At 40.3% G+C, this 497281-nt stretch overlaps 6 protein-coding genes and 2 long non-coding RNA genes across 28 annotated transcripts; 7 read left to right on the top strand and 1 right to left on the bottom strand.

Annotated features, from left to right (window-relative positions):
• The first annotated feature begins 3003 nt into the window (after positions 1–3003).
• Positions 3004–22329, top strand: LOC141752717 (vascular endothelial zinc finger 1-like). Of its 2 annotated transcripts, none has more exons than XM_074610851.1 (5): positions 3004–3133; positions 11636–12390; positions 18518–18587; positions 18694–18856; positions 19864–22329. In XM_074610851.1, exons 1-5 carry the CDS (start codon positions 3101–3103, stop codon positions 20175–20177), a joined length of 1335 nt encoding a protein of 444 aa, XP_074466952.1. In that variant the 5' UTR covers positions 3004–3100; the 3' UTR covers positions 20178–22329. The 2 variants fall into 2 exon arrangements, with proteins under 2 accessions (XP_074466952.1, XP_074466951.1); XM_074610850.1 differs by having other exon boundaries at positions 19834–22329.
• Positions 22330–31886: 9557 nt separating this feature from the next.
• ksr1a (kinase suppressor of ras 1a) lies at positions 31887–72575 on the top strand. Of its 4 annotated transcripts, none has more exons than XM_074612119.1 (21): positions 31887–32464; positions 45618–45758; positions 54364–54511; positions 54601–55090; positions 56557–56738; positions 59185–59254; positions 59370–59453; positions 59648–59709; positions 59793–59902; positions 60187–60355; positions 62394–62435; positions 62796–62844; positions 62950–63019; positions 64020–64301; positions 64384–64580; positions 64684–64780; positions 66845–66978; positions 67404–67535; positions 67654–67789; positions 68688–68821; positions 70865–72575. In XM_074612119.1, exons 1-21 carry the CDS (start codon positions 32249–32251, stop codon positions 70869–70871), a joined length of 2952 nt encoding a protein of 983 aa, XP_074468220.1. In that variant the 5' UTR covers positions 31887–32248; the 3' UTR covers positions 70872–72575. The 4 variants fall into 4 exon arrangements, with proteins under 4 accessions (XP_074468220.1, XP_074468221.1, XP_074468222.1 ...); XM_074612121.1 differs by lacking the exon at positions 31887–32464 and adding an exon at positions 35906–36181; XM_074612120.1 differs by lacking the exon at positions 62394–62435.
• An 8700-nt stretch (positions 72576–81275) lies between these two features.
• On the top strand, positions 81276–84491 carry LOC141752909 (uncharacterized). The gene is made up of 2 exons (XM_074611169.1): positions 81276–81434; positions 83508–84491. Exon 2 carries the CDS (start codon positions 83516–83518, stop codon positions 84293–84295), a length of 780 nt encoding a protein of 259 aa, XP_074467270.1. The 5' UTR covers positions 81276–81434; positions 83508–83515; the 3' UTR covers positions 84296–84491.
• A 970-nt stretch (positions 84492–85461) lies between these two features.
• On the top strand, positions 85462–89286 carry LOC141753095 (oligodendrocyte-myelin glycoprotein-like). Of its 2 annotated transcripts, none has more exons than XM_074611443.1 (2): positions 85462–87003; positions 87727–89286. In XM_074611443.1, exons 1-2 carry the CDS (start codon positions 86996–86998, stop codon positions 89105–89107), a joined length of 1389 nt encoding a protein of 462 aa, XP_074467544.1. In that variant the 5' UTR covers positions 85462–86995; the 3' UTR covers positions 89108–89286. The 2 variants fall into 2 exon arrangements, with proteins under 2 accessions (XP_074467544.1, XP_074467543.1); XM_074611442.1 differs by having other exon boundaries at positions 85463–87003; positions 87724–89286.
• A 14127-nt stretch (positions 89287–103413) lies between these two features.
• LOC141753162 (RNA-binding protein Musashi homolog 2) lies at positions 103414–436895 on the top strand. Of its 14 annotated transcripts, none has more exons than XM_074611554.1 (15): positions 103414–103633; positions 103969–104009; positions 104339–104420; positions 104974–105058; positions 122121–122162; positions 206251–206343; positions 287570–287618; positions 342353–342435; positions 358725–358839; positions 369351–369425; positions 401848–401910; positions 420675–420854; positions 425875–426029; positions 431100–431170; positions 432735–436895. In XM_074611554.1, exons 1-14 carry the CDS (start codon positions 103572–103574, stop codon positions 431139–431141), a joined length of 1167 nt encoding a protein of 388 aa, XP_074467655.1. In that variant the 5' UTR covers positions 103414–103571; the 3' UTR covers positions 431142–431170; positions 432735–436895. The 14 variants fall into 14 exon arrangements, with proteins under 14 accessions (XP_074467655.1, XP_074467656.1, XP_074467651.1 ...); XM_074611555.1 differs by having other exon boundaries at positions 432732–436895; XM_074611550.1 differs by having other exon boundaries at positions 401848–401967.
• A 17613-nt stretch (positions 436896–454508) lies between these two features.
• Positions 454509–463970, top strand: LOC141752529 (uncharacterized). The gene is made up of 3 exons (XR_012590265.1): positions 454509–454854; positions 456943–457031; positions 463891–463970. It is a non-coding gene; the product is annotated as an uncharacterized LOC141752529 (long non-coding RNA).
• A 372-nt stretch (positions 463971–464342) lies between these two features.
• Positions 464343–464754, top strand: LOC141752530 (uncharacterized). Its single transcript, XR_012590266.1, has 2 exons — positions 464343–464485; positions 464583–464754. It is a non-coding gene; the product is annotated as an uncharacterized LOC141752530 (long non-coding RNA).
• Positions 464755–478373: 13619 nt separating this feature from the next.
• Positions 478374–489490, bottom strand: nufip2 (nuclear FMR1 interacting protein 2). 3 transcript variants are annotated; one of them, XM_074612123.1, is made up of 4 exons: positions 489116–489490; positions 485634–487325; positions 484729–484761; positions 478374–483378 (listed from the first exon to the last, which is right to left on the bottom strand). In XM_074612123.1, exons 1-4 carry the CDS (start codon positions 489279–489281, stop codon positions 483326–483328), a joined length of 1944 nt encoding a protein of 647 aa, XP_074468224.1. In that variant the 5' UTR covers positions 489282–489490; the 3' UTR covers positions 478374–483325. The 3 variants fall into 3 exon arrangements, with proteins under 3 accessions (XP_074468224.1, XP_074468225.1, XP_074468228.1); XM_074612124.1 differs by having other exon boundaries at positions 489134–489483; XM_074612127.1 differs by lacking the exon at positions 489116–489490 and adding an exon at positions 487943–489097.
• Positions 489491–497281: the final 7791 nt, after the last annotated feature.

Below are 497281 nucleotides of genomic sequence, written 5' to 3'. Positions count from 1 at the left end.
TTAATATTGTAACTCTTTTAATATTTTTGGTACTTCAAGGTTTCACCTTTTTTTATTGTTTTAGTATGTGGGAATGTACAGTATGTGTATATTGTCTTATTGTGATGAGATGTTGTTGTTGTTGTTGTTGTTGTTGTTGTTGTTGTTGTTGTTGTTGTATGGGGTGCTAGGGGTGTCGCGATATACCGGTATTATAATAATAATAATAATAATAATAATAATAATTTAAAATTAAATATTGATATCATGTTAATAATACACATAATAATCTGCCTCTTAAAACATTTTATATATACAGATATGGTTACAGACTCTCTCTCCACCTCCCTACACTCGTATTTTGAGTGAAATTAATTTGCCAAAAAAGAGACAAAATGCTGAATAAACAAAGTTAAAGATGAATTTGACAGATAGCATTATTAGCCTATTATTTAAAATTTCTGATTAATAGCCTATTATTTCAAACAAACAGATATTGTCACAGCGATGGCGTCACAACTGCAAGATGCAGTCACGAAACATTACAGGTTTGTAGTTGAGATCAAAATGAAGACTGAGTTCGATGATAGGTGTGGTAGGAGCAAGGGGGCCAGAAGTAGGGTTGTAGGAAGTGAGGAAAGGGCCATTGGCCTCCCCCACTTTACGTCCCTGGTCCCATTTGGCATCGCAGTGTGGTCCCATCACAAGTTGGTCTCTAGTTAGTCATTTGTTTTTTCTTTGGCTGCATTCAGTTTATAAGAAGAACTTAAGGCAACACTTCATTTTACAGGTCCGCAAATTTCACGGCAATTAGGTGATAATTAGTAACCTATTTGAAATTTCTTTGGAATTACTGCCAAATTACCCCAATATTTACCTCAAAATGTATCAAAAATTACTTAATTATAAACATTATTTAATAATGACATTCCGCTATTTCCCAATAGCTGGTAATTTATTTAACACGTTTCCAGGAAAAGAATACAAAGTTAATTGATGGGCTTTATTTCCATGTCTACTGGTAAATAGATAATAATTAGCAAATAACTTCTTTGAAATTTCTCTAAAAAACTCCCTGAATCATTACATTAGCTACCAGGTTACATTTGTGTAGACAATAAGTCACACAATGGTGAGATTTGTGCCTGATCAGAAGTGTCTTCCATTAGTTTTGGTTTTCCACCTCCGATGAAGAGCCGCTCAAGCCTAAGGGCCCTATTCTAACAGTTATATGCCATTTTAGCATCTACTTATAAAATAATGTTTATAATTAAGTAATTTTCAATAATTTTTAGATAAATATTGGGGTAATTTGGCAGTAGTTCCAAACAAATTTCAAATAGGATACTTGCTAATTATCACCTAATTACCATGAAATTTGCATACCTGTATAATGAAGTGTTACCGAATTCAACTCTTATTGAGTTATGTCTTACATAATTTGAGACATAACTGTTATAACTGTGCTGTATTAGCCCATATGATATGATACGGTGGTCCTCCTGTCGTGATGCAAATTTAACATTGTTTGGCATACCTGCCAAACCCCAACCCTGAGCCCTGTTGCTTTGGTGACACCCAGGTAGCTTTAAACAGCACTCTTTTGCTGCCTTGAACCTAATTATTGTATCCACTATAGGCTAACTATTAGCTGAATATGAAGGATATTTTTTTGTTTATTAAGTTACAGCAAATATGTAATAAGAAAAGAGGACAATGGGAGTTAGATCTCACATAGGCCTTTCATATGAATCGTGAACACAATCGTATGTGTCTTAGTCATCTGAGCCTGTAGGACAGCACATTGGTGCTTATAAAGGTCGTCTGGCATTAACCTACTGTTCTTGTAACCCCAGATGCTCTGTACTGTTTTCTTGGCTGTCTTCAAGGTTGAAGGTGCCATTTGACCACAGACAGGCATGCTGTATTCCTAATATTATCTGCCCGCATCTATAGTTTCTCCACAGTTATTGTTATTTCACAGTAACATGTTCCCTTCTATCAAATGACTAAATCAAAGTCCAATGTGTGAAACATCTTTGAGACGGGTGTAAAAACATCAGGAGGAGACAATGCAGCTATGATTCATATCCAGCTTGGTCACGTCAGTCTCCTTTCTTTGTGAGGGTTGAGTAATCATACTGTTTGATGATGAATGATATAACACAGTGAAGGACAAATCTGCATTTGGTTCAAAGAAGACTGATGATTAAATGCATGTGTCATTTCTAGAAAGAATGCTGAGATATGGTTTGATTTTTTCCCCCACACAATCAACTTTTAAAAGTTACCTTACCATGAAGGCCCGATCCAAAAAACGTTGTGACAATAACCTTAATAAACAACATTAGAAATGAATTGTGATTTAATTGTGACAATTGCACAAATATCAAATTCTTCAGACAATAATCCTAGTTTATTTAATATAAGTGGTGTATTCACAGTCAATTAGTAGACTGTGTGTGTGTGTGTGTGTGTGTGTGTGTGTGTGTGTGTGTGTGTGTGTGTGTTATTTTGGTCCACTGGAGGCAATTCGTCCAATTTATATGAGTTCTGTGGTTTTCATTCATCCCCATGATCCCATTAATGAAAAGAAACTGCTGCGCACGCGGACTATTTTTTGCTCCGTTTAAACAGAAACCATCCTCATTATGGAAAAGGAGTAAAGCCAAATGTTTGCAAAGCAGAACAAACCGCTTTCCAAATCATTTTCTTATAAAAACGAATTACTGAAACACATTCATATCCCGACAACCACATGCGACAGTAGTAGTCGACTAGAACAAATGCCCCCTCGCAGAAATAGCGGAAAACACATCCAGAGGGGTGTTTGGAAATCCAACTACATCAAATTAGTTTTGTGATAAAATAGGAACAATTTAAATTATATGTTACATATATATTTCATAATGTATTTTAAATTGACAATATATAAGTTTTATGAACCGCATAAACGCTAACACGAACTATTTTTAACATACTAAATTTATCCCCCCTCCCCCCTAAATAGTATGTGAAATGGTTGAGCCCTCGAGGTTACCGGAAGTTGTTTCAGCTGCCATGTTTGGTTGCTTTGTTGTAGGCTTCTACGAGCTTTCCTCCAGAATTAGTAAGTGTGGAAATGGAGCCGAGCTGGAGTACGTTTCTTTTCCAAGTAAGTTGACTCTTTGCGAGGGAAACCGGGATCGCTCGTAAAACAACCTTAAGAAACACAAGCGGCGGGAAATCTTAGCGGTAAAAGCAAGTTTTTAAACGAGTAACGCGTAGATGAAGTAACCAAGCAAAACAATGGTATATGAAAGCAGGCGTCCAGCTGTGAGGCTTTGGGAATGACGCTAGAACAAAAAATCAATGCTCCTCAACGAGCGATTGAAAATCATGGCTTGCTTTTCTATTGTACGAAGACTTGGACTGTTAATGTTGAATAACTCGACAGCGTTTGGGGCTTTTTTTCAAGTTAGTTTGCCAAGTCGAAGCCAGAGAAACATGCGGGATCATTTGAAGTGGAGAGGAGACAACGCTCACTGCACCGTTACAATCCAGACAGAGCTGTTTTTCTCCTGTGATTGAGGGCTGAGGATCGGTCGCCATAGGATCATGATGTTCATTGTAACGCCGTTAAACCCACAGATAATTTTAATTTGAAGTGGTGAACGCTAGTAAACGGCGAATAAGTGTCTACTTCTCGGCTGCTGAGATTTACTAACGACGATGATTCTTGGTGAAGTCCTTGGTGAACTTTCCGCTCCTCGCCTCCAACCGGGTCCGCCAGTAACTAGCCAAGTTAGCTAACGATGTTTAGGCTGCCTTCATCTAACTTGCTAGCTAATTTAGCTTAATTTGGGCGAGGCTGTTGCAATGAGCTTACTAAACTAATGTTACGTGGCTTTGATAAGCAGCACTGGTGCAGCTCTCTTGTTTATTAACTAGCTATTTATTCGGGAAGAAAGGAATTCAAAGTATGCACACAACATCATCAGCTAACACTAGCAACCTTTTCAAATTAGCAACCACATTACGCAATTTATAAATGCCTTTTTCTCCAGCCAGAAAGTGAGTGGTGCTGTTGAGGCTGATGTCTGGTCCACGGTTAATGGGTTTCACCGTGTCTACTAAAGATGGAAGGCTTTTGTTCAATAAAATGAATGAAATGTTTTCTTCACATGGCCTTACTGAGCCTAAAAGAATTAAGCCTATAGTGAAGTAAGAGCCCGAGTGTTTCTGGAGAGGGTCTAATTCAAATGATGAAATGTTTTCCCGCGCTGTGCTGTCATTTTGTCCGTTATTAATCAATATATGGACCCATGTAATACGTATATAGTTATTGTAATCTATGAAGTTATGCCCCCAGTGTGTTTTAGTGGGTGTGACTAACTCCTCATGGGAGGAAGAACCTCCTCAATGAACTTTATCAGTATCATTCACAAAAATACTCTTTTTCGCTCTATTGTCTTTCTGCAGTTTCATATGAGTGACTGTATGTAATTGAGAGCAGGGTTAGATAGGTCAGTGGTTCGCAAAGTGGGGTCCGGGGACCACCAGGGGTCCCCAGCAAAAAGAGGAATCATTTATTTTCATTATAATGTAATGCATAAGTAACACAATGACAGACTGTACAGCTATTTTGGTCATGGGGTTCATACACTTTCGATAATATATAACATCAAAAAGCAAAAATTAGTTGAAATCAGATGGGGGACCTGGGACAAAATGTTATCAAATGGTGGTCTAATTTGTGTCCATTTAGGGGTCCTTGACGTGAAAAGGTTTGGAAACCACTGATATAGATCACAAGGTCTTGTTGGTAGTACTGTTATGTTTGGAATCCCTTGGCAATAGAGTCCTAAAACCCAGAAATGAGTTGGCATTGTAGCACTTACGGTTCCCTCATCTGGAGGTCAATGGGTTTTGGTTAGATGTGGTTTTGGTTATGTTTTATGAGTGGCATAATTGCTTACACAAATAATTTTTAACAAACTGAATTTATCACCCCCCCCACAAATAGTGTGTAATATGGTTCAGCTCTCGAGGTTACCGGTAGTTGTTTCAGCTGCCATGTTCATTAAGTTAATTCAGCCGCCATGTTTAATTAATAATAATTCCATCCATAAGTAACACAATGACAGACCATATGGCTATTTAGCTCATGGGTTTCATACACTTTCGGTAATATATAACATCAAAAAGCAAAAATCCTATCAGATGGGGGACCCTGGGACAAAATCTTATCAAATGGGGGTCTAATTTGTGTCAGTGTAGAGGGGTCCTTGACGTGAAAAAGTTTGGGAGCCACTGATATAGATCAAATGGTCTTGTTGGCAGTAATTGCAATGTTGGAGTCCCTTGGCAATAGAGTGCTAAAGGAATGAGTCCTAAAATCCGGAAATGAGTTAGCATTTTAGCACTTATGGTTCCCTCGTCTGGGAGTCAATGGGTTTTTGTTTAGGTGCCTGAAATAAGGTCTGTGGTTGCACAAGCTGAACAGATTTTAACGTTTTGTTCTCGCAGACTCGTCCTCCTTTACAGCCTCGTTGTGTATACTCATGCGACTGGTGTAGTTCATTTAAAGCCTAACTTTAGTTAGCTTTTTACTTCTGGTGATTGCATTCACACTTCAAAAATCATAAAAGTAGTGTTCATTTGTGAAGATTATCTAGCTGAACAAAACTTATAAGCATCATAAACTTGTGTTTGCCACAGAGCTTATTTTCTACAATAATCCAAAACCCAAAGGAAAAATCCCATTGGCTTTTTGTCGAGGAAACCCAGGGCGATGCTAACTTCCTGGTTGGCCCACAGAAGTACGTAATCCCTGCAGCACTCTATGCCAGCCAATACTATTTATTTGATATATTTTGTGACGAAAGTGTTCAAACTTCAGAGAAACGTTTTTACTTTTCATAAAAAAATTTGTAAAACTGGTGCTGAGAGGGAGCACTGATGGAATACGACAGATGAAAGTCAAACTTGGAAGAGCTTGTGTGTGCCATCATTACCAGACTACTGGAGTCACGGGAGAAGTGGTCAAGAGGAGGTAGAGTTGGTAGAAGTATCACAGGGAAGCTTGAACTATCTATCGATATGTTCGAGGACTTTTAAGTGTAAGGGTCTTGCTACACAAGCCAAAGTTCACATTACTTATCTAGTTGCTATCTTAAAGCCTAATATTAATATTAGGCGAAGAAAGAGCATGAATAGTGCCCTATATCATTTTTGTGGTATTAGTAGTAGTAACGTTCTGCTCTGGCTGTCGGAGACTGATCACTTACTTCTTCCCGATGAAAAGGGCAGATGGACGGTGTGGCTTGTTGTGGAGTATCTGGCGTCCAGCCAGAAGCCCTGCATGTATTATGTACCGCTCACTGTTACTCTGTCAATCTCATGTAAATCTGTGTGCAGTTATCATTGACGTACGGAGGGACATTTTTCATTCAGCCACCGTCCGTTGACACATGCTTTGCAGTGTTTTTTTAAAGCATTCCACCGTGTTACCTTTTTATAGAAATATATTTTATTAAGATGCATAAATTAAAGCGATGATGATTAGCATATTCTTGTTCAAATACTTTGTCAGGTGTTTTAAATAATCCATATTGTTGTGTAAATGAGCTTGAATAATTCCATAAGTACAGCTGCCTCTCCCTCTTTTTTTGATTAATGTGCAGTGCAATATATGGAAAATCCAGTATTTGTCAGGCTACAGTTAGGTAAATAATTTTGTTCAGACCAGTTTGGCGCTAGTTGCGCAATGACAACAGTAATGCTGCGACGTAACAGAAAAATGGTAAAGAATGCCCCAAAAGTGATAAAAGTCCTACTGCAAATGCTTCTGGGCCCAAAACTCCACTCTGGCTTCCTCTGGAGACTGTGATAGCCACTAAGAACCACAACAAAAACACTGTATAAACTGTGTTATAATATCAGAAATAAACTTTTTTTTTTTTTTAAATGTGCTACACATCCATTCATTCTGCCTGACAAGTTCCCAAATGTCTAAAAGAAAATGACTTTCAACAGGTGGGACACAAACTAATAGTCTTAAACTAATAATATTTCCCTTAAAGGACACTGCAAGACGTGAACATAGTTTAAAAAATAGCTGTTGGTGATCATGCGCCTTGCATTTGGAAGCCATTTTGTTGATTTGTTGGCGGCCAATGTATTTGTATGTAAAATTATATTTTAGATATTCACATTCCATGCAGTGACCGTTTTAATTTGATATGAGAAAAGGGTTCCAATTACATTTAAAATAATTTTTCCATTAGGGCCAGAAACACATTAAGTCATTAAGTTGCTACAGCTAACATGATGGCAGACCATTGCCTATACTCAAAAATCCAGTGGACATGAAGCATGAACAGTATCATTCATTTGTGGTAATGTCTGTGGCCACCTGACGTATGCAAGTCCAATATTTTAGCTCTGGTTTGTTCTCCACTAACCCCTGAAAAAATATCTGTCTTTATCTGGGCTTGCTAGATATTCACCAGTCAGTAACTTTCTGTTTGCCATTTGGTGCTACGTAGGTGTTGTGAATTATTATTCATTGTTTTTATTTTGAAGCCAAATTAAACGTAGGTAGCTCACAGTGTTTTTTTTATCAGAGCTTGTTTGCTTGAAACGGGTCCATTATGACAAACAGCCCCTTTTGAAGTTACACAAAGTACTTTTATTACTCACCGTTTCTAAAATATAGTAATGAATGGAGCTTTAGCGTCGGCCGTAAACTTTAGGTTCAAGTCCTAGTGCCAGAGTAAAGCCATGTGCTTTTGTATCTGCAGTGGTTACGCTGGCATCAGTCAACTCTGTGCCATACATATGCTACATATAGGGCTGCAACTAACAATTATTTTCATTGTGGAATAATCTGTTGGTTATTTTCTCAATTAATCAATTAGTTGTTAGTTTATAAAATGGTGAAAAATGTCGATCAGTGCTTCCCAAAGCCCAGGATGACGTCCTCAAATGTCTTGTTTTGTCCACAACTCAAAGATATTCAGTTTACTGTCATAGAGGAGTAAAGAAACCAGAAAATATTCACATTTAAGAATCTGGAATCAGGGATTTTTGGTTCTTAAAGAATGACTCAAAATGATAAATCAATCATCAAAATAGTTGGCGATTAATTTAATAGTTGAAAACTAATCGATTAATTGTTGCAGCTCTAGCTACATCAAAGATGTACTAAATAGTGAGTTACTATTTTTTTTACTATCAGTTACCCTCCACCTTAGTCTTGTCAGATACAGTAGAATACCTCTTTATAAAATCCCACTTGTGGCCACATTTAAGAAATGTTTGACTTTTCTTGAATCACAAGAGGTCTTTGTGCTCCCTTCTGGGTAAAATGTATTTAATTTAAGCCACGTTACATGTTCCAGCTGTTTTTTTGTCCTCGACAGGACTGTTTGCTATCTGATGTTGTTTTAAATGCCACCACTTTTTTGGAGGTTTTGGCTCATTGATTTCAGTGTTTTTTTGGGAGATGGATGACATGGTGAGTTGCTTAGAACTGGCCCATATCATCCTCTTACATTTCCCAGCTGAAAGAATGAATATATCAAAACCTCCTCTAAAACTTGCAACCTCAACAACAACAGCAAAGTAAGGCCCTGAATCCCTGAAGTATTCGTATGTAAAGCTTTACGGGCTATGAGAAAAAATCCAGGAGGATTACAAACATTACAAAAGTGATGTTTTGTAAGAACTTGTGTCAACTCGGCAAACTGGGCAGCAGCCAAAGATTTCAGAACTTGTAAACAAGTGAAGAACAACCTAGAACAAACTCATAAACTCGAAGAGAAGGCTCTACATTGTACCATAAAGCAAAACAAATATTTTATATCCTGCAGTCCTCTCCTTCCTTCCATTTTTTTTTTATCAATTATAGTTTTTGTTTGTTTTGTTAAAAAAGAAAGAAAAAAATTGCTTTTTTTCGGCAAGCAGCTGTAGAGTGCGACACAAAAGATTGAAGAAAGACAAGTGCATAATCTGACTCAGACCGTGAGCTCAATTCAAGTCTACAGTGGCCCGTGGAGCCATCAGGACACTCCCTCCATTTTGATGTTATTTATGAGGGAGCAGCCCCAGTTGTCAGAGCGCATTTGTGTCAAAATGGTCAGAGCTGCATGAAGGCACAGCAGCTTACAGCGCCCTGCACCTCTGTATAGAGGCGGGCTGTCTGCAGCGGCTACGTCTGCTGTTCACAAGCTTCACAAAGAGGGTTCCCGGCTGGTATCCCCCCAAACCCCCCCACCCAAACATAAAGCTCCCCCCCGCCCCCCCCTCCAGGCACACCCCTGGTGTGCCAGCGGACGGGTTAGCATTGGCATGATGATGACTAATCCTGGAAGGTGGCAAGTGTGAGCAGGTGCTTAGACAAACGGATGGGTGGGCTTGGTGGCATTCTCCACCAGTTCCCAGGTTCCCATTGCATATGAGGGGGAATGACGGCCACTAGTTCAGCTGAGTAGTGTGCTGTGGATAAACAATGTCCCCTGTCTCATGAATAGATGAGCCAAATCAATGAAGATGAGCATACAAAGATCCCCCGCTGAGGCATCACTGCTCAGATTTGTGTCTCTCACAATAGGCTGGATGACATAAGGAGGACACTGTGCGGTTCATTTTTCTTCTCTGTCCCCCTTCCTCCTCTTTTTTGCGTCTCCTGTCTCGGCTGGCCTTCTGCGATGGATGATTGAACCTCAAAGGGAAAGGTCAAGCATTTCACCTTGCCCTTTTCTGGCTGGCGTTTCACAACACGGTTGTCTTGACTGTGTCCATTTACCAAAAAACAACATATTTATGATTGATATGAAAAGAAAAAAAATACTGTCTTAACAAGTTTAGCAAGAACCACGAAGGGATATGAATTACCATAAACATCTGTCCCGGCTGAGCTGATGGTGTATTTGCAACTCTGTGCCTGCTTCTCTATTAATTATGATGGATGTCGGTGGGGCAGTCCCTATAGGTCAACCGAAATCTAAGGCATTTCTCAAAAGGGGTAACTAACGCGATAAAAAACTAATCTGAGCTGTGCATATGACCCCTCCTAAGTCCCGCCCCCCTTAGTTACTGTTGCTAAGTCGGACAAAAGGTCTTGACAAAAAGAAACATGGCGAATTAGCAAGCGTTTTACTAACATTAGCCAACTTAAGATGTGACTATAATTAATGTAATGTGTTTTTGGAATGGAATAAACAGGTCCACATGGTCAAGTGTTGCCTTTACATGTCCCCTGGCCCTTTTCACATCTTTTAACCATTTTAAGATTTGGTTTTCTCCTCAACATGGACGAGGCTAGCACATAGCATTAAGTATACATAGGGGAAACACAGGAAAGTTGACCGAGGTTCTGCTGGGTCCCAAGCTTGCTCAACTGTTATTGGAGCACATAGGAACTTAGGAAGGCTCAATTGTCAAAATGTAAATTTAGACTTCACCTTGGTTAGAGCATAACTAACTTAAGTAAAGCAGTTGTGCCTCTGTGATCCGTGTTGTTTTGTCCACTTTAGTGACCTTTGGTTTTCAGTAGTGTGTGTGTGTGCTCTTTTCACTCCTTTACCTCACCATGCCCTGCTCTAACTGAGCTCCTTAGCTAAGCTAAAAGGCCTGCTCTACAGAGCACCGGACTCTGCTTTGCCTCTAATTTGGTATGCCTGCTTTGCAGTCACATGGTGAATCAGCAGCGTCATGACGGGATCATTTTTCATCCAGTATATTTGGATTCTTTCGCACTAGAGGCATGCTGCACCGTCAACCTCATAAATGACAGATCCAGTGCCCATTTTGTGTTCTGTAACATCTTACTGGCCCTTGTTGTTTTCATGGACTTGTCAAAGCTGACTCTTGGCAGAACTCCAGTGGTGGTGCAGCTGTCAGTAACACTTTTGTTTTGTTATGGTCATTCTTGTGCAGACTTTGGAAAGTAATGATACAGGGGGGTATTTCAACTGTTTTGAAACTACAATCCACAATATTTATGTGTATTATATAGAGCATGTTAGGGGTGGGAATCACCAGAGGCCCCACGATACGATATTATCACGATACAATCTAATTGCGAATTTAAACATTTTGCGATATGCTGAGTATTGTGATAAGATATAGTGCGATTTATTACCTTTTCTTCAACTGCAGATTATGCCGTTTAACATCTGTTATATCTAATGAGATGCAGCTTTCACTCTGTTCATCTTAGAGTTTTCATTCACATATCTTGAGGTCAGAGGTCAAAGGACCCCTTTGGAAATGCCCATGCTAGTTTTTCCTCGCCAAAATTTAGCGTTCTTCCTGACAAACTAACATGACATGGTTGGTACCAGATTCCGATTGTCTAGTTTCATATGATACCAGTATCTTCACTCTAGCTTTAAGACTGAGCCCGCTGCAACCTCTGAAAAACAGAATAGTGGCCACGGTTAGTTTATAATGTATTATGAAAGATCCATATTTGACGTCTGTGTATCGATAAAATGTTGCCAAGCAAAATATCGTGATACTATGCTGTATCGACCATAATATCAGTTTTGTGTTGCAATAAATGTCCACCCTTCAGTATCATTAGCCTTAAACTTTGCCAACAACTATCTGGATTTAATTTAGGCGCACCCAAATATTCATCTCTGTATGTGTGTGTTTGTTTCCTCAGCAGGCCAATGAAGCCCTCCACCACCAGCACCATGTGGCCCAGAACAGCCTGCTGCCACTCCTTAATGCAGGAGCTGATCAAATTGACCAGAAGCCCATCTTGCCCATCCACCTAGACCAGAAGCCCATCACCAGCGCCGCCGAACTCCTCAAAGACAATGTGGCCAGCGGAGGAGGCGTGCGGCAACCAGTGCCTGTGATAAAGAAGGAGCACAAAGGCAAAACGCCGTTCGTCTGCGGCTACTGCAACAAGGCCTTCCGCGACAGCTACCACCTGCGGCGTCACGAGTCCAGCCACACCGGTATCAAGATGGTGTCACGGCCAAAGAAGACCGCCCAGACGGCCCCCACCATGGTGCCCATGATCTGCACCATGCCGCGGGAGAACAACGGCAACCCTTCCTACATCTCCACGGTGGCGGGCATCCTCTCCACGGCGACCACCTCGGTTTCCTCGGGCGCAAGCATCATGACGTCACACGCGATGGGCAACGTGCAGCAGCAGCACAACGTCCCCAAGAAACCCGCCAAACCTGTCAAGAAAAACCACGGGTGCGAGATGTGCGGCAAGGCCTTTCGCGACGTCTACCACCTGAATCGCCACAAGCTGTCCCATTCAGACGAGAAGCCTTTCGAGTGCCCCATCTGCCAGCAACGCTTTAAAAGGAAGGACCGGATGACCTACCACGTTCGCTCTCATGACGGGGGAGTCCACAAGCCCTACGTATGTTCTGTGTGTGGGAAAGGCTTTTCCAGGTAAGGACTAAATTTTTGGCCTTTTGATAGGTTGTTCACAATGTTGCCTTTATTGAGTGAGACATCCTGTAATATCGTTACTGATACTCAAGTGAAATGGGTAGCGTTTCTTAAATCGGAACAATGGCCACTTACATTTCTGTAGGTAATGCTAATGACCATAGACTGTATATAAAGATGGATGACGCGTCTCCTGTACAGAAGTAAAGCCAAAATATCCCGGATACGGGAGTTGCCATATTGTGATGTTGACGTCATTTGGAGCCAGAGTCTGCGCAGTAGTGATCGGGTGGTGGAGCCGCGGTATAGAGGTCACCGACCTGAACCAATCAAGAGCTGAGTGCGGCCGCAGCTTGTCGGCGAGAAAGAGCTGTCAATCTTGACGTCTCACCCCGTTTTAATAGCATTAAATAACTCATTAAAACCAAATTTATCAGAAAAATTAACACTCGAACATACATCAGCGTGATAAGAACTACCTAAAATGACAGAAACCATCTTTGGGAAACATTTATTTGACTTGTACTTTTTAGTTTGGTCCGTGTCCCATCCGCTAACATGGAGGAGGCGGGCTTTATGACCTATACTGCAGCCAGCCACCAGGGGGCGATGGAGATGGAGATGTTTTGGCTTCACTTTTGGAGAGCTGTCATGTCGTCAATCTTTATATATAGTCTATGCCAATGACAGGCACACACTTGTATTGGAATTAGCCTATAAAACATTTTTGTTCAAAATGTTTTATAATAATGATAGAAAAAGTATTTTTCCACCATAATGTATTAATATCTTTCCACAATTTAGTTATTCAACAGCTCTCTAATGCTATTCCTTCCCAAAAGGTTCAAGTTTCAAGGTTCAGGCTTCAACAATATTTGAACTAACGGTACAAAATGTGGAGAAAAAGGGTGAAATGAATGTCTAATGAGAAGACATTTCTTTTTCTTCATGCTGCCAGACAGACTTGTCATAGGGAGTCAGGCTGGCAAAACCCTGAGCAATGGATGGCCGTTAAGTGCTGGCAACAGATTTCATGGGGAGATAACATTACCCGTTTCAAATGTCTTTGTACATTCCTCATATAGCTCTGGAGGTGGCGGAATAGCTTGTTGTGTTCCCTCTTAGACCAGAGGCATAATGGTAAATATAACAATGACGGCTCATAAACAGGCATTTGAAGTGGACTTAACTTCTACTAATATGTCAGTAAATAGCTATGAACATATTTTTGGTTTTATTTGCTCTCAGGGCCTGTCTTGCAAAGCAGGATTACTCACTTAATAAACAACTTTACTCAGTAAAATGCGAAGCCCCCCTCAAATTAGGTTGCAAAAAAATATCTAAAATATTGAATATCGCAATATTATGTAGATGAAATAAAGTCAATACTTTATTTCATTTGCAAAGAAATGCACCCTCTCAGTGTATGTGCCCTCTCAAAGTAGTGCTATGATGTTGAATATTACAGCAACTGTCATAAATGCAAATGAAATGCGAAATTTACTCAGATTTGATGCATATGGTGGCATGTTCTTTATAATAAGACAGTTTTCCGAAAAGTCAGTTTAAAAAAATTGCAATATATCGCCTTGCTTACAGTTTCGCAATATATTGAAACGTTACCTCTGTATCATGACACGTATCGTATCGCCAGATTCTTGCCAATACACAACCCTAGCCTCAAAGGTGGAGCATGAACTGAAGCATTCATTTCAGTTCTTTAACTTACTCAGTAAACCTGTTTCTTGAGATAGGCCCAGTGCAGCCTGGTACTCCCACAAACATAACTGGAAGTGGTCTCCAGTGGGAGCCCAGCTGGGTACCATGCTCCATGTCTCGGCATTAGCCACCAGTTTGTTTGGGATGTGTCTAAAGTGCGAGTGTCTATGCCTGTGAAACTCTTCTCTTATGTGTATCTGAGGAAGAGTTTGGGATCAGCAGCATCAGGGACAATGCACAGTATGAATAGCACGTTCTAAATTGATGAGAAAATGAGGCCAAATGCAAAAAAAAAAGATTGTTTTTACAACTGCTCCAGTTTATTCATATGCTTTCAATCAACAAGTAACAAGGCTATTGTAAACAGGAAGCGTGCTTCTGAGATGTAATTTATTCTTATGTTAGTGGAGACGGGGAGTAATTTCACCCTCTGATGGTTGCATTCCGGGGTCAAAGAGGAAAAGTCTTGACTTGTCTGTTAGAATTTGTTAATCATGCTATTTTTTATATTCCAAGCAAACACATCTTTTTTGACTATTTTAATTGTCAGTCAAAAAAAAAAAAGCTTTTGCTGTGTTTTCAAGTGAGAGAAACTTGCTAGACTTAAGTGTAACCTTATATACTCTATAATTACAGTCTTTCATGTTAGAAGTTGTTCATTAGAATGCTTTTTGGCAGTGAATACAAAGGATTTATTTTAAGCAAGAATGCAATTGCCAGGTGCTACTTTTTTTTTTTTGTTGTTGCCTCATCAAAAGTTCACTGAACAGCAACCCTTTTGCTTGTAGCAGCCCATGACTTGTTTTTGAGTGATTCATCCAGTTTCTGTTTGGATTATTCAGTCTCACCATCATGATTTCTTATTGAAGCATGATTGTATGGCCATGTACTATCCATGTTTCCTAGTAACTTGTGTTTTCATATTTATAAAATGCGTTAAGCAGTTTAGATTTGCGCTCGTAACGACCCCCACCACGCCATTTCAACCACATGTTTAAACAGTCGCACATGGGAGAGCACCAGTGGCAGATTATCAGGGGAGAGGTGGAGGGGGGGTGGAGGCGTCACTTGTCACTTTGCGGTTCCCGCCAGCATGTCACAGACTCTCTTTCCCCTGGGAATTCAGTGAACCATGCGGTGATGTTCAGGTCAACACATTTACTATGTAGTGGATAAATATTTAGTATAAGAAGGTCTCACGGTGGCCTCATATTTAGATTTATCAACACAAAAACACCAGAAGAGTTCTGGTGCCGCAACACAACTTCAACAAAAAAAAACATCAGCAAGTGCGGCCCTAGCCAAGCTGTAACATTAGCGCTGTGCTGTGTAGGGCAGTTTCAGGCATGCCTCCAACACGGTGACGTGGGGCTAGGGATTCATCAGCATACTGGAAAGTGAGAATGGGGACTGAATAACAGGCCACTGAGTCACTGCCACTCAGCCAGATATGTAGGCAGGCACTGTCTGTCTGTCTGGAGTCTGCTTTACTTGTCAGTGGGACAAAAAAAATAAAGAAAAAGGGAAAAAGAAAAAACCTGATTCCGGTTCACGGCACCACTGAGAAGATTCCTCTTGACTCGTCTCATTTGTATTTAAAAAAAAAAATCCAGCAGCACGAAACTTTCCGGTTTTGGGAGCAGCTGCCAATGCTGTGGCCCTTACTCACTCCACATTATGGCAGTGCTAACATGATTCAGCTTCACTAGAACTAACAAGCTGACAGAGGAGGATCAGTGCCAAGGAGAATTTGTGAATGCCGGAGTTTCACCATAAAGGTCAAGAGGCAAAGAGCTGTTCTGTTGCAACTGCTGATACGCAGTGAACAGTAAATGATACTGTGGAACACTGAGTTTTGTTGTGTTTTTGTTTGTTGCTTTTAACCTTCAGCATTTTTTTGTATAAAACTTTATTTTAGGATACCACAAGTATTTTTTCATATACAGAAATCAAAAAATTAGGGCTGTCAAAGTTATCGTGATAACGCGTTAACGCAAATTTGTTTTAACACCACTTATTTCTTTAACGCATTAACGCAACTTGTGATATTTAGCTTGGAGCAGGCTTAGTTTTAAAACTAGAGTGAAGATACTGGCACCATATGAAACTAGAAATAAGGAATCCATTGGTACCAACCATGTCATATTAGCATGTGAAGGAGGCTGAATAACGCTTCAAACTTGCGCTAAGGCGTCCCTTGACCTCTGATGATAATCACATGCAGTTTTGGGGCAAGTCATAGTCAAGTCAGCACACTGACACACTGACAGCTGTTGTTGCCTGTTGGGCTTCAGTTTGCCATGTTACGATTTGAGCATATTTTTATGCTAAATGCAGTACCTGTGAGGGTTTCTGGACAATATTTGTCATTGTTTTGTGTTTTTAATTGATTTCCAATAATAAATATATACATACATTTGTATAAAGCAAGCATATTTGCCCACTCCCATGTTGATAAGAGTATTAAATACTTGACAAATCTCCCTTTAAGGTAAATTTTGATCAGATAAAAAATTTGATTAATTTGTAATTTATTGCGAATACCTATGGGCAATCATGCGATTAATCGCGATTAAATTTTTTAATCGATCAACAGCCCTAATAGAGATATATCTCAATTAATGTCTCGCTTTAAGTAAACATCGCCTATTGTCAGGGTTGTTTTTTGGTGAAAGAAGTAAACAACTGTTAAAGTTATCAAACTTGTCTAATAATGCAAATTTCAGTGTAAAAGCAAATAAAATGCAACATTTTTTATATATATATATATATATATATATATATATATATATATATATATATATATATATAATGACAATCTAAAAGTTTGTTCATGCTGATTCCTCTTATTTTTTCCATAACTGTGAACATGCATTTAATACTTTTTCACAGTTGACACTTGTTGGAAATGCAATAATTCAATCTTCCCCATTGCATTAATTAAGTTGAATTATTAACTTTGTGGCCTACATAGTCTCTTCCGAGTCCTCAGAGAGAGATATTTTGCAATTCTAGGAAAACTAAGAAACTACCCACCAAATTCCTGGAAATTCTCATTAATATTCTCTTCATATTTTTGTAAGTAATGCCAAGACTGCAAGAAAACAAACACAAGTAGAGCCGTGTAATGATACTATCAACTGTCAATTTATTCCGAAAACAAGTGGAAAGTTTACAAATTTACCCTCTCCGTGTGGTGTTGTTTTTGAAACTAGGTCAAACTAATTCACGCACGATTGATCATGGAGAATTAACCAACGTTGACTGAAGTTTTAGGGATTTTTCTTGTGCCCATCCCCTCATTATCAAAGCAAACAGAGCACATCCATATGCTTCTGCACTTGCAATGCATAGAACAAGTTGTACTTTAGGCTTTGTCACTTTGTGCTTGTCCACTTAAAGTTACTGTAATTACCCCTAAAAATATGCATTGTTATCACACCAATTATGCATCTGTAGCAGACAACATAATATTTTCTTAAAATGTTTAAAAAAAAACTACAAAAAACGATGTTGTGGTTTATAGTTTATAGTAAAATTCAAATTTCCACAATCCTCAATTATTCTAAGAATCTGATTTAGCAAAAAGGCTCTTGCTCTTCAGGAAGTTTTTCTAGAAGCGACAACACTGTCAACTAGATCAGTGATTCTCAAAGTGGGGTGCGGGGCACTCTGTCACAGGGGCTGCGAAATAATTTGCTATAAATCATAAAATTGGGATTTATCATTAAAAAGTGCATATCTACAGATATGAACCGTTTGCAGCAATAAAAAAAAAGCATATTGAGTCCATTACTCCCACCCATGTTAGCTCTGGGCCAATAGAAACTCTGATATGATTGTGAAACACAGCAATTATTAGTAAGTTAAAGCACTAGATAAATAAGTTTAAATATCTGGATTTATCAGGACTATGCTAGTGTTGCTACTGTTCATTTTCTGAAAGTTTTTAAGATCAATTACTTGAAATGTTGGCTATAAATACTGTCCAGTTGAGTCTTAATGCAATTAAAATGAATGAATAAAATGCTGGTAAAGTGGTATTAACATACAATAGCATTGCAAATTTCCCCGCTGTGGGACTAATAAAGGATTATCTCATCTTATCTTAACACGACTCAAGGTCTGAAGTATTTAGGTTGAAAAGTTTTAGAATACAAATAGTTCCAAAGGCATTTAAGAGTGGAAGTATAGCATATGCTTGATCGGTGTTACGATTAAGAGGGGGTCCTTGGGAATTTTTCTCCCCTGTAAGGGGGTCCCTGGGCCCAAAAAGTTCGAGAAGCCCTGAACTAAACATTCTGTGCTTCAAAGAGAGTATGGAATCAAAACAACATGCTGTTTTCTGAACTCACTGCATCACTGTTCAAAGATGAAATGTGTTGTTTGTGTGTGTTTTTTAATCCAGGCCAGACCACTTGAGCTGCCATGTGAAGCATGTGCATTCCTCAGAAAGACCGTTTAAATGTCAAGTAACGGTAAGAGTCATCACTGTCCGCTTCCAGAGTAATATTATTATTATACAGAATGTTGCTGTTTCTGTAACCCACTGACCTTTGACCCCCATCTGCTTCGCGGCTGCAGGCCTGTACCTCTGCTTTCGCCACCAAAGACCGACTCCGTTCCCACATGATCAGGCATGAAGGCAAGGTCACCTGTAGCATCTGTGGGAAGATGCTCAGCGCAGCGTACATCACCAGCCATTTGAAGACTCACGGGCAGACCAACTTCAACTCCTGTAACAAAGGTATGTACCACACTTGTCAGAAACACATACCCCCCCTAACATCACAACAGTGAGGTGTTCAGCAGTTAAGAGAGAATTCCTGAACCATCTGCGTTCTGTTCCGTTTTTGTTTTTTTTCTGCTCTAATCCTGGTTGTTACATTACAACGTATAATGTTTTGGTAGTGTTACAATCTTCTGCTACACTACATTGCAGAACGAGAAATGAGGGTGTTACAAATTTAGCTAAGCTTTTATTTCCTACCAGTGAACCACTATTTTGAGTAAGGATGCACCGATCCAACTTTTTAAGTCCCAATACCGTTAGCGATACCTGGGCTTTGGGTATCGGCCGATACTGAGAACCGATCCGATACCAGTTTTTAATTAATAAGATGTATGCCTCACTGTTTGGAAGTGACTGGGATCATTCTTTGATGTGTAGGGAAACATCAGGCTTGACTTAAACATCTCTTCCTAACTTTGTAAGACAAAATGTAACACTGAAATACAATTTATTTTATTTTACTTTATTTATACAAATTGAATTTTTATTTATTATAAAAGTGATAAATCGTACACCAGCAGCTTGGTAATTTTTTTTTCAAAATTAACAGAATTTTTATTTATTATTAAAATAATAAATCCTACACCAGCAACTTTGTGAAAAATCTTCAAATTAACAAAATTTTTATTTATCATTAAAATAATAAATTCTTCAAATTTAACAGACGTTTTTTTTAATTATTAAGATAATAAATCGTACACCAGCAACTTAGTAAAAAATTAACAGAATTTTTATTTATACTTAAAATTATAAATCGTACACATAGTGTATAAACATGGAATAGATTTGAATAGATCGGATCCATTGTCACCAATACCCGATCCAGCTATTTGAGTCAGTATCGGCCCGATATCCGATCCGGTATCGGCGCATCCCTAATTTTGAGTAGCAGCAGAATAGAAGTTGAATACTGTGTCTTGTGTTCTTCCCAGATGGTAACGGAGTCTGCAATTCTTCCTCAGCTACACCTGTGACCATTTCCGCCCCCATCACCTCAGCGATGAACCGGGGCCACTCCAACCACCCCATCACCATCGCCGCTCAAATGAACATTAGCACCAACACGGTCAACATCACGTCCCCGATCAGCCTCCAGCACCCGGTCACCATCAGCTCCGTCAACATCCCCACCACGGCGCACATGAATCTCGCCCACCCGGTCGCCATAACGACCACCATGCCCATGAACATGGCCGGTCCGCTCAACATCGCCATGCGGTCAATGGATAGCATGCCTTTTCTGTCCCAAGTCTTGCCTTCTTCCCCACCCTGGTAAAGGAGCGGAGGAGGAGGAGAGAGAGAGAGAGAGCGCTGAACTGGCCAAAAAGAAAGGGAAAATGAAGTGAAACAAGAGACTCCTGTTCTCATTATTTGCACCTCAAGCCCAGCTCTTTCTCCCCCCACCGAACCATGTTTACTTACCCCCGAAGTGAATATTTACACGAGCCTCGCGGCCGGTAGGAGCTCCCCAAGTCACAGCTGCGTCCCGACTCATGTTAAGCAACATGACAGGAGACGCAGGACACTTGAGTAGAAATCGAGTAGGGTTTATCTTGAAATCAGGACGACCGTAAAGACTTAGCGTAGTCAGTTAGAATGATGAAACTGTGATTTGTATAACGACAAACGAGAGGAGAGGATTCCTCGAGCACCCCTCGAGGACTCCGTAGGAAAAACACACCTGTGCTTTTTTGTAAAAGGGAGATGAGAAATGGACTGAAGCAATAACAATAAATTGCTGTTTTTGATGTTTTTACAAGTTCTCTCCCAAAGCCTCTGGGTGTTATGTGTATGTTGTATTTTTTTTTTTTTTTTTAATTATAGCCTGCTAATCACTATTTAATGTTATAGGAAATGAGTCTAGTAAAAGGGACAGCCGCTTCCATTTGCATGGAAGAATATTTTTTCACAGTGCTATTAGCTTTTCTTTTTCCTTCTCAGATAGTAGGTATGCTCTTGAGGTACAGTGACTAACTTGTACAGTTGACATAGTAATGTATTTTCATGTCAGCATTTAAATTTTTTTGTCATTCAAGTGGATATTGCGACGCTTGTCCTCTTGATAATGAAATACTTTGTTTTCTATCAGTATGGAAACACAAAGGTTTTGTTTTTATTTGCCTTTTTGTAGTGTTGTTTTTGTTTTTTTCATGAAGTCAGAGTGGAATGAGTCTTGCACTGAAAGCATATCCTACATTACAGGTGAACAGCAGTATTATCAAAGATCAAATTGGAGTCTTAAGTGTTTGTGGTTAGCCAGCCTGCACTTGAGGGCCATCTGGTGGCTGAACACGGAAAATGGCCTGGCCTTGTAGTGGAGCTTTTTCAGGCTGTTACTGTCACCATAATGGTGACTCATTAGTTTTGTCTGACTCTTCTGTACACTGTTTTTTATTTTTATCATTTATTTGTGATCGCCCCCAAGATGATACGAAGGACCCTTCACTCAGGAAACACACATAAAAGCCCATCTCACATGAACTTTTGAAATTGATCGACCATGTATCTTGATCTCTCCATGTTCCTTTTTCGATTTCCTATATAATTTGGCATTGTTAAAAGACTTCCATCAGGGGCAAGAAGTCCAACAGTTATTGGTTTTAAACATAGCCGTCCATTTAAATAATCATTTACTGTGCAACAATGGTATACATGCTGTACCCTTTTTACCTTAATTTCAGTCTCAGTTATGTGGCTGATATCTGAACGAGTTTGATAAAAATGCAAGTTTGTGTCCATAAGAATAATGGGACAAGATTGATGTTGCATGACACCCCCCCTCCCTCTTCCCCCCCCCCCCCCCCTCCCTCTTCCCCCCCCCCTCCAAACACTAGCTGTTGATAATGAATGCCATGTTATCTCAACAGTGTCGCAGCTCCGAGTTAATTCAGTTTTATACTGAAAAGAATGCAATATGCATGTTTGTCATTTTCCCGAAGTTTTGTTTTTTAAACAAAACACTAGCGTAGCTTTTTTTTCTTTGTTCTTATGCATTTTACGTAGATACACTATGATAGCCTGTTTGCCAAATTTGATACAACAATAATAATAATGTGATAAACTGGTGGAATTGAACATCTCTTTATTTTTTAGGGGGAAAAAAGAAGAAATAATTGGAAATTCCAGGACCCTTGTGAAAGCAGTTGAATGTATATCTTTGTACAAAACTATTTTAGTTCCAAGGATATGGTAGTTACGATAGATGTGAAAGATAAGATAACCTTTTTTTTTTTATATAAATCTTTTGTATTAGAACATTAACAATGGTAATTTTGTATATATGAGAGGCTAGGCTTTCTGATTAGCAGAAAGGTCAAACATTCCTACATTTTTTTAAATGTATGTTTGTCAAATTATTACATAAAACATGCGCAATGTTATGTGCCTTTTATTTGGGTTGTCTAAATAAAAGAAAACCATCAAATGTGTTTATATGTATTAATAATGTTGGGTATTAAGAAAGAACCACAAATACGTAGGAGTTTATTACTATTTATCTCTATGGCAGAGAATTTCCAGTGTTTTGAACTAGGAACTTTTTCTCATTTTTATGAGGTTTACCATTGAACACAACCCTTGGCAGGCAGATGTGCACACTCACCAAACCAAACCAGAGCTGGGAACACTACAATGTTTAGTGTTTGAGTTTTACATTTTATAAAACCTGACCAGAAACTGTACTGTACTAAGAGAACGCCAACTTGAGTGTTGTACCACTTGATTCTGGCTGCATATTGGTATCCATCAAAAGGGGGTTTTGCCTGTTATTTGCACATTGTTCTAACTTTACCAACCATTATCCAAAACACATTGCTAGTTTTAGTTTGAGTTACTCCGTGCAGGGTGGGGATCGTCACCTAGCTTGAGGTGGTTCTAGGATGCCTAAGGTTTCACGCAGCATTTGGTTTCTATTTATTTCACTGCAATATGAAAATCCAAGCTTAGTGAACCTGTTTTAAATAACATGGTGCATTCAGGACACTGACAACTGAGAATTTATTGTTGGGGTTAATTTTGGCATGTCCAAAATGCTGCTTGCAGCGTTCTCGAGAACCGCTCATCGCTCGTTGACTCCAGGGAAAGGGAAGTGAAGAAGTGTTTGGTTGTAACGTTAGTATATCCAGCAGCAAAAGTGAACTGCAGTCAATGAGCCACGACTTGTAAAGTCCGCTGTGGACGACATGCTCGAACTCCCTTAAGCCAACCTCGCTGCTACACAGACCTCTGTTTGCTTGTTTATTGAAAGTTAATTCATATTGAACGCAGTGCGTGTCCAAATTGTACAAACTTGGACACCGCACGCACACCTTTGGGTCCCCATCAATACACCCGCCAAGTGTGACGTAGATCGGATGAGCGGTTCTCGAGATATGTGAAGGACATACTTACATACACAACACGCAGACAGACAGATTCCTTGCTTTATGGTTAGAGCTGAGCCTCAACGGGGAGAAAGTTAGCAACTAAAGTTAGCCTTCAAACATCTAAGAAAGCAAGCTCAAGATCCAGATAGACCTAAACAGAGCTAAAAGGAGTGTGAATATTGGACTTACATTCACCAGATGGCTAGAAACACGACTCCAGTGGGATGTAATGTTGCTCCATGTCTGCTGGAAGTGTAAGTACGTGATGTTACCATTACAACTACCGTACATTTCAGAGGGAAATATTGTACTTTTTAATCCATATATTTATCAGACAGCTATAGTTACTTGTTACTTTTCACATTAAGATTTAACATAAAATAATAATAATCTTATGAAAAAATGAAGAAACCTCAGGAAGAGCAACAGAGGAAGGATCCCCCTTCCAGGATGGACTACTTTGCAATAGATGTGTGTACAGAGTAACAACATAATGAAAATACAACATCGACAATCCATATGAAAAAAAATGATACATATAATGTGAACATATGTGAGAAGGTTGATCCAAGAGGATGTGAAGCAGCTTCCCGGCGTCGCCAGACAGATAGAGCCAGAGCAACACAACCTCCTCTCCATGCCAAAACGGATAGAGCCAGAGCAACACAACCTCTCCTCTACGCCAAATAGATAGAGCCAAAGCAACACGACCTCCTCTCCACCATGGAACTTGGACTGAATTAAATTGATCCAACCCAAGAGACATGTCATCTCTTAAGTTCTCAGATGGTTAAATTTAAATAATTGTTAAAAAGCAAAATCGGTAGAATTATTCCACACAAAAAAAAACTGATTAGAGATTATTATTTTTTTTTTTTTTTAATGAACATTTGTGTGGAAGAACTTTATTTTCTTCTTTTCTATTCCATTAATCATCCGATGAGCCCACAGATGTTGTGACCCTCACGAGGGGGCCCGACCCTTAAGTTTGGAACCACCGGACTAAACATAACAGTATATAAAGTAGTTAAAACTAGCTCCACCTCGTGCAGCTACAACAGCAAAATGCAACTTACTCGTTAATGCATGATCAATATTAATAATCAAATAACTTTTACTTGCGTAAAGGATCTGAATACTTCTTTTACCACTTTGTAGTTGTGAGTGACCAATAGGACTGCAACATAGAACTTCCTGGTGCCTCGTAAAGGGGTGTAGGGTACCAGAGAATCTCTAGGCAAGGCTTATTAATATATTATCCGTTTAAAATACATTTAGATAGACATAAAGTTCAGTTCTTAATGAAACAGTTAAGCTCAATGCAGGGCCAGACTGGGATAGTAAAACTGCATCCCAGGCCACACATTGAAACCAGGCCAGCTGTTGCGCTGTGCTCATGCTTGGATAAGTACGCTCATTCTTTGACACTCATTGACAACTTGTTTCCCCCCACAGAAGTCAATTGTCAATCCTAAACATCCGAAAATCCCTGGAGGGCAGCTGCTTCTGAGATGGTGGGGCCGCCACATCTGACACAAACAATCACATTCAGAGTCACTTAGGTCGGTCATGCAGCTCGCCTATACTGTTTGGTTGCAACTCAGTGAACATGCAGGCAGCTCAAGAGCTAGAATTTGACCGAACAGTAACAGCACTGTAATATTTATATAACCAACCATAAAAGCCATCAGCCCAACATGTGTTCTGTTGGAGTTTTTAATGTCCACTGAAGGTTAATGTGACACAAAGATGTTCCATTTTATTGAATATGTTTTAATAATAGATTGGGTTTCCAATTCAAATCAACTTGTTTAGAATTTCGAATGGATTCGAAAGTCATTTTCTGGATTCTAATCTGTCTAGAATTTGAAAAAAACAACAACAAATGGAAACAGTGCACTAAAGAAGGTCTTGAAAGCTGAATAGTAATGTTCTCGCAGTACCGAGTTGTCCAGCAGATGGTGTCGTCTATGCATATTTCACTGTTAGGTGCCATTTGAGTCCTATCTATTTTTATCTACCTTGTGTTCCCCCTGTAGAGGAATAATCCAACTGGTCCCCAGTGTGGGCTTATTGATTTATATCCTCCTGTATGATAGCAGCCACTTTACTGACTTTGAAGTTTGAATTTTATTCTGCCTGGACTTGATATTCTATTTCACGGGGAATGGTGGTGGAAGCAACCGGAACATACAAAGTGGGGTTTGGGACCCCCAAGGGGTCCTTGAGGGGGCTGCAGGGGGTCCCCAGCAAAAAGGAGAATCACTCATTTTCATTATAATTCCATCCATAGGTAACACAATGACAGAATTTATGATTATTTCTGTCATGGGTTTCATAAACTTTCTTTAATAGAACATCTAAAAGCAAAAATCCCATCAAACAGGGGACCCTGTGACAAAATCGTATCAAATGGGGGTCTAATTTGTGTCTTGTTTAGAGATCCTTTACGTGAAAAAGTTTGGGAACCACTGTTCTAGAGAACAGTATCTGGTGGTGGACATTTTATGTAGTTGATCATGTCTGGGGTGGATGTTAAATGTGCAAAGGCAATCATGTGCTTTTGATTTGAAGATCTTCAGCAATGTCTACTTCTGGTTTTTGCTTTAAAATAGGCTATGATCTAGTGGAGTCAAATAGTATAAGGCTGCAGTATGGCTTGTGCTGGTAAAGGACTGAAGCCCACCAGTGCTTTTTTATTTTCTGTGCTGCCTCCATCTCTACTGTCAAGCTGTATGTATGCAGTAAAAATAGCAAAGGTTAAAAGAGTGCCCTGTCCCTTAAAGGAAAAATAAAACTCACTTAGCTACTCTGTAGGCTGGATAGTTCAGCTGAAGTTCATAGGAAGCCTGCTCTGTCCTACTTCCTGTTTTCAGATTAATGTAATAATATCAAATGGGCAATAGATATACTTCTGTAATCTGGGTTTTCAAAAGGGTTTAAAAAGGGAATAAAATGAAATAAAGACCTTTCGAAATGAGAGCTCCACAGCATCTTGGATTTAAAAAACGTGTATGTAATGAGTTTCTGTATGTGTTCACACAGCAAACCCAATAGGAAAATAATTAATTCAATGAAAATGTAAGATGAATAATGAATAGTTACTGTCTAATTAAAAAAACTCATATTGGTCAAAAGGACAAAGATTTATGGTTTAAGATGTGCAGTTAAAGGTGCAGTGTGTAGGATTTAGTGTGGTTGCAGATTGCAACCAATTGAGTACCCCTCCGCTCACCCCTCCCTTTCCAAGACTGCGGTAACGTGAGCTGCCGACTGCAAAACCGTGGTAACGCTGTTTTCCTCGCTCAGAGGCCATCTTTACCATAATAACACTACTTTAAGAGGAGCGGAAGTCAGGCGGCGGCTGGCGGTACCATGGTTTTGCAGTCTGCACCTCACGTTACTGCAGATTCACAAGCGTGTCAGAGAACTACGGTGGCCTTCAGGTTACGTAAAAATGGGAAATTCTCTCTCTAGAGACAGTGTTTGGTTTTTCCGTTCTGGGCTACATGGCGGACCTGCTCCCTATGTAGATATGGAGGGCTCATTCTAAGCTAACAAAAACACAATAATTACTTAGTTTCAGCCAATTATACATTCATGAAAACATAGTTATGAAAATTATATTCCATTTCTGCTAATAGATCCAACGAAATGTTACACACTGTTCCTTTAAGATGTGCAGAAAAGTAACAAAACAAAGTGATTATACATGATGATACCAGCATACTGTGATACCAGTATGATGGTGCTCTCTTGAATGCTATGATTAAACAACAACACAAATTTCATTCCACACCAAAACACCAGTTGACATTTAAAGCTTAATTTCTGCTCTAGTCATGATAACCCAGCAGAAAGCAAACATGTCTTGTCAGAACAAACTTGTATTCACTGCAGACGGCTAAAGGCTTCCCCCTGAATTGCTATATAGCTCTATAGAGTGGCTGCATGACATATTAAATTGGGACCTTGCTCAACCAGTGACTGCTGCCCTTATGACATGTGAGAAGTGGGAACATTGACACAGACAAACTACATTTAGTCGGTGGGTGAGGGTATAAAAAGGGCACCAGAAATGGTCTTAGCAATGCTCCTAAAATGTATCTTGTGAGTCAAAAAAATTATAGTAAAAAGTACAAAGTTAGTGTCAACATTAAGAATCTAAATATATACAGTACATATACAGTATATGTATATATGTATGTATGTATACATACATATATACAGTATATGTATGTATACATTATATAGCTTCTTAATGTTGAAAGTAACTTTGTACTCTTCATGCACACCGTGTCATAGTTAAGACTTCTCATCATTCATTGTATCCACTTGCATGTTTCAATACATTGAAACGTACAGATATTTCCCTTTCAGTTATGATAACAATATCAATATATGCTATTTAGAGCATTAATAAAACAGTGTGTAACTATGTTTTCATTAGTGTATAATCAAAAATAAATTTTGCACTGCACATTATTTAATAAATGTGCACCCTGGAAATGTCACATTGCATTCACATATAGACCAAGGTACACACATTTCTAATTTCCATGTTTATTTGAATAATGCAATGATTATACATGCATCAAAATTCTGTATCAAATGTTGCAACAAGAGCCAACATGTTTTTTTTGCAGACTGTATAGGGCAAAGGCTCCAGACCTGAAGGGCTGGCTCGTGGAAATCCTGGCCAGCAAAGAAGATGGAATCAGACAGTCCACAGTCTAATTTAATCTGAAGCCGTGAGCTCCGTGCTACGCGTGGTGTCTCGGCTGTCCAATAGTACGACAGTTTAAACGGCTTAAGGGACCGTCAGGCTGGGAAAGGATCATGTTATCCTCCTCAGCTGGGTGAGTCGTGGCAGCAAGCTGTCAAGTGCCTATCTGAACGTTGCTCATGCAAATTTTTTATATGTATATTGCAGGTACTTTTTGTTTCCTGCACATAATTTATTACTGAACAAAGGTCAGTAAGTATCAAGATGAAAATTAACTCTTGGAGCTAAAAGAGGGAACACAAAGTGGACGGTGAGGCACTGAACTGTTTTTCATCAGAGATGCTTCTGTGATCTGTCAAGTGAATGATTAAGTAGTCACAAAGATAATCACTTGTTCACTGCAGTTATTATTGCAATTATGCAATAGGCCAGTGGTTCCCAACCTGAGGTCCATCCCCCCTTTAGGGGCACGCCAAAAATCACAGGGGGTGCGCCAGGTTTTGTCTGCTCTGAGGTTGTCAAAATTAGATTTGCACATGTATAACTAAAATCATAATAACACAATTACTGGATAATTAATACAAAATCCGTATAGAAAACTATTTAAAAAGACGTATTTTTTTGCTACTTAGTAGACCACATTCTGTTTAAACCCAGTATTTGTGCACAGTTGCAGATAAAAGATCAGGCTACACTAATATTATTAGTATTGTACTATTTGGAGAATTAGATTCCAGTTGTAGCTACGTAGAACGGTTTCCTGTGACTCGACTCCTGTGATCGAAACATTTCCAATAAAGTCCAAAAGTCAACATGTATTGAAAAAAGATAGATGAAGTAATTTCCAAAAATTCACATGTTTTTATCTCACAAAATATTCTGCTTCAATCCATAGTTGTTGGCGGTTAGCCTTTCAAAAACAAAATTTTCACTGCAGTCAAAAAACTGCTCACTCACTGACGAGTTATGGTCAATAAAGAGAGTTGATTGATTAAAAAAAGACATTTAATACACTGATTATTTGTTGTTTGAGGATTTTTAATTTTTTTTAGGGTGATGACGTCAGAAAATATATGGGGGGGGGCTTTTCTTACAAATAGGCTGGGAACCACTGCAATAGACGATAAGCCAGAAATATGGTATGAGGTTTAAATGAATGTTTCCTTTAAATTGCAAGGATTTACTTGATAACAGACATAGCTCTATGCCTATATGTAGTATTGTGAACATACTGTATACAACCAATATCAAATATCTTTAAAGCCTTCCTTTACCCTGATCCCACTTTTGCCACTTACTGTAGAGCTGATATTGGCAGCGTTGTTCTGGCATGTCTCTACCAAATCTGTGCTGTTATTACAGCACGACTGAATTTACAAAGTAGTACTGGACCCACAACAACAAATAGTTTAGAAGTTTCTGTGTCTGTTTCATTCCATCGTTGCAATGGTGTCAGACAGATTTAGTTTCATGTCGAATCAGTGTCACATTTCAATGGTATTTACATTGTGTGAGGTTGACTCTGTGGTATACCAAGGTTACTACTTCCTGTCTTTGGTTTCCGCCCTGATCTCTATATGTTACCTTGCAAGGCTGCTGCTGCTACTATATGGACTGGTGCATGTCTGGCCAGTGTAAGATACAGTCCAATTTCCAATGCAATCAGAAGACGAGAGGAGACAGATAGACAGATGGAGAGGAGGAACACGTACAGGGCTCCATGAGAAGTGACTCACATTCCATTGTATAATCAGGGTATATTAAAGGAAGGAACATCGCACCCTCGTTGCAGCAATGAGCCATGTGTGCTGTTGCTTCATGGTTGTGGAAACCTGCACCCTCCTCCCACCCACATACATACATAATGATATGCACTGTCTTCATATGTGGACAAACGATGCAACTCGCCCTTGAAGTTGCAGTAAGTTCCATCACTATCAAGATTACTGTTATTTCTTCATTTTTGGCTCCATGTTCTTGCTCTGGCTGCATTGCATTTGGTGAGGAAATAATAAGAGCACGAGTGGGAGGATTAAGTGATCGGTTTTAATTTGACCACCTCATTTTGTAGTACCTCTTCAGACTTCTGAGGGGTGAGATTATATGCACCAAACAACCAACTAAAACATGTGGTATTAAAGGCCCAGAGCTCTATAGGTGGATAGTACCCATTCCACACCAAACATCACATCACTGTGGAAAGTGCACAGTCTGCATTTGAATGCACACCATGCACACTCAACCACATGCAAGTGGAATGTCAACTATGTGGGCTTGGACTGGCGTAATGGGAAGGGGGCTGTACAGTACACTGATCACAGATTGTACCTTTGATAAAATGCACGACAAACCTGCGGCATGTTAATCATATTGCTAAAAACTCTCTATTATTGCTGTAGGCCTTGTGGTGCATCTCTTTAGCTCGACACAGAGAATACAGTGGCAGTGCATGGCGCTGTGAGTGAGGTGAAAGGTGGTCATTATTCTTGGAGGCCCAAAGCTACTCTGGCATTGCCAGTCCTGCCTCTCCACACTATACTGTGCAATTGTGCTGTACCAGTGTAAGAGAAAGAGGAGTATTCTGGATCCCAGAGTTCCTCCCAGCACCGCTGTAATGCAGATCCTAGCATATTACTTCATTTTACCTTTTTATCTGCTTTGTTGTCACGAAATTGGCCTTTTCCATTTTGACTTGTTACAGCTGGAAAAGCACAGGTGAAATTAATATATCAATGGTGGCTATTACATTTAAAGGACCAGTGTGTAACTGTGTGTTGGAATGAGCCCTTCATATCTATAGGGAGCGGGTCCTCTCCCTGTTGCACAGGACGGACAACCCAAACACTGGCTCTAGAGAGCCTTCAACGTTTTTACATTACCTGAAGCCCACCGTAGTTCTCCGACACGCTTGTGAAACTGCGATGACGTGAGCCGCAGAGTGCAAAAACGTGGTACCGCCAGCCACCTCCACCTGCTCCTAAAGTGTGATTATGGTAAGGATGGCCTCCGAGCGAGGCGAATGGCGTTACCACAGTTTTGCACTCGGTGGCTCATGTTACATTACGTTCAGTCTTGGAAAGGGAGGAGTGAGCGGAGGGGTACCCAGTTGGTTGCAAACTGCAACCACACCGCTAAATGCCGCTGTACCTTTAAGCATCCTAATAAGCCATCCGTGTGCAGCATGCATAATAGGCCTTTTTCAAAGCAGATATTTTTACTTGTCACTGTAGGAAAACCACAGGTGTTACTGATAACAATAACAATGGCTCTGTTCTATTCAAGTGTCCCCGTGTCCTATAAGCCATGATAGTGTGACAGTGAGCCAGCATGAACAATACCAGTATGGAGGACGGAACCTGCCAAAAACAAAAAAATGAATACAAAAATTAATGACTCGATAAATGTATAAGTAAATAAATGTCATTTAATGTACCAAAAGTAATATTAAAAATACATGTAGGCATTAATGAATTGATAAAATGTGACATAAATTGACATTTCTGTTTTATTTGCTTTTTTAATTTATCTTTGAATTAATTGTAATAATTGTATTTATTTATTTATTAATTTATTATTTTTTTATTTTGGCAGGTTCCGTCCTCCATACACCAGCACCTATGGCTGCAGAATGCATCCATAATGAATGATATTAATTACACCTGTGTGTGCTTTTCCCGCTGCTTTGTACATATACTGGTACTAAACACTTTCCTGTAATAATTCAAATGAACATTTCCTTGAAAAAATAATTGTACACAACAATCACTGTTCTTTTTGCTTCATTTGTATGCGTGTGAGCACGCGCACGAGAGCGTGTATAGGGGCTATAGCGTTGAGTGCAGTTTCTGTAAAGCCTAGTGTGTGACTTCACTTCCCAGACTGCACTGCGCCCAGTGATGTTCCCAACAGCTGACAGACGGTGAGAGCCTCTGTCTGCCGGAGCTGTCGGTGGCGGTGGAAGAGAAGAGAGAGTAGCCTGTCGTCGGTAACCTACACGGACCCAAAACACTACTCGAGCGCTGCTGGACTTCGGACCCGCTTCACCAGTCGGGTTACCGTCGAGCATATCGTTTTGAAACAAAAAAAACATTTCTTTTAGCATCCCTAGTTGTCCTGTTTGGGAGCTGCTGGGGGGACATTCACTGTCAGCTAACTTCCACAATAGGGTCGCTGCTGGACTGCTGCTGCTGCATGTGTCTTTATTTGAGCTGAACAGTTTGACTCCAGCCCCTTCACAGCCGTGCCCGATGCTGAGGAATGGATAGTGTGTCTGCTAAAGGTGGGAAGATGGTCGAGAGTGATGAGCAGCCGGAGAGGGATAGCGGTGGTGGCGGTGGCGCAGCGATGGCCGCACTCCATCAATGCGAACTCATCCAGAACATGATTGAAATCTCCATCTCCAGTTTACAGGGGCTAAGGACCAAATGCGCCGCGTCCAACGACCTCACGCAGCAAGAAATCCGCACTCTGGAGGTAACGAGCTTTTCTAAATATATATATATATGTCCCAGCCCCCCTGCTATATACACAGCAGTCTAGTCAAACTGCGGAGTCATGAAGCCTTGTCCGCTATCTATGTCCGCCTCATATAGGCTCAATATCGGCTGCAAAGCGAGGCGCCCTGTCGCTGAGTGTCAGAGAGCTGAGCACATCATGTCGCGATGCATTCAGGTGCAGATGACTCCAACGTAATATTCATGCTTTGCCTTCATTATTTTTGTAGAAGATTCCCCAAAAATGCTCCCTTTTATTAGTGTGACCTCTTTCTCTATAGGTGGACATATTTAGTTCACACAGCACTGTGCTGTGCAGCTGAATCCAGCCTGGCCTAATAGCACACATTCAATAATCTTCATATAGCCTAATTTCTGTTATCGTGTATCTGAAATGTACGACGTGTTCCATGTGTTTATCTGTCCCCCCCCCCCCCCCAGCCAAAAGTATGCAGGGATGATGATGCATGATGTACGCGCTGTTTTTTCCTGCATCTGGATGCAGATTCAGGTTCAGTCGTGTTGGGGATGACTTGACATTGCTTTTGCGCAAAGAAGAGCCATGGCTTTTGTAGGGCCTCAGCATATCCTACTATATAGTAGGCTAGAGGCAGCAGTGTGATAGAGAAGTCATGCCTGGTTGCATGCAAGCAGCATCAGCAAGAAAGGATGCACTCTAATTTCTGTCTCAACAAGCACCTTGCATATTTAATAAAAAAAAAAAGCTCATAAAATTTAGATGCAGATTTGAAAATGCTCATTTTTTAAGCAGCTACACCATAATAAGTAGTGCCTTTTATAGGGCTGCACAATTATGGCCTAAATGATAATCACGATTATTATGATCAACATTAATATCACGATTATTTATCAGGATTATTCATGACAACATATTTTTATTGCACATTCACATTAAAATAAATGGAGCACTATTTTCACTTCCATGCTGTGCTACATTCCTGCTAAGGTACAAATTAGGCCTGCACGATGTTGGAAAAAACTGACATTGCATATTTTTTTCTGCTATATTTATTGCAATATGAAAAAATTCAGGAATGTTCACCCTACCCCTTTTTTAGCTACATTTTAAAGTTGCATGCTTCATTCTGGTGCACTTTGAGAACAGAATTAGCAACAATAAGAGCTAGATAAACAATGTTATGCTCTCAATTTAATCATAAACACATTGATTGTATAGATAATATCTATACCCAAAAGTGAAGCCAAAACGTCTCCATCACTGGCTGGTGGGTAGCTGTTAGTTTAGAAAGCGCTTGATTTGATATGCTGCAGCGTTTTCTATGAGCAGAACGTGCATTTTAAATGTCAATATCTCAGGTGATCATGTTCATTTAATTGTGGGAAGCCAAAATTGTGATCGCGATCAATATTCAATTCATTGTGCAGCCCTAGTACCTTTTTTAAAAATTGTAATTCCTATCATTCCCACTATGTGACTTATAGTCCTTTTCGTAGCAGTCAGTTTTAGCTAAGGCCTGCACGTTTCCACCCATGGGATGTTTACAGTCACATACTGTTTTTGTAATATTTCTCAGCTGCAAGATGACTGAAGGAATCATGTCATGGAAAGTCCAGCTTCATGTTGTTAGTAACAATGCCATGAGGGGGGACAACAGGCCCTGCTTCTGCTGAGGAGGGTGATGGGAAAGACGGGGTCTGATACAGTACATTTTGAAGAGGCGTGGAGTTGGGAAAAGCAGGTTAATGCCTACAAATGTCAACTTGTAGACTAATGTATCTTTGGTATAGGCTCCTCCCGACATCGTAGAGACACGATGGATGGTAAATGGCTTTTTAGGGGCCTCAGCATATCCTACTATATAGTAGGCAGGCAGCAGTGTGATGGAGAAGTCATGACTGGTCGCATGCAGGCATCAGCAAAAGGATGCACTCTACTGTCTGTCTCTAGCCTTTCAACCATCACCTTGCATATTTAATAAAATGAAAGATGCAGATTTGAAAATGCTCTTTTTGAGCAGCTACACTATAATCAGTAGTGCCTTTTTTATGTAAAGTGTTATTTATCTTTTTAAAATATAATTCCTATCATATGTGACCTATAGTCCTTTTCGTAAGGGTAATTTTTAGCTGAGGCCTGCACGTTTCCACCAATGGGATGTTTACAGTCACATACTGTTTTTGTAATATTCTCAGCTGCGAGATGACCAAAGGAATCATGTCATGGATAGTCCAGCTTCATGTTGTTAGTATCAATGCCATGAAGGGGGACAACAGGCCCTGCTTCTGCTGAGGAGCAGAGGGGTTTGGTGTGGTGGTATATATAAGGCTGATACACAGGGCCAGACATATAGGCGGTCGCCTATAGGCACAACCTTCTGGGGGGCACTGGTCGCCCTCTAATAAAAAATAGGATTAATAATAAATGCCAGTGGAAAGAAATACACTTTTCACCCCTTTCTCAAACTAACTTAACTGCCCAGCCACACTTATTTGCACCAAAAGGGCTAGAGCCAGCCCTGCTGATACAGTACATTTTGATGAGACGTGGAGGTTAATGCCTACAAATGTCAACTTGTAGAAGCTAGACTAATGTATCTGTGGCATAGGCTCCTCCAGACATACTAGAGACATGATAGATGGTAAATGGGTTTCCTGGCTCATGGTTTATTTAAGCGTTATACCTTTGGATAAAAGGAATATTCACTCCCTGATTGGCTGCAGGCTATCAATTATCCATGTCTTGTTTTATTTCTTTATAACTGAACACCCCGCGAACAATCGCACCGTCGCCCCTAAAAACAAATGTTCCAGAAAGCTCCCGAGCGTTTAGTTTCAGCCTCGCAGACGGAGACGCAATAGCCCGGCTGAACTGGTTTTCAAGTGACCTTCAGAATGGTCAAGAAGCAACATAATTTCCAATGTTACTTTGGCATTGTTCGCCTCAACAGGCCAGGTAGCAACAGCAGCACAAAAGATCTATTTGTATTTGTGAAGGTACAATAAAGTCTGCAGGAACAAGATATACCTTCGAACAAGGGAGATATAACAAAGCATCCTATGTTTTATCCATTTTCATAATGCCTACAAAATAATTTGGTTGGTCCTTAGCTGGCTGCCAGGCACGAGGTGCAAGTTGGCAATCTACCGTGTGGGAACACATTTTCACAGGCTCAAGTAAAGAAGCCCGGCATTAAATGAAAAACTCAAAGTATTAACTGATATAGAAACCAGACCAGATCAGTTTGTCCGTTTTAGCCCCCTGCTGCTTTAGTGCAATGAGTGTGAAGAACATAATCTTCTGCTCAAAGTTTGTAAGAAAGTTCAACTCTTCTTCATCCGTTGCCATGCGTACTTCGTCATCGCGTGGAACAGGACGTGATGTGGCAGAGTACTTCCTGAGGTATACGCTGTCTTTTTTAGGTGCATTTTGCACCGGCATTGTTCTCCGTGACAATGGGCAGGCCGCACCGGTCGGTCGCATGTTTCTTAAAACTGCTCTGAGGTCTCTTTCCTGTAGTTAGAGGCCGTTGTGAAGGGGGTATCCCTGAAAGTCAGAATGTGTAAATAGTGGGTTTTCAAGTTAGCTTTGCTGGTTTGTGGTTTAGCGTCCTTAGTAGGATCAGAACTAGGAAGGAACCTTTGATTTGAAATCACCACTTCCTGCAGTGGACGTGATGAGAGCCTTACTGTTTTTTAGATGCTGAACTGGAAACAGGTATAGTAGATGCTTACTGGTTTACAGCACAGCTAAATATAGGGGTCAGTGGTGCATTTATGCACATTGTATTTAATCTTACTTTTACTGATTATAACTGTGCTTTTGTTTCAGTGGTCAAACTGTTTCTGCTATTCAGCCTTGCCTTACATTACAGAGTACTTAAAGTTGTTTTGATTGTTCTAAAGTAAAGATAAAATGTGATTATAATTTGACTTCTGAGAACATATGAGACGCAATGTCTTAGGTCACAGCTTATTACAAAACTTTTCGAAACTTCCCCTGAACTGATCATTTGCTTTTGGTCTCATTATGCATCAGCAGAATCTCTGATTCATTTTAGAAGTTGAACATGATTTTTAGAAACGTTTGTCGGGCAGACCTTTATAAGTTTCAGTTGCGTTTTTGTCGTGATTTGTAAATAATATCATGGTTTGGTATTCTTGTTTTTTAATTAATTTTGAATTCTAACATGTTTTACCGTCACACTATTCTTTCTCACTTTCTTATTTTCTTCTTGTTGTGTGCCATAGATAGGGGGTGAGTGGATGAATGCTGTTCATTGATACTTAAATACTTAATTATCACACGAGACTTAGATTCTTGGAAACTACTTTACTGTCATGTAAAGAAAGAGAGAAGCCACAACTATTTAAACAGAGAATTGGATTTCAAAGAAAGCGACGGAGAGGACAGTCATGAAAATACCTTCAAATTTCTTCAACTTCCAAGTGACAATACAGTGGCTGCCTTTTGTCATGTCCCATTTTAAAACCCATATGACATTTTAAACAGTAAATGTTAGAAATGTGGTCAAGTCTACCATCTTCATAGTTGCTGTTCTTTAGCTGTCTTTGACCTTTGAGCACCGTGTGAGGGGACACGAGACGAGGGGATTTCTCAGTAAACATTTATTAATAAGGCACTGTACCAGTTTATTTGTCACAAGCGCATAACCATACATAAAAGCTCTTGTTAGATTTTCTTCCAGTTAGTACAAAATAGGGCTGCACGATTATGGCCAAAATGATAATCACAATTATTTTTGATCAATATTGAGATCACGATTATTCCTAGATTTTAGGGACACTATATAGTTATTGCAGTTTCACATTTAAATCAACAGAGCGCTGCTTTTACTTCCATGTTGTGCTACATTCAATCGTCAACAATTCTAAATGTTATCCTTTTACTTTATTTTTGTCATCTATAGTTATTTGCAAAAAAACACCCAATTTAAATGATTAGGAAATAAATGATTGTATTTTTATTTAAATATTTGCTTTGATTAAAAAAAATCATGACATTAGTAGTTCTAATTATAATTTATAAGCAGCTTAGAGCTAGTGTTAGGAAGTTAAACAGGTCATAATTCTCTCTCTAATATCTATTTTATGTTGCTGTGAAAACATTTCCTTCAAACAACTGGATTTATTCAAGATTCTCGCCAAAAACTACATTTTACAAATTTACATTTGAACGCATCATGATAGGGTTAAAATTTACCATCGCCCAATATACATTTTTACCGAGTTGAGCTTGATTGCACCATAATGTGTGCTGTGCTGTCGGCAGACGAGCCGGTCACTGTGATTACTCTGAGTAGCATCATGGGAATGAATTATAATATAATAAGTTTCTGATTAAGTCAGTCGTTCAAAATATTTTAAGGTTGTTCCTCCACGGCCTATTTTGGACTTGCAGTTGTGACAAATTGCAGCTTTATGTCTTCTTCCCTCACGCTGAAGATCTTCCACACCAACAACATGTTTTGTGTCTATGTGACGTTAGTGACTGTGCCACTGTGTGCCACTGTAAAACCATCACGTGGCGGCTGCACATGTGTGTCTGACCGGCAAAAAGTTGGATATATGAATATGAGACTGATGAAAACCAGCAGGCTTCGATCGGCTGCTGATTGACAGTACATCTCTAGCTGTTAGTTCGATTAGCGTTTGATTCATGCAGCAGAGTTTTCTATGAGCGGAGCATTTTAAATGTCAATATTGCAGTCGATCATATTCATTTACTTGTGAGAAGCTGAAATCGTGATCGCGATTAAAACTCGATAAATTGTGCAGCCCTAGTAAAAAGGAGTTTGAATTGCCTGAAAAAATCTGGTGATTGCAGATCTGGCTCTCCATAACATTCAGATCAAATGTTCATCATCACTGCTAAGATGCCAGGTCTAGATGCCTTTTCAACAAGCTTTTTTTTAAAGTGGAGCTTGCAGGGCATTGAGCGCTGTCTTCATCAGCAGTCTTACTTCCTATGTCTTTACTGGCATACCATTTGGAAACCACCATCTTGCCACAATTATGCACTTTCACTTCTTGCTTTCAGCCCTCCTTGAGATTTCATTTGGCTCAATAGTCAGCAGATTCTAATCATAGATTCAGGCGGACTTGATAGACCAATATGATTCCAAACTCCAGCCAGTATATCAGGCGCTGTGTTTCAGACATGCACAAGACAAACTCATCTCTGTTGTGTCTGACCCATTGATGTGAGAGGTGTACAACATCCCCCGCCATGATCTTGAAATTCTACCAAGCATGCTAGCTGGCTCGCAACTCCCACACCAGTGTCACAGGTGATCACATGTAAACCGTTCTGGAGCAGCCGGCTAGACATGATGGATGTCATTACTACTGAAGCTTTAAAGCACCGTGAGGTCAAAGTAGTTGTCACGCTCGAGGTGCAAACGGGCATATTGCACCGGAGGGCCGCCAAGAGAGGCTTGAACTCACTTTATACTCTCATTGAGAGAGCTTTATTATTCCACTTGAACCGTGTGTGTTTTTTCTGCCTCTGCCAGTGAGAGGATAATGATACTGGCCTCTCAAATGGAGTGCTAACTGGTACTTCACTTTTCACATGTTAATCCCACTCACCTGCCTCTCTGGTAATTTTTACTGTAGCTTTTTATGTATCCCTGACTTTTGCTTTAGCAGCTTGTTTGCTTTCATACAAGTCTACATGATGGAGACACTTAAAAAACATCCTGTAAATAGAACACAAGTGCTAATGTGCTGTGTTTTTACATAATCTTAAAACAAGTGCGCAAGATATTTATTCATTGCTGTAAATCTTATCTTTTTTTAATCACTGCTCTCTGCAGTAATGATCAGCAAACAGCTAAAGCGTCACTCTTGTTTTGTCTCCTCACGGTGTTGGAGAGCGTTTGCAGTGCGCTCGTGGTTGCGAGCTGTTGTGGCTGCATCTATATTTAGACATCTTTCTTCCTACGCATTTTCAGGGTTGGTTGTTAAATAAGAAAATCAAATGACGCGCAAAGAGCTCTGTGAGAGAGGGGAGAGCAGGGAGGAAAAGGGGAGGGGAGAATCAAAGCCAATCCGCTGGGCTGCTTCTTTTGACATGACAACCGCTGTGTGTGAGTGTGTGTCTGTCGGAGGCCTAGGAGAAGACAATGGAGAATGTCGTTCACATGAGAGTGTAGAGGAAACACAACTCTAGCGGCTGTAGCAACGCCAACCCTGTCTCTGTTTCCTTTTTTGTGTGTGTGTGTGTGAGTGGTGTAGTCAATAAGAATGGACTGCATGGTGTGGAAATCAGGAGGGTTGAGCAGTGTAGGCAGGCCTTAATCTATTCTTGAACTGACTCAGGATGAGTTGCATTACATCCTGTAATTTTGAGGTCTGCTGCTACTTCTTTTGTGGAAATGGCTTGCTCCAAATCACAAGGAAGTTAGCACGGTGTGTGGTTGTAAATGGTTAAATTTGCAGTTGCATGTTGTAGCTATATATACTGTATATTATCTACGTACTACATGCGTGCTATGGTTCCACATACTTTTGTGTAAATAAACAGTCGTATATATCTTTTTGGACACGCTGAGCAGTAATTTACGTCGTCACTTCCTGAGAGCCTCGTTGCCGGTTGGAGACGTGTAACCATGGTAACCCGTGCCAATGTGACCGAAACGACGATTTGTGGGAATCAAAGTCTGAATTAATTGTGGGAATGCTGATTCAGATTTCTGTATTTCCAGCAATGCTTTGCAATTAATTTCAGCTGTCAGCATTCACACTTTTCACGTTTTCAGCAGGAAATGCATTTTGTAGTTTAAAAACGATATATTCAGCATGTTGAATCGGCGGTGGAGCCCGTCAGTGAGAGGAATCACTCTGATTGGCTGTTCAACTTAAACGAATCAGTGCACGAGAAGAGAAACGGAAGTGAGGAAAGCAAGCAATTCAGTAAAGTAAAATTTTCACTATGACATGGCCATCTGGAATTAAGCTAAGTGGTGAGTGAAAGTGGTGTGACAACAGCTTGTATATCCACCATACTTGGTCTTCCGGTTACCCTTTTTGAATGATGAATACAGACTACCTCCGCCCGCTGGTGTGGAGAGGTATTTCCTCTCATGCAGGCGCAGAATGTCCGTGCTGACTGGCCGTCGGCTGTGGTCTTTGCGGTGTGTTCAAAGGCTACTTGTCGGCCAAGACAAAGGTCATGTGAGACGACACAACAGTCGGCCTTCATCGCCGCTAGTTCTTTGATGTCGGGTTGGTGTGGGTGGGCCTGTTTGTGTGTAGGTTGTAGCCAGGGACATACACTAACCTTGCACAACCTTACTACAGAGAGTTGGAGGCCACTCTATCACCTCCTCACCCCCCCAGCCCCTAGCCCAACGAAGGGGTCAACCTGCACTGGTGGTAACAATGATGGAGGAGGGGCGGCAGGCCATTGTCTGTCAACCATGTACATTCACCCCCCCCCCCCCCCCAGAAGTCCATGTGACCTGGCCTCTATATAACTAGGCCTGCCTGGCTCCATTGTGCTTTTGACATTTATGTGAGGATAGAATTGTGCATCAGCCATTAAACGTCAGTCTGCTCAACACAGTGTTCTTGCATGATCCTGTATAAAACATGCCCTTGAAACCAGTATTAAAAGTAGCCTTAGATTTGCATTATCTTTCAGCTCCAGTGCTACTGTTGCTGCTGTCAAACTCCATGTTGACTAGGACACTGACTGGAGCTGCCACCAGTAACAACAGGAGCCTACAGGCGGCTACAACCAAAGGATCCCTGCTCTTGTTGTGTCCCTTTGTTGCTAATAGTGATACTATTGTGTAGAGATATGATTATTCTGCTAAGCATAGGCGCAGTTTGAACTTTAAGGTTGGGGGTTCACAAAAACAAAAAATCTAGAGGAAATGTGATGTGTACGTAGAGAGGTCTAATGTATTGGGATGCGTGTAGCCTACATATTACAATCAGTTTGATGTTTGTTTCTATTTATTCCTGTCGCTCGCTTTGAAAGCGCCGCAACTGACGAGGAACGGCTGATTTGTGAAGTTGAAATGAGGAGTTATCTGATACGATGCCTCCTCATTTCACTACAAGAGATCGCCTGAAAATTTACATAGGGTACTGTTGGCTGTATTGTATATCATTTTCTGAAAATATCACAATATAAAACCTGTTTTCTCTTTAAAAAACACAAACGTCAGAAGATAAGTTCTTCTCCTCTAGTCTGATCTTGACCTGCAGTGAGCCCCCTGAACCAACGCAAACTGTGCCTGTGCTGCTAAGCAAATGTCTGTCAAAGGCATATAAGAATGCCTGGATTTTGTTTGGGCCTTTAATGATCAATAGCTAATATGACACAAGGCGTAGGAATGCTTCACCGAGCCCGTTCCGACGGCAAGAAACGTGAGCGTTTTCAGTCTGTGAGAAACAAATTGACCTTCCTGTGCAAATATCATTTTCTGGGATAGAGCGTCGTCTCTCAGTTCTCTGATACTATCCTTCGGCAGGTGCGCCAAAAAGTGTCCGTGTCAGCAAGAGAGCCTTGATAAAAAAATAATTGGAGCAGTGGGATCTGCTCCCCGAGTCTGCTGTGTCAGGCAGGCAGGCAGGCCGCTGCTGGGACTCCTCTCTCTCTCCCCTCCTCTCTGGCGGCTGACACCACTGGCTGTCACTCATCTCCCGGGCCGTTGCCATGGTGTTGTTTAGCTGCGCTGACAGGTGGGCTCTGACGCCATTTCTCCTCCTCCCACCTCCAGGCCACACGTCAAACGCTGCTTTCTCCACTCTGCACCAAAAATAATATGCAGGGGGGGGGCTGTCATTATCTGTCGGTTTGTTGATGTTCTTGACTTTGCTATCGGCACACATTACTGATATCAGTGAGGGACTTGTGTATCTCTACCCACCTTATTTATTTAGGATGGTAATGGGTAAAGTGAATGCTCTGCATGTGACCGGAGATAAAAACATGTTATGTTGCTACTACAGTTATTGTCCAACATGATGACATTTTGTATGTTAAGACGTATTGTGTCTGAGCTTTGTGTACGGGAAAATCCCACTGAAATGTTGCTGACGACTCAGAAGAGGGGTTGCTAGGTAACCTGACGTCACAGGACTGCACTAGTGTATAGGGGGTAAAACAGGAAGCTAGCTCGTTATTAGCCACATCGAGTAGAGGCCTCTCACTGCTGGGCAATGCTAGTCCAGAAACAATTCAGACACTAGATGAGAGCTCTTTATAATCTGTGAGGCTCAGAGTGGTGGTTTGTAATGGATTGCATAGAAAATGTGTCACAGCTTCACATTGTTCAGTGTCCCGTCTACTTGCATGATTGGCTACTAGTACATTTGCATGTGTGCTCATGGATATATCGCTCTATCTATCTCTCTCTCTCGGGGGGGGGGGATTAGGGCGTTACAGTTGCTCTTGTATAAACAAAGAAATGCAAATAGAAATAAAGGAGTTTGTAAAATGTAAATGATGTGCGTAATGCTACAATATGTACATAATGCTACGATATAAACACAATATATGTTAAGAAATATAAGTAAGTACTAAAATTAAAAATAAGAAAATGATAATTTGCTTTAAGACGCATTAAATAACCACAGTGCAAATAAGTAAATACGAAAATGCTGAGAAGTGGGATCTATTAAGTGTGTTATAAATATAATATATGCCAGAATGGTATAAATAAGAAATTAATACGAATATTTCTTCAAATGTACAGTATAAATGCAGTATTAATGACAGTATTGCACAGTTGAATTATTGCACAAATTATTGTACAGTTGTACAAATGTGTATAAATGACAAGCCGAGCGAGCTGCCTATTTCTTATTGAGCTCGAAAGGGAAGGTCAAATGCATGCAACTAAAAGGAGGTTCAAACAGCAGGGCACCACATTACACCACTTCAATGTTTGTCTTTTTATATATGTTTTTATGCTTTTTGAGAAAAGATTGTGTAGGCAATGACATGCATTTATTTTCCTCTGGACCAATCAGCTTTTATGACATGGTCTGGCCTGTAAGATTTTGAAAAATCACATTTTTATCAATTTACATTCAATAATGCATGCTGTTTTATTATTTTATAATACTCTTGAGTGCGACTGATAATAGCTGAGTAATTGCAGCACTGAAAAGCTGCAGTCAGACTCGACACGGAGAGCATTTACTCCCTTTCCATCCTCTTTCATCTCCGTGGCCCTCAGTGGAGAGGCTTTTGTTAGCTGCCTTTTTTACATCCCAAGGCCACACTTTTACTGAGAGCAGCGTGGCTGTATGAGTTTCTGTCTGGGTTGAAGAGTAGTGGATGTGTCACGGAAGAACGTTGAATGAGCTGGGAAAAGACGCTCGCTCCTCATTGTCGCTCCGGCACTGGAGAGGTGCGCAGCGGGGTCGAGAGCTTGCCGGTGCCGCACACAGCTCATCTGAAGGTGCTGCTGCCTGCTGTAATGGACTCTCACAGATAGACGGCGAGATAAGGAGACACATTATACGGCAGTGCCGGGCTGCACAACGCGGGCCGCTGCAAGCCAACACCACGGTGTTCATTGTGATACTTACTCACAGGACCACTGCACTTGACATTGGCTTTGAAAGTCTCACAGCTTTTATATGTCGTTGAATATGAGTGTGATTTGAGATGGTGACAGGTGTGGCTTTCGAGCACAGCTGGGTTCTGGGATGTTCTGGTAATGTTAACTGATGCGTCATGAGACACTACAGCAAAGGTCTTTTAGTCATTAATGTGCTGATTAGCAGATGCAAGCCTCAAGGGGAAGATGGTAGGGGGGGTTAATGTGCGTCAGTGAGCTACTACCCTAAGCGTTGTTCTTCTTCTTCCCCTCTTCATTCACTCCCCCTGCTTCATCAGCATCGCCACCAGATACAAGTGGAAGGAAAGCTCACAAAGGAATATTTTTATTATGGCTGTCAATTGATTAAAATATTTAATGACGATTAATTGCATGATTGTCCGTAGTTAATGGTGATAAATCACAAATTAATCGCACATTATTTATCTGTTCAAAATGTACCTTAAAGGGATTTGTCAAGTATTTAATACTCTTATCAACATGTGAGTGGGCAAATATGCTTGTTGTATGCAAATGTATGTACTGTATATACTGTATTTATTATTGGTAATCAATTAACACAAAACAATGACAAATATTGTCCAGAGGCCCTCACAGGTACTGCATTTAGCATAAAAAAAATGTAGCATAAATTTGGAGCGTTACTAACCTCTTTCCCGACAAGCTAGTATGACATGCTTGGTACCAATGGATTCCTTGAGTTTTCTATTTTCATATGATGTAGCTTCAAAACTGAGCCCGCTACAACCTATAAATTGCGTTAATGCTTTTAAGAAATTAGTGGCGTTAAAATGTACTTGCGTTAACGTGTTATTATGGCGGTAACTTTGACAGCCCAACTTTTTATGGCATTTTTATGGCATAGATGCATATTTTGTGACTAAAGTTGCATTTCCACTCCATGTTTTTTTTTCAGAGCTGGTGATGAAAAGAGAGCCCAGTGCCTCTGAAACTAGCTGGACAAACTGACTGGTCATATGGCACTTTTCTTCCGTCATTATGTCACCGACCGAGCTGCTTCCTCTTTCCAAATGCACTTGTTTTGCTGTGCCAGCAGCACCGCAGATGCTCTCATTAGATGACCAGCTCATTGTTCCTCTGCATGATAATAGCTGTTCACATCTAATTAACTTGTGTCTTGTGCACTAGTGGGGGCACTGGGAAATCGGGTTAAACAAACACTGGAATCGTTAATGCAGGTACATCGAGTTCAGTATGGAGTAATGCATGCATCAACCTTTATTCTATTGAAGAGGCATCTGCTGATGGAACATATATAGTAGTTTGTGTCAGCTGGGATGATGAATGTAAGATGTAATGTCACTTTTGTAGAAGCAACAGTAGTCTGTAGTGTTACTGCTCCAAAGAGCTACTTAGTCTGTGTGGTATTGCAGTAAAACCCACATACTGCATAATTTCTGTGTCATCTCACTGCCAACAATAACAGAGGTGTGACAGTGAAGGCCTGTAGCTCCTAGCACGCTGTGAGTCTCCCCCCTCTAACCTGCCCCTCCCATCTGAGCAGTGTTTCTCTATTGCTCCCTGCAGGTGAAGCTGATGAAATACATCTGTAAACAGCTGCAGTGCAAGCAGAAAGTACCAGAGACGGAGAGGCCCGAGGCCCTGGACAGCTACCCGCACTTACGAGACTGGCTACGCACCATCAACCTGCGACCAGAGCTCATCGAGGTAGGTGTTGTTGTTTTGTGTGAATATCTCTCTCTCTCTCTCTCTCTCTCTCTCTCTCTTTGTCTCTCCGGCTTGGGTGACTGTGTTTGTGTCACATTTATGAGGATTCAGTATGTGTACACAGTCCTCCGCTCACATGTGCATGAGGAATACTCGACCAGTGACCATCAAAATGTCTTTCTAAAAGAGGACCTCCGTCATTCTTATCATCATGATATTTTAAGCTGCAAACAGTAGCAACAAATCTGAGCATGAACTGATTAATATTGGGGGGGAAAATAAAGCTTTCTTCCACAGTTTTTTCATGTTTCATGAGACTGCTCACTTTATCACTCAGGCAAGATTGGCTAAAAATCTAGTTCTCAGCCTGACATTTATATCTCTGTGTCATGTTCTGAGGAAGGAGATTGCCTTTTATTCAAGTGTGTGAGGAATTTCTACATGAGGAAAGTCTCAAATATCTTTAAGAGAGGTTTTTACCAGATTAATTCTGTCTTTATTGGAGTGGAATATTTGTCGAAATTTGTATGTGAATTGAAAATATCTAAGTGCGTTTAATTCTTAAACCCTTGCTGCAGATTCCAAATGTACTGTATTGCTCAGTCTATTAAAATTCTTTTAATTTGTATGCCCGTTGTAATGGCCCTCTTATATTTTCTTCATAAGGATGATAATCTCTTTCTGCAGATGAGAGAAGCACAGCTGACTGTAATTTTAAGCTGATCAGCAAATAATAAATGCGACATTGTGTGTTGTCAGTCGTTGTTAAATTGGAAAGCTCAGTTTAGAGTCAATCTATGAAAATGATGTGATGAATGACACCAAAAAGCAGCACTAAAGGAATGGTTCAGGTGTTTTGGAAGTGGGGTTGTATGAGGTACTTCTCCATAGTCAGTGTAGAACCTACCTTATAGGTTAGTTTGTTTGTGTTATTGTGGGATTTTTGGTGAATCCAAACTAACCAAAGTCCCACAATAACACACAAACTAACCAATTGAGGAAGCAGTTGACCAGCAACTCCTCTGTTCTGCGAGGTCAAATTACAGTTTTTTTTCAATGGAGTCTTGTGGCTTTGGCAAGAGCATAGATAATGCTTTAGTTCCCGTTGGAAACATAGACTGTATAGCTGTCTCACAGCAAGGTAAACTAACGAAAATATTCTAAATATTGTGTATATTTAAACTCATGGTGGCAGTGTTGGCCTTGTGGGAGGTGACTCTTAGATTAAGAGCCTGAGTTTAGTAATATGTTTAACATGTGTTGGTCCCCGAGTAGAACACAGACTCTCCCTCCAACTGACCTCTTTGTTGAAATGCGAGGGCCCTAACAGAGATATTTCCTACAGAAAACACCTTCATCAATACATTTGATATGGGGCTGTCAAAGTTAACGCGCTAATGCAAATTTGTTTTGACGCCACTAATTTCTTTAACGCATTAACACAACTTTCAATTTTCAGGTTGGAGCGGGCTCAGTTTTAAAGATAGAGTGAAGATGCTGGCATCATATGAAACTAGAACATTTAAGGAATCCATTGATACTTACTAGCTCGTCGTGTAGGAGGCTAAATAACGCTCCAAACTTATGGTAAATTGCGAGGAAAAATTGGCATGGCCATTTTCATAGGGGTCCCTTGACCTCTCACAGCGAGATGTGAATAAAAATGGGTTATATGGGTACCCACAAGTCTCCCCTTTACAGACATGCCCACTTTATGATAATCACATGCAGTCAGTACACTGACAGCTGTTCCTGCCTGTTGGGCTTGAGTTTGCCATGTTTTGAGCATATTTTTTTATGCTTAATGCAGTACCTGTGAGGGCCTCTGGACAATATTTGTCATTATTTTGTGTTGTTAATTGATTTCCACTAATAAATATATACATACATTTGCATAAAGAAAGCATATCTGCCCACTCCCATGTTGAGAGTATTAAATACTTGACAAATCTCCCTTTAAGGTACATTTTGAACAGAAAAAATATGCTAATTAATTTGCAATTAATCACGATTAACTATATCATGCGATTAATTGTGATTAAATATTTTAATCGCTTGACATTCCTATTCTAAACATACTAAAAATCAAACATTTCTCTCTGTCTGCTGCTAAAAAAGAGGTTATTTTTGATCACGTGGAAACTACTTTATCTTGTTCTGACTTCTGAGATAACAGCTGGTTTGAGATCCACTATTAAAGATAGTATTGCGTTGCACTAAATATGCTCATGCCTTTGCATAAGGAAACAGTGTTAGCAGTTGAAGTGCTCTTTACTAAGAGTGACTTCCACTTCTACTTAAACCAGCACCCAAAAACTTTGCACACCTGATTAAAAAAACCATCAAATGCACGCATTTCCTTATTCTGCAAGTGTAGTGCGATTCTCATTCCACCATGATTTGTTTGATTTAGTTGTAATTTCCTCTCCTTCCACCGGTTCCCCTTCCTGCGAAGCTGTAAACTCTCTTAATCCCTCTCTCATCTACTGTATGTTTGCATTGTTCTTGTCTGTTTGTCTTTTGTTGTGTGACCTAACTGTAACCTGCTTATTTTAAATGTTTCTGCTCTTGTTATTCTTTAATATGTCCCAAGCTAGTGCACGCTTTTTGTTTTGCTTTACTGCACTTGTTCCATATCTGATTATTTGTCTTCTGTTTTGTCATATCTGTCATGCTCGGTGCTCTTGTTTGCTTTCCAGTCCAAACCTCACCACCTTCCCTTCAAAGAGTTTTCTGATAGCATAGTAAAAGCGCTCATTTGTATGTGTTGTATACCGACTGGGATTTCCCAAAAGATGTAGAGCCGTCATGCCGTGTCGATGACCCATTTAGATCAAACATTATTAGATTGAGATTTCTACTGTGTGCGTCTCCTCACTCTATATACTATGAGGGCTGGATTATGTAATGGCTGGTCCAAAAACATTACAATGATTATATGTAGTTGTTGTTTTTTAAACCTGGAATCCAGCCTCTCTGCTGCTCCCGTGCTGCAACTGGCAGTGAGGTGTTGCATAATGCTATACAAGCATGTGGATGCCATGTTGGCAAGCTTCTTAAATGGTCACGTGTTTCTCTCTGTGAACTAATTAATGTTGTCTGCGGCTTTGCTAAGCAGCCTTGCTGTATCTCGATCAACTCGCTACACGAAACAGGTTGTAAATGCATGTTGAGCATTGCCAATGTGAGATAGAAACGTCCCTAAATTATAAAAAAAATGACCAAAAATAGGATTTAAATGTACATAGGGCTGGGCGATAATTCAATATGATAATTTATCGTCTTTCAATGGAATCGTATCGTGATGAAATCGAATGCAGCTGCCCCCTCACCCACACCAAATCATGGCATCATATCACCCCAGTCCTGAAAGACCTTCACTGGCTCCCCGTCTCCCACCGGATCTCCTACAAAATCCTGACCCTCACCTACAAAGCCCTCCACCAACTTGCACCCCCCTATCTCTCTGAACTCCTCTCCCCCTACCAACCTCAACGGTCCCTCAGATCCACCTCAGCTGGTTTACTCTCCACCCCCACGTCCAAACTCCGCAGCTTTGGGGACAGAGCATTCTCCAGGGCAGCTCCCAAGCTCTGGAACTCACTCCCCAATCTCATCAGAGACTCTGATTCCCTCACCACATTCCAGTCCCGCCTCAAAACACATCTTTTCTCATCTGCTTACCCGTAGCCCCCTCCTTCCCCCTACCCATCAGTCCATGTGTATGTATGTGATTGTTCCTGTGTATGTCGCTTTTTGTCGTTCGTCTCCTGTCTGTCTGTCTCACACCGTTTTCCCCCCGACTATGTTAAAGCGTCTTTGAGATTAATATAAAGCGCTATATAAATCCAATATATTATTATATTATTATTATTATATATTGGGATGTCTTTATACACAATTACGTCGTCTAAATTGATAATAAAAAGCGCATACTGACTCAAATTTCTCAGAAAATCTGATCAAATTCAGTTAAATCAAACTATTGTCTTAGTCTGATTACTCTGTATTTGTGAGCGTGCATGTAAACATAGTTGGTGTATAGCTGGAAATATTCATTCATTGTTTTCAATGTAATTTCACTCGAAACTGTTTTGTTCATTTTACACTAAACTTCTTAATTAAATTAGAAAGTATTCCATACTTTTCATTTGTCAAGTATTTAATTCACACAGGAGTATACAAAAATAGGCTTTACCATGTGCTTGTTTCGTATTGACTATTTATTTATTTAACTATTAGAACACGTGCTATATCGTGATATATATCGTTATAAAGATATGAAATTACTAAGGCTGTCAATCGATTAAAATATTGAATCACGATTAATCGCATTAATCGTCCATAGTTAATCACGAATAAAAAAAATTGTATCTGTTCAAAATGTACCTTAATGGGAGATTTGTCAAGTATTTAATACTATCAACATGGGAGTGGGCAAATATGCTTGCTTTATGCAAATGTATGTATATACTGATTACTGGAAATCAATTAACAACACAAAACAATGACAAATATTGTACAGAAACCCTCACAGGTACTGCATTTAGCATAAGATATATAATATACAGTATATATATAGTATATATATATATATATATATATATATATATATATAAAGAAATTAGTGGCATTAAAATGATTTTGCCTATATCGTGATAAAATATTTTAGCCATATCGCCCAGCACTAAATGTACATTTAGCCTGAGTGCATTTCTCTGTTTGTATGATAACCTTGAGAGATGCATTCAGCTATCTAACTACAGTATGCACATTATATTCTGAGACTTCTAAAATACCATTAACTAAAACCCACTTGACTTAAAGTGTAGACTCAATAACCATGTGATGTTAATTGCTGTGTATGTGTACGTACATAGCAATCCTGACCAATAACACTGTATCAAGGAGGCCGCAGTACAGCGATCATGTATGCAAGCTATGCTGTTCATGGTGCTAAAATTGTAACGTTATTATGAGTGAGTAGGTGGGAGGGGAGCGCAGAGGGCCCACAGCCACTTTTGAATATCACATCACTCACCCTTGTGCGTCTGCGTATGTGTGTGTGTGCTTCCTTTTGCTTACAGTGTACACACAAGTGTGGGAGGTTGCCCTAGTTTTCTGATCAGTGTTTGCCCCTCTCAGAGCAAAGGGTTTAACCTGACTGATAAGAGACTGCGTACTTCCCATGACAGAAAAACATCCTAAACTCACTTGACTATCTCCTGTTTCCTTCTGTGATCCACAATCTGTTTTGTGTGCTGTCATTTTGCCAACTGTCCGAGTAACTGAACATTAAATAAACAGTTCATACCTCAGGCTTGTAGGTCTGTATCCATACAGCTTCAGTTTCTGTCTTTTAACCCCTGGTCCTCAGCTATTCTCTTCTATTCAACTTCTCTGATTGTGGTGTAACCAATGGAAATGAGAGGAAACAGAGATGGGAGTATCTTAAGAATTGTTCTTACGTGTACGGCATATTAGCGATGGATCTTCCTTTATAGGAGACATATCGTGAATAACTCACATTTCCAGTGCTTGTGCACATACATTTGAGTGCCTACAAACCCACAAACTGAAATAAGACAAGCCAGTTTTTTGTGTGCTGCCTAGATCAGAAAACATGTGATTCAACAAGCCATTTAGATTTGGCTCCCCTTCCTATGTCACATGCAGGCTCACTAGAATATACCGCCCACAGCTTGAGAACTACCTTTGCAAAGGTGCACCATATTCTTCTCGTAAGCCAATCAGAGCGGACTGGGCTTTTTCAGGAGGGGGGGCTTAAAAAGACAGGTGCTAAAATGGAGTGTTTCAGACAGAAAGTGAATACAGGTATATTCAGACAGACAGGTGTGATAACAATAATGTGTTTTTTGAACATTAAAGCATGTGAACTAGGGATGTGACGGTGAGGAAAACTTCCCACCGGTTAATAAACATATAACAACGCCGGTGGTACCGATTACACCGGACATTATATAATAAAAGATGATGCTCAATATGTGTAGAGCGCTTACTTTGATCTTTAACATTGGATGGCTGTGTGTCTGGCCTCTCCGGTCGAGCTTTCACTGCGCCGCGCGCACCGTCTGTGACCGCTCCGTCCTCCGCGCAGCAATTGCCTCATTAACAGTATGGTTCCCTTATACTATAACCCAATGCTATAAGGCTTATAGCATTGGGTTTAAATCAGAAAAATTGCCAAATAGGAGCTTTTGCTTTTCTCTTTGCTACCAAATCCTCCGCCATCGTCTTGTCTGTCTCTACTCTGTGCTGGGACTCCGTACGGAGCAGACACTTTCAGTTTGTAGCTTCTGTCGTCCAACTATGTATTGATAACATGGGGCTGATATGCGAAAATAAACTAAATGGGTTGTTTTTCTATAAAAAAAAGCAAAACAACATTGGCCAAATAATGTAATCAGTGTATGCCTGAACACTGTGTAACACCGACTACCGCGGCAATGTAAGGGCAAAAATACAATTTACATTTAAAGTGTAACTTCACTCCCAGTCTGAGCCTAACTCCACCTACTGCATCATTTTGAAAAATGCAACCAAAAAAAAGTGTCCAAGGGGCTGAGAGGAGGGAAAGGTGCGGGGTGGGTGGGCTGATGTGCGAGGCAGGAATTTCTCAGTGACCTCCGATAAGAGGATGTTAACATTCTTTTTTATGTAAATGTCATGACATAGATTAGACAAGAGAGTCCCTACTAGTCGACTATGTCAGCATTGGTCTTGAAAGGCTGGCTGATTTAATACAGTAGATGACATTGAGCCATTTTCAAAAATTCATTCATTCATTCATTTCTATAAATTTGGAAAGAAATGTCAATATTAACACCAGCATTGATGTGTTTCATCACAGTGTGGTCATCTCATTTAGTTTAGAGCTCAAACTATAAGTGTGTAGTATCTCTTTAAGTTAGTTTTAGTACTGTAGCATGCAAACATAATGTCATAATCTGCTACTGAAAATCAACAAGTACGGATCTCAAAATAACACTGTTTAGTGTTTTTTTAAGTTGTTATAAATGTAATTTCCCACTCTGAATTTGTTGCTGAAGTATCTGTAGCTAACAAGGGCCGAGGCTTGCTTTATTAGTCTAATGTCACTGTTGATCTTGAGCACTGGTTCAAAAACCGTATCCAGTACCCTTTTGCTATCTCCCAATAGTGCTGCATTTTGTTGTCTCTTCATTGTGTGATAAAATAGTTGGTTCACATTATAATGTCTAATATGACAAATTGTCAATTACTTTGTCAATTATTAAGTAGCTTCTTGCTTGTCACATAATGAGGACCTATATCTTCTCAGTTTGGGGAAAAAATGTGATTGACAATTCAACCAGTGTGTTCAGTCCTAGCAGCCTGCCATGTATCTGTGTCTTGCCTGAGTGTTATTTTCTGAATTTGTGGTGCTACCCAGTCTGCCTCCCACTCGGATCTCGCCTTACTAATATAATCCTCTACTTGCACAGTGTTGCGTTGTGTGATGTCTGTTGTCTTCCTGTTAGCTGCTGTCAAACTTTCCTTCACCTCTGTACAATGATCACTCTCTCTGCGACTGCGTTTTACGTCACCCATCGCATGGATGTGTTGTTTAGGAAACTCTCTCAAACAGTAGAATAAAAAGTATTGAACGGACACTGATCAATCGTAATTCAAGCTGGATCTTAAAAAGTGTCTGCCTCCAATGCAAGTTCAAAACCAAGCACAAACAAGGTGGTCTTGACCCCAAATTCCTGTCTAAAGTTGTACTAATATCGACTGATAAAGGCATAAAACTACGTCTGTAGTGTTGAATAATCTGCCCAGCCAGATAAGTGGAAGACGTGGTATGATAAATGTCCCAAACATACAGGGATTACCACCGATTTCCAGGAACAGAGCAAGTCAGAGGTTGTATGACCTATTTAATACTGTAACATGCTGCCCTTTTTAATGCTGACTTCCAGCCTACTACCGGTCATGGTGTTGAGGCCACTGCTGCGTTAGAAGACTTAAAACAGAAGTTTTTTTATTGATGCTATTTCTATCAGTTTTATTATGGTGTTAAGTTTTAGATACAGGAGAAGGCTGATATAAATCTTGGGTAACACTTCATTTTACAGGTCCGCAATATGATTTTATATCTATTATAAACATTATTTAATAATTATATTCCGCTATTTCCCAATAAGCAGTAATAAATAGCTGGTAATTTATTTAATACATTTCCAGGAAAAGAATACAAAGTTAATTGATAGGCTTTATTTCCATGTCTGCTGGTAAATAGATAATAATTAGCAAATAATTTCTTTGAAATTTCTTTAAACAACTCTCTGAATCATTACATTAGATACCAGGTTACATCTGTGTAGACACTAAATCACACAGCAGCGCACACCCGCTTCTCAAGCCTAAGGGCCCTAGTATTTTAACCATTATATGCTATTTTAGCATATAATTATTAAATCATGTTCATAATAAAGTAATTTTCGATAAAGTTTAAAGTAAATATTGGGGTAATTTGACAGTAATCCCATTCATGTATATTGCTTTTTTTTTTTTTTATCATATTTATTGTGGCTCACCCTCTCTTTGTCTTGCTCCTCTGCAGGCAGTGGAAGCCAAGTTGTCCCTGGATGCCTTACTGCAGATGTCAGGTGCTCAGGTGAGGGACACAATGCGAAGACTCGGGTCCAGTTCAGAGGAGTGTGCCAGGCTCAGCGCTGCCCTCTCCTGTCTGAAGAGTGCCGCTGAATCAGGTATGTGTTTACTCCATGGGAGCCTCCATGATCAACATGCATCACATTGTGTTCTTTTTACTGATGGTGTTATTCTGTCTGCTGTCCAGGAGGCGAGCTGAGGGAAGACTGTGTTCCCTGGATGTCTGAGCCCACGAGGAGGGACAGCGGCTCTCTACTGACTGCAGACCAGCTAGCCGGCCTGGGGACTCCGCTCCGCCCTCACAGTCCCTCGCCTCTCGCCCGCCCATCCGCCATCCACTCCACCCCATCCACCCCCTGCGCCACATTCCCTCACCCCCGCTCGGGCTCGGTGTCGGCGGTGCCCACGCCCGAAGCGCTGGCTTCATACTGCCACGGCGAAAGTCCTCTCACGGATCCATTCCCCATGTCCTTAGCTCGCGCAGCTCGACTCCACGGACACACTTCCACCCCGCCCATAACACCGCCCTCGAAGAGGCGTCACCGACTGAAGCCCCCCTGCACGCCTCCGCCTCCGTCCCGCAAAGTGCTGCACCTGCTTCCCAACATCACTCTGACGCGCAGCAAGAGCCACGAGTCCCAGCTGGGCAACCGCATCGAGGACCCGCCCACCAACAAGTAGGTGCTCAGAGAGCTGTCTGGTCCAACATGCTGTTACAGAATTCACCTTGACTTAACTATATCATGCAGGCCATTTCTTTAATGCATTGACGCAACTTGCAATTTTTTAGGTTGTAGCGGGCTCGAGTGAAGATACTGGCATCATATGAAATGATAAACTTGCGCTAAATTTCGGTGAGGAAAAACTGGCGCTGCAAGAGAAAGAGCCCTTGACCTCTGACCTCAAGATATGTGAATGAAAATTGGTTCTATGGGTACCCACGAGTCTCCCCTTTACAGACATACCCACGTTATGATAATCCCACACAGTTCGGGGCAAGTCATAGTCAAGTCAGCACACTGACACACTATCGCATAGAGGCGATAATTCATATATACAAGACCAAACTGTCCTTGAGCACTGTACAATGAGACAATTAACTGGTAGAAATGCCACATACAGTGGAGAAATGAAGGGAACAGATAGCAGGCGCTATAGCCTGCTTAAACAAGCATGATCCTGGTGGTATTACAGTAATTGGGTTACAGTTGCAGCCTCATGTTTCTTATTATCACCCACTGATGAGAGTAGTAGCTGGTGCAGTTTTCCTGAAAGCATCTGTCCTGTGTCTCGGTCTCACCTCAGTCTTCCAATCGCTATGTCAGGACAGTAGCAGTCACGTTCTTCTCTCTCTCTCTCTCTCTCTCTCTCTCTCTCTCTCTCTCTCTCTCTCTCTCTCTCTCTCTCTCTCTCTCTCTCATATATATCCTTTCACATCCTTTCACATCCTGCCTGTTGCTCCTTTGCTCCGCCTGTATGAGCGGAGCTAATCCCCGCACAGATTCCCAGTGATTATGACTCATGTCAAAACAGGAAGTATTTCCTAGGACTAATGCTCGGAGGTGGCGAGACACACACACACAATCTCTCTCTCTCTCTCTCTCCCTGATTTTTTTCTCTCTCTATTGTGATTGGATGCACATACACAAACAAGCCACATGTTTATCCATAATATCCTGTCTGTTTATGGAAAGCTTTAGTGAAAGAAAAACTTGCAAAGGCAGAAATAAATACGGCTGAAATAGATCCAATGCATCCAATGCACACTCAGGCAATCCTGCTAGTTTATCCTGGCTTTGTTCACTGTATGGTATATTACGATGGCAATCTGAGAACGTGTCACAGGTCTGATAGCTGATTTAACAAGATAAAATTATTTTTCCGATTAAGATTACTCACGTGTGCGCGTATAAACCACAGAGCTGGCACTCTTTGCTGCTTCAGCCCTTGTGACTTCAGTCTGGGTGTTAGGGATGTCACCCTGTCTATCCCGTGCCAATGCTATTTAGGTGCTCCAACGTGCCTCTTGCATAATCTGCCCTCTACGGTCTGGTGTACAAGCGATGCTGCGGACCTGCTGTAGCATCGAGTCTAGTTTTTGCCAGTATAACGGACCTACTTTTTGTGCTTTCCCTCTCTCCAGGTGTGCTAAAAAGAACAAGTTGTTACTGAATATGCAAGTAAACGGGAACGGATGCGAGGACTCGCCTTCTCGTTACCCCGTCATGTCTGCGCGCACCCCCGGAGTCACCTCGGCTGCCACCACAGCGTCTTACACCCTGCCTGGCACGCCCACCCTCATGGAGGAGCACAGCAGCCATAAGAGTGAGTCATGCACGTGTATGCATTTCTTTTATTTTGCGGATTTTTGACGTGTCAAAAATAGTCTATGTTTATTATGGCTGTGTATTGGCAAGAATCTGGTGATTACGATACGTATCATGATACAGGGGTTACAATTCAATATATTGCAATATATTGTGATACTGTACGCAAGGCAATATAATGCAATTTTTTCATTTTCATAGTATAAAGAACACACCACCATATGCATAAAATCTGAGTAAAAAAAGTTTACTGTTTTATGCAATCAGAACAGTGGGATCTGCATTTGCATTCATCACAGTCCCTGTAACATCCAACATCAAAGCACTATTTTTTGTGCAATCTGAGCCACTGTCTGCCACAAATCTCTGCATTTAAACTATTAATTAAAAATCGATGGAGTGTTTTTCAGAATCGATACAGTATCACAAAACATAATATCGCGATACTCAAGTGTATCAATATTTTCTTACACACCCAATGTTTATCTAATATGACCAAAAACAAAAGGGATTTCTGGACTGAATAAGTCTAGTTTGTTTAATTGGTTCTGAAAAATTATTATTCCTCATCTTTATTATTACCAGAGGTGGGTAGAGTAACCAAAAACTGTAGTCAAGTAAAAGTACTGTTACTCTGCAAAAAGAAAACAATACTCACATAGAAATAAAGTACTCATCCAAATAATTACTTGACTAAGAGTACAAAAGTATTTACTAAAAACTACTTACCAACCTATATAGTAGCGAGTAACTTAAATATGATAAATAAAAAGAAAACACAGACACACTACTGTCTTTCAGGCAACACAAAGCATGACGAGTTACACACTGCTCACATCCAGTTAGCTTGAATATTTACATTACAACACACATAGGAGTAGTAGTTTTCAAGCATGATATACTGTGTGTATATATGTTATAAAAGCTGCTAGCGCTATCTGAAAGCCATAACGTTAACGTTCCTCCCGCTGTAGTTTCAGTCGTGCTGCTTTGAACAGAGCCATGTGGAGGTGTGGCTGCAGTAGGATAACAGAGCGCCAGCAGACCTGGGACCAGCTGACCACCTGCCTCTAAACGCATCATGAATGCATACAATAATATATATATATATATTATATATACATATTATGGAACAATGGATGGATATAATATATAATATTGATTTTTCTCAAAAAATCTACTCAAGAGAAAAAGTATGCTGCATTAATACTACTCTGACAAGTACAATTTACTCAAAAAGTTACTTCAGTACATGTAACAGAGTAAATGTAACCCACCACTGATTATTAACTCCGCCAAGTGTGTTTTTGGTTTGTCTGTTTACCAGTAGAATTACGGAAAAACTACTCTCCGCTTTTCATGTAACTTGGTGGAAGGGTGTAGCACGGGCCAAATAAGAACACATTAACTTTTGGAGCGGATTGGCCTTGCCGGAGGTCTGCACTCTCCCCAAGTGCCCTTCTTGCCTCAAATGTGCAAGAGTGTGCGTTTGTGAACATCTCCTCAATTATTTCTAAGTGAGGGAATCACAACCCAAGTGTGGTTTGTACGGTGGGTTTAAGGGCCATTGTAGATTAAAAGAAGAAAAAAAAAAACACAGAGCCAGGGGAGGGAGGTCATATTCTGAGAAAAAATCTAAATTTCTGAGATTAAAGTCCTAAATTTTGCACGTTTTCCAATTTTTTTTTCTCATAAATGTATGACTTCATAACTTTAATCTCTGAAATTCTGAGTGTTTTCTGTCATTTTGAAGGAGACAGACACAGATGCTGCAGACACAGATTTCCTCATGTGCTCTATCTATTTTCATTTTACACAAAAAGGAAATTAACTAACTTTCCTAAAATAATAATAATCTTTTATTTTTTTCTTCAGATGGCATTACTTACATAACTCATAGTGTATTGAGAAGAAATAAGTTAACATTTTGCTACGATTGTTGTTTCTTTCAGTGGTTTATTCTTGGGGTCCCCCAGTCGATAGTCCTTGTATGTTAAATAGGTTGGTAGGATGAGGGTTAAAACAGCACTGAATCATTGTGAAAAAAATCTGAATTTCTGGGATCAAAGTCCTAAAGTTTTTTCCCATAAATTTATGACTTCATAATCTTGCAAATTTGTAAGTTTTTTCTTCTAAACTTGCCACTTTAATCTCAGAGAATAATTTTTTTTCTTGTAAATTTACAACTTTTTTCTCGGAATATAACCCCCCTCTCTTGGCTCCGTAATTATTGTGTTTTTAGCTACAATGGCCCTAATACACCGCCGTAGGTTTGACCCTATTCTAATGACTAAATCTAAATTGTTAAATGCTCAGTTTTTTTATGTGATTAACCACTGGAGGGTCATATCATTAGATACCAGTCTTTCTTGTCATAACCTAATCCTCCCCTCCACCTTTCTCCCCTTCTCTCCGTCCTTCCATCTCTCCCTCTCCCTGGCTAGATAACGTAGCAGGGCATCGCGGCTCCCCACAAGCAGTGAGGAGGGACATCGGCCTAGCAGTCACACACCGGTAGATTTCTCTCTTACACACAATATGTTCTATCCTAAGCTTTTGTCAGAATAAAGCTAACAAACTAGATTTGTTATTAATGAAATGGTTAACAGCGTTTCTTATGTTTATGTAGGTTTTCAACCAAGTCCTGGCTGTCCCAGACGTGTCAGGTGTGCCAGAAGAACATGATGTTTGGGGTTAAGTGCAAACACTGTCGGTGAGTTAAGCGCTTTCTATTTAAAGGGTACGTCACTCAACTTTAAGTGTTTTTGTTATTGACTGAGACAGTAGAAAAGTTAGAGTGCACTATAAGGAAACACAGGACAGGATTCAACCCTTGGCTGTGAGAGTGTATGGAGCTGGACTTGAAGAGTGTTTCATATACTGATATTCTGCCTACTATGTGTGCAGGTTAAAGTGCCACAACAAATGCACAAAGGAAGCCCCGTCCTGCAGAATCTCCTTTCTACCAAGTAAGCTTTGTTTTTATCCTCAATCTGCGGTTGATGGATGCATTGTAATTTGCATAATACATTGTGATATTTTTCTCTTCTAGTCGCCAAAATTCGGAGGACCGAGTCTGTTCCGTCTGATATAAACAACCCTGTGGACCGGCCGCCAGAAGCACCGCAGTTTGGCACACTACCAAAGGCCATTACAAAAAAGGTAAAACATGGCTTAGGAGTTCTGCATTACAGCACACAGTATCACTTTATGTAGATCTCTAAAACTGCACTGAATCGTTGTGAAATTACAAACGATGACACCTTGATATATACATAGTGTAGAATGTCACTAAAGTTCCAGACTAGAGTTTGGTCTCTGGCATTTGTATATATGAAAATTAAGGGTGCAGCCCTGAATGAAAGTAAAACAAAAACTGTAGAAGCTGTAGAAGTTATCTTAAATATCAACCCTGATCATTTGCATCCATCCCTGCCCTCCACCAGGATCATCCTCCAGTGCTGAACCAGCTGGACTCCAGCAGCAATCCGTCCTCCACCACCTCGTCCACACCTTCCTCCCCGGCACCCTTCCAGCAGAGCAACCCCCCCAGCGCCACTCCGCCACCAAACCCCTCGCCCAAAGGCCATCGGGACAGCCGCTTCAACTTCCCCGGTAAGAAACACAGGTGGAAATACACAAGTACAGACCTGGTATTAAGATGCATCCTCAGTGATCGGATCACAAGTGGACAGCTTTAAGTACGTCTGTTCACACCTGGCATTAGGATGCGTCTCCACATGCGTCTTCAGTGGCCACTTGTGATCCCATCTCACTTCCCCGCTCTATATGCAAATAAACACGTAGTAAACACATGGCTAATACAGCAGACGTTGTGACATAATACTACAGGAATGTCAGTAGTAATATCCTACATATTCGTGAATTTGGGTATATTTTATTAACATTTTTATAACATCAAAATATAAGGTTGCTGGACCTCCGCGCCACCGTCACCGCTACCTTTGCCAGGCAACAGCGGGGTACAGAGCTTCAGAGAGCCGAGGAGGAGAGCGAGCGGGCGGTCGGATGTCGGCTCCGTGCAAAACAGCGGAACAAAAACACAGACACATCTACTACAGTATGATAATAAGTAATAAACAGTTGAGTAGGCGGTCCTTAATGTGGCCCAGGACACATTCACTACAAACTGCTAAAAGAATGTGGCCATGTGTGGCCCAGACCACCTCTGAATGTGGTCTGAGTGATCAGATCTCAGTGCGTCTTGAGTGCGTTCACACCTGTACTTAGAGCCAGGGTCTGAAATTAACAGTCATAGCCCGCCAAATGCGGGTTAATTGTTGGCAGTTGCGGGTGAAATCATCAGGACATCCGCCACTTTGGCAGGCAGGGAAAACGCTGGGGATGGGAATAGAGAACCGTAGCTGTCCGCTTTCTTGGCATCTCATGCCTCCATTACTATCGATTCCTCTGAATTGATGCTCCCCCACAGTTACGCGTGCACAATGATGCATACGCACACCGTATCATGTTTCAGTTTGTTTGACCGGAGACATGGCGGAAAGAAAAAAAAGCACTCAACAGTGTGGCGCTACTAAACCTGACGGGACGCACCCTATTTCTCCCTGATAATGCTGCATTCTGAACAACACATCTGTGTTTAAATCAACAGGAGGAGAGTTGGTAAAATTAGCTGTTAGCAGCCGGTGGGAAGCACAGTCCTGATTGGATAAATAGCGGAGCTACTAACGTTAATGAAGGTGCCATAGAGTTTTTATTACGAGACGTTCATGGTCTGCTCAGCAAAATGACTATTGGGCGCAGGTAAATTACATGATGTGTTTAAATGTAGTCTCGTAAAATTAAGTTTTTGGTGAGAAACTTGAATAAATTAATTTGTTTGAAGGACATGTTTTCACATCAATATAAAATAGATATTAGAGAGATAATTATGACTTGTTTAACTTCCTAACAACTTACCAAGATTTTTTTAATCAAAGCAAATATTTAAATAATCACAATCATTTGAATTGTGTGTTTTTATGCAAATAACCACTATAGATGACGATAGCAAAGTACAGCACAGTACTGTGTACAGTACCCTCCCACCCCCCAAAAATAGGGCTCACCCGGAAGCTACGGTGTAATTCCAACACTGAAACCATGCATATAATGTTTTATATGTAAAATATATTGAACATTGAATGATGTCAGATCTACAATGTTATTCCTTTATTTAGCGCAGAGATTTAAAAAGTGGCAGATAAAATTTATGAGAGGCAGGCAAAAAAAAAATTGTTTGCCACAGTGGCAGGCAGTGAAAAAAGTTAATTTCAGACCCTGCTTAGAGCTGTCCTCTTGTGATCCGATCACTGAGGACGCAGGTTAATACCAGGTCTGAACAGGGCCATGGATAGCCTGACAAACACAAACAAATCCAGACAAAGTGAAATGTGCATGCTAACATTGTGTTCTTGATTTCTCCTTATTACACAGATTTCTTAAATAACTTTCCCAGTTTAACAGTATTTAATAGTATGAGACACTCTTCTCTTCCCTTCTCTTTCCATATACGACATTAACAACTGTGCTTTTTACAAGATCTGTTCCTTCAGAGCTTCTCTAACCAACAGTCTCTCTCCCTGCCATGCTTGTCGGTCTTTCCCTCTCTCTCTTTTTTTTGTTGCAAAAGCTGCCTGTTACTTTCAGCATAGACAGCAGTTTATCTTCCCCGGTGAGTTGACAAGTTGTCCCAAAGTGTCACGCTGCATTGTTATTCTCCCGTCATTCCTTAGATTCCCACGTAGCTCTCTCTCTGTCTCATGCATGTTTGCTTTTAGGGTTGTGTAGCAGTTAACTGTAGCTATCTTTCACTGTGTGCCAGCCAGCACTAGGATTGCATGTTGACACTTCACAGCCTTTTGACACCATCTGCTGGTGGTAGTGGGGAATTGCATGAGCAGTCACGTTGTGTATGTGGTGGAGGTGGGCAGCCATGAGGCTTTCCTAAAGGGAAAAAGGAGAGGGGGAACATAAGAGAGATATGTTTTTGCTCCTGTTATTTCTTCCAAAAACATCTTATATTTCTCTACAGATGTCTCCAGTCCTGTTCATTTGCACCCCAATGTCCTCCAAGACAATGTGTAAGACATTCATATTTAAAAAAAACAAAACATATTCACTCAATAGCTTTATTGTTTAAATTTTCTTGGATTTTACCACTCTGATGTCAATTCTCTGTGTCACAGCAGTGAGATAGAGCCATCAGCAGATGACATACACGCTGAGCTGGTAGAAGATGAAGATGAAGACGAAGAGGTAATGTTGCAACATGTTGTGTGTGTGCAGTCTGGAAAATAATACAGGTTTCCTGTCGGTATAATGAGGTTGTTCAGAGTGTCTTTGCATCACGTTCTGTTAAATTTTTGGTGACCGATGTTGTCATCCATCAAAGGTAGCAGAAAGAAATGAGATGAGTTGATAGACAGAAAGACTCAGATAGTATATGTTGAACTTAGACAAAGCTGAAAAATGGTGACAGAGGAACATCTGAATAAATGTTTATGACACCAAAGTGAGTTTGAAAATCGGCTATCGAAGCAGAGAGACATCTCACTTCTCTCAAACTGTGTTCTCTCATAACTGTCATTTTTTAGTGATATGTCATTAAAATGCCCAGATTGCAAGTTTCCTGTAAAGAATTGAATGACCTGGCATTAACCAAAAACAATAGCTCCTCTGACATTTGCCTATTGGAACCCGGTTTGACCCGTTTGGCTGTGACGATGCTGGAGCTTTTGGTGTTATTGATTTAACCAGGAGAGGCTTGCTGTTATGTAAATATCACTATTTTACATTTGCGAGAGCAACACAGAGCTGGAGACAATGGAAAAACAACACTTATAAGTCAATGCTGGCTCACATTTACCGAATATTTTAACCAGGCAACAACCTCCAGTTCTGAAAAGTGAATCCAATGAGGAAGTGCCTTAATCTTACATTCTTTCTAATAGCCAGAAGGGGAAGAAGAAGTCTGATTGAATAGAAGTCTATGAGAAAATGAGCCTACTTCTCACTTGATTGATTACCTCAGTAAACATTGTGTAAACATGAGTTTATGGTCTCAATCGCTAGTTTCAAGTCTTCTTCAATACAGCATGATGTTCATTTAGTAAATCATGGTCCCATTTAGAGTCAAATAGACCATAAAGCAGGGGATGCTTTAGGGCGTGGCTACCTTGTGATTGACAGGTCGCTACCACTGTGTTGGAGTATGTAAGCACAGTAGATTAACAAAGCCATCCCTACACTCTTGCAGGAAGGGGAGGAGGAGATTGAGGTTGAAGATGAAGACCCTGAAGCGGTGGACGATAATGAGGAAGAAGAGGATGAGAATGAAGGGGAAGATGAGGACGACGACGAGGACATGAGGATGAACGTGGGCTCGGACGGCGAGTGCGACGAGCTGGACGATCTGCCCAGCTCTCGGGGGAACCAGTGGAAGGGCCCCATCTCCCGCAAGGCGAGTCAGACCAGCGTCTACCTGCAGGAGTGGGACATACCCTTTGAGCAGCTGGACCTCGGAGAGCTCATAGGAAAGGTGAAGAATCTTACCCAGATGTTAATAGTATATGATATCTCCAAAATGCACATCTGCTAAAGCTGTTTGCCTGTTCACGCAGGGCCGCTGGGGCAAAGTGCACAAGGGTCGGTGGCACGGCGAAGTAGCAATCCGACTCCTCGAGATCGACGGGAACAATCAGGACCATCTGAAGCTCTTTAAAAAGGAGGTGATGAACTACAGACAGACCAGGCATGAGAACGTGGTCCTCTTCATGGGGGCATGCATGGCTCCGCCCCACCTAGCCATCATCACCAGGTGAGAGCAGAAATATCAAACACTGGACACCTCTGGAATGATTTGAACCCCTCTAGGACATGTTTTCATCTTCAATTGAATCGTTTCTTCTCTCTCCCCACAGTTTCTGTAAAGGGAGGACTCTGTATTCAGTTGTTAGGGACACTAAAAACACTTTGGATATTAATAAGACAAGACAAATTGCTCAGGAGATTGTAAAGGTAATTTTTCTGTTATATCTATTCAAACCTCTCATTGATACATTCGTAATGATTTTAGCACTTAGGCTACGTTCACATTACAAGCACATGTGGCTCATAAACCAATTTTTTTGGCTCTCATGTGACACAGAAATCTGATTGGTTTTTTTTTTCCAATCAGATCTGGGCTAAATCGAATACATATCCAATCACTGGTCATGCAACCGCTGTGAGAATGGTCATATTGGTGTTTTTCCATGTTATACTTCACTGCGCAGTTGCAGATACTGATAATGTTTGTTACCTGACAAAAAAAGACCCTTTTTTTATTACCGAGTTCTTCTGCATGTTTCAGTAGAACTCAGGATTAATAAAAGAGCAGTTACAAAAGTGTGTAAACGGCGTCGTTAAGGCAAACAAGCATTATCTGGGAAACATCACGTTTATTCACTTTATGAGGAACTTAAATTAATACCGAATTATGGTAAATCATGTCTGCCGAATGAGCTAGTGTCTGTTTATGAGTCATAAGAAATCATAAACTGTCTTTTAGAAGGAGTAGATGTTTACCGGTATGCTCGGCTCAGTTAAATTTAACAATATTGTCAACAGAGGTTTTGCTCCAACACTTTATTTCCCTCATCAGTCATTTAAAATGAACTTATCAAACAGACTTTTCACAGTTTACTCAGTTAAATTCGTCATGTTTCACAAAGCAGAACTCTGATTTGATGAAATCACATGTTATAAAAATTGCGTGGGTGGCGTGCTGACGGCAGTGTTTCACGATCGTAGGTCATCATCAACGTCACACATCGTACTTTAATTTATTTCATTTGCTTCAGAGGAAAGCTGTTAAAGTTAAATATCAGCCGAAATGAAAAGTCTGTCTTTAGGAGTCATACTAATTCATTACGTTATGATTTAGGAGTAACATCTGTGTAACGGGAAACCATATCTTTTAAATTGAGCAATATGTTAATGGAGTCTGGCAGTCACTGGATTCCAACAACTCCAGTGTGTATTTTCGGAACAATGCACCATTGTACGGCAGTCCCCAATTTTCAAACATCAATGTGAATAGTCTAGACAGAAAGGCAAAAAATTGGAATTGAGCATTAAGCCCTGTAATGTGAACGTAGCCTTAGAAGGTGTTGAAGCAATGTTTCATGTCCACAAACTGACTTACATGCAAAGAAATATTTTCATCATAAGAAACAGGAAATATGTATGATAACAAAGCCAAATATATTACATTTGATATTGTTGATTAAATATTTGGTAACACTTCATTTTACAGGTCCACAAATGTCACGGTAATAAGGTGATAATTAGCAGGTAACCCATTTGAAATGTCTTTGGAATTACTGCCAAATTACCCCAATATGTACCTCAAAATTGAAAGAAAATGACTTTATTATAAACATTATTTAATAATTATATGCTAAAATAGCATATAATATTTAAAATATGGCCCTTAGGCTTGAGAAGCGATGTGCGCTGCTCTTCATCAGAGGTGGAAAACCAAAACTAATAGAAGACACTTCTGATCAGGCACAAATCTCACCATTGTGTGACTTATTGTCTACACAAATATAACCTGGTAGCAAATAATTTGTTTGAAATTTCAAACAAATGATTTGCTAATTATTATCTATTTATCAGCAGACATGGAAATAAAGCGTATTAATTCATTTTGTAATCTTTTCCTTGTAATGTATTAAATAAATGACCAGCTATTGGGAAAAAGCGGAATATAATTATTAAATAATGTTTATAATAAAGTAATTTTTTTATAAATTTTGAGGTAAATATTGGGGTAACTTGGCAGTAATTCCAAAGAAATTTCAAATAGGTTATTTACTAATCATCACCTAATTACCCTGAAATTTGTGGACTTGTAAAATGAAGTGTCACCAAATATTTCTATATTTTGGAATATGTTCCAGTTTGCCTTTTTGTATATAAATAATGTCCCAACTGCATGTTACCAGGTCAGTTCAATTCGTTATGTGCCTGAAAAGCCAATGCCACAATAAAGAATCAAGTAGTATATAATAACTGTCACTTTGTCTCCTGACGCAGGGAATGGGCTATCTACACGCTAAAGGCATCGTCCACAAAGACTTGAAGTCAAAGAACGTTTTTCACGACACCAATAAAGTCATAATCACAGACTTCGGGCTGTTTGGGATCTCTGGAGTTGTTCAGGAGGGGAGGTAAGAAACGCCACTCGAGAGGCCTTAAAAACACAACCTCGGCCTAAGTGCTCTTCACACCACACTGCTATTACCTGGGGAGGTCCGGTGATTTGTAATAACTGCTGCGGTCCTCCAGTCCTGCGGCCATTTCCCTTGTCAGCCAGCATTTCTTTTCTTTTTTTCAGACTGAAGTCTCCTGATTGTAAAATCCAAATACTGTCGAGCACACACTTGTTTTTTTGAAGTACATTTTGAACACACGGCGTGCTAATTTCGTTCTCCCTTTGTGTATGGCTTCATGAATAGCTTTTGCACACAGGAGTTGGAGATGGACTGCATTTAGTTAATGCATTTTCCACTCTAGTTAATGCATCTTTCCTCTCAGATCTTCCACTCCATTTGATTTTTTACAAACAAATGTGTACCTTTTTTTTTTTTTCCAGGCGTGAGAACAAACTAAAACTTCCGCACGGCTGGATTTGTTATCTCGCGCCAGAGATTGTGCGCAGGATGAGCCCAGGTAACAACGAGGACCGCCTTCCTTTTTCCACCTCAGCAGATGTGTACGCCTTTGGGTAAGTTCTGCATCTTAGTTGACTTAGGAGACCTAATACAGCTTTGTCACACCTATTTATGATTGAAAAGAGCTTACTTTACTAAGAGTAATCATACTTATTCTTTCCCCCCTTTAAGCACTATTTGGTATGAGCTTCAAGCTAGGGACTGGCCAATCACCAACCAGCATGTGGAAGCTACCATCTGGCAGGTGGGGAGCGGAGAGGGCATAAAGAAGGTGTTGGCGGAGATCAGCCTCGGCAAGGAGGTCACTGTGAGTTGAAACACAAGCACAAGTGTGTCAGTCATTCAGAAAAGTGCATGTTTGTCCTGCTTGTATAAGAGTGGCAAATAATCAACCACGCTCTAGTGAGGCAGTACGACGGACTATTAGGGCCACATTGACGGAAAAATAAATCAGAGATTTCCAGAATAAAGTCATAATATTACAAGAAAAAAGTCGTAATTTAATGAGAATAAAGTCATACTATTTCAAGAAAAAAAAGTTGTAATATTACAAGAATAAAGTCATAACTTTACGAGAAAAAAAGTCATTTCCTCCTCCACAAATGAGGTCCTAGGTTCGTGCGTTTTTTCCTTCGGAATAAACTCAGTTTCTTGCACAATCTTTTCAAGGTCCTGATACTGATGATAATGTGGTGCTGATGTGCCGAAAGATCAAGTATTTTATTATTTGTGAAACCTATACGTAAGGGATAATATACAGCGAGCCAGTCATGCAGAGTCTGACATCAGAGCTGCGCCCATAGCAACGGTCTGCTACACATAGCAACAGTCTGTTATACAGAAATTACTGACCGCAGAACACCGTGATTGACCAATCAGAATCAAGTATTCAACACAGCCGTGTAATAATAAAGTATAACTTCACAAGATGCTCCATGTTCCTCATTTTCACACATGCTGCTCTATTTCCCCTGTGAAATTACTACTTTATAATATTATGACTTAATTCTCATAATACTACGACTTTTTTCTCTTAAACTTATAACTTTATTCTCATAATATTACAATTTTTTTTCCTCGTAAACCTATAACTTCATCTCGAAATCTCTTCATCCTCAATGTGGCCCTAATACTCTTAAGGCAGAGGAAGATGCTGTGAAACTTTTTAGATCCATCATCATTCATAGTCGTCCTTGTCGTCTCAGGAGATCCTCTCGGCCTGCTGGGCGTACGACCTGAGAGAGAGGCCCACCTTCACCCAGCTGGCCGACATGCTGGAGAAGCTGCCTAAACTGAACCGCAGGCTCTCCCACCCGGGACACTTCTGGAAGTCCGCAGAGTAGGTATCCAGAAATGAAGGACGATGTGAAGACACTGGACATGTGAAAACAAAAAATTATCCTTTAGGCCTTATTGTGTATCTTCTGGTTCCTTGTGGTACAGTGGCTTATCAGTGATGATCCTTTAAGTCATTGACTCCAAACTCTACAAACAATATGAGCCTGCAGCCTTCAGGAGTTAGCAATGGGGGTTACATAGTCTTATTTATAAATGAGATGGATATTTGTGAGATATATTTTGAAAGAAGTGAAATAGGTTTGAAGTATTTCATAATTTCTGTTCATCATCGCACACGACCCAAATACAGTCCGTCACTGAACCACGACATAGCTCTTCTACGCTCTGTTGTTGCTTGCTCTCTAATGAAATGTGAACTTTGTGGTTTATATATATGTAAATGTGAATTGTAATTGTCACTGTCTCTGTCTCATACATGTCATACATTTGTCACGAGAAGCATCGCAGACTGTCGCAGAGCGTGGTTGGATCATTTGTTGTCATGGCAATTTCCAGTTTCTTTAAAGAGGCTGTAAAGACGTATAAGACAAATCCACACAGATATAAAGTTAGACATTTTATTTCTATTAATTTCTGTCCTCATGCGTGTGTGAAACAACTGTAGTTTTGCGAGAAACAGCATTTTCAGTTAAATCATTTCTTTGTCCTCACTGTCACTTAGCTTAGCTACTTAATTTAGGTCAGGTCTAGAAGGTAACCCCAAGTTGCAAAAATGTGCAAAAACTCTCGCGAAACTTGCTGGTCGACGACCTATCCTGACCTTAACCATTCAAGATCGATGCCTAACCTTAACCGTCTCACGACAGTTTCGCAACTTGGGGGTAATTCATATGCTAATTATGATCATTTAAAGGTCCCATATTGTAAAAAGTGAGATTTTCATGGCTTGTGTATTATAAAGCAGGTTTAGGTGCTATATGAATACTGTGAAAGTATCGAAACGCTCAATCCACAGAGAAAAACAAACATTCAGAAACTGTGCTTTTTGTAACAAGCCGTCAGGATTTCTGTCCATTTGTGATGTCACAAATCTATAATTTATATATACCATTTTTTACGTTTTAAACGTAAACATTCTAAATGCATCCCAGTTTATTTCCGGTTTCAGTGTATGGGAATTATATCAGCTGACAGGAAGTAAACATGAACCCAAATTGTTGCCACTCAATTCTGTTAAAGTTCCGTTGAAATGTGCTAAAACGGAGCGTTTACGCTGAATACAGGTATATTCAGACAGACAGTATGAGAAAAAGAATGTGTTTTTTGACATTAAAGCATGTAAACATGTTCTAGTAGAAACAAAAAGTACAAGAATGAACCTGAAAATGAGCATGATATGGGACCTTTAACACAAATGTCTAATAGGATGAAATGATGACATTTTGAACCGACATGGATGTAAACTGCAACTTGACTGGGTTGCGGAGGCATACAACCGTGAGGGGGGAAATTCTAGTTGGACCTAAAAAAGTCATGACCAGAAAATCTGGGGGGGGTGAATCATTGTCATCTCCATATATAGCGTATGTGATTTCATCCTCTTTTCCCCCTGACCAGCTTCACTTCCTGCTGCCACACGCCATCTACGCATTCATTTCCATGACTTCATCGCTACTTCGCTTTCACGCCATGTTGCCTACTTGTTTTCCGCTTCTTATTCATGATTTTCACAATCCTCTATCGTGTTTGCTCCAAGTCTACAAACAACCATTTTATTTTTCATGTAAAACCAGCAGTTGAAGGGCTTCATTTTTTATTCCCATATAGATAAATGCCACTTTTGTTTAGCTGGTTGACGCGAGAGATGCAAGCTTGAAATTACTTAAAGAGCTCCGCTTGGTCATAAAGTGATGAAATGAATCTTAAAAACAATGTGCTGATTGAACTCACACTGTTTTTACATCCTTTAACTAATCTACGTGGATGTGATATCTTGCAGCTTTTCTTCACTGTTCCACTTTCACTAACCGTCTAACGTTTGTGTTTTTGCTCTTTCCTCTCTTTTCTCTCTCTTCTAATCTAGGTTGTAGCAGTCGCTCTGAAACATAAGCAATGCAAAACAAAAGCCTTGGGTCTGCCTTGCATGCTCCTGTATCCTTAACTCTTACAGGATTGATCAAAAGCATTGCCTCTGCCTGAAACAGACACTGCTTCCACTAACCCACAGTCTGCTCTTCCATGTCTAAGCGTTTGTGTTTTTGTTGTCGGGAAGAGAGGGTCGGTGGGGCGATGTGTTAGCGAAGAGAGGACACAGCTGTCGTCCTTTCCACTCCTTTCGTTTGCCTTCCTTTTTTTCGGTTTTGTCCTGTGATGTAGTGGGACTCTGAGGCTTGTGAATAACTGGCTTGTGGTGTCTGTGCTGAGACTGACTGGTGGTGTGCTGTGGTCTGTGCCTGCTGATGGCTGCCCCGTCCTCACCTTTTCTCTGTGCTGCTGTGATGTGGTTGTTCTCGCCGGGCGGCCCCCCTGGCCACACGGCTCTTTTTTCTCTCTGAAACACAAAGCTGGACATGAAATGGACCCTACTACCAAAATGGACCACTTCTTCATTTCTATGTGTTTTTTTCCCTGAGGGGGTTTACACACGTTTTTGCAGGCTGTTCTCAAACCAACTGCCTCTCTGCTCCTCTCTCTCTCTCTCTCTCTCTCTCTCTCTCTCTCTCTCTCTCTGTTTTTAATGTGATGGCATGTGCTGAGACGGTCACCAGCCCATGTCTATAGACACAATATGCACTTTGTCGAAAAAAAAAATAATCATGAACTCTTTTTTTTGTTGTTGTTGTTTAGTTTTGAATAGTCATATTTGCAGTGTTTTTTTTTTTTAATTTATTTTCTTCAGGAGGGTCTCAGAGGCTTGGACAGTGTGATATGCTCACTTGTATGTTGTCTTTCTGGAGTATAACCTGGTAAATTCACTGTTTTTTATTGGATGCATTTGAACACAGGGCACTGATGGATATGCTAAACGACAGCTGAAATGAAACTGAACACAGGCTGTAATATTCCCTTCATCGTTCACAATCCACACGGGAATAGAATAATGCTGGCTATTTATGATATAAAAAAAATACTTTTTTTAATAATAATAACGTCCATCCATTGAAGTGTAAAGTGCACCTTATAAGAGTATGAGTTATTTAGAAAGAAGTTTTCATTCTCTGCGCAAAAAAAAAGAATATAAATCAGGAACCTGGCGCAAAAAGTGTCCTATATCTTCCTAAAACATTACCTCTTGTGCGTGCTTGTGTATACCGTTTGTGATTGCTGGCTTCAGTTGGCGTGCGTGTATTTATGTGTTGTGTGTGTGTGTGTGTGTGTGTGTGTGTGTGGGTGACTGAAGTGAGCGTACCGTGTTGGAATAGGTTGGTTTTCGTGAAAGACGTGTCGTGTTGCAAAAATCCAATGGTATGTAATGTACATACATTATTTAATGTACAGCAAATGAACATGATTCTTCTAGTATTTGTACAAACATTTTCTATGTAAAATACATCACAACATTTTTTGAATAGGTACTGCTATGGCTATTACAGATGTGTATATATATTTATATTTTTTTCATGTATAAAATCCTGTATAAAGGCTGTACAATTTTTTTAGAATGGGCCAATATGTGTTTTTTTATGTTATTGTAAAAATTCATATTTTTGTATTGCATGTGACTACCATTCTGTACACGCAGTTTCTGTTTTCATCCATGAAAAGACAATAAAATTATGCTTGTCATGTAACAATAGAGTGCGGACATGGTTATTTTACTGTTGCAATGCAGTTATTGCCTTCCTGGCAGTGTGAGGCTACACTATAACTGATGTATCCTTGGAATAAGTTGGTTTTCTAGTCTCACTTCCAAATAAGAGATTCATTCCAGTTCCAGTCTTTGGATTTACAGCCAGGGTTTGCAATTTTCTTCAAAAACATATTTTGTTATATTTGTTGAAATTCTCACTACATCCCGACAGCAATCAACAAATCAAATGCTCTGATAAAAAAAAAAAAATCCAGTATCTGTGGCTGTTGCAAACATTTCATTCAGCCCATGCACTCACTGTCTTCCACAAGCTGCTAGCTTGACAACTGAATACTGACCAGTGGGCTACCTCCGGGTCTGAAAAGTGAAGCCAATGCATTCTTTCTAATAGCCAGCAGGGGGCGACTCCTCTGGTTGCAAAAAGAAGTCTGATTGTATAGAAGTCTATGAGAAATGACCCTACTTCTCACTTGATTTATTACCTCAGTAAACATTGTAAACATTAGTTTATGGTTTCAAGTCTTCTTCAATACAGCATGATGTTCATTTAGTAAATTATGGTCCCATTTAGAGTCAAATAGACCATAAAGCAGGGTATGCTTTAGGGCGTGACTACTTTGATTGACGGGTTGCTACCACGGTGTTGTCCGGTCTGGATGTTGTCCGTGTTTTAGTCATAGAACTTTAACCCTTTCACGGTATGTTGTCAGTTCATGAAAATTATTTATAACCTTTTTGGTTGCATAAAAATGTGTTATTCAGCGTTAGGTTGTACGTAGCTCCACCCTCTCGTGTCACTTCTGGTTGCAAAAAAAACAAGATGGCGACGGTCAAAATGCCGAATTCAAGGCTTCAAAACAGCAGTCCACAAAACAGTGGGCAACTACATCCACTTATACAGTATATGATACTGACAATAGTCATGTTCATTGTTTACGTTCATTATGATTATGTTAATTTTTATAATTTTGTGGCGTTGGAACGAGGCCTGAAAGGACGGACTGTCAGTGTTACTGACTTGGCGACTCTCTAGCTCGATTTAGGGACTTTTGGAGCTAGTGCTGCTAGCTACTTTTATTGGAAAAGAGTTGGCAACACTGGGCTGGGTTTTTGGGTTGGATCTTTTTTTTTTTTAAATCTAGCGTACTCTTGCTAGTTTTTCTTTAACTATAACTATGTGCACTGTGGTAGCCAAGTGATTACAGTGCATTCCACATAACCGCAAAGTCACAGGTTAAATTTCAGCCTTGGGACCTGTGTTGCATCATGCCCCCCTCTTCCTCCCCCGTTTCTGCACTCATCATCTGTCAAATAAAGGTGAAAAAATGCCAGAAAATTATCTTTAAAAAAAACACTGTATTGTAAACAAATAAAACAAATGAGAAGCTTGTATACTGAGATTTCAGTTTTAGAAAAAGAGAAAATTTCATAGAATGCCATAAAATGTGCAAATTTAATCTGTGAATTAGTTGAGCTGATTTGGCTTCATCCATGAAAAAAAAAAAAAGAATATTGATTCTAAGTCGGTCAGAGTTGTTAGACTGGGACAAAGATGGGAGGCACATGAATTTGCGGATTAAAATCATACATTTATTTACAACAATAATTCTACAAACCAATCAATGGGGCAAGTTAGAAAGATCATTAGTGTTGTGGGTAGATGAGTGAAATCAGGCAGGTTCTTATCTTCCACTCTGGAATGTGTAGGAAGAAGAGCACATGCCAGGTTTAGAGGAGCACACTGGGTCAGTGTCAGGTCCCTAATGGTCCTGCGTGAGAAGTTTAGCCCCTGCAGACGGTAAAAAGTGTTGTCAAACCTCTCTTTCCAAGGTCAGTAATGACCCTTGAGGCTCATTTGAGTAGAAGGTTATGAATAAGCTTGCAGCAGTTTCCCAGTTTGCCTCTAGGTGGCATAAAGACCCAACAGAAAGTAATAGTCATCTTCATTCTTTGAACTTGGCTGTTTTTTTTGTTTTTTTTTATTACAGCTGTGCACTTTTACATCAAGTTTGGTCTTTTTTGTGGCCTTGTATTCTTTGTGTATTATGCAATGTTCAGGTGTGAAAGAGTAATCATTCTTTAACCAAGAACAGCCAAATCAGCTTACGTGAAAATTAGCTACTGTCCCCTAAATCTGGAAACCACTTGGACTTGTGAGTTCGTCAGCTAAAATGTCTGAAGCTGCTCCAGAATTAATGGAGAAAAAAAGTGATTCAGAGTGCATTTAGGTTGGACATCTCTGCAAAACTGGTTCAAAACTGATATACCAGCAGTACTACGGTTAAGTAACTTGCATCTACATTTCCCAAATCTGGCTTGGATATTTTATTGATCCACATAGCTGTAATCTATAGCAGAACAGTATGGACTGTTGGCATAGGCAATGCTTTTACAAGCTTCATAAATAAAACGTGGGCCTTGTTTTTTCACATTTGTGCTTATGCAGCTTTTATGTGACGACTATCAAAAGTTTATAAGATGAGGCCTTGGGAGCTGTCAGTAAAATGATAAATACCGCTTGCATTCGGTCCTTGAAACCTGTTATCGGTGAGGATGCATCTAAAGTGTGGCTTCGACTAGGAAGAATGATGGATTGATTTTGGAACGCTGGTGTCAATCCAACAGAAAAGAAAGGACCTTGTATCCTGTCTGACGACGCACGGCAACCAAAAGCTCTTTGACTCCAACTGGTACTGGGTCACGTGACCAGCGTTTGGTGAGAGGAAACTGTTTCCTTCAATGGGAGGCCGCACACAGAATGTCCTTTCTTCCCTGCATGGCAATCAAGGCAAATGACAGTTTGTTTGTTTTGTTATGTGCTGTTGCAGAACCAATGCACCACTTCTTCTCTCAAACTACAACACATTTAAAAGTGCTCTAAATGATACCCAGAGCATTGATATAGCATCAAACAACTATTTTTAAGATATAGAGGAGTAATGTCTACCTGAGCAGAGAATGAAGTCACTCTGCCTGTGTGTGTGTTGTAATCAGAGCTTCTCCTTGCTTTGTTGACATAGCCGGCTGGCCGCGTGTGCATGTTAGCATGTGAGCGTGCCCCAATGGCTCGTTCACGGTTGCTGCTCTGCACCGCTCTCATATGGCGGTTACAGCTGATAATGCCGCCCTGATCGACAGCGCCGTTGCAGAAGCGTAGCACCCACCCTACGGTTCCCCCCTAGGTAAACACTGTTAGCTCTGTCAGCACTGTTGTTGTTTTCACTGTAAGCGCAGTTTGCTGCTGGCCGCCAGCTCAGCCGTCGCCATGTTGAGAGCCGTGTGGAGGCAATAGAAATGCTCCCAATCTTACATTCAGCACCTTTAACACTGTTAGCTCTGGCAGCACTGTTGCTGTTGTTTACACAGTTAGCGCTATTAGCTGCAATCTGCCAGCTCAGTCTTCGCCATGTTGAGAGCCGTGCAGAGGCAATAGAAATGCTCCCAATCTCGCATTCAGCATCTTTAGCATTGCTGGCTCTGTCAGCAATGTTGCCGTTGTTTTCATACTAAGCGCCATCTGCTACTAGCTGTCAGCTCAGCCGTCGCCATGTTGAGAGCTGTGCAGAAACAATAGAAATGTTCACAATCTCGCATTCGGCATTTTAAACATTGTTAGCTCTGTCAGCAATGTTGTTGTTGTTTTCACTGTTAGCGCAGTTTGCTGTTAGCCGCCAGCTCAGCCGTCGCCATGTTGAGAGCTGTGCGGAGGCAATAGAAATGCTCCCAATCTTACATTCAGCACCTTTAACACTGTTAGCTCTGTCAGCATTGTTGCTGTTGTTTTCACATTTAGCACCGTAAGCTGCTAGCCGCCAGCTCAGCCGTCGCAATATTGAGAGCCATGCGGAGGCAATAGAAATGATCCCAATCTCGCATTTAGCACGTTTTAAGAAGGTTTCCTATAACAAATAAATCCTTGGGAAGATAATTTATGACAACTCTGGGTTTGAGATTATCTGCAGGACAAACTGGCCTCTGCAGAACCACAATGCGAGCCAAACAGTAACTTAGCAGCTAACAGAATTGTGCCCTGGACTGCACTGTGCCTCTCTGCTCATCAGAATCGATGAAGTGTACAGACCGTCATAAATTGTTGCAGAAGATTGCAGCACTCGAGAGACGAGGATATTCAAGCTGGAGAAGCCTTTTGAACCCAACGACACTCAGCCAACATCATCTTCTGCAGTCATCAGAAATCAACTCGGCGAGATACAAAATCAGTGAAGTCATGTGCTGTGAATGGGATTTCTATGTGGTGCTAAACCTACGGATAAGACTGTACTCCCACAGAGGGCAAGATTTATGGATTCAGTTCAGCAGACTTCAGCAAAAAAAAAAAATGTGTCCACTGGTGAATAAACACTTCAACTTATTCTACATGTTTGGTTCCAGTGATGTCTGCCGAGAGCAATCAGAAGTGCTAAAGCAGGATTTGGTTGAGCTGTTTAATTGTCTGAACCAACTGGAGGCTGGACCGTTGCCAGCCGGTCAACGGAGGGATCAACAGTTCAGCAGCCTCTCAGGACTCGACACATGGCTCAGCACAACCTGCGCTCTGAAAGGGATCAATTATATTGATAACTTCAATCTGTTCCGGGGACGCAGGCATCTTTTCAGGGCAGATGGCCTCTACCCATCGATGCCGGGCCTGAGATGATGCACCCTGACACACAGCAGCCTCGATGTGATGGAGACAAAACATCACGGCCTCGATGTCAGCGTGTTGACGACCAGCTCGTGGATCATTCTTCTAATTCCTCCTTCCTTCACTCTCCCCTGCCTCACCCCTTTTAGGATTCACTGATACAAAAGGAAGTGTTGGTTAATGCTATAGCATTAAAGGAACAGTGTGTAACATTTCCAGGAATCTATTAGCATCTGTTTTCGTTAGTGTATAATCACCTGAAACTAAGAATTGTTTTATTGTTAGCTTATAATGAGCCCTTCATATCTACATAGGGAGCGGGTCCTCTTCACAGAGTCCACCATGTTTCTACAGTAGCCTAGAACGGACAAACCAAACACTGGCTCTAGAGAGAGCCTTTTCGCTTTAATATGTTACCTGAAGGCCACCGTAGTTCTCCGAAACATTCGTGAAACTGCGATAACGTGAGCCGCAGATTGCAAAACCGTGGTACCACGGTTTTGCACTCGGCGGCTCATGTTACCGCAGTCTTGGAAAGGGAAGAGTGAGCGGAGGGGTACTCAGTTGGTTGCAATCTGCAACCACACCACTAGATGGCGCCAACTCCAACACAATGTACCTTTAAATCTACCCCCCACATTCACTGCCTTATTCTATTTCAGCTTATTTCTATCTTACTTTGTTATTTTTTTAAATCCTATTTATGCGTATTATTTTATTGCCTTGCATTTCTTTTTTATCTTTTCTTAATGCCTTTCTGTCTCACATAAAGCACTTTGAATTGCCTTGTTGTTGAAAAGAAAGGTGCTATACTAATAATGGGACTTTCCATCATTCGGTGGAAAATTAGTGTGTGGGGCTTTTGAGATAAAGTCATCTGCGGTCCTTCTATTCTCACTTCCTCACAAACATATTTAGCCTGATTTCATAGTAGATGAAGTCATAGTTTCATGACTTCCTCAAATGAAATCATCAAAGGCAGAGGCTGAATTAAAACTCAATGTTATATTTAGGCGGGTCCATTTTGAATTCCTGTAAGTGCATTGGGAAATTTTAGAAAATGTTTTCCTCTTCAACTTGTTTATAAAACACAACCATTTAAAGGTAGGGTTGGTAGAGATTTTAAAAACATATTTTTTTATATTAGTTGAAATTCTCAACCGAGACATCCCGACAGCAATCAATAAATCAAATGCTCTGAAAAAAAAAGGAAAAAATACGGTATCTGTCACCGGAGTCTACCACAAGTTTCTAGATTGACAGCTGTGAGCACTAACAATAGTCATGTTCGTTGTTTACGTTCATAATAATAATTTTGAGGGAGTGGCTTTGGAGGGAGACTTTAAGGGACGGACTGAGTTGCCGACTTTCTCTCTAGTTTAAGGGACTTTTGGAGCTGTTACTGCTAGCTACTTTCATTGGGCTGAGTTTTTCGTTTGGATCATTTTTAAAGATCTAGTGTACACTTGCTCATTTCTCAAGATTGCCCATCCTGCCTTTAATTAAATTTTTTTCTTAAAAAAACAAACAAAAAATGAAACCATATATACTCTATGTTCACCTCATTTAATTATCATCTACCTGTGACTTTATGTGGTGTAGTACAACAGTATATCAACTTTTAGAGGTTTTGCATTTTAGAGGTCAGTAATTCGTAACACAGATGACAGGCTTGTAACCTCCACCCTTCTGTCTGAATAACAAGATGCTATCCAATATTATTATTTTATTATGCAGTTTTATTATCAGTTTTACTATCAGTTCATTTTGATGAGATTGTCCAAACTGACATTTTTGTGTCATTGCCTTGATGACAAAAGCACAGCAGGTTGACCAACAGGGTCTTTAGCTCAATACCTGCAAAACAGATGCTGTTGGAGCATGGGGTGTGTTGATGGATGAGTTCGGTAGCTCCTGTCTTGCATGTTGCTGGTGTCATCTGCAGGGATGAGGCAACTTGCCAAGTCAAGCACTTCACTCTAAATGTGAAAGTTACAGGTTGCAGGTGCAAACACACAGTAGACATGACCACAAATCAAACGGGAAACGCAAAGTTACAGAGGAAACAGAAAGGGGAACTTTATAAAATCGTTACGATAGCAATCAATGCAAATTAATTCTACATTTTTATTTTGCTCAGCAAGCAGATGTTGAACATATCCGCATCTGACCTTCATGTGCGTGAGTCATGCTGCAACTTTTTCCACTACATGTGGTATTAACTGACTGAAGTGTCAAAAGGCCTTGTATTATTCATACATAACATTAAACCAGTGGCAATTTTAGACTATTTTTAGGGATGCTCAAGCACACCTAAGTTTCTAAGGAAGGAGGCTAAATAACATTCCGATACTAACTTGAATTTTGGCGAGAGAAAACTGGCGTGGACATTTTCCCTTGACCTCTGACCTCAAGATATGTGAATGGCAATGGGTCCCATGCATACCCATGAGTCTCCCCTTTACAGACATGCTCACAATCAGTTTGGGGCAAAAACATGCAGTTTTTTGCAACCCCAAATTTGCTGCAACTTGCGACATAACAATGAGACATAATAGAGCATGGGAATGGTCATCATATATTTCCATCGCAATGTTCTAAGCCTTATATACTTTCACAATTGAATTCATTCATTCATTCATTTGTGTTTATTTATGACTAGATTTTTGTGTTTTTAGAATTTGTGTTAATTTATGACTAGAACAACTTGACACACAGTACTGAGCTGCATTTCAAATTATCTTCATGTTCCCAGCTTTCAGATGATGTACAACGGGTTTATGTGGGTCTCAGAGGGTTAATTATAGGGCCTATTATTATTATTTTCTGAAATCATTTTTTAGATTTTGCAAACTTGTGTTAGAGACAGGGGACAAAAAAAGTATAGGTTCAAAGGGCTTTATTTAAACAGGTTTAATATCCAGTTTTCTCGAATAAAGTCATAATGTTACACACTCCGGTACAGTAGGTGGCGGCATGAACCTTTAACGTCGGTAGTCTGCCAGTAAAACCAAAGGAGATGAAGAAGTAGGTAGTGAATTTCACAATGACGCAGATTAAAATCACAAGTGATTTGAAACGTTAGCAAACAGAATCGCTGAATGTTCTGACAAAGAACGTTGGGCCCAATTGGCCGTTATTACTATAGATATAGGTTATAACAGGATAACATTAAATGAGAAAAGTTTATCTACAGGAGAATGATTGAAAGCCTTTATGCATTATATTTCTTAGCTTTGAAATTGCCACCTCATGGCGCCTGAATTTTGGGTTTTCCTTTACATAAATAAAGACATTTCCACCATAAGCTGATGCATAAAAATTCACTGGAATGCAGGAAATTAAGTGTTTCATGCTCAAAATTTCAGACCCCCAGATCCCCAGATCCCCCCATCTTAACATGTGTCCCCCCCTTATTGAAACAAAAACGATGTGCTTACATGTCACGTTGTCATTAGGGGCTGAGCCCCCCTAAAGGTCTGATCCTAGGTTTGCCACTGCATTAAACGATGTACTAACATGGACTATAATTAAAGTCATCTGTGAGCAATTGTGGCTTGGACACAAATAAGTACATGACACTGACGAAGACAGATGTATGCATGTTTATTTATGGATGTCCTGTCACGTAAAATCTTCTCCGAGAAATGGCTCATCAGTATGTCAGCTTCCTGAAAGAGAGACTTCACAAACCATCACAGGTCTTAAAAACAAAACCATTTCCATAAATAACGAATTGCAGCTTCACCGCTTCTGTTAAAAGTAATGCAGTGTCTAATTCTGGTGTCATGCAGATTGTGGGTTGTATTGAGGGCAGTGTTTTGAATTTTACTGAAACCCATAAAGGCTGATAACCTTAAATAAAATAGTTCATGGGCTATTTTGCTGTAAGTGAGCTACTCAGCAACCATTTAGCATTTAGCCTACTACTTTTTATAGTCTGACATCCGACAGATGTTTGCGTGACCAGCTACCAGCAATGAACACAACACCAAAACCACTTCCTTTTCTTATTATAGTCCAAATGGAGAAGTAAGAACTAGACAGCCATATGAGTGGGCCATTGATTTAGATTTCTCTCATTCCACATTGCCAGTCGTTCCTTTACACATCTCTCTTTACTTGCAGCACATTGCGTACATATTTATTTATACAAAGCCTTATTCTTCTTGGAACTATATCAAGATCACCAACAATGTAAGTGACAGATTGCATTAATATATACTTTTATTTTGAAACCTGTAAACTCTTAATTTTTAGAACACAACAAAGAACTCTAAAGGAATACGTACTAACATTTGTATTTATATAGTATTATTCTGTTATTGTATGGTTCCGTCATAAATCCTGATGATAAAAGGTGATATTTTTTCTTTTTTTTGGGCTACTTTAAAGACAGCCTTGCACATTATGAAATGCACAGTAAACTGTTTTAGGGTTTAACATCACTTTAGCATGAGTTTACATCAGTTTCGGGAACTTGCTGTAAATTTATAATCATGTATTCACAAATATGTCCTCGAACAAAACTGAAAACTTCTGTGAATGTGTAAGGGATGAATTGATTGGACCTGATATTCCAAAAACCATAGTTTGTGATGCAAGGTAGTTAAATAGCAAGCCGAACTTCAGTATATAGGTCTTTCAGGCCAGCATACTTTTCAAATGAATCCACACTTTGAAGTAACATAATGCCAGCTAAAAGCTCACTGTGATGGGTTCAAATTTTACATCTTTGCAAGGTTATTTGCATAATGTACATGGCTGTATAGAAGGGAAAAATTCATTCAAAAATTATGATATAATGGTTACAAGTAATCTAAAGTACAATATATGTGATTTGCAGTGGTGGGAGAAGGCAGTAATACACATTGTAGACATACTCAAAATGTCACTTCAGTAAAAGTACATGAGTGATGCATTAACAAATTACTTAAATGTTACCATTGGTAAAGGCGGGGTTAATTGTAATGTATATACTACTGGGTAGCTTAACCTACAATATTGTACCAATTTATTGGTTGATTACATTTTGTATGAATAATTTGAATCTGCTAAGTAACTAAAGCTGCCAGATAAATTTATTGGAGTGAAAAGGTATAATATTTGCCTCCAAAATATAATGAAGTAGAAATATAAAGTAGCATGAAATGGAAAAAAAATCTTAATTGTACCTCGAAATTTCCCATAAATACAATACTTGAGTAAATATAGTTACTTTCCACCATTGGTGACTTGTAAGAAATAGGTTGAAACACAAACAGAACAAAAACATCATTTTGGTTTGATTTTAGCTGCCCCATAGATTATATAGTAAGGTGCTATTATGGGCTTCTTTCTAATTCTCCTTACTGTATTAAAGGTGCTCTATACGATATCCAGAGCATTAAGATACCAACAAACAGCTATTTGCTATTATAGATATAGAGGAGTAATGTCTACCTGAGCAGAGAATGAAGTCACTCTCCCTCTATTTGGGTTGTAATCCGAGCTTCTTTGTGTTTTGTTGACATAACCAGGCCAGCCACGCATGCTTTTAATGCATGTGAGCGTGCCCCACTGACTATCTCACAGCCGCCGCTCTGCATTGCTCTCATACGGCGGTTACCGCTGATAACGCCGGCGACGGCGCCATTGCGGAAGTATAGTGCCCACCCTCCGGTTCCCCTTAAGGAAAAAACTGTTAGCTCGGTGAGCAGTGTTGCCATTGTTTTCACGTTTGTTGGCACCATTAGCTATGAGCCGCCGGCTCAGCCGTCGCTATGTTGACAGCCGTGTGGAGGCAATAGAAATGCTACCAATCTAGCATTTAGCACATTTAAAGGTACTATATGTAACAATTTACATGTTTTAATCGCTTTATATTGCCAATGTGTGTATGGATTGTAACGTAACTTAAAAACGGAGACCTTCCCCGACTTTCTCAGTTTCCTATAACAGTAGCTATGCAGCACGGATCTGCTTGGTTGCTTCATAACATTAGCTGATAAAGTAATTTGCTAGCTGCAAGCTAGTTAGTATCATGGAACCAGTGGTTCAAATAAAATATAGGAACATTACAGAACATTATGTAGGGGATAATGCCCGACGAGCTGTCCATTATCAGGAATTAATGGACGACGTGGAGAGATGACAGGATGCTGACTGCAGTTAACTTAACGGCCACAGGTGTCATTAATAACAAGGATCTTCTGAAAGTTACATATAGTACCTTTAAGTCTGTATTCCAATTCTCATTTTAAACTTAATTGCTATCCCATGTCTTCTCAGATACCAACATGAATGGCTTCGTCTTCCTGTTGTACTACATAGTAATCCTGGGTGCACTATTGTGTGGAGCTCAAACTACCCCAGGAACAACTAATGATAATGTTCCGAGTATTACTTCCAACTACTCCACTACTGCTCCAGCTTCTGAGGCATCACCCCTAGCTGATCCCACCAGTGTTGCCAGCAGTGTTGCCAGCACCGTGTCTGAGGCTACCACTCAGTCACCTACAACAGTCTCACCTTCACCTGGCCCACAGCCTGCCACCACCACCACCACCACTTCCTCCACCACACCTATCGCTGTGTTTTACAAGAAAGAATGTCTTCCGGTATACATGGTGGCCGGCGGACTGATCATAGCCTGCGCTATTCTGCTGCTTTCCACTCTGTTTCTGATGTGTAAGGTGTGCCAGTTGAGCAAACGCGTCAAGATGCTGAGCGACAACGCCGACCTGATCAGCACCTCTGAATACTGGATGGGAACCGCCAAGAGGAACAAAAGCGCGTCAGAGACGGAAGTCAAAGAGACCACCGTGTTGATGGCTGACATCGCTCAAACACAGGAAGAGATGGGCAACGGTACCACCAAGGAGGAAGGAGGGAACAAGGATGGCCCAACGGGAGAGGAGAAGGAGGTGGGAGACGCTGCAAAGAGTGAGGAAGCTTCAACTGTAACCGTTGCTGAAAATGCATCAAAGCCACAAGAGGAGGCCGCTGATTCCCAGTCCACCAAAGCTGTAGCAGCCTCCACCGCGAACGGCAAAGAGGAACCGAAGGATGTGGTGTAGAGTTGTGTGCGTGTGATGCCTAAGAGCTTCCTGAGCACCTGCCTTTACTTTCCTATAGCTTTACAACCCCTTTATAGTAAATAAAGGACACTGTTTTCAGCAGCTTTTGCTTTACAGTAACTTAGTGTGCTGCTAAAACTGTATTTCTCTGTTATTTGTGTGTTTTTTTATATTAAAATATATTAATATTGTAATACACAGTTGTTGAAGTCAATTTGTGTTTCGCACTCTTTACTTTTTGAGATGGACACACATTAATGACATACAGTATATGACACATGCAGCACCAAGAGTACCTGTAACCTCACTCTTGCCACCATTTCCCTTTTAGTTGTGGCTGTCTACCGTATGTGTGTGTGTGTGTGTGTGTGTGTGTGTGTGTGTGTGTGTGTGTGTGTGTGTGAGAGAGAGAGAGAGAGAGAGAGAGAGAGAGAGAGAGAGAGAGAGAGAGAGAGAGGTCTGCTTGATTAGCAAGCAGAGAATGTGCCTCCTCCGGGCAGTGCCACTCAACTCAGAAAGAAACGCTCTCTTTCACCTCAGCCAGAGCTGACAAAGCCGAACAAAAAAGCTTTTCAAAAACCCCAATATGCGGTTGTTTCCGCCGCCTTGTGCAGATATTTGTTCGTCCGCGTACTTGTGACGTCGTGATGGATGTGAGCTCCCTTCATTAAAAGTCTGAATAGTTTGTCCCTTCTCAACGCAGCCCCTGCTTCAACTCTAATAGCAAAGGGGGGGGACACTCTGGGTTGCGGTAGATAGCTGCAAGTTTTGAAAATGGGATGCAGTAAAAGTCAGCCTCAGTGAAAGTTAAAGCAGCAGTAGGAGCAAAGATGATTCAAAAAATAATTTTTATAAAACGGTCACTATATCCGGACAGTAGTGCATGAGACAGGTAATCTGAAAAAATAAATCATGTGCCTCTGTGTCCTCTGGTGTCCTCCGGTGCTCCTAACTGCATCTGCAAGATTTCACAGACCGGAGGAAAGCAACAAATCAGAGCCGAGTTGGAGCCTTGCCGTCTCTGAGCAGCTGTCAATCACTCGCAAACTCGGATCAAATGGTCAAGCTAGGCAGCGCTGATCAAATATAAAACAATATTCTGTTACTGTAATGCCTATTTCTCGCATAACATTTTCAGAAACATTTTTTGTGTAATTTAGCTCTAAAATGATTTGTTACCTGGCAGCCACGTTGCGATCAGTTGAGGAAATACCAAGCACCGCCCACCAGCCGGAGCAAACTTTCTCATTTTACAGATAAACAGTAAACTACAAGATGTTTCTGAAAAAAATGTGAGGAGAGAAATAGGCATTACAGTAACAGAATATTGATTCATATTTTATCAGCGCTGCTTAGTTTGATCGGAGTTCACTAGTGATTGACAGCTGCCTCCGTTGATTGAACAGCCAATAGGAACGCTCTCTCTCTGAAATGACCTGTGATTGGCCAAAGTCTCCTGTCACGGGCTAAATGTTCTAAAGCCTGAAAACAGAGCCATGAGGATGTGTAGAAGTCTAGTTTTCTCTCAGAACACTTTAATTACAATATGCTGAATAATTATTATGGAGTTTTTGCCCAATGACACCAAAAACATTGGGCCTACAGCTGCTTTAATGTCAAGCATTCCCCGATTGTACGTCAAGCATTCAAAGTGAATGAGGTAAAACTTGCTATGTGCTAACACAGCTCAAATTGGCAGCATAGCATGTTGTATGCTGTGACAGTGCTGTGAGGCTTGTTGTAAGGGGCAATGACAGCATACTCAATCACGGTGCTGGTGGAAGTATAGGCAGGCAAGAGGGGAAAGTACAGAGTGAGGAAGTAACAAATGCATTGCAAAAGAGGTACTTTGTTCAGTTTACATGACAACTGAACAAAGACAAGTAGCAAACGAACACAAAAGAACAATGCCTCTCAGCTGCTCTGGTTACATAAATCAGGAATGCATCGTTATTTTGTTGAATTTGTCACATTTGAAATCACTTCCTGTATCACTGTTGAACTGTCCCCTAATAACCCAAAGCACTGATGTGTGGTAGCAGTGCAGCAATGCAGTGCAGCATTGCTGATGACAGGTAGGAAGCTGCAGTGGACTGGAGCAATAAATCTTGAAGGCTTTTTTGTGGCAGTGTCTAAATGTTTACAGGGGAAATAACAACCAATTACAGCACTTTTAGAGAAGGATGCTATTGATTTAGGTGATAACAGTCTCATTTATTTTGAGTACAAACAGAGCTGAAATCAGCCAATTAATCTGACCACAACAATAGCTGCCACTTTAAATGCTGAAGTAAATCCTGAAAGCTGCCAGATAAGGGGTTGAGGAGTTTTCCTTTGCAGCAGCCTCGTATGCAGGGACCCCTCCGGTATGCGCTCCTTTTTCTCCTTAGTTACCCCCCTCCTAATACTTCCCCCACCCCTCCCTGCTCACTTCTACTGCACAGAGTCAACCCAGAGCCTGCAGTGGCTGACCGCGCTAACTCCCAGATCCATACAGGCAATATCAAAGCTCTTCGGAGAGGACAAGAGGACCGGCAGTGAGGGCAAAAACCTGCACCGGACAAGTGATCAAGGGTCAAGTTCTATGAGGGGAATTCAGGCATAGAGGGAAAAAAAAAATCACCTTCAGCAGAGTAGCAGCTGGTCCCGAGCTTGAGGACGGCACAAAAAGGAGCAGAGAAAAGTGACTGGAATGATAAGATGAGAAGGTGAGACTCTTTTTTACACACATATTTTGCCACACCCTCACTCACATACAGTTACATACTGCTGCAGTTTCAGCAGTGTAGAGCTCCCTGGCTGCATGGTGCCTTGCTTGCCTTTGCACCAGCTGATGCATGAGTTCTCTGTGGAGTCATTAATACAACCCATCTACTGAGCTAGTTCCCCTCCTCTGGGAGCTTGGAACTGACTGCTCTGACAACCGCCGACAACTGAACATGCCAACTGATGCCAGGGAAAATGACTACGGGGATTTCTCATCCTTTTGTGATGAACGGTGTTCTCGAATGGACTAGAAATATCCTCGTGCAGATCAGTTGTAGAAAACGACGCATTTCAAACCTGCTACTGATGATGCATGTGTGCAGTATGAGCATCCTGCATGGGCTAGGGGAGTCGTTTAATGTGAATGTGGGAATCTGCAAGCAATGCAGTGATGTGCAGCAAACACTGAGCATGTGAGTGTGTGTGTGAGAGAGAGAGAGGGAGAGAGAGATTCTGGCAGAGGGTGGAGCTTTTAAGAAGTTTTATTCGGCCCTCTGCAGTCACCGTGCTTCTCCTACAGATAGCAAATGTGCAGTACATCTCCTGTAATCACTATCCAAACACTCTGCAGGCATCATTTGACAGTGTGCCTCCTGGCGGTAAAGAGGATGCAGTGTGAGACAACCCTTAACTCCTGTCCCGTCTCCCCATCTTTCTTTCAGCAGGCATGCGCTGCTGAAGCTCCCCCCTAATGAGGCCCTCCTGGAACTCCTCCTCGTGTTGTTGCTGGGGTCGCACGTCCTCGCCGTGTGCCCCTCCATGTGCTCATGCGGCCGCAGCCACAGGGAGGTGGACTGCTCCTGGAGGGGTCTGAGGCAGCTGCCCGAAGGCCTGCAGCACAACATGCGCTCCCTCAACTTGTCCCACAACCGACTGCACGACCTGGAAGGCCGGCTCACCGCGTACACCCACCTCCGAGTCCTCGATTTGTCTCACAACCGGCTGAGCTGCCTGCCCGCCGGCTTGCCCCGGTCCCTCTGGCAGCTCTACGCCGCCTCCAACCGCATCCGGCTGCTGGACAAGAACGACACGGTCCACCAGTGGAATCTGCGGCTGCTCGACCTCTCCGACAACAAGTTGGAGCGAGCCATCTTCATCAACAACACGCTGATCAATCTATCCACGCTCAACCTGAGCCACAATCACTTCTGGACCTTGCCCACCAATATGCCCACGCACCTGGAGAACATCGACATGTCCCACAACTTGCTTGTGAAGGTGGTGCCAGGCTCCCTGGACCGGCTCCTCAGGCTGACTATCTTCTATCTGCATGCTAACCGTTTTTCCACTCTGCCAGTTGGAGTTTTCGACAAGATGACATCTATTAGAGTCATCACTCTGGGCGACAACCCTTGGGCCTGTCACCTTTACGCCGAAATCTCCTATTTAGTTTCTTGGACTCAGCATACCCCCGCTCGTGTCCTGGGATGCCCCTGCCACACCCAGCCCGTCTGTGGAGGGGTGCGCCCTGGCAGGAATGGAGGGTGGCACTTTGCCTCCTACAACCTGCCCCCCCTGGCAGCAAGCGCCCAGGACCTGAGCTCCACACCCCCTGAGGCCGGCGTCACCGGGTGGTGGTACTTGTCTGTTTCTGCTCCACAAAGCACCCTTGAAGAGACCTCAAACACACAGCACCACCTCTTCACAGCCACGCCCGTCGGCATCTCCACCCTGCGACCCAGAAGCACACACCTAACTATTAATCAACTCTCTGCATCTGCTAGTCCAGCTGCCGCAGAGCACATGCTCCACACTGACTCCAATCTCATCTCTGACTCACTCCACACCATCAGCGACACGTCCTCTGTTTCTGACACAAACTTCATTACTGAAATGACACTGGCCACGGACCGATTCTTTACAACAGAGAGCCCCTCCGTCCAAACAAAGAAGACAACCACTCTTCGCACCAGGAGTGTGAGGAGGAAGAATCAATCCCTTCCTAATGGCATCAGCAACAGCGGCCCGACTCCTGCAACCTGCTCCTCGCTCCCTTTCCTGCAGAACCTGGGGCTCCTGTCTCTCATTCTGCAACAAGTTCTGTGAAAGACAAAAAAACATGGACATCTATGAATTTACAGCACAAACAAATATAGCACACACAAGACTGTCGACTGTTGTAGTACTGTCATGTTACCAGCTTTCCCAGCAAAAGGCCATTTTACAAAACAAAGTTTAAAGGTACAGTGTGTAGGATTTGGTGGCATCTAGTGGTGCGGTTGCAGATCGCCTAGATGTTCTCTGCAAAGTGGACTGCACAGGGTATTCAGCCATGTTAAGTAAGATTCCAAACTGTAGGGTGTAAAAATGCTCAGTTCAGTGTCCCAGCAGGAGTGTAACATTTTCAAAGTAGCAGCAACAGATGTCCAAGGTGTTTACATTACCAACACTTGGAGGAAGTGGTGTTCCTTTAACTGACATTCCCTGAACACAAGCAGGAAGTAGGGACTACTGTTTATGTACACTGTAGATCGGAACACGGCTAACGGTTCTTTCAGGTGCTTATACACTAATGAAAACATAGTTATGAATGTTATATTTCATTTCTGCTAACAGATCCCCAAAATATTACACACTGTTCCTTTAACAATCCTTGCTATTCTGAATATTGTGTTACTTTTATAATTGGCCAAAAAAAAACAATGAAGTACCTTTTCTAATCACACTTTTTACAAGCCTCCAATCCAATGAAAAAATAACATTGTAATGAGTATAACTAAGCACATGATGGCACTATACATTCAGGTACTAGTTTATTATGTAACTGAATGGACCCTGGTGCTCATCTGCAACAACTGTCTACCCCTTTCAATGATGTCCAGTACACATTATGACCTAAAATGATTGTGTATCTTTTATTTTTCCCATTTTTCTTTGCTTACAAAAAGATATGACACTCAAAATGTACTTATTTTGATCAAATATTAATAGATATCTATGATGCCTGCTCACTTGTTTCATGTAACAAACCATATCACTCACCAGAGGAGCTTTCTTTTCTAGGGACAGCGTGTATGTAAGGAACTGGTGATGCCACATGCAGAACAGGGAATAACAGAGAAAACAAACAGACAATGTTGCATCATCACTATGTTTAACAAACTCTGGGTGCCAAGCGCCGCTTCTGTATTTTGATCACATCTCAAACTTAAGTGTCCTTCATGATTCAGTGACGCTCGTGAAAATGATCTGCATGGTGATTGAACGTTCCAGGAATGCTAACCTATTACTGCTATATTGCCGCAGAGCATTAAAGCACAGACATTCTCGGCTTATTTATACGAAATGTTAAGATATTCCAATCTCGATTGCATTAAGCGTAGATAACGGTGATGTGATGTGCAAGCCTACGGGTTTTTACATCTTAGAGATACCTTTGCATACGGTACCGAAAGGTGCCAGAATAGTAGGACATGCATCACACAGCAAGCTGCATTTGATAAACTTAAGAAGAATACAGCGGGATTCACGTCTCCAGGGTGATTTCTGTAAAGTTAAATAAAACTGATGAGATATTTACACCTTTTGATGATTGTTTTACGCCACATTTTTCTTCATTCTACACTGCAAAAGTGATGTTTTTAATTTCAAGCTGTTTTCACAGATAGCGTCTCAGGGGGTAAGGCAGACAAATTGCATGTTTTTTTCTCTAGTATTCAACAACTACATCTCCCATGGGTCTTTGACATAGGTGTCAACCCTCATGGAAGCTGAAGTTGTTCAATGCTAAAAAATAAACTTATAAAACAGTGACTTATTCAGATTTAAAGAGGAACTATTAAGCAGATTTTCAGGTGCATACTTGTATTTTGGGTTTCTACTAGAAAATGTTTATATACTTTTATGTTAAAAAAATGCTTTAGTTTTCTCATACCGGCTGTGTTTCAGCACCTTTTGTCACTTTCTGTTTGAAACCAAAAAGTCCAGTCTGCTCTGATTGGTCAGCTGGCCCACTCTGTTGTGATTGGTCTACTAGAGTTGGGCTGGCTTAAACATTTTCCAACCAGTTCGATATTAAGCCACAACACCGGACTAGACCGGTGTGTACCGAATTTTACCACTAGGTGTCACACTTGACTCAGTAGCCGCATGTCACAAAATGAGAATAGCTGGTCCACCTTAACAGCCCACCTTAAGTGAGCCTGTGCCAGTCGCTAACTTTGGGGCTAACCACCTTCACTTTAATCAGCAGGCAGTCTGTTTATAAACAAACATAATAATATGTTAATCACATTGCTTATTACTACTGCAATGCAAGCTGGATTTAGCGCCGTGACGCCGTCCGCACCTGTTGCTGATGTCCGCTACTTTTTCATTTGCCAGAACGTGTCATAATGACAAATGCCGGTTCAGCCAGTTGGCAAAAAAATCCAACAGGTGTAAGCTCGTACAAAACCGGAAATCAACCCAACTCAATTGAACCAACCACTCTTCGGACTCCGCTCCTGCTCCGCTCTAACTAGCTTTCTTTGAGGGCATGCCAAACTAGCCGCTAGGCAGGTATTATGCAAATGTCTTACTTGGTGACATCACCACGTTACAGAAGAAAAGGCGTTTCAGGCAGTTCAGGAGCGGTGTTTCTGTGAGGGAGAGTAACTCCCTTTGGCATGGACATTGGGCTTTGTAACTTTGCAGAACTTTTACATGGACAAAAAAACTATATAACATACTAAAGGAAAGGGGAAAAGCATAATAGGTCCTCTTTAATTAGTAGGCATCGATTTTTTTTTAAGTGTATTTATTGAGGGAAGGTTCACTGTAAGCACAAAAGCAGTTATTCCAGATAGACCTTGCTCCACAGCTGGAAACCATCCAGAACAAACACAATCTTATCTGTAGGTCATTGAGCAATCACTCAGCAATATCATGTCTACGTTTTTTTTTATTATCATTTTAAAGATCAGTGAATAAAGAATCATCTACTTTTTCTGAAACTAGCCCAGGAATGCATGCTCACTATGTGTTCTTCAATAATGTCTTGAAAAGACATGAGAACATCTCACATGCAGCAGCCTCCTGACACTGTGTGGCACAGGGTGGCGTGAGCCTGGTGATACAGGTGACCCTGTGGTTCAGCCTAGAAGGGCAACATGGAGTCATTGTCACCACCCACACTGTGAATGATAAAAATCTGATGTAATCCCGGTCAGGCCATGAATCATACCTGAACAGCTGGCAGAAGAAAGAGATGAATGCAAATAGAAATAAAATATATTCCCTTCCTACTGACACAGAAAAATACTATACGACTGGATAAATAGTTATTACTGTAATTCTTAAGATTTACTGAATAACACACTATAATAGAAGTCAGACAGAGTGAACAAAATAACTGACCGTTTCATCTGAACCTCAGCCTTTATTCTGAAAACTCAAACACCTGCTGCATACATTCAGTGTATTTATAGCATAGAAACAGAAAGCAATTTGTGGTTGGATTGCTGTTTATTTTATAAGTATTATTCACGGCTTTCATTTCCCCTTTAACTTGCATCTTCATTTATCACTTATGTAATTATTAAACGATTATTTTTATTGAGTTTATTCCAACAAATCCTCCAAATTAATACTCCCAGTGTAAAGCACTATTAACCAGCCAGCTAGCTAGTTTTCCATGATAGACCTAGTTTATGGGAAATGAGAAGAGAAAGTGAGAAGACTGAGCTACAACTGTTCATTTTGCACCATTTGTGTTTTATTGAGATAGTTTTATGTTTCATATTTGCCCACAAACAGATGTTTGCTGGGAAGAAAGAGTTGAAAATCACTGGGAAGTCATGTTGCTTTATATCGTTTTTAATTGTCAAGCTGAGAACAAACAACACTGAATCATCATGTGCCAGCCATTGGTTTAGTTGCCATATTGCAGCTTTCATACTTTCTAATCCTACATGATATATATTTCTTAACTTTCAGCCTCCCTTTAGCTGCAGAACTTTAAAACATCTCTTCAAAGTGCTGTATAGGTGCCAGTGAAGCTGGCCCCGCTAGCCAATTATTTTCTCTGTAGACAACACAAAGTAGTGTCAGATTTCTCTTCGGGCTCCTCCTAATAACTGACAAGGTGTAGAAGGCTAGCATCATTTACCGCTGCCATGCCTCCTCCTCTTCATCTCTCCACCCAGGCTTGTTTTGAGTGAGCTGCCTTCTTTCTTTCTTTCAGCCACACTCAATAAGACTCACCCCCGCAGTGTGCTTCTTTGTACCCGGCAACCCCGCTGCCCCCTTGTGTTCTCATGCATTTAAGTCCCCATCAGCTTTATGTAGCACTGTGTTCAGATATAGTAAGGCTTAAAGAAGATATAGTGTATTGCAATCTTAATGCACGCAATCTATATGAGTGTGTAAAATTAGATTTTTTTTTTACTTTATACATCTTTTTGTGTGTGCTGAAAAAGTCCCCTTTCTTCTGTTGTTGAAGAGCACTGCTTACAAAGCTGGCTATTGGGGGTAGTTTGGAATTTAACCTTTTTTTCTGTACACAGAAATAAGCGAAAGTCCAGCATTCTAGCTGTTCTCCCTTATACAGCAACCTTTCCCTTCAGTGTGAGAGAGACCATAATAAGGCCACTGTAGTTGGTGTGGCTTTAAACTCACCACTCCTAAAAGGAACACAAGAGACGTGTCACTTCGAACCACCTCCATAGACGCACTACTAGACACACTAATGACATCAGATCCTATTATGATTCCATGTGTGCTAAGTGCCCTCTTGTGGTGGTGGTACAGAAATGAATGTTTATACCAAAACATTACAGACAAGTCTTAAGAGAGATTGTGTTCTTCACCAGGACACAACTGACAGAGACAATTGTCAAGGACCTTTTGAAAAGAATCCCACTAATGTTTAGAATGCACAAAAAATGTGCAATAAAATAAAATAAGATAATCCTTTATTAGTCCCACAGCGGGGGAATTTGCAGTGATACAGCAGCAACGGCATCAGTAAAAATATTTTAAAAAAACAAGAACAAGATATAATAAATTATGGAAGCCCTGAAAGGCCAGCGAGAAAAAAAGTCTGATCTAAATTATTTCACTTCACTTTCACACTTCATTTTACAGGTCCACAAATTTAATGGTAATTAGGTGATAATTAGCAAGTAATCTATTTGAAATTTCTTTGGAATTACTGGCAAATTACCCCAATATGTACCTCAACATTTATTGAAAATTACTTTATTATAAACATTATTTAATAATTATAAGCTAAACTAGCATATAATTGTTAAAATAGGGCCCTTAGGCTTGTGAAGCAGCTGTGCGCTGCTCTTCATCGGAGGTGGAAAACGAAAACTAGTAGAAGACACTTCTGATCAGACACAAATCTCACTGTGTGACTACACAAATGTAACCTGGTAGCTAATGTAATGATTCAGGGAGTTTTTTAAGAAATTTATTTGCTAATTATTATGTATTTACTAGCAGACATGGAAATACAGCATATCATTAACTTTGTATTCTTTTCCTGGAAGTGTATTAAATAAATTACCATTCATTCATTCTTTATCCGTAACCGCTTATCCTGTTTAGGGTTGCGGGGAGGTTGGAGCCAATCCCAGCTTGGGCGAAGGTGGCCAGACTATCACAGGGCTGACACATAGAGACAGAAAACAATTCACGCTCACATTCACACCTACGGGCAATTTAAAGTCACACCCGGGTTCAACAATTAACCTAACCTGCATGTCTTTGGACTGTGGGAGGAGGCTGGAGAACCCGGAGAAAACCCACGCTAACACGGGGAGAACATGCAAACTCCACACAGATGGGTCCTAAGTCGGTTTTGAACCTGCAACCTGCTTGCCGTGAGGCGATAGTGCTAACCACCACACCACCACCATAAATTACCAGCTATTGGGAAATAACGTATTATAATTATTAAATAATGTTTATAATGAAGTAATTTTCAATATATTTTGAGGTAAATATTGGGGTAATTTGGCGGTAATTCCAAAGAAAATTTCAAATAGGTTACTTACTTATTATCACCTAATTACCATGAATGAACAGCTGAAAAAAAATGTTTTGCTAGGATAATCCTTCTGATTTCCTTTTTTTTCTGTGAAATAGGTGAAAAAAATTCAGGCTGATTTTTCTAATTTATGTCTCCTAAATTAAGTTTTCTAAGTTCTACATTAGTTTCTTTTGGCTAGAACTGTATTTTAATCATCGCTAATCTTCCATTAGCGTCAGCTATACTGACGTTAGTCCTATTTAGAACCTGGGGTAGTGGTGCACTCTGGTGATCTAAATAAGTATTACAACAACAAAATCAGCCCTAAATAACAAATCTAACACCTGTTTTCGCACAGAGGCAAAAAAATAACTCTGAATAATCAGCCTAAAATTTTCATTTGTTTTCACACAGAAAAAAAGAAACTCAGAAAGATTATCCTGGCAAAACATTTCTTTTCAACTGTTCTTAAGTTATAAACACAGGAGAGAAAATAATTTAGATCCGATTTAGAAAATGGATCACCAGATAAAAAGGTTTTCTCACATGCCTATCAGGGCTTCCGTAATAAATAGTAAGTAAACAATAAAGATATAATTATAAGTAAACAGTAAAAAAAAAGGCCACTCCAGCCTGCTTATGGCTGAAACAATGGCTGCCAAATTCGACCTCCTCAGAGCCACAATATCAATTGTGCACCAGAATTAGGCTGGTAGCCAACCAAAGAGACGCTCAAATGTTCCAGATAAAGTTTATCTGATAGGGCCTAATCTGTATTGACAGCTAGGGGTCTATATGCCGCCATCTCTTTGAGCCAAGAGCGATGTTTTCCAGTCTGGGGGCACTGATCAGCTGAAAAACGAAAAAACGTGTAGGAATCTGGAAGAAATAACAAGGCGTATACTTCAGCTGCCGGAAGACTGATGAGACAGGCAAAAAATTCAAACCCTGCAGCATAGCGGGGGGGGGGGGGGGGGGGGGGGGGGGGGGGAGAGCTGAGGATATGGTATCTCTCGCTCTCGTCTCAATGGCACAGACAAGGCAAGGTCAGTGTTAAGGTCGGCGGTTGCAGAATAGGAAGTGGTTGGCAACTGAGAGAATATATGGTGGCAGCCAGTTAGGGAAGAGAAATAAAGTAGAAAGGAAAGGAGCGAGAGAAAAAGGCTGGTAGAAAACAAAGAATGAGCCAGAAGACAGAAAGCACCACTTAGCCGGCGTGTCCGGAGAGGCCTGCTTTACTGTGCCACGCTTAGCCTCTGGAAGATTTAAAAGAAATGTCTGAGGCATATGCACTCATATAAACAAACTCAGAGAGTAAAACTGGGTATAAGAGTTCTTCAGGCTGGAAATCTCTAGGCTTATGGTGTGTCAGTTTGTCCGTATAGCAACAACAAAAGCAGCTGTGTGCATGCATGAGTGTCTTAACACCCATATAAAGAGGAAATCTTGAGCGTGTGCTGTAAATTTGCATGATAAACCAGAGAGCATGGTGCACAGCTGTCCAGAGGAGGATTTCAACAAAAATGGGCTTTAATGTACTTTGACAGAGAATGGGGAAAAAGTAGATTTGGACGAATAGACTGTTGTCAGGCTATTACATAGGTGTTATCAGTCGATATAAGCCTCATAGATGTGGGTCAATAGAGGCCTACTACACCCAATAGTAGGTTTAATCATCTATTCACATGGTCGATCACCGAAAGAAGGAATAATAATGACAGGAGCAGAAGTGGAAGTCAAGCGCTGTATTATAGACAGCAAGAAACTCCATGGGCGATGGATGGGGTTTGCATCCAGTGTGAAACTAACAATATGTAACTGTCTTTGTGTTTACTAGCGTTAAGTTTCACTTTCACTTTAGAAACATTAAGCCAAAACATGATCTTTTCCCCGAAACTTAACTAACTGTATTTGTTGCCTAGACCTAAAGAAGTTGTGGTTTTGTTGCCTACACCTAAAGAAGTCGTAGTTTTGTTGCCTAAACCTAAAGAAGTTGTAGTGTTGTTGCTTAAACCTAACTGTTTTTGTTGCCTAACCCTAAAGAAGTTGTGGTTTTGTTGCCTAAACTTACATCTTTTGTTGCCAAAACCTAAAGAAATTGTTGTTTTGTTGCCTAAACCTAAAAAAAAATTAGGTTTTGTTGCCTAAACCTAAAGATGTTGTAGTTTTGTTGCCTAAACCTCAAGAAGTTGTGGTTTTGTTGCCTAAACTTAACTGTTTTTGTTGCCTAAACCTAAAGAAATTGTGGTTTTGTTTGTGTTCAAAACGTTTCATTCAGTTTTACTTGTTAAAACGTGTTGCTTTCAAGTTTCGCTCCGCATATATAGTGCTTATAGCGACCGATAACACCTATTTAATGGCCTGATAACGGTTGAATTGGGTGATTTGGGGAGCTCAAAATCAAGCTCACTTTGGAAACAACGTTCAAAAGACAGCAGGGTCTCTGTGTGGGTGGGAAGGGGTATAATACCACTTCCTCTGTCTTGACAAAGCTCTCCAAAAGGCCAACGTGCACATCTTTCCTCGCACTGCTGGCTGTACAGGTGATAGGATGGCTCCTCGCGGCGCTTTAATGCCACTCGTCATCATCTGTAACACACAGCTCTCTCTCTCTCTGGAGTCGTGCGAAACAGCAGCCAGAACATTGCAGGGGAGCAGCAGGGGCATGAGCTTATCTCCCAGCCCAGTGGAGCAGGTAAATGATGTCGTCATCATCCACTCGGTGTTGGAGCCCGATTGGTCTAAAGAGCCCCACATGCAAATCTTTTAACACTAAGGTCAAAAATGCACATCAACTTGCTCCGTCTATATTGTTAAAACAGAGATGTATGTAGTTAGAGTGATTCTCTGGAGTACTACGAGCTATTTAGTGGTACCTCGAGGTGCTTTGGGGCACATGGTACAAGGGAATACTGCGTTTCTCAGAAATTTGCAAGGATAATTTGCAGGCTTTGAGGAGCCTCATGCATTTTAGATATTTCAAAAGTCAATATTACGGTTTCATTTTCTTTAATAACGTGGATGTCTGAATATCACAGGGGCCCATCTACCTGGAACGCTAGTGCGTAGCCGCTGGCACAGCTTAATTAACTCATCTGCGTAGTTACAGAGGGCATAATGGGGGGAGAGAAATCACTCATCACCACCAGAACACCCTTCCCTACTGATCTGACTTCAAACAGTTCCTCTATGATGTGGTAACAATTGTACACGGTGCCAGTGATCCTCACATATCACACATATCAGGATCAGTCGACAACAGAAGCACACATGATGAGAACAGAAAATATATTTATTAAATTCATCAGTTTACAATTAAACGAGGAAATAGAGTTTTATCAGATGCTAAATTATTCCAGTGCAAGATGAAAGAGCAGGTAGGTAGGCTGCAGTTTGGTGGGTGGCTAATTCCTGAAATAGGACTGTCAATTATGCATGTTTGGGTCCGGCTCTCTCCCTGCAGTCTGAGAGGTACTTTGGCTTTAGCAAAGGAAGAAGAAGAAGCAGAAAAGAGAGAGGGACACTAGAGGGAGACAATTTGTTCACAGCTGCAGCCTTCTCCACAGCTTTTCCTCCGGATTGTGAATTCCACCGTAATAGGCCCTCCTGAGGAAAGCACAGACCACCCAATCCACAGTGATCAACACGAAATCATTCGCAAAATCCGAAGGATCAAATTAACGGCGTCTCGAGAGTGTTTGAATAATATATCCCTCACAAATTCATGTATTTAGTCTGAGTTATCTTTTAGTACTGGATTAAAATATATTGGATTCTTTCACGTGTCAGTGCATGCTTTAAAACACACACGACAAGCCGCTGTGAGATTTATGCAAATATAAAAATGGAAAACCCCCGCAGACATCAAGTTTCACTTTAGTTTCATCAACCGTATTTATGTCTTCAGACATTTAAAGGTTAAAACATATAGTTTTTGTGAATCACGCACAGAGAAAGAGGAGAAAAGAGGGGTTATGCGTGATCCAAGAACAATTTCTCCAAGGTCAAGTGAGGATTCTGAGGGTGTAAAGTGATTACTGCAACAGGAAACAGGATGCCTCTTCTCAAAAACAGCATCTCATAACACTGTCAGCGAGTCTATTGCTCCTCTCACTTTCTTTTCCCCTCTCAGCTCCTTTCACACACTATCAATTTTACTTCTCTCTCTCTCGATCCCCCAGAATCCTCCAGTCTTCATTGCAAAAAGGCTCGGTTAGTTACAAGCTTCTTTTTTTGCATGCTTTGCTTGAGTTTCCTCTCTATTGAGAAGCGGTTCAGCACTGAATGCGAGCTACAATTGCACTGATACAACTGTGTGATTTCAGAGATCTTTGCATTGTCCTTGATTCTAAAGTGAATTATGATTCGACACACAGATGAGTTCAAAGCACGCAGGGTATAAAAAGGTGTCTATTTCTTGAAATTCCCTCATTAATCAGAACATCTTCAACAGCTGCCACCTTTATGAATGCTTCCAAGCCGTGGTGATGATGCTGGGTGATCATCAGCATCAGTTTCAAGGAAAATTTGTTCGTACATAGTGAGCAGAAAAAATATATACCCTTTTCTCTTCCCTCCTCACTCGATACTAAACGCTCAGCTGCTCTGAAAGCATAGCTGTCAGAGCGCCTAAACTTGCTTAAAGAAGGATAAACATTTTAGGCATTTTCATCAGGCGGTGGTGGCTGCTCAGATTAAAGGAGAACACAGTTCTATTTAAAAATCTATACATTTTTCTCCTTCAATCAGTGTCAAAAAGATCTAGGGACCCCAAACTTGAACTATAGTGTTTGTCCATAAGATAAGAAAGATTTTTGATGAAATATGATACAGCACTTAGATATTAAATAGAATAGGCCAACCTTTTTCCTTAAGGGACCCCTTTTCTATCCTTGAGTAAACTGATGAACCTGACTAAGTGGATATTTCATATTATATTCAATGCATAACAGTACAGAACTTATAAACTACAATTAATGCAATAGGAAGTTTGTGTAAAATGAGCAATTTGGATGAATTTTCAGCAGATTATTTCCTGTGAATATTGCATCAGAGATGAGTTATTTTGAGGAACTTTTGATACAATTCTCGGTATTGTGTATTTTGTTGTATTTTTAACAATCATACCTACTTAGAAGGATTCTTTTTTGACAAATGTTTTCCTCGTCATTGTTCTATTAGCTCTTTGGGTGTTTTAACTGAGAGGGAAGTTTGTTAATTTAGTTTGTGTTCAAGTCTTCATCGTACCCTTATAATCCAAACTTTAAAAAGAACAATTTAATTTAGTTTTCTTCACAGAAATGAATGAAATGCTGAGATATAGGCCAAATGTATGTTGTTTTAAAAACACCCTGGGGCGCCTGCTCAGGTGAGTTACCAGGGCGCCCCAGGCGCAAGGACCAAGGCTGAGTCCTTACCGCAGCGGCCCGGGTTCGAATCGGGACCCCCAGGTTGGGAACCACTGGAATAGGGTGTGTTTTCTTTGGCATCAAGCTGCTTTGGGTTCAAACCCGGTTCGCAACCCTTGATCAGATATTGTAAAATGTCACAGCTAACGTACCCTTTCTGTCACATTTGACTTTGCTCTCTTCACGGTGTGACACGGTGAACAGAAAGGCCATGATAGCTTTGTTCAAAAGGCAGAATAATTCACTGTGAAACCTGTGTTTTTATTTGAGCATAAAACAAGTCGCTCTTCATGTGTTAAATCCACTGTGATTTTTGCACACCTTGTGATCGCTTTAAAGCCTGTTGTTCCTCAGAGCTCATATTCCACATTGATTTATAACCCCTCTCTCTCTGCAGCTGCTTGAGTGGATGCAATTTTTCTCACATTCACATTTTAGGCATTATGCTGTAGGACACTGTCACGCGTTTGACAACTTATAGAACATGCAACAGTAAAATAATCTTTAATGCATCACCAAGTGGCATGGGAATAGTGCATAGAAGGTAGAATAAGTAATAGTGTTTCACACGAGGTGTCATATTTCCATTTTCTTTGACACCGCTGCGCTACAAGGAATTGCCACCACTTGCCTATATACTTTTGTCTCAGAGTTACAGACAGCTGCGATGTGGAGTGTCCCCTAACTAATGACGAGTTTTAGCTGTTAAACTGTCAAAAGTCGTGCTATTTGGGTTTTATCTAAGTCATTGTTTCAAAAACATGCTGCCTGGCTAGATAAGAAATCCCCTCTGGTGGTGCCCTGAACAGTCAGCACAGGCGGGCCTATTCAAAAAACTGAATGCGAATAATGAAATAGGATCACTAGTCACGTTTCATGCAGAGCTTGGGATGTTTTGTTGTAATTATTCTCATGCCAAGATGAATGAAAACTGCATTTGTATAGAATTTATTGTCTGTGAGCAGTAATGTGGCACGGATACAAATGTATAATACATAATTTAAAGCATAATTTGTACATGAGATTTCCTTTTCTTGTATTCTGTTGGTAGCATACTGTGCAAATAATGTGAATCAAAAACAAATTTTTTCACAGCGCATTTGTCATGCGTGTGCATTTATTCATTAATTTCTTCTTCTTCAGGGTCACGAGGGGGCAGAGGTAGTTTATCTCCAGATACATTCTGCAGGCAGGGGGCATGGTCGGCAGCTCGTTACAGGTCATCTACATGAAAAGATTCATAATTACTCCACTGCATGTATGGATATCGTACTTTATTGATCCCCGTAGGATAATTCTTTGTTGGCTTTCATAATGAATATAGCAGTTAAAGGTCAGAGCTCAGGGTCAGCTACAGAGATTCAGTATCGTGCTCAGGGGACCTTTTCCACAAGATCTGAACCTGCTGGAACGCAGATTTTATGACTAATAATCAGCCCGCCTCACCTCACCGCCTAAAGTTGGGCACGTTTTAATACACTTATAAATTTGATCTTCTGCGTATTCTGAGCTGTATCTGAAAAATATTCATTGTAACAAGTTTTAATTTAATATATTACAGACATGCATTGTTGGTATTATGGAATTATAACATGAATGTATTGGTCACGTAAGGCCCATTAAATGTGCACCTACAGTGGTAAGAATTTAAATAACCAAAAATTACCTCTTATTGGAAAAACTGTATGGCATTTATTATTCTTATTATTATTCTTATGAATAATAATAATAATAATAATAATAATTATAACAATAATAATCATACATGTCATTCAGTTTTCCAATAAGAGGTGCTTCTATCTATCTATCTATCTATCTATCTATCTATCTATCTCTCTCTCTCTCTCTCTCTCTCTCTATATATATATATATGTATATAAATTATATATAAATTGGGGCGTTACAGTTGCTCTTGTAACATAAGAAATGTAAGAAAGTAAAAATAAAGTGGTATGTAAGTATGTAACTTGTAAATTATGTACATAATGCAACAAAATAAACAAAATATATGTTAGATATATATATGAATTAATAAAAAAATTGTTTACATTAAAAAGAAATGAGAATATAAAACATTGCAATATATAGCATATAACCACAGTGCAAAAAAGTAAAAAAATAATATATATATATATATATATATATATATATAGCATAGTACTATATATATAAATATATAGTATTTCTCTATATATAAATATAGTTTTTTTAATTGTGGTATATATATCTATATCTATATCTATATCTATCTATCTATATAGATATCTATATATCTATATAGATAGATATAGATATATATAGCATAGTACTATATATATAAATATATAGTATTTCTCTATATGTAAATATATTTTTTTAATGGTGGTATATATATATATATATCTATATCTATATCTATATCTATATAGATATATATATACATAGTATTTCTAGGGATAAAGCTTTAAATAAAATATGCCAGTTGACTGGTGCTGCTAAAAAATCTCTTTTACATTTTGCTTCACATTGTTTAATAAAACACTTGTGAGCCATAACAATCAGGATAAGTTAAATACTAACACGCAACCAGGAATCGCCCCCACTTTTTTTTACCTCTTTCTGAAGGACTATATTGCACGGCGGAGGAATAACAAGTTCTTGTAATCACTATAAAGTAATCACGCTGCTGCTGCTTGCTTTGCAAAAGCTTTAAACTTGTCAGTCGCATAATAATAATAATAAAGTAAACACGGCTAATTAAGTATAACATTTCTTAGACAACGATTTTTTTTTTCTCTTTTGCAAATTGTATGTGTCCGCTGATTTAGAAGAGCAATAAGCCACTTTCACCTCTAGTGGCTTAGTGCTTAATTAAATGACAAATCGGAGGATTGCTTTGCAGATTGCCTGAATTGACGTCAATTGGATTGGTTAGGTGACAGAGGCAGGCTCCGCCCCCTGTGGGCCAAGGTAGAGCGTGCTGCGAGAGGAGGAGGAGGCGAGAGGAGGGAGGGAGCAGGGGGCTGAGCTGATCCCACGTGTGACGCTTTCATTCCCGGCTCAGTCATATTCTCATAGCGGGGCTTTGCATATCTCCTGCCCTATCTATCTGTGTGTGTGTCTGTCACTGGTACTGTAGTCCCAGCCTAGAGAGTTTCAACTAGATATGGAAGGAGACGGGAGTCAAGCCACATCCGGAAGCCTAAATGATTCACAACATGACCCGGGGTAAGCAATATTTCTACATTTATTCCGTAGCTACGGTGTGTTTTTTCATGTTCCAACATCTTAGAGAGGACTTGGACTCTGCCGTGCTGTGTATTCGTCCCCACAGTACGCACTTGAAACGGTGCTCCGTGTCCCCACATTCAGTGGAAAGACAGCTTTTTGTAGCTCACTAGTGGCCTCCCCCTTTTTAATGTACATAGAGTAGAATTACAAAGGCGCGAATGTGTGTTTCATAGTCTCCTCTTTACCCTCAAAGGTCGCTTTTACAAGTAGTTAGTCGTCAAAATGGCCGAACTGACATCTGGACTCACTTCTGTTGTGTTTTCCCCTCACAGTAAAATGTTTATCGGTGGCCTCAGCTGGCAAACCTCACCAGGTGAGAGACCGCTTTTTCTCTTTAACACCGTCTCCAGCATTTTCTTGTTGTTTTTGTCGCTGTGTGACTGACTGAGTGCTCGTTGTCGCTGCTGCTGCTGCTGCTGGCGGTGGATGTGCACTGTGCAGTAGTGTGTACTGTATATGGGATATATCTCACTAGTGTGTGTGTGCGCACCATGTTATTCCTGATCTCCGTCCATCTGAAGTCCTCTATTCGACCCCTGTATGCACATCGCGGGGTCTTCTGTTTTCTTTCACATACAGTGACAACAGCATGCCTGTGATGTTTCTGTCCAATGACCCGACATCTTTTCTCTCTATCCACAGACAGCCTTAGAGACTATTTTAGTAAATTCGGAGAAATCAGAGAATGTATGGTGATGAGAGACCCCACGACAAAGCGCTCAAGGTAAATACCACAGGGCTTTTTTTTACCCCCCCCTTTACTTCTCCTTTCCAGTGCATGTGACGATCTCGCTCACTTTGTCCGTGTTAATCCAGCGTGTGTGTGTGTGTCTCTCTGTGTGTGTTTCTCTGTGTCCGCGCGCGCACGTGTGTCCCCGCGTGCGCGCGCCTGCGTGTGGTTTCACAGCGAGCCAGATAAGCTTAAATGCTCACTGCTGTAAAGCTGCAGCCCGAATGCAATTTGACATTGACTTTGTGACTGCACCACAATGTTGGTGTGTGGTGTGTCGTCTCACATTGGGACATACCAAAAATCATGATCAGCGGCGTGCCCCCCTCTTTCTGTTTCACATCTGCTACAGGACGTCCATAATGTGGATTTGTTAAATGCATTTACACAGAGAGACACAATAATAATAAGGTCATAGGAATATTATGCCTCCTATTTATGCAGTTTATCACTCTAAGTCACACTTTTTTTTTGTATGTGCATGAAACAACATAATTTTGTGTGCATGCATTTTTAACATTTTTGTCCTTTTTTTTTGTCTTTGCAGAGGATTTGGGTTTGTTACGTTTACAGATGCTGCCAGTGTAGATAAAGTCTTAGCTCAACAACACCACGAATTAGACTCAAAGACGGTGAGTGAATTTTCTCTACACTTTTATGTTATTTTTATGTTTAATGTGTGTACTGTTCTGCCAGTGGAGATCCCCCCCCCCTTCTGTCATATCTGGATGACTTTTTTACCGCCTAAAGGCCTTGTGGGTAAACACCTCTTAGGTTAACAGGCTGTGTAGATCAAGGTCACGTTATAAAGGCTGAATGCATGATGGTCCCCTTTGCTTAGCAATAAAACACAACTCCAGGGTGAATATTATATGTGTTCACTTTCACTTCTCTGGATGAATGGGGCCGACACGCCCCCCCCCCCCCTTTCTTCGCTGCAGCCACATGTGCGATGTGAACATATCTCATGTTCCACTGAAGGGCGTGCTGTCTCAGGCCTGCTGCTGCCTCGCTACTGTTTGACCCAGCATTGTATCACCCCTGATGCACTGATACTGTTCCCCTAACAAGTAGTGATGTCAAAAACAGAGTTCTGTATTTGTGAGTAAACTAAAGCAGAATGAATCAACTTTTTAAACAACAAAGATACTTTTCAAACTACTTGGTAATGTAAAATAATTTGATTAAATAAATGCAGCAACGCAACAGCAATCCATGACCGTTATAAATGTATGTTTAGTTTAGGAAAGAGTGAATTTACTTGCACAAATAAGGCAATTGATCCGCAGACATACACCCACACTTATTTATGGAAAACTTTTGTGGATTCCACTTGACCTTTTTAAATTTGTCAGTAGATGAATAATTAAAGGCGCTAGTCATTTTTGAGAGGTGTCTGTAGTGATGGATTAGACAGGGTTCGGCTGAAATTGCATTTGTCTGGGATTTCTGATCGGCATGTTGTAAGATTCCAGATATGCCAGTAGAGTTTTGGAAATGGAATAGCGCATGTTGAGGAAACATACTGTGTGTGCTGCTACCTCCTTTAAAGGCAAGTCTTGACGGAGGAAGATTTTGAAAGATTTTGAAAGACAAATGGATACTAAAGGATACTTAAAAATACTCTGAAAATAGTATAGGAAATGACTTATTCATTTTAAGATTTATTGTCCCTTGTAATGTAAATATTCTTGAGCTTGAAACATGCTTTTTGTTGGACAGTGGACCTTAGTTTATTTTCCTTCCAGTTCTGTCAACTGCAAAGTTTTTAGTAATGTGGCTGCTCTTTTTTATTATTATTATTAGGGGGCTCAGAGTTTTTTGGCAGTTTTCAGAACAACTCAGTGATGGAGGTTTTACTTCTCCAAATGGGTTTAGTATTTCTCCTGGCCTAAATTATAAAAAAATTTTATATAAAAAAATACACATACTGTAGCTTTTTATGGGTGGGGAAAAAAATGTATTCACCTATGTATCGCGTTTTTTTTTTTTTTTTTTTTTACAACTTTGAAATCGATTTTTTTAATGCCAGAATCGATATATTTGCTTAATTTGAGTCAATGCGGAGGTAGAAGGAAGTTGCCGCTTTTATTGTTGTAGTCTGAGTAACATGACGTCATATCCGTTCCGTATCCGTCAACCAAAACAAACCGCAGCGAGCGAGAGATGGTGAATCGTCCCAGCCCTAATACCTCTCAAAGCTCAACAATAAGGCTTGTCTGCTTGCCCGGGGCAGGTAAAATGCTACATTGGGCTAGGAACTCACTTGCCCGGATAAAAAATAATTAGACACATGCTTTTGATGATGGAAGTAGCTAAGGAGTGAGCCATCTCGCTTCCTTTGAGAGCAAAGTGGACAAAACGTGACAATTAACTGTAGTCTTAATAAAACCATTCGTATAGGGGCAAGTAAAAATTTACTTCTGGCAAGTAGATTTCTGACCCACTTGCCTGACCGGACAAGTAAAATAAAACATTAATGTTGAACCCTGCCTTTACAAAATGATTGATAACACTAAGTCAGATGGGGCAAAAGGAATGGTGGGCATGCAGTTGATAATTAGTTCTCTCTTCAGAGCCTTCCTGTTATGTTATTTCAAGTCTCAGGGCTGTCGTGGTGAAGGAATTTCCCCTGCGGTAACAATGATTGGCTCAACAGTGCAATATGCAATATAAGTGCCTTTTTTACTTCATTTATTCTGATTTTAGTGTTATATAAATAAGCTTTATTGTTAGGATATTATTAGGTATATTGTTGCATTTTAAATGACAAAGATTACCGTATTAAAACAAATTAAATACTTGTTTATTATTGTTTATTAAATGCAGAACACAAAAGGGCAAAGGTTGCGTCTGGTTGCTATGATACGGAATATCTGCAGAGGTAAAAATGTCGGCACAAGGTAGAGTACTTCCTCTGGATGAAGGGAAAGCTGAAACATGTAGGGAGAGAGGACGGACCCACCGGTCTGTGTATTAATTTCTCCACCATTGTTGTTGTTCAGCACTTGTAGCCTACATGTAGGATGTGACGGTTGGTCTTTGTGTTATTTTTCCTGCCCCTCTTCCATTGTGATTGGACGGCTGGGTAAAAAATGACAGTGACGAGCGCAGCATTTTACCCATTTTGTAACTCTCTGCGACCAGAAAAAAAACACCAAACATGCAGCACTCAGCGCTGAATAGACGCTCAGTGCCTCGTGACGCTGCTGGCGTTTGTAGCATGATGTAAATAAGCGGCGCTCCCATTGCAAAGAATTTAAAAAAGAAATAAATAAATTGTGAACATAGCGGTTGTGTCAGTGTCTCACTCCAACTTTGTGCTGTAGTTGTGCTTTAGTGTTCCTATGTGTTATGGGAATAAGGGTGATGAGGACATACCTTGGTCCCTCTGTTGTAAATATAGTGAGAAGACAAGGTTGTTGGCAGTGAAAGGACAAATGGGTACGACCGATGGCATTGCAAACATCTATAGAGGGGAGTACGTGGAAGCAGGTTAAGGGGCTGCTTGAAGGGGTAATGATAGAAACCTACTTTGATGCAGGATCCAGAGCAGTTTGATAACTTCCAGCTTGACATTTTGAATGAACAACTTTGTGACAGCTTGACAGCATATACGTATATACAGCAAAGGTCGGGGGAGGGATACGTGTGAGGGAGGGCTGCACATAAAAATATACGAGTTGTCCCGTACAGCCCCAGTCTTTTACTGACGCTTGATAAATGGAGCAGTTGTTGGGCGAGTGCCTTGCCCGAAGGCACTTTGAGAGTAGTGGCAGCAGGAAACGGTTAAATTCCTTATGCATTTAAAGTTATTCTATTAAGATATTCATTGGATTTAACATGACGACCTCATGCTTGCTCATATAGCGCAGTCTCAATCCACTGCTACTTCTATGTTGCAACTGACTTATTGATTGCAAAATAGTTTTTACACCCATAAGAAAAAGGTCTTTTTTCTTATATTAAAGTTGCCAAACTTTCGCCTACAGCTTCCAACATATTTTTTATGAAAATGTAGAATATTCTTGGTCTATTTTCATATGTATTATGCTGGAGTTAAAACACAGGTTTTTCTTGCTTCTCTGAAGCATATTAAGTGGTATGCAAAATCTGTAATGTAAAACCACCATGTTGAGATTGTGGGCCACCTGTGTTTTGTATCCATAGAAAGATACAGACAGCTTTGCAGCTACAGATATGTATATAAACTAGGGGTGGGGGAAAGAATCAATATAGCATAGTATCGTGATATTTTGCGTGGCAATATTGTATCGATATACGATCGTCAAGTATTGATCTTTTATTATATAAACTATTAATATTGCAACTACAGTGTAGACTCTTGTACAAACAGTTCAGTTTGTCAGGTGCTTGATTCAACATTTATGTTTTTATGACAGTGTTGGTCAGTCTGTCTGCTTGACAATCCCATTTTGCTAAAAATGATTGAGATGAAGTGGACGACATATTTTTTTTGTAAAAGTTGCACTGATCAAAATACCTGTAATGGTACAGCAGTCCACTCAAGTTCAGTGCATTCAGTTAAGTTGGCTAATACAAACAGTTCAGTTTGTCAGGTGCTTGGTGCAACATTTATGTTTTTATGACTGTGGTGGTCAGTCTGCTTGACTGACAATCCCGTAGAGTGCTCCAGGGATGACATATTTTTGTAGGCCAACCAGTGGGATTTTTCCATCGGGTTTTGAGTGAGTCTTATGATACTTACACATTTTGTTCAGCAAGATAATCTCCACAAATGAACACCACTTTTATGATTTTTGAAGTGTGAATGCAATCACCAGATTACAGAGTATACACAACGAGGCTGTAAAGGCGGACTAGTCGGCGTTATGACGTTTTGTAGTCTCATTTAGCCACTTGTTAGCAACCGTCTTTTTAAAGATATATATAAAGGCTTCAAATTATACGAGTGGGGTATTTATTGATTTATTTTTTGTCGTAGAACAAAACGTTAAAATCTCTTCAGCTTGTGTTAACCACAGACTTATTTCAGGCATCTAACTAAAAACCCATTCAAAACATCCATTGACTTCCAGACGAGGAAACCGGAAGTGCTAAAATGCTAACTCATTTCCGAGTTTTAGGACTCATGCCTGTAGCTCTCTATTTTGCTGCAATAAAAATTAGTGAAGTGAGATGAACAGAGTGAAAACTGTATCTTATTAGATAAAACAGATGTTGACAAACTACATAATTAGCAGTTGAAAAAAGTAATGAATTGCAATATTCAGCATATCGCAAAATGTTTCAAATCGAAATAAGATATTATCGCGATAATATTGTATCGTGGGGCCTCTGGTGATTCCCACCCCTAACATAAACACTTATATTATATCACACTTATTGTAGGCTGTAGGTCATATTTGGCAGACTTGTGTCATACTCTTCAGATCTAACAGTGCCTCACCCTGAGAACAGAACCGTGACATTTTAAGGTCTGACATCCAATCATCATTGTCTCTGAATTGTGGCCTTAATGTCACAGGCACAGCAAAGTTCTCTAAACGTGTTGCACATCTGTCCTTACACCTAATTGGCAAGTCGCTGGGGGCTTGTTGTGAAACCTTTCCTTTTTTATTATATTTATCATTACCTCTGTCAGGTAGGATCTTCCCTAAAAAAAATCTATATGTTGTGGAAGTGGATTTTCATTCCAAATTTGTTATGGTATTTTTTTGTGCCTCTTATTGCATAGCATACAGTAGAGAGCTGACAGGAAATGAAGGGAGAGAGAGGCCTGGCCAGACTCGACCAGGGGACGTTGTCTTAAGCCCTTAGGTCACCAGACTGCCTCGAATAAATAGATTTAATGACTATTGATAATGACTATTAATGATTTTATTAACTAGGGCTGTCAAAGTTAACGCAAATTTGTTTTAACGACACTAATTTCTTTAACGCTTTAACGTAACTTGCGATTTTTAGGTTGTAGCGGGCTCTGTTTAAAATACAGAGTGAAGATACTGGCATCATAGGAAACTAGACAACCTAAGGAATCCATCGGTGGATCCATGTCATTAGCTTTTTGTGAAAGAGGCGAAATAACGCTGAAAAGTTACGCTAAATTTTGCCGAGAAAAAGCTTAAAACATTTTCAAAGGGCTTCCTTGACCTCTGACCTCAAGATATGAGAATGAAAATTGGTTCTATGGGTACCCACGAGTCTCCCCTTTACAGACATGCCCACTTTATGATAATTATGATAATCACATGCAGTTTGAGGCAAGTCATAGTCAAGTCAGCACACTGACACATTGACAGCTGTTGTTGCCTGTTGGGCTGCAGTTTGCCATGTTATTATTTGAGCATATTTTTTATGCTAAATGCATTACCTCTGAGGATTTCTGGACAATATATGTCATTGTTTTGTGTTGTTAATTGATTTCCAATAATAACTATATACATACATTTGCATAAAGCAAGCATATTTGCCCACTCCCATGTTGATAAACGTATTGAATACTTGAAAATCTCCATTTAAGGTACATTTTAAACAGATACAAAATGTGCGATTAATCACGATTAACTATGGACAATCATACGATTAATCACGATTAAATATTTGAATTGATTGACAGCCCTACTATCAACATAATCATCTTGGACGTTGACTTTTACGCAGTCTATTTAAAAAAAAGATGCAGAGCCAAATAAGATTTGCATTCCTGTCAGATGAATTTGTTTTGGGAATGATTTATTTGCCTTGTTTCCATGGCCATGTAATTTGTCTCCATACCCTCAAACCTGAAATATATTGATGACACTAATAGTCCTGTAATAATAGGGATAACTAATGGCTGCGTCATAATAAACAACAAAGTGAAGCTTTGACATTTTTGTAATCGGATGAGTGTTTGACGGTATAATTGACACAACCAAAGATCCTGACTCAAATACTTGCAGAAATTGATATTTCCTAGCTGCTAATGTGCTTCTGTTTATCCGTTGGCGTGCAATAGAAGATTACAGACCGAAGGCAGCTGTCTGTGTTGTTTTCCTCACTATTAGTCACTGGGCTGTATCTGCTGTGCAGTTGTATATCTTAACGCTCACACTATCAAGATCGCATTGCATTAAGATCCATCATATCTCTTTATAAAGTTGCTCGGCACGAATGAAGAGAACGAGCCGGTCCAGCAAACGTGGACGGTTCTTGTTGTGTTTGCAGATGTTGGTTCGATACAAGCCTCCATACTTTTGCAGCGCTTGAATGAGTCCTTACCAGTGTTTTTGTCCTTCGTAACCTTGAAAGGGAGCGAGTTGCTGGAGGTGCTGTGACTGTGAACAAGTTGAGTCATATTATTCGTACAGGGAAAGTGGAAATCATACCTAATTTACATTTTTGGCTCGGCATTTTGTTTCCTTCTTTGTTTATCTCATTTTATTTTACAGATAGAGTTGGATGTGTGAATTAAATTAATGTGGCTTTGGTATTCTGACAAACACACACACACAGTATAGTAATTATTATTAAGTAATATTAGTAAAAAAGCAAACACAAAAGAGGCATTCTTCATTTGATTACACTGATACCTCACAAAGGATTTCAGTATAATTTTAGCAAAACCTTTCCCTGTGGTTGAGGATTAAAAGAGCTATAGAATCAATGTAGCATCCACAAAAATGCCAGGATGCGATAGAGGCACATCATCACAGACTTTCTCTTCTTTTTTTTTTTTTTTTTCCTACCGTGCATAACCGTCCGGTTATGAAAACACTCAGACTAGGATGAATGTGAATGAGACATATGGAGAAGCACAGCCTGGGGCTTCAAAACACACATGCTGGTAATTCAGAACATATTTACCATTTTTCATGATGCTTTGTTCAGTTTAGAAATATGCGACTCGCAGCATCTGTTCCTGAAGATGTTTCAAGGCAGGCCGGTATGAACAGGGGAGATCATAGTATATGATTTTGCATTTGAGAAGTAACAGTTGAGAGCTTAACAAGGCAGTGGATTCATTCCAGTTTGGCATCTTTTATTGTTTTATGTATTTGATAAAATATTCATCAGGGACCTACTGTATATGTGAATGCAAAATATGAATTTATCATGACTGTGTGATACCATTCATCTTAGTTTAAACTAGGGATGTCACGAGAACCGATACTTCAGTACCAAGTCAATGCCGAAATTCTGAACTCTACTTGTTTTTCTAAAATCTGAAAGGACGCAGTAAACTGACTATCAACACACCTATTTTTTGATACTACATTGTTAACAACAAGTCCGTGTTGAAATTGGCAAGAGGAGAGCTAGCCAACGTTAGCCGTTAGCAGCCGGTGGGCAGCATAGTCCTGAGGAACTAACCGCTAACATTAGCAGAGGTTGCATTGGGTTTCATTATGATGCGTTCAGGCTCTATTCAGTAAAATGAGTATTGGGCGAAGGTAAATTCCAAGGTTATCATGATGTGTTCAAATGTAATCTTTTAAAATGTAGTTTTTGGCAAGAAATAAAATAGAAAGAATAGAAAAAGAGCATAAATCCAGTTGTTTAAAGATGTTTTCACAGCAATATAAAATAGATAATAAAGAGGGGATTTTGACCTGTTCAACTTCCTAACACTAGCTCTAAGTGTTTATTGTTTTGTTTTTTTACCGTGATATTGAATTGGGTATTGAGAATCATGCAATTTCACTGGTAGAGTGCTGCAGGGATGACATATTTTTGTAGGCCAACCAGGAAGTTAGCATCGCCCTGGGTTCCCTCGACAAAAAGTCAATGGGATTCTTCCATTGGGTTTTGGATTATTGCAGAAAATAAGCTCTGCGGCAAACAAATATTTGTGATACTTAGACGTTTTGTCCCGTAAGATACTCTTCACAAATTAACACCACTTTTATGTTTTTTGAAGTGTAAATGCCATCACCAGAAGTAAAAAGCTAACATTAGGCTATAGACGAACTACACCACGGTCGCATGAGTGCGAGTATAAACAAGGAGGCTGTAAAGGCAGACGAGTCAGCGTGATGACGTTTAGTAGTCACATTTTATCACTTGTTAGCAACCGCCATTTTAAAGACACATAAAAGCTTCAAAATTCACGAGTGGGATATTTACTGACATATTTTATATCATAGATCAAAACATGAAAATCTCTTAAGCTTGTGTTAACCTCAGACCTTATTTCAAGCATTTAACTAAAACCCATTGACTTCCAGACGAGGGAACCGGAAGTACTAAAATGCTAACTCATTTTCGAGTTTTAGGACTCATTCCTGCAGCACTCAATTGGTATTGACTATTACATTTTTGGTATCGTCACATCCCTAGTTTCAACGGCATAGATATGGTTTCTTAATTTCTTGCAAACTGTAAAACCCACAAACATTTATATTTTCTTGTAAGATAAACATATTCTATGTGTGCCTTTTATTGAATGACCCCAGGCCAACCTATACTCGCAGTTTTGGTGTTTTTAAGTGAGGCAGGAAACAACCCAAGGGGAAAGGAGGAGAAAAAGTATGGAAGAGCAGCTGTTCTGGGCAGATCTTAATCGTATTCATCAGATAGGATTTGGAAGTAAAGTTAAATCAGTGAGCTAAACTCTGACTTGCTCTTGTTCAAGTATAGCAGGTGCTCTCTGTCTTCTGCAGTTAATTATGGCTGAAGGCGTTATTAGTTCATGCTGTATCTGTCTCTTGTCGGTACATACAGAACATCAGATGTTTGTCAAGGCTGTAATGTAATATCTTGTGTAATACCGCTGAATCTGGATCACGCTCATAATGGTGTTGCATATTTTTTTAGAAGAAAATTTTTCCTTCTTGAGCGTGAGATTTGGTGAAATCCTCATTATCGATTTGACGAGCATAACAACATGCCTTTTCGATGTGTTATTCCACCGCAAAAAAAAAATCAGTAAAGATTGACAGGACAGATATGAAACATTTATGTTTTAATTTCTTGTCTATTCAGTTGGTATCGCACAGGCACACCTGTGGACCCGCTCACACACTTAAGTTGGGAAAAGCTGCAAGCTTTGATAAGCCTTTTCCTTTTAGCTTAAACACCACGCCATCGCGCCAGTGTAGATATGTCTTAAGAGAGAGGAAGAGAGTTTACCCAGGAGCCGCATTAATATATGAAATCCTTTTTATAAGATGTGAACTTAAGATATAGGCTGTTTCTCTGCCCTGATCTCCCACAGTCGCATGCGGGAGCGGCCCACAGAGACCCCGTAGTAAAAAGGCTGTGGAAGATAAAAGATGGTGGTGGATTCCTCTTGGTCTGTTCTCATAATTATTATGTTGACATATCAGCTTGTATGATGTCTTGAGGAAATCCACGTTTGTTCTGTGTGAGATCGTGTTTCATCATGTAAGAAAGGTGCACCGAAACCATTAATTTGAAAAAGACGTGTTAGGGTGATGTAAAGATCTTATAAGGTGAGGAAATACTTACAATACACTGGAGAGGCCATTTTTTTGCTTTAGAATGAGGAATAAGCTCTTGACACAGACTACAGCTACTTCACCAGTAGTGCATCTTTAGCATGTCACTAGCATTTGACATACTGCGTATTGGTATATACTAAATCTTCTTCTGGCTGCATCCCAATACCCATACTACCATACTATTTAGTATGCCAGAAAAAAATTCAGTATGTCCCAATTCATAGTATGTCAAATTCAGAATGCCAAAAATACCAAGGAAGGTGAAAAGAGCCGATGTCACGCGTCATATCTTTGGGGTACAACACTTGCACAGTTAAATCTGGTCTGTACTAGCCAAAATTGGGCCAATCGCAACGCACGACCGCAGCTCCATTTACAGTGTGCATGTGTTATACCCCATGACCTGTGTCTCAGCCTCTTTCAATAGGCCTTGAAAAATACCAGGATGTCCTACTACATCCGGTTGCATTTTGCAGTATGCAAGCCAGCATGCTTTTCTGGCAATTCTGACCCACAATCCTCTGCGCAGTGGCTATATGAGCAAGAGGGTCAAAGTTCAAGGCACAATGTTATGACTAAGTAGTATGTCCCAATTGTATGCACACTGCATACAACAGTATGTACTTTGTAAGGGTAGCTGCAGTACGTACTAAAAGTAAAAAGAAATTGATTTTGTTCCAAATTAATCAGTGATTTGGAACATGGCACAGTGTATATAAAGATGGACGACATGACAGCTCCCCAAAAGTGAAGCCAAAACATCTCGATCGCCTCCTGGTGGCTGGCTGCAGTATGGGTCATAAATCCCGCCCCCTCCATGTTAGCGGATGGGCCAAACTAAAAAGTCAAAGTAGACATCAAATAAATATATCCCAAAGATGGTTTCTGTCATTGGAGACTTCTATATAAACAGTCTAGGGTCACTAGTCATGCTCTTGTGCTCCGCATGAACTGATCTGTGTAAACTTGCTGAGATGCTATCTGAGATAGCCACATTGCAAAAGGCACACATACCGTAATTGCAGAGCCCCTTGAAAAATGAAATCACATTAGAGGCTGCCAGTCAATTATACACAACAGGTACTGCTACCATTAGATGGTTACAGTAATTTAATCAAAGGAAAAAAAAGGACCCCATACATCCTACAGTACAGACAGTTGTAGAGAACAGCTGCCTGTAATAATCATACTCTTATTACCCGTAAGAGTAAGAATAATTCTTTTCTCACACACTGAGACACTGAGTGCATTTACATTCACACTAGTGTCCATGTTTCTCAAGTTCCATGTAAACATCATATCCCAAATAAGATCAAAACCAGGATAAGACTCAAAACTGGGTTATCAACATCCCCTGTATTCATGATTCTAACAATATCCAGGTTTTTTGATCACCTGTATGCAGTTGTGCCTTGATTTATGTTCTGTACCAACAAAGAATGTTCAGAAACCTGGGAAAGGGGTTTACATGCTACAGTATCCTGGTTTCTGTCAGAGTTCTCCAGGTAGCACAACCCTATCCAGGTTTTTGAAACCAGGAAAAGATGTGATAAACATTAGCAGGATACTCCAAAATCCTGATCGGAACCAGGATACGAGTTTGCATGTAAACGCACTCAATGACATAGAATTCACATGTGTGAATTGGGTCTGACTAGGGTTGGGAGGAACAAATTGATACAAGCATAGTATCGCAATATTTTGCTGCTATTCTGTCTTTCAGAGGTTGTAGCGGACTCAGTCCTAAAGCTGGAGTAAAGATACTGGTATCATATGAAACTAGAAAACCTGAGGAATCCATTGGTACCATGTCTTGTTAGCTTGCTAAATAACGCACCAAATTTATGCAAAATTTTGGCAAGGAAAAACGGGCATGGCCATTTTCAAAGGGTCCCCTTGACCTCTGACCTCAAGATAATGTGAATGAAAACTCTGAGATGAACAGAATGAGAACTCTATCTTATTAGATAAAACAGATGTTGACAAACTGCATAATTTGCAGTTGGAAAAAGGTAATAAATCTCAATAAGATTGTATAGTGACTTAAGGATTGTGACAATATCGTAACGTGGGACCTCTGGTTATTCCCACCCCTAGGTCTGGGACAAGTTAAAAATTATTATTTTGTTGTGGCTTGTACATAAAAAAAGTAGTTAATAGTGGCTGTTTTTCAATGATGCATTTCGATTGCATTTGCACTTGAACACAATTTTACTAGGGCTGAAAATAACAAATATTTTCATAATTGATAAATCTGATAAATCTTTCAATTAATCGTTTAATAGTTTGGCCTATATAACATGAAAAAAACAGCAAATAAACGACCATTACAATTATCTAGAGCCCAAGGTGATGTCCTCAAATGTCTTGTTTTGTCTGACCAACAGTTCAAAATCCAAAATATTCAATTATTAACTATAATGTTAAAACAAGGAAACACAGCACATTTTCACTTTGGAGAAGCCTAACAAGAGAATGTTTGGATTTGTTACATAAAATTTACCTAAACGATTAATCAGTTGTCAAAATAGTTGCTGATTAATTTACTGTCGATTGACTAATCAACTAATCTTTTAAGCAATTCCAGTCATTCTGTCAATCACAATATGATATATGCCATATCTTCTTGGACCATTCAGGGGTGTACCTATCCTAAGTTCTATTGCTTCTAATTTGCATCATGTAAATACCCCTGCTTATAACAAAGACAACAATGGGCCTCATCACTTAGTAGATTTTATCTTTGTTGTTATATATCAGTCCAGTCAATCCAAATAAAGTTTATTACTGTGCTCCTAAATTATTTTTACAATCCCAACGACCTTCATACTTCCCCAGTATGACAACAATACACAGAAGGTAAATTCCAGGTCTTTACCTGCTTAATAGCGCTGGTTTCCCTCGTTTGAGCAGCTAATCTGGCAACCAATAAAACGTAATGTTCAAAGGTGGAGCATTACATTCATATTCCGAGCAGATTGTTCATTCAGCTCCTAGTCAGGTTTCTAAATATCTATGTGCCGTTTAGTTTGCATGCACTGCTTGTGATGCTTCCATGATAAAGACATATCCTAGAGGGGGATTAATAAAGTACTTTAACTGCTACTAGATGATAACCGCACAGCCTCAGCTGGATGGGAGGTCTAGCTTTCTACACTGGAGTTATGCCTCTTCAATTTATGTCTTTTTAATGTGCCTTTTGGTACACACATGTTCCCTAGAAATTGCCTTCTCCACTTCTGCATCAGCTTGTGATTTGTTCCCAGAATCCATTTCAACAAACCACAGAGAGTATGCTTAAACTTGTTGCATTCAGCTGATGTAGGTGGAGAATGCGAAAATTGCAGTGAAAGCAATAGCACAGTAAGAACAAGAGTGTTTTTTCAACCCCAACCCATTAAGGAAAGTACTTTCTTGAAAACTAAATGGACAAAAACACGCAAGGTAAATCACTTATAGGTATTTTTTTTGTAATTAGTGTTAAAAAATGTTAAGGTATTGTGCATGAAAACAGACTTGGGTGAAATAACAAGTACTCTATGTGGAATTACTGAAACAAGTGCACTACCCAGGTCCGGTTGACTGATCCCAAACCCTGATGGTATGTGTGTTACATAACAAAAATGTCTCAGGAAGGAAGTATCAGGTGAAACCGAGACAACATAGTCTCCGGTTCAAAGGTATGGTTATCCAGTGGAAAGGGTAGTGCATATTTCAGCTCTTGGCCTGAAGTATGAAGCTTCTTTCTACATAAAAAAAATCCCATGCACATGAATATGTAAACCAAAGGGAAACAATTGCTACATCTCCCCTCCTCATGTTGAAATTTCTCAAAGGAGTCATTCATCATAAGTTGTGACCTAAAAAGGTGCTGCTACAGGATTTCTCAGAAGGATTGGTTAGTAAGTCCTATTTGCCTAATTTGGTTGCATTGCTCCGAGTGCGATTTAAACAATCTGCAGCCGTAGCCTCATTTTGAACACAATTCTGTGCATATAATTGCCTCTTTTTGATAATTGTAATATTTTCAACTGACAGAAAACTATACGACCTCCATCGCCGCTGTGTTTAAGTGCTCCCTTGTGCATGGTGAAACGGGAAGCTTCACAGTGAATAGAAATACTCAGCAGGACAGAAAAACAATTAGTTAACGCAGTATGTTGAAAATGAGGTTTGATACGTTTTGCATAGGCTTAAAAAGTAAGATACATTACCAAGTATATAGGACTTTGGTATTCAAAGCGTAATGTGTTGTCTTTGCTCAAATAGGGTGCACAAAATAATTGAGTTTGAATTGGTTGTGCCTGGGGCTGAGTGCTAAAACAAATCTTTAAATGAAATTCATTACGAGCAGGGTTGCCATACCCAGGTGTTATTGAATTCATTTCTCATTTTGACTTGATTTAGAAAGATAACCGTAATAAGTGAGACTGACAGAAAAAGATGACAATGACATTGCACATCATGGTTTCCCTTCAAACACATTTAAACGTAGCCGGTCTCATTGGCTTAATTGATCTGTGCAGATGGCGTCTTTTTGTTCTTGCGTTCCTTAATTTACTTTCTTTCCATTGTTTTCCTCAGCAGGAAGAGATGTCTTTTTCTTAAATATACCCATCTGTGCTGAAGGGGTAACTTTTATGAAAGCATATAATTGGTAGGCTTATTGTAGCTATTTCAGTATAGCACGTGGCAATATATGGAACAACATGAAAAGGATTTTCTGTTATACACAAACCAGTAATATTATGCCAAAAAAGAGCTAATCTTTTCTTTTTTCACAATTCCGTTGGTATCCAGACAAGGACAATTTAGGATGTCATGGCTGTTTGAGACAGTTCCTCCTCATTGTAAGTGCGAGGTTGATGAGAACCCCCGACCACATACCTTCATACCAGTGAAATTAACGAGGAAGATGTAGCTAATGAGATAACAAGCACAAGATGGAGAAACAGGCTGATCTGACGCATCCTCCTGGTTATTTGGCAATATCTTGAGGCGTCAGCGGCCTCAGACTCTCATTTTCTCCCTGTCATATCCAATCAGCGATTCCTGCCTAAAATAAAAGCGAGTCTCTGCTGCGACCATGACCAGCAGAACGATGGCGTGGCTGGCCTCCACATTAACTTTTTTCTCTGTTTTTGAAGCAGTTGTGATTAATGTTTTGATATGTATATATATATATATATATAGTTGGCACGTAGATGATTTGGTAGCACCAATATTTTTTTCAGTAAATTGTGCTAATTAAAGAGGACCTTTTATGCTTATTTTCAGGTGCATACTTGTATTTTGGGTTTCTACTAGAACATCTTTACATGCTTTAATATATATAAAAAAAAAAATGCTTTACTTTTCTCATACCGGCTGTGCTAATATGCAAATATGTTACTTGGTGACATCACCACGTAACGGAATAAAAGGCCAGACATTTCAGGCAGGTCAGGAGCAGTGTTTCTGTGGGGGAGAGTAACTCCCTTTGGTGTGGACTTTGGGCTTTGTAACTTTGCAGACCTTTTACATGCACAAAAAACTGTATAACACACTTAAAGGAAAGAGAAAAAGCACAAAAAGCACAATAGGTCCTCTTTGATATGTGCTTTCCTTAAGTACACCATGAATATTGTGCCTAGTCATTGAGCTCCATCAGTTATAGAAAGGCAAGGCAAGATTATTTATATAGCACATTTCAGCAATAAGACAAATCAAGTGCTTTACACAAAACACCAAAAGCATCAAGACAAAGTGCAAAAGAAACACGTCATAAAATGACATTGAAATAAATTAAAAAAACAGTCATTAAAGAGAGAATAGAATATGAAAACAAGCTAAAATTATGTTAAGTATGGATGTCACGAGAACCGATCTTTATGTACCAAGTCAATGCCAAAATTCCTGAAACGTGTCTGTGCTGCTTACCGGCTGCTAACTGCTAGCATTGGGCGAAGATAAACGTTTTCATGATGTGTTCAAATGTAATCTTGTCAAATGTAGTTTTTGGCGAGAAACTTGAATTAATACAGTTGTTTGAAGGAGGTGTTTGTTTTCACAATAATATAAAATAATAGAAAGGGAATTATGACCTATTAAACTTGCTAACAAAAAACAGTATGCAAACGGTAATAAAGGAGTGGATGTTGACATACATGGGATTTATTTATTTATTCATTCATTTTTTTTACCGTGGTATCAAATTGGGTATTGAGAATCGTGCTGCTAGTGGTATCGACTGCTGAATGTCTGGTATCGTGACATCCCTAAAGACGGGTAATAAATACAACAGTAGAAGTTACAGAAATTTGATACAGTAAGTAATGAGGTCAGTGATATTGGCCAGCTCTCTTCAAATCCTCATAATAATAAAATTGTACTGCCGTTAGTCAGTACTCAAGATATTAATTCTTGAAGTGAAGTGTACTTTGTTTTGAACCTAAAGGTCTGCTGCCCAGTTACAATCCTGACAGATTTACCTAACTTGAAATCAGAGCAGTTATTGGGCCAAATCTATGCACTAATGTAATTATTGTCTGTTGTAGAGTAAGGATTAATATACTGACTAATATGGTTCAGTTACTACATGGTGCATTAAATGAGAGGTTTACAAATTAACTGGTCAATGGGAACAAATTGATTGAATAATATTCAGCTACAACAGTTGGTATTGTTGCCATTTGTTCAGTTTGAATTGTTTACGTTGACTTCAACATGACTTCATGGTTACTAGAATGTTAACCATGCCGCAGCCTTTCCTTTGTGAAACCTTAACCTTAACCACATTATATGACAAAAGTCAGGTGTGATGTAGCAGAGCCATTGAGTTACAAAAACCCCTCCTTCCTATGTTCTTATCACCACTTTGCTGGGCCATTCATGTGCACTTAATTTATAATTGCAATAATTTTGACAGCTCTCGAATGCAGCTTTCGTGTCAAAAAATGCTTCTCAAATTCAAAAGCAGACCGTCTGTTTCGCCACAGGCTGATTATGCAGCTTTTGTAAATCCTAATGGCTCCGATAAATTGTTATCATTGTGAGTTGAAAATATCACATTTTAATACATTAAGTTCTGAATATGTATTTAGGATCCTAGTATTTATTCCTGACCACCACAGAGGATTTAAAAATGTGACCATGTGAATGCTTGCACCCTGGGGTTCCCTTTGTGGGCTTACAGTGTTAGAAATATTTTCAACACCTCTTCATTGCTTTTACAATATCACAGCTTTTTCTTTTAACAACAATTTTGCTATTCTTTTCTCATTCTCAGATTGATCCTAAGGTTGCCTTTCCACGTCGCGCCCAGCCTAAGGTAAGAATAAATTGGTCACTAACCCCGCTCAAAGAAAATGATTATGTCTCATGTCACTGGCTTACCTAATTTTGTGCTGCTCGCACAGCAGATACAAAGAGGCAGCGGTTTGTCTGTTTGTTATTGGAGAGAAATGCCTAGTCTGGCTCCATTGTTCTCACCTTGTCTATGCTGTTTCACCAAAGCAATTAAAGTTGGACATATTAGACTCTAAAGAAACGTTCAGCATGATTGAGGTTATGTTTTTTTTTTGTATTACCTCGCTGTTTCATATCTATATATTTTTTTCTGTGCCTTTATGCTTATATTTGCATTTCATCCCTCATTATATTCTGATTGTTATTATGCCAATTTTAGTCTGCAAAAGTATTAACCAAGCTTTATTGTGTGTTAATGCAACAGAATATATGTGTGAAAACATCTTGCGTTGGTAACTCGTCTGTTGGCTTGACGAGGGTTGTGACTGACGGGAGGCGGGTTCTAATAAATCTCCAGAGAATGTTGGATATTGAAAGTAGGGCTGTCAAAGTTCACGCAATAATAAAGCGTTAATGCAAATTTGTTTTAACGCCACTAATTTCTTTATCGCAAATTGCGATTTTTAGGTTGTAGCGGGATCAGTTTTAAAGCTGGAGAGAAGATACTGGCATCATATGAAACTAGAAAACCTACGGAATCCATTGGTACCAACCATGTTATAGTGCCCATGCCTAGCTTGTTGCGAAAGAGGCTAAATAACGCTCCAAACTTAATTTGGAGCGCTACATTTTGGCAAGAAAAAACTGGTATGGCCATTTTCAAAGGGGTCCCTTGACCTCTGACCTTAAGATATGTGGATGAAAATGGGTTCTATAGGTACCCACGAGTCTCCCCTTTACAGACATGCCCACTTTATGATAATCACATGCAGTTTGGGGCAAGTCATAGTCAAGTCAGCACACTGACAGCTATTATTGCCAGTTGGGCTTGAGATTAACATGTAATGATTTGAGCATATATTTTATGCTAAATGCAGTACCTGTGAGTGTTTCTGGACAATAGTTGTCATTGTTATGTGTTGTAATAGATTTCCAATAATCAATGTATACATACATTTGCATAAAGCAGTTATATTTGCCCACTCCCATGTTGATAAGAGTATTAAACACTTGACAAATCCCCCTTTTAAGGTATATTTTGAACAGATAAAAAATTTACGATTCATTTGCGATTATTCACGATTAAATATTTTAATCGATTGACAGCCCTAGTTGAAAGTTTTATTCAGGTGTGGAGAAGAGGACATGTAAGAAAGTGGAATCAAGATCCTCCTGTCTTGTGTTGGCTGTTTTTGAAGGTGCAGGTTAATTAAAAATGGAGATAGTTTTATTTTTAAATGAAAGAAATGACTTCTTATTGACAGCGATGATTTACATTTACTGGCTGAATTATGTGTCTATTGAGTTGTATTCTCAGTGGGGGTTGAATGGGATTGAATGACATAAGTGATTCTTCAATTGTGGTGCACACATGTAGAAATGGTCACAATTAGCATTGAAACAATGGGTGATTTAAAAGATAAGCCAAACTCCAATCACGCAGGAACTGTCGCATGAGCTCTCTCATGATGCATATTATCTTTTCCCTTTTCTTGATTACTGGTCTCGAGCAGTTCTATTGACGATTAAATATTCAGCGCGTGCAGATGGTGCTGTGGCGTATAGTCAAGGGCTTTGTTGACATGCCCTCTCACACCATCCCCCAGCTTTAGTGCGAGGGCACAGTACAGTGTGGCGCTATTCAACATCGCTATCAGGGCCGTTTCCACCCTAAACCAGGTGGAAATCGATAATAGATTTTCTCCTTCCCCACCGGATCAGAGAGAGGCATTGTTAAAGAGTTGGTCAGGTTTCAAATGAGGAATTGGCAGCGCAGGCTCTCAAAAGCCAGAGCACATGGTGACTTAAGGATATCGGCATATGGTTGAGAAACTACCAGTGTTTCTCCAGAATTTTTTCTCACGCGCCAAGTGTATCACTTTAGCTTCTTCTTTGCTCATGAAAGTCCAAGGTGCGATAAAACAGCTCAGATGGTTGATGATGCTTCCAAGTTTTAAGTGAGCAAGAAATTCCTCTTGCTGTCATTATTATTATTGTTAATCTTTCTTTTGAACAGCGTTCTACTCTTTTTAGCAATGACTCAGAGAGGGAAAATACAATATGTTGAGCTGTCCCACAGGTCTTAAACATATTTGTCATTCCACCTCGCGTGGTTCATAACTCAGTGAAATAATGACACCATAACAGAATTGGTGGCACTGTAAAAGCCTTGTACCAATGATTTATAAAATGACTATAGGGCAAGCTTGTTAGAGAGGAAAAATGGTTGTATTGAACGTGGATTATAAAGGATCTTAAAGCAATGGGATTAAGCCAGATAGATTAACATTGCATGGGTTTGTACTTTATGTTCAATTGATTTAAGACCTTTTTAAAAGAAGTCCCATTCTATGGTTCCCATTTAGAAAGTCCTTTCTGTTTTGCATTTGCTTTCTTTTGTCCCTCGCTCCCCTCCACTGTCTGCCCGCCTGGCTGCTTATGCAGCTGTTGAATAGGCTCCGTTCTCGTTTTAAAGAAGCTCGCCTTGGCAGGTGCCTCCGTGGCACGGGCTTCGGGGGAGCAAATCGTGACGAGACCAATCAGCGTTAATTTTTCTCACGGCTAACAATGACCTCGCGAGTAACCCCTGCCAATGACCTCCCGCCGCTGAATGCTGCAGTATGGTAAAACTATACAGTATGTACAGCACGTAGAGTAATGCTGGAAACAGACAGGAAGTGAAGGTGAACACAGAGGACATTTCACTGTAAACAACTGAAGGTGTTTGCACCGGGATGACAGGATCACAGGAAAAACAACTTGTATCAGCAGGCATAACTGACACTGCCTCAAAACATGGACATTTCCATTAGAAAGAGACGGTCAGAAAGAGACGGGAAGGCAACAAATAATCATTAGGCTATATCGAAGCAGACATATTTTAATTTAAATCTGATTTGACACGTACGACAAGGTCGACTCGCTCAGAGGATTTGTATAGGTACGAACGATTCTGGAGAATTTTAAAGTGAAACATTGATGTTTTTCAGACCTGAATTGTAGGTTATTATCATGATAAGACATAAATATGTTTTTGTATGACAAATCAGTCACACGGTGCGGATTACCTCTGCTCTGCCCGTTGGGTTTGGGAATCTTGTATATGTTTGAATTAGTAATCTATGTTTTTTCTGACCATCTGCACTAGGATATTGGTAAAGGGCACCAACGGGAGATAACCACAAGTCCTGTCTATCAAATAAAACATGCTAAATAAATGCAATCTGGCACACACACATTCCTAAATTAATAGTGTCACACAACTAAAGCTTATCTTAAGACTGAACATTTTGTATTAGAAATAGAGGCTGTGCTTACAAGTCGTGTCAGAGGTATCAATGCAGACTAGTCCACAGATATTCAGGGATTAGGTTTTCTTCTGTTGATGATTGACAGGTGAGAAAGAAAGGATTAAACAATGACGATGTGATGCAAGGTGCTTTATGCACATTTTGTCTCCTACTAGCCTTTTCAGCCTGGCTGGGGTTAGCCGTGGCTTTATTAGCTGTATCGGCAGCTAAAAGTAGCTTTAGAATTCCAGGATTTCAACATAAATATTTCAGCATATCAACATTTAGTTTCACAACATCCACTTTAGTAGTAGCAAAAGTAAATTAATTTTACGCCATTCTTGTAATAGGTAAATGTTAGACTGATTGATATTGGAACTTATTTCTGAAAAATATGTATTTTTGCCATGATATCATGACATGTCCAGTGTTTCCCCAAGGCAGAGGACGTACACTCCTAGTGGGTCACAATAATGATGATTGAGAGGAATTATTTTTGTATAAGACTATACAGTGTTTTTTTTTTTCGGAAAATCCTACTCACTGCCTTTTAACAAACCTAATATTACATTTCGTAATTAAAAATCTAATAATTTCTCGTTTTTTATAGGCGAGGAGGGGTGTCTTCACTTGTATTTTCAAGTCCATCTCAATATAATACTTGTCATTTGTACTGTATGTTGAATAAGGATTTAATAAAAATATTAATACACATTAGTATCGCGACATTATATGATACTGTATTGATTCTCAAAAACACCAACAACACTATCAGCATTATATTTTCGTTTTCCGTCCGTCCGTACCATTCTCGTGAACGCAATATCTCCGGAAAGCCTGGAGGGAATTTCTTCAAATTTGTTACACACTTCCACTTGGGCTCAAGGATGAAGTGATTCGATTTTGGTGATCAAAGGTCAAGGTCACTGTGACCTCGCGTCCAACCCATTCTCGTGAAAGCGGTATCTCAGAAACGCCTGGAGGGATTTGTATTATATCTGGCACAAACATCCACCTGGCCTCTCGGCTGAACTGATTTAGAATATGATGGTCAAAGGTCAAGGTCACTGTGACCTCTCACAAGATGTTTTTGGCCATAACTCAAGAACTCATACGCTAATTATGACATGCAAATGTCTAATAAGATAAAATGATGAAGTGATGAAATTTTGGACAGACATGGATGTAAACTGCAACTTGACTGCGGAGGCATACAACAGTGAGGTGGTAATTATAGTTTATAGTTTACATGTAAAGATTTGTGGCAGACAGAAGCTCAGATTACACAAAAAGTAGTGTTACGATGTTAAATGCAAATCCCACTGTTCTGATTGCATAAAAAAAGTATTTTTTTTAACTCAGATTTTATGCATACGGCGTGTGTTCTTTATACTATGACAGTTTTCCTAAAATGAAATAAAAAAAAAATGTAGTAAAAAAATGTAACCTATCCTTTAACTCCAACCAGACTTTCACATAAAAATATTTTAGTTTTTGCACTCCCATTTTTTCCCATCTGAATTTAGAGCCTGTTGCGATACTGCCGAGTCTTTAAAAAAACCCACATGCCTTTTTAGTATTGCGGCTGTGTATAGAAAGTGGTAAAGGAGACAGAGATGAGATGATGCTGTTTCCTTGTTTGATATTCTCCAGCAAGGTTGGTACTGAAAGATGTAAACGAGGCCTGCTCTCAGTTTCCTGGAGAAATCAAAGCGACGGTTTCCGCCGACATCGCTCGAGATTTACCACTCGACTGTTGGCGTCATTATACCGCTGCTGCTGCCGCCGCTGCTTTTGTTTCCCACAGTGAAGTCACACACAACCATGGCATGTCCCAGCATGATTTTAATTGCCAGTGGGACTGTGGCCACTTCAGTGGGAGATGAGTTCTGATGGCTTGTTATGGAAATGAAAGGAAAGGAGCAGCAACCATTTACAGAGCAATGGGCGTGACCCTTTCCTTGCGCCTCATAAAGGGATTTGCCGTGTAAGCCATCCGCGAGCAGGTTGTCACTGGCAGTCTCGAGGATGCGTAAAGAAGACTCTATCTGTGCACAAATAGATGTGTACTGCACAGACACACAGCTGTGACAACACTTCCAAAAAAGTCTGTTTATCTTGTTTGCAATGGCAGTTTTCTTTCCTGAAACTTCTTGTATTAATGCGTTAATGTCAGTGAGGAGGAAGGCGAGCTGTGCGAGTACATCGGTTGAGGTAATTCTGGGATATCAGTCAAAAATACCATCTAAGTACTGCCCCAATTTTTCCTCCAGCCTGTGACAGCTGTGACTGTGGCTTCCCTGTTCGTGGCCTACTGTTAGCGTCGGTCTATCTCTGGCAGCTGGAGCCTTCTCTTTCTCTTTGTCTCACTCTCTGTCTCTGCATGTCGCCTTCTCTTTCTCCGTTTGCCTCTTTCTTTTCTTCTTTCTCTCTTTACACTTGTTTTCTGTGAAAGGCAAATTGACCAGTCCTCTCTCAGGGACAGTGTGTGCTTTATGTTCTTACCTGCAGAAAAGACTCTCGGGTGCTTTGTGGTTCCGCAGATTTCAAGTCTTAAGTTTTAATGAAGTCTAATAATAATTGCTGCATGAAGTAAATACACAGTCTCATCCCCTGTGCCTTTTTGTGATGTGTGACGTAAACATGCACCCACACAGTCTCTGTGGAGGTAGAAGGATGTGTTATTGTTGTTGTCTGAGTAACGTGATGTCATATCCGTTTCGAAAACCAAAACAAAGCCGAAGTGAGAAAGCAGAAAACGACAGAGGGTAGGCGTGGATAAACCTGCACCCTCACATGTTAAATCCAAAGTGGTAAACACTACACATACAGTAAAGTATGGAAACACTTTGGGGTTCACATATTGCCAGGAAAAGTAGAGCTAGACATGATGGCTAAAGCTGCATGCTAACTCTGTCATGGACAGGAAATGTTTTTATCGTATTGAGGTAATGTGCGGTCAAGTCAGCCGTCACTCTCATCTCCGTGGTCAAATCGGCCGACGCTACAACTGTAGAGCACCCATATACTGATATTTATGTTAAATGCATCCAAACGGCCCCGATGGAGCTGACCATGGATGTATAAAGAGAACGGAGCTGTTGGGAGAGCTAGCGACGGACTTGGCGAAGTTAGCGGAAGTATACACGTGTGACCGTGTCCGGTTTTCAAAATAAGGTGTCAACAAAGGGAACTATATGTAAAAATGTAATAAATAATTCCTGACAATGATTGATATTTTTTTTTTTTATTTAGATATTTTCCAAAGTCAAAGTCCCTAGAAGTGTATGATCAACTTTTTCCCTAGTCTAGTGTTAAAAAATCGCAATAAATTGTAATATCAAATCGCAATACTTGTAAAATTGCAATACTTAATAATTGCAATACATATCTAGATGGGAGATGGGTGCACCGTACCAGCCGTAGTGGCTACGTCTAGTTTTCAAAATAAAGTTTTAACAAAGGGTATATACAAAATACATATGGAAATAAGATTAATTTTTAATTACATATTACATGTCCCTTATAAATTAAAAGGAAAATACCACACATTTTTGAGAGACATGTCTTTATTCTTTGATTTTTAGGTTGCTGAAAAGTATTAAATAAATAATTCCTGACAATGACAGATATAATTGAATTCAGGACATCTCTCACTACATACAGACACACAATCAAACACTTTTATAGTATCAATTCAAAGATTTTTTTAGAGAAGTAAAAGTCTAGTGTCTAATAGTCTAGTGTTAAAAAAGTAATAAATTTCAATAATTCGTAATATCAAATCGCAATACAAGTTGAATTGCAATACTTAAAAATCTCAATACATATTGAATCGGCATCCAAGTATCGGGATAGTATAGAATCACGAAATTTGCATATCGTCCCAGCCCCAACATGTATGCATACTGTATTAAAGAGGCACAGGTGTGTCGTTTTTTTTTATCACAAATTCAAAACCAACTTGTAGCTGTTCTCCTCTTTCATCACTCTCTTTTATTTCATCTCTCACTCTCTTCCCCTCTCTCTGTGCTCTTTTCTTTTTTAGCCTTTCAGGATTACAAAGCCTCGCAAATCCAGTCTTACACCTTGCTCAGTTATTTGATCTAGATTTAGCATTATGATATTTCCCCTTCTCAAAAATGATCCTTATTTTAAATGACACAGCTCACCGCTGGGAAAATGAAACCTCTGTAGCTGCCAGCCCCTTTGAATGTCCCCGCGAGTTTATTAAAAGCACCAGCTTCCCCCGTTCCAACTCAGATCTGCACAGCTGCACCAGCGTGAAAGAATATTCAAGGACAAAAAGTCTTTTAATGTAGAACAGAATGCCATATCAATATCTTTGTTCAGCTTGACAGTTTATGACAATGAGCCCTCCCAAATATTTATTATGAGAAAGATTATTTCTCATTTCAAGGCATTTTCTACTGTGCAGATAGCACACAGGGTGGAAGAAAGAGAAAGAATGTTATGTTGTGCAGGCTATTATCTGAACCTGACGTCGCATTTCAAGGCATACGGAGCAGGTCTTATCCTGGCGAGCGACCGCGATGTCCAAGCGAAAAAGATATTTGCTGTATTTCTCAAAATAAATGCACTTTTGAAATGGGTTTTACAACTGACACTAAACGCACCGGCGTTTCACTGAAACCAAGAGACAGACGGAAAAGTGACAAGCGAGTTGATGGGAATTCTTCGCTGTCACTCTCTTCTCACCCCTGGAAAAAAAACAAAAAAAACAGATGTGCAGCCAACATAAATAAACCCTCCTTTAGATGGAGGATGACACAAGGAGTTGTTTTTCCCCCTCTGTGGTAATGGCTACTGTGCCGAAGCTGGAGATGGGTTTAAATCCCTGACCCGTCAGCTCCTTTTGCTTTCAGTGGCCTCAGTGGAACTGCTCCAGATGAAAATGGGGCCAGAGCACAGACATATGAATGACTGTTTGTTTGGTGGTCAGACACAATCACCAACTGAGTGACCCAGTTAACGGGTAGTCAAAGCGATGCTCAGTTTGCATATTTTTTTTTTTTGTGTGTGTTTCACACTTTCTAAATGTATCTTTTGTGCCCTTTTTCAGGCGTTCCTCCAATATTTAAGGTTCAATGGAAAGATAAATGATGCGTAAATGTGAATGCTAGTTATTATTTTTTTTACTGCAGATATAATATGAACACACATTTCCTTTTGTTTGAATAATTGCCGGAGCGCTTATAAATGGAGTGCACATGTGTGTGATTCTTCTTTCGTCGGCCTCCCTCTTTTTTTCCCTGCTCCGGTCTCCTTGGTTGCGGGTGGAGAGTAATTAGGTTTTCTTGAGGATTGAGGGGTTCTTACAATGCTTACCAATGGCAGCAGTCAGGCAGGCTAGTGCTGGCAGGGCAGGGAGGACAGAGGGCTGTGCAGGAGCCTGGCACTGCTAAACCTGATGCTGATTGACAGTAATGAGGACAGCCTGCTAGCCTGGATAGAGAGGAGAGGAGAGCAGAGGAGAGGAGGGCATGGTCCTCCACTATACCTCTCAAGACCTCTTATCAAAGCTTCTGTGCGTATGCACACACATGTGCACGCAGAGATACAAACAACACAAGCACACACTCACACACAAAAACATAAATGTGTACTGGGTAAACCAGAGCAAATGCATCACTGGGCTGTGTTATATCAGTCGTATTTGGCTTTACTCATAAGCTTCATAGAAAGAATTAGGGCTGCAACTAGCTAGGGATATATCGATATCGGTGACAATGGGGCCAATCCAATAAATTCAATTCTATGTTTATATACTATATATATATTATATACTGGAATTTGAATTCCTGGTCAAGTTTTTACCAAGTTGTTGGTGTATGATTTATTATTTAAAAAACAAATAACAATTGAATAATCATCTATATATTTATTTGTTCCATTTTTTTTACAGCTTATTAATTAAACACTGGTATCAGATAGGTACTCGCCATTGGCCAATACCCAAAGCCCAGGTATCGCTATCGGCATCGAGACTGAAAAAGTCAGATTGGTGCATCCCTACAACTAACGATTATTTTCATTGATTAGTTGTTTGGTCTATAAAATGCCAGAAAACGGTGAAAAATGTCTATCAGTGTTTCCCAAAGCCCGAGAAGACGTCCTCAAATGTCTTGTTTGGTCCACAAGTCAAAGATATTCAGTTTACTGTCATAGAGAAGTAAAGAAACCAGAAAATATTCACATTTAAGATGCTGGAATTAGAGAATTTTTACTTTTTTTCTTAAAACTGAATGTAACAGGGTGAAGTATGTAATAATGAGAAGTACTAAAAATTAGGGGTGGGATATAAAATCATCAATCAATGGAAATAAGATTAATGGATTATATTCAGCAGTAGTTTAAAACATTACATGTCCCTTATAAATTGGTTGATGTGAAATTGGGAAAATGTATTAATAAATAATGCCTGACAATGACTGATGTATTTGACTTCAGGACATCTTTGACTACATACATGTTGAAAATCAAACATTAGATATTTTCCAAAGTAAAAGTCCTTAGAAGTGTATGATTAAACTTTTTCCCTAGTCTAGTGATAAAAAAGTTATCAAAAGTCACAATAAATCGTATATCGAATCGCAATACAGCCCTACTAAAAATATATATACAGATGTGTAGACAGGAATGTAGTATGTATAGAGAAGGAGTTAATATGTGTATATACACAGAGGTGTAACAGTTTGTAAAACAGTATATAAAGGTAAAGTAACAATGATAAAGTGACAAGTGAGGAGCTAAGGAGCTCCAGAGTTCAGCAGTCTTATGGCCTGCTGGATGAAGCTGTCCCTGAGCCTGGTTGTGCGGGGACCAGTCGATTATCAAAATAGTTGTCGATTAGAAAATGAATCGTTGCCGATGTAGAAAGAATCAAAAATCAAATTCATTGTTTTCCATCAAAAAAAATTTGGTATGTGGTTGTTACTTTCTGTTCTGGAAAACAGTAGGCCTTTAGGTATTCAGAAAGGACTAGGGCTGCAACTAACTATTATTTTCATTATCACTTTAACCAAGAAATGAATCAACAGAATAATCCATTGGTCTAAAAAATATCAGAAAATAGTAAAAAAAAATGTCCATTCCAATTTCTCGATGTCCAAAGTGATGTCTTTAAATGTCTTGATTTGTCAGTCCAAAACCCAAAGATATTTGTGTAGTAAATTACAACCAATGTTTTAATATCTATTGTGTATGTTACTGTAAGGAAAAAAGATTGAGTGCAGGTAAATTATTAGTGGTTTTATAGCGGTCTCTCATCAGAAGAATGTAAATGACAGTCTTTGGTCAGCACAAACCAACAGTGACTCTGACCTTGGGCCCTCTGCAGCTGCAGCACTGTTCTGTATTAGTGCACTGCGATTATGTGACAGGTGGATTAGCCCTCTCATGATATGAACATCTTTTCCCAATCTTCTTTAGTCTCCACCCACCAAATGTGCAAAATTTAAGAAGTCATCAGTTCAGGGAGTGGCTTTGGCCGATGAGGAATGCATTTCTAATTCTTTTTTTTTTAGTGACCTTTTTGAGATTGCAGTTTGAATGAAATACTGCAAATGATTAAAAAAAACAACCTCCAGTTTAATCAGGATGATGAGTTCCGTCGTGTTGTCGGACACATCACCTTGCTGTCTAGTTTTGGATTCTCCCCACTTCAACCCCGTGTTTCAGCTTTCAAACACGCAGTCTGGGATTTGTACAACAGTGAGTGAAACATGCCATCCGTAGCAGGAGAGACTCAGGTGCGTCAAGGTGTCTGCAATTATAGACATACAGCTATACAGTACTAGCACCTCATATACCAAAAAAATACAACATATGTTTCAAAGTACAATTTGTATCTTTTGTGAATAATAATAATAATACAATGTTTATATATTTTGTCTAATATGATAATGGGCAGATTACATACAACATTATATCTGCACTTTTATGTTTTGTACTATAAAGAGTTCACATATGACAAAACAGATGTGGTATTAAACCCAGATATAGTACAAGTGTAGTATTGCATGAAAGTGACCATAATTGTGCTAAATAAAATGCACAAAGAACTATATGTTCACTTAGTAACAAATAGTTACTGTTAGGAGTTTGACCGTGATAGAGAAGTTGGCCTGTGTTTGGGACAGATGCTCATTTGGTTAAATATGTTGCATTTTGTAAATCCGTCTGTAGGTTTCTTGTACTAATTCAACTCCAAGAGTGAGGTTTTAAACATACAGTATCTATAACAAATTTGTAATTGTTAAGGGTTCTAAATTTCAAATTCAGTGAGGGATTGCCTCCACACGGCTACATAAATTGGTGTTTCCCAAACATTTTTTCATGTTTTTTTAAAAATGACAAACCATCGCAACCAAATTCACAACAGGCCTTATCTATAAATCGTGAGAAGAGCGACTTTGTGGGTAAATGAACGTTCCTGACCATTTTTACAGCCATTTCCGCATCACCTTATATTATCTTGATAAAGCAATCATTTCGAAGAGATATACGTTTGATAGATCACAACTTCATTTTATGCACACGTTATTGAAAACATATACATAAATACTTTATAAATGAAACCAAATAAATACATTTATGCAGAGTTAACAGTTCCTCGTTTTGTACGCTAGCCTTTCAAATTAGATCGACTGTTATAAGTAGGCTACAATTATCAGAAGAATACGAACATTCAGGCTTCCTCATGTGGCTCAAAGGTTCACTGCAGATATAAATGTTAAATAAAAGACAAAGAAGGAAGAAATTCTGCAAATTTATTTGGCGACCCTAATACAATCTTGCGATCCAGTCTTTTAGAATGACTGACGTAAACAAAGCACAAAGAAGCTCGGATTACAACACGCACACAGAGGGAGAGCGACTTCATTCTCCGCTCAGGTAGACATTACTCTTCCATATCACATAGCTAACAGTTGTTTGCTGCTACATTAATCCTTTGAATTTCGAGTTTAGCACCTTTAAAGTAAAGCTGAAGTCTGATCATTTTGTGTTAGACGTGTCTGTCTGATTGGAGGATTGCCCGACTGGCTCACTGAAGTGTTCTGCCATGATTGGATCCAGTTGTCATTGTAGAGTAAGATATTGGAATCTCGCAGGCCAGATTGCTCTTTCTCACTCTGACGTCGGGTGACAGTTCATGCTCTGTAGTTTTTATGTGCTGCTGTCCTGTTTTTTCTTTTTCTTTTTGGGGCACCAGCCGCTCAGATTAAGACTGATATTCCGTCTGAAAGACGAGCCTGTCAGGTTATTAGTTGTGCCATTGTTGGGAGTGTGATTTATAGTGATGGCCAATAGCTTTTGTTGCCTGTTTTCTGCTTCAACTGCTTGTCTGCAACATGGTACCGCATCCATAGTGGGTGCAACGTCACAACCTTTTAATCTCTTGCAATCATGTGGCTCGTATTCCTATGACTACTTATTGTGGTGGTATCACTTTTAATGATCTAGTTTTGTGGTTTACCATCAGCAAAACCAGTCTATTGTTTGGTTTAGTCACTGCTCTCACACAGTCAATAGAGCAACACTCTCTACACTAATAATAACCAAACATGACTGGATAGACAAGAAATAACAAGCAGCAAACGGAAACATATTCCACGCTGTAATTACATATTTCAGAACTCGCGCTATTATTTTACTTGTCACTCTCAGCGGCCGTGTGATGTGTTTCTCTTTGTGTTCCACCCCGAAATATCTTCCACTAGAAGGTGACTGTGGTGTATCTGTTGTCACTTTGATGTACAAATATTATGTAATTAGCAGAAAAGCATTTAGACCACTGATTCTTTGTTGTTTAATTAAAATGTGCCAAAATTATCGGCTATTTGTTTCACTTGAACAGATGAGTTTCGATAAAAGATAAAAAGGTCGACAGGATATCGGTTGTTTTCAAGAGTATTAACATAAAACAATGTAACAGATGCTAAAGTTCTAAAGTTGTTTCTGATGCAGGCGGTTAAATAGCTTATGATAAGAATCACAGGCTGCATATTTCTGTCCTCATACTGTATTTCTGTGATTTCCACCTGATGTGGGAGCCACTGAAAGGCCACTGTTATGCACGTACTTTGCCCAGGCACTGCTTAATAGCTCCCAAACGGCCCCAGTGGCAGAAAATCTGCGTGGTATTGTTGGTAATAGGAGGAATGTGAGGGTTGAGCTATAACAAAGCATGCCAAGAAGAATATGCAGCAGTACAGACAGGTAGGAAATGCTGCTTTATGATGGAGAACCTCACCTGCTTTTTCCCTGCTGTCACATGCTGAGTTGTCTGTCATTCACTTCCACTAATGATATGCAATTTTTCAACCTAAATGGAGACAGAATGAAACGTTTGTTTTATGCGATGACATGCCGCATCTGTCGCCATGTATGATTTAAAAAAAAAAACACGCGGTATGAATGTGTAAGACTCCAAAGTCTGCAATACTGAATTACTGCATCTAAGTCAAGGCGCTAAAGAGCTTAGCTGTTCCTCTACATAATGCCTCGGTCCTCAGCTGTGACCTTTCTCTTCCGCCCATCATTCACGATTATACTGCCGACATGTTGGCTCATGCCAATAATTTTTCATTGGAGGCAGTGTCAGCCACATCATATTTTATCATCTGGATAAAATTTGTGTTGTGTTTGCATGTAGGCTCTCCATAATTTGTATTTGTCCGTTTGTGTGCGCGTCCCAGAGATTAGATTTAGCATTTAATTCAACCTAGAAAAAGAAATTCAGATGTAAACACAGTCTGGCAGCAGCAGTGGGGAAAAATACTTTGCTAAATGAAGGGATATGTAACGTGAGTAAACAAGGTGTTTGTATGTAGTAAAATGTGTGAGTATGTATGCATGCGAGCGAGTGCGTATAAATAGACTCATTAAACAGTGAGTTTGCACCAAAATGATACACCAAATGCCTGCACAGACTGAGAGCATGATGATCACACAACAAAATGAAGGAGAGGACGGACACATTCTGAAAAACGATAATTTTATGTATGATTATCTGAACCATTTCGACTCGTAGCGAAATTATAGGTGTCATTGTATATGGATGAACAATTTTCAAATACTGATTTTTTTTTTTTAGCAGCCAGATATAACCGTCAAAATGAATGCTTTTCATGCTCGATGAAAGTCTCCAGAGTGCTGTTGTTCCCAAGTGCACCTTATATAGTATACTCCTGTGGCTCCAAGCTTAGAAGTCACGAACACGACTTGTTATATTTGAGTGCTTTGGCTGCAAATAACACAATGGACCTTGTAACAAAAGCAGTAATTTTTTGTGGCAAAAAAAAAAAATTAAACAGCATAGAGCTACACTTTGTGCTGCAGTGGCAAGCAAGAGTAAGTGCACAACAACAGGCATGTAATTGATGTTTAATTAACGCAATAACAGTGGTTATTATAGACAGACAACGTGTCTTTATACATTTTTCCTAACAATAGAAGTGAAGCCTCGGCTAGATACTGTTTGCACTAACAGTGCTAATTATCTCCACAGAATACCAAACAGTAGCGTAATAATCCATAACCTCCACACTTACATCTATTGTTGACACAGTTCTGAGTCTTTTTGAGACTGTGACCTTGTCATACAACTCTTCAGTCTGACTGCACATCCCACTCCACTGATCATAAACACTAGCTGGTCTTTTTTAACAAAAGGAAATGGTTACTACAATTCAGTAGGGGTGGGGGAAAAAAAACAATACAGTATAGTATCGCAATATTTTGTGTGGTAATATTGTATCGATACACAGATCTTTTATTATATAAATTATTAACCTCTTACCAATCCGGCCGGTATTCTGTTTTTCAGAGGTTGTTGTGGGCTGAGTCTTAAAGCTAGAGTGAAGATACTGGTGTCAATGAAAATAGAAAACCTAAGGAATCGATAGGCTCCAAAGTTATGCCAAATTTTGGTGAGAAAAAACTGGCATGGCCATATTCAAAGGGGTCCCTTAACCACTTACCTCAAGATATGTGAATGAAAGCTCTGAGATCAACAGAGTGAAAACTGTATCTTATCAGATAAAACAGATGTTGACAAACTGCATAATTTGCAGTTGAAAATAGGTAATAAATTGCAATATATCGGCATCTTATCGCAATACTTAGCATATGGCAAATTGCTTAAAATCGCAATAAGATCATATCGTGATAATATCGTTTTGTGATAATATCGTTTTGTGATATCGTATCGTGATAATATCGTATCGTGATATCGTTTCGTGATAGTATCGTATCATGGGACCTCTGGTTATGTATGAAAATAAAAACAATTTGGAGAGCATCTGGACGAGCCAACGCAAGGCACGGGAGAGGGGGGGTAAGAACGGTTGTGCTGTAATTTATCGATACAATGTTCACGTCCTTTTTGTAAAAACACGTTTTACACAAATGTCTAACAGGATAAAATGATGAAGTGATGACATTTTGGACAGATATGGATGTAAACCGCAACTTGACTGATTGGCGGAGGCATACAACCGCGAGAAGGTAATTCTAGTTTCAATTTGTGAACAAATATAATTAATAAAACATTATTTAAACGTTTTCTGAATCTGCTCTTTTATTTTTGGATATGATTTTACAGGACAAACATTTCTGGAAAATTCAAGTTCGGAGGAAGGCTGTGATATGTGTTAATAAAAAGATACTATAGCAAGTTTTGTCTTTTAAGCCTTTTGGGATTATCTAGGCTAAAAATAATGGTCCAAAATGATGGGAAAATACATAGTTTTAAGTCAAAAACCTTCAAATTCGGACCCATAAACACAATATCTCCTAGTATATTTATTCACTGTACAAAATTCAGAATGTAATAATGATGGCTCATGATACCGGCCAATACACATGCCAACATGTGAATAAGGGGAGTACCGGCACTTTTCCACTTAGTAATTAGTAATTATTGGACATTATCCATTCTCAGAAATGATTAATGTCATCTTGGCTGTTCACAGATATGATTTATTGTGCCAATTGTGAGATTTCAATAATTCCAGTACAATTAATTCAACTTTAAATTGGATATCATATGTCTCGGCAGCACATTTCCAATGTCTTGCCAGTTAAACTCTGCACCTCTCCTCCATAGACATCAACAGTTTTCCTCTGTTTAGAAGGTTTGGACTTTCATTTGTGGTGAAACTGTCTTTGCCACATGGTGGGGGAGCTCGTTGCTTTCAAAGGGAATGAGGGGACCTAATTTAATTGACTGTGATTGACACCGGCCCTTACCACATCTACTGGTAATTTATTCCTTCTAATTCAACCTCTGTTGCGACTGCACCGCAGGTGTGCCGCCGCCGCGCCACTAACTTTGGTCGCAAAATTACAAAAAAATGGGTTCTCGCACCTACTTGCTCTCCGTGTGTTAGTGCCATGAATTTACACCATCACTTATGCCTTCACCTCGATTCATTAAAAGAAGACCCCTTGCGACACTGACACAGAAAACGCAAAAACAACCCCATGCAAAAGCCTCCTTTTTTCTATGTTGCTACTGCCAAGTGGTGGAGAATGTGAAATAATCAAACAGAGGTAATGCATAAGCAGGTCAAGTCCGGCTTGTAACAATTATTTTGTGACTTAATTTTCTCCCGTGTTATCATACAATAATGAAAAGTGTTGACAGATTCATTTCCTTGCTGCTACCGCCTAAGACCATTTTGTGATTTCTAATTGATAGCTACATGCAGCAATTTTATAGCACTAGACAATTTTTATAGCACTTTTAATTAGTCCAACTTTGACCTTCTGTTCGCTTTGCATTTATATTGCTCCAAATTATTTTCACCTTCTTTCCTCATTAACTTTTGTCAAATGAATAGAGGCGTTTACAACATATTAATCCATACATTGCACTGTAGGAAATATGGCGATACTCCAAATGAATTGATAATAGTCTGTTACATTAATTGTTTGATTGATTACACTCAATTAGATAATCTGTGAAATGAATATCCCTGGCGTGTTTTGACCCCACAAAGAATTTCTAGGAAAGGACTCACGCAACATAGAAAAATATAAAAAAATAAGTGTATTGAAATACCTCAGTGGAATGAGACTGTAACAACCAGTTAGTTGACTAATTGACTAAGAGGGCAAGCCCTTACATACGTCATTAGGAAATACAGGTGCATGAAGACTCTCCACTCAGATAAATCCTTCATATGGAACTGGTTAATCTCTCATGTAATATTGAGCAGATGTGCGCATTGGTAAATGAATAAACACCAACCTCAAATGAATCTCAATAGACGAGGTGTGTAGCGTTTGGACTTCATCCAAAGGATGAATATTGAATTTGAATGCCAACATGAACCACGTGCAGTCGTCTTAAGCCAAGCAATTCTTCAACTTTTAAAATATTAAAGCATCAGTGAGTGAAATTGAAACAAATATCATTTTGAAAAAGTTATTTTTATAAAACGGTCACTATATCCTGACAGTATAGCATGAGACAAGTAATCTGAAAACAATAATGTGCCTCTGTGTCCTCTGGTGCCCTTAATGGCATCTGCAAGATTTCACAGACTGGGAAAAAACCAAACAGATCCGAGCTGGAGCCTGCCGTCTCTGAGCAGCTGTCAATCACTTATCAGCGCTGATCAAATATGAAAATGAGAAAAGTTTGTGACCTGGCCGCCATGTTGAGACGAGTTCAGGAAATACCAAGCACCGCCCACCAGCCGGAGCAAACTTTCTCATTTTACAGCTAGACAGTACACTACAAGATGTTTCTGAAAACATTTTACGTGAGAAATGGGCATTACAGTAACAGAATATTGATTAATATTTGATCAGCGCTCCCTAGTTTGACCGTTTGATCAGGGTTCGCGAGTGATTGACAGCTCCGTCCGTTGAATGAACAGCCAATAGGAACTCTCTCTCTGAAATGACCTGTGATTGGCCAAAGTCAAAGTAGATTTTTTAAAGCCTGAAAACAGAGCCATGAGGAGGTGCAGAGGTCTAGTTATCTCTCAGCAAACTTGAATTACAATATGCTGAAAGGTTATTATGGAATTTTTGCTCAATGATACCAAAAAGATTCTTCCTACTGCCGCTTTAAGCTGGAACTATTGTTGTGACATGGCGTGATTTATGCTGGCACGATGTGGTAGAGCTTTTACTGGGTGAACACCACAGAAAGAACATATTAGATGTGCTACTGTGGATCGCTTTGAGAATTTGCATCCCATGGAAATCTTTGCATCAAGGACAAGTTCAGCGCGGTCATTCGACACCAGAGGAGAGGAGAGGAGAGGGAAGCAGAGAAGGAGAGGAGAGAGGCTGAAATTACTCCCACCAGTAAAATAGAGTGATGAATGACAAGATTCCATTCATTGCAAATGGACAACGGCAATGAAAGCAGGTAGACTAGCCAGACCAGTAAAACACTTTATATTTGATGCAGTTCTCGGCTACTAAAAGTTGACCCGTAGTTAGCATTTTGAATGGCAGCAGGTAGTCTGTAAACCGAATTGTGTTGGCCCCGATTTTTCAAATTGGACAAACACGGTGTTGCCCTGCCCAGAAACGTTCTCTCTTTTGACCTTAACGGCGTACTGTATGTCTGAAAATAATTCAACCGAGAAAGAAGTAATCATTTTTTTAAACTTAGCCGGCTAGCCTTAAAGTTTGCTCATAGGAGTGCAGAGATTTGAAGTGGCAAGTCACGTTGTCTGAAGCACTTAATTTGCATAAAGTAGACAGGACCTCTACTGCTGATTAAAAACAGCAAACACAAGCATCTATGAATGCATTAAAAGTAAATAGTGGCAAAGAGTTCATTAACATTATTGGTAGTTATAATGAGCCCCACAGAGTGGACAGTTAGTGCACAGAAGGAGTGGAAATTTCGAAAACGAAGTGGAGTTTTTAATCATGACCTCTTTTGACCTTGTCTTTTGGGTGTAGCATATTTTTGTGTGTGTGAATGAGTTCGTCTTTCTGTCCATCTGTCTCATCTAGCCTCCCTCTTTCCCGTATTGGAGTCTTTATCTGCTTGGTTGACTTTATAACTGTAACACTAGTTTAATTTCCTTACCTGCTTAATTGAAATTCACATCTCTTTTCTCCTGATGTGTCTTGCCTGTGTGTGTGTGTGCGCGGCGGATATTAGTGGAGATGTATTTTCATTCTAAAAGTGGCAAGTGATGGACAGGATCTCACAGACAATGCCCCCCTCCCTCCCACCTCCACTACCCTCAATCTTTTTGTCTGCTGCACCTGTCTTTTAGATACCTTTCAACCTTGTCTCTTTCTTTTGCTCTCTCTATTCCCAATTCCCTCTTTTCCCTGGATTGCCTCGGCTTGATAAATCTGCTGCTAAATTTAGAGACATATTTCTCAAAGACACCCGGAGTAGAAAGAGAGGAAGAAGACCGCAGACAAAATGGCCTCTCTAACCCATGTTTATCATCTTTTATTTATCTCTTGAAAAAAAACGTGAGGTTGTCGCAGAAATCCCCTTCTCTCTTTCGTCTCCCTGTCGCCGCTGTAACTTTTTTCCTGTCCTCCAATTAAATGTCAGTGACCACATTATTGTCCCCCCAGAAGACCACATTTAAACTGACAGGATATTCAAATTACATCATTCAGCTCAGTGGGGTTGTGCTTCATAAAATTAGGGGCTTGTTGAGATTCTAATAGAATATCTTTGCCATTTAAATTACAGCTGCAAAATGTGCTGTCATTGAGTGCAGCCATCATTACGCTCGCGTTATTTCCCAAATTCTCACATTGTTTGATTACAATATGGCACCCAAATTATGTGTGTCCAGCCTGGAGTGGTTTCAGCTGCACCTTACAAGCTTGGCTCATCTCACTTTTGTGAAGAGACGTGTTAGCCACAGGCTACAAAAGCAATAAAGCAACTGAAACGTAGACATGGACGCACAAAAAAAACAAAAAACTCAGTAATCTATGAAGCACCATTACACTGACATATATTTATTTGTTTATTCGCAAAGTAAAAGAACATTTTGAGCTTTCCAGATTGTTCTGTAACTGTACATGATGGACTCAAGTGATTAAAATATACCACTTAAGGATAGAGCATGCTATACAACCAAACTTACGTCAGACTTATATAAATAATATATGTCAGTATGTTTAAAAATCTATGAAATTATATATTTTTGTTAGGAGAGGTGTGCGAGGGGAAGTTCTTAGCAACTACACAAGATTTGGCCAACTGCACATATTTGTTTGACTTTGTTAATGTTGAAACAAACACAGGGTTAGTGAGTGAAAGTGGTTCAGCACATCCATACAGCAAGCTGGTGAGTTTTATACTGTAGATGTTTGTCTTGTTATCAGAAGTGCATGTGAATGAAAATCCAGAGACTGTAAGCTTTCTGATCTTTACTCAGCTCTTATATTGCATATTTGGTAGGGATGAAAGTATTAAACAGTGGAGCTGAACTACTTATGGCAAGCTAAATTAAACAGAAAACGCAGCCCCGCTGTTGTGTGACACATCTCTTAAATTTCTTTCAAAAACCCCCTAAATTATTTTTACTCTCATTTATGGAAGCATATTGCTGCCATGCCATGCCAGAAAAAGAAAACAGATCACTATCACATAACGTGAAGAATTTATTGTTATAACAGTTTTTTTTACTTTATTAGGACAAACAAACTTATGTTATAACATAAAACGTGTCATGTTATAACATGATAACTTATTGTTATAACATAAAACATTTCATGTTATAACATGATCACTTATATTATGTCAAACGTTTCATGTTATAACATGATAACCTATTTTTATAACTTAAAATGTTTCGAGTTACAACGTGATCACTTATATTGTTATGTGAAACGTTTCATGATATTAGTGATAAGTTATTGTTATAACTTAAAATGTTCCATGTTATAAAATTATCACTTATATTGTTATAATGTGAAACAATTAATGTTATAATGTGATAACTTATTGTTATTACATAAAACGTTTCATGTTATAACACGATCACTTATATTATTATAATGTGAAACGTTTCATATTATAACATGATAACCTATTGTTATAACTTTAAATGTTTCACGTTATCACGTGATCACTTATATTGTTATAACGTGAAACCTTTCATGTTATAAAGTGATAACTTATTGTTATAACTTAAAATGTTTGACGTTATAACATCATCACTTTTATTGTTATAACCTGAAATGTTTCATGCATTCATTTTAAAATCCTTCTTAGCTTACGCATACTTATCACAATTTCATCCACTGTGCTCAATAACAGCAGAATCTCGCCATGTCTCAACTCAAGCAGGAATTACAACATAATCAAATCATGTAAATGAGCCACATTCCTCAATTTATCCGTTCTCCGCACAACATTTCCTCAATCGAACCTGAGTTTCACATTGTAGCAATATAGGCTAAGTTATCACGTTATAATATGAAACATTTTATAACAATATGTTATCACATTTTTACATGAAATGTTATAATGCTATGTTATAATGTTATGTTATAATGTTATGTTAGAACAAGATAAATAACATTGTTACAACAAAAAAGTTTCTTGTTATAAACGTGATAAGTTTGTATGTTGTAATAAAATATCTTGTTATAACAATGAACTTTCCGATGAACAATGAACCGATCTGTTTTTTATTTTTCTGACGTGGCAGCAGTAAGCTTCCGTACTCATTGGTATTACTTTATGTGGTGAATGCTGGGATGAGCACAGCGCTTACAAAGTGGCAAAAATATGCCATTAGTGTATTTTGTAAAACTCCTGTTTGCACCAAAATAGTTTGTAATTAGAGTGCAGCTTCTCCGCCTTGTTTAATACAGCATACAGATGGATCGATTCACTGAACAATACACACATTCCTTACTGTAGTGTCTCAAGGAGCAAGGTAATGGCTCGAACAGGAGTCTAGCTCCTCTGCCTCTCTCATTCTCATCTTCCTCTGTCTTTTCTCGCTCTTTCTCGCTGCTTTTATAGCTTCTTATCGGCCTGTTGCCAGTAATACTTCTCCTTTATCCTCTCCTCTACAGCCTCTTGTTTATGTTGAATATGAAGGGTGGAATATATCCTCCGTGTGCAGTAAAGTGACATCCTGCAGTGGCCCTCGACTACATTACTGTACTTTTTTTTTTTTAGAAGGGGAGAGAGTAATTAGTTTGCCATTTGGACTCGCACTGCAATTATTTGCTAGATTCGGGAACATTTCAGGTGCCTTTAGATAAACAGTGTCAGTCCCTGAGAAAGTAAGGCCAGGCAGATATTTCACAGAAAAGCACATTAGCCAGATGACTGTAAAAAGGGATCTTTGCTGATTACAGTCTACAACATCTATGGCTGAATCATATTTCTTAAACTCACATTCAAGTTTTTTTTCATAGATTCTAATCTCTATCATTAGGATATAGGAAAATCTTGTCAGAAATGGGTGCTTTTGCAGGAGCCTTTTAATTTTTTATTTGTAATAATGTTAATGTTTAATCTGCCTTTGTTTGGTGGAGTTTGTTGGGAGTAATCCACAGTAGGTCTGCAACTAACAATTATTTTCATTATCGCCGAATCTGCCGATTTATAACGGATTTTGTCAGGAAAATGTCATAGAATAGTAACACATTTTCAATAAAGCAATTTCCCAAAGTCAAAGGTGACATATTCAAATTACTTGTTTTGACGGACCAATTGTCCAAAACCCAAAGATTATAGGTTAACTATCACACAAGATAAAGAAATCTTGACATATGAGGAGCTGGAACCATCAAATATTTTAAATTTTTTCTTGAGAATGGCTGAAACGATTTATCGCAGATCAAAATAGTTGCTGCTACTTTTTGTTGTTGATTGACTAAATGATAAATCAATGAATTGTTGCATCTGCAATCCACAGCGAAGGAGTAAACTCTGCTTCAGATGACAGTATTGGGGGGGATTTAATTCTCAAGAATGTATTTGCAAGGTAGAGTTTTGAGGTTATTGATTGATTGATTAATTGATTGATTGATCATTGCAAAAACATTTTCTGTGGAAATATAACATGAACTGGGCAATATTCCAAACTCTTGCTAGCTTACAGATTCCTAGTAATGCCTAGTTCCATTCTTGGCCTAGGTTACCAAGAGTTTGCCAGTCAAATACCTTCATGTCCATGAGCTAATATGCATTTAAAGGAACAGAGTGAAGCATTTAGGGGTATCTATTAGCAGAAATGGAATATAATATTCTTAACTATGTTTTTATTAGTGTTTAATCACCTGAAACTAAGAATGATAGCTTAGAATAGAGAGATCCTTTTGCGTCTTTACGTCACCTGAAGGCCACCGTAGTTCTCCGACACGCTTGTGAAACTGCGGTAACGTGAGCCACTGAGTCCAAAACCATGGTACCGCCAACCGCCGTCTGACTTCCGTTGTACCTAAAGTAGCGAGGTGAACAGTGTTACCATTGTTTTTGCACTTGACAGCCCTATGTAGATATGAAGGGTGAAAACACAATAATTACTTAGTTTAAGGTGATTATACACTAATGAAAACATAGTTACGAATGTTATTTTCCATTTCTGCTAATAGATGCCTCGAAATCCATCACACTGGACCTTTAAGTCACATAATAGGTGACACGTCTGTAACCGGTAGTCTCATAGACTGGCTTGATGGCTGGGTTTGCTCTAGCGGTTTCTTAACTGTACAAGTGACAAAGAGCATTCTTATTCATAGTAATTGCCTGTGAGTCGTAGCTTTAGCAGACGTGAAGCTTGCATAAAAACTCTGCCTCGTACTTGGCGTCTGACATTTCCCAGTCTTTGATCGATGAGCTTGCCACTGGCTCCTTCACTCTGGGCAAGTCCTTCTCCCTCTGTCACTGAGAACTCCACAAGATGGTGGGGTTAGCACCTCCCTGAGCAAGATTATAAGCACAACACGTCTCCTTCTCTGAAGATTCTGTGTTACATCGTGCAGCGCCGGAATCCCCAGTAGGCCTGATGCAAAGCAGGAAAAAGTATATCAACATGAGAAGAAGTGTACATCTGGTTACTGTATATCACAATACTGCATCACTGCAACAGGTGTGTTAACACTAAGGCTTTGATGCGTCATCGCCATCATTGATTACATTGAATATGTAAATTCAGAATGATTTTAGCGCAGCAAGCCCCAAGTTTCTCTTTAACGGCATCAAGATGTTGTTGTCTTTGATTTGCATTCTCTCCATCCTGTGTTGCACTAATTAAACACAGAGATAATCATATATCGCATTCTTGTATTTCCATACTTAATAATCATGCAGTTCATTGATATTGACGTGTTGTAATTTAGTCCTCTCAAACTCACACAATGCAAAAGATGCAGGCAGCTTAGCAGATCTGTGTAAAACAGTTGGTACTGACATTTTTTTTTTAAGTCTTTTGGTTTCTTAAAGTGAATCATCGTGATTATCTTTCATTTTGAGGTAATTTGGTTTCAAATCACTGGGTTAAATTGGAATTTGTCATGTGGGAAGGGAGGGGAGCTGATTTAGCCGAGTATTTGCAAGGGTTTGCACCATTATGTAGCAGCAGTAGTTTTTTAGTGAAATGCATATTCATATAGCATTATAATAAGGACCTAATGAGCTTTACAAAATCATTATAATTCACACACATTTATTTCATTATACAGAAAATGTTTTTACGAAACCCTCGTCCATAGTCTCAGTCAATCTGATTTCAGAAAGCTTGATGAATTGAACTCTGTAAAGCTGGACTTCATTGTCTACATGCAACTGGTCAACAGGTCTTCTATTAAGTATTGCATTTTCATATACAATGTTTATTTGGGGTTTTAAGGCCTTTACACACCTGCGGTGTGACGAATAAACGACACAAAAAAATGTGAAACACTCGCCTGTGCATATTATATGTCTAGGGCTTTTATTGTGAAAGGTAAGAAGAGAAGGAGTCGTTCTAGTCTTCGCTGCCTTTGTCAAGGTTAAAAGGAGTAATAAAGTTTGCCCTCTTGGTTCGGACTACGGAGCTTCAATGTAGTTGTTTCATAAATATAGGCGCAACTCAACAAGCTCGCACAACGTGATTGGTTGATGCCTTGATTCGCGGTTTGAAGGCTCAGAAAAATCAACTTTGTTCCGAAAAAAAAATTACGTGTAATATTCGCGTTCTGTGTGAAAGTATTCATGACAAAAACAACAGTTTTAAAAAATAATAATAATAATTGAAACTATTACTATCCTTTTTTAATTATAGTCCAGTTTTAAAAACTAACCAAAACTCACAAAATGTGTAATATCGAGTTGCAGTATCACAGAATCTCAGTAGGTAAAGCCTTGTAATACGAAATAGCAATTTTTCGTTTCTTTATTGTTGCTATCGGACAACCTTTTAAAGGCAGAGATTGGCCAATTCATTCCTAGTTTTGCTTAGCTCTGCGTGATTGACATCACCTTTTTGATTGGCTCCGCTCAATCATGTGTGTCGTGTGTTGAAAACAGCACAGCGTGGTGGCTGCCAGTCATATTAAGCGAGAGGAAAATGTGTAGTTAAGAAAAGTAACTGTTCATTTCAGGGGCTAACATGCAAAGCAATATTTTTCCTACAATAGAAAAAGTGAATACATTCTATGTTGGCAGTAGATACACTGAGGATACGCTCCACTTGTTTACTTTGAATACAATTTTTGGGGATTTATTCATCTTATGTAGTTTGCCACTGTATTTTACAAAATAATGGCTAAATTAACACATTTATTGTAGAATTTAAATAGAAATTGCAGTAAAGGTAAGATATTAAGATTAAAAACAAGACTTTGGACTTTGAGAAATACTGTTCTGAGAATGTGTGGGTATACAGGAAAGTATGTTCAGGTGCAAAAGCACGATGCACCAATTTTGTTTTAGCATTACTTCCAACATCTTTAGTCAGAATGTGACCCATTTAAAACCTCGGAGGAAATCTTGCCCGCATACTGCGAAGCAACAGGCAGCTGGTCAAAGCCTGGCTCTGACACAATGCATTCTGCTGTGACTGTTTGTGAAAATAAGGCCTTACATATACACAGAGAATCAATCCCCCATGACCTACATCTAAACAACATGCCTTTTAAAAACCTACATCAAAAAGGATCCCTCAATGGCCACATCTTATTTTCTAACCGTACATTTGCCTGTGTAGAGCCAAGTTAATACAGAGGAAAAACTGTAGGGTTTTACTTTTGTCTCCATCAAAAGGAGTCCATTTGTGTTGAAGCAGGAACCACGCAGCGGAGTGCAATAAACAGCACCTTTGGCCTGCACAACGGACAAAAGGACAGGAAGTTCTCTGTCTCTCTTTTGTGGAATATTGTTTTCCTAACTCGGGGTAGAGGGAGGCAGCTGAGAAAGCAAGGACAGTGGATTTCTTGTAGGCTCCTGGGTGGGGCTAGGGGCCTCGAGGATGAAACAGGGGGGGCGGATGGAGGGGGAAGTAAATGCCAGCACCCTGCCGTGCAACAGACATGAAGGCCTTTTGACTCGGTTGCCATGTTACTGGCCTTTGGTCGCAGGTATCCTCCTCTCCCTCGGGCTCGCAGATGGAGGGGGACTCTCGTGATGTGAGGAGGAGAGGAAGCAAGAGGTAGACGAAAAGGGGCAAAGGTCACCACAGCTTTGAGGGGAAGGTGGAGGGGAGGACGGCAGGTGGTGGTCAGAGTTGAGGCCGTCTACCTGTCTTCCCATTTTGTGCCTGAAGTGATAACAAGATTGGAGCTATTGAAACCACGTGCAGCACTCTCCCCAGAGTGCCTTTTCCTGCTTGAAGGCACGTAGTGTTTGGTTTGAATTGAATCTATCAGCGTCATATTTATACTGACTTGATTTAGTAATGTAGATAATATTATGCCATTCAAGCAGACCTCTTTCTCAGGAAAAAAAACGCTGTCGACTGTTGTTTCTTTTTTCTCAACTTAAAGTAAGCTTTAATAATGGAGCCTGATGTCGGTAAGGGCTGACTCACATCTGGAAGTCATGGGAGAGATACATGGAGAGGAGAGAGTAGTTCTTTACTGATTTATGGAGGCACATGTGGAAATGGTCGAGTGCAAGTTTATGTGTGTTGGGAGGTATAGTCTGCTTTCAATGCAAAGAGTTTCCTTTACTAGCAGTAGTAATTACATTTTAATACCCAGCTTAATAAAAATGGATTTCACCATTTTCGTGTGGTCTTAAACTTTAGTTACTCCTGCCTTTTTTCAGCACGGACATAAATCTTATAATGTGCTGTTTTAATGTATCGACCGGCCTCGTCACTGAATGTCAGGCGGCATGGGAACAGTCGCATGTTCAAAATGTTTAAACAGCAAATGGTTTATTTACAGGTGTGTTGGCTACCAGTATAAGTGCAAATGTTGTAGCTGAATGTTAATGTGAGCAGAGCAAATATGTTGTTTGCAACCACTGCACCCTTAAGAAATGGACATACACACTGAAAACAAATCTGGATTTAGGCTTTAGTTGTGAAGTGTAGACTGGTATTTACTGCTTCAAAGTATACGGTCACCCCTGCACTAAATCAGCACAGGAGTGCCCCTTGGTTTTCACTGTGAATTTGTCCGTCAGTGGAGGCAAATGACAAAATATTTGGAGGAAATTTCACCCGAGCAAAGAAGAAAGAGAGGCCCCCAAGGGGTACACATCTGACTTCAATTCCACTCTTGTCAGGTAGACGCAACGCTGAGGGGCACAGGCAGCAACAGGGGGAGAGACAGAAAAAAGAAACAAAGAAAGAAAATAGGAATTAAAGGGGACCTATTACGCTTTTTTGCTCTTTCCCTTTCCGTATATAGTTTTTTGTGCATGTGAAAAGTCTGCAAAGTTACCTGCCTGAAACGCCTTCCTTGAAGTCCCGCCTTTTCTTCCGTAACGTGGTGATGTCACCAAGTAACACTTTTGCATTATAACTGCCTATGCAAATTAGTTTTAACGACACTAATTTCTTCAACGCATTAACGCAACTTGCAATCTTTAGGTTGTAGCTGATTCATTTTTAAAGCCAGTGAAGATACATATGAAACTAGAAAAACCTAAGGAATCCATTGGTACCAACCTTGCCATACTAGCTTGTTGCGAAGGAGTCTAAATAACGCTCCAAACTTATGCTAAATTTTGGCGAGGAAAAACTGGCATGGCCATTTTCAAAGGGGTCCTTTGACCTCTGACCTCAAGATATGTGAATGAAAATGGGTTCTATGGGTACCCACGAGTCTCCTCTTTACAGACATGCCCACTTTATGATAATCCCATGCAGTTTGGGGTAAGTCATAGTCAAGTCAGTACACTGACACACTGACAGCTGTTGTTGGCTGTTGGGCTTGAGTTTGCCATGTTATGATTTGAGCATATTTTTTTATGCTAAATGCAGTACCTGTGAGGGTTTCTGGACAATATTTGTCATTGTTTGTGTTGTTAATTGATTTCCCATCATAACTATATACATACATTTGCATAAAGCAAGCATATTTGCCAACTCCCATGTTGATAAGAGTATTAAATACTTGACAAATCTCCATTTAAGGTACGTTTTGAACAGATAAAAAATGTGCAATTAATAGCGATTACATATTTTAATCGATTGACAGCCCTAATGTAAACATGTTCCAGTAGAAACCCAAAATACAAGTATGAAAATGGAAATTAGCATAATAGGTCCTCTTTAAAAGAAACAAAAAAGAAAGAAATAATTTGGTAGTTTTCATCAAATGATTATTTTCCATTTCTCCAAACCTAAGTTTGCCCAGCCCTCAGATGACCAATATCCCTTGTACAAACTTTATACTGGACTTTAGGAGATAGCTGCTTGCCACTGCTTTTACTTTAAGGTCTGTCAATAAAGAGATGGCTTGTTCAGGCCATTTTAGGAGCCAAGAGCAAGCAAGAATATTAGCCCTGACGGTGTATTTAAGTCCTTCACCTTTGACCTCCCCTTTAGCCCACACAGTTGTCCCACAGCGCAAATAAAAAGAACAGTCTTTGCCCTTTGTGGTTCATATTCTGCTGCTTTGATGATGTGTGTGAGTGAGTCTAAATCTTGCTTATGTATGTTGCATCCGAAAAGAAAAAAATGACATGCACAGCAGAGGTTACGGACGGAATGATTCCTCTCAGGTCTGTTTGAGTGAATAATGTCGACTGCTGATAGTGGGGCTTTGATCCGTAACCTATTGTGAGTGTAAAATCAGAAGTGCTAGGCATTTTCCCTCGATAATGCTGTGGTAAATAAATAAATTCCACGTCGCGGTTGCTTATCATATTGTAGGTATGGATCTAAAGGTGCTGGCTAAGACTGGAGTGCAGGTGATTCTAAATGGGACTTGGTAAATAATTTTCACAGTGGATTATTGCTGAATTTGGTGGCTTTTACCCTATACTTTATTTATAGAAGTGATAGAAGTGATTTTTTTTCTGTATTGCTGATGATATGCTGCTGGTATTATTGGGGTGATAAGTCGGAAGTTAAACAAGCCAGAGTGCACTTAGTGTTAGTGTTTTTACCCTCGTATTATCCATGGGACTAAGCTGAGGTGCTCTGGGAGTATTTAGCCCTCTGCTGTGCTTGTAGGAATTATTACCGAGGCTCAATGTTCTGCATTTCCCCCCGTCAGACAGCGAGAGAGAGAGAAAAACGACAAGAGAGCGACGAGTGCGAATGGAGAAAAAGGGCGAGAGGTAGAGGGAGTCCTGTGTTGTTGGCAACCACAGGCTATATCTGGGCGGTCTACAGAGACGGGACACGCTTTGTCTCCAGCGTCATTTGCAGCTTAAACAAACAGGTGTGATGCAAGAGCCTCTCGAACAAACACACGGCCGCTCTTCAAAGCGGAGACAGGAAGAGACACCGGGGCGAGGGAGAGTGGAGAAATAATGGGGGAGGCATGGGCAGTCAAGGGGAGATGAAGCGAATACGTGGCCGGGAGTTGAGCAGGAATAAAAAAGTGTTCTTTTTAACCTGAATATAAGTTAAACCTGTGAGTTTTCTTCAACTTTCCCTCATATTTGTAGGTGTTAGCTGTGTATTTTCTTCATTTTAGCTTTCACAGTTTTGGAAAAATAAAGTGGTCCTTGTTTTATTTTTTTTTCTCACCTCTACTAAAAATGTCTGTTTTTCTTTCTCTTTCACTCTAGTGCTGACAACCTCTTACCTTCTCTACTGCTTCATCTCCGTCTCTCTCTGTGTCTTTCTGTGGCATTGTCACTTGAATCAGAAGTTGAGTGCTGGCTAAGTGAAGGGGTACACAGCGAGTCTGCTCTAGACAGGCCTGAGTGGTGCTGCACTGCTTTGCAGCCTTTCTCAGGAGAACCTTGATTCAGCCCCTGCTGATGGGGGGGACCCAGGCATTACTCAGCCCCCCCTGCGTGCCTGATGATGAGCAGCATCTCTAATCCCTACAGATGTTAACCCTTACATCTTCTATTCTTTGCTGACAGCAGATTAAGCATTCTCTAATTTTTGTCCATTTTAATAATGTCATGTTGTCCTTAATTTCCTGTTCCTCGGTCAAAACAAACTTCTCTCTCCTTTACATGCGGGCCTTGTTGTTGCTCTTCCTCTGCTATTTACGTCTGGCACATTATAAGGAAGCAAAGGAAAATGTCACAAATCTCTGAAAATACCTGTCAAACACTATGTTTAATTATAATGCACAAATATATTCAGCGTGTTATCTGTAAACTGTCTTCAAAAAAAGAAAAAAAAAGAGCATACAAACTCTTGCGATTACTTTTTCAGTTGTCAACAACATGTCATGAATTGTACCTTAATGCTAACATCTTCAACACAAATGTTGACAGGCAGCGTATACCCATAACAACAGTCCTTAAAGGAACCGTGTGGAACATTTCAGGGGATCCATTAGCAGAAATGGAATATAATAACTATGTTTTCATCAGTGTATAATCACCTGAAACTAAGAATTGCTGTGTTTTCATTAGCTTAACATGAGCCCTCATATATACATAGGGAGCGGGTCTTTTCACGGAGTCCGCCATGTTGCTCCGCCATGTTTCTCCAGTAGCCCAGAACGGACAAACCAAACATTGGCTCTAGAGAGGTTTTACGGCTAGTGTTGCACAATTAATCAAGATTGTATCAAAATCACAATATGGCCTACTGCAATTTTCAAATCGCAGTATTTGTTAAAATGACAATATTTGTTAAAGGCAAAATGTGTGTTAAAATACCGTTTTATATTAAATATTTTGGTGCTGCAGAGATGTCCTGGGTAGGTATTCACCAATCTGCTTTTTCAGTCCCGATACTGATAGCGGTACCTGGACTTTGGGTATTGGCTGATCACGAGCTGTATGCCTCAATGTGTGGAAGTGACTGAGATCATTCTTTTATATGTAAGGAAACATCAGGCTTGACTTAAACATTGCTTTCCTAACTTTGTAAAAAGAAATATAATAACTAAATACATTGATACAAATTTACTGATTTGTTATTTATTGCTAAAATAACACCAGTAACTTGTTAAAAAAAATCTTCAAAATGAAGAGGAATTACGATTCAAGTGTAAACCTTTTTAATGCAGCAACAAATAAGTCAGAACTTAATAAGGAATTAAGATCGGCCCCATTGTTACCAATACCCGATCCAGCTATTTGAGTCAGTAATCGGCCCGATATCCGATGCGGCATTGGTGCATCCCTAGTCCTGGCCTAAACATCATATTTTACAGACATAAGAAAACATCTTTGTTCGGTACAGATCCCCACAAAAATCACACCATAATCATTTTAACATTTTTCAATGAAAATTAGAATAATGATCAGTCCCTTTTAATATCGCAAATCATATAGCAATTGCAATATCCGTGAAAATAATCGCAATTAGATATTTTTTCAAAATCGTGCAGCCCTACTCTGAGGTAAGCGAACGGCGTATCCAAGGTTTTGCACTCGGCAGCTCACGTTACCGCAGACTCGGAAAGGGAGGAGTTAGCGGAGTGGTATTCAGTCTGTTGCAATCTGCAACCACACCACTAGATGCCGCCAAATCCTACACACTGCACCTTTAATGCTAACATTTTTAACACAAATGTTGGCAGGCAGTGCATACACATAGCAGTCCTTACATAAATTTATGAACTGGAGAAGTGTAATATAAAGGGAATATATAGTGTAAAGTGCTTTTGTGATTATCTGCTGCCAAGAAATTCATTAATACTAGATTCAGCAAAGGCGTGGGCCACTTTTCCTAGTCTTGCCCCCTATGTGTGTGTGTACAGGGCTGCAGATGAGATCTACTCGTCGCAGCCAAGTTGGGATCAGAGAGGATGGTGTCCAGCTTTAAATATATATACGCTGTAAGGAGAGAGGACATAAGTGGGCTGTTTGGAATTCAAATTTAGGGATGAGCGCCACATAAGTTAAGCAGCAAAGACAATCTGGAGCTTGATGCAGGACCCAGTGTCAGCTCAGCCCCTCAATAATCCTCATTATTACAGCATGTCCTCATTTTGTAGACACTCACCTGCAGTGATATATCACAGACACAAGATTAGACTTGCTATGAAGAGATGGTGTGTTATACAACCCCAAACATTACTCATCCCAACCACAAGACAGAGACAAAATAGTAGGCAGTAAAACAACAAGCGCGGCTCACAGGCCTAATTGATGCTCTAATGCAAAGCATCATCCACGCAGACAGACGGCGAGAGGGCACAGCTTCTCTTCTTTTCACACATCCTAGGCTCTTAGGCTCAGTAGAGGTTATTTTAGTGGAGGTATATGAGATATAATGATACGTCAGTGAGATCTGCTGGGACAAGAGGAGCAGGTAGTGCAGTAGAGCAGAGGGCTGATTTATGGGCAGGATAAATGATGCGGTGGGTGTCTGCCTGTGTAATAGCACTGTGCTCTGCACACCGCACTTTCGCTCAGCTGTAGTTTATAGTGTGATGTGTGATGGGGATAAATGTCAGCTCGGCTTATCTAAGAAGATCTGATATGACTTTAAACTGGCTCCTCTCAAACACTTTGACATGCGTTGAAAGGTAAACTGTTAATGGCACATTGACAAAACGGGAACCAGGATTTTGAAAATTGCGCCGTATTGTTCACAAGTGCATAACTGCACAACAAGGATTCATCATTGGCTATGTTTAACTTGCCATCGGGGTTTCTCTCATCTCTCAACTCAGGCTTAGCTCCTATTATTGGTTTATTTTTGTGATATTAAGCAGATTCTCTGAGCAATATTTATTCCTTTGATATTCATAAGCTTAAACAGTTAGATGGAAAATAAAGCCAGCCACCACCAGATGCTGCCACTACTGTGTTAATAGTCAAAGCAATTATTGTTTGAAAATTGCTGTTATTCTCTTTTCACTCAGTCTGGCTATTTAAAAATCGACCCACCGCGGTGGAAGCTGCGCCATAAGAAGCGTATTTGCTTCTGGGGCAATATTGAAACAGTGAGGGGTGAAAAGTGGAATCCTGTTGCTTTGCTCTGAGCGGGACTTTAGAGAAGTGCACATTATTCCCATACTCTTTGTGCAGTCAGTGCTTAGCAGTTAACCTCGGGCAGGTCTGTATATACAACAATGCTATGCTGGGACGCTTGGCAGGATATTGGCCACAGTATAAAGTGAAAACAGACGTGGTAGGTTTCCTTAGATTGGTTGTTTAGATGGCAGGTACGAGTGGACATACAAGCTGGGTAGACTGTTATCAGGTGATAAAATGGGACGTTATCAGTAGTGATAACCCTCATAGATGTGCGTCAGTGGGGCCCTGCTACACTCACTAGTAGGTTTTGTCATCTATTTACATGGTTGATCACAGAAAGAAGGAATAAAAGAAGTGAAACCATCCCGTGTGAAACCAACAACGTGTAGTTGTCTTTGTGTTCGCAAGTGTTAAGTTTCACTTTCACTGTTGAAACATTTTAAGCCACGACGTTTTCCCCTAAACTTAACTAAGTGGTTTTGTTGCTTAAACCTAAAGAATCTGTTTTGTTTGTGTTCAAAACGTAAAGTTTCCTCAGGTTTTACAACGTATTAGAGCGTGTTGCTTTTAAGTTACGCTTTCACTTTTACAATGTAGTAGTAGGGGTGTAAGAAAATATTGATACACATGAGTATTGCGATTTGTGATAGGATATTGATTCTCTAAAACACGTATTGATTTTTAATTAACCTCTTACGACGCCCGACGGCGGGCCCCGGCCACTATTCTGGCTTTCGGAGAAAACTTTAAGAATTCACTGGTACCAACCATGCTAGCATACTAGTATGCTAGTCATACTAGCTTGTCGTTAAGGAGACTAAATAACGCTCAAAAGTTACGCAAAATATAGGTGAGGAAAAACTGGTACGGCCATTTTAAAAGGGGTCCCTTGACCTCTGACTTCAAGATATGTGAATGAAAATGAGTTCTATGGGTACCCATGAGTCTCCCCTTTTGTGATAATCACATGCAGTATACAACCTGGCAGTTTTTTTGCATGCAGTATAAATGTGTTATTTTTGCCTATTCTAAAATGGTGTATTTCTGGTGTGTTGTTTATACTATGATAGTTTTCCTAAAATTAGTTTAAAAAAAAAAAATCGCAACATATCGCTTTGCTTACAGTATCGCAATATATCGCAAAATATTGAATCGTTGCCCCTGTATCATGATACGTATCGTATTGCCAGATTCTTGCCAATACACAACCTATACGTAGAAGGTGTAGTAGGCCCCTACTGACCCACATCTATGATGCTTATAGCACGGGATAACGTGCATTTAATTTCTTAATAACAGTGGAATCGGGTGCACATACAGTTATGTTATTAATGTCATGTTACTGCAATTAAAACTAGACAACTGGAGAGAAGAAACTAGTTTTGCACGTGTGTGTTTGTGTGTGTGCGGAGTGTGCACATCCACACAGACGGAACAGATAACGAAACTTTGGTTTTGAATAGTGTACTGACAATATCTAGGGAAATGTTTGTGGGTTTGCCCTGGGGGGGCATGTGAGGATAAGCAGGTGTGACCTTGGGGATTGTCGTGTCTCTTTCCCGAGGCCTTGCCTCTGTATGTACCGTGTGTATAGCCCTGCCTCTAACAATTGGAAAACGATAAGAGTATGGATTGATTCTTTTACCACGCTTTACCTAGAATAGAGTAAAGAAAGCTAAGCTGGTAACACATATACCGCTATCTGTGGCTAGTGGGGAGGGGTGAAGTGCGCGTTTATCGCATGATCCACTCCTCTCTTGTTGTTTGTACGGTAATATTGAAATTAAAATCAGTGGGTGCCAAACACTGCAGACAGACAACCGGGTTGGTTTGCTTTCCTTGCAGTTTTGCTCGCTAATTTCTATGCCTTGGCCTCCCTCACGCATCCTGGTAATGAGAAAATGTGCTGTTGTCTTTGTTTACTGAGCCAGTCTGTCTGGTTGCAGCCCTTCACATTGTTTGAATATAAACAGGAGCTAAATTATTAGCTCACTTGGAGTGTTCCTGCTATGTTACATGAGCTTATACAGCGTCTAGTGTAACCTAGAGCTCTGTGCACAGTATACATATTGTTAGTCCATACATCATACAGTGTTTGGTTGTTGGAAAATATACACTAATGTTAATTGCCGTAATCAAACAGGCCAAGTGCAAAAGTCTAGAATGATTCCGACAGTATAGTGTCTGACGTCAGAGATAATGGGGCTAATGTTTGCTAATGTTTGCTTCTGTTTTTACTGTGTTGATAGTCAATACTAATAAAACCTACCTTTAATGCACATCAAACATTCTTGGTACCCGCGATTAAGAAAGAGAAATGTATTTGAGGTTGAGACCAAAATGTGTTTGATGACAGTTTCAGGACAAACTTGTACGAATGGTTTTCTCTCTTTATTGATCTCTTACACACACATGAACCACAGATTGTAGACATCTCACACTGGATAGACTGCACTGTCAAGATGATGCCAGGCATTTCAAGGCAACGGACGACTCAGGATTCAGAATCTTTAATAATTTTGCAACTTATTTTTGTATGGAGATGCCTCATTTTGAATGTGGTTGACTTATTGGAGAGGAAATTTGCCTGTCAAGATGATATCAGTTTTCTTTTAATATACATCCACAGCTGTTTCTCCAGGAAATTGCTATTTTATTTATTTATTATTTATTTATTGGTTTATTAGATTTAATAGAGTTTGAAAATGAAAAAGCCTTTTCATACCGTATGACAGCCTTTAGCAGATTTCCTTCTTCTCTATTGTACACACACTAGAGATGAGCTATAGATAATGGGCAAAAATTAGATTCCCAGACTTGGAGGCCTCGGTCTGGTCGGCAACTTAATTGTGAGGGAAAGGAGGGAAAGGACTACAAGATAAGAAATGCCAACTTTTGGCACTAACCCTCGCATCTGCTGAGCCAGCAAATCCTAAGTCTGATCTCAAAATTTAATCAGTATGGCACAACAAGGCCTAAAATCCTGGCTTAAAGTTTAGTTGTAAGAGCAGGTTTAAGACTGTTAGAATTGCAGTGTTTTCATAGTTTTCATGTCTGTGCATACCTACAGTAGGGCTGGGCGATATTCAATATGATAACTTATCGTCTTTCAGTGGAATTGTATCGTGATGAAATCATATATCAAGATAAAGTGATGCACAATTATGTCGTCTAAATTGATAACAAGCACATAATAACTAAAATTTCTCAGAAAATCTCAGTTAAATCTATTGTCTTAATCTGATTACTCTGTATTTGTGTGCATGCATGTAGTCACTGTAAAGCTGGAAACATCTATTCATTTTTAAGGCTGTCAAAGTTGACACATGTAAATTGACACGAAATGTGTCAACTTTGACACCCAAGAGTATACAAAAATAGAGTTTACCATGTGGTTATTTCATATACATTTATTCATTGAATAACCAGAAAACATGCTATATTGTGATATAATGTATATCATTATCGAGATATGAATTTTCCTTTATCGGGATTGAAGATTTTGGCCATATTGCCCAGCCCTGACTTACAGTCGAAGAAAATTTGCCCGAGGCTTTGGAGCACCATCAAAGGCAAATTTTGTTCAATACTGAGACTCAGAGATGTAGAAATACAAATTTTAGGTTATGAGTTTTGCATTAATTCGATATAATGTTTTGCTTTTGCATGATTTTGTTTTTTAATGCCCACTATCTGGCATTTCCACAGTTTTTTTTTCTTAGCTGCAAGCTTCATTGCACCCTCCCATCATCAATCTGATAAGCACCACAAGGAGGAGTCATGAGGTAGTGATGCTAGAAGCCCAAATAAGTAGCAGGCTCAATGGGAGAAAATCCAATTACAGCGCTCTTAGTTTGAAAAAAATATTGACACGTGGCGCAAATGCATCGGTAACATTAGGGCAGGAGGAAATATTGTAATATAACACCGTATTGATTTTTCGTCCCAACACTCTTTAACGCCCTAATTTGGAAGTAGAATGAGGAAGTAAATGAATGGTCCCAACACTACTTAAAGGGCCATTTTACTGATTTTCCAATCTGAGTCCCATCATTTAAATCTGACATAAAAATTCCCACTGTAGAGTATCTCTGCCTTGACTTAGCATATCACCTGTATTTTGTCATAGGTTGTGAACAATTCAAGTTATATAGTTAGTTATACTGTAGATAATAGCCTGTTCTGTGGTTTTCTGGAGTTATAGGTTACAGATATTATTGTGTTATAACTGTTTCAAGTTTCTTCAAGTTCCTTTTGTGTGTTGACATCTAATATTACCAAGCTTTATGTGATATATTAAATGTAGACTTTTTGAACTGTTTTTTTTTTTATCATATATTGAACTCTAATGTTATCAAACACAAAAGAGTGCACATCCATCTGCATGCGTGTCAAAATATGGACCCAAGGCATGCCGTAATGAGTGTTTGGGTGACATTTGAGTACGAGTGAGGGTGAATGTAAATTGCTTTTTTATTATATTATCTGCAGTGTCCTGGTTTTATCACACATGGTGGGCAGAATTACCCTGAAGGGATAATAAAATTGCCTCGCACTTGCTTAGAAGTTGTAGTTCCCTCTCTTCTTATTAGCCGCTATAAAATGTTAACAGTTTGTCCAAATTTCTTTTTTGGGTGACGGTTTCAAAATAACCAGTAATTTTTTAGTACCACGATGTGCCACGAGCAAAATTATCAATATTTATCAAGTTTGATTCGTTGACCAAAGATTCAACCGTGTTTTTCCAGTTCACAGAGGTAAAATCTCAGCTTCCAAGCGCTGTCAGATGATGGTGATACCCAGTAATGATGTAACAACAATGAGAACAGACTTTATGGCTCAGTTTCTTGCTTGACTGCTCTAGACTTATCTTTTATTGACACAGACAACAGCAGCTAAGCAGTAATCATTTTGTGACCTAACGCTTTAAAATTATACATCTTTATGGACATCTTTATGGTGATATTTCAACCGAGGGTCCTATATTTAAGCTCATTTCTTTTACAAAACAGGTCTCAATCTGGTCTTTTTCCGAACTGGTCTCTCTCCATTTCATTAGTTGATTCATTTACATGACAGATGCCCTCGTGCAAGCTGTAGAGAGCCGAGGGGTGCACTGCAGCTGAGCACCACCTGCGGTGTGAGTTTGTTATTTGAACCCACGGTCTAGAGTTCCCTTTCTGCCCTTCTCATGAACACTCACTGCTGACCCCGACTCACACCAGGGCCAGCTAAATTCTCACACTTGGTTCCTTTTATTTCTTCAAAGTGTGTGTTCATATGTGATTGTATGTGTGTACCTGTCTTTGGCCATACTTAAAACAAGCTTTTTCAAGGGTTGCTGCACATAAAAAAAAAACAACAAAAAAAAAATCTAAAATCTCTGTATCATTTTCAGACGTTAAACATAATCCACACGTGCCAGCTAAGATCTAACACTCCACTGCTGATTGGGGTTAAAAAAAAGCCAGCAATCATTTTCAATCGTGTATAGACATGTTTTTTTTCCTTGATGGTAGGTGGGTTATAAATAAGATTGATGGCGACGTCTTGTACTGCAAACATATAATCTGCCTGCATGGTAATTTTGAAAAGGTTTTTCGACTGCATCGAACTTCCTATTGCGCAGCAAAAACCAGGACTTGAAGGGCTCTAATGAGTGGTTGATAGGTTGTGTTACAGCAGAAAACGGGATCTCTCACACTCCCACATGTCTCGACTCTGTAAAAGAAGTTTAGGTACTTCTGATTTCTTGAGTGGTTCGTATAGTAATAATTATAGGCGGAGAATAGTCATTTATATGCAATGCAGTGACAAAATAACCAATCCAGCAGAACTATAAAAAGCATCAAAGGGACTGAGGGACGGTATGTATGGTATGACGGGTTTATAATGTAACCCTAGTTCTATGATCACTGGCAGACTTTGCTACCAAGGCTCTATAGGCTCAGGCTTATTTGCTCATTTTTGTGTATTGTGAAATTTGCAATAAGCACATTGAACTAGGGTTACAATGTGCTTAAAGGGATAGTTTGGGTGTTTTGAAGTGGGGTTGTCTGAGGTACTCATCCATAGTCAGTGTTGATTACAGTTGGCATGCCCCCAGTTTGGAGAAACAGGCAGGAGTACCGACACGGAATCAAAGAAATGTACTGCTGTGGACGGGGCCGCAGCAAAACGTATTTTAGCCGGTTACTAGGTTCCGATTCACCAAAGTCACACAATAGCACAAACAAACTAACCGATCAAGGCAGCGGTAGACGAGCAACCCCCTTGTTCTTTGAGGTAAAATCACAGGTTTTTTCAATGGAGTCTGGCGGCTTTGGCGAGTGCATAGATGGATACAACGGCTTCACTTTCATATTGGAAAGGGCTGTCTGACGGCAAGGTAAAGTGTTGAAAATATTCTAAATAATTTATAACGTGCACTTAAACTGATATTGATTTTTCAGTTTCTTTTAGGTAGCTAAAATATGTTTTGCTGCCGGCCCTGTCCACAACAGTACATTGCTTTGCTTCTGTGCGGTAGCTCCTGTCTGCTTCTCCAACCTGGGGGCGAGCCAACCGTCATCTACTGTAGATAATACACTGACTATGGATGAGTACCTCATACAACCCCACTTCAAAACACCCGATCTATCCCTTTTAAATGTACTTCCAACATGGTGTAATAATCCAACTTTGCTCTTTGCAGCCAGGCACATAGGGTTAAAGCTCAATAGCAATAGTACATAAAGCATTGTGAAACAGGTTGATGATGGTAAACAAGGAAGGAAGGACAGACCTTGTGTCCCCCTGTTTCCAGACAGCCATCATTGGCCAAGCTTTGTCACTGTCGCTAAGGAAAAATAGATTTACTGCTTCCCATTTAAAGGGGCAACCACTGAAGAGATGATTGGACTGATTGATTAAGCATGCACATGCAATTTTACAATGATACCTTAAAGGTGAGTGGCTATGTCCATAGATAGTCTGTATTGGGGTGTACAGTATGTGCATATATGGATTAGGGATGTCCTGATTAGACAGGGGACCAGATCAGGACTGATGGCAGGCATTTTTTGATCGTATTGGTATGGACTATTATTTTGTTGTGCATGCAAGCAGACTAGAATTTTTCATTTAAAATAGACATTTAATCACTTCGGTCACAGGGGGCTTTAAGCAGTCGTGTAGCTGTTAAGATTCCCCGAGGTCCTTCCCTTCTACAAACATCTCATTCATAGTGGTCCGCAAACTGGGCGCTTGATGCACTGAGATACATCTATTACAAACCCTCAGCTGATAATGCAGTGATCTCAATTGTTTTCAGAGTTCTTTTTAGGGCTGGGACGCTACACCTATCTCCTGATTCGATACTATCACGACACTTTGGTGCCGATTCAATAGGTATTGCGATTTTTAAGTGATTCTACAAGTATTGCGATACAATATTACAATTTATTGCGATTTTTGTTAACTTTTTAAACACTAGACCATGGGAAAAAGATGAATAATACACTTACTTTTGGATACAGGTACTTTGTGCTTTGGAAAATATCTAAATTAATACAATAACATGTTTGATTTTCAGCATGTATGTAGTCAGAGATGTCCTTAAGTCAATTCTGTCATTGTCGTTATTTAATAGAATTTTTTCCAGCTACCAAAAAATAAAAAAATAAAGACAGTTCTTTCACAAATTAGTGGTATTTTCTTTTTAATTTATAAGGGACATGTAATGTTTTATACTTATGGTGAATATAACCCAATCAATCTTATTTTCATATATGTATTTTGTATATACAGTTGCCTTTGTTAACACGTAACACATGTAGTCACACATGTATACTTCTGCTAACTTTGCCAAGTATGTTGCTAGCTCTGCCGTTAGCTCCGTTCTCTTTATACATCCATGGTCTGCTCCATCTGGGCTGTTTGAATGCATTTAACATAAATGTCAGTATCTGGGTACTCTACAGTTGTAGCGTCGGACGATTTGAGCACAGAGATGCGAGTGGCGGCCGGCTTGACCGCACGTTATCGCAGTACGTTAACGTTTCCTGTCCATGACAGAGTCAGCATGCAGCTTTAGCCGTGATGTCTAGCTCTGCTTTTCCTGGCAATGTATGAAACCCAAAGTGTTTCCATACTTCACTGTGTGTGTAGTGTTTACCACTTTGGATTTAAAATGTGAGGGTCATCATATTCATGCGGACCCTCCACCGTTTTCTACTTTCTCATTTTGGCTCGCTGCGGCCGACTGAGGTTTGGTTTGGTTTGGTTTACGGATACAAAAGGGTTTCTCAGATTACAAGAATAAAAGTGGTAACTTCCTTCTACCTCCGCATAGCATCCGCATATGAAGCAAATATATCGATTCTGGCATTAAAAAATTTCAAAATCATAAAAAAAAAGTTGCGATACATAGGTGAATCCAATCCCACCCCTAGTTCTTTTGAGCATCCCATATAAGTGAACTATGCTTACTTGCATCCTACACTTTTTAAAATGTTACAGCCGTTACAGTTATTTTATTTGATGCCATAATCCAAGGAGGAACACATCCAGTCATTTCATGATGATAAATGGCCAATGAACGGAGGGTATTGGCTTGGGACAAGGATGAACTTGCGCCGCCACAAAGGCACTGGCCTGTCCCTCTGCCCGCTAGGTGAGCTGTGTTAATGTAATGGCTGCATCCCTCCAGGGGGTTGATGAAGCCGTGCCCCACATGTATTTCCAGAAGAGTGAGTACCAGGGCCGGCCTGCACAGTATGTGCTACATCGCTGCCGTTAACACCCAGCCTCCCCTAGTTTGCTCCATCAGCTACCTCTCTGTAATCTCAGAGCTTCAAAGCTCCTTATTGTCCTTCCCCACATAAACTCAAAGTCACTTATTTTCATGAGTCATCCCACCCGGCCTCTTGATAGAATTCCTGCTTGCACGTTATCTTTTTTCCTCTTCCTCCGCTTTTTCACTGTTTATTTACACACAACTGGGGCTGCTGTTTTCTGAAGTGTTCCCAATGATAATGACTGCTGCGAGATAAGAGTTATTTTTAGGACATTGTGTTTGCATTTTACAGAGTACCAGGGGGGGGAAAAGCATTTTTGTAGTAGATTCATTGTACGCAGAACTGATTGCCATTCAATTCCGACTCAGTGTTTTAACGATATGTAGGACAGCCAGCGTCAGCACAGGACTGTTAGATGATTTTTTGATGACCATAAATATTGACTCGAAGCTTTTAAATTGCCAAGCATCAAGGGCAGTGGAAGCAAAAGCAGACTGTTCTTTCTTCCTCTGTTTCAAATACATATTTGCACAAGAGCTGCTCTCTTATCTCCCAGTCTTTCTGTTCTGTTCAACTTCATTTGTAAAACAGATGTATTTAGACTGTCTTGTCCCAGAACAAAAAGAAAAAGCAGGCAGTAATTGCATCTCGTTTAGACCTCTGAAAGACACACATTTGATAGGTGATCCCTGAAGCTGTTTTTCTTTAAAGCTACAGACAAACACAGGGGCTGCTATGGGGAATAACACAAGGACCTACCATGATGCAGTCAGCGCCAACACAGCTTAATCGTGCCAATTCAACTGGGCTATTCTAGGACACAATAGAGGGGAAAGTGCAAAAGTGGGTTGTGTTAATTGAGTGTGTGGGCTGGGTGATTTTTTTTTAAATGGCCCTGTTAATTGTCCTTTAAGGAACGGGTCCCCGATTGGTGCACTCGGCTGTGGCTTGTTGTGCTACCCAGGGCACGGCTGGATGGCGGCTATTAAGAGGGGCTGTGAGAGCAGCTCTCATGTTAGTGTCATCAGCAAGGTTCTGTATTTATTGATGCTTTTAGATTAATCAGTCATCCCCACCAAAGAGGATGCACACACTGTTAAATGTATTCTATTTTATTGAAACATTTGCTTCCATCAACAACATGCAAATACAGAGTGGCTAAGTCTCCTGAACTGTTAGGTACAAAACGTTCTGTTTGTGTACGGTAGTTGTTCTGTTTCAGTTAATAATCAGTAATAATAATCACTGCAGCACAACACAGAAGAAAATAAGTTTTGTTACTGTTTCCCAGGCGCGAGTCTAGAGTTGTTCCGATACTGATACCAGTATTAGAAATGCCTCTGATACAGCCGAAAATGCTGGATCGGGTATCAGCGAGTATACAAGTCACCGATCCGATATCTAGTTATCACCAACACGTGTCACTCGCTACCCGATCTGTACATCCTGCCCGATCGGTTTTGCGCGTGAGCAACTCAACAGAGATGAGAAAGAAGCTAGATGGCTCACTCGTATACTTCCATCATCAGCTCCTGTCCTCTCTGTTGACAGTTGCACATGCACAATACCCCCCTAATTTTATTTTACTAAATTGCGGCTGCACTTTAAAAAATTATTAAAGGAATTATTTATTCCAAGATTTATTTATTATTTTTTATTTTCATTTATGAACATAGACTGTATACAAAGATGGACGACATGACAGCTCCCCAAAAGTGAAGCCAAAACATCTCGATCGCCCCCTGGTGGCTGGCTGCAGTATAGGTCATAAAACCCGCTCCCTCCATGTTAGTGGATGGAACGTGGCCAAACTAAAAAGTGAAAGTTCACGTCAAATAAATTTTTCTCAAAGATGGTTTCTGTCATTTTAGGTAGTTATCACGCTGATGCATTTTCTAGTGTTCATTGTTCAGTTTGGTTTTAATTAGTTTTTTGATGCTATAAAAGGGGGTAAGACTTCATGATTGGCAGCTGTGAGTCTCTCTTGCCCACAATCTGCGGCCGTGCTCGGCTCGCGATTGGTTCAGGCAGGTGATGCCGATACCGCGGCTCCACCGCCCGATCACTGCTGCGTAGACTCTGGTTCCAAATGACGTAAAAATCTCAAGATGGCAGCTCTCGTATCTGGGATATTTTGATTTAATTTCTGTACAGTGCGAGGAAGTCATCCATCTATATACTGTATACAGTCTATGGTTATGACTGATTGTCAAACAAGATAAAGTTCTATGGCATTCTTTCTCTGTATGTATTTTCAGGTTTTACAAAGGGTTTAACCTGAGCCAGGCCAAACAACAATGACAGCAAACATCCACAGCAGGGTTCCTGCTGCGCATTGTGTGTTTGTTTTAAATTGGAGTCAGTGATTGATGCTGTGACACGCAGTCCGCAATGTATTTCAGTTGCACACGTCATATATTATATGCACAGCACTTATACTGTACATGCTGTCTTTAGTCTGGTCTTTAGCAAGTCATTGTTTCGTTTCAGATCCAGTGTGCTGGAGTATAGAGGCCAAACAAAAAAGATTGGACTGTTGTAGTACTACTTACAGACGGCTACATTTATCAGAGGGCTAGAAAAAAAAGGCTTCCAATGGGACGCTCATTTTGCTGTGTTATTGCAGGATGTTTAAGTGGGTAATTGTTTGCTTTTCAGCCTTATGAACTCGAGTGTCTGTAATAAATCAGGGCTGTGTTGCTGTAATTTTCTCTTTTCGCCTCCTGGTGGTCAAATATCACTTTATGCACCTTTTTAATGAGTAAGAAGATCATTTATTTGCTTTCTGGCTGATTTTCTTTCCCATCAGATTTTTATTTTGTACGTGGACCTACATGATGTTGTGGATTAGCAAACGTGCCCTATAACAAATTTCCACTGACTCTGGTCATGTGGCCCTCTAAAGTACATAAAGTGTTGATAACAATATTATTTTTTATGAAAGAGGGTGTTGACTGTAATGTTTCCTTAGGTCCAGCTAACAATGTTAGAGTAGAAATCTCCTCTGGCGAGTGTCCTTGTGAACCCTGCTCCACAAATGGCCCAGCTATGGAAAAAGAGTTATATATAGAAAGTGTGGGTGATGCTGGTAGCTCCGGTGCCAGCAAGAGTTAAATCTGTGTCTTAAAGCCACCCCGCTACCAATGAATGATTAACTCCCACAGACCCAGTGCAGCACCTAAGGAAAATACAGAGACACGCTCGTAAACAACGCTATCGCGGCTTCATTGCTCCATTTGTTTCAAAGCTAACCGCTGCTAGCACATCGGGGACAATTCTTTTTTTTGCCATAAAGGGCTTAAAACACAACTCTAGTGGGGCTCTCTGTGTCAGGAGGCCTAATTACGCCTACCAAGACTCATCATCTTGGATTAATGAATCTTTTCTGGCCACTGCAGCCGGGCCCCGTGCTCTGTATGTTGCCAGGGAGTTCACCGTTTCCTCTGACCCTTTCTCTGTAGTTACAGGCTAATGGAGCTATAAGCTATCATTGCTAAAGTACGCCGGGCACCACATCATTCATCACAGACCAACGGACAGATTCCTTAACAGCCTCTAACTCTATAGTAGACCCTGTGGGATCCATCGTACTTTAGAGACCCCGTTGTCAAACACTTAATATAGTCTCATTGTCTATTTTGCAACATTTAAGCGGCCTTGTGAAACAAAGAGGGCAGTCTGCGTGATTGTAGTCAAAGTTGCACTGCCACTTTGGGTTTAAATGACCAGTTATCATCCTCCTCCTTCCTACTTTGGACAACGGTTATCTGTTGTGGAACCTCTCTGTCTCTATAAATAACTTGGGTATAGTCAAGAGGGCTTAACCAGTGTCTTTCTCGGTGAAAGAAATAGCTCTATATAAGGGTAGAGGAGGAAAGGGGAAAGCCTGGAGGGAGGGGAGCCGAGCGCTCGTGCAGGTGAAGCCGAGGTTGCCTCCGCCATTTCAGCCACATGTCATTATTTAAACTCTTTGTGTAGTCCTTTCTGATGTCATTCGATCTCATCCACCCTAAGAGCTGATTGATTTTTGTTTTTTCTCCGAAGGCTGTTGCCATGACATCTCAAGGCAACCTTTTCCTAGAAGGGCACCATAACCTTATTAATAACCTTATTTCCACTAAAAGACACAGCAAGCTCCTTTGGCTATTAGGCAGGAATAAGGTTTTTTTCATTGTTGTTGTTGTTGTGTAGAATCCTACCCCCATCCCTGGCAGGGTTATGTGTGTGTGTGTGTGTTTTGTTGCAAAAAAAAAAGACAGAGAAAAAGAGAGGGTGTTAGAGGTGGTCAGATAAAAGAGATAGGCTCTCTAGGCTCTGTGCGAGATGGTCAGATAAAACATGACACTGCTCTTTGAGGTGGAGTGTGAAAAATGAAAGTAAAAAAAAAAAAAAAGCAGGAAACATGAATGCCAGGCCAGAGCTTTGTTAAAACAATGATAACACTTGAAATGTGTTGCTGCGCCTGGCGAGTGTTTCATCATCAAAAAGACAAGAGAGGGGCGAAATGTAAGGAAGACAAAATATTGAACGGGGTCGAACAACCTTGCACTCATTTTTAGTGCTTTTAGAGGATGATTCTGCTTACTTTTAACAATTATTAGTAATTATGTTCAAATGTTATTACTTAATTACTTCATTGTAGAGCTTCTTTTTTTTTTTAGAGCGCATACTTCCAGTTTGTTTGGAACGCTACACACCAAAAGGGCCAAAACAAGCTACAACACCTGAGGCCTTTTGTTACACTAACACTTCGAAACACGCTCACAATTACCACATTTATTGAAGCAGAGGAATAGGGATAGCTCACATTATTTGACATAAGGTGTATGAGAGGTACTAGTAGTGATACTGGAGCAACAAAAGCTCAGGTTGTGGATCATTTGCCCAGAGGTTTAATGACTGGCTTATCAGACAGATATAAACGGCTGCAGATGTGATATGGTTAAGATAGTTAATGTAAAGTGTCACAGCTGTTTTTTAAAGTTTTTTAATTATTTATTTTAATTTATTATATACATATATATTTTTTATTTCTATTTTTCTTTTTCTTTTATTATTATTTTTTAAATTGTTATTACAATTTTTCTCCAGTTTTCTCCAGTTACTATCTGTTATTGTATGTACATATTACTTTATTTGTTACGGTTCAGCAGGGGTGGAATATAAGTACATTTACTTAAGTACTGTACTTAAGTACAATTTTCAGGTACTTGTACTTTATTGAGTATTTCCATTTTATGCCACTTTATACTTCTTCTCCACTACATACAGGCAAACATTTATCTGACAGCAGATTTATCTGCAGATTCAGGTTATCAATACAAAATATGAATCATGATCAACATGGTGTAATATTATGGATTAATGTACCTACTAGTATATAAAGTTTACCAGTTTCAACATTAAAGTGATGTACACATTTAATGCATCATTAATTATAATCCAGTAATAAAATATATATGATTCTGAAATGTATCGGTATAAGTCATACTTTTACTTTTGGTACTTTCAGTAAATTTTGATGTGAATACTATTGTACTTTTACTTAAGTAAGACTTTGAATGAAGGACTTTTATTTGAGTATTTCTACACTGTAGTATTGCTACTTTTACTCAAGTAAAAGATCTGAGTACTACTTCTGAGTACTACTGAGTAATATTTGGACAAAGTCAAAGTACATGTGAGCACTTAATCATCAGATTAACCATTACTTCTTGCGCAATAATGATGAGAAGTAATGCATGTATAAACAAGTGTGTTCATGCAATTGGAATAAAAACCTTAAATAAGTAACAAACAATATAATTATGTAAAATAAATTTGAAGTAAAAGAAAAAAACTGTGTTTATGTTCCCAATACAAAACAGCCTGAAATCTGCATTCATTTGAATTTAGACATGTTGATTGAGTCATTATATAGGATTTGCATTGTTTCCTCTGGCAGCCATTCAATGATTGACTGTGCCCTGTAGATGAGGGTGTTGCCATCCTAAAATAGACCACTCTAATCAGGTCGGTAATACCTCGCTGCAGGGCAACTATGGTCAGTCAGAATGGGTTTGAAATTCACCACCGCTGCTTGCCATTCCCTCCAAAGGGGATGAGTGTACCCAAACCATCCCAGGAAAATTGCATCTTGCATCCTTGAAGAGTCACCAGAACCACCGTTCTCAAAAATATTTTGTATCCCTTTATGCTAAGCGAGGCAAAAATGCAAAACAAGTAAGGATAAAAGTGCAGAGTGAAGAAAAAAAAATAGGTTGGAGCTGCAGGGGGAGGCCACGCCGCTGAAAGCTCTCTGACACGATGATGCTATTTATTAAGAGTTATTTATGCAAGACCGAAGAGGTGATGGATAACAACAGCATTGCCAAGGCTCTGCTTTGTTTTCAGGGCGAGCGAGCGTTCCATTGAAGCTGTATCGGCCGGTCAGCCACATGTGTAGAAAGAGGGGGGGAAATGCTCGTAAATGCACACACATGCTCATGCAAACAGTGACCATACCTGTGAGTCTCGTACTGTGTGTGCATGTATTCTCCTTTGAGTATACAATATTTGCACTAAGGCGGGCTGAAGACTGATGGGGTCTCGAGGGGAGGCCTGACATCTTTGACCTGAATACATACTATTACATATTAGCGATGAGTGAGGGAGCCCCAGTGAAACGTGACAAGGCCTGTTTTCCCGCTTGTTTCAGGTAATAAATACTCTCTCCACCATGAAACCAGGCCAGGAGATGGTATAATGTGTGGTCTCGGAGGAAATGGAGGAATATACAATGATGTTTGGCATAATTAACCGTACGGTCGCTGTTGGCACTGTGTACGTGTACTGCAGTAGAACCTAGTAGTACCTTTATTTCACAAACTTTTTTTTTCTAGATATGTGAGTGTCATGAAATGTCACACTCACAGTTAGGTATATTATTATGGAAAATGTTCCCACACATACTAAGGAGGAAAAACGCTCAGTTTGACTTTTATTTTTGTTTGGATTCTTGAAAAAGAGTTTTCAGTTGGCATTTATGGTGATAGCTTTGCCAATTTAAAAAAAAGTGTTTTTCTTTTATCCAAGCACTGTGATGTGCTTACCCAGGTAAGCAGTTTTCTAAAATCAAAAGAAAAACAAAACGGCAAACCCAAAAATAGGAATTTAGAATCCAAAACACACCATATTTCCATTATAAAATAATGGCCAGTGTATTACATCACCACAAGAGAGATCATAACTGCCCAATTACATGGCCTGCGCCTTTAGCGCCTTTAGCACCTCTGAGAACCTCTGAGTAAGAACATAGACTGTATATAAGAAGTAGACGTCACTGTGAGGTCACCCATTGGTTTGTGGACTGCTGTTTTGAAGCCACAAATTCTGCATTTTGGCCGTCGCAATCTTGGTTTTTGGCCATCACTATCTCGGTTTTTGTAAGTCGCCATCTTGTTTTTTTGCAACCAGAAGTGACACGAGAGGGTAGGGCTAAGTACGACATTTTCAGGCGACCAAAAAGATTATAATCAACTTTCATCAACTGAAAACACACTGTGAAAGTGTTAAAGTTCTAAGACGAAAATACGGACAACTCCCAGACCGGACAACGGCGTGGTAGCGACCTGTCAATCACAAGGTAGCCACGCCTTAAAGTATACCCTGCTTTATGGTCTATTTGACTCTAAATTGGGACCATAATTCACTAAATGAACATCATGCTGTATTGGACTGTCCTGTGAGGTGTCCTGTAATGTTAAAAATAGTTTTATGTTTTTTTAAGTACCTGCCTTAGGACTGCGGAGAAATTTAGCTATTGTGCTAATTCCGGCATATTTACATTGATGAGTATTGCTGATATGTTGATTAATGTACACTGTCCTAATTCAATAAATTAGAGAAAAAAAATGAACATCAGGCTTTATTGAAGATGACTTGAATCTAGGGATTGAGACCATAAACTCATGTTTACAATGTTTACTCAGGTAATAAATCAAGTGAGAAGTAGGCTCATTTTCTCACAGACTTCTATACAATCAGACTTCTTTTTGCAACCAGAGGAGTCGCCCCCTACTGGTCCCACTGAGTAAGAAAGAAAAAATATAGATAAAAGTAGAAAATCAAGACAAACTGGGATGCAGAAGACCAGCCTATACTAATAATGAAATTTGGAAAGTCAAAAATGGTAAAATAAATAAATAAATAAATACATTTAAAAAAATGAAATGAAGAAAAAAAGAAAAATCCTTATCCTTTCAAATCTTTGTTAAATAGAAATATCTGCAAAAGAAAAAACGAATAAAGTTCAGCCACTCGTATGTTTTACTGTGTCATAGCAGCTTAGATAATGTTTTGGGATCCGTGCCATGTGAAGCTTTATCTGAGATTCAGAAGGGACAATGTGTTCTAAAAACGCCTGCCCGAGCCTATGTTTCCCTCACGCCGTCCAGGGGTATTGTCTTGTTTTTTTTCCTCTCGCTGTTAGAGCTGCAGGTGTGTTCGGTTGTGATCGGCAGGAATTGGATATGAAGGGGACTGCCAACTCCAAGTATGACCTCATTAATTACATCTGTCAGTGATTCCCTGCAGATCTGTCTCCTGCTCTTCACATGCTGCCACTCAGCCAGCCGACCAGTCAACCAGTCGACCAGTCAGTCAGGAAATTTTCTGCTGTGGGTTAGACAACCTGCGGGGCTTCTGCTCGTAACGCTGGCAGGTGGGATTGAGGAGAGGGAGCGATAGAGGAAGAAGAGGAAACATTAAGGATGGGGGGGGACAGTGAGTGAAACAGATGAACACATTCATGCACACTCACTTCCGTTTGATTGCATAAAAAATGCAGACACACACGCACACATACACAGGCAGACACCACTTCGCACTGCAGCCGGAAAGAATTTGATCTTTATTTAAATCCTTAAATTATAGCTGATTAAAAATTCATGGAGAGCCGTTTATATGAAAGCCGGGTGCTGCGCAGGCTGCCCTGTGATGTCTAATTGGTCTGAAGGTTGCCAGCCCTTTGAACAAGTCAGGACGCAGAGTTGTGGCTGCCTGTCTGCTTAGAATGAGGATGTGAGTGTTTACCACCCACCTACCCTTCATCTCTCCCTCTGTTTCTCTGGCCTGCTTTTTGTGCACTGTTAAAGACTGTTAGCAGTGCAGAGAGCCTTATATGAAACCGATGAATACTGAATCTTGTGTAGATATTTTAGAAAGCACTCAATTTAGAATGAGACCTACTTTTGTTTTGTTTTTAGATGCTCAGTAGTCACAGTAGATTTTAGGGCTGGAACGGTACACCTATCTCCCGATCTGATACTACAGTATCACAATACTTGGGTGCCGATTCGACATGTATCGAGATTTTTAAGTATTTTATTTCGATACTACAAGTATTGCTATTCGATATTACGACTTATTGCGATTTTTGTTAACTTTTTCAACACAAAGTTGAATCATACACTTCTAGGGACTTTTATTTTGGAAAATATCTAAATTAAAGGGACTATTTGTAAGAATCAGAAATGTTTGTTAACAGCGACACCTGTGGCCGTTAAGTCAACGAAAGTCAGCGTCGGGCTTGCGCATGTGCTCGCTCTTCATAGACATGAACGAGCATCGCTCAAATCATTGAGGCGACACACGTCAGCTTCCATGTAGTCTTGTCTGAACAGCGTAGCCACACGCAAGCGCGCATGTGACACCGACCCGGATTGATTTATATGTGTGAGAAGTTACAAATAGTCCCTTTTATTACAGTAAAAATGTTTGATTTTCCACATGTATGTTGGCAGAGATGTCCTGAAGTCAAATATATGCATCATTGTCAGGCATTATTAAGTAATTTTTTTTTCCAGCAACCCAAAAATCAAAGAATAAAGACAGTTCCCTCACAAATTATTGGTATTTTCTATTTAATTTATAAGGTATATGTAATGTTTTATACCTCTGGTGAATACAACCCAATCAGTCTTATTTCCATGTATGTATTTTGTATATACAGTTCCCTTTGTTAACACCTTATATTGAAAACCGGACGTAGTCACACGTGTATACTTCCGCTAACTTCACCAAGTTCGTCGCTAGCTCTCCCGTCAGCTCTGATCTCTCTATACATCCGTGGTCAGCTCCATCGGGGCCGTTTGAATGCATTTAACATAAATGTCAGTATGTGGGTGCTCTACAGTTGTAGCGGCGGCCAAACAGAGATGGCTTGACCGCATGTTACCGCAATACGATAATGTTTCCTGTTCATAACAGAGTTAGCATGCAGCTTTAGCCGTGATGTCCAGCTCTGCTTTTCCTGGCAATGTGTGAAACTCAAGGTGTTTCCATACTTTACTGTATGTGTAGTGTTCCCCACTTTGGATTTAATATGTGAGGGTTCAAGTGGTATCCACGTGAACCCTCCGCTGTTTTGTACTTCCTCGCTGCGGCCGACTGCGGTTTGTTTTGGTTGACGGATACGGAACAGATATGATGTCACGTTACTCTGACTACAATAATGAAAGCGGTGACTTCCTTCTAAATCTGCATAGACTCAAATGAAGCAAATATATAGATTCTGGCATTAAATAATCAATTTCAAAATCGTGAAAAGAAAAATCATGACACATGGGTGAATTGATTTTTTCCCCACCCCTAGTATCTTGTATTGATATTTTAGAAAGCACTCAATTTAGAATGAGACCTACTTCTGTTTTGGTTTTGGATGCTCAGTAGTGGCAGTAGATTTCCATTCGGGGCGGCTCTCATCCCTTAAAAGCTGCCTTTTTTTAGGATGTCGAATCTGGCGGTCTTATGGCAGAGTCTCTCTGGAGTTTTTAGGAAGGCTTTCGGAGGGCTCCACTGCTGGAGGTCCACTCCAGCCTAGCTCATACCGAGTACGCGAGAATCCCCCATCTTTATTCCCTCTTCTCTCCTCATTTCCGTAGCACATGCAAACACACACATGCACAGTGACGCGCACACGCAGGCATACCGCTCAACGGCAGGGCCCTCCCGCTGCCCCAAAGCATGGAATACCACATTTGTTTGTTTACACCTCGTTTTCTTTCCCTGAACTCTATTAACATTTATATTGCAGCTGAAGGTGTTGGAAGTCCCTCCTGCAGCGGGGGGAAAGAAACTCAGCTTAGATGAGAATGAGCTTCAGTCGAGCCTTCCTAGGCACAGACTTGTGTGTTTATACCTACATTATCCAGCTATTCCCCAACTGCCTCTTTCCCGTCTTGGTATGCTTTTTTTTTTTTCCTCCTTTTTTTTTCTCCACTTCATATCACCATTTGCTCCAGCTCGCCTCTTATGTGACTCTTTAAGCTTTTATCTCTCTCCAAGGTAAATTGATTGCTTGAAAAAAAAAAAAAAAAAAGTGGTCGGAAATGCTTCCGGATTGGACAGCGTGATTGAGCATTAGCATATGAATAGAAGAGAGACAGCTCGCCATGTCAGAGGAGGAGGAAGTGTTAGGGGAAACATCCGCTACAGACATCTGTGTTTCAGATGTTTCTCGACAAATTTTTAACACGTTTCATCGCTGATCCGCGGGGGGATCCCGAGCAGGCATTTCAAATTCACACTGCTGGGGCTTCGCTGTTCCAAGCAGGATTTGGGTACCACAATCTCTACTGTCATTTTGACAAGCTCCGCCTTCCTCAGGCTCCACAAACGGAGAAAAGCTCCATGACAATCTCATACACTGTTAACCCTCGGAGACCCACATAGACACGTTTTTGTCTTTTTTTAGAATATGTCTCACATTAATTTGAGATGCAGTTCAGCACTGTGTCACGTTGTTCAAGTCATAAATCAGAAATAAACATGAATTGATTCATTTAATTGATTGCCAGAGTATATAAGGGCTTAGAACATTATGATAGAAGTATATGATGGAAATTCCCATGCTTTATTATGTCTCATAAGTAGTTGCAGCAATTTTTTGGTTGATACAATTTGTTACACAGATTTGGTGCTAAATTTAACTGTTTTTTACCAATCCAGAATTGATAAAAATTATTTAAAAAATCCCTCCAAAATACCACATTAAGACACCAAGACCTTGAGGAATACTATAGTAAAAGCCATGCTGTGATTTGGTGTTAAAAACTTTTGACATTTGGAGATTTCTAAATCTAACTATATCATTTATATAATAATGAATGATATAATAGGCAAAAATAACACTTGCATGCTGCATGCAAATAACTGCATGGTTTTTGCCCTGCAAAACTGCATGTGATTATCATATCAGTGGGCATGTCTGTAAAGGGGAGACTCGTGGGTACCCATAGAACCCATTTTCATTCACATATCTTGAGGTCAGAGGTCAAGGGGACCCCCGTGAAAATGGCCAAGCCAGTTTGTCCTCGTCAAAATTTTGCCTAACTTTGGAGCATTATTTAGCCTCCTTCCCAACAAGCCAACATGACATGGTTAGTACCAGGATTCCTTGGGTTCTAGTTTCATAGCATACCAGATACCTTCTCTCTAGCTCTAAAACTGAGCCTGCTACAGTCTCTGAAATACAGTAAAGTTTGTCGGGATCGCCGGTGATCCTGCAGGTCTCGGGGTGAAACAGAGAAATGACAAAAGCAGTATAAAACGAGCTGGCGCTGGCGCATGCGTGTCGACATCACTTTCCGTGTAACTCCTCCTAGCCAGAAGACAAACCGATAAAGCTTGTCACACGTGGCTGATGCCTGTCATGTCGATTTTTCCCCCTGCATGCTAGACCTGCATCAATTAGGCCCTGATACTGCAGGTTATAGATCTGTATCTTTCTATATCTGTCCCCGGGACCCGGAGGCCAGGCCTGCAGCAGGGACACGTTGCTCTGTTTGATAGTTTAGCACAGGAGGGGACAGAGGCATCAAACCTATTATTGTGCAATGTTTTTTTGTATGTCCTCTGGCTACTGCGTAAAGGATGTTTACCTCATGTGCACAAGCCAGATGTGCTCACAACTGGCAGGAATTGTGTGGCTGTACAAGGTGACGGATTGAAAATCATCTCGCACTGAGCAAGTACATTTTCTCACAAAAATAGTGTACCTTTTTCAGCCAATATAGGAGAAAACCTAAGTATGCTCATGTGCAAAATCGTATTGTCTAAAAGGAATAGCCTTTCCATACAAATGCTATTAAGTGGTTTAAATAGCAAAAAAAAAAAAAATACACCGATTATGATGGATTGCGACATTAAGGAAGAAAGCTCTTTCTCTTTCTCTACAACAGGGAACCGTTGACAGTCATTTCTTCTCACTATATATATTTTTAGCATTCTTTATGTGCTAAGATGGAAGCTGAATATCAAGTTAATGTCACTGGTCTTGTGCGCTTCATAATACCATTAACAAAAGAGAGCCCTGGGGGGGATGTGGGACCGGGGTTGCATCTATTAATGCAAAGTATAACACACATACTGTATATTGCTGCCTGGCCTGTGTGCACTTAGAGCATGCACGCTCGGATACTTACTGAAATGTGCCTGCAGCCTAACTGTACTGTGTGCTGTAAAATGTGTTATTTGTATAAAAGAAATATGTACATATCTTCTAGGGCTGTCAAAGTTACCGTGATAATAACGCGTTAACGCAAATTTGTTTTAACGCCACTAATTTCTTTAACGCATTAACGCAACTTGCGATTTTTAAGGTTGTAGCGGGCTCGGTTTTAAAGTTAAAGTGAAGATATAGATGGTGTCATATGAAACTAGAAAACCTAAGGAATCCATTGGTACCAACCATGTCATACTAGCTTGCCACGAAGGAGGCTTATTTTTAAACGTGCGACAGCTTCGGATGGAAAAAAACAGACTTGTTGCGCAAAGGCCTTTACACCCTTACCTGACATTATTTGACAGTAATTTGTTGATGTTCTTCAGCGGTTCTTTTTAAGCATCTTGTCTCTCACATACATCTGTGGTGAATAGAAGCCTTTAGTCCTCAGCCTGTTACACATTGCACAGTGCACATAGATCCATCCATCCTTATATAAATGAATAAATACAGGCAAAGTGTGTTCTGTGTCATATATTCGTGATATCTGACACAAGCTCTTCCCAAAATCATGAGTAACGCATTGCAGTCACAACATCCTTTTTTTCTGCTTTCCATTTTCGTCCCTTTTTTCCCCTTCTCTCTCTCTCCCTCTCTCTCTCTCTCTCCTCCACCAGCTGTCCCCGCATCCTCAAAGTTCACATTGGGTAGGGTCTTGTGCTGTCAGGCAACTTCTGGTTTGTTCTGCTCTTTAGTTCCCTGGGCTGAAACACAAACACACATGCGGGCCTTGCACGCACACACACACACACACGCACACGCACACGCACACGCACACGCACGCACGCACACACACACACACACACACACACACACACACACACACACACACACACACACACACACACACACACACACACACAGACAGACACACAGACACAGAAAAAAGCATAGTGAGAGAAGGCCTTTTGTGCTTTTCTTGACTGCACTGTGCACTGCTGCCGCAACATATTCCTGATGACTCCCTACAGCCAACAGCAAAGTGTCACTTTCCTTTGATTTGCTAATTTGCATTGGTTCCCTCTCCCAGCGTGATTCCGGGTATCAGTGCCCACAAGCTGAATGTCAGCACCTCTTCTCGGCATACAAATATTCCCCTGATATAGTATGTCATGTATACTCCTGGACATCTCTAGCATTTGATAATACCCTTGATATTTCACTATCAAAATTTCAAATTGCGTTTTCTTTAATCAAATATCACCGTGTGTATGCCAAATATGTCCTCCTGCATCACAAATAGCACCATCCGTGCACCTGAAAGACGTAGCGACTTTGTGAAAAGCTATAACTATGGGTTTTTTCTTTTACATTAAGAATGGTATTTAGGCTATTGCGTCTTGAATAAAAAAGCTGATTAAATTGTTAAATGCATATAAATGTGGTGTCCCAAAAACTTTCTATTCTTGTGGCAGCGGCACTAGACCGAGCGGTATAGGTGATCTGCCATGGCCTCATCTAATCTGATTTGCATGCCAGAGAGAATTATGTAATTGGCATTTATGCAGAACAAAGAAGGATCAGCTCATGGAAAAAGAAGGGGTTTTCATGTAGAACTGTGTGTCTAAGCCTGTTTTCTGCAGCTCTGTGCTGCCTACGGTCGGCTACTGTGCAGACAGACAAGAAATGACTGTTGTTGTGTGTGTGTGTGTGTGTTTGTGCCATTGTACACGTGCATGATGTGTTGTATTAGTGCATGATGAGCTGGCACATGCCCCGCGACAAGGGTGATGTATTGGAAGCTTACAAGCTCTTTCTCATATGCTACCTCCAAATTTATGAAGCTTTTAACTCTCCTGCAATTATTATGTAACAATGTCATATGTAAGAGAGGTTAGAACAGTATGTTATGGCTCCGAGGCATGCTGTTGACATGATTAAAGCTGAAGTAGGCAGGTTGGAGCAAATGTGATTTAAAAAAAAAAAAGTTATCTTTATAAAACGGTTACTATATCCTGACAGTAGTGCATGAGACAGGTAATCTGAAAAAAAATCATGTCTCTGAAATGACCTGTGATTGGCCAAAGTCTCCCGTCACGGGCTAGATTTTTTTAAAGTCTGAAAACAGAGCCATGAGGAGATGCAGAAGTCTAGTTTTCTCTCAGAACACTTTAATATACACTACAATATGCTGAAAGATTATTATGGATTTTTTTACCAATGATGCCAAAAATATTCTGCCTACTGCCGCTTTAAAGCCCAGGCCTTAAAATAAACACTGTTATTTTGACCTCTTCTCATATAGAAAAAATTAATCCCTAAGGCTAACCTTAGCTTAAAACAAAGTGATTGACAATTATTGATGGATCAAGATGTCTAATTTAATTAAAGAACAACAAATGTTGTGTCCTGAAGGGTTTCTAGTAAGACTTCATTTGGGCTCAGTTTTATATTAGAGTGATGCTGCCCTGCCTGTGTCTCAGGATCAGAGAAGTCTGATTACCCTATAAGTCACAATGCAAATGCTCCAGAGATCCCTGCCTTCAAAAACAAGAGTGCATTAAAGGGGCCCTGTGGAGTTTTCTTGTAAACAAACAAAACAGTTATTTTTAGGTTTATGCGTCCCTGTGCATTCCCGTGTGTGTGCACGACATAAAAAAAACGGGGACCCACTCAGAGAGAAACGGCTCCTTACATTAAAAAGTCACAGTTTTAATGTTGAATAATGTCAAAAAAGGACAGAAACATTTTATGAGAAATAGTCATAGTATAGTATGTCAAAAAAAAATAAAATAGTATAGCATGTCAAAAGATTTCATACAACGTCATATTATAGTACGTAGAGAAATATCGTAAAAAAGTCATAGTACAATATGTTGACAAATGTCAATAAAAAGAGTCATAGTATACAGTATTATGTCGAAATTATTCTTTAAAAATTACTTATTTACTTAGTATACAGTGTAGCTCTGCTAGAGGCCTAAAACTCCATAGGGAATCTTTAAGAAAGGTTTTGTTTAATTTCAGGACACAGCAAGCTAATAGATGCTTAAATAATTCTTAGAAATCGCTAGAATTGGCAACAACTTAAGTTTTCTTAAAATTAGTACTTGTTTTTGTACGAGTATGCGTTAATTTTTTATGGTAATAGCTTAATAGTTAAATTGTTTTGAACATAGTTGAGCAGTCCAGTTGACATAACAGTTCCTCTACGGACAAGTGTATTATTATTGTGATAAAATGTATTTCCTTTTGGCTATGTATTGGCATTGTCATTGTGGAGGGTTTGGAAGGACACTGCTGCTCAAAAGTCACATCTGTGCCCCTGAAAAAAAAATAGGGGTGAATAAAATTACATATATATACGGGATATATATATATATATATATGCTATATACCACTATCATTGTAAAGTACAAAAATGTCAGTTTCATAATGAATGGGTTATAGCATACATCTCCTGCCACGGTTACCTGACAGTAATGTAATAATCTGTAATGAATTTCCCATTTATTATCACATTTCTTATGCACAAGGAAATGAAATTCATTAAATAGACTCAGTTGGAAATGAAATGCTGTAAATGAGCCAGTTTGAAGTTGTAAAAGAGACAAGAGCTTATTTTTTTTTTAAAGATGGTAACCAAGTCTTTCTTTCTAACTTTGTTCTTTTTTTCTGCAACAATGCACAGAACCTGAGGTTGCTGTTTTTGATGCAAGCAATAGATAATGATGCAAAACATCCAATTTATTAAGAGTCTAAAAACACTGACTGACATTCCTCTGAACTGCATTGGGAATGGTCTTGTCAATTCTCACTACCGGCCAGTTTCCATTTTTAGCTCGTTGTGGTGCTGCTTGTGCTGGGTATTCATTAACTGGGATTGTACTTAGGGCTGGGTTTAAAAAAAATTGATTTTCCGATTCAAATCACCACCGTCACTCTCTCTCTTTATTGCTCTACCACACACTTGCTACGCATACATGATACCAACGACGTAACATGTAAGCATGTGGATTGCACTTATACCCGGCATTGGCTCAGAGGTTAGAGCAGGTCGTCCACCAATCGGAAGGTCGGTGGTTCGATTCCTGGCTCCTCCGGGTCATATGTCGATGTGTCCTTGAGCAAGACACTTGACCCCAAATTGCTCCCGAAGGCATAGCCATCGGTGTGTGAATGAGTATTTAGATTAGATCCTGATGGGCAAAATTGGCACCTTGTATGGCAGCCTCTGCCATCAGTGTATCAATGTGTGTGTGAATGGGTGAATGCTGACATGTAGTGTAAAGAGCTTTGAGTGGTCGGAAGACTAGAAAAGCGCTATATAAATGCAAGTCCATTTACCATTTATCATTGCCAGGAAATGGTGAAACATGTTGATCGGTGTTTCCCAAAGCCCAAGGTGACGTCCTCAAATGTTTTATTTTGTCAACAACTCAAAGATATTCAGTTTACTGTCACTGAAGAGTAAATAAACCAGAAAATATTCACATTTAAGAAGCTTTTTCTCATAGAAAGATTCTCAAACCCATTAATCGATGATCAAAGTAGTTGCCGATTAATTTAATAGTTGACAACTAATTGATTAATCGGTTGCAGCTCATAGCGTAAAGTGGGGAGGCCAGTGGCCCCTTAGACCCCCTTACTTCTGGCAAGCCTAAAGGCAGATGGCTGGTTTGCATTTTAAAAACTATGAAGACAGAGAAGAGCTGGACAAAAGCAAAGCCATAAATAAGATGGTGAAATATTTATATAAACATCTTAATGAAACATTAATATTTTTAATAATGCACCAGGCTAGAGGTTTCCTTCTACAATTTATAGCATTAGTTCTCTGAGAATCTCTTTCATATCCAATACATATTGGTATGGTAACTGAAATATCCCTATTCGAATCAATATTGAATTGAATAGAATTTGGATTTCAAATCGATTCGGGACCTTGTGAATTGGAATGGAAACGCTTTGGGAAATCAGTGATGCCCAGCCCTAATTGTATTTGAATTTGTTTTGCTCGCTTTGAGAGAAGCGAGAGCAAAGGCCTGACTCATGAAGCAGGATTGATAAACTGGCTAACTGTGCTGAGTAACACCTGGAACTCCCCCAAATCTGGAACATGGCCCTAGGCCAAGTCTCCTGCAGTGAGCGTGAGACTCATGCAATGGACTCTAATCTGACACACTCTCACCGCACCTCCTATTTCTCACGCTCCGAATTGTTGACGGCGGTGTTGCTGTTTTGTGGGCACAAGCCTAGTCGGAGACACTTCAGACTACAGCCGGAGTTTCACCTGACGGAGAGCGAGCTGTCAGATGCAGAATGGCCTCTTATTAGTCTGCCGGGTCCCCTGGTTGCTGTGTTGTGTTCAATCACGTGCGTTTATGTAAATGACATCGCACTGCACAGCTGAGAGAGCACTGACAGGGAGAGAAGGAGGTGACAAAGGAACAGTGTTTTCCGAAATAAGAACAGTTGAATCTTTGGAAGTATTGCCGTTGCTCTGGCTCCATTTTATAAAGGTCAAAATATTTGCAGGACAAAAAGACTAATTTTTCTCACTGAATCGGAGAAGCAAAGGTAGCGAAAGAGCGAAAGATCAGAGGAACGCTGCGCTAACGCTCTAATAAGCTTTTATGACCCTGTAAAATTGGGGATTTATTCTCATTTGTTTAAATATTACTGGATCTCAGCTCTGTAGAAAAAAAAATGCACCTTAGCTGTTAACAGTTTAATGACTTAAGCACTCGGACGAGAGAATCTGTCTTGTTCTTGCAAAAAACTAAACAGTTTGTTCCTATTTTTTGTAATTTTTCTTATAGTTTTTAGAATGAAAAACTATCAGTTCATTTGATTTTCACCCCAACAAGTGTATTTGTTTTGCATATCACTCTGAATTATGTTGATTATGATAGCCTGTTGTTCATAATAACCTTTGCGTCTTAATTTTTTCAAATGTCAGTGTAAACTTGTATTTTTAAAGAGGACCTATCATGCTTATTCTCAGGTGCATATTTGTATTCTGGGTTTCTACTAGAACATGTTTACATATTTAAATGTTCAAAAAACACTTTATTTTTCTCATACCGGCTGTGTGGCTCCTCTTTTCCCCTTCTGTCTGAAATGCTCCGTTTGAGCTCATGCCCCCCCCGAAAATCACAGTCTGCTCTGATTGGTCAGCTGGCCCACTGTTGTGATTGCTAACATGAACCTTACTCTTCGGACTCCGCTCCACTTTAATCTAACTAGCTTTGTTTGAGGGCGTGCCAAAGTAGCCGCTAGACAAGTATTATGCAAATGTGTTACTTAGTGACATCACCACATTATGGAAAAATGGCGGGACTTCAAGCAAGGCCTTTCAGGCAGTTCAGGAGCAGTGTTTCTGTGGGGGAGAGTAACTCTCTTTGCATGGACTTTGGGCTTTGTTACTAGACCTTTTACATGCATAAAAAACTATACAACACACTAAAGGAAAGGGAAAAGGCACTAAAGCATAATAGGTTCTCTTTAAATTCACGCACAGAAAAGCAGTATTTTTTCATATGAATGAAACACCTCTTGCCATGTTTTAGTAGTTGGATTATGCACTTATCCTGAATATTTTATCACAAAGTCACTACACCTATTCAAAGCGCTATTTTGCAAATTATTTTGAAATTAGATTCCCGGTTATGTGAAAGGGTTGTTAATGCTGCCGGGCTCCTGTAAAAACCATGGGCAGCCCTCCCAGTTTATAGAACATGTCTGGTGTGAAAAGAGTCTAAAGAAAGAGAGTGACTGGTGAATAAAGGAGAGCCACACTATGACCTAAACGCTAGTAAATATTGGCCTTAAATTCAGCAGATGGACAGAAAAAGGAGACCAAAGGGATGACATTGTCCCTCTGTGTCTGTTGGAGACGAGAGACTATTGTAAGCTAATATTCTAGCCAGAACAAATAGATAGGCTCAAGGATCATTAGATTGGTGTCTTGAGCAAAAATTGCTTGTGTACTTGCTGGAAAATGTTTTAATTAGATAATGGTAAGATTTGGAATGGAAACATTATGCATCATTTCAGCCGATTAGACTGTCATTAAATGGGCGTTATCAGTGGTTATAAGTCTCATAGATGTGGGTCAGTAGGTCCCTACTACACCCATCAGTAGGTTTTATCATCGATTCACATGGGATCACCAAAAGAAGGAATAAAAGGCAGGACATGGCCGGAGCAAAAGTGGAAGTCCAACGTTGTTGTATAGACGACTTGAAACTCCATATTGGGTGTAGGTTGGGGGCGTTGAATGGGACACAAAATACAGGACTTTCACCCAGGAGACTGGGGTTTGCATCCCGTGTGAAACCAACGAGTAGTTGTTTTTGTGCTCACAAAGTTTCACTTTTCAGAGTTATTTTTAAGCCAAAACATGATCTTTTCCCCAAACGTGTGTTAGAATGTGTTGCTTTTAAGTTTCGCTCCCACTTTTACAACGTAGTAGTTATAGCAGGCCCCTACTGACCCACATCTATGAGGCTTAAAACGACTGATAATGCACATTTAATGGGTAGTGTGCATGGCCACGAGTTCCAGTTTAATTATGTAGTTTTTCCAGTCACCATATTTGCATTGTTATTGAATACTCTCTGTGTCTTTTATTCATCACATCCAAAATATTTGTCAGTTAATCAGCATTTGGACTGGTTTAATATCTTTCACGTATCAAAATGACCCCCCCCCCTCTCCCCCTCAGCCTTTCAGTGCAGGTATTTGCTGCAGTGCATTTCCTCAGGCCAGAGGCAAGGCGGCCTGGCTGTGCGGCCTGGCTATCCACCGGTGTTGATCCGTTACCGCTCTTTAAAATGCTGAGCTGTCAGCAGGAGCCAGGTGAGGCAGTTTGTTCTGCTCACCACTCAATGGACATGTTTCATTGGCACCTTGCTGGAGGTCAGCAGTAAGTGACGGCCAGAGCTGTGGGGGTCAGGCCCACTACCCGGCTTTAGCTGGAGAGTGAATTACACTGTAGGTGGGGCAGGTGGGCTGAGCCCAGGGCTGGGGGCTCAGATTGCGGCCCAGCAGCATGTTAAGGGTGTGTGTGCAGAAATCCATTTGACCACAGTGTCACACAGCTTCATTTATACGCCTGATGTGTAAGAGCTGCTTGGAAAAGCCAGCAATTCCTTTTTTTTCCCCGCCACAGATTCTCCAACCAATAACTATTCTGTAGGGTACCTCACTTGAGTGATGGAGTTGGAAGAAGATGTATCATTGAAGGATTAGGACTAGAGCTCATCAAAGAAAATAGCCTGGTCAGTGTGACACGCCACTTTGAAAGTGGCTGAATATTTTAAGAGAGCCCTCTTCCTCAGAGGAAATGAAATACAGACAAAGTGTGGAGAGCAGGAGGTTTTTGTTTGTTTCTGCCACCGCTAAGGGGCAGAGATGGAAGATTTGGAGATGTGGAGTAGATTGTTATAGGGAGTGAGGCAGTTGGGCGCCTATTTTCGCCGCAGCTGAGGCCTCCTCTAGCCACAAGCAGTTTATGTAATTCCAGAGATGAGAGAACAGAATATCTTCTACAGCACAAAGTAAGATTTTACTCCCTTCTCCTCCTCTAAGCTCTGCAATATCTCCTCCTCTTCTGCTTTACTCCAATCACCTCCAGACAGCGCTACCTACAGTAGGAGCATCAAGGACAGCCTCGCCACACACAGACAGCCACAGTGCGACAGAGTGTAAACATTCCCCTTTTACATGACATCTAGTCACCATCATTGTGCTTGCTCTACCATGCATCGCCTGCCGCTAAATGATTGTGTATTGTGGGCCGAGTGGATTGTGTGTCCAGCAGGTAACTGGACGCTGGCTGGTCAGGATTGCCTGGGAGCCATCCACGCCATGGAGAATGACTTAGTCGAGCCCCGCTGCTGAGCTCTTCTGAGCATGCTTAAGAGCTGAGAATTATTCCACTCATTTCTAGGTTGCTGTGAAGCATGACAAAAAACTCGAGTGCTTCACGCTCGCCCAATTCCCCTCCTGAGAGGAGCGGAGAGGCTCGGGGTTTAGAAGTCGTTCAGCAAACACTCAACATGATGAACATTAATTACAACAATTAAGTGGACCACAACCATTTGTCTGGGGTGACTAAAAACACTGTCAAAATGCGTTGACGGAGCACAACAATGAAATACAGTCCTGGAAGTGCTGCTGTAAATTTAAGCTAGCTGCCAGACTACCAGACTCTAAATGGAAAGGAAATGTATTTTTTTACTGTAAAAATGAATGATCTCCTATTTAATGTTCATTTGTGTAAAGGTTCAGTCTAAGTGATACAGTGGTTATTAGTTTGTGATGACAATAATGTTGACATTATCTCCACCAGGAGATTATGTATTTGGTCATATGTGTGCATCTCTGTGTCTGTCCAATAGCCTAATATTTGTTGTGCTCATTTATGACCGTAAGCTCAAGGACCTTTTGTGGTTACAGTGATTCACACTTTTTGAAAACCTATTTTACTGCCAACATATTTTATTGACTGTGTTATACCGTCATTGACTGCTGACTCCTCTACTCATAACCGACTGGCAGGAGCCTATCGCTTAGCAAATGACAATCTGAACCGAGCGCTGACTACAACGGCATGCGTCTTCTCATGTCGATAGGAGGAGAGCTAGTTAGCAGTTAGCAGTCGGTGGGCAGCAGTGTCCTTGCGGTGTGTGGCTAAAAGAGCTAACAGCTAACGGGGCTAAAACGGCTAACAGAGCTAACGGCTAACATAGCTAACAGCTAACGGAACTAAACACACAGCAGCCCTGACAGTTTCTGTTCAGAGAAAGCGTTAAACAGTTAACTGCAGTTTAGCGGCACAGAGCCGGTGCAGACAGCTGCATAGACTACAATGAGAGCGTATCTGTTGTGTGAGACTTGCGAGTGAAAAAGGCGTCTGACAGGGGGCAATTGTGATTTGTATTCATTCAATCAAATGTTACATTAGTGGTCGTTGCAGACACACTTGGCGAAGATCTGCACTTTTCGAGTTTACCATGTACTCGTCCTATTTCTTGGGTTTTTCCTCACATAGTTTCTCTGGTTATTCTTTATTGTTGTTGTAGGCATAATTGTCAGTGAAGTGCGTATATATTAAGGGCACATTCAAACAGAGGTCCAGAGGTGTTATTAGTGGTGGGTGGTGCACAGCATTGCTTTGTGTGTGTACATATTGGTTTAGTAAACTAGCCAAAGATTTAATAAAGCAGTATGCACAAAATGTTACTATAGATGGTGTCCAAGTACTTGAGCAGATTATGTATATCATGTCAATTTATTTGCTTTGCTAGAGGCTGTGTGTATGTGGTTATGTCCTTAGACTGCAGTTCATGGTTCTCAGTGTCAAAGATAATTCAAACATGAACTATGTAAATATTTGGAATCATACAGGAAGTGAAATTTTCCCGATTTCTAAATATGTATAATAAATATAGAATGCTATTCATGCAATTCAGTTTACGTGTGAATATAAACAGATAGCCCAAATGGCCAATAGATAAAGAACTGAAATAATAAACAGAAACGACCAACTGTGATTGCCTATTAAAATGTGACAGATGAAAGTCACCTCAGCCACAGCAGCTCGCTGCATTGCATATGACAACACAAAGTGCAGACCATACACCATGGGATGAGAGTCCCGACCGGCTTCCTCCTTCAGGAAAACTGCCATTCCTGTCCTGTAGGTGAACAGTAAAATGCATAACACCCAAGACGCCGCTAATGGCAAGTTCAATTCATGTTTGTGAAGATACTGAATGCCTGATGACCTTGGTAGCCGTGCATAATGATGCACACTTAGAGTTTATTTTTGGAACACAATGAAGCGCATAATTAACTTTGTAGTAGAATGAATTGTGTTTCCATCATCTTGGCAGTTGCCTGGAGTTTGTTTTACTTATAAATGATTAACAAGGTTGCTTTCAGTTAGTCATATGTGGCTGCATTTATATTTAGACAACAATGCTGCTACTGCCAGTGTGAGTAAAAGTCTGCTTATAAACCATTTACATGGTTACATAATTAATTAAGGCTGCGACTAACGATTATTTTCATCATCTGCCAGCTATTTTCCCAACTAATCGATTCATCAATCAATCAATTAATCTTTTTGTCTCTAAATTGATGGGAAAAAAGTGACACACAATTTCCCACAGCCCAAGGTGACATTCAAATTGCTTGTTTTGTCAGACACTTTATAAGAAATATATTCAGCTTATAAGGATGTAAAACAAAGAGGCGCATTTAAAGAGGACCTATAATACTTTTGTGTGTTACCCTTTTCCTTTAGTGTGTCATATAGTTTGTTGTGCATGTAAAAGGTCTGCAAAGTTACAGCGCCAAAAGGACCACACCAAAGGGAGTTACTCTCCCCCGCAGAAACACTACTCCTGAACGGCCTGAAACGCCTTTTCTTCCGTAACGTGGTGATGTCACCAAGTAATACATTTGCATAATACCTGCCTAACGGCTAGTTTAGCATGCTCTCAATCAAAACTAGTTAGAGCGGAGATGGAGCAGAATCCGAAGAGTTTGGTTTGGTTGACCAATCGCAACAGTGGGGCCATCTGACCAATCAGAGCAGACTGGGAGGAGCGGGGGAGCTCAAACAGAGCGTTTCAAGCAGAGAGTGAAAAGAGGTGTTGCAGCACAGCCGGTATGAGAAAAATACAGCGTTTTTTTTTCTTTTTCTTTTTACATCTAAGCATGTAAACATGTTCAAGTAGAAACCCAGAATACAAGTATGCGCCTGAAAATGAGCATAATAGGTCCTCTTTAATAATTGCTGGTACCAGCACATGTTGCATTTTAGCTTGAAAAGTGACTTGATTATCAAAATAGTTACTGATTAATTTCCTGTCCATCGTCTACAACAATGGTCCTTTCAGCTCCAGCATTAATTACCTTTCCCTCAAATACTCCTGTATTCAAGACAATTTATTTGGATTATTTAGAGAGCATTGTGTTTAGGGTTAGGATGTTGCTCCCATGGCAACCTGGTGGGAAGCTGGTAAAAACAGGCAATTCTCAAGGAATACAGTGATAGTCCAGGGAAAAGTTTACAATGTCAAAGATGTCGTTGAGCTGTTTTCTTTTTCACGAACATGTCCTCTGGATGTCATTGTTCATGCTGTCATCTCTCCATGTAACCAGCCACGCTCTATTGCATGGCCTTCTGTACATTAGAAGAAAGGCCAGAACGTGGTTTGAATGCAATTTGAATGGAATGCATGTACAGTAGCTGTCGTACTGTACTAACGTTAGATGGATGCAGGATTTAATCAACTGAAAGGGAGGGACTTCATTCATCCTACAAGTAGTAGTTGTTAACAAATGCGCGTTGAATATTCATCACTTTTATTACAGTGGCGACAACGATTAAATATGCAATGTACACCTATTGGAACAAAATTAGGATGTAAGTACAGTATGTAGGAGCAGCCAGGGAAATCTACATAATCTTTAGAAAACTGTAGTGATGAACAAATGTTTTTCTAAAAGTGGATCACTTTGACTCACCTCAAACTAATTATTACTTCTTCATATTTTTTAGTAAACAATAATGTGAGTAAGATTTGAAGAAATACTACTAGTGGGATCTATTGGCAGAAAGGGAATATAATATTAATTAGTAGTTTTCTCTAGTGTACAATCACTTCAGAATAAGAATCGTGTTTTCGTTATCTTAGAATGAGCATTTATTTCTACATATGGAGCGAGTCCCCTTCACGGAGCCGGCAGCCATGTTTCTATAGTAGCCCAGAACAGACAAATCAAACACTGGCTCTAGATGGGGACATTCGTGTTTTCACGTTTTCGCGTCGACCACCGTAGCTCTCCTACACGCTTGGCACACGGGAGAAGTTACAGTTGGTTACAATCTGCAACCTCACCACTAGATGCCGCCAGATACTCACTGCATCTTTAAGAAATAAATTTGTAACAAAAGTAAAAAAAAAAGTTTATTCTTAAAGGGTTCTCTATGGAAGAATCAGAAATTGCTTGTTAACAATGACACCTGTGGCCGTTAAGTCAACTACAGTCAGCGTCCTGTTGCTCGAAGTCTTGAGTTGTGGTGGGGGATGGTCGTTGGCGTTAGTGGACTCCATTTCAAACCGAACGTTAGCTACGTTTGCAAACTGGTATTCATGTAAGCAGAGCTGAAAATAAAGGCACTCGCGAGTGCGCTTGACGTCACATCCTTTGGATTTTACTGGAAAAAATGGCCTGCTTTTTCAAATTAAAAGCAGGCTGATAGAGGAAACCCAGATAGTTGCGGAAGGTCAAATTTTTTAGGTCACACATTGGCAATAAAAAAAACTATTAAAACACGTGTATATGTGTAAAAACTAGCATACAGTCCCTTTAAATCCAACTAAATCTTGATTTAAAAAAATCCCCCCAAAAAACAACTATGCTCACAATTTTTTTTGCAAAATAATTGTTTGTTGTTGCTCGATTCGTTCAGAACTACTGAACATATTCTGTACATTATAGTTAGAGGATTAAAGAGGTAAATTGAGTTGGACAATGGAAAGGGTTCATGTCAGGGTTACCATGACAAACTGAGATATTCCTGCTATTATGTGGCCTTACCTTCTCCTGTTCATCTCCTCCTTTTGTTATCATGTCAGTCACATGACCACATTTCCAGAGATGGAGGTTCCAGTATGATTAGCTGTGTTATTTTCGTACAACGTGTGTGTGTGTGTGTGTGTGTGTGTGTGTGTGTGTGTGTGTGTGTGTGTGTGTGTGTGTGTGTGTGTGTGTGTGTGTGTGTGTGTGTGTGTGTGTGTGTGTGTGTGTGTGTGTGTGTGTGTGTGTGTGTGTGTGTGTGTGTGTGTGTGTGTGTGTGTGTGTGTGTGTGTGTGTGTGGAAGAGATAGAGAGAGAGACTGAGGGGGAAGGACGTGCAGGGTTGGGGGGTAAGGTGCGTAGTTGGAGGGCCCTGTCACAAAAAGCCATTATTGTAATTGGAAGTTAAAATCCCATTTGTTTTCCCCTCTAGTACTGTCAGACTGGGGTCTTGTTACAAAAATTAACATTTGGTATCAGTGTCAAGGGTCATGCCAGAGAACATCAACTTATTGAAAAGGCTGCCACTCAAACGGCCGAGGCAGAGAGATTATTTACTACAGAGAAAATGTTCCTGTAGCACAACAACCGCGGTCACTTGCTGTTTGGTTTGTAATGTTTTTCTAGTACTCTCTGTTGTTCAGTGTCAAATGCTGCTTTGTGATAATAATAATCCAATTTGTAGATTTCCACATTTGGTACATCTGAATGAAAACATTCGATGGTGCTGATGATTTTTTTAAAACACTCTGCCAATGTCTGTTTTTTGATGATTTGCTCAAAGGGTTTCCTTGTACAATGCACTGAAACCGTATGTGTAATACACTCTTTAAATCTACCTTCTGCTTGGAGAGCTTGGGCCAGGTCTGGTCCGTAAAGACCAATGACACATTGTGTTTGAAACCGGGATGTGTAAATTTAATGAACTTGACTTGATTTGATATGATATAAGTATACACAACAAAACTGGAGGACCCTAAACCTGGTGCAAGTTCAGAGACAGAGAGAGGGCAGCAGAGACCCAAAGTAGACTAAAGACCGGAGCCCAATCCCAAATATAGCTGTTAAAAGCGACTGCAGGGTCCTGACTGTGTGTCCTCTACGTGCCATGCTGGACTAAAGGGAGGATCAAACTATGTCAGTGAGTCAATCATTGCTTGAGAACAGCTTTGCCCTCTGCAGAGGGTTTAAAAGGTCAGCAGCAGGATTAGTTCATTGAGGTCCACGTCTTTTCCCCATGTTCAGTCTGTATAATAACATATTTGATAAAAAAGCTTTATGATTTAAAAAATAAAAATGGAACTGAAAATTAAAAAGTAAAATATGGAGTATTGTGGAGGTTTGCATTACGGACATAAAAGTTATTTTGAGCTATTGAGCTACTGCCCTGTTGAGCAAACACAAGTTATGTTTACACTCAGTTTTCTCACCCAGATGCATTGCGTGTATACTTGAGGTCTAAGAAACGTGTTGAGTACATTTCCTGTCTGTGACTGGCTAGCAATCTTCTTCTTTTCTGCCTTTGCGGGCACCTTTCTTCGTTATTTTGCACCTTATTGCCACCAACTGTCAATCAGCGAAATAGCGTGAAATCGGTATTGCTCCATAGCAATCATAGACCGTATACAAGAAGTGGACGTAGTCACTGTGGCGTCACCCTTTGGTTTGTGGACTGCCGTTTTGAAGCCTCGAGTTTGGCATTTTGGCCAAACTCGTGTAACCAGAAGTTACACGAGAGGGAGGAGTTAAATACAACTGAACGCTGAATCTAAACATTTTTAGGCCACGGGTCTCGTGGTTGAAAGTCTTGTGTTTGTTTGACTCATATCAAATAACGCTGCGGGTGAGTTTACATTGGATAGTTGACAGCCTGATTCATCACATACTGTCAATAAATATAAATATAAAGGGTGCCTCTGTGCGTCGGTTTCAGATGCCGCTGCCCAATCGGAGGTATTTGACGAATTGGGAGTGAGACTGGGTTGGCCGTTTTGAAGCCTTGAGTTTGGTATTTTGGCCGTCGCCAAAATCATGCTGTATTGAAAAAGACTTGAAACTAGCAATTGAGACCATAAACTCATGTTTACAATGTTTACTGAGGTAATAAATCAAGTGAGAAGTAGGGTCATTTTCTCATAGACTTCTATACAATCAGACTTCTTTTTGTAACCAGAGGAGTCGCCCCCTGCTGGCTATTAGAAAGAATGCAAGTTTAAGGCACTTCAACATTGGCTTCACTTTTCAGAACTGAAGGTTACCCACTGACAGCAATACTAGTGGTGAAAAACTTCACAGGAAAAAAAACAACATTTTGTTTATGAAACTGATGAACTATAATGTTCATTCTAGAATGGAAAGAAACTTTGAAAAGTTGTCAAAATGACAGCGATTTTCGATCACATTTAACTACAACACAGTGACTTGGGAGGTCTTTCAGCTTTCAGTCCTACTTTAGTGGTACATGAGCAGATATTTGTTTTTATTAAAGAGTTTTATGGATTTTCCACTATTTTGTTTTTGTATTTCAAAGCACGACTGGCTCGTGTCGAGACGAGATTAACTTCTGGGTTCTGCATGCTAAATAGAACCTCCACGGCTATGTGAAGGCGTGCTGTGTCTGGTAACCCTGGAGTGAGTTTTAGATATCCCGTCATGTTCACAATATATTGTCTTGGAAATTTGTTAAATGTTCATAACGTGCTTTGCTCAAATGTCCCAGATTTGGCCACAAGCAAGCATCTAATTAACATAATATTTCCCAAAAAGCTCTAAAGAGCTCTTCTGGCATTGTCCATTTCTCTTATTTGCCTCTTATAGCTGTAGAGTTTGCTTAATGCCCGGCCTGTGCCTGGCGATGGCATGCTGTGCTCATTGCGGATGCAGTGTGAATGCGCTGTTTGGGTATGGGCCCATGCATCTCCAGGGCCCTATAATCAGCTCTAAGCTGCTTCTATCAATCTTCATAACTGTAGTGGGTTGAGGAGGGAAGTGCAGCTAATCAGCCCTAACCGGCCCCGTGTTCAGCCTGACTGTCACTGTTATAGCAGGGCCATATGCAAACAGTGTCCCTTACATGCGTGTCCCCTACTCTCATCTTGGTCGTTCCACAGATGGCCAGCTCCGGCACACAAGTCAGTTTTTGAAAGGGGCCTGTGACTTTGCAGTGAATAGCTGTTAGTGTAGGTTAATATGGGAGTGGCGGTCCTGCAGCGGTGGCAATCACAGCTCTGATCAGAGCCGGGCTTCAAAGACGTCTGTGCAAGTTGAAGCCAGAGTTGTCATTAGCTTCTGCCCCGTGCTTGACAGCCCTTCCCCACCCCCCAACTCCCTCTTCCTGTCTCTCTTTCTCCCTCTTTGTCTCCCTCTCTCTTCATCGCACTCAATTTTCTGCCCGTGTGCAAATGGCAGGCTACTGTAATCCCGGTTCTGGGCGCCCGGGCCTGTCACTCCACATTTGCACTAAGCATCTTTCCTTCTCTCATCTCCTTTGCCCTAATTGTATTGTAATAAGCAATTACAGATCTATTTATGCACACTAGAGCTGAGATTGGACCACTTTTTAAAAGGGCACGCGGTCAGGAGTGAAACCGGTCCAGGCGGTGCCCCCCTCGTCCTCAACTTGTAGCTTTGCAGGACGAAGACACCGCCGCCGCCGCTGCTGTAATCGCTCAGCTTCCCCTCTTTCTCTCACTGATGATCTAATCCCGCTTTTACTATCTCGTGCTTTGCTCCTGTTTTTCTATCGTGTGCAGAACGCCCTCCAAAGCAAAAGTGATTGTGCTGTTGTTTGTTGTTTATTGGCTGTGTTTTCTCTTTGTGAGTCAGCTCTAGTGATGCAAATGAGCAGAGGCAGTGTTTACCTGGACTGGCCATGTTTTCCCCGTGTGTGTGTGTGTGTGAGCATCGTGCCTGCGCAACGTCTAGGCCTTTGATCATACTACATTGCATTGACAGATGCTTTCTGGTGCTTTCTGGTTGCTTATGAACGAGGCCACAGACGGGGATCTGAATGCCAGTAATTATATCCCTTCGCTAGAACGATAACAATTGTGGCTTACACAACAAAGTGTGATGGCTTTTTTTTTTTCTACCCGTCCCATTATTTTTAGGTATGAGAAATGACATCGAAATCCCCCGTCTGCTTCCTCCCTGTCTGGGGCTCTGTGTTTACAGCTGTTTGCGAGCCCGTATGTGTGAGAGGTGGGGGCCCATGATAAAGGCTTACACCTTGTAATCATAGCTGGATGTGTGATCTTCGGCGACCTGCCTGAGAACTGGCTAGGAGGAATGGCGTGCATGTGGTTTGTGTGTGTGTGTTGGAGATGGGGGGCGGGGTGGTGGTGAATGAAAGATCCACTAACAACAAATTTGCAGTGAGGAACAGCGAATTTTGATTTGTGATTTTTTTATTTACAATTTACAGTTTTAAAGATGTTCAATTCCAGTTGCTCAGCAATTATTGAAATTTTAGTGCTGATAGTTGAGAAATAGTCCAAAATTTGGCATTATATTTGAAAAAAAAGACCAATTTTACAAAATATCTGCCATTAATCTATTATCTAGTTGTTGACATTTAAGAAACCGAAGCCTGACCAGCAACTCACCCACTACCCACATGTCCATTATTTAGTTTGGTTGTAGCAACTCGTTTATCTGAACTTTTTAGACAATCTTATTGTTTATTTAGCAGGGCCAATGCACAATACCAGATATATCTAAAAGCTCATTTTCATCTGTAGTCCCCATGAACACATTGGGTCAAAGGTCACTAGATCCAAGCTTCTTGTTGCAACTTTGTATTTCGCGTTTGCTGATCTCCTAAAATTACTATTTAACGTTAATAATTCATAATATATATGTATAGCCACTTATCCTAACTATAAAGATGCCTCGGTAATGATTTCATTTTTCATTTATTTCATTTCAAAATTTATTTCGAACATGTAAAATAAAAAACAATAAAATAAAAAAGAGAATAATCATACAAAAAAGTGTAGAACCAGAAAAAAGTAATATTTACATACAATGAAAAGCATAAGCAAAAGAAATTGTCAAACACTTGATGCCTCGGTTTACATATTCGAAAAGGAGTGAGAAGAAGTGCAAACTTATTTAATCCCACCCCTTTTCCATAAGTCATTCATTGATAATTAACCAGCTTCCTTATTGAGCTAAACATATAGAGTACTCTAATTCATTTTCCTAAACTTGTTTAAATATAATTATTATTATCTCTGTCATACAAACATATAAGTTAATTACTGATATAATTATCCTTGTCAAAATATGAATTCATTATCAATCAAGAATACCAATTACAAATTCACAGACTGACCATACGCGGTCCAGCCACACACTCGGCTTTGACCGAGTCTTGTTTCTTAGAATACCAAGGATTTGCTGCCTTTTTATAAGAGCTGACTAAAGGATTGTATTTAACATTTTGTTCGGTTTGATGCATTTCATGGGCATTTTTAACGCATTTCTGGTCACAGATGCAGTTTATGGGAGGACGAAATGGAAATTCATACAAATAGCCGCTGTGCCTGATTCATCACCGCAGACTGACTGACCACTGCGGCAAAATTAATCGCGTATGAAATTTTTATGTCTGGGGAAAAGCAGGTGTAAAAAAAAAATAAAATTTTTGAAGATGCATTATAAAGTTCCTTTATCCATGCATTCATCACCACAATGCAAGAAGAGCGAGAGAGACAGTTTTACTTTGTGGCCTCCTGCTTGAATAATGCTCACAGCAGCACCAGTCCAGTGCAATATGATTGAAACAGCCAGCAACTGCTACATATAAACTAGACTGTTATTATTTTAATATTATTTTTTTCAAGTTTACAAGAGTTTAAAAGTTTTACCATATAGCTCACACATTGATTTCATCCATAACTCCATCACTGATCTTATTGTTGAGGTGATGACACTGTTTAACTGAAAATAAGTTAAATAGCCTCCTTCTTGTGGGATGAATACACACTTCTTGCCGTTCCATAAGTGTCTTTTTCTTCAATCAATATTCTGAGTTCAGCAGCAGAAACCTTTAGTTGTGTGCTTCACTGCTTTCCAGACATGCGCAGCACACGTCAAAACAGGCACTTTATGCAAATCCGGTGAGCTGAGGCTCATTTACATCTGCAGTCTGAATAAATAACCCCGCTAAATTTAAAAATTGAGGAGGTGCAAAATTTCTGCTCTCCTGATGGTAATTTGCGAGCAAATATCCCCCTAAACGTTAGAACATTTGCAAGCAGCAATTCATCCATTTGATGAACGTTTCTAAATTTAGTAATGATGATTTTAATGTGTGAAAACAGCCTTCATACCGTAGTAAGGTATTGTTAAAATAAACCTTTACTGAAGAGCTGAAGGACATGCACGTGAAGACATTGATCTGTAATCTAATAATGAGCATTTTTTCCGTCCTCCCCTCCTCTCCTCTCAGCATCAACGGTGTCAGCTTACAACTTTTCCAGTAAAACCTATAAACGTCTTTGTCACCATCTGTCTGTCATTGCCGTGCCTTTCTGAATGGAACTGAAGACACAACATGCTCGGAGCATCAGAGCTGGAGTGTAAAATTCCGGCATTTGCATAAATATGTTACACATCTTTTTCTTTCACTCCGCCTGCTTCTCTCCTATTTTTTTTTTTTAATATTGTTTCACACTATATTCATCTCCTCTCATATCCCACTTGGGGAGTTAATAACATTCACGCTTTGTCTTGGCGGTCTCTCTGTGCTGCACGCATGTTCAAAAACACTAATAGCTTTTTGTAGGTGCTACGCAGAGGCTCTTTGAATTCTGTTTGCTGCCACAGGTAGAAGTCCTAAAATTTTCCACAAATAATAAGATTGTATGCTGCAATATTAGCTACAGGCTTATCTTTTTCAACTTCCTCGGCACTCGCAGCAGCCCCCGCTTTTATAGCACACTTAAACCAGGAGCACAATATTATAAAGGATGAGGTGCATTGTTTATACTTAGTGAGGAAAAGAGGGAAGACATTATACACACACACACACACACACACACACACACACACACACACACACACACATGCAAATCAGATAATAGATCAGAGTCATCAAGTGAAACAGCCTGGTCTTGAGTGACTGATAATTACCTGCCTGGCATGGCCTTAAAAGATACGTCCCATGTTGTTTTGGGATTTGTTTTGAATGTCCCTTGTGTCCTGGTCATTGACATTATTGACATTTTGCCCCTATTTGGCCATTACCAGCACTTATCACCAGTCTGGCTCACTCAGTGGTGTCTGGAGCTCCACTTAAAAACACTGTGACCAAACCCTGCAGACCAAACCAAGATGATTAGGCAGATTGCTGCAGCCCAAAATTCATCAAGAAAAAAAAAATCGGAATATTCAACATAAACATTAGACTTAGGCATTAAACTGCACATACCTCAACTTTAACATCTTATTGAGGCTGCAACATGTTGGTTACAGTGGGCAACCTCCGGGTCTGAGAAGTGAAGCCAATGCAGAAGTGCCTTAAACTGGCATTCTTTCTAATAGCCAGCAGGGGGCGACTCCTCTGGTTGCAAAAAGAAGTCTGATTGTATAGAAGTCTATGAGAAAATGACCCTACTTCTCAATTGATTTATTACCTCAGTAAACATTGTAAACATGAGTTTATGGTCTTTATCGCTAGTTTCAAGTCTTCTTCAATACAGCATGATGTTCATTTAGTAAATTATGGTCCCATTTAGAGTAAAATGGCAAAACGGCAGTCCACAAAGCAATGGGTGAAGTCACGGTGACTACGTCCCCTTCTTCCATACATATGGTCGGTATTGCCTGCACCGTGGCATCCCATTCCAGCCCTCAGCCTTTCACCATTCTCAGGTCCTTTTGCTGCACCATAAAGCCTTGCGGGGTGTAGGAACAGAACAGTAAATATATCTTTTATGAAAAGAATAAAGTATGCAATATATGCTTGTATGATGTTTTGTGATGGATATGAATGATTTAAAGCGCTCAGGGGATTTACCAGGTCTCCACATCCTTCCTGGCTACTCCTCCCTGTGATGTCAGCAACTGCTAAGAGTGTCTCACAGCGTGTGTGTGCTGCAGGCTAGGAGTAGGATATTGTTGTTGAGGTTTATGGACACAGCAGTCAGTTTTAAGCACTCTCTGTCTGGACACTATTTATGTGACCTGAATCGTTTTTTGTTTTTTTTCATGTGGACTGATATAGCTTACGTTCTTTACACTAATGTTTTTGGCATCATTGGGCAAAAATTCCATAATAACCTTTTAGCATATTGTAATTCAAGTGCTCTGAGAGAAAACTAGAATCCTCCACCTCCTCATGGCTCTGTTTTCAGGCTTTAAAAAATCTAACTTTGGCCAATCAGAGGTCATTTCAGAGAGAGAGAGAGCGTTCCTATTGGCTGTGCTGGTGGGCGGTGCTTGGTATTTCCTCAACTAATCTCAACATGGCTTCTGGGTCACAAGCTTTCTCATTTTACAGCTAAACGGTACACTACAAGACGTTTATTGAAAACATCTTATGCGAGAAATAGGCATTACAGTAACCAAATATTGATTCATATTTGATCAGCGCTGCCTAGTTTGACCATTTGATCGGAGTTTGTGAGTAATTGACAGTTCGGGGCTTCAGCTCGGCTGTGATTGGTTGTTTTCCTCCGGTATGTGATATCTCGCAGATGCCATTAGGAGCACCGGAGGACACAGAGGCACATTGTTTTTTTTACCTGTCTCATGCATTACTGTCAGGATATAGTGACCATTTTATAAAAAATAACTTTTTTTAATCATATTTGCTCCAATTCTACCAACCGCAGCTTTAAGTTACACTATAAATGCAGAGTTTAAGTTCTGAAAAAGATTTATATTGTCTGTTTGAGTTATGCTTTTATTACAATCAAGATGGTATGGGTGCTTTAAGAGTCACAAGTCTCTTCCTACCTTCTGGAAATATCAAAATGGTTTCGAGCGAGCCCTCATGAGAGATAGCATCTGTAGCTTTTTTTTCTTGATGACCTCATTGAAAAGGTCATGCTATTTCTAGACGTATGTAGTTTGTCATTTTGCTCCGTCTGTCATTGTTAGAAACTGCTGCTAACAGGTGTGGATAAGAGTGCCCCAGAAGCTTTTTACATTTCTGTCAGCCTCTCTGTGTGTATCTGCGGCGTGGCTTCTATTACCATGGTAATGCACTAGGGCAGTAATTGTTGCAGCCCCTTTCGCGCGCACTCCCGCACGCACTCGAGAAATTAGAAACACACTCACATATAAAAAGCACACGCACTCAAATCGTGCACGCCCATAACTCTCCTTACTGTCTCTCAGGGATGTGCAAAAATAACTGAAGGTTTGAAATTGGGTTAAAGGGAAAAAACTGGGTTGAAGAGCGGTCCATTTTTAAATCTGTCAGCTTGAATTGAAATGTTGTCGAAAAAAAAAGACTTTAAAAATACTACAGCCAGCCCAGCCCGGACCCAAATGATCAGAACTAATGTTGTTGTGAACGCAGTGAAGGGAATTTTCTGTTCCCTAGTGGTTATTGTAGCGTAGTGTGTGATGTGGTTAAAAAGGAAACGCATTTGTTAAGATGCAAAATGATCTGTGTCAAATTAAATGCAATTTCAAAGTGATTCCATCCAATCAGCTTGGTTATTTAGGCATTGCGCTTTTACATGGGGAAAAAAATAACAGCAGTTCTTTAAGTAGTCAGGGGATAGCTGATGTATTTTCTTAGTCAGTTAAAATGCATTAAACATCCATAAAGATGAGACAAACATTAATAACCTTTTTTGGTAAGCATATAGAGGCACACAATATAAAGCTACGATGTGTCTGTTGTCACCACGGAGAGAAAAATAGAGAAAGTAATTGCGTTGTAGCAAGCAATCCCATCAGCTACTGGGCAGACATGTCAAAGCATAAAGACAAGGCTGAAAACTTGACTGGTTGTAGCCTGATGGAACAAGGCCGGAAAATGGCCGGGGACCGGGTGGCCCAGAAGGGAAGCGGGACAAACAGCTGATGTGGAGAGGCAAGCGGAGATGAACATTGACTTGTTTATTTATTTATTTATTTTACCTAGATTGGCAATGATAAAAGTGAGTGATGTTGATAAATACTCGCACCGCCAGTTTATCAGCAGCTGTCTGGCCTGGGGTTGCCGGCGGGCAGCATCCGAGGCTGATAACCTCTGAGGCCTGAGGCATGATGTAGGGAGGAGGAGGAGGAGGAGGAAGAAGGGGGGTTGGGGGTAGAGGATGATGCAGCTGCTGGGTCTTGGCCAGCGTATAACCCTAAACCGGTCAGTTGATATTTTGCGTGTCCACCAGTATCAAACATTGTGAAGTAGGAAAACAAACAAACCTAATCTTCCATAAGCTTCACTGAGAGCCTGTAATACTCATTACACAGCAGGAAATGCAATTGTTGGATGATTGAAAAACGGACAGAACTTAGTTATTCTTAAATACATACCACCAGAGGCTAAAAGAAGTATATCACAACAAAAAAACAAGGTTTAATTGTCTATACACTGACCATTTTAGGGGCATCTCAGACCGAAGCTTTACATTGTCAGACTTGGCACAGCTTTCTTCAGTCTATAAGCCGCTCTCTGTCCGCCTCAGGTGGGCTTTGTCAGCCGTGCTTTCGAGACGATCATTACCATGGTAACATAGCAGAGTTAACTGGATGCTAAAGTGCACGTTAGCATGGATCATTTTGGCATGTAACCTGGCGTCACCTTGTTAGCAGTTGAACATGCTATCATTAGTATTGGCACAGTTACCATGGTAACTAGGGGTGTAAGAAAAAATCGAGTATCGTGATATTACTTTTTGTGTCAATTCTCAAAAACACAGCATCGATTTTTTTTGGTTATTAATAGTTTACATGCAAAGATGAACTCGGTCAATACTAAATTTGCAAATATATGCGCCCTCTCAGTGTATGTGCCCTCTCAAAGTAGTGCTATGATGTTGGATGCTACAGGGGCTGTGATAAATGCAAATTTGATGCAAATGCAGATTTTATGCATGTGGTGGTGTGTTCTGTATGCTATGACAGTTTTCCTACAATAAGATTTAAAAAATTGCAATGTATAGCCTTGCTTACAGTATCACAATATATCGCAATATTTTGAATCGCAACCCCTGTATCATGATACGCATCGTATCGCTAGATTCTTGCCAATACACAGCCCTAATGGTAACATGCTTATGCATGTCAGGACCTGTAGCTCGCGGTCTGAACATTTCATTTGTCTTTTTCTCTCTGCCATTGTTCAGCCTACTGTGTTCTGGGGGCAAAGGTGACATTTATATTTTATAATGCCATTATCTTTTGTGAATTGGACACTGAGACGGGGCAGATGGCGGTTGCATGTGATGCGCAATCCATTTTGCTATCAGCAAGTCACAATCCATTCTTTGTGCCCGATACTGTGTTTGTAAATCTAAGCCTTTGGCCAATTGCACATTTCAGTGCTTAGTGAAATGCATTGCATTTGTCAGTTTTTTAAAATAAATAGTGTATACGGCCTCTAATACAAACTCTTGTGGTTACTTTATAAATGTTAGACCCCGGAATTTTTTTTACAATTTTTCATTCACAATCTTGGCTTAATTGAATTGTGTTGTAAAACGATACAATATAATAAGAAAAAACATGAAAAATCAAAGAAAAGACGAAGAAGAAGAAAAACTTGTGCAATAAGAGAGGGCCCATGTGTGGGAGGCCGTGTGCATATGTGCAGGCTATGTGCCTGTGAGACTGTGTGCACCTGGAAAGCACTTGACAGATGGTTACTTCAGCTCGAGCTGAATGTTGTGCTCCTTTTTTTTCTCCGCGTTAAGCCTCTTTCATAGATTGAAAGTGTTTCGGTCAGCATTTTGATCAAGGTGGACTCTTTCAACCTTCTTCATAGTTTGCCGTGCATCTCTGGAGTATGTTTATCCTGCCCCGGCCATTTATTTTTTGTTTGATTCCGGCGAGCCGAGGGAGATCAGAGCTGTGAATTTCTCTGCTGCCTCCTCTGCTCCTTTTTTATTTTTTTGTTTGCCAGGAAGATTACAGAGCAGTGCATCAAAAATCATTATGTGCCACATTATATCAGTAAATCTGTGGCATAGATTTGGTGCTTAATCGGAGGCAGTAAGGATTATATATGGGAAAATGTGTCCCTGGAGCACAATAACCATTTCTCCATTGGCTCAAACCAGACCATTAGTTTAGACTATCACAGTACTAGTTAAGAGCTGAAACAGGCTGAGGTGAAAGTTCATCTCCCCAACGTGTTGGAGCAGCCTCTCAAAGACTCAGACTACAAAGTCAGATAAGGCCAAAGCTATCGCCATAATAACACTATAAGTGCCACAAAAACACAAATGGCTTGGGCCTCCGTATTATATTGCTTTACATTTTTTCCTTCACCTTAAAAAAAGAGATCCTGAATTTCCGTTTGGGGATTAACCCTTTGAACCCTGCAGTAGATATAGTCTGCCAGTGACTACATTAGTATTTTTGCTTATTGTGATGTAGGGCTGGGCAATGTATTGATATTATATCGTTATCATGATATGAGACTAGATATCGTCTTGGATAGTGTAATATCGCATACGTGTCTTTTCCTGGTTTTAAAGGCTGCATTATAGTAAAGTGATCTAATTTCGGAAATTACCAGACTGTTCTATTATTTGCTTTTACCCACTTAGTCATTATATCCACATTACTGATGATGATTTATCAAAAAATCAAAATATTTTTGTAAAAGCACTAATAATCAACCCTACAAGATCGTCGCAATATCGATATTGAGGTATTTGGTCAAAACTATTGTGATATTTGATTTTCATCATATCGCCCGGCCCTATTGGGATGTCATTTCTTGAAGTTTCTTCAAATGCTTCATATTCCTAATATCTGTACAACCTAAGCTAAAATGTTATGTCAATCAATAAACCGTAATAATAGATACAAATATATTGAAATTGTGTGATAAATTAAGAGTTAAAAAATGATTTTTTTCATAAAATGTAACTAAATAAACTCACAAAACATATTGATCCAAAAGGTTTCAAATTATAAAAACATGAACAAAATATTTCTTAACACTTCATAAGTTATTTGAACTATACCATTTTCAGATGCGGGTTTTTATGAGCAGATCGAGTGCAAATGCATTTCGATAATTTTGTTAGGTTCTGCATGTAATGTAGCGTAATGATTTCATCATGAGCGTACAACGTGATGACACGAAAGACGGAAGACTTAACTTTCTGAAGCAAAAAGAATGAATGATCTAGCTACGATGGTTTTTATTTTACATCGATTTAAACAGGATCATGCCAACAACGGGCTCCCGCAGCCGCCTGCAGGAGGTCCGTTTTTTAAAGGGTTAATGAGGTTCATCTTATCTTATAAATAAAACAGACTTTTCAATCATGTTTTACCAGTCTCAAATCAAATGACATGGTAGTACAAAGTTTTATTTCCAAGTTAAATGTCGAGCAAGGAAAATCAACACGTATGCTGCTGAGCAGATGTTTCAGAGATCTGAGTTTAGGATAAGACTGGTTCTGTTGTTAAATGTTGGGGCGTAAACACCATTTCATAAGTTCACTGCTTGATTTTTTCGTGTGCAAAAAAAGAAATAGTCCCTCACAGATTTTACACTGAGGCTGGCGTTGAAGTGTTACTGTATTTCCCTGAGAAATTGTCCTCCTAAATTTAGCATGTACTCTCCGCAGCAGATGTTCGTGCCCTTTTTTGATGCCGTGGGTAATAATCCTTAATATTCTTGCTGTTTGAAACTAAATGAGGCTTTAATGCACTCTGATTCCATCTTCCAGCACTCATTAATTGTTTTTTTTTTCTTCTTTTTTTTGAAAGTCCATAAATTATTTCTGTTGTTTTTTAGTTTTGCAAAGATGAACAGAAACTTTTATGGATGAAATTCTTTAATTCTGTGGGGGTCTGTTTTGATTAGAGCTTAAATTTGAAATGTCACACAACTGCTTTCTTTGCTTAGCCAAGAGTATTTTTGTCCCGGCAATACCTTCAGCATTTGTGACCCTGCTATAATACTAAAATGTTTTTTGAAACTTGATTATGTGAATGTGTTTAAACCTGTTTAACAACAATGCGTCCTCGCTCCTTTGTATCGTCCCCATCGCAGGTGCTGCTCACTCGGTGCGTTTGAAGCCTCATTAAAGGTGTTGTGCAACGCATTTGAAGCCTCATCGCTAATCCTCTCCTCTCGCCCCTTTTCTTTTCCAGATGGTCACAAGAACAAAGAAAATATTTGTGGGTGGCTTGTCAGCCAATACAGTAGTGGAGGATGTGAAGCAGTATTTTGAACAGTTTGGGAAGGTAAGACTGCTTTTTTTTATTATTATTATTGTTATTATTATCACCCTGCATAGTGTTGTCACAATAACCAAATCTTCGATTCCACTGCGTGCTGTTGTTGGATGTTAGATTCTTTCAACAAAATTAAATTCATATCACCATTTGATAATGACACAATCAGTGTACAGTGTAAAAATGTAACAAATAAATACATAGATATAAATTAACTGAATTTTTATTCATCCTTAAAATAATAAATCCTGCACCGATTAAAAAGTCTTAAAAAATGAACAGGAAGTACAGTTCAAGTGTAAACCGTTTTAATGCACTAACAAATTGGTCAAAACTTAAACAGGAATTCAAATTTCAGTAGATAATGTATCTAGTATATAAACATAGAACTGAATTGAATAGATCGGCCCCATTGTCACCGATATCTGATCAAGCTATTTGAATCAGTATCGGCCCGATATCCCATTCAGTATCGGTGCATCTCTAAGTCTGAGTTGTGGTGAGTGCTGGTCATTTGTTGGCATTAGCGCACTCCGTTTCTAACCGAACGTTAGCTACGGCTCAGGCACTCGCGAGCACACATGACGTCATATCCTTTGGATTTTCAAATTAAAAGCAGTCTACAGGCCAATAAAGGAAACCCAAAAAGTCGCGGAAGGTCTCATTTTTTTAGGTTAGGTTACAACCTGTTCACACATGGCAATAAACAACAATTTATGCATGTAAAAAGTTACATACAGTCCCTTTTAAGATTGAAAGATGTTAATCTGATAATGACACAATCGGTGTACAGCGCCCCCTGTCTCTTTAGCAGTGTCCCTCTGGTTTAGACCACTACAATCTTTACAGCAATCAGCAGGAATTTGAGCCTTTAAAGAAGCCAGCGGCACTAGTTTCCTGACAGTAAGACAAATAAATCTCTATTGTGACAAGCAAAACAACTGAAGACATGGCAATAGCTTGAAACCACCCACCACTGCCCGGTCAACAACATGCATTTTGCTCACAGAGCAAACAAGCAATGACAACCAGCTGCCATGACAAAACCCCGCTTTTGCAAAAAAACAAAATCTTATCTATGGTAGAATGACATTGGAGACAAATATAGAGGAATCGAAGTTATGGTTTATGATATTGTGGCAACACTATTCCAGTGTGGCCTGAATGGAAAAACAGCCCAGTTCATTCAGCAGAGGCTCATATTCAGCTGTTTGTTTCCTGTCTGCTGCAGCAGTTTCTGCATGCTGTTCCTCATGACCAATACCCCCAGCAGAGTGAGGCGCATATGCACACACCCTTTCACACAAGGACATGCATACGCTCACTCTCGAGCGTGTGCACGCTCCGCACACAAAACACGGTTTGATACAGTGGCAGCATTTCACAGATAATGTCCCCACGCCGAGCGGAGATCCATTTCCCTCACGTCATATTCCACCATCAGTCAAGGTCACCTTCAGCTGATACAGTCCCCCCCTCCGTAACATCAGCACTTGACCTTGAGTTTAAACAATTTCACCGAGGATGGATTTTTCACGGGCACATAATGCGCTGTGTCCTGAAGGAGACAAAAGAGCTGTTGTAAATTAATAGAAACTGCTATTTTTTTTTTTTTTTTTTAAGCTCAGAGACAATATGCAACCAGCTCTCCCCAATAACTGTGTTATGACTGAAAGCGTGCAAGGTGAAGGACTTTGTTTTGCTCTTTTTATCTGCGAAAGTGGCATTAAAGACCTCGCCATTGGCCCGGTCGGCCGTTCCAAATAAAGATGCCTTATTTGCACAATAGAACGCGGCGAGCGAATGTTCAGCACGACTTCGCAATCAATGGATCTGAGAAAGGGCTCGAAATGATTTTCGACTTGATTGAATGACATAATTGACTTGATTATACAAAGTTTTTTCCCCCTCCTTGAGGAACCCTCAAACGCTTAGGAGGAAACAAACAAATCAGACTGATTGAGCGAGATCTTGCGCATGTTTCTGTGCGTGCTTTTATAGCCTTACTGTGCATGCTCGGATGTGTCTGCAGTGCCGCCACGCGCGAGTGTGTCGGCGATTAAGTGTATTTATGTGGGTGCGTGATTAGGGGTGTGTGTGTGTGTGTGTGTGTGTGTGTGAGAGCAGGTTTGAGTGTCTTCAGCAAAAAAAAAAAAAAAAAGGAAATCAGAGGAGATATTGCGGGCTATGGCAGACGAGATGCAGAGGAAAAAGACGTATCTCTGTTTTGTGTGTGTCTTTCCTTTCTGCCTTACACATCCCGGGATTTATTAAATAACCTGCCTGTCACTGCAACCTACCATTATCGCCACATACACACACACACACACTCCGAGGACTATCCACAGAAGGGAAAACCAATTAATTCAGTTTCCCCTCCATAGAATCTTGGTGGCAGTATGTGTGTCAGTCAGTCATCAGTCTGTCTGTCTGCCCTGTGTGCATGTCAAGGGGGGCATTAGCCGGCATGGTCGCAGGGCAGCCTGTCATTTATATTTCTGGGAAGTATGTTTTGAAGCACTTATCAATCATCGCGCAACTACAGCTTAAGGCACCGGCAAATGTTCTTCCTCACTGGGAACAAGCTATTTCACTGATATGATTTTTTGCAAGCGCTGTGTTTACGTGTGTGTGTGTGCGCTAGGCAGCGTAGGCCAATTAGCAGGATGTGGTCCGCAGAGATGGCGGCGGTTGGGAGCAGTGAGGGGGAAACAGCTGGTGTGGCCACAATTGGGTCACAGGTTCTGTCTGTAACCTCCACACCTCCCCTCCCCGCCTGCCTCAGTCCCTCCCTTCTGTCTCCATTCTGTCAGGGGGAGAGGGTGGCATTTGTTATGGGGAGAGGCTGGACAGCTCTCATGCACATCAGTCTCACTGCCACTCTCCAGCCGTCACCATTAGGAAAGAGCACACGCCCGAGACCTGGCGCAACTTCAGAGGAGCTCCTCTCTCACACGCACACAGTTGTTGTTTTTTTTATTTCTGTCGCCTACAGTACACGCCGAAAGGTGCGCGCGTTCGAAGCGATTGTGACAGTCATTTGAACGGAACTGAAGTGTGGTTCTGTTTGACTGATTCTAATGCCATCTCAGATGGATCCCATTACCTGCCTAATAGTAGCCACATCCTGCCTTGCATTTTTTTCTCTCTTTCTCTCTCTCTCTCTCTCTCACTGCACCTTAGCCCTGCGAGCCAAATGAGACAATCTTATCAGCACTGCCCTGGCTCCCTTTATATTCAAGGACTCTTACTGGAGGCTGCTGCTATTTCTGTCTCGCAATAAAGTCAAATGAATCAGTGGGGCCGTTTGTGCTATTATGTGCTATTTGTGCAAACTTATAAATTGTGAGGAAAGACAGTGTTGGCCCTTAGAGATCCCATTTTTGGTTTGTCCTCATTCGTAGGTCTCTCAAGTTGCCATTTTGTTGCTATTTTTATCTGATAATTTTGTTATGTTGCGGTATCATTTCTAAGTATTTTGTTTTTAATACATTTACCTCCAGGCCTTTGTCTTTGTCTGTGGTTTGTATAACAAGCAGAACCCCCAAAATATCTGCTTACAGAGGTGACGGCAATGAACATTTTTCGTGGTGTTATTATGCATTTAGAGTTTTTATACACTTTGAATCCTTTAGAGACTATGCTAGCTCGAAGGTCAAAGGTCAGGAGCAGGTAAATAACAGCAGATGTGCTTGTAGGGATTCAGTATCAATGCAAAATATTACTTGTACGGTACAGACAGACTGTTTCGGACGCAGTAATCTCACTAACGACGCGTCCAGGTTATTTTTTCCCCTAAATTGAGAACAACAAATCCGGGTTGAAATTGGCTGGAGGAGAGGTAGTTATCGGGAGGTGCCATTGATTTACGTTATGATGCGTTCGGGTTCTATTCAGCAAAAAGTATTGGGTGAGTATTGGGCAAAGGTATATTCTAATGTTATCATGATGTGTTCAAATGTAATCTTGTAAAATGTAGTTTTTGGTGAGAAACTTGAATAAATCCAGTTGTTTGAAGGAGATGTTTTCACAGCAATATAAAATAAATAATAGAGGTAATTATGACCAGTTTAACTTCCTAACAAAAAACAGTATGCAAACGGTAATATACGAGTGTATGTTGAAGTACATTGGATTTTTTGTTTTACTTTTGCTGTTTTATATCAAATTGGTATCGAGAATCGTGGAATTTCCCAACTACTACATTTCTGGTAACATGACATGTCTAGTGTAGGCCTATGGGAACCTACAAAACGCTTAAAATGTATTTTTGCAGCACCAAAAGGCGCGGTGAAAATATTTTGGTGCACCTAAATTATGTGCTAGTGCACCTAAAAAGTTAGGCACACCATTGCAACCATTGCAAAATCCCAGCCCAGTGTTGCCAACTGTTTTCCAATGAAAGTAACTAGCAGCAATAGCTCCAGAAGTCGCTAAATATAGCGAGAAAGTTGCTAAGTCAGCAACACTGACAGTCCATCCCTTTAAGTCTCCCTCCAAAACCAGTCCTCCGAAATTATCATTATGAACCGGATTTTTTTTTTTTAGTTTATATATTTATTGATTGCTGTTGGGATGTAAAGAGAATTTCAACAAATATAACAAAAAAAAGGTTTCTAAAATACATTACCTACCCTAGCTTTAAATAATACAGTTGTCAGATAAGGTTTAATAAGGTAAAATGACTTATTTCCAGCGGGCCACACCGGTGCTTTGTGGAAATATTAATTGCATTGCGTGTTATGTTGATCCCTTAAGTATTCTTCTTCTTTTGTATGATGATGAATGCCCTCTTATTTTCCAATAAATCAAACACATGTTTACAAAACACCTACCACTCCAAAATGTTCCACTGAGGCAAGCGCTTGATTAAAGATGGGAGTTGGTGTGATGACACCTTTGGATCTGACGTAGCAGCAGAGCCCTGCCCAGGCATGAAAAGGCCGTTAAAGGCGTAATTAGCTGCGGTGGCTAATGCTTCCTCATTGGTTTATTGTAATCAGCTTTTGAGTGCATCTCATAGTGGTCGTATTGGGCTAAGCTGAAACAACTCCTGCTCACTGACTCCGTCTCTGCACTCCTGTCCGTTGGCTGGGCTTCGCAGTGCCAGCCTGAAGCTGACTTTTAGTTTAATCAGAGCTACTTGCTTCCATGTCACTGGGCCGCCACAATCGTCCCTTTATGTCCAGGCTGTCCTGGTTCTCATGCTCCACTGGTCCAGAGCCAGATCCTGGAGGTGGAGCTGAATGGGAGGAGGATGAGGAGGAGCTTAACCAGTTCACTGCCGCTGGGCTCAGGAGGGATAAAGGTAGACGCACAAAGGTCACTACTTAGACAAGCAAAGCAGGGTCCTAAGATGAGACAATTGCCTCAAAGTAGGGTGAAAAAGAGGGATGACACCTGTTGGAGGACATTGGAAGGATAGGGATAGGAGTGAGCCGATGGACGGAGAACATTTGTCACAGAGACCAGCCTACAGCAGCAGCGTGCTGTCCCTGTCGTGTTTCACCTCTGGCCAGGCCAGCATCTGCATACTTCTCTCATACTGTCACTGAGAGGAAGCAGATGAGAGGAAATTATAAAAGCATCCGAAAAAGATTCCTTGGTTCTGGGGCTTTGGTAATATCACGGCTGACATTTTGCGTGCCCTTAGATTTTATAAATGGCATAAAAAATAACTGTGTGACCATCTGTAAAGACGGTATGAATTAATTTCGCATACCTTCCCTTCCTAGTGCTTTTAGGCCCTTAACAACATTGGAGATTTTCCGGTATTCCATGTAAAAGACACCCTTAATGACCCTTAATTAACAACATATTGTTGTAAAATCTGTTTATTTTATTCTATTTCCTGAGGATAAGGGCCTTTTCACACATTTTGATCCGGTTAGTTTTGGTGTCACACTGCAACTATGCAAGCACGCTAAAGAACCATACGTGACATATATCTACGTCCTGTTGTCATCACCTAGAGCTGCGTCTCCTCCGATAATTGTAATCGATTGGTTTGTACACGGCCTTCCTCGACCTCTCGTGTCCTCTTTCTGATGTCGGAACTTTACTCGGGTCTTGAGGAGCTGCAGCATTTATTCAGAGACTAACTGAAACCTACACTGTACATGTACTACCACTTAACACTTAACTACTAATTTCTCCCCTTTCCCGATCACCGACAGCTGTCTGCTCTGAGCGCAGCCACCGTCACGCTTTCTCTCGACCACACACAACGTACCCACTAAGCACTGAGTTATAGGAGCTTCCCTACTCTTATAACATAACGACAGCCTGCCAGAACTAGGAATGTCACAATACCAGAAATTTAGTAGTCAATACCAATACCATTGAAATTCCACAATTCTCAATATCAATTCCATGCCATGGTAAAAAACAAAAGCAAAACAATGTATCCCATGTACTTCAACATACACTTCTTTATTACCATTTGAAGTCCCGGATATGTGGGAAAACCAAACGCCATCGCGTCTGGGTTCATAACATCATCCGGAGGCACTCACACGGTGAATTTCACCGAGCTGTATTCACTGTATCTAGCAAGCCACGCGTCGACTGAAATAATCCGGTTTACTACAGCGGTATCAACCCAAAATAAACAGATTTGGCTGTGATTTATTTGCAATAAATGGGTCAAAAGGATGCTGAAATAACTACATAATGATTCCCATTTGTAAAAAGTCTGAATTCATGCTTTGTCAGGTCTGTCCGCCAGACTACAAGCGAACAAGTTTTAAAATGCTTGTTTTCTGAATGGAGTTTGGATAGATCAGTGCTAGGCTATGCTGTCATTGTAGCTGCTCCATCAACGCTCAACATAACTTCATCTAGGCATAAATACGGCTGTGACATTATTATTTATACCATAGACAGTCTATGGTTTGTACACATAGATAGATATCAGTGAAATTATGCAGTGTGCTTCTCAGAATTGTACCCTTTCGCAGTATTCTAACGTTGTAAAGTTGCTTTTGTCTCATTAGAAACTTGGACCTGAGCTATTTTTAGTATCAGCCCTTACAAAATGCATCTAAATCACCGCGCAGAGATTACAAATCACCAATAATCATTGGTGTGACATTGATAACGTGCTTCTTGCGTTATCTATTTGATTGCAGAATTAAATTTTTACCTCGGATGACAATGCAATTAAGCTCTTACAGTGGCAACCTATTCACAGGGCTTATACTGGAAACTGTGAAGGTGCACTTTGGACTCGTATTGAAGTGATGCAAATACATGTTCATTGTCTGAAATGGTAAAGATGGATGACTAATGCAGGAAAAAAAAAAAAATACACTTTATATGCGCAAAAAGAACCTAATCAAAAGGCCACAGTCCTTCATCCCACTTCCTCAGCTAGTGCAGGTGCACATTTGCATGCCATTTACATGGCAGCTCGCAGTGACCACTACTACCCCGACGTTTCAGTGTCCATCATCCGCTGACATTCTGTGATTGTTTCCTCTCTGCCGCGACTCACCCAATCAGCTGAGGATATAGTCTGGTTCCAGTGATTATAAGGAGTGATCAGCGCGGCAATGATGGAGCATGTGCCTTGCAGTGGAGATTTAGCCAGAGGCTTCAATCTCATTGCAGTCACTTGTAGTTAGTGACTGAGACTATGGCAGTGAGAAGGGCAGAGCAATATAAATGAATTGGCTATGAATGTGGATACGGCTGCGGAGCTGCGGGGACATGCGGGAGGGGGGGAAAGGGCCAGTTAGACAAACTATTTCATATCCCCCTTGACCTTTATTTGCCCAGTGGCCCAGCAACATTTCCAATAGAGTAGCTTTTAAATGGCCACTGAAGAATTGAGCTGTACTATTCACATCTTTTTTTTTATATATGTGTTTGTCTTTGTATGAGAGAGGGTGTGCGTTAATGCAAGTGTCTTTTACTTAAAGTATAAGACCTTTAACAAAACATTAAATAGATTATTTTTTTTACTATTGCCGAACCTTTTTAGAAAAATACCTGTCAGACGGCCTCCTCCAACAACTAGATGCTGCGAAGCAAAGGCGGCTCACAAAAGAGAGCTGTGGATCAGGGGGAGATTGACACCTTTCTGTAGGTGTGTAGTCTCATCTCCCAGCTGTCCCTCCTGAAATGGCTCCCTCGGGATAAGCCGGGATTGGCTTGATTGTGTTATCGGCGACTGATCGGGTCATTGAATGATGGAATTTTGAGCCCCTGTTCTGCTTAAAGAATGAAATGTTTAAAGAAGATTGACTGTGATTGGATCGGATCCAGCACCTGCTCAAAGGGTCAATCAGGTGAAGGCAGGAGGCGGCAATCTCGGCCGTGCTATTGTGACACGAATAGAGGGGGGGGAAATTAATGCGTGTGTTGGGGAAGGGGGTTGGTGGTCGATGGATATAGTAGTGGAGGGGGGGGGGGGCATTCAACAGGGAAGAGGTTGAAAAATGTCATCAGAGGAAGTGTCATGAGTAATTTGCAGCAGTCTCACCATCAAACCGGTGTGGAGGTGGACGCCTCCACCTTCACGCCTCACACCTCAGCCTTGCAAACTGCAATCTAGTCTTTAGGGAACGCCATGTGGGAGAACACTTCAGTAGGAATCGAGATTCAAAGAAGGGTTTATTTCCCAGATGGGTGGGAAATATGTATTGATATATGCTTCTGTATGTAAGATTGGCATGGAATAAAGGGGTTTGTACGGTGGGAGCCTGGCCGAACATTACGGCAAGGGAATGTCCAGGGGAATGCTTTGACTAAACTGCGTTTTTAGCATGTTTCGTTGGCACGAAATTGGCTCGAGATAATTCTGAAATCATGTGAGAGCATGAAATGAAGCAGGCCCATGTGGTGTTTTACTGTAAACAGACACAAAAGTTATGTTTACATTTAGCGTTGCTCGCCAGAAAGGCATCCTTGAGGTCCAACAAACCTGTCGAGAGCATTTCCTTCCTCATAATGAAACAGGTCTCTCTTGAGAATAACCCAGAGTCTCAATGATGTTACCTGCATAAATAAAGGTTAAATCAAATATATACAGTATATATATACACACTTATATAGAATCAAGCCAATTTTTAGTATTTACATTTTTTTTTACATTCATGTTCATTAGCTTGCAGTCTTCCTCTTCCCTGCCTTTGCTGGCACATATATTCATATGTGGGGGTGTTACAGCCACCTGTATGTCAGTGGAACAGTGTGACACTAAATGGTAGGACTGTGTCACCGTGCTTGTGCGTACTCGTGCAACACAGGGACTCACTATAGAAAAACAGCTCCATAGCTCTACCAGAGGTCTAAAACTCCACAGAGACCCTTTTAAAAAGCTAATTTGAGTGTTCAGCGTGGTGACTCATACAACTGTACCTCGCTTTTTGCTACCATAATGTTACTTAGACCTAACATTTATAATACATAGTGGTTATTGAGGAATGATTTTCTTGTTCTTTTTTAAGTTTGATTCATGTAATCGCCTCTCAAAACTGCTTCAAATACGAATGTATTGTACATATTATTTTTCAGTTTAACCAGAAGTGTTTGAAAATGAAGAAATAATTATGACAATTCCACACAAATGTCTAATATTATAAAATGACGAAGTGATGACATTTTGGATGTAGACTGCAACTTGACTGGTTGGCGGAGGCATACCACCGCGAGGTGGTAATTCTAGTTCTGGAGGTGTCAAATGTGATAGCTCCTTATAGAAACTACTGTACTGATCTGTGGAATCAAATAAGGATTTTGGTGTAACCAACAGCAACTGTGGTGTTACAACAGGGTCACTACCAATAAATAACAGAAACTGTGAAAGTGCTACAACAAACATTTACTTGATATTTTCTTCTGTAACGTAACTAACTTTTACTCAGGTTTACTCCAGTCAAAGCATGTCACTATTTGCTCTGACTTCATGGTGGTCAAGAGTCAACACTTCGGTTGTGATTAGTTTACTAAAGCATCATAAGCAACAAATAACACGGGCAACTATTTAGTCTCTTCCCTCATTAAAGAGGGATTGAAATGGGACACAACCAAACCAAGGCTGTTGGTTTGACCACAAGAAAGACCAACTGGTTTGTGTGCAAGCCTCATTCAGTCAGTGGGCTGGGAACGATAGAGTTAAGTAGCTTCTTAATGGTTTTAAAACATTAACATGACATGAATAGTCCTCTAAATTCCTATTTCTCAGAAGATGGATGGATAGATGGAATGTGTTTCCTTGCTGTGGCTCAAGCGCGTGTTTTAAGTGTAGCGGAGACGGGGCATATTTGAGTTGCGGACCACAGAAGCCGACGCCGGCCTCTGAGTGACAGACCCTGTGTCTCTGCATGTCACAGCCAAATGAGAAACAAAATGATGGTGTCAAATTTCAGCTCTCATCTGATAGGCTTTTAAAGAGGACGCAAAGCTGCTTTTCAACCCAAATAACCCTTTTTCATCCTCATCAGACATTTTTCTTAACAGAGGGTTGTCAGTGCCCAACGTGCCCCCCCCACCCCACACACACACACACACACACACCCTCTTCCCCCTGGAAACCAGTGAGCATGAACCATGACTCAGCACCACCTGGAGAACACGCAGTTGACACAGTACAGCCGAAATGATGACGATGCAGAATGGTCGCCGTACATCTGAGCTGACACACGCAGCTTGTTAAAGGTGTTTGTGTGATCCTCTGGATGGATTTATTTAAACAGCAAGGTGATGGCAAAAGAATGCTTGAGTTTAAACTGCTACTCCGACACTTTATTCACATTTGTATTCCATTTAGAGGTAAATTGTAAAAAGTAAATTCAATTTAGCCTTTTTTTTCAAATGTTGACAACTTTGCCATCTCCAGTAGTGGATCCTGCAAAATGTATCCATAAACTTAGCTAAAGAAAAGTTGTAAAAAATACAAAGCAAGAGCTTTTCTACTGATTGTCAATTTTAGGGGTGTGATAAAATATCGATACACATGAGTATCGTGATATTATGTTTTGCGATACTATATCGATTCTCCAAAACGCTGTTTTGATTTTTTATTAACCTCTTCAAAATCCAACGGACCCGGCCGCTATTCTACCTTTCAGAGGTTGTAGTGGGCTCAGTTTTAAAGCTAGAGTGAAGATACTGGTATCATATGGAACTAGAAGACCCGAGGAATTGGTATTAACCATGTCATACTTGCATGTCGGGAAGGAGGATAAGTAACGCTCGAAACTTGCGCTATATTTTGTCCCTAAACAGTCTTGGAATTACATAAATTGGGTATGACTGGAAAGCTCAGACTCTTGTGGATCCAATGAGTCCAATTGTATTCATGTTTAATGATGTTAGTCCCCATAGTTTACTCAGATTTTATACATATGGTGGTGTGTCTTTGTACTATGAGTTTTCCTAATATTAGATTTGAAAAATGGTAATTAATAGCAATATATTGAATCGTTACCCGTGTATCATGATACGTATCGTATTGCCAGATTTTTGCCAATACGCAACCCTAGTCATTTGCAGTCTTGATAAACATGTAAAAAGTGAAAGATATACTGGCGAATGTTGGTTTTAGACTAAGTTCCTTCCATGGCCTCCCATACAGCAGCTATCAGATTTATTAATATCCTTTTCATAATGTGAAATGGAACTTTGAAAATGACCAGTTACATTGAAATAAAGCAGGAATAGCATACGTCGCCATCAGTGTGTGCGTTGATTGACTGGCATCCCACGACACTGACAGTATGTCTTTTTATACAGCACAATGGGAATTCAGTATAACTGTTGAAAAATCACTTTGAGTTGCCACACTGCCTTTGCTTCTTCAGCCACTTACTGCAGTGTGACCAGGACCACAGGCAGCTCCAGCTCATGCTATGAGTGCCTCCCACGCATCATCGCATAGCCTTCTTGAAATCACCGGGTAAATGTTCTTACATGGAAATGTACACAATGTGCAGGGGTTTGATGTGAGGGGCTAATGAAGTCTCAAAGGTTTCACTTATCTGAAACGCTTACTGCTCACTCCTGTGTGTCTATGTGTGTCTGGATATCCTCAGGTCTGTTAGAGTGTTGGCTTATCTAGATGCAAGACCTAAAGTCATCCACTATCTTAAATGATATAGTTGTTAGAAATTGCTTGTTAGGTTTCATTTCGACACAACTGCAAAATCCGACATTGGTAGTGACAGTCTCATTACATCCTGTAATATTTAGCTGGGGCAGAGTAAGTAGGCCAAACAAAATGGGGTAATTGCAATGAAAAATGTAGTTTCAGCAAAAGATGTGAATGCACTGGTTCCATTTTTGTTTCCAACCTGTACTAGTGTCTTATCTCTTAGACAGCTCTTTTTAAAGAAGCTTTGTTGGCTTGTTCTTTTCTCTTTTCTCTCTATTTCATTTTTAGAACTGTGCTCCTTTTTGACAGATTTTTTTTGTATTGTTGAGACGACAGCCATGCTAGCAGCTCTGTGAGGCATTGCTAATGCTAATGTCTGCATGCTAAGTTCATGCTGTTGTGGACAAATTGTGTCCTACAGTTGTGGTGCTGGATACAAAGTCAGGGGATCACAAAAGTCATTAGGATTTATTATCTGGGGAATATCTGTTCCAAATTTTGTAGCAATCCGTTCGTCGGGTGCCAAGATTTTTAACCCAAAACCCAAAATGTCAATCTCAAGGAGTCATTGAAGTGATCTCAATGTATCTTCTGGTGACTTTAATGCCTCATTTCCACATAGTTCTGTGTTCATATGCAAGTCAACCGGAAGTTAATTCTTTCCTATGGGAACCTCCGTGATGTATTAGCAAAACTCCCCCTTCCATTTTTTCCGTAATTTGCCTCGAGTACGTGCCACAGGAAGTTAGCATTTTATGCTAAGAGGAAGTTAGCATTTAATGCTATTTAATGCATTTTATTATAACTGATTGATGAATATAATACTGCTCCATTTCCAAGTTCGACGGTATATTTAGCAGTTTTGTGACCTACTTTCTTAAAAGACGTATAAACCACTATGCATTCACTCTATGTTACACAGCTAGCATGCTACCAATGTTAGCCAAATATGCCATCGAACTTTTCTCTTAGAAAAAAAATTATAAATGTGACTCGTCTAGACTGGACGGCAAAAAAACGGACTCATATCTGCAGTAGGGTTTTTATCTATCCATAAAGGGATGCATTTCCTTGCGTTGAACAGTAGGAGGGCGTAATCCGCATACTGTACAGATTTACGGACACAAAGCAAAACTGTGGAAATTACAACAGTGTAATTGCATACTATCCCATAGTTATCCAGAGATATTTCCGTCTGGACCAAATTGGCGGTGGTTAAAAATTGGAAAATGGCTTATACAGCTTTCTTGGGACAGACGCCAATGCATAATGGTTTGCACTCTGTGGGTGTTAATTCATTTGTCAATTTATAATGGCAAAATGCATACAGTAAAATGTCTCAGTCCTCATCTACTGTACATCGCAGAAAGAAACTACTGGCACACTATTTGCACAGCATTACAAAGAACATTTACTCGGATGTAAATTGACCACTGATTATGTGCCTGACATTATTGGTTAGAGTTTAAAATGAGTCCACTTATCCACCTATTTGTGTGTGTGTTTAGTTAATAGAGCTAATCAAAGTCCTCATTTGATCCGCAGGCACTGGAAACGACCAAAGATTCAGAAGGTGGCTGAAACATTATGCAGTGCAATTTGGAAATGTAATTCAAACTCGTACTCTTGGTCTGTAGCATTTTCTTATCAGGCAATATGATGGGCAGAATTTTTGGTCTATTCTGATCATGAACTGTTTAAACAATTACCAGCGAGTTTTGAAAAGTTAAATAATAGCTCTCTTGCTGTTTCTTTCTAAAGCCTTTTTGTGATGATTGAAGGGAACATACTGTATGTCACCCTCAACAAAAGCTCATTTTTACTTGAGGCTGTACTGTATGGCAGTCAGCAACTTACAGGGGATCTACCTGGGGTAGAACAAAATGAACAAAGATGTTTGACAGTGTAATGCCAAGATTTAGGTTACTGGTCGACTACATTTGAGGTAGGAAATAACCTGTGCTCATGTTCTTACCCAACAGCACGGGGGCTATTTTTTTAAGGTATTCGTTTTTTAAGATATCTGCATCTGTCCCAACAAGCATAGACTGTATATAAGAGTCACAGTGACGTCACGTGTTGGTTTGTAGACTGACGTTTTGAAGCCTCAAGTTTGGCATTTTGGCCGTTGTCATCTTGGTTTTTGGCAATCGCATCTTGTTTTTTTGCAACCAGAAGTAGCTAAGTACAACCGAACACTGGCATTTTTAGGCAACCAAAACTTGTGTGTTTTCAATTACTTGAAATTAATTCAAGTAATTGAAAACACAATGTGAAAGGGTTAAAGTTGTAAGACGAAAACACGGACAACTCCCAGACTGGACAATGCGGTAGTGCCCTAAAGCATACCCCGCTTTATGGTCTATTTGACTCTAAATGGGACCATAATGTACTAAATGAACATCATGGTGTATTGAAGAAGACTTGAAAGTAGCGATTGAGACCATAAACTCATGTTTACAATGTTTACTGAGGTAATAAATTAAGTGAGAAGTAGGCTCTTTTTCTCATAGACTTCTATACAATCAGACTTCTTTTTGCAACCAGAGGAGTCGCCCCCTGCTGGCTATTAGAAAGAATGCAAGTTTAAGGCACTTCCGCATTGGCCTCGCTTCTCGGACCCAGAAGTTGCCCAATGGTCTCAAGCATCTCACTTGCAGTAAAATAAGTCAACTTCACTGGTGGAAACTAGGTAAAATAATGGTATAATAATAATGAAATCACCATTCATTCATTCATTCATTCATTACTGTGGGAGGAAACCGGAGATCCCAGAGAAAACCCACGCTAACATGGGGAGAACATGCAAACTCCACACAGAAGGGCCCCAAGCCAGTTTCGAACCTGCGACCCTCTCGCTGTGAGGCGACAGCGCTAACCGCTGTGCAGCCCTGAAATCCCCATTATTTCATTAAATTATCTATTTTTTAGACGGTACTAAAGCATGTTAAACCTTAAATACCCGACAAGAGCTATGTAGATGAAAAAGGGAAATCCACAGAGAAGTGGATTTTGTTGTTTCTGTCACACCTTGTATCAGCAAATCAGTTTTAATCAACGGGAGGTGGTGGAGTTGTGAAGCCATTTTTGTGTAAATAACCCTGTTTGTGTTTCTACACCGGGGAGAACAGAAAGATACTGATGGAGATGAAGATAAGGTAGATGATAATGTAAAAGTTAAATGTATCCTCCTTATTTTGCATCGTAAAAAAAAAACTAGCTGTACACTGTATAGTATTTATCACAAAGAAAATGTAAACCGGTGGAATATAAAATCATGATTCAAAGATAAGATACACTTAATGTAATGTCAACAGCACTCTACGGTGATTCCCAGAAAGAGGTGATCAGTAATTATTGAGACATTTCTCTGCTTGTTAAAACAGAAAGCACTTTGGGTTGTGGGCCGAGGTTAAGGTTGGCATTAGAGTGGCGCCTCTTGTAGTTGTGTTTTTATGTTTTCTACACGTGTGTCTACATACAGTCATTATGTTTTCCTTTGTTCCGCTGACCTCTGTGTTTGATTTACTCTAATTTATAAGCATCATCGTGCCCGTGTGCTTTCTAAATAGTGCGCTTTACTCCTAAGAAAGGAATAATGTAGCGAGTGAGCGGACGTGCATGCGATGCTGGAGAGTGACAACACATCCCCTATCTTTGCCGCCATGCCATGAATAATCTTTAGCTTATTTTCTGAAGTGGTATCTCAGGGTTCTGGTCGAATTGTCTAAAAGCTAAATAAATCTGCTTGATTGAACTAATGGCAGAGAGCCAAGATCTGGCACCAAGTCTCGTCTCTCGGCCTAATCTTTTTGTCACGGACACATTGACCAGGCTCACACACACAGACACACACACACACACACATGCACCAAAGCTCCCTCCCAAGCCACTTCCTGATCGGGAAACTTTGAACCCAACATGTGGCCCATAAGTCCTATCCACAGGTAATTAGGTTTGATGGTTAGTTGAGCAGAAGCATGGATTTTTATCCTTCTTTTCCGCCTTGCCTGGAGCGTTGCCTCGACTTGTTTTTTGATAAGCCCACTACCAGCCCAGCATCAGTCTCTTCCAGCTGAACACACATTGTAAAAGCCACCAAGGAGCACTCATCCCTTTTAAAGACGAATTACCCACTGAAATAAAATTATGTCGACTGAAAGGCGTGTGTCAGCCAGTACAAGACTGAATACACATTTCAATTCTGATTGAAAAATTAACCTCCCCATATACATTGAATACCTGACTCCCTTGTGTGCATATTTCTCCCTCTAGTGGTTTAGGGGAAGTCAGCTGTGTTGGATGTGTTTATGACGAACAGGAATATGTTAATGTTCCCTCTCACTGACACTCAGACCAACTGGAGGGAGTATTGCCCAAGCAGACATTGCATTTCATTGACCAAATTAGTGTCACTTAACATTTTGTCTGTGGTTTACCTTTTTATCCCCAGTTCCCTTTTTCATCTCATGCCCCCTAAAATGCAGATCATTTGTTCAACTAAGAGGCACATCTTTCAACCTTCGACTATGTCATAGTGTAAGTGGTTTGCTGCTGGTACCATGCTGGGGGGTGTGGGGGAAAGCCAGAATTACATTGGGAACAGCTTTGAGTTTCATTTGAATGTGATACGGGGTGAACACAAAATGGACAGGCGGTCTCACGCTCAAGTGACGGGTTGATTGCATCGAAGCATCTGCCAGCAAGTCTTCCAGCTGCCAACCTCGCTGTGTGAATGAGATGTGTGTATAAAAAGTTACCGTCAATAGGAAAAAAAACAACAAGACTAACAGGAAATAGGAGCTGTCATTACGGCGGTGTTTCTCATTAACCTGCTCTCAATATTGTTGCTCGGTGACCATATATGCTAAAATCTGAATATAACATATTTGTAATGCTATAAGGATGCACACTGCATGCATCAGTTTGATTGATTTGTTTTTGACATGCTTGAAATTGGCACAGGCGTTTTCTGCACAAATATGTTGTGTGTGCATGCATTTTGAATTGAGTCAGTGTGCTGTTTTGTCGACAAAACAGACTCGGGGAAGTAAATGTCATTTTTGACCATCTGCCTTGTGCAGTGCCTGCTTTGGCTCAAACCTTGTTTAATGTGGAAATGGTATGTGAAAAGAAGTGACATGCTGACACCATGATGATACATCTTAATAGGCACATGGAACACACACACACACACACACACACACACACACACACACTCAACTTCGCTGAAAAAGAAAAATTCTGAAAGACATACACTGTTTCCATCCATTTATTCCAGAAAAGAAAAATGTTAGCCACCTGCTACAGCCATGATCACAAAGTGAATGCAGTATTTTAGGATATGGGATATATGATGTCCATCTTCAGATGAAATTAAATTAAAGGAGCAGTGTGTAACAATTTGGGGGATCTATTGGCAGAAATGGAATGTAATAATAACAGGGCTGTCAAAGTTAACGTGATAATAACACGTTAACACAAAATCGTTTTAATGACACTAATTTCTTTAATGCATTAACGCAACTAGAAACTAGAAAAACTAACCTGAAGAACCTAAGGAATCCATTGGTGCCAACCATGTCATACTAGGTAGTGAAGGAGGCTAAATAACGCTACGAATTTAAGCAAAATTTTGGCCATTTTCAAAGGGATCCCTTGACCTCTGACCTCGACATATGTGAATGAAAATGGGTTCTATGGGTACCCACGAGTCTCCCCTTTTACAGACATGCCCACTTTATTGATATTCACATGCAGTTTTGGGCCAGTCATGGTCAAGTCAGCACACTGACACACTGACAGCTGTTGTTGCCTGTTGGGCTTGAGTTTGCCATGTTATGATTTGAGCATATTTTTTATGCTAAATGCAGTACCTGTGAGGGTTTCTGAACAATATTTGTTATTGTTTTGTGTTGTTAATTAATTTCCAATAATAAATATATACATACTTTTGCATAAAGCAAGCATATTTGCCCACTTCCATGTTGATAAGAGTATTAAAAAAATGACAAATCTCCCTTTAATGTATACATTTAGAACAGATACAAAATGTGCAATTAATCATGGATTATCGTGCGATATCGATTGACTATCCTAATTAATAAGTATGTTTTCTTTAGTGTGTAATCACCTACCATCCGCAACCTCACTGCTAGATGTCGCCAAATCCTACACACTGCACCTTTAAGTAAAAAAACTGAAAATGGAGGAAGCAAGATTTTCATTATTGGAGCTGAATTCATTCTCAAAACGTATTGTTATCAAAATTTGACAGAGGATATGCAGTGCTTTTACCCAATTACCTTACTGCCATAGTTTGCCTATTTAAATCATGTAAGTGTGTGTGTTTTCTTTTCCAGTCTCAGGAGCACTGGTTGGTACAGCACACCAGTCATTTAAGCTGGTCCCAATACATAGTCCAGACATGGCAGTGTTCCCTGATTGTCTTTGTCCAGCCAACCCAGCTACAGCTGTGTGCTGGTGGAGGTTGTGGCGATGCCAGCGAGTGTGTGCACACACCTGAAATGCACATGTTAGAGCAGACGAACACACTGGAGATGATGGCATTACCTGCACCCACACAGCATATTATGTTACTTATTATGATCACTGTTATTTAAAATTTGAACAATCTCTAGATGCACTTTAATACAATATGCCTGAATGAAGGCATGAATAATACTCTACACCGTAGAGCCCTGCGATACTGGATTTTGAGGCAGATACCGATGTTGATATTTTCAAAAATCTGACAATATATTAGCCCAGGGTTAGGCAACCTTAGGCATGTGTGCCACCATTGGCACACGGTAGCTTAACCAATGGCACACTAGCAATACGTGTGCAAGAGTGTTTTGGAAATGTTAAAGTGCCCTTTCATCTGCATGCCAAATTACCTCTTCCACAGTCATTGGCAGTACTGTGGCCTGTTATTCACGGTAGTTTGATCGATTTTTCCCCCCCTCATCCTCATCCAAGAACCGCTCTGTTCTGCCTCTGTTTGGCTAGTTCTCGTTGCCGCCTTCACAGAATTTGTTAAGTTTATTGCTGATGAAAAAGATTGGTGGAAGGTTGGTAGAGTTTATGATTTCAACTCATATGTGGGTGTTATCATAAGGATGGCAGCCTTCTTAAATAGTGCTCTCATATATAATTACAATGTGCTGATTATGGGAGAAAATTGTTGCTATGCATGGAATAAATTAACAGATCTGTTGGATATTTGAATTTTGATGCGGTGTCATAATTAAACTTAATGTTAACCTTAATGTTGATATGGCACACTGATTATTGAACATTTAAAAATAGCACTTCGTATCAAAAAGGTTGCCGACCTGTGTCTTAGCTTATATTATTTTTTGAATACATACAAAACATAAATTTTTTTATAAGGGTCCCTTGAATTTGTCTTTAAGCTTTAAGGATTTATTATATTTACTACACAGAAACACTCAAGTGGTATTTGGGCATCTAAGTGTTGAATGTTAAAAGTGGGGGTTTGGACTTTTTCAATATCAATAACCGTATCTGTTCCTTGAAATTGTGTTGACAGTTAATTTGAGTTTATGTCTCTTTATATAGCACTTTATCTGGGGCTTATCTTGGTCTTTCTTCTTTTAGGTAATAAGTACTCTAACAGAAGAATGTAGATGAACACATGATGGCAGCTCATGTGTTTTAGAGAGCGACTGGTATTTACACAGCTTGAGTTCCATCCCACGGAGCAACAGATTTGAATTCGCAAAAAATGGCACATATATCAGAATAATGTTCGTATATTGGTTTAATGTTTTGCTTTCGCAAATTGTAAAAAAAACAAAAACAAAAAAAGATTTGGTTTAGTGCACATTTTCCACCAATGGTGTTCCTCTTTTAATTAGGAATCATTTAACTAAATTGCCACATTGCCATCTGGTTTGAGGATGCAACACATGCAAAGGGGTGCAATTTTCCATTTCCATAAAGGGAGGGAAACTTGTCAGCGTGAATGGAGTTTTAGAAGTGCAACGCATGTCACTGACACGAAGCAAAATCTCAGCAATTTGAGGCTGATTTGGTTCCACAAGTCAAACAAAAGCTTGCGTACAAAGTTTTGATGTAGATCTGATCTTTAATAATCTGTTTCTTCACACACTTGTACCATTTATTAGTGCTATTGATTTGATTGTGTCAAAATTAGGGCTGTCAATCGATTCATTTAATCATGATTAATCACAAATTTTTTTATCTGTTAAAAATTAACCCATTTTAATTCACATAGCTTGAAGTCAGAGGTCAAGGGATCATGGTATGACATGGTTGGTACCAATGGATTCCTTAGATTTTTATGATGCCAGTATCTTCACTCTAGCTTTAAGATGGAGCCCGCTACAACCTAAAAATCGTAAGTTGCATTAATGCATTAAAGAAATTAGTGGCGTTAACACAAATTTGTGGTAACGCTTTTTCGTTTACTTTGACAGCCCGAGTCAGTATATAAAAAAAACACTATTTTCGTCCTCAGACTTGTGAGATAAGGCCGGCATTCATTACTACCTGCAGCCCCACAGACGCTCTCCTCTCCTCTCCCACTCTGTCTGGCTCGATGCCTAGTCATTGGCAGCTTGCACATGTGGCCAAACTGTAAATCAGATTCAGACTTTCCATTCAAGTGCCCCACTCGGGGGACTGGGCCGGCCTTTATTCTGACCTTGTGGACCTTTTTATAGGCTTAGAAAAGAGCGTCAGAAAGGAGATAGCTCCATAGTTCACACAGAAATGAAGAGCTGAGTGTCTCTTACCTTTGATTAAAATCTGACCTCGTGGCATTTTCGAAAATTTGTGCATTTGAGGTGCACCTAACATTTCAATGCGCGCTGTAAATCATCCACAGTTTAAATATCCTCATGGAAATAACAGAGCGCTGTGATTTTTAGATTCTCTCCTGTGTGATTAAGGTTTGTTGTAAGCGATGCTCTCCTTCCAGAACAGAGCTGGCCGCATGTTTTGGTCTTTGTCCCCGCGCAGCTGATGCTCTGAAGAGAGTTTGGCAGGGCTCAAGCTGTTCAGTCCCCCCCACCCCCTCTCCCTCTTTCTCTATCCCCCGCTCTATCTCTTCCCTCCATCACACCTGATTGCATTTGACAAATGCCCCTATTGGCTCCATATCATCAGGTGCAGTGGAGGCAGCCTAAGACTATATTACTCTGCCCGTATACCACATCTGTTCTCTATTTTGCATGGCTGACACACTTGCTTCTGCGTGGTTCGAACGGGGCCAAGGCCCTGTCAGTGGAACAGCTTCATGAGTCGCAGGTTGCGTCGGCTAAGGGGAGTCCTGGTGAGTGCGTTGGACATGGCTTCCGGCGTCACTGCTAATCTTTTAGAAGGTGTGGGCCGGGCACAAGGGGCCACGGTTATTCACCACGGTAAAAATCATGTTCACATAAATTCTATTGACGGACACAGTAGGAGGGTTTGAATTGGTTCTGAATTGGAGCTGGTTCCAGCCAGCTGGGGGTTGAAAATGTCCTTTTCCTTTCAGCTTATTGATCACTAAAAAGCGAGGTTTGGACCTACACCACTGCACTTCCGTCTACATTACCCGTTAAGCATGCATCAGTATACATTATGTACAATATGACGTACCGGATCTATGCTGAAAATTGTGCCTATAAGCATCACAAAACACATTAGAGATACAGCGAAACACCATTTGGAAATGATTTCATACATGACAAAGCATTTACTGCCTTTTAGAATGAACTAAGAAAGCAGCATGTCTCCTGGTGTAGTCATAATGTCCCACAATGACCAACTTAAAGTTACTGTGAGGGATTTTTAACTGGTTATGATACAGTCTCACTTTAATACTGATGCCTCTATATGACCTACATAAGTAAATCATGAGCGAGGAGATTGGCTATTTCTGTATAGTTATTCTTAATGCTTGTCATCGGTGCTGCTGGGTCGGATTCCGCTCAAAAATCAGACAAAATCACGCAGGTTTATCAGAAACTCCTTCAGCTCAGACCATCAGACGCTTCAGCCTGTCGCGGACAGACCCAGATCCAGTTTCGCTGGCGCCTTCAACCTGCAGTCGGAGCTGCGGCGGGAGGTGTCCGGCAGCAGTGGCTTTTCCTTCGCCGGTTCCCAACACTGACACCACACTGTTAGTGGCACCGGGCCGTATTGCTGGGTCCGTTGGAAGGAAGGGAGGCACGGGAGAACCAGGACTGCGCGGGACAGATTGTCAGACCCTGCTGCAGTAAAATTAGAGGTTTTGTAAAGGGAGTCTGGTGCTCGGAACCACTACCGCTTTTGTCCACAGGTAGCGCCAAAATCAACAGAAAAAGTTCCTCTTAGTAGCTTTAAGTAAAACCGTGCATAAAACAGAAAACCCTCAACATGTAAACATAAAGAAAATATTCTATATTGTATATTCTCACTTTTAACCCCAAAAAACATTTACAACATAAGTATTTTTTTAGTGGCTGCTGTGGATAACTAACATTATCAGCCAGACTGACATCACTCTGTCCTAGCCTGTACTCCAGCTACATAATATAGTTGCGTCTTGAGGCAACAGTGAGCTAATGTGCCACTGATGGCTCTATCACTACATTAGCCAGCTTGACCTGTGACACATCTCCTTACTAGCTGATTATTAAATACAAACTTTGAAGGTGACTTTGGGGATATTTAAGTGGAGAAAACAAAAGAGCACCGGAGTGCCTCCTAACAGAGAGAGACGCTGATGGACTGTCATGAACGGCGTTTCATCAGCGGGAACGCTAGTAAGGGTCGGCACCGTAGTCACCATGTGGTGGCAAGGTTAGGTCACATCAGCCGCCCATACCGACTCCCATACAAAGAAGATGCTGAGTTTGAAAGGCAAACGCCGTAAAACCCACCTCTCCTTTACCTCGATTTCACTCGGTCGATATCTTCGGAATTACTTTCAATTTAGAAGAAACAAATTGAGGAAGGAAGATAAAAAGAGGTGATGGGAAAATATTGGATTAAAAGTCACAAAGGCGGGGAGGGGATGGGGGCAGAGCCGCAAGACTGCCAGGAAGACTGATATAGAGTGCCTCGAATCTATGAGGCTCCTCATGTGCGTCATGTGTTCTCATGAGTCAACCAGACACTGCACCTGCTGGGTGGTAATTGGAGGGCTTCCTGGGAGAGGTGGCCGCAGCTCTGTTTTGCCTCTGGGCCACCCGCAACAGTCTGAGCCGGCTCTAATTGGCACAGCACATCGCCTTGCTCGTAGTGTGCACTTAGACTACAGAGTAGCTTTATTAATGATTCATCGATGATCAGTTAATCACCCCCTGCGGATTTTTGATCAATCAGGAATTTATCATCAATATATGCTCGATGCTCATAGTAATTTACTGGTATTTATTAGGGCTGTCAAAGTTAACGCGATAATAACGCATTACTGCAAATTCGTTTTAACGCCACAAATTTCTTTAATGCATTTTCCGCAACTTGCAATTTTTTTGGTTGTAGCAGGCTTTATTTTAAAGCTAGCATATGAAAGTAGAAAACCTAAGGAATCCATTGGTACCAACCATGCCATACTAGGTTGTTGCGAACGAGGCTAAATAACGCTCTTAAGTTCGGCTAAATTTTGGCGAGGAAAAACTGGCATGGCCATTTTCTATGGGATCCCTTGACCTCTGACTTCAAGATATGTGAATGAAAATGGGTTCTATGGGTACCCACGAGTCTCCCCTTTACAGACATGCCCACTTTATGATAATCCCATGCAGTTTGGGGCAAGACATAGTCAAGACAGCTGTTGTTGCCTGTTGGGCTTGAGTTTGCCATGTTTTAGCACATTGCTTATGCTAAATGCAGTACCTGTGAGGGTTTATGGACAATATTTGTCATTGTTTTGTGTTGTTAATTGATTTCCTATAATAAATATATACATACATTTGCATAAAGCAAGCATATGTGCCCACTCCCATGCGGATAAGAGTATAAAATACTTGAGAAATCTCTCTTTAAGTTACATTTTGAACAGATCAAAAATGTGTGATTAATTTGCGATGAATTAAGTATAGATAATTATGCAATTAATCACAATTAAATATTTTAATCGATTGACAGCCCCTGTATTTATTAAATGAATGTACAGTATTTACAAGGTTATGCTATGGAAACAGATGGATTTTGTAGCTTTCATAATCAATTATAAATCGCTAATATGGCCAATGATTGATTAAAAAAAAACAGTTTAACATTTTGCATCCCTACTACAGACGCCTTGGCTTTGCGAGCGTGGTTAGTTAGCTGTGCCGTTTCTCCCAGCCCACCCATTAGTTTAAGTGGGGGGGCACTGGCGCCATATGGTAGGTCCTTGACTGTGACAGACTGACACATTAGTCATTGATGGCTCACAGCCTCTCTCAGATGATAGGCAGTGCTTAAAAGGCTGACCTACAAACACACACACACAAACTCACACACACACACACACTTAATTGATCCTGAAACACTCTGCCACAGTAAATATAGAGGCATTTTTACAGAGGTCGTGTCAGCTCAGTCAATTTGGCAGTAATGCGTGTGTGTGTAAAAATAGTGAAATGAGAGACACAATAGAATAATCGCGGCCCCACCAGTTATGACCCCGTGATAACGGGACTATGGATCGCTCTCTGTCCATTTGCTCAGTTAATTTCACGCAACATGGCGACATTGTGCATCTCGCCGCAGCCTTTTTTAAAGAATTCGATGATTGGCCTGATGGCGCGCTATAATTGGCACTCAAAACAAAAGACATATTTGTTCCTGATTGGCTCAGGAGGGGGTTCTGCCTCTTTTTTTAGAGACAGCACTTTATTTTTAAGACATTTTTGCAACTCAACCTTAAATAAATGCAGTAAATTCCCCCCACTAGTAATGTCTAACGTGTTTAGTATTGGACAGCAAATAACCGATATTTAGTTCCTCCAATATTCTAATGGAATGTAACAGTTGATTACAGTTTAGAAGGCCTTGAACAGTTTGCTATGTTTATATTTTTTATTTTTTCAGCAATATTTTTTGGGGGGTTTTCCAATTATAACATTACATAATAATACAATGGTCAGTCTTGGCAGCAAATACAGTATACCATCAAATGATTATGCAAGTAAATTAAAAAAACATATTAATTAAAACAGAAATGAATATACAGATGTTACAGTAATTACAATGTACAGAAATCTTAAAGGTCACATGGGCTACTACACTTTATAATTTTATTCCACCTACCCCACCTTGCTTGCTTGAAGTCCCGCCTTTTCTTCCGTGACGTGGTGATGTCACCAAGTAACACATCTGCATAATAGCTGCCTACAAGCTAGTTTGGCACGCCCTCAAACAAAGCTGGTTAGAGTGGAGCTGGAGGGAGCGGAGTCTGAAGAGATGGTTCGGTTGGTCCAATCACAACAGTGGGCCAGCTGACCAATCAGAGCAGAGTGGGCTTGTCTGAAACAGAGTCAGTCATAATAGGTCCTCTTTAAGTGGTAATGCAGCAATTGCAATCAACAACATAATGATCATTTGGTCATATTGCCCTTGAAAGAAACACCTGTGACTGTTTATACCTGTGGATAGAGATTGTTTGATTTGATAGCAAAGCAAACACTTTATAATCTTATTCCAGTTAAATCACCCCGGTCTTTGGCTTTATTGATTATTACCAACGTTTTGTTTCAAAAGCTCCATGAAACTCCCCCTGTTATTTTCAGAAACTGACAGCTTCTCTTAAGTAATGTATGTTAGTTTTTCACACTTTTCTATGTTACAGTAGAGAAGGCCCGTGTGCAGCAGTATGGATGAGATTAGCATCAGCCTAAGGGAGCTGTAAGCCGTTCTCCCCCTCCTCTGCTTTTAACTCTCCTCAACAGCACCAAGGTGCTTGCACATCCTGTTTGAAATGTGTCATCAGCTGTCCTGGCAGGTAACGTTGCCGCACAAACCTCTGAAGTGACGGCGCTTTTTACGTGGAAAGGTCATCGCAGGAGTGGGTTAAATGTCCCCCGGAGGAGAGAGAGCGGCAAGTCAGACGGACTGTGATTCGTGCAAGTTTTTTTTTTTTTTTTTTACGCTGCCGGAGCTGCTTCGCCTTCTCTGAATGACCTTGACCAATTCTCCCCTCAGTTTTCACTTACAAGTCACTCTCTAGAAAACTGCCTGGCCGCCGTGTGTCAAGATGTGCCAGCAGTCATTAGTCTTAGTCTGATTGAGGAGCTGAAGAAATTAAAAAACAGGACTGCCATCAGAGGTCAAGCCGTCACAACAACCGCACACAAAACATATCCTCTGTTTTGGTTTAATCCAATTAGACATCCACTGAAGCTTCAGTTGTTTAGAGGCAAGCCTGATTAACTTTGTTGTGAATGGCTCTGCTTGTTCCTGTGATTTTTCCCCTTTCTTCTGTTTGCTCAAGAAATTATCCTCCTTTCCCATCTATGCTTTAACTTACTTCATGCAGAATTTTAGCTCAAACTATGACTGCACGATTATAGCTAAAATGTTTGTCAAACCACAATTGTTTGCATAATTAGGATTATCACTAGGATTTACACTGTGTTGCCTCCAAATTTACACTCTACTCTATATACCTAGAAAATTAAACTTCCTATAATTACAATATACAAGTCGTACGGGCTACATAGATATAACTAAAAATTGGTCTGAATTAAAGGGTCTATGCACCCGTATTGCAAAAAAACATTGTTTCTCATTTATCTCCGGTGGTATCTAGTCATGCAGATAGTTTTGGGTATATGCCCTTATTTTGAGATATCTATCTTTAAGTCTTTCTGCCCTCGCCTCAGTACATTGGCGGTAAATGGAACTTTGTTTGTGGTGCTCACAGCACTGAAAAATTACATTTAAAAAAAATCAACCGCAACATCTCTTACCTGAAACAGTGTCCCTGGCTGCTCTGGGTAGTCAACAGACCTCTCTGGTCTAGATTCTAGCAAATGAAAACAATGTCTTTTTTAAAGAGGACCTATTATGTTTTTGTGCTTTTTTCCCTTTCCTTTAATGTGTTATGTAGTTTTTTGTGCATGTAAAAAGTCTGAAAAGTTACAAAGTCCACGCCAAAGGGAGTTACTCTCCCCCTCAGAAACACTGCTTTTGAACTCCCTGAAACGCCTTTCCTGAAGTCCCGCCTTTTCTTCCGTAACGTGGTGATGTCACCAAGTAACACATTTGCATAATACCTGCCTAGCGGCTAGTTTGGCACGCCCTGAAACAAAGCTAGTTATGGTACATGTCCGCAGGGGCGTTTTATATCGTGAGTGATCGCCTCGCTTCCCAGCATTGAACGCTTGATGGGCTGCCACTAGGCACTCGGCACTCGGCACTCGGCACTCGGCACTCGGCACTCGGCACCTGATTGGACAAACGCTTTCCCTCATAGGCTGCTGCTCCCAGCTTTCAAACCTGAAACCAACATGGCGGCTCATTTGGAAACTTTTTCCCCTTTATATCACGAAAATAGTTCACCGAAATGTGTTTCTGAAAACATTTTATGCAAGAAATAAGCCATGCAGTTGCTGAATCTGTCTTTATTTTGGATCGACAACGCTTAGTTTAAAAGTTTCTTGGGAGTTTCCAGAGGCGGAGAGTCACGTCGAACGCGAGGCTAACACTTTAAACACAGATCTTCGGTTTTTAAAGTTTGATAAACTGTGGAAGATTAAATTCGGATTAAAATATTATAGTATTAAATGACAAATTTTGTGCTGCTGGGTTAAAATGATCTACCCTATTCATTGTCACTTTTGTCTTTATATAATTTTGCTTGCCGCTGTGGCCAACACAATAGAGCAGATTGTAATTTACACTTCTCAGTCATTCTCACACAGCTAAAACACAAGTGCTGTCATCGATACCGCTGCTCGTCGCCGGCTGGAAGGCTGCTATTTAACCGCAAACGGCCAAAAGCAGCACGTTTCCCGGATCAAATGAGGTCAGGTGCTGTTTTGCCACATGAGTATGAATTAGTTATAGGTATTTTTGTTTGTGATAATGATAGTCGTTAGGCTCATTTAGGAAGAGAGTTAAGAAATTGAGCGATTCTCCTCGTGTGCCACAGTCCTCCGAGAGATATGATTTAGATGACAGTGAAAGCCAGAGCCATAATTATTGAGAACACTTTCTTATGCTGCCGTTCGCGAGCTAGATCTTTGTAAAATATCTTCTGGGTCCTCTTGTGTAACAAGCCTCTGTGGTGTGGTCTCCTCTTGTTTTTTAAAGACGCCATTTGGAATTCATTACCAGGACTCCGTATGCAGATTCGGAAGGGCTTTGATTAAAGCTCTAACAAGCACTTGATGGTTGGGGATATCACATTTCCTTTTGTTTTAATGCACTCTGTTAGGCTCACTCACAGTTAATAAGTCACAATCAATCTACCTGCTGTACGCACTGAGGCTTTGTAAGAGCTTAACAGGACCCCTGAGAGATGGAATAATTTCACTTCTGAAACAGACTGACAGAGTGAGTGCGTTCATTGATGTTCGCGTCTGTGTGGGATCGTAACAGCTCCCATTGTATATTTATATGCTTGTGTACGAGGGTGTAAGAGAAAAAGGAGACTGCTAAAGGAAGGCTGTCAGATATTGCCAGACTGGTAGACAGGCGCTGTGTGTTGTCTCCTCTCCATCTTCACTTGAAAGAGTGGGTGCAGTTGCCTTAAGCTAGCATATCATATTTGATGACCTCAGAAGCGGCTCTCCCAGAATACCTGACTTGTGCTTTCTAGTGTCCAAGTCATCTCAGCCTATGGATGAAAATATCAGATTTCATCCACGGTTGTTAGAGCAACTCTAGTAAAAGTGCACGAATACACAAAATGCGACGGAGATGCATCGGAGGTCGTACTGCACATTGGCGTCTTTAGTGTGTCAGAGCTATAATGCAGAAGGCTGCCTATGGACCCTGTGACGGCTTTAAGTTAAAGGTCCCGTTTATGGTTCCTGTGCGTTAAATGTCTTTGCTGAGGCATGAAGCACGGGGAAGCAGTCTACTTGCTGAGTTGAGGCTCAGAATGCATCATTGCTGTTTTTCTCCCCAGTGACATATTAAGCTGGCATTTTAGCAGTTTTAAGGTTGATTGAATATTTCATTAAATTCAGATTTGTTCCTTTTGATTTATTACAATTAAAAAAAAAATCCTTAGGTGTTCGTACTGAAAACAGAACAGATGATTATATATATATTTGCTGTATCAGAATGTATGTTGGAGGAGGTTGGTGCCGTTTTGCGTAAGCCTCAGTGTTGAATGTTTTCTTTCTTTTTTGGGCTTAGATGCACCCAAATGGATACTTCTGAAAGTTTACATGCATGTTATAAGCCAGATTTAACAGGTTTGCAATCAATTATAAGCAGAGTTTCTACTTGGAGTTAAGGACTTACTCCTTCTATCCACAACTGCTTGTAGGACAGGGATGCTGAAAGTCGGTCAGATTTGGGGGTGCTGAGAGAAAGTCGACCTTTATTATGACATCCTACTAAATGCTGCACAACATTCGTGTTTTTTGCTTTAATTTGAATTACATTGAATTGGGGGTTTTGGGGTTCTCCCCCCAAGAAAATATGACTTTTGAATTTGACTTAAAACTATGCAATTTTACATAATTTTTGGACCATATTTATTTCTTTATATCAGAATCAGGTTTATTTCGCCAAGTAAATACATGCATGGAATTTGACTCTGGTTTTATGCAGCTCTTTCAATGTACTTACACAGAATAGAAATAGAAATATAAATAGAAAACAGTGAGGAACAATAATGACCACCAATAAAAAAAAGAATACATTAATAAAAATAAAATACCTATATACAGGTCAAGTGTTCCGGAAGGTGTAAACAATACAAATAGTGCAAAGATAATGCCCAAAAATACAAAACAAAACAAAACCAAACTTAGTTAGTTAATAGTTGAATATTTATTTTATTATTTACACATAACAGCCTTTCAGATTCAGAAAACTGAACATAGTTTTCTCAGTGCGTAACACTGCGCATTACTAAACAACCAGTTCCCCCCCATGATTCTAACAGAATGACTGGTAGATGATTTGCTCTCTTCAGCGATATTATGTCCAGCACATAAACATTTTATTGATAATTTACCTTATCTTCACCCCCCTCGCTCCAACCGTCCTGTGCGTCGGCTCGTCGATGCTCTCCACGTTGTTTTTACGTAGCACAAAAACGCACTGCAATGGCAGGGAAAACCCTGATTTTAGAAAAGCAGGCTTGACCATCAACCTACTATATATCAAAGCAGCTACACAGTAAACAACACAGAGCTAATGCATGAGACCTGAGAGGAGAGGAAGTGGGAGTGAGGCGCTGTATGGATGACCCATAACCAGGTTACTATAGTTTAGAATGCAGGACAGTGAGGATACAGCCATTTCATGCAGGAGACGAGTGAGGATCTAGCGATGTGCATTCACCCCACGGAGGTTCATATGAGACAGTATAAAAAATATTTTAATAATAGATTTTTAATTTCCACTGCTGTTAATCATTAACAGCTCCCTCAGCACCCCCACTTTCTGCACCGATGTTGTAGGATGCTGTTTCCACCCAAAATGAGTAAATCCTTATAGCCATCTGAAGGTAGCTAGATAGGTGCTAGATATGTGCAACCTGCAGTCACGCTTTCAAACTACGCTTTCAGTGTTGGCACCATCTTGAGCAGGAAGCACCATGTCACTGACAACATTACACACTGGTTACTGCGTGCATTTTTGCTCTCCACAGCTCGGTAATAACTTTAAACAATCTAATCAGGGGTACCCGAGCATGGACATTGACATTCTGGACGCACTGATGCACCGAACACACCGCGCTCACGCAGCTCCATGAAAAATCTTCAGGACATTTCAAAGTTCCACACCCGCTACACTCCTCCCTTCATATCCTCATCCAAAACACAGAGATGCCGGAGGTGCAGTAGCTTCCTGCTTCTTGTTCTTTTCCAATGGTAGCACCTAAAGCAGTTAATTTTTTACAAACCATTTTTTATGAAGGCACTGCATTTTTAATTGAAATAGAGAAAGGCCTGTGGCTGCAGCTAACACTATACAGTATAATGTGGTAGGGCAGAGTCAAGGCGGTAATTGTTTTTGATTAAATTTGATAGAGGCAGGAGAGGGAAAAGTTACTTAGCAAAGACAAAAAAAATAAATCTATAATCCTTTCTAGGTATTTGAATAAATACCTCCGTCATGTAAACAATGATTGTTATGCTGAATTGCTGGTTTGTACAATTACTTATATAAAACACCAATGACTGGCTTATTGTGACCATGTAAACACAGAGAAATCTGCTTTTAAAATGCTTAAAATAATGTAGATAATTGTCTTAAAATACATCACCCATCTGCACCTGTGTGACATGGACAGTCGACTCTACTCACTAAACCAATTAGATAAACAGGTTTTGTTGGCCATGATTGATGCCAGACTCTAACTTGACACCACTGACAGATTATTCCTCTTAATCCCATCCAGTTTCCAATTGCATCACAGGTGCACTCTGCTTGTCTGGTCACCAAAATACCCAACAAAGCCTTTCTACAGTTTGTACGTCACACACCTCGCACAATTGACTGCACTTTGCGCCGCAGAGTCACAAGAACGGGGTCTCACACATTTGCTTCACACCTGTTAATAACTTTCCACCTTCAGACCCAGCATCCTGTGTATTATCACCGGGCGCACTCCCCCTTGTATTGGAAAAAAAAAAAAAGTTTGGAAAAGAAGTGGTTTTGAAATCTGACCCCAGAAATACTCCAAATTAAGAGCATGTAACCTTTCCGACACAAATCTGTTTGCAGATAAAGTTTAAGCTTGTTGATGTTTTTTTTTGTTTTTGTTTTTTCTTGTTAAAAAAAACGCTCTTCACTTCAGAAGGCAGCATATTTCTACTGTCAGAAGTTCTAGTCTGATCCTTCACTCAAAACACAAAGCAGCCGAATGCAACATTGAGCAGGCTTTTTTCAGCCCTATCTGAAAGAGATTAGAGGAACATGCATTTCCTTCTTTGAGCTCACATTTCAAACTCTGCCTTCACGTCATTACTTAACCACTGGAGGAGCACTCGTTAGAGGAAAAACGAGACTGCGAGCTACATACTGTACAGTAAGTAGGCCCGGTCGGCTTGGACATCTCGGCCCTGGTTTATGTTGGGACCTCAAATTAGATTGTCACAACTAAATAGCTCAGTAATGGGATCACTGGGATCATTTTTTCTCGTCGTCCTTTCTCTTTCAGCATGCTACCTCTCTACTTTCCCCCCATAGCATTAGCAGAGCCTAACGTCTGTTAGAGAGGGGATGTGCGGGAGGCTGAATGTAGTTCAGTTTGTTCAGTGATACGTCTTTGGAGAGCCCCCAAATAGCAAGACAGTTTTTTTTTCTTTCAAGATGAAATGTGCATGTGTGTCTGTGTTATTCAGAGAGACAAAGAGACAGAGAGTTGATGTCACAGCAAGCGGGTGGAAGGTTTCTTTGATTTTCAAGGAAGGTTCGATGACAATTTGACAAGGGCTGAGAGGACATGGGAGAAAATCCTTTGATGCCGTTTGTCAACAAAAGGCTTCTACAACATACAAATAGCTATTTATCCTCTTCTGATTTTTTTTTTATCTCCTCTCTCCTCGCTTAACGTTTGGGCAGTGCCCATCAGACTTTTGCACTGATGTGTACTCAATGGGCAATCCCCTGGTCTGAAAAGTGAAGCCAATAAGAAAGTGCCTTAAACTTGCATTCTTTCTAATAGCCAGCAGGGGGCGACTCCTCTGGTTGCAAAAAGAAGTCTGATTGTATAGAAGTCTATGAGAAAATGACCCTGTTTCTCACTTGATTTAGTACCTCAGTAAACATTGTAAACATGAGTTTATGGTCTCAACCGCTAGTTTCAAGTCTTCTTCAATACAGCATGATGTTCATTTCGTAAATTATGGTCCCATTTAGAGTAATATAGACGATAAAACAGGTCGCTACCACGACGTTGTCCAGTCTGGGAGTTGTCCTTGTTTTTGTCTTACGACTTTAACCCTTTCACAGTGTGTTTTCAGTTCATGAAAGTTAATTGTAACATTTTGGTCGCCTAAAAATGTCGTATTCAGCGTTCGGTTGTACTTAGCTCCATCCTCTCGTGTCACTTCTGGTTGCAAAAAAACAAAATGGCGACGGACAAAATGCCAAACTCAAGGCTCAAAACGGCAGTCCACAAACCAATGGGTGATGTCATGGTGACTACATCCACTTCTTATACACAGTCTATGTGCGTACTGTTAGGCGACTGGACACCTCTGTCTTAAAGGGTAACTTCGGTATTTTTCAACCATATTTCCCGTTTTTGGGTCTAAGTGACGAATGGGGACAACACTTTTTGAAATTGTTCCAGTATTGAGGGATAACGATGTAACCGGCAGCTACGAAACGAGCTACGAGGGCAAGTGAGCAATGTCACTTTGTTATTGTGTCTACCAAAGTCCCGCTCAAAGAGAAGTCTTGTTGTGAAATCTGAATATCCGTGTACTCTGGCTCAAATAAATATGTGCGGCCATCGAATTCAAAGACCTCATCCACATTGTCGAAATCATCAAAATATTCAGCCATGACATTGAAAATCTTTTAGATAACACACTAAGCTACGCTTTCTGTACTCCAACACAACAAACTCTGCCCGGCTGGCACTCGCGTTGCTACCATGGATGTATTCCACTATTCCACCGTTGTCTTCTGGCAACACGTCACCTCGCCTGATTTCACGAGACTTCTCCTTCAGCAAAACTCTTTCCATTATGTCAGACACTAATAACAATCAGAGTCTGTCTTTGGCAAAAACAAGCAGTTTTAGTGGACGTAAATGATGGGGCCAGCTTGCCTCAATAGGATTACATTGCAGTCTGTGAGTTGCTGCTGTCTAGAGTTGCAAAAATGAATCGATTAATCAATTAGTTGGCAACTATTAAATTAATCAGCAACATTTTGATAATCAATTAATTGGTTTGAGACATTTTTTAAGAAAAAAAGTAAAAATTCTCTGATTCCAGCTGCTTAAATGTGAATATTTTCTGGTTTCTTTACTACTCTATGACAGTAAACTTTGAGTTGTGGACAAAACAAGACATTTGAAGACGTCATCTTGGGTTTTGGGAAATACTGATGGACACTTTTCCCCATTTTCTGACATTTTCTAGACCAAACAACTAATCGATTAATCGAGAAAATGATCGATTGATTAATCAACAATGAAAATAATTGTTAGTTGCAGTCCCACTGCCGTCTACAGCGCTCTCCCTCAATACTGGACCAATTTAAAAAATTGTTGTCCCTATTAGTCACTTAGACACAAAAACAAGGGGAAATGGTGTCCAATACTGAAGTTACCCTTTAACTGTCTTTCTTACTCTGTCCAAGCAACAATAAAAAGCAGGCTAAACTAACACCACCACAGGAATGCCACAATGATTGATGAAACAATGGTTTGTTGGTGTTTGTAAACCAGACTTGATGGGCAAAGTGTAAAAAAAGGGGCGAGTCCAAAACCAACAGCAACCAGTAGCGCTATCTCCTCGCAGCACAAAGCAGCTTTTGCAGGCTGTGTTCTCAATTGCGACAGGTTGAATATGGCCTAATAAAAGAGAGACAGAGCGGAAATTTCACCCAATTCCTGCAGATAAGAGGGTATTGTCTCAGCAACTCATGAGCTTTTTGTTCGAAAAATGTGAGAATTTAGATTGGCTAAAAGAAACAAGAAATCTTTTTTCTTCCCCCCTCTGTGTTTTTCTTTGTATTTGAGGCCCATTCTCGGTGCCCGTTTTATAAAGACAAGCCAGGGCGACAAAACGATTCCTGAAGATTAATTAAAAATAGTTGATGGGGGTTTGGACAGCATGTATATGTACATGGGGAGTTGAGAGGCATGATACCCTGATGGTGCGGTTTGGCAGAGCGCCAATGAAAAGTTTTTTTTTCTTTTTGTTATTAATAGTACAAAGACAACAAATATAAGTAATTGCTTATTCTTTGAGTGGCTAATTAAAAATCTGAAATGGCCCTCACATCTTTGTGTTCAGCAGTGTTGCTTCAAGTCATGCCAATAGCCTGTATCTGCAACTTGAATTTATCTTTATGCATTTATCTTTATGCACCATTATTTATGTACATCTCTTTAGGGACACATGGAAAAGATATTTCCACGTTACATGTGTGGTCATGGAAATGTCACAGTAGAGGCAGCAGCTATCAGGCTGTGCTGCCTAATCCTCTACTCCCCATCAGAGCATTGCCTGTGTTCATATGATTAGGGTTATAATGCCCAGTAGTCGCACTGGATAAATGATCGTCTCTTTTAAATTGAGCCTTGTTTTGTTGTCTGGTCCGTCGAGGCTGTTACTCTTGCGCAATTGAATTTATTTCTCCACAGGTGTGCGCATTTGTAAAAACAACATTAATGTGATAACACCATGGTTCCGTGGTAACTTGGAAACACTCATCAGGTTCGCTAACACTGGCTGGGTGGAATTACAAACAGGAGACACTCAATAAACGAAGTTCATGAAAGAAGAGTTAAAGGTGCTAAATTTCAAATTCAGAGTGTATCTATATATGATCGAGGGATTGCCTCCACACGGCTCTCAACATGGCGACGGCTGAGATGGCAGCTAGCAGCTAACAGTGCTAACAGTGCAACAGCTGACAGAGCTAATAGTGTTAACCTGAGCGTCGTCCAAATGACGTAAATATTGCCGTAATGCAGTTCAGCCGCTGGTTTTTCGACATGACGATAGAAACAATATTGAAAAATATATAGATAGATAGACATTTCTATATTGTTTTGACGATACATATCAACATATCTCCCAGCCCTAATAACAAATAGTTGTTTGCTGCTATATAAATGCTCTGAATTTCCAATTTAGCACCTTTAAGTTTATGAGAAGAGTTGTTATTTAACATGAGAGTTAAGTATATATGTATATGTTAACATGTTACAAATAGTTTTCTCTATCAGTGCGATTGAGTTTTTGTAATGTTTGATATCACCTTTGTTCCCGGTCATATTTGCAATGGTTCGCTATAACCTATAACCTAACTGAATTGCTTTGATTCCTCAAAGAAACAAGTACATTATAGCTACAACAGTAATGTGATTTTCTTCTGGATAAGACAATTATAATGCAAGTTCACAACATTAAATACGCATTAAGAAACCAAAATAATATAGCAAAACCCATGTTGATAAGAATATTAAATACTTGACAAATCTCCTTTTAAGGTACATTTTGAGCAGATAAAAAGTGTGTGATTAATTTGCAATTAATTGTGATTAACTACGGAGAATCATGCGTTTAATCGCAATTAAATATTTGAATCGATTGACAACCCTAATAGCAATACAATATATAAATATATAATGTCTACCGCTTTCTTTCTTTGTCACTTTGGTGTAATATCCCCCATGCTGTCACGTCGTCATCTAGACTGTATGATCGTGATAGGGGGACAGAATCGGTAACACCACCAGATTATATCACTTACTTTCAGTGAGCTGAACAATTAGGGGCAGTGATGGAATTTGTGTGAGTATCAAGCCATACTTGAAGATATTCTGTCTCTTTAAGAATTCTCTCAACTCCCCAAATGCCCTGTCGGATTGCAGCGTGATCACATTGGGCCGTGCAGAAGTGGCTGAATTGGAATCTTATCTTCTTCCATCTTTCCCATTACGGGCAGATTGAAAGCCCTGCAGCGGTGCTCTGGCCCGGTCCCCAGTCAAGACCGCTTTTTAGACTGCAATTTGACAGCTTCTAAAAATGTCACATTTTGTTGTTAAGATGCACTGCCAAGCACTTGAGCCATACATGCTGTGGCATCAGCACCAGTTCGGTTGTGAAGCCTCGCTGACCTTCCCTTCACTCCTGGGCATCACCCCTGGCACTACCTGTCTCCTGGTGTCACTATGACATTATGAACTTGAAGAGCCTGATGTGTAGCAGTAGGCACAAAGCCACTTTCCCCCGGCTTTCATCCCATACTCAATAGGCAGCACTGCTAGCCGCGCTAAGTACTTATGAAAAACAAGTGAAATGACAAAAACTGTATGTACTGCTTTCACTCCAAATTTACTAATGCATGTAAACAGCGGATTTTATTTTGAGCCATGGTGGTTCATTGTTTGGGCTTTCAGTGGAGTCCCAATCTCATAGTGCTAGTCTTTGTTTTGACTAACTGAATAAAACAGAATTTCATAATAAATAATTTTATTTAACACAGTGCCCAAGACTGCACACAAGCATGTTGCACGTCTTGTATACATGCACGTTTGAATACTGAATATGCAACTTATCCGGGCCAAAAGAGAAGAACTCAAGTGCTCAAGTACTCAGTTTCTCTCCTTAAGATGTCCTAATAATTTAATGTAAATAACAGTCCACTGCCATATGCAGACTTAATAATCCATGATGCTCCTTTGCCAAACAGCCAGGTGTTGGAGGCCGAGGTTAAGCAGTGGTGGCAACAGCATTGGCATATCTGGAAGGAGGAGGGGGTGGCTTGTAAAGAAGGATGTGGCAAAACCATAGACTGTATATATAGATGGACGAAGCGTCTCTACATCCTCCCGCTGTACAGAAGTGAAGCCAAAATATCCCAGATACGGGATTTTGACGTAATTTGGAGCTAGAGTCTGCACAGTAGTGATCGGGGGAGCTGGAGCCGCGGTATCAAGGTCCCGCCCACACACCTGCCCGAGCCAATCACGAGCCGAGTACGGCCGCGGCTTGCTAGCGTGCCCCACCTAGCTGCTACGTTAGCACCACAGTAGCTGTTTGGCTAGAAAGACACAACTATAATATCTCTATATCTACATTTAAAGTGACGCATGTTCTATTACACAGACTCGGTTATGGAAAGTTAAAGTTACATCTCCTGTCTCATATAATTCCCGAGCCTACGGCTGCATGACTACTTCACTCAGAGCAGCTGTCAATCAAGATGTCTCACCCCCTTTTTATAGCACCAAATAACTAATTAAAACCAAACTTATCAGAAAAATGAACACTTGAACATACATCAGCGTGATAAGAACTACCTAAAATGTCAGGAACCATCTTTGGGAAAAATTTATTTACTTTGACTTTTTAGTTTGGCCCATGTCCCATCTGCTAACACAGAGGGGGCGGGATTTATGACCTGTACTGCAGCCAGCCACCAGGGGGCAATCAAGATGTTTTGGCTTCACTTTTGGGGAGCTGTCATGTTGTCCATCTTTATATAAAGTCTATGGACAAAACAGAGAAACGTGGTGGTGTCAGGACGAGCCAGATGTTGGTGTGTCTATGATGCCTTCATACCAGTATCACCATGCCAGCTTTAGACCAGTCAAATGTGTTTGGATGGATGTATATCCTCAAGATTTATGCTGAAGTAACTTCCTGTGAATCTTTCAAATCAGTTGTTGTTGCTGTTGTGGAGGCTCTTAAGATGTTTGTTCTGAGATAAAATGACAAAAAGACAAGGCTACAATAAAAAAGGCTGCAAGAAGGTCAGATGTTTTTATATGTCTGTCTACCTCTGTTGTCTCATCTCTCTGCTCTAGTCATTTCTTTTCAGTTGCGCATATGGGCCAAAGCTGCATCTCCGACACACTCGGGGGGGCAGCACTTCCCTGACATAGGAAGTGTGGGGGGGGGCCCCTGCTGTCCACCATCTGGGCAAATGGCAGGTCTTTATGCCAGCATGGTAGCCACTGAAGAAAGAGGGCACGGGGGGGCATAGCAGGAGGCTCCGAAGACAGACAGAGGGGGCATTCGCAGACACAGGTCATTCTTTCTCTGTAAAAGAGCCACTCAGTAACACCTGTGCTCCCACTCCCCTCTGCCCCACTTCAGACGTACTGTCAGAAAGCCCGTGCTCAGCAGAACTACGGGCTCCAAACAAAAGACTTTGCCGGCTCGGCAGAGCGCGTGCAGGTGAATAACAATAACCACTCGTTCAGTTATTCATATATTCATATGTGTGTTCATATTTAGCCTTCACTGTGAGGGTGATGAACAGCGGTTTGCTGAGGCCGCCGTGCCACGCTGACGGCACGGAAGCGCTGGCTCAGTTTCTCTCCTCCGGTGTGGAAGTAGTTAGCGGGCAAGAAAGTGACAGGGCGACTGGTCAGGGTGTCCTTTGTGGGTCTGGTGTTGGACTTGCTGGGTAGGCATATTAAAAGAACAGCACTCCTAATGAGGAGAAATCTGACATGTCTCAGCTGGGGCAATGGAGAGAGAGAGAGAGAGAGAGAGAGAGAGAGAAAGCGAGCTGTGTGGCAGGCCCCTTATGTTCGACTGATAGATTAGCCATTGAGGGCTCGTACAGCCTCTCAGATGGCAGGCGGCAGTTACCCAAAAGCTAATAGATACTCGCACATTATTTGCTTCCTTGCTCCTCCCCGGAGAGGTTCCATACCCATCCCCTGTAAAGTATTACGCGAACATGTTCAACCCCCGTGCTAAAATCTCTCCCCGATGGCTATGGTCTCGGTGCACCCAATCCTTTCATCCTCGTATCTCTCAATCCAGGTAAGGCTTGGCTGGAGACCAGTGCTCTGTAGAAAAAGGAGAGGCCCCTTTGGCTGTGCAATCGATTTCTGCAAAGCAGAATATACAGTACGAGTGACCGTGTCAAGTGAGAATGTAAATGGGCCGTGCGCTGAAACGATCAGGCAGCCTTCAGTGTGCATGGATCAGGGAGTATGTAAGCACGAGATAGCATTTACCCCTGGTTTTAACTAAAGCACTCAGACATTCTCCTCTCTGCAGCCCTGTAATTCCCCCTCCGAGTGCACGGCGTGAAAGTGAAGCACTGTTATCAGCCTCCACCAAATGCATTAGACCTCCTCTGACCGCTGAAACAGACCACCTTGTTGTAGATCATTCCCTGCGCACAGAATGGTAGGTGATGAAGAAGTTGTAAATTAGGATTGTATAGTTTCATGCCCCTTAATGATTACTGCACCCCTGGGCTGCGCAATCACTCCCCCTCTGCAGCTTTGAATTAAATACGACATATGCCTGTCAGTGAATGAAGAATAAATTGGCGGTATTACCCGATGTCACCCGTGGTAATAATGTATGGTGATGACACAGCAGACTTCAGACCACTTTGCACTTTTTCTGCATGGCATGTGGGCAAATGAGCAAGGTTCTTCTCCGAGTGCAGAGTGCTGGAGGAACTGGAGATGGTTAGTTTGATGGGACTGGTTCTAAGTGCTGTCTAGCTGTTTGGGGCAAATATTTTCTTATTGAGGTTTTTTTGGTGTGAAGATTTGCTCTTGTTTTTTGTGTAAGCAATGTGTGTTGATGGCAGATGCACCAAGTAATTCCTGAACGCTCTGATGTCTGGTGTTTTGTGTTTAAAAAGATAAGGCAATCAGTTATTTTTACTGGTTTAAACACCTGACCTGGCATTTAGTCCAATAGGTTTTTTAAATGATGCAGATTAATGACAATGATTGATTTAAGGGATCAGTACCGTAGATACAGTATATATATATATGTTGAAGTGATTGTCATGCATAATTTTAAGATTTCAATTTACAATATAAATTAAAGAACGAGTTGTCTTGACTCTAGAGGCCTTTTTGTGCACATCAACATTTATATTTCGAACTGTTGTTTTTCATCATGAATATTTTCACACAGAACGTGACTGTCACACTGCGAAAAAAGCGTCATACTTTTTTCGGAAATATGTCAATTTTTTTTAGCTTTTGCTCCGCGAATAAAGGCATCAACCACTCATGTTGCGCCTATATTTATGAAACCACAACACAGAGGCTCCGTTCTCCGAACCAGGATGGCAACCTTTATTACTCCTTTCAACCTTAACAAAGGCGGCGCAGATCAGATCCACTCCTTCCGTTCTTACTTTTCACTCAGACACATAATATTCGCAGGCAAGTATTTGCATTTTTCATGTCATTTATTCGTCACGCCCCGGTGTAAAGATCTTAAGGCTGAGTGGTATGGTTTAAACGAATATTACATAAAGGTTGTTTTCCAATATACAGTAGATGTATTTAATCGCGATTAATCGCATGATTTTCCATAGTTGCTCGTAATTTATCACACATTTTTATCTGTTCAAAATGTACCTTAAAGGGAGATTTCTCAAATATTTAATACTCTTATTGACATGGGAGTGGGCAAATATGCTGCTTTATGCAAATGTATATATATATTTATTATTGGAAATCAATTAACAACACAAAACAATGACACATATTGTCCAGAAACCCTCACAGGTACTGCATTTAGCATAACAAAATTTGCTCAAATCATAACATGGCAAACTCAAACCCAACAGGCAACGACAGCTGTCAGTGTGCTGAATTGACTATGACTGTAAAGGGGAGACTCGTGGGTACCCATAGAACCCATTTTCATTCACATATCTTGAGGTCAGAAGTCAAGGAACCCCTTTGAAAATGGTCAGTGCCAGTTTTTCCTCGCCAAATTGAACTAAGTTTGGAGCGTTATTTAACCTCCTTCGCAAAAGCTAGTATGACATTGGTACCAATGGATTCCATAGGATTCTAGTTTCATGTCATTCTAGCTTTAAAACTGAGGCCACTACAACCTCCGAAACCCATCGGCTTTTTAAGACACTGCTTAAAAATCGCAAGTTGCGTTAATGCACTAAAGAAATTAGTGGTGTTAAAACTAATTTGTGTTAACGCGTTATTATCGAGTTAACTGTGATCCTTTGTTTTGCTTTGCATTAGACGATCCTGTCTCAACAACTACTTTGTCAGTATTGCAACACAATTTGTTTGGAATTGGTATCATGGTGTATGATCATATGCACATACCTGTAATACAATTCCAATGGAAGTTGATAAATGGTACCATTAATGCTAATTCTTGCCCAGCAGTAATTTGGTGCAAGCATCTCTTCAACACTACTGTGTTAACATAATCTGTCTGTCTCACTTCCTCTTTGCTTTGTCTTTCCCTTTCTTTGTCTTTCTTTTGGTTACATTCACACTTAAACTCTGCTGAGCTTTGAGTCAAGGCAAGTTTGCTTTGTTAGCTTTGACAACATACACTTGATAACCTTTATTAACATTGGCCTAGCTCCTCCTGTAGCGTTCCTCAGTGTTAAATATCAAATTGTTGTTTGTTGTTTTTTTTGTATATGTGGGGGAAACTTTTTTTTCTCAATATTTGTCCAAACATTGTGGATCCAAAAGTGATTATGTAATGTGTTTTGGATAAGGTCTATTTGAAGGTTACATTTTTCCATTGTATTATACAATTTCAGGGAGGTTGTGGCCCCGCAGAGAGATAAGATGACAATGGTTCGGTTTCTCCCCTCCCTATTTAAAACATGCCTTTTAAAAGCAAATAAACTGCCTCGGCAGCTGTTTGGATTGGTTGAACTGTATTGACAATCTGTTAAAGTGCAGAAAAAAAGGGGGCTTATTTTCCCTTTTGTAGAATTTGACAGTGATAAAACTGGATTGCAGCAATAATGGCTGTCATGGATCAACACCTAGAAACATTTTACTCTGCTGATGTGGACATGAATGGGATCCAAAGTCATGTCTCCCTCTGGCTGACTGCCAGGACCTTCACAGGAGCTTTAATAAATGGTTTGTACCAGCAGACGGTCCTTGGCCTGTGCGTGTGTGTGTGTATGTGCACTGTGTGTGTGTTTATAACAATGCCATAGGGATTTTAATAAGGACTAAGTGCGCGAGAAACCTCCGGAGAGCGAGAAAGACCAATAACCTACAGTAGTGCACGGTGCTACTAAAAGGGTTGAAGGAACACTGAAGGGGAGGAAGCAAAGGTGTACTCGCTATTTATTCGCAGCACTGGGGTGCACATGAATTATTCAATGTGACATTCATTCATAATTAAATTTTTTAATGGATAAATAAATAGACAAAAGTGTTGTGGGGGGAATAGATTTTTACATGACACATAGATGTGGCTTGGAGTCATATTTTATGACAATACCTAAGCATGCATTTAATGAGGGGAGAACCGCAGCGAAGCTAATGCATATACAAGTCCGGACCGAGTGCAATCGGAGGGGAAGGGTTGGTGATGCTGCTCAGCGGGGAGAAGATGGAGAAATGAGTTCAGTGGGTGGGCCGCCTCGGGCAGAGAGGTCGGTCGTCGGGCAACTTACGCAAGCGTAGGCACCTAGCCTTGGGGGTAGCAGCTCTGAGACCTTGAATGGAAGGATAGAGTGGACTTTTGTTAGGATCTACTGGTGTTAAAGAGAGGACATGAACCACAGTAGGTGTCGGATTGGGGAGCGTATAGTCAGTACTCTGATTTTGGTTTAGAATACTGAGCCCTAATATGACATATATGAAGTTTTCAGTGAATCCTTCACAAAAATATAGACATGCAGTGCATCTCTTAGATATCTTTTTATCATCTCATGCCTGACAGCGTATGTTATTCTTCATTTTCACCACTGTCATCTCGAATCACGGAGCAGAACTCTGAAGGTGTCACTGGTCTCCAGTCCTTCCCATTGTTTTCCATTATATCCAGGACAAAACAATCCTCACATATCACTTATTCATCTCGGAGTTTATCCACTATATAAGATAAGACAAGCTAACTTTGGTGTCACCCAAAATGAGTCGCCTCTTTTCAGTCCATTTCCAAAGCGAAACAACCTGTCACAGCACGCTATGAATTGATTCTCTGTTAAAAGGGTTTGAATATAATTAAAGCTACTGTTGTGCTACTCAGCAATCCGAGTAGATCTCGCCATCACACTGTGAGTTGCATCTCAAATTTGTCTCCCTCAACACTATTAACACTATTTAACTTGGGGGCATTCATTTAATTTGCTATAATTGCTTTAGAGCCCCTCTTTCTATGCCGGTTGTCTGTAGGTTTAAAGGGAGGGCCTGTCTGCATGCATATCGTTACGCAGTTTCTCTTGGCTATTGTGTCCGAACCTGAAGCATCAAGTTCATTCACTATTCTGTTAACCCTCTGAACTCTGCAGTAGAAATGGTCCACCGGTGCTTACATTGGTATTTTTTGCTTATCATGAGGTCATTTCTTGGAGTGTCTTCAAATGCTTCATATCCCTAAAGTCTATACAACCTAAGCTACAAAGTTATGTCAGTCAACAAACCATAATAACTGATAAAAGCATTGACATTTTTTAGTCTCTGAGGTATGCTAATTTTATTAGCAGATCGAGTGCGTAGGAGCTTTGATGGTTTCGTTACGTTTCGCACGTCATCATGAGCGTACAACGTGATGATGCAAAAGAAAGAAGCCGTAGCTTTCTGCTGCAAAAAGAATGAAAGCTCTAGCTATTATGTTTTTTTTTATAATTTTAGATAGATTTAAATAGGATCTTGCAAACAACGATCTCCTACAGCCATACGGGCAATACTGTAGCGCCACTTCGCATTTCACCATAATTTGTACCGCAGGTAATGTAACGTACTGTAATGACATCATCATGAGCGTACAACGTGTTGACGCGAAAGACGGAAACCTTAGCTTTCTGCTGCATAAAGAATGAATGCTCTAGCTATTTTGTTTTAGATTGATTTAAACAGGATCATGCAAACAAAGATATCCCACAGCCGCCCACAGGAAGTCCATTTCTTAAGGGTTAAAGCAGCAGTAGGTAGAACTAAGTAGGTAGCAAATATTATTAAGGAAAGTTATTTTAAAAAAACATTCACTATATCTACAGACCGGAGGAAAACAACCAATCAGAGCCGAGCTGGAGCCTTGCCGTCTCTGAGCAGCTGTCAATCACTCGCAAGCTCCGATCAAACTGTCAAACTAGACAGCGCTGATCAAATATGAAGTCTAGTTTTCTCTCAGAACACTTGAATTACAATATGCTGAAAGATTATTATGGAATTTTTGCCCAATGATGCCAAAAAATTCTGCCTTCAAATAATAATAAACCTCCTGCACTGACATTGAACATAAATTATATTCAAATAATTCCTTGTTATATGGCAGTGGAAGTTATGTCTTCAAAGCAGGAGAATTTAACATTTAACAAACGATGCCATTGCTTTAATGTAAATATCCGATAAATAATACCATCACAGAGAGATAGCAGCACAGCAGTTATGTTCCTATCAGGGGAAACAGTTAACATGTTGGGGATGTGACGTCGGCGGGGGGTGCTGGGCAGGTGTTGGGACTCCTTAGGGAGCTGGAGGTCACATTACCATACAAAAGCCACTCTGCTGGGTAACCTTTCCAGGCGCTGCTCCCTAGCCAGGGGGGCCCTGCGGTCACACACTGGCACTGCCACAAGTGCCTCACCACATACCAACTCACACACACGCAGGCACACGCACGCACAAATCTCTCATATTCAGCCCGTGAATACCCCCCTACGTTCGCCATGACAGAAACATTGCTTGTATAGTGACATGAAAAATTTGCACTCGGGGAACATAAATCACAGGGGACAGCTCTAAAGCAAAACAAATACTATGATATGGTCCATTGCCGTCATAATGCACACTAAAGGGAAAGGCATTCATGTGGAATTTAGATCCAAAGCCTAACATTTTATCTTCGCCAGCAGTCTTTCGCACAAATCAGCTGCTTTTTTTTTCTTCCCCCTCCCTAAATCCCCAGAAAAGCAAGGCTGTTGTCATTTAAGCTCCACTCTATTTACAACTCTGATATGCCTTTAGATGTGTGCGAGACACAACAGTGAGGAATGGGAGCAGTGTACTGGATACGGGTAGCACGAGGGAGACAAGAGATAGACATTGACTTTGCCTGGAAGCATGCGGAGGTTCTCCTGGTAGGAGTAACTGGGGCGAGGAAGAAAGATTGAGAATGGAGGGAGGTGCTTGGCGGGCAGCTGCAGAGTTAATGTCGATCAAAGGGTGGGGGGTTGGGCTGGGAGAACGGGTGGTCGTATTGATGGACAGCAGCATCAACAGGGATTTAGGTGGCTGTTAGAAACGATGCAGGTTTAATGTTGGAGTCTGTTTTTCAGAGAGGGGAATTTTCCGCGGAGGGGTGGAGACCGAGCCGGGCGTCTTTTCCAATCGAGGCTGATTTTGAGTGACAGGTCATAGGGATGGAAAAAAAAATCCGTGTTGTGTCGTGTGTGCGAGCGCATGTGTGTGTACGCGTTACCCCACAGGTAACACATGCGCACCATGTAATTATACTCATTACGCGGCGGGCTGTGGATCCGCATGAGATGCCGGCACACACTAGAAAAATATCTGGATTGTTGACAGCGTAGTGGCACCGGAGCTGTGACAGTCAACTACATTGTTTATGCTGCAATTACCAAGACTGAATTCAATCAGTCAGGCCAATACACTTTTTTATTGCAATTATGCAAAAGACCCCACAGCTCACTGTGTGGCGAGACGTGATGTGCAGTAGCTTATATTGATTACTTTATTTGTAAAATTAAGTCTTTAAGAAGTCCCTGTCACTCAGCCCTCCACTGCATCCTGTATCACATGCAAGCCCTGCACACCCCTCATGAAAATAATAACTCTTAATATAATTGATGTAATATGCCACACGCGACAATAAGGTATAACATCTAATCACGTTAAGTAGTCATTGCCAAGCTGTAATTAAACTGTTTGAGACAAGTGATTACCAACCCTGATAGAGAATGTGAATATATAATAGGGGTGTTATGAAAATACTAATACCCCATAGCTCTAATTGCAAGGCTTTTTTTCACTAATATGTATATTGTATCTGTGTTATCATCACATTGACCATAACGTGCTGGGAGAGCGCACAAAAATATGGCAAGATGAAGCCCTCCTTCACTTTGCTATGCTCCGCTACACATTGTAATGTTAACAGCGGGGCCCTGCAGTCTGACTGGGCTAATGGTGTGCCATCCCATCAGGCCATGCGCCCAACCAGAACATGCAGAGAGATTGTTCACATCAAGCCCGTTGGCAAATTAGCCAACACGCATTAAGCTGTGGCATTATGCTAAAGCTGTCTAAATACTACTATATGCTTAGTGACCAGTGAATGATTGCTGAAGCCCGCCCCCTCCCTTCCCCCCCCACATCCCCGAGCCCATCGGGATGAGTGTCGGCCCACTCAAACTGGAGTGATAGAATTAGCTGTCACAGGAATTGGGAGTTAAAATGAAGCAGGCTCAAGAGAGACACGGAAAAGTGTAAGAGTGTGACTACAACTTGAAACATGGTGTTTCCTATGGAATTGGGTTTCCCGTACCAATTTCAGCACCTAGCAGTATATTTAAATCAAGGGTTCTCAAACTTTTTGAGGCCAGGGAGAACATTTTTGGAAGGACCCCCTCGTAATGTATTGTGCTACGGGAATGAGTTAGCATTTTAGCACTTTCGGTTACCTCGCCTGGAGGCCAATGGTTTTTTTTAATGTATTTTTAGTTAGATGACTGAAATAAGGTCTGTGGTTAACACTGCCTTAAGAGATTTTAACGTTTTGTTCTACGACATAAAACACATCAATAAATAACCCACTCGTGAATTTTGAAAAAAAGGCAGTTGCTAACAAGTGGCTAAATCAGACTACTAAACGTCATCATTCCGCCTTTACAGCCACGTTGTGTATACTTGCACTCATGCGTATTTTGTTTATATAACGTTAGCTTTTTACTTTACAGCGATTGCATTTACACTTCATAAAGTGGTGGTGTTCATTTGTGGAGATTATCGTGTTGAACAAAACTAAGTATCATAAATGTTTGTTTGCCACAGAACTTATTTTCTGCAATAATCAAAAACCCAATAGAAGAATCCCATTGGCTTTTTGTCGAGGGAACCCAGGGCGATGCTAACTTCCTGGTTGGGCTACAAAAATACGTCATCCCTGGAGCACTCTATCGTAACACCAATTAAGCATATGCTTACTACCATCTTTACTCTTAGATGCCATTGGAACTGTTTGTATTCTAAAACTTTTCAACCTAAATAGACCTGTTTCACAGTGATAAACAGAAACACGTTTCAATTTGAATCATGTTAACATCACTTTGTTTTGCCCTGATATTGTTGGTGCTTTGTAATTGTTTTGTTTTCTTATTTCTTGCTTTCTTAGCTCATGTTTTCTCAATTTAGCTAGTTTGGGCTTAGCGTCGCTTGGCAATATGGACTGGCATAAATATTTCTCAATGTGAAGAGTGAAGTGACTGATTTATGACAGATTGACGTGATGTGTCAACATCATATCAGAGTTTTTATTGGCCCAAAGCTAACATGGGCGGTAGCAATGGACACAATATGCTTGTTTTAATGGCGCAAATGGTCCCCATGTGTAGATATATACTTTTTTAATGATAGACCACAATTTTAAAATTTATAGCAAATTATTTTGTGGATCCCCTCACAGAGTGCTATGGACCCCACTTTGAGAGTCACTGATTTAAACCATATATTTAGATTTATAAGCTACTGTATTGAGTATAAAGTTGGTAAATGTATGTGCTCTAATCGAGGCGTGACGAGCTATTCGGTCTACTTAGAAAAACGTCTTTCCCACTTTGAAATCACACGATTTCACCAAAAGTCCAGATGTCCCAGTTTTCCACCTGTACTTAAACGCAGCACGGGCGAACCGTGAGCAGACAGGAAGTCTTTCGTAAGCGAAAAAAATGATCAGATCTGTGAAGTTGGAAGTTAAAAAATCTGTATGTAAAATATTAATATGTAATCAGGTTATGATGTGTGCATTTGTAAAACTGTGTGTTCGAATTGATTGATATTTGTGTGTAGATTGGAACACGCATTTGTGAGAACCCCAAATTACGCACAAATTGTATTTTTCATTTGTATATCACACAGTACACATTTGTGAGCATTTTGAGACTAATTTCACTTCATAGTTTCCTTTCTTACTGTAAATGCATTAGCTTCCTGTGCTTAATGATGTCCGTCCATTAAGCTGTTATTTAGGTGATAAAAATGAGAAACGCACTATTTACCTGTCTGATTTTAAATATAAATGTTAATATTTTATGGGGTGGCAGCTGGAGCATTCAATGGCATTCAATGGATCACAGCAGGGGCAGGTATTTTTCACAGCGTGACGTGTGATCTGACAGACGTTTTTTCTTTCACTCTCTTAATTAATTTTCGTCAGACACCTACAGAGGCGTGCCGCGCTGTCGGCCTGCTCGCTGACCACAGCTCCTGTTCTTTTGTCCAAACTGCCCCAGCTCTTTCCAGGAGACACGCCGCCGTACACCTGTAGGTTTTCATTTCCTCCCACCCTAATGAAGGTGTTGGTGCAGCTGATGGACATGCGACCTCCACTTCTCACCTCTGCTGCATGCCCCTCTCCATAGGGTCTTGACGAGGGTGGGTGTAGACAAATTGTTCAGTCCCTGAAATACTTCTCTTTGCCCTCTTTGTCTTGGAAGATCTGGCAGAGTGGTTAGGTTAGGTTAGGTTAGGTTATGTTAGATGCATTGGTAGCAGAAATTCTGCTGCTCATGCGACTGTGAAAGCACACTGTGTTTTCAGATAGGGAAATGCAGTGGAGTGCTAAGTGAGTAAACGTTCAAACTTTAAAGTATATGACTGGGATTTTTTATAAGACAATCCAAAATGCAGAGTATGATGTCATTTTCATTATTAGCAATAATGTAGGGCAGTTTTCCTGAAGCAGAGTGTTTTTTATTTAGGTCAGTGGGCTACCTCCGGGTCTGAAAAGTGAAGCCAATGCAGAAGTGCCTTAAACTTGCATTATTTCTAATAGCCAGCAGGGGGCGACTCCTCTGGTTGCAAAAAGAAGTCTGATTGTATAGAAGTCTATGAGAAAATGGCTTCAAAACGGCAGTCCGCAAACCAATGGGTGATGTCATGGTGACTACGTCCACTTCTTATATACAGTCTATGCTTTAGGTACTGTAGATTAAAGCTGCCCTTGTTGCATTTACATTTATTGGGGCTCCACAGTGGCCAAGTTGTCTTCAACACACAACTGCAATGTTCCCGGTTTAAGGTAGTGTCTAGAAGGTAACATGCAAATTGCAGGCAAAAACTTGCAAAAAGTCTTGCGCGACTGGCTCCCTGATGACTTATCTTAACCTTAACTATTCGAGGTAAATGCCTAACAACCACCTCATAAGAGTTTCCCAACTCGTCGGTTACCTATAGACACGACCCTAGTTTGATTCCGAGCCTTCATTGCATGTCATCCTCCTCTTCCTAAATAAATGTATCAAAGAAAGATTAAAAAAAATGGAAAATAAATGTACCAAAGAAAGGTAAAAAAAAAAAAAAAAAAAAAAATATATATATATATATATATACCAAATAAAGATAAAACCTAAAGAACACAATTTTATATCAGTGAAGAAAATGGGGCAATTGAAACACATTCTCTCAATGTTTCAAGTTGTGAGCACCTTACAGGTGCATAGGCATCACTGGGCCCCATGTGGAGAACAAGTGCCAAGCAATCCCAGTTGGGTGCTGATTCCTCAACTAAAAAAAAACTATTGATCTGACTCAGGATCTGACTCGGTATGGTGTATTTTTCTGGTGCTTCTTCGACTCTGTTTTGGACCTTGAAAAGACTAGTTCTACTCTGGGATCCAGTTAATTTCATACCTGTGTAGTTTGTTGGATTAAACAGCCTACAGGTATGTATCAGATTCAGTCAGAATTATAATTAAATTACACAATAAACACAAAGTTTGCCCTATTGATTGTTTCCTCCTGTTGTTCTGACACTGTATTTGCATAATGGCTTATTTAATAGAATTTAGGAATCAGTGGACTTTTTTTTACAATATTTGTGGTGTTTTTCTTTGAATAACAAGTGATGTGTTTTTTTTTTCAACATATCTAGTGAATGCAAATGCCATTTTAAAACATAAAAAATCCAAAACACGACAATGGAATAATATATTTCCACAGAGAGAGAGTGGTTGTAAATGTTGATTTTTACAGTCCATTATCTTAGTTCTATGCGCTACATTCACAGTTAAATAGGCTTTTAAATGTACCGTGTGTACGTTACGCCATATGTTCAGGAGGAGGAGGTTCCAGTTGTGGTCTGTGTTCTTGCCAATGGGGCACATCTAAGTGTGGGCAGCTAGATTGATTGCCGAGACGGCCAGCAGAGCGGAGGAGGATCAGACATAGAGAGAGAGGTTCTACTAGATTACACAAGGCTTGTGTCTGAGCTCAGGATTTCCTCGCCTTTTGTTGTAGAACCTGGCTTGCGGAATAGCAGATCAAAGCTTCACTCGCAGCATCTCACGTAGCATCATTTACACATCTGTGAAATCCACAATCATAGAAGAAGACTATGAAACCTCTCCTGCATTCATTAATGTAGAACTTTGACCAGAGACAAAGGTTAGGTGGAGGACAGAAATGGTCCCGCTTTTTTCACAGCCGAGTGTTTGAGTATTCACAACCGCTCATTAATTCTATTTCTACTTTGAGTATTGGTTATTTGCTTTCTTCTTTTCACTCGGGCAAGCTCTCAATTCATTAGCCGACCCACTATGAATGTATTATTCAATGCTAGATTGGCATTGGTGAGAGCAGCGTGTTTACCGTAGCTCATGAAATATGTATCCGTTGAATGGGGGTCCGTGTAAGCAGCTGCCTGATATGGTCATGATGAGGGAGAGGTTTCTGTGGCAGTCGCAACCAGTCACTCAAGGACAATCCCTTATAGCTGTTTTGGTTGTGTTGATTGTAGTGTTGATTGTCTCACATTAAAGCTGTGGTGTGCAGTGTAGATAACAGATTTACCTCAAGGTGTGTTTCTGTATCGGGGATAACTTTTTTTCCTTCCTTTTTCACATTGCATGTTGAAAGATAAGCATTTCAACTTATTTTTTTTCCAAATGTAAAAGCTACCTAAGCATCTAATTTATCGGAGGAAAGGGGAAACTATAACGTTTATTACACACAACAGACACCAGCAGCCACCTACAACAAAATGACCAGATTTGTTAAAGTAATAGTGAGGCCAGGACATCCATAAAGAGCTGTTTGTTAGATGTCAACTGCAGTAATTATAACAGAGCTGGCATGGCTGAAGCTATATTGAGTGGCCTAATGGTGTCTATGGAGAAAGAGCAGAGTAGGGGACCATTTTTTTTTTTGCTCAGATGAAGTGGCTCGCCACAAAGATGAATGATTGCTTTCTCTGCGAACTCCTGGGCCTCACGAGTTGATTTAATTGAGTTGAATTAAACCTAAGCCAGGTAGAAATAGAGACGGAGAGAAAATCTATGCCGTCGATCTATAAAAGCCTTTAGGGCTTCGATCTGGATTTACGCAGATTATTTTCCCGTCTGGTCACAGTCACACTTCATTCCTAACCCTGTAGTCTGTATTCCTTCGTTACATGTGTTATGTTTAGGAGGAGTGTTGATGGCAGCTCCCCTCGGTTGACATCATCAGAAGTTCGGACAGAAAGCATCACCGCGTTTTCACCCGATTCCACTGATATCAGGCCATTAAGTGTGCGTTATCGCTTGCTACAAGCATCATAGATGTGGATCAGTAGGGGCTTGCTACATTGTGAAAGTGAAAGTTAAACTTAAGACCAACATGTTCAAACACGTAAAACTGCAGGTAACGTTAAGTTTTCAACAAAAACAAAACAGCCTCTTTCGGTTTAGGCAACAAAACCACTTAGTTAGGGAAAAACATCATGTTTTGGCTTAAATAACTATGTTTCAAAAGTGAAACACGGGACGCAAACCCCGGTCTCCTAGGTGAAAGCCCTGTGTTTTTTGTCCCATCCATCGCCTCCGACCTCGACCTCATATGGAGTTTCCCGCTGTCTATACTACAGCACCTCACTTCCGCTTTTGCTCATGTCATAATTGCTATTGTCACTAGTAGGGGTGTAACGATCCATCGATCCGGATTCAATGATTAATGATCCAATATAATAAATGCAAAGTGAAAACATTGATACATATCATCATTTTTAAAGGTCCCATATTGTAAAAAGTGAGATTTTCATGTCTTTTATATTATAAAGCAGTACTATATACTGTAAATACTGTTAAACTATCAAAACGCTCAATATACGGAGAAATACACATAGCTGTGAACGTAGGTTTGGAGTGTGTGTAAGTTACAGTTTATTTGTCTGTGAATAAATGCTACAGCTCCTCAAGACCCAAGCCAAGCTTCTGTGTCTTGCTTGCCACCTCCTGGTTAAAGTGAAGGGGTTAGTGCCGAAGTTAGCAACAGCCTTAGCTCAGGCTGACCTTTAAAGTGGACCAGCTAATCTCATTTTATGACAAGCCACTTACCAGCATTGACCAGCAACCAGACCTCCAAAAACAGGACGACTATTTATATTCTTTTTACCAAAAGGAATAGACTGTTTTTCATTTAAATGTCTGGATGGAAGAGCCCAGCAATACAATTGTCAAATCATATTTGATTTGCTTTTTGTGAGTTGATATAAATGTAACTGATTGTGTTAAACATGATAATAATGCATATGATCATCTCATATCGATCACAGGCCCCTGAATTGAATATAAATTGTTTCGTGGCAGACTTTATTATATCGGCAAATATCGTATTGTTATCCAAAGAATTAATATAATATCGCAGTGTGATGAATCTGGTGATTTACACACCTACAGGTCGCTGTCGTCTTATTTTATTCCTTTATTCTGTGATCGACCATGTAAATAGAGGACAAAACCTACTAGTGGGTGTAGCAGGGCCCTACTGACCCACATCTATGAGGCCTATAACCACTGATAACACATGTAATGACCTGATAGCAGTCTAATCGGCTGCCATTTTCACATCAGGCATTTGTCTGACACATTTGTAGTCATCTAATACAAAAAAGAATTTCCACTGGTTTATCCTGTGGCTAAAATAGCACCTAACAGTTAGAGGGCCACCTTTGGTTTAGAAAAACATGAAGTGGCTATCTCTCAAAATGTTTTGTTGAAAAGAACTGGCACTGAAAATACATGTTGTTTTGTTCTGGCACACTGGCAGAGACACTCCCGTGGAGCTGCTTCTGCCATACAGTGCATCTACTATAAATATAGCCTGCTGACGGTAAAGTAATTTCATTGACGTAGTTACCTAATATGGGACAGTAAATGCATCACTTCCCGTATACGCTGAGAAGAAGCAGCGCCTGACCACGAGGGCAGGAATGCAACAAACAAAAAGAGTCTCTTAGGGGGCATATTTGACGTTGAAACCGCACTGATTATATACATAATACGGCTTTAATGAGAAAAGAACTGGATTGTTAAATGTGTTTGGGTTGAGTTTGATTAGCTGTGCCAATAAATGCTGTGTAAAAGCAGCCAGCTATATGTCAGTGGTAATTGTAAAGTGGTTTGTTCCTGTCGAATGTGTTCCAAGCACCTCAGCAAATCACCCAATAGTGTTGAATGGGAATAAAAAAAAAAAAGCCATGCCGTAATTCAGCGATCAGCAGATGATTGGGGGCATACGTTGCCGCCTGCCAACAGACATGAGGCCGAGCTGCCAAATCACCCTTAAAAGGAAGCCTGAGCACAGGGGCTTATCTCAATGTGTTGGTCTTTCTCTGCTCCAGCACGTTTCGCCATATGTACACAGAGGCAGGGGCACGATCTCATACGTCTTTCTTTGTCTGTGTTTGTCTTGCTGTCTTTATTGTGCTCTGTGCTCTCTCTCTCTCTCTCTCTCTCTCTCTCTCTCTCTCTCTCTGTCTGCTTCAACCCTTTGCTGCTCCGTTACACTACGTTTCTATTGTGATCCCGTAACAGGCTTGTCATCTCTTAAGAAATCACCTCTTGTTCTTGACAATTTCAAGATCGCCACGTTGACTCTTAAAATGTTATGATTAGCCCAAATTGTTTGAGCTTTCCTTTGAGTAAAGCTGCTTAGGGGGCAGCAGATAAAGCTGTGGCGTATATATATATTTATCTGCTACATTTCAATCCTTCTTTGTATTGTGACAACAGAGATGATACCAGTAGAATAGGGCACGGTGATCCTGTCCTGCTATATTCATTTGAAGTTAAACCTGTGGTATTGTTTGCTGGATGGGAATGGAAAGCTATACTGTTAAACTGGACAAAGGTACTATCCGCCCAACCTCTTAAGGCTGGCCCACACTAAAAGATATTTCAAATCATCATTTGCATTTGCCCTTGCATTAGCCGCGACCGCCATGCCTGCAGTTGTTGTCCTTCCTTCTTCAGTCAGCCTGGTTTTCAATTGTCCATCGTTCTTTCCCACATGACTGCGCCATCGGCTGTCCACGGGGTTCCCAACACACGACAGGATATCCGATCATAAATATTGAACATGTTTAATATTTGCTATTTGAAATCAGTTTGACCGGTATGGACTTCTGAGCCGATCGCGGCGATGTTAAAAACACTCTTAACATACCTCACACCTCAGGAATATCTGGAAAGATAATCTTTAGAACCATCAAAAAATCAGGGCTTTGCTGACGATCGTCGGGAGGGGGGGGGAATCAGGCCCAAAATTGAGTTGATTCTCAAAATAATGTTAAATTATACTATGTGCCGGGGTTACTTTTGCTTTGGTGTCAAATCAGAGAGTGTTTCCTGTTAAATAATGGAAAGCATACTGCTGGGTTCAGTAGTGGTGTCACAGGGAGGGCTTTGAATGGATCTGGCTGCAAGTTGAGCTCGCATCGGCTTGAAGCTCTGTAGCTCGTTTGAAATAATATCAAACTCTTGAGACACCTCAGGCCCATTTCAGTCCTTAGAAAGTCGATGCAGATCTGAGCAGGTTCTTTTTAGACATTGGCTGTTCGTTGTACCCGCTGAGTGTTTGCTTGCGTGCAGGTTTATTGAAAAACCATGTCGTCTTTGTCCTTCCCAGTGGCATGGTGGGAAATTGGACCATGGGTATTCCTTTTTATGGGTCTTTCTTACTCTGAATTACCTTTTTAATACCTTTTATTCCATTTTTTAAAGACAGTGTTAAAAAAAAAAAAGTTTGCAACATGCCTTCTGTACTATAAAATTATTTGAGATAAATAATAAATAAATAATTTCTGAAATTTTCCAATGATAAATTAGTTTGTTTGTGTGACAAAAATAACTTTCAAATTGAATTTAACAGTCAGCAACTTAAAATATACTTAGTAAGAAGAAGTAATACTCATTACATTACATTTTTGTGAGTTGTATCTATATGCATCACATTCCACGTGAATATTCATGGAGAGTTCTCTCACTTGCCATCCTCAGTGGAGGTTGCAAGAAGCTGCGTCTTCTGAGACATGAAATACAAATTCAGGAATTCTAGTTTGAATAACAGGTCCGTAAAGCCGCCCACACATGATCAGCGCTTGCAATTGAATTGAAATATTTCAACTTTTGACCTTGGTTGCCGCTGACTTTTCAAAGTGCAACCAATGAGATAACAGCTGTATGTGACGTAGCCAGAAGCGAAGATGTATACCTGCGCTGCGCTATGCTCTGTGCCCTACCTCGTGGTGAGTGAAGAGCAAATGTCTCATCGTCTGAAGGCAGCTTAAGTTTGAAGGACGTTCATGTAACAAACTAATCTATCAGGAATGTGTGCTTGCACATATTTTATTGGCCAACGGCAGCGCCTGGTGGGATGCGGTCATATTGTGGTCCAGCAAAACTTGAGACGGGTTTAACTTTTTGCTGGATGACAATGCTTTCTACGCTGAAGCCCTCAGCGTTGGCACCCCCGCTGCATCGACGGACTGGCCTCAATCAAATGAATGAGCAAGCTGCATTTTTGAACGCGGCCTTAGTGCCTCAGTATACTTCAAACAAAGTTCTCGTCAGATTATTGAACAGCATCTCAAACACCCTTCCCCCTTTCTTTTCTGAAATCAAAATAAGGGGGCTGTGCCACAGCAATCGGCCGGGTGTGTGGAGGTGTAAAAGCAAAGAACTTCTCTTTCAGGCTCTCTTTTTAACATTCTTCACAGAACTACTTGTGTCACTTTTGTTGTGTACACCTAAGTACAACACAATGAATGCCTCGGAGGAAAAAAGTGTGCATCCTTATCCCCATAGCTCCTCAGTGAGGCTATGTAGGCAGTGTGATACAGGACGAGGCTATGACGATATTCTCTATTCGAGTGTGGCCGTTTGGAACTTTACCGTTGACACCAGGTACAAACTAATTTGTTCAAAGCCATGAATGTTATAAAATGTAGTCTTCCTCTCATAGACTTTTTATTTTATTTATTTCACCTTTATTTAACCAGGCAAGTCATTAAAAACTAATTTATTTACAATGGTGGTCTGGCAAAAGACAAAGCCTCTTTAGGGAAGGGGGTAGGGGCTAAAAAAGAAATGTCAAAGTAGACATTTGCATGCAGGAAAACTTTAACAACCATTTTTAGTTGCGTGTCTTTGAATACACATGTGTAACAATAACTATACCATGGGAAACAGACAATAATATACTTGATGCATCCTCTTATTTCCATTAAAGATAACACAACAAGACAAAGAAAGTAATTCTCATTATATCCCTGCACGCCCTGTCTAACTAATGCAGCACCTGTCGCCAAGATGGAAAGGGCACAAGTTACCTGGAGTAACACTGTGAGGAATACTGTCTGGCTCTGCACATTTGCTTCAAAAATAGCAACCCTTAGTCATCCAAGCTCTCTCCGTTTGTAAATACTAGATGCATGAGGGTCTGTCAAACTCAGCACATTTTGGATTTTTTTTTTTTTTTTTTGGCACCTCTTGTGTGTCCTGGTTACGCTGTCTCTTTTGATGATTCCTCCAAAATTCAAGTGACTTATGTGTGAGATGAAGTTGTGTATAAGTGTGGGAACGAGATGAATGAGGAGGCAGCTTGTGCTGTGTTCATAAAAGTGCACTCCAAGCATTCAAGGACGGACTTTTTCATGCATGTTTTTGTTTTCCAGTGTTTAGTTCATTTCAAACATGCAGGTCTTTGCTTTGTGTTTGTCTCTGAAAAACATTATGTTTGATGTTTTAGGTTGTATTTGCATTAGATGGGAGCAGTGGGCATTTTTGTTCTGGTTTTAAAGCTGAAGTAGGCGAGATTGGAGTAAATATGATTTTAAAAATGTATTTTTATAAAACGGTTGCTATATCGTGACAGTAGTCCATGAAACCTCCTCCGGTGCTCCTAACGGCATCTGCAAGATTTCACAGACCGGAGGAAAACAAGCAGTAAGAGCTGATCTGCTGTCTATGAGAGACGGCTGTCAATCACTGTAAAATGAGAAAGTCTGTGTTCACCATTGTGAAATCTGCTGAAGGAATGCCAAGTTCTGGTCACATGACCGGAGCACAGCCAATAGGAACGCTCTCTCAATGAAATGACCTGTGATTGGTCAAAGTCCTCCGTCACGGGCCAGATTTTTTAAAGCCTGAAAACAGAGCCATAATGAGGTGCAGAAGTGTAGTTTTCTCTCAGAACTCTTGAATTACAATATGCTGAAAGGTTATTATGGAATTTTTGCCCAATGATGCCAAAAATATACTGCCTACTGCCACTTTAAATGCACAAGAAAAAGTGGACATGAGTGGACATTTAGGCTGGAGGCCTTTTAAGAACATCCTGTTACGCCTATCCACTGCCACATTGCAACTTATAGAAGACCCCGTATTTAGTTTATGTCTCCGGAATCAAAGTTGTGAAAGTAGTGGCACAGCTAGCAGGAATTGGAAGGATTCATGAGAGCTGCTAATGAGCCACTTGGCTTTTAGCTTTTAGTCAAAGTACACTCTGACACAAGTAGATCAGAGTGCAATGAAAAGAGCACGCAATAATGAAGTGGGTATAGACTGAGGGGCATTTTATCTTTGAGGCTTTGCTCCCTGACACTGTGACACTTTGGAAATGTTGCACACATAATTACTCACTTAGACAAGTAAAAACTATAAACTGGGTAACAACCAGGGTTGGTTATCGAGAACCGTTTCTCATTTGGAACTGGTTCCACATCTATAGGAACTCAAGTTATGTTGGAAAACTCAGCCGTGACAGCGTGTGGCTGATATTGATTTCACCTCGTGAGCCTATGTGTGGGTCATTAGCCAGAAGTACAGGGTAGGAAGTGGGGAAGGGGCCATTGACCCCCCACACACTTAACGCCCCTGGCCTGATTTGGCACCACAGCTGTGATCCCATCGCAAGATGGTTTCCAGGTGTGGATTCATAAAGGCAAAGCTTGGACCTCTTAAAGCTGCAGTGGGTAGAAATGGAGCAAATATGATTTAAATAAGTTATTTTCATAAAACGGTCACTATATCCTGACAGCAGTGCATAAGACAGCTAATACAAAAAAAATCATGTGCTTCCTCGGTCCTCCGGTGCTCCTAATGATATCTGCAAGATCTTCACAGACCGGAGGAAAACAACCAATCAGAGCCATGAGGAGGTACAGAAGTCTAGTTGTCTCTCAGAACACTTGAATTACAATATGCTGAAAGGTTATTATGGAATTTTTGCCCAATGATGCAAAAAAATGTTTGCTTAGTGCAGCTTTAAGGGCATTCACATGATGGGTCTAAAAACGCGTGGAAAATGCCAGCCATGCCGCTTTCATCTTTTTATCCAAGGTGCTTGGGAGGTTGCGCTCCTGTGTCGCACCTGCTGTTACTAAGCAACCAAGACCGTGCTGCGATGACGATGATGATAATGTTGTGGTAATTTAGCTGTAAAAGCCTCACTGACTAAACTCAACAAAGTCAAAACAAAGATAAATACATGTTATGACGTTTTCGGACGGAAAGGGTGAAATACTCCATGTGACAGATCATAAAGCTCTGGGGGTTGTCCTTTATTAAAATGATTAAACTCACCTCCGTATATTTACCGTAGACTGATATTTACGGCAGAAAGAAAAGATATGTGTGTCCAACTATGATTGGTTGTTCCTCGTCACATGACATGCGGTTCATGCATCCAAAAGTTGGACTCTTCTCATCTCGATGCACTTTGGAATGCTTGTGTTTGAGCGCATCTACGATGCGTCTACATTGAAAACAATGCAATTCAGGGCGCAAAAAACATGACATGTGAATGGCCCCTTACTCTTTATGCATGTGTCAACAGAAGTCCATACTGTTTTCCAACAAGGTGGACTTGAGTAAGTACTCATTGGAGTGGCTAAAGGTACGGATATAGTCCAAAGTGGAAGCAGGCAGTGGATGCCTGATCTGCACATACAGTTTCTCAGACATGTGGATGCGGAAATTATGAATTGGGCCTTAGCTTCACAAACAACTTAAATAATACCCTTCAAGGAAATTGTTGACTTGTTGTTGAAAATTGTTGCATCTGTAGTGTGGTGCCGAGACAGAAGTCATATTCCCTTGAAATCAGCTATGCTAGTGCGTCTAACTCAAGATAAAAACAAGGATAAAATGAGAGGACATTCAACATGTGCATGGCAAAGAGAATGTTTATATTCTGTCTCTTTACCAGGAAGACATTCAGGAAAATTATTTGGAATTGATGAAAACCATCAAATCTAAATGATACCCACAGAGCTAATACCGATGAGCATGACTCAAGTCTTGGTAAATGCGTGCAACAAATGGGATGAATTCTACCATTTTGCATCGAACCGAGTTTTCAAGTGTCTTTAGTTTGCATGCATGTGCACACACTTGTGTATTTGTTTGTGTGTTTTACGTGTGTGCATGCTCCCAGAGGGGAAACAGGCTGTATGGGGTGTTATCTGCTTCTGCAGAGGGTGACAGCTAATCACCAACCCTGACAAACACAGGGGGAGAGGGGAGGGAAGAGAGAGGGGGGGATGACAAACGAGAGAGAGGAGATGGCGGTGGGCAGGGGGATTGGCATTTGAATTCCAGCGAGTAACCGCAGAGGGCTTCGGATCCTGTCATCGCAACCTCTGTATGAGTTTGGACTTGAGCTGGACAACCGCGCAGCCTCCCCACCCGGCCCACTGACAACTAATAAACCCCCATCAGTATAGGTACACACCGAGATAGGAGGCCGCCGAGACAACATTGCGACAATTCTTGATGAGTTGAATAAATCTTTGTGTTTGCAGAGTCTGTCAACAAGCGGCTTTGATCTCCTACCTGCTGCTCGTAAATTCCCAGCCTCATGGAGAATATCTGCCGAAGGGTTCGCTAGCCGTCTTTATTGCTCGCGATGGCACCTTTTCAAGTGGTGCCTTGTCAGGTATAAAGACATCAGCGCTTACAGTATCCGCTAACCGTTGCCATTAATCGTGCCCAAAGTCTGTGCTAAATGCATTTGCAGACGGTTTGCCTTGCAGATGGGCTGATGCATGCTGAGTTAGTGCGAGCTGCCGGTGTCGCCTGTTGACACGGAGATCAGAGGGCTGTGAGAGATGGAGAGATGCTGTCGTGAGATGGCGGCAGGCAGGCTGCACAGGGAGAGAGGAGGAGAGACGAGGCTCCGCTCTGGTTTTTCAAGGAAGCGTTTCAGGTCGATGCATTCCCCTTAGCTGTTGTCATTTGTAGGCACAGATGCCTATTGTATTAAAGCGGCAGTAGGCTGAATGTTTTTGGCATCAGTGGGCAAAAAATTCCATAATAACATTCCAGCATATTGTAATTCAAGTGTTCTGAAAGAAAACTAGACTTCTGCACCTCCTCATGGCTCTGTTTTCAGGCTTTGGAAAGTCTAGCCCCATGGCGGGAGACTTTGACCAATCACAGGTCATTTCAGAGAGAGAGAGAGCGTTTTTATAGGCTGTTCATTCAACGGAGGCAGCTGTCAATCACTCGTGAACTCCGGTCAAACTAGGCAGCGCTGACCAAATATGAATTAATATTCTGTTACTGTAATACCTATTTCTCGCATAAAATGTTTTCAGAAACATCTTGTAGTGTACTGTTTTTTTAATGATATTTGTTCCAATTCTACCCACTGCTGCTTTAAACAGAAATATCAAGCCATAGAAATGTACGAAACAAATTGTCAATATGAGTTCTTGCTCTATATGATCTGTGAATGTTTTGTTTTGACATTTTAATGGACCCTAATGACGGCTCAGTTTGATTACCAATAGTCCGACTGAAATATCAATCTTTTTCCTGGTGGTCCTGTGGCTTCTGGACTCCCCGCCGGAGCCACCGCGGGTGGCGCTATTCGGACCAACTGGCGTCTGCCTGTCTGTCTGTCTGGGTAACTGTGATGGGCGTCACGCTGGGGGCCTCCATACGGGGAGACCCTCATCTTCTCACAGTGTCATACCTCTCACCGCTTTGCTCTCTCTATCTGACCCTGTCAGCGAGGCAGAGAGTGACAGATGCAGACGGAGAGAGAAACCGCGCAAAGAGACAAGAGAGTGGGTGGCATATCCTTTTTAGATACAGGCATATAGCTGAAATCCTCGCTTAATAAAATCAAAGATAGCTGTCAGATGCTTTTACCGAGCACAGTGCTCGAGAGCACGCAAATGGCACTATCAGTAAAGAAGTCAAAGGTCCACAGCTACTCGAGAATTGAGGTTGTCATTCACGTCTTTAAGCATTCGGTGTAAGTGCCAGCAGTCTGTTTAACAGTTTACAAGAAACTCTAATACAGTAGAGATCTGATTAGTGATTATATGTGGTATGATTAAAGTTGTTTTTTTATGTTGCTTCACAAAGGTTGATTATTACCTCACTTAGTGAGTGGAAATGGAAAACATTGGGCCTCATGCAGCAACATTTTCTTAAATTTCTCTTAATTTTCTGTTAGGAGAAAAAAAAAAAAAGTCAACTCCAGATTCACCAAACGTTCTTAACCATCCGAATAGATCGAAAAAAATAAAAAAACATTGGTGCATCCCAGAAATCAATGGGTACTAACAAAATCCGAAACAAAAATAAGAGAAAATGTGTTCTTATATCGCTTCCTGCATGAGGCCAATTGCATTTATGTATGTTAGAAGGCTTGTGGTGGTCTGGTGTGGGTGACCGCATCTGTGTTTTGAGTGTGCGCGCGTCTACATCTGTGTACTTGTGTTGTGTTGGAGCGCTAATGACAGTTGGCATTTGGCCACTATCAGTGGATCGTTAATTAGTATTGAGAGGTTTGGGGGGAGCAGCACAGATTCCCCTCTATCTCGCAAACAGATGTGTGTTTGATCTGCTAACCCAGCTTACACACACACACACACGCACACACAAACACACACTTACGTGCACACACAGTCCATCCATAGCAACTCGCTGACATATGGAAATGTCTATATATCAGCATTCTGATATTGACAGCGATAGATCTAACCACAGGGAAAAACATCAACAAAAAAAAACATGGATCATAGTGAAGTCTGTTTTGAGCCTGCCAAAGAAAAATGATAAAGACATGAATGACAATAACAAACCGACAACAACAAGATAAGCAGAGATGTGCTATTAGCGCTGTAGGCGTGTACTGATACACTCACCTCACGGTTCATTATTAAAGAGGACCTATTATGCTTTTGTGCTTTTTCGCTTTGGTGTGTTTTATAGTTTTTTTGTGCATTTAAAGGTCTGAAAAATTACAAAGCCCAAAGTCCCACAAAAACACTGCTCCTGAACTGCCTGAAACGTCCCGCCTTTTCTTCCGTAACGTGGTGATGTCACCAGGTAACACATTTCCATAACTGCGATTTTGGCACTCCCTCAAACAAAGCTAGTTGGATCGGAGCTGGAGCGGAGTCCAAAGAGTTTGGTTCGGTTGACCAATCATCAAGTGGGAAAAGTGTTTTTTGAACAATAAAGCATGTAAATATGTTCTAGTAGAAACCCCAAATACAGGTATGCACCTGAAAATAAGCATAATATGTCCTCTTTAAGGCCTTTACATACCGGCAGCATTTTTTTTTTCATGCAATTAATTTGCATCTCAACATATTTTTTCAAACTGTTGTTTTTGTCATGAATATTTTCACATTGAACATGAATTTTACGCAGCGAAAAAGTGAAAAAGAGGTACATTTTCTGAGCGTTCACACCGCGAATAAAGGCACCAACCAATCACGTTGTACAGAATGGTTTGATTTGCGCCTATACTATACTATACAAACTTTATTCCTCCTTTCAATCTTGACAAAGGTTGCACAGACCAGATCCACTTTTTCCCGTTCTTATCTTTCACAATAAAAGCCCTAGACATATAATATTCACAGGTGAGCATTTCGCATTTTTGTGTCGTTTATTTGTCACGGCCCCAGTGTGTAAAGGCCTATAGTTTTTATAATGTAATAATATAATATTTTTTTTCTTATAGATTTGTTGTAGCTTTTACAATCAGATCCTTATTCACACAAACAAAAACAAACAGTAAAAATCTCTCCGCTAAAATGCCCTTAATACATAGAGTATAAATGCTCGTACTTGGTGGGACCAGTAATCTCTGCACACCATACATCAGAGCGAAAAAATACCAACTGAAGAAGTACTTCACTGGCGGAAGAGGAGAAGTAATGAAAATAATTTGTGTTTATTTTTTAAAGCCAACCTTTAACGAACCTCTACAAAGTCACAGACACTGGAGTAAAACATTATTATAGCTCTCACTAATGTCAGAGCCTTTGTCTGTTCAGTTAATTGTAGCGTAGTTGTCCTGATGGAATTGCTCTGTGACCTTTAGTATTTTTATTTCTCCAGCCCTTATATTTGCTAAGTGATGGTATTCTGGCTGATTAGCGCACCCTCGTCCGCCCCAGACACACACACACACACACACACACACACACACACACACACACACACACACACACACACAGAGATACACACTATTACAAAACACAATGTATTCACTCCCAGAACCCCTCTCCCATTGTTCTGCTTTATAACACTGGGAAAGGAGCATCAGTCAAGTATATTAGCTGGATCCTATTACTGTCACCAGATTGCCTCTCTGAGCCATCTTAAAGAGCCCCCAGACAAAACTTCCTGTCATGTTAATCCAAGCTTTAATAAATAGAGGGATGTGTAACCATATTCAAATAGGGGCTCCCGTATTTATGCTGACAAAGAGAGACGGGCTATCGCGAAATGACAGATGAAAGTGTTTTGCATGAAAAGGAGGAGGAGGAGAAAAAAAAAGTTTTTATCGGCGCTCACTCTCTCCCATTCTGGGGAGAAATGTCAAATTATTGAAATGGCCTTTAAAAAAAAAGCTTAAGCCTAATCTAAGTAAAACACTGCAGGTATTAAGGACAGCAGCCATTGTGAGTTAAATGAATGCTATTCAACTGTAGCTTGCAGCTCATTTTATCCCTCTTGTTCACCTATTGATATCAAAGTACATAATACACACCTTGTCTCCGGAGAGAGATTTATGTTCATCGGACCTGTGAACATTAGAGCATACTGTCACTGAGCGCTGATTCATGAATACAGAAAGTCTGTTATTACATTTTTCTAGATTGTTATTCAAAGGCATTAGTAGATGAGTCGTTTAGTTAAAGCTCTGGCAGTCGCGGAGGTGCAGCAGTAGCCCTTTGCATTCCTCTCCATCACTAACAAAAGAGCTGAAACCGACCTCCCTCATTCAAGGCCGTCTCTTAGATTCTCATGTGGGAAAAGAGCACTTGTGCTATCACAGAGAAAGACATGCTCTCTTTCAGTCTAGGTTCATTTCCAGAAAGTCCTTCCTTGAGTTAAACCAGTATTTTACTACCACGTCTGTGTGTTTGACTACGCCGCGCAGAGACTTCCCTTTTCATTAATAAGCTGATTGAATCCGAACATGTTTGCTCGTTCCTGCCGCTGCGTGACTGAGATGTTCCACGTATTGCTGAGGCTGCACGGGTTTCCCCGTTGCCTAGGCTACATGAAGCAATATTAGCAGGCATCTCCTCAGAATTACTGGGTATGATTGAGCTATCCTTTTCAAAAAAACACATCACACAAATAATTTTTCATTGCCTAATAAAACTGAATAACAGTATGTACTTAAGACCCTATCTTCAAAAGAAAAAGCAAGAGCTCCTCGGTAGCCAAGTGGTTACAGCGCTTGCAATATAACCTCTACATTGTCCTCTATCAAAAAAGACCAAAATGCAAAAAACGGTAGTCTAGGAAAAAAATTAAAAGCCCTGATTGGAGGCAGGTTATTTTACAGTTATAAAATTATACTCAACAGCAAACTTTATTGTCCTACTTTATACATAGAATGACTACAGACTCTCCTCACATCCCTACACTTGTATTTTGAGTGTAATTTATTTGCCAAAAAAAGAAACAAAATGAAGAATAAACAAAGCTAAAGATGAATTTGACTGATGGCTTTTATTTTTTTCAAATTCTCTATATATATCACGATAAAAATGTTATTGTGAATTCTTTTGGCCACGACAATCGTGTAGTGAAAATCTGATTTTGTGACAGCCCTAATTATAAGCAGTAGTACTATAATTGATAATAATAATAGTATTAGTAATTGGTAATAAGCAATAGTATTGCTCATTTGTAATGGTAAATATTGAAATAATATAGTGTTAGGTATGCTGCCTACCAGTCAGAGATTAGAATTTCCCATTTGAAATTTCCATCTTCCGACCCCCAAGCGTTCCAGATGTATGACGCAAAAAAAAACGTAAACAAAAAAACATGGCTACCTGTGGCAAACTGATGGTTCTTCTCTGAAGTGTTCACACAATTGAACTCTCAGCAGCGCCGCCTCCTTGCATATATAGACAAAACAGAAGACAAAAGAACGATGCATGAGGTAACGGATGCCATTATACATTTTATTTTACGGACATCAATTTAAATGCAGAACGGGTTTTACTATAAGGTAGTATGTATTATTTGAATTAAATATAGACAAATGTACTTGTTATATGTTGTTTTTATGACTGCGCCGTCGACAGCTGTGGCCGGAGGCATTATGTTTTTGGGTTGTCCATTCGTCCGCCCATACATCTGTTCATCGGTACATCCGTCCAACCCATTCTTGGTAACGCGATATCTCAGCAACGCCTGGAGGAAAGTTCTTCAAATTTGGCACAAACGTCCACTTGGACTGAAGGATGAACTGATTAGAATTTGGTGGTCAAAGGTCAGTCTGACCTCATGTACGTCCCATTCTCGTGACATCTCAGGAAAGTCTTTTGGTGGTCAAAGGTCACAAGAAATGTTTTTGTCCATAACTCAAGAATTCATGTGCTAATATGACAATTTTACACAAATGTCTAAAAGGATATAATGATGAAGTAATGACATTTTGGGCAGACATGGATGTAACCTGCAACTTGACTGGTTGGAAGAGGAATACAACCGCGAGGTGGTAATTCTAGTTGAGTTGATGGTTTATCATTTACAATGTGCGTTTCCATGGGTGCTGCCATTGTTGACGTAAGACAGCTGCTTCTTCATGAAGTCAGAGTAGATGGATTTGCCCCGTGTTTAAAAGTAGGAACTCCGACTTTGAGTGGCGTTCCATTGTACTTTTTCGAGTTCCAATTTGTCTGGTACGCAGCGTAAGCTTATAAATGCCGAGTTAGCCACACGCTAACAAGCAGGTAGCAGCAATTAAACAAACATTTGATTCTGCTTTATGCCTCAAAATTATTGGAATATGTATGTAAGGGGGTTCTTGCAGAGTGTTGGCAGCACCTTTAGGTGTCAGTCAGCAGAAATCATGTATACGCTTTTACTGCTTGAGCAATGGAAACCGAGAAAGCATCACCAAAAACTAGAAGGCGGACAGAAAAAGAGATGTAAGAATATTTCAAATGAGCTATTAAATATTAACATGAAATACCGCCAACTAGATTAGAAATGGCATATGGGAATTATTAGAAATGAATGACCTTAATGTATATTAAAAAAGGCAGTGTGTCTATTATCTATCTATTCTAGTGTAATCCTTTTCGTCCTCTGCGACTTCCTCGCACGTTCAATTCATTTGCCCATTTAAACAAACCTCCTCCCAGACATCCCTCTCGCCCTCCTCTGCATCATGTTTTCACACAGTCTCGCCAAACATTTCATAGTATCCTCTGACCCTTTTCTGTCCTCCAGTCAATGCTGCTTGCAGCTATATTTACATTAGCAAGGAGGAGGGAGGAGGGAAGAAGGGGCGGATGATGTAAAATGTGTTTCATATGTGTGTGCGTGTGTGTGTGTGTACTAAAAGAGAAATCTGATTGGCTTACCAGGAGGAGGAAGGACATCATTTTAAATAAGTCCTCAATGTTAAACTGTTTGCTCTAGGGCTTAGGGATTGCTCACCTCTCCAAATACTATTTTAGCTTGAAAGCACAATATTTCCCAGCCTGTGCTTTCACATGGGAGAATGAGGGAGGGCCCTGGTGCAGCAGTTTTCATGGAGGTGGCTCGCAGGCATACTCCATTCTGACAGAATGAGGAGGCACTCTGCAAGAGTGTGGCGGAGAGGAAAGGGGCCCTATTAATAAAATGACTCCATAATGGGTAGTTCCCTGCAGCTTGGCAAAGGAAGACGGGCGGATTGATGGACGAGGCCAAGGCCTACTTCCTCAAGCATACTGAGCTCAACTGTGTGTGGACATGCCTCTGTGAGGCCCAACGTAAAGGCCAGACCCCACAACATACTGAAGTCCCATTCATATAGGAAGGAAGGACCGTATAAATGGTTTCCTGTTCTGTGTAAAAGGGTCAAAGTGGCAAAAAAATCATCTAAGCCTGGTTGCAAAAGCCATCTTGAGACGGCGGTTATGCTATATGAAAGCTTCAGACATTTTTTTATTTCAAATTATGCAGTATGCTCTGTAACACAGATGGCTGATTTGCAGGATGGAACCAGGCAGAATTGACCTTAATTGTAATCTTACCTCAAAGTAAGGTAAACAAGACTCCCTGGGTGAAGGTATTACATTTGTATAATGCATAATTGGTATTACTTAAGAGCACAGCAGACATAAAATAGTGTATGCCAGAAATGTGGGTTGTTTACAATAAAATGATGTATCTTTTATAACCGCTTTTGATGCTGGCTTGGGCAGGGCTAGAGATGAGCTAATAAAATACTGCTTTGCCACAACAGTGTTACGGTCTGCCCTAACAATATAGCAGCCTCCCGAAGGCATCACTCCATCATCCTTTCATTACATTTCTTTGTAACAGTACATTGATTAGAGTGGCCTCAGCATGACTGCCTTTTTAATTGTGTATTTGCCGATCTGAAAAGCCGCACAGAGCTCCGTGGCAGGGTCTGCACTAACCATTTCAACAATGCTCTGAGGCATTCTCTGACACACAAAGTTCATCGTTAGAATATACATCAGTTCGCATCACCATAGCGACCTCCTTGGATGCCGAGCAGGGGACCTCATAAATATGTAATCCTGACAGATTTGAGGAATTGTCTTCCTCAAGTGTTCCTCTCAAGCCATTTTGTTAATGTCAACATGAAGGAAAGTTACTGGAATAAGTGTTGACATTCAGCCCATGGTGTATATCATTAATAATTACATACACAAGAATTTCTGTCAGACGCATGCTGAAAAACACTCGAATCGCGCTTCTCTGTCGCTCTCATTTTTCGGTAATTAGGTATAAAAAATAGATGAATTGTGGACGAGAACGCTCTGAGCTCATTCCTCTCATGTTGCCATAGAGTTGGCTTCATTCATAGTGTAATATACAGTGCACCATATGGCAGTTGCAATTTTTCAGTCATTCGTCAATTATGCGATTGCCCATTAGCAATTAAAATTGCTGGGGCGTCCTTATGGCTCCCATTGTTTCCTCTCTCTGTCCAAACAATATAATAAAGAAATGTTACTTTGTTTATGAATCAGTATGCAAATTGTTATCAGTAGAAAAATGCTAGTTAGAAGTGGACGTAGCCACCATGACGTCAGCCATTGGTTTGTGGATTGCTGTTTTGAAGCCTTGAGTTTGACATTTTGCCCGTTGGCATCTTGGTTTTTTGCAACCAGAAGTGACACAAGATGGAGGAGTTAAGTGCAACCGAACGCTGAATAAGACTTTTTAAGCGACCAAAAAGGTTATAATCAACTTTCATGAACTAAAAACACACTGTTAAAATGTTTAAAGTTGTAAGATGAAAACACGGACAAGACAGTACAATGCCGTGGTAGCGGAACCCCTTTGAAAATGGCCATGCCAGCTTTTCCTCACCAAAATTAAGCGCATGTTTGTAGCATTATTTAGCCTCCTTCCCAACAAGCTAGTATGACATGGTTGGTACCAATAGATTCCTTAGGTTTTTCTAGTTTCATATGATGCCAGAATCTTCGCTCTAGCTCTGAGCCCGCTACAATCTAAAATTCGCAATTTGAGTTAATGTGTTAAAGAAATTAGTGGTGTTAAAACAAATTAGCATTAACGCGTTATTATCAAGTTAACTTTGACAGCCCTAGAAAATGAACATCATGCTGTATTGAAAAAGACTTGAAACTAGCGATTGAGACCATAAACTCATGTTTACAATGTTTACTGAGGTAATAAATCAAGTTAAAAGTAAGGTCATTTTCTCATAGACTTCTATACAATCAGACTTTTTTTTTGCAACCAGAGGAGTCGCCCCCTGCTGGCTGTTAGGAAGAATGTAAGTTTAAAGCACTTGGCTTCACTTTTCAGACCCCAGAGTTGTCAACTGTCACAAATGAAGAATCCAGTTTTGCTAGAAGAAACTATAAAACATTTTTTGCTGTAAGGAAAAATAAAGAGAAATGGGGTAGACAGAGCAGACAGCAGATAAGCACCTCTTCACTCTACATCACTGTGCTTTTTCTATCTGGGTGTGTGTGTGTTCAGTTTGCACTCTAGCCGCGCATTTTTATCACTTCCGCTGAGGGTTGCCACTCATCCATTATTCCTTTTGGGAAAGACAGAGGTTGTGTTCCAGATTAAACATAGCTGGCTCGGCCTCTGCTGAGGACCAGAACAAAAAAAAAATTGCTCGTCCATCTAGGCTCGCGTTTAAGAACAGTGTCCCTTTTGCCCCCTCGTGTAATTGCAAGAGCTTATAGGGAGCTAAAATTTTGCCCTCTGCTCCTCGTTACACCACCACTTGTAAAAGCGCTCAAGCGTGGATGCAGCACATTGCAGCTCAACGTTCCCAGACAATGATATAGATTTCCTCCACAAAAGAACAATTGAAAGGGTTGTCACAAATTTGTCCATTGTCACTGGGCCGCTATCATTTCTCTGTTAATTGCCATCATTGTAATAGAATATTAGATGCTCTACGCTGCGAAGGGAGTGTTGATGAAGGGGCAGTGCCAGCTGAGTTTTCTCCTTGACCGTCCGTGACCCAGATCTCTCATAATGGTAATGATGATGATGATAATAATGTGATACTTCATTGATCTCTGTAGGGATTTTTTTTTTTTACCCCCTTTGCCCCTCCACAGTGAGACCACAGTGATGCAGGTTCAGCTACAGACTACTGCCCTTAAGAAGGCAGGGAAGGATTCAGTCTCTTTGCTCAGAGACACTTAAGGAAAACGGATGCTTGCCAACAAGGGGGCTTAAAACTAGGTCCTCCAGTTCAACAGTGGTTTCTCTCTACTCAATATGTGATTTGACTGAGTATATCGGGACAGAAGTGGTTCAAAGTGGTTCTGTATTCATTGGGACTCTTGAGGTTTGGGTTGTGCCAGTAGAAAATCGTATTTATTAGATGCCCCCGGCGTTATTTTTTTATTATTATTATTTATAGCCAAGAAGCCCATATAAATGTTTTTAATAGATTCCTCTGATGTGGGATTCCACAAGCCATTTTATAAATATATATAACCATTTTTGAAATGGAGAAGTATCATAGAATATCCTCCTACTGCATGTCGGTCCATCTACATATTTAGCACTCGCTAGATCCCAGACAATTTCCATCTGTCTGGTTATTGCTTTTATATATCATGTTGAAGTCACATTTTGACTTGACAATGTAATGAGCATAATGTTAATCATAGGGCTGCCTCCTCTTAGTTGATTAGTCGACCGATCGGTCCTTTTGGTCTTAGTTGTTTTTTATGCTTTTTCATGCTGAATGACTTATTTCCAAGAAACTTATGAGCACATCTGTGGTAAACACAAGATTTAAAGTGGTGCTTTTGTGTGATTCTTTGTGGAGAAACTCAGTTTTACAGATCTGTCGATTAAATCGACTAATCCATTAGTCGACGACAAAATCATATGAGTGTTAGTCAACTTAGTCAGCCCTAGTTACTCAGATTGAGCAATTCTGCTCCTTGATTTATATTTAATTGTTCAACCTTGACAAGTGGGATTTTGTCTGTGCACTCTGATGTAAGTTAACGTCATAGGTGTGCAATACAAAATCCTTAGCTAAACTGAATTATGAATATCATTATTTCAGTTGGACCAATCCTTTCCCACGTTACCATTCTGGGGATGCATATTTCAAACAATTTCTGTAATCAATTATTGCCGACAATGACAATCAATAAAACTTAAAGGTGCTTTTGATAACATTCAGCCACTACATGACTCATTTTCCCTCTCCTGTTCCATTGCATTCACTTCACAACAAGTGGTTGCCAGGCACTAATCGTCAAACTCCGCCAAAAGCCAGTTTTTTTTCAGACTATTTGGCAGCTTGATCGCTGATCACACAGAGATAGTACGTGATACCAACGTGGTTATACTATTGACTCCCAAGCCTTGTTAGAAGCGGGAACTAAACGGCAGATATCTTCCACAGATATAAACAGAACATGAATTATTGTCCCACTCCCATATGTCGCTGTTCAACTGTTTTACTTTTGTACTATTCTCAAACCACAGTTAATTTTCTGACCTTTTACACTACATGTCCTTCACTTTCTATGTTGTCAGTTGATGTATTTGTGATCAACTGGATGATCAGCGTTGATTAATTGATTATTGATAATGACATTCCTATGCCATGCCAAATGTGAATATCTCACAACAGCACAATTTGTGTATCATTATACATAGTTAGTATTTGTCTGAAAGTAATTCGGTACCACAGTGATATAGTTGGAATGAAAAGCTATTTTTTCTCCTTGAGTTATTCATACCAGGATTTGTTTAAGCTCAATTGGCCACATATTGACAAAAGTTGTTTGTAAGCTTTTCAAAAGGATCTGCTCTTTTGAGCTTCACCTGTTGAGTCCATGCAAATAGCACAGACTGTGCCTTGGTGTTGGCAGCATGAGCACAAATCCCAGTAATCCTTGACACCAAAACTGACACCAAAATTGCCTGGTAACTACACACACACAGTGTGATTCTTTCCACTTGAGTAAAAGTGAAGTTCACACAGCAAGTATAATGGATGAAGAGGCAAGAAAGAAACCTCTGTGCACCCACTACAAAACCAGCACAAAGCCCTGGGTGCCAGCACACAAACAGAGCCCAGAGCCTGAACAACCAGTCCCAGGTCACTGTCTGTGTCTCAGGTCTCCGTTCCTGTGGCATCAGATATGATCTATATCAGTGTCACCCCCAAATTGCAGGAAAGCTCCTGTGCTAGCCTTCAGCCGTGAGCTGAATGTAAATGTGCATTTGACACCTTTCTAAATCGCTGTCATAATTCATTTCCAGAGCTCTTAAATCTCTCCCTGTCACCTGGCACCTCCGCTGTTTTCCTGTCCAAAAGCAGAGCACATTAGCCTTTATTGATGCCTTTGTCCTTTGATACATAATTCATCATTCAGCAACTCTTTTTTTTGAATGATCATGTATTTTTCGGAGGTTGTTCAAACATATGGATTGATACCGACAAAGAGGTTGCACCTGGTATGGAGTTAGGTCTCATGCTGTATGACAGGAACAGGAAAAGTCGTTTTTTCATAGCGTGATATAGAGCTTCACTGTCACATTGCTTCTACTATAAGTTGACTGACCACAGGCACCTTTTTACACTTGAATCTATCAATGTTACCTTTTAAAGCTCACTAGCTGTGATCAAACTCCTCCTAAATCAGGTAACATGTGGCTTGCGGCACAAACACAAGAGGTATAATGTGCAGAGGTTTATGCAGGGTCATAGGGTTCATCTTGAGTCATCTAACGTATGCAACTGAGCTTCATTACTTTTAGATGTAGTCACACTGTACACCACAAACAACCTTATATGCTGTATAGTCAATGAGTCATTATACAAACGTTTACACAAATTGTTAATTGTAAATTATGGTCTCATTTAGAGTCAAATAGACCATAAAGCAGGGTATGCTTTAGGGCGTGGATACCTTGTGATTGACAGGTTGCTACCACAGAGTTGTCCGGTCTGGGAGTTGTCCGTGTTTTCGTCTTAGAACTTTAACCCTTTCACAGTGTGATTTCAGTTCATGAAAGTTAATTATAACCTTTTTGGTTGCCTAAAAATGTCTTATTCAGCGTTTCGGTTGCACTTAGCTCCAACCCCTCGTGTCACTTCTGGTTGCAAAAAAACAAGATGGCGAACCAAACTCGAGGCTTCAAAAAGGCAGTCCACAAACCAATGGGTGACATCCCGGTGACTGCGTCCATTTCTACTGTCTTTGGCTGCAGCGCCAATGTTGAAGGCTGCATCTAATCTGCTATACTGTACTTATACAGTGTATATACATTTTATATAAAACTATCTTATGTAATAGTATGTCTAAAACTCCATTCCCCTCAAACTCTTTCGCTTTCTTACCAACCAACCCACCCACTTCCACAGAGTTCACTGCCTGCCATTACTGAAAAGTTTAAATTGGTACTGCCACTACCACTTTTACTGCCAGTGTCACTTTTACTACTACTACTACTACAACTACTACTACTACTTCTGTCATTACTACTATTGTTATGTGAGGACAGCACTGCTATCATTATTGTTTTTTACTTTTTATATTTTCTTGTTTTAGACAGATTTTTGATATTTGTATTTTTCTCACCTTGTAGAAAAGTAAGATTACAAAATAAGAGCATTATTACTAGAGGTTTTCTCGATCTGGATCGACATATTGATTCAATGATCAACGATCCAATATCATCGATATAACGTGAAAACCTTGATACATAACATCTTTAAGATACGCCTTTATTTTGAAAATCCCATCACACGTCTATGTCACCGTTTCCATCCAAGCACAACGGCTTCCTACAGAGCCCAGTAATACAAATTGTCAAATCATATTCGAGTTGCTTTTTGTGAGTATAAATGTTAAATAGGCATATCATATTGTCTCATATCGATCGCAGGCCCTTGAATTGAATCAAATCTAAATTGTATCGTGGCAGCAAATGTCTTATCGTTGTCCAAAGAATTGTTATAATATTGTATCGTGATGAAACTTGTGATTTTACACCCCTTATTATTACACGACTTTCATTTAATGGATATACAATATTAGCTAATACCTCAAAATCAAATTGACATTCAAAGAACGGGATCAAAACAAAAGGGGGGCACTGGTATTGAATCAGCTCCTTCTGAATAAATGTGAAAATGCTGGTAAGCCAACAATTCACACACCTAATATAGTCCTGTCAGGCCTTTTTTTAAAAGAGGAGGTTATTTGGTTCAGATGTGTTTGCCGCAACCAGGTTTAGTTAAAGAGCTGCCCGGCCTTCTCGCCCCCCGACTGTCTTCCAGCAGCCCTCTCTTTTTTAAGTGGTCATGGACTGTTCCAGTGCATATACCACAGTGAAATGGACTTTTGCTCTTTTCTTCATTGTCACAAAAGGCCAGGCACTTCGCTGGAGTTCCCATTCCCCTTTTACATAGTGATAAGACAGCCATTATCCTTTGAACCTTTCTTTTCAGCGAGCCAGGAGAAAAGGAAGAGTGAAAGAGAAGGAGGAGGAGGACAGAGAAAGATTTCTTCCCTGAGGTGAGCCTGGCCTCACCTCTGTGTGGCGGGCTTTTTTGTGAGCAGTGAAGAGGTCCTTAACCTTCTATCAGATGGAGGCACACAGTTGTGTTCTGCTTGAATAACTACATTGAAAAGCCCTGAAGCACGGGAGATGGTTCTATAGACTCTGCAAGTGGCAGAGAGGGAGAGAGAGACTGAGAGTGTGAGGGAGAGAGCGGTAGACTGTATTGTATGACCTGCTGGAGTGTGACTCTCACATGATGTGCACATTCTTTGTTAAAGTGCCCATCAGTGCTTCACTGTGAATCTGTGTTCTTTGTTGTATGGGTCTCGCTGACAGGATGGTCCTCCTCTAATAATGTCACAACAACACAGTTCACACATTTATATAATACACTTCCTTTAATAGACCTCACTTCATTTTACAAAGTAGCAGCCTCTCTGCTCTCAGGCAGTAAATGGCTTTACAGTAGCAATACTATCAATATCAGAGAGCACATATTTGAATGCCATGTTGCATGAAGGGCTCATCGCGGCTGATGGCTGATGATACCGTGGGTTGTTTTGTCAGATTTCATGCGCTCACTTATCTGCCTTTATAGCACAACAAATTATTGATTATAGTAACAAAAATGTATTGCATACTAGTACAGAGGTCATGAATAGTGTTATGTTGTGTCTATTATTTGTGGGTATCATTTTACATTTTGATGAGTTTCATGTCCCCACTGTATCACAGAGTAGACTTAGAGAATTGTTCCTTATCAATCTCTGTGTCGACAGTTGTATTTCAAGAAAGCAACTCCATTTCTTTGAGTCTTTAAAGACGACTTGTTGTGCTTATTTTAAAGTGCATACTTGTATTTTTGAGTTTCTACTAGAACATGTTGACATGATCTAGGCCTTGATCACACGGAGATGTATCGCTAGAAACACGTAGCCCGCAAAACCGTTATTATCCTATGATACGGCGCGCCAGTCGCGTGTTTCTCTCTTGCGCCGCGTGTCGCATTTTTCTAGCGGTTTTTAGACGTGCAGAAAAATATTCTCAATATGTCAAACTTGGCCCATGCAGCCAATCAAATCGAGCAAGAGGCGGGCTTTACTACTTTACCACTTCCTTCCTCCTGTTTAGATGCCGGCAGATGTGGCTAGTTAGCTGTTGGACTGTGTGAGAGCTACGGAGTATGCAAGAGAGAAGTGGAGATTCACATCTTATGTTCCCATGTTCTACTAGAACATGTTTACATGCTTTAATGTTCAAAAACACGCCTTATTTTTGTCATACCGGCATGCAGGAACTCTTTTTACCTCCTGCCCCGCCCCCAAAAAGCCCAGTTTGCTCTGATTGGTCTGCTGGCCCACTCTGTTGTGATTGGTCAACCGAACCAAACTCTTCGGACTCTGCTCCAGCTCTGCTAACTAGCTTTCTTTGAGGGCGTGCCAAACTAGCCTCTAGGCAGGTATTATGCAGATGTGTTACTTGGTGACATCCCCACGTTACGGAAGAAATGGCAGAACTTCAAACAAGGCGTTTCAGGCCGTTCAGGAGCAGTGTTTCTGTGGGGGAGAGTAACTTACTTTGGCGTGGATTTTGGACTTTGCAAACCTTTTACATGCACAAAAAAACTATATAACACACTAAAGGAAAGGGGAAAGGCACGAAAGCATAATAGGTCCTCTTTAAGAAAACAGAATATTCTCCGCCGGCCAATTTTGTCTGCACATCTATCGTTGCATGGCGTTGCAACTCTTTTGGCTGTTTCAGTATTCCTGATATTAGATGACAGAAGTCAAAAGCTATAAATTGCTGTCTCCCATGTAAATGATCACAGGCTGTCAGCCACACTTGTCAAATTAAACGTTTTACCATAGTTGGTAAACATGCCATTCCATCTTCTGCTCTGCCGTGGAGCTTTCACGCTGTCAGAAGTGCAGACATTATAAAGTGGTTCTGGTTTTAGGAGCCAGAAAAATAAAAAAAAGATTTCTCACATTTAATTCCAAGACAGTGTAATTATCTGCCTAGGTACTTAACGTAACAATGGGATTACTGTAGTGTAGAAAAAAACAATCCAGAAGTTACTCTGTGTTCTTCAAACTCAGGCAATGAAATTACAACCCACTGCACTCCAAACTCCAGTTATCCCACTTCCTCTCGCTCTAATGCGATTTTCATTAGATTGCCTGGCATGAGACAAAAAGGTTAGCTTACATGACATTATAAATGTCTGTTTATAAAACTGTTGCTGCAGGTGATATTGCTTGGCTGTTGTTTATTTGTACACCACTTTTATGTTTTCCCACCATGCAGTCATCAGATAGCACATTTGTCAGAGACGCAGCAAACTTCTATTATTTGTGCTGCATGTTTTGTGTGTTGTTTCAACAGAGGAAACAGTTTGGGGAAATTAATGACTTTGTTAGTGTTTGTATAGAAGCTACAGTTGTAACGCAAGTGAATTTATACTCACAATTAACAATTAATTTATATTTGGGCTTCTGATTTTTACTATTTACCCTTAGAGACCCACACATACATTGTCTTTTTTAGGGGGGTTACTGGAGGTCTTTAGGAGGAGATAGCAGATCAGCACTATATGTCACATAGCAGTGGTGTACATCATCTGAAAGCTGGGAAATATTAATTTGAGATGCAGCTCAGCACTGAGTGTCAAGTTGTTCTAGTCATAAATCAGAAATTCTAATGCTCATTTATGTTTAATGAGTTGTTGCAGCAATTTTTGGGGATTGATACTATTGTTACCACTCGAAAATGGATCAAAATGATCATTAATCCCTTCAAAGTACCACATTACGACACAAAGACCTTGAGGAAAACCATAGAAAAAGCCATCCTGTGATTTGGTATCAAAAACTTGACATTTTGAGATTTCTACAAGAATTGCATTTTTCAGCGATTTGATGGTGAGCAGAAACCCCCTTATTGTAAATATACCTAGGAAAGCCATTCATCCTCTGAATGCCCTATAGGTCTCTAGTTTGTGGCTGTAAAGTTTCATGAGGCTGTGATTATCCTAGAGGTCACAACAGTTAATTTCATACAGTAAGGTCAAATTTCAAAATTTATATGAAATGGTTACTATGGGGACTGACATCATCACATATGAATACGGCTCATTGGATCCACAAGAGTCTCAGCTTTACAGTGATACCCAATTTATGCAATTCCAAGACTGTTTAGGGACCCCGGTATGCAAAACTATTCAAACACACCATTTTTAGAAAAGGCGAAAATAACTAAAAACTGCATGGTGTTTGCCCCAAACCTCATGGGATTATCATAAAGTGGTTATGTTTGTAAAGGATATCTTTAGGTGAGAGGTCAAGGGACCCGTGTGAATATGGCCATGCCAAATCTTTTGTAAGTAATTTAGTAGCCTAAATTTGGAGCGTTATTTAGCCTCCTTCCTGACAAGATAACATGGTTGGTCCATTGGTACCAACCATATCATAGTATCTATGGATCAACCATGTTAGCTTGTTGATTCCTCAGGTTGTTTAGTTTGATATGATGCCAACCTATCTTCCTTGAGTTGAGTTGAGCGCCCTAAAGCCTCTTAAAGACAGTAATGTCGGGTGGGACTTCGGAGGGTTAAACGTCACATAGACTGCTAGAGATCGTACACACTGGACCTTTTAAATGATGCTTTAGTTTAAATGTTTATTCAAGGTCATTGATGGTGCTTTTCCTGTCCTACTGCAAATATTTCTGCAGTGTAGGATTTTATAAGCCCCACCTCTATGCCGGCATCCACCTGTAGGCTCTGTAGGTGCTGAGTTCTGTGCACTCTTGCAAGGAGTAACAATACTCTGTCCATATAATAATGGGTGAAATCTCAATATACCTCGCATACAGGCTACTTAAAATCCATATGACTTTTGCTGACTATATTTGGCAATATTTCCGGGAGGTGCAAATAAAGTGCCTTGGAGTCACATGTGGCCCTGCGAGCCGTGCAGTGAGTAACCAAGCTCCACAAGCTGCGCCAACGTCTTGTGTGCCAAATGTGTGGCAAGAGGGTGGCATGAACGGTGTGCCAGCGCTAGTCTGCCTGGCTGCCAGGCACTTCTCTTTATCCAATCAGACAGTTCGGCTTGAGTGAGACCCCTATTCTTGTCTCTTCCCATCTCCTCCCGAAGCTTTGTCACCCTCCCGTGAAAACGCACGCTTGTGCGCACATCTTTCCCCCCCTCTCTCCTGCACAGCATCAAGCCTCCTCGGTACACCGTTACACTTACCTAGAGACCATAACCAGAGAGTGAATGGTGCAGAGTGTTCCCTCTTTGTTTTCTGTCTGCTGCTGTCTTCCCCTGCTGTTTTTTTTTGTTTTTTTCTCCCAAGACAAAATCACAGGCTAAATGAGCACGCCTCACTCAGTTTTTTAAGCATTTCTTCAGAGTTATATAGAAAGCAGAGTGTGTCTAGAGATCCGTTTTTCAGGGATGTGTGAAGGGGGGGGGGGGGGTAGCTGTCTGTCTGTGTGTGGCTTTATTGGACATGATGAGGGATGATATTATGGTGGATGCTGCTGCCGCCGCGGCTGCAAGATGAGGAGAGGATCCCATTTGTCTCACGCTCGCTTAGTGTAATGTGTCTATCTGTCACTCTCCCCCAAGACCGGACATCGGTGTTCATCAAAAATAAACATATTGTCCACACAGTTCTCCGTTTTTTCTCACTGCTTGTCATTATTGTTAATTTTCTCTCTTATTGCCACTTTTCACTTCCATCTTTGCCACCATATATAACATCTTTATATATATACATAATGCATTCCTGTTTACACCTCTGTGTACATATATTACTTCTCATCATGCATATACATACTACATCATCTTTATATTTAGTTTTCCCTTCTGAAATACTGTCTTCCACACAATTACAAATTTACATTTTATATTTACTTATGTTTATTTTTATTTTAACTGCACTATTTTATGCCATAGATTATCATTTTACTTTTACTCGTGTGATTTCGCCTTTTATATATACATATTTTATGAGCATTGTTGAAAGAACCAAAGATTTTCATTGCAAATGACTGCTTTGCTGGAATTGACAAATGACAAGAATCTTGAACCTTGAAAAACCGACGCTAAAATCCCTATTTCATCAAAATGTACGAGACAGGAAAGAGAACTGGTAACCTGACAATAATCCTGTGACCGCGGAGTGATTATGTAGGAGAGAGGTGCTTAGAAAAGAAATAAGTGTAAAGCGGCGAGAATATATATTCTAAGAATAATTACAGTGAGAAGAATGAGATGTGATTCAATGGGGAGAAGGTGATGCGAGGTACTTGCTGAAAAGATTAAGCTAATGTCGATGCTTTTTTCTTATGTCTTCCAGGTTGACGACGCCATGCTTATGTTTGATAAGACCACTAACAGACATAGAGGTAAGTGCACGCCGTCCGTTCTCCTTTCTCCCATTTATTTATTTTTTTGCTCTGTCTTTCTGAAAGGTGAGAAAATAGTCATTCGATGTCCTTTCCCCATGAGATAACACAGAACAGTTCCAATCTTACATGATATTAGGTGTACCATCTGCTCAACAATGGGAGCGTGTCAAAGTAATCAATAAGCTGGTACGGCGTTTAGAATGTTTGAGCGCGTGCGCCTGCGATGGCGCCGGTGTGAGTGTTTCAGAGAAGGTGCTTAAAGGGTGTAAAGATTGCGAGAGATGGTGGGCGCTGTGCAGTCAGATAACAGCATCAGATAAGGCCCGGGGAGAAGCACTGACTTTATCGCTATCTCTCATCGGCTCCTTATCTGAGATGAGGGGACGTTTCTCTCTCATGCAGAGGACTTTCCAAAGACAGGTTTCCTCCCATGCGCCACAATGCGGTGGTGGTGGCGGTGGTTGTGGTGGTGGCGGTGTGTGTTTAAGCCAAGCTTACAGGCCTGACTTAAACCGCCGGTAAGCACATATAGGGCTGTCACTCACCCGGAGCTTTGGTGCGACGGCTGTTATTGGCTATGAATCCTCACATAGGCACGTTAAAGGAACTTTTTAGGAGACAGACTGTCCCCGGCTGTGTGCATGTATCACTGTGTGCGCGAGTACTCGACAGGCACTGACAGGTATTTCCGCGAGAGAAAGGAGCCAGACTCTTCTCTGTTTGTCACACCGCGTCAGCTCACTTGTAGGCAGAGCTGGCATCTCAGTGAACCGGGCTGTTTTGCCATATAGATGTTGTTTGCAGTGAGCGACTCATCCTCTCTCTCAACCTGTATAAATGTTTAAGTGCTCGGATCGAAGGCTGTTTTTTTTCCCTGCAAACTCTCACTTTCCTTTTTCCTACTGTATCTACCCGGCGCGTGCACGTACGCCGCGCAGGCGAACTCTTTGAGTCTGGTAAACAGTTTCTAAGTGTGGAACATGTGAACTGTAGTGGAAGTGATCTATGGCTTTGAGGGGATTTTGATCTGTAGTGACAGAACCCAGTGTGAGGTCTGCTTTGAGACGAAGGCTTTTCTCTCTCTCTCTCTCTCTCTCTCTTATTTTCTCCCTCTCTCTCCTGTCTGCTGCACCGCCAGCCCTCTGTGAAAGGGGATGGGCGCCACGCTCGGGGAGTGTGTCAGGCGTTTGCCTTTGGGCAGCAAAATGCCCTTCAAATGAAGACAATGATGGAGAAACAGCCTCCTTGGCAATTTTTCTGATGACAGCGGACGTATTTATATCGAGTGTGACACCGAGGCAGGAGGCAGGTGCGGCGCTCTCTGCCGTTTCTTCCAACTAGCATTTTGATATTTTGTTCCCGTAGGAATTTGAAACAGTGGATATTTTCATCTTAGAAACACAACAGGTCTTCCAGATGAATTGCATAGACTATCACAGAGCCATAAGAGAAATTGAATAATTGATCAGAGCCATTGGTGTGATTGTGTAATATTAATGGCTCAGCTGCCCCGTGACCACAAAAGGAAAAGACATTGAATATATTATCAGTGAAACCAGTGCCTGGGCCCATTTTACAGTTCCAGTAATGGGCATCTGGCAGCCCGGCAGTCCAAATCAATTTCCCACCTGTGTTCATTTTTATCTTTGAGATTGATTCATGAAAAAATAATTCTGGATTTCTTTTTTTTTTTTATGCAGCACTGAAAGAGATAAAAATAACACATTCTTTATTTAACAATCCAAACGTTACACAATGCAATTCTGCTAAAAAGCCACGGTGCCTATTCCATGATTGCACGTTCTGAAAATAATTGTTCACTTAGTGCCTCTAATACTTTGCAAAGCACCGCAGGCAAGAGCATGTTTCTAACAACTAATTCCATTCTTCCCCTTTTTTTAATCTGGAATGCTTTCATACCTGCAACACAGACACACTTTACTTTACAAGTGTGGTGTCCAGTTTACATATGCAGTTACTTTGCAACAACATTTTAAATCTGCTCTGATCCAAACCCTGAAGCACAACACCAGCCTAACACTCCAAGTAAGGTTGTCAAACGTATCGATACTTTGATACCTTTTCGATACCACGTGTTTAAAACTATACAATCTCCATTACTTTTGATACTAACGAATGTATAATTAACGAAGCTATTAAAAAAAAAAAAACAGATCGACAATCAGATTTTCAATCCAAGGCTGCACAGATGAAACAACGTTTAAGAAAATCTACTGGTCCTCTACCTGTGGCTGTTACGGCATTCTCTCCAGCAACAAACGCACCTCGTGACTGGAGCAAGCCCCCAGGAAGAGCGCCAGTCGTTGATCCCAGTTTTCGTAGTGGCCAAACAGCGGCGCTACAACTTCCGTGTCCGTCATGTGATGCCATTAGGGCCCAAAAATACTTTTTCCCATAGACTTAAATTGGGAGAGAGACGTGTGTACCTCAGCGGATAATTTTTTTTTTTGAGGTGAATAAACTTCCCAGTACGAACACTTGAATATTCCTTATTTAAATCTTTGCCCTAAAAGTTGAAAAAATGCACTAATAGCCGTATCCAGAGGTATTTCCCTTCCTCCGTTCATGTGAATGAGACCCAGACCGAGGCTGGAGCGAGGGCTGGGAGACGGAGTTAGCAATCCTTGACGACAGCGTGACAGCTGTGACCCCGTGACCGAGTGTGCCTGCTCCATGGGCCCAATGGATGCGGAAGATCCGGGTACTTTTCCAGTTGGAAGTCGAGCCATTTTGGCATCATGCGCCACAGAGCAACTTTCATAGGAATGAACGGGGCCCCGCCTCCAATGCTGTATCCAGTTCTCTTAATACATCCATGGACTGGAGGCAGAGGCACAAACAGGTAGATGTCAGAATGAATCGTGATTAAATATGTTAATCGAATGACAGCCCGTTGACAGCATCGGTCTGACGGATAAGCCTCTGAGGGCAACGGGCTATATTTCTGGGGTTCCGGTGTAGCCAACGGATATCCAGGTCAAGACATCCTTTTCCGCGCGCTGCTCATTGTTTACAGTATGATTAGCCACTTGAGATTGTTGCGTGACGACATGTACGTCCGAAATGTTTCGCAAGTAGCCAGTTTGCAAGCTAATTTTAAACCAAGAAAAAGCTAAATCTTTGTCATATGATAGCCGGGGGGTTCCAAGATTGCATTTTGTGCATTTCAGGCAATGCGTTCCGCTTCTTTTGCGCTCCACACGGACTGTTTACGTACATTCAACCAAAGCCTCCTCGAACGTGATTGTTCAGTACTACTCGGACTACAAACGGACACAAGAAATGCTTCCGCTACCAAAACCTTGTCCCCTTTGCCTACAGATTCTACATGAGAATGCATAATCTGTTAGATTAGGTTAAAAGAGATCAGTGATGCTGTTTTGCCCTCACTGTTCTCCGTGAAGTTTGCTGGAAGTGATGTAGTGTAGGCCCCGGTGCGTTTTATGAGCACTGCAACAGACTCCATTTAAAAAATAGCCTTTTAAATGCTAAATGCTAATGTTGTTTTTAATGAAAGCTCAACTCCTGGCATTTTGCTCCTGGTGTTATTCACCGCTGGTTTGGAAGAAGGTACCAGCACTGTGTGCAGGTTTTTGTTTTTTTTCCTTTTGGCCGTGGTGTTGAAAGACGTATTGAGTATCGTTTTATTATACTAGTGTTGTATCGAAGTTTAAAATTCTGGTACTGGACAACTTTAAAGTCTTTTGCTGAGGCAAAACAAGAAGAAAGGAAACAAATGTCCTTGAAGTCAGTAAGAGTTTCTATATTTACTTGAGCTTTTGTGTGGTAAAAATACTACTTTTGTTTCCACAAGCAAATTATATATGCTGTAGAGAAGAGACTACATACTTACAGTACATTATGGAGGTGTGTACAAAGTAAAATGATTCCTTCAACAAAAGAAAGGACTGGGTGTCCGAGGTAAAATTCCCAGCAGTTGAATGTGATCTCTTGTTAGGCCTGCTGTGGCACACAATGACTTCACATCACCTCATTTGAATGTTATCTCTTTTTCACATTAAGCTTTTTTCACATAGAGGCTGTATTGTGTATTACTATAATGCATTGTATTTTGTTTGGAAGAGTTTATTGTGTATGAGATGCATGATCGACACTTGATTGTAAGTGTGTTTTCTTTGGGGCCGTGGTGAATTGGATAGAGGACAAACGTCACACTCCACTAGTAGCAGCATTGTCCTTCAGACGGTCCCTGCGAGGCTGGCGAAACGACAGCCAGAGGAGACATTCTCTACCCTTCTCGTTTCGCTCTGTACTTTATTTTTTTTTACTCTCTATCTCGCCCAGTCATTCAGTCTTATTCTTTCTTCCTTTTCATTTACACAGTCTCACTATTTCTGTCCCCATACCATCTCCCCCACCCTGCCTGTCTTCGCCATCTCTCCAATTCGCTCGTCTTTCTCTCCCTGTCTCTCCTGCTAGAGGACACTCGCTGTAAGCAAAGCTCCTCACAAAGGCGCACGCTGCACACCATCTCCTTGGCATTTAAAGGACTAGAATACGGCCAATTGTGTTGGAAATTGAACTCTCTAAAGCCTCCCTTCCCACTGCAGCGGTTCATTGTGGGTGAGTTCAGTGTCTTTGGTGAGCAGCTTGGGCTGTCCAGAGGTTGATGCCAGAGGGCGCCTATTGTTCCATGTTCTACTGCAGTGTCCCCGCCACACCGCCTCCCTTCAACCTTCCCTTCCTCTCCTGACACTCATTTTGTGACAGAAAAGAGGAGATCAGGAATGTGTGTAATTGTATTTTGTAGTTATTCTTTTAGTTCTGGTTGGTTTATTCAGCAGTGCAGGGGGTCCATGTGTGGGCCATGAGCCAGAGATGGGGACTTGGACTTGGGACTTGGACTCAAGTAGGGATGTGACGGTGAGGAAAATTTCCCACCGGTTGATAAACTTGTGACAACGCCGGTTTTACCGATTACACCGGACATTTTACAAGAAAATATGACGGTTAATATGTGTAGCGCACTTACTTTGATCTTTACCATTGGATGGCGGTGTGTCTGGCCTCTCCGGTAGAGCTTTCACTGCGGGTCCGCAGGGATCTACCTGGCGCCGTTGCGCCGCGCACACCGGCTGTGACCGTTCCGTCCGTCTTGCAGTGATTAACGCTACCTCATCAACGTTATGGTTCTCTATATATAGTTATAGCATTAGGTTTAAATCTGAAATATTGCCAAATAGGCGCGTTTGCTTTTCGCTTCGACACCAAATCCTCCGCCATCTCTCGGTCTGTCAACTCTCCCTCGTCCCATGTGTGTGAAATATGACACCTGCTACTCTGAGCTGAGACTGTATAGAGCAGACACATTCACTATCAGTTTGTAGCGTCCGTCATCCGACTATCTATTGATAACGTGCCGCCGATACGCCAAAATTAACTAAATGGGTTTTATTTCTGTAAAAACAGCAAAACCACGGTGGGCCAACCACCGTTTAACACCGGTAACACTGACCACCGCGATAAGCCTAACTAACGTTATACATGTGAACGTAGCAGTGTAGTGTGTGTACAGTTTAGGCTGTTAATAAATGCTAGAACTCCCAAGACAAGTTCCCGTGTCTTGTGTGTCACCTGCTGATTAAAGTGAAGGGGGTCACCCCCAAAGTTAGCTACAACAACAGCTCAGGTTCGCTTAAGGTGGGCTGACCTTTAGGAGCAAAATACAGTTATTTACTGTAAAGGTCCATTGTGTAGGATCTGGCGGTGAGATGAGGAGATTACAACCAACTGAAGCCTCTCCCGTGTGCCAAGCGTGTTGGAGTGCTACGGTGGCCAACGCAAAAAATGCGAATGGCCCTCTCTAGAGCTATATGGAGCAGAGCCAGTGCGTGTGAGTGTGTGTGTGTATGTGAGTGATGAAGCAAGAGAGAGAGAGCAGCGACGTCAGGAGCGAGTAACGTTGTCGACTCCGGCCAAAGCAGGAAAAGTTAACAGTGTTTGGTTTGTCTGTTCTGGGCTACCGTAGAAACATGGCGGACTCCGTGGAGAGGGGACCCGTTCACTATGTAGACATAAACGGCTCATTCTAAAGTAACTAAAAAACAATGACCGTGTGTTTTTTTTCATATTGCAATCATAGAAATAGAACAGACATTGTACTGTTTTCCATGGCCTTTTGACCGGTACAAAAGAAAATGGCGATTGTTGTTAGTTGTTATGGTGACAACGCTTCTAAGTTGGGCCGTAAAGTGTGGTCGCAGCTCGCCAGGCAGAGAGCGGACGCAGCTCCAGAGACGGATGGCTGGCTAGTTAGCGAGGTAGCGGTAGCGGTAGCTTGTCCTTCTCTGGAGCAGTGGGGAGTGAGGCGGAGGGTAGGGATGGGCGATACCAAATTTTTCTAATTCAATACGATACCAATACTTTTTGTTACAATTTTACCAATACTGATCATTTCTTAAATGGGTGTGTGATTTTTTACAATCATGAATCATGATTACACTCAGTCAAGCCACATGACACATACCAGCCATTAATAACACATTTACAAAAGCAAAATGTGAGTACAATTAAATAAAAATGTTTGTGCCACTAAGTGTAAAAAAAAAATAGTCCAATATTTTACAGAGATACTATGAATAAAATGTATTAGCCTCCTTATAACTTCCAGGATGTGTTGTTTTTAAATATTTGAAGAGGCTACTTGTGTTGCTGTGTGGCTCTATATAGTCATGGATAGTGCGTCTTGCTGTATTTTTATCTACAGGTGACAAGTAGCACCACGCCACGCTGCGTTGCATTTCTGCCGTTCTCTCAGATTTGATGTGGAAGTGTGCGACAGTGCACCGCTGTGCGCTAGGTTCTGATGTCACATGGTTTTCACAGTCATGTGACACTGGCCAGCTAAATATGTCAGGGCTGATTTGGCACAAACATTAAACAAAAGTAGAGAAAACGTTTGGAAGTGATGCAGCCACCCGTGTTTGTATTTAGCCAATATAATTTTATTAGCGATATTTTTTTTAAGTAATCAATACCAAATGAGTAGCTTGTGAGTATCAAAGTATCGATACCACAGTATTGATCCAACCATCTCTAGCTCATTTACTGTAACCAGTGTAGCATTACTGGTTACAGAAAACAATAAAGCTGTCACTTATTTGGCAATAGTGCTTTTCTACGCTGTGGCGAGAGTGTGTGAATAAAGCATCACGATGTTAAATTTGACTCATTAAATCTGCGTCTCTATGCTTTGTAATATTACCGCTGCTCATTTTAGTTTTTACTGCAAAGCTTCACCTCAGTGAGTCAGCGACTTGCCAAGGTTCAAGGTTCTTTATTTGTCATACTATAAGTCGATTCCAGCAAAGCAGTCATTAGCAATGAAAATCTTTGGTGTCAGGTTCCTTCAACAATGCTCATAAAATATGTACCTATAAAAGGAAAAATCACACAAGTAAAAAGCAAAATGAGAATCAAAGGCATAAAATAGTGCAGTTAAAATAAAAATAAACATAAGTAAATATAAAATAGTAATATAAATAAAAATGTGTAATTTTGTTGACAACAGTATTTCAAATGGTAGGATGGTAACCAAGTAAGTTGGTTAGATTTATGCAGAAGTTAACCTGCTACAATGGTTGCAATGGCAACGGTACACAGAAAAAATGTCTGCCGCTCTGACCATTCTGCTACGTTGTTTTGAATGGGAATGTCCGTTCTACACCTGTTCTATTTCTATGATTGCAATAGCCTGTTTAAAATGATCATACACCAAACAACTAGTCAATGCCAATGCTGTATGCTAACAGATTTAGGAATGATGATGACAGTACATGCTTTGAATTCCTTAGATAGAGCTATGCCGTGTTCTGATAGAACGTTCATTACAACCATTAGAGACTTAAGACTGGACTTGCAAAGAATGACTTATGAGCATCTCTGCCGAGAGCGCGGTCGTCACGGACTACGCATACCCGTCGTAATTCCCACCGCCCTCAACATGACTTCACATTCCACCCCTGGATGACAGGACGAGCTACACGGGAGGGAAATAAAAGCTTTCGGAATAGCCCTGAGTCAAAATCATTCTGTCATCTGTTGCCTACTCTCGTCCTGCAGGCTGACATTTGATTTATGATCCAAAATGTGATTTTACTGTCAAACACAATTGGTAGTGCCAAGGAGAGTGTTGCTGAGGTGAGACAAATGGCCTCTCTTAGAGGAAGGGACGGAGACCGTGATGAAAGAGTGGCAACTATCGTTATCCGCCGAAGCATTGGGGTTTAATTTGTAAGTTAAAAGGTAGAGTAGATGATAGATGAATTCTTTGTCTTGCTACTCACACGCGTCCTTTATTAAGTGCTACTCTGCCACACCATAATTAGCGGGCCTTCTCCACCACATTACCACTTTCTTCTTCATCAACACATCTCTAATTCTAACATCTCTTAGGACCTATTCGAGGGGAAATGTATAGCATAGATATACACTCCCTCTGATTTGATTATTGAGCGTCTCTGCATCACGCGTAATCCACACACGAATCCGAAAAAGATAAGTATATACAATGCAAATTAGTGCATCGCAATCCCAAAGCTAAATTATACTCTCACGATTATAAGCAGCTGATTAATTGGGTCAAAACTGCATGCCACATAGTGATTGTTTGATTCACTCTCTGCAAAAAATCCGCACTGCTATAAATCAGCGGCATCCCTGCAGTTTTCATCAAGTATTTAGTCTTCAACAAGTTTTTAGTTAATTACTGTGGCACCTATATATATATTTCGGGGTGACACACACGTACTCTTTCACCTTTTTTATAATTACACCATTAAGAAAGATGATGAAATCCTAGTGTAACTTTCTTTCATATTGTTTTACAATAGTTTGTAACCAGACAGCACCCATTAGTGTGGCTTTATAATGACTGTGTGACTGATCGTAAGCCAAATTCCTTCTTTATTTTGAATGATGCAAGTAATAGTAATGCGCAACAGTGTTGGGGACCGGGGGTAAAGAAGCTGAGGCTGAATTGTTTCAGTCACAAGGCTGCTTTTGTATGAGCGAGGCCCATATTAGAAGCCGTGTTCCTGGAGAAGAAGGGGATTCTTGGGGTTTTTTTGTGCACGAGGACGGGGGCCAAGGCTGTGTGAATTTGTGTATAGCCCGTTTTTTTTTTTTTTTTTTCTCCTATGGGCTTAAAGGGCTGGTTTTCTTCTTGGCAGACGAACAGAAGACTGCATTGTGTGTGCCTGTAATCTCTTTACCTGGATTGGCAGCAAAGCAAGCAAGTGCAGCTCCCAGTGTGGAATTGGCACTGAGGAGTCAATGTCACACTGAGCGAGCTGCCTTCCAAACAACCAAAAAACTGGTTGTGTCTCTGTGAGACTGTGTGTGTGTGGATGACAGCGTGCAGTTTGTTTGTTTTTTTTCAATTTGTGTGTCTTTGTTCATTTAGTTGGATTTTACAGCCCGTGCGAAAGCGATGCGGACACCAAGCCTATGCAGTCTTTCTAACAATATTATTATTTAGCGGTTTGTGTGTTTGTCACAATTTGAAAACTATGCTTTAAAGAGCGAAAAGTCTTTGCCCCGGGATACACGAGCTCATGTGGTAACAAAGGCTCGAGCGGTATTAGGTGTCACTATACACCAACTATTTGACATAAATTTGCCTCTTCTGCCTCACCGGGTGAGAAGAAAAAAAATAATTGGCCTCATTATCTTTCATCTCTTTGGCATATTACATTCATTATTTTATACAAAGACTGCCAGTACGAGTCCTGTAACCTGGGAAGCGGAGCTGCGCCTCCGCAGGTTAACTGTTGCTCCCCGAAAAAAAAAGGCCCCGGCGTTTGACGTCACCACAATGCCTCATCAGCCACCGGTGCTGGGGATTGAACATGGCCGACTGAGCAGAGGATGTCTGTCTGCAAAGTGATTGCTGGCTCATTGACTGAGTAGGAGAGGAGGAGGAGGGGGGGAAGGGAGCGGAGAAAGGGAACAAGTACAGTTAGAGAAGAAGAAATGGAAGGAAGGGGGGACCGAGCACAAGAAAAGTAGAATGAAGGCATGGTGAGGGGAGGAAAAAGAGAAGGAAATAAAGGGAAAAAGGAGTGCCTCAGTGGGAAGCCTCCCCCTGCTGGCTCCTCTGGCTGGAAGCTGCTGCCGATGGCTTCAAAAGAGCGCCAGGCAGTCTAGGCCTCCGCTTCTAGCAATTAGAGATCACTCCAGCGGATGCCTCCTGGCCAGCCTGCAAATCCCTCAAAAATACCCTCTGATTACTACTGTAGGACACAGGCTGTTTACCAAATGGATCTAGCACTGCTGAGAGTGAGGTTTGATAATGCCTCCTTTTGTTCAGGCGAGAGAGGGGAGCAGGGTCATTTGAGTTTTAAAGATGGCCGCGACTTCAGAGACGAATTCCCAACCGCCAGCGGAAGAAGAAAAGTTAACCAGTTCTTTTAATTCCGCGTCCAAGCAGCTCTGTAAGCAAATGGGCCGAGTTTCACAAGAGAATATTTGAACAGAACTTCACCAGCGCATTTTTTTTTTTTTTTTTTAACAAGGGCCAGGTCCTCTTTGATGATTAATTTCCCCCCACTTGCCAATCCCTTTTTAAACAACCCAAATCCCCCGTCGGTTCCACGGGAGCTGCAGTGTTTACAGATCGCAGCTCCTCTGCGCTCTGCGACTACTGTATAGCAGCACTGATGCAGAGTGAAACAATCCAACCGCCATGCCTGACTTAACTGATTGACACAGCATCGAGTGGAATCAGATATTCCCGCACTTTTTTCCCAATCGCTTCAGCCTTCCAACACGAGTCGACGTCGTCGCATTCTCTCACCTTGACAGACCCGATATTAGCGATTAGTGTGAATGTCATTTAAATGGCAGAGCTAATCATACACTCTGGGTGTATGGGGCGGCTGTGGCTCAGAGGGTAGAGCAGGTTGTCCACCAATCGGAAGGTCGGTGGTTCGATCCCCGGCTGCTCCGGGTCACATGTCGATGTGTCCTTGAGCAAGACACTTAACCCCAAAAAAAAATTGCTCCCGGAGGCATAGCCATCGGTGTGTGAATGAGTATTTAGATTAAATCCTGATGGGCAAAGTTGGCACCTTAGTAGCCTCTGCCATCAGTGTATGTGAATGTGTGTGTGAATGGGTGAATACTGACATGTAGTGTAAAGCGCTTTGAGTGGTCGGAAGACTAGAAAAGCGCTATATAAGTCCAAGTCCATTTACCATTTACCATTTACCTCCACCTGAGGGCCCCATCGCCGCCTTGGCCCCTAATCACAGTGACAAAGGAAATGATATGTTTAGCCACTCTTAATAACTGCTCCAGCTCATCAGGTCCTAGACGAAGCTGGCTTTGTGGCCAACCCGTGCCTCACTAAGGAGGCGTACTGTAGCATGAAACAAGGAAGCCTAGTCTCTGGCCCTGCTCTTCCTCTTCAGGGTTGTTTGTTGTGATCCACGTGCTGACACCGGTGACCCACCTCAAAATCAACACCGGCGTCGTAGTTGTGTGTACATTCGCGCCAGTGTTCTGCGACGAGCCCAATGAGACGTGCTTGACAGGTAGGTGATTAAACGGTAGAGAATCCTCCTCTCCTTGTCACCTGTCTGTTTTCTCCTGCCCTCCCCGCTGACATCTGCCCCTCTATCAGTGCTTCTCGTGTGTGTTTTTTAGGCTCTCGTGTGCCTTATAGAGGGAATGGGGTTTGGTTTTGAATTAGAGTCTGCTGTGCCGGCCCCTGCGTGGCCACTGCAAGGGGAAGGAGGATGAAGGCAGGAGATTGTGGAAGAAAGCCTGGGGTTTTAATCTCTTCCCCATGTTTATCTCACCACCAGGAGACAAACCATGTGCCATTAAAAACATCAGCTACTCCCACTGGTTGGCTGCACGGCCGCACCTCTGAAGACATTTGAAGGACAAAATGAAAGCGACAAAAAAAGAAAATGGGCAGAAAGGCACATTTGTGTATGATAGACATGGTCTGATTTGTGTGTGTGCATTGGAAAGACATATTTATTATTATTTTCCTTGCAGTATACAGTATGACAAAAAAAGGTCATAGTATAGTATGTCGTAAATGTCATAAAGGTCATAGTATAGTATGTCATAAAAAGTCATAGCATAACATGATGAAAAAATCATGAAAATATTCATAGTATAGTATATCGAAAAAAGTCATAAAAATGAATAGTACATTATGTTTAAAAACAGATCATAATATGTCGAAAAAAGTCATAAAAATACATAGTATATTGTATAATAAAAAGTCATAGTATAGTTTTTCAAAAAAGTCATAGTATATTATGTTGGAAAAAAGTCCTAGTATGTCAAAAAGTCATAGTACGTCAAAAAGTCAATAGTATAGTATGTCAAAAAAAGTCATACAAATCCATAGTATAATATGTCAGAAAAGTATATTGTGTCGAAAAAAAAGCCATATATATTATTTCATAAAAAATCATGGTATATCATGTCGAAAAAAAAAGGTCATATTATAGTATGTCATAAAAAGTCATAGTATAACGTGATGAAAAAAGTCATAAAAATATTCATAGTCGAGGGTGGTACAGTGGTTAGCACTGTCGCAAGAGGGTTGCAGGTTTGAGTCTGACTTGGGCCCCAAGTTCTGTGTGGAGTTTGCATGTTCTCCCTGTGTCAGCGTGGGTTTTGTCTAGGATCTCCGGTTTCCTCCCACAGTCTAAAGACATGCAGGATAGGTTAATTGTTGACTTTAAATTGCCCGTAGGTGTGAATGTGAGTGTGAATGGTTGTCTGTCTCTATGTGTCAGCCCTGTGATAGTCTGGCGACCTGTCCAAGGGTGTACCCTGCCTTCGCCCAATGTCAGCTGGGATCGGCTCCAGCCCCCCTGCGATCCGGGTTACCGATAATGGATGGATAGTGTGTCGAAAAAAGTCATAAAAATTAATAGTACAATATGTATTAAGAAGTCATAATATAGTATGTCGAGAAAAAAACGTCATAGTATAGTACTGTACAGTTTGTGAATGGAAAGACAGTTTGTTATGCGGTCCGCACTACATATTTGCAGTGTATATATATGTATTCTCTCTTAAAAGCAGAGAAGAAGTTATTTGAACAAAACATAAGCAAACATCTTTGGCCTCAGCTGCTGCCACGGGGAATCAGTCTCTTCAGGAAATGAAAATGCCAGCTCGGAATTGTCATCATATTGAGAGTTAGCCGACCTTTGACCTTGTAATACCCCCACAGCTTCTCTATTTGTGACCTGCTGGATGCTCTTAGAAAGCGAAACCATCGGGGAGGATCTACTGCTCACATCATCATTCTCAGAACACCTAATAGTGGATTTACCAAGGTTAAACCTCCTGTGAGATTGCAGCCGCCGTGACCTGGAATACTGAGTTTACATCCGCTCGCACACACACACGGGCACATAAAGACATGTGTGAGACGCACACAAGTTTGTTTGAAAGTGCGTTCTGCACGGACAACCTCACCTTAATCTGGATAATATGTAGCTATTATTTAAACAAAGAGATAGCACGAGTTTCATATAACTGCAGGAATATTGTTTTTGCACTAATGTGCATGAGACTGTTCCAGAGACAGACAGGGGAAGCTGCATTGTCCCCTGTATTTTTCCAGCCTGATTGGTGCCTACCCAGGCGTCTTACAGCTGAGCGCAGCACACGGGGGAATTATCCAAGTGTCTGCTGTGCAGTGTTAGTGAAATATGTCGCTTCTCGTCTTTGTACGATTTTTTAAAACATGCTGATCGCACAGCCATGTTTGTGATAGCCTTCATGCACACAGATACACCACAGAAACATCTGTACTCCACACAGTTGTCTGATGTTACTGATTTTATAGATATGTAAAAGTGTTTCTGAAGCAATTTTTGTTTGAAATTACTTATCAGATTTAATGAGAGACGTTCCTATTTTAAAAAAAATTGTATTTGTGTCCAACATTTTGTTATAACATGAAGGTCACAAGACATTTATTAAGCCATTTTCATATTGTACACACTCACCCCACCCACCCTACCCACCCTATATCTCCATGGCAAAAGAAATGACACAAACAAAAAAAGATACTAAGCAGCAATACAGTACAAAGACGTAGGTTTTTAAGGTAAAAAATAAATAAATAAATAAAATAATTGAATAAAAAAAGACAATGGGCTATATCAGTTGACATTTATTGTACGTGATTTGAGATCAGTTCTTGGATAGTGTGTGTTGATGATGCGATCCAGGAATGGGCTCTATATTTTCATGACCAAGTCTTGACATCCTGAGAGTCTGAATAAAACCTGTTCGTAACCCGCTATGTTGGACATTAGTTCCATCCAGTGCTCGAGTGACGAGGCTGTGACCCTTTTTCCATTGTCTCACAATAACATCCTGCTAACGTAGCCAGTCAGAATCACAGTGTACTGAAACCATATATCTGCATTTTTTTAGGGATAATACCCAATATTCATAGGGTTGAGGTCTTGGTCAGGAAGACATTGAACAGTTTGTTTATGAAAGATATTATCTTCCCCCCGTAGATCCTTAAGACATTTGGTTCCTTTTGTTTAGGTGAAAAGTAAATTGGCTATTTTTATTCCACTGGAAATTCAATAACTGCTGTAAAAATAAGGTTTAAGAACACATTTACATCTACATTTTGAACACCTTTATAACATGAAACAATGTTTGTCAACTGTTCTTGATGCTGATATACAAAAATCTGATATGCCATAATATATCTCAGTATTGTTTCATTATGAATAGTGTCTGATTTATATACTTAAGAGTAGGGCTGGGGGATAATTCAATATGTAAGGTAAAAATAATGTACTATTATTACACGGCTACTTACTTAAAACAATAATTTGACACAAAACCTGTTCGCCAGAGTTCAACATCAGACCGTAGAACGCCATGATTGACCAATCAGAATTGAGTACTCAACAAAGCCGTGTAATGAGATAATTTATCGTCTTTCAATGGAATCGTATCATGATGAAATCGGATATTGAGATTTCGTGATACACAGTTACATTGTCTAAATTGATAATAACAAGCGCATGCTAACTCACATTTCCCAGCTTCAATATAACTTCAATATGATCTATCAAGTTCCAATAAAAGAGTACGACGTAAAACTATCAAGCCTCAGCTCAACTGCTTTGAAGTTTACTGTCTCTCTTAAGTGTATCGGTGGTCAGAAATACACCAACCCACACGGCTGTAAATCACAATCAGCTGTTGAGCCGCTGCAATCACTTCTCACAGAAAGATTGCAAGCTGAGTGAGATTACATCACCTCCGGTCCAGGCATCTTATCTTAGATTAAAAGGAAAAAGAACAATCTCTGCTTTCTTTCTTACATTTCTTTGTGCATTCTATGTGCTTTGAGGGTCAAACTGAGTGTCTTATGTCATTCTAAGCGTTGCCAGTCATCCCCCATTTCAAAGCAATTCTCCCGCCTCCACTCTGTACCGGCATGCTGTCGTGACGTCTGATGTTTGTTTGACCAACTTTTACCGCGTATCCCCTACTGTACTGTACTTGCAGCTGATTGGCCTCCCACACCCCCGCTGGTTTACCACTTAAACAGTTGTGGGAGGCTCTTTTGAAGTATACAGAAGCAGCCAAAACAATCATAGCACTGCAGGGTACATCCTGGCACCGACTGGTATGTTGCCAGACAAGATAGACTTTTTTTTTTCTTCAGTGTGTATCTGTGAAAAGCAGCAAAAAGAGCTATTTTGTGTGCCGTCATGAACAATGAAGCATCAGTAATAACCGAGGACTCAGAAGGGGCACATGGTGTCTATCCCCATATTACCCAGCAGCCTTCAGGCTGCTTCATTTATTTGTATATACTAGGAACTTGACACATCTGAAACTGACCTACAAACACACTTAACCTCCTGCTCCCTAGCCCTATTCCTCAGAAGAAAACGCATAAAATAACTCATAATTAACTATTTCCTGTTCCTCAACCATAAGGCTTATATTCATATATATGGTCTCATTTGAATGGTAAGAAGATAAGGATTATAAGTTATAAGTAAACTAAACTATATTACCATGGAGATTACAATGGAGAAGCAATAAAAAAATAAGATTTCTTTCCTTGCCTAGTATACATTCTTAATTTCAAAGGCAATATCACCATTAAAACCAATATCTCACAGACAATGATGCAACTGAATGTATTCTACTAGACTTTACTACAACTGTAACTATAGTTTTGATGAAAATACACTAAAATACAACATATATGATACAATTTATAAAGAAATACTCAAACGCTCTCCATGTTTGGTCATGTATACTGTATATATAGTGATACATATTAACCATTATGTGAGGATTTTTTCCGATATGCATATTCCCAAAGATGCATTTGAATATGGCGAGCTCCTGATGTTTTTAAGCTCCCCCCATCACACAGCTGCTGTGATGACCTGTGATGGTCAGTCCTGAGTGTGTGTGTGTGTGTGTGTGTGAGTGAGTGCGCCTCAACACTGTAATAAGGGTTGCCTAGCCAAGCGTAAGTGTCAGGGTGGAGATGCCTGGCTCATTAGGTACCATGGCAGGATAATGTATGAACAGAGCTCGTGAAGAGAGAGTGAGCGAGAGAGGAAGAGGGGAGCAGCCATTGTTCTCTCTCTTCTCTCTCCTTTCTGTCTCTCGCCACTGCTTCCTCCTCCTCCTCCTCCTCTTCTTTCCCCGCTGCCAGTTTCTTCTTTGTGTGTGTGCGCCTGGGGATATTTAGGCTCCCTGGTCACATTATGCCCTGTTTTTCGATGCAGAGCTGCCACTCCACGGGTTTATACCATTTATTCATAAATTAATGAATTTATTGGTTTATTAAATTTAATTCATTGCGTCTTGCGTGATGCTTGTTTTTTGCGGCTCTGTTGCCGCGATTGACAGGTTGCCAGTCATGGTAAGATCCCATATCCCATCGGCGTCATGCGGCAGCACGTTGCTAATTGAGTTGAATGCGTGGCTCGTCTCTCCTCAGTGAATCCATCTGTCGCCGTCTTGTCATCAGTTTGTTCGCACTTGACAGGTTCCAAGTCGGTCTTTCTGTGTTTAACTGTGCGCTTCGGTGTAGGTGCGCTGTGTGTTTTTTATTTATGCAAGGGAGTGTGTATGTGTGTGCGAACGTGTGTTAGTACAATGCAATATAAAATGGGTGGCTGCCTAGGGGCCCATTCCCAGTATTAAGTGGCTTGCCCCACTGTAGAGTCCCGCGGAGAACCAGCCCTCAGCCAGCCACCCTCTTTATACGACATTGGCCACTACACACATACTTACACACAAACAAACAGGCAAATAGGGCTGTAAGAAAACATCAATACACATTAGTATCGCAATATTATGTTTTGTGATACTGCATCGATTCTCAAAAACACTTTTGATTTTTAATTAATAGTTTACATTTTAAGATTGTTAGAGAGGCTCAGATTACACAAAAAGTAGTGCTACAGGATGTTACAGGGACTGTGATCATAGAATGTACATAAGAATTGGACGTAGTCATCGTGACATCACCCATTGGTTTGTGGACTGCCGTCGCCATCTTGGTTTTTGGCCATCGCCATCTTGGTATTTGGCCGTTGCCATCTTGGTTTTTGGCCTTTGTCATCTTGGTTTTTTGGCCTTTGTCATCTTGGTTTTTGGCGGTCGCCATCTTGGTTTTTGGCCGTCGTCATCTTGGTTTATGGTTGTCGCCATCTTGGTTTTTGCCCTTCGCCATCTTGGTTTTTGCCCGACCACCATCTTGGTTTTTGCCCTTTGCCATCTTGGTTTTTGGCCTTTGTCATCTTGGTTTTTGGCGGTCGCCATCTTGGTTTTTGCCCGTTACCATCCTGGTTTTTCTTGGTTTTTGGCTGTCATCATCTTGGTTTTTGCCCGTTGCCATCTTGGTTTTTCTTGGTTTTTGCCTGTCATCATCTTGGTTTTTGGCAGTCGTCATCTTGTTTTTTGCCCGTCGCCATCTTGTTTTTTTACAACCAGATGTGACACAAGAGGGTGCTAAGTACAACCGAATGCTGAATAAGACATTTTTAGGTGACAAAAATGTTCAAATTAACTTAAAACACACTGTGAAAGGGTTAAAGGGACTTTATGGAAAAATCAGAAATTGCTTGTTAACAGTGACACCTGTGGCCGTTAAGTCAACTACAGTCAGCGTACGTGTTGCTCGAAGTCTGAGTTGTGGTGGGGGATGGTCGTCGGCGTTAGTGGACTCCATTTCAAACCGAACGTTAGCTGTGGTTGCAAACTGTTATTCCTGTAAGCGGAACTGAAAATAAAGGCACTCACGAGTGCGCATGACGTCCCATCCTTTGGATTTTCCTGGAAAAAAACAGCCCGCATTTTTCACATTAAAAGCAGGCTGATAGAGGAAACCCAGAAAGTTGCGGACGGTCTAATTTTTTAGGTCACACATTGACAATAAAAAAACGATTAAAACACGTGTATACGTGTAAAAACTTGCATACAGTCCCTTTAAAGTTCTAAGACTGAACAACGCTGTGATAGCGACCTGTCAATCACAAGGTAGCCGTGCCCTAAAGCATACCTTGCTTTATCATCTATTTGACTCCAAATGGGACCATAATTTACTAAATGAACATCCTGCTGTATTGAAGAAGAACTGAAACTAGTGATTGAGACCATAAACTCATGTTTACAATGTTTACTGAGGTAATAAATCAAGGAGAAGTAGGGTAATTTTCTCATAGACTTCGATACAATCAGACTACTTTTCGCAACCAGAGGAGTCGCCCCCTGTTGGCTTTTAGAAAGAATGCAAGTTTAAGGCACTTCTGCATTGGCTTCACTTTTCAGAAGCAGAGGTTGCCCTCTGACTGTGATAAATGCAAATGGAGAACCCACTGTTTGCATAAAAAAGTTAACTTGTTCAAACTCAAATTTCATGCATATGGCGGTGTGTTCTTTATGACGGTTTTCCGAAAATTAGATTAAAAAAAATCGTAATAAATTGAAACGTAACCCCTGTATCATGATTCATATCGTATCGCCAGATTCTTGCAAATACACAGCCCTACAAGCAAACACCACATTATCATTGGATACGCACAGGCGTAATGCATAATGATCTGCAATAAATCTGAATTTGTGAAATTATAGGGGTCAGGGATGAAATCTGACATCATTAGGCTTATATTTTTGGCTAATGCAGCTTTCCCCATCAAAAACCTCACAGCTCTAAGAGACCCTTGACATGGCAGCCCACCAATAGTGCAATAGTGCATGTGGGATGATGACATGATTAATAAGCCCGATGCCCAGTTGTCTTTATTTGGATTTTTGCCTCCATGGAATTGGCAGTGTAATTGGAGAGAAAGGGTTGTATGTGTTTGTTTGTGTTCGTTCATGTATGAAACCACATGGTCGTGTAAATGTGCGCTTTTTGGGCCTGATCTTTATTGGGCTCCTGCTGACAGAGACTGAACTTAAAAAGACAGCGTGTCTGTGTGATGTGTTCCCTCTCCATCAGTAGATAGATGGCGTCTACAGTGTGTTTTACCGCTGCACCTTCATCACTGTCTTTCATCGCCGCTGCCAGCCCCTCTTCTCTGCTTCCCCCGCTCTGTTCTCTCAAAGTTGTGCGCGTGAGAAAGAGAGACATAAAGAGAACGCGAGCGAGTGTGCGAGGAGGAGGAGAAGGTGTGCGTCGCCATGTACGTTGATGGCACTTCACACAGCAGCGTGTGTCCCGGCTTTGATACGGTGCGAGCGCGCTGTAAGACTAGGGTGAATAAAGACTTGTTTGAAAGAGGAGGGCTCACTGCGCTCCTCTGTCAGCAAGCTTTGGGAGGGGATTCTGTCTGGAGGAGAGCCTTGAATATTTTGTAGGCCCCGAGTGTTTCTCGATACCTCCAGAGGCAGCTTTTCTGTCTGCCTGTGTGTGAGCGATTGTGTCTCTCTGTGTTTGTGTACATGTGGGAACCAACTCTTCGCGCACTACAAATGAGCAGCTGCCTTATCGCCAATCCCGCCTTTCACGCTTATGTGAACTTCATTATAACAGATACTTGCATACACTTCAGAGGGTTGCACACGTGTATGCACATGCGTGTGCACACACACACATATACATCCACACGTGCACACACCCCTCTTTCCAAACTGCCACAGTTGAAGAGCAGTTGCGTCAAAGGCAGCTGTCTCTCATCTCCCGTTATCTCCGTCATCTCTTTCCTCGCTGAAGCCTCTCTCACTTCACACGTTTCTTTTTTTTTTTTCTCTAGCTTCTCTCTCTTTGTTGCCTACCCAGTCTCTTTCTCACCTTTGCTTCTGTCTGCTCTACCTTACCTGCCAGGGAGATTCTCCTCCAAAGAGAAGTGATGCTTTTTTGTTTTATTTTCATGTCCCATTTCTGGAGAGTTCACTTTTTTTTAAATGTCGCATCAAAGGATCCATATCACAGGTTCTTCTCTGTCCACCAACCTGCAAAAAACCCACCCCCCACCACCTCCACCCCCACCCAATCCATCAGACGGCAGCAGCAGACAGCCTCACCGACTCCTGCCTCATTTCTCATAAATTAGTATTACCTCTCACACACTTTCTCTTTTGTTTCTTGCTCTTACTCATTCCATTCTCCCCATGCCCTCTCCCGCCTTCCATCTCTCTCTGGTCCTCACATTTCATTTTTCTTCCCTACAAATGCCACACAGCAGTCCCTTAAGAAATGTCATTTCTGTCTTCTCCTTTTGTTCTGTAATTTCTCCGTGTCCCTCCTTTTTCTCTTGGGAATTCATTTATCGTCCGCTGTTCTCCTGTCCCCAGCTCTCTGATCTCTCTGTCTCAGTCTCCCTCTCTATGTCTGTCTCTCTGTCTTTGTCTCTGACACTCCCCCGCTTCATTTCTCTCCTTTTTTTCCCTCTCTCCCTGTCCTTCTCTCTTACACACAGGTAATTCAGTGCAATTTTGAAATGGCATATTGGCATGAATGTTAGGAGATGTATTTTTTTTTTTTGCCAAATCATAGTATTAATAATGACACAAAAGAAGACAAATTGGTAGAGTACAGGTAATTTGTCTTTGTGTGTCCTTTAAAGGAATCGAGCTCTAGTAAGACTATTTGTACCTGTAAATGTTTTTTTGCCTCATGTGTCCCTCAGTTGATTTCTGTTCATGAAAGAATCTACGTATCAAATTTCAGGCTGTTCTCATACACCGTTCGTAGCTATACCTATGAAAAGTAATGGAGTGTAATTTGTTTATATCCTATGAAATCAATTTTTATGTAATCCACGTAATCATGAACCAGGAAGTCTAAAGAGTGACAAACACTGCGTAAGAAAGAGGTCGGGCTGGGTCAAAAATAGGGATGGATACCATAAGGATTGTATCGATACTACTACTCTAATCAATACTCCTTATCGGTTTGGTTCTTTATTGATATTTTTATTTGTTCTTTTTCATAAGTAAATAATTGATTTTTCACATACTATTTAAAAAAAATAATACATTCAGAACAGTATTAGAATTTATTTATATTTTGAATAGAACTTAATGTTGTTTAAGAACAGTAATGTCACTATATAAACTCACTGGAAAAAAATCTAAAATGAATAATATTACTGAGTGGAGTTAAGAAAGAATGAAGAACACAGACATCAGTCAGTATCAGTTATTCCTCCTGTCCTCTGTCCTCCCTTTGATGATGTGTCTACAGGTACTGTTGGTTAGAGAGAGGAGGGGCTGCTTTGTCTCAGCCACCAGAATTCATCAAAATTGTAAGATACGTGGCAAACTAAGCTAAACAGTTAGACTACATACAGACCGCTTTAGTTTTAGCTTTTGTAACAATTCACTATTAGTCGAGCTAGCGCGCTGTGCTTGTGTAAAACATAGTGGTGTGTGTGTAGTTGGAGGAGCTAAACCCCGACACAGAGAGCAGAGGAAATGCGCGCTGCATTTTGATAATAAATTAAACCAAAACGTTAAAAATTACCGATAAACTAAATTGAAAACTTTGAAGCTTATCAATACTCTGGTCTTTAATAATTTTGCACCGGTAGACGTTTTTTATGACGGGGTTTCAGTACCCATCCCTAGTCCAAAAACACACTACGCCCAGGAAACATATGTCTTTGTTCGTATCTCGTGTGAAACCAGAAGTCAACGTTGATTTATTTGTCACGTAAATTCTGTACTAAAGTATTGCCACTTCCGGAGTTATTTTAAACACAAACCACGATCTTTTCCTAAACCTAACCAAGTTGTTTCCTGTGAAGACGGAAGTTTATTCTCAAGACTGTATGCAAATGACAAGCGGAAAGTGACACGTGTTCCTGGATAGTCGTAGGAAAACGCACAAAATAACTTTTAGTAAGATATCATGCAAACTGTTGTATGAGGATATGTTGAAAATTTAAAAGGTTGATTATTGTTTTGTTTTTTTCAAGAAAGGTCCCACATCCCCAGCTGGGACGAAGTAGTTGTAAAATGGCCATAGTTTGGACCCATTTACACAACATATACAGTAATTCCATGGAATTGCTAAAACCTGGAAACTACTTCTGTGGTTTTTCTTCATATTTAACCTGTAGGCTGATTAATACCAGTCCTATCAGTGTGTAAGGTCATAGCATTGGTCAAGATTGCAAATTAGCTTCTACACCCACTTTTGCATCACCAGCAAGCACAGAAAAGAGAACGTCATTTTAACCCAGAACAATTGTCAGCTATCTTTCCCCCTCTGGTATTCGTGAGATAATCCTTGTCACAGAGAGACGCTCAGATCCAGCTTGGATGCTTTAGAGGAAATTGGTGAGATGTATCACAGAAATTCAATGCTTCAAATTTGATTCTGATTCTTCTGCGCGGGGTAAAACCATCACACGCTACACACACATGCTCCCAAGTGGTCGGAGAACCAATTTGTTAGGCCTCTGACAACAGACGAGTCGGCTATATGAGAACCACGGGTCTTACCCCTGATGTTGAAACACATTCGTCAGATTTATGTTGACCAAATTTATTTATGTTTAGTTGAACTGATTGGAATCCACAGTTTCATCATTGTGTTTTTGATGTTGATTAGCTGATTTTTTGCTCAGGTTAAAAATCCAATTTAATATATCTGGCATCTGATGTGTAGTTCAAAATGTAATATTTGTGGTCAGTTGAAACTGGCCAAATTCTTCTCTGCATGCACTGCTGGTGGTCTTTCTTTGAGTTTTTAACATGGCTCCACAGCACTGTAATATAAAACCTTCTCCCTCTGTTTCTGCGCCTGTTTTTTTGTCGAACCAGAAGTGACTCTTCCCCCGGTGGTTCTCTGTGAAAAGATTCCACTTGAGAACGGTTCTCTGGCGTGCAGGCATGCAGGCACTTGTGTTCCATCAAAATGCTAATAATATCATCTGCAATATCCAGGGCAATATTATTGTAGTGCTAATTGGTGAAAAAAATTGTTGATGGGAGCACCTGCCCACCCCGCTACTCAATTATTTTTAATTACAATGGCTGTAATAAAAGGGAACAAATTGTGTAATGATCAATGTTTCTTCAGCGAGGTGACAGCTTTGCTCTTATTTGCTTTAGCGTGGCCATGTGCGGCTCATTTAGATGGCGGGGGAGATACTTGTGTTTGAGTCGAGCGGCTCTAAGTGAATGTGGGCCCTCAGGAGAGGAACTTGCTCTCCCCTTGGTTTTTATGCGGCATGATTTATTCATCACGCCACATGTCTGTAGAAGTGGTCTTTGGGTGGTTCACACGTGCTGATATGTGCCGTGTTGCCCCACACCTCCTCGCGGTTTCACTCCCGAGAGGGTTGCCTCGTCATACGCGCGTGAGGAGAAGAGAGGGAGATATAGTGAAAAATAAATGCAAATTGAGAAGTATGTATGAATAGAGTCGCACAAAAAAAAAATAATTGCAGGAGATTCGTTGAACCGAGTGGGAGGGAAAATCCCTTATTTCGAAACAATCCCTGTCTTCCAAATTGTCAAATTAACTTTTTGCAGCAGTGGCTAGTGAGAGGGGGTAATTAATAGCTTCTTTTTGGGAGTTCTTTCTTAGTATGTGTCAGTTTTTCTGGCTGCCTTCAAAGTGATAATGCTCTCCGGCTGTTGCCCCCAGGGACTGCTCCATCTTATTAACTTGTCTTGGGAGACGGAGCTGCCACGCAGCCTTCTTTACTGCCTGCAGGGATGGAGAAGGACCGCTAAGTCTTTCGCTGTCTTCGTTCTGCCCCAAACATTCACCCCTCACAGTATGTCTTTGTATTCATGGATGGATGGGTGAGTGTGAACTCGCATACCAACTGACGCGAGGAGGGAATAGTTAAGCAGTCATGAGACGATGATTAAATATAATCACTTTGTCTTTGTGGTGGAATCTTATATCTGCAGTGTGAGGCTGCGTTTGAATACACAAAGTTGTCAGTGTGGTGTTAAAGAGGGTAGATCCAGATCCAGGAGAGGAAGGGTTTGAGTAAGGATGCACCAATCTTGAAGCTGTTAACAACTATGCACAATGGTTCCGGTGCAAATTATCCACGTTGCCGTGTTCCATTTTCGTCAGTGACGCCAATTTCCTTCTTGTACCCGTGTCCGATTCACACAACAAAAACACTGAGAATGTCTAAACATCAACTACACAATACACAAACTAATCAGACCACAAATTTGATGCCAACGCTAGCTGTTGTGTCTAGTCCCGTTCCGCGACCAATGTATAACATTAGCAAGTGCATATCAGCTACATTACCATCTTCATCTTATCCCAGCTACTTGGCGATCTCAAGCCATATATTGTCCTTTATTTGATTGTTTAGGTAGTAGTGTTTGTCGAACATTATTGGGTGTTGAGAAGGGGGCGGCCCATTGTTTGAAATCCCAATAGTCCTAAAAATGTCCCATTGGACCGAAGAAGCTAATTTCTCTGACACACCGTTACCCCGAAAATAAATGCCCATTGTTTCCAGATATGAACTCCCTGCAACAAACAGAAGCACAATTAATTGTTATTATTATGCAGAATGACGGTGATCGGTTGGAAAATTTCATTGTCAGTCAAACATATCTTTCAGTAGGTGGAAATCAGCTGAAATTGAGGTCCATCCGAATATTTTTCCCCCCGCACAAAGGTTCCGCAGGGGTGTGCAAGCATTCATAAGAACCCACAAAATCTGTTTTTTAATAAATTTCTGTGCAAATTTTGCGGACGATTATCCGTGCTTCGTGTAAAACGGCTTTTTAACGCAGGGTATCTGCCAATAGAGAACAGATCAGACACCAGTGCTCACTTTCTCCCACATTTCTACTGTATTCTTCACTGCGTTGAATCATTTTTATGTATGGTAAGATGAGGCCGGGGATTGCTGTGGTAGTAAAAACTGAGTTGGCAGCCTGCCGTGACTGAATAAATGTAACTGAAACGGAAATGTTATGGTGACATTGACAAAGAAACTGTATTTAATGTGAATCAGTAATGTTGTGGGCACTAACCAATGTGCTTAATAAGGTCAGCGTGGATACCGATCCCTAGATGCGAGCGCAGTATAACAATCAAACCAACATAAAAGAATATTGGGTCATCCATTCACCCAGAATGTCTGTCATTGAGATTTTATTGATGTGGACACATGGACATGCAGCAGGTAGGGCTGTAGACAAACCAATATGAGCCAGGGAGAAAAGGTTGTTAGGATGGAAGAACATGCACAGGTATGGATCCTTTTTTCCAAACAAACAATGCAAACCAATATTTTTGACATGAAGACTTTTTGGGCTCTCGGATGCATCCATTGCTGCAGTCAGCCCAGAACTGTCCTTGGTGCCTCTGGAGCTTATTTGACCAGTGGATATTACGTGTTGCTAGCTCTCGATCACTCTCTTTGTGTGGTGAGAGGATGCTTTCACGCTGCACTTTTGCTTTCTGTAAGCTCTCGTCGCGGCCGAGGAGAGGTTGAATGTATAGAGTTTGCACATCATGACGTGGAAAAAGAACTATCCAAGACACCTGAACAAAATGTTAGAGACCTGCAAAATTCAGATGTGGGAGGACAAATACGACAGATGTGTATGTGTTTTTATATGCACACACTGTGCAGCATATAGCCCCGAATGCCAAATTGGCTATTTACTTTCCTTTTTGTCCACCAGACTCTATTAGTCTTAGTATGTGGCAGTTTTTTCATTGTGTTTCATATGGGCATCTTTCATAGTGCCACTTCCAATAAGACGCAAAATCATGCGGTACTCAGGTTAAAGTAGCATTCTCATGAGCGGGAGGAAGACAAATGGCAGGTGTCTGCAGCGCAGCCTGTTAATCCCCACACATTAAGTCTGCCTGAAATGACACACTACTGCATGGAAAGAGAACTGTCGCAGCAGCACATTGAATTTAAAGAAGCGGGGAATGTGAAAAGCGAACCTCCTCGCTGCTGTTTACTTAATGTTGAGCCGAGTTTGTATTCGCTGAGAAAATCAATCTTAAAAAGATTTACCAAATGTAGACAAATTAGCCGGCATAAATTAGCCCGAGCATATTCATTATGCCCATCTCTCAGTGGAATACAGCGCACACTGCAGTGTCTTTATCGTTTAACTGCACTATCATAAATGTAATCATGTATTTTATCTTGAAGTGATAAATGCTGCCTCTTAACTATTTTATAGTCTACTTCAATCTACAGTACAGGTACACACCTTAAAAATGATGCTGTATCTTAGGGATATTCTGTTTATTTTAGTTAGCTTAACCTCCGTTTGAGCCTCTCTGAGCTCATTTTTCAAACCCCTTCTTATCCTGCTTGTGTTCAGCTTCTGTGTTATTGTCCTGTCTTTCATGCATCAATAGATGGATTATTATACATCCCTATTTGTAATTGGAGGGCAGGTTAGACAACAGGATAATTAAAATAGTGTGTGTTGCTACTCCATCTATTTTCTGTTACTTTCTCGACGCGTGTGGCTCGCTGTGTTTCTGTGCCCTCCTTTGTCCTCCAAGTTAATGTTGTTGATGTGGCGCTTACTGAGGACACACAGACTCGCTGACAAACACACACACACACACACACACACACACATACACACACACACCAACAACACTCCCACACATATGCGGTTATGGAAGAACTTACTTATGCCAGAGTGGATACAGCAATGTTATACACTTATTATACGGTCAATTATAATGTCATTCCGGTTTAGATTTATTTGGGATGACTTGAGTGAAGGAGCAAAGTGGGGCTGATTTTCCCACTGACAGGTAATATATGTAATTTTGCAGGCTGTTCTCATACGCCGTTCATAGCTATACTTACAAAAAGTAATGCACTGTAATTTGTATATATCCCACAAATTAAATTTCTATGTAATCCACGTAATTGTGAACCAGGAAGTATAAAGAGTCGTGTAAGCAGGATGTTGGGGTGGATGGGTTGGTCAAAAAACACCAGACATTTGCCCAGTAGGCCGCTGTTCGTACCCCGTGTGAAACCAGAAGTCAACCTTTATTTATTCGTCACATATCTTCCGTACTTAAGTTATGCCACTTCCGCATTATTTTAACTCAATGTTGACTTATTTGTGACGTAACTTCCGTACTTAAGTATCGTAGTTATTTTAACCCAAACGTTGACGTATTTGTCACGTAACGTCCGTACTTAGGTAACGCCACTTCCGTAATTATTTTAACACAAACGTTGACTTATTTGTCACGTAACTTCCGTACATGAATTATGCCACTTCTTTAGTTATTTTAACCCAAACGTTGACTTATTTGTCACATAACTGCCGTACTTAAATAACGCCACTTCCAAATTTATTTTTTAACCCAAACTACGATGTTTTCCTAAACCTAACTAACTAGTTTTGTTGCCTAAACCTAAGCAGGTACTTTAAGTGTATTTATTTTAGCCCAAACCACGATCTTTTCCTAAATCTAACCAAGCTGTTTCCTGTAAAAACTGAAGTTATTTTGAAAAGACGGTATGCATGTTAAGTTGAGTGGATATTTACAAGTGTTGCTGAACATTTGTAGGAATACGCACGAAAAATGAGGAATAACTTTTCGTAAGATATCATACGAACCATTGAATGAGAATACAGTGAATTGTTTTGTTAACTGCATCATTGTTTTTCATTTTTTGAGAACAAATTACAAAAATTTGCCTTTTCAAGCCTCACAAATGTGAGGTTTTGCTGCTATTCCCTGTTTTGCTTCATTGTAGATTTGTTTTGGACTGCTGTTTTGGCAAAACAATCCATGCAACAGTCTTAATTATTGTGGGTCTGGTTGTAACTTGTGTGTCTTAGAATACATGTATAACCTATCTAATGAAAGCTAGAGACAACCACAGGAGGATTATTCAGTCCTCGGGAAAGCTCTCGGTAGCAATAGAGATAATGTAAGAGCTCAGACAAAGGACAATATTGCATGGGCTGACAGGTTGGGTTCCCAGCTGGCAAAGGCTGACCATACTAGGATCGCAGTATTGCCTCCAGCAACAGGAAAATTGGAATGACTGTGGCAAAGTCATGGATACAACCACCAAGGCGTGAGCAGGGAGCCATGTGTTTGTTTCCGTGAGTCTGGAGGCCAGTCCTCATTATAGTGGCTGGTAAAATATTACAGTTCAGCTGACACTGTCTAAGTGAATTGTCCAGAGCAGTTTTGACAGCTAGTGGAAGGCAGGGCTAGATTATGATGGATGATGACAACAGGGGTGGTGCAGAAGGAGCATTGATGTGTTTTGTTGCTCATGCAAGAACTAATACGTACACCTAATGTGGTACGGTTTCGTTGATGGTGTTTAGACCCACACACACGCATGGAGATGCCTGATGGGTATGTTAAAATGTCGTTCCTACCTACAGAATTCATTCAGGACCCTGTCTTCACCAGCCTCATAGCCCCAAAGGGACTGTGAAAAGAAAAAAAATATATTCATTATTGTTGTTTACCATTCCATCTGCTTCTGCGATACTATTCTTGTGTTATTCGCGGCTTGTTGTTTGGGAAGAGTAATCGAAACCCATACAATTAGATTTCATTGCTTTCCTGTGTTCCTATCAATACAGTTTCATGTCAGGAACATGAATAGTTTAGAAACATTTATCAGTTTATTGAGGGAAAAGTTGATTGCAGGCTTTTAAAGCTTCACTTTCCTTTTTTTTCCCCAATATAAAAAAAGCAATGTAACAATATCAAAGGCAATATATCAAAGCGCCAAAAAAAAAAAAAATGTTGCTTGTTTTTCTGGTGAAAACTGAACAGCTGCACAAGACTGCTGACCACCACATGCCGTCTTAACTTTTTAGGGGTCAGAATAAAATAAACTCATTGAACCGCTTGTACTGTGTTCACATGTACAGGGTGAAAGCCCAAAGTAGAGTTCACAGCACTGAAGTATACAACATACTCTATGAAAAGCAAAGAGATATCAATCAATCTCAACGTCAGAGCTGGTGGGATGTGGTGGGAGTTGGTGTGTGCGTTTGTGGGTGTATATATGTACAGTATATGTTAGGGTGCTTTCACATCTATAGTTTGGTTCATTTGGTCCGGACCAAGGGTAAAAAAATTATCATCAAAATTATCATCAAAAAATAATCATCATTAGCGCATCATCAGGACCCACGTGGGGAAATTAAATTCCAGTGACTGACAGAAGTTAATGCAGTACTTGAACGCTTCTAGATGACCGGTGCGAAGGCAAAGTGCGAGCGCTTGGGAGCGCTCAGACACACGCATGGTTGTCGTACTGTGTGATCTCTGTCAAACACTTTTTAATGGAGTTAATGAAGTGATAAAGTACACCGAGTTGGAATACAAGCACAGCAGTTTAAATAGCTTTTGACCTATTAATCAGGGAAAATACCCACGCTGACGTGCTTATATACATGGCACCTTTTCAGGCGGTCTTGGTTCGGTTGTTTGGTCTGCACCAGGGTTTGACACACCAGCCCAAACAAAAAATACTAACCGGGCAAACACAGCTTAGTTTGTTTTAACCAAACCAAACAGGTTAGGTGTGAAAGCACCCTTAGTGTAGAGAGAGACTGAGTCTTTAATCAGATAGCTATTTTAGGGCGAGTGTGAGTAATGGACACCAGCAATCGAGTTGTAAAGGACTGAATATGAATCCTCTCTGCTTGATACCACTTAAGGTTTACTTTAAAAAAGCACAGGATACGGCAAAATATCTGGATTAGTGAATAGACGGAAGGAGCTCTTACAGCAAAAGCTCTTTTTCTTTCTTTTTCCCCCTTTCTATTTACCTGTGTTTCTCCTTCCCGTCTATGTGCACAATAAGGCCCGATCACAATGTTTGAGGACTTGAACAAGTAGGCCCAGATGATGTAAAATTTCCTTTTTCCTGCCCTTCATTGGAGCAGATGGGACAAGGAAAACACTTCATCCCCAGGTCCACTGGTCTTTTGGCTTCTTCTGGCGTGGCCAATCCGTCTCCCAGTAGTCACTCTAGCTTCTGGGTTCTCGCCCATTCTCCTTTCCCTGTTGTCCTCCCTCCAAACAGTGACTCTTTCACTCATTCCCTCTCTCTCTCGCTCTCTCTCTCTCTCGCATCCACTCTCCTCTTCCCAATTTGGCCACCAGGGAGGTGTGTGGCACTGGAGCAAGCATTATTGATAGAGCATCTGTTTTGACATGGTGCAGGATCTGTGGCATGTGGGCGAGCAGCTGGGGGTTCGAGCAGGGGAGACATTATGTCATATTACATATCTTGATATGTCTCGTTCACTTGTATGCATGCCCATTTCACAGGCACACACTCCCACAGACACACTGAGAAACACAAACACATGCCACCACCACCATCATCCCCACCGAGATGATTGTAGTTTCCGTCTTACTTGGAAATGTGGAAACCCAGGCTGCTTCTTTACAAGGGTGGTTTAAATCATTCATGGACTGTGTGCTACAAGTTGTCTAATGTCACTACTGTGCAGCAGCAGTTACAAAAGTCAGTTTTTCGAGGCCATTTCAGACCAGGGAGCCAGAGGCGAATATTTCTGGCATCATGGCTGTATCGGGGGCAGCCAGACAGACAGAGTAGCCCTATCCAGATAATCACCACACATCTCTTCTAGATGGCCAAACTTGTCAAAGCTCATGCAGCACACTGCCAATAGATTTTCATCCTTGGCAGCTGATGAAACAGAGGATTTTATGGTATTTTACACACTACACAAAGCGTGCACGGTGGATCTTTGTAGCAACGGAGTGGCAATATTTTCATCAGTCGTGCACCTTCTTTTTTCTCGCATCAGTAAGAGAGGTATTCTGGTGTCTCCCCCTGCTATGTGTGCTTGATTGCACCTCGTTCTGGGCCCCATAACCTAGAACCGGTTCCAGGTTAACAAACCGTTGAAAGCACTGTTTGAAATGGCATACATTTGTTTTGCAAATGACTACAAGTTGTCACAGACTGCTGAAGACTAGAAAGAATAAGATGCAAAAGCAAGTTGAACTAACCGAGCACACTGTTCAATGAAACATGTAATGAATTCTTAATACCTTTTAAAAACCTGTCACCGTAGGAGTCTTTGATGTCGTTGTGATTTTAATTAAGCTGACAAATCCTGCTTTAAAATGGGACCAAGCATCCATGTTTTCAGGCTTTGTTTAGCCTGATATTTAGCTACATATACAGCATATATACACACTGTACAGAGATGTTAGGAGCCTCAGTTTCTGGCAATTCTCTTGACTATCCAATAATGGCTTTTACTTTTTCAAAAATATTTGTTTTTCTTCTGATATCAGCTTTATCCATTCTTAGCAACCACCTGCTGGTTAATTTGGCCGCTCAGCCATGCTGAGGGGGTTGGTATCACATCGAAAAGTGACATAGATGCATAACCTCGATAGATCTTCTTCACAGCAGACATTTTGACATGTCACAGCAGGGAAAGCACAGGCACAATTAATAACATTAATAATGGCTGCATTCCAATTACTTCCATGGTTTACAGAGACACTTGAATGGAACTGAGGCATCGTTAGAGTTATTTTTTTAAACCTGTGCTTTTCTTGTTATGACCAGTATCAATACCTGCAATCGATCCTTTTTGTGCCCAGAGCTAGATTAAAATACTTATTTGTATGGTTTTGCTCGCAGCCAATCACCGCAAGCGTTCTTTGATTTAATGCAACGTGTGATTGGCCCACTACCACAGAAGCTACAAGCCATACAGGCCTGCCTGCATACTGCTCTGAACACGGAGATGTATGTCCGCGGTGGAAAAGCACTCGTGGTCCACCTGCACTTTGAGTTATTTTTGCTTGATTAGACCTCTAGACCAGACCATGATTGATTGACATCTCATTAACCATCCTGCTGGTTTTATTGCACCTGTTACTGCAACATGCAAATTTTACTGTAGGTTTCTTGTTAGTGACCTCACATAATCTCCTGCATAGCTCCACATATCTTCAGCCTTATCAGAGGTCTAATCAGCCAGAATAAGTGAGAACACCTGTGTGAGTATGCAGCTTTAAAGTCCCTACACATTCCTGGTACACCCACACAGGTGTGTCCAATTACTGTGGCTGATTAGACCTCCTCTCAGTGTGTGCATATGTACAGCACACTGCCATTGAGTGACATCTACCCGACTGTTAAGGTGAGAAAACTAATACTTTTAGTTTAGTTTGGTGACCTCACCTAACATTAGCTACTGGAATGTTTGCTATTGACCTACGAGCTAACTGTACAGTATCAGTGTGTTCCAATCCGCGTACTTCTGTACTTACTATTTTGAGTGCAGAAGTGCGTTCACAATGTGTAGTAAGGCAAAATGCAGTGCACTCGAAGTACCCGGATGTTGTACTCAAAACGTTGTACGCCAAATTGTTGAGTGTGGAACGCTGGACACTTTTCACACTCAATTATCGCCATCTTGGCTACGTAGCGGAAGGGGCAGGACCACGACCACTATTCAAACATGTGAAAATGGCGGCAGATGATGCAGGAGAATTCACTTTGGCAGATTTCATTTTTTTTTTTTTTTTTTTTTACCACATTGAAAGCCCCATTTGGTGCATCTTGTTTTTCAAAGGAATAACTTCATGGTTTAAATATGTAAATGGTTCAGTGCACACCTGATCTCTGCTTTGAGTGGCAGAGATCAGGTGTGCACAATCATTTCATCAAATTGAAAAGCATGTCATTTTAAGCAAACAGTCGTCACTGAAAAGGTGCAGGTGCAAATCCAGATGACGAGTATCTATTTCCCTGCAGCTTGCTTTCCTTATGCATATTCAACTTTTTAAGTTTCTTTCTTAAAGTATTCTATTAGTGCCTAATATATGTGGGTGTATGGAGGTAAATGCAAAAATCTTGTCTTATAGTCTTATAATGTCAGTGATATCTAGTGAGCTTTGTACGTCTTTGTGTCTATCCTGACCCGTACTGGTGGTCAGTCTCATTAATTACATTTTCCTCATTCTTTTTTTTTTAATTCTTTTTTTATTTTTTTTATTTGCACAATAATACCAAATAAGAATACCAAAAATTATTGTAAATATCATGCAATATTCTTTTCTTGGTGCATCGATAAAAATTCTATGTGATAAAGGCTGATTGAAACTGTTATTTTTTTTTTTTTTGCATAAATAATGACATTAAGACTAGATTTGCATCTGCCGCTTCTCATTTGAATTCCACTAAATTTCCACTACAACAGAAAGTGGCTGAAAACCCACTGCACAATGTGTGTGTGTGTGTGTGTGTGTGTGTGTGTGTGTGTGTGTGTGTGTGTGTGTGTGTGTGTGTGTGTGTGTGTGTGTGTGTGTGTGTGTGTGTGTGTGTGTGTGTGTGTGTGGTTGGACAGAGGAGAGAAATTAATTAATTTATACAACATTTCATTTTAGGTGGGAAGCAGCAATAAAATGCCATGATGCACCAGAGTTACTAAACAGTGACTGGCCACTCCGTTAATTATGTATCATAAATGTTCAAATGGTGGTTGATTTAGCTCAACTGCAGAGAGCACAGGCTATTATTAGAGGGGACAGGCTTCGTTTCTAATTTCCACTGCTTTTATACGTCTGTGTTTCACAACATTTTAGAAGGACGCCTCTCTATTGTCCAATCTGCTCCTATTGCTGTATTAAATCACAGTTGCTGATCTTTGCTGTTAATGGTGCTCTATCGGTACCCGGAGCATTAATATAGCAGCAAACAACTATTTGCTATGTAAAGATATGGAGGAGTAATGTCTACCTGAGCAGAGAATGAAGTCACTCTCCCTCTGTGTGTGTTGTAATCTGAGTTTCTCCTCGCTTTGTTTCGTGCCCCACTGGCTAGCTCACGGCCACTGCTCTGCACTGCGCTCATACGGCGGTTACAGCTGATAACCCCGTCCCGACAGACGGCGCCCTTGCAGAAGCGTAGCACCCACCCTTCGGTTCCCTCTCAGGTCAACACTGTTAGCTCTGTCAGCACTTTTGCTGTTGTTTTTACTTTTAGCGCTGTTACCAAAGAAGTATAGAAGCAAAGAGACGAAACTCCGATGTTTTTTGACAACAGCCGCTGCCAACATTTTGGACTGAAAACTTTTACTATATTTAGAATATTTTATTCTTCAATAAAATTTCAGTAAAATAATTTTGTTTTACTTTTGTAGGCGGATGTTTTACTGGCGTCTGGTGGACGCTTTTAGTCCAAAATGGCGGAAGCATAGCTTTGATGCTGGGCGCTGCTGTTGCAATGGACCTAACAATTGACTTTCACTTCTTGGCAATATACGTTCGGCTGTTAGTACCGTTAGCTGCGAGCCGCCGACTCAGCTGTCACCATGTTGAGAGCTATGCGGCCCAATGGTCCATGGTCCTAATCTCGCATTTAGCACCTTTAAGGCTTTTACTGTGAAGCAGGAAGTGATGAATATCTTTGATAGCTTAAAAGAACAGCTAAGCCAAGTCACTCGTAATGAATTAGTGAGTCTCATTAATATTTCTGCTAAAAGTGAAACTCAGAGCCACAAATGACTTGACTATGTTGTTGTACTAATATAAATAATGCTATTGGAATGTAAACAATGCTACCGTGACAGGCATTAGCCTATAGCACCAGTAGTTTTGTTGTAATACTTTGACTTTCATTTGTTTGTAGAGACTGACCCCCGGGCTGTCATACGAGACCCAGACATTATTCAAATACCAGCCAAAAAATGTGTTGAAATGTATGCAACTTTTGGATGGAAATGACCGAGTGTCCAGTCAACTCTGACAATGGCAGCCCAGTCTGCAAGCTGTCCTGACTGCTGATACTCTTAGCGGTCAGCTGTTGGTTTACGGCCAGGGACAGAACTGTCTTCCATGCCATTTGTTGTGTCTGACCTTTAAGATGATGAAGCACAGGGAGAGTGACCCCTGGCAGGATTTGTTCAAAGAGCAGCCTCTTGGTAATGGGGGGTCCAGAGTCTGGCAGCATGCTGGGGGATTGATCAGCCCCTTACTCAAAAGGCCAAATACAGAAAGCCTAGCCAGAGGAGAAGGCCATGCAGGACGTGGAGCCATCCTCTGCTTTGAAGCCCTCTCCAATATCTCAGCTGTTTCCCTGCATGAATAAACATTTCTGACTTCTATCTGGTAAAGCTTCTCTTGTGTCCCTTCTCTCTTCTGTCCTCTTTACTCCTGTTACCCTGCTGCAGATGGAAAGATATGAGCGGAGGTCACAAAACACTTTCTCTCTTTTTTTGTCGCGTTTTCACTCTTCTCCCTTCTCCGTCTCCTTTTCTTGTTCAGCTCGCTCCCTCTCTCTCCCTGCCTCTCGCGTGAATACTTCCTGTGCTCTAGCGTTGTTGCACAGGATTAAATCCACTCATTTAGAGCTTGCATTGCTTCCACAGATGTCAGCTTTGAGATTGAAATGAGCTCCCCTTCTGCAAAGAGGCTGAGTTAAAAGGAAATTTCAGAGAGGGGAAGAGAGAAACTAAACAGAGATGCAAAGTCTTTTCAGTTCCATAAGTGTAGCCAGAGTGTGGCTTAACATGTGTGCGGTTGACCAAGGGCTTAGTGAGCGAGTGTGGAAATAACTGTTGATAATCATGGACCACACCTATGGTGAAAACCATTCTATGGTGTTCTATATTGTGCGTTTGGGTTGTTGCCAGTCATTTGGTCTGCAAATGTTCTGTTTGTCTGACATCGCCCGTTACATGTATACTTTTATGGACAGCATCAAATTGGAGTGACCAAGGCCGATGCCACTTCCACATAGATGTCCATGATTTACAATATTTAAATATTCTCAGATCACTTACTGTATATGGTGTTCAAATGTACAATCAGCATGTACATTAAAGGGCGGGTCCATCTGCGTTCTGTTCTGTTTTTGTTTGCTTTTTCAAATGGAAACATCCACTCAGCCGTTGCAAAAAGCTGTGACCTAGGTTACCAAAGTAAACAAATCAATAAGGTATGAATGAGATGTTAACGCTAGCACGAGCTAAATCAAAGTTAGCTGTGCTAAGTTTGGAAATAACTCAAAGCGTTAGTTCAGATTTTTTGAAGTGGGGTTGTATATATATACTCCCCTGGCGTTTTGTGAGGTAAAATTACTGCTTTTGTGAATGTAGTCTGATGTGTTTGAAGAAAGCGACATAATAGTTCCCCATCTGAAAGGGCTGGCTGACAACGGGGTAAAGTGGATGTGGACGGGAGCAGCAGAAAAAACTTATTTTAACCACTTTAAAAAATCAATATCAGTTTAAGTGTACGCTATATTTAGAATATTTTCGCTTTACCTTGCCATCAGACAGCCCTTTCCGACGGGAAACTGAAGCATTCTATTGCGGTCTTCAAAGCTACTAGACCAAACTCCATTCACAAAAACATTTGATTTCATTTTACTTTGCAAAACAAGGGAGTTGCTGGTCTACCGCTGCATCGTTCGGTTAGTTTGTTTGTGTTATTGTGTGATTTTCAGATCCAGACTAACGTAGCATCCACACAGCAGTGCATTGCTTAGCTCCCGTGCCAGTACTCCGTTCTGCTTCTCCAAATTGGGAGCATGCTGGCTGCCATCTAATTTACTGTAAAACACTGATTATAAGGATGTATTTATAATGTACATGTAGCAGCGTCATCATGCAGAAAACTACATCAGGTCACGTGGGGAAAAGTTTTTAAAAGGATTTGGCAAAATAGCATTTTGATGCTAAAATATACATACTTTGACCAACATTTTAATGATCAGATTTGAATACATAAGGAACACCACTGGGAAGCTACAGAATGATATGTAAACCTCAAAAACCTCAAAAATAATGGAGCTGCCCTTTAACTTAATGCAGTAACATAACAATGATGAAATCCTTTGAGTACTTGGATTGTATCAGTGGCTGCTTAAATGACACTAGCCAAGTCAAGAAGCAGCCACTGTTGTATCGTGCTAAGTGCTGCAGCAGAGCTGAAGTGTCTGGGTGGTCCAGATCTCGTGAACCTCATCAGTCCACCTCATCTACAAGTCGAACAGCTCCGCAGCCTCCCAGAGCTTTTAGAAACCGTTGATTTGTTTTGACTTCTTAAGGTCGGCCTTTGCTATCTATGCTAAAATGAGATCACGACCTGTCTTTACCCTTCCACAGGTGTTCCTTTTGGAAGAGCTAACGTAAAAGACAAACCCAAATGAATGTTATGAATGACTTCAACAAAGACATAAATAAGCAACGGTTACGGTCGTTTGTGGAGCTTTCTCATCTTTGCTAATCACTGCCCAAAGGCATTGATGAAAGGATATTCTGAAGTTATGAGGACGTCGCGCTGTGTTCAGTTTATCGTTTGATTATATACCCAATTATAGTGCAAGTAAGCAATTAAACGAAGCCTGGATGTTGTGAGCAGATTCCTGTCTGCAATTGAACTATGCTGCTATACTTTGAGCACCCCACAGCTCTAATTTTGTGCCAGCGACTGTGAGTGAGAGAGAGAGAGAGACGCTTGATGAAAGAGGGGTGCTTATGAAGCGAGCGAAGCCTGCCTTGATTACAAGGGTCAATAGTATCAAAATGACATCATCGCGCACCGCTTGATGAGCCCATGATGTCATGATCCGAGCGAGTGTGTGTTTGCGAGTGTGCACATATGTGGAGAATGGGAAAGGCTTTCTGCGAGAACAGTACTCTTCTTCACCGTAAGACCATAAAAGCATCTGTAAAGTAAACACAAGTGGCAGTTCCGCCTCTGAGCATTTGGCTCACTCAATGAAAGCAATCTCTGCTAAATGGTAATGGGCCTCAGCAAAGTGGCATCATCAGTGTTCTTCATTTCAGATGAACTGCTACTGTGTCACGCCTTTAAAAATATACCCCACGCTTAAATACTAATAACAATCTGGCCATACAGGCGACGAGAGGCCCAATTCGCTTAAATCAATTTTACTTTGCAACCCCCCTTAACACGTAACTCAGCGCTTTAAAGCCTTGTTGTTTGCAGAGGATTATTTTGATTAAATGCTTTTAGTCCCTGAGTGAATTCCCGTGTAGAAGCTCTGGTGGGAGGTGTTGGCATCCACAACATCCTGCCAGGTTTTCTATTCAGACCAAAAAAATGTAAGAAACTTCTGAGCGATTCCACGTCTCTGCCTTCGCCCGCTACTTATTATTCCCCCTTTTTCCAATTCTCCACTTTTCGTCAGGAATGAGAAATGCTAATTAAGTTTAATGAAATTGATATCTATATCAATAGGTCAGAAAACACAAAAGGTGCATATCTGTTTCATTCATTCCAAGTCCCACGTTGCTTCGCACCTCAAAAGAAATTCATCACACTGCCTCAAAGCCTTTTTGGCAAAGTCTCCGGCCCCCGCCTCCTCCCCGCGTCGGTTGTTACTGTATGTGATAGAAATTGAGACATCTATTAAGCTCGGCCTATTGCTCGGCACAAAAGAGTCTGACATTCGTGAATGAAGAATCCCCTCGCGGTTCAAACCTTTGGATCTCATTACACCCATACTCCATTTGTACTAAAGAAATTCTATCAGTGCAAGCAATTATGTTCAGGTTGGTTTTTCACAATTTTTCTAACTCATGTTCTAAGCACTTGTCTTGCCGGCTTGTTGTCTTACCTAACCTTGCTTGTATTTGCCTTCTGGCGTCTTCATCTGCAGCTACTTAATGTACACTGTGTGCATTCAGCATAGGAGATGTGCTGCTGTCTTAGTCCACATAGAAATACAATATGTCTTCAGGCAAGCACAGTGGCACCATGAAGAGATGGAGGGATAACAGTGGCTAAAGCACAGTGGCTCTGTCACTCTCTCAGTGGTTATGTGTGTTTACCTGTTTCTGTTTTTCTGTATGTGTATGGGAATGTGTGCTTGTGCTACGGATATTAGCCAACAGAATTGGATTATTCCAGAAGGGAGAGCATTAATTTTTCCATCACCTTATCATGGTTAGAGGTCCCTTCATTGATTAGGTTAGGTTCACAGTATTTTTTTTTTTTTTTATAACACTGTCAAACTAAATTTCAGTGATGCCACATGGTGAAATTGAACAAAGATGACAGGAGGATATTTCTAATTTACTCAGAAAACAACAAATAATATGTCTTTTATTGGTTCCAAACTTTTGGATCCTCGAAAACCTTGTTGATTAACCATTAACATGCACCTTAAAATTACAAGTACTCCAAAGCCAGCTGAAGTACAGTCTGTTTTACAGGGTTAGTCATAGACTGTATATAAGAAATGGATGTAGTCACCGTGACTTCATCCATTGGTTTGTGGACTGCCATTTTGAAGCCTTGAGTTCGGTGTTTTGGCCGTCACCATCTTGTTTTTTTTGCAACCAGAAGTGACACGAGAGGGTGGAGCTTAGTACAACCGAACGCTGAATAAGACATTTTTAGTTGACCAAAAATTATATAATTAACTTTCCTGAACTGAAAACACACTGAAAGGGTTAAAGTACTAAGACGAAAACACGGACACCACGCAGACTGGATAACGCCGTGGTAGCGACCTGTCAATTACAAGGTAGCCACGCTACCTTAAAGCATACCCTGCTTTATGGTCTATTTTACTCTAAATGGGACCATAATTTACTAAATGAACATCAGGCTGTATTGAAGAAGACTTGAAACTAGCGATTGAGACCATAAACTCATGTTTACAATGTTTACTGAGGTAATAAATCTAGTGAGAAGTAGAGTCATTTTCTCATAGACTTCTATACAATCAGACTTCTTTTTGCAACCAGAGGAGTCGCCCCCTGCTGGCTATTAGAAAGAATGCAAGTTTAAGGCACTTCCATATTGGCTTCACTTTTCAGACTCAGAGGTTTGCACGCTGGTTTTTGTGTAATTGGTGATTCAGTGCAGTCTAAAAATCCATGGAAACAGCAACCTCTGGGCTGTTCCTTGAATGTTACTGGATGACGATGTTGGTCTAATGTTGTAGGGTGGATCCACTGGGTGCAGCTAATCCAATCATCATCCACACACTGAGCGCCAAGAGAAGGTTTATAGTGAGATAGTATAAATATAGAGAGAGGAAGGAAGTTACAGAGAGAGAGAGAACGAGAGAGCAGTTTTTCCTTTCCCCAAGTGGATGGAGCTTATTGGGAACCAGCCCAAGTATTCTCATGACCTAATTGCCACAGACTGCAAAAATAGTTACTGTATTTTTGCTGTAGAGTGTCAGTGTTAAGCTCTGCATTACCAACATGTGCTTCTAGAGCCCAACCTCCCTGTCTAAATATCAGGGACCATTATTTGTCATTAGTGGGCTACATGGAATTCATGAACATGTTTTCACAAGTGTAAAAACTATACAGAGCTCTAGTCTCAGTCTCAATCACCAGGGCAAAGTGTTAGGTCACGTGTGCCAAGGACAATGAGGATCCATCTAAGTGCATTATGTTCATGAATGTGCACTTTGCTATCACTCTGTGAAGTGGAATATGAAACTGAATATACTGTGATTAATCATTAACCTCATCCGCCTGTGATGGTGCTCGTCTAATAGATTTTATACAACTGTGCCAATCACAGTGGTGCAGTGACGAAAATGGCTCACCAAATGGAGAGAAATGTCTAAACTGGCTTCTCCTAATCATGAAATACTACACTACACTTTAACTCAATACATGTACCTATACTCTACATTTCAGAGGGACGTTTTACTCATTACTCCTCTATATTTACGTAAAGGGAAGGCTGAAGTTACTAGTTACAATGTACTTAGTTGTCCCATTTTCAAGGGCGTCATGTTTTGGCTAGCCTTTAGTTTATTTATTACTCAATTGCAAATACTTAGTTGTTTTTTTTTATTTAGTGGCTAGTCGGTAGGTATGGTGGAAAAATCGATACAGCATAGTATTGAAATATTTTGCATTTGATATAAATTGTAATTACATTGTATTGTGACTTAACTATCATGATAATATCATATCATGGGGCCTCTGGTGATTCCCACCCCTACTAAGCAGGCTCCTGAGCTACACTAACGTCTTACAATATGTGTTAGTGTGTTAGTGTTACTACAGTTGGCAGTATGCCTCCATATGTTTTCTGCTGTGACTTGGGTCACTTTTGTTATTGGCTAAGTTTAGTTTCATGTGTACCAGCTACAAAATTAATTACACATTAATGCGTAAATGACAATTTAAAGGGGACCTATTACGCTTGTATGCTTTTTCCCTTTCCTTTAGTGTGTTATATAGTTTTTTGTGCCTGTAAAAGGTCTGCAAAGTTACGAAGCCCAAAGTCCACGCCAAAGGGTGTTAACTCTCCCCCACAGAAACACTTCTCCTGAACCGCCTGAAACGCCTCGCTTGAAGTCCCGCCTTTTCTTCCGTACCATGGTGATGTCACCAAGTAACACGTTTGCATAATATTTGCCTAGCGGCTGGTTTGACACACCCTCAAACAAAGCTAGTTAGAGCGGAGCTGGAGCGGAATCCGAAGAGTTTGGTTCAATTGACCAATCACAACAGCGTATGCCAGCTGACCAATCAGAGCAGACTGGACTCAAAGGAAGCTCAAACAGAGGGTGAAAAAAGGTGCTGCAGCATAGCCGGTATGAGAAAAGTAAAGTTTTTTTTTTAACATTAATGCAAAAATACAAGTATGCTCCTGAAAATAAGCATAATAGGTTCTCTTTAATACTCTAAAAAGGCCAAACCTTTTGTCCTGAGTGCATTTTGCCTATGATTCCATACTCATTATTTGTACTTGTTTTACTGATACTTTTATATTATGAATAATGATTTTCTTTATTTTGTACAGTAGAGCAGGAGAATGATATTTAGAAAGATATAGTAGACTTAGGAGATCATATCATTACGATGAAGCTGATGAAAAGTCTAAAATTTGGCCTGTAGAGTTTGTTTTCTCACCTTTTTGCTTTAAAGAGACACTGGCGCCTTTTTAAGGAGGCTGCACGGTCCTCAGGTGAAGTCCTGAGCCGCGGCTGCTTTACACATGGACAGAGGCTCTTTGTCAGGTTTGACCTGCAGGGTGATTTTCCTCCATCCGATGACACAGATAGGCACTTGTGAACATGCTCGGCTCTCTGGCAGCCCACCTTTGGGCAAAAGAGCTAAACGTCCCTATCACATTTCCTCTGCTATAATCAGTTTCTTCACTTTGCAGTTTGCCTTGTGTTTTGCCAGGCTTCTTTTTATTTCAGTGAAGTCCTTGTTATCTATAGCTCTACAGTTTCAAAATGATACAAATTATAATCTTCCCATCTCCTTTTTCTCTTAGATTTCTTTGAATTCTTCATCTTTTTTAGCTCTTTATGGCTTACTGCTTTTAGCCTGCTGTCTGGGTGCTAGTGAGTAAAGGGGTAGTTAGTCACCTTCTCCGTGGATAATTGCTTCCTTTCAATTGTTGCAAGAGCAGCCTTGTTATCATATAGAAGGAGAGAAATTCACACTTATGGCTATATTGTTTGGCACTAATGAGGGTCTTTGTTGAGTTAGAGAGTGTTTCAAAGTATACTGAAGAGGTGGAGAGAGCTGCATTCATTTCACAAGTGCACCCTCTGTGTTGATTACCACTGACCCAACTACAACCGGGCATGTATTGACAATCTAGATTTGTGTCAACAAACGTGTTGAAGTTATGGTCAGCGATAATGTTAGACAAGTATTGCTGAAGGTTTAAATATGTGTGTCTATAATTAGAGCGTAAATCAAATCAATGACATCATGGTACAAGTCCGGGTTACAGTCGTCATATGTAATACAAATGCTATAAATGTGTGTTTGTGTGTGTTTGTATGGAAGCGGGGTGTCTCCTTAAAGTAGGACAGTAGAAATTGATGGCCAACTCTGAAAGCTGACCTACATAGAGGCACAGACAAACTAGTTCCCTCAGCATGCACGCTGAGCCCAGTTGCTCTGCAGAAAATGCAGAGGAAGCAAGCAGGCATATTTTATGTTAAACCTTTAAAGCTAGGGTCAGTAATCTTGAGAAACTAGCAAGAGTACGCTTGATTTGAAAAATTATCCAACCGAAAAACCCAGCCCAGTGTTGCCAACTCTTTTCCAATGAAAGTCGCTAACAGCACTAGGCCCAAAGGTCACTAAATTTAGAGAGAAAGTCGCCAAGTCTGCAACACTGACAGTCCGTCCCTTCAGGCCTCCCTCCAAAGCCCAAAATTAGCGTTAATAATGTAAAAAATGAGCATGGCTTATTGTTAGTATTCACAGCTGTCAAGCTAGCAGTTTGTGGAAGACTCCGGTGACGCGCAATAATTGCACAGGCAGAGAAGTGCAGGGAGGCAGCCGATCCCAGCTGACATTGGGCGAGGCGGGGTACAACCTGGACAGGTCGCCAGACTATCACAGGGCTGATACATAGAGACAGACAACCATTCAACCTTACATTCACAACTACGGGCAATTTAGAGTCAACAATTAACCTAACCTGCAAGTCTTTGGACTGTGGGAGGAAACCGGAGAACCCGGAGAAAACCCACGTTGACATGGGGAGAACATGCAAACTCCACACAGACGGGCCCCAAGTCGGATTCAAATCTGCGACCCTCTTGCAGCCCACAGAATTGTATTTATAAATTCAAAATATATTTAGCGCTCTGATTGTGTTACGTTCATATCTGAGTGCTCTGATTTATAAATGTATTCTTTGATCTTACATTGTTGTTATTAAGCCTTTCTGAGGCTAACGCCAAGATGCTGCTCCAAAGGTCCCGCAAATTTGGATAGTGATTTATTCACAAGGGGATTGATTGAAAGAGTGAGTGAATGAGTTATTTCCAAATTTCTAATAATAGGTTGATGTTTATACGAAAATAGGCAATCATGAATTATTGGGAGAAACCAAGCAATCCTAAGTAAAATCAGACATTCAGCACCCCCATATAGCCTGAATGGAATGATCCTCTGTTTCAGAACTACATTTTCCCACCACTGCAATGATTTGAATGTGAGATTGGCAGTCGAATCAGGCTCCTTAGATCAAATCGTCCAATAATCGACTGTTCGGAGTCACCCCTAATAATTTCATCAGTTTTTTTGGGGGGGGGGGGTTTAGTTTTGGAAGTCCTATTTCCTATCTTCAGTTTACAGAATCAAGGTGAATTCAGAAATGTAATAGACTGACCAGGATTTCTAAAGATAATGTCCGATTGTCCAAAGTGGTTCGGAACTGATAAGTGCAAACTCACTGGGGCACCATAAAATGATGAAGGCCAAGCGTGAAGAAAACAACACACTGAAATCGAATAACATCCATTTTCGATCACACTGTTTCTGGCTAATTGTTCACTGGCCCAATGCTTCATTTCATTCTGTTATCAAAAGCTCCTTTGTGACATTTCTCAGTAATCAGTGATGAGATGTCATTTAAAATGTTGTCACAGCTAATAAGTTTCAGCTTTTAAAAGCCTCAGAGCTGCTCCTAAATAAACTAAAACTCCATGTGTGGTAACTGGGGCCAAATTTTAATCCAGTTCTTCTACCACCTGATGCCACCTACACATAATCACCAACTTTATGTTTTGGTCAAATTAAGGGCTGACATACTGCACACTGTGCAGACAAGTCCAAAGACAGATTAGTGTTGTTGAAGTCCCACGGGGGCTATTGCATTTGTTCACCTACACAAAGTGTTTTATTGTACCAAACAGAATACATTCCACTCGACATACTAAACCTATCCACTTCCCTTTGGAAATTGTTCTTTTTGTAACAACATCTGTCAAGCGCTCTGGCTGTAACACTACAGTACAGTGTTGGGACACAGCTAGCTAATGCTGATGGCTCATTTGATTAATGTTAAGGCTAACAGGGATTCAGCAGATGAGTCAGACACTTAATACACAGTAAATAAAATGCTCACGACCGTGTTCATTAACATTATTTAATATGGCCTTAAAGGGATAGTTTGGGTGTTTTGAAGTGGGGTTGTATGAGGTACTTATCCACAGTCAGTGTATTACCTACAGTAGATGCCGGCCGGCACGCCTCCAGTTTGGAGACAGAACAGACAGGAGTTACTGACAGGGATCAACGCAATGTACTGCTGTGGACGGGGCCGGCAAATATTCTAAATACAGCGTACACTTAAAAGGATATCGATTTTATTAGGTGAGCCTTTCTTTTAGGTAGCTAAAATACATTTTGCTGCCGACCCCGTCAACAGCAGTACATTGCTTTGCTCCGGTGTCAGTACTCATGTCTGTTTCTCCAAACTAGGAGCGTGCCGACCGTCATCTACTGTAGGTAATACACTGACTATGCATAAGTACCTCATACAACTCCACTTCAAAACACCCAAACTATCCCTTTAACCCATGCTACTTATCTGGAGGATTATATCATACATGCAAGTGTTTTTTGAAGTTCCAGGTCTCTTATTAAAATACATCTTTTCATTGATCCATAGTGTTTGTTTATATGTATTTATTTTGTGGATTCATTTTGTTACCATACCATGATACTTGAGTCTTTCACTGGTTTTAATTTAACCATAGGCTGTGTTTACCAGTTGTAATGCCTTTGTCACTCTTGCTATTTGACCATGGTGATCATTACTGTCAGGGGCCTCTTCAATCCATGTAACATGACCAAGTCCACATAAATAGCAAAGACCAAATTGATAAAAGTGATGGGTATTGTTTTGATGTCATTGACTCTTTTGATTTTGTTTCTGATTGGTGTAATATTTGAGCAAGGAAAGAAACAAAAATATATTGAAAGCAAATAAACAAAAAAAAAAAAACAGCTTTATTTCCTGCAAGTAGATATTGACAAGATAGTTAGTGTTTCCCTGACCACATATTGTCATCTGTCCATGGTTTACCTTCACCTTCACTCTCTCTCATTACCTCTGCTTTGCACATTACAGTGGTGGTCTACCATATACACTCGCATTATTATACTGTATGTATGGAAAAGCATGTCCAAGCTCTGGTTACAAATTGTAACCAGTTCCAACTCTGAACCTCGAAATCTAAGCATATCCCTGAACACAATACATTACAAAGAGGAGAAATACATCAAGAAGAAAAGAAAAAAAAAACAGAATATATTTATGTTGTGATTTTGCAGCTAAACCAACAACATCCCAAGTCTTATCTTCTGGATGTTGTCTTGTCTGAAACAGTGCTCATGGCTCTCTGTACTGTACACTCCAGTGATTAATTTTACATGGTCCATCTTCACTTTTCCCCCCACGCACTCGCATGCGTCAAAGCAGTCACATTTATTTGTTTATCTCTCTGTCGTCTGTGTGTTTGTCTCTATATTAACCAATAATACACAAAACCTGCATTTTTGTCCACTCAGTGTCAAACCTGAAGGTATCAAAGGGAAGGTGTTTTTACAGTGGACGCTGTGTGTGCTTCTGCAGTTATATGATATATGTATGACCATATGAATTACATATTTATTGAGTACATGTGCAATACAGAAATTCCTACTGCAACTCATGAGTTGTATGTGACTGTTTCAAACATTGATACTTATTCGTGTTAGTATATCAATACTTCAGTGTAGTGTCTACAGGAAGATAATTGTCTGTGTTTTTAAGCACAGTTTTTTAATGAAGTGAGTATTTCCACAAATGTATTCTTCTTCTATTCTCTTTCCTGTGCTATGTGTGCCCTGTGCTGTTAGAGAGTTCACGCCGTTAACTGTATTAAACAGGGGATTAACGCCCGGGGCTCTGGGTCTCTAGTAATAGCAGACGGAAATACTGATCAAAGGCCTCTAACTGTGCCGTGGGTGTTCGGACTGCCTCTGTCTGCTTCTCTGCATTACAAGAAGATGGAGCTCGGAGGCTGGGGGCACAGACAGAGGAGCGCAGGAGCTTTCTGTAGACTCACTCGTGATTGGACAGATGAAGGCCGGACCGTGCATAATTAGGGCAGGATAACCGGTTCAGTAGGGGAAGTATAGGAGGAGTAGTTGTTGCTGCAGGTGGGTTGAACAGATGACCTAGCAGCCAAGCGTACATGTACAGTACGTGTTTGCGTGTGTTTGTGCATGTGTGGATGCAATGCCCATCGGGGGGTGAGCTCCATTCCCTTCCCTACTGTGTCCCAGAGGACACGTCTGACACCTCCAGGTTGCCCCACTTCCTTACTCTGTGTTGACGGGGCCGGTAGCAGCAGGCTCCTCTCATTAGATGCAGCTTTAATCAGGAGCAATATCCCGTACAACCCCTCTTGTCAAAGCATTAGATATATGGGTTGTGGATATTTAAGATGCTGAATCTACTCAAATAATGCATTACAGTAATTATTATTGTATATGCTGGGATATATGACTCATTTTGTGTCATCATAGCATGTGTTAATTTAGTGAATTATAGATGTTTGTGTGTGTCCTTGTCTGTATGCTTAAAGTGGCGATCCGATTTCAGTCCTGGTTGATTTAGAATTTCTATTTGAGTGAAAACAATTGTGCTCTGAGTTTTGAAGTCTGGAGTCTATTTGTTGATACATATGGTACCGTGTTCAAGAGAAGAGTCCATATTTACGCACCCTTCTTGTCGTATTTACGACCTCGTAAGTGGAAAGTTTCTAAAAGCTCAGAGTTCTCGAGTTGTGACGTGTTTGTTGACGTTGTCAGAAATGGCTGAGGCCATGGAAGTTAATTTTTCGATGCATAATAAGTTAATATATTGTAATTTTAGTTGTATATTGTTTTTCTTCGTTATTTTATAATATGTCTGAGGAAAATGTTGATATACCCAACTCTTCTTCCTCTGTCATTATGCCTTTGCATTTCCTGCATTATGTTACCCACTTGCTTGCTTGCTAAATTGATAGCTTCTGTGGCTTCTAGACGCCGACAGTAACGTTAATATTGCCGTTGCTTAGCAGCGGTGTTCTCGCGACTTAACCACTTGAATGCCAAGCATATCGTGTACTCGACTTCCTATGTTGTAAACACGAGCTCACAGGTTTCATTTGAAGGCACCAAAAAGCATTGCGTCCGAAATTCCATACTAACATGCTATTTAGTGCGTTAAAACAGTATGTGATAGTATATTTTTATATTCCAAACCTTATTATGAAACCAATATCTTGTTAATTGCATACTATTTCCGGTGAAATATTACAGTATCCAAACGCTGGACACCACGGTAGCTTAAATATCCCACAATGCAATGCGGTAGTGAAGACAACGTTCATAACAGACGTTGACGGACAGCTCTGTAACATCAATAACACTTCAATTTAAGTATAAGTATAAGATTTCACTTTGCTAGGTGTAATATAGTTTATGAATTAATTCAGACTTTATGATTCTCACAAATTGTCATTTTGGTCACATGAGGTTGGCACGGGTTACCATGGTTACACGTCTCCAGCCAGCAAGGAGGCTCTCAGGGAGTGATGACGTAAATTACTGCCGAGTGCGTCCGAAAAGATACATACTACCGTTTATAAACACAAAGGCATATTGAACAGTAGTACACATATTGGGTATGTAATGCATAATATGTGATTTCAGATGAAGCCATGAGCTTCAAGTTTTGAGAATTGTGTGCATACTTCCATTTTTTGTAATGGAGAAAAACTGTAATACAGCATTTTTTCCCAGATATGTCACCACAGACACCCAGTTAGTAATACTGCAAGTATATAAATATTTCAATACTTTCCTCAGTGGGCCACAGACTCAATCACTATTGTGTTACCTCCTTCAGCGATAGATAGTCACTTAACAGACATTTATTTAAATAAAACTCTTTGAGATTGCCACTTTAATATGTAATGTGTACCCCAATAGTGAGGTCCAATCAGTGTCAGCAAGGAAAGTCTCTAGACACTTCCTTTTTAAAAATGTTCCCTTTCTCTACATTCAGTTCATGCTTACATTGACCTAGAATGGTGCAGATAATAAGCTCCAGGTCTATGCTTTGCATATCACTGATAATACATATGTGCTTTACATTCTCTCCCATGTACTTATTGCAGTATATTTAGCTGCAGTCATTAGGGAGCTGGGGGATGCCTGCTACCTGCAGCAGTTGTAAATTGATCTTACCCTTAACTCTGCCTCATGTTCATACTCTCATAAGAAACAATAACTACAAGTACTACAGATAACAATATTCCACCTACAACCACCCCTACATCTGCTAGCTCATATTTCATGACAAATAAACTCCTCCGAAAGAAAGTAATGAACATGTAACCCAATGATAGTGGGTTTTTTTATATTAACTGTAGGTACATATCTTTGAAAATATCTGTGTTGTGCAGATGGAAATCATGTCAGGTATCAAAAGGAAAATATAAGAGAAGCATTTATACATGTTATATTGGAGGTTAACACATTAGAGAATCCTGTTAAGTTTAAAGGGATAGTTTGGGTGTTTTGAAGTGGGGTTGTATGAGGTGCTTGTGTATTACCCACAGTGCAGTAGATGACGGTTGACGCGCCCCCAGTTTGGAGAAGCAGACATGAGTGTTACCAAAGCAATGTACTGCTGTGGACGGGGCCGGCAGCAAAACATATTTTAGCCTCCTAAAAGGAAGGCCCACCTAAACAAATCTGTATCAGTTTAAGTGTACGCTATATTTAGACTATTTTAAGTTGTTATCTATGCTCTCGCCAAAGCAACCAGACTCCATTGAAAAAAACAGTAATTTTTACGGATTTGGATTCACGAAAGTCATACAGTAGCACAAACAAACTAACCGATCAAGGCAGCGCTAGACTAGCAAGCCCCGTGTTCTGCGAGGTCAAATTACAGTTTTTTTCAATGGAGTCTGGTGGCTTTGGCGAGAGCATAAATGGATAGAATGGCTTCAGTTCCCACCGGAAAGGGCTGTCTAACAGCAAGGTAAACCGGTGAAAATGTTCTAAATATAGTACACACTTATTGATTTTTGTAGGTGGGCCTTTCTTTTAGGTGGTTAAAATATGTTTTGCTCCCGGCCCCGTCCACAGCAGTACATTGCTTTGCTCCCGTGCTGGTACTCCTGTCTGCTTCTCCAAACCGGCGGTGTGTCGACCGTCATCTACTCAAGTACACTGATAAGTACCTCATACAATCCCACTTCAAAAATACCCAAACTATCCCTTTAAATCTTAATTTAAAGCTGCAATGCCACTTTGGAAGTCAAAGTCAAATTTGCCGCATCAATTTGCAAGTTCCTCCATTATCTGCTCTTGGCAGAATATATATTTTTTTCCAGGTTGGGGAGGGGCCAGGGTGGGTGAAGGTGGGGAGGGGGGTATGAAATGCATTTGAGCAACAGAAGCGGAGAAACCTGGAATGAGTGTGAAATAAAGACCGATTGTGATGAAGGTGGTAAAAGGCCGTGAAAGCTAGGCTCCCTGCCGATTCTGCGGAGCGATGAGATGAGGCCGAGCCCTGCTCTGGCTAATAAGTGTGAGCAAGTGCAGCCAAGAGGCCTCAGCCAGTAGCCACACAACACCTATTATCAGCCTTCCTACCCAAAAAATCCATGTGTTTCCATTTACGGGGTATTGTTCAAGCTGTGTGTGGGGAAGGTTCTTCAGTGCGAGCACGTTGACACCTCTCTCCTTGTGTCTGTCAGCGCTGACAGTCTTTAATAGTCTCGTTGAGGTCAGCCTCCTGCCATGTGTGGATAGTTTGAAGAGAAGAGGGCCGGGATACGCGAGGACAATCTCGCTCCGCTGACACCCCGCCGAAGGAGGACGGGAGAGAGGAATGTTTCTGTTGGTGCTATTCCGTGGCCTGTAATTGTCTGTAAGGTCTGTAAAATAGGATAGTAGAGCAAAAGGACTGCACTGTAATGGCGGGGCCAGGAGTTCAGACAGTCCACAGGGGACTGACCAAGGAGGCGTGTGCTGAACCAATGAGAGAGAAAAATAGGGATGTTTGTTGTGTGTTTTTTTGTGTACGTGTACAGGACACATTCCAATAGTAGTAGCAAAAATGTCTTTTTGTTCATTTAAACAGATCCAGTCATGGGTGGAAGGGCCCTGCTGGTGGTAGCTGTGGTGGTATGGCTCGGCCCTGACCCCACTGGATATAATGGTGCAGTGGAAAATGTCCTGTCAGTTGATGGAGGAGCCGCCTGTAGCAGCAGGAAGGAGTGTGGCGACAGGGGCCATGTGTGTTAACCTCTTTCCTTGTCACTTTTTCTGTCTTTCTCCCTCCCAGCCCCCCTTCTCCTCCTTTCATCTCCACCTTTTTCTCTTTCCCTTTCCGCCCTCGTTCCCCCCAGACTCCACTCCCTCTACCTACACTCCTCCGTGACAAATTACTCCTGGCGGTTGATTTGTTGGTTGTCAAAAGTGCTCCTTGCGCTGGCATGAAGGTGGGGTGAGCAGGAGAAGAGGGTGCAGCCCCCCCTCCCTATTCTGCCTGTCGTCATCACCGGTCCCTTGTCTCCCCCCCCCCACACACACATGTGTGTGTGTGTGTGTGTGTGTGTGTGTGTGTGTGTGTCGCTACAGCTCGGTGTTGAGATGTCTCAGTGGAAATTGATATTCTGTCTCATAAGATCTCATTAGATCCGATGTTGTCCATGTTTAATCAGCTCACACATTAGGTTTCCAACCCTTCTTTTGACAAGGCTGCTTTGATACGTTCTAGCTCGTGTCAGGAGCTTGAGGAGAATCTTTTGTTATTTACGGAGGAGGAGCTGGAGGAGGAGCAGGAAAGAAAAATGCCAGTGAGAGATAAAGACTTTAAGACAAAACTATGGATGTCAGTGTGGCTAGTAAGCAGCAGCTCCCAACAAAGAAATCAGTATTTTTCTGGATGATCTGATGAATTTTATAGAAGCTGCTTTGGAGACGTATGTATCATAGTACACTTCATTTTGCCACTTCTGCCTGGGTGTGAATATAAATACACTTAAGGTGCTAATTATTTACCAACAACATGCATACAGTAGGGGTGAGTGATACGGATTAAATATATATTAGGGTGTATGTGATATATGTGATTTTATATTGTGATGTCAGTATGATATGATCAGGATGGTAAACTGTTGATATAACCAAATGAGAATTGGCTTATCCAGTGAATGAAATACCTGACAAATAAAGATATTTAATCACATTCATTCAAAAAATCCTGGGAATCCAATAAAGCAGTCCTGCTCATTGATTTGCAAATAGCCTAATACAGCCAGAGATATTAAAGGAATAACTACCTCAGTATCAGCTAGACCGTTTTGAAAGATGAGTAAAGCAAAAAGCACCAAACAGTCTTTGGTTTCGGCTTGTTTAATATTTTTTGCTTTTGTCTGTTTTACATCATTGTAACAGTATGGAAAAGTATGGAATTTGATTTTAGTGATTTTCCAGGTTGGATAGGTATAGAAAAAATAAAAGAGAGCATGGAAATATATTCCGAATTTTTGAAACTAAATTGATCACACAAGCAGAGTGTTTTTCATGGCGTTTGGAGCAGGCAGCCAGCGCAGCCAAAATGTTTTAGACTATGTGAGAGAGCACGGGCTAGAACGAGGTTGGTGTCGTCTGAAGCAAGGCAAGAAATATGGCAAAGTCAATGGACTTTCGTTCTCTATTTTAGTTCCATAGTGAATTGTACATGAACATTCTTTCTGTTACTGTAGGGGTTGAAAGTATACAGTTATTTAAACTTACATGTCAAAAACTGAATAACATTGCAGTTTTAATTATGCAGCTTGAATGAAATGCTGTGCAATGAACTTGTCTGGGTTTGGTATTAATTGATTTGTATGAGCTACAGTACCTAGCTACAATCTTCTGGCAATCATATGGCAACATAATAGCATAGGCTACATAGTCAGAGTGTACCATACATGTTGGATTTCTTTTTAGAGAAAGGTCTGGAAATTTGAGCCTGGAAAAGTATGGAAATTTGAAATGGAAAATATGTGGGAACCCTGTTGTAAACTGAATATCTTTGGGTTTTGGACTGTTGGTTGGACAAACAAGACATTTGAAGACGTCCCCCTGGACTGCTGGAAACTGTGACTGGCACGTTTCAATATAGTCTGACATTTGATAGACCAAACAATCGATCGATTAAATGAGAAAATGATTGGCAGATTAATCGATGATGAAAACGATTGTTTGTTGCAGCCCTGGTGTAAATAGTACAGCAAAATATGTGACGGCTGACAAATCTCTTCTATTTCTATACCCTAGTGCACAGTATGTGACGGTATAGTAATAGTATAGTGAATGTGTGTTCATGTGCAGGATACTCTGCTCTGAAAAGCTCTCCTACGAGTCTTCGACCTTGAGATTTGTCCTGTGAAGTGGATGATGACTGTGCTGATACCTGAACACATGGATCTGTCCTAACTTGTGTGAAATATTCACCATCGTTCAGCTCAGTCAACAAGTAATATTTGAGCTGTTGTCTCCCATTAGCGTATCAGTACCTTTTCACATCCAGTAGGTGTTTTTACTGTATGATCTGACGCTCCATGACAATAAATTGATGGCGCTATCTGCGGAGCGTGCGTTAGTCAGATGGGATGTTGTCTGCGGTGACGGCGGTTTAAGCTCAATCTGAGGTGATTTTATTTCATCGCGGGGTGTTTGCCATTTTGAAAAGAAACTCATCTCCTTTCAGTCCCACTTGCTGCTTTATTCACTAACTGTTTCTCTTTTGTGCCGTTTCCTCTTTTTGCAAAAGTAATAGAATATCAGTTTCCCTTTCAACCCCGGCTATACAGCAGCCAGATTGCTTTGTGCATCGCCATCAAAACACAGAGGAGAGCATTGCAATCCACTTGTGTTCAAAAGTCTGAAACCATCGTGTCTCTCTGTCTTTGTGTGTTAAAAGAGGGGTTAAGCTTTTATCCTATAAATATGGCATGAAAATCCCACTGTCAACGACGCATTAATTCTAAGGCCCGCATTAACATAAAAACGAGGGCTTGTTATACAGTGAGATTTCAATAAAAAGAACACAAAATGCATTTAATGAAATTCAGATGCTGGGCCCCAGCTCCCTGAATCTCATTAAATGAGCTTTGTGCTGTTTTTCCATCTCCTCTTTTGTAGAAGAGGTCCTCGAGTGCCCTTAATAATGTGGCAGATTTCATCATATTCCTGATTTAAAGAGGACAATGTCTGTCTTGTTCACTTGTTCTCTTCCATGCCCGAGCCAATCTCCACAGATGTACTCGCATAGTTTTTCTGGATCTGGCTCGTGATAATATTCCATCTTGTGTGGTGCATTTTCTTTTTTCCCGAAGTTTTGTTAAGGACTCTCCACTAACCCTTTCTCTCCCTCTTTCTCTCCCCCTCTGTTTCTCTCCGCATAGGATTTGGCTTCATAACTTTCGAGAGTGAAGACATCGTAGAGAAAGTCTGTGAAATTCATTTTCATGAAATCAATAACAAAATGGTAAGTCCACTCATTTTTTTTTTTTCAATTCCAGGTGGGTGTTGAAGGATTAATATTTGATTTCTTCTTTCCTCGAGTATTAATAGCAGAGGAGGTGTGTGCATGTTCATATGCAAAGGCTAACACACACACACACACTGTGTGGGTCTCAGGGATGGGGAAAGCAGTGGTGTGTACTGCCCACAAACCGTGAAATTGTGTGGCTGAGTTCTGCCTGTCAGGCTGAGGGACGGGAGAGTGGAGCCTGTCCCTCTCTCTTTCTGAATCCCCTACCACACACACACACACACACACACACACACACACACACACACACACACACACACACAGGTGGAGATGTCCAGGGATGCAACAGGGAAGCTAGTGGCAGAGAGTTCATTAGTCAGGGATTAACACCTTTCCACAGAGTCCCAGTGATGCTTGTTTTATTTACACCAGTAATATGGTCATCTCTGAGCACCCTAGAGTTCAGCAGCAGTGTTCTAAGCCATCAAGTCTCTTATGATAATTGACAGGAAGCGACTTCACTGTGACATTAGGTCCTCCTTCACCCAGTTCCGCCCTGCAGGCCTCTCTCGAGAGACAGAGAGAGAACCTGCATCATTTGAGCGGTTCTGTGGATGGTGATTGACTGGAGGGAATACTTGTCTTACCCTCCTCTCTCTCTCTCTCTCTCTCTCTCTCAGACAGTGTGTGTCTTCACTCTCTCCCAGTCTTTTTTCCTGACTGGCTATGTGACTGACAGGACCAGCGTAGTAGAACCATGTTCACCAGGGACCAGCCCAGGTCACATATGACCCCCCAGTATACTCCGTGCGTCTCCGAACTGCATCACAGTTGACGCTCAGGACCGCGACCACAAAGTGTGCCAAGAGTGTGACAGGAATAACTGTATGCGTATGGAAGATATTCTGTCACAATCAAATGTCTCAGATCCTTTGACACATAGGCATGAACACACAAATCTCACACATCAACATGAAGCATGGATGCACACGCCGGAGCGTCTATTTATGCACACAAAGCAAAACAATTGCTGCCAACGCTGTCAATTCTTGATTTCACAAACTATTTCCGCACAATTTATGTTGCAAAAATTGCTATAATAAGACATTTGTTACCGACAAATCTGATATCTAACCTCTGGAGTACATTTATCCCTCTCCAACTTTTACCATGCAGAAAAATTAGCCTCATTTAAGTCCAACCCACAGCCCATTTGTAAGAAGTTCTAATTAGATAGATCTAATTAGATTGGATTGTAAACACTAGTCCTAATTAGGGATGCAAATTTGCTTAACAAATAGTTGGCCAAGTTAATGTTCAATAATGTAGTAATCATTAATAATTCATAAAATCCTTTGTTTTTTTCTTTAAACAATTTAATATTGGCTTTTTTCACAGCAGATCATTGATTAAATAAGGTGTTTGAATCAGGAATGAAAAGAAAACACAAGCAGATTATCTGAATTCTTAAGGAAGACAAAATCCCAAAATGATTCCGTCAGTAATCAACAAATAATCCAAACATTGCTAATAATTTTGCGCCACTCGCAGGCCTATAATCTATACATAGATTAGATGAAAGTATATTAACTGGACAGGTCAAATACTTCAAACTAGTGGGCATCCTCTGGGTCTGAGAAGTGAAGCCAATGCGGAACTGCCTTAAACTCGCATTCTTTCTAATAGCCAGCAGGGGGCGACTCCTCTGGTTGCAAAAAGAAGTCTGATTGTATAGAAGTCTATGAGAAAATGAGCCTACTTCTCACTTGATTTATTACCTCAGTAAACATTGTAAACATGAGTTTATGGTCTCAATCGCTAGTTTCAAGTCTTCTTCAATACAGCATGATGTTCATTTAGTAAATTATGAACCCATTCAGAGTTAAATAGACCATAAAGCAGGGTTTGTTTAGAGCGTGGCTACCTTATTATTGACAGGTCGCTACCACGACGTTGTCCGGTCTGGGAGTTGCCTGCATTTTCGTCTTACAACTTTAACCCTTTCACAGTGTATTTTCAGTTCATGAAAGTTAATTACAACCTTTTTGGTCGCCTAAAAATGTCTTATTCATCGTACGGTTGTACTTAGCTCCACCCTCTTGTGTTACTTCTGGTTGCAAAAAAACAAGATGGCAACAGCTAAAACCAAGATGGCGACTGCCAAAATGCCAAACTGAAGGCTTCGAAATTGTAGTCCACAGACCAATAGGTGACATCACGGTGACTATGTCCCCTTCTTATATACAGTCTATGCTTCAAACAAAGCCTAACTCATTCTTGTTGTGTTGACAAAAAAATATTGTATGCCGTAACCAACAGTAAATAACTGTTATCTTAAAATAAAATAGGCTTCCCCAATGTCCTGACTGCGCAGGTGGAAGCTTTGTATGTCACAAATAATGTTACTGTTGCACAAACTTTAATAGCCCAGGGAATCGTTGGCATTTCCATTCCATCACAAATGCACCACTTACTGGCAATGTTGCATTTTTGAATTATTTTTCAGTATTATTGGAGCATGTATAAAGTAGTGTAGATAAGCAAAATTTTGAAAAACATGAATGCTTCTCCTGGGAACGCATGCATCCATACCTGCAAAATCACCAGCAGCAAAGTTGCTCATGTCTCTGTTTGCACTGAGAGATGCAGTGAAATTAATTCTGGTTATAGTACCTTTTTTTAAAATAGGCACTTGCATCGTGCCGCCCTTTCATGCATTGCAACTGCAATTATTATTATAAGAGAGATATTTTATGGAAAGAGGTGAAGATATTGTAGGTTATTTATATTTGTTCTGCTCTTGTATCTTGCCAGCTATATCAAAGCTGTCTCTGATGCATCGCACAACAGTCAGTGTATACATCTGACGGTCACGACGGTTACTATTATCAATATTTAGTAAACCCTTGGTACTGAAGTGACCCCTTTTTGACTGGAAGCTTCAAGTCTCTTGCACTTGTGACCACGAGCAGCTGTGATGTGATACACTGTTGTGCATCGTGACAATTTGTACTTCAGGGTGCCAGAAAATACATCAAGCAAGAGCAGCATTCCTACTGTAGCCTGTGTGTAGTTACTCATAAAAGAAAATGACACATATGGAAACCATGTGACCCGTGTGGGAGTCCCTTAACAGAAAAGATGAGGATTATTGAGGGGGTATGGTGTACAAGGACAGAGCGAGGGACAGTTTCCAGAGGCTTTTGTCACCTTTGTAAGGGGTCCCTCTTGGCAACACCTACTGCACATTAAATTTCCTGTAGGATGCAGGAAATATGTGTGTCCCTCTTCTGCAAACTGCTGACGTCTTGGAATGTCAGCAAAGAGGAAAGAATGTTAAAAGCATTTTTCAAAGACACTTCAGGTTCTACCTCAGTCGCACAGAGGAGAGTACTGGTTATCCGGTGTCTGAAGCGCCAGCGCACAAAATAAAAAATGCCTCCTGTCTTCATCCTTATGAAGTACCATACAGAAATAGACCTCATCCATCCTCCCTGCGAGTGTTATCTAAGATGGTTCTTGAATAATTGATGCAGACAGAAATTCCACCCCACTTGGGAGGGTTGTTGGATGTACAGGGCACCCCACCTTCTCCTTGCCCCGATCCCTCAAGGGCTCTGGCAGTGTAGTGGGGTCAGTGCCCACTCAGATGTGAGTGACGGTACCTTTCAGTGACTTGGTCAATCACCCCTGTGTTCATGTGCCACCGAGGCCTCGCTCTCAGGAGCACTTCCTCTCTGTCACTGTGAGTCCGGCCTCATATATAATTAAAAATAGGGTGCTGCTTAGCAAGAAGCTCTCAACCTGCCCCACCAGCTGCACCGACTTCTACATTGCTCCCACATCTGTAGACTGTCAACTCAAGTCAATTTTATTTATATAGTCCAATATCACAAATCACAAATTTGCCTCAAGGGGCTTTAAGACTACCTTGCTTTATGCAGGATGTGATAAATGTATGGATTATGCTGTGCATGGCTCCACATGATTGTAGAACCATTCTCTAGCTTCAGCAGTACCTACCCTTGTATTAAAACCAATAAATATTTTGGAGTAAAAATAATTTCTATATGTCTATATCATACTGTAGTAGGGATGTCACAAGAACCGATACTTTGATACCAAGACAATGCCAAAATTCAGAGAATGTGACAGTACTCGTATTTCTACAGTACCGTAAGTACCATCAGGGCTCGAGACTAATGCTGTCCCGGGGACGATAGAAAATGTGTTTAGGACGCAGTAAACTCACTATCTGCAGCGTCCAGGGGGCGCACTGTATTTTTTCCCTCATGATGCTACATTGAAAAACAACAAATCTATGTTTAAATTGGCAGGACGAGAGCGTTAGCTGTTTCCTGTTAGCTCCGTGCAGGACTGTGCTGCTTACCGGCTGCTAACAGCTTACTTTAACTAGCTTTCGTCCTGCCATAGCCATCCGTCAACAGGAAAATAAAAGCCTCTTGTCTACAAGACGGCTCATAGTGGGTTCTGTCAGCGTGCCTGGCCGGGTGGCTGGCTGACAATCCCCACAGACGCAAGCTCGCTGTCGCGCCAGTTTGTGGAGCTTCTCAATTGCAAAAATGTCAATCACTTTTCATAAAACTGCCAATATTCGAAAACTATGCAGTTGATTTCACGCCTCAAAAATTACCAGAAGTGAATTTAATTATGAAAAAAACATACCGGTGTTCAAACCGGGTAGCCTGGCTTTAGAGCTGCCGTGGTTGAGTCGATCTCCTCAGCCACTGCAGCTCCAAAACTCTGGTTAGCATCATAGCTAGGCTACGTACCATTACTGTTTAGGTTTAGAGGCTGAGGCAGAGTAGGGGCGGGTCATCCTGCAAGGCATACTGGGTCTGCGCCCGCGCATGCACAGAGCGGATCGGGCAGCTGGGACGGATCGGGCACTTTTTTTTGCGGTCAGGCTCTATTCAGTATTGGGTGAAGGTTAATTCTAACGTTATCATGATGTGTTCAAATGTAATCTCGTAAAATTTAGTTTTTTGGCGAGAAACTTGAATAAATCCAGTTGTTTGAAGGAGATGTTTTCATAGTAATATAAAATAGATATTAGAGAGAGAATTATGACCTGTTTAACTTCCTAACCAAAACCACTATCAAATTGGTATCGAGTATCATGGAATTTCACTGATATTGGTATTGACTACTAAATTCCTGGTATCCCTTTGCTGTAGTAAGACAGCACCTTAATACAGCCAAGAAAAGGTTGTGAATTCCATTTTCCTAAGACAGGAGTCCCTCTATCACTCCCCACCCTGCCGTTATGCATGCGCAGCTAATTCATAATAATACCTATCAAGTATTGGCTCTGATGAGCGAGCAGTGTGCCATTAAAATGGACTCACATCGGTTTTAGTCAAGTGCTTCAAGGTAATGTTCTTTAATGTGTCATTTTTAATATTCTACAGTGGCGAATGATCACAATAGGGGGGAGGAATTTTCTGTTAGTCGTCAATTTCTCACTGTGTCTTCCTGACATGACCAACCAATTACTGCGCTGAGGAGCCGAATAAGCTCTGACTCTCCCACTCGCTAATACAGGTAGGCATTCATACATCAGCCTTTAATATATAGATACAGATATACTCGGCACATTGTAGTGAAATAAGCAGAATTATGAGAGAAAAATAGCATCATGTAATCCATACATTATTATAGATGTTGCATTTTTATTACAGCACCATATAGTGCTTTTTTTTTCATTGAGGGAGTAGAATGAAAACATAGTAAACATGCTTTGCGACCTCTAAATGTAAAAAAGGGCACAGTACAGGAATCATAATTTATGATTTACTTTTTAACAGTTAACTTGTGTTTCTATGCAGGGCTAAGGTTGAATCATATTAACAAGAAGATACATTTTAAAAACCTGTTAGGTCTCAACTCATATGTAGATTTCTTTACACTTTGACTCACATTACAGAAGTGAAAGACAAGATGATACCAGCAGGATAAATCAGGCTACTGTAGAAAATGAAAATGTTCTTGTTTTCTTGATCTAATTTCTTTTGGAGACCACTTTTAAACTCCTTTTGTGAAGTGTCCCACATCAAACAGAAAAACTGAAAGTTGCAGTAAGTAGCTAGAGTTGAAACTATTACATTATAGTCTGCTTTGACTCTTAAAGCTCTACTTTTAGGACAGTTAACTTGCGGTTGGCAGATAAGTACCTTGCGCAGTGTTTTTTGAGTTTCACTCAGGCACTTGTGCAAGGACTCCCAAGTACTATACCAAAGATACTGAAGCTTCACTAGCTAGTACATTCAGGTGCAAAACTGTTGCAATCTATGTTTGCCACAGCCCGAATGGTGACGTGCAGCATTATTTCAGTTACTGTTAGCTGTGGAGAAGAGGAAAAAATAAATTGTGCAACCAAGAACAGAGAAACACTGACAATATGACATATGAGTTATGCCTGCTAAAAACAATGATTTATGATCTGCACGCATCATTAGCACATCAGCAGCTCAAATAGCCCTTCACCTTTGCTATTTACAAGACTTCTGTGTAGACATGATCCAATGATCTCAGGGAGAAATATTCACAGAGCAGTCTACACATTTGGAGTTGTCTTTTAGGTGGAAATTGACACAGGCAAGTATTTTTGTTCCGACTTTAACACCGTGGGTGTTAAGCTCCTGATTTTGGTGTTTTATGAAATTTCCAGCAGCTGCTTGACAGTCATATTTTTGGGTGGGGATAAATGCAATGAGAGCCTCAAGAAAAGGCTGCTACACAAATTAAACAGACTTATACTTAAAAAAAAAATACCTTTAACCTCCAGAGAGACCTCCAGAAATTACAACAGAAATATGATATGAAAACAAAATAGAAAATTGAATCAAATCAATTCAATGTCATTGATAGAGAAACATTATGAGACCCTTTAAGAATATTTGCACATGTTAAGGCACGATTTAATAATGTGAAAGACACTTAAAGATACAGTGTGTAGGATTTGGTGGCATCTAGTGCTATGGTTGCAGATTGCAACCAACTGTGTACCCCTCCACTCACTCCTCTCTTTCCGAGGCCATCCCTACCATAATAACACTACTTTAGGAGTCAGATGGCGGCTGGTGTTACCATGGTTTTGCACTCTGCGGTTCACATTATGGCAGTCTCACAAGCATGTTGGAGAACTACGGTGGCCTTCAGGTAACGTAAAAACGTGAAAGTCTCTCTCTAGAGCCAGTGTTTGGTTTGTCTATTCTGGGCTACTGTAGAACCATGGCAGAGCAACATGGCGGACTCTGTAAAGAGGACCCGCTCCCTATGTAGATATGAAGGGCTCATTCTAAGCTAACGAAAACACAATTCTTAGTTTCAGGTGATTATACACCAATGAAAACATATTTATGAATATTATATTGCATTTCTGCTAATAGATCTGAAAATCCGAAATATTACGCAATGGCCCTTTTAAAAGTCACAGTACGCTACAAGATACTTAGGAGTAGGAATATTATAGGAAAATTGTATTGCGCTTAAAATTATATATTAATTCTAAATGATGTGTATAATTAAATTTTTCCTCTGTAATAATACTGATAATGTCCTTTACAGTGACTCTACGCTAAATTTGAGGAGGAGGAAAAACATAGCTTCATTAGCCCCTATGTCAGAAAGGTACAAGTCTCTTGAACATCACAGCTGGGTGTGATCACGTGTCGCCTGTTGTACTTGTGACCACACCCAGCTGTGATGTACTGTGGTAATATAGTACCATGCTACAACACTGCTGCACAGGCTGTGTAAAAAGCATGTAGTCACCTCTAGTTACCAGGGCGAGCCAGATATTTTAAACTGGGTGAAGATTCTCTTTGAGCACTTTAACAAGCCAACATTTAGTCCAATTTAATCAAACTCTGGTGCAGTTTGTCTGATGCAGTACGTGTTTTGTTTTTTTTATTTGGTCCGCTTTAATTTGTGCACTGTGAAACCGAACCAGACTAAATAGAAAACAAACAAAATTTATAAATTTCACTCTGATTCGGACTAGCCAAACAGACTACGGCTTGTGAAAGCAACCTTTAATGCAAGAAAATAAAATTCCTTGAAAACATAATGGTGTAAAAAGAGCCAATTTGATGTTTACCAGAGACATTCACTTGCAGTCTTTTTCAGATGAAACTGTACAGTTCATAAGATTACATTTTCCAGGAGCAGTGCACATAGTTTAACATCATTTGATCCATTTTGTGGATTTAAATACATTAAGCTGTGATAAACATACATGATATTAGTAGCCTATAGCCTGAAAGCTATAAGTAGTGGGTTGTGTGTGTGATCAGCTAACCAAACCTGACTACTTTGAAGTAAGGGTGATAAGGGTGTTGATATGCTGTACAGATTTTAAAGCCCCTTGAGGCAAATTGTGATGTGTGATATTGAGCTGTATACGTAAAATTGACTTGACTTGAATCCATCTTCTGAGTTTGCCGATGGATAATAAAGTTTACCACCCTCGAACTAGAAGGCCATGAAGTCAAGCGTGTGTCCGTGTGGCGTTCGCTTACAGTAGGTCTCTTATGTTATATAAATCACCCCTGGACATACTTGGTTATAACCATATAGAATAAACTAGCTATTACTATGTAAAAGCAGATTTCTGCAGAGAGGAACTGAAGTCTCTGGGTGTTGAAAATGTCTTTGAAAATATATTTTTTTAAGTTAAATCTTTAACAGTGTTTGAACATCAAGTGCCTAATAAGGAAGTAGGCCCACCCTTCGGAGGAGTTTCAGTCCCTCATGGAGTGCTGCCTTACAGGTTCTGGACTGTAAGTAATTGGATGTTTACCCTTCATTGAAGAAGGAAAGCTTTGAGGGATGAAGGATGTGGAAATCCACTTCTCTCTTTGCACTCCAGGACGTCCCATCAAAGACGCATGATGTTCAAAATCTGCTGATTGAGGAGGTGATGGAAGCCATTTGACGTCAACCTGATGATCATGGCATTGCTTTTGAATGTGTCTCTCAGTGTGTATCGGGACAATAACATCTTGGTATATAGACACTTGCCAAGGGAACGAGTTTTGGCACCACAGGGAGCACCTGGTCCTTAGAATGACCTCATATTCGGTAGCTTTTACATAACCATGCAGAGATGTCATCAGGCATAATGACTCCTGTGAGATTGCTGGCCATTGAAGGCGTCATTTAACCTCTTTATGTTACGTCCCGATTCTTTTATTGACCATGGATACAAGTGTTTCAGCCTGGAAGGTCTGCAGTAAATACCCTCTTTATAAAATACATGACATACAGTTGTTGTTTTGACTGGTTCACAGAGGTCTTAAAGTGACACTCCAACCAAAATCTGTATCTTTTGATGATGAGATACTGACCCCCTGGAGGCTTGAAACATTTGTAACTGGACCTGTAATAGAGAACAGAGGTTCTGGGCCAATTCACAAAACATGCTAAGCTAAAAGTTGCTCCTACCTGCTGTAGTTAAAGCCGTTTCTCACCAGTGCGAGGCGAAAATGTGGTGCGGGAATATGGAAAATCCACGTGCATATTTTCCACTTTCAACCAATTGAGTTTCCTCCTAAATAGTGCCGTGTCCACTGTTTTGGCTAGCCTCATTCCGTGATCAAGATATAACATTGGTAAGTGCTAGCTGCTGGGCGACCTCAAGCCATATATTGTCCTTTATTTGGTTGTAAAGGTGGTAGTGTTTGTCGTACATTATTGGGTGTTGAGAAGGGCTCGTACCATTGTTATTCCGAAACACCAATAGTCCGAAAAATGTCCCATTGGACCAAATAAAAGCCCATTTGTCCAACAGTCTGTTACTCCGAAATGACACACACTCGCTGAGCAACTAACAGAAGCACTGACTGTGGCTCATAGTGTAGAGCAGGTTGTCCACCAATCGGAAGGTCGGTGGTTCGATCCCCGGCTGCTCCGGGTCACATGTCCATGTGTCCTTGAGCAAGACCACTTAACCCCAAATTGCTCCCGAAGGCATAGCCATGCATGGGCAAAGTTGGCACCTTGTATGGCAGCCTCTGCCATCAGTGTGGGAATGGGTGAATGCTGTAATGTAGGGTAAAGCGCTTTGAGTGGCCGGAAGACTAGAAAAGCGCTGTATAAATGCAAGTCCATTTACATGGCTAATTATTATGCAGAATGACGGCGATCAGTTGGAACAAAGGATTTCATTGGTTAAACATATATTTCCGCAGGCGGGATTCTGCTGAAATTGAGGTCCGTTCAAATATTTTTTCCCCTGCACGAATGTTCTAAGCATTCATAAGAACCCACAAAATCAATTTTTATAAATTTCTGTGTGAATTTTTTGGACGAAAATCCTAAAATTAAGGGGTGTGTACTTTAGGACCCCCAAGTCACAAAGTATTTTAGCTCTAAAAGTATGTCTGAGAGATGTAATCCAGAGGATTCCTAAGTCACTAAGACTTGCTCTCAATTAGTTAGCTGCTTTGTTGTTGTTGCGCCAATGTTTTTGGAATAACAACTTTTAAAAACATATTTTGATGATGGTGAGTTAATAAAATTCCAATTGAAATCTCCCAATAAGTCAAAACAATCCAACAACGCAAGAGTTGGTTTGCACAACATTGCACTACTGTGGCTCCAGATAAAAAAATGTTTGCATTGATGGGCTTGGAATATCTCAGCCATCTGTCAGAATTATTAATTGAATGGTATATTAAGTGTACTACAACTCCAATTGAATTAAATAAATAAAGCTGGTTTTGTGGCCATCGCTGTTTTTTTAAGTAAAATTGGTGCCATATATAGAAAAGTATGAATATCATATCAATATTGTACTTTATTTCATGTATGAAATCTTTGACAATTTGTAAAACATCTAAAATCTAACTATAAAGCAAGGAATCTCGATCTGTCTTTCTCTATGTCTTTCTGTATATCCTTTGTACATCTCGAGAACCGCTCATACGATTGGGGGCTTATATTACATAAAATGTCATATCTCCTGAACGCTTTGTGCTATTGCAACCACATTTGGTGGACATGTGCAGATATGATGTGTGAGTGACAATGGCTAATTTGTAAAATAATTGCTCTTGAGAGGAAACTCTTAGGAATTTGAGGACTCCTAGTGATAAAATAAGATCCTTTGTGAATATAATCATATTTTGGAATCACAATGGATTTCTATAGTGACATGTTTTCAAAGAGGAAAGTATCAAATTTTTTATCGAAAGTTCTCAACAGCAGTTCTCCTGCTGTAAAATCCCATTTTCATCAATAAATTCAGTAGTTCAAGTCAAAACACAAATTTTCACAAAAATATGACTAAATTCAACACAACTGAATCCTTACAAGTGACCCTGTCAAGCATGCATGCAACCACATGCCATTCTTAGCTTTTTAGAGTGTGTGTCTCCTGCTCTTTCATTGGTCAGAACGTCTCAATAGACCTTTTTCTTCACATAAGAAATGGCTTTTTTTTTAAACATTGTTTTAACTTAGGAATCAGTCATTCTGTTCTTTAAATCGACCACTTGTTGGTTGTGAGAAGCCTTTTCTTTAAGTGAGTAATCCCACACCGCTATGCCTGATATTGTGCATTCAGAGCCGCGACATTTCCTAACTATGCAGTCTATGTGTTTTGACTGTTCAGCTGGGAGTGGGTGCTGGAGTAAATGAATCACACAGTTTCCTTTCTTCAGCCTGCCAGTCTACTGATGGAATCCATTCACTAGTGAAGCTAATAGTAGCTGTACACCTCCCCTTCTACACACACACACACCCCACACCCACAACACTCGTCCCTGAAGGACAGCCATTGGCAGTCCATCCCGCCCACACCTTCCTGCTATACCTGCAAGGTTAATATGTATAGAAGATGTATTGAAAGGTCATAACTAGAGTGTTTCTCTGCTTTGTATCATAGTCTTACATGAAAACAAAGGCAGTTGTTTGTTTTATTCATCAGTGGGCTGTATGACATGCAGGTGCATGTTGTCTTATGTTTGTGTGCATACAGTATGTGCACCTCATAATTTCAATATAAAACTTGGTTATTTGTTAGATAGTTATTTTTGAAAGAATAACAACCTCAGAAAGTCCTGTTTCATAACCAGAACAAGACAGCAGCAAAACAAAATGAAATATTCTGCAGGGATGCTGAAATATTTGAGTTTCGATGATGGAGGTGACATGAAATTTATCGCTGATTTGTTGTATTATTTATTTGTCTCACCTTGAATTTAAAAGCTTAACCAAGGACAAGGGCTGCAAATTAGCTTCAGCAAGATGCCCTATTTAGTGTACATTCCATCTTTTGTATTTGTTTTGCCATTAAGCAGTGTTCACATAGTACTGTGAAATGCACAAACAAATGAATAACATGAAGAAGCCTTACGACTAAACTTTTAAAGGCAGAGTTGGTCAAATATTTTAGTAACATTTTTTGTTATTAGTTGAAATTTCCATTACATCCTGACAGCAAACAATAAAGCAAATGCTATGACAAAAAAATAGAAAAGAAATCTGGTCTCTGTGGCTGTCACAGGACTGTTATAAACCCGTCCAATCATTTCATTTGGCCCAAATGTACTGATTGGACGTGCTAGCTACCTGCCTACCTGCATGCACTCATTGTGCGTCACCGGAATCTTACACAAGCTGCTAGCTTGACAGCTGTGAGCACGAACAGTAGTCATGTTTGCTGTTCTGTTCATTATGATATGTTTATGTTTGTAATTGTAATTTTGGGGGAGTGGTTTTGGAGGGGCTGTCAGTGTTGCTGACTTGCCAACTTTCTCTGTAGATTTAGGGACTTTTGGAGCTAGTTAGCCGCTAGTACTGCCAGCTACTTTCATTGGAAAAGAGTTGGCAACACTGGGCTCATTGTTTTGGTTGGATCCTTTTTAAAAATCTAGTGAACTCTTGCTAGTTTCTCAAGATCGTCCAACCTACCTTTAAGTGGGCATCATGAATATGAGCGTCAGTAATTACTTCCAGTATCCACAGGCTACTATACCAGTCCAGTCACACATAAAGGCGTGATTGACACGATATTGTGCAAGGCAAAAGCGGGCAATAAGAACACCGTTCTTGCTTTTGGCATGTCATTTGTACGCCATGTAGCCTGTACTGACTGCAATGTAAATGCATCCGCGTAATACGCTACGCTCAGAGCTAGTAACGCTTATGGCGGGCTGAAGGACTTTCAACCAGGAGACCGGTGTTTTGCTTTGTAAGTTATGACAGTGACATTTGTGGTGTGTTTTCAGTACTCATGTTACGTTGTTACGTTCATATTGTACTTATTTTAAGCTCAACCATGATGTTTTTGTGGTTTTGTTGCCTAAACCTAACTGTGGACATTACCCTAGTTTTGTTGCGTGGCATATAAATGAAACGTGGAATGTACCTGTAATGTTGTGCTATTTATACGCCTTCCTGTGAGATCGGGTTGACTATACAGTATGTCAACATCTGTCTCTTTATAGCACACATCGTTTTTGGGGTCATTTCCTGTTGTTGGTTTGGATTACTTTTTACTCCTGACGAACTGGGTTGCAGGTTGCTTGGACGAGATCCAAGGCCCACTTTTTTAAACCGCCTTGTGTGGCACAATGCAGTCTGAATGACTGCTCCAATGGCTCAAACTAACACAGTAAAGAGTTCCCAGTTATGGTAAATTAACCATTCAAGAAATCACAAACAGTATTTCAAATAACTTTCAATTTATATACACTCTACTGTTTGGCTTTCTGTTTTTCCTCCATCTCCTGACTTTATCTGGAGTTACAGAGTGACACAAATCTCAAAGATAAGCTATCAACTGCAGTATGTCAGTGCAGCGGAAAAGGAGGAAAGATCTCGATATATATATGTTGAGAGCACGCAGTTTGAGGTAACCATACCTTGTCAACACTGTGTGGCAGGAATTCACTTCAACAGTCAGCTGTCTTGCAAACTGTATGTAAGTGTGTATGTGTGTGTTTGAGGCTCTCCTGGGTGCACAAAACGATTTTCTGGCAGTGAAGTCAAGGCAGGTTAAAGGGGTGCCCCCTTTTTTCTCTGCAAGGCACAATGATGCTCAAACACTTCCTTTCACTGACTTTTCATAACAGAATATTGTGCTGCCTTTATAACATAAAATCCTAGACAAGTTACACACGCCTCAATTCAGCACATTCAGTAAAAATGATAGCTTGTAAATGTAATGTTTCCCCACTGTTTATGTGGCAAAAGGTTCACTCCGTGAAACTATCCACGTGGAAAAATCTGAACCCCTGTGTTCACGACTGCTGAACCTTTGCGGTGCTTCATTGTCAGGCTCAGAATTGTCTGTTCTCCTCTCTTTGACTTAGTTCACTCTTGAAAGCTCCCTCACACGCGCTCCTGTGTGTTTGAAGCAGGTGAACACCCACACACTCACACCACCACAGATCCACGGCTCCTGGCTGGGTTTAAATCCATGACAAGGAGGAGCCCTCTCCCTGAATATCAAAGATCTGAGAGCATGTAGGCATGACTCACACCCGGGTCTGTCTCGCTCCCAGCAGGCTCCCTGGCTACTCGTTGAATGTGGCTGCCGGAGGACGCCGAGCAGACGCCGTCTCTGAACTAGACTGTGTTTGTCGCCCATGCTATGTGAACACGTGAAAGTCTCAGCGGTGTACTGAGATTTTCTAACCGAGCCATTTGTCCCACCCAGTTCCTGCTTCCATGCCGGGGGGTCATTGCTGGACGATAAAGAGCGCCCGTGCTCTCTTCAGCACAATGTCAAACCATTCCAGGCGAGCGAGGAGGGCAGAGTAGCTGTGACAGCTACAAAGTGGCTGAGGGAACTGTGTACTTTAGCCGGTCTGCTTCAAATGAAAAGGGCTGCTAACAGCAACAAATCACAGCTCTGCAACGCAGCAACTTTCCCTCTGTGATAGAAACCTTTTTCATTAGTGCTCCCTCTTTACATTTCTAGCTCTCTGCTGGATATACAGAGCTTGTTATGCTATTCATTTAGCACAGCAACTTCGTGCAGATGTGAAGTTTTATTTCAACTCGCAATAGCACGTTGTGGGTGCGAATGAGTTTGTGCGTGAATAGTAATATGTGCACCGCCAGCCTGTCAGAGTCGCGAGCCTATTTTGTATGGACACGGGGCTGCACCTTGGTTGAGGTGTACACAGCGCCGGCGCGATAGCCTGTCTTGCGCAGCAGGCCGGGATGACATGTGAATCGCAGCAGCCGAGAAAGCCCCGCTTAAGTGGAGGCAGTAGGGAGAAGCAGCCGAAGAGCCAGGAGGCAAACAGACAAACAGATGGACAGGCCGATGCCAAGCAGGCAGTGGAGCAAATAGATTGTGCAGCATGGTGAACAGACTCAGCCTACCAAAGAAACAACCAACAGACACAAGACCGTGCCACCCCTTGTCAGCCGATCGTGCTTCTCTATAATTCGTCGAGATGGGATAGATACGTGGTAAATAGGGCTCTCATCTTCCCCCTTCTCCTCGTCTGCCCCTGTCACATCCCTCATTTGATATGTGTTATGTAGGAGGAGGAGGAGATGTCAGTCTTGCGAGATGGGAAATGAACAAACCTGGATGTGTGAGAAAGAAATGCAGGAGAGAGATGGGTGCTGCGGGTGGAATTGGACGGTGGGGCACTGGGGACTTCAGCCCAGCAGATACAAACAGAATCATAGACACACAAAAAATAACCATATTGAGTTTTCAAACACACTTTTTGACCAACTTCAGATTTCAAACACACGACCCTGCATGGCAAGATTTAAATTAAATGAAAAAGAGATTTTGTCAAGAGAGATTATTGCTTTTTGAGATTATTCTGTTTGGATTAAACAAAGAGCTGCCTTTCACTAAGAAAGTGGACATGCTGCCACACAGCAGCGGGCCTGTGGTAATGGCACTGCAGAACAGAGCTTCTCCTACCTTGATGTCTCAGAAACACTTGGAAAGTATTAAGCTTGTATTTCCCCGAGGCATCGGGCACATGCTCACTGGAGCAATAACCTTTGCTTTAATGCAGGAGGAGCATGATTGTAAGTTTTCCTTAGAGACTTTCCCTCTAAAATGCGAGGTGCTCAGATTGACTCAGTCTTGTTTTTCCCTCTATGGAAAACATCTAGCGCCGTGCAAGTCAAATAGAAAACCACCTTAAAGAGCTGAGACAGCCCTGTCAGATCTGTCTGGTTGTGTACTTACACAGTCTAATGCTTTGCCTCTATGTGTGTGTGTGTGTGTTTGTCTGTGTGTGTGTGTGTGTGTGTGTGTTTGTCTGTCTACATAGGTAGAATGTAAGAAGGCCCAGCCCAAGGAGGTGATGTTCCCACCTGGTACACGAGGGCGAGCCAGGGGTCTGCCCTACACCATGGATGCCTTCATGCTGGGGATGGGCATGCTGAGTGAGTCACAAACACATCTGCTTACACAATAACACACATACTCATCCTTTTATATAACATATTTGCAAATACAAACACAAAATGTAAGCTGTTTTTTGAGGGTGGTGGTTATGGGTGTGAATCACCAGAGGCCCAACGATACAATATTATCACAATACTTAAGTCACGATACGATATTAACATGATACTTAAGTCACAATACAATATAATCACGATACTTAAGTCACAATACGATATTATTACTATGCGATATTATCACGATACTTAAGTCACAATACGATATTATCACGATACTTAAGTCACGATACGATATTATCACGATACTTAAGTCACAATACGATATCACGATACGATATTATCACGATACTTAAGTCGCAATACGATATTATCACGATACGATATTATCACGATACTTAAGTCACAATACGATATTATCACGATACAATATTATCACGATACTTAACTCACGATACAATCTTATCACCATACGATATTATCACAATACTTAAGTCACGATACGATCTTATCACAATACTTAAGTCACAATACGATATGATCACAATACTTAAATCATGTTACGATATTATCACAATACTTAAGTCACAATACGATATTATCACAGTACAATATTATCACAATACTGCAATTTTAAATATTTTGCAATATGCTGAGTATTGCAATAAGATATACTGTGATTTATTTATTTATTTCTAATGCAAATTATGCAGTTTGTCCTCATCTGTTTAATTTAATAAGATACAGTTTTAACTCTGATTATCTCAGAGTTTTCAGAGGTTCAGAGGTTAATAGTTTATATCATAAAAGATCGATACTTAACATTTGAGCATCGATACAATATTGCCCCGCAAAATATCGTGATACTTTGCTGTATCGATTCTTTCCACCACCCCTAGTGGTGGGTTGGGGGTTACGGAGGAAGTGTCAGACATGCACGCCATTCAGTCATCAATTTCTACCTTTTAAAAAAAAAATCATCTTGTGCAAACTCGTCGTCGTGATAGCCCCATTAGGTGGGCGCTGCCCCTAATTAGGCTGCTTCAAGGTGTGCCACCAGTGGCCACTGTGGTCTATTTCTGGTCGGGTCTGGTACAGGCAGCCCCTGGGCATATAGGAGCAGACCAGCACATTAGCAGGCTAAATGAAGAGGAAAATTGGTGTAATGTCATATTAAGGATTCATCACTGTGCCCCCCTTAATGGGTAATGAAGGGGACACACATGTCAGGGAGAGATCTCATCTACAGGGACCTCAGCTGCTGGCCCACCCCTCTTCATTACCATCCAGCCCATGCCTGTGGCCCTTTTTATTTAACACCATTGCACTCTCTCTCTCTCTCCCTCCCTCGCTCCCTCCCTCCCTCCCCACCCGCCCACTGTCTCCTACCTACCTATTTTTCTCTCTATCTATCTATCTATCTATTTAACTATCTGTATATCTATCTATCTATTAATCTGTCTCTCTATCTACCTATCTAGTTATCTGTCTCTCTATCTACCTATCTATTTATCTATCTCTCTATCTACCTATCTATTTATTTGTCTCTCTATCTACCTATCTATTTATCTGTCTCTCTATCTACTTATCTATTTATCTGTCTCTCTATCTACCTATCTATTTATCTGTCTCTCTATCTACCTATCTATTTATCTGTCTCTCTATCTACCAATCTATTTATATGTCTCTCTATCTACCTATGTAGTTATCTGTCTCTCTATCTACCAATCTATTTATCTGTCTGTCTACGTATCTATTTATCTGTCTCTCTGTCTACCTATCTATTTATCTGTCTCTACCTACCTATCTATTTATCTGTCTATATTTATCTGTCTCTCTATCTACCTATCTATCTATCTATCTACCTATCTATCTATCTATCTATCTATCTATCTATCTATCTATCTATCTATCTATCTATCTATCTATCTATCTATCTATCTATCTATCTATCTATCTCTCTCTCTCTCTCACTCTATATATATATATCTTGATCTGTCTCTCTTACTATTTATCTCTCTTTATCTGTCTCTTTATGTATCTACAGTATCTATTTATCCCTCTCTACCGATCTACCTATCTACCTATCTAACTATCTACCTATCTACCTATCTACCTATCTATCTATCTATATTGATCTTTCTCTCCTACTATTTATCCGTCTCTTTATCTGTCTCTTTATTGATCCGTCTTTCTAACTATTTATCTATCTCTCTATCCTAACTGGTCTGTCTCTCTGTCTGTCTCTCTGTCTGTCTCTCTGTCTGTCTCTCTGTCGTTCTCATTTCCTATGCATATAATTTGTATGTGTGACCCGACCAAATGGATTTGCCCTCACATGAAAGATTTATTTTTTCCTTCAAAAGCAAAAGAGACATGCAGCTGATTGTAAGAGACTCGTTTCGCCCTGCCAGTAGCCCTCCTCCCCCTCCTCCCTCTCGTATAGCAGGTGCAAGCAGAACCACAGTCATGCATTTTTATCTGTACCAGGTAACGTAATGTTGAGAGCGAGCGGCTTTGAAGGTCGATAGCAACTCATAGTTAGGTGCTTGTTTTGCATTTTCTTTTTTTAAAAAGTGACAGGAAACAGTGAATTAAGCGGTGGAATCATATTTTAAACAAGAAAAAATGAAGGGGCAGTAAAGTAATTATCTATAGCAGCTATCTATTTATCCATCTGTCTTTGTGTCCATATAATTATCTATCCATCTATCTATATACAGTCGCATAAGCCGTCATGGTAATTCCAGGTTCGACCTTGCCATGAGACTGATTATACAGTTGTTTGTGGCAAAGCGTAGATAAGATTGGCCAAGTGCTTGTGTCAGCTCTATCTCAGTTGTTCAGTTCCATCTCATCTGCTAGAAGTATTTAACAAGCGAGCACAGTGAACTTTTCAGAACTTATTACAGACTAATGTGTCTGTGAAGAGGACAGCACTCTTCCCCTCCACTGGGAGACGGCGGGCAGAAAAGGCAGCGATGTGCTTCATGTGAGAATATTAACAGCCAACTTGTTTGGAGACACTCTTATCTAAATGAAATTGGAACAAGGACAGCGAAACATTCCTTTATATAATTTGCATTTAGAAAAAAAAGGGGACCCTAGGCTCATTATTTAAGAAAGTGTAAGCTCCTTTTGTGCCAGATCTCATTAAAGCCATCCCCAGCGCCTTTGTTTACTGCCTCTAATCGAGGCATTTATCTTTATTGTGTTGTGCCCGATGTATGTTTGCTGAAATTAATACACATTTGAGCCCGGGCGAGGTATGGGTGTACCAGATGGATAATTGATTTTAAAGTGAATCAGAACTGTTGAGCCATAAAATAGGTACATTAGCATGCATATTAATAAGGCAAATAAGAGCACTAAGAGGCCGCCACCGGGCCAGACACAATGGCAGGCTTCATTTAGTGAAATGCTAGGAAACGCACCTCTTTCTTTCTTCTTTCCTCCCACTCTCTTGTTTGTATGCACATACTAAAGATTTCACAAGGTAGTAGCTTAACTTAGCATGTGTCTTAATCCATTTCCCGACACTTTCATATTCCTCTTTTTAGCCCATCTCTCCCTATACACTCAGTGCACACAAACTCTTCAATTAGTAATGTGAAACCCATTGTAATGCAGTACATCAGACGAGGGAAGTGGTTTTGCCATTTTCAGAAAATGTTTGAAATAAGGGAGTATGAGGAGCTGCGGTATCTAAGCCAACAATTTCAGTTTGGCATTTATTCTGTTTTGACAGTAAGACAGTATCAAACACATAATATCCAATACTTTGCAGCCCGTGATAGCTTTTCATTGTATCGCATCACAGTTCTCTTCAGACCAAACAAACAATGAGGGGTTGTGTGAAAGCTATCCATCTGTAACTTCCTGGTGATGACTTCTCATCAGCAGCTGATGGAGGATTTATTTATTTCTGGTGTAGCCTCCGTCCTACTTCATCCACGCCAGGTTAAGGTTCCTCTCGCCGCCTCTCTCCGAGTTGCATTTCTTTTTTGTCTGCGAGAGAGAGAGGGGGGAGAGGGTCTGGGAGAGGCATTTTCCCATTGGGTCAGGAATAAATTGAACTTTTTCATGGACAGCAAACACTGATTAGATATTTATGACCAAGGTCAACCTTTCTGATTCCAGCTGGCACAGGCTCTGAGGCATACAGAACAGAGCATCTACACACATGCTCACAGCCACACACACACGCACATAGCCTACATACACTCGCGCACATACTCACACACAGAATTATGCATGCATGCAAAATACGTTTTGAGGCCTTCAATGCTGTAGACACATGCATACAAGTGTATATATGCCATCTTTGGACAAAATGTATAAATGTCTAGCTTTATTCTTGCTCCAGAACTGCAATTAGTGTGTGAGCCAGGACCCCAAAATTTGGGCTACTAGGGCTGTCAAAGTTAACGCGCTACTAACGCGTTAACGCAAATTCTGATTTCTAGGTTGTAGAGGGCTCAGTTTTAAAGTTAGAGTGGTATCATATGAAACTACAAAACCTAAGGAATCCATTTGGACCAACCACGTCATATAAGTATGTCGGGAAGGAGGCTAAATAACGCTCCAAACTTATGCTAAATTTTGGCAATAAAAACTGTCATGACCATTTTCAGAGGGGTCCCTTGATCTCTGACCTCAAGATATGTGAATGAAAATAGGTTCTTTGGGTACCCACGAGTCTCCCCTTTACAGACATGCCCACTTTATGATAATCACAGACAGTTTTGGGCAAGTCATAGTCAAGTCAGCACACTGACACACTGACACACTGACAGCTGTTGTTGCCTGTTGGCCTTGAGTTTGCCATGTTATGATTTGTGCATATATTTTTATGCTAAATGCAGTACCTGTGAGGGTTTCTGGACAATATTTGTCATTGTTTTGTGTTAATTGATTTCAAATAATATATATATATATACATTTGCATAAAGCAAGCATATTTGCCCATGTTGATAGCAGTATTAAATACTTGACAAATTTCCCTTTAAGGTACATTTTGAACAGATAAAAAATGTGCGATTCATTTACGATTAATCACAATTAACTATGGACAATCATGCAATTAATCTTTAATTAAATATGTTAATCGATTGACAGTCCGTCTGTACGCAACCTGAAGAATGAATACTATGTTTAAATACATAGATTAAAATAATGTGAGGGAGCTGGAAAGCATCCCCCTCACTAATGGGAACCGGGCTACCGGTGCTTGATACCCTCATATTTGCATTATTATGTTCATAAAATCCACAGAAATCTGTATAATTGAGAAAGTACAGGGATAAAGTAATTATCTTGTCTAGAAACCTGCTATAATACAGTTATTCTTGTAATTCTATGAGTATATCCTTCGGCAACAATATGGAAAATATCATGATATTGATAACAAGAAAATTCTCCAAATTAGGTTTTTAACCTTTGTAGGGGTGGGGTAACATTTTCTGCTGTACTGATGTTAATAAGGACTTCATACAAAAAGTAATTAGATCTGAATTACTCAATAAATGATCTAGAAATCCATGTGACTATATGTGTCCTAGGGTTTTAATTGACAGACAACAGACAAAAACGTTCTGAAAATGCAATGATTCACTCTCACTAGCACTGTATTGCGAGTGCCAGCAATGACACAGTTTTCAATGTAGAATTTTCTAACAACGTTTGATGAAAAGCGCTTGAACTCGGCTATCATTGTGACAAATTTCAATGTTGAGGGATCGCTGCTGACAAAATACCACTAGGTTCAATACATATGTTGTACTTTATATTGGCCACTTTTCAGAAATGTTTGTTTTAGGGCAGTTTTGTAAAATGTATGACAGCACACATACCACTGATGCAATGCTATCACATATTTTCTAACTCTAGGGATGTATACCTTGCCTAAAATCACTACTAGCATTATTCCCCACAGATGATACAGACCAACCCTACCGGCTCACAGACTACATGCAATACAGTACGTGCATTGTAGAGTTAATTGTAGTATTTTGAAATATCTCATTTAATCCATTTTTGCCTGCAACCTAATTTTTTTAATTTCCTTTGGAAGTGTTCTCTGGGCTTGCCTGAGCACAAATGTGACGACACTTTCCAAACCGTTTGTCTGAAAAGAGAGTTTTTCTTATCATACTATATGTGACCAAATACTAGATATAGTATGATAAGAAAATGGCTGTATCTCAGAAACCATAAGGAGCACAATCATGTATTTGGTATCTATGAACTCACAACAAGTTGAATATCAAAGATATGCACACATATGCAGTGTAAAAAAACAATATTTCATATAGAAAACATTTAATAAACACAATGTTAGTGTTTTTCAAAAATCCTGACTTTTACTATTGATAAAAGTGTGATATTCCATGTGATCTAAACATTTGAAATGTTGTACTGTCAGACACTTGCCCAGAGTATGTCCATACCAAATTTCAAGTCTTTTGACCAATCAGAACAAATGTTGTGTCATTTTTCCTTTATCATACTAAATATAGTCCTTGGTCACAAACAGGTTATTTGTGTTTACTGTAAGCTCTGTTAGTCTGCAGTATCTATAGGAGCAAAAGTTCCAATTCAGATGTGACTACAGCCAATTTATGAGGCTGGTACATACTGTATCTAACAAGAACTGAGGACACGAAAGCCTGAGAGAGGTTTCCGAGGTCAGTTCCTAAGGTGTAATTTACACACAGTGAAGAAAGAGTTATCAAGGATGGCTCCAGTGACTCATTCCTGGCCTAAAGGACTTCCTCTTATTAGGTAATTTAGTCCAGACTTATGGTTGAAGGTGATAATAGCTGGAGGAAAACCGATAAAGACTGAGACATATACCATAATTACAGGGTTAATTATGTTTATATTACCTTTGATGGTGCTCAAATTCTCACTGCCTCTCACACAGGCTCACTCGCTCACCCACCCGCCCACTCTTCTTCTCAGATTTCTTGCTTTGTCTGTATCCCGCTTCCTAGCTGCCTGCTCCCCTCACACCCCGTTCTCTCAATATGTTGCCCACAGCTGCTTCTGTCTGAAAACTGTCCAGCTAATTAACTGGTGGGTCTGCGGTTGTAATAAGAATCATGGCAGCAGATGAACAATACATCTGCTACTCTTAAATTTTTCTAATGACACTGGGTCCTCTTTGTAACTCTCCATCCATCCAGGGACAGCCCAACTTCTAAACAAGCCTGTACCCTCACACAGACTTTGACTTTGGTTTACAGATGGTAGTTTGTAGTCACACTTTCCATATTCAGCAAGTTTTATTATTCTGTGGCTGTGGTTGATTTTTACCTTAATTTTATAAATAGTAGGGCTGTCAATCGATTAAAATATTTAATCCTAAAAAATTGTGATTAAACGCATGATTGTTCATAGTTAATCGTGATTAATCGCAAATTAATTGCACATTTTTTACCTTTCTAAAATGTACCTTAAAGGGAGATTTGTTAAATATTTAATATCAACATCGGAGTGGGCAAATATGCTTGATTATGCAAATGTATGTATATATTTATTATTGGTCAATTCACAACACAAAAAAATTACAAATATTGTCCAGAAACCCTCACAGGTTTAAATATGCCAAATCATAACATGGCAAACTGCAGCCCAACAGGCAACAACAGCTGTCAGTGTGTCAGTGTGCTGACTTGACTATGACTTGCCCCAAAACTGCATGTGATTATCATAAAGTGGGCATGTCTGTAAAGGGGAGACTCGTGGGTACCCATAGAACCCATTTTCATTCACATATCTTGAGGTCAGAGGTCAATGGACCCCCTTTGAAAATGGCCATGACAGTTTTTCCTTGCCAAAATTTAGCATACATTTGGAGTGTTATTTAGTGTCCTTTGCGACAAGCTAGTATGACATGGTTGCTACCAATGGATTCTAGTTCACTCTAGCTTTAAAACTGAGCCCACTACAACCCAAAAATTGCAAGTTGCGTTAATGCGTTAAAGAAATTAGTGCCGTTAAAACTAATTTGCGTTAACGCGTTATTATTGCGTTGTTATTTCAGTGGTTGACATAAAGAAGAAAGGTGCTTTACAAGGGTGTGTGATTGAGAAGGGCAGCACAGTTGTCACTGCGTGATGATGGACATAGAGGATGCTCAGCTTTAATGCACGGCAGAAATTATGAGAGAGAGGCTGCTGCACTGTCGACACTGCACAGACCAGCTGTTGAAAACACCAAATATACAGCACACACAACCAAATATACAACAATTTGCGCATACACAGATTTAAATTAGATTTAATGTATTTGTTATATCATTCATTGCAGCATTATAATGGTTGTTTATCAGAAATTCAAACAGTGGTGCAGCTAAAAACAAGGTGCTCAAAACTCTCACTTGATGTTGCCGTCCTCAGAGATAGTTTCTAATTAAACAATCTGATTGGTTAAACACATTTAGCACATGCTCATCATTTCCATAGCACGCTGGTTGCCCCTGATAACTCTTGAGATAAATATAAACTATAAATATAGACTAACTATAGATAACAAGTTAGTTTTACATTCAGATTTAATTAATGGTTAAACCTTGTGTGAACCAGTAAAACAATATAGCAGCACATAAATGAATGTCACGCTGGAGGTGTAAATGAGGAGCAGCTATCACTTCCTTGCCCACAGCATCTTTTTCTCAAACTGCATATTAACACCTGAACCTTTCTGCTACGCACAGACACACAGAACATAAACAGGCGCCGACGTCATTTCAAGGCACCTGCTATAAAGTGTTATTACACGGAGCTATAAAAATGTCTGAGAACTTGTGGTTGAATAAAAAAAATGACAATGAATCAGACAGTTGGGAACCAAGAGGAGTGCTGTTTGTTCAGGAGGTTATCAATGCTTCAGGTTTAAACCGTAGACTGTATATATAGATAGACGACATGTATCCACTTCCTACAACTGCACAAAAGGTAGCTGTTTGGCTAGAAAGACACAACTAACCATAATATCTCTATAAATACATTTATGATCAAATTGACACATGTTCTATTACACAGACTCGTGACTGTTAAGGAAAATTAAAGTTACATGTTTCCACGACTACTTCACTCAGAGCAGCTGTCAATGGCGTCTCACCCCCTTTTTATATCATCAAATAACTAATTAAAACCAATTTCTTTTTCTATATTCATCCTCCAAATCGCTATTCGAAAGTTTTGTTTTAAATGTAATACATATATATTTAATCATGTAATAATAATGTATAAATCACAAAATAGCCCTTTAAATAAGGAATAATCCCACAACATTATTCATTATTCATATTCAACATTAATTATTATTAGTTATTCTCAGACGGATATCGCTGTTGTTGTGTGTAAAGGTGCGTGTGTGTACAGTAGTGCCTGTTCCGGGCACTGAAATGTCAGCCTGCCGGCAGCGTTGCATTGCAGAGCTTCGAATACCTTCAAATATTTCTCGTCGAAGCCCAAGAAATGGTATTTGGGACAGCCCTAAGTTGAACACACATCAGCGTGATGAGGCCTTCCTAAAATGACAGAAACCACTGTTATATAACTATATTTATTTGACGTGAACTTTGACTTTTTAGTTTAACCCATATCCAATCTCCTAACATGGAGGGGGCAGGCTTTAAGACCTGTCCTGCAGCCAGCCACCAGGGGGTGATCGAGATGTTTTGGCTTCACTTTTGGCGAGCTGTCATGTCATCAATCTTTATATACAGTTTGTGGTTTAAACCAGCACAAAATTTGGCAACCGTTCTTGATTCCCAACCCTAATGAAGATCTATCCCCAATGAATGATGGGGATCAGTAAAAAAAAAAAAAAAAAGACCTGTCTATTAGCTGCTCTGAGGCTTATGTTGCGGCACCTTAAGTGTATTAAAATCTAATATAATTAAACAGATTATTGATCCATGAAGGGTAACTTTGCTTAGTGTAAAATATGTCCTGTAGGAAAAACAAGAGCAGCGTGATCAAGATTAGAGGTTAATGTAATTGTGACAGTTGACCATCGATTGAGGGTGGTGCGTGTTGTCAAACTGCACACACAATGAATGTCTACCATCAACATTATGAGCTATAAATACATGCCGCCTCTTTATTAGGCTTAAAAGCATAAAAACAAATCACTTCTTGCTTATTGCCGTTTTTTCAAACAAAGCAAAATAGGGTAACACATAATACGCACAAGACTTTATATGTGAAATGTCCAAAAAAGTAATACTTAATCCTAACTATTTCAGGCTCATATTTAATGTGGATTATTGTAGTTTTATTTTTCAGGGTATTAAGTAACATAAGAATTTGCTTGGCAAAATGAGAACACTTTAGTAGCGTGGATCCCCAGGAGTTTTAAAGCCAGCCTTTCGAGATTTGTTTCCCTCTCAAAGTGGATATATATATGTGTGTGTGTGTGTGTGTGTGTCACATCTGTATGTAATCGTACTCATCTCTTTTTAATCTCTTTTCTCTCTATCAAAGGTTACCCTAATATTGTGGCAACATATGGCCGCGGATACACTGGATTCGCACCCAGCTACAGCTACCAGTTCCCTGGTGAGTTAAAGGCTTTCCTTAAAATATCAATGTTGCAGCTGATTTCTGTCATGCACTCTCCAGCACAGTCAGACACGCACACACAATCACGCTTGCAAACACTCATCAATATACAAGTCAGTCATCAAATAATCTGCAGGGTTATAAGCATGTTACGTGTCCGGATTTCTCAACTAGCTTTTGAAAGCTGACGTATAGTGAAGTAAATTGCTTACTCCTTTTTTATCCCGCACTTGAACACTACCATGACCAAATGTCTAAAATGGATGGGGAAGTTCTCCGTCTTCCCGCGGCCGCAATGTATGCAAATTCATCTGTGGAGAAGAAGCAGAGAAATAAGCGGCGGCTCTTTGTGTAGGCAGATTTTAAAAACGTGGTTCTTATAATGGAAAATGAGTGAAGTCATTTTCTGCATTAAAAGTGTCGACTCAGAGCGGCCGGGCGCTTCTAATGGGAGTCCAAATGGGAAGGCGTGCTGTCTGGAGGTGAGCAGCAGCTGTACCTGTCTGCTGCTGCAACAGGGCCCGTGGCTGTGTGCGCGGCGCCTCACTTAGACAGGCATCCCGTCAATTTCATGCTTTATTTAAGGACTTTGCACATACTTTGTTTGCCGTGCCAGACATCATTCCCTCCACTGATAAGACGGAATGGGAAATATCTGACAGCAGCTCAGATCTCTGTAATATCTCTGCGAAATAGATTCAGGAATGGCGAGACAGGAGGTCCAGCTGTGACCACCTGCAGAACAGACGCAGGCTAGATTTACACCTGACCACAACATTGTTTGACAGAAGAAATGGAATAGCACCTATTCATCAATGTTGGGGAACATGAGCAGCATACAAATGTGGGAATTTTTGTCTGCTTTTTTTTTTTTTAAATGGAATAATTTAGGAGTATAATGGCTCTTTCTTTCAACAACTGATTGATATGAATGTGAAGACCAACAATGTACATGATTGTTTTTCGGTGTAGCATACGTGAATTGGTATTCATCCATCCTTCATGTTCTGTCATCGGTGTGGGGTGCTGAGGATGCTGCAGCACCCCTTGCTTTTTCTGTATGCCTATTGTTTAATAGCAATCGAAATTAAAAATATATTATTAAAATATTTTTTATACCTCATATCAACCTCCGCAGGGTGAATGTGCATCGGTAGATCCTCGCTTGTCTTCTGCATGAAATGTCTGTATCCTCACTGTCCTGCATTATTCTAAACTATAGTAACCTGGTTATGGGTCGTCCATGCTCCGCCTCACCTCCTCTTCCTCTCCTCTCAGTTCTCATTCATTAGCTCCGTGTTGTTGACTGTGTAGTTGCTGTGGCTGCTTTGAAATACAGTATGTTAATGTTCAAGTTGGCTTTTCTAAAATCAGGGTTTTCCCTGCCATTGCAGTTTTTGCGCTGCGAAAAAAACAACGTGGAGAGCATCGAGGGAGGGGGGGTGAGAACGAGGTCAATTATCAATAAAATGTTCACGTCTTACAAAAGCAGGACATAATATCGCTGAAGAGAGAGAATAACCTACTAGTCATTCTGTTAGAATGCCGGGGCGGAACTGGTTGTTTACTAATGCGCGATGTTACGCACTGAGAAAACTATGTTCAGTTTTCTGAATCTTAAAGGGACAGTGTGTAGGATTTGGTGACATATAGTGGTGTGGTTGCAGATTGCAACCATCTGAACACCCCTCTGCTCACTCCTCCATTTCCAAGACTTCAGTAACGTGAGCTGCAAAGTGCAAAACAGTGGTAACGGTTTTACACTCTGCGGCTAACGTTACCACAATTTCGCAAGCGTGTCGAGAAGACACGGAGAAACGTGGCGGAGAAACGTGGCGGAGCAACATGGCGGACTTCGTGAAGAGGACCCGCTCCCTATGTAGATATAAAGGGCTCATTCTAAGCTAACAAAAACACAATGATTCTTAGTTTCAGGTGATTATACACTAATGAAAACATAATTATGAATATTATATTCCATTTCTGCTAATAGATCCCCCGAAATGTTACACACTGTTCCTTTAAAGGCTCTGTTATAGTGTAAATAATTACAAAAACGTGTCTTTGATTGTTTTGGGCATAATCTATAGTAATAATAATGGACCAAAATTATATAAAACAAAAAAATTAAAATTTCCTTGGGGGAGGCCCACCAAGCCCCCCCCCACACACTCTGTATACCCCAAGGCTGCACAACACCATAGCCCTCTAAAAACCCCGGGGCGGACCTGAACATTAGTGTAAAAGGTTGTTAGTAACTATTAAATATAAATGATCCTGGCCATTCAAATTAAAGCAAAAAACATGAATGTCACGCAGCACTTAGTATGACGTCATAATAAAAAACGACTTTCTCTCAGCACCCCCAACTCTAACTGACTTAACTGTGTTCTGTAAAAGAGTCCCTAAAAAGTTTCTGATCTTCGATGTGACAAAAACGAGAGAGAAGCAACTGAAAGGGAAAGGAGCGATCAGTATTTATTCCGTGTGAGTAATTCTAGTTAAACATGGATTTTTCAAATGTTTACTGTTTAGGACAAATTAAGGGATGTCACCTTCCCCCAGGCAGAATGTATGATCCTGTCCATGTTAAACTCAATTTAAAGAGTTTGATAAAGCTGTATGATTAAAACAGCCTCCTCTGGGCTCGCTCAACTCTTGACAGGGTAATTGGAATTTTTTAATGTATGAATCAAACTCCTTGTCCAAATTAAATAACCCCAGGCCAAATATTGACTGGTGTCCTTCCGTACTAAGATGTGGAAAGCATCCTCAATTTAAGATCAAAGGCTTTTTTCTCACTGTATACAACCCCCGCTGAAACACTCCTATAAATAAATGGAGCCCAGACCAGGCAGGCTGGATCCAAGAGGCGTAAATTGTGGGCAGCATTTCAAGGCTTTTTTTTTTTTACACCCAGGAAACCTCAGGGGTCCACTGTTAACAGGAAAAAGTGGTTAGGCAATTGTCCAATTGTCAAGATAAAACAGTGATAAACATTGATCAGTGATGAAACACTGAATTAAGTAATGAAAAAAAAAAACTCATTGAGACATACACAGAAAAAGAGAAACCAAAGCTGACATCCCAACAGCTCAAACAGAGTTCAAGTGTAGAAAAACGAACCTAAAAGACAAGTGAAATATACACAGCCGTAGTTTAAAAAAACAGCATTCGGTGCAGCCAGTTAGACTCAAAGCAGACACCAGCTCAGCGGCTGTTAAACAGCATCTGACAACTTAGCACTCTGGTCCTCGTGACACTTCCAATTAATTCCAACATTGATCACAAAGTGCCTTTGATATTGATCGCTTACAGTACGTTTCTATGTGTCTGTATTCGTGTGTTGCTTACAAAACGATTCCATCACAGCACAGACATCATTACTATTTAATGCACTTAGAGACCTTCACATATTACTGATGTAAATCAGATCATCCTCCATCTGTCAAAAACTTGTCCATGCAAGCGAGCATATATATCAGAGCATTTCCTCAAAGGGCAAACTCAGACACTGGTATTTATCTGTATTTAAACTAGTAATTACTGTAAAATGATTTCGGCGGACAACAACCACTGAACACTGTCAACAAATGTTTCTCTGACACAGTATATATTAGCTGAGTAATATTGAAAAGTAAACATTTTTATGCCTCCGCTGCGGCAATAGCTACAGCCAAAGGCATTATGATTTTGAGTTGTGCATCCGTCCATCCGGACCATTCTCGTGAACGCGATATCTCACGAACGTCTGGAGAGAATCTCTTAAAATGTCCACTTGGACTCAAGGATGAACTGATTTGATTTTGGTGGTCAAAGGTCAAGGTCACTGTGACCTCAAACAACATGTTTTTGACCATAACTCAAGAATTTGTGTGCTACTTATGACAATGGAATGGTGACATTTTGGAGAAACATGGATGTAAACTGCAACTTGACTGGTTGGCGGAGGCATACAACCACGAGGCGGTAATTCTCGGAATACATCTCATAGTGTATAATGTGTATAATGACACACATGAATGCCACAACCACAGAGGTGGCTTGATAGATACTTGACACATCGGCTGATGGCAGAGAGCAATAATGCAGTTGCTGGCATAATAATGTGCAAATGAAAATAGGTGAAGAAGATTGCTGATGTTAACAATGCAGATTTCGTAATGTAAAAAAAATTCAAAAAAGGCATTTCAACAGTTTTCTGAGGTAGAAAATAAAACTAGTCTGAATACAAATCAGTTTGATAAGAAACACTGAATGGAAACAAAACCGTGTTTGATTGCAAAGAAAAGGCTTCAGGGTACCTTTAAGTGCAGAACAAAAATGCAAGCAGCATTTTGTTGAAAGTTTGAATATTGGAATATTAGCCGCAAGTTCAATATCATGAGCCCCTAAAGAATCATGTACATTCCTCTTTAAATTTCTGCCATTTCCAGGTCCTGTAGTTTAACAAACTCCTCCTTGAGATTCAACTTCAAATTTGTACAGTACAATCTTATGGCCTTTGCAATGAAATGTTATTAAAACAATATAAAGTCATAGAACGACGTTGCCGTGGCGTGGCGGTGAAAAAGCGCCTTTTGCCAAAAAACAGCAAGTTGTTGTAACATCGACGTACACTTTTATGTCTTCTCCAAATTCCTCATGCCTGATAAGAGTCCCGGCCTGAGAACATCCACACGCAAATTTTGACTCATAGTCATAGCGCCACCTACTGGCAACAGGAAGTTACAACAGGAAGTTGGGGCGGCTGTAGCTCAGTCGTTAGAGCGGGTCGTCCTTTAACCACAACAATTTGCATGTGGATGTCCTGGCGGTTCGATCCCCGGTTCCTACTGTCCGCATGTGGAAGTGTTCTTGAGGACCCCGAGTTGCTCCTAGGGCGCTTTACAGCAGCCCACTGCTCCTAAAATGCTTAGGATGGGTTAAAAGCAGAGGTCAAACTTAATTTATGTACCTGTATGTGTATGACGATTCTAACATATTTATATATAGTTTGGGGTTTTTTTCATACACAAATCTACAATCTATAATCAACAAATTTTCTGTTGCACTTAAAGGATAGTGTGTTTTTCACAAGTGCATAGAACTAATCATTGCACATATTTTCGACATACTGTATGTTTGTTTAGCTATTATAAATGCATTCACACTGATAACACCAAGAGGATTGAAGTGTTTGGTAAAGACGCCTTCTCTGATTTTTTGCTCAGTGTGTTTTATATGCACTGCTGTAATCACACACTGTTTACCTCGTGGCAGCACCGTTTCAGCATTATGCTTGAACTAAAGTTGGAATTGAATTTCAAAGATGATGTTGCATACTGTGTAGTGAGTAGTGACAATCAAGAAGTCAGCAGTGTTTTCCATTACCTCAGAATTACAAATGGTAAGGAGGTGTAACTAATGATTAGCAACATCACAAGAAGAAAAGGTCTTTACTATTCATCAGAGCTTTTGTAATAGTGTACTTGATTGTTTACTATGTTTAGGTAACACATTTCCCTCAGCTTTACATTGACTTGTTTGTTAGTAGGGTTCCTCTCTTCCGAGCGACTTGTAACACGATGAACCACAATGACTTGTGACAGTTATTGTCTGTCTGATCACATTGTGGTGAAAAAATTTAACATTTTCTCAGATTGTGCTGTTACACATTCAGGACCTTGATGGCAAGCAGTGGTATTGTCAGTGTCGAATGAAAGCAGAGGGGACCGTAATGTATGCATGCAAATGTGACATGTGATATGTGAGTGTTGTCACATTGCAGTTTTCTGTGTGGATGTAAATATCCCCACTGTTTCAGATGAAGACCCCTAGACTTGTGCTGAGGCTGCTGCTGCCTTTACCTCCAAATAACAGCGGCCCCACAGACGGGTGTCGTTGCACTGCTGTCGTCATGTGATTTGGAAAGAAAATAATGCTAATATTTCTGACACTTTCACTCTCGAGTTGTAGCTGAATCTCCATATTCATATCCAGTCCCTGAAGTAACCTCACTATGAACTGAGCATTGTCTTTGCTTTTAGCAAAAATCCCTTGCACACACAAAGGACATGCCTCCAAAAAAGATGCAAAAAAACCTCCGATAAACCCCGTTTCCCAGAGTAGTGTTAATCAAACTGATTGACATCATTGCATAATTGAGGTTAACTTACTGAAAAGGGGAGCACAATAGTTAACAGCATGCTAAACCCATCCTTCACTAGCAGGATACTAGCTTGGAGAACAGACAGGAGTTACCACTCGGAGGCAAAGCACTATACTGCTGTGGATGTGGCCAGCAGCAAAACATATTTTATCTACCTAAAAGAAAGGCCCACCTAAAAAAATCAATATCAGTTGAAGTGTATGTTATATTTAGAATATTTCCGACGGTTTATCTTGCGTCAGACATTCCATTCCGACAGGGAACTGAAGCCGTTGTATTTATTAATGCTCTCGCTAAAGCCACCAGACTCCATTGAAAAAAACTGTAATTTGACCTTACAGAACAGGGGAGTTGCTGGTCTACCGCTGCCTCAATCGGTTAGTTTGTTTGTGATATTGTTTGACTTTGGTGAGTCCGAACATACCAAAGTCACACACAATAACACATAACATAACACAAACAAACTAACCTATGTTGTGGTGCAGTGGTAGACCAGCAACTCCCATCTTCTACAAGATAAAATTAATGGGTTTTTTCAGTGGAGTCTGGTTGCTTTGGCGAGAGCATAACGGCTTCAGTTACCCATCAGTAACATAGCCTGTATAGCTGTCTTACGGAAAGGTAAACCAGTGAAAATATTTTAAATATATAGCGTATACTTAAACTGATGTGAATTTTTTTAGGTGAACCTTTCTTTTAAGTGGCTAAAATACGTTTTGATGGCTTCCCCATCCACAGTACATTGCTTTGCTTCCGTGCTGGTACTCCTGTCTGTTTCTCCAAACTGGAGGCGTGCCGACCGCCATCTACTGTAGGTAATACATTGACTGTTGATAAGTACCCCATACAACCCCACTTCAAAACACCCACAATATCTCTTTAAGGCCATATTGAATAATGTTAATAAACACGGTCGTGAGCATTTTATTTACTGTGTATTAAGTGTCTGACTCATCTGCTGAATCCCTGTTAGCCTTAATATTAATCAAATGAGCCATCAGCATTAGCTAGCTGTGTCTCAACACTTTACTGTAGTGTTACAGCCAGTGCTTGAACGATGTTGTTGCTAAGGGTAGATTCACCAAAATTACATTCAAAACATATTTTCTCACTTACTGCACATCTTCTGGTATCCAGCCGTGCAGATGATTTGGGTTTATTTGCCTAGGTTTAAAGATATCAGCCTCTGAGATTTCTGCTGCCACCCCAACGCACTGGAGGTGAGAGTTAAAGCAGCAGTAGGAGAGATTGGAGCAAATATGATTAATGAAACGGTCACTATATCCTGACAGTAGTGCATGAGAGAGGTAATCTGAAAAAAATTACCTCTGTGTCCTCCGGCGTCCTCCGGTGCTCCTAATGGCATCTGCAGGATTTCACAGACCGGAGGAAAACAACCAATCAGAGCAGAGCTGGAGCATTAGCGTCTCAGCTGTCAATAACTCGACTTGACCGTTTGATCGGAGTTCACGAGTACACAGCTGCCTCTGCTGAATGAACAGCCAATAGGAACGCTCTCTCTCTGAAATTACTTGTGATTGCCCAAGATTTTTTAAAGCCTGAAAACAGAGCCATGAGGAGGAGCAGAAGTCTAGTTATCACTCAGAACACTTGAATTACAATATGCTGAAAGATTATTATGGATTTTTTGCCCAATGATGCCAAAAACATTCTGCCTACTGAAGCTTTAAGTGAGGAAATTTGCAGTTTGGGTGAACCAGCCCTTTAACAGCTGCCGTGCCGTTACTATCATACACTGTTTAAGTGAGATGACAAAATTGGCAGGTATCCTGTATAACACTGTCAGATAGCTTTAGAGTGATGTCAGGTGGTACATATTTGTGAATGTAGGTATCAGTATCACTTAGGCTGAGCTAAGGTAGGTAGTTGACATGTCAGTCATGTAGCAGTTTATTTTCTGCTATTGAACCCACACACAGCTGCCACACATGAACACACAGCTGCAGGATCAGTGAGGGCTTATTGTTAATATGATGTTATACCAATTTAAACTGACAGAGTTGCATTCTTCAATCAAAAATATAACCACACATCCCCTCTATGTCGTTCTAACCATAAATGAAATATAACTGCCTTTGAGAAAATGTCCGCACCAGCTCAAAAAGAGAACTTGAAAGTAACATCCACTATAAACAATGCCGTACACTGCTCTGCTCGTGCTGGATGGCAGCAGAATCAAAGTATGCAAATCCAGCACACAGAGCTTGACTTGAATTATCAGACTTCAGAGCTAACATTTATCAGGCTACAAAGAGCAAACTATAATTGAAAGTATCTTTGAATCAAAACGAGGTACAAAAAGGACTTCCCTTTGATTTCTACCAGACATTAAAGAGTGCACCGTTCCCTAGATACTGCAGATAAAAACTGTTGGACAGCGCTGATTTTCAGATAGTTTCATCAAACGAAGAAAATTCAAAAGTTTTGTTGAAATCAAGATCCTCGCCTCGCGTTGTGTTAGCAAGAGTGAGAAATGTATCTGGGAGCTGACTGACATCTGCTTCACTCCCTCTGGTAAATTTCTTTCTTAAAGGGGAACACCACCTAAATTAAGAATTCCAATATGTTATTTCCATGGCCTCAGAAAGTTCAATCAATATTTGTGAACATGAGCTACTCTCTCTCAAAGCCAGAAACCAGAGAAGTAAGTCTCAAACTTGTGATGTCATAGGGTATAAAGTATGGCGCTGCTCCATAGACAATCAATGGGAGGCTGATTTTGTGGACCCACAGAATGTTTGTTTTCTTTTGTTATACCCAAATGAGCTTTAGTCTATTGTAGTGTTCTCAGTAGTGAAACAGAAAATGTTCGCATATACTCAGAACATTCCTCTGGGTGCTCTCAATGTCATCTAGAATATCTCACCCTATTGATTTTTTTATGGAGCAAATCCAGACTTGATGACATCACAAATTTGAGTTTTAGCACTGTGGTTTTAGGATTTCGGAGAGTTGTTCATGTTTACAAATATGTTTTGGGATGTCTTAGAACATAGGAATAACATGTATGAATTATGAAAAATGGGCGTAGTTCCCCTTTAAACTTCAAGTGGAGGAAGCAGTGCCAGTGCCAAAGCCTTTTATTCAGCACCTTTCTAAAAGATCTGTGGATGTATTATTTTTTTTCAAATATTCGTCTACATAAAAGTATTATCGATAAGACCTTTAATTTCACGCTCTCCATGAATTCATGGCATGTCTGTTTTTTTTTTTTTAATTACATTATGATTACCTGAGGAGATCAAATCTACAGTATAATAATCATATTTTTGTATCCTTCTTTCTTATTCTTATCTTTGTTTTTATACGTAGATACCAAATGGATTAGATAGAATTGCTACTTTTTTTCCATCCCAAAACGCAGCTGTGAGTATTGCTAGAAAACAGGAGCCGACAAGGCATAGGGAACATTACTGTACATTATTCTCGTTTCTATGCAACGGTCTAATTAGCATTAGCTAGTTGATAAATGTGCTATTGTATTATTCAACTGGCAGCCCCCCCAGGGGAACATCCGAAGATGTGCCGCGTTTAAAGCATGAGGTGTTTGGAGGCCTCTTGAAAGCCACATTTAAAGAGGCATCTTATTCGATCACAGCCTTACGGTACATTGGACTGTCGTCTTTTTTAAGATTACAATAGAAGACTGTATACAGTGAAAGGTCCTTGTGTTTGCAGCGCATATTAAAATGCAAATGGCTAGAAAGAAAATAGCAATAAGTGCAAGTTAAGCTAATGTACTGTAATTTATGTGGAGTATAGTTTCTGCCAGTGGTGGTTGGTAGCAAATATAGAAGCGAGGTTTAAGAGTGGTGGTATACTCCATTGTGTGTATGATGTATGCATGAATAGGAAGCTTGTCTGTATGAGGAGAAATGTAATTAAGAAAGAAAATGTAGTGTGCACATGTGCATTATGCATGCGAATAAGCTGTAGAAGTGAACATCAAAAGCAGGGAAACACCCCTGATGCATTCATATTGTACTTCCTATTGTTAACCAGTCTCGTATCGGTTCCTTTCATTACACGCACATGAATGCACAGTCGAAACGCACACACACACACACACACACACACACACAGCGCACACAGAAGAGCTGTATTTATACAAAGAGGGAGATGTGTATGAAGGGAAGAGGCAGAGGTGGAGGGACTTTACCCGGAGCTCCTCTCCGCTCTCCCGTCTTCCTGTGCGACTTGCTGCCTCCACAGCCGTGCCCTCAGAGCCTCCCCTGGCATAAATGACCATTATGGCTCCATTAGGACTGCTAGTAGGAGGTCATTATGCTACAGTGAAAAAAACAGGGATGAAGATGTCAGTGGGGTCCCATCAGGGGAGAGACACAGACTGAGTGAGAGAAAGACATAACACTCCGTCATCCAGCCACTCCAGATGTCATGACAGACAAACAGCAATTCAGGTCCAGTGAGTCAGCCTCTTAAGTAGTAAAAGAACGGAGAGAAGGGATGATTAAGGAGGGGAGAGGGCAGCGGTAAGTGTAGCAAGGGTGCAATGAGAACACAAGGGTTACCAGTTTCCTTAAAGTCCCAGTGAAACGTAACTTAGAGCGTCTTTAGCTTTCATACTGTGACGTATTCCGAAACAGAATATTTGAGCGCTGACAAGAAGGTTTAGATCAAATCCTTCACATTTGATTGGACAGCTAAAAAGAGGGCGGGCTTAAGGCCTTTACACACTGGGGGCGTTTTTTTCGTGTGATCATTTTCGCACGGCAATATCAATATAAATAAAAATTTTCAAACTGTCGTTTTTGTCATGAATACTTTAACACAGAACGTGAATAGTACACTGCAAAAAAGCTGCGTAATATTTTCGGGATGAGTTTTGCACCACGAATAAAGGCATCAACCAATCACGTAGTGCGGAATGGTTTGAGTTGCGCCTATATTTATAAGGATTATAAAAGAACAACACGGAGGCTCCATAGTCCTGAACCAGGATGGCAAACTTTATTACTTCTTTCAACCTTTACAAAGGCAGCACACACCAGATCCACTCTTTCCGCTCTTACCTTTCACAATAAAAGCTCTAGACATATAATATTCGCAGGCAAGTATTTCACATTTTTTTGTTGTTTATTTGTCACACCCCCCCCCGGTGTGTGAAGGCCTTTAGAATGTAACACGATACCAAGCTACAGCACACACACACCACCTTTGTCGCTAAAGGTTGATGGATTGGATGTCATATTATTGGTTGAAACTGATTGGTACTAGCTTACATAAGTACACGTCATATTTAGTTTTACAGGATGAAAAGGTGATAGGATTTTTAAATAAAAATACAAAGGATTTGATTTTTTGTTGACATTTTTTTTGCTTATGTTAAATAAGTGCACCATATGACCAGGGATGTAGGTTAAAAGAGCATTTTTCATTTTATTTAACACTTATCCTTAAAAATAACTACACAACACATTATATTAACCAGTGTTTTGAGTGTTGTTTGGGTAGGTTTGTTGGACTGTTTTTCTTGTCTTGTAGCCATATCCTTTTCTTGTCACACGCTTCATCTGTGTCAGATGTGTCTCCCCGTCAGATATGAAGTGTGGGATAGCGCTGCGGTAGCAGAGTCCATCCCTCTGTATCTCCGACTCCACCGGCCGACCATGCCTTAGACACAACAGCACACTCCATCATATCTAAGTGACAGAAAGTGCCATTTCAAAAAGCTCTAAATCAGTGTGGAGTAGATTTCTCTCACTGTGTGGATGTAAACAGGACCCATCCCAGCAGGTGGTTCTGGATTCCACAGAGTATGAAAACCTGCAGGGTGACCTGGTTGGCTACGAGACCGTCCCGTACGCAGGAGATGAGGGGTTTGGCTGCCATAACCGCCCACATGTCTGTCCTTTTTGAGTTGTCCTGATTTACTTAACCCCGACTCGCTTGAGGGACAGTACATCGGGCTGGAATGCATGTTGTACATTTATGCTTGACTCAAGGCAATGAAACAAGTTACAGTTTTTGAAAAAATAAATAAAACTCACAAACCTGGTCTTTGTCAGATATTAGGGAGCCAGGACAATCTACTGAAAAGAAACACTAAGGATTAGAAAACATTAAGCTGTCGGAATATTTTCAACCAGCAAATGATTAGAGAGAGAGAAGAGAATTGATAAATCAATCAAAATATTAATATTAAAAAGAACAGTACGGATTGTCCTCCTCAAATACAGGACATATAGTGGCATGTTGCATGGGTTTGGTTTACACCTATAAAATGTGCATGTTGCTCTATGCAACTGTAAGTAACAGGGAAATGATGGCTGCTGACCTTTTGACCCCCCTTTTCCTGTATGAGAGGAATATTGAGGTATAGGAGCAGCTGTCCTCTCAGGCGGTGGGCTATAGGGAAAGAGAGCTGCTGACCTGTGCAATTGGTATGTTAGTGACTGGCTGCGTGCCCCTATAAACTGGGGCAGAGTCAACCAAGCATATGATAAATGCACCAGAGGTCACACCCAGGGGCCACTGGCCTGAACCACCAGTTAGCCTCCCAGGGTTTAGCAGCCGTCTGCTGGTGGATGGAAAGGTGTTGATGTGGGCTATACAGAGATGTGAACTTTATGAAGCAAAGGTAGCTTCTGCAAAGGTTGGGGGGGTCAAGGACAAGAAGTTAGGGCGGCTGTGTGGCGATACGTCTAGTTTCTTAGGATCCGCTGATGAGCCAAAGTGAACATGAGAAAGAAGGAGCAAAGCTTTTCCCATGTTAATATGGTGTTAAAGCAAACTCCTGCAGCTCCTTTTCATAGTAAAAGCCCTCAGGCGTAGACGCCTTTTTCTGTAACACTTTATCACAATGTTGCAATCAAAGACGTACTAAAAATGCATTTTCATGCAGCTAGAGTCTAACTTCAAGAACTCTGCTCCATTCATTTCAGCAGCATAGTCTCCAGATGCAGATGCGCAAACTGGCATTGGTCCAGTGCCACTGTAGCCTCACATGGATCCAGAGAAGTCATTGTATCAACATTGACCCTATAGTGTCTAGGGTTGGGAACCAAAACTCAGTTCCAAATTAGAACCAAATCTAAAATGGCAAGAACCGGGTACCTGTTAAAAAAAAACGTTCCTTAACAACTACACATTGGCTCGCAGTAGCTGTTTGCCGTCGGCACAGCGCCCGTCTCTCTTATGACACCAGTCATCATTCTCAACCCAGTCCTATGTTTTTCTCCAACACACAATGAATGTTCTTTTGTGTTTTAACTCGTATGTTGTTGATATTGATATGAAGTAAACAAGCCGGCCTGTCTGTCTTTACGTGGCACGCTCTACTCACACTTCAGTCCCAGGACTGTGAGACTGTATTATTTTACTTTTGCGAGCAGTGACCCAATCAGGCAACTGGTTGATTGTTACCAGCACACCGTATGTTAGACCCTGTGTGTCCTTCGGCAGGTTTCAGTGTTAGATACAATAGGGGAGACTGGGGGCAGTTGTAACATCTCAAATTACACAAATCAGAACTAAAAATGAAAAAAGGGCAAACTATTGAAATTATTGAATCATATTGTTTAATAATAGCATCAAAATTATAATGTATGAAATACAGAATTTACAGTTTCCATAAACCTTATGAAGTGCATTGTGAGTATGAATGAATATGAATTTGATAAAAAAAAACAATTTTCTGTGAAATAAGCACGTGACCCCCTAAAAGAATCAGAATCAAGAACCGTTATGAACCAGAGTCAATAAGCAGAATTGAAACAATACCCAACCCTAATAGTGGTTAAAAGTGTGGAAGATGCCATTTCAAACTTTCTGTCCCATGAAACTCTCTTCTTCCTGGCTATAGTCCATTACTTCCTATGTGGATGCTGATGTAGTTTGGGACACCGTGTGCAGTCATTATCAGCAGACCTGAAGCTCTCTTAAGTATTCAGACATCTTATATTTCCCATTTCAGTACAATAAGTACCCCACTTCTTGGCTACTGCTCCAGGAGCAGGTGGGAAAAAAATCACTGGCCCGAGGCTGATGAGGAGCTTACCTGTGTCATGGGTGCATGCAACACTGTCCTCCGTAAGACAGATCCCACTGTTTGTGTCTTTACTGCACTCACGAGACGTGGCGGTAGCGGCCGGTAGAACAGGTCTCTATTGAACTAGAGTTCCACGGCAGATTTGTTCCATAGATCCTGTGACCATCTCTCTCTACGAGCCGGGTGAGCTGTGACCCCAGCAAGTGGTCCCACAGGCCGGAGTGAGAGCTACAGGGCTGGAAGCAGATGGCCCTCCTGATGCCACACTGACTCACAGATTGACTTTAATTGCCAAAGCTGATCATTAGCCCAATGGGTGTGTGGCGGCCGGGGCACTCCATGAGTCGCGGGCCTTAAAATAGGGCCTGCTGACGAGGAGCGTCATCATGACCTCACACACTCGAACAACCATGCACAACGTTCTCTCCCTCTCACACACACTGGCATAGAACTGACACAATCGAAGACTCTTCAAGGCTGCGTATGAAGGCGAAAGGAGGTGGAGGGACTTTACCGGGGGCCTCTCTCTCTCTCTGCTTTCCTGTCTGCCTCTCTGACTCACTGTCTCCACAGCAATGCTGACTGCACACTCACACACACACACACACATTTGCACATGCAGACTCTCTGTGCTCCCCAGGCCATTCCCTGTGACAGTAGTGAGTGTGCTGCTCTGACGTCAGTGGACAGCACTGTATGTCACGCCCTGTCTACTTCTGTGTGTGCGGTCATAGAGCTAGACTCAGCTCTGCGCGCCATTAACGGCCCTAAAATCAGTTTTTTGTGCATTTGCTTTAGTCTCTGAGGGAGACACTATAGGCTATCAGTGTGCTATATGTGTTCTCCTGGACATGGAATAGAGGTAGTGGATGGATTCAACCAGTATAGCTGCAGCACTCGATCAGGGCCGAAGAATGTATATTGATAAGAAGGGAAAGTCAATTATTCGTTCCATTGCAACGTCAGTGCCCAACAGTAGAGCTGCGCTTCCGCCATTTTGGACTGAAAGCGACTACCGGACGCCAGTAAAACGTTCACCTACAAAGTGCCATACAAAAGTAAAACAAAATTATTTCTATTCATAATTTAAATGTTTCTACCGAAATTGACATACTTACTTATTTATTTGTTAAACTTTTTGCCCGGCAGCTTCCCAGAGGAACATAAAGTGAGCGATGGACAAGAAAAAAAAAAAAAATCTTGCACACAGATTTTGAGAGCAATCTCAAACTTTTTCATGTCAATGAACTCCAAAATAGATGTCCAACAGACCACAGACCATAGATGTATAAGAGGTTGTGCCCTGGGTGTTTGCCCTGCATGTTAGTAAATTGCTTACAACTCCATTAAATTCTGTTTATGTCATGCTACTAGTGTAGCCGGTTGTTTGGGAACAGAGACGTTACTACATCCACCCCAGTACAGGCTTACAGCATACAGCCCATGGGTGTATTATAAGATAATAAAAGTGATGAATTACAGCCAATATATCCATTATTACAGCCACATACAGCTAGCAGGAAGCAGGCAGAACTGGATATGTCATATGAGCGTGCAGGGCGGTGCAGACCTGTGGGTCTGATGCACGGTCATTATGCCGAGAAAAATAACTCTGAATTCGGCTATTAATTAATTTTACAACTTTTAGGACATAATGATTTAAATGAGGGCTATTTAAGTGTTCGTACTGGGAAGTTGATTTACCTCAAAAAAATAAATCCTCGGATTTACAGACATCTCTTTTTACATCCAGGGATGCACCAGAGTTTTGCCTCTTTGCTCGTTTTCTCTTTGTCAGGGCTTTACAGGACCAGTGTTTTCGTTTATTTATGTTTGGAGGTTATGTTTTTATTTTTCTGTGCAGATGCACTGTGTACTAGTCTGTCTCACAAGTACGGTCACGTGCACACACACGTGTGCCTCCTCGGGTGAGCGCCTGTCTCTACTGCACTCTGACACAGGCAACGGTGAAAGGCTGGCTATTTTCCCGAAAGTGGAAGAGAAGGCTCACCTCATTTGCCCAGGTCTTAACTCACCCCAGGACAGCAGACACATCCTCACACACTGAATTCAGCAGGCAAACAGTCTGCCGTGGAGACCCACTGTCTTGGTTCCCGTGGTGGGGAAGATGAGCTGCGGCAAGAGGCAGAGTGGCAACGCTAAAGCTCATTATGTCTCGACTGTTGAGCCGCGGGTCTAGAAATGAAACTTGAGCCGCCCTGCCTCGTACATGGCTGCCACCTTTGGACGCTGCTGGAGACCAGCAGGAGGAAAGAAAAGGGAGCGCAGACGTGGAAGTGGGCAGAGGAGTAGAATGTGTGTGTCTGTGCGAGGGCGTAGGCTTTGTTTCAACATTAAGGGGACACATATTAGGCGGGGGACCAGGGGGTCCTCCACCAGGAAAATTTGAGTATCAAACACTTCATTTTCTGCATTCTGGTGAATTTCTGGGTAACAAGGGTAACAATTTTGGTCTACAACATTTGGGCAAAACTGCTTCCCAGTTCAGGGAGCTTGGATGTGGAATTCTTTTCCACTGAGCATCAGAGAGTGCAGTTCTTTTAAACATTTTAAATTTAGTCTGAAAACTTGGTTGAATGACAATCAGGTCCGTAGTCCTTGAGCTAAGAGGCACTGATTGTGGCTAGCATTGGTACTGGTTGGAAAATGTTTGTACTGCTGAACTGTCTGTTGTTAATGGTATTGGGATTGCTGATAGTGTGCTCCCTAGTGGGATTTTAGTATTGTTCTTCTGTTTTTTGTTTCGGGTTGGTTATTAATTTTTGGTTTGTTTCTTAGTTTTTATATTAGGGTTTTATTGTGTTGTTTTTTTTAGACAGATGAAAATTAGCTTTTAGCTATATCTGGTACAATATAATTATAGTGCATTGTCCCTGCTACATAAAGAAATAAATTAAATTCAAAATATAATAGAAAATAATGCAGTAAGGCTCTCAGGTATTCCTTTCAAATATTTGTTCTTCTGTAGATCAACTTTTCTCATTTAATGTTATCCCTGCTGAGTCGACACACATGTAGGCATGATTTACTCTTCCCTCCTTTTTTGTGTCTTTTGTTTGGGGAAGTATCCTCTTTAAATGTGCATGTGGCACCTATTCACCTCAATGTAGAATTAATGGATCTTAATTTATATAATTATAAATACATTACTATAATGTATAAACCCCTGGATTTTAATAGCTCATATGTGTTTCAGCAAGATTTCTGCACACGTTCAAAACTTTCTGCACATTCAAAACATCCCACACATCTGTGTTCTCTGAGATTTCGAGAATAAAGTCGTAATACTTCTAGAAAAAAAATCAACCTGCCCTATAGTCTGCTGTGCATTACGTTACTGCTTTGCTGATATGGTGGTATCCCATTCAGACTGTCTAACAGACACAGAACCCCACTTGGGACTCTGAATGAGACAAAGTTTAAGGAACTAACTGAAAACACTGCTGATCACGTGTATATCTCACCATTGCGTAGCTTATTGTCCACACAAATGTTAACTTATCACCTCCGATAAAGCAAAGGGGCCGATAAGTAAGGGGAACACAGTGACAGCGACATGGAGCTACCTGTCAGAGGAAAGACAAACTTTTTACAGCCTATGGACTGTGAGGAAATGCTAAAACATGCACATATGACTTGAAGCAACCTATTCTATTATGAATTTATTCTCAAAATCTGATTATTATTAGAACAGTGGCCCTAATACTCCGTCATAGTTGACTGACTAGAATTCTGCCTTTTGGTTTATCTTATTCTTTTTCTAATTCACGGCTGCATTAGAGTAGCTTATGCCATGTCTACTTTTGAATCCGTCGAGGCAGAGCCTCAACATCGTTTCTTCTTTCCGTTTTATGGCAGATTGCAACCATTGCTTTTGAGGTTGCACACTGCCCCCTACTTTACCGGAGGCATTGATGCGTCACCTTTAACAAATATTGCAGTAGGCCATATTATGATTTCGATAAAATTTTGATTAATTGTGCAGCCCTAGGACAAATGTTCTAAATATTGCAGGGGACGTGTCCCCCGCGTCCCCCCCGGTACCTAGGCCTATGTGTCTGTGAGACCATGCTCAGTGTCTGCTGCCTGTTGTTTTGATCCCACCCACTGTTTGAGACCTCCAGGCCCTGCTAGTTGGCTAGTTGCTCGGTGTCTACCCCCTCCTTTTCCTCTATCTCTCCATCCCTCCCCCCTGCTGACTTTGCTAATAGCCCTCCAGTTGCTCTCATCCACTCTTTCCCCAGTGCACGGACAAATGCATATGCATATGAACATGTATACATATATTCATAGTCATAGCACTCTACATACCTCCGCTCTATGTGGAAACATTGTTTACGGCTCCAGTAATCAAGTGGAAGCCAGTGCTATTTTTGGGTCACGCCACATGTTACCCTACTTGCCCCTGGTATCTGGAGCAGTGGTAGATTGTGTAACTGCAGCGCATGGAGCCGGCTCAAAATATAACCGAGTCTGTGAGTGCTTTAACTCGGCTATAAAATCATATTCATGAAATAGTGTCTGCAAAGCTGCTTCTTATTATTACCAAACATTATTTTATTTTCACTCTACATTAGTCATTCCCCGCAAAAGAAAGTTCGCACCGATCAGCGCAAATCCACAAACACATATTTAACTTGAATGGTGAAATGACACTTAATACACTGCCTTTCATTTGAGAAAAACCTGAAATTACTCCCCTTCATCATTCGTCTGTCCCCTCCACCGCCACCTCAGGACCAGGAGATGGGCATTAAAATGCATAAAAAATTAAGGCTGTTTACTTGGACACTAATGAGAGGAGGCTTAAGTAGTCGAGTTTAATTAGTATGATTGGCTCCACGGGGACCACACAGGCAGGGCCATAACAACTGATTCACTCAGAGCTCACAGGACCTTTTCATACTCTCCGAGTGTCAGAACTGATGTCAGGGGAGATTGGACTGCAGAGACATGTTGCCTTCACTGATCCCAGGTTTTGGAAAGGAGCACTGCAGTTAAATGCACTGAAGCAGACCATTACATAAGCACCACTGCAAGGTCAGACATCTGTGTCCTCCCTGTCTGTCTCTCTCTATTTAAGTCACCATCACGCACTGCCTTGAATATTCGGGTTGTGAACCAAGACCCTGTTCCATTTGCAAACCAGTGTTTCCAGAACTGAATAGATTTAAATGTTTTTGCCTTATCTATTCTGGCAGATTCCCCCTCTCTTTTTGAAATGCATTTTTTATTGTTTTTCGCTCTCCATTTCTTTTTCTTTAACTACTGTATGTGTGTGTGTGTCTGTGTGTGTGTGTGTGTGTGTGTGTGTGTGTGTGTGTGTGTGTGTGTGTGTGTGTGTGTGTGTGTGTGTGTGTGTGTGTGTGTGTGTGTGTGAGAGTGACTAAGCGGAGGCAGAATGTGTTTAGATCAGTTCTGCGGCACGGGAGCCGTTTGCTTTTTACTGAAGTGCACGGGAAGGCGCACAAAGAAAAGGTCGAAAGTGCGGCTGCACTTCAATAAAGAGCCTAGTTTGTCCTCTTTGATGCTATGCTGCCATGCACTTCAGCTACAAAGGAACGGCGCTCTTGTCACTGAGAATTGAAGTAAAAGACACTGAGCTCTTCCTGAGCTCTCTACGCCACATCACAACATCACAGTCACTCACACACACGGCTGTGTGTGATGTGTGTGCCGAGTTTGCAGTTTCGGAGGCTGGAGTTATTTCCGAGTTGAGGGTATTGTGAGCAACGTTATAACAAACCCTATTAAGTATTTCTATTAATACAAATTTGCAATTGATTCATTTAGAGCTGGTTATTTATATAGGCGGTATACATCATCATGTAATATAGAAATCTGCAATTCATTATGCTAGTTTTGACATAGTGAGTATGGAGACTGCTCTTCAGCTGAAGGGCCCAGGGTCAAGCCCCCTCTCCAGCAAGAATCCGCCCTGCTGAAGTGTCCTTGAGCAAATCACTCAGACTCCCTACTAGCTCCAGCAAGGCTGCTCTGTAGCTCAACCTCATCTCACCTCTGACCTTCCTGTCGAGAAATCCACAGGAGTCACATTATATGTTTTCTGTCTGCTGTGTGGTGGCTTTACTAGACGCTCACTGCTCTCCATAGCTCACATGTTTGTGTGGCGTATGAATTCAGAACACCCTGTAATGGTTACAATGGATACAGCCTGGTCGCATGAAAAGGCGTATGAGTCACACAATAATGAGCAAGGCAAAAGCATGCAATAAGAATGCCTTTCTGGCTGTGATGTAAATGCAATATGTTTTCCATACTTATACGTTGTTTCCTTACGTATTGTGCTTAGTTAACGTACTTATTTTAAGGCCTCTACGACATTTTTCCTAAACCTAACTAAGTGGTTTTGTTGCCTAAACTTAAGTTAGCACATGTAATATTTACACACTAACATGCTATCCTCTGGTGGACAGGCGGATCTATTACATGCTTTGGCAAAATACCGGGTTGATGGATCAGATGATGTGACTCAGTGTGTCAAACTAATTTTAGTTAGGGCTGTCAATCGATTAAAATATTTAATTTCGATTAATCGCATGATTGTCCATAGTTGAAAGCAAATTAATCGCACATTTTTATCTGTTCAAAATGTACCTTAAAGGGAGATTTGTCAAGTATTTAATACTCTTATCAACATGGGAGTTGGCAAATATGCTTGCTTTATGCAAATGTATGTATATATTTATTATTGGTAATCAATTAACAACACAAAACAATGACAATTATTGTCCAGAAACCCTCACAGGTACTGCATTTAAAATAAAAAATATGCTCAAATCACAACATGGCAAACTGCAGCCCAACAGGCATCAACAGCTGTCAGTGTGTCAGTGTGCTGACTTGACTATGACTTGCCCTAAATTGCATGAGATTATCATAAAGTGAGCATGTCTGTAAAGGGGAGACTCGTGGGTACCCATAGAACCTATTTTCATTCACATTACTTGAGCTAAGAGTTCAAGGGACCCCTTTTAAAATGGCCATGCCAGTTTTTCCTCGCCATAATGTAGCGTAAGTTTAGAGCGTTATCTAGCCTCCTTCGCGACAAGCTATTATGCCAAGTTGCGATAATGTGTTAAAGAAATTAGTAGCGTTAAAATGAATTTGCGTTAATGCGTTATTATTGTTTTAGTTTTGACAGCCCTAATAAAAAGTGAGAAAGACTGCTTATGATGGGAGAGGAGGTGGACGGGTCCAGCAAACACAGGACTTTCAACAAGGAGACCGGTGTTTTGTTTTCATTACGTTAGTGACGTGTTTTTTAGTGATCTTTGTGACGTGTTTTCGTACGTATTTCACTTAGTTTACATACTTATTTTAAGTTCAACCATCGCTGTTTTCCTAGACCTAACTAAGTGGTTTTGTTGCCTAAACCTAAGTGAGTGGTCTTGTTGCCCCCTGCTTGTACTGCACCTTAATTCGTGCATGTAATATTCACGCCTCGGTGAGGCAAAACGTAACACTGACCCGCTATCCTCTCGTGGACAGGAGGGTCTACTACATGCTTTGGCGTGATATTGTGTTGATGGATCAGATGATGTGACTCGGTGTGTCAAACTAATTTTAATACATGATAATGTCTCTTAAAGGGACAGAGCAGTTCTCCCGCGGCATGGTGGATTTTTGTTCTTTGTGCTTCTTTAAATTTTACCAAACACATCTCTTTCCTGGCCTCATCGTGTTGTTCAAAGGTATACGATACGTGTGCAATTACTACCATAAAGCCCGGCTTTGCTGAGCTCCGGGCTCACTCCACTTCTATAATTGACTTTTTCTCTCCCCCAAATCAGAAGCCACAAAGTCTTAATGGCAAAGGATCAGTGTGCCAAATGGTTTCATTACATACAGAAACCATTACCTTTTGGCACAAAAGAACCACAGCTTAGGGGACACACAGGAAGAAATACATACACACTGACCCCTCACAAATACACATACAGTAGTGAAGCTGTGTGTGATCATATCAGTGAGCAACAGAAAATGGACCATTCTTATCATACTGTAGAGGTTAGGGGTCCTGGTGTTGTAGAGCCAATATGTTAGAGCACTGCCAACAGCATTATCACATACATACACCTCAGGTATGTCTCAAGGCAAAAGCTCTCAATATATAGCCTGGCTCCTAGTATGAAGAGATGCATCATGTCCTGTGGTCAGCTGTTGTGGAAAAAACACTAAATGCATTTGAGTAGTTGACGCGAGCAGCTGTTGTGCTAAACAACACGTCAACTCATTTCTCATGATACTGGGATATCATATTGAAGTGGAGATGAATCTTTGGTGGCCTCAATATTGGTTGTTTACAAAGCTGCTGTATTTATATTCCTTTAATGGCATGTAACTCCATTGCTAAAAATGACTTTCACAGTCATAACCTTTAATGTTCCAGTGGTATTTTCAGTGTCTTAAGAAGTGTTACATTATTTTAGTGTTATATTATCATTTAGTTTTTATAGCCAAAACACTACAGTCTTTCTCAGTTTATTATATTTGCACAAGGAATTACTCTGAATACCTAGATTAAAGGTGTACTCCAGCTATTTAGTTTTGCACTTCCATGAAGTTTGGGGACTTACAAGAGACAGATTTTAAAAAGACTGGTCAAAATTGACGCATCAGAGGCCTAGATATCCTGACTTTTAATCCTTAGCATGGGTCAAGCTCCAAAAACACTTGATCCTACAATTCCCATAATGCAACTTGTCTTTTATTAGACCCTTCCTCTCTTGTAAATGTCCATGTCTTTCAAACTCCACACCTCAGCCTTCTGTTAAAAATCTACAGTCTCCCAGCTCAAGGTGAGATAATCCTGATGATATTATCAGGCTATGTGAGTAAATTAAACGTGTAAAATCAGCGGAGTGCCCCTTTAAGAGCGTAGTAAAGTTATAGGGGGCCAGTGTGTAGCACTTAGGGGGATCTATTGGCAGAAATATAATATAATAAGTATGTTTTCTTTAGTGTATAATCACCGGAAAATAAGAATCGTTGTGTTTTCGTTACTTTAAAATGAGCTATTTATATAGGGGGCAGGTTCCCTCTCCACGGAGTCCGCCATGTTGCTCCGCCATGTTTCTACAGTAGCCCAGAAAGGACAAACTAAACACTGGCTCTAGATAGGATAATTTGCGTCTTCACCTCAGCCGCCGTAGTGCTCCTATACACGCTTAGTACACGGGAGAAGTTTCAGTTGGTTGCAATCTGTGTCACCAAATCCTACATACTGCACCTTTAAAGTCTAAAAGTCTAAATGAACAGTCAAATGAATGTACAAAAGGACATGTGGAAATACATTCTAATATAACAAAGGAATAAAATATAAATATGGATGAATGTATGGGCATCTTCATGTTAGCGTTTGCAATTGTACAGTTTAATTAGTTTCTTGTTACATTTTTCCGCCATCTCTTCCATAGCCATTCTGTTTCAAACATACCGCTTGGCGTACTGTTCACCGTGTGACCTTTGTGGCGCGTGCACAGAATCCCAACACTGAAAGAAACCAGACGTACACATGGCGAGATTAATTTGAATGATTGACAAGCAACCCAGCTCTGTTAATCAAGTTATGCTTACTCTGATTAGGACCTTAATGCGAGTAAGATAACCCGGTTAAGGTGTTTACATGAGAGTTGCAATAATATGCGTATTGCATTAGTGTGGATATAATTGAATTATTGGTGTGCATGTAAATGCTCTTTCTCTCTCTCTCTGGCTCATTCCCAGACACCGGTCTCTGTATTTTATATGTGTGTGGGGGGGAGATCTCTCTGTGTGTACTGTAGGTCTGTGTTGATCAGAGGAGAGGTGAGACATGAGCATGTGTGCAGCAGTTCATATGAAAGCCACCTGGCTCTCTCCAGCTCTGTGATTTATGCCTTTGATAACAACAACCCCGAGATGCTTTCAACAACAACAAAGTAGCGCTGAAGGATGACAACAATGGGACACTTGTCAGTCTGGAGATGAAAAGATGTCTTGCTAGGTGCCTGTCCTTTTTGTAACTTTGATATATACAGTATATATCTTTTTTTTCCTTTTGTTTTGTTTATTTGTCTCTATGTGTTTCTCTACATCTTATCAAAGGTTATTGATGAGGCAAAAATGTGAAGTGGAGTCAGTTTTCCATCTCTGACAGAACGCCTCCCTCCTCCTGTGAGAAGGCGGCAGTGTGCTTCACTGCCTCCGCTATGACTTATCAACAGACTTATTTTCGCTGGCTTGTCCCTCTTACTGTCATACAGCGACAGGGGGGGGGGAAAAGCATGCACCTCCTGTAGGATTTCTTATATCTTTCTCACATTTGTCACATTGAATTGAACAGTGACACATATATGGGTGATTCGTCAACACTGTTATGATGCAAATGCAAAATAGAAAAATCTGAGGATAATTAGTTTTTTTCAGTAGAGTTTTCTTTTTTTCTTTTTTTCTTTTTTTTTTATTAATCTTCTGTTTGGTTTCCATTTATCTGTTTACAATGAGATTAGCCCCGTTATAATGGGAAACCGGATAAATGAAATGAAATTATCCATAATCCATCATCAAATACATTTTGGTTATGGCAGTTTCATTTAAAATTATACATTTTTAAAAGCAGAGTAGACAGAGTAACAAAATCTATCTACTCAGCTATTGTTTTTACTGTCATTTTTAAATTTGAGCATTTTTACTTATTTCCCTTGTGACAACTGTATTAGATACTTTGCAAATCACATGTAAGGTCTTACATGCTATTATGATGCATCACTGAGACTAGTGTAATTCCACCAGGCCTGCTATTGTACAAAATACAATACAACTAATCAATTTAACACACTGAGAGGGATCGTTCTTAAAATAAATACTTTGTTTTTATAGCGTCTATAGCTTCTTCTTTTTTACTGTTACTTCACTTTTACATAATAGTGAAATAAATAGTTAATGTAAGCGTTTTAGTGGAGTATTTTAACATTACAGTATTTCTGTATTTATTTAATGCAAGGAATGTAGATAGTTTTCCTACCATTTTTTTCCACAAAAGATATTTTCCTATGTAAGAGTACCACACGACACTTGCATTGATTTAGTCGTCTAGGAGAATTGCACTTTATCGTAGGTGCGGCTATTATCTTTTACCGGAATATAATATAATCTCATTTCCTGAAATATTTTCCGAGTCCAAAATACCTCACAGAGTTCCATGAGAATGAATTAGACACCTGTGTCCTGACCTTATTTCTCCCTCAATTTCTCATTCTCTTTGTCCCTTCTTCTCTTTGTCTTCTTCTTCTACTGATGTAGCTGCTGTCCTTCTCTGTTCATCTGTCTCACTCATCTCCGCTCTTTACTGTTCATCTGTCTCACTCCTCCCGTCTGCTCCCAAAACCGACTAGCTTCAGGCTAAAAGGCTTGTTCACGAGCCCAAACCAAGCTACTGTGTTAACCAGCGTAGCATGAAAACTATGTTAGCCAGCAAGCTAACCCTGGTTAAATGCACTAAAATGCAAGATTTGATATGCATGTGTAGGAATGTCCTTCTATCCTTTTTTTTTGTTCTTGCTAGTTTAGTATAACGCTAAGCTAAAATCTTGGTAAACAAAAAAAACAATAACGCTGCACAATACTCACACTTTCTAAATATTGTGTAATGTACTCTTGCTAACTGTACACCAGTGATTCCCAAAGACTGGGTCGGGACCCACATATGGGTCGCAGGAGATTTTATTAGGTTTGCCTTGATTTGCAGAATTTCTTCTTTGTTCTTCATCTTTTATTTAACATTTATATCTGCAGTACACTTTTTAGCCACATGAGGGAGCCTGAATGTTTGTATTGTTCTGTACTTATAATATGAAAGGCTAGCGTACATTGTTTGTTTTACTGATGAAAGGGAAAAAAGAGCCTGTTAACACATGCATAAAAAGTTGTGATTTATCAAAAGTATATATCTTCGAATTGACTGGTTTACCTATTCAAGATACTAAAAGCTGATGCGGAAATGGCAGTAAAAAATGTCAGGAATGTTCATTTACGCACAAATTTGCTCTTCTCATGATTGATAGATCTTATAATGTTATAAGATAATGTTATGAATTGGGTCGCAACGGTTTGTTATTTTTAATAAGTGGCTCCCCAGAATAAAAAGTTTGGGAAACACTTTATTTCCACTCAAAATGTAAGTGTTGTGCTACATGTAGGCCCCTATTAGCTTTCAGTTTCAGAGAGATATTAAAATGTGGGCATAGGCTTCTTCATCCATAGGGTCGCTGCAGAGCATCAGCTGTCCCTGGGCTCCTCCTGTGCATTACAGAGTTGACAGTTCTTCTTATAGCAGAAATGAGTGGAGTGCTCTGTGACTGATGGCGCTCCTTTGTCAATGACGGGGGGAGCTGCTGCTGGCAGTTTGGGGCCAAAGAACAGTACAGATTACATTAACATCAGTCAAGCTGTTGTCAGACTGCTGGGACATAAATAGGACCTTATTGATGCATAATGCAGCAACTTTTCATTGTGACGTTTTCTGAGTAATAGGATCAGGAAGTGGCTAGAAAGGCAGTATGCCAAAAAAAGAGATCTGCAGAAATAGTGCAACAGGATGAAAAAATGTTAAGGATTTTAGAAAGTTTATTAGCACAAGTTAAGATTATATGACAAAATTCACCTTCCTCTTGACACACGGTACAAAAGCAGGCAATGTTGGGCCCAGCGTGGGTATCTCAGGGCATGGTGGCTGACTTTCGGTAATTCTGTTGTTATGCAACTGCACAGCAGCTTAAAAACACGGTGACATTAGGTGGAATAAATCATCAGTGGTCATGGTGGGGGGCTAGAATTAATTTGACCAATCACGCCACCTCATTTTCTGTACTTTAAAAGCAGTGTGATATTCTGCAAAGTGCTTTGACAGTTGTGTAATAGAGAAAACAAAGGTTTTTGACCTGGACCTGTGCAGGCGGTCGGTGCAAAGCAAAACTCCCAGGAAAACCTTGACACAAAAATTGCACTGTGCCGTTTGATCACCGTGACACTGCCCCTGCCGCGCCTCTCCTCCTACTTCAGTACAGTCAAGTTCACAGAGACTCACAAAATACAGGTGCAGGTAGAAAAGAGCCGGGGTGCACCCGAGAAAAATGCTACTTTACAGGCATAACGTCAGCCAGTGTGTGCTATGCACTGTCATGAAAATAGAGCCTTATGTGCTCTGAATGCACATCATGCTCCTTCAACACAGAACTGACAATACCATGAACTGGACATAATGTCCGGTTTAGCTGAGTTTATTTTAGGTAGGGAATGATATGGACACATATGGGGTCACAGTTGCATCACACTATCTATCTATCTATCTATCCATCTATCTATCTATCTATCTATCTATCAATATCTGAAAGTGGGTCAATATTTGCAAACAGCGGAGTTGGATGGATAGAAAAATAATTAACACTTTATGGTAACCATCATTTATAAATGGTGAATTGATAGTTAATTAAACTTAGTTAATAGTTATTAAACGATGAAATGATGATTAATAATGTTTAATAATTATTAGTAATGCTGTAATTGATGTTATTTTATCATTAGTTTATGTAATATATCTCTTATCATAGATGTTAAGAGACAATAACGATTACGTTCTGATTACATTAGTAAGTTATTTATTGTTGCACATATTGTAACTTTTCATATGTTATATTAAGTATTTATTAGTGATAACCAAATGATTTGTAAACTTTTAAGAAATTGTTTGTAAAACATCTATAAACATTACAGAGATGGATGGACCAGAAACCAATTATTAACCATTGACAAAGTATTAACTATCTATCTAAATATTGTTTACAGATGCTCTACAAAGTATTTATTAACCATTTAATATTTTTTTAAGTTTTTAAGTATTATAATCATAGGCTGCAACTTTATAATAGCCATCCAGGTAATGTTTATATGTTTATAGACGGTTTACAAACCAATTTTTAACCATTAACAAGTGTAACAAATATATATATACGTAATATATGTAATGATTAAAGATGTTTTACAAACAATTTCTTTAAGATTTACAAATCTTAATCTTAATCATTAACAGATACTTATATATGTAGTATATAAAATTGTATGTGTGCATCAACAAACTGTTAAAATAACGTCAAATATAGCATTACTAATAATTAGTAAACATTATTAATTATCATTTCATTATTTGACAGTAAGATAACAATTATTTAATTTTAATTAACTGTCATTTATAAATGATGATTATTATAAAGTGTGACCAAAAAATACCAGTTAATGTCAAAGTTGTAAAGACATAAAATATCTGTAGAAATTTTTTTCTTTATGAAATTCTAATGTTTGTGTTGAGAAAGTGTAGTTGCTCGGAGAGAGGGTGAAACGTCTACAAGATTCTTGACAGTCCTCGTCTTTCTTGAGGTCTAATCTTTCTTCCTTTCCGTGCGCACTCCTGAAGAAGGCTGAATTTCCGTGCCGCAGGCTTTAGGAGCGAAAAGCTGAGGACAGTTCCCCGGAGTCCGGACACCAAGGCCCCCGGGCTTCCACAGCTCATAAACAGATGTGTCCTTGTCCCCAGCCAAGCGCAGCCACTCAAGTGGCAAAGCAGGGGCCCAATAATTGTGAAGAATTGAAAGCTAAATATTGGCTTTATCTCCTCAGTAATAAAAGGGCCATGAAATTGATTTAATGCTGCAGCGCTTCTCTTGGGTGGCTTCTTACAGCGTGAGCACAAAACAATGAGCAGCAGCCATCTATTAATTAACCCACCTAATCCTGCAAAGTTAATCTCTCACCACAACTTTGCCCACAACTAACTTCCAAGCCAGTGGGTCTATTGGGGGTGTCATGACAATGGCAGCGAGGGGAAGATAGATTCAGCACTTAGGAAAGGAGAGAGAGAGAGGGAAAAAGAGGTGCTGCATGAAACGCTGTTCCGCACAGCAACCATGGGGACACTGTAAGTGGAAATGCAGGGGTGCATGGCCATCATTAGCATAGTATCAGAGTTGATTTGTGTTTTTGTGAAAAGAGGCGGAGAATATCATTTGAGCCGTAGGAGTCAGTTCCCGGTGTGGCGCCGCAGCTGTAGCATAAATGCGGCTGATTTTAGTTGTCATCTTTTTTTGTATTCTTTTTCCCCCTGTTGCCATGCCGCCTCGGCCCCTTATTCTCTCCTGAGCTGTTAGGTAGTCGGGGGGGGGGGGGGGGGGTGTGGGAAGTGCCATTTCTGTCTCTTCTTCACCTGCCTGCCAGTCGCAACACGATGGCACCTCGCGCCCAACACACACACTCATGGTCGTATTGTGTCGACAGAGTTGTGAATTACCTCCTTCTCAGGCGGCTGATGAAAAGCTATGTGTTTTTCTCTTTGGCTGCGGCTCATCTGACCCTGCCCTGTCACCTCCTCTTCCCCCCCTACCTCCCTCCCTCCCTCCCTCCCTCTCATCAGTCTTTTGTGTGAGCCCTTCTTGGTGGAATAGCACTACAAGGCTGACTTGGAAAATAGGTCACCCGCTGGTGCTCCTCTCACCTCCACAGCATTCAAAAAAATAATCCTCTAAGGTGTCCTGTGCCATTTTGTAACGTCTAAACCACAGTCTCCCAGAATATGGCCATAAATATAGAAGAAAACGCACACATTCATCTGAAAAAAGACATCAAGACAGATTCCAATTGAGAGAATTTGGAGCTCTTTTTTTTCGCTAGTGAGGAAAGTATTTCCTGTGGAGATAATTTTAGGAGGCTGATTAGGCATATAGGCGGTGTTGAGCCCAGAGTGAGGAATCTCATCACCGCTAATGACATGCCATTCCTGTGCCGAGAGAGGAGCCCGGGCCCTGGGCATGGACTAGCCTCTGTCAGCCACCTCCAGCTACCGTGTGTTCATTAAGGCCAACAGTGTAATTACAATTCACAGATACTGAGTTGGTTTAATTACAGACTGATTATTAGGCTGATATTTGTTGGAATAATCAGACCCCAAAGAAGTGGATTTATATTTGCATGGTGTTAAGGTCTTTCAGTTATTAGTGTATTATAAACCGACAATTTGGACAGATTTGTGAAGGCTTTTAAAGCTTAAAGGTCCCATATCATACTCATTTTCAGGTTCATACTTGTATTTTGGGTTTCTACTAGAACATGTTTACATGCTTTAATGTTAAAAAAAAACACATTATTTTTCTCATACTGTCTGTCTGAATATACCTGTATTCACCTTCTGTCTGAAACGCTTAGTTTTAGCGTCTGTCTCTTTAAGAACTCCTCCCGAAAAAAAACAGTCTGGTCTGATTGGCTTGCGAAGGTAGTTCTCAAGCTGTGGGTGGAGATATTCAGATGGGGGGCGGTATATTTTAATGAGTAGGGCCGTCGTCGACCAAAGAAATTCTTACTCGACTAACATACAATTTTGTCGTCTAATCGATTAGTTGATTTAATCAAGACCTCCAAATCACCTTCAAATCAGTATTTGATTGCTTTGTTTTTTGTTTTTTGTATGTAATAATGTATAAGTCCCAAAATAGCCTATGAAATAAGGAATAATCCCACAACATTATTCATATTCAACATTAATTATTCTTAGTTATTCTCAGACGGATATCACTGTTTGTTATGTGTAGAGGTGCGTGTGTGTAAAGTAGTGCAGCAGCGGCACTGTCCTGAAGCTTCAAAGCCCAAAAAATGGTATTCAGGACAGCCCTGCCCGATACCCAAAATGTGTGTGCACAAGCTCTGAAAAAGTGAGTTTAAAAAAAAAAATATGTCCCCTTTAAAGCTTCACAAATCTCAGCGTTGGGGTACTATAAATATTTACCGTAGAGGAAACAAGCACAAGAGACTTGTTCAGTCTTCACATAAGCTAACAGATTGAAGTCTCCTCTGAATGACAAATCATCCAACAGATGTCTCCATTTGATTGTGGGACATATTTTTCTACTGTATATCTTCTACCTGAATAGCCCGACAAAAAAAAAACTGTGGAATACTTTGCCTCTCTTCCATTACAGTGGATGATTCTGATTCCATAGAAACCCACAGTAATTGGGAGCACACTCCCGAACAAAATGCAGGGATGGTCCCCAGAGGTAGGGCTATTATGCCCATGTCTGTGCAGCTCAGAAGTGGCTGTAATCTTTCATCCAAAGCATGTGACATAAACACTCCCCAGAGCCAAATGCTTTCACTAATGTAATCAGGGGGAATTGCGAAAGTCAGTTTACTCACAGTTTTATAGATGAATAAGAATTTGCACCTTTTCAGTCAGACAGAAATCTTCTATGAAAGGAAAATTGAGAGGATATGAGTTTAAAGTACATACTATAAAATAAATATTCCAATACGATCACTCTAATGTTAGTTATTGTTTATTAAGTTTTAAAGAGGCTCATTTTCAGATGCATAATTGTATTTTGGGTTTCTAGTAGAAAATGTTTACATGCTTAAAGGTTAAAAAAACGCTTTATTTTTCTCATACCGGCTGTGCTGCAGCACCTCTTTTCACTCTTTGTTTGAAACGCTTTGTTTGAGCTCCTGCCCCCAACCCCCAACAAAAAAGCCCAGTCTGCTCTGACCGGTCAGCTGAACCAAACTCTTCGGACTCCGCTCCAGCTCCGCTCTAACTAGCTTTGTTTTAGGGCGTGCCAAACTAGCCGCTAGGCAAAATGTGTTACTTAGTGACACCACCGCGTTACGGAAGAAAAGGCGGGACTTCAAGCAAGTAACTCCCTTTGGCGTGGACTTTGGGCTTTTGTGACTTTGCAGACCTTTTATACATGCACAAAAAACTATAAAACACACAAAGGAATGAGAAAAAACACAAAAGCATAATAGGTCCTTTTTAAATCATAAATTCATGTTTTTGTTTAATTTAATTTGATATCTGCCTCATGATGATCACACATGGAAGCTGCACAAGTTATTCTTATTTGAATGTGATATTCTGGGAATTGCTCATGGCTATCCTTCTGTTTCTGTGAATGGATCAGTGGGTCTGTGGGGTTTTGAATATCACAGTGGGTTCAGTAAGAGTCTGCTGATAGATGTCGCCCCGACATGAGCCCCCGTCTTTGACAGCTATAGTTTTATCCCGTAGCTCAGCGCTGGTATCAACATTTCTCCTGTAGCTCTGGGACGTACTCATCCATGTGCAGGAAGTGATGCGTGTGTGTATATGTGTGTGTGTGTGTATGTGCCTGCAGGCTTCCCAGCGACGGCATACGGACCGGTGGCGGCAGCGGCGGTAGCAGCAGCGCGTGGCTCAGGTAGGGGGGCCCGTGGAAGAGGCGGCTACTTGGCGTACCCACAGAGCACAGGGCCAGGTAAACGCTCTGTCCATGTTCTGTGTGGCTGCTGCTCTCTCCAACTTCTCCTGCTCTGCTTCTCCCCATAGACATAGTCCCCCGAGCCCACACATACACACGCTCGGCAACAATTTGAGTTCAGACTGACAGCATCGTACACACACACACACACACAGTAGAGATTTTATATATATATCCACGGTTCTTACACTGTAAAATGGTTGCTTTGATCTGACTCAAAAATATGGAGGCAACATTTTTTTAAGTTTAGTGAACTAGTAGGGAAAACTCAATAATATACAGTAACTGTCACACTAAAAATTGAGTAGAGCCTACATAAAAAAGTCAAAAAAGTTCAACCATTATTATTAAAGTCAGCATATGAAATACATCAGACTCTATTAGAGAATTGATGTGAAAATTTAGTTGCACCAACTGTAATAGTATATTTAACAACTCCTTTGTGTGTTGCATAAAATTGACATTAAATAATTAGTTAGCATTAACACAATTCACATTTCAACAAATATCACAATGTTAACATTAAATTATTTGTTTAATAACCACGACATGAGGAAATTCTTGTTAATATCACACAATCTCAACTCCCTGTAGAGTACATTTAAATGTAAACATGTAAACATAGCAAACCAAATCAGAGATAAACAACTTCTGAGAGATTAGAAGAGGGAAAAACTGTTGTTCCCGCCATAAAAATTACAATTTGACCCAGCAATGTATTTAAGATCAGTTTCCAAAATACCTAAACTCTATTCAATTGTTGTTAAGCCATTTAGTCAGAAAATAAAGCTTACTTAAAAACCTTCACAGCTCCAACACACCTCGTTCTGGAACATAATTAACTAACCTTACAGACACTACACAGTACCGACACGTGTACTGAGTGTCCCAAGAAAGTTGCCAATAATCACAGTTTCCAAAATGACAAACTTCTGTAAAGATACTCATGACAATCTTTGAAGTGCAGCTCAATGTCAATCGATTTAACCATGAACTTCACACCATTAATTTAAGCTCCTAAACTAGAATACTCAGTATGAACACACATACTTGAGTACACAATGAAAAGCCCCCCACAAAAAAAAGCACAAGCCGTGTCGGCCCAATAGCCATGTTTGATTATCTAAGTCAGTGTTTTAAGTCTCCCAAAGAGTCTTTGAAAGACTTCAGTAGGATATTACTCTCTGCTGTTCCCTATAAGACACACAGATAGACCACGATTAGTATCTAACATTTGCTTATGAAAGCACAAATATAAAATCAAGAGATGTTAGGTGATTGAATTCAGATGATGCTTCATTTCTTTACTCTTGCCGGAGTAAAACACATCATCTTCTTTTGAAAAATGGTCAGCTACAGACATTCCAACAGTGTCAATGAGGAGCAAATTCTTTTGTTTGAAATCATTGTGTAAACAACAAACTACTTAATAATTTATTAATCAACCCTGTTAGAACTTTTTAATGGGTGCCATTAACACACATTGGTCTGTATCCAGCTGGGACATACTGTGCATGTAGACTCAAAGGAGAGCAGAAAGTCTTTGTTAATCTGTTGGATAGGAACCTGTTGGTTCCTCTGACATACAAGAGGTATACAAAATAAAAGAGGCACCATTTAATGTGATTAAATAGAGTACTCCTTCTCAAGTCAGATAGGGACTGACTCGCCTCTACAGTCAGTCTGTGTGAGGCAATCAAGTCATGACTTTATGTTTAACAATAATGCATATAAATCCGCAATCACATATAATATATTTCTATTTTTTATAACTCTTAACACACAAATTTATCCACTTCTGCAAAAATCGAAATAAATTTAAAAAAAATATATACAAAGGCGCATAAGTATGTTTCCAAGTTTTTCTCAATTACCCAAGAATAACCCTGTAAAATAACCTTTTCCTTTCTTCAACTAATCGTTCCACACTCACTGCAACTGAAATAAAAAAAAAAAATGCGCTTTTACCAAAACTAAATTAATACCGGCCTGAGCCTTGGCTTGGGAGCTAATGGCCTAAAACAAATGGCTGCTCATTCAAGCTACCGAAATAAAACAACACATGCAATGTTAGTTTATACCCACAAGTCCATGGGATGTTAGCTGAAGCATGAGCAAGGGAAAGAGGGAGAACAGACGGCGAACTGATGGATTAAAGCAGCGAGTAGATTTCAAGACGGACGCTGCAACAGTCCAACACGATGCTCTGGCTGGCAGCGACAGTTCAGAATGAAGCTGTAGCAGGCGCTGCCCTCTCTGCCCTATGAATACAAATGCCCTTCCCTTCAGTCACTTTAATCAATCAGTCATTAAAAAGATATAGTTACACATAGTATGCCTTTTAGATTATAAAAAGGATACAATAATCTAAAAGTAGGTAACGGCTATTCAAGGAGTTTTTCCTTGAAATCCTGGCATCAAACATTTGGGTAAATAGTATGAGTTAAAAAAAAAGTGTGGAAACTAGGAAATACTTTTACACTTTGTCTAGATATTTGACTGCCAGAAGAATATTTTCTATGCCAGTTAAGAAGTTTTTTTTCGTTTGATATGTGATTACCACCATCCATGGTAAACCAATCTAGGTATAGTGAAATGTCAGCAGTAGCACTCAACCAATTTATACTACAGTCAGTCATGTTTTCTTCTTTGCTACCGCTCTTCTCCACTTTCTCATATACTTTTCTATCTATCTGGTATCTGGTCAAACAGCCCTGTCTCCTAAATTACATTCCCATACAACTAAATTCTTTTCTCAATTACTTTTGGAGGGAAACGTATTTTGTCGTGGATTACGTTTTTGTTTGACGTATCACAAATACGTTTGTAAACCTAGTCCACGCAGTTAATGACAAAGTACAACGAGTGACACGCAGAGCAGGTGACGTAGTGCATCAAGCAACCGTTAATGAAAGTTACATGGAATAATGGTCGTGTCTAGAAGGTAGTGGTGAATGAGTCGGTCAAGCAAACGCCAGACTTTCCCCCAGGAGACCGCTGTTCGTGTCCCATTGTGACACGTAGTCGTTTTAAGCCCTACCATGATGATTTGTTTTTACTAAACCTAACCAAGTAGTTTTGTTGCGTTTTGGTTTATTTCAATGTCATTGTCATTTTAAGCCATATAATGATGTTTATTCCCTAGAGTGGTAGTTTTTTTGCCTAAATCTAAGGAAGTAGTGTGTTTCTGTTTGTGTTTTTTTTTTTTTATCAATTTAAAACGTTAACCACGTGTTTAAAACTATTTAAAACTGTGTTTAGTTGTATGGGAACCAGTGTTAATTTCGTTAAAGAAAACTATAATGAAATATGTTCATCAACAACCTTTTTTTCCATGACTAAGACGAGACGATGACAAGACGGCACCGAAGTCATTAAACACTAACGGTGACGATATCAAACTTTTTTCAAACGAAAAAAGAGGAGCCTAAAATTGTAGTTTAAAAGCTTCACTAAATTCTCTCCATTTTTGTCACCTTCCAACTTCTCTTCCCCTCACTCTGTCACTCTCTCTCTCTCTCTCTCTCTCTCTCTCTCTCTCTCTCTCTCTCTCTCTCTCTCTCTCTCTCTCTCTCTCTGTCTCAAACACACACACACACACAACAAGCTGTGACGGCGGCGCACAATCCGTCTCTGTCCTTCTTGTCTCACACCTGAGGTGTCCTGACAATTGTGCTACTATAAGTTAACGGTTAGCGGGTCGGGTTGGGTGGTTGAGTAACACATATTTTTACATGTTGGGTGGGCGGATTGGCTCTCATAACGGACCGGTGGGTGCGACTGAACCTCGCAGCACTAATGAGCGCAGTCAGGAGGACTCAAACTAACTGCAAAGCTGCATTCTTAATCATTCAACCTGTGTTTTTCATCAGATAATGATAAGATACAATTTTATGTGTAATCAGTTTGATTAAAATGACAGAAATGTTCAATATAATCTGATGACCAAACAGGATTAAGATTAAATAAAATTGGAATTACTGCCAAATTACTCCAATATTTACCTCAAAATGTATCGGAAATTACTTTATTATAAACATTATTTAATAATTATAATCTGCTATTTTCCCAATAATTTATTTAATACATTTCCAGGAAAAGAATACACAGTCAATTGATAGGCTTTATTTCCATATCTGCTGATAAATAGATGATAATTATCAAATAACTTCTCTGAAATTTCTTTAAAAAACTCCCTGAATCATTACATTAGCTACCAGGTTACATTTGTGTAGACAATAAGTCACACAATGGTGAGATTTGTGCCTGATCAGAAGTGTCTTCTAATAGTTTTGGTTTTCCACCTCCGATGAAGAGCAGCACAGAGCCGCTTCTCAAGGGCCCTATTTTAACCATTATATGCTATTTTAACATATAATTATTAAATCATGTTTATAATAAAGTAATTTTCGATAAATTTTGAGGGAAATATTGGAGTATTTGTCAGTAATTCCAAAGAAATTTCAAATACTTGCTAATTATCACCTAATTACCATTAAATTTGCGGACCTCTAAAATGAAGTGTTACAAAAAATAGCTGACAAAAGTAAGAGAGAAAACCTTTTTACTCAAATCTGATGACTTTTCAGCGACTAAAACTGGACTAAAACGCTTTGAGTTGTCGTCGACTAAAGCTAGACTGAAACTATGAAAGACAAAAATAACGTGAATGTGAAAAAAACGAATAAACATTTAAGACTAAATCTAAAATAGCTGCAAAAATGAACACCTATGGGAATGTAATTTTGTGGGAGACAGGGTTGGGTCAAAGCACCCTAAACTTTGGACACTTTACTAATGATTTTTTGCCATGTGGCTGCTGCGCCCATTAAATATTATGCTGCACTGGTGTGCTACAGTGTATGAGTAATTACAAATGTTTAAAAGTTCAAATAGAAAGACAGTCAAGTCAGTGTCAAAAACATCAACTTCCAACACACACTCTCCATTAAAGCATAAATACAGACACTACACAACGTATTCACACACAGACGAATATCTGCCAAGAGATTAGTTCCAAAAATCAGGAAGCAAGTTTCTCTCGGTCTTAAACACAGCATCGATTAACTTGTTGGCTTCATTTAGACACACTGCTTTCACCACCCTTACAACTGTAGATCATTCAATAGCTGTCAATAATGGCTCCCCTGACTGAACACACAGCCTCCAGGATTTATAGGGAAGAGTGTCTTTCCTAATCAGACATACTATTAGAAGCTCGTTGGCTGTTTTAATTGTAACTCAGATGCTGTCTGGTTTGTGCAGTCACTCACAGATATAAAGTCAGCAGACAGTTGCTAATGCCAAATGTGCCGTGATACCTGAAGATGCACATGTTTGAACACAGGGACAGCTACAGTGCAAGCGGCTAGTGTACAGTATTCACACGTGCACACACATATACAGACAAACAAAGTCTCCCCCCCCCCGGTGTCCTCATTTGCACTAAATTCAAATCAACACAGGGAACACTGGAGGCCAATCAGATGCTCTTTCTTTCATTTGATTTTGCATTTTCTAAAAACAAACAATTCGCCCCAACAATTGCAATGAACATCTCTAAGAAGCAGGAATGTTGATTTGGGGTTAGCAGCAGCCAGGAAGCAAGAGACGTGATGGCAACCATTATGTACAGTTTAATTCTGACAGCTGCAAATGGAAGGGAGACAAGTAAATGACTGTGAACAGGAGCGGGAGGGGGTGGGGGGGTTAGAGTGGTAAACAGTGACATCATAGGCCTGTTTTAGAGTACTTAAACAGCCATGAGCCAGCAAAACATCACTCAGTGAAACCTCCATGCTCCCCTCAGTATATGGCAGAATCTGTCAGCAAAATCATTATCACAATAACAGCAAGAAATTCTGAAAACATGAATGTGGTAAAATATCAGTAGGTTGAAATCAGCTGTATCCTTGTTATATTGTTACAATTTATTATTAACTGTTCTATTCTGGATAGAGAAAAGCTTCACCGATGCATCTTGATGATATAACAAGTGCAGCCCTTCGTTCTGTGGTTTGTGGCTTTTTGACAAAATGATTTATTGATGATTTATCAAGTGTTTGAGATGATGCTAATGCCATACTACTACACGGATTAATACATTCAGCGGTCTCTTCTCTCTATACCGACACAGACGGAACAGAGGACACAGATTGTTTAGGCTTGACCTTCCTCTCTGTGTATTGTCTGGGGATGCAGCTCCGTCCTATCTTGCAATGTAATTTGCAGCACAGTCGGGCAAAAATCAACTCAGGAATAGCAATTCTAGTGGTTTATATTTTTTTTATTCTCTAATTTTAGTGCCGTTTTTTTCTTGTAAAAAAGCCTTATGTATGATGTAAGAGTGGATTCTTTGTGCTTTGACTCCACCTACAGTTCCCATAGAGCAGCAACATACTATATACTGTGTCTATGACCCAGTAGGTAGGATGCAAGGGGGGGTGGGTTGTCACTTAACATGGCATTCAAGGCCACAGAAGTTAAATGTAAAAAAAAAAAAATTAAAACAATTTCTTAAACATCCCTAAATATATCCCAAATAAAATTATTATTATTATTTATATATATGTTTCTTTACAAGAAACCTTTTTGGTGCAGGTATTGCCTTTCTGGGGCTGTGAGGCTTGTTTGTTGGGCTGCGAGGCTTGTTTGTCAGCAATACACACAGAGAGTGTTGTGAACATGGAAGACATTTTCAATCCCTGACAGAGGGCACTTTCACCTACTCCCAAAGCTCAGCAGACAAAATGACAGCATGCTGACTTCCCTCTCTATGACAGACCACTGCTGATGACAAGGTGTATTTTGGACTTCTCACTTTATGGCCCCCCTTGTGTACCACAACAAGAAAAGTTACTGAAGATGTAGACTCTGCAACATCTTACAAACTTTGCGAAGATACTGTATACTCTATATCCTACATTTCTGTTACCAGAGAAGATCTTTTTGCCAATTTTTTAAATTTGCTAAATATACTTCTCTTGCAGTCAAGTACAGATAATAACAGATTTACATTTAAATACTACGCAAGAGCTCGTAATTATTTACAAGAGCTCGCTGGACATTATCCTGCTTATTACACGGCTACTTACTAAAGAAATCTATAATTTGTCACAAAATATTGATTTAAAAATGGTTCAATGACCAGAACTGCGTCCCTAGGAACAGTCTGTTATTCATAGCAGCGGTCTGCTATAAAGAAATAAGAGACCACAGAACGCCGTGATTGATGAATCAGAATCGAGTTTTCGATAAAGCCCTGTAAGAGCTGACACACCGGTGGCATTTTTTTTCGTGCAATTAATTCGCACGTCAATAAAAAAAATTTAAATGCTGTTTTTGTCAAGAATACTTAAAAGAACAATACGAAAAAGCGCCACGCTTTTTTTTTTCGGAACAAGGTTGATTTTTCTGAGCTTTGGAACGTGAATAAAGGCGTCAACCAATCACGTCGTGGGAAACGGGTTGAGTTGTGCCTATATTTATGAAATAACAAGACGGAGGCTCTCTAGTCCAAACCACGACGGCAAACTTTATTACTCCTTTCAACCTTAGACAAAGGCAGCGTAGACCAGATCCACTTCTTCTGTTCTTACCTTTCACAATAAAAGCCCAAGACATATAAGATTCACAGGCGAGTATTTCACATTTTCATGTTGTTTATTTGACATAGAAGAAGAGAAAAAAATAATCACAAGGGGTAAAGTGTAAACACTTATTTCCCACATGGTCATAGAAAACAGGACAGACATAACATAGAATCCCTAAATGAATAAGCTTAATAAGCAACAAAACCAAGGACATCCTACAAATAAAAAACAACAGAAAAGAACTTCCAAACCCTGTCCTTGTATTTTTCTTTTTTCAACACACGGTCATACTTTATATTAGAGTTTATATTTAACTCAGTCCGTCATTCACACGTTTAAACACGTCATGCCCCCGGTGTGTAAAGGCCTTAACAATGCTGTGTAACCGTAGACAAGTCTCCCATTTTAAAGCAGGAAAAAGTACCATTTATCACAGTTGGTACACTGAGTTACTTCTAGGACAGGCTAAGCAATATGTTTTATTTAGCAAACGTTGAAACTGAGGTTGTGTCAGTCCAGACGCTTTTTGAAGAGGTTGGTCTTCAGTCTGTATTTGAGGTGTTTTGCTGCCCTGATCTCTACCAGGAGCATGTTGCACCACTAAAGAGCAAAGAACAAGGACTAGTCTTGATGCGTGTTTGTGAGGAAGTTTGAGAGACTGTGGCTCCGGGCGACAAGTAGATCAGAGAGATCTGGAGTTTACCATCGCCTGGAGGTAGAGAGGTGCTGGCCAATACATCGCTTTTTAAGCCGGTAGCACGGATTTGAACCTCATTTGAACTACTACAGGGTGCCACTGGAGGATGCAAAGGGCAGTCACTTTATATCAGTTGGAGGGGCCGAACATCTGCATAGTGGAGCAGCAAGGAGGAAATTGCTAATTTGGAGATGACTAATGCATGCACCAGCACCTGGGCTGCATTTTGGACAAGTATAATCCACCTCTGCTGGTGATATGAAGGATGAACCTGCATAAATGTGCCACTGCTGACACTTTAAATGAATGTCATGTAGTTCATACATGCACGTAATTCTAATATTAGACATTAAAGTTTATTATATGATCCCCATTAGCTGTGCCCTAAAGCACAGCTAGTCTTCCTGGGGTCCCCTGGGGACATTTATGTCAACAACAACAGCACTAGATCACTCATTCTTTAAAGGAAAGCTAGTTATCATTCTGTTTTCTACATTTTAAAGTATCTGAACTCTCCTGTGCTATAGGATTGTCAGATAAAAACAGAGGAAAATGCAAGTGATGCAGATGGTTCTGACAGTCAGGGGAACTTCACAGGTCCCAGCCTACTCTGGTTGAGTGTTTTCCTGAGTCCCTCTGAGCTTTCTGCGAAGCTCAAATGTCAGTCTCAGATCTACCTTCAGTGTACACAAAGCTCCCATTCAGCTGCTTTTAGAGGCCTGGCTACTTGCTATGTACAGTATGTCTGACTTGACTCAGGTGTTCAAAACTGAAATAGAGTTGGCTGTGGTCAGAAATTGGACTGCAGTATAGATCGCAGAGGTGTCTCCGCCAGTTTTATTGGGACTTAAGATGGTCTTTTTAAAAAGCCCATTCCTCCCCTCAGTTAGTTGTTGCTCTTCTTTGTTCTTTTACTCATCTCACTTCTTCTCCCACCTCTTTTTTCCTTCGCCAATGAAAAGAAGGAAACTCGTGTGACAGACATATTTCCAAATTAAGATCGTTATCAATTTCCTCTGTGATCTTCAGCAGTGCCTGAGAGGAGACCAGGATTGGCTGTGTGCACTGGTCTTAATCAATCTGGCTCTTTGTGTGAGCTCAGGTCCATTTTGTCCCAGATGCTAATCTGCAGAGCTCAGCTCTGAGGCCAGAGGCGCTTTACATGTATTTGGTGCAAAACAACATGAGCAGGCACGCCAAGCCCATCCTGCTTGGGTTTTTTTGTCTAAGGCCCAGGGAAAGATGTGACACATCGGGGAGGGCAAAGTGTCCCTTTGCGCCTCCGCCACGAAGCGGTGTCTCTCTCACAGCTGTGGGTAGCAGATGCTCCGAGGTTACAGGCACAGGCCTTTAGGGACATCACCACTCTGCCCTCCAGGGGCTGCACACGTAACACACTCTCTAAAGAAAACTTACTCAAGGCTTAATGGGAGTAAGGTATTTTGTACTCACTCCTGTAAATTCACTTATGAAATATAGTATGTGTTGTATCCCTTCCTAATCAGTACACAATTTTCAGTTTCATTTGCATTATACATTTATTTTGAAGTGAGATTATTACATATTACTTATTTGTAATTACATGCAAATTGCAAAGTAAATTTGCATAGTTTACTGCTTACCTACTTGAATACATGACAGCATTTTGTTCAGTTTTATAGACATAAATACTACCAAATGAAATTTTGTAAGATGTTAGAAAATGATTAACACACAACTGGCTTCATGCAAGAACCACTCGTACGAGCAGATTTGTTTTTAAGTGGCTTGTACGAGTGATTTAGGAGAACTTTCTCCAATTTTCTCGTATTTTCAATTTTCTCTTAGGCACGAACATAATTTACAGTGGTCCAGACCTCTTAGGAGTCATGTGTTATCAGTCTGCTGTTATCTAAACCTAAGTTTTTCACTTGATGGATTGTATATTTCATTGCTTTGAAGCAATTTTGAGTTTTAAAATCCTATAAAAATTAACTTCATAATTATGTTGACATTATCCTGTTTGACTCTGCAAATCAAATTATAATATAATTCTAAATGTATTCACATAGTCTAACGATATCATCATTGACTTAAATTGGCCATTAATGCTATTGTATAACACTACAATATCAATATGAACATCTCAAACTGCAAAACAACTAAAATGATGCACTAACTGAAGGTAAACTTGTCTTGGCGCATCATGGCCGACTTTTTTCTTTTGGATGCGCGTCCTTCAGAGAGCGTGGCTTTAGTCAGTGATATATTGGTAGATGAAAAGGCATGACTCTTAGCCTTATATGGAATCATAGTGGCGTTATTTATGCTAATTCACAATTCTCATGAACACACAGGTGGAATTATTCATCAAGTTTATGCAGGTTATTTACACAGTTATCTGCAGTTGGGAGTGTTTGCTGAATTTGACGTGGCACACTCATACGAGCCGCGGTACGTAAAAAAGTAAAGCTTGGCATACATTGTACGTTTTTAGCCCGTTTCTGTTGAGAATGTTGAGCTGCATGACTCATTTTAGAGTTTAACTCCTTCCTTCGGACAATCGGATGAATTTCCGAAGTCAGAAATTTCGGACGGCCGTCCACAGGTTCTCGCACAGTTGAAGCAGAGCACTTTCTGCCTTGTTAGCATTGTGACTCGTACAGACCTCTGCTAGCTAGCAAACAAACTTTACCTGCCTCAGAGCTTTCCTACGAATCTTTATTGACAACTGTCAACAGCCAGAACGGTCCGCAGGGGCCGATGGGCCGTTTTTTTTTCTATTTTACACGTACAATGTCAGCACTCAAGTTGTGGCTGACAATCGGACCATACAGTGTGAGCACATAAATCGTGAGCTTTGGCTTTTCATCGCAAACGATGTACTCATATGGTAGGAGAAGTACACAACACAACAACATTTCTAAAATTGTACATTGTATACCCAGCTTTCGAGAAAGTTAAGACTAATATGAAAATATTATTGCTTGAGGTACAATATCTGAGTGAGCGTTGCTGTAAATCATAATTCCTTTTCAAGTTAATTCCTATTGTCCTTCCCTCTGTATCTAAATGGCCATTAGATGTAGCCAGTATCACTCCCAGATTTCAGTCACACTGAGTCTTAGATTTCTTCAGACCACATAAGCCTGAGCAGACATGTTTGAAAAAATGTGTTCAGCCAAAAGGCCAGGGCTGTCAGCTCCGAGGCTGCTCACGATAGGATAATCTGTGCCGACTGTCGATAACTGAGTGCCCTTCTCAGTCCCAACTAGACTAGATCCCACACAGGTTCAAATCTGCACGGAAATCATTTAGTGTGCACTGATGTACTACACTGTTGCACATTGTTTTACCCAAGATCCAGTGTTCACAATTCCTCTGTAACTTTCCACAATCATTCCCCAACCAAGGCTGAAGGTAAATATAAATCAGTAGCTCTGTTGAGTTTGTCCATTACTGGAAAGAACAGCAAGAAAGGGGAAAAGCAGGCATAAAAATGGAAAGTGAAAAAAAAACAGAGACTTGAGTATGGGTGAGTAAATGCAAGGAGAAATCATCTGTTAAAATTAATTAGCCAGGCTTCTCTGAACACAAAATGACAAGACATTAAATATGTATTATTTATGAAATGTCTGTGCTCTCTGAAAAAGGATGTCTAGTGCTGTTAATTACTCAGCCATTCATTCAGAAAAGATTATTTCAAATGGAAAGTGAAAGCAAGGCTAGACAGCAAAAGAGCTGTTAGTTTCTTTCACGCTATTTTTAAATGACATTGGTGAAAATGGAAAAGCTAATTATGGTAGCTCTGAAATTCAAAGCTAATTTGAGAAGCAGCATGTCAGGTTTATTGACATCTTCTGTAGAGTGATGTGGTTTGATGGCCACCGAGGAATCTCACTGGCGCCGCGAGGGAAAGGGAGGAGCGACTGCATGAAAGATTATTCCTTGCAGAAATGAAAATAACTTATGTTAATAGATTTTTAGAATCCCTTATTCCCATTATTCCCTGAAGAAATAGCAGGTATATTTATGTACAGCAGTGCCTGAAATGGGCCGGTACTCACCGGAACTTCTGATATTTGTCCACATGATTACCCTTACTTCTTATTGCGTACCGCCACCTCCTGGTGAGTCTAGCTATGCATCGTCTGAAAAGAGCTTATCTGTGTTTACAAGCACTAAGCGTGAATAAACACTTCAGGTCGCAGTTACGCCCGTGAGACGCAGCTGAGACGCGAGCCTGCACAGAGCCAGTGCAGACAGCTGCTTAGATATTTCTATAGTAGCTAGCTGTAGTGCAAATGACTCCGAGGCTGTCGGTACTAGTTGCGGACGGCACCAACACCGAGCCTCCCCCATCACCTGCCAACTATTATGGCGGCAGTGACACTTGGCACCATGGGCACAGTGCACTTGACCTTATCCTTCAACTATAGGTCTTATATGGCATTCATCTGCTTTTATCCAATTTTGAATGTCAAAAAAATATGACAACAAAGCACTGAAGGCTTGCATGCTTTCAAGTCTGAGCCAATGCAACAATGCTGTTCTGTCATACTGTATATATATACCATTATTGCGAGGGGTAAATGTTGATTTACCAGAAGGTATAGGAAGAGATTTAAATAAGAAGTTTTCAGTTATACTGAATTTATGTTGATTTGACACACTGTACTGACATTTGATGTGAATGCATCATTGGAGATAAATAAACACAGTCTTGTCCATACATTATGGACTTACATTTGGCAATCATATCATATTTTGGGGTTTTATTGTAGCATATATGCAATATTATATTTGTGTACAATTTGATTTGTATAAATCGCTACATGAAAAGTTTTTGTTAACCAAATACATTGATAGACAAACTGGAAATGTATGTCTTATGTAATGAAATGTAGGGCTGCTCCAAATAGTTAAAGATTAGGCTACACTAATTTCATTAGTATTAAACTATTTGTAGAATTAGATTCCAATGGTGGCTGCGTAGGATTGTTTCTGACTAGTGTGATTCAGACATTGCCAATAACTCCAGAGTGTTGTAAAGTCCAAAAGTAAAAAGAATAAATATATAATAATAAAAAAAATCTTCTAGTGAAATATTCTGCTTCAATCCATATTTGTTGGCGTTTAGCCTTTCAAAAAAAAAACATTTTCACTGCGGTCCAAAAACTGTTTGCCCTCCCACTCGCTGCACACAAACAGCACTGACGAGTTATATTCTTTAAAAAAAGTTGATTAAATAAAAACAGACTAACTTATTTAATCCAATGAATAACTTTATTCAAATTGAGAATTTTGTTTGGGGATTTTTTTAGGGTGATGACATCATGAATATGACGACAGACATTTGAAGCTTCATTCGAAAACCTCAATAGAAGCTTTGAATGTAAAAAAAATTACATTCAGTACAGCCCGAATGAATATATTACCAAGATATGTAAATGAATACAAATATATCAAAGGCGAGTGCAATGGTCATGTCAGGAAACTGCTTAATTACGGTACTGGCACCTTTTTTGGTCCAATTCAGGCACTGATGTACAGTATATTCAAAGAGTTGATATATAGATGAAAATTAACAGCTTTTTTAAGTGACGTGTTTGCAAGCATTACTGATTTTAGCAAAAATAAAACCACAACAAAAAATATTACAAATACAGGTTTTGTTGTTGTTTTAGTGTATGTCCCTGTATTAACAGATCTGTTTATCTCCTTTAGGGGGATAGGAGGTTCTAGCAGTTTTTAATTATGCAGAGGAGGTTAAAATTTGGATCACGGATTGTGCCTTTAAAAGTGTGTATGTTTTATTTAATACGGTATGTTGAGTTTCTGTGGGACTTAAAATGAGGATAGTCACAAACTTGGTGCAGAACACTGGAGAAGTTATGAAAATATTTTTCACATTCTGAAGTCCCGACAGGCCGGGGAGCATGACGCTATATTTCATCATCAACGTGATTAGTTTTATTTTCCAACTAGTGAGAAAAAGAGCAGCAGTACTTTCAAGGTTTGTGATTCCTCCTTAAAGGCAGTCACCTGGCAAAGTGGGAACGAGAGCAGGGCATTTATCCACTTAAAGAGAGCCACCCCGATGATGTCAGTAACAGATGACTGCAAGACACTCCCCTCTCCATCGCCTCGCAGCCAGCTTTGGTCACTGAGGGCAGAAGGGAAAGAGGGTGGGGGTAGGGGAGATAATTACCAGTATAAATGAAGCCCTGCGAACGATTCGCACTGCTAGGTCCCCTGATCTAGTCTCCAAGGCAACCTCAGCACGCTCATTTGTTTTGTAGATGAGTAATTACATCCAATTAGTGGCCAGTGGAAAAAAAAGGAGTCCAAGAAAGGCCCATTGTTCTGGATAGATTGTGTGAATATTAATAGTGGGAAGGTCTGAGGCACAGTGATATGATCGGTGATACTGATGCAGCTGTGGGCACACTGTGCCCAGTCTCATCCTGCATAACAGATCAGATCGCCTCTGATGAAAATATATGGCTTTGAGAATGTGTGCCCACATGTTTGTGGATGAGTCGCACTCTCGTCCAGCTGCTTCTATCCGGCAAACAAAGCCAGTTTCTTACTTGAGCCTGCCGCACCTGCAGACACTGCAACGGCATGCAGTGTCTGAAATTTCTCCAATTTCATTACCTAGCTAAATGTTATTTACAATCTAGGAAGATCTCTTGATTTCACCTCAGTAGAGGAAATACTTGCTGTCACCAACACCTAGCGCTGCCCGATATGTGATAGTTGATAGATTTAAAGGACCAGTGTGTAACGGTTAGGGGGATCTATTGGCAGAAATGGAATATGATATTAATAAGTATTTTTTCTTTAGTGTGTAATCACCTGAAAATAAGAATCGTTGTGTTTTCATTACCTTAAAGTGAGCCGTTTATATCTACATAGGGAGTCCGCCATGTTGCACCACCATGTTTCTACAGTAGCCCAGAACAGACAAACCAAACACTGTTAACTTTTCTTGCTTGGGCCGGAGTCAATAACGTTACTCGCTCCCGTCGTTGCTGCCGCTCTCTCTCTCTCATGCTTCACCACTCACTTCCCACGTACACACTCTAAGCACTCAACACTTACAACAACTGGCTCTAGAGAGGACGCATTTTTGCGTCGGCAACCGTAGCAATCCTACATGCTTGGCACATGGGAGAAGTTGTAATCTGCAACCTCACTGCTAGATACCGCCAGATCCTACACACTGTTCCTGTAAATTGTAAACAACATTAGCTTGGTGTATATTATCCTTGGGAATTGGTTGTTGGTTTGAATGACACTTTATAAAATTGGAAATTTTCATGAAGCTGGACAGACACTGTACGCACTCAACCCATTTTATCCCCAAATTGGTCGCTTCCGATTTAAGAATTTTGGAATCTGGCCACATTTCTGCAAGATCGGTTGTCAGAATTTTTTTTCCGAATCCCTATATTGCTTCTGTCAAATAATCCCCTACATACTGTACTTAGCTTGTTTTAATATCAATGCCGTAGTATTTTGCGTTTCGCTGCAGTCAGCTGTGCTATAAACTGAACTTCGCAGCAGAACTGACCTTTTCGTCTGCATATTCCAGATATCTGCTTTTTTTCATTTTTTCTTATTGCTTTCCATCCATAATAGATTTGCACAAAGTAACGCTGCCTTTCTCTCTTTTTGCAAACATCATTGAGGGCATGGTCATCTATAAATAAATGTTATTGAAATTGTCAGCGGACATTGGAGGTTCTGTCAGTTGATCCATACAGTGTGAGCATAAAAGTCGCAGTATCTGGCTGAGCAGAAAGGCCAATTAAAACCTGAAGTGTGAGTTAACACAACGTACAGGATTAAAGAAAACAAAGTGTCTGGCCAGCTTAAGGTGGTTCAGTTACTTACAATTAGAACCTTATCGCAAATGGAAGTAACTTCCCTGTCCAATTTTGAAGCAACACACACTGCAATAATTTGCTGCTAACAGTAGTTTGATTTAATACCCATATTTTAGTGTGTCTAAATATCATAATCATAATGATAATAATAAATATAATAACAATTATTAATTGTTATTATTATCTGTCACCACATCTTTTCTTTTCATGAGTGAAAAAAATCCTTTAAATCCACGTTTTTTAAGATAACGTTTGATCTCTTGTCACAACATGGTTCATGGTCAATTGTACACTACAGTATATGAAAGCGACTTTTGCAGATATGTTAATGCATATTGAAATTATTATGATATGGAGAGTAATGCCTGTACGGTTCCAGGCTCTACACTCTTCTAAACTGGTGACATATTTGGAATTTATGAATTCCCAATAACACGGTTTGTGCTATTGTCAAATGGTTTTTTTTTCCCCGTTATAATTATTCCATTGATCCAGTTTTCCTCATTAGCGAGGCCAATCAATGTTCTGTGACATTTGTCTAAGTGAAGTAAATGGAATGATTGGTTCTTGAGCTTTGTTCAATGTGTCAGGCATTATGTGACGTACGTGGGAAGCCTGCCGTATTCGGAGCTTATAATTTGATGAGTGGGCAGACAGCCCACAAGTGGTGAGATCAGAGTGCTAAAAAGCATTGGCGGAGAGAAACATGGCTGGTGCTCACATTCCATTTGGCAGAAGTGGACTGTCTCACTCTGAATGGGTGGAGGTGAAGTGGCTTTGAATGGCTATTCGCTCCAGGACCCAAATAAAAAAAAAAAAACACACAGCGGGGGAAACCCAGCATGGAAAAGCCGATGTCACCAATCTCAGTCCCTCCTGAGTAGATTAACTCTGTTATCAAAGAGGTGTGAGAAGGAGCGGTTTCTTTTAATTGCACTCTTTATATGAGCAGCTTGTCTCAGATTAAGAGGACAAGCAATAAATGCCAGCACGACTTATTGCTGAAAGACATTTTCTAAACTGTTGATAATCCACCATCTGTGTCAAAGAGAGAATCATTGGAAGAGGCCAATCTGAGACGTGCTTAGGGTGCTTAGTGCACTTCAGAATGCCTTCAATAAACATGAATGCCTGTATCTCATTCACACACACACAAAAAAAAACCTTATCATCTGTTGCTGTTGGTCAAAAAAATGCTTTAAATTAATTATTGATCGGTGTTTCTTTTCATTTAAATGACAAAAGCTTCCTTCAGGTGTGTCGACGAAGAATTGTCGGTTTGAAATGAGAAATGTATTGACCTGTGTTTTTAACGATTCTTCAGTTTTATCTCACTCCTTAATGATTGCAAGAAAACATGGAGGACGCGGGTCAATTATGCAAAAAGCCAGAAAATCAAAGCTGTGGCCTTACTGTTTATTTGTTGTTATTGGTCCATTTGAATCAAGTCAAGGTATTTAGAGTAATTGAGGAGGTTTTTTATTGTATCATTTCAGGGAGAGATAGTATGTATCCATAATTGTACAGCTAATGTATGGCCCTGTTCAGACCTGGCATTAACATGCATCCTGAGTGATCGGATCACAAGTGGACAGCTTTAAATACGTCTGTTCACACCTGGCATTAGAATGCGTCTACACATGAGTCACTCACTTCCTCGCTCTATATGCAAATAAACACGTAGTAAACACATGGCTAATACAGCAGACGTGGTGACGTAATATTACATGAATGTCAGTAGTAATATCCTACATATTCGTGAATTCGGGTACATTGTATTAACATCAAAATATACGGTTATGAGTTATAGGTTATAAGGCGAACGGGTGGGCGAGTGGGTCTCAATTCCATACAAAGCACCGGAACAAAAACAAGTACACATCTCCGACAGTATGATTATAATGCACTTTGCATGCCTAGTCTGATAGTCTCTAGATATGTAGCTTATAGATAAGATATATTCTAATAAATTACAGTCGTACCAACAGAATACAGTAGAGCACAAAAGACTTTTTTATGCCGCAAGGCAGACAAGCACCGGCGTCTGCCTGTCTATTCACGATGAGCGCAGAGATTCACGGATCACAGTGGAACGTCAGTTGGGTAGGCGGTCCTTAATGTGGCCAAAGACACATTCGCATACACACTGCTAAAATAATGTGGCCATATGTGGATATATCGGATCTCAATGCATCCTCAATGCGTCTCGAGTGCGTTCACACCTGTACTTAGAGCTGTCCACTTGTGATCCGATCACTTAGGACGCATGTTAATACCAGGTCTGAACAGGTTCTATGTGATACAGCTGAGCGTATCAAACATATGCCAAGGGGGCCTGGCCACATGGTAGGAGCTGCTGGGGAGGGAGGGCATGGGGGGGCAGACAAAACTCAAGGATGTATTAAAAAAAAAAATGGTGTCACACACCGCCTAGCTATGCTTAACAATCTGGACATTGATTTTGACAATGAAAAAAGTTGTTTTCCACAATGATGGAGTCCCCTCCCCCTCCCCCTCCCCACCCTATACTGTATCTCCCAGGCCTCCCCGATTATGGGTTTTACTCTACGCCCAGTGACCAGAGGGGGGGGCCCTGCTCCTTTGCTGACTATGGCTCCCTGGGGCCCCAAGCGGCTCAGATGCTGCACAGTGAGCATGCCACCTCCGCCTGCAACTCCCCCCTCCAGCACCTACACAGCCCGGATCAATTTAAGAACCCAGGTTTGTATATGCGCATCTATCTCATCCACTTTTTGGACTTTTCAGTTTTGATTCATGACATTATTCCATGCAGATGATCTAATCTTTATTATTATTTTCTTATACATTTTCTCTTGCTTTTGTTAAGGAAACAAAAAAAAAATCCCCCTTCCCCATAAAAAAAAAACTAGAAAAACACGTCTTGCTGACAAAGTAGCATTGCATGTTCTTCCTCCTTTTTTTCCAATTTTTAATGTAGATTTTTCTGTTTCTTTGTGAAGTTATGTTCCAGCCCCTGCTTGCACATAAGGGGCAGACACATACAGAATGTAATCCTTCATTTGCATGCGAACAAAATAACTACTGATGATGTGTGAGAGTACACTGGCCTCTCTTAACAGAGCTCAAGTTTCTGTGGGTTTTGAACAGCAAAGGAACGAGTTAAGTGTGGGAGTGAGGGTCATTTTTTTAGCCGAGCTCTTTAAGTATTTTAAGCGTAAGAGTGATTGCTCGTGTTATTAGCGTGTGAAAGTCTGACTAGGAAATCAGTAGAAAGACAACATCTTTGCATAATGCAGCCATTACTCTACAACACCAGCGCATTTTCATCTTGTGTGCTTTTTTCTGATGTTCTCTCATCTACTTTCAAGAGTAAAATATACTGCACATTGACATTTCAATACCAGCGTGCAATGCATAAACAATATTAGAAATTCATGCTATTTCTTTGATAGCAGACAGAAGTCTTCAGAATTGGTAACACTTTATAATAACCATCATTTATAAATGGTAACTTAATTAAACTTAGCTAACACTTATTTTACTTTTAACAATCAATGAAATGATAATGTTTACTAGTTATTAGTAACGCTATAATGTCAGGTATTTTAACAGGTTATTGTTGCACACAACATTTTATGTACCACATCAAGTATTTGTTAATGATTATGAAATGATTTGTAACCCTTTAAGAAATTGCTTGTAAAACATCTATAAATATTACATAGATAGATATTTGTAACACTTTAAGGGTTAATAATTGGTTTGTAAACCGTCTATAAACATTTTTTGGATGCTATTATGAAGTTACAACTGATGATTGTAATACCTTGTTAAATGGTTAATAAATACTTTGTAAAGCATCTATAAACATTATTTAGATAGATAGTTAATACTTGGTCAATCAATTGTTAATAACTGGTTTCTGGTTCATCTATGTATGTAATGTTTATAGATGTTTTCGCATGATTTCTTAAAGGTTTATAAATCATTTAGTAATCATTAACAAATACTGAATATGGTATATAAAATGTTATAATGTGTGCAACACATATGAACTATTAATATATAGTGTACTAATGTAATCAGAATGCAGTTGTAATTCATTTAAACAAACTAATGATAAAATAACACAAATTATAGCATTACTGATTATTAGTAAATATCATTAATTATAATTTCATTGATTGTTAACAATAAAGTAACTATTAACCAAGTTCACCATTTATAAATGATGGTTATTATAAAGTGTTACCCAACATTTTTTTGAATACTACACTGTTTTTATTCTGATAATTATATGATCATGTTTGCACTGACATGACGTACCACCAACGTTTATTTCATCTAGTTGTAAGTGAAGGAGGTCTAGTTTAGTGGAGCGCCTTCATGTGATGTGGGGGATGTGCCTCGCTGTAGGTGACAGTGTTGACCTACACACAGCGGTTAGGTTCCTCGTCTCTGGAGACTCACGCGCCCATGCTGGGCTTGAATCCTGCCGTAGCCTTCAGACTTGTCTACCTCCACTTCACAATAATAGCAGAAATATTCAAGACAAAAGGGGCTGTCCTCTCACCATTTTTGGACCAATAAAGTAAAGAGTGTGTAAGTGTGGGGCCAACTCTTCCCCCTAACGGTTAAAGTGTTGGCCAGCTGCCCAAGGCAGATGTTGGCATTTCCTACAGACTGTCTCTCTGTACGAACTTTAGCGCAGCAAATAGCAACAAAACACAGACAGGTTGTATAGAAACGACTTTGCAGATGTGATTTTCTGAAGGGTTCCTTGTAGGCCTGCTGTTTTGGTATCATTGTCACAACACTTGAACAAGTGTGATAGCACTACAGACACTTTCCTTCCTATAGATCTGTTAAGCAGTGTGAAGTTAATTCATACACAGCTGCACGGAAGGGGCAAGATTACTAGTACGTCACTGCAAATACACACACACCATAGTTATAGCTGACGTAAGAGTAGAAAGGGTACAAATCGCCTGTTTTTTAGCAGCAGCTACTGTAAGTCGCTCTGTTGTTGGTGTGTGGTTGTGTTTTTGTTTGAGTTTTGCTTGGTTGGCAAAGCACAGGTTTTTTTCTAGTTCAAATCCTGAGTGAGTCAACACAATTTATGTGCTTGTTGTCTGTGAAATAGACTTTATATTTGTAGCCAACCTTGACCCTAATATGAAAATCAGAGAGCACATTAGAGCAAATGGAATCACAATGGTACTGTTTATTTGGATGTTTGTTTTAAGCAGATAAGGAGAACAGTTTTCTGGAAGTATAATTGATTTTTGTGTACATTCGGCACCTTATGATGATGATGATTACCAGCCGTAGGTCACAGATTACCCGTATTTCATTTATCATGTCATTACTGTGCAAATGATATGGCGAGCAGCCGTGCTCCTCGGTCCACAGGTGTGCCACACAGATTGCTAGGCTGAAAGGGAGGATAGGATATATGCAGTTTGAAGGCAAATCTCCTTGATAAATGCTTTTCTTTTGCATAATGCCTCCATCTGTACTTCAGCACTAGTGAATTAAAATGAAGCAAATGTAACTTGGAAGACACAGACAGGCAACGTAGCACACAGAGTTCTGTATAGAGTTAGACATCAGAAATTCATTCATTCAGGTCTTCCCATTTTTTTCTTTCAAAGTACTTCACACACAGAAGTCCCACCTAACATCAAATCATTTTACCTCCAGTCTTTTCAGTCAGATTTATCTGTGCCAAAAGTACCAGAGACTGAAGCATAAGAAAGACTTAGCACTATCATTCCTTATAAAGAAAAAGATAAAAATTAATAGTAACGCACAACGGCCATTGTAGGTAAATTTGCGATTTTATAATCTCGCCAATTTGCAATTTTTTTCTTGTAAATTCATCACTTTAATCTCAGAGAATATCCATGTTTGTTTCTCTTAAATTTACGACTTTATAATCTTGCAAATTGTTTTGCAATAATTTGGAAACTTAATCTCAGAGGATATCCCAGTTTTTTTCTCAGAAATTTTTTCAAATTTAATCGCAGAGAATATCCATGTTTTTTGCTCGTAAATTTGCAACTTTATAATCTCACCAATTTGCGAGTTTTTTCTCAGAAATTTGTCACTTTGTTCTGAGACTTTTCTCTGAATTTTCTCGCAATATTAACACCCTTTGTTTTTTTACCTACAATGGCCCTAATATGCCGTCGTACACGCTAGTCTGTGTTAAATCCGACTTTATTCTGAACCGCAATCTGACCCACGTTGCACTTGAGATTGTTTTGCTCCCAAAGTCAAATGCAGAACCAGTGCAGCCCTTACATTTTAAATGAAACAATCTGTTTCACATGGAGAGGGGTGAGCCACACTCTTAATAAAAATCACCAGTCATAGAAAATGAGGATTGCCATTTCAACTGAAAAAGTCCTTAATTATATAATAAGCCAGCCTGGGGGCTGTGCAGGCGAGATAAGAGCACTAGCTGCTCACTGTTTAAAGTCCTTACAGTTAAACAGCGGTGTCAACTCCACTAGATGGCTTCATTTTTCTAGAGTGCTTTACACTGATATGTGTTCAGGTGCTTGTGATGGACCTAACCTGTCTAATACAGATAGATGGAACAGTGATACGTTAAACATGGTGACAATGATACAGTCTGTATACTGTGTGCGTCGACACATTGGATGTACTGCAGCTACACGCTATATTTCTTTACTTGTTCTACAAAGACTTCCTCTCAGGCATCGTAGGGCTCATGAGCTCATATATACACAAGATCGAGCATTTTTCAGTGGTCGGAGGATTTTTCTTTTTAATACATTTTTTTTCACAGTCTGTCTTTGAATGAGGGTGAGACGGAGGGTTATGTGAAGCTGACAGCAGAGGAGATTGCTGTTAAGAGATCACTGCATTTTTCTTTCTCCCCGACTGCTTTTTTCCCCTGCGTTGCCAGTGTTATTGGCCTTTAGTAGGCATCTGGATTTTCAAAAGACATTTTATTAGTCTGAGTTGCTCTTACTCACAGGGCAAAGGTGGTAAGTCATGTACAGTATTTCTTTTTTATCCCCCCTGAGTTTGGACCTGCACATGAAGTCGGGTCAAGCTTTTTATATTTCCCCCTTATGCCTCCTTCTCTTGTCTCGCATACCTCTTTTGCTTTATGCCACCAGCACACTGAAAAGCTGAAGCACACAGCTGAAATTATGGAGGATATTTTTAGCACGTTCTTGCCGGTATCTATGAATCATATAGGAAAGCGTAAAGTAGCACAAATGTCTGGGTTCGAAATGCTCAAGTGAAAATCCGTAACATAATAATCCTGTGTTACTCTTCTTATTCGACAGCTAATGATGTTTTTTACAAGTACTCCTTCACATTATGCATGGCAACATTGACACTGCAACCTTACTAGTTTACTAGCATGGTGGAAGTATTCCTAGCAGTGTGCTTGTTTTGTGTTGTGCATGATTCTACAAAGTGAATGTTACTCCTATGCATAATACACACAGCATGTAGATTATATTCAGAATATCATACTGGATTCACCCTCAATTTAAAAGCACATTAAACCCTTCACCATTTCGTCAGCTGATATGAAAAGGAAATTGATGAAACTGTAATGCGAGCTATAAGCGAGTCCTTCGAGACCAACATGAATCCAGTGATGTGTTCTTTTGATTGAAATGTTTCCTTTTTGAGTCAAGTAAGAATTGTACTGATCTGCTCTTGGGTGTTTTCTAAGCTGCTCTGCTCCCCCTGCTGTGTTTGTATACAGGCGGCAACCCGTCAAGGCCCGGAGGTTTCCCCGGCGCTAACAGTCCAGGGCCTGTGGCCGACCTGTACGGACCTAGCAGCCAGGATTCAGCTGTGGGCAACTACATCAGTGCTGCTAGCCCTCAGCCTGGCTCTGGGTTTGGCCCCAGCATCACAGTGAGTACACGGACGCCCGACGCCCCGTCGTGTCTGACCGCACCTTAAGCTCAGTTCTGTGTCAGAATACCACCGCTAAAATTAGACACTAAGCCATTGCACGCTGCCTGTGATTGTGATGTTCTGTAACACACTAGACTGTTTATCATAGAGAGTAGAGCTTACTAATTATAGGACTTTACACTCCTCCTCAATCAAAATAGCCACCACCTGCCTCTTAGCAAACATCCTAAATCTAGATAAGCACAAAGCAAACGTTCAGTAGAGTCTAAGCGTTTGGATTATTTCTTTTGCAGACACTGTCATTGAGTTCATAGGTCCCACAAGCATTTTGTACATCAGGGTAAACCCCGTCTTAGCTCTCAAAGTTATCTGTGTCAAATGCAAATGTTTATTCCCCTTAGCTGTTGCACAAAATCACCTCACTCCAGACTCCGTGTCACCTTCCCAGAACAAATTCCCTTTATTTTTAGAAACCCATCTGTCCCAGAGCTTGAGTTTGCTCCGTCACTAGGACAATGCTTCCAGCAGGCTGCGTCTCTCCCGGTGTCCTTGTCCAGGTGTAGCGTAGCTCAGCCAGGTGCTGTTGCACTTTTTTTCTCTCTTGCTGATCAGTTAGCTGCCAAGTGCCGAGCCAACTCATGAGTGTACTAGCCGGGCTAGTAGAGGTGTTCTCGGTCTGACTATGTGAATATACTCTGTATGTCTTGTCCCGTGTGTGTCAGTTAAGTTGATGTGCAGCAACCCGTTAATAATCCGGCCTCTTGCTTTCACTGTAATCAAAAAAGAAGCCACTGCAAACATGTTTGGAAGGCCCCAGTGACAAAGAAAGACACAGCCTGGCAAGATAGTGGTGCTTAGTACAAATCGGTGAATATAATTTACAAAATAGGTTTTATTGGAGAGATCATATTAAAGCCAATAAAAACGGAATTTCGACCAAGCTGTAATAATGAAGCTATATTATTTAGCATTTATAAGCTACATATTAACATTAAATAAGTGTTTTTTAACACATTATAATGTAAAATACACAGCGATAAGGACATTATGAAGTGTTTATTAAAGGGATAGTTTGGGTGTTCTGAAGTGGGGTTGTATGAGGTACTTATCCATAGTCAGTGTATTACCTACAGTAGATGACGGTCGGCACGCCCCCAGTTTGGAGAAGCGGCACGGAAGCAAAACAATGTACTACTCGCTAAAGCAACCAGACTCCATTGATGAAAACTGTATTTTTACCTCAAAGAACACGGGCCTCTATCGTTTAGTTTGTGTTATTGTGTGACTTTGGTAAATCAGAACTAACCAAAGTTACAGAAAAGCACAAGCCAGCTGACCGATGGGTCAAGTGGGAGGTAAAATTACAGTTTTTTTTCAATGGAGTCTGGTGGCTTTGGCGAAAGCATAGATGGATACAACGGCTTCAGTTCCCCGTCGGAAAGGGCTGTCTCACGGCAAGGTAAAGCAGTGAAAATATATAGCAGAAACTTGAACTGATATTGATTTTTTTTTAAGTGGGCCTTTCTTTTAGGTGACTAAAATAAGTTTTTGCTGCCGGCCCCGTCCACAGCAGTACATTGCTTTGCTCCCGTGCGGTAACTCTTGTCTGCTGGGGGCATGCCGACCGTCATCTACTCTAGGTAATATACTATGGATAAGTACCTCATACAACCCCACTTCAAAACACCCAGACTTACCCTTTAATGTACAGTACTGTATTTGTCAATAATAAGAACTTTTTATATCTTGCATCCTATCTCAGTGTCACCGTCAGTGACTTAGTCATCGACCCATTTCCAATGTTATTTTGTGTACTTACTTTGTAACTGCGTGCTCACCCATTTAAAATGGATCAAGCTGGTAATCCCTCAGTGATTCATAAATGCAACATAATCTAGTTATGTTATAAATGTTGTAGTATTGCTAAATTAGCAATCTAAGAATAGACAAAGACTTTCAAATAGTCGTCTTACTTCGCTAGTAGCTCAGAGATTCTATCTTATGTTCAGGACCTTGTTGTCAACGAAGTGACAAGGTTCAAACTCCCCAGAAGAAGATGTCTCAATCAGTGATTTGTTTACTCTGCTTGTGTATCAGTCTACCCCGGACCTCGCTGAATAATGAATCTAAAATGTTACCATCTGAATTTTATGGCCCCTAGCAAGGTGCAGCGGGGCCGAGCTCTCCGACTCGCTGCCAGCCTTGTTGGGGCATGTTTGTACTGTTTTACATGACTGAACTGAGTGACACAGGATAGGTTAGGAAAATAACACCTGCTTTTCTGAAAGAAGCTAATTAATGCACGGCTTAACTGAGGTGGAATAACAACAAGCCCATTAGTACCGCAAGCAAGCACCGCAAGTCTACAGGGTGAAGACACTCTTTCCAAACTTTATAGTCCACATCATTATTTAGACTTTCCTTCTACAGCAACCAGAAAGCACAAGAACGATTAACTGGGGCGTTTCTTGTGGTTATTAATGTAATTTTTTAAGTTGAGTTTAAGGCATGTTTATCATTTGATCTGCTCATGGTATTTCATGGTTGTGCTTTTGTGGTAAATTGTGACTTACTTTGTGTTTTTGTCCATCTCTTTTTGTGAGAAATAGCTCAGGAGATGCATCAGTTTGTGCGGTGCATAGAATCACTGGGAGCAAATGTGCAAATAACTCATGAGAAGATAAAATATCTCATTTTAATTTTAATAAATATTGCGTAATTGATTTATGATATCCAAACAAAAACAGAGCTTAACAGAAAAATACATTTTATTGGCTTTTCGCTTCCTAAGCAAAGCCCCTCTTATTAATTGTTTTAGGTCCACTGGCTATCTGCGATAATCTGTTGGTCTCAGCGTAGGAAGCAAAATATTTGTTATGAAAGACCGGGCTGGCTCATTTTCAAGGCAGATTTACCAGCAGATAGTTTACAGATGGAAATGAGGCGATTTGTTTCCATTATTTTCCATTTGCTGCAACAGTTTGTAACCATGCTGGGTTAGAGAATGTAAAAATACAAGTCTTTGAATGCAACAAATACTATCAATTCTGAATAGAAATGTTTCCATCATATTTACCTTAAAGCTGTGCAAAAAGGCTGATTTATGAAACGGATCAGTGTATGATATACTGTATTTTACCCATTTAACACAGCCAGGTTTTGTGATTCCCTCACTGAATGTCAAATAGTGCCTGTGATGCCACGTACTAAATCGCCACTTCAGAATCACCCAGTGAATCAAACCAAGTGCAATAAAGCAGAGAGGTGATGCGGCGGGCCCTGTGACTCTCTGCTCTCGGCGAGATGATCTCTCTATTCAGAACATTAAAATGGGAAATGATTCAGAACTAAAATGCGCTTCATAATTCATTGTTTTTACTGAGGCTGCTGTTGAACTGAATACTCGTAAGATCATCATATGTCACAACCTCACGGATGACTTCAGAGTCACTGATTTGTCGCTCGGTCTCGCGCTCCAGTGATTTTATTAATCCCTTTAGCCAATATGAAAACAGCCACTGTGAAGAAGCAGTAATGAACTTAACTGTTTTTTTTATATGCGAGACAATTAGAGCGCAATTAGTTGATTGAAGTGATAAAGACAGATAATCGCTGTTCAAAGTGCTTCTCTTTTCAATCCAAGGATTTCTGCCGACCTGTCAGCAGCAAAATAACTGAGCGACATAATGGAGACCATTCAATACACAGAAACACACTGATCTTACTGAGGGGTGTTTATGATCCTATTCGCTGCATGCTTTTCACATTTAATCAGCTGTGTGTTTTAGGATGAATGTGTGTATGTGTGTTTTATTATCTCCTTCACATATTTTTGTTTACACTATTTTTCACTGAGCTTATTGTAACCTGACATAAAATGAAGGGTAGCACTTTCCATGTCTATAAGGCATTATAAACATGCTTATAATCTACTCATAGCACTGTGTACTTATCGTTAGAAGCGCTCATAGATATTCATAATGCTTTATAACAATAATCATAACACATTATAAAGCATTTTATTTTCATATTATTATTTTTTTTATTGCTGCTCACTCACTGACATTTTTTTTTCGCAAGTATCATAGTGTATTATATGTGTTATACATTATATTATTCTTATAATGAATTATAATCACTGTTACACTGCTTTATAATGTGATTATAAGTTTAAGTGGTCATTGTTTGCTGTGAAAAAATATTAAATCTATGCAAGAACAACACACAAAACATTGTAAAATATTTTTTTACAGTGATTACAATGCGTTATAGTCACTATTATTTTTTTTACTGCTTTATAATGTGATTATAAGTTACTCCAAGTGGTCATTGTTAATTTTACGTTTCATGTGTTCTTGCATAGATTTAATGATATTTTTTTTCACTTTACTTAAAGCGAGCAATCACCATTTGGTGTGACTTATAATCACATTATAATGCATTATAATCACTGTTAAAATGTTACGTTTTATGTGTTGTTCTTGCATAGGTTTAATAATATTTGTTTTCACTTAAAGCAAACAGTGACCACTTAAAGTAACTTATAATCATATTATAATGCATTATAACGGCAATTATGATGCATTATAAGAAGATTATAATGTTATACAACTATAGGAATTATAATAAACTATGATCCTTATGAGCAACTATGAGCATTATGAATATTTAAGAGTGCTTGTAACTATAATTATACAGGGCTATAAGCAGATTATAAGTATGTTTATAATGCATTATAGACATGGGCGTTACAGTGTTACCAAATGAAGTTGCTGTATCTTGAATGATTTAACACAGTGTGAGATCATTTACTTCATATCATATTTCTAACTCTTCTTAACATCTGTTACCATTAAATGAGTCCTACTTCCTGTAGTCATTTTGCAGCGTGCACTGTTTCTCCATTACAAGAATATGCAATGAACTTATATATAATATACTGTGTATCTCCTGCTCTGCTGCTGAACATGATCAAACTGAATCAAAACGTTCACATTCATGATATGATACTCACTTTTTCTCTCCTTGAAATGCATACTGACAACAGCACTAACTGTACACTTTTAGGGCCCGTTGATTGCGACAGCTTTTACAAATGGATACCATTGAACAGGTGGCCGGTTGCCATCTCATCAGAGGTATTGCATTTTATTTACTGTGCATTTCTCTCTCCTAATACATGTTCATCACATCATTCTTTGTTTATTCGCCTTCCCTCAAAGTGACAGACAGCTGGTAGCAAAAGTGCGAGTGTGACGGGGAGGTTTACGTCTTCATAAATCAGGAGTCTGTAGAAAAGATTGTCATTGATTTAAACAAATTCGATCATGATCACTTTGTTTGTGCGACTTGCTGTGGGAAAAAGTTTACTACTTCAGTCACACACACACATGCTACCAGTTTTTCTTTCTCTTTTTTCTTATTAACATTTTGTTTCCATCCTAAAAAAAAAAAGTCTTACACATATTTTCCGAGGACAGAACACTTCTCTACCGCTATGACTAAAAATAAATCCAAAACTTTTTACTAACAAGTGGCCTTGAATCATTAAATATTAATCCAAGCAGTAAATGTCTACAAGGAACCGACTATTTCAGTTTCATCATGTTTATTTTGTCACTGTAATCCATCTTTATTGCTAACATTGTCCCTCATAGCTTTCCGTCTGCTTCCAGCTATTTCTTTGTAGATACGATGTGTGGTGTGTCTTGAACTCATTTGTGCACGTGTCGTGTTTAAATGATTGTTTAATGGGTTATTTCCCGCTAAGCAATGAACCCAGCTAAGCATTACAATCATTACAAGACTGTAGATAGTAGCGGCGCATGTATGAACATGATTGCTGAGTTAACAAGTGGTGTAACTAAGAAATATAGATTTTTTTTATAATATTCAATATGTGTTAAACAGGGTGTTCTTTACTGTAATTATGTGTACTTGTGTTACGCCTGCAGCAAGTCTTGACCTGCTGCCCTTTATGATATTTGCTGGCACATAATGTTTCATGCTATTGTGCTTCATTAGTTTATGTGGAAGTCATATAGAGTGCCACAGGAATGAGTCCTAAAACCCGGAAATTAGTTTTAGCACTTCTGGTTCCATCGTCTGGAAGTCAATGGGTTTTTTGAATTGGTTTTTAGTTAGATGCCTGAATTAAGATCTGTTGTTAACACAAGCTGAAGAGATTTTAATGTTTTGTTCTACGACATAAAATACGTCAATAGATACCCCACTAGGGAATTTTGAAGTTGTGTCTTAAAGAAGGCGGTTGCTAACAAGTCGCTAAATGAGACGACTACTAAACGCTGACTTGTCCGCCTTTAGAGCCTGGTTGTGTATACTCGTGGTTTAGTTCCTTTATAGCCCAACGTTAGCATTTCACTTCTGGCGACTGCATTTACACTTCAAAAATCATAATTCATTTGTGAGGATTACCTCTCTGAACAAAACGTGTAAGTATCATGAACGTTTGTTTGCCACAGAGCTTATTTTCCTGCAATAATCCAAAACCCAATGGAAAAATCTCATTGGCTTTTTGTCGAGGGAACCCAGGGCGATGCTAACTTCCTGGTTGGCCTACAAAAATACGTCATCCCTGGAGCACTTTATTAATGACCACAGATTTATGTCATATGTGAGTCCTACAGTATTCACGGTTTCTAATCCTGTTGCCATCTTTTTTTTCCCTTTATCACCCAGCAGAGTATATCTGGTGGCCCAGGAAAGACAGGACGAAGTTTCTAATTGGCTTTGTGTGCAGGTGATGCTATCCAACTTCAAGCACTACAGCGTCACCCAAGGCAAAAAAGAACGAAAGTCGGAACCACATGAAGAAGAAAAGAAAAACGTTAGTCATCTCAGAAAAATAACAACTGCTGTACTATAATCCAAACCTCCTATAACTTTACAACCTGGTTTGGTATGATGTTTCACGTCGATTTCATTCACCGATTTCCCTTCCTCTGTTAGCTTTTGTTTTGATTAGTTTTTAGAGAGTCATTTTAGTTTTAACCTTTAATTTTTTGTGTCATTTTATTTGATCTTATAGTATATTTGTGTAAATGTTTTTTTTGTTTGTTTGAAGTACGGGGGTCATAGCCAAGAATATCTGCAAGTCATGTCTTCATCTTTGTAGTGTAACGGAGATTGGATGTTCCATTCAGTCTTTCCGCAAAAAAAAAAAGAAGCTCAGCGTGGAGAGACTCGGAGAAAAAAAAATTAAAATTTTAAGGAAAATTTAAAGAGGGTATCTAAGTAATAAATCTTAGTAGCTGTTTTATTTCTTGTGATGTCTCATTGTTAACCATAATTACCTATTTTTGGGCAATACAAAGAGGACTCCAATATTTTTATGGTCCTTTTTTATAAGTGTTGTTTTTGTTGTTTAGAAATATATATATATGCTATAACAAATTTCATATAACTACATTGTGAATTCAAACTTGAGAAAAAGAAATGTAGCTGTACATATTATTCCAGTCACTGCATATAACCAACTCAGTGAGAGAATAGCATATTTTTGTGATGGTGTGTCAAAAGAACATGTTATAGCGTGTGAATAGAAGAAAAAGCTGTAAACAGTTATTATTATTCTACTTTTTTTTCTTCTGCTGGAAGACGGTATAAACGACCCCGGAGACAAACAGAACACACTTGCTCTGTAAATACCGAAGCTGAATAATTTTACAAGTGTCATACCAGCAAAATTTACAAACGGTGAGATAACACAGTTTTAAGAAATAATTAAAAAAAAGAGCCTGATTGGTATCTTTTGTCTAACTGTTAAGATATCAGTATAATTTCAAAGAGAGAGAGAGAGAAAAAGATGATTTAATCCAAAGCACACTGTACTTAGATGTGAAGATTAGAACTTGAACCAGGCATTTCACAGTGCTCTGTGCATCCTGACACTTTTATACTCTGGAGAGGAACTTAGTTGTACGTTATTATTTGTTTCATCCTGCTTGTTCCTGATTTTTTTTTTCCGGAACACAAATATCTGGGCTCTGTGCTTATAGAGCCTTTTTATGTAACGCTTGTTCTCCGAATCAGTTCTTTTATGAATGAATTAGGAAAGTAAACATTTTGATACCATACCTCAGCCTTGGTGAGTTCTATTGTGGGAATCATTGGCAGGTTTTTAATTTATTCTAGTGGCAAAATAAATGGAAACACTGAAAAGGTAATAAAGCGAGTAATCATTGCACTGTGAGTAGTAAAGTACAGGCCATTTTTCCTATTTGCACATGTATATGTCGGCTTTTTTTAAAACAAAAAACGGCCCTGTGCTTTGGGATAGTATGAAGGATTTTGGGGTTAATGTGTTCTCGACTAGACAAACTGAGTTCAGAGTTTTGAGGCGAGTTAAAGGTGCTATTGATAACATTCAGCCACTTCACAACAAGTCGTTGCCAGGCACATACTGTCAATCTCTGCCATTTATCTGTTTTTTTTCCAGTAATACCACGTGATACCAACTTCGTTTTACAATTGGCTCACAAGCCTTGTTAAAAGTGGGAACCAAACGTCAGATATTTTCCACAAAGATAAACAAAACATTCATTTTGGACTCGCCAAAATTTTTAAAATGCTTAATTCACAATCATAATACTTTTTTTCAGGAAAAGCCATTCTTTTATTCGGCACCTTTCTAAAGGATCTGTGGATGTATTATTCTTTTTTTAAATATTTGTCTACATAAAAATGTTATCAATAAGACCTTTAACAGCTTGGGGAGTAGTAACTGATATGTTGCAGTGGATCTCTTTATATATTAGACCATCGAAAGATATTTATACAGGGTTAAAAGATGACACTGAATTATTCACTCTCTGTCGCTGCACCAGGTTTTACACAGTATGTGTGGTTAATGATTTTACTCATGACAAACATTTAATAATAATGATAATAATAATAATAATATGCTCCAGTCTGGTTTTTAAAGTCATTAATGGAATGAATGGTGTGTTTTTTCTGAAATACTTTACCTGCTGCAGGTGTATTTGTTGTTTTCATTTGACCCACTTCCTGTCTCTTTTATTTCAAAACAACCAGGTAAAGAAATATGCTGGATACTTCTAAAGTAAATGATATGGAGGTGTGATCAAGTAATAATTTAAAGAGTTAAAAAAAAAATAATAATAAACCCTTGTAATGTTCAAATGTAAAAGAAAATAAGAAATACAAAACTATAAAAAAAAAAGAAAGATGCTTCTTTGCTGATTTCAAGTTTAATCAGAGTTTTATTGATACTTTGTGGTTTATATATTAATAATTGTAATATACTATTAAAATGTACTGTGCATCCATTGCTTTCTCTCTTTCCATTCCCCATCCTCAGAGATCCTACTTCTTTTGTTGATCATCCATGTATTTCATTAGTGTGTAAAAGAAATCACAGTTAACTTGTAAACAGAGTGCTGTCTTTGATACCAGTGTAGTGGTCTTTGTTGTTCTCCCTTGCTCTACCTCCTCTCCTTTCTCTCACATCTCCCCCTCTCCCTCTTGCGCTCTTTTTCTATCTCCTGTAAGTACAACGTAGATGTTATATAGGACTCATTAATATAATACTCGTAGTGAACTAGTGGATTTAGGACCAGTCAAGATAGACCTTTCTCTAAATGATCATGTTATTCTGATATTTGCAGACATTTATTTTGATAGAGGTTCATTGTAATTTATTCCCTGTATGTTTTATTTTTTGGTTTTCGGTTTTTTGCCACTCTCACATGGTTCCAGCTAACCAAAGCTCTCATGGATGAACAATAGAGAAACTGTAAGATGGAATTGTACACAAGGCATTATTTGGATCCCCACCCTTGAATGTTTTAAAAGGGGTGTGCCATACTACCTTAAATGCTAACGCTAGATATGCAAAACTGTTATTTTTTTGATTACTTTTTAAGAGGGACACAAGCTATAATCATGGACAAAGATTTTATGTAAAAAAAAAAAAGTATTTCATATTTTTTTAAAGAAACATACCAATGATTACCACACTAGTCATAGTATCAGTCATAAATAACCTGTTATATCTTTTAATGTTTTCTATCCCACATGCCTATGGCTTAGTTGTTTTTAGATAATACTGTTTTTAATCTTTTTATTTCTCTCAAATTGTCATTATTAAGTCCAATCATTTTAATCTAAAATTCTGGGAACTAGTTTTTGTTTTAATCCGTAATATGTTTTAAGACCTATACTGCAAAAGACTCTATTAAACAGAAGACGTCTGGCTCCAAAGGAATATTATCAGCTGTTAAAGGACGGGGTGTGAACCAGCGCTGATTAATAGATTATCAAATTTGTGTCCTGACATTGGACCGGCTCCCCAAAGCTGTGATTCATTGCTCACCTAAATTATATTAAAACTTGAATTTAAATGCATTAAGTTTCCTCAAAATACCACCTCAAAAGAAAGTCCAGAATTCAGATCTGATAGATTTACACAAGCAGCTGTGTTTTCAAGCAAAAACAAACCTATTATAAAGCCTCAAGCTGTGTGCACACTCCAATTTATTTATTTGAGTATAATTTCAATTAAACATAATTCAGGTTTTATAACAGTTATTTCATTTATTTCACCTCATGGGGTCTTAAAATTGAATACTGTTACATTATCAAATAACATTAGTGTCTCTTCCAGTGGAGACTGTCAAATTCCATACAGTATGTGCAGTAATGGCAGCTTTGTAAGTGACGCTAATAGACAAATTATTCCAATGAATCCAAGTATACTGGATATTGTGTTATTTAAGAGAAATGATCCCCAAAGAAATGACCACTTTAGCAAGTCAAATAAGATTAAACTTTATTGTAAAAAATTATAAAAGTCACATTGGACAACACAGGAAAAATATAGTATTTGAAAAACAAAGGAAAGCTAAAAAAATAATTTATTCCAAAAAATAGCATGTTCCAAGTATTAATGCTTAGTTTGCCTTATTTGCACATTTTAGTGTCAAAAAATATCTCAACAGTCGAAAGAAAACTATTATAATAGGTATCTTCATTTAAATGCACCAACTTATGTGTACTAGTTAAGTTAGACAGGATAAAAGAAAGTGTTCCTCCTGTTTATTTGCAGCATTTGTTTATCTGAATATTTTATCAAGTAATAAACTATAACTCAAACCACCTATAAAACCGATACAAGGAGCTTATTGGCAATTCCAATTTTGCTGCCATTTCATCTGAAAAACAAATAACAATGCAACAAGTAAGAAATATATTATTTTGTGTTTCTCACTGTTGCAGCATCTGGTGGCTATAATGAACCATTTTTTGAGTGAAATGGCTCATTTTCCTCCCTCACACAATAATAAAAACGGCCTCTTCTATTGTTTTGTGATCCTGTAGCTTGGACTTTAAGGTAGCATGGCTCTGTTGCTGTAATTTCATTTTATCTCAAAACTGACAGCAGTTTACAGCTGATGAATGTTACACATCTTAGTAGACTAGCTTATCCATTTTTGGGGAGAGGGGACGGGGTCTTGGTTTAAGAAAAAAAAAAGAATCAAAAAAGAAAAAAAGTCAACCTTGGAAGGTGTTGACATTTGTAGTGTACTACCGTATCCATTTAAACTTGAATCTTGAGGCAAGTGCTAGGCAATGGCCAAACAATTTTATCCCATCCGCTGTGGGAAAAGCTCCACCCTGAAACCACGCGTGAACTTGTGAGATTTCTGTCGTCTTGGATCTGTTTTATGGATAAGAAACGACTGTCTCCCTATAGCTGGGACATCAGATGAGGACTGTTTTGGGCTCTGCTCTATTTTTCCAATTAATTCGACTGACTTTGAAGGCTCATTAAACGTTCTTGAGCATTTATATCCAAAAGAGGCTTATTCATAGTGGTGCTAATGGTTTTAAACCAGTCAATGTGCCCTTATCTCTGAGAGATACTGGTCACAGTGACCACAAAGTTCGTCTCCCAGTCCACAAAGTGACTCTCACTGACTAACATAATTTCTAATATTCAGGACATAACAAAGATCGGTTCACAAATCTAGACCGAACTCTCCAAGGTGACAGAAATAGCACAAGTTCAACTGTACCGTCGTTGTTTTAGGGTGAATTTCCCCTTCAGTCCAAACCATTGCCATCTCACCCATGCTCATTGCTAAATATATACATACAATTGCAATATATATGTGTATAGATGAATATATATTTGCAATTTTCACCAACTTGTCTGAACAATACTAGACTGGAGACCTCAGCTGTATACAGAATATTCCTCACACAGCTACATTATAGTCATTGTTAGCTTATGTTCACCAACACAAGAGTTCACCCCTGGCGTGTTGTCGCGTTTGGAGGCAGACCGCATGGCCTAGAGGGGAGCCTGGGAGCTCTCCAGACCGCATGGACGGCAGTGCGAGGCTCTGCCGTGCTTCCATGTTTCTGCGGGCTGAGCACAGAGCTCTCTCCACTGCTGTCTGCCCATTCCTAACACTTGCCCCTTTTTTTTATGTTAACCGACTTTTTATGGCGAGAGACAGACAGACTTGACTGACATCTGAAAGCATCTTTCAGGTTATCATATGGCTTGCTTAAGCCCTGTTGTAAAATATACTAAAAAAAAATAAAATAATAATGATAATAATAATAATAATAATGGATGGGGGTCTCTCACATATCAAAATGTGGAAAGTCTAATTTTATATTTGTATTTTCAAATAATAATATTGACAAAAAAATGTCTGTGAAAGGTTTCCATCCTCTACTGTGGTCCAGAAATTGATGTGTCTGTCTGGAAAATAAATAAAATAAACTGAATTGTTATATGACTTGTTTTCACTGTTTCATTGCATTTTTTATTTTTTTGCAATATATTTGATGGAAAAACCGGATCTCAACATTTCAATATCACTTGTGATTATGTGGTGAACCATCACATCGAAAGAGACATTCACTACCCATGCTGTATAGCATCTCTCATAACTGGATACTTGGCTGTGCAGAACAAGACTGTTGTGTTTATTACAAACAACAGTTTTTTTTTTCATTCCACATTTTCACTCGACCACACACTCAGCATATCGGCGCCGGGGATCCTTCCAGGTCACTCATCAAGTCAGCAGGATTAATAGAGTCGGAGCACTAAGGTGCATTTGGGGAAAAAAACAGTGAACAAACAAGTGCAGGCGTGTAATTCTGCTGCCCCTCAGTGGTCTCTCCCAGCACATGGGAAGATGCAGCGCTTTCAGTAAAAGCATCCAACAGTGCTTTATTTTTCATCAGCAGTATCACACAGAGAGCATCAATATTAGCTGAGGCTCAGCGTCTAAACGGCTGAGGATGTGCAAACAAGGCTGCTGCATGACAGGCCTTTTAGAGCCTTAACAATAGTCGAGACACACACATGAAGTGTCACCTTTTCAGATGACAAAAACAAAAATCTGATTCATTTTCTGAGGTGAAGCAGAAGAATGAACCACTGAAAATGTAACAATAATTTCTGCTAAACGATGATTTTATTTTTTAAAGATTAAAAATACAGCGGCTCTTGAAGGCTTGTCTCCGACTGGATTGTTCCATTTTTCACTATATATCTGGTACTGTATATCTTGTACTGGCAACCACATTGCTAAGTATAATAATAATGATGTAATGAATATTCTCCAGCACAGGGCCGGCCCCAGACAAGACATTAGTTAATATTTTTATTTTAATCAATAACTGTATTTATTATTATATAAATAAATAATTGGCCCCTGATATTGTTGTTGTTAAAAGTGTTCAGTATCACCACAATTTACACTTTAATTAACAAATAAGTGCAGCTGGGCAGATGAAAAAGTGTGAGAAAGAGTTACAGGGGTGAAAAGTGTATTTCTTTATTTATTTAGTTGTTCATTTGTTACCTCAATGCAGAAAATGAGGAAGGGCGTCCACTGGCATTTTTAAAAAAAAACATATTATTATTATTATTATTATTATTATTATTATTATTATTAGAGGGCGACCAGCGCCCTCAGAAGGTGGCACCCTAGGCGACCTCCTATATGGCCTATGCCTCAAGCAGATTCAAAAGATCTTTTTGTATACCGGTACGTTTATTCTGATATAGGCTATGTTTTTTGTTAAACATAATGTTAGCGGCTCATTGAAATTCAGGTATCAGGGTTTTTAATGTGGGTGCCTGTCAGGTGAGACCAACAACAGTCCGACAGCTTCATCACTCATTCCGACGAGGTGATCTATAATTCTGACTGAGATCAATACTGTTCCCCAGCTCTTGTTTTTCAGAGCCGACGCACTAGAAGTTTAGATCACACCGCGGTCGTTGTGTTTGTGTAATGAGAAGAATGATAATCCAACTGACAGTCTGGACTATTGTTTCACTTTTACAGAAGCTGCTTTTCATTGTTTTGCTTCCTCTGACAGACCAGGTGTGGAGCTCAGGCATAAGGTATGTACATACATGACATACAGACACACAAACCATGAGGCATAAACATAAAATACAGAACATGTGTTAAAAATAAATATACTGCCAATCAAATGTGTTGAATGCCCACTATTTCTAAATTTTTTGGTTGAATTACAATTTTGAAATTGCTGTTTAAAAAAAACACTAAAATAAGAAATCTTTAAAGATATTTATTTTGTTAAATCCCAAGCAATATAGATGTAAAATAATAGTAAACACACTTGAAAAATGTCTGGGGCTTTGTGATTTTATAATATTCTATATTTTCTTATCTGACTGGAGTTTTCCAGATTCCTGGTCACTGTAATTAGCCGACAAATTCATCAAACATTTGATGCTCACGCTCGTCTGTGTTTTTAAACTCACAGGCCTAACTGGTTGACCTTTGCAGTCCACCTGCCTTTAATTAAGTGCTAATTAAAAGTGCCATTACGATCAGAGAGCTCGACACTCGTCGGGCCCTTAAACACGAGGATTCAGGTCTTCGGTGGAACACTGCAGGACAATCAGACAGTCATTATGGGAGCTAAATGTCAGCTCACCGTGGAGAAGAGGAAGCTGTTATTAATCTGTGGAATCAAAGTTTGCTTTAAAGGTAAACTGTTTTAAGTAATAGCCTATTTGAGCAGCAGGGCCTATACACTATGAAAATAACATAATCACCTGTATTCATCTATATGTGATCTCTATGAACTATAATTATCACACGTGCACAGTTGCCTAAATAAAGGTAGGATTTGGTGGCATCTAGTGGTGTGGTTGCAGAATGCAACCAACTGAGTTCCCCTCTGCTCACTCCTCTCTTTCCAAGACTGCGGTAACGTGAGCCGCAGAGTGCAAAACCGTGGTAACGCTGTTCACCTCGCTCAGAGGCCATCCTTACCATAATAACACTACTTTGGGAGTACCACGGTTTAGCACTCTATGGCTCACGTTACCGCAGTTTCACAAATGTGTCGGAGAACTACGGTGGCCTTCAGGTAACGTAAAAACGTGAAAGGCTCTCGCTAGAGCCATGTGTTTGGTTAAAACTGGTCTCATACACTGTTTGTAGCTATACCTACGAAAAGCTTTTTAAAAAACTGAATAAATTTGTGTGTAATTAACGTAATCGTGAACCAGGAAACAAAAGAGCAGCAAAAGGGAGAAAAATAGGGAGGAGGTCGGGGTGGATTGGTGGGTTCGAAAATACCAAACTTTCGTCCAGGAGACTGACATTTTTGTCCCGTGTGAAACCAGAAGTCAACGTTGATTTACTTTCACGTAAGGTGCATACTTAAGTAATGCCACTTCCGTAGTTATTTTAGTATTTTAAGCCAAACCATGATCTTTTCCAATCGAACTAAGTAGTTTTCTTGCCTAAACCTAAGAAAGTTGTTTCCTGTGAAGACGGAATTTAATTTGGAAGGACTGTATGCATGTAACGAACGGAAATTGACACGTGTGGCTGGAAAACGCACGAAAAAGGAGGAATAACTTTTTCATAAGATATCATACCAACCGTTGTATGAGGGTACGTTGGTTTGGTTTGTCCGTTCTGGGCTACTGTAGAAACATGGCAGAGCAAGATGGCGGACTCTGTGAAGAGGACACGCTCCCTATGTACTGTAGATACGAAGGGCTCATCCTTCTAAGCTAACGAAAACACAACGATTCTTAGTTTCATACACAAATGAAAACATATGAATATTATATTCCATTTCTGCTATATTATAGATCCCCTGAAATGTCACACACTGTTCCTTTAAAGTGGCACTATTACATTGCACTATATTTCTACTCACAATAATTTTACACTTTTATGTTGCTTAACATTTAACCACTAAAAGTCAGGGTGTCCGCCAACTTTTTACCTGGAGGCATGTATACATACAATGACACACGTACACACAAACTTTGCCAAATATGTGTGCAGCAAGTCACCAGCAGCTCATTTGATGGCCTCACCTCGTACAGTACCGGCGGCTCTGTGTAAATTTCCCATGGGCCAGTGCTAACAGGCTGAATGTGACAGCTCCTGGCAAACACAAACAAGCCACAGTGCAGTGCAGGAATGCCACTGCGAGGAAGATGCTGCACGGTAACGACACTCCGGCCCGCCGAAGAAGTGATAGTGGTCTGCTGTCGAAGAGAGCTGAAGAATACCTGGCCTGCCATGCATATTCATGCAGTGATGTGTTGCTGCAGGAGACCCACCTCTTCCCCCACCCCCACTCCCACTCCCTCCATCCTCCAGCCAGAGAGGACACCTCAGGGCCCCTCAGCATTTATTAACGGTAATTAAGAGCTAGTCTGAGATGCTGGCATGTTTAATTGCCAATTACAGGTAGGTTAGATATAGATGGAAATGACAGGTATTTATACAGAACATCAGCCTAAATAATCAAGCTGTGTTTATACCTTGAAAATGAATGAAAGGTTAGGAAGCATCCAGGATCCTGGCAGACGCCTGGCATTGTAGGAATTCAAGTGCAATAATGAGCAATGTTCAATGGATATGCACTTAATTTTATGTGCATCACTAAATTATCTCCCCGCACAGCCATGTAATGGTTGCTCCTCTTTTGAAGCGGAACATTTTTTTGACAGAGCTGTGTAATAGAGTCAATAGTTGATGGGAAGACTGCTGTGGATGGGGGGGAGACGAGGCACTCAGGTGGCTGTTTCCTCCCAGACTCCAGGCCTAATGTAGCCTTTGGCATGGAAATTGACGTGACATTGATGGGCACTCTCCCGCCAGCGGAGAGTCGTGCGCCTGCACAGCCTTCCAATTCGCTAATAATTGCTGATTAAAAACTAGTTAAGAGTCCATGAAAACTCAAATGTGCATTAACCAAATGACCTTCTGGGAATGGCAAACAGTCTGCAGCCAAGAAGGCGGATCGCTTCGTATGTGAAACTGGTCCCTGGGTTGTTTTTGAGAAGGTGGAGATAAGAGACAAACAGCAGCGCGCTGTGTGAGACTGTTGAGTTTTATTGTGTCCTAATCTTCATAGAAATTGTTCTTGAGCTCATATAACCGTTTCATCATGGAAGAGGAGGCTGTCAATCTGACAAACACGTTGAGCTAATCCTTAACATGGGAACATAATCCAATAGATAACTACATGAAATGAAGCTTTATTCTTTACAGATTGTGGCCTATTGATAGATTGTAGATCAAATTCATTAGCTGTAGATGGCATTAATAAATTCAAATTAGGTTTTATATGACCAGTATCTACATTTTTAGAACTACTTAATCAAAACTACAAGGAATGAGATAACTGTAATCCCATTACTTTGATGTTTCATTATTATGCTAATATAAATTACGGTGATTATGATTTAATGTGAGGTCTAAAGATTAGCAAATTTCCACATGAAGGTTTAACAAAGACAAGTATTGGTGTTTTGTTTCCTACTTATTTAATATTCAGTTTATTCTATAGCATAATGCTTATCATGGAAATTAAAGAGGACCTATTATGCTCATTTTCAGGTGCATACTTTTATTTTGGGTTTCTACTAGAACATGTTTACACGATTTAATGTTCAAAAACCACTTTATTTTTCTCATACCGGCTGTGCTGCAGCACCTCTTTTCACCCTCTGTCTGAAACACTCTGTTTGATCGCCTGCCTCCCCTCCCGAAAGCCCAGTCTGCTCTGATTGGTCAGCAGTTACACTCAGTTCTGATTGGTCAACCGAACCTTACTTTTCGGACTGTGCTCCAGCTCCGCTCTAACTAGCTTTGTTTGAGGGCGTGCTAAACTAGCCGCAAATGTCTTACTTGGTGACATCATCATGTTACGGAAGAAAAGGCGGGACTTCAAGCAAGGTGTTTCAGGCAGTTCAGGGCCAGTGTTTCTGTCTTTCGGCTTTGTAACTTTGCAGACCTTTTACATGCACCAAAAACTATATAACACACTAAACGAAAGGGAAAAGGCATAATATGTCCTCTTTAAAATACTTTGCAGAGTCGAATGCAGACCGGTCACTCACGTTCTAGAAAGAAACATACACCTGCATTTTTTTTTTTTAAATCAAAGTAATTATAGCCTCAATTTTTCGACTTGTGAGCTGTATGTAGCCGACTGCATGAAGCAGAGGAGGCCATGAGCTAACTGACTCAGAAAATTCACATATTGTGTCCCTCTTTTCTCTCACATTATCCACCAGATGAGGCATTACATGCTGCTTACAAAGGCCATCGGGTTTTGGCCCAGATCACAGAGGATGCAGCTGTCTGTTCATTGTTCATCATCATTGTCTTCATGGATCCGATGGCTCCAGAATCAATAGCTGCCTCGGAGCAACCTAGTGAGCAACAGACTGTAGAAGCAGGTAAGAGTGTCAATTATTACTGGAGGACAGAGCAAAAATACAAAGTAAATGCCAACGGGGGGGAAAGGTAATGGTGTTGATGGGATCATTAGCGATGGATTAGTGATTGGCTGGGTGCTGCAAATTTCTGGCTTATAAAGCTCACTTTACAGCCTTCAGTGTAGTCTCTACTGTGGGAAAAAAATATACCTCGATGCACTGTGAGATTTCAGTACATTTCCAGTCCTCCCCATGCGGAGGCAACCCAAAACCATTATGACAGTAATTAGATTAATGAGAGATGAATGTGTGTGTGTGTGCATGTGCATGTGCGTGCGTGCAAGGAGGTGGAAATAAAAAAGTTTTTTGCCAACAGGTCAAGAGGCGTGCTAAATATAATTATTATATTAATTCAACAAGTAGAGTATGCAACACTAACACATTCTGACATAACGCGTCAAAATGTTTCCCATTGTAGAACATCCTCATTTCACTGACTTCCTTGTCTAAATAGCACAGACTAGAGAGAAAGGCCTGCAGTTCATTAATTTGCCCAAACGAAATCCATACAGACTACAGTATTATTTGCAGTGTTGTTTGAGAAGATGAGTTCAACAGCAGCTTTCATACAGTATTTGTAGAATTTGTGATAAATCTAAAAACCAAGTCAGGGAAATGGCCTCAAAAGGCCCAATATATAATTTAACACCTCTAATGTCGGGTTAGCGCAGTGTAATCCAGTTGTGATATGATATCATCACTTCTGTTATGATACAAACAATACCATGAATAAAGCTGCAGTCGGTAACTTTGAGCAAATATAAGTTATTTAAATAAAAGTTATTTTTATAAAACGGCCACTATATCCTGACAGTTATAGTGCATGAGACAGATAATCTGTGAAAAAGATGTTCCTCTGTGTCCTCCTGTGCTCTTAATGGCATTTGAAAGATTTCACAGCGTCGAAGGAAAACAACCAATCAGAGCCGAGCTGTCTCTAAAGCAGCTGTCAATCACTACTCGCAAAACTCGCAAACTCCGATCAAACGGTCAAACTAGACAGCACTGATCAAATATGAGTCAATATTCTGTTAGTGTAATGCTTATTTCTCTCCTCAAATGTTTTCAGAAACATCTTGTAGTGTACTGTTTAGCTGTAAAGCAGTGCTTGGTTTTGGCTCAACTGTTTTCATCATGGCGGCCGGGTCACAAACTTTCTCATTCACAGTCATAGGTCGAAAAGTCTATTTTGTTTAGGAAGGTTCCTAACGGAGTGAAATAACCCGGAAGATTTTTAAGTAGCAGTCATGATAAGAGCTGTTCAAATTCTCTAAATGCTAAGGAAAGGTGCTTCAATGCTTCCTTTATTATCTCCTTTAGCATAGGATACACTGGACCATCCTTTACCAAAGGAAATGCGATAATGCTGTCCTACAATTCCTCGCAGGATTCATGTTGATAAATATGAGTGGACATATAAACATGTCCACTATAATATAGTACATATAATATAAACATATAGTAAACAAATAATCAACATAATTAATATATATATATTTTTTTAATTTCAATTCCAACCTTGGTAAAGAAGTGATATTTTTCACCGGTTGTCCACGTTAGGTCAGATGATCCTTTATTATCTGTTGATGTGGAGTCTTGCAGCAGCAGAAGGACCTTCGGTATCTCTCTTTCACACACCGCAGGTGAAGCAGCCTGTCACTGAAGGAGCTGTTTAATACCGCACAGTGGTAAGCAGCGTCTTTTGTAGTCCATCTTTGGAACATCGTAGTTTCACCACAGCAGTCAATAACATACGCCGCTGTCGCATCATAACTACGGAGCCTAGTGTAAGTGCTGTCGGATTCTCTTACCTACGGTTGTCTTTTCCTAAGTCCTCATGAATTGTCCTTCATATCTTTCCTTGACCTCATGACATTTTCGATCGAGGTCGAGGTAAAGTGGTTAGGACAAGACGTTAGGACATAATTTTTTTACTTTTCGACCACAGCCATAGACAGTATATAAGAAGTGGACGTAGTCACCGTGACATCACCCATTGGTTTGTGGACTGCCATTTCGAAACCTCGAGATCCGCATCTTCATTTTTGGCCGTCGCCATCTTGGCTTTTTGCAACCAGAAGTTACTCGAGAGGGTGGAGCTCAACAACAACGTACAACAAAACGCTGAATAAGACATTTCTAGGCGACCAAAAAGGCTATAATTAACTGTCATGAACTGAAAACTCACTGTGAAAGAGTTAAAGTTGTAAGATCAAAACGCGGACACCACCCAAACCGGACAACGCCGTGGTAGCGACCTGTCAATCACAAGGTAGCCACGCCCTGAAGCATACCCTGCTTTATTGTCTATTTGACTCTAAATGGGACCATAATTTACTAAATGAACATCATGCTGTATTGAAGAAGACTTGAAACTAGCGATTGAGACCATAGACTCATGTTTACAATGTTTACTGAGGTAATAAATCAAGTGAGAAGTAGGCTCATTTTCTCATAGACTTCTATACAATCAGACTTCTTTTTGCAACCAGAGGAGTCGCCCCCTGCTGGTTATTAGAAAGAATGCAAGTTTAAGGCACTTGGCTTCACTTCTCAGACCTGTTCTCAGTACACCAAAATACATTTGAGGAGAGAAATAGGCATTACAGTAACATAATCTTCATTCATATTTCTCATTAGGAGCACTAGGAGGAGGCAGAGGAACATGATTTTTTATCATAGACTATCTGTCTCATGCACTACTGTCATGATATAGTGTAAATTTTATAAGAATAACTTTTTATCATATTTGCTCTATGTTACCGACTGCAGCTTTAAGCTCAGAAAATCAGTTTCCCTGCTTGTAAAGTCAGTGCAAACACTAATGAGAGCTGTAACCTACCACGCATAGGAACAAAAGCGTTTCCATCGGTTAACACCGCCATCCAAAGGTTTTTATCAGGTAAATGGTGATTTGTGTGAAATCTCAAGTCAGTTGACACAATATCTGCAAACACGCCAGAGATTTCAAAGGCAAGGTCAAGCTCAAGGTCATTTTTATTATCGCATCAGGAAAATGTGATAAGCAGCATAGTAATGCAATAATACATCAAATGCGTGGTGCATACTTATGAATTAAGTAAAAACAGCAACCACATAAACTGCATAATAGTCGATTACATTGCACTATATCCTCAAAGGACATTTTTACAGCAGAAATACATCTAAATAAGTGCAAAGAAACAATTGGATTTACTGTAGTTACAGCTTAATGGCAGTATGAAGGAAAGGTGATACAGTTTATAGTTTTTTAAGTAGTTTTTTTCTCTTTTTATGGATGGGAAGAGCAATACTGTAGGCAACTCCAAGCCATAGCAGCATTCCTTTTTATGGGTTTTTTCCCCTGAATATGTGTGTGTGTGTGTGTGTGTGTGTGTGTGTGTGTGTGTGTGTGTGTGTGTGTGTGTGTGTGTGTGTGTGCGTGTGTGTGTATATATCTGTGTGTTTAGACAACACATACTCTTATCAATCTCTGCACAATAACAGAAAACAATTTGCTAATGTTTTGAAAATAGCTTTCCCTTCCCCTGCTCCAGCATTGTGAGATGTATGCACAATTTCATAAACACAATCAGTGCGCTGAATGGCGGCACTGATATTCTGAAAAAAAAAAATCTCATTATTGTTCCTGAGCTATGGAAAAAGCAGTCAATGGCCCATATCACACAGAATGCCCCCTCCTCCTCCTCCTCCACCTCCTCCTCCTCTTCCTCCTCCTCCTCCTCCTCCTCCTCCTCTTCCTCCTCCTCCTCCACAGCAGCCCACCATCACACAAAGCTTAATTCCACCTAGCAGCAAACAATATGCAGCAGTTTGCTGAGAGAATATTACTGATGTCCCACAAGAAATCATCAGCAGGCCGGTTGCACTTTGCCTTGCAGTCTTCAGGCGACACTGCTGTTGAGATCATGTGGATGCACCACTGTCTCATCGTGCATTTGTTTTATATATATAGATATATATTTGAGCTGCAGTACCGTCGTTACAGCCGCACTGTCGTGTCTGATTTCAATAATCAAAATCTGGATCTCTTTAGCGCAGAGCTAAAGAGACAACGTGACCTGTGTCACAGTGTCTGCCTGCGTATATGGATTTCCAGTCTTTTGTAACTCACTCCATCTTCCCCCTCTCTCTCATGAACAAGTGTCATGAAGAGTGGCCACAGAGGAGTGCAAGTAAACAGGAAATGAATGATGGGCCTTGTGGGAATACATGCATAGAGGTGGAGTATAAGTGAGTGGTGTTTGTGACAAGACAGACAAGAAGTGGGGACATATGTATGTTTGTGAGACCACTGGGCCTAGATATACAGACAGCTTCAGTGATGGATGATGACAGTCCAGTGCATAATCGGAGGAGTTCAACAAGGGCATAATAAGGGCATATGCTATAGTATAGTGGTCATTGATGAGGTGGGTGTACTACTTGGTAGATGGGTAGTAGGCTACCGAGGAGGAAGTGGGTATACTCTACTATATATTCCAACTGCTTAGTGTCAGAGAAATTGTATGTTTGTCCAAAGCTACCATCATTTTTGGGTGTCTTTTCTTTACATGTTGACACATAACTTTTCTTTCTACACTAGAGTTCAGAAAATCACCAAGACATTTTGTTTGTAAAATGTATCATCTCTGAAAAACAATACTATTTACAAAAAAAGAATTATCAGCAGAACTGGTGTGAAAAAAAAATTATGATTATTCTATGAAAACATTTGAGGTATGTAAAGGATAAATGTATGGTGTTTTTTTTTAGCTCTATGAATGCCAGTCGGTCCACTTTGGTCCACACTGAAATGAGGTTATAATAATTTTCAATTAGTTTTCTTTTTTTTTTATTTTAGTTTTGACATTTCAATGCCATTTTAGTTTTTTTAGTGTTTGCTAGTTTAAGTTTAATTTAAATTTTTCAGAAAGGTTTAGCTTTAGTTTTTACATAATTAGTTTTACAGTAGTTTTTGTTTGTTTTTGTTATGGTCAGGTATAATGTCTCATAAGTACAGTATGTAGTTATACATACAAAATACATGGTTGGACAACTGTGTTGTTTCATGTTTAATATTCGCGCTACTTTAGTGTCCGATGTGAAACATTTGCAGCATAGCTCCATCTCCTGGAATGTCAAGTCTGTTAAATTTCTGTGAATCAGGTCACGTCAGGAGAGTTGACTTGCTGTCTCTTTTTTTTCGGTTGTGATATATTATAGCTAAAAAAACTCAAACTCCAATAAATTGACCTTCATTTTTTTATTTTTTTTTATTAATTTTTTAACCAGGCAATATTGTTTCAGTTTAGTTTTAGTTTTTCTTAAAGGATTTATTTACTTTCAGTCTACTAACAATATTTTTCACTGCTTATTTTTGATTTAGTTTAATATAATAACCCTGGACTGAAAAAGTAAATGATTATTAAATATCTTAACCATTGAATGAGTTGCCGTGAAATTTGCTACAGATATTCCCTAGAGAGGATAATGATTTTGGTGAACCTCTGACTTCATCCAGCACCATCTTCATGTCAAAATTTCAATTGGCCCAAATATGTTGGTCCCACCAAATACCTGTAAAACTAGTGACTTTCCGATCAGCCTCAGCTGTACGTTGTGTTTAGTATTTTACTAATTAGCAAATGGTAGCATGCTGACCGGCGAAGATGGTGAAATTGGTAGATATTACCTGCTAAACATCAGCATGTTAGCATTGCCCTGCTAGCATTAGCATTTAGCTCAAAGCATCACTGTGCCTATAAGTACAGCCTCACAGAGCTGCTAACATGGCTGTTCAAAATAGCTTCACAAAGTCATCCAAGTAGCTACCTGGAGAATGTATTCACCCTCTGAAATCAGTGCAGAGGTCGGCCAGAGGGACACGCTTTGGTGCACATGAAACTCACCGCTGGGAAATTGTCTATTACCCTTTAATCCAAAAATAATATTCTATGTGTGTCTATGTAGCTCCCCATAAAATGTAGCGGGGCAGCTGTCCCATTAAAGCATTTTGAGCCCTCGTACCTTCCTGCACAAGCACACAGTAGATGTTAATTAAAGCCGGCGAGGGTTCAGTGTTTTAAGGCTCAGGGTGAATGTTGAGACTGGGCCCGCAGTATTTCTTCTTTGAACCGTGATGTTCATCAGATCAGTTGCAAACTCTGGCAAGTACTTCAGTCTGACATTTGATGATGTAAGGTTTATGGTGATCATCACAGATCACTAAATGTCAGGGACCGTCTGGCCACAGCTGATATATTCATCCCAGAAAGCAGGAGATGCACTCAGATGATACATTGGCCCTGGTTTCTGTCCTTGTCAAGAATGAACAGCATGTAAGGACTCCTCATCAAAATGTGTGAGGGCTTTCAATAGAGAAACTGTTCTATAGAGCAGTTCTTGACCTGTGCAACTGAGAAATGTCATATATCACGTTTCCTCAGATGTGACTTACAAAACCAAATCAAAAGCGACAGAGGAGTAAAACCACGGATTATTGAACGATGTCGCACAAATATGAGGCCTGATTAATAAATGCAAAATTACACATGGCTTCAGAGAAACTGGCCATTCAGTTCACATCTGATATTCTGTGCCTGCACATAGAGCAGATCAATTTTAAAAAGCCCCATTCATGCAGAATGCAAATGAAGTCCTTCATCCTGTGGGTCAAAATAAGAATTTGTTTATGGAATTGATGATTTTTTTTACTGTTGTCTGTACTGTTTACTGTTGTTTTTGCCACATAATTACTGTTAAATAGAAAATGTCTCCTTTTTGAGATTTATGAAGTTTATTCCTCTTAACATCAACCTTAAAAATGGAGGCTATATTTAAGAAAAATTAGGTCCTTGCAACTTACAGTATTTAAAGAACAAAATCCAGTTTTTCCTTCCCTGGTAGTCGCAAGCATGTAGCATGATCTGACATGCAGCCTACCTGGACTTGAACGGAAATCCAAACTTAACTACGGCTCTGAGAGCACCCTGTTTGCACTTTCCCATCACATGAGTGATCTAACTTGCAAGCTGGGACCACTGATTCGCCAAACGAAGATGCTTAGGGGAAATGCATCAGAGTAAAATTATGGATATTTTATTTAGGAAATGTAGTGGAGTAAAAGTGAAAGTTGACAGAAGTATAAAAAGATACTCTCAAAAACATATTTGAGTAATGTAAGTATTATTACTTCGTTACATTACACCACTGGTTACTGGTTATGTTTCAGATTAAGATTTAACATAAAAAGTACAATACATTTATAGAATACAATGTAATGTTAAAGTTTAAACCAGTGTATTCCAACCTTTTTGGTTACCTTACATAACAGAAGTGTCTAACTTGTCAAGTTTCAGATGTCTATGAGTTGTTAACAGTATGTTTGTTTTTAGTTTTTTAGCAATTTCCCCTCTGAACTTCCTCAAGTGGTTTCATTTAAATAACTGTTTGCTGCTCAATGAGGTAAACTTTTCTAATTTTTACAAAAAAATGCAAGAGGAAAGTAGAATGGAATATACAGTATATAATATATATATCTTGTGACCCTTTAGAGGAGGTCTGACCCCTAGCTTGGGAGTCACTGGACTTAACTACTGTACTTTATATAAGTAGTAAAAACTAACTCCACCTCAACCTACAACAGTAAAATTCTGCTTACTCATTGATGCATTAGTAACAATCTAATAATGTAATATTATAACACTCACAGGTAACAGTAATTTTTCTGCAAATACCTTTACTTTTGATACTTTACATTGTCTAGTGAGTAAATGTGAAATGTGAAGGATGTGAAAGGATTCTTCCACAACCAATGACTACTACCAACTCAGTAAATGTCTCGGTCATAGGTGGAGATTCATTATAGACCTCCTGGCAGCATTAATAATATTTTAAAGGTTCTCAGTGGCTTGTTGCTCGTATTGAAATCAGTCAAAGCTAAATAGATGAAATAGTGGAATAAGGAAATTACATATAGTTTTTTCAAAACAGTCTATATCAATGAAACTTTTGATATGGGTGATGGAGTGAAAGTCCTGGCCTGATTAGGTGTTTTCCATTAAAAAGTCTGTTCTCCAGTGATACACATTTTGGACTTCTGGTAGGGAAGGACATTTTTTTCTTTGCTCATCACCTTTTCTTTTTCTTTGCCAAAAGGGTCACCCTGCGCTCATCCTTTTCGCAGCAGTCCTGGAGTGAGAAGAAGCACCTCAGATCAAACCTTTTAGTGACCTTCCAGCACATCGGACAATCTCCCCGAGCACCGGTGCACTAACCATCAAGCCCCATGTGGCCTCCGTGAAGTGAGGAGTAATCAAGGTAAAATTGAGGGGGTGGAAAAGTGGAAAACTGTGTGTAAGTGTGTATTTGTGGTGAAAATACGCCACCTGCAGTGTCAACAGCTCGTAGAGTCATCCCAGCAATCAAACAACTCTAAGATTTACACAGGGGCAAAAAATAATAACATTTCAAAACGTTTTCAGAGTGAAGACAGTCCTTAACAGAGTAGGATCAATATTAAACTAATCAGATTATGATCCCTTTATATTACAAACTGATTAAGAAATATCTACATGTTACAGGTCAACGTTAAGATTGAGGTTCAAACTAAATATACTGATTTATACTGCAATTTATTCATGAATACTACAGAAAGATCCTATTTTTAAAGAAAAAAACTGTTTCTCGAATTAGTATCTTTTTAAAGACTTGGAGTATTTGAGTATTAAATCTGAGTTGAGTTATCATCTGCTCATGAAATCAAAATATGATTAAAGCAGCATCTCTGTAGTTTTGTAGTGACTCAGTCAATGTGCACTAATCCTTCATCCACAAGGGGGCGTCTTTCATCAACAATCAGCACCTCTGCTCACTAATGGCATAGTGGCTCTCTCTTCATAATGAACACATGGCTTCCACACATGCTGTCCTTGCTCCAGCAGCCTGTCTGAGCACAAAGTGACTGTAAACACATCTATCACTGTGCAAGAACATTTCCTAACATATGCTTTCAAAAGCAAAGAAGACTTCCAAGAAACAGATGTCTGCACATCCAAGAAAACCTCTATTTTTGTTGGCGTAGGTAACCAAAAAGATTTGTTACATCAAACTTTTGAATAAGTTGCAAAAAAACGTATTTAAATCTAATAAAAACCAGATGGCTAACTCTGATTTAAGCTCACCACTGAGATTTTACTGTAGGTTGGTTATTCTAGATTATCATTAAACAACAAAGCAGAAAATATCTCCTCCATGAGCCTCAATGAATAATCAGTCTCCCTGCTGTTGGTATCATTTGTCAACATGGCAACACCTCTTTTCATTCTTCAGATTTCACCGTTACACATTTATCATAGATTATCATAAATACCAAGGCTGAATAATCAAATGTCCCGGGGCCCCTAACAGCTCCAGATTTACATGTGTCAACTGGTGTATTCTAATTTATCTATGAATCAATTATATCATATTTCAAGTAGCCTACACTTATCATTTATTTGAAAATATTTGGGGATGTGCACCACAATAATAAGTATACAGACAATACAACAATGTAAAATAAGTAAAAGTCCTATAATAAAAACAATAAAAATATTTTCAGCAAAACTGTAGATGGCCCATGTCATAGTATGTTAGAATGACCATTTAGCGGCAGGATGATGCACTGGAAAGAGATGCCAAGGCGGTGGTAAAGTGGTAAGGTGTACCAAATCATGTGGTGTTTATTGAAAGCATGGCAACAACACAGGTAGAGACCTAACTAGCAACATAAACTGGCACATTTTATACTGTGTCACTGGTATACTTCATTGGATGCTTCCACCTGTGTTCTCAAAATATTATCACATGGCTAATTACCAATTTAACACAATATTTACAATGATCTATTTACTGCTATTTACACACAAAATAAACCCATAAACTAATAACCCTATAGTCTCCTCTCCAATCAGTCTCTCCCGGAACGTTGTGTTGGCTTTCGTACACCTGGTGGACTCTTTTGGCAGAACACCCCGGAGCAGACACGTGGCAGAACAGGTAAGTGTTTATGCAAACAACTTCAACAATATTCGCTAAATGTATACACTAGCACACACGTTTACACCTCGATATTATAGCACATAGATGCAAAAAAACAACTCAGCAGAACCTCATTTTAACCAAGACGCAGAAGTTAGCTTCCGATTCTTAGCTGATGTTAGCAACTAATGTTAGCAGCTATTGTTGTACAATTGTTTAGTTTCGTCAGCAATCCTTAACAATGGGTAGCCTAAGTTAAAACTGAGTGTTTAACAGTGACTTTAACAGCTGTTCCCCATCAACTTCTCACACAACTTCATCTGAATTTATTATTAATTTGTGGGGTTTTGTTTAGGACACTTCTCGCTGTCTCCCATGCTGAAGTACCACTCTCCGCCTTCACTGTTATTAATGCCCTTGCGGGGGGGCTGTTTTACAAAAAAAAGGTCTTATTAAACGCTGTTTAATAAGTGATATCAAAATCAGAAATACTTTATTGATCTCCGGTGGAAATTACAGTTGTTCCATTTTAGAATGAAAATATATATATATAAACATAAGGAAGAAAAATAGAAATAACAATAGAGATGAAATGTAAATATGTGTGCACTGCATTATCAAAAATAAATGCAAATATAAAGTTATCTATCAAAGAAATCACAAACTCAAATATAGGACACATCAGATTACTGCATACCATTTAATTTTTTAATTGATACATTTTTACAATTTTACATTTTTAGTTAAAGAGACTGTTTGTAACGTCTTACAAGTATAAATCAACCCGGGTCGGTGTCCCATGCGCACTTGCGTGTGGCTACGCTGTTCAGACAATACTCCAACACAAACTAAACGGAAGCACCAAAACCGCAAAGTTGTATCTAGTGAAGCCCCTCTGTTAAACAGTGTTGGCCGCGGTCGGAGGACGCGGGGGAGACCGTAGCTTTGGTCTCCAGGGCCGGAGTCTCTACTGTACTCTGCTCCTCTGCTCCTCTGCCTGCTTGCCTTTACTCAGCTCGCTCCACCTCACGTGCATGCGTGCACACTACACACTGCAGAAGACTTCGTAGCTCTGAGAATATCTAGTGAATGTACAGTGGATGTTTGTGCAGAAATAAATGCTGCAGCTCCTCCAGACCAACAGAGGTTTCCCGTGTCTTGTGAAGTGACGGGGCACCGCAGGGAGAAACGTCATCATCTCTGACCGGGTGCCGGTGTCTTCCCTGTTCCCTCCGGCTGCGGTCGGGAGGCTGAGGCAGGAAAAGCCAACACTAGGATCAGCAGTTATTCATGGAGAGACCTTTGTCTGGTCAGCTAACATTACTGCCAAGCAGGTGAAATATAGAGTGATATTGTGGTTTTAGCTGACGTGTGTCGCCTCACTGTTTTGACGGATGCTCACTCAAATTCACGTAGCGCGTGCACACGGGCGAGCGCGAGCAACAGGACACTGACTTTCATTGACTTAACGGCCACAGGTTTCGCTGTTACAACCAATTTCTGATTCTTACAAACAGTCCCTTTAATACAAAAAAAAGTTCCATGTTCTGTCACCTATTATTCCATTATTTTCCTGATGTTTTAGATTTTTGCTGAGATATCGTTTCAGTATGGAGATATTTTGGCAGGGTAGCGTCTCTTGAGTGCATTCACACCTGTACTTAGAGCTGTCCACTTGTGATTGGATCACCATTGATGCATGTTAATGCCAGGTCTGAACAGGACCTAGACTTACTTTATAACAGATGGAACAGGCGACAGCTGGATCTTTTTGCAGGTTTATTTGGAAAACTAAAGGTAAAAAAAAAAGGTGCAAACATGGTTTAAAAACAGATGTGCTTACAGCTGGCTGTACCTTGAGGTGCTCAGCTTGCTCGGCGTGTTTCTGTTTCTGTGTATTGCTTTTGTTCAAGGTAAAGTTTATATTGAACCCAGAAGCACATGTCGTCACAAAGGGCTTCACAGGCCCACACATATGCAAAGGAAATATTGCTCCTAAATGAAATATTTTGATATCTTAAACTTTTCTCAGGAAAACTGGCAGGGAGTCCATCTTATGACAATCATCCCATAACTATTATTAATACAACTCATGTCCCCCTCTAGATCAAGGACCCTAATACTGCATCCAACAACACAGCCAGTACTGCATGTTTTTTTCTGGATGGAGTGAGGAGATTTGGATGGCCTTACAAGTGAGTATTGCTGCTGTAAATGTACTTAGAATCATGTTTAGTATCCCTTATCCAACAACAGAGTGTCGTTACACCAGGCAGGCAGGCACACAGCTGACAACCTGCTAAAGGAAACTAAATATGCGGTGGAGAGTTTCTGGGAAAGTGTCTGCATGTCCGCGACACTACACGCAGCACCATGGCTGCTAACTCTCCCAGTCGGGTGAACTGGGGACTCAGCAGACACACTGCAGGTGGCGCACCACTACATGAGACACACTAATCTTGTCAGTTAACAGTTAATAATCGGTTAACGAGGGTCGGTTATCGGTTCTTTTATTTATTTATTTTTAAATTAACATCCCTAAGAAGTATAAAACATGTTATATGTTTTTTTACACAGATATCATATGAAATAAGAAAACCTAAGGAATCCCTTGGTACCAACCATGTCATGCTAGCTTGTCGGGAAGGAGGCTAAATAACGCTCCAAATTTAGGCTACATTTTGGTGAGGAAAAACTTGCATGGTCATCTTCAAAGGGGTCCCTTGACCTCTGACCTCAAGATATGTGAATGGAAATGGGTTCTGTGGGTACCCACGAGTCTCCCCTTTACAGACGTATCCATTGCCCGATACTGCATGTGATGATAATCACATGCAGTATATGTGTAATTTTCGCTTATTCTAAAAATGATGTTTTAATATTGCTGCATACTGGGGTCTTGGAATTACATAAATAGGGTATCACTTTAAAGCTGAGAGTCTTTGGATCCAATAAGCCCAATTGTATTCTATGGTGTCAAAACAGTCTCATAAGTATTCACAAACAAATGTCAAGTAATGTAACTTTTAAACCACAATTTACAAATAAAGGCAGAATGATTTGTAACTGTAAACCTGTATCTGTGCTTCTGATTTAAAACTTGTATATCATCATTTATACATCAACTTAGCATTTTTCAAAGGAAATATATTTGTGAATCTCCACCTGCTTGTGTTGATTCTTTTGAGACTCTTTTACCGTGCTGTTAAACACATATCCACAAATAGAGGGAGCGTGTGACTCGTAAAATGTCATGTGACTTGTGTCTCGTAAAACACAATACACAAATATATTGTAAATCTTTATCTGTATCTGTGCTTCTAATTTACAACTTGTATATCATTTGTAAATAAACACAAACACTCTTTCAAATACATTGTTGTCAAGTCAAACTGAAGGTTCCAGGAAGTTAAGCTTCTTAAATATTAATAAATATCAATGAAGAAAATAATATAAATAGAAAATAAATAAATCAGAAAGTAATTTGTAAATGAATAAGTCCACTAGCAAAACTGAGTGCTCAGGAAGTAAACCGGATGGAGCAAATTGACCTAATTATGTAGTAGTCCATTTGTTTGTGGCGATAGTTTGACTCTGCTTTGTAGAAGATCGCTTGTTTGATTCTGCCGATTGTTTGTTTTGAGTCCATTTGAATATCCGGTAGATAACACAGTGAGAGGCACGGTGAACTGTGACGATCGAGCGCTAAAAGGGTGTTGATTGTTGGTTGATTGTTTGTCAAATGCAGGTATATCCTGATTAACATTCAGTCACAAATGTGGTGAGAAGTACATGGGCTTATGGGAAATGTTGTTTACTATTATTGCGTGATTTAATATTTCCTCAAACGTAATTATAAAATACGTTGTGTTTAAATAAATAATTTCAAATAGTAATTAAATTAAATAATATAATACACATATACATATTGCCTTTATGTTGAGGCAAAAGCTGTGGCAGCAGTGGGCACTTGCTTATTTGCATTTAACATGAGACATTTAACACGAGTGTGTGTATTGAATTAAATAAGGATTAATGATTTTTGCAAAGTATCAAAAAATGCATTTGTTCTTATTTACACTTATTTTGTAATAATGTGTATATTTTCTTTTCTGTATTTTTTTTTCTATTTCAAAGGTTTTTCACCTAATGATTAATGGCTAATAATAATTCCTAAATGAACTGAACTTTAAACTTAACCTACAAAATAAAGGAGGAAAAAAGGAAAAGCTGTTTGTCATTGAGTGGATTCCAGTTAAAAATCTTCGAGTTGTTGTTTCAATCTCTCAAGTTGGGATACTGCACATATTTGAACAATAACTTGACAATTGTCATATTTATACTAAAACATCCCCATTTGCAAGGCTTAATAATATTCACAAACCTTATATTCATTTGTGACTTGTCAACTTAGCATTTTAAAATGGAAATGTATTTGTGAATCTCAACTGATTCCTGTGGATCCCTTTGAGACTGTTTTACTGCTCTAGCTTGTGTGTCAGAAAAAAATCAAAGTGTAGGGAAGAACCAGCTCTCTCCAGTAGGTGGCAGTAATGCAACATTTATGGATGCCAACCACTGTTAAACTAAACCGAGGACAAGGCAATTTATCTATATAGCACATTTCAGCAACAAGGAAATTCAAAGTCCTTTACATTGTAAAAGGACATTTAAATACAATTTAAAAACATTCATTAAATATCTAAGACAATAGAAAATTAAAACAAGTTAAAATAGAATAAGATAGGGATAAAATACAAGATTAAAGTTACAGTGCAGTGTAAGAAATTATTTAATAAAAGACAGTAGTAAACAGAAAAGTCATCAGTCTTGATTTAAAAAAATTGAGAGTTGCAGCTGACCTGTGGTTTTCTGGGAGCTTGTTCCAGATAAACTGGGAAAAAAAAGTTTGTAAACTTGTGTTTGGTCGATTATTTCTCTGTTGCTACAATGCTAATTGGCATTGTATTTTACATCGTTGGAAAGCCTGTTTATTTACCTTCACAATGATGTCCAACTTGTAAGGATCATGCATTTGTGGGATGAGCAGCACAGCTGATTATGTGGGTAACGCCCATGAAAAATTTGCCAAAATGCTCTGCCAGTGTTAAACAGTGTATTCTCATAAGGCTACCAAGAAGCCTGCAATGATTGCCCTTCACCGTCAGGCCCGTTTGCGCTGGTGTCGAAAACACAGACAATGGAACCTGAACATGTGGGCGATGTCATGTCATATATTACATGAGTCCAGATTCTGTCTGCCAAAGTTGGATGGCAGGGTCAAAGTATGGAGACGACGCGGTGAACATGCTGATTGTTGCACCGATGGAGTAACAGCTTTTGGTGGGGGCAGTGTCATGGTGTGGGGCGGCTTCTCCCTCACTGGCAAAACAAGGCTTGTCATCATTGAAGGCCATCTCAATGCAGTGAGATATGAGGATGAGATTCTGCAGCCAGTGGCGATCCCATATCTCCACAATCTGGGACCTAACTTCATCCTCCATGATGACAACGCTCGCCCCCACAGAGCCAGGGTTATCACAGACTACCTCCACAATGTGGGAGTAGAGAGAATGGAACGGCCTGCCAAGAGTCCACACCTCAACCCAATTGAACACTTGTGGGATCAGCTTGGGCGTGCTGTACGTGTTAGAGTGACCAACACAAACACGCTGGCTGACCTGCAACCAATCCTGGTTGAGGAATGGAACGCCATCCCACAGCAACGTGTGACCAGGTTGGTGACCAGCATGAGGAGGAGGTGCCAGGCTGTTGTGGCTGCGTATGGATCTTCCACCGCTACTGAGGCTCCTGACGGTGTATGAATAAAGTGTAAAATATCCAGCATGTCTTGTTTGTTCCTTGTTACTGATAGAGAGTTCAATCATCCAATCCACCAAACAACTCAAAACAAGAGTCAATACCAACAGGAGAATACACTGTTTACCATTGGCAGAGCATTTTGGCAAATTTTTCTTGGGTGCTACCCACATAATCAGTTGTGCTGCTCATCCCACAAATGCATGATCCTTACAAGTTGGACATCATTGTGAAGGAAAATAAACAGGCTTTCCAACGATGTAAAATACAATGCCAATTAGCATTGTAACAACAGAGAAATAATCAACCAAACACAAGTGTCCGAAAACTTTTTCCCCTGTTTATTTCAGTTCTTGGATATGGATGTCATTACTGATATGTCCTTCATAGGCTGTCCTGATTTTGTAAAAAATCGGCATTGGCCGTAAAAAAAACGATATTGGTTGACCTCGAGTAAACGCCAACAAATATGAATTGAAGCGGATATTTCTTTAGATAATAACATGCTGTGTATTTTCGAAATGATGAGGCCTACATCTATCTTTTTTCAATACATTTTGACTTTTACACTGAGGAATGAGACAGCGGCACACACGGCGGTGGCGCATTAATAATATGTATATATGTATGTTTTTTTAATAATTAATATAGGCTATAGAACAAGCTTATAAATGATGCATATATAAGGGCATGGAGAGAAAAGATGTAGAGACACGACACCGACCATGCGGTCACTTTTCATGTCAACACACACGAAGCAGATGAATGATTTTTTTGCGTAGTTTTTGCCTCAGACAGGCGACTTTTCACGGCCTTTTTAATTAAGTTCTGAAGGCTGAACCTGCACTCTGATGCCACACTGGAGACTGGGATTACCAGCTCTCTGAACGTGGGATTTCCCGATCCTGAACTGGGGGCCTTCGGAGAGCGTCTGTGACCACTACGGGTCACAGAGCGGTGACGATGCAGCAGGACCGTGGCGCCGGCAGGATTCTGTTTCATAGTACGCACAAGAACCGCCCGCCCGCTTACCTTTAACGACTATAGTTCTCATGAGCGCACATAGGGCCTTGCAGTCTACTCAGCGAGCAAGTGAGAGATTGATTCATGTTTTTTTGCACTAATGTTACCGATACAGCACCACCATAAAACTCTGATTAGCCACACATTTCAAAGACCAGCCAGAACAGTCAGCTATAAAATAGGTTACAATATATCCAGAAGCGCCTTAATATTCCTTTAGACCCTGGGGCTACGGACGTTTGGAAAGCCCTTCCCTCCCTTCACAATATGCCACGTCAACATTAATTGACGCACCTCTGTCTATGGACAGCGACATATAGTAAACAGATTGCCCTCCCAATCAGTAAACAGAATATAAAAGGGCTGGGGCTTCTGGCGCCATAGCCCAGAGAAACGTGCAATAAAAGTCGACATTAAGCGCAAAAGCTACAGATTCCCTCATTTCCTGAAATCCCTGCAGCATCTGAAGGCAGCAGATCTGATAAATTTGCTGTCTCTGAGCAGTGCCGTGCCAGAGCGCAGTGCTGTTACGCACGGCCGTTTACCGTTTACCTTTATTAAATTGCCTGAGAAGGACACCAGGCTGCTACAGTATAACCATACAGACCTCTACACACACCAGACTGGTCAGTTATAACTCGATATTCTACTGTTTTATGGAGGAGACGTCATTTTGCACGTTGCGCTGCTGAACATACATGAACCGAAATAGAAGGTGCGTTTAGAGAAGCCCACATTTTATTTACTGCTGCTCGCCGTCCATTGTATTGACCCATGTATGTTGATCTGCCTCTGACATAATACCTTTCCTGAGAGTTTTGAAACTCGGTGTATTGACTGGGTAAAGCTGCAAAATGAATAGCCCTTCTTTGGATAAATAAAGTTGTCTTGATCTGAATCGGAAAGTCTGTGCGCCTAGACCTACCATCTTACGCATAGGAATTATTATTCAAATTTCAATTGAGGGTGCAAAATATTAAACTGAACGGACAGCAAGCAGACGACGAGGATATATTCGCTGAGTTTGAAAAAAAAAAGTATTGGATTAGAATCACAGACTCCACCTTTAGTATTTCATTATTTGACATTTTAATGGGCAATAAAAAAAAGTTTAAAAAAATTTACAAATGAAATATTAATTCATCAATAAATAGTTCAAATTAAAAAGGAATTTACAAAAACACAATAAAATAGTCAATAAGTACATCATTTAAAAATACATTAATGAATTCATAAATAAATAATGGAATTTAAAATTCTATTTTAAAATGCAGTTTAAAAAGAGAAATAAATAACTGGATTCACAAATTGAATTAAGAATACAGGTTTAGATCAATACACAAGGTAGAGGCAGGACCAGAATTAATCAAGTCTTTACTAAGCCAAATAGACAGGTTAAAACCAGGTCAGCCAGCTACGTCCAGAATCAGAGAGTTTGCCTAGCCTAGCCTATTGCTCTTGAGTCTTTACTATAAACACAACATGCACAACAGGTCCCCAGATACTCTGTCATGACTTTCATGTTGAATTACTGCTGATTTATTTCAAATAATTTGATGGTAAATTGATAACAAATTCACATTCAATTCTATATATTCAAATATTAGGAGAAAACTCAAAATTCAAGAATTAAGTCTTGATAAAAAAAATTCTTGAATCATTACATTAGCTACCAGGTCTTCTATTAGTTTTGGTTTCGCACCTCCGATGAAGAGCAGCGCACAGCTGCTTTTAAATCCCAAGGGCCTTATTTTAACGATTACATGCTATTTTAGCATATCATTATTAAATAATGTTTATGAAAAAGTATTTTTTTTATAAATTTTGAGGTAAATATTGGGGTAATTTGGCAGTAATTCCAAAGACATTTCAAATAGGTTACTTGCCAATTATCACCTAATTGCCATGAAATTTGCGGACCTGTAAAATGAAATGTTACCATAAATTGTTCTAACTCAAGTGGATGGCGGAGTTCAAACCACAACTACATGTATAACGACATGATAGGGGCGAACGATATCATTAAGATCACTTTCAGAGTGATTGGATATTGATTGTCTGTCAGCGTTTCTATCGTTCATCAATATAAATATTCAATGCTGCATTTAGTTTTCATGAACCTCCTGTGTGAGAGAATGATCTGGTATTTGAGTTAAGTTTTTTGTGGATTCTGTTGTATGGATACTAATTTCAAAATCTGCTGTGTCACAGGGTAAAAGGTGACCAGTTGAAAATGCCGACATTGCCCGGATGATATTCACTGGCACAGGATGTGGAAGACTTATAAGTGGAAAGAGCGTGCACAACCAGAGGTGAAGTATTCCTTTTGCAATAATTATCTAATTACCTCAAGATCCAGCATGTCCTGGTATTGTTGGTGTGCCCTTCATTGTGACATTTACTCCAATTGAACTGCTGTTTGGCTAGATCAAGGCGCACCCAGTAGCATAAGCTTATGGCCGGGGTCCCCCATTTGCAAGATGTCTTTAAGACCCATTGACAATACTATGTGAAATATTTTTAAAATAAAACTTGGCATAGCAAATACGATTCTGATATCTTGGATATTATAAACTAGATTTATTAGATGGACAAACGTTTATTATGACATATTACACAGGATGGATCCCTCGACATCTCAGATAATCTTCATCTCTTCTGTGCTCAGTACATCTTCCTCCCGAGACTCGAGGCTGATTAGTTTTCTGCTGGCTGGAATGATCATCCCATCAGGACAGAGGGTTGCCTTTCCCCGAACCAGCTGTGGGAGCTCGGGATGCTGCAGCACGACATCTGAGGAGAATGTGTTAGTTGAGTAATCTTGGCAATGATATTGTTGTTCTGCCTCTAAATATCATTTTCTCAATCTACGTACTAATAACACTATCTTCTCTTGGTTTTAGGGGATCCGAATTGAGGATATTGGAGAGCTCCGGGCTATTCCAGGTATATGTACATGTATGTACACGTATGTATGCATGCACACACGTGTGTACACACACGTATGTATGTACCAGATATTTGCCCGATGTCAATTCATTTTCTTGACACAAATAAATATGTTTGATGTCATAACTTGAATGTCTTTATTATTATTGTCCAGTGACTTGAGTCTATGTCATAGTCAAAGTAAATAGATATGATTTGTACTTGAGATCATAGATATATATACGTAGATGTCGCTTCAGCCTGTTGCAATACGTCAACGTCGCTGCCATACTGGGGAGGTCAGGACTGGCCTGTAAACACCAAGGCCTATGGAAAGGAGGATGGGTCACGCGTCATATTTTGGGGGTATAACACATGCGCAGCAAAATCTGGCCTGCAATCGAGCCAATCCCAACGCACGACCGCAGCTTCAGTTAGACTGCGCATGTGTTAAACCTCATACCCCAAGACCCATGTCCGTCCATGACCCAGCCTCTGTTCCATAGGCCTTGGTAAACACAAGTGAACCGGGGAGCTGCGTTTTTTTTTGGGATAAAAAGCACTATAACGTCAACATTTCTCAACTGATATCAATGAGTCGTTTTAATATTCAAGGATTTATGATCTACGACGTGAAGCAGAAAAAGAACGTTTTGTCTCCAGTTACTTGAAATCTCGATACTAGGCTATAATCGCTGTTGGATACTTGAGTGTCTATATCAACATTAGGCTTAATGTTACATGAACTGATGAATTACTTATGTGGTGGAAAATAAGTCCTTTGTCATAAGGAATGGTTTGTTGATATGGCTTTGGCTTATTTCTCTTTTTTAATACTTGTGGAGACGTCCCTATATAATATATTAGACATAAAGATCTATCAACTATATCATTCATTTTGGTCGAGAATTAGGTAACAATAACAAACGCTAGCGAGCTCTCATCTGATGAACTACAGACGCAAATGTTTTGTAAAGATGTAACTAAAACTGTAACGTTGATGTGAAAAATTCTTCTAAGAAATGATAACTACCTATTGAATCACACCATAACAACAGACAGACCGACCGACCGGTGATCCATGAATCAGAAGTTTTTTTGGGGGGGGAGGAATCTAACTTACATTACTCCTATGGGCAGAAATATGTGTCACTAGAAACTGAATTTCAATCATTTATACTTGAATAATTGCATTAAAAACTGAATTTAAATCACAATTTTAATTTGTATTCCTTAACTTGAATTTGAATTGCATAATTTAAAATTGAATTTATTGGTTTGGAACTGAATTCCAATAAACTTGAAATTGAATGTAATGTCATGATATTTAATTCAGTTGCTCTGAAACTGTATTTGATCCTCAATGCAAATTCAACTCTCTATACTATACTCTATACCACATTCAGGTCTTATACATTAATTCAAATTCAATTTACTGAAACACATATCCGGTCATCGAGGAAGAGCAATCGAGTGCAGATTCACACAACTACCAGTCCGTGTAGCCTACATTTTGATTTGGTTTAATGATTAAATCCTGCATCCAAAGTGGCAGAAAGAAAGGTCCATCTCTGCGAAATATGACAGCTAAATAGCTTTGTAAATAGCGATATGAGGCACTGAATTTGATGAATTTACTTTTTATCAGACCACGGCCTTTTTAAAAAAATAAATTATTTACTGCTTTCCTGCAGCACTGGAAGTAAATAATGCCTTGAACGTTAATGCAAACAATTCCTACAGGTTCCTACAGGTGTAATTCAAGTTAAAACTGAATTACAGATATCTCTGTCATTTTGACAAGTCAGAATGACGTTATAGATATCTTGAATAAAAATTCTGACAGTCATAATGTAATTACGACTAGGCAAACTGCCTTTGTTGATATCTTTAATGTTAATCCGGATAGTCAAGCTTAGCTAATAGATGTTAAAATAGCTTGCTATACTGTATTACCACGATATATTTGAGGATATTTGCAATTGCATGGTTTCTAGTCATAATTCTAATTGTAGATATATGAAATTGCATTTTTATTAGTCATAATGCCAATTGTGGATATCCATAATGACATTTTTACTAGTCAAAATGTATTCTAGATATTCAAAATGACATGGATATCTGGAATAGTTTTTCAGGTGGATATCTGAAATTAAAATTTTGACTGGTAACAATTAGATTGTAGATATCTGAAATGGGAGTTTTCCTAGTAAGAAATCCATTGCAGATATCCAGAATGTTCATTCTAGATATCAAAAATACAATTGTAGATATCTGTAATTGACAGCCCAATACACATCAATGACAAAAGTGACAAGTTTTCCTAGGATGTATGACATTGTGAATATCTGTGGTGACAATTGTAGATAGAAAAATGTTATTGGGGGTATCTGAAATCTTAATTTTGACGAGGAAGAATTGAATTACGGATACCTGCAATATATAGCCAGTCTAGCTATTAAATGTTAAAACAGCTTGCCATATGGCTCCACACACACCTCCCTCACCTGTTAGATCAGGAGGAGGGCGAGATGAAAGGAAAACTTTACAGCTCGGCGCCCGGATATTTTTCATTTCACTGGGTCTTTAATCCCTGAAAAAGGCCTTCTGAAGGGATTTTTCAGTTTTTAGTGACCTAAACTTTTTTTTTTTCTATTTTTTTTTACTTTGGGCAGTTTACTGCTTACCTTTGTAGCATTTAAAGTTATTCACTAGACGGGATCTATAAAAACTGGAAAAATGGGGGTATTGTAAAACTTTGACCGGTAGTGTAAGTGTGTGCACATTTTGTGTTATAGACTTTTTTGTTGCTTCTGAAAGATCATAGTTTACAGGTGGTACCTGGATTCTTTGACATGAGGTACTTGACCCAAAAGTTTGAGAACCACTGTCTTATCTCAGGTCATGGAGTGTTGAAGGAGTCTACTGAAGCGTACAAACCTAGAAATGCTCATCTTGTGTTTTGAAGTGGAAGGCTTGAAGTCATCATTGCTGCAATGAAAAAACGCAAGAATGAGAGTTAAACCCATATCCTGTTACCTCAAATGTAAAAAGGTGTAAAATACATACCACATATAAAAAAATATCTTTAACCTCCACTCCCTCGGCCGACTTTACTGTCTTTCTGAGGCAGTAGCAGGCTCTATTTTAGAGCTATAGTGAAGGTATTTGTATCATATGAAACTAGAACTCCAAAGTTAGGCTAAATTTTGCCGAGCAAAAACTGGCATGGCCATTTTCAAAGGGGTCCCTTGACCTCTGACCTCAAAATGTGAATGAAAATGGGTTATGTGGGTACCCACGAGTCTCCCCTTTACAGACATGCCCACTTTATGATAATACCATGCAGTTTTTGGATGCAGTATAAATGTGTTATTTTCACCTGTTCCAAAATGGTTTCTGCATACTGGGGTTCCTAAACTGTTTTGGAATTGCATAAATTGGGTATCACTGGAAAGCTGATATGTATTCATGTGTGATGAGTTGTGTTAGTCCCCATAGTAGCCATTTCATTGTAGTGAGACCATTTTTTAAAACTTGACATCACTGTATTAATTAAATGACCTGTGGTGACCTTTAGGATAATCATGGCCTCATGAAACTTACATCCACAAGCTAGAGACCTAGAGCATTCAGAGGATGGATGGCTTTCCTAGGTAGATTGACAATAAGGGGTTTTTGAGCAGTTTCCAGAACAAAAGCGTTCGCCATCCAATCGCCGAAAAATTCAATTCTTGCAGAAATCTCCAAATGTCAAAAGTTTTTGATACCAAATCAAAGCATGACTTTTTCTATCGTGTTCCTCGAGGTCTTGGTGTGTTAATGTGGTATTTTGGAGGGATTTTTCATAATTTTTATCAATTCTTGAAGTGTAAATATTTTAAATTAATTAGATTTAGCACCAAATCTGTGTAACAAATGGTATCAACCCAAACATTGCTGCAACAACTCATGAGACATAATAGAGCATGGAATGGCTATCATATACTTCCATTATAATGTTCTAAGCCCTTATACACTTTCACAATTTATTTTAAATAATTAATAAATACATTTATTAATTAATTAACAATAAATTGTGAAAGTGTATGAGCTGCATCTCAAAGTAATCTTCAGGTTCCCAGCTTTCAGATGATGTACTACACTTTTATGTGGAATATACTGTTGACCTGCTATCTCCCCTTAAAGACCCCCTATCGTTCCCTAAAAAAGAAAAAACGGGTCTATAAAAAGAGGGTTGGAAGGGGTGGAAATACTTTTCTTCTTCCATTCCTTCTGAGTGATATAGTATCTATCTATTCTATTATATCTATTTCCACTTAGTTGCTCCCAGCACAACACTGCATTATGGATCATGTATGCACATTAAATCAGTGCTACTAAATACTTGCGGCAAACATGCTGCAACACTGGATTAATGATTAAAATATAAATAATTTATTGCAATTAAACACACTGTGGTTAAAGCAGGAAAGTCAGTGGGCCTTAATGAGTCTGCATTGATCTGTGAATGAATGTGAGTGATTCTTACAATCTGCTTTCCAGAGCTGCTTTATAGGCTACTGTATGAAAAGCTCCTTCATGTTCATGAAATCCCTGCAGCATCTGAAGGCAGCAGGACATATGTTGATAAATCTGCGTGAGAAGTGCTGCGCCAGAGCGCAGTGCCATTACGCACGGGCCATTCACTGTGTTTACCTTTATCAAATCACCTGAAAACTACACCAGGTTGTTACAATATAACCATACAGACCTCTACACACATCAGACTGGTCGGTTATAACTCTATATTCTGTTTTTGTGAAGGAGACGTCTGGTTACTAGGGTACATCGTAGTCTTTTTTTTAGCAAAAGTAGCATCTTGTGTTTTATCCTTGAAACACATTGCAGTGCAAACGCTGTTGTGTAACATTAATTACTAAACTATGTGACCATGTACGTTATTTCTATCGTTAATATAGGCCTAGTAACTGATAGAAAATCATCTTCCATCTGTCTTTGGGTGCAGATTTGTGGTGATGTGTGTGATGTGTTCATGTCGCAACGCTCTGAACAATCAACATTTCCATTTGCTGAGCTGTTATTATGAGGCTACATTTGACTGTGAATAAAAAATAAAGAAATTGATTTGGTGAAACATCTAACATATAACATCTAATCATATAGCCTATGATTAGGTTGAACAGATGCTATTTTAGCAATAATTCTAATGTATCTCAGCTCGTCACATAGTTTAGTAATAAGGTTACACAACAGCGTTTGCACTGCAATGTGTTTCAAGGATAAAACACAAGATGCTACTTTTGCTAAAAAAAGAAAGAGCCTATGATGTATCCGAGTAACCAGACGTCTCCTTCATACAAAAACAGACTATAGAGTTATAACCAACCAGTCTGATGTGTGTGGAGGTCTGTATGGTTATATTGTAACAACCCGGTGTAGTTTTCAGGCGATTTGATGAAGGTAAACACAGTGAACGGCCGTGCGTAATGGCACTGCGCTCTTGCACGGTACTTCTCACGCGGATTTATCAACATATGTTCTGCTGCCTTCAGATGCTGCAGGGATTTCATGAACATGAAGGAGCTTTTTATACAGTGGCCTACAAAGCAGCTCTGGAAAGCAGATTGTAAGAATCACTCAAATTCATTCACAGATCAATGCAGACTCATTAAGGCCCACTGACTTTCCTGCTTTAACCACAGTGTGTTTAATTGCAATAAATGATTTACATTTTAATCATTAATCCGTTGTTGCAGCACATTTGCAGCACGTATTTAGTAGCACTGATTTAATGTGCATACATGATCCATACTGCAGCGTTGCCCTGGGAGCAACTGAGTGGAAATAGACAAACTGTATTACTCAGAAGGAATGGAAGAAGAAAAGTAGAGGAGGTAGACCTAAAAAAAAATCTCGCGCTATGGTAGGTGTCACAGGGAAGGCTGGCTGCTGGTCCCTCTGGTACAGTGCCATCCTGTCCCGGTGCAGTACCCCTGTGCGTCCTCTGGGTGCCAGTTTGGCACGATACACAACCTGCCCCACTCTCTCGACCACATAGCAGGGACCAATCCATGTACTGTCCAACTTAGGAAAGCAGACCTTCACTCTCTTGGGTCCATAAACCCAGGCAAGGTCCCCAGCCTGAAAGTCCTGACCTTTGACGTGTGCGTCGTAGCCTCGCTTTTGACGGACCCCGGACTGTTGTGATTGATGCCGGGCAAAGCTGTGGGCCGTTTCCAGTCAGTCCTGTAACTGGCTGGCATATTCTGGCGCAGCCATGGCATCCGGTGCAATGGGCGCACCGGACGCCATTGCACCAGCTACATAGGCTAGCTCTGGTGGCGTTCTCAGCTCCCTGCACAACATCAACAATGCAGGAGTACAGCCGGTGGATTCTTGGACTGCACTGCGGCATGCCATGAGGATGAGGGGTATCTGCAGGTCCCAATCACTCTGGTCTGGGGCAGTGGTGAGGGCCAGCTGGGCACTCAAGGTCTGCATGAACCGTTCCACTAATCTGTCACTTTGTGGGTGAAGCAGGTTGGTCCTTGTCTTTTGGATGCCGAGCTGGTTGCACATCGCAGTGAACACCTGTGATTCGAAGTTCCGCCCTTGGTCTGAATGGAGCTGAGAGGGCATTCCAAAGTGGCTGAACATTCCTTGCACCAAGGTCTCAGCCACGGTCGTCGCCTCTTGGTCAGGATGGGGGTAGGCTTCGGGCCACTTTGTAAAGTAGTCAATGGTGACTAGCACATACTCTCTACTGGTACGGGGTAGTGGTCCCAACACATCGACTGCCACTCTGTCCATTGGTGCCCCTACACGATGCTGCTGTAAGGGTGCACGGGACTGACCTTGGGGGCCTTTACGGGCAGTACAGGCATCGTAGGGCGACAGTAGTCTTCACCATCCCTCCTGCTCTAGCCCCAATAGAATGTCTGTCTCAGCCTTCTCAATGTCTTTGTCACCCCAAAGTGACCAACTCCAGGGGATCCATGATGCACCTCAAGTACTTCCCCGCGGAGATTTTTGGGTCCAACCACTTGCCATCGCAGCACCTCTTCAGGACTCCTTCCTGCAGCTCCACTCCAGGCCATTGAGACCAGAGGCCTCTGACAGTGGCAGATTGGGCAACCAAATCTTCCCAGGGTGGCCGGATGTCTTTTTCCAGCCACCCTATGACCATTTCAAGATCAGGGTCCTTGAGCTGCAGTTCTCTCCACCCTCTCTCATTTTCGGGTAACAGGGCCCAACAGATCACCTTTCCAGTGTGCAAGTTTGCCGCTTCGCGTTCTTCGGCCTGTTTGCAGTGGTGACAGCCCGGGGCACATGGTCGGCGGGAGAGACTGTCTGCATTCGTGTGGCTTTCACCAGCTCTGTGCTGTATGGTGAACTCTGACGCCTGTCGGGGGTGAGGCTCGAAACCCTCTATGAGGATGTCTTCCACTGCCAGTGCTTTCTCTAGAGCTTCTTCCAGGGTCTGAGGGTCAGCCAGCCGGACCTGTTGCCGTAATGGGAGGGGTAGAAGGCCACGAATGAATGCCTCCTTGGTTAGCACCAAGCGTGTTGCATCATCAAAATCAGGGAATCCTCTTTGGGCGAGGTAGCCCAGCTCTACCGCCAACACTCCCAGCTTTTCTCCAGGTGCCCGCACTCGTTTGTTGAACCTCTGCCGCATCACAACTGCGGGGGTGGTGTTCCCAAAGCGTCTCACTAGGGCCCTAGATATAGCTTGTGGGTTCTCCAGTTCGGCCGCAGTCACATCCAGCAGTTCTTTCCTTGCCTCACCTTCCAAAGCCGAGATTAAATGGACAGCTCTCTCTGCAGGGGACCAGCCATTGGCTGATGCTAGAAGGCAGAACTGGGCCCAGTATGTCTCCCATGAAGTGAGTCCATCATAACGCCCAACGTTCAAGAGGGTGTCCCTGGGGGGTGGGGCCGGGGCCGTCTTTTGAAAACTCATCAAGGCTGTGGTAAGCGCAGTAGTCAGAGCAGGTATCAGGTCACCTGGTTGGTTAACGGCAGCAGATGAAATAACTGGGGCCGAGGTAAGGGAGCTACACTTGCCAAGTCTTCCCACAGGGTGGGTATCCGCACTGGCGCCATCACCGGAATGTTGGGTAGTTTTTGAACCCCGAAAATCAACAGGAACATTAGCATCATGGCCATTGCCTCTTGAGTTATTCGGAAAATTTCCAAAAGCACGATCCATTGCAATGCTCATTCTCTGCATAAAGCCATCTTCGATTGTAGCTGTAATGTCTTTCTCTAACTCTGGGATAGACTTTGGTTGGCCATCCATTTTACCTTCGGGAGCTGTCAGAGTGGTGACATCATCACTGACTGATTGGCCGATGCCAGGTCTGTGTGCAGCTAGATTGTTTACATCTGATCCTCCGGAGCATGGACTGGCGGTTGCTGCCAACTGGAACAGACTGTTTTTCATCACAGCAGGGACGTCAGTCAGCAATGTAGCGAGCGGTGAGTGAGTTGCTTTCCCCACTTTTCTCCTTACAACCGGGCCATCATCTGTTGGCTTCCTCATCGGTGTTTCTGAGGGGGTGTATACGGCGTAGAAGTCCGACTTTTCGATCTGTTCAGCCATCTCGTTCCTTCGGTGGTAGCTAGCTGTGGTAGCCAACTGTAGTGCGGGGAGTGGGGACGTGGGGAATCCCACTTCTGACACCAATATAGCGTTTGCGGCTCTGTAGCACCGCTGGCTAGCTAGCTAAATGATGAGGACAAGGTGGCTGAACTTTAACCGGAGAACCGGGTTGTATTAACCTAACATACAGGCTAACCCCGGGGTTGGAAGAGTGCCCAAAACAATAAAAGGCTGGTAGCCAAAAACTAGCTAATCTGCTAAACTGGCGGTAACATTCGTGGCGTCGTCCTGCAGCTCTCTCCTTCTGCTCTCCTCTTCCTCCCACACTCCCTTGCTCTCGCTGCCCCCTCCCCTCTTTTTCACCCTGACCTATCCAGCTTAACTAGGGCAACATCTCCCCATGTGTCTCTCTCATGTCAGTCCTACAGGGTCACTACAATATCTTAACATTAAATATGAGTAAATAAAATGGAATACAGCAAATCAATAACATACTAAACCTATTTTTGCACAACTATGTTTACATGACACAATTTCAGTCTTATAATATTAACAACAAATGACACAACGAAGCAGCAGTATTAAGTTTTAAAGCAGAATATTTACCGTCTTTTCAACGAACTCAAAAATGGTGGAAAATCCGTCTTCATCTTGGGCCCTCCCCTCTTGTTGGGCCGAGGCATCGGACGCTTAAAGCTTTGGGCACACATACAACATTACAACATCAGGAGCGCGTGGCGGCTGCGTGGCGGCTGCGTGGCATGGTGGCTGCGTAATACACGCGTCGGTTGTTCACACCAGCTGCCTGTCGGCTGCGTGTCGGCTGTGTGTCGGCTGCTGCTGTCAGCCCTTTCTTTCTACATAGAGTTTGCCTTTTAATGGCCATTTTACTTCATGATAAATGTGATTTATATTTATTTTAGACCAAGAAAGGTTAAGAAACGTGTGGTAATTTGTAAATAATAGTAATAATCCACAATTAAAACTCTATTATATTCATAAATGGAGCTCTCCAAGTCACTCTATGTTCTAGAACACTGTCCGGCACATATTTCAGAATAAAAGCCTTGTGTTAACAAATGAAGGAATTCTGTCCACAGAAAAATCGCTTGAGTGCTTTTGTTTCGAAATGAAAGCATAAAGTGTTGATTTAAACCCCATACTTTATCAATTCATGGAGCTCTCCAAGTCACTTCAAGTTCCTCATCACTGACTGCTCATATTTCAGAATAAAAGCCTCGTGTTAACAAATGAAGGAATTCGGTCCATAGAAAAAACGCCTGAGGGCTTTTATTTTAAAATGAAAGCAGGAAGTGTTGATTTAAAAATAAGTCTTTACTTTTTTTCATCTCCGTAACATATTCTACAGATAGACATCGAAACTGTAGTAAAGTCTTGCTGGTATGATGTCAATATACTGTCACTAGATCACCTTCACTGTCTATTGTTGCTGTGAGACGCAGCTGACACGCGAGAAAAATAAGCGAGACCTCTATTCTATAAAAAAGACGCAGCTAAGACGCAGCTGAGACGCCCGCATGAGACTTCTCATGCGGGCAGTGTGGCTGCTCTAACCTGTTAACAGGGACGCCAAAATAAAAAAACAACACGCCACGCAGCCGCCACGCGCTCCTGACATTGTATGTGAGTCCACGCTGTTAGTCGGCTCCTCACTCTGCACACATGACTGCAGTCCGTCTGTCCGTCGCACAACTTGACTTTTATCGACCACTTTAATCCTTTTTGGGAATGACTTTCCTTCTTCAAGCAGAGATGGCATCCACCCGAGCTTCCATGGCACCCGTGAACTTTCAGCAAACATTTTCCATGCAGTTACTACACCGCCGCTTCCAGCCATGGATGCCAGCACACCGGCCACTGATTGGCCTTCTTCATCCCCAGTGACCTCTTTACCTCCTGTTTGCACCACTAGCTCCCCCTACAGCCCAAATGAATATGACAATTCAGAGAGCCTCTCCATCATCCCAGTTATAAACTCTCCTCTACCAAAGTGCATTTGTCTAATCTAGGCCCAATTCCATACAAACCCTAGACTGTTTTATCAAGCAATCATCAAATTTTATTTGTATAGAACCTTTCACTCAGGTTAGTGCAGTTCAAAGTGCTTCCCAGATGACTGACATGCCAAAAGTGAGATGGAACCTGTGTGAACCGTGACAACAACAGAAAAGACAATGTGATCATTTCAGGCGATCCATGCGAGATAATAAGATGATAAAAATGTAATCAAATTAAATTAAAAGCTATAATAACAATAATGGTAGTAAAACAGTGTGAAGTAAAAACTACATTAATAAAATAACAATAAAATAGAATAAATCATACAACTTAAATACAATAAAATAGTGATTAATAAAGTAACAATGAAATAGATTACAATGATACAATAAAATAAGTGATTAATAAAATAACAACAAAAATAGAATAAAACTATACAAATGAAGTACAATAAAATAAGTGATTAATAAAATAACAACTTATACAAATAAAATAATAAAATAAGTGATTAATAAAATAATAATAAAATATAACTTTTTAAAACTTAAATACAATAAAATAAGTGAATAAAATAATAGCCATTCTTTTTTCATTGAATTAATGATTTTATAACCTAATACAGCTTGTTTTTATGCTTTTAATGGAGAAATAAGGTGGCAACGGCCAAAATGACGAACTTGAGACTTCAACTCAGTAGTCCACTAACCAAACCTCTTATATACAGTCTATGGCGGCGTTGGCTAATATACAATGCGATGCATAAAGTTGTAGTAAGGTGGACCTCAGAAATGGAGAACCAACTCGTTGATTTGTGGCAACAAAGTATCCATGTAGGAGTACCCTATTACTTACAGCAGCCAGAATACAACAATATTCAATAAATGGGCCTAGAGTCAATAAATATTTGATATAAAATGTACAATGCAATGTACAAAATGTATCTTTTATTATAAAGTAAATATCGCTACCCAATTATTAACGTGTGTAGTTAATACCAAAACCCAGTTGTGCCATATTTAAAAGGCCAAAGCCGACAGTCACTAGTAACAGAGTGCCCTTTGTTACAGATTGATGATTTATATTAGTGGATTATTATTACTGATGTAGGCCTATTAAAGTGCAAATAGCATTTACTGTTGTAGCCAGTCAAGGTGGAGCTAATTTTAACTACTTTATATACTGTTGGGCAGTTCAATCTCTAACAGTGCAAAAGCTCAAATCTTATAAAGACAATTCTGGCTATGATTGGGTCCTGAAAAGCCTATTCTCCTAGAACAAGCTAAAAACCACTTAGTTGGTGCACTTTCAGCCTGTTTTTAATTCAAATGTCTAAAGATTTGACTATCTTGAAATAAGAAAGCATAAGGCACGTCACTGCACTAGGATTATGAAAAATGAAACGTGATGATAGAAAGTCCTAACTGATTTGCATTGAAAAACAGGCTTTTGTATCATAATTTGAAAGGTATGTTTTTAAAGAAAAATCTTAATCAGTAAAGTAACCAAAGTTATAAAATAAATGTAGTGGAGTAAAACATACAATATTTCCCTCTGAAATGTAGTAGAGTAGAAGTCACAAATTGAAATACTCAGTAGATGTAGAAGCACCTAAAAATTGTGGTCAAGTATAGCACTTGTACTAAAGTAGTTAGTTACTGTGCTTTAGCTGTGGTGGGATGTATCAGTTGACATGATAAAGGTCAGTCCTGCTATATTACCTGATCTTGATGCATTGTCTTGAAGAGAGTCAAGGGTTTATTTAAGATTTTAAACTTATTGGTACTAGTGCACATTAGGCATAGGACAAAATGAATATTTTGTGTCACAATTATCATCGCCAAAATAATTGTAATTTACGATGTTATTCTGATAATCATCAAAATATGCTTAAAAATCGTAAAATGGCACTAAAACATACTGGAATCACTTTAAAAAATTTTAAAGAAACAAATATTTGTATTACATCACACATAGGATACACATCTTTTTTTAGTGAGTGTACATTTAGTAAAGAACAATCTAAGTTAATCAGAAATCGTAAGGCTTCCTTGCATAAAGGATAAATAAAATAAAAAATAGCAATATTGCGAGTTTGTTCTTTCTTACATGGTAATTCCTGTATCAGGCTTTATTTTTTGCTTCTCTACCATGATAGCGAGCTCGACAGCTTTTTAAGTCACTCATGTAAGAATTGCCACAATTGACTTATTGCTCATCCCTAGTGCACATGTGATAAAGATGACTTGCCATGGTAAACATGCCAATCTACTTTTACTAGGCTGTCAATTTATTTAAATATTTAATTGTGATTAATCGCATGTGTCCATCATTAATCGCAATTAATCACACATGTTTTATCTGTTCAAAATGTACCTTAAAAGGATATTTGTCAATTATTTAATACTCTTATCAACATGGGAGTGGGCATATATGTGTGCTTTATGCAAATGTATGTATATATATATATATATATATATATATATATATATTATTGGAAATCAATTAACACAAAACAATGATAAATATTGTCCAGAAACCCTCAGAGGTACTGCATTTAGCATAAAAAATATACTCAAATCATAACATGGCAAACTCAAGCCCAACAGGCAACAACAGCTGTCAGAGTGTCAGTGTGCTGACTTGACTATGACTTGCCCCAAACTGCATGCGATTATCATAAAGTGGACATGTCTGTAAAGGGGAGACTCATGGGTACCCATATAACCCATTTTCATTAACATATTTTGAGGTCAGAGGTCAAGGGACCCCTTAGAAAATGGCCATGCCAGTTTTTCTTCGCTAGAATTTTGTCTAAGTTTGGAGCGTTATGTACAGTAGCCTCCTTCGTGACAAGCTAGTATGACATGGTTGGTACCAATGGATTCCTTAGGTTTTCTAGTTTCATATGAGGCCAGTATCTTCACTCTACAACCTAAAAAATCACAAGCTGCGTTAATGCGTTAAAGAAATTAGTGGAGTTAAAACAAATTTGCGTTATGACGTTAACTTTGACAGCCCTAACTTTTACAGTTTGCAATATGTGAACAGGATCAGAGTGACCACCTTTAACAGGTGACAGGTTTTCAATCCCAACCAACAGCAGAAATGCAGAACACCACACACAAAACACAGAATTCTTCATGAAAATTTGACATTTTAATGGAAACTAAAATTGTGAACACTGGAAGTTTTTTTTTTATATCGACTATTACATTGTTTGGAATTTGAGGGTTATTATCATGCTTTAAAAAAAAAGAAAAAAAGAACATTGTAATGTGACACTTCTGTTAAATTCCAAACAAAAATTAAATAATCAGACTGCTCACTTAAAAACTTAAATGTCAACCTGTAAGACATTTGAGAAAGAAATGCAGTTGCCTCATATTTTAGGGGGGCAAGAGATGTAAAAGTGACAAAAGGAGGAGCAGACCAAAAAAAAAAAAAGCATCGACAAGCACAACAGCCATTTGAGATGACAGAAACAAAACAAAAAGATGACTTGGCGCAACACATCGCCTCTTTTCATGACTGAACCTTGTAAAGACACGTTTTTTGTTTTTTTTACTTCATTCATCATGTGTGGAATCATAAAACACTGTACCTCTTAGGTGTCAATGAATAAAACAAAAAGCCCCCTAAATTAAAAACATTTCCACAAGAGGCAGTTTAAAGGAAGGACAGCTTTTAAGTAGAGCACAAACACACACCAAAGTCCAGCATTTCCCATTACAGACGATTGATTACTGGATGAAGAAGCAGCACTTTCGGTATTTGTCTCATCTTTTGAAGATTGCTCCTCTCTCGCACCGTATAACAACACGCTCAAAGTGACATTCAGCTGCTACAGTAGTGACTTCTCTTCACTAAAGACTCCTCCAAACCCAGCATGATGTCAGGAAGCTGGTTGTGACATCATCAACAACGTCTCCCGGCCTGTGCGCTTGCCATTCACTAGCTGAATATCTGAGTAGTGTACCTTTGGCGAAAGCAGATTTCAGAGTTGTTGAACCGCACGTTAATACCTCAAACCCCCTCACGACATGATCAACATCACTACAAATAAAAAATATATTAAGAGAAACTCTGGGATGCAGTGTGTTTCGATGCTCATCGCTCCATCACAACTATTTTGAAGAAATGAGTTAAAGTAATTTGTAGAAAATCAGCATTCAAATATATTAAAATTGGTGCTATTGGGTGGGGGGGGTGGGGGGAATAGGTCTACATCAGCCTTTATCAGTAACTAAATCATCTAAAACTCACGAAAAGAGACATATTGATTTTCTGTATCATTTATTCCTTTTAGTCTCATCCTACTTGTGCATCTATGGATAAATTAGGTTATAACTCAAAAATAAAAACCTTTTTAAAACACATGTTAAAAACATTATTTTGTTAAATCAGTTCAAATCAATTATGTGCTACTTCAGACATTAACTTGACAATGGACTGGCATGAGTATACGCCAGCAAGCGGTTTGTCGTCCGTCCCATTCGAACTGATTTTGGCTTTAGGTCACACAATTCTGAACACAAGCCATGACAATTTCAAAAAACCTACAAAACACAGAAATTGCTCATTGCTTTCAGCTGCATCCATGTCGCTTAAAAGAAGAAAATAGGATTAGCTGTAAGAACTTACACAGCATTGCAAATGTTACAAAAAAAAAATAAGAAAAAAAAAAAAAATGGCACGGATATATGCTGGAAGCAGATTTTAAACAATCAAAATTGCTGTAAAAGTATATTTTTTTCACACAGGCACCTGAACATGAAACAACAAGGGAGGAGGGGGGGGGGAATTTAGAAATATACGAGGAACTTGCATATAATAGGAAGAACTCGCTATGCACACACCCACAAAAACAACGAGGCCGAACTCGTCACTCACAACCTGGAAGCCTGCATCAGCGTCCTTGAGGTGATTGCACATCCTGAGGAGATGGAGATAGAAACTCCACATGATCAGGCTTTACTCTCTCAACAGTCAGTCACTCAACCCCCCCCCTGCCCAACACTGATTAACCATCTACTCCGCTTCAAGAACCTGTTTTTGGTTTTGCAGGCTACAATGCTAAATAATAGTTCTATCTTTATAAATGCATATTCAACATAGCCTTTTTGCTGTATTAAGTGCTTAAAAAAAGAGGAGCCTTAGGGCGGGAGGATGGGAGATTCTCTGATTTCCCTGTACAGGACCATCCTCTAAAAAAAGCGAGACAAAAAGAATATTTAAAAAAGAAAAAGAAAAAGGTAGTAAGACTACAGTAACATCACATACTACTCATTTTGATCACCCTGTTTTACATTTAGAAGCCTATAGATTAATCACTGTCCACGGATAATGCTTTCAGCCTGAACAATTAGGCGTTTACCATATGGGAACCTGATTATGTCACTTTTGTCGATGAATTATGGGCAATCAGAAGAAATTAATTTGTGTATGCCAGATTAAATGTCAATCTCCACAAGCACAGAAAAACATAAGTCTAAATGCTAAAGCGCAACATCTCCTCAAATGCCCTTTCTTCCTCATACACCAGATCCAACACAACTGTTCTTATTCGGAGGTGATACACTCGTCCATCACACGCTGTACAATGGAAGCCAAAAAACAAAGCATTTTAAATACCAGAGAGCTGACTGAGATTAGACGTGGAAGTTAAATGTCAAGACAACTGGCTGCAGTTACGACTTTCCCCTCTTGCACACCGAGTACAAGCTGCCGCCAAATCAGGACACAGTGGAAAGAAATGTACTTGAAAGCTCATACCCAGATCGTAGCTACCCAATAGAAACACCACTGATGGTCAGCAATAATAAATCAAGATGTGCTTCACTATGAACATGTGAGGGAGAAAATTAACCATCAAAGATTGCAAGATTACAGTCTAGTACACATAGAAAACAGCGCATGGATGCAATGTGCTTTTTTTTGTCTTTTTTTTTAAAGGGGAAATAAACAGGAAAACGTATATTTTTAAGAGCCCAAAATGACAATGACAGCACCTTGCATGCCATGACAGTTTTCCTCAAAAGTATTTGGTGTTTTGTCACATCACATGAGACTCTATATAATAGGACTCCAATTCAACATTTCCAATTTGAGAACATTACATGACAGGGGCCATTTGGCAAAAAAAAACAATATTTAACATAGTCATGGCTTTATCAACACTACCTGAGTTACATTTAATAATTCTGTATTTATCAACTTATTTTTTCTGAAAAGTAACAGCCCAGAGCCATTCTTTCAAGGAGTATTTCTTGTCAGTACATATAGATCTCTCTAGTAATTAAAAGATAAAAGCAATTAGTTTACATAAAGTGCTATTAATCCACACATTAACCAAATCATATCTTCTAGTGAAAAGAAACCCGGACAGTTCCTTCGTTATGTTGAATAAAACCAATCCTGATTTGGAGATGGTGATGAAAAGTGATGTCACAGCTGGCCAGTTAGCAAATTTGGGCTCCCTAGACTTAATTAGATCTTTCAACACGAGCGCTTTAGCAAAAAAAAAAAAAAAATCACTTTAAGGAGTTGTGCAACAAACTGAAAAACGCACCTTAAACATTTTTGAATAAACCACACCAGCATCTTGGGTGATGATTTTGTAGCTCCGTATAACCCATTTTTACACATTGTATGGATCACACGGTGTTATTGCACACTGGTTTGCAAATGTAAAATGTTATCGACAGTAAAAACATAATAGTACAACTCATCTTCACATTTCAACAGTTTGACAAAGTGGCTAGTCGGGGGAACCTAGATTAGTATTGCAAGTGTTGTTGTGTTACTGTTATCTTTGTATGGCGATGAACAGTGACCTCTGACTCATTCATTTCCACCAGTAAACATGCAAGAAATACAATGCCATAAAAACGGAAAAGTAAAGACCAAATGCTGAGTCAGAAAAACAAAAAAAACAAAAACAAAAATCAGTCGTAAAATGCAACACGTGTTCCTTTGACAAGAGGAATTGAACAGTTTTTACATAGAAAAAAAAAATCCAGGCAAAATAATCTGTATGGACATCCTGAGTCTTGCTGCTGAACTAATGGTACAAAACGCAGAAGACCTTATTGGTAGCAATGCCTCTTGTTTAACAATTTGTCAGTTAATTCCTAAGATCAAGGATTCATATATTAGAAGGTATATATGAATCTGAATTTAAGAATAGTCTGCGCTGACCTCATAACAATCTGCATGAAATGTATGAAACGCTTTAAGATGAAATGATTTTGCCTTTAACGGACCTGATTTTTAAAATCTTTAGCACACCTGTGATAAACAATGAAATGAAGGGGCGTAGATTTCCTTCAGATTGGGCACTTCTGTACCTGTGCTCTGGGGGTCATACTGCAGTGCAGATAACACTCATGTTAGGGCAGACAAAACAGTATAAAAGAAAAAGCAAGCGTTTTAATTTCTGGGCTCTGATTTCCCCTTAAAAAAGGACTTAAGACAAGGTTCTCCCTTCCTGGATGGGGCCTCACCTACGAGCTTCCACTTAACTTACAGTTTAACTCCAAAGATCTTAATTTCCACAACTTCAAGGCATTCTTTGCAAAAGTGTGTTCTCCTTTCCTCCACGATGAATTCAAGCTTGCACACGGATGTGTATGTATAACGTCTAACATATCTACAATGAACTCATTTGAATGCGTGAAGAAAGAAAATGACTGAGGCATCCCATAGTCAGACTGACGGCTGCCGCAGTTCAACAGGATAAAGGCTTAGGGAGGTGCAATCCATGACACCTTCCTTTGTTGAACTCCCAAACATCATCCTTAACAGAGCCACGAGACAAACAACTATCACAGCTCCAAAGTCCATTTACCGTGTCTGAGAGGCACCGATTCAACTCCTTTAACGTCCCTCCAGAGTGCATGTGTGTGTTTGTCTGATGCCCCCAAAGAAGTCTGTTATTCCACCGGAGATTCCAAGGAAAATCTGTCATGCTAAACTATCAATGTTTTCACAGTTGTCACTTTATCTGTCCCAACAGGATTTATGATTCCAAAGGTAGATAATTGCAGCACCAGACCCAGAAGAGAAGAAGGTAAGTACTGTTGACCATCTACCTCACTGATCAGGTCCATCCTTGGTCTCATCATAAACCACTACTCTTTTTGGATCTACAGCAGAGGGGGGAGAATAAAGGTAATGGGTTAGATTATTCAACACAGTCTCAATGACGTTAGGAAATATGTGACTAAATTCCCAAAAGAACACAAGAACAATCCTGATTTAACTCTACATTTTAGTTTAGAATTATTTTATCTAAGCCAAGTTCTTGAATGCTACTTTACTTAACATCTGCGAACTTTGGCTTCTTTTGATAATATGGAAAACATTGAAAAAAATATGTTTATATTTCTCAAAGTCAAGTATCCAAAGTACCATTTTGGTATTGGCACAGAAATTTAACTATCAGCACTAGTATCTAAACATTTCAAACAAAACCCTGCCCTGGTAATAGTGCCGTATTTCATATTTGTATCTTGCGGTTGAATATTAAGCCAACATAGCCTCAAATATCATTAAACTTGTGTCTGTGTTGATATCAACAGAATAACTGCTGCATTTCACTTGCCAGCTGGCGTGACAGCAGTACCAGAGGACCATACACCAGCAGAACATCACAGTGATTACCTTGGGCTGCTTATGTTTCTGGTGTTTAGTAATAAAACAAATGTGGCCTTTTGTCTTTCAAGGATCAACGGTTATTTGATTTTAGTCCATGATATACAGCCAACTGTCCTCGAGAGGCTTGCTGAAGGCATTAATGTAGCCTCTGTAAACGTGCTGCAATACAGCCAAACTAGTGCAAAACTGTATTTGTGTAGAGTGATTTATTGCAAGGAATTAGCTAAACACTAAACTTAAAGTCAAATAAAAGGTGAACATACACACTAATAATTTGATAGTAACCACATAAAAAAAGAGAAATATAATGTTTACTTGACTGTCATAGGCACAGTTACCAGGCTTACTCATATCATATGTCGTATTGTAAGTATAACTCCATTAACAGAAAGACAAAATGCCAATCTTTAGCTTCATGTATACAGCTTAGTAAGGATCCTCCATGTTTTAATGTTGACTAAGCAGCAAAGGCAATGCCGTTTTGAAAAAAATATATATATATATATATTTTGAAATTCACAAACACTGCAAGTAATAGAGCTCATGATAAGGTACTCTGTAAATGAATTTAAGTGAAAAACTAAAGTCCTTTTGTTTTTCTACATTTACATCGTGAACCAAAACACCAATGCACTTGGTTCTGCACATTTATGAATATAGGTAACTTCAGGTGTGGAGTCCCACCATTATGAATGTTGGATATGTTTCACGAATCAAACTGTTTAATCTTCTTCCGCTTTTATAATTTGTTGTAACATTTATAGATCTAAATTCTACACTGCCTAAACATTTCTAAAAATAGAGGTTAGGAAGAAGTGAGACCAACAAGCCTGGTTTACCTTGTTTTTGCAAGTTGAAAATGAATTCCATTTCTGTTGAGGGAAAACAAAATGCATGTTATTTCAGCATTAATTGGTCATGAAGAATATTTTCAGAAAATGCAATACTTATCTCTACAAAAAACTAAAGACATATTAAAAAAAGTATCTAAGTTATTGTTTCATACATTAGGCACATCAAATCTGTGTTTTAAGTTATAATCCTTAAGATTTTTGTTTAAAAAAAAAAAAATGTAAGAGTCCGCCATTCCTGCACTAGATTCAAATTACCCTCACAAGGGACTGACAGGAAACTATGCAGCATGTAATCCAGGGTTACAGTTGTAATTTTATATCATTAATATCAGCCTCACTGTTTACTTTTCACTCTCCCACAGTCGAATCAGAGCTGTATTAAGTTACTGCTAATCCAAACTGAACATTTCTGACTGCTTCACATTAAAAGCATTCAGCTGTGAAAACACGGGGCGGCTTTTACTGTGAAGCAGTCACAAAAGACGCAATGCATTTTGTCACAGAGGTTAGCGCTAACCACAATTGTTCATCAAAAGTATGTTGAGTGCATCAGTGGATTTACATTTTTGCAAGGCAATAGTGGAAAAAGTGGCAGCAACCACAGTGAGCGGTTAGATGAAGAGTTGCAGGCAACAGGCTGCACACCTCTAACTTCTCAGAAAAGTGACCAACTAGTGTTACAGTGCCCTGTTGTCATATGGAATAACTACTTGTGCCGTGCAAAACATGAAATCAGATTGAAGTTGCAATTATTATTGACAGATTTCTTTACTAAAACAATGCAAGTTCGATGGCACTGTAAACACCGTTACTGTAAACACTGTTAAATCTTAAGGATTACAATTTAAATGGTTATACAAGTTAATTTGAGAGTAGATAGTCATAGTTACCTTTAGTGTGATAAGTGACAGCATCTTTAATATCAAAGGACCCCCAGCTACACCTTCTGCCAATGTCTTTAGAGTGGGCCTGTTGTTTAGAGGAGCCAAACAACACAGTGGTTAGCTGGCCCTGTGCAGGCTTAGCACCATTGTCTTTACTGGGAGCCAACACAGCAGAACCTGCACCCTTGGCCTCAACTTTTGTCTTTTCCTGGCCACATGGCTGCAGCTTGTTCTCCTCCTCACTCATCACACAAGCAGGAGAACAAGCACTGGACACATTGCAAGGGGCACAAGTCCTTTTCTCGGGGTCGGGAGCCAAAGTGCCAGGCTCTAAGAATGATGGGCTATTATCAAAGCAGGGGCGGGCAGCCTTGGCTGCGACAGCCTGACACTCGCTTTGAGATGTGACCCCAGTAGTCTTGTCCTCTGCAGGCACCTGGCCACCTCCTCCTTCTGATCCCAAGTTGGGCTCATTGATGAAGGAAAGCCCCCACTGATTCTGGAAGATATCTCCCAAGGCTTTCTGATTTGTCTGAGCAGCCGGTGGGTCAAGGTGACGAGCACTAGGGAGCACAGGTTGCATATTTAAAGGGTAAATTAAAGTAAACTTTCTAAGCTCATATGCTTCTCCGTCTACAGGACTGGTTGTAGAGCTACAGTTACTTTCCAAAGGAGATGCTACATTCTCGCCACTTGGGATAGATGGGGCTAGTTGAATACTACTAGCAGCAGGAGCAAAGAAGGTACCCACTGACGGGCAGCCGTTTCCGTTTCCAGAAACAGGGCCATTAGTAAAGCTAGCTGAGGTGATAGTTTTCATAGCAGACATAGGGACCTGTGACAGTCTAACAGGAGGAGGCAGTGCCTCTCCTCCACCTTGAGCTACTTTGTTGAGGTTCTCTTTTACTTTACTTGCATAACTGATCTTGGGAACAATTTTTGCACTGCTATTGTCCACAGGAAATACTGGAGGGGGCTTGAACAAAGTCCATGAGTCCTCTTTTGAAGCTGACGAAAGCTTGGCTTTGTGCCTTTCCTCAGTCTTTTTACCAAAGGTGCCAACTATTTTGCCATCAGAGTTTTTCCTCTGAGATTCACCCATTGAAGCCTCTGACGCAACAGCCCGTCTAGCTGCTGACTGAGCTTCCACTTTATGGGCGGCTCTAAAGCCATCAAGTCTAGAAGTCACTCTCTTCTCAGTTGTCTCAAGATTAAAAGCCCCATGTTCGTGTGTAGTGTTGCCCTGCTGCATGTCTTTTTCCTTTTCTCTTATCACAATATCAGTATTCTTGGCGTTGTTGCATCTGGCCTTGCGTTTCTTCGGAGTAGTATATCCACCTTCGGAGCCGCTGCCATCATTGTCCTTGCTAGAATAGCCATTTGTAATTAAGCCACAGTTTACAACGCCATTTTGAAGCAACACGGAGTCTTTCTTATCCATAGGTTGGCCCTCATGATGAATCAAATCCAGGGCCCTTTCCTTGTCATTTTTAAGGTCCATATTCTTCTTATGCTCTAATCCTTTGCTGCTCACTTTTGGAACAGTCGTGTACAGCTTTTGAGTTGACTTCTGCTTCACATTTGCATTACTTGTGTGTCTGTTACCATTGCTGTTGGGGGGATGCGACATACCAACAGTATCAGACAGATGTGGATTCTTCTCCCCCTCCTCCTCACTGATGTTTACTTTTTTAATGCCTGAAAGGGGAAACAAAATTAGTTTATACTGAAATGATACAACACCTCAAACATTCTTTTCTTTTCTAGCTTGGAGAAAACTGCCCCAACTGGTTGACGATTTACAAAAAAAATAAAAAAATCAGTCATTTCATTTGACCTTTCCCACCTATGGAAAATATAAGTTATGCAAAGATTTTTCGTGTACAAATATCAAATGTTTGGTAAAGTGTTTGTAATGCAATGACGCGCGATATAGGATGCTAAAGTCACAAAACCTGAAATTATGAAGACGCAGTCCCTATCATACTCATATTTAAAATTAAGTATTTGTCATCAACAACATTCACATTTGGCATTAAAACTTTATCTCTACTATCCACATCAATTTAAACTGCTGTGTCCTGTGTAAACCACAAATATGCACCATCAATTTGATAACAACTCATTTATAATATTCATAGTTAACGTTTGTCTTTTCTGTTAAATCATTGCAGCAGTCAATGTTAAGAAAGCTGAGACAGTGTCGTTGCTAGTTTACGTTTATAGTGTTGCCTGAATATGGATCTCCTAACTAACACATTCCAAGATGAGCTGGGTGCTCACTGTATTTAACAAGTTATGGACATGTAATATACCTCACAATTGTCAACTGCATACTGGACTGTTAGCCATTAACTTCCTTAAGATTATCTGATCTGACATCAAAGACTAGTTGATGTAAAAGGAGGGCTCCCAGCAGCATATATGTGACATACATGAACCACAAATAGGTCTATGCATCGCACAGAGGCATGGGCACGGCTGTGTGCCTCATATTCAATGGTGCTGCCCCTCTTGCCTGGGCACAGCACACATATGCATCCAGCATCGCTTCACTTATTACACAGAGGCATGTTCTCGCCTATTTACATCGACATAACTGCCAGCAAACATAAGGTCGATGGTTACAGTCCGTGTCTCTCTAGCTGTAGCGGGCCGTATCTGTATCAACTGGTCATAATGGAGTTGCTGCGTGGCTTCACGTTGACTGGACAACATGCAACAGGCCTGTCAGAGATGGCTAGCGTTAGCTAATGTCAACTAGCCATCGACTCGTCGGGTATTAACACGCCCTGGGCATCAATAACGGTTCATTGTGGCATAAGACAGCCGCCAAACACCCGCCACACAAGTAGGCAAAAGACGACAACGACGTGGCAGAGCTGTAAAGCACCGTAGTCGCATACAACTGATTTAGTAGCCGGGTAACTGTAGCGTTAGCTCGCAGTGCTATTCTAACATGGCCGACAGGAAATGGCAGCTCGGAACATTCCAGTGGAGCCGGCTCGCTTTCCTCAACTGGACACAAGCATGCTCAAATGAATGATAGAGATTTGACTTGTGTTGAGAGCGAATCTCCGTGCACACACAACAGTTAATGCGTGTAGAGCACATGGCGACCCAGTGGGGTTTTCTCTAATGATTTAGTTGCATTTGCTAAAGAGAAATGGGCACAAGGTCAATCCCCGATATGTCAAACCACCACTACCACCAGCGACAACTGTCACGCAACGTCAGCTAGCCGACTAGCTAACGTTAGCTCACTCAATGGTGGGTTTCTGGTCCGACTGTGGCCAACTATCGGTCTAATCAGCTAGCTACTCACCCGCTGTACCCTTTCTGAAATCATTCAGGACAACAGCATAACGTTTATATTGGTAGCTCGCTAGCAGGCTGAGCTCTCAATCACGACGGAGTTAACATTAGTTAGCAAAATGCTAGTCGGCTCGTTGACATTAGCTGAGTAAGGCTAGCCACTGTTAGCTCACTTCTCCGGATGGCCCAACCTGTTTTCTTCGTCTGCGTTTCCTGATGCTGGCGCTGGAAGTGGCTCTGATCATGTTTTAGACAAGTTGGATGTTGAGTAGATTGTCTGTCCTCTCCGTGGTGGTGGTATTGCCTTTCTTGTGCCCGATCTTTGGGCTGTTCCTCCATTGAAGTGTAGAATGTCGGACTAGTTCAACCAGTATGTGTTAGCTCGCAGGGTCCAATCACTAGCGGGGTAAAACGGAAGCTATTTACAGCCTGTGTAAACGTCAGCAGTAAACGGCTAAAAATGGCTCTGTTTGGGGTGGTCACCGCCACTATACTCCGACTCTAGGATTTGTGCTGAGTTATGCAGTAGGGTATTTGCAGGACGTTTTTCAGATCTCGGCAGATGTTTCACACTAAAATAACGGACAAGTGATATTTAAAAAAGAATGTTTCCAGGGTGGGCAGTAACGGGGTGGGGTTGGTGTGTGGACTCACATCATATGACCGGAGGCGCTGCCACGTCTCCAGCCAGAGGACACTTCAGTGGAGGGTCCCGGGGAGGACAACCCCACTCCCTAAATGGAAAACCAACTTATTGCAAATTCAATACCTCTATCCTCAAATATTCCTCATTAATTTTAAGTATTTTACCACATGTCGAAAAGAAAAAAACTGAATGTTCCTGTTAATGTTTCTATGACTTTTTATAGATAGATAGATAGTAACTTTATTGATCCCGAGGGAAATTCAAGTTTCATTACAGTTCCATAGTGCAAAACATGTTAGTAAAAAGGCAGTAAAAAAGTTAGTAGTGCAAAGTACAAAGTACAAAAAAATATACCAGATATAAAAATACAAGGAGATGAAGAAAACTGTTAAAACTGAATATAGTGCAGGGTAACAGCTGTGATACATGACTATTAAAAAAGTGAATATAGTGCAGAAGAGACTGTTAAAAGTGAGAATAGTGCATTATTATCTGTCCTGCAGACCGTCCTCTGCATTACTTTCCTAACTTTGTAAAACAACATGTAACAAATAAATACACAGATATAAATTGAGAATTTATATTTATTATTAAAATAATAAATTGTAGCAATTTTTTTTTCAAAATTAACAAGAATTACAATTCAGATGTAAACCTTTTTAATGCAGCAACATATTGGTCAGGAATTAAAATCTATTTGAGATGAAAATTAAGTTGCTCTTCCTCTGTGTTTGTTGTAATCCGAGCCTCTCCTTGCTTTGTTGACATAGCCAGGCCGGCGTGCTTTTAGTGTTTGTGCATGTGCAGGGCTCTAGACTGCGACCAAAATGGTCGCATATGCAACCTTTTTTTGTAAGTGTGCGAGTTAAATTTTTACCTAGTCGCATTTGTGTGAGTGCATGATCATTACTATTTTGGTAACACGGTAAGAGCTTTGGATATTGCAGATGAAAACAGTCCTTTTTATTCCTCACTGGCGCAGCCTTTCTCTCCTTTCCTGCACTCTCCTCTGTTCTGTGTAAACCTTCGCGCGTGCACATACGCCGCCCCTACCTGACGCGCATCACACACTGCAGGGTGCCAAAGTTCAGCTGTTCCCCAAAATGAAGCGGTCTATCGCTGATTATTTAAAAAAAACAAATGAGGAGAGAAAGGAGGAAGCTGGTGGTGAGGGAGAGTCTAACAGAGGTGCCGACTCAGACACCACCGATGATGAATGTGCAACAGGCACGGAGAGACTGGCTGACAGACAGGTGAAGAAAAAGAAGAACCACTTTCACACAGTACCCGTGGTTACGGTACGAGGGGAACGCTATGCTGTGTGTTTATTGTAGGCAATGTGGTCCGACCGTTGCAGGCAACTCTAAACTTGTTAGTAGCTCAACACAGTTTAAGCTCGAAACTTTAAAGAAGCACAATGACAGCAAAAAGCACAAAACCTGCCAGGACCGATGCATGACCCGCAACACCGAGCCCCTCCTGACCTCTTTTCAGAGGCTAACGCTCAACAGAGGAGAATGAACTGGTCATTAAGTTCAACACTGCCTATAACATAGCAAAAGAGGATCTCCCGTTTACAAAATTCAAATCCCAGATCACATTAATGAAGAAGAACGGGTTGAATGTGAATCTAATCTATGCAAATGATGCAGCTTGTGCACAGTTTATAGGAGTGATATCAGACAACCTCCGTGGAAAGACTGCAGAGAAAATTGCCTCCGCCCCATACCTATCATTTATGATAGATAGTGACACCGACGTCACTCACAAAAAATAATTAAGTCAGATTTTAGGGCAAGTCTGCACACTGATACTGTGGAAGACCTCACCAGAATCAGTGTTGAGGGGCCAGAGCTGATGGACTATGATGCCAGGCAGGATGTCAAGCAGTGGCTCTCCCAGGGAAAGAGGGTTAGGAGGCCCAACTTTAAGAGCTGGTCCCTCTGAATTGCAGGGTTTGAAGGAATGGTGTGTCAAGTTAATTTAATTGAAGTTATGTTAATTTAAGTTAAGTGCAAACATACATTCTGTTGTTATGCTTTGCTTTTAACAACATTTTTGTTATGTTTTCTTTTGATGTTATAGAAGATGACTTATTTTGTTAATCACTGTTCGTGGCAGAGAAACTTAATATACAGATTAAAATATTTTGCAAATATCAAGTTTTGGAGGCATTGTCAATGTTTCACTGGGGTATGTAAATTAAGACAACTATTATAACTTATTAGCATGCAAGGTCATTGATTAATACCATGCTGTAACCCAAAAAAAAGGGTGCGACCAAACCATGTGCTTGTGCAACCAACTGAGAAAGTTGGTAGCACCAGTGCTACCAGTGGAAAAGTTAGTCTGGAGCCCTGATGTGAGCGTGCCCCACTGGCTAGCTCACGGCTGCTGCTCTGCAATGCTCTCATACAGCGGTAACAGCTGATAACCCATCCGCTGGTTCCCCCTCAGGTTAATACTGTTCTCTCTGTCAGCACAGAGAGCACATTTGACTTATTTTATGATCTATGTTTTTATTGACATACCATACCAGGACTTTTTTATGACATACTGTGAGGAAGTAACAACTCCCTCACTAACTGTTTGGTTAAACCAAGTGGGGTTGATCACAGTTTTTCTTGTTTTCTTATGTGTGCAGTTAAGGGGTTAATTGACTGACGGGGACTGAGTGGCTCCAAGTGTAATCAGGTGTGCTATGGCAGTACTCGCCTGATAGGCCAGTTTGAACTGGAAGGGCGGGCTGTTAAGTTATATGACCATGTGTGAAAGCAGAATTTTGGAAGAGTGGTAAAAAGAGCAGCACCAGGCATGTCGTGAGTTGTGTAACTGAATGCAGAAGATTTTTCCTTTGTTTGATGGAATTTTTACAGACTGAAAATAAAAGTCTGCCTTATTTTTCAAGCATACTTACCTGCCAGTGTGATGATTTCTCTTCATGACTTTTCACCTTGCTCTCCTGCACCTTACCTCACAACAATTGGTGGCAGTGGTGGGATCTAATACGCCTGTGTCAAGTTGGTGTTGGAATGCTGACTAAATGAGAGGTGCAGTACGTGGAAGGGGTCAGCCCAGGAAATACACCTTGGCAGAAATGGAGAAAAAAAATGCTGAAAGAACAGTGGAGTTTGAGCCACAACTTGATGGAGCCAAAGCTGCTGGAGATGAAGAAGAAGAACCAGTGGCACGGCCAAAAATAGTTACAGACCGTGTTGCTAGTGAAGAACTCTCTGCCACAGACTTTTTTGAAGAAATGAGAGAGTTTATGCGACGGTCTAGACAAACTGAAGCAGTACTTTTTGATCAGATTAAACAGCAAAGAGATGAGATGGGAGCAAAGTCTATGCAGGACTGGATGTCAGATGAACATTATGAACAGCCTGACCAACATTATCCTCATGCTATACCCACTGGTGTTTTAAAGCTGCAAGCTGAAACCTCTATGCACCTGCCCACAGTTAAAGAACCAAAGAAATTCATTCCACTTCAAGCTAGTGGGCCTGTCTCCTCATTACAGCAACTGCTGCCTCAGCAGCAACAGCGTGCTGCTCCACCAACCCGGTCTGTCGGGCCCCATGTCAGTGAACCAAGAATACCTGACTTAAAAGAAGGTGAAGATCCAGAGAGCTTCTTTGTTCGGTTTGAGCAGATAGCCAGAACATGGGGGTGGCAGCCAGTGGAGTGGGCAGCCAGAGTGGTCACCTTATTCACGGGAAAAGCTCTTGAGGCTTATGCTGGAATGGACGAAGAACAAGCCGAATCCTACGAGGCCATTAAAGATGCAGTGTTAATGAAGTTCAATGTGACAGAGGAGACTTACAGACAGTGTTTCTGGAGCACCATTGTGCCAGTGGGAGAAACAGTCCGTGAAACCTACAACCGGATAAAGGGATTTTATAAACGATGGATGTGACCAAATAGCCGAACTAAGGAGCAGATTGGGGAAGCCATTGTTTTGGAGCAATACCTCTGTGTGCTCCAACCAGACATCTGCATCCTGGTAAAGGAGAACGATCCACAGAAAGATGAGGAAGCAGCGGACCTGGCAGAACGATACACAGCTGCTCACCAGGACCCTTCAAGGAAAAAGGTGACTGTTGGGAAGCCAAGGTTTGGGGAGACAAAACCTTACGGTTTGCCTGTTGTGGACAATAAGGACATTGGGGTTGGTAAGAAACCTGTATATTCAAACTTAAACTAACTTTACATGTTTTTACTGTCAGCAGCCTGGCCAAAAAGCTTCATTATGTCCTTTTAAAAAGATCAAAAACAGTTGAGTTGTGTTCTCTACCTTGTCCTGATAATGATGACCATGATGATGTTAATGAGAATGAAATGATTCCACATAGACATGTAGTAGATGTTACTGGTCATGTGGCAAAGGCTCTGGCTGACACTGGTAGTTCACAAACTTTGGTAAAGTCCAGCCTACTCCACAATGCACTGACTAACTTTGAATGAAATGTAAATATCACATGTGTTCATGGATGTAAGAAAGATTACCCAACTGCAGGAGTGATCATTGAGGTTGAAGGGCAAGCCTTTATGTTAACTGTTGGTGTGCTAGATCACCTAGCATATGATGTAATCCTTGGAGAAGATTTGTCTGTGCTAGACAACTTGGTCCAGCAAAACTCTGTAGCATACTCTTGTGCTGTAGTGACTCGCTCTGTCACCAAGGGGTTAGAACCCCTACCTGATGCAGATGATGGTTTGTTTGAAGGGGGAAATAAGGTTAAGAAAACAAAATGTCAGCGTCGTCAGGAGAAAAACAGAAATCATGATGTAGCTAAATGTCCAGACCCTGCTCTCCCCTTAACTCCTCCCATTGAACCACAATGGCAAATCCCTGACAATTTCAGAGAGAGTCAGGAGAATGACTCCTCTCTGAAACCTCTCTTTGCAAAGTTTGTGAAATAGATGGGGTCCAAAAAGCTGGCACAGGGGGGCTGAAAGGTGTAATTGGGGATCCCTTTGTCATGAAAGACAACCTTTTGTATTTGGTAGATTGAGAAACCTAGACTTGTTATTCCAAAAGAGTATCGTCAAGTAATCCTGCATTTGGGTCATACTGCTCCATGGGCTGGGCATTTAGGGCAGGCCAAAACCTATAACCGCATTGCTGAGTGCTTCTATTGGCCAGGGTTATACAAAGAGGTACTGGAGTATTGCAAAACATGTCATGACTGCCAGGTGGTAGCCCCCACCAAAATTTCAGACCGAGGACAATTACAACCATTACCTATTATTAGTGTGCCTTATGAGAGAATAGCTATGGATATCATTGGTCCCCTGCCAAAGAGTAGCAATGGACACAAATTTTCCCTGGTGATATGTGACTACGCAACCAGATATCCAGATGTCTATCCACTGCGCTCCATTCAGGTCAAACATATAGTTCATTGTTTAGTGGAATTATTCTCCAGAGTTGGCATCCCTAAAGAGATCTTAACAGATCAAGGTACAAACTTTATGTCACATCTAATGAAGTCACTGTATTCTCAACTTGGTGTGAAAGGGATAAGAACCACTCCTTACCACCCTGAAACTGATGGTCTTGTCGACTGATTTAATGGTACCCTGAAACAAATGTTGAAAAAATGTGTTGATACTGGCAAAGACTGGGATAAATGGTTGCCTTTCCTTTTGTTTGCATACCGAGAGGTACCCCAGGCTTCAACTGGTTTCTCCCCTTTTGAGTTGTTGTATGGCAGACAGGTGAGAGGCCCTTTGGACATGCTGAAGGAGAACTGGGTGGCTGGTGCGGCAACGTCACCAACAACGAACATCATCTCCTACATTCTGCAGATGAGAGACAAACTGGAAAGTTGCAGAGGACGAGTCAAAGAAAAAATGCTGGAGGCTACACATAAACAAAAGGTATGGTACGACAAACATGCTCGAGAAAGAGAACTGAAAACTGGACAGAAAGTGTTGGTACTGCTCCCTACTGGGCTGAGTAAGTTACTAGCAAAGTGGCAAGGCCCCTATCCTGTGACCAGAAAGGTGGGCCCAGTAACATATGAAATTTCCTGTCCTGATAAACAAAAACACAAGCAACTGCTCCATGTAAACCTGTTAAAGGAATACCATGAACGAAATCCCTTGGAAACAGGTGGAGAGCATGTTCTGATGGTCCAGGATGTCAACTCTGAAGATGATGTGGTGGAAGCTGACATGATGCCCTTCAGAGAGAAGTGTAAACCCCAGATCCCTCCAGAGCACCGGAGTGTGGATCAGTGGCATCAACTGGGTGAGCTTAAACAATCTTTCCCAGCATTGTTCTCAAACACCTGGCCGAACTGATGTGATAAAACACAAATTGTTCTGAAGGACACTAAACCTGTTCACCTGAATCCTTACAGAATTGCAGAACGAATGATGGAACCACTGAAGAAGGAGGTGCAGATGGTGTTGGACATGGACATCCAGAAGTGAAAAACTGTACTCAACCTCGGTTCTGTTCAGACATGAGGAAACTGAACAGTATTTCCTGTTTTGATTCATATCCCATGCCCCGGATCGATGAGCTGCTAGAGAGACTGGGGTAAGCCAACTACATCCCAGCATTAGACCTTTGTAAAGGTTACTGGCAAGTGCCTCTTGACCCAGCTTGCAAAGAATACACAGCTTTCCAGATTCCAGGAAGTGGCTTGTTCCAGTACACTGTGTTACCCTTCGGTCTTCATGGTGCACCTGCGACCTTTCAAGGATTAATGGACATTGTTCTTAATGATTGCTCCAGGTTTGCAGCTGCCTATCTTAATGATGTGGTAATCTACAGTGAATCCTGGGAAGAACATTTGCAGCATCTTGAAATTGTCCTAAGCAAGATACAGGAAGCCAGGCTGACCCTTAATGCAAACAAGTGTTCCTGTGCTCAGGAGGAGGTGAAATACCTTGGGTACCTGGTCGGCCGTGGGCAGATAAGGCCACAAATAGAGAAGATAAAGGCCATACAGATGATTCCCAGACCCCTGACCAAAAAGCAAGTGAGATCCTTTTTAGGACTGGTGGGGTGGTACAGAAGGTTTGTTCCCCATTTTTCTACAAGGTTTGTTCCCCATTTTTCTACTCGCCAAACTAACAAAAAAAATCAACCTCGAAAGTGATCTGGAATGATGAATGTGAACGTGCCTTCAAGACATTGAAAAGGCAGATCTGTCAAGCTCCTGTGTTGCAGAGCCCGGACTTCACAAAACCATTCCTTGTGCAGGTTGATGCCTCCGGTGTTGGACTAGAAGCGGTGCTAGCCCAGGGGGAGCCTGGTGAAGAGAAACCTGTCCTGTTCTTAAGTAAGAAACTGTTTGACTGGGAGAAAAGTAATCTACTGTGGAAAAGGAGGGACTGGCTATAAAATGGGCTATTGATTCATTGAAATATTACCTTTTGGGAAGAGAGTTTGTGTTGCAGACGGACCACAGACCTTTGAAGTGGATGCACTCCAAGCAGCATAAGAACGCAAGGATTCTGCGTTGGTGCCTAGCCTTCCAGCCATACTAGTTCACCATAGAGCACTGTCCTGGTAAGAAAAAACGTATTGCTGATTATCTGTCGCGTTTGCCTGACTTATGTAAGCCAGAGGGGGAGGAGGTGTGAAATGTGAGGAAGCAACAACTCCCTCACAAACTGTTTGGTTAAGCCAAGTGAGGTTGATCACAGTTTTCTTTGTTTTTCTTATGTGTGCAGT

Source organism: Sebastes fasciatus, chromosome 16 (assembly GCF_043250625.1).
Source record: "Sebastes fasciatus isolate fSebFas1 chromosome 16, fSebFas1.pri, whole genome shotgun sequence".
NCBI lineage: Eukaryota > Metazoa > Chordata > Actinopteri > Perciformes > Sebastidae > Sebastes > Sebastes fasciatus.
Note: the sequence above shows the minus strand (reverse complement) of the source record. Positions and strands in the feature narration are given on the sequence as shown.

Excerpts from the sequence above, each read along its gene's own strand:
- ksr1a (XM_074612119.1), top strand. The coding sequence starts at position 32,249 with ATGGATAGTGTGTCTGCTAAAGGTGGGAAGATGGTCGAGAGTGATGAG. Across the intron at positions 45,759-54,363 it reads TGCGACCAGAGCTCATCGAG|GCAGTGGAAGCCAAGTTGTC; the intron begins GTAGGTGTTGTT and ends GCTCCTCTGCAG. Across the intron at positions 59,454-59,647 it reads GTTAAGTGCAAACACTGTCG|GTTAAAGTGCCACAACAAAT; the intron begins GTGAGTTAAGCG and ends CTATGTGTGCAG.
- LOC141752717 (XM_074610850.1), top strand. The coding sequence starts at position 3,101 with ATGGAGCCGAGCTGGAGTACGTTTCTTTTCCAA. Across the intron at positions 12,391-18,517 it reads TGTGGGAAAGGCTTTTCCAG|GCCAGACCACTTGAGCTGCC; the intron begins GTAAGGACTAAA and ends TTTTTAATCCAG. Across the intron at positions 18,588-18,693 it reads CGTTTAAATGTCAAGTAACG|GCCTGTACCTCTGCTTTCGC; the intron begins GTAAGAGTCATC and ends TCGCGGCTGCAG.
- LOC141753162 (XM_074611549.1), top strand. The coding sequence starts at position 103,572 with ATGGAAGGAGACGGGAGTCAAGCCACATCCGGAAGCCTAAATGATTCA. Across the intron at positions 122,163-206,250 it reads CACGTCGCGCCCAGCCTAAG|ATGGTCACAAGAACAAAGAA; the intron begins GTAAGAATAAAT and ends TTTCTTTTCCAG. Across the intron at positions 206,344-287,569 it reads ATTTTGAACAGTTTGGGAAG|GTTGACGACGCCATGCTTAT; the intron begins GTAAGACTGCTT and ends TATGTCTTCCAG.
- LOC141752909 (XM_074611169.1), top strand. The coding sequence starts at position 83,516 with ATGAATGGCTTCGTCTTCCTGTTGTACTACATAGTAATCCTGGGTGCA.
- nufip2 (XM_074612123.1), bottom strand. The coding sequence starts at position 489,281 with ATGGAGGAACAGCCCAAAGATCGGGCACAAGAAAGGCAATACCACCAC. Across the intron at positions 487,326-489,115 it reads AGGTTGGGCCATCCGGAGAA|GCATTAAAAAAGTAAACATC; the intron begins GTGAGCTAACAG and ends TTCCCCTTTCAG. Across the intron at positions 484,762-485,633 it reads TGTCACTTATCACACTAAAG|AAATGGAATTCATTTTCAAC; the intron begins GTAACTATGACT and ends TTCCCTCAACAG.